General features: G+C 35.5%; 10 protein-coding genes and 1 long non-coding RNA gene across 17 annotated transcripts; 3 read left to right on the top strand and 8 right to left on the bottom strand.

The window, feature by feature from the left end:
* Nucleotides 1-13,186: 13,186 nt before the first annotated feature.
* Nucleotides 13,187-58,346, top strand: LOC105218634 (putative epidermal cell surface receptor). 3 transcript variants are annotated; one of them, XM_029044457.2, is made up of 10 exons: nucleotides 13,187-13,312; nucleotides 18,039-19,188; nucleotides 40,291-42,170; nucleotides 48,343-48,574; nucleotides 49,590-50,225; nucleotides 50,378-50,647; nucleotides 51,789-52,904; nucleotides 53,461-54,486; nucleotides 55,019-55,249; nucleotides 56,668-58,346. In XM_029044457.2, exons 2-10 carry the CDS (start codon nucleotides 18,603-18,605, stop codon nucleotides 56,673-56,675), a joined length of 5,985 nt encoding a protein of 1,994 aa, XP_028900290.2. In that variant the 5' UTR covers nucleotides 13,187-13,312; nucleotides 18,039-18,602; the 3' UTR covers nucleotides 56,676-58,346. The 3 variants fall into 3 exon arrangements, with proteins under 3 accessions (XP_028900290.2, XP_011192647.3, XP_028900291.2); XM_029044458.2 differs by having other exon boundaries at nucleotides 13,232-13,312; nucleotides 18,021-19,188; XM_011194345.3 differs by lacking the exon at nucleotides 51,789-52,904.
* A 153-nt stretch (nucleotides 58,347-58,499) lies between these two features.
* LOC105218633 (protein SHQ1 homolog) lies at nucleotides 58,500-60,688 on the bottom strand. The gene is made up of 5 exons (XM_011194343.3): nucleotides 60,356-60,688; nucleotides 59,977-60,298; nucleotides 59,730-59,913; nucleotides 59,440-59,584; nucleotides 58,500-59,381 (listed from the first exon to the last, which is right to left on the bottom strand). The coding sequence occupies exons 1-5, from the start codon at nucleotides 60,553-60,555 to the stop codon at nucleotides 58,709-58,711; spliced, it is 1,524 nt and encodes a 507-aa protein (XP_011192645.2). The 5' UTR covers nucleotides 60,556-60,688; the 3' UTR covers nucleotides 58,500-58,708.
* A 2,646-nt stretch (nucleotides 60,689-63,334) lies between these two features.
* Nucleotides 63,335-64,385, top strand: LOC105218645 (nuclear receptor subfamily 2 group E member 1). Its single transcript, XM_011194363.3, has 2 exons — nucleotides 63,335-64,115; nucleotides 64,174-64,385. The coding sequence occupies exons 1-2, from the start codon at nucleotides 63,335-63,337 to the stop codon at nucleotides 64,383-64,385; spliced, it is 993 nt and encodes a 330-aa protein (XP_011192665.3).
* Nucleotides 64,386-65,647: 1,262 nt separating this feature from the next.
* Nucleotides 65,648-311,652, bottom strand: LOC105218644 (uncharacterized). 3 transcript variants are annotated; one of them, XM_054225841.1, is made up of 15 exons: nucleotides 309,192-311,651; nucleotides 138,900-140,693; nucleotides 136,696-137,060; nucleotides 100,888-100,987; nucleotides 80,277-80,387; nucleotides 78,802-80,119; nucleotides 72,707-72,797; nucleotides 71,225-71,603; nucleotides 70,513-71,113; nucleotides 70,076-70,252; nucleotides 69,792-69,984; nucleotides 69,460-69,724; nucleotides 69,221-69,398; nucleotides 69,125-69,136; nucleotides 65,649-69,026 (listed from the first exon to the last, which is right to left on the bottom strand). In XM_054225841.1, the coding sequence occupies exons 2-15, from the start codon at nucleotides 140,305-140,307 to the stop codon at nucleotides 67,862-67,864; spliced, it is 6,363 nt and encodes a 2,120-aa protein (XP_054081816.1). In that variant the 5' UTR covers nucleotides 140,308-140,693; nucleotides 309,192-311,651; the 3' UTR covers nucleotides 65,649-67,861. The 3 variants fall into 3 exon arrangements, with proteins under 3 accessions (XP_054081818.1, XP_054081816.1, XP_054081817.1); XM_054225843.1 differs by lacking the exon at nucleotides 71,225-71,603 and having other exon boundaries at nucleotides 65,648-69,026; nucleotides 70,513-70,847; nucleotides 309,192-311,652; XM_054225842.1 differs by lacking the exon at nucleotides 69,125-69,136 and having other exon boundaries at nucleotides 309,192-311,650.
* Nucleotides 218,678-220,951, bottom strand: LOC128919951 (uncharacterized). Its single transcript, XM_054225848.1, has 3 exons — nucleotides 219,459-220,951; nucleotides 219,370-219,381; nucleotides 218,678-219,271 (listed from the first exon to the last, which is right to left on the bottom strand). Exons 1-3 carry the CDS (start codon nucleotides 219,526-219,528, stop codon nucleotides 218,991-218,993), a joined length of 363 nt encoding a protein of 120 aa, XP_054081823.1. The 5' UTR covers nucleotides 219,529-220,951; the 3' UTR covers nucleotides 218,678-218,990.
* Nucleotides 226,415-252,671, bottom strand: LOC128919949 (uncharacterized). The gene is given in 6 exon segments (XM_054225844.1): nucleotides 226,415-226,894; nucleotides 228,091-228,181; nucleotides 231,777-231,858; nucleotides 231,861-233,041; nucleotides 233,226-233,325; nucleotides 251,479-252,671. Coding segments are annotated over 4 exon segments (1,563 nt in total). The 5' UTR covers nucleotides 232,870-233,041; nucleotides 233,226-233,325; nucleotides 251,479-252,671; the 3' UTR covers nucleotides 226,415-226,513.
* Nucleotides 311,653-313,599: 1,947 nt separating the features above from the next.
* Nucleotides 313,600-322,314, bottom strand: LOC128919950 (uncharacterized). Of its 2 annotated transcripts, XM_054225846.1 has the most exons (7): nucleotides 321,548-322,314; nucleotides 316,611-316,691; nucleotides 315,065-315,432; nucleotides 314,916-314,979; nucleotides 314,427-314,604; nucleotides 314,331-314,342; nucleotides 313,600-314,230 (listed from the first exon to the last, which is right to left on the bottom strand). In XM_054225846.1, exons 1-3 carry the CDS (start codon nucleotides 322,312-322,314, stop codon nucleotides 315,417-315,419), a joined length of 864 nt encoding a protein of 287 aa, XP_054081821.1. In that variant the 3' UTR covers nucleotides 313,600-314,230; nucleotides 314,331-314,342; nucleotides 314,427-314,604; nucleotides 314,916-314,979; nucleotides 315,065-315,416. The 2 variants fall into 2 exon arrangements, with proteins under 2 accessions (XP_054081821.1, XP_054081822.1); XM_054225847.1 differs by lacking the exon at nucleotides 316,611-316,691.
* Nucleotides 322,315-322,569: 255 nt separating this feature from the next.
* On the bottom strand, nucleotides 322,570-414,096 carry LOC114805021 (putative uncharacterized protein DDB_G0271606). The gene is made up of 4 exons (XM_054225845.1): nucleotides 412,884-414,096; nucleotides 377,528-379,287; nucleotides 372,077-372,432; nucleotides 322,570-322,708 (listed from the first exon to the last, which is right to left on the bottom strand). The coding sequence occupies exons 2-4, from the start codon at nucleotides 378,429-378,431 to the stop codon at nucleotides 322,685-322,687; spliced, it is 1,284 nt and encodes a 427-aa protein (XP_054081820.1). The 5' UTR covers nucleotides 378,432-379,287; nucleotides 412,884-414,096; the 3' UTR covers nucleotides 322,570-322,684.
* Nucleotides 408,112-409,120, top strand: LOC128919952 (uncharacterized). The gene is made up of 2 exons (XR_008470061.1): nucleotides 408,112-408,289; nucleotides 408,357-409,120. It is a non-coding gene; the product is annotated as an uncharacterized LOC128919952 (long non-coding RNA).
* Nucleotides 414,097-417,906: 3,810 nt separating the features above from the next.
* Nucleotides 417,907-420,232, bottom strand: LOC128922898 (retinal guanylyl cyclase 1-like). 2 transcript variants are annotated; one of them, XM_054235296.1, is made up of 4 exons: nucleotides 418,929-420,232; nucleotides 418,609-418,788; nucleotides 418,329-418,541; nucleotides 417,907-418,230 (listed from the first exon to the last, which is right to left on the bottom strand). In XM_054235296.1, the coding sequence occupies exons 1-3, from the start codon at nucleotides 419,141-419,143 to the stop codon at nucleotides 418,505-418,507; spliced, it is 432 nt and encodes a 143-aa protein (XP_054091271.1). In that variant the 5' UTR covers nucleotides 419,144-420,232; the 3' UTR covers nucleotides 417,907-418,230; nucleotides 418,329-418,504. The 2 variants fall into 2 exon arrangements, with proteins under 2 accessions (XP_054091271.1, XP_054091272.1); XM_054235297.1 differs by having other exon boundaries at nucleotides 418,418-418,541.
* A 4,865-nt stretch (nucleotides 420,233-425,097) lies between these two features.
* Nucleotides 425,098-449,814, bottom strand: LOC128922897 (guanylyl cyclase C-like). The gene is given in 7 exon segments (XM_054235291.1): nucleotides 425,098-425,489; nucleotides 425,492-425,663; nucleotides 426,891-426,981; nucleotides 432,636-432,717; nucleotides 432,720-433,595; nucleotides 433,780-433,879; nucleotides 449,306-449,814. Coding segments are annotated over 5 exon segments (1,467 nt in total). The 5' UTR covers nucleotides 433,465-433,595; nucleotides 433,780-433,879; nucleotides 449,306-449,814; the 3' UTR covers nucleotides 425,098-425,112.
* Nucleotides 449,815-487,587: the final 37,773 nt, after the last annotated feature.

Here is a 487,587-nt window from a genome sequence, read left to right as displayed (position 1 = left end):
CTCTATATAACCTAACAATATTTTAAATTTTAAATAACACATCGCTTAATCGTTCATTAATTATAGCTGTTGTGATATGCACATAAATTACACGGTGTAAAAAAATATTATTAATTGTTATACTTATTTAATTAGTCAATAAACAATTAAAGCTGCGATAGTCGTACATGTGACAATAACAAAGTGATTGTAGTAGGCCAAGTTCAAATGGAAGGCATGCAAAATACAATATGGCGTCTCATGCATGGTTATTTGATATATTTTTTAAAATAGAAGTGGTAAGCAAATTACAATTTTTAAAATAAAACATTTGAATGATATTAACAAACTTTCATGTAGAAGATCGTTTATATTAAAAAATAAAATTTTATATTTATTTGAAATTTGTCTGTGTACTTTATGATTTACTAATATGAAGAAATAATCTCTGTGTGTTAATAATTTTTAATAATTTAGGTTTAATTAGAATTCATAGTCAAATAGTATTTTCTTCCTATTTTAGTCAACGATTGTTTTTTTTTGCCAAACAACTTTGGTCAACTCTATACTGATAATCATTGATTAACCTGATCGCATTTGATTTGTGATGATTGTTTAAAGCAGCATTTATATGAATTATGAGTAATAGAAAGTGTTCCAGCACAAAAAATATTCGACCAACATTCTTACGTCAATAAAATCGCCATACTTTTCTTATATATACACATATATAGTACATACATATAATATACCGCATACCACATACAGATATATACTTGTATTACTTTGTATCTAAAAAATATCTTTCGCAAAGCTCAAGGTCGCATCGCAATGAAAAAAAGCAAAAAAACTGAAACATCTACTCACAGCGTTAAATTTGACAATTGTATAAAAGAAGTTTGAGCAGTTTTTCGATATTTTTTCTCAAACGTCTTGTATATCGAATATTCGCGCGCTTTTGGCAGCTAAGTAGGTAAATTTGAGCTGGTGAATAAACAGTAATATATATAATTGTGTTAATTTGTGTATATTTTAGCATCCGTTAATATGTATATATGTGTGAAAATATGAATTTGTAATTGTGTGAAATTTTATTATTCATAGCAACACCGTATAAATATTGTACAAATTAACAAGAAGCTATTATACTTACTTTTATGATTCCATTCATATCTCGACAATATTTTGATTTATTTCATGCTTTTTGAATCCTAAAAGATTTAACAGTCATAAGGCGTGCACAAACACACACATCGGTATTTACATATGTATGTATCTATATCTGTTTGGGAAAACACAAAAATATATATATTTTATGATGGCTACCGAAACTGTTTACGGTGAATACGTGCCAATCACTGGGCAGGTCGTGGGTAAAAATTAAGTCCGAGTCAAAAGTTTTAAAATTATTGTAGTAGCGATCTATGCACTCGTTGTTCTCAGCGGTTTATCTTATAAATAAAATATCTCAATGAAAATGTTAAAAACAGAAACAGAACAGAAATTAAAAATATTTGCGTTTTTCATTACAAACTTATTAAAACTATGTAGTTCGAAGTGAGCACTATAAATTACGACCCGAAGAGCGCGCGCTTCTCAAGTATTTGGGGCCTTTTTCAAGTAAGGCTTAAAATACAGAGAAAAATTAACAAACTGAACTAAAAACTAATTGAGGTTGTTATAAGAAAAGTTTTTGTACATATTATAAGAAAAATGATTCAAGGCCTGCAATAGACATCCCGAATTTCTTCTGTAAAGCATAATGTTAATATGAACAATTTCTAATATATTATTTTGAACTGGATATATAGTATTGTCCCTCAGACATCGAGAGCTGAGCTCATCATATTCAAAGCCATCATGGACACGAACAGCATCAGTAACCAGTGTTATTCAGAATATTAAATGACTATGCGGAAATTTTTTAGGTTTACATGATGAACCATTCTCTTAACCAGACCAATATTATCCCATCTAGCATACAAAAGTAAAATATCGAATTTCGTATTTGTAATTTATCGCTTAGACTATGCACCTGATATTCAAAACAAGTAGCATCTATAAATATATTTATAATCGGTACACTTAATTAGTCAAAAATCACCATATCAAATTGCATAAATTTTCAAGCGCAAGCTCTTAATTTATTTATGTATATCATTTATCAAGCTTACATACACATGACTTAATGCAATTTTCTAATTATCCATACACAAATATATACACATATGTGTATTCACGAATAAAAATTCGATGCCATGTAAGTGACTTTGCCTTGGGGAGGATAAGAACTAGAATGTCAAGAACCTGCCCATACATGAAGGTAGTCAACTTTACCAACAACTTACATATGTATGTACATACAAATATCATTTGCTATATTCAAACACAAATATATTTATATATTCAGGCGTAAATATTATTTGCCATTTAAAAAGAGTCGGCGAAGTCGCTTGCTTGACACTTTTAGAAGCGAGTTTCTTTCGTTTGTAATTAATTTATTTGTCGTTTGGAATTTGTTCAACTCGTTCTCGAGAAGCTGACACAAATGGTCAAGATTTCTTAAAATAAATATTTTGCTTGTAGTGGGTTTTGCCGTCGTTTTTATTCACTTATTTTTTATCTAATGCTCATATCCAGATTATCAATAATTAAAAACGAATTTTCGTATGCCGACAATAAACTTTAAGTGACTCTAGAATGACTCATTAAAAGTTTGCATATAAAAGGTCGGTTGAAAGTGAAAAATGTCATTGAAATAAATGAGAATTATAGCGTTTTTAGACAGCCAAATTAATTTATCAATTAAAATTTTTATTGAGAAACCCTTTTTTGCCTTTTATACTGCCGGCCACTCGATAACCGATCAGCCTTTTGTTTTTGCTTTTCATAAGAAGGTAAGTTTTATCAGCTGATTAATATTTTTTAGCAACGACATCGACCGTATATTTAAAAAAAAAAAGTTTATTCAGCTGAATATAACGTATATCGTACGTCTTTGAGATATCCAAGATTTTGGTTCGATTCTTTAGTTTTAAGTGTTACTAGAAAGGTATTTTACTCTGTCTATCTTCGTGGCTTTGTTGCTCAGATGAGTTCGTTTGTTGGACAAAATTGAAATTTATCATGTTAGCATTAGATTGATTCACAACCACTTTTATAGATCGTCTGAATTCATTTCGATAAAATTTTTTTTGTGTACTTATGTGAAGAAATTGATTACAGAACACAAAAAGGTTAACGTTCAGACGAGAGTTCCCCTTTTGGAATCGGATTTCCAACGAAACTAAGTTTTAGGAACACATTTTTGTTCTTTTTTGATACAAAAGTTCGATAACACTATAAAACCCCTTATATTTATGATTCGAACCCACTATCAACCAATTGATAGTCACACATATAACTCACTCAGCTACAGTGGTCGACAATTGTTAGACATGAGTCAAAATAAATAATTTCTTCACAGTTTGATTGTCATATCAACAAAAGCAACCTTGACTTTCTTTCCACATTTTTAAACAAACATATAAATGTGTATACCCCTCGCAGTGCAAGAAGTTGTCAATTATGTAGTTCCGGAAGAAATCAGCAGTTCATAAAATATTTTCTTTTATTTATTGCTATGGTTATTATTATTGTTGTAGATTTTCGCTTTCCTGAAATTAAAGTTCAGACAACTTTTCATCACAATTTTTCCTCTTTTGAGGTTTTTTGTGAGTTTTTTCAACTTTTGACAGTACGTGATTTTCGGTTGGTCTCTTGAGTATACTTATATATATACGTAAGTATGTAAGTACGCATATGCATATGCACAACGAGATGTGTGAAAATATCTGACAACACTTTCGTTGTACTACAACAATTTAAAAGTTGTAGAAAGTTGCTGTGCTTTGCGAATTTCAACAAACACATTCAAAATGTAGCATGAAGAGCTCGCGAGTATAGGTGCAATTGTTTATTTTAGCTAACCAACAATTAAATAATAAGTCAGCATTGAATTGCCGAAAATATTATTGTAAGTAAAATTTGTTTTCGTTATTAATAATTGGCTGTCATTGGCATTTGACAGCTACAATTACAACGGCGTGGAGAAGAGTGGTCATAAAAGTGGTTATATGAACATATATTAATTACACAACATATAGTGCACATTTGCCTCTTGAAGAGTATTGGTGAAGTGATAACTCATCAATATTATTTTGATTATTGCAAATTAAGAAATTTTATCTAAATCGAAAATAAATTCTACACAATTTGGAACTCAGTAAAAAAATTCTTTAATATACTGGTTTCGAATATGGTTTTAGGCCTCTCAACAGCATTTTGTTTGTACTTTTGTTCTAAGTAGGACAAGAAAGGTTATTCGAAATACATACAATGTGGTCAGCCAGTTCAGAGTAGAATAAATAATCTGAATAAATAATTGATTACGGTGTGACACTCTTTTTTACTCCATCAATAACTTGTCTTAGTGAACTTTTTAATTTTGCTAAGATATCTCACATATTAACCGATATATGCGGAATAAAGCACACCGTATTTTTGGAAAACCTATAATTAGGTATATGGGAGCTAGGGGAAGTTATGACCCGATTTTAATAATTTTTGGTACAGACACACTATAAGAAGAAACAAATTTCTTCGGAATTACATTAAAATATCTGAGAGATTTAACGATATGTGTGGTGAAAAATTATCCTTAGGTAATGAATTCCTCATGATCGATATCCGGGGCCTTGAAAAGTTATAGTCCGAGTTCAATTCAGTTATAAGGGAAGTTGTTGTGGTTGTGAACCGATTTCAACCATTTTCCACACGTGTCATCAGGGTGTCGAGGAAATATTAAATACCGAATTTCATTGAAATCTGTCGAGTAGTTCCTGAGATATGGTTTTTGACCCATAAGTGGGCGATGCCACGCCCATTTTCCATTTTGTAAAAAAATCTGAGTGCAATTTCTTTCTATTATTTCTTCTGTAAAATTTAGTGTTCTGACGTTTTTCGTTAGTGAGTTTACGCACTTTTAATAATTTTCAACCTTAACTTTGTATGGGAGGAGGGCGTGGTTATTATCCGATTTCAACTATTTTCATGGTGTGTGGTGGGGTATGTAAGGGAAACGACTGTAGAAAGTTTGGTTTAAATAGCTGTATTGGTTTGCGAGATATATACAAAAAACTTATTTGGGGGCTGGGCCACGCCCACTTCGCTAAAAAAATTACATCCAAATATGTTCCTTGCTAGGACGATCCTTTGTACCAAATTTTGTGGCAATGGTCCGATTTTGCCCATTTTCGAAAGCAACACTCTCACGGTTCCAAGGAACATGTGTACCAAGTTTCGTCAAGATATCTCAATTTGTACTCAAGTTATCCGTTGCACGGACGGACGGACAGACAGACATTCGGATTTTGAATCGTTTCGTCATCCTGATCATTTTAATATACTATATATAACCCTATATCTAGTTTTATGACTTATAAACAACCGTTATGTGAACAATACTAGAATACTCTTTTAGCAATTTTTGTTGGGAGAGTACAAAAATAGTCGAAATCGGACTTTACTTTTCTAAGGCTCCGGATATTGAATCAGAGAACAAAAATATGAGTAAATTGTCAATACATCTCAAGGAAACTAAGTTAGCATAATTATGTGATCTGCTGCTAAAAGAGAATTTAATCGTTTTATCGACTCCTCGTATGCCTAATACAAAGATTTTCAACAGTATTTCAGATATTATATATAACATATGTATATATTGTGATTATTTTAATTTTTTTATGTTTTAGTTTATAACGATCTATCTCAATTATGAGCTAATTAAACTGTATTGTAATTCTTATAGTTAATTTCTTTTACTAAATATTTTTGTTATGCCTTCGCTATATTTACATTTTTTATTAAACAAATTGCCTTCAATTAGGCTATTGAGCGTTTAAAGTAGCTTGGAGGTCAGTTACGGAGTAAATTTGTTGACTTTTGTAAAATATTTGTACGCAAATATGTAAAGCCATAATTACGAAAATAAATATATAATATTTTAGCTGTAAGTGTGTGTGTGTAAAACTCAAGCAGGTCACGGGAGACTTGTGTAAAAAAGGTTAAAAATACTCGTAAAGAGCTGAGAAAAACAGTATTGCCGCGTGCCATTAAATTTTTTACGCATCACTGGACAATTAACGGTAATCGAGTAGTTTGCAGCTGCGCATATTCGAAATTTTTTTCTTTTTGGTTTACAAAGCTTTTAAAAAATTACCGAAATATTCCGAAAATTGCTTTGTTAATTCGGGAGTCATTATAAAAAACCATATATGTAAATATGTATATATTCACAATAAATCAATATGCAGTTAGTTGCCAGCTCTTTGACGATAATGGCGTTGCTAATATTTATTGTACAATATTGTAATTTCATGCTGTGTTGCCAGAAATTGATTGGCAACCACTTTCGGAGCCATGCAATACTTTCCTCATGTCGCTTGCACACACCGCTTATTGAGTGCATTGGAAAAAAATAAGTAAATTACAAATAATCAAAACAATAGTCAACAAAGTCAACGCGAGCGATGTGTAAAAGACGAACGCGGAGTTAAAATGGATAAACAAAGGCTGCAACGATCGCAACAGCTACGCATGCGCATGCGCACAAACCAGTTACACACGAAAGTAAAAGTAAAGCGAAGTTAAAAATCATTTTGCTTTTTGTCGCCAATGGATAATTCGAATATGTGAGACGCATAGACATACATATGTACGTACCATTGATATGTTGACACGAATGTATTGCGTATAAATTTTAACGTACTGCTCCCTACCTACACCCACACATATGCGAGTTAGTGCGTCGGAACCCTTGAATATATATGTATATGTTTACAAATGAATTTGAGTAATTTAAGGTTGGGCTAAGCTTTGCTCTTGATTATACCAATATATTGAATTTTTGTGCAGACCTTTTTCATAAAAAAAACATACACCTGGATACTTTATGTACAACATTAATTATTTTTATACCATCGCAACAAAAGTATTATAGTTTTGCTCACATAACATTTGTAAGTCATAAAACTAAACGAGTTAGATATAGGGATATATATTATATATCAAAATTATCGGGATGATGAGACGATTTGAAATCCGACTGTCCCTCTGTCCGTACAACGGATAAATAGAGTAAAAATTAAGATATCTTGCTACACATGTTCCTTGGGACTGTATTAGTTATTGAAATTGAGCGAAATCGGACCATTGCCACGTCCACAAAATGGCGAAACCAGAAAACCTATAAAGTGTCGTAACGAAGCCATAATACAAGTAAAATTTGGTATAATCGCACTAGAAAGAAACTATATAAACCAAACTTTCTGCAGTCGTTTTCCTTACGGACCCGATTACATACGATTAAAATAGATATCTCGAAATCGTATATCTTGTTCCATCGGTTATCCCATATCTGCTTCCAGTTGACACATTTCCGTTCCGGTAACATTACCACGACCTCATATCCGGTTAAATCATTTCCGGTTCCGGTAACATCATATGCGGTGACCATACATGTGACCACCTTATATCCGGTCCCCGGTTGCCTCATTTCTGGTTCCGGTAACATCATTTTCGGTTCCGCTTGCCCCATTTCCGGTTAATCCATATCCGGTTGCGGTTGCCTCATTTCCTGTTCCGGTAACATCGTTTCTAGATTTTTAGAATTTTCATAACTTAACATTAGCGTATTAAATTTAAAGTAAATTTCTTTAAAACTAACAGCTGTTTTTTTAAGAAATGTTCCGTTACACCCGAATTTTTCACTTTTTCATAATATTAAATTTGTTTTTAAGTAAATTTTTTTGAACCATTATTACAGAATTTTTTTTATAATCTCACAACGAAGTTGCTAAGATATCTGTATGTCCGTCCGTCCGTCTGTACGATTGATATAACCCATTGATATAAAATGGAAAATGGATGTGGCGTCGCCCACTTATGGGTCAAAAACCATATCTCGAAAAATACTCGACCGATTTCAATGAAATTCGGTACATAATACTTTCTAGACACCCTGATGACACGTGTGGAAAATGAGCGAAATCGGTTCACAATCGCGACTACTTTCCATATAGTTCAATTTGGAATTCCATCTGAATCCTTCACTTTATAATATATACATAAGGAACCGATGAAGATAGCGGAATAAAACTTTACACACATGCTGTATATCATCTGTGGCTTTACTTGTCGAAATCGGACCTTAACTTTTCAAGGCCCCATGAAGTACTCAGTGCCTAAGGGTCATTTTTCACCGAAAATATCGGTAAACCTCTCAGATAATTTAATGTAATTCAGAGAAATTCGTTTTCTTCTAATAGTGTGTGTCTGTTCAAAAAATTATTAAAATCGGGTCATAACTTCCGCTAGCTCCCATATACCTAATTATAGGTTTTTCAAAAATACGGTGGGCTTTATTCCGCATATATTGGTTAATATGTAAGATGTCTTAGCAAAATTAAGTATAGTGTTGGTGGCGAAAATAAGTGATATCGGTTCAGGAATTACCCCAGCCTTCATATACTATATATTATGGTTTTCGTTATTCTATTGAACGAATATATGGGAAAAATTGTGTGTTATATAAATAAAACTATATCAATAAATTGCGAGAGTATAAAATGTTCGGTTGTAGCCGAACTTAGCCTTTTCTTACTTGTTTGATCTGTCATAGCCGAGCTCTGCACCTAAAAGCACCCGGAAAACGGTCAGCCACGCTATTAATTCCGTCATAATATTAATATTTTATATATATAAGCATCTAATAAAGTAATAAGACATTCAAATAAATATGCTACAGAAGCAAATAACGTGTTTTAGGCAAGTAAATATAAGTGTTGCAGTTAATTCTGTGTAAACAAATAAAAAGCCGTCTGCAAAATGTATGTGTGGGAACCAAAATTACTTCCAAGCACTATTAATAGCAAAAGTAAAAAATATTTTAATATTAGTCACTCATTTCAATGCTTCACTTACCTGGCATATCCGGAAATCTTTGTTTTATTGTTTGAGAAATTCAACCTTAACCGGTTAAACGAATTCTTATCTTCATTTAAAATTTTGGGTTATTCATATTTTTGCTTTTTTTGTTGCGCAAAATATGTGCTTTCAATTTTTATTTTGTTTTGTTTATATATATATATATATATATATATATATATTCCTATGATATCATAATAAAATTATATTGTATTCAAATTCTAAATAAGAAATTTGATGCTTTTTACGTTTTGTTTTCTATAAAAATGAAAGTACATTGGTGGTTATTTTAGACCGCATATTATTTCGTCAACAATTCTTAAATATTTTTTTTTAATATTATTAAATTTTTTATTGTATTATATTTATTAAATTATTATTATTAAATATGTATATATCAAAATATCAATGAGAAATATTTATTTATAATATATTTTATATAAAGCAAACCGGATTTATTATTTGGGATGGAGCTTGTTGAACTAGATCTGATGTTGAAGAATTTTTCATCAAGCATTTGAAAGTTACTTTAACGTAGTGAGGCGATTAAGTATAGATCTACTTGTGCTCTAAGAATCTACGATAGCAGATCTATTACTGTTAGCTCCAAAATATTTTTTTTATAAATTTAATGAATGCTTACTGAGATATGATTAACTTGATCCATATGTGCTGCACCTCTTTGGCATTTGAAAATGTGTCGCTTGGGTGTGATGAAGTAATTGCATGGAATTGGACTTGAACAAATATATATAGGTAGATTATTAAAGAAAAACATAAGGTGAATAGTTCGTCACTAAATCACTTCAATCAACTTAAGTTAGAGAAAATACTTTCATTATTTAACTAAAGCGAACATTTTCTGCAATTGTAAGGTCTAAATTTCACCTTTTTTCTCAGCAAATAACTTAATTGATAAATGATTCAAATGCAACTCATATACAAACACTCGTATGTGCCATCAACCATAACAGAGAAATCTTTAATATGTCGAGTATGGAGTAAAAATTGTAAATTCTATGCAAATTACAGATTATTACCAAGTATTTACCTAACCACCAGAGCATACACCCACACACCCACACATACACATTTGCAAGGGTACAAATTAACCATACGTACAAGTGACTGCTTACGAATAGAGTGTAGAACAGAACGATTTTTGCTGGCTGCATCACAAAAGAGTTCGCATAAGGCACCGCGGTTGGAAGTGAAGCATAGAAAAATGCTAAAAAATTATGCAAAATGTTAATAGGCAGCGTTACAGTCATTCGCCATAGTTCGAGCCGCCATAAGGCATCTTCACAGCACTGCCAGTTGCATGCCACAGCGCTGCAATTGTATGCAGAATTCTTCGTCTTTGTATTGTAAAGTTTTTGAACGGCTGATGATGGTGGTGTAGGTGGGGTGTTCTTGTGCATATTTTGAGATTATTTTTCAGCGCTTCACTGACTATTGTATACTCGTATATAAGTATAATGAAACCTATTATATGTATGCTTTAAGGAATATACCTGTATATACATATATAAGTAAGGAAGTATATAAGTATATTCTATACAATTTCAACTCACCAATATTCCATATGAATAAAAGCCTTCTTCGGTCTGAGAGTTGAGTAATTTTGTTACCATTATGTTTATTTTTTTTTTTTTAATTCTAAACCCCGACGAATAATGTGCTCTTGAAAGGATCGAAATACAATTTTTATATTTATACCGACTATTTGTGAGTTTGCTTAAGGGGCTATACCAGTGTGACACTTTCGAAAAATATATTTTTTTAAATTTGCTTATTCCATAGTTTATACTTCCAAAAATATTCTGCGAAATTGGCAAGGTCGTATTGTGAATAGTTTTTGCTGCTCGCGGGTATATATCTCTAAAGTTTAAACTTTAAACACGTTTTTCTCGAAACGACATTTTTCAAAATTGTTGAAATCATAACTCAACGAAGAATTGACCGATCGACTATACATGGACCTACGATATTTAATAATCTTTTGGAATTATTTTGCTTCAGCTACTCATTCGGCCGGAATCATGTCAGCAATTGGGGAACTTTTTTTATGGCACCTTCGAAGACTGCACATAACTCTGTTATTTTTCAATATTTTTGTAAAGAAAACAATCTTAAAATATAGCTAAAAATATACCTTATAATGTCCGAAAAACTTTGAAACAATCGATCGAGTACTTTCTTTACAAAATATTCACGAAAATCACTAAATTTTTCATGGGTTACACTGGTTTAGCACCATAAGAAAACTATTAAGCTTCCGATGTAACTTCGGCAATCATGACTGCCTAGATATTTGTGCTTGATGAAGTATAAAAAAAAATATTATTTCTGCAAAAATCAGTCCAGATTTTATATCAACTAAAAGCTTTCATACGGTTCAATAACCAGAAATGCCTAAATTGTTTCTGATGAATCATACTGTTTAGATGAATAACTTCCCAAAGTGAGCAGTGTAAGCTCCACAGACAACATTTCCTATGATTAAATTTGTGGACATATTAAACGATAATATTGGGAATTGTAGGTGTGTATATATTAGCATCATACTAGGGAGATAGTCAAAAAAATTAATAAAATTAAAACACAAAATGTTTTAGTGTATTTTTTAAGTCATAGATTTCAAAGCAATCGCATCCATTACATACAACCGCTTATATAATTTTTTCGCAAACAAGTAATAACAACAAATGTGCACACTCGCGCACTAATTAATTGCCATTATATTTTGCACTAATAATAACGAAAATTAATTATGTGTGTCGTGCCGTTAACTTGCAATACAATTAACAAAAAAATTGGTTTAACTAACGAAAAACAATTAAAAACCGATCTTCATACAACACACATGGAGGCAAACGAAAGATTTAAGCACGAAACTCGGCGCTTGCATCGTTCAGTTCATTCATCAAACGCAACGGTAAAGTTATGCGGATTTCGCAATTATTTCACGCGAAAATTGCTTGTCATTGAAACCAAATGGATATGCGATAATGCAGCGATTTTTTACATGCATATGTGTGTGTATATGTATGTGAGTGTAGTATATATGGTTGTGTAGTTGAATAGCCAGACAAAGCGTGGAGATGAACGCTTCATTTGGCAACAACGCCAGCAGCAGCAACATTTGCTTTTACTTATAACACATGCTTGTTATTGCTATTGTTGTTATTTCTTTGTTGTTATGTCGACTGCCCCCCACTCTAATCACGAGCGATGCGTGAACGTTCACCGCTTCTATATACATATTGCATACATTTCATTTGTATTTCAGACGAAAGAGAATGCAAGTGATTGTTGTTAGCGGCGCTCGCCATTAAGCCGTGCTGAACTCTGCAAGTATGTAGATCACCAATTCGCGCTCTTTTGTTAATTTTATATGAATTAAAGTTACACTGCTTACTAAGTGCCAACGGAATATTTGCTCAGCTGCTGTTGGTGAACATTGTAGAGTTGCGCTTGAACTCAACAACATTTGAAGTTATTCACCACTTGAGTTGAGTTGAGTGTGCGAGCGTGTGAGAGAGCAATGAGCGCCAATGTATGCGTAAGCCGCTCACCTGATCGTTAGTTAGTCATTTTATCGCGTGCATAGTCTTTAGTTATTTTTTATAGCTACTCTTTTGTATTGTAATATACCAATATAAATATGTATGCATTTGATATAAAAAGAAAAAAATAAATAAATAATATCACTGCAACTTGGCGATTATCATTGAGCATCGAAAATAATGCATTCAAGTGTGTATGGTGTAAACGCTGTGTGTTGTACGTGACTGAAAAGCAAAGACAACTAAAATAAAAAAAAAATGTTTTTGTAATTTTATTAGTTTTTGTTTGTTTTTTACTTTGCATGACCGTAAAAATCTCAGTTATTTGTTATTTACTCCTACAAGTGCTGGGTGTGAAACTCACCACACCCCGATTTCAACCACAGCCAATAAGTCAAACACCAGTATTAACTGCAGCAATAGTGTAAGACAAAACAATACCAACAACAAGGTTGAAAAGAATTTATGTATGTATGTGTGTGTGTTTGTATGTATGTATGCGCATAACTTTATGAATCTCAACTCATCTGTTGAAGGCTGCCCGGCCAACTCTTTAAGCTGCTCGATTTTACTATTTCATGTTTTTAGCTTCATATACATACTTATGTATACTTGGCTGACTAACTGGTTTTACCAATGTTGGGGCCTAACGTCTTGGCTTATGCCGTAGCAATATCAGTTTGAGTTCGTGTTTTGGTTGGAACGGGTGAATACGCCCAGCGCAACGGATCGAGTGACCGGTAAATGAACAAACTGAATTGGTGTATATTTCTATGGAGTGCCGGTGTTGGATTGAGTGCTTGCAAATTTGCTATTATTTCAGATAGAGATTGTGTCAAATGTGCTGTGGAAAATTTAAAACTAATTTAGGAAAATATATATAAATGAAATATAGAAAAAAATTAAGAAATAAATAAAATATTATAGAAAAATTCAAAAAACATAATTAAGTGCATTTGTGGGACTTTTAAACACATCTTTTAAAAGAAAAAAATATTAAATGCTGGAAAAAATAATATAATAATATAATATATAATGTGCAACCGCGCTCCTAAAATATTATATAAAACACAATTTTGTGTTGAGTATATATTAATATATATATTTTTAATAAACTTTAAAAAATAATCAATAATAATTTTGTGTTGCATACTGTTCCGTGTCACTATATTTTTTATATTTTTTTCTGCCATTCGCAAAATTATTCCAATGATTTGAATTTGAAATACACACAAAATACCATAATTCCATCTGAAGTGCCAACAACAGCAATACAATACACGCTGTACTCATATGTATAGAAAACCTAAACCTAAACCAAAAACAGCCAGCAAACTAATCAACCACAACCCATACTGACAAACTTTCATTGCCTTAAACGAGTTGTGGCCAAACAAGTTCTTGAACGCGCTTGTCTGCATGCCTGCTCTGCTCGGCTATGCTATGTTCTGCATGTGCCAGACTACAGGTTACCACTGCCAACTCATTTACATGGCGGGTATTTGTTATGCACCAATAACAACAACTGCGATGACAATAGCTGAAGTAACAAACACCAAATTTTACTTTTGAGTGCAGATGAAATTATGAGCAATGCCGAAAAGAAAATTAGTTAAATTAAAAATTTCATACAAAAAATGAAAAAATCTTGAATTTCAGTACATTTAAAAACTGTTTGAAATTAAATGTGTAAAAAATGTTTTTTTCCTTTTTGTTGTGATTAAAAAAGCAATTAATATAAAAAGTGACGTCATAAAGCAGAACGTGTCACATAATTTGATAGCAAGACTATATCAACACGTGTTCATATTTATTTTTAATTTTGCGGTTTTATTTCGTTATTTCGTGGAACATACTCTCTTCCTTATCTATATACGATATAAAACATATTTTGCCTAAGCGAATGTAAACAAAACATAAATATATACATATAATGCATTATAATGATCATATCATTAGTCTCAGAAAAAATTTGAAGTTGACATGAAACTCATATAAAAAAATGTTTTTGAGATTGATATATATATATATGTGTTATATTGTATTGTTATTTGAAATCAGATCACTGTTCTAACTATTAACTAAAAGCTTTTAAACATTTTGTTTACATTAATTTTTTCCTTAGTCTATTGTAATTTCCATTCCAGATATTAATAAAAAAATTAAAAAAGCACAACTTTTCGAAACAAGGAAAGTATTTCTGTGAAGCTTTCGAAAGCTTTACTTTCCGAAAAACAAAATGCTCTTCAAAATGTAATGAAACCATAAAGTTTTTGAGAAAATTATATTCAAAATCGCTCTGACAGCTTTGGTTTAGTGAAAGCTTCGCAAAACAGACCATAAGCTTTGTTATTAATTTAAAACCATTTACGAAACTGCAAAAATATTGTGGCATATAATCAAATGACGGTAGAAATGGTAAAGTTAAATTGCAATACTAAGATTTTCAAGTACTTTGGTCTAGCATGTTTTATTCAATTACGATTTTTATAAGCTGAATAAAGAGTGAAAGCTTTATAAAAGCTTTAAGCTAGATATCAAATAATAAATGCAATAAAGTTACTGAGATTATAAAATTAAGGATAATTGTTATTTAGAAACGCCAGATTTTTTTATACCATGAGTCATGATACTTTTGTCAGAGTATGTAATTTTTACCTCATAGGTCAGAATATGCAAAAATTTACTCCGTAAAGATATTTCTTTCCCTGGAACGAATTCCTAGCGAGCGAATGGTTAACACACCTTGTATCAAATATTTGGAATGTCATAAAGCTTAACAAAATATATTTTGAGCAATTTCCATGAATTAAAAAATTAAATTATTTGAGCAAAATTCTTCTAAAAACATTTTTAATATTATAGCGAGCTTCATTTATATATGTTTCAATATATTAAGATATTTATTTATTTTTTAATTTGTACTACAAATTTACATAAAATAAATTTTTAATTTAATTAAATTTGTTTTTTGTCAATATATAGAATAACATATCGATAATTATGGAAGGAAAAATTGTGAAAATAGTTAATAATATAATAAAATATAATAATAGCAAATCCAAATTGCAGAAGAAAACAGAAACAGCTTAACCAGCTGCTGCTAATACTGGCAACGGAATTCAGAATGCAAAAGTATTTGCAACTCCTCTATTTCCTTTGTGCTAGCAAAAGACCGGTTTTAACTTAGAATTGCAGTTGAGTTTTTCTTCTTAGAGGTTGTTCTTGCAGTTCTACGACATTTTGGCAACATACACTGACAAAATTTGTTAGTCGAAACCATTTATTTTCCTTTTGATTTTTCCTTGATTTTTTTATGAAATACTAGCAGACCCGGCCACACGTTTTTGTGGCTAAGGTATACATTAAATTAGTAAATCTTTCAATGCAGAGAAAAAATTCTTACGCATAAAGACGAAATAGCCGATAAATTTTAAAATGATTGATAGACATTATTGTAGATCTGTGTTAACGCGTAAATCATCATAATTTGTAAAACTTTGATTTTTTTATTCGTATATTGGAGAAAGTAACAAATGACCAAATTTCATAGTTGGCTTTATCTTGGCTTTGGTGACGATATTGATTACCTTCTTCACAGCCAGTCTTGTTCTCTTGCAAAGTTTAATGTTGTTTTATGTTACGCAGTATGATGACAACTCACACTACTTTTAATTGCAAGTGAGTAGGGATAGTCCAGCAATTTAAAATAGTTTGTGGGATAATTTAATACGTCATCCCGGTTTGTAGCTGTGTCAACTCTCCTTGAACGAAATTCTAAATTGACGAAATATAGGTCATTCAATCAGCCATTTATGTTTATTATATTATGGTTTCATGTCAGGAAAAACACGATAAAGCTCCTCTTTCGAGGCCATGAAGTGACAGAAACCCGTTAAAAATGTTATTAATCCATCGAGGTGTCAACTGTGTCGCTACCATTTTCAACTATTTCTACAATCGCAGTATGATATTGTTGGAAAAACACTCATATGTTAGTTGTTAATTGGCGATTCTTTATTTGTCGCCACAAATGAGATGATTTTAGGAATGTAATTAGTTCGTCAGCAACAGTTGATCCAGGAATAGTCTGGCGAAAATCACCTGCCAACAGAATCATGGCTTCACCAAAAATATTTTCGTTGTCGCGTAAATCTTTTAAAGTCCTGTGCAGTACCTCCAGCGACTTGAATATCTGGAAAATCTTTTTTATAGCTCTTTTTGCAATGTAGGAGTAATTTCAAGGCCGAATTGCCGTTTGGCTGCCTACTAACAGGTGCCAAGTTACCCCTATTCCCATTATAACTGGGCGTTGAAAATGAGTGAAATCGGTTCTGGAATTACCTCAACCCTCATGTACTAATTTATCAAGTTTTGCTGATTTTCGTTATTCTATTTGACTTTATTTCAAATTGCGTGTAATAAAATTACATCAATAAATTGCGAGAGTATAAAATGTTCAGTTGCCTTTCCCTACTTGTTACAAATTGTTTTGGGCTATCGACACAGCCTTATACAATTGAACAATGATAAAAATATTTTAACAAAGCAACAATGACAACTTTCAAAATATTATTATTTTTTGTTTTTTTTTTTTTTATAATTTTGTTGTCAATTCAAATTAAATCATCTTCTTGTTGTCTTCCTCACAATTTTTCGATACATACTTACTTTCTAATCCTTCCCTGGTCTTCCATAAATATTTCATAACTAAAATTAGCCAGATCGGTTTGGCCCTTCTCGACTTTTTTTCGAGACTAACGACACAAATTGTTTGTATGGGTGATTAGAAAATTGTGGATTTAAGACTTTTTCAGGCAATTTTTCTAATTTTTTTTCTCCGTAAGAACCATCCCGATACCTCTAAAAACATTCTAAACAAAGAATTTGCGAAATCGGTTCAGTGGTTCTCGAGTTATGCGCTTAGCAACACATTTTCCGATTCATTTTTATATTATAGATTTGTGGAGATAGGTATCTAATTTCCATACTCTCTACAATTGGTTATGTCCATTTATTGTTTTCAACTATTTGGTTTTTGTAATTATACTTATAGCATATCAACCTCATTTTAGTTAAGTACTATTTAACGGCGTTTGGCATAGTTTCAGTTAAGCTATTATTGTTGTTGTTCATTTAATACATAACTGTATGGTAATCTGAGTAACACAATATAGCGCATTAAAATCTTACTAATAGGTTGATTGCTAATAGTTTTAATTAAGTAAATGAAGTGGTAAAGTGTGAAAGGACAACTGGCATGCCGGAGAACAACTAGGCTAATGGCAGAACAAAAGACTTAAGCGAGCAACTCGAGATTACATTTGTGTTTATTAAATATTGATTTAAAAATTGAAATGAAATAAATAAACTAATGTAAACAAGCTTAATAATTTAAATAATATTGTGTAAATATTAAAAATAAAAAATAAAAATTTAATTATATAGATTTATCTATATTTCCAGTTAATTTGATTGACAAAAATGTGATTGTGAAATTCAAAACCAGATTTCCCTTCTGTAAAAATTGTGTCAAAACGATAGCCGCAAAAAAGTTAAATTACAGTGACCTTAATTGGGTGCGCTGAATAAAAAATTATAATAAAATAACGCTCCTACTCAGTGAGCAATCTAAAACACGAAGTGATAAAATCAACGCTCCCAGCAAATCGCCGAAGTTCACAATTGGTGATTAAATAAGCGCCAAAAAATCGTAAAACCGTCAAAAGCGCATTCGCGCACCTGAAACTGGCACCTTGTTGAGGTGCAAAACGAACAATAACGACAAAAAACAGCGCAATAAAATCGTAAAAAATACAGTGCTGACGAAACAGGGAAGTGCAATTGAAAAGATTACAGCGAATGTAATAAGTAAACGTAAAAAAACAACAACAACAACTTATTCATATTAAATTAGCGCACACAGAGTTTTAGCAAAATAAAACAAATACAAAAACAAAAGCAAAATAGATTGCATTTAACACACACATACACACAAGCGCACATTTAAAAATTCCGCAAAATTCCGCAATGTATGCGCTTTACGGTAAACGAAGAAAAAACGCCAACAAAATGCCAACAGCAACAATAACAACAACAACCGCACAACATTTGCATCTATTGCTCTTCAGCGCATTTTGTGCATTACTTTTGTTTGTCGCACCAGCGGCCAATGCTCAGGAATTGCCAAGTAATGCTGCAGATGTACTTGTAGCTGCCACAACTGTGCCGAGTAATGAGGCTGCAATTGTAACAACAATGCACGAAGAGGCCGCCACCACAACACTGCCGGTAATCGCTGTGGCAGCGGAGTTGGAGCCTGGCGTGAATGCAACGTCTTTACACGGCGTCGACACAACTGACATTAAGACGTCTACAGATGCCATGGTGCCGTCTACTGACGCTGTGTTGAGTGACGTGAGTTCAACGACTGCTGCCTCATCTACTCCTGCTGTTGCAACAGCAACAACTACCACATCAACAGCATCATTACACGATGATGCACAATTGTTGACTACAACGGAGGCCGCAGCGGCGATGACGTCAGCTGTTGCAGCAACAGAAGTGGCTGCGCAAGAGGAGAGCACTAATGCGTTGCACACATTGCATGTTGTTGGTAAGTTCTTCATGTAAATTAGAATAATAACACATGTATTTTGTGGTTTCTAGAGAAATATTTCTTAGAAAAATTTGATTCGTGCGGCATTTTGGTTGAATGAAGAAATTATCTTATTTTTCTCATACTAGAATACTAAGGTGCAGACTGCACTTGATGCCTGGAGTGAATATTATTATCATCTGCAGCATTTTTGAAGTGATTTATGTGATTTATATTTGCGTTTAGGCCAAATTTATAACTCATATTTACTGCTTTTATCTAAATATCTGCGGTGCAAAGCAGAAGCGTTGACAATATGAACTTCTGAAACACCCTTATATATTCTAAAGTAATCGTGGTAAATTCTGAGAATTTTGTCATGAAGCTCCCATAAAATATAACTCTATCCTAAACTTATAAGACTGATCGCTTTGATCCAACATAAGACATTTTGTGCCTAGTTTCTAAAGATCGACTATTGTGACGTCATTGACTGTTCTTTACATAGCTTAATCTTCTTGAAAACCTAGGAATTCTCTCCATCGTATTTGTGGTATATGTTAGATACCTTACTATGTCTAGAATGGACCTAAAGCAACTTTAAAAGTCCCATCAATCGTTTAAATTGATTCTCTATGATTCTATATTGACAGAATATTAAAAAAAAAATTTACATAATATGAAAAATGTTCTTTAATCGATGAAATCTCAACATTGTATCGATATTTCTACTTCGAATCATATTATGCTACAATTATATTAAATCATAGTCAAGAAAAAAACTATCAATCGCCCGCTTCCTCTGTTAAAAATGCTTTCATGGCTTAAGTGCTTTGAAATTAGAACACGCAGCATTGAGCGGATGCACTCTCGTACAACAGTACTCAAATAGATACGCTATTGATATTTACGTATGCACATAGAGGCGGCTTTATTTGCGATGATTTGAGTAGGAGCAGCATGGAAAAAAAGATAGAAACAATAATGAAGCCATCTTCATATACTCGTATATGTATGTAGGCTCGTTCCAAACACTATGGCGCACGTAGTTTGAATAGAATTGTTTAATAATCTTGATCTTTAAAACACATAATGATGAGTTGATGAATGTGCTTTGACCTATTGCAAGAGGCCGACCGCAACCTTCTAGCTTGATTGATTCTTCATGTTTACAAATTAAACTTGTATCGGAAATTTGTGGTAAAATTTGATTGACTTTAATTGTTATTGAAGAATTCGGCGTGTTGGCGTGTTAATTATGAGTGGCTTAAGCGCATTGCTCTTTGGCGTGGAGTTGAAGGTTGAATTAGCTGGAAATTTCAGACAACATCAAGGTGTCTTTAATAAATATTTTTTTCAAATATTTTATTATTGATTATTATTATAACTGTTTCATCTCACAGTTTAATTAATGCTCAATTTCCTTAGTTTTTGTAACAGAAAAGTTCAACCGACGTATGCTGAAACACCGCTCTCCATTATATATCATTTGCCGACTTATTAACCCAGCATGCAATCTCACATATGCATTCATTTACTTTCAAAAATTTTACTCCAGCTCAAATTAAGAATATCTCGAGATTATTTTTTACCATCTCTAAAACATTACATTCTCACTCTCACATTAGTCGGAGCAGCTTTTACTCCACACGCCATCGAGTGTTGGCTGAGTGAATGGTGTTTTTCCTTCCTCAATTCCCACCGCCAAGCCATTAAAGCTATGAGTATCTTGCACAGAAGAACAACAAAAATATGTTGTACTAACAACCATTTAATTACTTTAGTCTCTCGGCATGGAGGTCAACTACTAGTGGGTAATTATGGTTATAACTTAACTTTTACACCGACTAAGTTTCTTGACTTGAATTTGTAGTTTAGTACGGAGTTCACTTTTGTGAACCGTGTAGATATTGTTATACTTTTAGTTAAACTAATTGACCATTTGCTTCATTTAATGGCTGGAAAATTTGCACATGTAATTTTGTTTAAATCATTTTATTAGTTAATATTCTGAATAAGCTTTAAGTTTTGAACGCAACGGTTCTCTGTTTCGGTTTATTTGATCATAACAAATATGAATACACAGGTAAATAATTTTGAAAAAGAGAGTACAAAGTCAAAACTAAGCAAAATTAAGTTTTCTCAGTGTCTTATCAATTTTATGTATGTGTAATGTAAAAAGTACTCACAAAAGCTCTGAGGCTATTTTCTTTCAACTAGTTTGATCCTCTGTTTGTAGAATGTATCAAGACAATATCTTTAAATAAAAGTTAGAGAAAATTTGTAATCCGGAGAAAATATATGCCATGAAAAGCTCTCCAAAACGCTCTTCAACGTAACTCGTTTTAAATTAGTACGATTTCTTGTTTATAGAATAGTCACTAAAACTAGATGTCTTTCCCCTACAAAGCGTTTAGCTCTGATTGCATGTATGATATAAAAAAAGCTAAAAGCTCATAAGCTTTAAGTTCGTAAAAGCTCTGAGCTTGTCAGGAAAGCTCCGAGTGTATTTAGAAAATAAAAAGTGAATAGTTTTAGAACACGTTTAGAGGAAACATCAAGCTAGATCCAAAAAAGGTTCAACATTTCTTGCTACACATTACACTGAGCTTATGCAGAAAGACACGAAAAAATTACATTTCAGTAATTTTGCTATTAAATTATGTTATTTTACAAAAGTAATAATATGGCTTTACATAATGTTTCAAGTCTCGAAATTTCAAATGTTGAAGTCCCGAAAATTTAAAAACAAATTGTAATTTCCAAATTTATAGTAGTTTTTGTTGATCCAGTTCCAAACAAAGGTTCTTGCGGTGACAATCATAAGTCCTTGTAGTTTCATCTAAAATCAATCGGATAAGAAAAATTTAATCCTTAAACTTCGATCCGGCACAGGATAATTATGTATTCTAAATGCCGCAGAAATTTTATTAAAATCTACTGAGAGGTTTTCAAGTTACAATTGTCACCAGCGCTCTTTGTTATTTGTCGAATAACTCGAAAAGTAATTATCGGATCAACTTAAAATTTCCAGAGAAAATTTTAAAGATATTACACTTAACGAAAATGCAAAAAGAATTGATTTTTTTTTAACCCTGACTACCCCTAGCCCCTTAAGACCATTATTCAACCTATGTTTATCATATGTGTTAACAAAGAAGTCTGACTATTCAAATCGTTTAAATAATAACTTCTTTGACATAACCTCAATGCTCTTTAATTGATTATCTTGGATTGGTCTAAGAATATGGCTTGTAGTCAATACACAGGAATTACTTCCTCATTAATTGTGTTTGTGCTATAAGCTATGTTTATTATGAGAGCTAGCACAGGTCAGCCAATACAAGCGCTAAATAGAGGTACAATTTCATATCTCGCCAATAATTTCACGTTTGATAATTTTAGTAATCATTTACATTGCTGCTGGAAAATAACATCAGAAAATCATATGAATTGATATATATATAATATGCATACACACATATAAATTCCAGTGACCAGCGTTTAAACTAATTTCCACTTAAACACTACCTTATGACTCTCTGCCAGCGTTTTTTCGCTTTCACAATACTCAGACATACCAACAACAAAGTTATAACTCATTTCTGGTGGTGTCTGTAGTGTTCGATTAATAATGTAGATATTTTTGAATAAATATTGTATAGTCGTATGCACATGTAATTCTATAGACAACCGTGTCTTCACTAGTCACTGTTGTCTTTCTGTATTCGTTTTTCATATAAATATTTATTGGCCGCTTAAACTGCATAACCTACCGACTTCACCTTCTACACGTATACATCTCTAAATTTTTATGCAAATCATATTAAATTAATTTCAAATGCAAATTGTAACATAAATAAATAGCATAGCTGCCAACACTAAAACGCTCGTGCTTTGTTGTGCTTTGACAGTTATTTGTAGTATGTGCCACTTTTCACTTCTTCAGGATACTTTTCAATGATTTTATGCAATCAATCGGAAATTGGCGTAAAATGCCAAGATGTTTATTTTGAATATATAAAACACACATATTTATATACTCGGTTACATTCGGTTATAATTAAATATTTAGTAGAAAAACACAATGTTGATCTAACAAAAATTAAATGTTTGATAAAAGTATGTTTCTTGAGGCAAATACATACCTTCTTTTAAAGGATACAAATTTATAAATTCCAATATGCCGAATCTCTCTATATTTTTCTGTCATTTATATGGGAAAGTTTGTCGTATTTCACCAAAAGAGCGTTCTGAAATGTTTTGATGGTTTAGCTATAGTGTTGTTTACATTGGGTTTCAATCTTTTTTAGTACACATAAACCCAAAGATTGACTTGAATCTTTGTTAATACATGAAGGTATATCGACACAAATTTAACTATTGTATCGTAAAACAAATAAATTCAAATTAACATAATTTAATTACCTAACCTCTGAGCAAAATCTATCATATTTTAGGATTATACAACTATTGACAATTTGTGGTCTCCTTTTATATATAATTATAATTAAGTTTTATGCGATAGCTCCAAATCGATTTTTAACAACTCTTTGGCGGTGTGTTTATGTTTTTCTAGATAAAAAAAACTTATGTAACAAGTAAGCGTGGCATTAATCACAAGACTTGAGCACAAGGTGCAAAATGACAATGTTGAAACAACTTTGTATGGAAATTAATATTTTTCAAATCATTATTCATGCGCACTACATTGTTTGAGTTAAGAACTAGTTTTGCCACAATAAAGATAAAAGCTTTAATTATAAAAAAACTTGTCTGCAAAGTTCAAAGTTTCGCATATGCTTGTATATACATATATATATAGTATATATGTTGTATATGAAGAGTGAATGGCTAGTAATAAAATTTATACTTGTCCACTTTTATTTTTTATTTTTTTAACGCATTCATATACAAATATTTTAAGGCAATGGCAAGTACAAAAGGCAACTGCGTGTGTGTGTGAACTACTTTTTGTGAGAGACCTTGATTTAGTTTTTGGCCTTTGCAGTTTTAATATTTTTGCTTTCATTTTTGTGCGAGTATAATTTTGCTTTTTATTTTTATAGTTTTTATATTTGAAAACATATCTCATACATAAGAATGACTTACTTGTTGCAATTATAAATATTTTAATGGTCATAGCTCTAGATAACGCCTCACAATCACTAACATTTATTTGACAATTACCGCTTTTAAAGCACTCACTGTTCATTTGTGTATGAATAGTTATGTGCATTAGAAATTCACTAGCTCTAACTAATTAATACGTGATAAAGTCGTTAAGATATTATTTGTCTTGATAGCTGTGAAGAGCACAAACGAAAAAGCGAAAGTTTTAAAATTTTTAGTACTTAAACCATTAACCTTTGTATAAGTCTTGCCTATAATTGCGCTAGAAAGTCTGTACATTTATATTTTCAATTACGTGCCCTTCAATTAGCGATTTCGACAAGAGTTAGAGGCTATAAATTTATAGAAATATCTGTTCTGACTGAAATACCTTTGTATTTAAGGTTCACATACCTATATATAATTTAGCTAAAATACAAAAAATCGCTTCAACAGCAAAAATAATACATTAATAATAACACGATTGATATTACAATTAAAGTATACACCACTCAGATGATTTAGATTTGAAATTGATACTTCAGCACAGATTGTTTCCCTCATGACTTCTGGAGGCTCTTCCATTTTGATAATTTCGCCGTGGTTCTAAACACCTAAATTTATACAGTAGTTTTTCAAAATAAGGAATATTCGTTTTAACGAAAACCGCTTATAACGAACAACCAAATTTGTTACATTGGGTACCTTAAATAACGAACATCGGGGATTCGTAAATACTCGGTTTAACGAACAACATGAAGAAAGACGAAAAATTCAAATAACAGAATTTAAAATAAAACTTGAAATATTCAAAAGAAATGTGCAAATTGAAAAAAATATTAAATTTTATAAAAAAGCTTAAGATTATTATTATTATAATTATTGATCGGCACTTATAGAAGTATAAGTGTCAGAATTGCTCAATTTTGGAAAAATTTAGCTGATTTAAATTGTTTTGTGTTGGTTTTTAATTTTTTTTTAACAAATAATCAATAAAACAATATATTAAACTGCAATTTACGGCTATTTATCTCATTTTTATTGAAAAACATACCTCTAAGTGAGTACTCGAATTAACGAAAATTCGATGTAACGAACAGGCCTGGCAATTTATGTGTTTGTTTTTTCGGAAAACTACTGTAATTTCAGTGGAATTCTTAATTGAGTCAATTATTTATTCTATTTACTGCTAATTGACTAAATTAGTGACTGTCTGAAATGTTATTTACAATAATTTTATTTCATTTTCCAAAAAAAAAAAAACAATTTGAATTCAATAAATGTCAATAGAATCATCTTTAATTAATTAATAAAGTTGAGATAATTGCAGAAATTACAGAAGGTATTAAAAAACAAAAAAATATGTGCAGGAGGTTAAATTTCTACATTTGCTAATGCTCATAAACGCTTTCGACTGACCCTTAATTGAGTTAATTAGCGTTTATATTATAACTAATTTGCTATTCAATTAGTCAAATAACAAATTGTGTATACCAGTAAATAGTTTTAATCAAGTAATTACTTAAATGTAGTAAATTTGTCAATTGACTAAATTAGAGGACTGTCTGATGTAAATTAATGTTTCTTATTTTTATTCATTAATATACTTTGAAAAAATATATGTATATTTAAAAACTAAAAATTGAATACATATCGACTTTATTTCATTATAAAATGTTATAAAAAACTGTGGTCAAAGAATACTTTAAGTATAAATGTTCAAAATAATTTAAAAACAACAATAAATAAGCTTCCGTTTTTTTAAGTTTTCTTAGAAAGTGTTTCTTAATTTATGGTCTATTTTCTTCTCTTTACTAAAATATTATATTTTTTAAATTTTATATTTTAAATATTATTTATTTCGAAAGCAGATTATAAAATATACAAATATAAATCCCAAATACTCTTTCTTTCAAAAGTATATCTTATCCACATATAAATAAATATAGATATCATTTCATTCATTACTTTGGCATTCTAAAACCTAACTGCTATCGCAACTCGCAAGGTCGTACGTGAGACAATGGAACGCAAATGCGTGTGCTTTTGAAAATTCCTAAAAAAACCAATAATTCCTTGAAATGCATATTTTGCAATAAAATTACATTGGAGCTAGTCATTCTGTTTTTCGGTTTTTTTTCGTACTTGCTGGTAATCCCCACGCCTTTTTGACGCCTCAACAGCCATGCAGTGAATCATGAAAAAGTAAGCGCAAAGTTAAAATTAATTTAAAATCACTGCAGGTTTCACAGCTAATTGCATATTTTTTTGCCAGCTCTTTTTTTCTAAACTCACAGTTAATGTAATACAAAGCATTACGTTTGTTTGCATTGCTTGAATGTGTGTGACTATATATGAAGGCGGCCAATCATACGTTTTTGGGAAAATAATTGTGCTATTCGGCATTTTATATAGTGGATGAAGTAACTGCGCGATAATTTGCCAACTGTGCTCAATCTATTGGATTTTTATTGATAAAAAATATTCGTGAAATATATGAAATTTTATATACAGTGGAACTTCCATAACTCGAACTTCTATAAGTCGAAGAACTCCATAACTCGAATTCTTAAATTGGCAATAGAAGTAAAATTTCATAAAAATTTCGTTCCATAAGTCGAACTTTTCCACCAGGGCATAATACAAAATTTTGAATTTTACTATCAAGAAATAATTTTAAAGGAGTCCCTATATTTATATGGAATCGAACAAAAAATATGATATTACACTTATAGATTTCATAAATCGTGTAAGAAAGGCATGAGATACATACGCCAAGAGCCAAACAATAGCAAAATGCAACAAACAAATTACAGAATACATGATTCAACGTATTTAAATAAAAGTTTTTGCGAAGTAAATAACTAAAACTTTAGATAAATCTATAATTTACAGCTTTTTGAAAAATGTATGTTTTAAAGAAAATTTCTATAACGCGAAATCTCTCTAACTCGAAGGTTTTTTGTGGATTATGGTGATTCGAGTTAGAGAAGTTCCACTGTATTTTACAAAAATATACTCTTATTGCTTATGGGTTTATAATTGTAATTGTATTTGTGGCCTTTTTTTAATTTTAGTGCAACTTTTAATTTGCTCAGCTGACACTTTTTGATTTTTATGGCGTTTGTTTTTCAATATTCATAAATAATAAATTTTGAAATGAGTAAATAATTTGTTTTAATTTTTTAATAACTGTGTCTACTTTTTCACAGTAAGAAGGGCGTTAACTTTTTATTTATGTACGTTTAAATATGGCCATAAAAATTGATGAAAATGTGTTTAAATTTAACAAATTAATTAAATATAATTACCTTTACATAAACACAATACAAAATAGTATATAAATGTGCATTTCTGTCTACATATCACGACTGTTATAAACGTCATTTGCAATTTTCAAGTAGCAGCAACACAATTTCGTAAAAATTACGCAAACATATTAACTTGTCTTCTTTATTGAATGCTTTCTTCATTTTAGCAACTAATGAAGGCGACATGTGACATTACGACCACTTTTCAGCTACTAATTATCAGCAAATATTTACAGCAACTTAAGTGATATTTATTTAGCAAATCAGCAGCAACATTACATTGATTGCAATGACAATTTGCCGTTAATGCAGATAGTGTTATGTAAATGGCAATTTGCTTGTGTTGTGCTGCAATTAAATACAATATTTAACGCTTGAACACCTACTAATTGAATGGATGTACTAGTTTATTTCCATTGCATATGCCATGCAGTAATTGGTGAAATTATGTAATGCATATGCAAACTGTATAACCCAGTCATATGTGTCGTCTCTTTTGTCATGTACAATAAATATATCATGGCAAATATAATTTCTTGTCTATTAAATCTTAATTTTTCTTCAATAAAATGGTTTTGTATTTGAAGAGGTGGCATTTTTGATACAATTAAAACGCATACATAATTACATAACGTCAAATGCATGTGACTACTTTGACAGCTAAGTAATGTCAAATATGGGGATACGAAGACGAGTGATCCGAGGACAATTGTTAATGTAGAGCATACTATTATTAGCAAACCAGTAAAAATGCATTAAAATGATATTTTTAAATTTTTTAATAATTATTTTAAAACGTTTTTTTTTTTTATTTTGGACATTAATTTTATTATGACCACAGTGAGTTATATGTGTGTATACATAAACCCTTTAATTGAGTCTTGACTTTATTTTGACAAGCATTTAAGCTTCGCTTTTATTTGTTTTAAACTTTATTAACTCACATTAGTGTATATATGTGAGCGCACATTATTTCATTCGTCATAGTTGATGAGTTTTATATAAAACTCCTTTTTATCTACGTGTGAACTATCTTTATGTATATAATCTTTGTTTTTGTATGTTAATTCACTTTTTGACTTGTAGTGCTATTGTTATATTATTTGCTGCAAATTATGCTATACACTCTGTTACATTTCACGCTCGAATGTCTTGAATGGTTTGCTTGAAATCGGCCATTATAAAAGCAGCGTCTTTTATTTGGGTTTATTTATCTTTTAAAATGTTTTGATGTTACAAATACAAATAGGGCATGAAAAGAGTTTTAAAATAAGTTAATATAGCTATTAAAAGAGAAGTCAACAAGTTGTAAGGTTTGTTAAGTGATGTGATCAACTGTGTGTTACAAACAGGTATATGTTAGTAATCAATATACTCAAATTAGTCTAGCTCAATTTATCACATGAAGACTCAAGACTTTTAGTTTTCATACACATTCATAGAAATATATTTCCAAGATTTGCCAAGAGCTTTAAATCCAAAAACAGAATTATTTCGGTATATGCTAAGAGGGATCATTTCAAATGTTCAGATTTGGAAACGTTAGTATACCAATCGCTATGAAACGATGCCGAAGAAGTCTGTTTTATAAAAACGTTTACATTTCTGTGGGATCGCCCATTCAAAAGTATGAACACGTTATAAAATATTGGATATTATCAACTTTTTTATAGAGTCAGCAGTGTAAACACATGTGCTCCCCATTGAGACCACTAAAATGTATTTATTAAGGCCATTGAATTAAAATTTTTGGAACAATAAAGTTCATGTTTTTAATCATAAACACCGAAGTTAGTAATAAACTCGAGTTTAAACGATAATAATAAATAATTATCTAATTCGATTTCACGAAGACAGTAATATCCATTTGGCACAGCCTTAGAGTTCACTATAGAAAGAGAAATTCGCCTCAACCTGCCGCATTTATTTAGTTTTCGCTTATGGGACTGGTGTAACTTCAAATTTATATGAGCGGAAAAACACTTTGACACAAATTGATGTCATCAATTATGTATCTGGTTGAAAGCCGCCCCAGTCACCCAGCCGCCACATACTCGTATTCTCTCACCATCAACCAAGCACATTCCATTTCGCGCTCAAGACTTGCCAGCACACAGTTGAACATACTTACTTAACACACTATATGAATTTCTTTAGAAACAGCTATGCGCTATTTACAGTGGAGTGAGTAATTCTACCAACGCCCCATCGACGACCGCGACACAACTACTTTGACTTATCAATGACCGCGAAAACAACTGGTTTCTTTGGCTCTACGTTTGCTATTTCTTATTGATTTTCCTCTAGCTCATCTCGCGCCTCTGCTTTGGTGATTTCATACTTGGCGTTAATTGCAATTCCAGTTGTTTGTCCAGCAGAAGATGTTGTAAATTATTCGTTTGGCATTCTGACAGCTGGGAAATAAATGCACGTGTGTCTTACTACTCATATGCCAGTGTTACTGGTTGTGGAAATCAAGATTTATTTCCCTATTTTCATTTTGGCATTCTTTCGTATACACACACCTGTTTTTGGTAGCTGACTGTTGGTGTATGCGCGATTTCAAGTATTTTCGTTTGGTTTAGATTAAATCAAGCGGCAGCCATTAGAGAAAGTTTTGTGCTTAATGAGTGTTTACGGCTTGGGCAATTGCTGATGCTGAGTTACTTAGTAGTTTTTTTACAAGTGAGTTTAGAGGCGGAAGAAGTAATTAAACTCAAATTGTATCGGTCAAGTTAGAAGCTTTTTTTTATACTTTGTACCAAATGTTTTTGGAACGCCCTAATTTCCAACCGGTCTTAAAAATGATCATTAAATTACTTTTATCCTCTTTTGTGCTGTTATTTTTAGATTGTTTTAGTGGAAAGTAAGTTTAAAATGAATTTTCGTCGATATATTAATATCTTTAGAAACAAATCAGTGTTAGTTCAAAATGATTATATTCCAAAAAAAAAAATGCAAACAAATATGCCTTGAATATCGTAGCTGTTACATATCTACACAATACCGACTAAATTCCCATATGCCATAGAGAATAACGAAAACCAAATAGACAATCAAGGCAAAAACAACTATGCCTAGCAAAATAACAGTATAAAAGCAAACATACATACAACAACAATATCGATATTAAATAATTACAACAATGAAATGCGATTGTAACAGCAATGGCAACATGCTGTGTAGCAACACCTCACTGCCACATCAAACTGCAACATTCAGCATACGAGTATATACTTACTAAGCTTCACGTCACGCAGCTGTATCATTGACTTGGGTTGCTGCATATTGTTGCTTCGCATGCTGCTGTAATATGTAGCGTCGGTGATGTAATAATCATAACGCATGTCTAATAAATAATACAAACGATGGAAAAAGGTGTGTATATTGTTGTTGTTGTTGTGCAAATGAAATGTTCGCATGTTGTAATTTTTCGTTAATCATTACTTTATTGTGTTTAACATATTTTCATTACAAATACACTGTATTTGTATTTACATTAACGGCAAGGCAAATTAAATGCATTTTTTGCTAGTGTTTTGAACACATTGACCTTAAAAAGCTTTTGGAAAGCGAATTGGCTTTAGCGAAATTTTTGATTCAAATAAAATAAAATAAAATAAAATAAAATGCAATAAAATAAAATGCAATAAAATAAAATAAAATAAAATAAAATGCAATAAAATAAAATAAAATAAAATAAAATAAAATAATATAAAATAAAATAAAATAAAATAAAATAAAATAAAATAAAATAAAATAAAATAAAATAAAATAAAATAAAATAAAATAAAATAAAATAAAATAAAATAAAATAAAATAAAATAAAATAAAATAAAATAAAATAAAATAGCAATACAAGTTTATACAATATATATACAGTGGTACTTCCATAACTCGAACTTCTATAACTCGATCTCTATAACTCGAATTCATGAATTGACAGTAGAAGTTAAATTTCATACAAACCTCCGTCAATAAATCGAACTTTTCGGTCAGGGCATAATACAATTTTAAAAGAGTCCCTCTATATCGCATGGAGAAGAACAAAATATATGATATTACTCTAATGGATTTCATTAATCATATAATAAAAGGGATACATACGTCGAGAGCCAAACAATAGCAAAGTGCAACAAACAAAATAAAAGAATACATGTTTTTTTTAAATAAAACGTTATGCGAAGTAAATAATTAAAACTGTGTATAAATCTATATTTTACAGAAAAATTTATGTTTTAGGAAAATTTTTGTTTTAATGAAAATTTCTAAAACTCGAAGTCTCTCTAACTCGAAGTTTTTTTGCGGATTATGGTGATTCGAGTTAGAGAAGTTCCACTGTACATACATATATAGACACCTACAATGTAATATACATGTTGCATGGCTGCTGAACGTTAAACCGCCATGAAAAAGTTAAGCCCAATTGGAATGTGGTGAATAAACAACGAAATAGAAAAAACACCATACATCTTAGGTTTAATGAAACGTTTACAAAAAATCACAAAACAATAAAAAACAAGAAAAGCTACTCGCCGGCACGAACAACAAATATGCGACGCAACAAAAAAGCCAAAAGAAGCATAAACTAATGTCAGGCGAATTGATGATTATGATGTTGATGGTAATGACTTGGATGCATGATAAGCGCAAGGCATTAGAAAAAGCGTCTCATGCAAGTAGCAAACAGCGTGCAATAATATATGAAAAACAAGTGTTACAATAATGCAAGCCGAGAGCTGCGAAGAGCTATTGCTTAACACGAGAACGCATAGCGGCTATTGGCGTTTTGAATTAATGAGCTGGAAAAAGCCATGCGCATAGAATGTTGTGGAAAAGTAGACGTCAGCATGCGTTGCACATGAATGCGTTTAAAAATGTACATGCGATGATATGAGTGCTTTTTTAAGTATGATGACTAGCAAGTTTGTGCCTTAAGTCTTTTGTTTGTATCAATTCGATTTAATATTTCAATTAAAATGAGTTTACATAACGGTATTAGCTATAGAAATTTATTACAATTTACGTTTATTAATGATTCTGAATACTCGAAAATACTATTTGTATATCTGAATGGAAATATATCTCAGAACAAGTGAGCGCCATTTATATCTCTATTTTTCTTTACTAAAATGGTTGCTTACCACCTCAACTATGATAACCAAAGAAATTCTTTATATTTTCCACCTAAACTTTTTACCCAACTCTCATTGAAAAATCAAAACCGGATTTAATAACAGTGCACCAACTTTACCTGTAAATATTATGACTACTTCGCCTACAATTTGTCACAAAGTTATGTCATCCGCAATGACAACTAACTTTTTCCTTCTTACCCACAGATGTCATTCACACCGCTTTGAAGAATACGCATTGACACACACGCCACATACTACTTAAGTTCATAATTACCGCTGCGTATTGAATTGTCGCTTTCTTACCGCCCACACACTTTCTGTATTTCCGTAATAAGTAAAACGACCGTAAAGCAACATAACGTAATGGCCATAAAGCTTGTCACCACGCAATGTCCATGGAGTGCTAACGAATCAACGACCCAAATACGATACGTATTTGGACATAGTTGGACCGTTACGAAAAATTTTCGACACTCGTATTCGTACATGGGTAGACGAGATACCAAAAATTGCGGCACATAAGCAAATAGTAAACGGGTGCAATAATTTTTGTTGACAAAATACAGTCACCAAATGAAAGCGCGCAATGTGCAGTTGTGCAAATGAGTCATTATTACCAAATGCAGACGGACATATACAGCTATGTAGCCGGCATGCGGATGTGCGTGTTTGATCGAGCGAATGTGGCTGGGCACGCGCGTTGACTTTGGTGTTAACAAGCGTAATTAAAAGCGCAAATGACATGGTTGCATACATATTTAAATTATTATATTATAAATATTTTATTAAAATTTGTTTTTTAAAAACTCAGTTCTATTATGCTTAGAGCATATGTTTTATATTCATAAGCATATGTACATACATACATATGTAAGCATATGTATTCAAGACCCCACACATACGCTGATCGCATAACTTGTTGCCGCTGGCGTTATTAACATGCTTCGGTGTTTGTTGGCGCATCCGCCATTGTTTTCGGCATCATCAAATATTATCACTTTTTATTGCTGTTATTTTGTGCCGCTCTTCCGGTCAATCGATAAAAAATGAAAGAAAAACAAAAAAAAAAAAAAACTGTAAAAACCCAAACGCTCACAAGTGCGTGTGTTTGTGTATATTTTTCCTTTGAAATATGTTAATGCGTGCATATTGACTGCAAAATACCACACGCTTGAGCACATCCGTCTCAATGCACCTTTTCGTTATTTATTTATTGTTTTTTTTTTCACATTTTTCTCATTTCAAGTCTGCTTTGACTTTTGCTTTTAAGCGGCACTTGCAGTTGTTTATTTTATACTCCTCTTTATATTTTCCTTTGCTGTCCATCACCCTTACAGACCAATGCCTTGTCTTGACTTAAATGCTGAAGTGAAGTTTGAGTGAAGTGAAAAACGTGCGCTGTTTTAATAAATAGCGGTGCTATACTCGTATATTCAATTACTAATAATACAAAGGACATGAGACATGACTATGCAAAGCAGCTGGGTACTTATGCTATAATTGCGTCTTAAATGCCTTTCGTAGGAGATAAGCAACGAAATGTGTTGGCGCTGAGCGTCATAGTAGCCTACAGTGAAACATTTTTAATTGATTTTCGATAATATAATGAATGAATACAACAACAAATTTAAACTTTTATGAAGACCATTCTAATAAAATTTTCTGAATAAAAATATTGACAGGTGGTGACAAAATTTTCGAAAAATTTTTCAACTCTATGTATTATTAAACCTCTTTAATATGTACTAGTATTTAGTATATTTATGCATTTTTAAAAATTTGTGGAAAATTTTTTTAACAGACGTCAACGTAGTTACTTTTTTATTTTGAGCCATTTTAGTTTTAATACCGAACAATTCAAAATTATATTCAAATAGGATCAAAATTCACTTGGGTGTTGTTAAATATATCGCAAGCGTGACGAATTTTCGTTGCGCTACATATTTTCGTTGCTAATGCATCGAAAAGTAAATACCACTACAAAAAAGTGAAGATGAGTTTATTACCAAATAATCATAAAGAATAGGTCAGATGTCTATTTTTATTATATTTATTAAAAATTCAATTTCAATTTCGCCCTTTTATTTCTTTTATTATATTTATATTTTCATGCTTTAGTGTTTGCTTCGTTGCAACTAATTTTTTCTGCAATTTGTAACTCATTTTAAATTCATTCGTGCAACCAGTTGTCAGTTTGGCGGCACACAATGGTGGTTTCTTCCTTTCTGCTCTTCAATAGAAATTGCACTTTTGTTTTGACTGCAGTAAGAATATCTATATATACTGTAAACAATGTTTGTCTATATTCCCAAAGCATAGCGAAAGGTCTAAAAAGCAGCTCTCCGCAAAACACTTTAGCCAACATTCACCGGGCCATTCGTCTGTCCAAGTCCAAGTGCCGCTTAGGTGCGTGAGGGTTATTGACATGAACCTTGAGTTCTGTTTCTGTTTCTGTCCGCAAATAAAGACTGTTATTTTTTCCTATATTTTTGCTTGTTTCTTTTTACCTTTATGTGTTTTATATTGTTTTTTTTTTTGGCGGTTTTCTGTTTATTCCATTCACAATGTTTCTCTAGCACTTCCCTTATTCTACAGCACAGGGGGAGTTTACTTACAGACTTATATATATTGTACATATGTGTGTATGTATAAATATGTTATAGAGTACTCAGCTTAGCGGTTGTCTCTGGTGTTGGCAGTAATGGCGCAAATACCATCGTCCACTAAGTGGTGAAATTTCATTCAATTAGAATGCCATTCTTCGTGGCTAAGTAGTTGTTGGTGATTGTAGTACGCGTCGCACTGCTGACAGCGTTAACAATATGATTGCCCACTTACAGTGTTTCCTTTACTACTTAGCATTTGCAGATTTAAGCATGTATAAATATATATATATGAAGTGAATGGTAGAAGAAGCATAGTGGGAAAGAATGTCAGTTGAGGCGTTGAAAATCAAAAGAGTTGAGCAACGAACTTGTTCTATGCTTTCTCATTTTTTTATTATGGATGGGCTATGATTTCATTTCCTAAAAGAAACTATTAAGTAATAGGTTTGAGAAGCTATTGAAAATTATAATAAAAAAATATGTTTCTATTTAAATTTAAATAAATAAAATTAAACTAATTAGAAATATAATTACTCATTCTTAGAAATTAATAAATAATTAAAAAAATATATACATTTGTATACAAATTAAAAAAAAATATATAATTTAATTATTAATAATACATTTGATATGTTTGATAAAATAAAATAAAATAAAATAAAATTAAATTAAATTAAATTAAATTAAATTATTAAATTATTAAATTAGATAAAATTACTAATTTTTTTAACTACTAATCAAAAAATATTGGAAAACTCAGAGAAAAACTGTTTTAATTTAATTACTAAATATTAACATTTCTTATTTCAAGCTATTTATGTACTTAGTTGAAAAAAATATGTATGTATATATATATATATCATAAAAACAATAGAACTTAATAATAATAAAATTTCAAAGGCATTTATTATCGATATATTGGCTTAATTAATGAGTGCTCAAGCAAAAAAATTGTTAAATAAGATTTGCTGTCAATTTGTTATCTTATTATACAATATTTTTAAATAATTAATTTCGCTGTATTATTGTTGTTTTTAAATTTGGTTTTTGTTTTAATCGTTTCTTTTTCATTTGTATGTTTCATAATTCTTGAATAACCCTTTAATTAATGTCCATACACACACCCATTAAGTCTTCAATAAATTGGTTCGTGTGCACATAATATATGAGAACTTACCTTCCTTATTCAGCTGCCGGTTATATAATTGTATATACTTAATCATTAGCCATTAGCCCCATGGCAAGAAACAAATTTCAGGTTCAAGCGTACCTAAAAGATATATTATCACGGTATACGCAACCTTAAAAGCTTAGTAGACACATATGTAGCAATAATACAAACTTGAAGCTGCTACAAAGTCATAAATAAAAAAAAAAACAAAATATACACAAATACATGCAAACTTGCATTGGATAAGAAATATAGCTACATACATTCTTTTGATTTATAGCTAACTGCAAACTTACTGCCAAATGTTATTTATATCCCAAACTCAGTTGTTTAAGTTGCAGTTGTTTTAATATTTCTTCCACTTCTTCATATTGTCGTATTCTTAAGTTATTCTAACAATTTTAGCAATGATTCATGCCTATAAATTCTTATATGTTTTATAATTTACCTGCATATCGATTCTTCAATCGCTAACTTTCAGAACGGTTCTTAATAAATACTTTCGAGCATTATATTTTACCACAAATTTCTCATAATAACCTTTCGGTAAGAAATATCATTTAAATTCTCGAATCTCAGTTAAATATAGAAAACTTTTTTCATTAACGCCATTTTGTTGCTTCATGTTCATTTAAGCTCTTCTAAGCTGTTGTTTTGCCGTTAATCTCTTCTTTGAATTCGCAAAATAAAAATTAGCTGTGAATTCAATAGAAATATTTGTGCTAGCATTTCATTTGAGTTAATGGACACAGCGTCTTTCAATGACATTGTTATTGCCCACCTTTTGTGCTTAAACTCATAACTTACAGTTTTTTGTTTACTGTATTGTACTATGCGTCATGCTGTAGAGCTTTAACCGTTTCGCCAATCGGCAGGTAATTGTGGATTTGAAATTAACCGTTTTCGAGTGTGTTAAGAATGGAAAAGTAAGGGGATTGGAAAAGAATATAAGATGTATTTGTCAATAAAGAACATATAATTAAGATAAAGAACATAAAATTAGTCTACAACTTTGCTTCCGCCGAATTTTTTTTTTAATTTAAGGCTTTTTTTGTATAAAAACGGTTACAAAAATGTTATTCGAAATATTGGAAGTCGCTAGCTACTACTTTTGACCATCTTTCTGGCTGCAAAATGTCCAGAATTCGGCTCAAAAATTGACATTTTCAGTTGAGAATAAGTTTGTGATGCAAACAGATCTCTACAAATATTTTGTTGGGTTAATGTTGACAAAAATGTCCAAGATCGATATAAAACGATTTAATCGATGGTGCCTGACCCTAGAGACATCTAAATAAAAATGTTGTTGTTGTTGTTGAATGCATAAAACATTCCCCAAATAATTTTGAGGAATGCTGCCGATTTGACAGTCCTTGGCCGGATAAAAATCCGGGTCCGTTCCGGTTACGTAGAACCGACTGTCGTGGGATCGGTCTAAATAAAAAAAAAAAGAAAAAAAAAATTATTAAAAAAGAATAAAACATGCTAGTGATCGTGGGATCGGTCTAAATAAAAAAAAAAGAAAAAAAAATTATTAAAAAAGAATAAAACATGCTAGTGAACTATATAAAACATGGCAGCTCTAATTGATCTTCTTTCAAAAATTTTTGGACATCATTTTCCTGAACTAATGCAAACATTAGTAAGCTGGTTCCACTGCAAAAGAATAAAAAAAAAATAAAAGACCACAACCATACCGTTCGTTCATTCAACTTGGTAGTAAATAAATTGTTCAATATGTTTGGATCGGTCTCGGTTGTACAAGTACACATTGAATATATTTTGAAATATTTTTTTTTCAGCTTCCTAATATGTTATTAACTAGAATAAAACATTTTGACTTAATAAAATGAACGATAGAACCGGCTATCTCTTAAAATATAACTGTTTATTTTTAAGAAAACTACTGAGCAACTTCTGGTAACCGGATTTCTGGTTACTGCTACCTAAAGCACAAGTACTTATTCACCTGTTTTGTTTAATTTCTTATCTGGCTATCACAATGCATGCATATTTTCTCTATTTTTCGCTACTCTTCCGATATTTAAGCGCTTTCATAAGTGCTCAAATCAATTCTTAATCGCGATGTCACGTTCAAAGCATTTTTATGTTTTTAATAGCAAAGTTCATGATTAAGTGTAAATAAGTTAGCATTTATCAGCGATTATAAATGATAAAAATAAAATTAAATGCGCATAAGTGAAAAGAAATTCTACCTGGTTTACCTTTCTCAAGCGCACAAAGGCAATAATAAGTTTTTATGACGTTTTCGCAGAAAAGCTTCCTTTTAATTTAATTGTTAATTTTTTTTTTGGTTTTAGTTGATATTATTCGCAATGATTCGTTTATTTTTAATTCATTACATATTGTTTTAAAGCAACAACACCCTTATACCACCAGCAGTGCAATTAAATTTATTTTTCTACAGATACAGTATACTCTCGAAAAGTAAATTCTCAGAAAGTAAATAATCGCGGAAAAGTTAATCACCTTTAAGATTACACATGCATCTCGAAAAATTATATTTTATAATTTTTAATTTACTTTTCCGAGAGTGTGATAAACAATTAGAAACGAAGCAAGCAGCGTTTTTTACGATGTTGCAAAAACACTTGATCCACTGGTTTAAAAATGAAAACGATGCAAATCATTTGTCAGACTTTTTGAATTGTCGTACAAAAATGGTCAGAAAATATATTGCAAAAGAAAAAAAAACAAAAGAATATTCAAGATTTTTTCTCTTCATAGTAAATACATATGTATGTATGTAAATGTAAATATGTTTTTCATGTAAATCCATATGTTTTATTGAAGCAAATAAATGAATGAATTTTTTAAGTTTAAAATTGCATTTAATATTATAAAAACAGGTAATTTATGTATATATTTGGAAAAGTAAATTATTCGAAAAAGTAAATTACCCAAAATACCAATCGATTTACTTTTCGAGAGTATACTGTATATACATAATAGGTACGCTATGTAAACGCATGTGATGTTGCTTGCGTTTTTACCGCGTGCTTATGTCGTGCTCACTCAGCGGATGTGTTAAAAGCACGTTCCAAACACGCTTTCGAGTTTAGATAAATGCATGAAACATAGTCTGTACATGGGCATACATATATGTACATATGTAATTCACGCATTTCTTATTGCTTTTTGTTTGATGTGTTTACTAGCATGAAATGTAATTTATTATTTGCGCGTTGAATCTGATTTTATCGCAAATTTAATGAGTTGGAAAATAATTATTTCTTTTTTTACAAATTACAGTTTTATTTCATGCAACAATTTATTGAACAATTAGTGATTTTTTCGATATAGTTTTGTTGAAATTTGTTAGAGAATTTGCTATTTACAGACCACATAATCCCCAGTCCTATAACTTTTTCAACTTTTTTTTCATTACTTCTGAAAAGAATACGCCGTTCTTCTCTTAAAGTGCAGTCAACATTTTAAAAGTACCATTTTGTCATAGTCTCTCTTTCTCTCTCTATGGTTTGTAACAATCGTCTGAAGAGTGATTGCTATATAAGATATTTTTCTATAATTCTTAAATTATAATTCAGTCAAGATTGGAATCCACTACTCTCTTGGTAATAGTCACTCATTCAACACGCTCATCTTCGCTTGTCTTAGGTTCGAACAGCCAAGCAGTTAGCGCTTTAACAAAGTGAATAGATTAGTCACACCTAGATAAAATATGTCCAAACTTATTTAAGAAGATTTTTTGTATGAAATGAGATCAAATTATTAATTACGCTTAAACCTTTTCCTTGCAGATCCAGTCGCCAGTTCCACAGCAGCACCATCCACAGAAGTACCGCTTCCTGCAGCAGAGACAACATTATCGGCGCAACATGATGACGCTGCTGCGCCGAGCACTGCCACCACCAACAATAGTGCGCCTGCGCCACCATCCGGTTTACCGGTGACCACCATAGAACCTATTGTCACAACCGAGCCAACAACCACGCCCAGTTACGAGCATAACAGCGAGCGTCAAGCAAAGGAGCATAAAGAACATGATATCGACATTAGTGCACATCAAACTATTACAACAACTACGACCAGCGCAACGCCCGATCTGAATGAAGCAATCATAGTACCACATGTACTAGCCGAGCATGCGCAACAGATTATCGAGGAGGAGAAGGCTGAACACAATCACAATCACACGCACTTGACAAAATACGAAGCGGAGCATATCCAACATATACACGGACATCATGGACACGATCATGAACATGATCATGCATACGAACATGATCATGCGCACGAACACGAGCATGAACACGAACACGAGCACGCACATGATCATGAGCACGTACATATAGATGATAACGATCACTCACATCATGAACATGCCATACATGATCACATCGATGAACATGATCACTCGACGGAGCATGTGATCTCCTCAACTTCGAATGACATTTTCGCTGAGAACAAAGAACCCAGCCAACCGCTAGACATACCGTCTGTTAGCGGTGTCAAGAGTGGTGAGGACGAGCAGCATGACGCACACGGTGAGGAGAAAATAGTGCATACGCCCGCTGAAGTGTTGATTAACCAAATATCACATGAATTCGAAGAGGACAAGGATCTGAATAATTTTCGCCATCCGGCAACTTTGATTACCGCCAGCAATAGCGATGAATCGATGATGGCCGCCATGATGGCAGCAACAATGCAGAAAGAAAACGAAAGTGATAGCACGGCTACAGGAGCTGCCGGCGACGCAGCCGAGACACCACAACACGAAGACGATCCATATCATGCGCACATACTCTCCGATCAACATGATGGCTTGGCGGAGCAGGAAGATTTTAAATTAATTGCCGAAGACGTGAGTAGTTCGACCGAAGCGGCCGTAGTCGAGACGGCAAGGAAATCAACTGCGGAGGATGTTGAGAAAACGATCAGCACTGAAGAGAGTAAAACGGTAGTTGTGCCAACTTTAATTGAGTCAAACGCAACAAATGAGGAACGTGGACGCGCCATGAATATTGTGCATGAAGATGCTAAAGAAGAAGTGCCAGCAACAACAACAAAATCTAATGTCGATGAAGAACCAATTGTGGTGCCGATCGGCGAAGGACAGTCGCACGATCATATTCATTTGCACGATCACATGGACATACAAACAACAACAGCAGCAACCACAACAACAATTAAGTCCGACTCAATGGAAGGCAACAACAACGCTGAAACGTATAATAACCATGACGAATCACTATCAACACCATTCCCACAACATTTCTTCTATCATGGTGAGGGCCGTTCTGTGGGCGATAGCATTTCGGCGGAGAACGATGATGTACCATTGAACTATCATTACCACAACTTTGTGACCACAGAACGCGACGGCAACAACAACAAGAACAAAAGTGTTGAACATAAAAGCGCTGCTTTGCTGGATTTGAGTGATATCAGTATGGATGATGACGATCAAATGGATGTAACGCGCAACACTTATGAACAACAACAACAACAATACGAACAAAATCAGCCCCCAAACAATCATAGCGCCAATGAAGAACCACAACAACAACAGCACGATCATGAACATCAGCCGAAGATCACCGAGGTTACATCAGCGCCAGTGGGTGCGGCCGCAATGCATCAAGACTGCACTGGCAGTGATGACAGAATGTACAAGGTAAGTGATAGGGGTGTGCGTAGATAAAAAGTGTGTTTATGGAAAATTAGCACCAGCATTGGCTAGAGTAAAATTTATGTGAGAGGCGTTAGAATAGCAAAATTACTTTTTGTTTGAAAGCTACATATAATTTTTATAGTATATACAGAGACATACATATATATAGCGTTCACGTGTAAAAAAATGTATTGATTATTTTACTCATTTGAATTGTGAAGCACTCCAAAGTACTCAAATTATGTAATACTTATTTTTGCTTCCTCATATCCCCCGGTTATTCGGTAGTTTAGCTTACTTGGCCACAGTTACGTTTGGTCGCATTACTAATCAATACACGTAGTGACGCGCCAGTCGATAAAACAATAGCGCTTTACTTATTGGAAGGAAAAAACATTCAATGAGCCACTTGGCATTTCACAAGCTGCTCACGATTTCGAAAACCAGATTTCTGTGGCGTTTCATTTAACAAGATTTTTCACTTTCTTCTCGCTCAGCGAAAAAAAGACTAAAAACATAAATGATCAGGTTTATTTTGTTGTTATTATCTTTTTTCTGTAATTTATGCACTTTAAAAATTGCGTAATATTATATTTTGTATTTTGGTGTACGAAACGAACTGGCTTTGAAGATTATTTTCGAATGCCTGAGTTGTTTTTTTTTTTAATATTATAACGGTATTTAGTTATTTACAGATGCAAAATGTTTATTTGTATACTAATTTGAATACTTTGAAAAAATTCTAATAAGTGACCTTCTAATAAGTGACCCTCTTACTGTTGTTCCATTTAAAAGCTAAACACTCAAGGTACGAAGATTTCTGCAAAGACGAGATAGAAATAGCTCAGCACTCTCTTCTGACCTGTTTTCAGGACTCTCTAGACTCAGGTTGAATCACGTTTTATCAGTCATGTCACCCAGGCGTTGCCTCAACAAATTTGTGTTGTGCTTGACTGATTTTGATATTTTTAGAAGATTTGTATCGTAGTATCTAACGTAAGTTTGGCATGTTTCCAGATGTTGTCTGAAAAATTATACGTTTCAAGTGTTTGTCAGGCCAACTTTCTTTTAATCGAAGCTCTGCTATGTCAAATATGATCTTATTATCAAGATCCTCAATTTAAAGAAACTCTTCAGAACGATGTGTTATTGGAAGATCAACTTGTTGAATGCTTTTTTTGTAAATCTTCCGTATAAAGATGTATGCAATGAGGATTACAAAATCAGCAACGATCTCAAGTTATAGAAGTTATAGCCTTTTCGCACAGCCAAATTAATTGATCAATTAAAATTTTAATTGAGAAACCAGGTTTTGCCCTTCACACTGGCGGCTATTTGATAATCGATCAGCTGTTATAAATTTTTGTTTCTGTTTTTCATAAAAAGTTTGTTTTTTCATAAAAAGTTTGCTATTCTATCAACAATCCAACAATTATTTCTAACAGCGACATTTACTGTGGAGTTGTATTATTGCTATTTTACCAAAAAATACATCCAAATTTATAGCGCTGACAACAACTCGCACACAAAGGTCTATGCAATTACAAATACGTTCTTTGTAGCAGAGTTGCATTTCATTTTCAACTCGATTATCATTCAACTAAATATTAAAGTAGAAAATTTTGATTTTTATTCTGTATGGCAAATCGATCTAAATCAGCGTTTAGCTCCTGTGTGAAAATGCAATAAGCTTTTGGAGAGTTCGGGAGAAATATTCTGCGGAAGATTTACAAACTTCCATGTGTTGATAACTGTAATAAATAATATTGTGTAGGATCCAAAACTTTCATCGTCAATCAAGAAAATATATATACTCATATACCAAAAGTTTATACTTTTTTTATACTTTGAATGAGATTTTCCCAATTTTATTGTGAAATCATTAAATTTCATATTAAGAAAGTGCATTTGTGCTCGCATTATATGATACACATATTAAATTCACTTTTATGCAACCGAAATATCCACTTACGGTGTCGCCAAACATTCACAGTTTTCGTTAAAGTTTTAATTACAATATTTACAAAAGTCTTAAAGTTTGAGCCGTAATTGAGCTGCCACCAAATGGTACGGAGCGCCATTCGCGCCCATCATAACCGACAGACCAGTACCGGCAACAATTCAAATATACAATTGTTTGTCGGTGTGTATAGATTTGTATGTACATCAGGTGTGTTTTTGTTGCCGGCCGGTACTCATTAAAGCGTTGCATGGCTGTCGGTCCGTCAACAACACGGGGTTTTACCTGCCCAGTCTCGGCTTGCCGTAAGCGCTTACATACTTATACACTCACACTGCAGTTACGTGTGCACTTATGTATATAAGTATGTGCGCGTATGTTTGTATTTACTGAAATATATGTATATATTTACTTTGCGCTTGGCTGTCCGTCTTTTGACTTTTGCATTTTATTTTGCACTTTCATTGATGCTTCTAGGTATACGCTGGCTGTGTTGGCTTCGTTGGCTCAGCTGATGAAAACGAAAAACGAGAAAACGCAACTTAAAAATCGAATTTTACTTTCACTTTTCAAAATGGTCTGCAAATATTTTCATTTATTGTCGTGCTGTTTGCACACTTAAACGGCAGTGAAGCATTCAATTGCCTCGTGACGCATTTCGCATCAATAGCTGTGTGCTGCTGGACATGCACATGCCACATTCCTCTCGCCGACCATCGCATTCCGCATGCCACACTAGTGCTGAGATACACCTGCCACATGCGATGCAGCGCCGAACAAGTGCTTTTGCGCCTTTGTTGTTATTGCTTCTTGGGCTTGTTGGCGACGCAATGCGAAATATCTTTTGCATAGTCAAGTGGTTTGTTAAATGTCTGCTAATGGGCGTGTCATTGCGAAAGTGTTGACCTTAAATGGGTAATTTTCTCCATGGTATCTATTACTAACACCCATTTGAACTTTACTGTGAGTTTTAATTTGTTGTTATTAAAAGAAATATTATCAGCAACTTTTCAAATATTTTAAGAATAGCGTTCCAATATATATATATATATATACGATAGGTACTGAGTCTCACCGACCGACGGCGCTACTCTCACAAAAGAAATTTGAAAGCTTTCGAAGAAGACCTACGGTATATTGTGCTCTCTCCTGTTTATCACAGAATACCATCCAGTTCTGTAGCTCTAAGAAAACCTAGTAACGCTGCAGGAATGGTGGTCGCGATACTTTCCCTTTGGGGTTATAGAGACCCCATTGCATGACTCCATAACCCCGCAATCGCGTGACATTCCAGGAGTAGGTGCTCAGGTGTTTCCGCTTCCAAAGCACAGAAAGTCCGTTGAGCTGAAACAGCTCTCACTCGGCGAACCTGCTTCGGAAGTGGCGTAGACTGACCTGTCGTCCAGTGGAATCCACTAGGTGCGATTTACTTTGACTAACTGAGAAGGAGAAACCGGTTGTTTTACTCTAACGAATTTTGGCGATTCAGTGACTAAAAAAGATGAAAAATTGGACTCATTCGCGCGCTTCCACCATAGAAAATATTATTTATTAATATAAATATAAATAAGCTTCCCGTCCTATAAAATTGATCATACAAATTACTTCATTCACGACATACTCGTGTAATGACTTATACACCTTTCTAGTTTCTTCGCCGAGATCGTTTACTGTTACCGGCAGTTGTAACACAATTACGGAAATCAAAATCGAATACATATTTGCATTGTTAGTATGTAAATATGTATGTTATGTCTGTAAATAGGTAAACGTCTGCTAGATAAATTGGCGAAAACAAGTTTTCTCTCCGGTAAATGCGGAATCGGTCGCGAGCAGACAACCTTCCGAAAAATGCAAGGAAAGTCGTTTGGAAAATCAAATCCGCAAAAATTTCCGCTTGCATTCAAATTTGTGGAGCAACTTTTGCTATAAAATAACCAGTTTACAAATGAATTGCAAATTTCAAAACTTCAAATAGCTGCAAATACAGATACAACAGGAAATTAGAAATAAATAGAGTTTTTTATAATATTAAAAAAAAAAATTATAAAATCGATCAAATTTTTATATATTTATTGTTTAGTGTAGTTAGGGTTTTCTTTTGTAAAAGCAAAGCACCTGAATGCAAATGCGGGCTTTGGTTTTTATTATTTTTTTTTCTTCACTTTGTTGCATTTTATGTTTACTTGCTTTTTTGCAATTTTGAGTGCTTTTTGCTGCTACCACAGTATTGAAGTCCGTTGAAATAAGCGCGCAGTCGCCCTAATATGGTTATGAGTGTGGAAGTCAACAAGCTATAAGCAGTAACAAATGTGCATACAAAGTCACAAACCCGCATACATATGGAAACACTCTTTCACATATTTACCACACCAATCAACAGCTGTTGCGGTTGCAAAGGTTTTACGTGCAGCTGAAAAATATTTGCGCGCCTTGCCATTATCTATATATCTCGCAGTTGCTCCACTTTTCAACAGAATAAGCAAGTCAAATATTACAATTACTTACAAGCCTTAAGAATTTGCAGTGAATTTTCGATGGCATTTGGCCCACCATCGTCGTTGTTATCTCATTGAAGTTGGTATAAAGTAAATACTAGGTTGGCAATATCTCCCTTTCGCTGTTTTGCTCTTTATTCAATACTTTATAAAAATTTTACAGTGATCGGAGAACGGAGAACTCGGACAGCCACTTTTCACAAGCCTCTTTTGAGTTCAACTTTACACCACCAAAACCGTTCACCATGGACAGGAATAGGTGGTAATCACTTGGCGCTTATGTTCAGGCTACACACATGCCACATGCTGGCCTAACTCGATGTGATTTGATCGGTATTCGTCGTCACAGGTCTTCCGCCGGCTGGCTTATCCATGTTGTCGTTTTTACCCGCTCTGAATCGTCGAAACCATTCCTCCGCAGTTCGAAGTGATAGAGTAACATCCCCCAAAACACCATTAATCTCATGGAACGTTTCTCTAGCGGATTTGCCTTTAACGAAGGAAAACTTTAAAGTATCGCGAATTTCGGCGTTCATTTTGTAGGTTATGTCAAGACCTTACAAAGATGTATAGTATTGACAGATACGAGCTAAAATATTGATACATGTAAAGTTAGAACCAGTAACAGTCGTGACGGTAAACTTCGCAGGGTCCAAATGGGTCAAAGAGAGCATAAATAGATTTATATTATAACGTTAAAGCGACAGATTTGTATTCCTCAATTTAAAACAAATCAATATAGTTTTCAAAAAATCGTAAGAAAAGATATAGTTTGAATCCGGGATTTAATTATTACAAGAAAATTAATCCGATTTAGTAATAATCGACTCTTTAATGTCTCCAAAAAATGGTTCAAATTCAAACAAGTGTGGAAATAAAGCTGATTTTTATTAGATTTCATTAAGTTCTAGCAGAAAACGTAACAAAAAATTGACCAAAAACAAGAGTGGTGCTTTTAGTGAACCAACCAAACAAAAGACTTGAGCACGCAACTCATTATTTCAACATTCATACTCAGGTATTTTAAATTTCCAATTCATACAGAACCTTTTACGGTATTTCCTTATTAGCCAAGCATAAGTAAAGTGAGTAATTTAAATAAATACAACAAAAACATTTTATATGTCATTATACATATGTATATAGATAAGTATATACAAGTCTCCAAGTAAATGAGTAAATATTGCTGCAATACAGTAGCTTTTCAATTGCGTTCATAATTAATTGATTGGCAGCGAATAAGAATGACAATTGACGTCGGTTTGTTGAGTCAGCCCACATAACGGCTTAAGGCGCCTACAACACAATATACAATATACTAATATACTAACTATGTTATTGTGTAAGTATATTGTTGTTCTATTGTTATTGAGTTATGTGAGGCTTAATTTATGCAGCCGTACAGTGTTACTTCGATAATTGTATGCGGAAAACAATAATTTTATGTAATTGCAAAGAAAAAAGTGCAAATTGCTGAATATATAAATCATTCTATAATATAAATAACTTATAATTAAATGCAGTCTGAGTTTAATTAAGTTTTAAATACTTCAATTATGCCTTAAAACAAATTGAAATATTTTAATTTTTGAAAATTAATGAAATCCTTAGAAGGAAGAAATAGACACTAAACACAATATTATTTATTTAAATAGCAACTGCTTTTTGAGTGTATATAAAACACTTCTCAATCATTTTCTTCTTCTTACATTTGCAGAATGGCGAAACTATGAATCGCGGCTGTGATGAGCGTTGCACATGTAATCGCGGCGAATGGATTTGTGAACCCCGTTGCATGGGTAATACATTCAAACTGGTTGGCGGTGCACCACATATGGATGTGACTCATTGTCAGCAGGTGGCTGTTGATGAATGCTGCGCAACCATGGAATGCGGTCTATTGCCGACAATGGGTGCAATAGAATTGAATGCTGAGGGTGAACTGAATGGTGAGTGTGTTGAAGAGTAGCGATTTAGTGATTCTTATATAGTAAAGTAAAGAGATTTGTTTTTTGGTATATCTGAATAAAAATAATAGATTTGGAGACTTTCTTACTAGTTTTGCTTTCATATCACTTTCAAATCACCTCAATACAATGCAGTGAAATTATATTAATTTGATGCAAAAAAATCTTAAATCATTCAAAATCACTTTTGGTGATAGAGATTTAGAAAGTAACACAATTTCATGCTTAATATTGAAGATTTTATCATCAGACATTGAAATGAAAATAATTGTTAAAGAACCTATAAATCACTTATCGGCATGTGAAAATGTGCAATATATATTTGAGGGGATTTGAAACCTATTTTGTATGCTATGTTATAGAAAATCAGAGCAGAAATGAAAGCAAATGGAATTTATATATTACCTCAGCCATTTTTGAAAGCCTTTTGCTTTAAACCACTTGAAATCACCAATTTCATTGAAGAAGTGAATTTGTCGTCAATTTAGCAAATACTTGCTAGCTCGCAGTGATTCACTTCATCTGCCTTTTATAAAAGTAATTAAATGTAATGGGAATTCATCTGCTTTAGTAATAGAACAATTTTTGCAAGACTAACAGCAGGTGGAATACAAAAAAAAAAAAGAACGCACATAACCAAGATCACCATAAAAAGCGCATTGTTACCACACCTTGGGAAGGGCATGCAATAAGAAATATCAAAATAAGTTGGAAAAGACTCAAATATCTTACAAATCTCATTATCTCATATGATTTATTTACCACATTTTGCTTATTCAAGCTTTGTTTGTTCTTCTCATTTAATTTGCTTAAACAAAATAAACCTAAAAACACATGCGAAACCACAAATATGCGCTAAATTCATCAACAATAAAAACAACAACAAATCTGAATCTCAAATGCAACGCACAACACGCCACCTACTGCTGACAATACCAATAAAAATTAAAAAAAAAATACCGTACTTTTGCACACGTCCCCAATTCGCGACACGCAGCCTCCGCACAAGCACCACGGCCCGATTGCCACTACAAAGGCAGCGTGTACAAATTCCGCGAGCGACTGGAAATCGGCTGCGAACAGATTTGCCATTGCGACGAGGGTGGCGTAATGAATTGCAAATCGCGTTGTCCGGAACGCAATCATACGCGCCTCGATAAGTGTGTTTACGTAAAGGATCCCAAGGATATCTGCTGTCAATTGGAGTTGTGCGATGTGACGCTAGACGATCACGAGCAGACCGCATCACCACCAACAGCGCAAAATTCGATTGGCGACGAGCAATACGGTTCGGAGGAGGCGCGCGATATCTCCGGTGCCGGCGGTGAAGACTCCGCCGATTGCGAATATAAGGGACAACACTATCACGATGGTCAGCAGTTCCATGATGGCTGCGAACAGTTATGTATTTGCACGCCAGAGGGTGTGCATTGCGCCAAGCTGCAGTGTCCATCCACATTCGGTTTGGATCTAATGAATCCGCATTGTTTGCGTTGGGAACCGGAACCGGCCAATTTTGAACCGAAAGCGCCCAATTGCTGTCCGGAGAAGATGCGTTGCGTGGATAACGGCACGTGTAATTACCTGGGTCACACCTTTGACAATTGGTCACCTATACCAACTAATCTCACGGGTGAGTATCTCATAAACGCACAAATAAACACAATAATACACTTAATATGACACCAGCAAGCAACTAACACTAACTACATATTTTATTTTTTGTTTTTCTTTCATTTCGCATTCATGCATCGCTCTGCTCATTGCGCCGCTTTCGTGTGACAGGCTGTGAACAGCATTGCTATTGTGAGAACAGTAAGGTAGAATGTCGGCCAGCATGCGCGCCAGTAGTCGCACGCCCGCCACCCGATTTGCCTTGCCATCCAACGCAGGCGCGCATTTTACCCATACCAGACGATGAATGCTGCAAGCATTGGGCCTGCGCACCATTGACGCCCAAACTGAGCGGCGGTAATGCCGATGACGTTGTAGCATCGTCTACATTCGTACCGCCAATGCATGTCTTCAATACAGAAGGAGTACACGATTTAAGCGGTAAATATGAAATGAAATATTCGTGGTGATTTGATTATGAAGTAGGTTCTGGAAGAAATCTTATAATTAATAGTAACAAAAACGGCCACTAAAAGTGATTCATGCACGTGGATAAGAAGCATTGGTGGCATGAAAAGTGAGGTTGCCTAACACGTTACTAATTAAGCGAAGGTATTTTGTTCTTAACTGACGGTTTAGGAGTTGACAGTGCTTTGAAATGCTATTGAGACTTTATCTGATACTTATTTTATGCTTAATAATGCTTAATTAATTTTTAAATTAATTTCGACAATTGCATTATGAAAGCATTTGATCTAGAGGCCTTATTTAATTGGTTTGAGAGCTTTGAAAGGCCCTCTTCCGTACATGAAGACTAACATCAGTTATAATTAGTTCATGAAAACGATCTCGAAAAATTCACTTTCTGTTTGAGGTTAGTTTAAATATTTTATAAACCTCTTTTTGTGGAACAATAAGAAGAAGTGAATTATAGCATAAATTTAACATACGCTTCATAAGCTGATATATTAACTGGCAATAAAGTAAATAACCTTTGTAAAAACCTCTTCGAAAGGTAATCAATTGCAACACTAGATTTTTTTCTAAAACGTCATAACAAAAAATCTTTCAATAACTGTTCGAAATTTTTTCAAAAACAAATAATTGCAACCGTGAAAGTCGATACTACCACTACTACTATCTGAGTATTATTAGCAGATTTATGAGCCAATAAGTCATTAAAATTTTGCAAACTACATAGAAAAAGGTACCATCCCCTATTCCATGAAAAAATAACGTCCGACTTTTTTTATAAAGTTATGCTTTGCATTTGTCTTTGTTGTGGTCTTTACATCGTTCTTTATGATTTCATAAATTCTAATATTTTATTTATTTCTATTTTTCTTTTATTTATAACTTATTATGTGCTTCATAATGGCATATGCACTCACATATCACGTATCTAAATGCAATCTATAAATTGTAAAACCAAAAATCAATAACATCATGTGAAAATCTTTTGCATAAAATCAATTTGTTCTCTTGTAAATAAACAATATGCCAATGCCATCAATATCATACTCGTTTAACGTCATAACAACAAACTATCTATCTATCTGCCGCATTTCATCATCTCCCACAGCATCATCCACCGAAGAGCCGAACGTCACTGGCGGCATAACGGCGCACGTCTCTAGCGACAAAAATGATATATATCCCAGCAAATCGCATGAGAAGCCCTCTCGTCCGGGTGACGCGTTCTACCCCACTATCGATGGTAAGCCGCCGAAGAGCGCTTCACCATTTGGTGATACGCGTCCCGAGAAACATGATAAACATGAAAAGTTTGTCAAGAAACCGGTTATTGTGAAACCACAGCAAAATGAGGTTAAATACGATGTGCACGAGCCGCAAGACGAACATGACACTGTACCACCCGGTTTCATACCCATACATTTAGGCAGACCCGGCGGTATCGGCAACGTTGTCAACTACAATCCGCATCCACCACCAGCTGGCCAACCAGGTCCATACGGTTTCTACAATCCCGCACAACCACCAAAAGATCGCTTTGGTCCCTATAATTCCTATGAACCCTACGACATTAGTCCCAATGGCATCGCACAGGGTAAACCGCCCGCACCAACTAGTCAATCGGATTTGTTTAATATCTTGGGTGCTGGACCGCCAGCGGCACATCCTGCCGGCATTGGAGCTGCTGGTGGACCACCGGGTGCACCGCCCGGCTTCAAAGGACCAGCCAATTTGTCACCTCATGTGCGCATCGAGCATATTTTACAGCACCTACAACATACACCTGTACAGGGTGCCTATATAGCGGGCTATGGACATGGTAATGAGAGTGGTGGATTGCCACAACAACAGTTAATACACCATCAACAACCGGGTCAACCACCCATGCATCCACAATATGTACCGATCGTGCATAGTGGCTTACCACCGCCACCACCACCGCATGGTATTGCGATTGTCGACGGCCAACCCGTGGCTTATGGCGGTTTTCCAGTCGTACCTGGTCTGGGGCAGCCACTACATATTCCGCACGCACATCCACCGAATGCGCCTAGTAACAGCAATACTAATAATAATAGCAATTTACTGCAGCATCCGGAGCAAACGGCGAGTAGTTCAACTACTTTCGCGGCGACCACCAGCGCTGTGGGCTTAACCGCGCAATCTACCGAACACGGCGTGTTACCGGCCATTGCTGCCACCGCTACGCATCCCAGTCAAAAAGGTTGATTCATAGCCTAGCCTTAGCCATAGTTCACACACACACATGCACGCACAATCCCATTAACATTAAACATTTGAATACATTATCTCAAGAACCGCTAACTCACCACAGTATTTGGTTTCCTCCTATCAACTAACTCTTCCGAAGTAACAGCTCATTGTGTTGTAAATAACACAACATAACACGGATCGTTAAACCATTATCTTTACTATTTATAAAATTAGTTTATTTTTTCTTTATTTCTACATTATTCAACACTATGCTTCTTACTAAACTAACTAATCATCTACTAAAATATGAAAAGGGGTCGGTGATAATATATTAAGAAAACATAAAACAGACAAAATTTTAGTAGGGATACAGTGAATTATATACCAACACAATATATTGGACTCCATAAATCGTATATTTTTTATTTACCCAAGCTGTCGAGCCCTTTTAAATATTTAGACAAGTATCTCCACACTACAAACTAGCAACAACTTATAAATTTACCTTTAGCGTAACAAAATTTAATTATTATTTATATGTATCTCTTACGTTATCTTAATGTTAGGCTTCAACAATCTGCAAAGCGGCATTGACGTTCTCAATCTGGAAGCCATTGATCCACGCACCATACGCATAATCTTCACCGTACCGCCCACTTATGTCAATCTCCATGGTCGCGTCGAACTGCGTTATACGAATGGTCCCGGCAACGATACCACTACTTGGGAGCAGCAAATCTTTGCACCACCCGAAGACCTAATTGCTACTTCGCAGATGGAATTCGATCTTCCCGGCTTGGAGCCAAATTCATTATATAAAATTAAAATTACACTTATTTTGCGCGATCTGAACTCACAACCAACGAGTCCGATCTTAACTGTGACCACGCCTGCCGATCGCACGATAACACCGCCACCACAAATCTCAGATTATCGTCCAGACTTCAAGGATGTCTTCAAGAGTATAGAAGATCCAGAGTTGAATGTTAGTGAGACGAACTCTACTTGGTTACAATTGACATGGAAGAAGATCGCTGATGAACAATTAGAATATGTTGATGGTATACAGTTGCGTTACAAAGAGCTGACCGGTCAGATTTATTCATCCACGCCGCTGGTGCATCGCACGCTCACCAGTTATACAATTGAGAATTTACAAGCAGATACTGGCTATGAGATTGGTCTATTCTATATACCGTTGGCGGGGCATGGTGGTGAACTCTTGGCTGGTCATATGATTAAAGTGCGCACCGCACCAAAGGTTGATGTCTACAACTTTGATGTTATGGTCAATGTGACTAAGGTGAAATCGCAGAGTGTGGAGGTTTCATGGAACGGTGTGCCATATCCGGAAGATAAATATGTAAATATTTATCGTGCTATCTACCAGAGTGATGCTGGTAAAGAAGATTCAAGCGTGTTCAAGGTGGCGAAACGTGATAGTACCACGGGTACATTGATTATGGACTTGAAACCGGGCACTAAATATCATCTCTGGCTAGAGATGTATCTAACAAATGGCAATATTAAGAAGAGTAATGTAGTCAACTTTATGACAAAGCCGAGTGGACCAGCAACGCCGGGAAAAACTGGTAAGTGTTTGTTGGCTTTAAAAAGTACAATGTAGAATGTATAATATATTTTTTATAAACCTCATTTGTCTTTCGTAAGTATTTAATGCTATCGAAAGGATACAAGTCTTCTTTGCTGATTTGGGTAATTAAATATTTATATTTCCAATTTTATAAATATATAAAATATGAAACATAATCTTTACTTGATGCTAAAATATCATTTCGTATCAGACCCTTGTCAAATTCATTTTTCAATACTGAAGTCCGCAAAGAATTGTTTAGGTTTACCTTTCTTTCGAGGAAAGATCTCATGAAAACTTAGTAGTGAGTGAGATTTGTAACCTATTTTAGCTATCCAAGTGGGATCCATCGCGAAATCTGTCGCGGGGATCAGCCTTTTTAACCTAACCTAACCCTATATGCAGAAATGTCGTTTTATTTGAGATTAATATTGATTTAACGATCTAAAGGACTTTTTAATTAATTCAAAAGTCAATCGTCAATTTATTAATTTTACGAATTCCAACAATAATTATTTTATTTTACTTAGGTAAACTGCTCACAGCCAGTGCTGGAGGTGATCAACCAGCTGGTGATTACTATGGACCACTAGTTGTTGTATCCGTGGTTGCTGCCTTGGCAATTATGTCCACAATTGTGCTGTTACTGATTCTAACCAGGAGACGAGTACATCAGACAGCGTCTATAACGCCACCACGAAAGAGTGATGCGGCCTATGATAATCCTTCGTATAAGGTGGAGATACAACAAGAGACAATGAGTGAGTATGAAATAGAATAAAGTATATGAAATTAATATAATATATTTCAGGCCGTCAAAAATAATTAAAAGGTCTCTGAGACCATATTTATATAGATATATTCGACATTGGCGGCTTAATTGTTATTTTATTTCGGTTTTTATACTCTCGCAACAAAAGTTGCTAAAGAGAGTATTATAGTTTTGTTCACATAACGGTTGTTTGTAACACCCAAAACTGAACGAGTTAGATATAGGGTTATATATAAAAAAGTGATCAGGGTGAAGAGTGGAGTTCAAATCCGAATGTCTGTCTGTCCGTCCGTCCGTCCGTCTGTGCAAGCTGTAACTTGAGTAAAAATTAAGATATCTTGATGAAACTTGGCACACTTATTTCTTGGCACCATAGGAAGGTTGCTTTGTAAAATGAGCAAACTCGGACCACTGCCACGCCCAAAAAATGGCGAAAACCGAAAACACATAAAGTGTCATAACTAAGCCACAAATAAAGCTATGGAAATCAAATTTGGTATGAACGATCGCACTATGAAGGGGCATATTTGGATGTAATTTTTTGGGGAAGTGGGCGTGGCCCCGCCCCCTACTAAGTTTTTTGTACATATCTCGCAAACCAATAGAGCTATATAAACCAAACTTTCTACAGTCGTTTTTTTTAGCCACTTCCTAATACAGTCCAAAAATTAAAAAATCGGATTATAACCACGCCCACCTCCCATACAAAAGTTAGGTTGAAAATTAATAGAAGTGGGTTAACTCACTAACGAAAAACGTCAGAAACACTAAATTTCACATAAGAAATGGCAGATGAAAGCTGCACTCAGATTTTTTTTACAAAATGGAAAATGGTCGTGGCGTCGCCCAATTATGGGTCAAAAACCATATCTCAGGAACTACTCGACCGATTTCAATGAAACTTGGTTTGTAATAGTTTCCTTACATCCCATTGATATGTTGTGAAAATTGGCCAAATCGCTTCACAACCACGCCTACTTCCTATATACCAGAACTTTGAAGACGATCTGAATCGTTACAATATATAAAGTAAGCTCTAGTGAAGATATCGGTGCAGAGCTTTGCACAAATACTATGTTAATAGTGTGGCAGCCCCATTCTAAAAATCGCCGAAATCGGACCATAGGTTTTTAAGGCCCCATATATCGAACACGAGGACCTCGGTGCTTCTAACCTAAAATTATGTTTTCCAACTTTCAATGCAATGGACTTTATACAATATATATGACGAATATGTGGGTCAAATTGTGTATTATATAATATAAATAAAGTTAAATAAATAAATTGCGAGAGTATAAAATGTTCGGTTACACCCGAACTTAGCCCTTCCTTACTTGTTACTAATATATTCCTACAGCATAATAAATAAAACTAATTATTTTCTTTATTCTCCCTTTCTTTTCATAGATCTGTAGCATTTCTAAGTGCAACAGCTGCGTGCGAAGTTTCTGTCCAAAGGCCAGGCCGCCTAAAAGCTACGAATCCTAGTTGTATTAGAAATTAGGAATACGTTTTCACATTATTATTTTTTGAACAGTTTCTTTTTTATCATATTTTATTTTTATCTCTTTATTTTTGTTCAAGTACTTGCATTACTTTTGTAAATATTTTGTATTGAGTACATTAATTATTATGATTATTATCATTTTTTTCTTTTGCTGTCAATTAATGGTTTTTTTTTTTGTATGTGAAACTTAAGTGTGCGTTCTCTTTGAATTTCGTGTGAAAGCAGTGCCAACAAATAAACATATTCTTGAAAAAAATATATAAATAATATTCGCTTTGGCATGCAGTTGTCTAATAGTTAGAATTTTGTAAGAAGCAATGGTAGAAATACATAAAAATTATATGTAGTACTTGTGTAATACTATAAAAACAAAATGCATACATATATTCGAGAAAAGCCATGAAAACAAAATTAATAATTTTCTTTTATTTTTTAGATTAAGGAACTGCTCCCTTTCTGTATTTTTTGTTTAATTTTTTTTCGTAGTGCTTGCTTTTAACTGTTTAATATATTTAAGAATCTGTATGTAAATAGAAAGTAAAAAATAAAAAAACACAGAGAACTGCTCAAACACGTAGCAAAACGTTTCTAATGTAATTTGTGAGAAATATTTATCGATTTTTTTCATATAAAATTTTTTTTACTATAAAATATAAAATTTGATTATAAAAAAAATAAATTAATATAATAAAAATTAAAAATTGTTTTTGTTTTGAACAATACATTTTTCAATGAAAGTTATAATTTGTATTAAAAAAAAACAAAACCAAAAAATCTAAATAATATAAAAAAAAATTTAACCTTCTTCAAGTAAGCGACAATCTGTTTTTTTTTTTCTTTTTTGATATTTTGAATTTAATAACTTAACACTGCCTTATTTACAGATTTGAATTACAAATCTAAAAAAAAATTCGTTGTTTACATATATTTAAAAGACTATAATACAAAACTTTAGAAAGTTTTCACTTTACATTACAAACGTTTTGCTATAATGCATTATTTAAAAAAAGTATTTATTAAAAAATCAGATTTATGTTTTTTTTATTATTTCACTGTACTTACATATATGAATGTTTCCCAAAATGACGTTGTAAATTTTAGCTTTACTCAAGCATAAATATAAATTATCTGAAGTATTTAAGTATAATATTAATATGAATATACTTTTTAAAATAAAACATTTAATCAAGCACATTCTGCTAGCCATCCCTATAATCCAGTTGCAATAGCCAGTGACAATCCCCGACAAAAAGAAAATTCCGAAGAATTTTAAAAACAACATAATCTTGAAAAAAATGCAATCTTTATAGTGAGCGAAAAATCTACTGAGAGTTTTTAGATTTAAAATATTAGCATATAAATACTCATAACTAAATAATTGCTTGTATGTATGTACAGTTGTATGCAAAGAGGTGTTAAAATATATATGAAAACATACAATTTGTAAAGAAAAAGATGTTTGTCAAGCAAATAAGAGCGAAATTTAACGTTTAGATATAAGTTTATATAAAAAATGTAAATGCCTGTAAGCAAAATACACTTTATGAAATAAATAAAGTCGCTAAAATATATATACTTATATACATTGTTTTTTTTCTTTAATTAATTTAAGGTTAATAATTTTCTAAGTGATATTTCAAGAAATGTTTGCTAAAGCAATTACATTCATATTTATAAACGTTACGTAAACCCCAACTTCACCACCTAACTACATTTAAACACCTTTTCGAAGTACATTCGGAATGCAAGTAAATATTTATTAAAATGCATTATGGAAATGTCAAATTGGTTTGCAAGCAGCACTTATCGTCTATAAAAACCAAAAACATACATTTTTTCATAATGTACAGTTATACTGAGCTCTTGCATATGCATATGTGTACGTATAACAAATATTTTTTTTTTTATAAAAGCACATTTACAAATATGTAATTGAAAATTTTAATTTTTTGCAACATTCACAACCTCCTTGCATTGTTCGATTACACTATTCTGTTCGGTATCACTACTGGAAGACGATGACGCCGTAGTCGATGAGGAGTCTGTGGCATCTTCGCCACTTTCCGTGCCGCTCTCATCATTTGCATCATCACCCTCAACATCGTCAATATCTTCATCCGTATCATCGTCCTCGCTAGTTGAGCTATTACCCAAATGTATGTCCGTGATCAATTCCTTCAACAACTCAGTCTCGATTTCTCCCAATTCCAAACGTAAATGCTTCTTCGATACATCAAGCAGTACATTTTTCAGATTGCGTGCTAAGAGACGCAAATGCGTGGCACCACAACGATTACTATCGGCAACATAACGTATATAATCTTCAATGTAATATTGATTGAAAATCTGTTGACAATCGCTGCTGGCGAAAATCGCATGTGTTTGCAACAACTGTTTTAATACCCATGCGGGATTTTTCTTCAAACCATCAATGGCATCTTGCAAACACAGGCGCCCTAAGTCATAATTGCGATAGAGTGGATAAATCAGTGAGCGGCGTAAGAAGCTAATAACAACATCTTTAATGTTTTCGAACGGCTCAAAGTAACTAAGCGTCGCGGTGAGAATGCTGCGGGTCCAGGGGCTTTCGCAAGTCGGCTCATTCGATGTGGTGCTAAAAGGTAGTTGTAGCGTTAATGTGAATTGAGAAATGGAAAATTATGGACTCTTACCGTATATCATAGCAAATTGCTAATAATATGCATATCAGACCACAATCCACGTCCGACTGTTCGTAGTTGCAAGATAACAAGGATTCTTGTGACTTGCGTGTCAAATTGTGCAGCAGGCATTCCTCGTCGCGTGTCAGCGTAACATCTAGAAAATGGTTAAATGTTTTAAATTAGCATATAAAAAATATAATTTTAACATGTTTTATATAACTATTTCGAAATTCAACAACAACTCTATATTCAATTGAATGCTGTTAAAAATATTACCACAGTCACTAAACATTACATACCTTCAAAATTATAGGTGTATTTCATTGGGTTCTCATGACCTTCGGGTACCTGCAACTCAACGAAATTCAATTTATACTGATCACGTGAGAAATTTTTCAGTTCATCGATTTCGCGGTCAATACTGCGTTGGAGTGGACTAACTGTGCCGGGTTCTGGCATTTGCGCGATAGCAGATCTGTCATCCTGCGCAAAATATAGGACATGAAGTTAAAAACATACGCAGAGTTATAAATTAAATGTACTTACAACGCCCGTGATATCGCCTTTAAATCTCCCTGCAAAACCATAACCAAAGTCAGCTATGAATTTTGAAAGTTCAACACTTTTATCCAAACGCAGCAGACAGTTGTCGGTAATGCGTTTCAGTTTCCACAGTTCAATAGTTGATGGCGTTGCGCCATCTCTGCACTTTTTCTCCGCATCACTCTTTTCTGGTAACATTTTTTGCTCCTCATTTGTACGCGGTAAGCAGGGCAAATCTACTTCGTAACTATTTGTTTTGGTATTAAAATTGATAACAAAATTTTTCATGTCTTTGGTATCGAATTGGCGCTCCGACAAGTTGAACCTACAATAAAGCGTTTTTCATAACTTTTACTATTTAATATTAATACGCAATGTATACCGGTAAAGCCGTGTATCTGCATAAATATAGAAATTGTGATCCTCCACGAAGATGTCACAATTGCGTCGATTTGGCGTGCTTGTTTCTTTGCCGCCGCCATCGCCATCACCGGCTTCAGCATGCCTATTTTCCACTAGCGCAATCTGTAGTCGACAGACGTCACCGTCGATTGTGTGTTGTATTGTCTGTTCAAAAGTCATTGCTTTGCGCAATAGAAATTACTAAAATTTTAACAATTTTGAAAACTATTCCCGGAAAATAAAACGAAATAATGCAGTCAAAATCTTGAGCACATTGACTTATTTGTTGACAGCTGATAATGATTGTTTACGAATGTCAATGTGAAAACGTGTTCGGCGAAATAATTATGAATGTTGCCAGATCTGCTCGTTAATTGTGCAGTATTGAGTTTTTAGAAAACATTAAAACGTTTGTAGCAAAAACCAAATATATTAATATTATATATTTTTGGTTTTAAAATAATTTATTGAAAATTTATATATTTTTGGATTAATAAATTTTAGAAAAAAATTGAAAATTTAAGAAGGGTTAAATTTACTAAAAAATGACGAAGATATTTATAATTAACATGTAAATAATCTTCCAAAGCGATGATTATATCTGGGTTGACTATTTTTAAATTTCTCTGTAACACGATGTTTTATTGAAAGCAACTGTCAAATTATATACGTACATATATATATTTTTTTTTGCGATCCAAAACTTTTATAAAAGTATTTATAATACAAATACGAATTCGAAAATGCTTATAGCCTTTGAAAGTTAGAAAACTAAATGTACGAAAGCTTACATGATTCGGGTATTCACATTCTTGGTATTTACTGAAAGAATAACTTACAATAAGCACTTTTAATTAACAGACAATTTTGCTTAACAGCGTCAGCTATGTTATGGGTAAAAGTGATAGAATGACATCTATTACTCAATAAAATGTACACAGAACATATCACATTAAGATTAACTGGATAAATCATTGTAAAATATTCAATACAATTAATATATTGGTATTATGTACTATTCCCACCTATTGAAGTCAAACTCACTCCTTGAGAGCAACACACCCATTAGCAATTCTAAATTAATATTATTTGTTTTCAAAGCTCAATTGTTTACATCAAATGTCATCACAACAAATATCAAATGTAGTAATCAAAAAGCATTAACGTTCAACCTCATGCTTCCCAGTTGGTAATACACAAATAAACGCTTACAAGGAAACTATTGCCTTTCCGACCAATAATTACACTACCACCAGCGCATTTGACATAAACGCCCCACTGACCACACCCTTACCCTTAAATCAGCGATGGCAAAGGTCTAATCAAATCAATTTATTTATTTACAAATTATTAACGAGGCAAAATGTTAACGCTTGTCTGATTGTTGTTAACACCCATAACAGTACAATGACGCGTGACAGTTGACAAATTATCTAACACTTATATGCAGCACCACATATGCACTCTTATACTCGTATGTACATATGTTTGTTTGTTTATTTATAGTAAGAGTAAATAATCATAATACGAAAAGCAATAGAAACATGTTATTGTTGTTGTTTGAAGGTGTGTTTTAAGTGGTCTTCTCGGTAGTTGCTGGTTAGGAATCATTGTGTAAATAAACATTGCCAGTCATGTAAATACATAAAGACATGCGTAAGTATGTAACTGTTTGTTTGTATGATGATGAGAATGCCGAAGACTAGATTGAGGAGTTTTTTATAATACAGTGAACCCCCGTGTGGTAATACTTAAGAACAGTTGTTCTAATGGCAACTTATATAATCGATGTCTTACTTCGATTTGAGATCGTTTACTTTGAGATTAAATATTATTGTAAGAAAATGTTATCAATGCATATTTAATCCTCTAAATCTGCTTTAGAAACGTTATTACTCAGAAAGTCCGGAATCTCCATTAAATTTCGACAACGTTCATTCAAAGCCGAGAATAAAGCTAAGTGGCACTGATCAAATTTTGAACCATATTACCACTCCGTCTATTAATCTTCCCTTAATAATAGCCCCTCTCTCAGTAAGTAGTAGAGAAACTAAGCAATACAAAATCAAATGTTGTAGAGCGCATTAAGAGAATATCACATGACGTGACGCACTAATCTTCTTGGTTCAACACTGACCCTGCTAACGTAGCTGATTAAACTCGCATCACTGTCGGATTAACTTTGGATTCGACCGACACAGATCCAGTCCTGCCTACTCAATCTGTTGTGTTCCGGAGCTCTTTGAAATCAACCACTATCCCTTTCTCAGCTGAGAAAAGTAGTTTTCTCGCATGAGTTTCTCTTTCCCGCTTCAGCTTCTTGTCATCTTATCTCTTAAATACGGTACTTAAAAGTTTTAATTGTCTTTGAATGTTTAGTGGTTCGAGAGTTATCAGATATCTAAAATCAGACTTATAACACAGGTTCAAACAAACAGATCCCTGATACCGATAACCATAAGCGCTGAAACACTTCGACTACTAAAATTGGACTTAATTCAATCGTTCTCATTAAATGATTTCCACTGTAATTCGCCACTTAAATATCGCTGACTATTCGTCAATGGACTTATTAAGGAAATGTTGCAAACCTTTGCTTTGCAATTGAAGTGCAATGCTCGGCGACAGGATAACCGCTTATTGACCAATCGAGCAAGCATATGCACATATGCAAATATGCCTTATGAGAGGTGACACGCGGCAATGATTGACAAAACTAAAATAGTAAGAAATATGTGTCTCTCTTAACAATAATCAATAACAAAAGCTGTGTAATTGGAAATGACGACTTGCGCGCGAAGAACGCATGCAACGTATACTTACAAATATGAGTAATGAGGAGTATGGGTAATATGGCAACTGAAACTCGCAACTAGGAACTAGAAATGGCGGTGGCTATAAAAATCAAATGCAATTTATCAACGGATTTCAGTTGGTTTTTAGCGCGTAGCCTTCAAGGATGACTGATCTAGGTGACGTTGTTAGTACCGTAGAGTCTAAAAGATCAACAATAACCCAAATGTACAGTGGTATCGAGCCTACTCTTGCCTCAGCTGGTATATCACACAATATCTGTCAGGTATGTGGCGATCAGAGCTCCGGCAAGCATTACGGTATACTTTGCTGTGACGGCTGTTCTTGTTTCTTCAAGCGTAGCGTACGCAAGGGCACACTCTATACGTGCATCGCCGCAAAAGGCAATTGTATTGTGGATAAAGCACGTCGCAATTGGTGTCCATATTGTCGTTTGCAACGTTGCCTGGCTGTGGGCATGAATGTGACTGCAGTGCAAGAAGAGCGTGGTCCACGCACCCAAGCAGCTGCGGGCAAACATGTCACCGGAAACTCGAAAAGTTTAACGCTACCGCGTTATGCATATACGCACCAGACGTATCGTGCACATTATGCAACGCTGCAGCCAAAACCACACAATGCGGCGCTCACCACCGGCAATGCGGTGAATTTCCAAATACTAGCACAAATCCTAGTCACCTGTCTGCGGCAAGCTAAATGCAACGAGCAATTTCGTACACTCTCACCAGCACAGCAGGAGACCATTTTGAATGCCGTGTGGAATGAGTGCTTTGTGTTGCGCGCCTCGCATTGGTCGCTCGACATCACGGCTATGATTGATGCATGCGGTGATCCGCAATTGCGGCGCGTCATCGCTGAGGCGAAACAGCTGCGCGCCGATGTGATGGAATTGAATTTCCTGGAAACATTAATACTTTGTCGGAAAGGTAAATGGTGTAGAATCTATTTTAAGCGGAGATTGCCTACATATTTGTCAACTTACAGAATTGGCCGTTAGCGCGGAGAATGCAACGCTGTTGGAGAGTTATGCAAATGGCGCTTTGGTTTCGCTGGCACGATACACCATGCAACAATCGAACTGGTTGCGTTTCGGCACACTTCTACTGGGCTTGAGACAATTGACCCAGCGTTATTATGACAGTCTACTCTCATCGCTTTTTCGCACAGTTGTACGAGATATTGTGAAGAACTTGTGAGTTTAATCGTAACGTGATTTTTGTAATATATGAACTTCAAATTTTGAAGATATCGGATGTATGTATGTACAATGGCAAACAAAAAATTCATCGCTTTGTCATATGAATGTTATTTATTCGTCTTATGAAGTAGTGTAATAAAAGTGTTGAATTAACTTGACTTAATAGTGCCTGCACTCTTTCTAGATATATGTGTATGTAGAGGGCTTTTCAATAGGGATGCTGTAAAAGTAGACAACGAATCGAAATTATTAAAATTTACTACCGAAATTTGGAGTCAGTCGCCTCAACTTTAAGAGCGCTACGTCCAATGTATGGTCGTCATAACGGTCCTGTCAGATCAACAATTGGACGTCTGGTTGAAAAATTTTAATCCCCAGGCACAGTACAAAATGTTCCTGTGCCAGTGAGACAAAGAAGTGCCCGTAGTATTGAGAACATTGCTGCCGCTGGCGCATCAATTGGTGAAGACCCAAATCAGTCTCTCACGCGTCGTTTTCAAGCTATGGTGAATTTTGCGAAAACATCTTGGCCTACATCCTTACAAGATCAAATTGATGCAAGAACAGAAGCCATTTAACCACCAGAATAGTTGTATGTTCGTGAATCGGGGTGATCAACAATTTGAAAACGATAGGACGGCGCCACAAGCCACACAGCGAATGTCACAATCGATTTGTTGAAAACTAAGTTTGGAGAAATGGACCAGTCAATTGGGAGTATCGTTCGTGCGATTTAACCCTGTTAGACTCTTTCCTGTGGGGCTACGTCAAGCCAGCGACGATTGATTAACTTCGTACGAATATCGAACGTGAAATTGCTTATGCTTGATAACGGTCGAAAATTGGGTTCAGCGTCTGGACTTTTACAAGTGTGCCCGTGGTGGCCATGAAAAAAAAACGTGTTCCATACATAATGGCAACGTATCTACTTTCACAGGAATAAAGAATTTCATTTATATCCCAAACCGCTTTTGTTTTATTTCAAACTTGTGTAGCGCTCTTGTTGAACCCTTCGGTTCTAGTACTATAAGCTATTTATGACCATAGTAATCGTTTGCTCACTGCGAATATCATAAGAGATGGAACGAGCAGCTGTAGGTGAACTAAAAAACAGACGTTGCACTGGGTAGAAAACAAGGGAATTTCCATCATTATTCTTTTGACCGGTGATTTTGGATTCAATAAAAAATATTTTAAAATGTCTTGTCAGAAAGTAGCTGACAAAACTGTCGAAATTGAAAGACTTGAGCTATTTACTTTATTTTTTTGTTCATTTATTTATTTATCCAATTATATTCGGTTTTAGTTCGAACTATATGAGAGGTTTCATTAACTTTTTGTTACACATACATACATGTAAATTCATACTAAACATTTGTATGGGTTAATTGTGGGCATTGGGAACGGATGTATTTTTGATTTTTTTGTTACTATTTCAGTTTACTTACAACATTTAATAACTGTTGTCATTTTCTTTTACTATTCTGTTCTTGTAAAAACTCAGTGGTATTTGTTTATATCAATTACATGTATCTTTCATAACTAATTAGTTGAAAGTACATATACATATACATATATATTTTTTAATACTTGATATTGTATGCATGTAAATAAGTTTCTGTCTTCTTTATCTGGTAAGTTTGTACCGTTTTAGGTATTTTCAGTTACATCTTTGGCATTACATTCACAAAAGCTAAACAACACATCTCAAATGCTGTGAAATCAAACAATTGTGCTTTTGTCCTTCCATACGATTTCTATACTTAGTACAACAATTACAAAGCTTTATTCAATACATATTTTCATAAATATATGATTATGCACACATATACACATATGTATATCTACGAGTATGTATACGCATATGAAATTTTATTTGGCAAGCGACCGTTTGAGCTTTGACTTTTTCACATTTCTTAAGCTATGTACCATACAAAGATGTCTCTATGTTCCTAGTACATATAAATATATCCTTAATATGTTAAATAATTGCTGATTTTCTATGTTTTCAGACTACACTTTTAGTTTTATATAACTACAAATTACATTACAATTATTATGTTTTAGTAGTAACAACGATTGTCTCTTAAAAAATAAACGTTTTGAAGTCGAGATTTTCACAGAATTTACTCTAATAGATAATGCATATTCTACGTAAAATTCTTCATAAATTGATTTTTCAAGGTCCGAAAGTACAACTTCTGAATTTTGTTTTAATTTTCTTTACCAATAGCAGCTACTAAGATCACGAAAAGTTTGTATATAAAAATATAAAATACTGTTCAGAGGGAGCGATTAATCCATTTACTTTTTTCTTAAAAAGCAAATCAATACTTAAATTGTAGATTAGTTTATGATGCCTTGTTTGTGGCTCATTTTCATGGATATATGATTTACATTCTTGTGCGACCAACAAAATAATGGGGATGTTAAGAACAAATACGACAAAAGAAAGCAGCGAATGAACGCTGAGGATCGCCTAAATGATCACGGGAATTTGAAATCAGGTTTAGCTCTTAATCCTGGAATTATAAATTGAAAGTGTATCTCTTGTTCTCAGAACTCTGTAGCTATAAGTTTCCAACGTCAACTTATATAAGTAGCATGTAGAACACTAATCAGCTTTACTCTACATTTCACAAGTTGGTCCTATATATAATTTAATTTCTTTCACCTCAGATAAATCGTTTGCAGAAATACACCAAAACATCAAAGACACTATTAAAATTATACACTATATTAAATTTATATTTTTATTTGCTAACCACAATCTTTCCGATCTTTCGAAGACTTACTATTCGCCATATAAATTTAAATGATCCATCGATATCATAATCGGTCATATATTTCATCCAAATTGCAATTAGTACCAGAAGCGAATACGATGGTTTCCTTGAATATAGGATACAGATTACCAGATTATCTTAAAGCTGGACGTAGCGCATATACCAACCAACACCACATTAAGTTTTATATTTCAATTCAAGCCCACTCTTATTTAAAATCAACAGGCGGTACACTAAGCTTTCGAATTAATCTTAATACACCCTCGTACTTAAAAAAATGTACTATAATTGCCTGAAATGTGACTAACAATCATTCATCTAAGATACCATACTTCGTAAACATCACGTTTCTTATAGAATCTAGCTGATTTGTACTGCATGGAACTTAAGTTTTTTCCTACACTCTATGTAGTAAAATGGTTGCGAGTATATTTTAAGCAATTCGTCAAGCAGATCAACAAAGTGTGCAAAACAGAATTTATGCTTTCGAAAGACGAGGTTATAACCTAAGCGACACAAAACATAACTACTTAGACTGTAAAAACATCCTGAAAATGCATTTAAAAGTGATCAAACTGTTTTCCACAGTGTTTAACATTATTGGTTTACGGTATAATTACTCGTATTTCATACGAATCAGTCAACCAGTCTTTCACGGCGTTACGGTCAGAACGTCTTAAACTGTGTCCTACCTGCTAAGCAAAGTCTCAACATTCAATGTCAGTTCATTGCGACGAAGTCCACTCTCCTCACCTGGAGTCGTATTGTTCGAATTCGCTGATGCCGTTGTTGTTGCCGTCGAGGCATCGGTGGTGGGACTTTCCGTTACAGCGCCGCTGCCGACGCCCATGTTATAACCGACGCCGTTTAGAGTACGCGATGGCGCTGGCGAGGTAGGCGCTGACAGCAATGCAGCCGCTAATGTCGCCGGCGGTGTTTGTGCCTCAACGGTAGAGGGTGGGCTGCGATTTAGATTGCTATCTAAGCTGCTGTGATGTTGTGAGGATGCAGGCGAAAGTGGTATTTCCTCGATTTTTTCAAGATCTTGAGTGATCGAAGTGGAATTCTGCTTATGCGCACGTGCGAGTGTGCCCTTCGGACTACGCGAGGTTTCATGTAATATCGGTATATCCAGCATAGAGGACTTATTCGTTAGGGTCATTCCAAATGAACCCTGCAAAGAGCTTTGGTGATGTTGATGGTGATGATGATGCTCCGATTTTGATTGCGTATCATCGCGATCGAGACTAAATTGTCGACGTAATAGTCGACTTGAGCCGGGTTTCGAATCGAATTTGACGCTACTGCTGTGTACGCTACCACCGCCAGAGCCAGTACCACCGCCTACGGCGCTACAAACGCCACCACCGCTATACAAGTATTTACCATCGTAGAATTGGGTGAGATTACTTTCACTGGGACTCAGACATTTGTAATGATTGTACGGTGAACTGAGGTCCATCATCTCTTCTATTTTCTTATAGAGGCGCGATGAGGAACCACCTGCCGAGCTCGGTAAACGATTGAAAGTGCCTGGCGTGAGCAAATTCTCAGGTGAGAGTTCGGACATTTTACGTGATTGCGGACTGGCGTTTGGAGTCTTCGCGGGGAAATCTGGACATAAAGTGACATTTGGGCTGATTGTGTTTGTAGAGGTGGAGTCTAGTGAGTATGAGTTCGGCAAGTTCGAAGAACAAATGTCCGCATTGGTGGGTGGTGTAATCTCAACTTTCACCTCGACCGATTCACCGGCCAGCGAGGAAGATTGACTTGAGGAGGGATTGGTGCTGTTGCGTGATTTATTCGCTTGTGCTTTGAGAGTGATCGAGTTGCGGATAAGAGACTCATCGAGACTGAAAACAGCATAGAAAATGTTTGAAAATAGAATTAGTATAGTTGAGAAGATGGACCAGGGATGACAGATTTTTACAATTTGACTTGGAACACTCACCCGTGTGACTCACTGAGTAAGCATATTAAAGTAAACATATTTTAAATAAATATGATTTTTAATAAAACTGTTAAGCTAATTAGCCTTTATACTTACCCAATTGGTGGCGGTGCAGGCAATGGCTTATCAAACCCTTTCTTTCCCAACAGCCAAAAAGTGTTCATCATTCCTTTTCCCTTTATTTCAATTAGTCCGCGCTGTTCTATTGTATAACCACCGCGCGCTTCCAAGCGATCTCGTGTCTCTTGCGACATATGTATGCGCCAAGAGGAGCCTTCAAGAAAGCAAGAAAAACATAAGTGGAATAACTTGTACACTTCTGAGGAAATTCTTACCCGTTGACTCCATACGCGACGCTGTATTCACCGTATCGCCGAATAGACAGTAACGCGGCATTGTAAGTCCCACCACACCTGCACAGCAGGGCCCTGTGTGTAATCCAATGCGTAATTGCAACGGTACACCGGGTAAATGCTTGACATTAAAACGTCCGCTTTGATGTAGCAGATCCAGTGCCATTGTGGCAATTTGTTCCGCATGATCAGGTATTTTCACTGGCAAGCCACTAACAACCATGTAAGCATCGCCAATTGTTTCCACCTACCGAATATTATAAGCAAGAAATACAACTAAATAGATATACAAAATTGGATCTTTTTCCGCTTACCTTGTACACATTGTAAGCGTTGATAGTCGCATCGAAAATTGTGTATAGATCATTCAGTAGATCCACAACCTGTACGGGACTACAGTGTGCAGCAATCGTTGTAAAACCCACGATGTCGCTAAAATAGATGGTAACGTCGGAGAATTCCTCCGGTTCGACGGCCAACCCCATTTTCAACTTTTCCGCCACCGAACTGCGGGTGAAAAAAAAGAGACGCCCAACAGAGCGAGAGAGAGGAATTATTTATATACCATTGTTGGGTGTTGCATGCCTATATTCCTTACCTGGGTAGCATGCGATTTAATAACTGTTCAGTTTTCTTCCTCTCAATATCCAATTGATCTGTGCGCTCACGTATCAGCTCCTCTAAGTTATTCGAATACTTTTCGAGCATTTGAAACATTGTGTCGACGAAATTCACCTTACGTCCGTGATTGAGCATTTTAAAGCGTTCGTAAACGCTGATAAATTTAACAACAAACGAAGAATATTATTCATGGCACATCATTAAGGTTGTCATCAACAGCCGGCGTGCAAAGTAATACGTCAGCGCGGTAAATGGGTGAAGAAAAAAGGCAAAGTAAATAAATAGAAAAGTGAAACATAGCATACATAAAATCAATATAGGCAGAATGCTACAAAGTATATTTATAGGCCTCCCTTACTGTTCATTAATCCAGATGGGCAGTTATGTATATATAAATCTTTGTGTTATACTCACGAATTAAAGTCGGGCCGCATGTCCGGCTGCTCAGCCCAGCACTGACGCATAATGTTGATGGCCTCTGGCGGTGCTGCCCCCTTCGACACAGAAGGCCGTATCAGTGGCGGTGGCTTTTTAATCTTCGCTATTATTTCGTCCGGCGATAGCGACAGCATACAGTAGGGCTCGCCGCGTACCACCACCTCCTGCATGATGATGCCAAACGAATAGACGTCACCCATTTGTGTGCCCAATACGCGGCCATGGTGATGATGATTGGTTTTCATTGAACGCAACAATTCCGGCGCTGTCCACAAAAGTTCCTTAGCGGTGCGTGTGGGTGGCAGCAGGTTCTGCGATTCATAGAATGATGGCAGAACATAATCGGTTATTTTCAGTACCCAACGCGCGTCCACAACACAATTGCGCGACGTTAATGTGCCGTGCACGCGCAGGGGTGAGGTGTGCAGATAGCGCATACCGCGCACCAAATCCGTCAACAAACTGAGACGAAAACTCCAATCCAATTTGATTTCGTCCATGATGAGCACATCTTGCAGCGAACCGCGTGAACAGTAATCGAACACCATAGCTGTGCGATTCGGATCGGATAGCCAACCTAGCAGGCGAAAAATGGCAAAAAAATGCAGCAAATAATAGTCAGAGCAAAAAAAGTTTTCAAACAAAGTTTTAATTGAAAATGACGCAGCCAAAAGTATTTATTACTCACCAATTAAGGGGTTAATGTTCTCGTGTCGCATGCCGTGCGCTACCACCAACAGATCCATGGCCTTGGCCTTTAACTCAGTCGAGCCGTTCAAGGGTATCTCTTTGAGTTGCACCAAATCACCATTGTAGCGTGCACGCATGTCTAGGAGCGCTGGATTGTGACGCGCTAAGCTATTCGTGCCCGATGTCCCTTTGCCGCCATTCGCTGTGGCTGCACCACCTGCTGCGGTGGCTGTGCCGCCACCCGGTATAATTAGGCCAAGATTTTTTAGCGAACCAATTGAACCTTTGAGCAAATCAGGCTTGTCAACTTCGGGGCCACCAAACTCTTGAAGTTGTTGCAGCCAACAGCAAAGCATCGCTTCGATGCCCTCATCAACCTAATTGAAAAGAGTGGGAATAAAAGCTTTCTGCCATTCATACATTTTACGCAACCTCAACATAGAAAGGGTAGTAGTTGAGCTAATTGACCTTTTTTTTTGGAAAACTTCAAATTTGGCACTAATGGTTTTAAGCAAATAGACTCTTAACAATTCGAAATCAGTTCTCCTGGTATTCCGAGTTACATAACCGGATCGGACAGGATTTTTATCTGTATACAACTACAATAATCAAGTTCAAAATATAAAGAATCCGATGGAATTTATTTAAGTTCATGCTTCGTGTAAGAACCTCTCAAATAAGCCGTGATTCTATAAACTCATCCATATGAATGTGTCGATTTTTTAATGAATTTCGAAGAAGTAGATGAGACATGATTCTGGAATTAAAGAGCTTCCGACTTCTCTGTCCATTCTCAAGGTCATCGTAATGTATTTCGGAGTTGAACGTGGATCTACTCAGAATGACCTACAATAGTATTAAACTGTTATCATCGAAACTCAGGACAGTCACTTTATATGGTTCAAGACCTTTTGAGATAAAGTGTATAACTGAACAACAAAATAACTGAAGAAGATGTTTTGCCAATATTAACAGATCCTTCTTTGAACAGGCTTGTGGAACTTTTTTAAGGTTTTAGAAAATTAAATCGAATACCATTCAACTGTGAGGTATGGATGGATTAAAGAACAAGTACCAGGAGGTGAATGACAGCTCAACAAAGCTTGTCTTTCAGAGGACAATTAGATTAAAAAAGTTCTTTGGTGTCTGTCGAATTCTCATGAGAATTAAGAGAAAATAATAGTCAGGAGTATATTTCACTGCTATATTAAGGACTTTATATCAGTTAGAATAATATGGATATCTAAGATTTCCAAATATAATGTACTATAAGAAGATATTACTTTGAAAGGTCTTCGAAATTATATTGCTATTAAGCTCTATATGTTTTTCGTATTATAGGCAGAGAAAGTTCTAATTTTTTTATACGTAAATGCAGATTTAAACCCATTTAACCCGCCACAATATCAAATTTAATGCAAAGTGTATATCTCAAGCATTTTAAGCCGCCATAAACGTAGTAAATAAGAGCTTTACTCACCCTACGTGAGTCGACTGGAAAGACAAAGTCATCAGCGGAGAGTACAATTTTGTTGGGTCCTTTCGAGAGGCGCTTACGCAGAAAGTAATTCCTGAAAGTATAAAAATAATTGGATAATTAGCGCGGAACTTAAGCTGCGGTCACATAATTTCTGCTGCTCCTTTTATTAGTAAGGCTAACCGAAAATATGTATTGAGTAAGCATACGAATAAACATAATCTGCACTTCGTGGTTACTCAAAAATGTCTTAAAAATTACTGCCATCCACTTGAGAGCGCGGCGCGAATACGAGCGCTGAGCCATTGTTTCTTGCACTCGAGACTTTGCGCCTATATATTAACCTGCCATTTGCAATGATAGTCGCGTGTTTGTGTGTGCGTGTGCAACGTTAACATCGTGCTATATAATGCACCAAGAAAATGAAGCAAGAAAAAAATAACGGTAGTTAAAGCTTTGGAATTATATTAATGAACTGCGCTAAAGTTTCACGCGCAGCCATAATAATTCAGCGTGGTAGACCTCTACAGTGAAGCATAGTAACAGCAGATTAGTCATTAACTCGGTTGCTTTGTCTGCTTAATCTTGCTGTGTGCGAGATACCACTACACAACTACAAACATATGACACAGATACATATACAAACACTCATACACATGCTCATATGTATATGTGTATACGTGAATGGTGCACCAACTTTGTTCGCTTGCTTTTGTTATTAAGTCCGAGTTTTTTTTTTGTAATTTTTTCTACTTTTCTTTGCTTTTTTATACCTTATTACTATAGTACGTGCCACTTGACTCCGTGCCACTGGCTCCGCTTCTCATTATGTACAAGTTTGTTATCGCTTAGCGGTCCTTTTATGGCTTTGTGTATCATTTAATTGCGGCTGCTGGATATTTACGATAGTGTTTGTAGTTGATCAAAATGTTAGTAAAGTCGCTTCATTGCCTTTTACACAGTTAAATAGTAGCTAAATGATGCTGCATAGCTAAATAGCTGGCATACATATCGCTAGCGTTTGCTGCTTGATTTCTAAGTTTCTGGTAATTGGTACACATAAACTGTTATATTATGGTGTTTAAACAGCGTTGACTAAGCATTAAAATGAAGGCGCTAGCAATTGAACTGTGACCATTTAATTACACCGTTTTATTATCAGTTGTGGTGGGGGGTACTTCAAGACTACATATGTATATGTAGGTAAGTAATGAGTATATTCAGTTTATGACATGGTTGATTTTGTAGTATGGCTAAGATTTGGTGCTGGAGAATGAACTAAGCCCTTCTCTAAATCAGAATTATAACCAATATAATAAAATTAATATCGGATTTATACTCTTCTTGTAAAAAAATTTTTTCCCCGATTATTGTTCAGATATTTCACGTATTGGCCAATAATTAAATATAATTATTATCTTGTGGATGCACACGGCCAACACTAAGCCAATACTTATATATGGATTAGTGGTTTGGAGGCCAGCACCAAAGAAACAATACAATACAGAAAATTTAATGAAATACAGAGAGCATCCTATGCAGGGGTTACTTTTGGTGGGTGGCTTTTGCATCAGCCTCCTATAGGTACCCATGATATTCTATGTAAAAGCTAATAAACCAGATTACCTTCTCCCAAATTTAGATTTTAGGTCTTACTTCCAGGTGAGGATACCCCCTAGACGAGAATAGAGAAGAGACTTAATACGGGAGGAAAATATCTTCTCAGTATACATACACCGACGGGTCCTAAATGGATTGCGGAGTAGGCACAGTTGTATATTTCAAGCGGAAGTATTGGGCTTGGAGAAGGTCTATGAAGCTTTATTAGCTAACTACGAGCGGATACATAAAGCAATAATATACATAGATATTCAAGCAACGCTCCTGGGCTGGTCGTCGCCATTGACCAACTCCAGTATAGTCCATAGCTGTAAAAAGGCATTGACCTCCCTAGAAGACAAATTACAACTAGACTTAATCTCGGTTCCCTGCCACAGGAACATTTTCGGTAACGAAAAAGCAGACGAGTTGGCAAAGGCAGGAGCCTTTCTGGACGAATCCGAAGCAGAGTTAATGCCCACTATGATCGATCAAAAGAGACCTCAACTCACAATTGAGAACAGATGGAAAAATTCAACCAAATGCAAAATAACTAGACTGATATGGCCAAAATATGATAAGACAAGTACTAGGGTCTTATTAAATAGGTCAAGAAAAAGAATTACAGCTACTATAACGGAGCATTGGTCATTTGGAGAACATGCAATAAAAATGGACATGCCCTACAATAACATTTGCCACGGCTGTGAACTAGAAGGGAATAAGGAAACACATTTTCACTTTCTCTGTGAATGCTCAGTCTTATCGCAGATCCGACACAGTACAGTTGGAATTCATCAGGCGTCCAACCTTGAATGGATGTCTACTAAAAGCGTATCTAGTGCTAATTGAATAAATAAAATATACATATGGCTGCACTCCTACCTACTAGTGATGAGTGATATTGCTATTTTTGAATCACTGTGATTTCAGTGATTGCTATTTTAAATTACTGTGATTTTATATTGCTATTGCGATCACAACAAACAAAAACGAATTTATGAGAATTTATACTCCAATACAATATCCAAAATTTACCTGCTTTTGTAATCACAATTAATTAATTAATAAATTTTAGGTACGTCTAACTGCTTTTGTACCGTACCCAAAATTATCAAAATCACAACTAAAATTTCTACTGTGATCACCGAACAGTGATTGCTACTTTCGAACTGATATTGTTACTAAACAGTGATTGCTACTTTCGAACTGATATTATTACTGAACTGTGATTGCTACTGAACTGTGAGTGCTACTGAACAGTGATTGTTACTTTTCGAACTGCTAGTGCTACAGTGATCGAATTAGAATTACTGAACTCGTATATGTACTGTGATCGAACAAAAACACTGAACACTATAGCTACTGTGATCGAACTCAAATTACTGAACAGCAATTGCGATTGTAAATCACTGATATTTACAAAAATTTATCACAGTTGCTATATGTGATTTTTCAATCACAGTGAAAAAATCACCGGTAGTGAAATATCGCTCATCACTACTACCTACCTACCAGCCTACCTACCTAATACTCTTAAGCACTAATTATATATTTGGTTGTTGTTAGATATATGTATATTTTCTTTTAAATGAAATTACGTTAATAATATTTTAACCTTGTAGAAGCCACCAATAAATGTCTCGCTAATTTTTACTCTTCAAATGTGTAAAAATCATTTCGACCGAATTGAAATGTTGATTATGAAACCGCTTCCTTAATAAATCTCAAATTCAAGCTAAACAAATAACTGTAATATAAAAAACCAGTATGGTTTCATATCAACTATATTCTGTGTAATATTCGCTGAATTGCATCGAATTGCGAGGAATAAACGCCAACTTTAAACTCTCCCCACTGATTTCGCACTAAATATTCATTTTTGTGGCTATTAAACAAAGTTTTACTGCCAATTTCAGCGTAGTGCGTATACTCGTGTCAATTTCTCCGCTAATAAAATCCGAAAGTTTACACATTTCAGTATACCCATGTGGGTGCAGGCACGCGGTTGTGTCATACGGATGTGTGTGGAGCACGCGTATTTACAAATACTTACTGCAGATGTTGCACATGTTCAAACACAGTTGCATGTGAGATGTTTACACGTATAAAATATGCAGCAACATGCAACATGGATGTTGTATACGGATATGTGTATATAAAGAGCTTAATTTCTTTTAATTGGTGTGATTTTTAAAGCTTCGTGCAGCGCTTCATATATTGCCAAAGGTGTTTCTGTTTTATATGGTATCTGTGAATTTAACAATATGTCCACAACTTTTTGATGTGAAAAAATTTACTGATAGTTGTCGAATATCAATGGCAATCAACAATGTTTTGTCTACTTCATCTTATAAAAATAATGTTTGAAGTTTTCAAAACTCAAAACTTTTCGCTTTTATTACTATATTATAAATTCACCTGTCGAAACCGTATTTCAATTCAGCGTTTCAAATCAAATTCCTCAATTAGAATTAGAACAAATACGCATAATCAGTGCGCAAGATATTGAAGAATACGCAAGAATATTGAGAAAACACCAAAAGTTCTGCAAAGTTGCTGAGCTGGTTTGAGAAGTAAAGAACTTAGTTGAGTCTCGACTTTGAAAGTCATGACTTTGCTTAAATGCGCTTATTTATTACGATACAATTAAGTGTTAATGTTGTGGGAACTTTGATGAACTTCAATTCCAGCTTGTTATTATGCTACATTTACGCCCACGGCACTTGTTTAGCACTTTCATTCATTCACCATAGTGGCCGAATGCTCATTACTGTAATAAGTCAGCGTTGGTCAATTACTAATTTAATTATTTACTTGTCATAGCTGTACTGGCTTTCTGTTTGTAGTTGGGCTTATTTTATTAATTCTTTAATTTGGTTAAACGCAAGTGAAGTCGAGCGAAGCCTTCGTATTAGAATTGGGTGAGAGCGTAATAAATATGCCATAATCAATTACTTACAGACATTAGGTGGGCATGATATCGTGGGAGATTATAATTATGTGTAGATGAATTTTGTTGTGCGGATTATTATTACTCATACGAATATTTTGTAACAAAATAATTTGAGTACTAAAATTTAGAGTGAGTGTATCGTATCATGAGGAAATATTCAGATAGTGATAGTACATGTTTGCTCAAACAGAAATATATGATGAAGTGATTAAACGTTAATAAAATAAAATGAATTTCGCACTCGTTTATATTGACTCGTTTATATAAATCGATGTGATGATTTTGAAAATATAGTGAAATCGCAATTATTATTTTTAAGAGTTTCAAAGAAAAGGGAGATCCATTTCGAGGTTCTCTACTTCGAAAAAAAAAAAACAGAGAAAATTCAAATTTAATGGGGAATGTTTATTATCAGTCTAAAAAACATTATTTGGCATTTATTTTTTTTAAATTATCTCAGGAAATGGTCTTACGGTGCGATCTTCCACGGTCTTTGTGATTCTATTCTCAAAATATTCTCTCAATAAATCCATTGACTGATGCGATGTGTGGGAAGTGGCGCATTATTTTTGAAAGCAAATGTCACCGATATCATGAGCTTAAATTTCAGGCATCAAATAGTCTGCTATCGTGGCGCCATTGACAGTTACCTCATCGCTGACCAGAATTTGATTCGAAAAGTCGGATCTTCTTGGAATTCTTCAAGAGCCCCTAGAACGAAGCTATGTCACTTGGGAACGTCGAGCGGCTTCATTTCTTGCAAAAGCTGTATTTTGTATGCTTTAAATTTAAGATCTCGACAGTAAGTAGTTCCATACGTCAGTCCGAGTTGTTGCGAACGGCGCCGAATCGACTCTCCACTTCATCTTCGTGTACACTCTCAGCTACGGCTGTTACATTTTCTTCTCTGCGTGCTGGATGTGGTCGTTCGAATATTATCCAATAATGAATGGTGGGTCTCTAGGTGGGTGATGGTGTTGCAAATAGTATGCTCAGTAGGCCGATTATATTGACCATAAGTTGAGCGAAGCGCGCGAAATACATTATTTACAGAACTTGAATTTTCGTAATAAAGTTGAACAATTTGTAAACGTTGTTCAGGCATAAGTCCTTTCATGATGATATGCCAAACAATACTGAACAAAAATAACATGACAGCTTGACATGACTCACGCGTGATCTGCACAAAAAAGGCTATTGCAACAAAAAGTACCTCTACTTAGATCCCTCGATACATTATTTTACGACCCAACTGGATATTACCGACGTTTTCATGTGCCTTTCTGAATTCAGGTAAGAAATACACTACTAACAAGCTTGAAAAAGTCATACTACCTTCATTGTTAAAACTATTTATTTTAAATCTACGAAGTAAGTATATATGTTAAAGTAACTCATATGCAACAAATTACAAGACTACCTCTAACAAATTGCTATCACTTTGCACCCAATTAAAATAATGTGGAACTCATTAAGCTAATTTAAACTAAAATGAGCATATATAATTACAGCTTAATGCCATGAATGGGAATATGCAACTTACCTCATTGCTATGCCGGCAGCCACGCTTGCGGCCACAATAATCAAAAGCAATCCAATGCAAATGGCCACAATTGTCCAGCAGATAGCGCCGCATTGCCAAAGCTGCGCTGTGCTGACCAGCAGCCATTCGTCGTAGCCCGGCTGTAAGGAATGTGTAATGTAGGTGTTGGAATTGATTTCATGCTGCTCTAGAATCAATAGTGGACGCCATTTGATTGAGTCCATTGATGCTGTTGACTCTGTATCCGCCGCTGAATTGATGGTGTCAGTTTTGACACCACTATTGAAGTCAAGCATAGCCGCATTTGTGGCTACGCTGCTCTTGTTGTTATTATTGTGGTTATTATTGTTGGCAGTCGCATTTTCATGCACCACATCCAATACTATGAAATCATACTTGGGCATTTGCGCGCTAATAACGCCAGCTGGCGTGTCAATGTCACCGGCATTTCCGTTGCGATTTTCAGTGAGTTTCGTGGTCGACACGTTTACTTGCTTTTTTTTGGTCGGGTTTGGTTTTGTGGCCAGCGCCGCTAGCTGTTGCCGTATGCTGGTTATTATAAAATCGTAAAAGTGAAAAAAGTCTATAAAATTTCGTAAATTGGCAATGCGCGCTTGCTCGGCGCGACTGTGTCCGGCGACCGGATGTATGTGACATAGTTGTTTCAGTAATGTTCGCAGCTGTTGCAGCACTTTGCCGTTGCGTGTAGTATTTTTATTGTCTTTGTGATTTTGTTGCAAGAACTGCACGCAGCGTGCCGTTACATTCTCGATATTCGGACAAATCTCAACGAAATTAAGTCCACTCAGCTGTGGACACTCATCGAAGGCCGCCAAGGTGTCACGCGTCGGGCGCACAGTTGTTGTGCTTGTCGTTGTGGTGGCTGGTTTCTCATTATCACCCACGAATGCCTCCGCAGCCATGGCCTCTTCGTGCTCTTGCAGTGCACGTGTAACGGAGCTATCCAAGTGCATTGGCCAATTGAGCATGCCTGTCTCGGGGCCCCGCTTGCCATCGTTGGTCATCGCCTTCCATCGTCGCATTTGGCGGAAATTCTGCACCAAACCAATGCCGTTGTCTTCGAAGGCGACCTTCAAGAAGTAGCGATACTTATCGCTCAGCACTGTGAGTAGCAGCAAATTGGACATTAGTTCGGCGCTACCGTTAATGCGCGCCAAATTCTTGTAGAAATTATTCTCCGCGTTGAATGACGTGGCCACCACATCTATGAGCAGCACTTTGGTGTGTTGCAGGCCCACCAACTGCGTGAGCAGTTGTAATGTGCTGGCATCGTTCATGTCCGCGGTGATGATAATGGCTGTAAACGGATATAAGTAAAAAAAAATTTGAGAGAGTCGACAGCATGATAAAATGGTATTTATGTAATTTGTATGTTTCAAATATCGAAAATTTATTTAAAGGAATACGTAAACCATACTTATATGTCATATGTGTCAATGACCCAAAACACTTACCTTTACCAATTTTATCCTGTGCTTGCAGGTCACGTATATCGTCGGCAATTTCAATTTTATACGGTACATGCAAGTTTGCCGCTATGGCGAGTGGCATACCCCAATTTTCATCTGCAACAAAAAGCAATAGTAAATAAAGCCCATATATGCATGTTGTATGTGTGGCACACATCAAATTAATATTATTATATATAGATTGCAGTGGCGCAGCAGAGGAGGTAGCGGTAGATTCATGGCAAATGAAATTAAACGATACAACTGGGATGTCGCATAAAAGCTTTGTTCAATGGCCGCAATGGGAAAACATTCCATTAGAGGTCCATTCTCCGAAATGCATATGTTTACAAAGAGTCGTTTGGAGGTTATTTTAAAATGTAAAAGGAATTAATGGCTGCTTATAGTATATATGGTATGCAGAAGGTATACAATAAGTGAGAGTGAATCGAATCAGTATGTAATTAAAGCGTACTTCAGTTGCATATTGTGCCACTGGTGGAAATATTTAAATTTTTATTTCTAAAAAAATTATGTATTTTTTGGTTTGAAAAGTGTTGAATATGAAGGGTATGCTTGCATAAATTTAAAACAATATAGTTTTTTTTTCTTAAAAATCATTGTCAATTCTGTTAAAATCTAACGAACATCATGCAAGATAATACTAATTAAGTTTAGGTCAAATAACACCACTTATTATCTATATGTTCTCATGAAAGTACTATAACATCAAAATCTCTGCCTGTGAACTAGCTCCCACTGCAATATATGTATGCACTCACTGCATGTTAGTAGAAGCGCTGCAGGCATGGCAAAATTCTTTATTAAGTTAGTTGTGTGTCTACGCTAACTTCTTATTAAGCTTTACACCTATGCACGAGCTTATAATTGCCTCCATATGTGCTTATACATAGCAACAGACTCAGTAGAGCAGCGATAATATCATAACACTCATACTCATGTAATCCTCGACTACAAGCAAGTCTTGTAGAGTTCAATTATGCGGCCAAGTAGGAACTAGATAGTTAAACTGTTTACAAGCATCTACCTCAGTGTGTGGTTTTGATATTTTACCATGACGGTGTATTTAAAGCCAGTCGCATTACCTGCTGGGTTACCACACACGTGTGTGTAAGTAGGTAGACAAGCGCTTGTGCATGTAGTACTTCAACTTGTTTTTGAAAATACTTTCACTTCTACATTCGCATGCATGCCCACATTTACATAACCACTTGCGTACGTGCATAAGCAACATATGTGCCTTCGTTTTTTAGTTATTCATACGCCCTGTAGGCGCACTCGCATCCAATCACATGCGCGCACACATATTTAACATGCTAATTTAACAATTTGCTAAATTGCAAACATAACTAAATTACAGCGTAATTTTCATTTTCTTGATTAGCAAGCGAAGCGAAAATATTAATGCTCATGCATTTTCCAGGCTTTTGGCTGCGCAGTGGTTGAACGAAAATTTCGAAAATATTCGTCAAATGGTAAACTTGCAACGCGTGGTAAGAGCGGATTTGAGCGTACAAACCACACTTTTATGAATTCAGGCGTTGAGAATGCTAAGAATTTTAGAGAAAGAATTTATTTTGATGCGCTTTTTCACCAAATTTGTGTAAGTCACAGAAACTATAAAAACAAGTAAGGAAGAGATAAGTTGGGGTGTAACCGAATATTGTATACTCTCGCAATTTATTTATTTTATTTCAGCAAGAGAACACACACTTTGACCCACATATTTGAAATAAAGTCCACTAGAAAATTGAAATGATTATATATAGTATATGGGGACTGGGGTAATTCCTGAACTTATTTCAACTATTTCTCATACCAAGCTATATTATATCCAAGAAGTTCACTTAATTTTGCTAAGATATTTCACATATAAACTGATATATACGGCATAAAGTCCACCGGAAGTGTGAAAATCCGAATATGAGGTACTTATATGGGGGCTAAAGGAAATATTATCCTTATTTTGCCCATTTTTGGCACAGACGCACATTGTTAGAAGGAATATATATCTTAAATAACTTTACTTTAAAATATCTGAAAAATTTACCGATATTTTCCATAAAAAATTTGCCGCAAACTTCGAGGTCCTCATTTTCGATATCTGGCCCTTGTTATAATCTGATTTGGGTAAATTTATATGGGCTAGGCCACACTAAATATGAAGTATTTATGCAAAGGTTTGGTCCGATATATTCACTGGTGCTTAGTATAGAAATTGCCAAGTGAACGAATGGGTATAAGGAAAGTAGGCGTAGTTACCGATTTCTCCCATTTTCAAACCAAGTTCTTGGTTGAAACTATGCTATACAAGGAAATGTTATGAACCGATTTTCAAGTTGAAGGTTTAATTTTTAGTAGTTTTCAACATAATCTTTGTGTGGAAGGTAGGCGTGGTTAAAATCCTGTATAATGACGTGCCTAAAGGAAATGATTTTGGTTGAAATAGCTTTAGTAGTTTACGAGATATGTACACAAAACTTAGTAGGAGCGGTGCCATGCCCACTTTTCTAAAAAATTACATCCAAATATGTCCCTTTCTAGTGCGATACTTTGTACCAAATTTAACTTTTATAACTTTATTTATGACTTCGTTATCTTTTCGGATTACGTCTTTTTGTTGGCATGGCAGTGGTTCGATTTCCCCCATCACGATTCCTCTTCTATTGGCCAGTTTTTTAAACATTTTACACATTTTTTCATGATATACGTATGGACACTATTATACCGGAAAGTTTGCCGGTAATTTTCCAAGTATTTTTAATTGCCAGCAGCAAATGTTACTGGTTATTTTTTATCTCACCAGCATGTTGCACGCTGGTTGCATTGCGTTTTATTTCTTTTTACCGATAATGAAATCGAATGTAATAGCTTGCGATGATAGAAACACAGTTTATCGCTTGCCACTGAAAGCAAATGAACATTTTAATTCTTCTCGTTTACAAGTTAATCACCATTTCATTCGGGAGATTAATTTCAGAATTCCGATGAAAGTTAACAATTTGTAGTGCAGCGAGAAGTTCTGAGAATTGTTATAATGGATTTTTGTTAATCAGTATGCAAGAAAAAACAACAAAATCATAGTTATAAAATTTTGACAGATTGATTTTTTTTTTCAACTTGTGATATTTCGAGCGCCATTTCATTTCTAAGAATTGCAATTTTGTTGTAGTTAACACTACTATTTGTATTTGCAAATAATTCTATATAAAAAATGCAAGCAAATCCATTTGAATTTCGCTGCCTATTTGGTAATTACGCAGTCGTTGTTGCATAATTTTGGTTGCGTGCTCTTTTTGTTTCATATAGTATTCATTTTGGCTAAAGTTCCATCGAAATCTGCTGGAATTTCATTCTGGTTGACTATGTTAGAGAGTTACATATTTGCTTTGAAATTATTAAATATCTATTTTTGTTGTTGTTTAATATTTAGTTCTGTGAATGCATGCTGCCAGCATATAATTAGACAAGATTATAATTCAGTTGTTAAAAGAAATAATCACAAAAGTATTATTACGATTGTATATCTACCTATTTACCTCTACGAGTTTCTATGTTTTCGTGCTTTATAGTTCACCACTGTGCTTTTATCAGAAATTCGTTTTTGGTTTTACAATTTAACACAAAAGAGCTTTGCAAATTTTCGTTCATAATCGCAAATACTGGATTACCACTAAAGTGTTTGCCTACGCAAGCACAAAATTAATTTGAGGTTAACGCAACCAAAAGCCAGGCTGCATTTGAATTTGAAGTCTGCGGCGTTCTTATTCAACATAATAAGCTTTGGCTTTTCCAGCATCGGTTTTGTGTTCAATCTATGGGATTTTAATTAAGTTGATTTGCTAACAAAGCGCTACATTTGTAGGTGAGTATGCACCATATATACATAATAAGACATATTATTATGCAAATAAGCTTACAATACGTATGTATGTATACGCATATACATATAAAAGCATATCACATACGCACACTAAAACGTTTCAGTAAATTCGCCGGTGATTTGGTTCATTTCGCTGATATTGCTGCAAACTCTTAGATAATGGTTAGTGGTGAGTATGAAACGAGTTGTTGTCAAAATGATATCCGGCCGGTGTTTGCTTGAGTGACCTTGAAAGCCGACTAATTAATTGAGTTGTGGGTGTGAAGTATTCGGATAGTTTGTGCAAACATTCGCGACATGCGCATAATTAGTATGAATTGCACTAAGAATGCGAACAATGTGATAACGTAATTGATAGAAGACATGAGACATATTTACATACATTCATAAATATATTGCCTCGTTGCACATTTTGCGGGTAGACAAATCAAAAATGCATAGGTTTTGTCGTCCACTCACATGTTGTATTTTGGCATAATTTACTTATTTTTTATACATATTCACAACTTGCATTCCACCATAATTTTTCAAATTCGGTATAAATCAAAAAAACTGATACTTATTTTAAAGTAAAAATTAAAAATTCCACGAACGTATATATTAGAAAGCAACGTACATCGTGAGTTTAATTTAAGGGTTGGGTAGGTTTAAGAGGCTAAAAGCAAGGATATTTTTTAAATTTTTTTTTTAAAATATACTATGATTGTATTGTATTTCATTAAAACAATTTAGCGTATCAAAGAAACATATTTAAGCAGTATTTTTGGAAATTTTTATTAACGAATTCCGAAAACTCAGCAGTTGGCCCCACATCTGCCATAACGTGTCTAAAAAAAAATGTTCTTGAGGTGGACATCATAACTCATGATTGGTTCATTCAAAATCAACAAACCAAAAATATTTCGATAGTAAATGGATTAATCTAGTTAATGAACGAAGGAAAAAAGAGAATATTGAAATTTGAATTTTTGATAGAATTTTAAACACAAATCTCACACTTTTGGTAAAATTTTCGTTATATATAGCCTCGAAAAAAATATTTATAATAAAAATATTAAAAAAACATTCGTTCATTGACTAGATCACGTTATTCCAGATTAGAACTGTTATTCAGATGTGTGCAACATTTAAACAAAATCACTTCATAACTTTTTGAGATATCGACCTTAGATATAAAACCTTAAATCAGCGTTTTTTATGGCTTTCTAAAATGTTAAGCTGTATAGAATTAATCCACATGAACTCATCAATCACTAAGAAGGAAGTATAATCAACTTTGTTATTATATGAATTATATTTTTCACAACTATATATGCAAATCAGTCTTTCTTCTTTCAACCATTTTTTTTATTCATTTATTTAAATATTTTACGCGGAAATCCGTATTATATACATCACATATTTTTACTCTCTTCATATGGGTGAATGCTGTAACATTTTTGAATATTTAATATATTTTTAACGTACGTTATAAAATTCATTTGCCATTCGAAATATGCGTTTCACTTTTATTACAAATACTTTTGGCCGCATTACAAACTCGCAAGCTGGTGAGTGTGTTCGTGTATCACTTTAGTACATCATCAACGGGTTCACTGAACCTTAACAACAAAACCAAGCAAGCAAAACAAAAAATAATAATAAAAATACTTTTATTCACAGCATTTTGTAGTCACCATTATGACAAAAACAACACGCTGAACATGTACAATATCAATAGCGGCTGAAATACAAAAGAGTAGCCTTTATATACTTGAGCGTACAAAAGCAGCGAAAGTGCTGGAAAAGAATAAAGTAAAGTGTGCGTAATATATACTGCAGCTAGACGATCATATATTGAGCACACACTCCTATCAACGCCGTTGTGTCAATGCGTGGGCATGAGAGTACAACAGAAAACTTTCCGCTTACAAGTACTATGAAAATGGCAAAATCAGTAAATATTCTCAATAGAGCCATGCGTATGGGTGTTTAACAGCAGCGCGGCTTGCAATGATTACATAAATTACAAGCGAACACTCAAGTATGTGGTTTTGTGTAAGCATGTTTATATGTTTGTTGAGTGGCATTATATTTAATTCCCGCGGAGCTAATGAGCAAACAATAAAAGTCATTATCAGTCAATATTGATAGGCAGCGCATTAAATAATTGAACTCAAACCAATTCCGACACTTTTTTATATTTATCAATTAAATATTTATTTTTTTGTGAGAAATAATCGGCTTAAAAATATATTTAACTAGCTGACCCCACAGGCGTTGCTCTGCGTGAAATTATTTGTTTTGAAACGGAAAGAAAGTTGGATTTAGATTGTATTGAAAATCATTTATTTGCGATCTTTCTACATTTTTTTTCAATGTAACGCAGCTTGACAACAACATTTTTTTATTTTCTGTTCCGGAGCGTAAATGTACAGAGATGATGGTTTTTTAACTCGTGAACACTCCACATATAGCTGACCGTATGAAAAACATGGTATTTCCAGATTTATGCCACACATTTCCAGCGACTGTCTTTGTGACCTGTTGATTGACATGGCATATGCAAGTTTGACTGGAAACTAATACGTTTGAACCGAAATGGCAAATCGTTGGAACTCAGAGGAATTCGTGGAATCAAGCATTCTGCCCCTTGTAAGTCCCTTTCAAAATTTTTGCAACTATCACATTATTCGCTAACGGCGACACAATCAGGGTTCAATTACACAGTTTCGATATAATTACATAATAATGACAGACCAACTTTAAGATGTAAATGATGCGGGGGCATGTCAGGCAAATCCAAAAAATTTAGAAATTCAACACGCAAATCTCCCGGAATTTGATTTGAATCGTATAGATGAAGTCATCAACATCGGTCTTTTTGACAGCTAAAATTGTGCATGCACTCAACCAATCGTAGTTACTTATAATTTTGGCCAATATGTTCAGATATACATTCGTGATGAGATCATCTTTCGTTGAAGTGAATTGACAAATCGCAGGTGGAATTGATATCAAACCATCCATTTCCAATTTTTAACAGTTCTTCTGTGGTTTTATCCTGTTGCAGGAACACTCGTATATTCATGGTCAATCATATGGTTTTCACGTACCGCCACAAATACGATGATTTGGAATAAAAAATTGGAAGATTATTATTTCACAGATCTTTCATTGTTCTGTCAAGTGCTTCTAGAGAATTGCACTTACCTCATACTACCAGTTTACAATTCTTCAACACTTTTGCAATAGCTGATTGCCTTGCAAACAGGTGTTTCATTGATTTGCATGTTTAACGGAAGCTTCAGTACCGAATGTGCCGTTCTTCTTCTTCTAGTTTTAAATAAACTTGAAGGAGATATAATCACATACACATCTATTGATAATGTAATCGATCAAGAATATGTGGTCCATTCCCACAGGAGTTTCTAAATTCTTTGAACCCAAGTGGCCTTCCTCCACATTCCTTTAAGCTAAAATTAGGCGCCCCAATAATTTTACTTAGAAATCTGAAACGGGACCCGACTTCAAGTCAAATTTTTTCGCAATAACATGATCGTTGCAATCGTTTTGACTGGTCCAGCAGTTGGTCAAACAGTACTTATACCTCGCATCCCGATGATCCAAAATTATATACCTCTTAATTATAAAAGAATTCAATTTCCCCTTAAGCTATCTTTCGCCGTTACAATTAGTAAATCGCAGCGGCAAACATTTAAACACGTTGGGATCGATTTACGCCAAGACTGCTTTTCACATGGCCAATTATATGTGGCGTTGTCAAGCGCAGGTTGCGGAGGAAATCAATATGTTCTTCTGCCACCAGAAAATAAAACAAAAAATATAATTTACGCAGAAGTTCTTTGATAACAGAAATTGACGCGGATGAAGAAAAAAACGAAGCCCAAAATCACTATTCCACGCGGACGAAGTCGCGGGCACAGCTAGTATTATTATGTTAATTCAACTCGTACAAATAATTTCGACCAAATTAGTTATCACAAAAACGGTACTCACGGACTTTTCTTTTAGATCATTAAAAGAGAAATAATTCTTTCATACATAACTTTTGTGTATCTTGAACCGCTTTCGCAGCGCAAGGAACGGAAGCCCTCCAAGATAAATAATTTTCCCCGTTTTTTACACATTTACCACTGTTTCTTCGCAGCGTGATGCTATATAGACTATAGCCTTCCTCGATAAATGGACTATCCAACACGAAAAGAATTATTCAATTCGAACCAGTAGTTTCGGAGATTAGCGCGTTCAAACAAACAAACAAACTAACTCTTCAGCTTTATAATATTAGTATAGATTAATGTTGCGTATACGCCATGTCATATCATTAATATTAGAGACCGACCGATTAATCGGCCTTGGTATCGGCATCGGCCAGTATCGGCCACAAAATTCAGCATCGGTATCGGTATCGGCATTGGCCATATTTGGACGATTCTTAGCCGACATTACATTACATTTTTCTTATTTTTTCTTTCTTTCTTAAGTATATCTTTAAAGCATAAAATTTGAATTCTTCTGTTTACCATATAAAACACAGTGATTCACATTTGACTAAACTAACAATTCATCATGGTGATAATTTAAGTCTAGTACAAAGAAATTCAATAATTTTGCATTAAACTGAAGGTTTTATTTAGCACTGCTAGAAAGATTCGATTTATGTTAAATATTCACAGTTTTATTTAACAACTTGTTGAGATTTTGAAGATAATGCCATAAAGCCACTAGTATAGAAGCATTCGTAACTAGACCTACTATTTTCGAATATTGGCCTTAATGCTCATATTTGTCCTTAAGGAATTAAATGGCCTATTTTTATAATTTTTTTTCTATGTAAACAATTATTTTTTTTAATTCAAACTTTTTTCTGTCTTATAAATACATATTTAAAGAATAATTTCTGAAATTTTCAAAAAAAGAAAAATTAAAACTCCTCCATTGAGACGTCATTTCCGGTGACCCCTCGGAGAAAAGGTGCATCCGCGGTGTCAGCATAACTCCTGACAGGATCATCCAAAATGAAAAAAACAAATATAAGTGTTCTATGTAAAAAACTAAAAATTGGGATTTTGGCAGCCATTTTCCCAAAAAAAAAAATAATAACTGACGTGGTGTGCACGCTTTCCAAAGACTATATCTCCGAAACTATTATTCGGATCGACTTGAAAATTTAGGATAATATTCTTGAGATGTTGTATAAATTTATAAGCAAAAAAACAAAAAAAAAAGAATTTTTGAATCCACGAAACCCACGAACCCCTTAAAGGAAAAAAGCTATATTGCTGATTAGCTTTGAAAAAATGTGAATAACTTATTTTTTCTATCAACATATGTATATATTATATAATAATAATAATTTATTTAGTTTTGAATATTAATTAAATGAATAAACAACGTCATATTTACATATGTTTATGTAGTTGTTTACTTATTTTGTATTGTTATTTGTCTTTGTTTTTCTTTTGTTGCTATACTAATTTTTAAATAAAGTTATTGATGAAACAATCGGCATCGGCATCGGCCGATTCTTTGCCAACTGGCCGATTAATCGGCATCGGCCAAAAATTTGGTATCGGTCGGAAACTAATTAATATGACTGCGCTTGATGCTTTTGGAAACTGAAAAATGTATAACTGCGTTTTTATTAGTTTTATTCATTTTCATTCAATCAGTATACACTAAGGTCAAGCATTATTATGTAGGGGAAAGCCTTTTGTTGGTGCTGAATAAGGATCAAGGACAATCGCCATTAAAGCCCTGCTGTATGAGAAAAGGTTCAGATCATCACTATCAGAAAATAAGAAAGAGCTACAACATATGTCGAGTAAAGAAGATAGTCATATCTTGTGATATTTTTATAAATTTATAAGTTAAAGAATATTAAAGCGTAGCTTTTGAGTTAAACTGTTTTCAACTTAAGTCACATGTCATTCGGGGTAAATCATTTATTTCACTTCCGCAGTGCACAAAGCGATTGTTTCCGATGATTTATAAGAAATGGAGACTGGGGCTTCATGACTATCCAATGTTAAGAAGACAGAAGAATACAGTAGCAAAAGCTGTCACTATTGTTGGCAAGTGTTGGTGTGATGTGTACAGATGTATGTATACTCATATAAGAAGAAAATCGATGAAGCACGTCTCGCAGAAGTGACTATATAAATATGCTTTACACAGAACAGTATGACGACACGCAGTAAAGCAAATAACAGACATTTCTGATAGAAGCGAAGTATATTGGCCGATACAGCAGCCATGAGAATATGTATGTTATGTTGTATCAGCGGCAATAGTATTTTTTTCTTTGTTGCCGCTTGATAATAAAAATGGCGACGTTTGGATGTTATACAAGCTTTCGCGAGATACCGCATATTTTTATCCATTTGACGTGCGCTTATCCAAAGTCAGTCAAGGAGTCTGCATGCTACCTGATTGCTTTGCCTAAAAAGTCACCCGCTTGCTTTCATTATACTCTGCGTAAATATTAATGAGTTACTATATACTGCGAGTACTATGCGCAACAAAACTTGCTAAGAGAGTATCATAGTTTTGTTCACATAGCGGTTGTTTGTAAGTCATAAAACTAAACGAGTAGATATAGGGTTATGTATATCAAAATGATCAGGGTGGCGAGACGAGTCAAAATCCGGATGTCTGTATGTCCGTCCGTCCGTGCAAGCTGTAACTTGAGTAAAAATTAAGTTATCTTGATGAAACTTGGTACACGTGTTTCTTGGCACCATAGGCAGGTTGCCATAAATAAAGCTATGAAAATGAAATTTGGAGGATAGGATCGCATTAGGGAGGGGCACATATGGATGTTATTGTTTTTGAAAAGTGGGCGTGACCCAGCCCCCAAATGGGGTTTTTGCATATAACTTGCAAACCAATAAAGCTATATTAAACAAACTTATTTTAGCCATTTCCTTATACAGTCCAAAAATGAAAGACATCGGATAATAACTACGCCCACCTCCCATGCAAAGGTTATGTTGAAAATTACTAAAAGTGGGTTAACTCACTAACGAAAAACGTCAGAAACACTAAATTTTACAGAAGAAATAGCAGAATGAAGTTGCACTCAGATTTTTTTACAAAATGGAAAATGGGCGTGGCGTCGCCCACTTATGGGTCAAAAACCATATCTCAGGAACTACTCGACCAATTTCAATGAAATTCGGTATATTGACACCCTGATAACACATATCAAAAATGGTCAAAATCCGCTCACAACCACGATACTTCCCATATAATTCAATTTTGAATTCAATCTCATTCCTTCACTTTGTAATATATACATAAGGAACCAATGAAGATAGCGGAAACAAACTTTGCATAAATATGTTCTGTTGCACTACTTGTGAAAAAAATTGCCGAAATCGGACTATAACTTTTCAATGCCACGGATATCGAATATGAAAAACTCAGTGCCTTGGGGTAATTTTTCACCGAAAATATCGGTAAATCTCTCAGATATATTAATTTAATTCATAGGAAATCTTTTTCTTCTAATAGTGTGTCTCTGTACCAGAAATTGTTAAAATCGGGTTATAACTTCTCCTAGCTTTCATATACATACCTAATTATAGGATTTTCAAAAATATGATGGGCTTATAAATCGGTTAATATGTGAAATATCTAACTAAATTAAATGAGCATATAATTTTAGATATAATGTATGTTGGTGGTGAAAATGAGTGAAATCGGTTCAGGAATTTCCTCAGCCTATATACTATATATGAAGATTTTCGTTTTTCTATTGGACTTTATGCCGAATATATGGGTCAAATTGTGTGTTAACTTAATAAAAATATAGCAATAAATTGCGAGAGTATAAAATGTTCGGTTGCAACCGAACTTAGCCTTTTGAAGAGAATATGCATTCGCACAGGTCATTTACCATTACATTATGGAATTAAGTTTTAACATCGTATGTGTACCACATAAAACTTCTCTCCTTACTTTACCTATACAGTTTATCAGCATTTTCAATCAACGAGCCAATAAATTATGGAAATAATAACTATTATCATATTATATTACTATTATAGATTAAATGTGTATTTTAAAACATGACAACAACATAAAATTTAATATAATAGCCACATATCATATCCAAGTGATACTTCCACATTGTATTTAATAATAAAATTGAATTGAAATTACAAAACTCTTGAAATGTATATGCGTTATGCAATTAAGTGATTGACAATTGAATATGATAATAGCAATTCAGTTCATATTCATATTCATATAATTATACTTAAAGGGTGATTTTGTTCGAGTTATATACAGGTTATTTTAAGCAAGTTAAATAAACTGAAAGTGACAGAGCGTCAAACACGTGCTGACAGTACAAACTAATTCTTTAATGATTTTCCATTCCTCTTCTAAAACACCCTATACACATATGAGTAGTTGCATACAAACATATGCACTGTTAAATAGGCAAAACAGAACAATTTCACGTGTAATTTATATCCTTGAAAATATTATAATTACCATTTTATTGTCATTAGTATTTTTTATATGTATAAATCAAGCAATTGTTGCGTATTTATTTGCGTTGTAATGACAAAATCATAAATTGTACAAACAATCAGTGTTAGCATGAATGCCTATAAACAATGTACAGTACAGCTCATGTAATCCCATTCACTCGTAAATTCATTCATTTATTTGTTTATCTCACCACTTATGCCACATTTATTTACTCAACTTAATTGTTTGGTTATACATATGAGAAATTTTAATTAATTGCCATTCTGGTTTTTTCACACAACTCAACTCAACGGAAACCACTAAAGTGCGCAGATAAAAACGCACTTGCTGGCGATTTTTATGAGTTTAAATTGCAATTTCAATTTTCATTGAATTCGTTGATTGTCTGTCGCTGGAAATGAAAAAGTAATTAATGCAGTGTGTAAAAATATAGTTTGATTTTTGCGGAAATAATTTTAGTTTTTTTTTACATTTTAATATATTTTTTATGCAATTTCAGTTTGACAACAAATTTATGAAAAACAAACTAATTAATTGGTTTTTTATTGAAATTTCTTTCACAAATATGTATTAATATTGGAATGGCAAAAGTGTTGAATGTTTCATATGTCATTTTATTTTGAGTTTTATTAATGAATTGTTGATTTATACTATTTACTTGGAATAATTAGTATTTGCATACTACTGGCTCATTAATATCTAATAAATTTATGTTGAAATGACTTTATGTAATTAACTTATTAATTATCCAAAGGGAAAAGATTTTGTAAGGAGACCATGAAGTGAGTATTTAAACAACATTTGATATTGTTATAAATTAAATTTTTTGTATAAATATGTGTAAGATACGTAAATGTGAAGACAGAAGAAATATCGATTGCAATTTTTATTCTTTCCTATTATATGAAATATGCTCACCTATGACCAAGTCTTGTCAGAAGTTGAATTGCACGGTTCATTATGATCGTCAGAACAGTCTAAGAATTTAAAAAATAGGTCTTAAAATAATATTTACGAAATTGCATTTTTTTCTGTTAAATTTCAACTGTAGCTTCACACTAATGAAACTATTAACACTAGATTTACGGGGATTGAGTCTATACATTTTTTTACTGAAACCCGCCATTTTGACGTCTATGTTGAAATGTGATTTTGCTGTAAGTTATTTATCAAAAACTTATCATTTTTTTTCAGCATTACCTTCAATACATTTTATATATGTAAAATCCACTTTCGAAGTGGATTATATATTTAATACAAATATTGTTAGTTTTATTTGCTTGTGCTTCTTCTTCTTCTTCTTCTTCTTGACTGGCGTAGACACAGCCTCCGCGGTTATAGCCGAGTCCAAAACAGCGCGCCACGTATCCCTCCTTCTGGCAGTTTGGCGCCAATTGGTTATACCAAGCGAAGCCAGGTCCCTCTCCACCTGGTCCTTCCATCGGAGTGGAGGTCTCTCTCTTCCTCGGTTCCACCAGCGGGTACTGCATCGAATACTTTCAGAGCTGGAGCACTTTCATCCATTCGAACAACATGACCTAGCCAGCGTAGCCGCTGTCTTTTTATTCGCTGGACTATGTCTATGTCGTCGAATAACACATACAGCTCATCGTTCCATCGTCTACGGTATTCGCCGTTGCCAATGTTTAAGGGATCATAAATCTTCCGCAAAACCTTTTTCTCGAAAACTCCTAGTGCCGTCTCATCGGATGTTGACATCGTCCACGCTTCTGCACCGTAAAGTAGAACGGGAATAATGAGCGACTTATAGAGTTTGATTTTGGTTCGTCGAGAGAGGACTTTACTTTTCAATTGCCTACTCAGTCCAAAGTAGCACCTGTTGGCAAGAGTGATTCTGCGTTGGATTTCAAGGCTGACATTGTTGGTGTTGTTAATGCTGGTTCCCAGATACACGAAATTATCTACAACTTCAAAGTTATGACTGTCAACAGTGACGTGGGGGCCAAGACGCGAATGCGCTGACTGTTTGTTTGATGACAGGAGATATTTCGTCTTGTCCTCGTTCACCACCAGACCCATACGCTTCGCTTCCTTATCCAGTCTGGAAAAAGCAGAACTAACGACGCGGGTGTTGTTTCCAATGATATCGATATCATCGGCGTACGCCAGTAGCTGTACACTCTTGTAGAATATTGTACCTTCTCTATTTAGCTCTGCAGCTCTTATAATTTTTTCCAGCATCAAGTTAAAGAATTCGCACGATAGTGAGTAACCTTGTCTGAAACCTCGTCTGGTATCGAACGGCTCGGAGAGGTCCTTCCCGATCCTGACGGAGCTTTTGGTGTTGCTCAACGTCAACTTACACAGCCGTATTAGTTTTGCGGGGATACCAAATTCAGACATCGCGGCATAAAGGCAACTCCTTTTCGTGCTGTCGAAAGCAGCTTTAAAATCGACAAAAAGGTGATGTGTGTCGATCCTATTTTCGCGGGTCTTTTCCAAGATTTGGCGCATGTGAATATCTGGTCGGTTGTTGATTATCCAGGTCTAAAGCCACACTGATAAGGTCCAATCAGTTTGTTGACGGTGGGCTTTAGTCTTTCACACAATACGCTCGACAGAACCTTATGTGCTACATGATTAAATTTGGAAAGATTTTACTTCGCTTGGATTTGAGTTGAATACATTTTATTCATCGTGATAATTACTACGCAATTGCTGAGCTAATTGAAAATTACAATTTTCATACTCTCGCAACAAAGCTGCTAGCAACAAAGTTGCTAAGAGAGTATAATAGTTTTGTTCACATAACGGTTGTTTGTAACACCCAAAACTAAACGAGTTAGATATAGGGTTATGTATACTAAAGTGATCAGGGTGAAGAGTGGAGTTCAAATCCGGATGTCTGTCTGTCCGTCCGTCTGTGCAAGCTGTAACTTGAGTAAAAATTAAGTTATCTTGATGAAACTTGGTACACGTGTTTCTTGCCACCATAGGCAGGCTGCCATAAATAAAGCTATGAACGTAAAATTTGGTACAAAGGATCGCACTGTGAAGGGTCATATTTGGATGATTTTTTTTTGGAGAAGTGGGCGTGGCCCCGCCCCCTACTAAGTCTTTTGTACATATCTCGTAAACAACTTAAGCTATATGAACCAAACTTTCTAGAGTCGGGTTAAAAACCCGACAATGAAATTTGGTTTGTGATATTTTCCTTGCATCCCAATGATATGTTGTGGAAACAGTTCAAATCGGTTCAGAACCACGCTTACTTCCTATATACCAGAACTTTGAAGCCCATCTGAATCGTTTACTTTACATGATATAAAGTAGTCACTAATGAATATATCGGAATAGAACTTTGCATAAATACTGCACTTATAGTGTGGCTTCGCAATTCTAAAAATCGTCGAAATGGGACCATAAATTTTCAAGGCCCCATATATCGAACATGAGGACCTCAGTGCTACTTATTTTTTTTGACCGAAAATTTAGATAAGTCTCTCAGATATTTCGAAGAAATTCAGAGGGAATATCTTTCTTTTAATAATATGTCTCCGTGCCTAAAATACGTGAAATTGGGTCAAAACTTCACCTAACTCCCATATACCTAATATTAGGGTTTCCAATTTTCAGTGGACTTTATACCATATATATGACGAATATTTGCGTAAAAGTGTGTGTTATATTAATAAAATTAAATAAATAAATTGCGAGAGTATAAAAAAAAGCAAAAAAGCTTACACCCGAACTTAGCTCTTCCTTACTTGTTCTGAGATATGTTTACTACAATGGCCTCTTTCCACAATATAGAAGCATTGATGGTTACCATTTCTACTGTGTTATAAAAAATACTTGTAAGAAACCTGACTATTTTCTATTTTTTATATTCTAGATTGCAAAAATTAAAGAAAATTTGTCCGATTTTATTCTCTGACTTCGTATTTAGCCATGATTTTCCATAAACTTTAGTCTGAATATTGTTTGTAAAAATATCCCATTTCTTAGATCCCGAATATGGATATTTCGAAGATCTTGTTTTACACGCACCTCTAACATACAAACTCTTTAGAAAAGATTATAATTGTGCCATTGTGATTACTCAAAATAAACTTTTCCAAAATTTTACGCTCCTCGGTTTCAGTATATATTTTTATATGGAAAATAATACTGTCGTGAATTATGAGTTCAAAAGCACTATTTATATTAACCGTCATAATATTTCGTTTTATATAAGCTAATAATTTTGATACATGTGTGGATATACTATAAGTTGGTTATCTACCAATACCTCCAAATTCTCCTATTGGTTGAAATACTTTTGATTTCAGTATCTGAAATAATATGAATGTTTTACTTTTACGATTTTAGGTATTACGGTCATTAGTTTAGGTTATAATATCGAGCTCACCCTCGCTTTCGCATAATTTATTTATATCAGAATCCGATTCAACTTTTTGCTGATATTACATGGAACACTTATAATTTCTAACAAAAGAGACTACAGAAGTAATATTTCACTTTGACCGACTTGTTTTATAAAAAAATAAAGCATATTTTACTAGCAAAGTAAAAAGTATTGTCTCTTCAAAATTAACCAAAGTAATACGATTATTTATCATGCAATCAGATTTACTGTAATTTTAGATAACAAATAAAACAAATTTACAGCAAAATTGAATTAAATTATTAAAACCCATTATTTAATATTAAAAAAAAATTGTTTTTGTATTAAGAATTTTTAAGCATGAACTCGCAAACCCGTCAATTTGACCGTAAATCTAGTGTTAATAATTTTTACTATATTCTGAACTAAAGCTGAAAAATAAAGGCGTAAATGAAAAGGTTTCTCTCATTGCGTTCGTAATCCTCATGAAAATTAAACTTTCACTCTTCGAAATATTCTTCAAAATGCAAATTACTCACTCATTTCAACCACGTCTAATAGTAATAATAAATTTCTACGTATTTCTCAACTTATTATTGAAAAGATATATTCTTGGACGAAATTAAAAAACAAAAAAATTTTTTTTAATATTCCTTTTATGTGCTTGCTCTGAATTGAATTGGCACACATACTGACATAAATTGAGTAAAATGCACATAATTTGAAAAAATTTTAACTTAATGAGCACAATTTACTATCGAATTAAGGCAAATTAAATAAATATGTACTTTTAAAGTGTTTGTGTGCGTGTAAATTCAATTTCCAGACTATAATTTGCGCCTAAAGTAGTTGAGAAATTGCTTCGACAAGCGCAGAAATCTATTAAATTTCCAGCGCACACACAAACACATGTTGTTGACTGGTATGACAGCAAGTCAAAACAGGTTAGACGGATGTAGTCGTGAAGTGCTGTGTACAGCAATGCAATGAAATTTCCGATATAACATTCAGTGAAGTTAAGAGCCATATTGAGAGAATTCGCAGCTGGCGTTGATGAAGAAACGTCATAGACAAGTACTGCTGCTTTCGCTTTTTAACCTTGCTTTCCTAGACATATATTTATTTTCCCCAACCAGGCGCACTTGCCATCACTGCCGTGTTTATAGCTGCAATTATTTTCAATTTCCCTACGTCAAATAATCTGAAGCACCAGTTATCTGTGAAAGACGAATTCACACACATACATATATGTATATATATATATAAATGTATGTGTATTGAAGTAAATACATATTTACATATGGCTGAAAGTGAAGTACAAGCGATGTAGTTAAAAGCTAGACAGCCACCTTTGGCTTGCAGTATATTCAACTTTAACACATTAAAGTCAATACGCAACACAGCCACCATGGCGTATACGTTACATGCGATTCAAACTCGCAACTACACACGGAAAAGCAAAAATCACTGCGCACATACGGCTGTATGTAAGTTTGTAATTGCTGAAGTTCGGTCTGATTCTGGTGTGCATTTTTTATGAATTTCGCTGTAGATGAACTTATGTTGTATGGTTGGGCCTCACAATCTGTAGATGAATTCTTGTATGTTATGTGTGCTATCTCTGCTTCGTATTTCGTATGATTGTGGAGTTGTAAGCAGATTCGTTTTAATAGTTCAACTTAAGTGAATCATGACAGGAGAATAATTTCGTCGGTGGTCTGTAGGTACTTGGATTAAAGTGTGAAATTTTGAAATAAAATGGAATTGAATGGATTAGTGGAACTCTATACTATATTAATTATTATATTGGTTAATGAGATGCTATTGAAAGGGCGCTAGTATATAAGATCTAAAATCGGCCAAGTTGGAATACCAAACTATATCTATACTCTCGCAACAAAGTTGCTACGAGAGTATTATAGTTTTGTCCACATAACGGTTGGTTGTAAGTCCTAAAACTAAACGAGTTAGATATGGGGTTATATATATCAAAATGATCAGGGTGACGAGAAAAGTTCAAATCCGGATGTCTGTCTGTCCGTCCGTCTGTCCGCCCGTCCGTGCAAGCTGTAACTTGAGTAAAAATTGAGATATCTTGATGAAACTTGGAAAACGTATTTCTTGGCACCATAGAAGGTTAAGTTCGAAAATGGGCGTAATCGGACATTGGCACGCCCACAAAATGGCGAAAACCGAAAACACATAAAGTGCCATAAATAAAGCTATGGAAATAAAATGTGGTATGAAGGATCGCACTATGAAGGGGCATATTTGAATGTAATTTTTTTGGGGAGGTGGGCGTGGCCCCGTCTCCAAATAGGTTTTTGTACATATCTCGGAAACAAATAGAGCTAAATAAACTAAACTTGCTGAAGTCGTTTTTTTAGCCATTTCTTAATACAGTCCAAAAATGATGAGAGAAATCGGATCATAACCACGCCCACCTCCCATACAAAAGTTAGGTTGAAAATTACTAAAAGTGGGTTAACTCACAAACGAAAAACGTCAGAAACACTAAATTTCACATAAGAAATGGCATATGGAAACTGCACACAGATTTTTTTACAAAATGGAAAATGGGCGTGGCATCGCCCACTTATGGGTCAAAAACCATATCTCAGGAACTAGTCGACCGATTTCAATGAAACTTGGTTTATAATAGTTTCCTTACATCCCAATGATATGTTGTGAAAATAGGCCAAATCGCTTCACAACAACGCCTATTTCCTATATACCAGAACTTTGAAGACGATTTGAACTGTTTAATTTACAATCTTTATATAGCCAAAATCAAGCTCTACAAGTCGCTTATCATTCCCGTCCTGCTTTACGGTGCAGAAGCTTGGACGATGTCAACATCAGATGAGACGACACTAGGAGTTTTCGAAAGGAAAATTTTGCGCATTTATGGTCCTCAGAACATTGGCAACGGCGAATACCGCAGACGATGGAACGATGAACTGTACGAGTTATACGACGACATTGATATAGTTCAGCGAATAAAAAGACAGCGGCTACGCTGGCTAGGTCATGTTGTCCGAATGGACGAAAACACTCCAGCCCTGAAAGTGTTCGATGCAGTACCCGCCGGAGGAAGCCGAGGAAGGGGAAGGAGGGACCAGGTGTTGAGCGATCTGGTTAAACTTGGGATCTCCAACTGGCGCCGAACTGCGAAGGAGAGAGAGAGAGGTGGCGCACTATCGTCGATTCGGCTATAACCGGATAAACGGTTGCAACGCCAATCACATGTATGTGAGGAGGATGGGATCATGTGTAGAAGTTCACGCAAGTGAGGAAAGTTTTTGATTGTCATTCACTTGGGAGTGGCCAGAAACGATTCTTCTCCACATGGTTCAAGCAGCTCACGACTTCCGGTTTTAGGTTTTAGATTTCGTTGATAAATATTCCTATTATCATTATTAGGCCAGAAATATATATAGCAGCTCTCGTATTACACATGCATTACTATATTACGAGTATATACAAATTCAAATAAAATCCAGTAGCAGCATTTTGTGATTATACAATATGAATAAAACGAACAAAATGCTTACACCAGAAACCTACAGTGCATATGAAATATGAGTTAAATAAATAATTTGCGAGAGCATAAAATGGTCGATTACACCCGAACTTAGCCCTTCCTTATTTGTTTTTATTAATTTCAGTAAAATGTGAAATAAATAAATTTTGATTAAATTTCGATAAAATTTCGCAGAAAGAGTCACTAAATAATTAAGGGTTTAGTTTTTTCGACCAGTTCATTTGCACTCCTACATTATCTGGCTGCTTCAACAAAATGCAATTGTTTTCTGAAATCTAATTCTTGTAATTTAGTTATGTAAATAACAGTGACTTACCGCCAACATAAATGTCAACATGAGTCCAATTAAGTTTTGTTGCAATGCTCTTCACAGCATAGGAAATCGCTTCAAATGAGGGTAGAAAATTGCTAGATTCCTGAAAGTAGATAAAGCACAGAGTCACAGTTGCGTTTCAATATGTATATATATATATAATTATTTTCGGATATATGTGTGTGTAAGTAAATTAGTTAGCAAGTAAGCAACATATAATTGGTTTGAGGCATTAAGATGTTTTGTATTGATTGTAGTTGGTCGCCAAAGCCAAAAATAAAGACATACAAAACACAAATAGAAAATTCACAATTCAAATTATTTCTTCTCTTTTTGTCTGTATTTTTATTTTTTTTTGTTATTTTGTTACTGAAGTCAATTGATTTTTATGCAGCAAGAAATTCAAGAAAATCCGTCCAGTTGTACTTATTGGATAAGATAGACAATTGATTGTTAAAATATGTAAATTGTATTTTCAACTGAATATTTTCGGTCAAATATTCTGATTTGATAAGAATATTGGCTGCGTAGTTTCTCGAAACCGCTTTAGTATGTAAATTGAGTGTGAAGAGCATTTTATTTTTGATTGCCTTAATAAAATGCCGTGAGTATAAGTATATGTATAAATCCGATGAGACAACTCTTGGGGTTTTCGAGAGAAAGGTTTTGCGCAAGATTTATGGTCCTCTAAACATTAGCAATGGCGAATACCGCAGACGATGGAACGATTTATACGACGAAATTGGCATAGTCCAACGAATAAAAAGACAGCGGCTAAAAAAGCTTAAAGCGGTTCCTACGCCAAATATATATATATATATATATATATATATATATATATATATATATATATATATATAGCGATTATAGCCGAATCCACCAGAGCGCGCCACTCATTCCTCCTTTTTTCTTTTTGGCGCCAACTGGAAACACCAAGTGAAGCCAGGTCACTTTGCACTTGGTCTTTCCACCGGAGTGGAGGTCGTCCTCTTCCGTGGCTTCCTCCAGCGGGTACTGCATCGAATACTTTCAGAGCTGCAGTATTTTCGTTCATTCGAACAACATGACCTAGCTAGCGTAGCCGCTGTCTTTTTATTCGCTGAACTATGTCAATGTCGTCGTACCCACCATCCCCATATATATTATATATATATAAATGTAAGCATAAGTATAAGTATACATTTAAATTGAACTAGAAATATAAATATTAGTATAAAGAAAAGTATAAGTCAAATATGAGTATGAGTATGAGTATAGTATAAGTATAAGTAATTATATTTATTATAATTTATATTCAAACCTGTCAATAATATTTCGCAGATACCCAAACTGAAAATCAATTTTGTTTACAGCTATTTTCTTTACCATCTCCTTCCGATCATTCTGTCCACCTTGCTTTCATCACGTTACTTTACATATGAGGAAAAATTTCTAAATCTGCAAAATGTTTAATTAATTTGGGACAATTGATTGTACTCCTGTGTCAAAAGCTATTTTGCCTGAGCTTACTCGTTTTCAATCTTATCCAAAAGAAAATAATTTCCATTGTTTGCCAAAAGTATAGTATGTATGCAAGATTGCCTACAATACGAGTCGGAGGTCATCAAAACATCAGCGACTGTCAGACAGTCCTTCACTTGCACAATGAAGCGATGATGAAAACTCAACAATATCCATTATTAACTTATCAACATGAATGCAGTGTGATGAAAGCAACAGTGTTACGGCCATCATATTAGTCCTCTTCAGCCAACATGAGGGAGGTCGGAATCACTCAATTTGAAACCTTTTTTCTGTATTGTGACAAAAAGGGGCAAAGCTGATTGTTGCTTCATTGGGTTGAATGAGATTGCTATATTATGGAAATGTGCCATTTGAAGTTAAAATAGGACATACAGATATGTGTTGTTGGTAGATTATAAGCTTACAAAGGTACGAGTATTTATATGAGTGATGACTTATAAAATTTGATTCTTTCAGATTGGAGTTAGGAACAGACATAAATGAGTACTTATATATGGCATTATTATAAATCTTTAATATTTAATTTAATATAATATTAGGTTGGCAAATATATTCCTTTGTCTTTTAAATTTCGCAGCTATGTATAAAGCGCTACAGAGCTCGTATCTGACAATACTATACATCTGTGAAAGATCTTGGCATAACCTACACAACGACGTTATGCATGATTTGAATATTGCGTTCAATACGTTATATACGTGTAAAAATAAGGTTCACTATTTCGCTATTTTAAATTTTTTCTTCGTAAAAGGCAAATCCGCTAGAGAAACTTTCCGTGATATAAAAGGTGTTTTGGGGAAAGGTACTCTATCACTTCGAACTGCGGGGGAATGGTTTCGACGATTCAGAGCGGGTGAAGACGACACCAAGGATAAGCCAGCCGGCATTTGGCATCTCGTGACATCGCCCAGGAGATGGGAGTCACCTAACCATTTGAAACCATCTGAAGAAGGCAGAAGGATACACACAAAAACTTGATGTTTGGGTGCCGCATGGTTTGACGCAAAAAAACCTTCTGGACCGATTTAACGCCTGCGATATGCTGGTGACTGGAGACGAAAAATAGATAACCTACGACAATATCAAGCGAACACGGTCGTAGTCGGAGGACGCTGAATTCGGTGAATTGATGGCCAGGAATGTTTTTTGTGTAGCTCGGATGGGAGGTTTTATCGCATCCACCATATATCCCGGACATAGCGCCAAGTGATTACTATCTGTTCCTGTCAATAGCGAACGCCCTTGGTGGTGTAAAGTTGAACTCAAAGGAGGCTTGTGCAAAGTTCGCAAATAAGGAGGGGCGTACTATGAAGTTGCCGTCCAGATGGAAACAGATTATCGAACGAAACGGCGCATATTTGAACTAAATCAGATCACGGTAACACTCAACAGCGGAAAGATATTTGCAACCTAATACATTCTGGAAGCTGATTTTCCTCCCTACATGTCTTTTGGCTATAATCAGATTTTATTCTGTTAAATAATAAGACATTTTAGAGAAGAAGCTAAGCATTTTGTTGTTAGCGTTAAATAATCCTACAATAAATATTTTTATATACGGCATTTAGAAAACAATTTAAATTTTTGAAATTGAAGTCTATTTTTTCGAAAATATTCAACAGAATGGTACAATTCATGCTCGTTGAAAATCCACAGCAAGCGAAAATGTGGCAGAGACAAAATATGCAAGCTCGGCACAAAAATAAATCTATTTTGCTGACATCGAGTGTAGTGTTGAACCGCTGAAGCGCACTTTTAACCTTTGCGTATACTGAGACACGCGTCAGTAATAACAGACATTCGTAAGCGAGTATATAGAAAATATAAATGTGAAAACTGAAATAGCACTAGAAATGTCTGAAAAAGGTGCGAATAGCGTAAGAGAGGAGAAAAATAAAAGCAGAGTAGAAGAAGTGTTCGTTGCCATTTTCTTCAGCCAATTTATGTTTTGTCTTTGTGTGTGTATTCATTCATCTGTATATTTCTGAAACTTTTTTGAGCAACTAAAATTTGGAATTCTGTTGCTTATTGTGCCTTTTGACGAAGGTGCGCAAATTGAATTTTCTACGCACACCTACAGTTTCTTATACCAAATAAAAATGTGTGTAGATATATTTGAATGGCTTTTGGAGTTGAACTTGAAAGGTTTGCCACTGTTGATTATAATTTACGGGATAACTGAATAAAAACGTTGAGCATTTGACAGCAGATTAAAGTGTTGTGCATACACATATACACACACATCTGAATATATGGCAATACATTGCATTTACTAAACGTTGTTTATTTCGATAAGTCTTCTGTCTTCGTTTTAATAATACGTTGTTTACTTCGTTTGTGCTTTTACAGTAGGATATCTTTCTTTTTATTAAGTTTTTTTATTGTCAGGCTGCATGCACGTGTAAAAAGTTTATTTGCAGATTTACAATTTTTAATCGTCTTTATTATGTTTTTTTTTTTGTTTATTGTTCGTCTGGTATGTGTTTGTCGGTGCGTATGAGTGACAGTTGTCTTGCAGTTGTTTGTCTGTCTCTCTGTTATGCAAGGTTGTAAATTATAAAAGTTTTGCCGGAATTTTGTTGGGTTATTTAAATAATTTTTACACTACAAATTAAATTAGAAGATTTGAAATGACACTTCTGATTCGGGATCAGTACAAAGTGGACAACATGCGGATTTATGACAGCGCTGAAGCAATGCAGCTGAATTAAAGCAGTCGCTATTTACAACTAAAACTGTAGACAGTAAATTTTATTATTTTTTTGGGCTTTATTGCTTGAGCACTCCCTTATCTAAGGGTCGATTATGCATATTAAAAGCTGTCAATCGTTTTGTTGGATGAATTGATGCGGATTTTGATGCAAAGCAATGTAATAATAATATAAATTACTCAATCAATATTTTACTATTTATACTCTCGCAACAAAAGTTGCTAAGAGAGTATTATAGTTTTGTTCACATAACGGTTGTTTGCAAGTCATAAAACTAAACGAAGTAGATATAGGGTTATATATATCAAAATGATCAGGGTGGCGAGACGAGTCAAAATCCGAATGTCTGCCTGTGCAACGGATAACTTGAGTAAAAATTGAGATATCTTGATGAAACTTGGAACACACGTTCCTTGGGTTGAGAGGGTTGCTTTCGAAAATGGGCAATATCGGACAACTGCCACGCCCACAAAATGGTGAAAACCGAAAACACATAAAGTGTCATAACTAAGCCATAAATAAAGTTATACAAGTAAAATTTGGAACAAAGGATCGCATTAGGAAGGGGCATATTTGGATGTCATTTTTTTGGGAAAGTGGGATTGGCCCCGCCCGCAAATTGGTTATTTGTATATATCACGCAAACCAATAAAGCTATATAAACCAAACTTTCTGCAGTCGATTCTCTTACGTACCTGACCACACACCATGAAAATAGTTGAAATCGGATAATAACCACGCCCACCTCCCATACAAAGGTTATGTTGAAAATTACTAAAAGTGAATTAACTCAGTAACGAAAAACGCCAGAAACACTAAATATCACATAAGAAATGGCAGATAAAAGCTGCACTCAGATTTTTTTACAAAATGGAAAATGGGCGTGGCATCGCCCACTTATGGGTCAAAAACCATATCTCAGGAACTACTCGACCGATTTCAATGAAACTTGGTTTGTAATAGTTTTCTTACATCCCAATGATATGTTGTGAAAATAGGCCACATCGCTTCACAACCACGCCTACTTCCTGATACCAGAACTTTGAAGACAATCTGAATCGTTAACTTTACAATGTATGTATAAAGTAAGCACTAGTGAAGATATCAATGCAGAACTTTGCACAAATACTACCTTTATAGTGTGGCAGCCCCATTCTAAAAATCGCCGAAATCGGACCATAGGTTTTCAAGGCCCCATATATCGAACATGAGGACCTCGGTGCTTCTAACCTAATATTAGGGTTTCCAATTTTCAATGGACTTTATACAATATACATATATCACGCATATGTGCGTCAAATTGTGTATTATATAATATAAATAAAGTTAAATAAATAAATTGCGAGAGTATAAAATGTTCGGTTACACCCGAACTTAGCCCTTCCTTACTTGTTTTATATTATATTTTACATGTACTGCTTCCTTTCTCAAAAATATCTCAATCAAAATTGTTTATCAACTAAATGTTATGTTCTTATTTATTTTATTTGAGGTGGCAATCCTTCTCAATCATATCTTAGATTGAAGGTTTTTGACATTTTTTGTAACTATTCGAGTACTACACTGAATAGTTTGCACTGCACTGTATACCTAGACTGAGCCTTACTTGTAACGGGTTTCTAAAGATAACGTATCTATAGCGACAGTTGGCTCTTCTATAAAATTGCAACATAAAACGTTCACTTTAAGGCAGTAGTCTGCTTTAGAAGCCGAAAAAAATCGTTTTTTTTTGGAATTTATTTTTTAAAGGGAAGGAAATTATTGCGGTAAACGGAATTTTAAGGAGTTATATACCGTTAGACGGCCGAAAAAAAGTGAATTTTTCAAAATTTTTTCTGAGAAAACTTTTTAATTTATTGATCCAAAAATTTATACACATATTATGGTATCTTTTAACTGTATTTTAAGACTTAGTACTAGTAAAAATATTTATTTGAAAAAGAGCTACAGCTGATCTAAAAGAGCTCCTCTCAAAAAAAATGTTTTGCGGTGACCACTATATCTCGGAACTGGATCATATGAAATTAAAAAACCAAACAGAATTCGTTAAAATAATGTTAAATCTAGTAATTAATCGAAGGAATAAGCAAAATAAAATTTTTTGACAAAATGGAGGTTTCTCAAAAAAAAAAAAATCGAGTCTTCACCGAAATTTCGGCCTTAAATTGTTTATAAAAAAAAAAAATATTTATCGGAGAGTAAAAATCTTCGATATATTCACCATGCGCCAAATTTTGGAGAAGACCAGTGAAAATAGGATCGACACACACCATCTCTTTGTCGACTTTAATGCTGCTTTCGACAGCACGAAAAGGAGCTGCTTTTATGCCGCGATGTCTGAATTTGGTATCCCCGCAAAACTAATACGGCTGTGTAAGCTGACGTTGAGCAACACCAAAAGCTCCGTCAGGATCGGGAAGGACGCCGATGATATCGATATCATTGGAAACAACACCCGCGCCGTTAGTTCTGCTTTTTCCAAACTGGATAAGGAAGCGAAGCGTATGGGTCTGGTGGTGAACGAGGACAAGACGAAATATTTCCTGTCGTCAAACAAACAGTCAGCGCAAGCGGTGTCTACGCCAGTCAAGAAGAAGAAGTGTACTATATTTAAGACTTAAGAAACAATATTTATTATTAAAAAATATTGAAATTTTTTCAAAGTTGTAAGTATTTTTCTGGAGCGCCTGGAGTCTGCACTTGTAAATCGGTGCCGGAGATGGATGTCGTACGATGCATCTGAAAAAGTCGAACCAAATTTTTTTTTTAATTTTTATAAGTTTCTTTTCTTTATGAACTAAAAAAATACCGAAGAAGTTATAAAATTGCAAATTTTTTCGAAGTTTGAAAAAAATTTACTTTTTTAAGAAAAATTTTGACTTTAAGTTGCAAAACAAGTAGTTTAAATAATACTCCAACTTTTTTAGTTCAAATAGAAGATTATTTAATACTGAATCTAGATCACTTTGGTTTTTTTCAATCGGACATATATTCTATTTGCAATCGCCGGCACCGTTTTCTAACACTTGTGAAAATGGAAACTCGAGAAAACGCGCTTTAAAGTCTGCCTGAGCATTCGCACCTGCTCGACGCTCGGCCACTAAAACTGCTCTAGCTTCGTAAATATGTCGAATTGGCCACTGGAATTTTAAAGATATATTCTTGGATAGTTTTGGAGAAGATTTAAAACAAAACAAAAAAATCGATTTTTTGAAGCCTGTAAAGCAGACTACTGCCTTAAAGCATTTACAGCAAATATGAATATATAAAAGCTTGTGCCTTGTCCACCAAATCCTAAATAATAAATCGCGACTAACTAACACGAACATTTGAGCTCATGCCATTATACTTCTCATCATCCAACTTTCGCTATTTACGTTGAGCCTTGAAAGGTTTGCTTGTGGAATGAGATACTACATTTTTTCTGCGAGTGTAAAAACATTTACCCCTCAAATATATGTATGTATATCCGTACATGCTTTTAACTACAATAAATCATATAAAATAACCAAAGCATAGTACTGGGCATGGCTGGCTTGTTATTGATACCGCATTTATACATCGTAGCTGCTATTGTAAACGATTTCCAATGTGCAGCAACAACAACAAAAAGTATTGAAGACGAATCGAGATGGGCTATTGAAAGAAAGTAAACAAAAGCGGTGATGCTGGTAACTCAGCAGGATTCTTACTTATACATACTCTTTGCTGCAGCGGCTTTACTCAGTCAGTTTCACACGCTTGAATATATATACGTATATATATAGGTTGCTATCTGCCACATGCATGCATTGCACATTAAAATGTGCCCGCATTTATATGTGTGAGTAGAGACCGACCGATTAATCGGCCTTGGTATCGGCATCGGCCAGTATCGGCCACAAAATTAAGCATCGGCATCGGTATCGGCATCGGCCATATTTGGCCGATTCTTAGCCGATTCTTTCTACTTCTTTCGGATTATACTAAAATACATTTTTTTCTTTTTTGATTTCTTTAGAGCATAAAATTTGAGTTCTTCTGTTTACCATATAATATACGGTGAATCACATTTAACTAAACTAACAATTCATCATGGTGATAATTTAAGTCTAGTATAAAGAAATTCAACAATTTTGCATTAATGAAAGGTTTTATTTAGCACTGCTAGAAACATTCGATTTATGTCAAATATGTACAGTTTTGTTTAAAGTTGTTGAGATTTTGAAGATAATGTCATAAAGTCACTATTATAGAAGCATTCGTAACTAGGTTAATTTATTTTTAAAAGTTTGCCATAGACAGGGTCACGTAATAATCACTTGGTGCTGGCCTGGACTATAATAAGGTGCATGGAAAAGAACCTCCCAAACAAGCTTCCGAAGTTCCTATTGAGTCACTGTCACTATTTGCCTCCTTTCACAATGTGAGATATAAATGACCAAAGTCAGTATTTTCGAATATTGATCTTAATGCTCATATTTGTCCTTAAGGGGCAACCCAGTGTAATCCATGAAAAATTAGGCGATTTTAGTGAATTTTTTTAAAGAAAGTACTCGGTCGAATGTTTCGAAGTTTTTTGGACATAATAAGGTGTACTTTCAACTATATTTTAAGATTTTTATTTTACAAAAATTTTGAAAAATAAAGAAGTTATGGGTTGTCTTGGGAGGTGCCAAAACAAAAAGTTCCCCAACTGCTGACATGATTTCGGTATTCAAGATACGACCTTACCTTTCACAGGATATTTTTGAAATTATAAACTTTCGAATAAGCAAAAAATAAAAAATCGATTTTTTAAAAATGTCACACCGGTATACCCCCTTATAGGAAAAAAGCTATATTGCTGATTGCAGATTCGCTTTGAGAAAACACGAATAACTTATTTGTTCTATCAACATATATCTTTTAATAATAATTTATTTCGTTTTGAATATTAATTAAATCACTAAACAACTTCATATTTACATATGAATTGTGATGTTATTTGTCTTTGTTTTTATTTTGTTACTATACTAATTTACTAAATAATGTTGTTGATGAAAGATTCGGCATCGGCCGATTCTTTGCCAACTGTCCGATTAATCGGCATCGGCATCGGCCAAAATTTTGGTATCGGTCGGACACTATGTGTGAGTACATTTGAGTATGTTTGTACACTTGCAAGTGCCGTTGCTTTTCCCACTCGTTAACAGTGTGATAATGTTAATGTTTATTTTTACAAAGCTTTTGGCTGGAAAACCCTTTGAAAATGGCAAAAGTGCGACTGTTCAATTCGCTGCAGATTCTTGAATGAATTTTTATCCCATAAGTATGTTTGTCATAAATTTAATGTGCATAAGAAAATGAAGAAACATAAGGGATCGTAATGTGGGAGCTGAAAGTAGCCTTTAAGATTTAGTTTAGAATTTTACATTAAAAAATATTCATATATATAACTTTAAGGATTAAGAAACTTCGGGAATTTAAGTATCTTTAAAATTTAAAAGTGCTTTTAGAATGAGTGCTGTTACAACGATTTTAAGGGTTCAACATTGGCTGCGATCTACCCATACGCAGCGAAAGTAAATATGACATTAAATATTTAACACAACAAATAAATGCGTAGCTATCTGCATGCAAAATCGCTCTCTGAGCAATTGCGCACGAGTCATAACGATTTCGGCATACATGGCGAATACGTGACATCAATTGAAAATCAGAATTGGTATATATATACTGGAATTCTAGTATACAACCTGTGTAATTACTAAATATTTACAAAACACAGATACACCTTGACTAATATAATATTCATTCGGTTTAATTTCAGTATAATAACTAAAACTATATCAATGGCATACTATTATTGCAGTGCTTTGCTTCAACACCCATTCAAATATATATCTATTTAAGCAAACAATCGAATGTGCAATTTTTCCTCTCACTCTTTCGATTTTCACATTATTTGTCGCAATGTTTTTTTAAATTTTTTTGCTGTACTTGCGAATGGCCACAGCCATTTAACTAGAATTGGGCGCCACACCAACAATTGACAAATTTGTTTGCAGTTTGCAAATTGAAATATCGTTGAGGGCGTACTACAAATTTGCGAACAAAAAATTTAAATTTGTGTGACAGAATTTGTGCGATTTCAATCAGCGATTTCTAGGGTGGCAGAAGTGATGGCAGAGTTTCTGAATTCTCATATTATGATTTCTAAAATTGGCAATCATAATATTTGCTTCCTAATAACTACTTCCTTTCTATGCGATTTATCTGTTTTTAATCAGCAAACGAGCTGTTTTAACATGCATATGTCAGTGCGCCTAGAACTATGCTTATTATGTAGTCCCTTTAAGTTGGTTACATCATTACACTATTTATATCTGTCATAGTAAGCGTTGATGATTTGTTATTGTATACATTTTGCATTTAAATGGCCTCAACACCTAACTGTGCCCGGAGGGACTACTATTCCCCAGTGGAAATGGTCACCCTAGCTGAGCTTTAAGCGACCGGGGGGGTCGGCAGGTCGCGGATAGCCGGACGGCCTGTAGTAGCAGGTTAGTTGCGAAATAAGTCTAGACGAATAAGCAACCCCCGACGAAAAGCGGCGGGAGTGGAAGTTGCGGTTAAAAAGCCAGCATGACCGTTGAAACTCCTGTGACAGTGGCGAACCGGCACCGCCTCTTTGAATTATGTGTCCTCTACAACATGCGAAGACATGTTGTAAAACATAGAAAACCCAGGCGCGACGGACCCATAATGGGCGGCTTCCTGGTCAGCGTCTGTACACCATGTTAGGTGCGGCTGATTACAATTTTTCTTGACCGGTACACGACGCAGCATACTGGGAGTCCCTTGAAGTTTTCACTAGCGACTTCTCCGTTGGGGAAATGGATAGGGTGATGTGAGCTTGGCTCTGCCGAGGTATCAGCTGTGCCGTTTACCAGTAAGCAGCCACTTCGGTCCTTGGTCAGGAAGTGTGTATTGGGCGTAGGAGTAGTAGCCAACGTTGCCCCGGGTGAGCGCCGGTCCGTCCGTGTTTTCCGGGACCGGCAAAGCGAAGGGCAGGCCTCAGGGAACTGGGGTAGGGGCATTGTCCCCGAGGGTATACCCGTACCTGCTTATTTCGGCCCACCCCCCTACACACGATGCGCTGTAAAACAGAAGCCAATGGAAAATAAAACGAGAACCAATATAATTAACGCAACCAATAATAACAACACAAATGAAATTACGGCTACAATGAATAGTGGCGTTGAAAACTTTGTTGCAGAGATAGACCCGACGGTGAGAGCCCCAAGTACGGAAATAGATCCTTTCAAGCGAGCATCAAGAATAGCGCGATCGCCAACACAGATGCTTATGGTAAATAAGCCGACACGTGCAAAGTCGTCACCACCAGTATTAGAAGATAGCACACCTCAACCCAAAATGGCACATGACAACTACATGTTGCAGCTAGGTAATGCTATAAAGAAGCTGACAGAAACGATGCGTCCTCCGCAGCGGTCAATTAACAATAATATGAGAGACATCCTCAGCTCTATATCAAAGTTGTATGCCAAAGCTTTAGAACACACAGGAAAGAAGGAAATTAGACGGAATGTACTCCTCGAATCCGCAACTACGGAAACAACACCAAAGAGGCCCAGGGACGAAAATCAACAGAAGCGTAGAACACCGCCAAAAAAAAACAAAACGTCACATGAAGAGGTCTTAAAAGATGAAGCTATCAAGCATACAGCAGAAAATATCGTTGATAAGTCCAGAGTACGGACGGAAACGGAAGAAGGCTGGGTAAACGTGAAGCGCAAACCACAAAACACAAAGAAGATCACGCGTAAGCCACCAACACGGCCTGATGCTATAGTCATAGCGCGCTCCGGAGATATGTCATACAGGGACATCCTAATGACAGTCAGAAACGAGGAAAAACTGCAGAAACTAGGGGAAAATGTATCACGCATTAGGAAGACGGCCAAAGGAGAAATACTACTGGAATTGAAAGAAACGCAAATGCAAAGTACGACCGAATTTAAAAGTGAGATAAGTAAACTGCTTGGAGATCAGGCACAAATTAAAGCGCTTACTCACGAAATCGCAGTAGAAATTCGGGACCTAGATGAAATTACCACCAAAAATGATATCTCGGAAGCTATACGGAATCAAGTGGAAAAATTGAGTAGTTTTGACGTGAGCGCAATCAAAAGTCTGCGGGCAGCGTATGCCGGCTCACAAATAGCGGTGGTAAGCCTCCCCGCGTTGGAAGCACGAATATTGCTAGATATGCACAAAATCAGGATAGGCTGGGTAGTATGTAGGATAAGAGAGAAACCGAATTTAAAAAGGTGCTTTAGATGCTTGGAGTATGGACACCTGGCAGGAGTATGTAGCAATCCGGACGATAGGAGCCGGTGCTGTCTAAGATGTGGCGTACAGGGACACTTCGCATCGGCCTGCGTCAAAACCCCTTCTTGTAGTGTATGCAAAAACAAGGGAAGGGAAAACTCAAACCACCAAATAGGTAGTAAGAAATGCCCCTTATACCAAGAAGCATATAGAAAGTACACGAAATGAAGATCATACAGCTGAACTTGAATCATTGCGAAGCTGCGCAAGAATTGCTTAAGCAGACGGTTTATGAGGAGAAAGTGGACGTAGCGATACTGAGTGAACAGTACAAAAATCTAGACAGCGCAAACTGGGTCACTGACACAACGAACAAAGCCGCCATATGGTCCTGTGGAGGCAGTGTTCTTCAAGACAAACCACTGTTGGGAAGGGCCTATTACACACGAGCCAAAATCCGTGGAATCAACTTTTATAGTTGTTATATACCACCGAGTGTTCCGCAAAGCGATTTTGAGAAGATACTGGACGGTCTAGTACGCGAAGTCCTGACAACCACGAAGAACATAATAGCTGGCGATTTTAACGCATGGGTAGTAGAATGGGGCAGTATAAGTACCAACAAACGAGGGGATGCTTTGCTTAAGGCCTTCTCAGTGCTTGAGGTGGTGCTCCTAAATACGGGAAACAGAAACACCTTTGAAAAGAATGGTCGATGTTCTGTGTTAGACATCACGTTTGCCAGCAGCCCATTGGTGCGATCAACATACTGGAAAGTATCTGATTTGTATACGCATAGTGACCACATGGCTATTACTATGGTGATCGGAAACACCAAGAGTAAAGAACATACGCAATTCAGGAAATTGCAGAATATGGGATGGAAAGTAGCAACTCTCGACGAAGATCTTTTTCGACTTTTGTTGGATGACAATCTTCCAATCGTAAATAGAAGATACAGAACGACAAGCAAGGATACTGGTGAAACATATCAGGAAAGCATGCGACGCCGCTATGGAATGGGGAAATCGACATCCTAAGAAGCGAATGCAACAAAGCCAGGCGAAATTGTCAGAGGAGGCGGAGATCACCAGAATACACCAACCTGCACGATTGTTTCAAAAAGAAACGACTCGCCCTCAAGAAAGCAATTAAAAAGAGCAAACTCTCCTGCTTCAGAGAGCTCTGCGAGAACGCTGACAAAAACCCGTGGGGCGATGCTTACAAAGTGGTAATGACAAAAATCAAAGGTAATAAAGGGCAAGCACCTACTTGTCCCGCGTTATTGAAAAATGTTGTGGAGACCCTTTTCCCCACTCAAACGAACGAACGACCACTACTAGCATACACGGCTGCGGTCTTAAATACCCCAGTGGTCACTGATGAGGAAGTGACGCAAGCTGCAGAAAGGTTTGGAAATACCAAAACACCAGGTCTAGATGGAATTCCCAATAAGGCACTGAAAATTGCTATTAAACACAAAGTGAGCACCTTTTCAGAGCTCTTTACACGCTGTTTACAAGAAGGCGTCTTTCCGAAAATATGGAAGAGACAGCGATTAGTTCTTCTGCAGAAGCCAAATAAACCGGCTGGTGAACCAAGTTCGTACCGACCTCTCTGCATGCTGGATACACTTGGCAAGATTTTTGAAAGAATTATCTATGTAAGACTAGAGAATCACTTGGAACACACAGGACTCTCCAAAAACCAATATGGTTTCCGTAAGCACATGTCAACCATCGATGCGATTAAAAAAGTGACCAACGTAGCGAGTAGCGCTATAGCAGGAAAGAGATGGATGTACGGTACAAAAGAATACTGTGCGGTAGTAACGTTTGACGTTAAAAACGCGTTTAACTCTGCTTACTGGCCACATATAATGAGCGCCCTCGAACACAAAAGAACGCCGTGCTATTTGCTACGAGTGGTCTCTAAATACTTGTCGAACAGACTGTTATTCTATGACACTGACGAGGGACCCAAAGAGTACAGGGTGACGGGTGGGGTACCGCAGGGCTCGGTTTTAGGTCCCTTGTTGTGGAACGTACTCTATGACGGAGTGTTGAGACTTCCACTACCAACGGGAGTCCAAATTATAGGATACGCGGACGATATTGCAGTAACCGTCGTAGGAAAGGAGCTGAGTCAAATACAAAGATTATGTGAAGACGCTGCTTTAAAGATAAAAAACTGGCTCACGGCAAATAAGCTCCAATTAGCAGGACAGAAAACTGAAGCAGTTCTAATAACAAGTAGGAAAAAAGTAGAAAATATAACCCTTAATATCGACGGGTATAAGGTCACTGAAGTATCTCGGCGTTGTAATAGACACACGTCTGAGCTACAAGACGCACATCGAAAAAGCATGCGAAAAAGCGACGCGAGTAACAGCGGCCATATCTATGGCCAATATCGGCGGACCAAGCCAGAACAAGCGAGCACTCCTGGCTAAAGTAAGTCAGTCTGTGCTATTGTATGCGGCGCCCATTTGGGGACCAGCAATGCAGATTAAAACATATGATAAGAAAGCAAGATCCATTACTAGGCTAACTGCAATCAGGGTGATTAGGGCATTCCGCACCGTATCGCATGAAGCATCCGGAGTCATAGCGGGCATTATACCGCCCGATATAATGGCAATGGAAATTAAAAGAGCTTACGACAAATCCAGAGACATTGGAAGACGGTTAACAACAGAAGAGCGTAACGAAGAAAGGCTGAAAAGTATAAATGAATGGCAGAGCCGCTGGGACATGACGGAAAAAGGGAGATGGACGTACAAGTTAATCGGAAACGTGAAAACTTGGGTGGAAAGAAAACACGGTGAGACGGATTTTTACCTGACGCAATTTCTAACCGGACACGGTTGTTTCAGAGAATACCTCTTCAAATACGGCCACGATGACGGAACCGATTGTTCCTTCTGCGGTGACGGGAGAGAAAGTGTTCAGCATATTTTCTTTACTTGTCCAAAGTATGAAGTAGAGAGAGCGGAAATAGAGACTCTTATAAAAGAGCGCGTAACTCCAGAAAATATTGTGCACCACATGATACAATGTAAAATCGTGTGGAATAAAGTAAAAACATGGTCCGCAATTGCCCTCCAGGAACTAAGGAGAAACGAAATGCAACGCAGTAGCGAAAAAAGAAGAGCTAGCGAGGAGTAGATTAAAAAATCGCTGACGAAGAGCCAATTTTGGCTGAGTCTGGTCCTGCGAAGCAATGCCTAGCGGCAGTCCCGTAGGTCCAGTGAACTGCAGTCGGAGTTAAGGGTTTAGTACGTAGGTGTACTGCTACGCAAGTCTAGCATAGTAAAATACTTTGTAGGCGTGGTCCCGAAAGAGGTGTACCTTAGCGCGCAGTATGAATCGTGCATGCTGTCTGCTTTTGACAGTATCTATGAAAGATTCCCCCTCCGAGACAAAAAAAAAAAAAAAAAAAACACCTAACTGTGCGCGTGCTGCACATTTTTTTTCAGCTGCACAGCTGTTTGCAATATGCGAGCTTGCTTTGTGTGTATGTGTATATGGGTGTGAGTAAAAGCCATTTGTTTTGTAATAAGTGGAATTAAATTGCAAGCACGCTTCGTGTGTGAAACGAATGACATAATGTCGCTACCACTAACTGGCATTTTCCATTTGCAAGCGTTTTACACATCACACTAATACAAAGACAAATTTATGCAAAAACATTCCTAGCGGAAATGTCGGTGTTCAATATGGAAATAGAGCAACTTTTAATTGGTTTAGAAGTTTCACAAATGCTTATGCTGTAAATGTGTAATCTGACGGGTGGCATCTGCTCAAATGATGATTAAATGAAGGATAAGTATTTTATATGCGACACTCTGTACTATCTGCTACTTCTGCAGTGGTTAATGAGTAAAGCACAATGAAGTTAGTCTAACTGTGATAATAACTAATTTTTCAAATAAATTCCACCCAAAACCACCAAACAAAAAATTGAATCAAAGAAAGAAGTGCTTATTTCGTGTAAAACCATCGAAATTTATAAGAATTAGAGGGGTGTGTAAGATATAATATATATATATATTTGGCGTAGGAACCGCTTTAAGCGATTATAGCCGAATCCACCAGAGCGCGCCACTCACTCCTCCTTTTTGCTTTTTGGCGCCATCTGGAAACACCAAGTGAAGCCAGGTCACTTTGCACTTGGTCTTTCCACCGGAGTGGAGGTCGTCCTCTTCCGCGGCTTCCTCCAGCGGGTACTGCATCGAATACTTTCAGAGCTGGAGTGTTTTCTTCCATCCGTACAACATGACCTAGCCAGCGTAGCCGCTGTCTTTTTATTCGCTGAACTATGTCAATGTCGTCGTATAAATCGTACAGCTCATCGTTCCATCGTCTGCGTTATTCGCCGTTGCCAATGTTTAGAGGACCATAAATCTTGCGCAAAACCTTTCTCTCGAAAACCCCAAGAGTCGTCTCATCGGATGTTGTCATCGTCCACGCTTCAGCGCCATACATCAAAGGCAGCTCCTTTTCGTGCTATCGAAGGCAGCTTTAAAATCGATAAGAAGATGGTGAGTATCGATTCTTCTCTCTCGGGTCTTTTCCAAGATTTGGCGCATGGTGAATATCTGGTCCTTTGTAGATTTTCCAGGTCTAAAGCCACACTGATAAGGTCCAATCAATTCGTTGACGGTGGGCTTTAGTCTTTCACACAATACGCTCGACAAAACCTTATATGCGATATTAAGGAGACTTATACCACGGTAGTTGGCGCAGATTGTGGGGTCTCCCTTCTTATGGATTGGGCAGAGCACACTAAGATTCCAATCGTCAGGCATGCTTTCTTCCGACCATATTCTACAAAGAAGCTGATGCATGCACCTTATCAGTTCTTCGCCGTCGTATTTGAATAGCTCGGCCGGTAATCCATCGGCCCCCGCCGCTTTGTTGTTCTTCAAACGGGTAATTGCTATTCGAGTTTCTTCATGGTCGGGTAATGGAACATCTATTCCATCGTCATCGATTGGGGAATCGGGTTCGCCATCTCCTGGTGTTGTACTTTCACTGCCATTGAGCAGGTCGGAGAAGTGTTCCCTCCATAATCCCAGTGTGCTCTTGACATCCGTTACCAGATTACCTCCTCGGTCCCTACATGATAAAGCTCCGGTCTTGAAACCTTCTGTAAATCGCCTCATCTTTTCATAAAATTTTCGAGCATTACCCATGTCGGCCAGCTTTTCAAGCTTTTCATACTCACGCATTTCGGCCTCTTTCTTTTTACGTCTGCAAATGCGTCTCGCTTCCCTCTTCAGTTCTCGATATCTATCCCACCCCGAACGTGTTGTGGTCGATCGCAACGTTGCGAGGTAGGCAGTCTGTTTTCTCTCCACTGCGGAACGACAATTCTCATCGTACCAACTGGTTTTTTGGCGTTGCCGGAGACCAATTGTTTCGGCTGCAGCGGTATGCAATGAGTTTGAGATGCCGTTCCACAGCTCCCTTATATCGAGATGCTGATGAGTGCTCTCAGAGAGCAGGAGTGCAAGTCGAGTAGAAAATCGTTCGGCTGTCGGTTGTGATTGCAGCTTTTCGACGTCGAACCTTCCTTGTGTTTGTTGACGGGCGTTCTTTGCTGCACAGAGGCGAGTGCGTATCTTTGCTGCTACTAGATAATGGTCCGAGTCAATGTTTGGTCCTCGGAGCGTACGCACGTCTAAAACACTGGAGACATGTCTTCCGTCTATCACAACGTGGTCGATTTGATTGCGCGTGTTTCGATCAGGGGACAGCCACGTTGCTTAATGAATTTTTTTATGCTGGAATCTGGTACTACAGACAACCATATTTCGGGCCCCAGCGAAGTCGATCAGCCTCAGGCCGTTTGGCGATGTTTCGTCATGGAGGCTGAATTTTCCGATTGTTGTGCCAAAGACACCTTCTTTACCCACCCTGACGTTAAAATCGCCAATCACGATTTTGACATCTTGGCGGCGTTCTAGGCGCTCATAGAAAGCATCTTTGGTCACATCGTTCTTCTCTTCCGTTGGGGCGTGGGCGCAAATCAGCGATATATTGAAGAACCTCGCTTTGACGCGGATTGTGGCAAGACGCTCATCCAACGGGGTGAATGCCAGGACTCGGCGACGTAGTCTCTCTCCCACCACAAATCCAACACCGAATTTGCGCTCCTTTATATGGCAGCTGTAGTAGATATCACAAGGACCCACCTTCTTCCGTCCTTGTCCCGTCCATCGCACTTCTTGGACGGCGGTGATGTCAGCCTTTAGTTGTATGAGGACATCAACCAGCTGGGCAGAGGCACCTTCCCAATTAAGAGTCCGGACATTCCAGGTGCATGCCCTCAAATCATGATCCTTAGTACGTTTGCAGGGGTCGTCATCAAAAGGGGGGTTTCTCATCCGAGGCTCGGTGTTTGTTTTCATTGGGGAGATTTTTTTTTATGTGGTGGGTCCCAAGCCCTACGCACAACCGCAAAAGCGGGCTTCGCCTTCTCACTTTAGCTCGCCTCCAAACGGATGTCTGTTAGCTACCCAGGGGATACTTGGTCTAAAACCGGAAGTCGTGAGCTGCTTGAGTCATATGCAGAAGAATCGTTCCTGGCCACTCCCAAGTGAATGGCAATCAGAAACTTTCCTTACTTGCGTGAACTTCTACATATGACCCCATCCCCCAAGATATAATATCTTAATATTTTCTGATGCCTTCAAATTTAATCAGCATTCTTTATTGCCATTGCCATCAAATTAGCAGTAGATATACTGCTTCGTGTGTATTCACTCCGATAGCAGAGTGGCGATACTGTCTCCTTGGATTCGATGACAGTACGCTCAAAGCTAGTAAGAGAGTGTCTAACATCGTTATCAGTAGCTGCAAACTACTTTAAAATCCGACTTGTGTGGGTACCCGGTCACCGCGGAAACACTGGAAACTGCAAAGCGGATCAGCTTGCAAGAGAGTGTACCCAAGTAACATTGACGTCGGAGTGGAAACGTGTGGGCAGTCCGTTGTCCACTTGCGCCAGGGCAACACACACTGACACCCTGTCTTTGAGTGAGCTCGCCAAACGCTGAAGAACAACCAGCACTACGCAGTAGCGAGGTCTTTCTGGCCCACATTGGATCGAAAACGATCTTTGCAGCTACAGCTCAGTAAAGCTGATCTCTCCGCGATCATTGGAGTGCTTACTAGGCACACACGTGGTGAGGCTAGGATTCAAGTCAGAGGCTAGCTGCCAAAGCTGCTTGGATGAAGGCGAATATGAATCGTCCAAGCACTTCCTTCTTCAATGTCCAGCACAAGCATATCTTCGGCGAACCCAGCGAAGTGACTGGAATCGACATTAGCCGACTTAAGAACTTTATTATAGAGTCCAAGCACTTTGTCACATCATAAGGGTCTTAATGATCCGTTAGGAGTTTTCCGGGTGCCACAATGCACAGTTGAATCTTTCTAAGTGAGATTCTCTGCATCTGCGGAGATCTACCCCTTAACCGAACCTAACCGAACCTAACCTGACCCAATCATTGGTTGAAAGAATAAACCGATTTCTAAATTTTTGCTAATAAAATTTCCATAACAATATCTGGCTAAAATAAATCACTAGATTGATCATATTAGTGACGGAGGAGATATTATTAATATCTTCCTACCGAACATTGTTATATTTTTTTGGAATTTTTGTAAGAGGGTGTATCTGTAATAAGATCTCAAAAATGTACTGATATTTTCTAAAACAAATGCCTCAAATCAAATTTGATACAAATCGGTCACATTGCTAACAGGTTATAAAATTTCATATAAAACTAGGCGCTGCCACGTCCAAAATGAATCCAAAAGCGAGGTTATCTTATATCATCTTAATCACAAAATTGTTTGTCCCCGACGCTGTTATTTAGACAGTTACTTTGCTCTTAGTTACTTTAAACATAACTGGTATATGGAAGATGGGCGTGGTTAACATCCGATTACACTTATTTTCACATATTTTCTTAAGGGGCGATTTTATTTTTTTAAAGAAAGTACCCGATCGATTGTTCCGAAGTTTATGGTCATAATAAGGTATATTTTCAGCTACATTTCAAATTGTTTTACAAAAATTTATCTTCGGAGAAGCCAAATTTACAATTTTCAACCAATCCAAAAAATATCCAGTAGGTATAGGTATAGTAAATATATTCAAGAATACTCAGTTTCAATTTGAAGTCTATCGATCAGTTTCTCGTTGAGTTATGATGCCAGCAATTTTGAAAAATGTTGTTTGGAGAAAAACGAGTTTAAAGTTTCAATTTCTATTCTATTTTTGAAAGTATAAACTATTCAATAAGCAAAAATAAAAAAAGATGTCACAATAACATAGCCCATTAAAGGATACTGAAGTATTTAATGTTCTAGTCAAAATTTCTTGCTACAATAAAAAAAGTATTAAACGTATTATTTTAAGCTTTAAAAAAAGTTAAAGAAACTCTTGAAAAGTGACATCTGTTTCTATCACACAGCTGCAACACAGCAACGTTGAATAATGAAGGAAAGGAAAATCGAATTTTTATCATATGCCAATATTTATGCTTATATATGTATATACCAGTATCGACATATGTAAACGATTTTATTTTCGCTATCGATATACCACATGTGTGCTCATAACTTTGACTCCACACTCTCCATCGTCTCGTCAAACAACTATAAGTTCTTGTTTTCTGCAAATGATTGCAAATACTTTTGCAGTTTGCTTTTTGACGTTGATTCGCTTTTAATTTTTCACAAGTACGCTGAGTTGCAGGACCATTAAATGCGGTGTTTATCCGTATTGGTTCATTGCAGTTCATTTACTCATAAGTATTTTAATCTCCTTTGCTTCAATGTAAATTTTTAATTTTAGGTTGTGGAAATTTGCTGAAGAGTATTAAAGCCTCTTGAAGTTAAGAGCCTATTGAAGTTAACCCAAAAATACCTGAAATTATACCCATCCCAAAACTATCAACATTGGTGGCATGCTTCACAACTAATTGAGTATTCGCCTCTTTCTCAATTGACTTATTTGAGAGTGAGGCGCACAACTTTCAACGAGCTGTGTGTCCGAAATAACCACTCTGTGAATAGATTTCTCGACTCAGCTACTGAAGATTACTACCCTTCAAAGTTTCATTTCAAGATTATGTATCAACAATTCGTTAAGTCTTTAGACTACAATGTAGCCTTTACGGAATACAAAGCACTTGGTCAACATCACTATCGGTCCTGATAGGTTTTATTCATATTTTTCGCAAGCTAATGGTTCTGTACTTAACTTATTTGTTAATAATAGATGCTCATTCTTTAATAATAGATGCTTGATCGATAATTGTAATAGCATCTAGTACTAATATCTTACAAAAACATATATAACAAATCCTTCTGATAAGTATAAGCTGTTATGATACCCTATTAACAATACACCATATCTTTAGTCAAAATATGATAGTCACATAAAAATTTTAGCGCTCACAGCACTTGGCCACTTAATACAACACATATTTTCACTTCAAACCACAAGAAGTACCCTGAAACCCGTTAAAGCCATACCAACTAAAACCTAACAAAAAAGTGTATATTTTGTTTGCTATCAACTCCAAACATTGCGTGCATTGATTTAGCATAATATATTGACGCTTTCACATAAACTAACAACAACGCCTTCTTTTCAGAGTTTTAGCGAAACTTTTCACTCGTTCGAAAAATTTGTTTTTCTTCTCATGTTTACACAATAATCCCATTCATTCATTTTCGTTTCTCTAATGCAGTCAACTTAGTTGACTTTTCAGCCATTGATTTTGTTCGTTTTTTCACACTGCTTTTTTGTTTTTGTAACTCATATGCCCCTTTAAAGCTCGTTGGCTCTTGATTGTGAGCTCCTTTTCGCCAGCTGTGCATTTCACTATCGTATTTCACACACCGATAGCGATAAAAAATTAGCTATTTTATTTATTATTTACTATCGACAAAATGCTATTGAATTGCTTGGAATAATTTATTTTCCCCTGCGCTCGGCTTCTTGGCGTTTTTCTGGGAAATTGGCATTTATTTTCTTTCTTTTTTTTTTGTGTTTTCCCGCTGCCAACTTAAAGCTGCTTAATAATAGTTGGACTGTTGCCGCGTGCCAATTAAAGAGCGCACAGCGTTGGGACCCATATTCTATGCTTATACTAAGTGAGTGTAACGGTATAAGTGTTGTGCACAAATTTGTTCGCTTGAAAACTTACAACGAGTGCAAACATTTGCATTTAGCACAAAAATTTGTGAAATTTGCGAATTTTGTGAAAGTTGCGCATTGCACGTGTTCGCGTTGTTGAAATTAAATTTTGCAGCCGCCAGCTAAACTTAAAATGTTCTATTATACAGAATTTAATATCAACGTTGGTTTGCATACCCAGTGTGTCTGGGTGTGGCAGCAGTAAAGAAGGTGTCCCTTTATTTCAACTTTACTTCCGAACTTTTTACCGTTTTACCGTTATGCGTTGTTGTTCACCGTTGCGCAAACTTTCACATTTGATTTGTTTTCTGGGTCACCCAATCGGCCATTCACACAGGTAGTGTGTGCACAAAGAGTTTTATATATACATTTCCTCTTCCTCTCTGGTTTTCTTCTACACTTTCTTATTCTCTCAGCACTTCATTTGCTCAGTTTGTTGAGTATTCTAATTTTCATAGCGACGTTTGCTGCATAAGCTCTGTTTAGAGTAGCGCATTAGTATAAGTTGACTGCTGAGATTATTTCGCAATTTACAACAATGCTTTGTATTAACAAGATTTTTAATTATGGGGGGAAAACCAGAATTCGGTCATATTAATGTTGGCGCCTTCAAAATAATTCCAATTCGATGGTATGCACTTATGCGATTCTTAAAATCGTTGAAACACTTCTCAAACTCGATTTTTGGCTCAAGGCTTCTTTTATTTTTGGAAATAGCGAATAGTATCACGAAGGCATGTCTGACCGATATGGAGGCTGGGACATCGTTATAATATTTTTTTTTAACAAACTCGCTAAGCTCATAAAAATACGTCCAACCTTAGTGAGGCAGCTACAGACAAAGTAAGCAATGAATTCAGCAGAAAATTTCAGTACTTTATGGGCATATATATGAACTGGATGGAGTCATATGTAGGTGCTTGGAGTCATACATAGAAGTTCACGTAAGTGAGAAAGTTCCTGACAGCCATTCATTTGGGAGTTACCAGGAACGATTCGTTTGCATGTGGCTCAAGCATCTCATGACTTCCGGTCTTAGACCAAGTATCCTCAGGGTAGCCAACAGACAATCGTTTGGAGGTAAGCTAAAGTGAGAATCCCGCGACCTAAAGTGAGGCGAGGTAAAGTGTGAATACCGAATTTGATGACGACCACCGCAAACGTATCAAGGACTACGATTTAAAGGCATGCACCTGGAATGTCCGGACCCTTAATTGGGAAGGTGCCTCTGCCCAGCTGGTTTATGTCTTCGTAAGTGTACAGGCTGAAATCACCGCCATCCAAGAAATGCAATGAGTGGGATAAGGACGGAAGAAGTTGGGTCCTTGTGACATCTACTACAGCGGCCATATAAAGGAGGGCAAGTTCGGTGTGCTATTCCACGCCCCGAAGAAAGAGCGACTAGAAAGTACCTACGAGAGCTGCCCCCGCCACGATGTCAAAATCGTGCTTGGTTACTTCAACGCTAGCGTGGGCATGGAAAGTGTCTTTGGCGCAACAGTTGGAAAATTCATGATGAACATCGCCAAATGGGCAGAGGCTGATCGATCAGATCGATCATGTTGTGATATATGTGCATACGCTATGAGGTCCTTATATCGACTCGGACCACTATATTGTAGCTTCCACTCCTGCTCTCTGAGTGCACTTATCAGCAACTAGGTATAAGGAAATTGTGAGACAGCATTTCAAGCTCCTTACGTACAGCTGCAACCGAAACTATTGACTTTCGGAAAAGTCAAAAGAATAACTGGTACGACGCAACGTTGCGATCGACCACAACACGAGCAGGATGGGATAGATACCGAGATCTGAAGAGCGAAGCGAGACGCATTTGCGAAATGCGAAAGTATGAAGAGCTTGACAAACTAGCCGACAGGGCTAACGCTCGCATTTTTTTTTTAAAGATTCGAAGACTAATGATCAATAACACCAATTCTCAATATCCAAAACATTTACTTTTTTGCATTAAATTACTTTAACTTCCTGCGGCATGTGCTTATTGAATATCTTATTACAATGCAAATATCCCCAAATATATGTTTATGGCAGATAACTGCTTTATTACGATCGTTTAAAATAATAATCTTCCCTTGATGCCATATGTAAGTAAAGCAAATAAATGAACAATAAATGGAGATTTAAAATTAATGCGAACATCTGGTTGTTATGTCAATTTAACTGACATTTATGAATATTTAAGTGCTGTTAAAGAAGCTACTATGCGAGACATGTCCGCTTTTAATCGGCAAACGATCGCTTGGCGAGCAATAGGAAATGCGAACAAGAAATACGATATGTATAAAGAGTGGAGATATTAAAAAGCAACAACAAGAATGTCTACATGTATTATGATTGTAAATACATTTTGTACACATAAATATACATAGCTGTACATAAAACAACAGTAAACTGCACTAACACAACAAATATACGTGAGAACTGTGTGCGAACTGTGTGAGCCGGCACACACGGCGTATGAGTAATTTTCGATTTCGGCACGTACACAATGCAGAGTAAGCTGGCGCTGTAAAGACAAAACAATGTGTGCAAATTCGTATTTACATACGAGTCTGTGTCACATATGCCCACAGCAAGGTCACACCGGAAGCAGGTGTTGTTGGTGAATGTATTTGATAAATTTTCATTTCCAAAAGGGGAAAAGCAATGTCTGGGCACTGCAATGGGCCAAATGGACAATCCGACAGTTGGGCAGGTTGTAAGTTCCGAATTCTAAATTGAAATGACAGACACACAAAATGATTTAAGGCTTTCAGATGCAATGGAATGTGACGGTATAAATAGAAATTGTACATATGTATGCATAGAGAATAGAAGACAGTTGAATAGATTTGTATGTTTCGACAGTTTGACAGCGTTTAAGTCGCTATTGTTTAGACATTAGTAGATAAATACGTTACGTTGATATACATATCATGGGTATTTTGTTGTATTATAAATGTGCGTATGCGTGTGCGCTTTCATTTCCGGTCCCATACTGAGTTAATGAAATTAAATGCATAAATTGTTTCTTGATTGTGTATTGTTTTATGGAATGCCTTTGCCATTAACGATGTGGCAATTGTTTCGATTACCATGAAAGTAATAAAAGTATACGAAGTTATTAATATATTTTATTTCACCAATTATAACGACATAATCGAACTTATGTGCCATGCATGATAAATAAATTGATGGCAACTGCGGCGAATTTGAACACAATTTGACTTGATTTTGCCATGAATCGATATCACTTAATTTTGCCAAGATATATCACATATTGACCGATTGATGCGGAATAAAGCCCCCGAATTTTAGAAAAACCTATAGTAAGGTATATGGGATCTAGGGGAGTATGACCCGATTTTAACCATTAATGGTATAGAGACACACTATAAGAAGAAACAGATTTCCACTGAATTAAAATAAGATATCTGAGAGATTTCGGTGAAAAATTACCCTTAGGCACTGAGTTCCAATTTCGAAAATGTTTCCGCAACTGATGTGACAGCTCAAATACAGCACTTGTGTAAAGTTTTATTCCGATATATTCATTAATTCTTAATGTATATATCATGAATTGAAGGAATTGGATGGAATTCAAAATTGAGTTATATGAAAAGTAGTCGTGGTTGTGAACCGATTTCACCCATTTTCCACACGTGTCATCAGGGTGTCAAGAAAATATTATATTATATAATTACTTTCATTGAAAATCGGGGTGGGCGACGCCACCCCCATTTTCCATTTATTAAAACAGTCTGAGTGCAGCTTCCTTTAGCCATTTCTTCTGTAAAATTTAGTTTTTCTTGTGTTTTCCGTTAGTGAGTTAACGCACTTTTATTAATTTTCAGCATAAACATTTGTATGGGAAGGGGCGTGTTTATTTTCCGATTTCACCCATTTTTATGGTGTGTAGTGGTGAAGGTAAGGGAGGCGAATGCAGATGGTTTTCAAGATATCTCAATGTACGCGTTGCACGTATGGTGGGACGGACAGACATCCGGATTTTAACTCGTCTCGTCATCTTGATCATATTGAAATATATAACCCCATAGCTAACTCGTTTAGTTTTATGACTTATAAACAACCGTTATGTGAACAAAACTATTATTGTTGGGAGAGTAGAAAAATAGTATCTAGTCTATAGAGACACACTATTAGAAGAAAAGATTCCCATTAATGGTCTATATATAATAGTTAAAAATACTTTAGTATATAGATGTTTATATATGATGTTCTAAGAAAATCGAAGCTCGTAAAATTCAGATAAAAGATATCTCAAAAAGTTTATTAAATTTAAAATTTTTTTTTAATTTAAAATATATATGCTAACCAGTTTTTGAAGCATAGTTTTAGGCACATATAGCAGTAGTGGATAAATTTATAACACAGTTTTAAGCGAAAAATTTTACTTTATTTGTCATAAGTTATCGTTAAAAGTGTTAAAATAGGTCAGCACGTCTACACACATTACTGCATTGACAGTCAACTTTGACGTTTAATTTTCGTTTCAGCACTCACTGCCTATAAGAAAAAACCTTAAATTTTAACTAAAGCATTTCGTTTCTGACAATAAACATTTTTTGCAACATTTACTATTGCCCGCGAGCATAAAAGCTTAATCAATCTTACTTGCGTGTGCATAAATCGTCCCAGTTCGTCGATTTAAAGTTTTTGATTTTTATGGCATTTACTGCAGAAAAATTAGTTCGTTGCTCGTATGCGATCTACTGATTGCCATGAATTTAGCCTAAATTCCAAAAACAGAGAACAAAAAGAGGTAATTTTCGTATCAAATGACAACTGAGAAAATTGCGGTGTTTCAAACAAACAAAAAAACAAAGACAAAAAGGAAAAGTACAAACAACCAAAGTAAGCTTATTTGCTTTAGTTTGTAAAGTGATACTAGCAGCTCATACACATATATGCGTGCAGTCAAATTAATGCTCTTGTCTCGCTTATATTGTACTATAGTACAGTCAATTTGAGTTGCTCTTCATGTTTGCAGTTTGAGGAGTGCTGAATGAGTAGTTGCAACGTATGTTTCAAGTTTTATGCAACTTTAAGTGAACATTTGTTGCTCAAATTTATATCATACTAGCGGTTTTACTATAGGAAATGGCAATGCTACAAATTTTACAGGAAAACTCAGTTCTCTTTTAAGAAATTACAAGAGCAGCTTTTATTTGAACAAATATATGTATGTGTCCCAACAGCATGTCGCTTTAAAAAATGACCACATTTTTCATATTGTCTGAAGCATTTTTCTGTTAAAAAATCGCTCGAATCAACAAGCGGAATCCCTCGCGTAAAGCATGAGTAAAATAAAATGTTGCGCATACGTATTGTTGGACCAACCGCACTTGCTGTTTAAATGTGGTCACAATTTCATTATGCTATGCTGATTGCGCGATTCATGTCACTTCATATATTTTAAGATAAATACATGTGAATATATGTAATGTTATATGTTAATAAATATAGGAAAATTCGCTGACGCAGTGTGTGAGTAATGTTACGTATACGCAGTGTATGACATGTAACATCGTTTAAATACATTGTCTGCTTAATATAATATGGTATATATATATTGATATCGCACAAGATTACGGTGAATACATTCTCAACGCTTTTTGCTCGCTTGCAGATTAAAAGCACAAATAATTAATTGTTGCATTGTTTTGTATTGACGCTGGTGAATTAACTATCTTGGTTTTTAATGAATAAGTAATACAATACACCATTTACACTGAAAAATAAAATAAAATCCAACAAAACGAACAAAACAGAATTGCATTAATTCAATGGCTATCAACATCATCCGTTGAGTCGATTTGCGGAGCAGTAAAACACAATAACCATAACACGAAAAACGAAACTGCAACTCATTATTCTACCACAAAAGCACAGTGAATGCGTTGAACAAAACAAAACTTGATGAAAGCATGTACACGAGTGCAGCTTTTGCACTTGTTCGGCCAATAAGTGGTCTTGAATTTTGTATGAATCATAACGAGTACGATGAGGTTCAAGCACACTTTCAATGCGCTGCCACGTGCATATTTGTGTTATGCATATAGAAGACGTTAGCAGTCCGTCTAGGTGTACATATATACTACTTGTATTAATATATATTATGAATAACTAAAACAGTTGGTAGCCTTGGAAAATCGCACTTTACACCAATAATTTCATTTGCATTTCCTGCCAACATTATACACATTTTATTTTCATTCATTCCCTTCAACGATTGCAGCAGTTGGTGGTTATGGCATGCAATTAAGAATTAAGTGAGTGGAATTATTAGTAATTTCACACAATGTTTTTATGAAATGTTTAACCTTCTTTTTGCGGTGATTATAAGTAGGTAAACTCTATTTGCCATATATTGTCTCTTAACATAGATCACTAGGAAATTTAAAGTTATATAATCGTACTAAATTCTGGGAATGACCGAATTAAAATTAAGCACAGATTTTAAGCACATCAAAGCTTGACAACTTAGTAAATATTTTACGATACTCAAAACTATCATGAGAAAAGCCAAAGTATTTCGGTCATCTGGTTTGATGACAAATAAATGACTGCAGGTGTCATAAATAACAATTTAAGTAACTAACTTTTTGTTTGTGCACAACGTACACGTGCCGCAAAAGTTGAATGTGCCAACCAGTACTATTTGTTAACAACTACATGTAGGATACATATGTACACTACCTGGTATACCACATGCTGCTGCATTGAAGACACGGAAATGGAAAGCGAAACATTTTAAGCTGACTTTCCATGTTTAATGTTTGAGAAGCACGTATAAACTATCGTGAAATTTATTTTGTCACAAGTATGTATTTGGTAAAAGCCTATCGTCGAGAAATTGTAGTTTAATTGTAATTCATTCGTAGTTTCAAGTAAACTTAATATTAGGTCTACAACTTTGCTTCCGCCGTTTTTTTGTAAATTTAAGATTTTTTTTTGTATAAAAACGGTTACAAATGTCGATGAGCCTCAGCCGCACTTTTCCTGGAATTCAAAAAGAAAAGCAAAATTTCCCGCAAATGTCGAGAATTCGGCTCAAAAAGTGACATTTTCAGTTGAGAATAAGTTTAGAATGCAAACAGATCTCTACAAATATATTTGTGGATTAATGTTGACACAAATGTCCAAGATCGATATAAAACGATTTAATCGACCAGTGCTTGACCCTAGAGACATCTATTGGAAAACGGCGGAAGCAAAGTTGTAGACCTAATATCTTAATACTAGATACCTATATGAATTGGAAAATATTTTTTGGAAAACCTTGACGAACAGAGCAACTTTATTAATCTATTTCACATATTCTCGAAATAAATAGCATTGGCCAACTTTCGCACTTTTAGTAACTTAACTGAGAGTTTGCAAATTAAAAAGATGCCCAGATGAAGGAGCTTCACTGTATTCCAATCTGCATTTACTTAACCAATTTCAGTGTATTAAGAAGAGACATACACATATATACAAATGGCACATGGAATCATGCAAATTGTGTAACCATTCATATGAGTATTGTGCCACAGCTCGTTATCGGAAATGATGCAGCAATATTGAAAAACCACAGCAGCTACACTTTCGGTATTAATTATTGAAGCAAGCCATGCTGTGACACTAATACTTCCCCAAAATCGTAGAGAGAGGATGAATACATAACAGTATTTAAGGAATTTTCATTTGTTTAATATATTTGTATATATGTAAGTACATAATGTTATTACTGAATATTTCTGCATGGATTAAAAGAATTATGTGCAATTTCAGTGTTGCTTTACATGCATTTTCACATTTTATTTAAAACGGACAGTTATGCACAAAGTAAATTTATTATTTTCGGTTTTATTTGGTTTCACATATATTGAGGTTTGAGTATCAGCAAGGTAAGCTTAAATACAATTTATATGTGCATTGCATTTGTACATTTGTAAACAATTATTTGAAGAAACACGTTCTGTCTTAGACGAAATATATTTACTAAGGCATTAGGTTGAGTTAATAATTTTATAGAAGTTTTCATGAGGATTAAAATGTGTCTGTTTTTCTGTCGTATTCAAATATGTGTCTGAGTTGTGTTAACTAAAGAAGAACTGTTCAAATAAATATTACTTTGTAACCACTACATACTAACAGACATACATTGAGTAGAAATATGAGCTTTTGAATAAACAGAAGATGTGTAACGTTAAGAAGAAATCTGCTCAAGAATTGTCTAGTAATTATCTCCAGGTTGTTAACATACCATAGAAAATACGACTCTCAACCCTTATCGTAGTTAACGACAGAATTATTTTTCTGCTAACCGTTTTACAATGCCGCAGAAATCTATTCCTGGGATACCACTTCTTAACGTAAAGGGTTTTCAATAGGGACGCTACAAAAGTAGACCGATAGGGACAGCAAATGACGCCATAATTTTTCCCCGCTCCTTTGACGTTTCTCATCATTAATTTTTGCCATTTCAGCATGGAAAGATAGACGATCCAACAACGAGTCGAAATTATTAAAATTTACTACCGAAATTTGGAGTCAGTGGCCTCAACTTTAAGAGCACTACGTCCAATTTATGATGAAGTTCATTTCTGACTGAATGTCTTCGTTAATAAGCAAGTTTGTGTTATTAGTCAGTTTATTATTAGTCAGAAAATCCTACGTCGAACCATCGAAATTTGGTTTCAGCGTTTGGACTTGTGCAAACGCCCACGTAATGGCTATGCAAAAGAACTCAAGTTCCATAATAATTGCGTGGAATGTACTTTCACATGAATAAAGAATTTCATTGATATCCCAAACCGTTTTTGTATTGCTCTTATTAAAAACCCTTTATTTGAGGTTAAAGTTGAAATTCTATAGAATAACTTTGAATAACTTGAAGTTGAGTGTGTTTAATTACTAATTCCCTTAAATGCCTCTGAAGTCTAATGAAATTTGAGACGTTTAGGACCATGTCTACGTTAATATCTATATGATGCATTCCCGGAAATATAACTCAGGTGAAATATATTGACTTTCAATATTCTAAGAAGTTATGAACTTATTAATGACCATGTTGTGTTTAAAAAGCTTAAGCCAAACATTTTTGATCTGAATACGAACTCGCGTAGCAGTCATAGCAGCGTTTTAGCTAATCTTAATGTTATCCAATAAATTAAAAATATAATTTTGAGCCATTTTTGGTGAAAATTATCTTCAAAATATGCGCCTAAACGATTATCAGTTGCAATATAAAAGCTCTGTTGGGAAACATATCATATCACATTACTACTTGCAATGGGCAACTCTTCGCGCGGAAATTCAAATTAATCACAAGAGAACTAAAAACAATAAATGTAAAATCTCGCTAACCAAATCACACACCTCCTGTTGTTGCAACCTCTTTACAAGTACAGTAAATATATAGGTATGTCCTCAAAAGTACATACAAAGCTCACAGCAACATATGTACGTACATATGCATATGGTATAACTCTATTTCAATTCTTAAGTACATACTCATTTATTCGTTTGTCACAATTAGTGCTTGTTGTGTTTGTGTATGCTTGTGAGTATTTATTTTTTTTCTCCTCATCAAGTTCCACAATTGTGCGTCTATGTATGAGAGAGTGTGCTTTGCTGTGGCGCGTTGAGAATTCGTTATGTCCTTTGTGGCACGTTTCTGTACGTTCAGCTTCAATGCACATGTAACAAGAATTATTATTTGCACATGTATGTATGTAGCACTGGGCAAATAACTTGCAGTAATATTTACTTGGCTCAAATTTGCGTGAAACTGCCGTATTTTAAACAGCTTTCTATCTTTGTTTGGCAAGAGTAAAGATTCTGAGTAACACTAGATGCAAACTTCTATCTAACTAGATAGTGAATGTGTATTTACTTTGGCATAGGCCTATATTTATCAAATCATTATATCCCTGGTATATACTTATCATAAATTATAAAAATAAATAAATTTAAATACCTATTATGTGTGCAATGTTGCCTAAAATCAAAAATAAAACCGTAATCGTAAAGTTTTTTCAAAAATTATGCTTTTTCTTCTTAGCCATATTTTTCCTCAAACTGGGCACACATTTCTTTACCACAACAAGTACAAATGTGGGAATTGTTCGATCTGGCAGCACAGTAAAAGAAGAAGACGACGTTGAGCAGTAGTAGTTGACGACGACGAGCGTGAGTAAGACGTATACGACGTGCAGCAGCCAGTTTTCTTAATTAATAATTCGTTTTAATTCATATTCAAATCATACTTTAGGTATTATAATTCATTAACATTCAAATATAAATCATTTGTATTTATCATCATTTAAAACATTATAATCATTTTCAATAACTAAAATAAAGTGAAATACATCATTCCACACAAATTATTGCTTTTGTAAGTTTGTCAAAGGCCTCACTATCTCTCTCAATTTTTAATACATTTTGTATCTACATAACTTGTATTTTACTAAAAGGTGATTTTTTAAGAGCTTGATAACTTTATACATAGAACATTTAAACATATACATAGAAACATTTAAAAAAAAACTGCTCCACATAACATAACAGAAAAACTCAGGAGTACCCACAAGTTCATGAACAAGTACACTGTGAACTCGACTTAAGTGAACACTGTAGAAACAATATGTGTGATACTATGCTAACGAGTGCAAAATTAATTTACGTAGTGTAGTAAACAATCACGGAACCCGTTTTGAAATTAAGAAAATATACTATATACAGTGGAACTCGAACTTCTATAAGTCGAAGATCATCATAACTCGAACTTTTGAATTGACAATAGCGTTCATAAATAAAATTTCATACAAATTTCCTTCCATAACTCGAACTTCTATAACTCGAAGTTCTCCATAACTCGATCTCTTAAAGTGGCAATAGAAGTAAAATTTCATACAAATTTCATAAAAATTTCATAAAAATTTCCTTCCATAAATCGAACTTTTCGACCAAGGCATAATACAAAATTTAAAATTTTACTATCGAGGCAGAATTTTAAAGGAGCCTCTCCATATCGTAAAGAGGCGAACAAAAAATATGATATTGTACTTTTGGATTGCATAAATCATGTAACAAAGGCATTTATTTACAAACAAATGTTATTTAATTAATTTTATGAATATTATATAACATACAATTTGACCCACATATTCGGCATATACATATGTATATGGCATAAAGTCCATTGAAAGTTTGAAAACCCTAATATTAGTTATATGGGGACTAGGGGAAATTTCGATCCGATTAGAAGAAAAATATTCCCTCAGAATTTCTTCAAAATATCTATATATTTTTCGGTAAACAAATTATTAGAAGCACTGAGGACCCTATGTTCGATATATGAATTATGGTTAGATTTCGGTGATATGTAGTTTTCAACTTAACCTTTGTATGGGAGGTGGGCGTGGTTTTTTATCCGATTTCTGTCATTTTTGAACTGTATAAGGTTGTATCTAAAAGAAACGACTCTAGAGAGTTTGGTTGATATAGCTCTAGCAATTTACGAGTTACGTACAAAAATCTTAATAAGGCGGGGCCACACCCAACTTTGTTACCAGAGCATAAAAATAAAATTTTGTAGAAAGTTGTTATAATTAGTATACTCCACTAACTTTAACTTTTGGTTGCAATTTTCCTCTTTTAAGTGCCTTTTCATATTTTTGACATTTAATGTGCTGAGAATTGTCAAAAGGAAAACATATACATCAGAGAACGGCATTTGCTGAATGAAAAACATTCGTACGCGCTCAACAGCCGAATAATCGCACTGTTCGGATCAGCCGATCAAACTTGCCTGCGCTCACATTTTCGTTGTTGATTTTAAATTCACTCGTGTTTGTGCGATTTTTTGTTTCACTCCGAGTTTGTTCGGCTCGTGTTCAATATAATGATTTCGGGCGCTTGCTCATTCGGTTCAACAATCATTGTTTTGAACAAGAACAACACTTAACTCGCAAAAATCAACTCGTATGATTTTACTCATGCGCGCAGCAAGCGGCACTTTTTCTGCACAGATGAAATGTGAGAAGAAGAACAAGACAAGCTACAACAACAAACTGCATAGAAATTGTTACGGTACATGCAGTCGTAACGCTCACATCGTGTCGTCTTGTCGCTAATTGTTTACTAATAATCGATCAACTCAAATTGAATCGAATGATGCTTTCGTCAACACAGGCTCATTTTATTGAACGCTGACTTTTGTTCAGTGAGTTGAATTGAGTGAGAAATTTTGAATCGAGGACTCAAAATCCAAAGAATGCTGTGTACGGCAAATTGAGTTGATTTTTACTCATCACTCTATTTTTTTCAGTGAGTTGAGTTGAATGAAAAAGTTCGCGTATGAGTAAATCAAGAAAATAGTGATTTTTGCAGTTCTCTGATATACATATACATAGTACAATGTCTTTTTCCATATTTATTGTTATTAATAAGATATAAATGTGACTTTGATTCTAAAAGAAAAAATATTAGATCGAAGTATTTGAGAAAAAGCTTGGTAAGTACCTCGAGGCACTTAAGCGGAATTTATTAAAGTGCCTTTCCCGCTTAAGTGTTTCAAAGATCTTACATGTTAAGAAGGGTCACTTAAGCGGGGATTACTGTAATTCAATGAAATCAAATAAATACATACGTAAAACATGGTATACAAATTCTTATAGAAATGAAGTAAGTGAAGAAGTTTCTGTAAAAAGTGAGTGGAACGTAAAGTAAGCACATAACTTCTAATACCTAAGTTCAGAGAATAAGTATGGTATATAAAAACACTACAGAAAAACTTAGTCAAACATCATAGCCTAAACGCAGCATTATTATTAATACATAATCATTCCTGCCAACTCGATTACTTCATAAGCACAAACAGAGCAAAACAAAAAATGAACTTTCATAATAAATTTTATCTCCAGTCGGCTTCTGCATAAAGCCGAAAATCAAGACTGGATGTCTGTATAAATAAACATAAAATTATGTATGTGTATATACAATGCAATTATGACCTTCTTTCACTCACCTTCATTCGCGGACACGGCCAAACGAGTACTGTTTTATTAAAATCCCGTGACAGCTGCTCGGCCAAGTGACAGTAGGCGACAAGTGGCGCATTACTTGACGATGATGACTTTTTCATTTCGCCAACCTTCATGAAAGCCGCTGTTGCATTATTAATCTGTGCTGGTGTTACAACAGATTGCTGTTGCAGTCGCCGTTGCTGTTGATGTGATTGCCGCTGACTTGGCAATGTTGCTGCCACTGTTGCTGATGTTGATTTTCCATTCAGCGGCAACTCATCGTCAGAAAGATTAATCCCGGTATTTAAGGTTTTCACCACAGTTGTATATTTTGGATGTTCGAGCAATTTAATGAAGCCACTTATATCTGCGTTCGAGTGTGCGCGCGTGGGTTTTGTGCAACAGAAAGCAGTTGAAAGGAAACGGTAAAGATAAATACATAAGTGTAAGAATTATGCGTATAACCTTTTTTACGAGTGTGAAGTGAAATGTGTATTGAGGATATTAAAAATTTATATATTCTTATAAACTGCGTAAATTTTGTCAGCGGTAAAAAGTATAATTATTTTGTATGTTAATAAAGCGCTATACTGAAATTAAGTAGCTTATTTTGTAAGGAAAACCCATTATATACATTTAATAGAGTATGTCGTATAAAATGTGATAGGCTTTAGAAATGTTGGGCATGTTATAAAATCTGTTCTTCGCAGATGTTTGTGGAATTTCAAGTGAAATTTTGCACTACAAACAGACCGATTATTTAAATACAATATTTCATTTAAATTAATTATATTCAGTGTCCAGGATGTTAAGTTTATCAAGAAATAAGAATTTCCATAATATCCATTGAAGACCATGACTGAATAACGGAAAATAACCAGCACTTCTTTATTTTCGATTTAAAAGTAATTTCCTTCAATGTGGTGTTTCTTGTTAAATTAGTCTAACTTTATGATGTCTTATAGAAAACTACTAAAATAAAGCTACGAATCAAGAAATTAGCAGGTTCTACTTGGTAGATCCACAATTTCTTATACATATTTGATTTTTCTACTATTTAAAATAATTCGAGCAAATTTTGGGTTGGGTACCGCCTTTATTGTGAATACAACACACCCCAGTTATACATACTATATAAGAATAAGAGCACGTCTACTTTGCTTTCTTCGTGGAATATTCATGCTCCAGTGGCTGCATAGCCGTTCTGTGACATCGCAGACTTAAAGGTAAATTGAGGAGGTTATGGCATTTTGATTCTCTGAATTATTTTTAATTGGTTTATAAAATCAAAACAGTGGCAACAACAATAAAAATATGGCTGGTTTCTGAGTAATATGTATACAAATTATATACATATGCTTGAGAAACTGCGCTGATACTCCTGGTACAAAAGAATAATATTATTGTAGAAATATATTGCTGGTGTTTAAGCTATGCCATATTTTCGTTCACTAATTTACGTTATTTAAAGTAATATATATTTTTTATTCCGATAGCTAGGCGGAGTCTACACAGTTAATGAAACTTAATCGTATTATTACAGTACAAGGCAATATTTTAGATAGCCGTGTCCAAATAAATTTACTTTAGTTGATAATTTGGACCGCTTGGTAATGGCGACGTTTATGTGAGATTTATTTTTGAATAGAAATGCTTTGCACATCTAAAATTAACGCTGGGACTGTGCAAGTACTTACAGCACTAATACAGAGTATCCGAGTATCAACTAGATTATCTTGGTCTAAGCAAATCATTGTTCTCAGCTATACTCTAAACTCTAACCAATAGGATTGGTTTGGCTATCATATTAACTTTCTTACCTTTCTAAGAACAAAACTATACGTAGAAACTATAATGAGATCAAATCTATTGACTTCTTTCGATTACATATAAAAGCTCTGTGGTGAGGTTGGAACCTGAACATATTTTGGGTTATGTTTTGATTTTCGTGGTTTCTTCATTCCTAATTTTCGCAACTCGAAGAATATATTAAAGAGAAAAGTATAAATACCTTCCTTTCTCATGGACACATAGTATTATTTAACCTAATTGTCAGCATCACTTGCTGAGTTCAGTTGATGCCAGAGCTATTCTGAGCGAAACTCAACTGCAGTTAAAAGTATTCCAAGAAACTTAAATATTCGCATATTTATATTAAAAAATAATTGCAGCAGTCTACAGCAGTATATCACCATTCAGCACTTACCGTCATCATGTATAAAATCGACACTGACATTTTGCAGATTGACATGAAAGAAATCCAGAAAATTGTAAAAGCCCTGCTGTACATGCAACACGTCCAAAATGCGGGATGGAATTAAAACGCCTACATGCTGCCGGCGTTCTGCGGTATGCTGTTGTTGTCGCAGCGATTCATGCGCAGCGGGCACATGCTGTGCATCCTGTTGCAGCTGTTCGTAAACTTGCTGCTGCCGCCGCCACTCAGTTGCGCTTTGTTGCGGTTGTCGGTTTCGTGTTGCCCGTGGCTTTGAAGTGAGCAATTGTTGTTGTGCTGCATGTTGCTGTTGCTGTTGTTGCCCCAGTACGAATTCAAGTGGCTTTTGTTTGCGCTGCTTGCGTATCTCCGGGTTTACGTGTTTTTGTATCGGTCTTTTTGCTTTATTCTCTTTGTTTGTTGATTTTAATCGCTGTTGTTGTTGTTGCTTTGGCAGCTGTTGCTGTGACATTTCGGTTTCAAACTTTTGCAACTTCTTCATTTCGGTGGCTATGTGAGCGCTTACTTGAGTGGTAGCAAGTTTTGTTGTTGAATTTGTTGTTATTGTTGCTAATGGCTGGCGCATTGTGTCAAATTGCTCTTGCGGTCGATGCATTTGCGCTTTTCGCTGTTGTTGTTGCTTTTGTGATGGCACTTGTTGCTGTTGCACATTATGTGCCATTTGTCGTTCTGTTGCCGCCTTAATACTTGCAACATTTTGCGCACCTGAAAGTTTTCCAAAACTCTCCAATTTTGTTGTTGCCACATTTGTTGTGCCTGCTGTTAGTGTTGCTGACCTTGTTGTGTTTGTTCTTGTTGTAATTAATTTGTGCTGTAATTGCGCCACATTTTGCTGCTCTTGTGCATTGGTCACCTCAGCGCGAAACTGTTGCGTCTCAGTTGCCTCCACTGTGCTCATTAATTCTGCGTCAATAGGGTGTGCAATACTTGGGGCATGCAGTACGTTGTATCCTTTCGCAGTGGTAGCTTCCGTTGTAGTAGTAGTGTACTCAAATGTCTTGCGCGGCACTTCAATTGCGAAAATTTCTGCGTTTTCTTGCGGCTGACTTTCCACTTCAACACAAGTTTCTAATAATTTCTTACTATTATTACTACTTTTCTTGCTGTTGTTGTTGTTTTTATTTCTACCGCACACCTTATCAACTATCTGCACTGCACTGACAGCTGTCACGTTTGTGATTGCAGTGGCTTGTGCTTGTCTTATTGCGGTCACCGTTGTCTGCTCCCCTGTGGTATCAGCATCCAATGCATTCAAACGTTCAATGGCAACGTTTTCGGCGCTACAAAGCACACCCACCAACTGTTGGGAATCGAGGAGTAGGAAGAAAGCTGTCAGCAGCAGAAATAATTTACCAATTTGACAGTGTGTTAACTTCATTTAGGCGACAACACCGACGAAAGGCGCATGTATTTAAGCGTGTTGTTTAAGCTGTTCTTGTTGCTTTTGTTTTAGTTTTTTATATTTAATGTATTTTTGGTGATTTCATTTGGTTCACACACTTCTGAAAATGTGTTTGTATAAACATAGATTATTTTTTTAAATCGCTCACATCGTTATGCGCCTGTGGCTATGCAATGGAATTTCTTATCACTGCAGTTGTTGTTGTTTTTGTTGCGAGTAGCATCATTTGCGACTGCTGCAGATGTCATCATTATTTTCCACATCAGAGGATATAACTTTATTAAAGTTGTTTGCATTTGCTTTGCCTTTGCTTTACATCTTTGGTTATGTTATTCATCCCATTTGGCACGTAGCTGGAAGAACTGAGAGAATATGTTTTTACGAATTATAATTTAAAATTATGTATTATATTTAATTAAATTATATTTGTTTTACACAGTATTAAAGAGCTAATATTAATCTAAATCACAAAATCATGGATTACATTTAATGTCAGACTTTCATTAAAGCTTTCAGTTAGAAGTCAAGTAAGATTGCAGATAAGAATATATTCAATCCATAGCTAATATACATATACCTCATACAAAGAATTATATGTGCATTTCTGCTTTTGTTCATATTTCTTATTCACTGTTATTTTTTGGATTTCGGTAAATGTGGAATAAAAGGTTGATATGTTGCCCTTACTATGCAACGAAAATTGTTTCATACTTTTCGAATGTTTTTTCATTAAGAATGTGCTTGTGAATTGGGTATTGCATAGTAAATATTTATATGTGCAAAGTCAGTTTAGCTGATCTTTCTTACCGACAGTGACGCATCCAAAACTTTTTTTGTTAAAATTTGTTTGTAAAGTTATTGTAGGTGCATTAACTTAATGAATTATTAAAAATTTTATTACATTTATTTAACTTTAAGCCTAAAATGCCTCGTGGTACTAGTTTATTAGCCGATTAACAAGGAATACTCATAGGAATGCATAAAAGCAGTTCCAAAGTGGCTCTAGACCCATGCGTCATCGGAACTCTTTCTCAAAATTTCTTAAAAATCCCACTAATTATAGTGTAGTGCCACGCAGCGGACGAAAAACAGCATTGATGATCGATGCAAAAGGGTTAATCCAACGCTTTGAGGTTTGCAAATAAATACCAATTCTGGGCCGATGAGTGATAGAATACAGTCTTTAGTGACGAAAAAAAATTAAATTTGGTCGGCCTAGATCATTGCAAGAAATAACGGGTGATTTTTTTGAGGTTAGGATTTTCATGCATTAGTATTTGACAGATCACGTGGGATTTCAGACATGGTGTCAAAGAGAAAGATGCTCAGTATGCTTTGACATTTCATCATGAATAGACTTACTAACGAGCAACGCTTGCAAATCATTGAATTTTATTACCAAAATCAGTGTTCGGTTCGAAATGTGTTTATCGACAAATTTTGTTCAGCGATGAGGCTCATTTCTGGTTGAATGGCTACGTAAATAAGCAAAATTGCCGCATTTGGGGTGAAGAGCAACCAGAAGCCGTTCAAGAACTGCCCATGCATCCCGAAAAATGCACTGTTTGGTGTGGTTTGTACGCTGGTGGAATCATTGGACCGTATTTTTTCAAAGATGCTGTTGGACGCAACGTTACGGTGAATGGCGATCGCTATCGTTCGATGCTAACAAACTTTTTGTTGCCAAAAATGGAAGAACTGAACTTGGTTGACATGTGGTTTCAACAAGATGGCGCTACATGCCACACAGCTCGCGATTCTATGGCCATTTTGAGGGAAAACTTCGGAGAACAATTCATCTCAAGAAATGGACCCGTAAGTTGGCCACCAAGATCATGCGATTTAACGCCTTTAGACTATTTTTTGTGGGGCTACGTCAAGTCTAAAGTCTACAGAAATAAGCCAGCAACTATTCCAGCTTTGGAAGACAACATTTCCGAAGAAATTCGGGCTATTCCGGCCGAAATGCTCGAAAAAGTTGCCCAAAATTGGACTTTCCGAATGGACCACCTAAGACGCAGCCGCGATCAACATTTAAATGAAATTATCTTCAAAAAGTAAATGTCATGAACCAATCTAACGTTTCAAATAAAGAACCGATGAGATTTTGCAAATTTTATGCGTTTTTTTTTTTAAAAAGTTATCAAGCTCTTAAAAAATCACCCTTTATTATAGAGACCCAGGAACCACGGTCCTGCTACAAGCGATGTTGTGGAAGCGGTACCTTGATTTCATGGGCTGCATATTTATGGCTAATATTTATGTAAATCTTTTGGACAGCGAGTTAATAAAATTTGCTGCCAATATTTGTGGCATATAACTTGACATATCAGCAGGATAACGCTTCAATCCACACGACGAACATCTTTAACGAACGGAAAATTCCCGTATTTCACTGTACAACACTGAGTTCGAACCTAAATCTAATTGAGGATCTCTGGGGATCCTCTCTGCTCCTGTTTTCCAAAATGAAAAGCAGTTTGAGAAAGTACGTCATCTTAAATTAGCCAAAAAAGCAAGAATTGGCCAATATTTACATAACTATTCTGCAGTTATTAGCTAATTCTGAGTTTAAGCGGCTTAAATTAGTTTTATAATATAAGGACAATGTTACTGACTATTAAAGTAAACATTTCTTTCGGTAAAACTCAAATGTATAGAATTTACTGATAAAAATAGTAAAATGCAAATTTAATATTTATTATTAGCCTAAACTTCAATTTTGTTTTATAGTTTAAAAAAAATTTGAAATTTGTAAATATTTTGTTTTTTTTTTCGTATACTATTAATAATAACAAACCTGCATACTCAGACATATTTTGCAATTTTGTAATCTTTAATTTTTTTTTTGCAAAAAGTGCAAGCACATATAATTATTTTTATGAGGTATGTACTAATAGATGTCGAATAAAAAGATAACTCAAGTGTATTCGATGCTACAATTCATCGCCTAATTAACTGCAATTGTTGCTCAAGCAAAAAATATTCTTTAATTTTTTGGTTGTCACTCATCAAAAACTTCCCTACTCCTGGCATCTGAATTGTTTGAGTTTAACACTTTGATGCTCGCTCACTTGCCGAATGAGTTGTTTGGATAACTTTTTTACTTTTCTTTCATTATTTTGTTGCCTTTTCATTCCCACCTTTTTGCTTGCTTTTACTCGGACGATTATGCGGCCGCTTCCTTGTCTGCGTTTATTTTTGAAGAGAATTTCCATAATTGCGCTCGGCAACCAAAACAAAATAAAAACAAAAGCACACTGCAATCAAGTGAAGTGTACGAAGTTGAGCGGAAAAAATACAAAAGCAGACACAGGAAAGAACAAAAAAAAAGGAGAAGAATGAAAAAAGAAAAAAAAAGGAGAAAAAACGTGAAAAATCAGTGGAACTAAAATTAACAATGAGTAAAAGTAAATAAACGTTGAGAATTTGCAGCTAATTTAAGATTCAGATTTGCGCTGTCGTTATTTATGCAGCATAATATTGTGGGTGGTTTTAATCTAAATTTTACGTTGAGCAGCTCTTTATAATTGTTGCGAAAATAGGCGTCTCTTTACTTGTTACTTTTGAATATTACTTTAGCCTAGCAACTTTGCTGGCAGTTGAAATGATTAAGTATAAAATAGCAATATTTATTTGCACTCATTTTGTTTAATGGCATTTTCGGAGACGTTTTTCAACTTTTCTTTTTCATAAATTAACTGCATCCTTAAGGAACGCAGAAGCGAAGACCTTTGTGTGGTAATTATGATAGAAAAAGTTGCGTTATTTTAATACCCTTGAAATTTTAATAAGAAAAAAGTCATAAAAGTTGCCTTTTATATTTTTAGCGATGTTGAAGTTTAATAGGACAAGTATTTTTACTGAACTTTAACTTTTTCTTTAGACACTTAACGTTTTTAATTTTCACTAATTAGCCTCACTTGAAACCTTAAAGTTTGCAGCAACCAAATTAGTTTGAACTTTTATATTTTTTTTTTAATTTATAAGTGACAGCAGAGTTAAATTATACTATAAAATAAGAGAAATTATTATGTGTGAGGCAATAAGTTAGACAGTTGATTAAAGTAGCGAAACAAGCCTAAGTTTATGGGAAAAATTAGATAATTCAGAGAATTTAAATTTATAATCCACAAATAGTGTTACTTAAAATTGAAAAAAAGATACCACGTCAGGTGCAGTAATTATATGGTCACCCTCTTGGCAATTCGTATCAGTCATATCATTAATGGCATGTTTACAAACATTTTCTTTTACATTTCATCATGCCTATGACGTCATCTGCCTTCGGCGACAAACGAGTATAAACTACTAAAATAGCATAATTAGAATAAAATAAAGCTTTATGTAGCTGAAAATACAGTATACCAGTTAATAAACAACTGTAAATAGTTCTAAATATTTTTTTTTAACAAATTTCTTATATTAAAATCTTCCGGATCATCCAACATACAATGTTACTCATACGCACTGTTACACCCAATTTTTCGAACAAACACTTAGAAATTCTTTAAAATATTTATATTACTCTGATCGTTTTAAAATTCACTTTAGCTTTATTTAATTACTATTAATATTTCAAAATGAAAACATTTCAATGAATTTCAATCAAAAGCGGAATATTTGAAAATAAATAAAAAATGCAGAGATTTTAGCAAAACGAATATGTTTCGTCATTCATACAATTCATTGCGAACGTATTAGTGCGTTATCTCAGTCTTCCAGTGCTTCACTCATATTTTCTGTTTTTTTGCATAATTTATTTCACTTGCTTGCAAATCGAAAGCTGCGCGTAAGGCGAACAAATAAATTTGCATAAATTTATATATGAAAAATAAAATGCTCAGACAAATCTGCTATTTCTTAAAATTTACATACACTTTCCTCTACATCGTAATCTTGTTGTTTACTTCGCTTTCATATAATCAGCAAATACGAGTGTACGTGTATTGGCACTCCTGTATTTTTGTATGTATTTACGCTGTGTATAATTTACATACATTACGCGCATGCCTGGCAGGCAAATGAAAAGAATTTTACACACAAATTGATTTAGAGTTTATGTTGTAGTTTTATATTTAAGACGTACGTAAGTATAAATCAGGAGAAACTTAGTTAGAATACCCGGATTCTTGTTCTGCGGAAAACAGATTGGGTTAAGTTAGGAAATAATTTATTTTATAGTAAAACTATTTTTTTCGCAAAAATGCTAAATATTTCTACTCGTCCTATCCATCCGCGTATCCATTAATCTGTTGTTTGTTAATTGTTTGTTGTTTGTGGCAACCCTAAATAAAATCTTACTCTATTATGAGCCTTCTGAAATCTTAATTTAGTATGATTGACGTTTTATAAAATATGTCTCAAATATCAATCATTTATTTGTTTTAACTTATTGAAACATGTGGCAACTCTTTTTAAAAAGATATTGATAGAACATTTTCCTTAACCTACACAATCCCATGAGGTTACTGAAAATACTCATTTATTTATCAGTTATTTTTTTATAAATTTTTTCAATAAATTTTTTTAAAGGTGGCAAGCCTACGGAAAAATATAATAACTTTAATTTAACTTTTAAAATCGAAATATTTTAAGAATTGATGTTTGGAATATAATTCGACATTTAAAGGTCTAAATATGGTGAGATACAACCATTCTATATAGAATCGGAGGTATATATTGAAATAGTGTTGCCATACATCGAAGCGTAAATTGGAATTTATTACGATATGGTAGACAATCAGAAAGCAGAAAGAGTTGAAAAGAAAAACTTTATGCTATGAATTCAATTTATACATTTTTTGGCACAGAGTTGCCAGCTAACAAATTAGTTTAAAAACATTTGAAAATAAAAATTACCCAGTTAATTATATAACAGCGATAAATAAATATATAAGCAACCAATTGCCAAATATTACATCGCAGAGGGTAACCTAATAAAACAATTTTTACTGCCTAGTACGTATGCCTATCCTTAAATGGCCGCCAGTTGTGTGGCACCTACACGATATGCTATTTTTGTGAAACCCAAGAGCTAAGCCCCATAGCCTATTTATAGGGGTCGTTACGCACTTTTTAACATACAGCTATGTATTTAGCTATACGTGAGTATATTTGTTAATCAAATCATTTAAAGTGATTGAGTATATTCGCTTAGCTTAGCAGAAAAACAAGAGCATAACGCAAATGAAAGAGTAATAGAAAGAGACTTCCCCACGCACAAAAGAAACTAAAAAATAGAAAACAAGAAGTAAAACAAAATAATCATATGTTACTTCTATTCATTTTGACAAACATGTCCTCATACTTCTTTAGGGCTGCATGTGTATGAACACAGGGTCCGTTTGTTAAATTTTCGTTGTTGGTACTATTTTCGGAATTGCCAAATTAGGTAGCTGAGGAAGTGAAATTACGTACAAGCAGTGAAAAGTTTCGAGGATTTATACTAAATGTGTAATATAAATCCCTTTTCCTTAACAAAGCTACGCACAAGCAAATTAATTTAATTTGAAGACACAGCAGAGACACAGTAAAGGGCCCGGCTTTTAAGTTTAGCTGGTGGGGCGCAGCATTGCTAAAGATAGTAAATTATCCTTTTTGAGTGAAATTTATTTAAAAAATCATATTAAATACCACTTAACGATGAAAAATAATAAACTCGTTGCATTTCCATATATATTTTTTAAAAATTGGGCATCGAACCCACAAATAGCGCGCAAGCAGTTCATATTCCATTTAATAAAGTTTTAAAATACGCGAAATTCACTGGAACGCCAGGAAAACAAATAAATTTTCATTCTCAAAATATGCGTAGCATATAAATATATACATATGCGTGTATCTAAATATAATAACTTGTTGTTGTTACTGTTGTAGACTGTAAAAGTTGTCGCACATTGCTGTCGTATACCCTTATGAAGCAGCTGCTTACTCCAGCCAGCAGAGAAACTAATATAAATAGGTACCCTAATACATGTGCGTTTGTATCTATACATGCGCTTGAATCAAAGCGCGTTAACTAAATAAAAACATAAACAAATCCCACGCATGTCTCGTCCTCGCAATGTGTTCATTTATATGTATGTATATAGGTTTGTATGTATATACTATATGACTTTGGAAAATTACATATAATTTTTATGAGGATACCCACCCACACTATATCGTACATATATAAGTAGACAAAAGTGTGTGGATATAAATTGTTTACAAAGTGACTTCACTGAACGGCGCTTTGTGCGAGCGTATGGGACATATAAAATTCTTATATTTGTCTGTACTAGATATATATATGTAGTAGTACACACACATATGAGCACATAATACATATAAATAGTTCTTAGTAATAGTAGTTCTATAAAAATAGTTGCATATATCTGTACTTAAGTCTGGTTTTGGAGTCACTTCTTTCTTATAATACTACCCACTATGACCTAGTTATACCTGATTGCTTTGTTTACTTAAAAAATCATTCAATTTGTGCTTTGACCGAGTTTAAAGTTCTAACATATATATGGATAAGCTTCGTAAAACAGCATAATCATTAAAATAACTGTTATAACGGTACATGTTTGAAAATTGCAACTTTCATTTAAGAACACAATCTCAGCTGATTAAGTGATTTAAATAAGCAAGCGCTTTCAAAAATACAGCATTATTTATAGTACTTTTGGCGGTAACGACATATGAAACTATGGACTTACCATCGATCGCATTCTTTCTTCTTCCTACAATGGAAGTGAATGAAATTAAGATATAAGTTATTAAGTATATATATATATATTTAGCGTAGGAACCGCTTGAAGCAATTATAGCCGAATCCACCAGAGCGCGCCACTTATTCCTCCTTTTTGCTTTTTGGCGCCAACTGGAAACACCAAGTAAAGCCAGGTCACTTTGCACTTGGTCTTTCCACCGGAGTGGAGGTCTCCCTCTTCTTCGGCTTCCACCAGCGGGTACTGCATCGAATACTTTCAGGGCTGGAGTGTTTTCGTGCATTCGGACAACATGACCTAGCCAGCGTAGCCGCTGTCTTTTTATTCGCTGAACTATGTCAATGTCGTCGTATACCTCGGACAGCTCATTGTTCCATCGTCTGCGGTATTCGCCGTTGCCAATGTTTAAGGGACCATAAATCTTCCGCAAAACCTTTCTCTCGAAAACTCCTAGTGCCGTCTCATCGGATGTTGACATCGTCCACGCTTCTGCACCGTAAAGTAGGACGGGAATGATGAGAGACTTGTAGAGTTTGGTTTTTGTTCGTCGAGAGAGGACTTTACTTTTCATTTGTCTACTTAGTTCATAGTAGCACCTGTTGGCAAGAGTGATTCTGCGTTGGATTTCCAGGCTGACATTGTTATTGCTGTTAATGCTGGTAGACGAAATTATCTACAACTTCAAAGTTATGATTGTCAAAAGTGACGTGGGAGCCAAGACGCGAATGCGCTGACTGTTTGTTTGATGACAGGAGATAATTCGTCTTGTCCACGTTCACCACAAGACCCATTTGCCTCGCTTCCTTATCCAAGCGTGAAAAATCAGAACTAACGGCGCGGCTGTTATTTCCAATGATATCGATATCGTCGGCGTACGCCAGTAGCTGTACACTTTTATAAAAAATTGTACCTTCTCTGTTCAGCTCTGCGGCTCGAACTATTTTTTCCAGCATCAGGTTAAAGAAGTCACACGATAGCGAGTCACCTTGTCTGAAACCTCGTTTGGTATCGAACGGCTCGGAGAGGTCCTTCCCGATCCTGACGGAGCTTTTGGTGTTGCTCAACGTCAACTTACACAGCCGTATTAGTTTTGCGGGGATACCAAATTCAGACATCGCGGCATAAAGGCAGCTCCTTTTCGTGCTGTCGAAAGTAGCTTTAAAGTCGACAAATAGATGGTGTGTGTCGATCCTCTTTTCACGGGTATTCTCCAAGATTTGGCGCATGATGAATATCTGGTCAGTTTTTAATTTTCCAGTTGTAAAGCCACACTGATAAGGTCCAATCAGTTTGTTCATTTTCGAGCATTACCCCTGTCGGCCACCTTGTCAAGCTCTTCATACTCACTCATTTCGGCTTCATTCTTTTTTTGTCTGCAAATGCGTCTCGCTTCCCTCTTCAGCTCTCGGTATCTTTCCCATCCTGCTCGTGTTGTAGTCGATCGCAACATGCGAGGTAGGCAGTCTGTTTTCTCTCCATGATGAGTGCTCTCAGAGAGCAGGAGTGCAAGTCGAGTAGAAAATCGTTCGGCTGTCGGTTGTGATTGCTGCTTCTCGATGTCGAACCTTCCGCGAAGTCGATCAGTCTCAGACCGTTTGGAGATGTTTCGTCATGGAGACTGAATTTTCCGACTGTTGTGCCGAAGACAACTTCTTTACCCACCCTAGCGTTGAAATCGCCAAGCACGATTTTGACATCGTGGCGGGGGCAGCGCTCATAGGTACGTTCTAGAAGGTATCCTTCATCACTTCGTCCTTCTCTTCCGACGGGGCGTGGGCGTAAATCAGCGATATGTTGAAGTGAATGCCAGGACTCGACGACGTAGTCTCTGTCCCACCACGAATCACACACCGAATTTGCGCTCCTTTATATGGCCGCTGTAGTAGATGTCACAAGGACCCACCTTCTTCCGTCTTTGTCCCGTCCATCGCATTTCTTGGATTGCGGTGATGTCAGCCTTTACTCTTACTCAACCAGCTGGACAGAGGCACCTTCCCAATTAAGTGTCCGGACATTCCAGGTGAATGCCCATAAATCAAATCTATTACACACCTTAAAAAAAACAATTAACTCGACAAATAACTGATGTTTGTGATTCATGTCTATACAAATAATCTACTTAACTTATCTTCTGATTGTCGTTAATCAACACATGTTCAGACATTGTCTAAAAAATATGCATTCAACTAGCCAATAATATACATGAGTAAATATGTGTATTTTAGTTCTCCTACATATAAAGTTACATATATAAATATTTCATTGCGAAAATGGAAGCACTAAATTAGCTACAGAATTACCACCGCGTATGTAAAAATATTTGTTATTTATATAACAGTAGGTAATTTCCTTAAAATAAAATTAGAAATAACCAAGGAATATATCTATTAATGAATAAAAATTTCTTGTCAGAAAACTAACTAGTCGCCAAAAAATATCCGACAACTATTTTGAAAGTATTTGAGTTATTTTACAGCGCAAGTAATTCAGCCTTCCAACTAGTCGTACTTGTGGTTCATACCAGTTGTAAAGTATAATAGTTTATAACCAGTTAATTTCACTACAGTGTTAATGTGTTCAGCGACACTTATTCGGTGACAATTGCAAAATTATTGCTTTAGTTTTGCAGCCACCTTGGCTTATGTTCAAATGACACTATTTCCGCCAGCTTGCCTAGTAAGCTTTGCAATTAATTACGGATTTCACGGAAGGCGATAAATTTAATCGTTGTCGCTTTATCGTAGGAGTATGAGATGTAATTAAGGTATTGCATGATATGGTAGAATTTTCAGGCGCAATATGCCTCTCCAAAAGTAAACCAAAGCCTGTATTAGTTGATGATTTGAGAGGAAAACTTTTTACCTATGGTGAGCACCAAATATATAAATCATTAGGTCTTGTTCACAATAATCATCCTTATGAATAATGTTTTATGAATAACTCAATACTCCAGCCGCCGTTGTGTAGTCTTAATCTATATTCACTATCGGTCCTTAATTTTTTTTTATTTGACAATAGAGCATTAACCATACACATACCGCAGAAATATAGCAATTCGAGGAGGTCTATAATCCATCAAATGCTCGAACAAGTATATAGACAACTTATAAGAATATATAAGTTAAATATATCTCATGCTTATTTTGCTTTTAATGCTGTCATTGTCAACTACTTAATATGTTCTTTAGGTATGTTATGGCATGCTATCGCTCTGCCTTAAAATTACACTAAAATGCATTTGCATTAATGCATCGGGCTCATAAGCATATGCTACGTGTAAATTTTACAGCTTTCCTCACAAACACATACTTTCACTTAACACTCAACGCTTATTTAACGCTAGTGAGCTTACCTCCGACGCTACTCTTCACTCTCTTAAGTGATAGGGTGACTTAACGCCTCATACTCGTACTTATACTCGGTAATGGTTACGTTGATTCTTAATCGCCTTATATGCTGAAGTGTATTACATACGTACATGCATACATATTCGTCTGTCTTTTCTGTGGTGTTTACACACCGTCACTAACTACTAGCCTAGTTTAATAAGTTGTATGCATTGTCGCTGCAGCTTTAAGGTGTCAATGTGTGGGTAAAGATAGCTTTACAGCTTTTGGGTAAAGATTGCAGCTGACTTAAGTATTTACTAGTATCGATGTATCACGTTAGGCGGGTAAATATAGGAATGTCTATCATAACTTTTGGCAAAAATAAAGTTATGTTACTTGCAGAAGGATTTTGATACTTAGTTGGATTTTGATATTTTAAACAAATTGAGGTTATTTGAAACAATTCCACAGGATCGAGCGTGATTTCACCTGTAACTCTTTATAGCGTTTTTAGACAGGAGCTAATTGATCAATTAACCGGCCTCTGGCAGTCGATTGGCTGAATTTTTTGATAAGAAAAAGCTACGGTAGATGCCGCTGCTAAAAATATGAATCAGCTGATGAAACTTACCAACTTCTTATGAAAATCAAAAACAAAAATGTATAACAGCTGATCGGTTATCGAGTAGCCGGCAATATAAAAGGCAAAAAAGGGTTTCCCAATAAAAATTTTATCAATTAATTTGGCTGTCTAAAAACGCTATAAAACTCTATGTAACCCTGAAAACTTTGTCACAGAAGTTAAGATTAACATACTATAGTTTAATGGACAGGATGGTATCAGATTTATATACACATAAGTGAAATTTTATAATTTGCAACAATAAAAGCAAAAATATTATGAAGTATTATTGAGTTTTAGAGGAAAAGCCCATTAATTTTTTCCTGTTATCAATCAAGCTGCAATGAAGATACATAGAAGTCTCTTAGTCATAGAAAAAAACTAAATTTAACACTCGAAAATAAAGCAATTAAACTTCAGAGAACCCAACCAAGAACTCATTTACTCAAAATGCTGAAACCGCTCTCGTAAGCAGCGACACATTGTTTATCAAATGGATTTGCAATGCTGTAAGATCTCCCTACTATCTAACGAATACATCCTTCCTGTTCCGAAAGTAAATATATAATGAAGTTATTCCTCCCTTCCTAATTTCTTCTACAACACTAATATTCATTTATGTATTTGGATTTAATCATTACCAAATAAATTACTTTACTACTATGCATATTCAATGGCCAACTTTAAATTCCCACTGTCAGTGTAGTTAGCTTTACATTCTTGATTGTTTATACTTACTCACATTATTGACTTTAAACAAAGTTTAACATATTTCAGGCCACGTGCCATGACATATAATTTATTTATGTGAATAGACATGTATGTGGTAGCTGTGAGTAAATTATCAAGATACCTTAACTTATATTGTGTCAACTCTTATCTAGACGCATCACCCTGCTGTTGCTGCTCCTGGTCTTATTTGCGCCTTTCAATCTACATACATCCATACAGGCATAACACCACTGTAGACGCTGTCAAATCCTGATTTGCTGGTATTAGTTTTGTCTTCATCTTATTGGCTGAATACAATTTGCTTTGCATCAACGACTTTTGCGCTTACCTTCCTGCTTACTTTTGGGCTTTCACTTACGCTTTTCCTAATTTCTGTGCCTTAATTCTGCTTCTATTCACCTTGTGTTGTGTGGACAACCCCAAACTCACTGCCTCTACTGGGTTAATTGAATTTTCAATGCGCCTAATAATTCCCTTGGAACTTCTACTTTACTTACCTTTTTGCTATAACTGTGTGTTAAAACCCTTGTAGGGTTGTATATCGATGCCTGGCTTCTGTTCTGAAGCTCGAAAATATATGAGTGTGTGCTAACTTGTGGGCATTAAAGTTGGGATATTTACCGCTAATCCAATTTTTTATAGTTTTCATGGCATCTTCGTAAACATATTTCGTATAAGAAATGATTCAAATACAGCAAATTTGCTTGACTAATTTTATAATTCAATATATGTATATGCATATTGTATTACAACGTAATAGTCTTTTCACATAAGCAAATTAATTGCTCAATTAAAATTTTAATTAGGAACAAGTTTTTGCTCTTCGCACTGCCGGTTACTAGATAATCGATCAGCTGTTATACTTTTTTGTTTTTGCTTTTCATAGGAAGTTGGCCAGTTTCAATAACTTAACCACAGACATCTACCATTTCATTTTCAACTCGATTAAAATTCGCTTTAACTCATTTTAAAAAAATCGATTTTTATATTGGATGGTATATCGACGCTATAATCGATCAAAGTCCTTCCCTCAATTAATCATAAAATATTCCCCAATTGTTTTAGATGTAATAGATCGCCAAGACAGAATACGCTATTTGATATATTTTCTAGAAATTCTTCAAATAAACAAACTCCTGTAAATGTTTAAATCCATAAGCTCACATCATCACTTCGATCTGCTATAACTCTATCACCACCTCCAGCGGTAATCAAAACGAACGCTATTTACAAAATTTTCTACCGAAAATTTGTATGACCGAGCAATTAACCTGAATTTTGATAGTCAACACCTAAATCGATAGAGTTTTAAAAGTCAACATGTCATAACCCATTAAATCCATCATTCATATTCACACTGCCACCTTTTGAATCATATCTCTCGACCCAATGCCCAAAAATCGAATTCCAACTCTGATCGCTGGCCATGCAAAGGCAAATGACTACAGCGAAACATACCAATCAACAACAACTAAATAACTCCTCATACATGCCAAGCTCAACAGTCAAAAGGTATCGACTAAACACATGAGCACATACCAACCAATACTTGTCGGTATGATGGCGTGTTATGCAAATCCATGCTGAACTTATACATAGACCCTATATACAGACCATAAACATATATGCACATGCATAGCGTCGTTTAGTAGGTTATGTCAAGACCTTTCAAGGATGTATAGTATTGCCAGATACGAGCTCTGTAGCGTTTAATACATAGCCGCGAAATTCAAAAGACAAAAAGGCGGAAGGGAGATATTTACCAACCTAATATGTAACATAAACTACTATTGTATATAAAACAGCAAATTGGCATACAGTCTGAGCAACACAACTAACTGCGTCTTATTGCCAGTCAAGTGCTTGGTCTCATGCCAACCAGTAAATAAGTTCAGCGACTATTTGTGGCTTCTTAGGCCTGTAAAATGTTTCGTATTTGCAATCTCAACGAAAACTTGATAATTTGTTGGCAGCCACAGAAATAAGCGTTGAGTATCATTTTCACGCCCAATTTTCTTAGCAAAGAGAAATGAAAGAAATGATGAAACACAAGGAACGTGTCGGAGTTTCTGTATGTCTGAGTAACATGTTAAGAAATAAAGCAACAGTTTTGTAAATAGATAGTTAGATTTCTCAAATTCAAGTTGGTGCTAAAAATATGCCCAAAATTTTTATTAAATATAATAGGTTTGGCGTAGGAACCTCTTGTATTAAGTATTCTAAAAATGATACACACGTACTGGTGAAAATATAATGATCATTTTCGAAACTTTAATAATATAATATAAAACAAATAAGGAAAGGCTAAGTTCGGGTGCAACCGAACATTTTATACTCCCGCAATTTATTGATGTAATTTTATAAAGATAACACAATTCGACCCATATATTCTTAATAAAGGTCAATAGAATAACGAAAATCATCATTAATAGTATATGGGAGGGACTGTGGTAATTCCAGAACCGATTTCACTCGTTTTCACCACCAAGATACAATGTATTGAAGACTATAAGACTAGGGGATGGGGTCATATGTAGAAGTTCACGCAAGGGAGAAAAGTTTCTGATTGCCATTCACTTGGGAGTGGCCAGGAACGATTGTTTTGCATATGACTCAAGCAGCTCACGACTTCCGGTTTTAGACAAAGTATCACCTAGGTAGCTAACAGACATCCGTTTGGAGGCGAGCTAAAGTGAGAAGGCGAAGCCCGCTTCTGCGGTTGTGCGTAGGGCTTGGGACCCACCACATAAAAAAATCTCCCCAATGAAAACAAACACCGAGCCTCGGATGAAAAACCCCCCTTTTGATGACGACCCCTGCAAACGTACTAAGGATCATGATTTGAGGGCATGCACCTGGAATGTCCGGACTCTTAATTGGGAAGGTGCCTCTGCCCAGCTGGTTGATGTCCTCATACAACTAAAGGCTGACATCACCGCCGTCCAAGAAGTGCGATGGACGGGACAAGGACGGAAGAAGGTGGGTCCTTGTGACATCTACTACAGCGGCCATATAAAAGGGGCGCAAATTTGGTGTTGGATTTGTGGTGGGAGAGAGACTACGTCGCCGAGTCCTGGCATTCACCCCGGTGGATGAACGTCTTGCCACAATCCGCATCAAAGCGAGGTTCTTCAACATATCGCTGATTTGTGCCCACGCCCCAACGGAAGAGAAGGACGATATGACCAAAGATGCTTTCTATGAACGCCTAGAATGCACCTATGAGCGCTGGCCTCGCAATGTCAAAATTGTGCTTGGCGATTTTAACGCCAGGGTGGGTAAAGAAGGTGTCTTTGGCACAACAGTCGGAAAATTCAGCCTCCATGACGAAACATCGCCAAACGGCCTGATGCTGATCGACTTCGCTGGGGCCCGAAATATGGTTGTCTGTAGTACCAGATTCCAGCATAAAAAAATTCATCAAGCAACGTGGCTGTCCCCTGATCGAAACACGCGCAATCAAATCGATCACGTTGTGATAGACGGAAGATATATCTCCAGTGTTTTAGACGTACGTACGCTCCGAGGACCAAACATTGACTCGGACCATTATCTGGTTGCAGCGAAGATACGCACTCGCCTCTGTGCAGCAAAGAACGCCAATCAACAAACACAGGGAAGGTTCGACGTCGAAAAGCTGCAATCACAACCGACAGCCGAACGATTTTCTACTCGACTTGCACTCCTGCTCTCTGAGAACACTCATCAGCATCTCGATATAAGGGAGCTGTGAAACGGCATCTCAAACTCATTGCATACCGCTGCAGCCGAAACAATTGGTCTCCGGCAACGCCAAAAAACCATTTGGTACGATGAGAATTGTCGTTCCGCAGTGGAGAGAAAACAGACTGCCTACCTCGCAACGTTGCGATCAACCACAACACGTTCGGGGTGGGATAGATATCGAGAACTGAAGAGGGAAGCGAGACGGATTTGCAGACGTAAAAAGAAAGAGGGTAATGCTCGAAAATTTTATGAAAAGATCAGGCGATTTACAGAAAGTTTCAAGACCGGAGCATTATCATGTAGGGACCGAGGAGGTAATCTGGTAACGGATGTTCAGAGCATACTGGGTTTTTGGAGGGAACACTTCTCCGACCTGCTGAATGGCAGTGAAAGTACAACACCAGGAGATGGCGAACCCGATTCCCCAATCGATGACGATGGAATAGATATTCCATTACCCGACCATGAAGAAATTCGAATAGCAATTACCCGCTTGAAGAACAACAAAGCGGCGGGGGCCGATGGATTACCGACCGAGCTATTCAAATACGGCGGCGAAGAACTGATAAGGTGCAAGCATCAGCTTCTTTGAAGAATATGGTCGGAAGAAAGCATGCCTGACGATTGGAATCTTAGTGTGCTCTGCCCAATCCATAAGAAGGGAGACCCCACAATCTGCACCAACTACCGTGCGATAAGCCTCCTCAACATCGCGTATAAGGTTCTGTCAAGCGTATTGTGTGAAAGACTAAAGCCCACCGTCAACGAACTGATTGGACCTTATCAGTGTGGCTTTAGACCTGGAAAATCTACAATGGATCAGATATTCACCATGCGCCAAATCTTGGAAAAGACCCGAGAGAGAAGAATCGATACTCACCATCTTTTTATCGATTTTAAAGCTGCCTTCGATAGCACGAAAAGGAGCTGCCTTTATGCCGCGATGTCTGAATTTGGTATCCCTGCAAAAGTAATACGGCTATGTAAGCTGACGTTGAGCAATACCAAAAGCTCCGTCAGGATCGGGAAGGACCTCTCCGAGCCGTTCGATACCAAACGAGGCTTCAGACAGGGTGACTCACTATCGTGCGACTTCTTCAATCTATTGCTGGAAAAAATAATACGAGCTGCAGAGCTAAATAGAGAGAGTACAATCTTCTACAAGAGTGTACAGCTCCTGGCGTATGCCGATGATATTGATATCATCGGAAGCAACAACCGCGCCGTTTGTTCTGCGTTTTCCAGACTAGATAAAGAAGCGAAGCGTATGGGTCTGGTGGTGAATGAGGACAAGACGAAATATCTCCTGTCATCAAACAAACAGTCAGCGCACTCGCGTCTTGGCTCCCACGTCACTGTTGACAGTCATAACTTTGAAGTTGTAGATAATTTCGTTTATCTGGGAACCAGCATTAACAACACCAACAATGTCAGCCTTGAAATCCAACGCAGAATCACTCTTGCCAACAGGTGCTACTTTGGACTGAGTAGGCAATTGAAAAGTAAAGTCCTCTCTCGACGATCCAAAATCAAACTCTATAAGTCGCTCATTATTCCCGTCCTGATGTATGGCGCTGAAGCGTGGACGATGACAACATCCGATGAGACGACTTTTGGGGTTTTCGAGAGAAAGGTTTTGCGCAAGATTTATGGTCCTCTAAACATTGGAAACGGCGAAAGCGGTTCCTACGCCAAATATATATATATATATATATATGACACTGTATAGGTTTTCGGTTTCCGCCATTTTGTGGGCATGGCAGTGTCAGAGTGCCAAAGAATATGTGTTCCAAGTTTCATTAAGATATCTTAATTTTTACTCAAGTTATCGCTTGCATGGACAGACGGACAGACGGACGGACAGACGGACGGACAGACATGCGGATTTCAAATCCACTCGTCATCCTGATCATTTATATATGTATAACCCCATATCTGACTCTTTTTTTCTTGATGACACAAACAACCGTTATGTGAACAATACTATAATACTCTGTGCAACATGTTGCGAGAGTATAAATATGCCAAATTCGGTCATTTGGCATACAGCAAATTATGACTCGAAAACATCACAGGATCGATTGGATATTTGGATTGAGTATAATCGTCTTCTCTACAAGTCGCTTGTTATTTCTGTCCTGATGTATGGTGCAGAAGCGTGAACGATGACAACATCCGATGAGACGACTCTAGGAGTTTTCGAAAAGTTTTACGAAATATTTATGGTCCCTTTAACATTGGCTACGGCAAATACCGCAGACGATGGAACGATGAGCTTATACTACGACATTGACTTAGTTCAGCAAATAAAAAGACAGCGGCTACGCTAGATAGTTCATGTTGTTCGTATGGACGAAAACACTCCAGCTTTGAAAGTGTTCGATGCGGTAGCCGTTAAGAGCCGGGGAAGAGGAAGACCTCCGCTCCATTGGAAAGACCAGATGGAAAGTAACCTGGCTGCACTTATAATTTCCAAATGGCGCCAAATTGCAAAACGGAGAGCTAAATGACGCGCGCTGGTGGATTCAGCTATAATCGCGGTTCCTACGCCAATTATATATATACATAATCGTCTTCTTGCAAATAATTTCAGAACTGCCACTCAGTAATTTATCAATAACAGATGTAAGTATTCAATTTATTTCTGAACGTAACGATTCCATCTCTATAGCTCATTGGCAACACTGCTGCTGTGCAATAATCTTTAATTAGCCCACGTCTACCTCACGGAGGTCATTAATCCGCGCTAACCAGATTGCTGGCAATAAATCTTTGCAGGAGCAGCAAGTACCGAACAAATGTGCATATTATTGATTAAAATAAAAGACAACAACAGCAAAAGCGAGACATGAGAACGATTGTGTGAGCGAATGGAAACAAAGGCAGTTAATTGGTTAACATAGAAAAAAATAAAAATTATTTCAATATACAATTACGCGCAAACAAGAAACTTTCAAACGGGCTACATATACAAAGGTTTGAAGAGCAATAACAGATAGAAAAAGAGTGGCCACAGCCATACTGCCTCATCAAGTGCTCATAGTGAAGCGACAACCTACTTCTACATTGTACTTAGGTGATGCTTTAAGTGAGCCTACTTGTCTTGCTCCACTTGGACACATATTTCTCACACTTCTACGTCATTTGCTAGGCACAAGTGTTGATAAATCACAATTAATTGCAACTCTTGATGTACAATTATGCACACAATTCACGTGCTTGAGGTCGACCGCTCAACTACAGGATGGAACAGAACACAGAAATCACTAAATGGTATGTGGTATTTCATGGTAGAAATTTGTGTTACTCACAGCACTTTGCATGACATGATCGATGAGCGTTTACTGTGAGGCTATATATACCCTTCAACGCACTGTTAAACATAAAATTGTAGCGATGTGTTTTTAAAGTTTGCAATAAGTAAAATATATGTATATAAAAGGGATACATTGAAAAATTAAACGTGTCTTTTTTTTTTAAATATTTGTATATTTGGTAATTAGTATCCAGCTAATCACTACTCATCCCGTTAATCATTATCGTGTTAATAAAATAGAAACCAAATCTGATAATTTTACTTAGGCGCCATTTATCGGTACTTTACTAGTTTAAAAATGTTTTACAAATGAAAATGCAAGAAAAATATCGCTGAATCACTTACACCACACTCATTTTTCTAAGAAAGCATATATTATAAATCTTTTTATTCAAAATAAAATTTAAATCAATAACATTTTCAATCAAGTATTTTATTTGCCTGCTTTATATGAACTTATTATGACTACGAATACACTCATCTCAACTCAAATCAAAAGCGTAAATATGTGTATGCTATACAACCGTGCATACCCATATTTATATGGCTTGTAATGCCATAAGTACTCGTAAATGTAAATCAAATTGAATGTTCGAATTGCTCGATTTGTAGTGATGAGCTGCCAAGGCGCTTGACAATGATGGATGGACGTTGCGTCAGACATTTTGACTGAATTTTCACTGGAACGACAACGCTTTAGTGCAGTGCCTTTCCACGCTTCTTTGCATTTGCGTATGTGTTGTGGTGTACACATATAATATGTATGTGTACGCCAAAAGTCCAATGCAAAATTAAATGTCAACAAATAAGAATGAAGGGGAATATGTGTGAATGGCATGAATATTAAATCGAGCAATGAAAGCGCATAATCAGGTTGACAGTGTAATTCGAAAGCTTTCTTCCTCTGATATTACAGCGAGATGGGTGGTAAAATAATGTATATTAATTTTGATTGTATGTATAATATTAATATGTAATTGGTTTAATAAATATCAAAGGAATGAGAGAGATTAGATATCGAAGTAAGTAAATTCATACATACTATACATATATAGTATATATAGTATAGTATATATATATATATATATATATATAGGGTTTTTGTAGGCTTATATAAAACTTAGAAAAGTTAATGAAATGGCTTTATTAACCAATGATTTAGAAGAATTTCGGACAACTAACTTGCTAGCCAGCTATCCATAATATGATATGATATTGTGAAATGATGTGATATGATATGATTATATGATGCGATATGATATGGTGATATGATGTGATACACACATACCCAGATATTGGTGCATGTGTGCCCATGTGGCAACATTCCAGCTCAGCTGTAAATACGCTTTCAGTCAAAGCGGCTGACAGCGATTAAACCACAGGTTGACATGGTAAAATCAACTAAATGATTGCTCGTTGCACAACCGTTAGTTCATATTTTCTGCAATTGTTGCTATGGCACTGCGGCGGCTGTCTGGAGGGCGAACTGGTATGCGCTGCGAGGTAGTGTCCTTGTTAATGTTATTAGCACCGCAATGATTTTCTCTCGGATGAATAAAATTTTTGTACGTTATGAGAAGCATTTTATTATCGAAGTGAGCTTTAAAAAATATGGTTGCATACAAAAAAATGTAATTATGCTCGTGTGAGTAGCTGCTTTTTGGACCATATGTTCGTATAAATGAGTTTAATTTGGAAAATTGAATTTGTTTGCCGAGGAAGCTGCCACTCGTATGCATGAGCTCTCATATCAGCAATAAACAGAAAACCGACTCTGGGATGTATTTTTGGTTGGTTGGAAAAAACATAAATGCTTAAATATATTGTTAATCTTCAATTGTGCATCATACTTTAAAATGCCATAATATTTTATCCTCATTATCCCCAGCATTATGTAATTTTAAACACTATTATTTTTACCTGAGCATTTGAAATATTTTTCCAATTGCAACATAATATTAAATTATGTTTTATAAATAAATGAACTGGCGTTAAAAATATGTACGTCGTTTACCTTACATAACTGTCAATTGAAATAATAAGGGTGGTCCGAAGGAAATTGCGGGTGGTATGTAATTTAGAATAATTTGTTAGAAAGATACTGACTCATAACACTTCTAATTTTCAAAGAGTCAAACAGTCAAAAATATATGGGAACTTCTCAATTGATAAGACTTCTTCTGGCTGTTTTTTTTTTCATTCCAAATATTTTTTAATCATTCACCAAATTTATATACTGTCTACTCCTACTTTAATATTCGGTTTCGTTCAATCCGAAAGGAGTAGACTTCTTCAAAAGTCCAGAGGCTGACATCTTGTGAACAAGTTTGATATCTATACACTTATTTTCTTCGAATTCAAAACCGACGGGATTTAATATTCACTCAATTAAAATAAATTCAATTCAAACTATTTTATATAGTTTACCAAAAAGAGAGTCCAAAGGACTTGCAACCCTCTCCTCATTAACAAAAAGGTTTAAGTCAAAGACTTTGACAGTTATAGGGTAAGTAAGTGAAGAATCACTACAGGTATTCTGCTTGGAAATATTACTCTAAAAGTTTGAGTAAAAGTAAAAGGTGTTATTCAAATACTAGTATCTTCGGATCATCAAACGTTTCAGCGTAGCTAATCGAAAGAACTAGACTGTCTCTTTGAGAACCTTAATGCAACTGATAGAGGTGCTTTGTCAGACTTCACTTTGGATCTCACTATTTCTTAAGCTTTGTTGTTCCATCTACTAGAATACCTGTTGGCTTAAAAATAGTACAAACTTTTTTATTTAATTTTACACCAAAATAATCTAGTTTTCTGACTACTCTTTACATTGCAACTTAAAAATTCCTGCTTTCATTCCACACATGCCTTACATATGTATATTTTTCCATGATTAGATTTATTTATATGTACGTAAGCGCTAACATATGTAAATATGTTTGTATTATTGTAAACAAATATAAATATTTGCGCACTCTTGTTGTCCTTTCGTTGCTCGGCATTGTTTTTTGTATAATTGTAACCACATAACCAACCAACTCGGAGCTAAAGTCTACAAATACATGTTTGTTTATAATTTCTTTCATATTTCGTCATTGTACACATACACACACATAGATACTCGTACATTTGTATGTTTGTTAGTATAATTCAGACATACTCACATATTTACGCATTTCTCTTTAGTTATACAAAGTGTCTTCAATCTTTAGCTAGGTTATTGTTATTGTTTTACTAATACATGGCCACCATTATTATTAAATTTGTTTCAACAGCTTAAGCATTCCGCTACAAATTGTCATAAAGAGTACGAGTATGTGTGCATAACAACAGTGTGGCCTGTTGTTATTGTCTTTGAGTTGGTTGTCATATTTTGCTCGTGAATAATGCGTGATATCCACACAGGCGACTGGCTGCAGCGACAACCAAACATTTCAGAAGATTTGAAGAGGCATAGTTGAAGGAATAAATTTTAGATATTTGCTCAGATATTTTCCCATACAACAAATTTTCGAATTTAGCTACATACGTATTAATGGCAGTTTCGAAAGCAGACCTATTGAAGCATATGCAAGTGGGTATATACACACACATATGTATATCTGTATATACATAGTTATTCAAATATATGTACTGTTGTTTACTCAGCTGAATGTCAGCTCTTCATGTGTTTACTTAAATACTCTCTTAGTGTAAGCTTCCTCTTACTGCTGTCTCGCTTCTGTTTGCTTTCAGCCTATTAGATATATTGAACTATCTATTTTCACTTCCTTCATTCCTAGAATTTAGTGTATTTCTCATCTCAGTTATGTTTATCTGTTTACCCAAATACTTTCTTTAAGGGATAACAAATGTTTTGGTTAATAAAAGTATGAATAATTGGCTAAGAAAGTACTGGAAGTAGGAACAGTACAATATCGGGGCTTACGTAATACTTTAATAATATTATCCTAGAATATAAATAAATATATGTAGAGATGTGTATAAGTTTAGAATATTTATTATTAAAAAGTTAATTTTTAATAGCTTTCTACAATAGATATAATTTCAATGAAATTTGATGCATAATATTTTCCCAGCATCCCAACGATTTGTTTTGAAAATGGGCCAAATCGGTGCTCAACCACGCCTACTTCTCATATACCTATAATAAACTTTGAAGTCCAACTGAATCGTTAACTTTACATTATATAAAGTTAGTACTAGTGAAGATATCGGAACAAAACTTTCCACAAATACTGCATTTATTGAGTGGCCCTTCTAAAAATCGATTCATAAGATTTCAAGGACCCCATATGTCGAACACATAATACATTTTTTACCGCAAATATAGATAAGTCTCTCAGATATTTTAAAGAAATTCAGAGGGAATCGTTTTCTTCCAATAATATGTCTCGGGGCCTAAAATGAGTGACACCGGGTCATAACATCTCCTAACACCTATATAGCTAATATTAGAGTTTTCAAACATTCAGTATACCATATGTACATATCGCTTAATATGTGAAATATCATAGCAACATTGAATGTAGCCAGCTTTGTCTTTGCCTTGCACTACCGGTAAAAGTTAGTTCATAAAATTTAGACATTTTAAAAACATTTAGCCTTAATAATTTACAAAGTAAAGCTTTAAACTTTACATTTAAGTTTTAGTAGTAATTCCACCAATAAATTGCACACTCTTTATTGATATAGACAAACGATGCCTTTTTTGTATGACAGCACTAATTTACGAAAACTCTCGTGTATAACTAAGTATTTATTATACACATCAGTATATATACAATTGCATATAATTCAGATAACCAACGACATGCTTAAATCTAGTCAGCGCACCTAAGTGCTACTCATTTTCATTTGTTGATCCCTGTGATTATCCTTTTTCCCTAGAATAGCGGTCTTACTCTTATTATTGTTGTAACAATGTGAAACTTAAGATATCTTTTGGTTAGGCATAACAAAGGCGAGCACAGTGCAGGCGTAACACATACTACTACATACACATCAGTATGCCATATATCCAGTTACTTAAGCGGTTGGGGGTCTGCAAAGACTGCGGTGGCCTGCTGACAACCTCAAATTTGCCTCAATTACGAAAACCGACGACTATGACTAGCAGACACACCCAAATATGTTTATGGATATATATATATATATATATATGTGTGTGTATGTAACAATATAAATATAAATACTTAGAAATGTGCGAAATCTTTTTCTTCAAGGCGCCTAAAAGTTATGTACGTTTGTTGTTGAGATAAGAGGCGTGTATAAATATTCTACTTGACAACATTACTGCCTGCTGCTTTGACACTAAATACTGCCGAGTCAGAGTCACAATGGCACAATCCCTCAATGAAATAAGAGAAAACATGCGATTTCAGGCTTAACACAGCTGTAGACAACATCTTCTCAGTCACTGTAGCCGATTCTTTATTCTATAGTTTATTTGTTACGCTTGCTTACCACCTTTCGCTTGTAGCTTTTGGACTTGAGCTCACTTTCCTGTGTTATTTGCAACATTTTGTCTGCTTGACCTCTTCGGAAAAATGAAGTATTATGTGTTAAATAAATACATACATATCTACGAATATGTTATATGAATGTACTACGTAGCGCCACCTAACCCACATAAATACCGTAATGTACGCGTGTTTGCGCATTTCATTCATAATTGAGCATGCCTAATGCATATTAATGAAGTTTCACGAACTATCCATAGCATGAGCGTAAGCATAAATGCGTTTGACGGCTTTGCATTAGTGAAAATTTGCGGACATTGTTTTTTTTTAGTAATATAAAAAGTCAACACTTTTTAAAGTTTTTTATTAATATGGGCTCATATTATAATAAACAACTAAAAATTGGCTTAGTTCGAACGGAAATGGAATATTATATAAGCTGCGAAATAATTGACCAAAGGTTATTAACCCGAATCACCTTACGAAATTTTTTTGTGGAATTTTGAAATGATTTTTTTTTTGCGGTATCCTTTTGGGTAAACTAAAAAAACTCTAGCATTAGATTTTATGTCTTGGACCCAGGGTCCTTGAAATGTCCTGTTGCCATATGGCAACGCTAGGTACCATAGGCCACTAGTTTACGTATATGTAGAAAATCATTCCGCAACCCCCAAAAATCAAACTTCAAAACAAAAATTTTCAATTCACTTTATTATATATCATTAAAAATTCAAAAATAATGAATTCATTTTATTAAATATCATTGAGATGATACAATATTTTATTGAAAAACCTGGTTTTTCACATTTTTGTATGATATGCTTCGAAGCAAGGCAAACAAAGTCCAACATCGCATTTTTTGCAGGCTGTTCGCACGATGGAATTACATACATCACCTGCACATCGCCTTTTATTTCCAATTGGAACCACAAGGTGATCAGTCCTGTCATAGCGCAGGACATTCGTTACGGATTCAGTTAGTTTCTTTGAGGTTTTTTGGAACCTTTTCAGTTCGACGGCGTAGTGCTTGCAGTAGTAAATGGCTACTTCTCTCTTAAAATCTTTAAATGACTTATTTTCATTAGCGGATCTATAAAGAAGCCAGCTGTTTTGCAAGCTTGCATCAATTAGCCAAGTAAAGATGGAATACCACCATTTTTTTCCTCTAAAGCTTATGCGGTGGCCTGCAACATTTTGGTCAAATCGATCTACACCCGACAAAAATTTGTTGTATTGAGTTACAACGCACGGACGTGGAACTGGTATTTTCCTACGCAATTCTCTACTGTAGCGAGAGGCTGTGGATTTTGGTTCGCCACTAAAACATGTCGATGCAAGGCAGACTACCGAGTTATCTACCCATTTAGTCAGATAAATTGACTCTTCTTTGATTTCCACGCTTTCGTAATATCCTCTTTGCTGTTTACGCAAATCCTTCTTATGTGGAATAGGACAACTTTTTGGAATTCGGTTTTCTCGAATTGTACCGGTAGCCTGGAAACCTCTTTTTTTTAAATAAATCATCTTGCAACGTTAGATATTCCAGTGGCCTAACCTGCCTGGCGTTGCCATATGGACACATGCACAGAAAAATGCAAAAAAAACGCATTCAAATATAATTTTTATAGAAAAAAATCATTGAGAGTTATTTTATATTCCAATCACTACACAAAAACACTTTGCACTACTTTGCAATGCATTCACGACCTCGAACCAAATAAAACTAACGAGCAAATGAATGCTGCCGAAAGCGCGATCAATTACGCAACAGCCACGTGCCAACAGATAACGGTATCTGCATTCTTTGGAATTTTGTGGACATATTGAGCAAGACTATTGCGCGTTGCCATATGGCAACCCCAGGGTGATTTGGGTTAATACATATAGTATGCGTTTTTTAGAGTTTTGCTCACCACTATTAACATCACAGATTAAATTTTAATTTATATACAATTATCTCAACAAACGAAAGCTTATATTTAGTTCAACGATAAATAAAAAAAATTACAATTACAAAATAAAAAATACAATGGAAAATTCACGGTGTACACAGTCTAATAATAACGGGTGATTTTTTTGAGGTTAGGATTTTCATGCATTAGTATTTGACAGATCACGTGGGATTTCAGACATGGTGTCAAAGAGAAAGATGCTCAGTATGCTTTGACATTTCATCATGAATAGACTTACTAACGAGCAACGCTTGCAAATCATTGAATTTTATTACCAAAATCAGTGTTCGGTTCGAAATGTTTTTATCGACAAATTTTGTTCAGCGATGAGGCTCATTTCTGGTTGAATGGCTACGTAAATAAGCAAAATTGCCGCATTTGGGGTGAAGAGCAACCAGAAGCCGTTCAAGAACTGCCCATGCATCCCGAAAAATGCACTGTTTGGTGTGGTTTGTACGCTGGTGGAATCATTGGACCGTATTTTTTCAAAGATGCTGTTGGACGCAACGGTACGGTGAATGGCGATCGCTATCGTTCGATGCTAACAAACTTTTTGTTGCCAAAAATGGAAGAACTGAACTTGGTTGACATGTGGTTTCAACAAGATGGCGCTACATGCCACACAGCTCGCGATTCTATGGCCATTTTGAGGGAAAACTTCGGAGAACAATTCATCTCAAAAAATGGACCCGTAAGTTGGCCACCAAGATCATGCGATTTAACGCCTTTAGACTATTTTTTGTGGGGCTACGTCAAGTCTAAAGTCTACAGAAATAAGCCAGCAACTATTCCAGCTTTGGAAGACAACATTTCCGAAGAAATTCGGGCTATTCCGGCCGAAATGCTCGAAAAGTTTTTTTAAAAAAAGTTATCAAGCTCTTAAAAAATCACCCTATATATTTGCTGAGACTACGGGGCGTATGACTAACTTTTTATAGACACAAGCTCAAATGAAAACTTATATACCGACAAATGCATATGCAAAGTTAATCATTATTAAGGAAATTAAATGTTCTTATACCCAAAATATATCGCTACGATCGCTATTTTTCTATATCTCTACCTTCAAAGTGAAATAATCCAAATATATTTGAATAAAAAAATTTATAGTAATAAAGACTTGTATAAAATATACACCAATACATACATATAAACCAAGCAAACAATGTAAGTTCTATGTGAGTATTTATTTCTTACTCTTTAGATGTCAGCAACAGAAGCTTTATACCTTTATACATATGTATATGGGGGATGGGGTCATATGTAGAAGTTCACGCAAGTGAGGAAAGTTTCTGATTGCCTCCCCAATAAAAAAACATTCACAGCCTCGGAAGAGAAACCCCCCTTTTGATGACGACCCCTGCAAACGTACTAAGGATCATGATTTGAGGGTATGCACATGGAATGTCCGGACCCTTAATTGGGAAGGTGCCTCTGCCCAGCTGGTTGATGTCCTCATACAACTAAAGGCTGACATCACCGCCATCCAAGAAGTGCGATGGACGGGACAAGGACGAACGAAGGTGGGTCCTTGTGACATCTACTACAGCGGCCATATAAAGGAGCGCAAATTTGGTGTTAGATTTGTGGTGGGAGAGAGACTCCGTCGCCGAGTCCTGGCATTCACCCCGGTGGATGAACGTCTTGCCACAATCCGCATCAAAGCGAGGTTCTTCAATATATCGCTGATTTGCGCCCACGCCCCAACGGAAGAGAAGGACGATGTGACCAAAGATGCTTTCTATGAGCGCCTAGAACGTACCTGTAAGCGCTGCCCCCGCCACGATGTCAAAATCGTGTTTGGCGACTTTAACGCCAGGGTGGGTAAAAAAGGTGTCTTTGGCACAATAGTCGGAAAATTCAGGCTCCATGACGAAACATTGCCAAACTGGGGCCCGAAATATGGTTGTCTGTAGTACCAGATTCCAGCACAAGAAAATTCATCAAGCAACATGACTGTCCCCTGATCGAAACACGCGTAATCATATCGATCACGTTGTGATAGACGGAAGACATGTCTCCGGTGTTTTAAACGTGCGTACGCTCCGAGGACCAAATATTGACTCGGACCATTATCTGGTAGCAGCGAAGATACGCACTCGCCTCTGTGCAGCAAAGAACGCCCGTCAACAAACACAAGGAAGGTTCGACGTCGAAAAGCTGCAATCACAACCGACAGCCGAACGATTTTCTACTCGACTTGCACTCCTGCTCTCTGAGAGCACTCATCAGCATCTCGATATAAGGGAGCTGTGAAACGGCATCTTAAACTCATTGCATACCGCTGCAGCCGAAACAATTGGTCTCCGGCAACGCCAAAAAACCAGTTGGTACGATGAGAGTTGTCGTTCCGCAGTGGAGAGAAAACAGACTGCCTACCTCGCAACGTTGCGAAAGACCACAACACGTTCGGCATGGGACAGATATCGAGAACTGAAGAGGGAAGCGAGACGCATTTGCAGATGTAAAAAGAAAGAGGCCGAAATGCGTGAGTATGAAAAGCTTGAAAAGCTGGCCGACATGGGTAATGCTCGAAAATTTTATGAAAAGATCAGGCGATTTACAGACGGTTTCAAGACCGGAGCATTATCATGTAGGGACCGAGGAGGTAATCTGGTAACGGATGTCCAGAGCATACTGGGATTATGGAGGGAACACTTCTCCGACCTGCGGAATGGCAGTGAAAGTACAACACCAGGAGATGGCGAACCCGATTCCCAAATCGATGACGATGGAATAGATATTCCATTACCCGACCATGAAGAAATTCGAATAGCAATTACCCGCTTGAAGAACAACAAAGCGGCGGGAGCCGATGGACTACCGGCCGAGCTATTCAAATACGGTGGCGAAGAACTGATAAGGTGCAGGCATCAGCTTCTTTGCAAAATATGGTCGAAAGAAAGCATGCCTGACGATTGGAATCTGAGTGTACTCTGCCCAATACACAAAAAGGGAGACCCCACAATCTGCGCCAACTACCGTGCGATAAGCCCCCTCAACATCGCGTATAAGGTTCTGTCGAGCGTATTGTGTGAAAGACTAAAGCCCACCGTCAACGAACTGATTGGACCTTATCAGTGTGGCTTTAGACCTGGAAAATCCACCATGGACCAGATATTCACCATGCGCCAAATCTTGGAGAAGACCCGTGAAAATAGGATCGACACACACAACCTTTTTGTCGAATTTAAAGCTGCTTTCGACAGCACGAAAAGGAGCTGCCTTTATGTCGCGATGTCTGAATTTGGTATCCCTGCAAAACTAATACGGCTATGTAAACTGACGTTGAGCAACACCAAACGCTCCGTCAGGATCGGGAAGGACCTCTCCGAGCCGTTCGATACCAAACGAGGCTTCAGACAGTGTGACTCACTATCGTGCGACTTCTTTAACTTGAAGTTGGAAAAAATAATACGAGCTGCAGAGCTAAATAGAGAAGGTACAATCTTCTACAAGAGTGCACAGCTGCTGGCGTATATCGATGATATTGATATCATCGGAAGCAACAACCGCGCCGTTTGTTCTGCTTTTTCCAGACTAGATAAAGAAGCGAAGCGTATGGGTCTGGTGGTGAATGAGGACAATACGAAATATCTCCTGTCATCAAACAAACAGTCAGCGCACTCGCATCTTGGCTCCCACGTCACTGTTGACAGACATACCTTTGAAGTAGTAGATAGTTTCGTCTACTTGGGAACCAGCGTTAACAACACCAACAATGTCAGCCTTGAAATCCAACGCAGAATCACTCTAGCCAACAGGTGTTACTTTGGACTGAGTAGGCAATTGCAAAGTAAAGTCCTCTCTCGGCGAACAAAAATCAAACTCTACAAGTCGCTCATTATTCCCGTCCTGATGTATGGCGCCGATGCGTGGACGATGATAACATCCGATGAGACGACTCTTGGGGTTTTCGAGAGAAAGGTTTTGCGTAAGATTTATGGTCCTCTGAACATTGGCAACGGCGAATACCGCAGATGATGGAACGATGAGCTGTACGATTTATATGACGACATTGACATAGTTCAGCGAATAAAAAGACAGCGGCTACGCTGGCTAGGTCATGTTGTACGAATGGATGAAAACACTCCAGCTCTAAAAGTGTTCGATGCAGTACCTGCTGGAGGAAGCCGCGGAAGAGGACGACCTCCACTCCGGTGGAAAGACCAAGTGCAAAGTGACCTGGCTTCACTTGGTATTTCCAGTTGGCGCCAAACTGCCAAAAGGTGAGATGCGTGGCGCGCTGTTGTGAACTCGGCTATAACCGCGTAAGCAGTGTCTACGCCAGTCAAAAAGAATAAAGTTCATCATTATTAAGGAAATTAAATGTTCCTATACCCAAAATAAATTAGTTCCATAACCATAAAGAGAGTTGGAAACGATCCAAGAAATATTTTTCTTATCTCTATCTTCAGAGTGACATAATTCAAATATATGTGATTAAAAAAATTTATAATAATAACGACATATATAAAAATATACCTATACATACATATAAACGAAGCAAACAATGTAAACTCGATGTGAGTATTTATTTCTTACTCTTTTGCTGTCAGCAGCAGTAGCGTTATACCTTTACACATATGTATATGCTAAACTTTCATGAGTGCTTCCACCGTTACGTTTCCTTAACAACACTCATCGCTACTTAGTTGCATGTGATCACAGATAAATTCAACAAATAAGCCGGTGTAGATTTAGAAGCTGCAAATACGAAACTTTCCTTTTCTACCGTCAAGTTGATACTTCCAAATAAACACCTCCGTTAGGCAGCTCACCCACAGATTGCCACGGTGATAAATGCCGAAGGTAAACGCATAGCAACGTCGAATGGGTAGCATTTAGAAAAGATGCTCCCACGCAGCTGTTGTCTCAAGACAATGTTGGCAATGAATTGGCGACAATTTTCTGTAGTTTTTTTTGTGTTTCTTTAATTGCTTCTTGAATCATTACTGTTCTGGTGTTAAGCGCCAGTTTAAAAGTGTATTAGATGGGTGTTGACTTAGAGGTGAGATATAGTTGTAGAAGAGAAGAAAAATAAATAAAATTGTTTTCAAGTTGTTGTCACGTGTTTTCCTTAGGTCGATATTTTTATACAACACAACAACGCGTTTACAAATTTGGCAAAGAAATTAGAAAAGTGGAAATTAAATATCTGTTTATATATACATACTACACTTTAATTGTTGCACAGATTCATACGGGAGAATAAATTGACAAGGAGTAGAGCTGTTTTATATGAGATTTGAACACGAGTTTTTATTCAATTTTTTTGTTTATTTTTTCTGCTTCGTCAAGTCGCTTGCTACCTCGATTTTATTTCATTTCAGTGCAACTCATAGCTGCAATTAAATTAAGTGAGTTCGGAAGTAAAGAATGGGCAAGAAGGCATACCTAACGAGATTGTTGAGTGTGTATCTGTGTTTTATATTTTTTAGGTAACAAAGTTATAAATGTTTGTATGTTGTTATAAGGCATACTCTTAACGCATATATGGAAATTTATTTATTTGATACTGGCTTGAGTAAAATGTGTTATAGCTTTATAAATAAAGAGGCTATACAAGTTAACAAACACACATAGGTAATAGAGGGTAACGATCCAAAATATGGTAAAATATTGGTCATATTTTATAATTTTATTTTTATAGGTTTAAATATAATCTAGGAGCAAAATTATCTCATAAAAAGTATCAATACCGTGACAAGAATTTGTATTGCTACCAGCTCATCAGTTTCGAATTTTATAACAAAAATTGTTGGATTTGGATGTATGGTAATCAACTATGGGGTGCGATATATGCAATTACCATTGACATAATGCAGAGGTTTTAATCAAAAATGCTCAGAGCTATCACAGCTCCATGGAAAAAGGAAGCAGAGACAGTAGAATGAATATACATATCAAAACTACGTGAGCATCCAACCCCATTGGTCAACAAAACCTTGGTAAATTCTTATAAGGCAACCCGCTTGAAAAGAAAAGATCGACCAGCCTACTAAAGAGCAACCAAAACAGATTCAGGGGTTAAGTGGATTTCAAAATTTCAAAATTTGAAAACATTTCTTTGTCTTATTAAAAATGCAATATGTTCAAAATATTATGCAAAAATATCAAATCAATCCGAGTAATATTCTAAGAGAAGTACTCTTTGGAATTTCCGCTCATCAGTCCGAATGTAAAACTTTAAACGCATTTATCTCAAAATTCAATTTTTCAAGTCGGTGGACACGATAACTCAAAAAGTTATGCAGCGATTTTGCACACTTCTTTGGAATAACATTATCTAGTTAATGAACGAAGAATTTTTTTTTTTATTTTTATTATAATTATTTTTTTCCGATCCAATATATGCCGAAAATTTGACAAAAAATAATAATTTTTTGATTAAAATTCTGACAAAAATTAAAATTTCATTTTTTCTTTTTTTCATTCGTTCATTAAATTGATTTATCCATATGCTATCGAAATATTTTTGGTTTATTGTTTTCAGATGAACATGGAAGATGGGGTGCCAACGACTGAGTTTTCGGAATATTTAAATAAAAATTTCACAAAATACTGTTTAAACAAGTATCTTTGATACGCTGAATTATTTAAATGAAGCATATGATTATGCATGAGTAGGTATATATTTAAAAAAATGTGAAAATACCCTAGTTTTTAGCATCTGAATACCACCTAACCCCTTAACCACTTCCTTGAGCGGAGTGTTTAAAATCTAGCAGAATGTCTAAATTTAATATCTGTTTCCGAACCAAAATGTCCAATCATCCCAGTCTGACAGATCATAAAAGGTTTGACTGTTTAGGAATAGCAAATTTTCTTAGATATTTGATCTACAGCGAAGACTAAAGTTTAGATAGTAAAAGGAATGCATAAAAATGCATTTTATCATAAAGTATTTGTATAACCATTTTTTCTTGACCTTAGGCGTCTTTATTATAGCAAAAAACCGCCCTTCGTAAATATCCAAAACGGTCCTTTCATTCTAACACTCAACAATGCCCAGGTTTCTAAATAATGCAGAAACACGTACAATGCATTATGCGCCCGTGAATCCCACTTATATAATCCTTAAACAAATAATGGAATTTAACAAACATTTCCGTCAGCTTACTTTGACAGCTGACAAATCAAATGAAGCGCTGGAAAAGCAAAATAGCACAAATCATCATACACCACTCACCACTCGCAACCTACGCGACGGCAGCCAGCCAGCGCAGCCATTCGCTGGCGGACAGTGTAACAGCTAACACTTGCCGGCAAACAATAACTAACTTAATATGCAACTTATTTAAGTTATTTTAGCAAGCAGCGCGTTCAGTCACGAAGAACAGTCGCGCTATTGCGAGCGCCAACATGTTGGCCAGAGTCATTCTCTTCTTCTTCTCTTTACATTACATTCTTCACAGTTGTTGTTGTCATGTCAGACTGCTCATCAGTAAATGTGCAAAGGAATTTATTTGATTTTATTGTTATTTTGTATAAGTAAACAGTTATTTGCCTTGAATGTCGCTCAGCGATTTTTTCTACTCTAATTCTTCTTTTTGTTATTTTACTTCATTTCAGTCATTTAAGTACGTTTGTACTTTTCTTTACTCTTTGCGTTTGTAAGAATGACACATTTACCAACCTTACCTCCAGTGAAGTGAAATGGTTGCCTTTGCAATGTTTAACAAAATTTCGTTATTTCACTTTGTCAAGGACTTCGTCAAACGCTTTTGGTAAAAGGAGAATATTCGCTTGTAAATAAATGCTTTACAATCACAGTCGGGCTTTTGCTAAATGAAACGTTGATTGGATTGAGGAGTGAAATTTTGATACTGAAAGAAATCTTGACCCAAGGCTACCATTTATTGAAAACTTTCCTCTTTATTCCATACCATCGAGAACTTTTTCCTCTTTATAGCACCTAATCAGTTGCGAACATTTAGATAGTGACGAAAAGAACAAGCAAGTTTCGTACAGCAAACTTCATGAGAAGTTTATATACATAAGGGCCGGGGGATGTTTCATCCTTTCAACAGATCCACGAGATTTTCTAAACAGTAAAAATTTCAGGAGCTAGGCTTTATTGAAATCCAAAAAAAAATTCTCTAAAAAAGAGAGAGGAGAGAAAAGTTCTCTGATTACCAGTGTAGGATCAAAAAGAGTTTACTTTAGTTTGTACCACCAGATTACATTGGCCTAAAAAACCCAGATCAACATCAATATTTCCAATATATCAATAGAGGTAAAAATTGTATCTAAATGAAAATATATACGTCACATGCTAGTACAAGCAAAACCTCGCTTAAATACGAACACAAGTTTAGATATTCTATTTATCCGTTTTATCGCCTCAAACACGCACACAAACCTAACACGTTTCATCTTAATTAGCGTCTTTTTGTCTGTGCGCTTTAGTGTATGCTTTATTAATTCCATTATTACTTGATATTTGGCATTTGCATGAATTTCCCATTTTGGTCAGTCTACCGACGAAGCCACTTTGCACAATATCTTCATACTGTCACCCTGCTCCTGTCCGGTTTGCCACAGCAGCCTGTCAGACTGTCTGTTCGGTTGACGATCCGAATGCTCGACTGCCCGCTGTTATTGCACAGCAGCACCAATATGTAGTTAGCTTTGGTAATTGAATTACTTAAAGTAACCGAGTTGAGCAACCGCAAGAGCGCCACTACAATATTTGCATTGACATTGGTGGCATGAAAGCTATTTAATTTATGCAAAAATACACATACATACATATGTATATGTGAATATTCATGGATATGTGTACCGCATATATTTGTGTTGAAAGCTATTGCATACCGTTAGATTTTAGTTGTTCTAGCCTCTGTTTTAATTTTATTATGTTACTTTTTTGTGCTCTTCAACCCCCGTCGTGTAGTCGACGCTAATTCAATTCATTTCAAGTTCGTTAAAAGCCTGCTGACCGGTATGGATATAGAAGTTGATTACAAATATTAAAGACATGTTGGCGAAGTTGTGTCTTCGCTCTACATGAATGTAGAGAATATTGTAAATATGGTTGAGGCTGGATTTGAGGCGGGGAATATTTTTTGACAAAAATGGTCGAAGAGATTTAACGCAAAGTGAACTTGTGGAATTATTATATTAATTAAAATGCTGCTACAATCGAACTAATAATATAACAGTTTTTCTAAAAATCTAGGAAGTTGGGAAGTATTTATTCACAAACAAAGCAAAAAACAATATTGTAACAATGCCCCATAATCAATCCATATTCGTCAGACATGGCACAGTGTGATTTTTTTCTTATTTCCAAAAATAAAGAGAACTCTATAGGGTCTTTGTTTTAAAAACATAGGTGAAATCGCTGAAAGAGAGAAAATATTGTTAGAAGCGTTGGCATAATTGCATAATGTCGAATGTAGACTCTTTTAAAGGCTACAACATTAGGCTAGACGAATGAATAAATCTTTTTTCATAAAACAAGAATTACCATTATTTTTTGAACACACCTCGTCCAATGAACGCACAATTTAAGGCCACAGATGTCGACTTGTTCTTTTACAGTATATGAGTTAAATAGTTCAAACACGGTCTTACTCAACATTGTAGATTAGGTCACCCTTTAGAAATGTGGCAGAAAAATAGAGACAATGAGCTCAAATAGATGCCTGAGCTCATGGTAGAGCAGTCACAATACTTTCATAGTGTTATTTCAGGCACCAGAAGACAGTTCATAAGTTATAGCCTTTGAAGTGAGAGCACAGTTCTGAAATCCAAAGCTAAGTCAAACACCACAATAACTCAATCGGTTAATAAATATCAAAGCTATTTAATGTTTACATAGCGACAAATAAAGTGACACCTCGACTGTATTTAAGTATTCTTATTAAAAAAAATTAAAGAAAAAAATATATCTGAAGTGTTTTTTTTAAATATCTATCTCATAGGAGATATGGATTTGACAGTAAATGCTGTCCTCCCTTCAACCCTGAAATATTTTTATAAAGTTATTCCGTGCAGTTCAAAGTTTTTTTAAAAGGTGGATAAGTCTCTTTAATCAGTTTTATTAGGATAACAAAACATAGGTGGTTTCAATACATCTTTGAGACTTAAAGCTAAAGAGGCTAAAAGTATAACGCGACAGACATGATTCTTTCTATGTCGCATATTGTTCTTGCGAAACAATCGAAACACTTGCCGCAAAAAATATTTTAAACTCGATGCAGTAAGGATACATGCCATATGACTATTTTGGATACACATAAATACCTATAAACAAACATAAGAAGAAGTCACCAACAATAATAACTAATTTGTTTTATGTTATTTTAAATATTAATATTTATATTACCTGCTTTTCCGCTTAAGCGCTTAAGCACTATAGCAATATACGATCTTGATATCCTTCTCTGAAAATACGCTTTAATCCACAATTGCCTGAATATTAAACACACAATGAAATCAGCCCATTGAAATCAGCACTCATTTCCTCTGTCAAATTTTAAATATTTGATTTAAATTTGCTATTATAGTATTCCGCTTAACCAAAGCGACACATTTAACACGAATCAATCAGCATGTTCACAACTTTGATTGCAGCTGCGACTATAGCGCATAATGTTGCGTATACGCCCCGCAGTACACATAGACCGTTGTCACAACACAAACACGCCAGCAGGTTTCGCGGCGTTCCTACGTTGATAAGCGCTTTAATATAATACTAATACACATACACGCACACCAAAAAAAGGAAGAATAGTGATTGGTAAGCAATCTGGGTTGCTGTGCCGCACAATTTGCTCACTGTATATATTTTATTTTATTTTGCACAAACGCTATGAAATTTCAAATTCACTATGGAACAGCCGCGTAAGCACTTTGGCACTATGAAATTTGAATTTTGTTGAGCCCACTTACACTACACATGGTGTGTGTACATAGGGGTGTGTACGACGGCTTCAAAACAAACAACAAACAACAAAATACACAACTCACAAATTCCCAGCTTGTCTGGTTGTCTGCTGACAGCAAAATTCTCTGTATTTGCGCTGCAACACTTCCGTTGTAGGCAACCAAACGCTTTCAAATTGATTCGAGAACTGAATTGAAATCGCACAAATGTTATCCGTTTCATTCATATGGCAGAGCAGAGATAAGTTCCACAAGCATGTTGGAACAGAGCTTGGCACCTCCTGTGCTTTTTCGCTCACGCAAACATGCAGCGCGTCTATACAATAAAGCTTTCACTACTTTCACTGAAATGTAGCGAAATGCAAAAGTGAGAGTTACAAATACTGTACTGTTGTTTTTGTGGTAGGTAGTATAAATTATATTCTCTCTCGTATTTTGCCCAACAACACATTTGTATGCATGTGTGTGTGTATTTGTGTTTAGCAATGTGATTTTGTTATTGTTGGACAAATAAATACAAAAAGGGCACAGTGCTTTGCGCCATTGTAATCAGCTGATTTTTGTTTTCATCCTTGATTTGTTTAGGTGCAGCTCAAGAGGAAAAGAGGAAGTGGCAGAAATACTGAACAAATTAGTGTAGAAGAAGCATAACAACAACAGCAACTGCAATTAGCATATACATATAAACACAGAATTCAGTTAGTGCTGAGGCAGGTTGTGAGAAATGCTGACCGTGTCTTTTAGTTGTTTGTGTGTCTGTTTGTAGCTTTGATTGTGCGCGCATTAACGCTGCTATTGTTGTGCCTCGCCATTTGTTGTGATTGTAATTGTATTCACATTGCTTATATATATGCATATTTAATCGTATTTTTCTGTGAATATGTATTTGCTGTCCCTTATCAGCAGTAGAAATTTCGGAAATGGTGATTACTGTTAATATTTTCAAGTCAGCAAACATTTGTCGGTTATTTGACATTTGACGTTATTGTTGGAAAATGTGCGATTCAATGTTTCTAATATATAAGGAAAACATAATGGTTTTATATCATTTATTTGTCAAACTGAAAGACTGCAGTTTTTTTTAAGAAGTTGATTTTATTGAAGTTGGATAATTCTCTCGAATTGAAAGTTGTCATTAAAACTCTTTCCAATATTAATCAAATTCTGTTAAAAGTCTTATGCAACCTTATTTGTTTGTCACGTAGCCTTAGTATATGTTCAGTTTGTCACTATTTGTGAAAATAAACACTGATGAACTGGGTATCCGAATTGTTCCATTAGTTTAGAACTTGTGTACAGCTGATTGGTAAACGAAGTATATTAATGGCATTATGTACAGATATACACATAACTGTTCAGAATTGTTATTTCATGTCACAAACAGTTGTAATTGTATCACATTTGCTTCATAAGCGTCATGTTGATGAACATTTGCAGACACCTGGACGCATACGTAACACTGAATATACTATTAGTTGATGTAAACCACCTGTAAATAAATTAATATATAAATTCATATTTTATTTTTAAAAATTTAATTCACTGTCTGCATATACCCAGCGAAATATTTATAAAGCTACCCTCTAATTTCATGATTTTGTTGGAAAACTTGGTGTAAGCGTCCACAAATCCTGTATTTTAAATAAACCTCATGACATTTGAATTATTTTATATTCATTTAATTCTCTAATAGGGATAGACGGGGAATATTTAACGAGAAACGTTATCTCTGAACTTAATTCTAAAATCAAAAGGCATTTATCTGCTTCCATTATATGTTTAGTTGACGCATATACGACTTCATGTGAGTTATTAATTATTATTGCATAAGTAATTAAATTAACTAATTAATTTCATATCTATATTGACTTTTTGCTAAATCGTTTGCGGAAAAGCTTTGACAGAAAAAGAGAAAGAAAAATTATGGTAGATCACGAAGAAGGTTTGTCAAACCGGAAAATTTCAAGACGATTAAATAAGTGGAAGGTTGCTGTAAGGAATTTTTTTTACAATTAGGGACCAATAATGCAAAAAATAAGAACACTGGTGAGCCTCTCTAAGGAAACGAAAGGCAAACACTTAGCATTAAACGTATTATAATGGAAGAAAATGTCTGTGTGAGACAAATAAAACAACAAGTTAACTTGGAGATGGGTGTACAACGAGTGCAACAAATACTTAAGTCTGAATTAAAGAGTATTTATGAAAAACAGTGTGCCAAACCTTTATTGACCAACAACCAAAATTAGCCAGGCTTCGATTTGCCGAAAAATGTCGCGCTTTGGATGATGAGCGGAAAACTTTTGTTTTGCTGACGAAACAAATTTCAACTTAGATTGGGGTCTGCAAAGGGTCTCCAAAAATATTGGAGGCACAAAGCGTCACCCAAGCGGAAATGTAAGCGACGAAATTTTGGTGGCGGATCACTCATAGTTTGAGCTGGGATAACCAACAGAGGGAAGACTTCCATAGGCTTTGTAACAACAAAAAGGGACTCTGAATACTACATTAAATTGCTTCATGAAGTGTTAATTGATTTCGAACCTAAATGTATTGGCCAAGATTTCGTTTTCCAGCAAGACAACGCTGTAACTCATCGTTCAAAGAAAACAATTGATTTATTGCTGACTCGGAATATAAATTTTCTCGATTGGGCTGCCTTTAGTCCCGACCTAAATCCTATAGAAAACCATAGGTCTATGTTATCAGCCTAGGTTTTCGAACAGGGACGGCAATTTGATAACGTAAAATGCCTAAGGAATGACATTGTCGAAAAATGGGCAACAATTGATTAAACCGTTATCCATTCTTTAGTAACCAGATGAGGTTATTACTAACAATGGAGGTCATACATCTTATTAAACATTTTATTTTTCTTTTAAATATTTAATGTATGATGCATAACCAAAGTGGCTTTATAATGATTTCGTTCTGTTAATTTGAATTATTTTAAAAATATTGTATAATTTAATTTTTTTTTCAAGAATCTCTATAATTAAATTTTTTTGCCGAAATTTCGTTGAATTAAATATTTATAAGAAAAAAATAATAAATAACAGCAAAATTATATATATTTTTTTTCATTATTGAGCAAAACGAGGGTGGCTTTATAAATATTTCGCTGGGTGTATGTGAAAGTTTATTCTTTAAAAGAAAAGTCCGATATTCTAACAACATCTTTAAGCAAATCTGTATGAATTCTGAAACATTTACCTTCTTCTTGTTATTCAAATTTGTACGCCTATATCAGTTTATGTTATTTTTTCAACTATATTACGAGAGCTTTTTACCAGACTCATTTAGATTCGTGTGGATATTATATGAGCTCATGAAGAAATATTGCTATCAAAGCTTAAAGCTTTCCAGGCATAAACCATTCAATATTTTTCTTAGTTTTGATGCAAAATTCCAGGCTCTTAACATTTGTAAATAAAAAGCTTTTGGTACCAAATTGAAAAGCTGCAATTAAATCTCTGTGATTATATATTATATAATATATACAGTTGAACTTCCCTAACTCGAATCACTATAATCCACAAAAAAACGTCGAGTTGAAGAGACTTAAAGTTATGGAAGGTTATTTGTATAAAATTTTACTTCTATTGCCTATCCAAGAGCTCAATTTGTGGAGACGGGCAATAAAATTGATATATATTTTATCTGCAGCATTTATCGATGCAGTAGTGCATAATTTGATTACTCATTCCCTTACTACTCTGCATAAAGTCCACTAGAATAACGAAATCATTATATATAGTACTAACAGACCGTTCCAGCTTCGCACGGGTTTAAACAAACATTTCAAAAGATATAAGTTTTTACACACTCTCCCATAAATATGTATGTACATACTTTGCCGTTTCTTGTGTGCGTTCATTTTAAAAAAGTAAAGTGAAGAAAATTCGAACATGAAATTATATTTCATTTGCTATGAATTAAAACATGATTACGACCTGTAGTCTTTGGTGTACGTTGTCTTTCTCTCTGAATATGAAGGCATTGGGAATGCTCAGAGTTCGACGCTCTAGTGCGACCTTATATATTTCTAATATTTTGTTCTTCAAGCAGCTGCACTCGCTCCTTACGGGTCGTGTAAGGGCGTACTTGGGAGGTTTTGAAATTCTATTCAGCAAGCAGCTGCGAGCGCTTGTCACTCGACTCTCTGGCACGCGATTGCGATGCGAAGAGAATGACTTGCAAGAAAATTTTCAGCTTCAGATTAAGATTCTCCATAACGGAGTCTTTTTAATAGCCTCACCTAACTATTTCCAGAAAGTTGAGATTCGAGCAATAAATATAGCCTATGGTACTCGGGATGAATGTATCTTTCCACTGGTAAAAGAATTTTTGAAATCGGCACAGTAGTTTTTGAGTTTATTCATTACAAACATACATACAAATCTTTCCTCTTTATAATAGTAGTATAGATATGAGAGCTGAGATAATTCCTGAACCGATTTCATTAATTTTCCCATATTTACATTATATCCAACATCCTCACTAAAATACCAATATACATATTAACCAATATAGAAGTTATAAAGTCCACCTTATGTTCGAAAATCCGTATATTAGGAGGCTACTACTATCATAAGATACACACCCCTTTTGAATTTCTCTAGAGTATTAGAGAGAGAGAGACTTACTGATATTTTCGGCAAAAAAAATAGCCACAAGCTAAGGTCCCCATGTTCGATTTTTGTTGACTTGCACAGTTATAGCCTGGTAGGCGATTTTACGATAGGCGATGTCACGCAATAAATGAAGTATTTGTGAAAAGTTTTGTTTCGATATCTTCATTGGCATTTGATGCATAGCCATTGGCCTTATCTCTGGTGAGGGTCAGTAATTGAAAGACCAGTCATCTAGTGAGAAATATTTCATTCTGATCTTTATTTGTGTTTATCATGTCATTCATTGTATACAAATTTTGAAACTATCTTAACTAAGTAAATATATGTATATCGGGTGAACTGTATGTGTTCTTATGATAATGAGAATTACATGTTTTCTTATCTTATAAAATATTTAGCTGCGCGCCAGCATGTTCTTTTTTGAACAGTGTGAGATTAGTTTTACTGGGGCTAAAACAGTTGTAATGATTGTACGGTGAACTGAGATCCATCATCTCTTCCATTTTTTTATAGACACGGGACGAGGAACCACCAGCCGAGCTCGGTAGACGTTTGAAAATGCCTGCCGTGAGCAAGTTCTCAGGTTAGAGTTCGGAAATTTTGCTCGATTGCGGACTAACGTTTGGAGTCTGGATTGATTGACTTGAGGAGTGAATAGTGCTCTTGCGTGATTTGTTCGCTTGTGCTTTGAGTTGCGGAGAAGGGAATCGTCGAGACTGAAAACAATATAGAAGATATTAGACAAACGTTAGTAATGCAAAATAAGGATAAAATATTTTGTATTTTGTAAATTTTTTGTAAAATTACAGTATGTTGTTACATCTAGAGAAGGGGGGTTTACATGCTGTGGCCTACGCTGATGATGTGGCGGTTTCAATTAGAGGAAAATTCCCAAGTATCCTCGCGGACCTTATGCAAACAAGGTTAAATGAGTTAAATCGATGGGCTAAATCTTGTGGATTAAGCCTGAACGCAAGTAAAACTGAGATAGTGCTGTTTACTAGGAAACACAAGATCCCAGAGTTCACACCACCCTCAATAAATGACACATCACTAACTATAAGTGAGAAAGCAAGCTATCTGGGACTAATTTTAGACAGGAAGCTATCGTGGAAACCAAACTTGGAAGTTAGGGTAAAGAAGGCAGCTTAGGCCTTATACACCTGTAAAAGGATGGTCGGACCAAAATGGGGACTAACACCCCGCATATCGCATTGGCTCTACACAGCTGTGGTAAGGCCGATTATGACATACGGTATATTGGTCTGGTGGCGAATAATCGACAAGAAGTACGTAGTAAAGAGCATGGATAGTCTACAAAAAGCGGCATGTATATGTATCAGCGGAACTCTCAGAACAACGCCGAGCCAGGCGTTAGAGGCTATTCTGCACTTACTGCCTATAGACATATTCTGTAAGCAACAGGCGGCGAAATCGGCACTTAGACTGAGAGAATCTTCACTACTGCAAACCTGCAACAGAGGACATTCTAGTATACTCGGCAAGTTCCCATTTCTACCAAATAGGACGGATTTTCGCAATCCTATTGAAATGAATCTAAAATCTGAACTACATATATCATTCCCAAGATAGACAAAGATTCAGCGATAAGTATCTATACGGACGGGTCAAAACTAGACAAACGAGTTGGAGGTGGGGTATTCTCGGAAAAACTAGACACCAGAATCGCCTTCCGGCTACTGGATCATTGCAGTGTATTCCAAGCAGAAATCACCGCAATTAAAGAAAGCCTTCTCGTTCTGTCAAAAAGAGTATTAGCGGCCAGACAGATATTCATATTCTCGGATAGTCAAGCGGCTCTAAAATCATTAAAGTCTCATTGAATATCTTCTAAGATAGTGAAAGATTGCTTGGATTTATTATTGACAATGACGTCATATTTCACGATACACCTACAATGGGTCCCAGGACATAGTGACATCCCTGGGAGCTGTGTAGCAGATGAACTAGCCAGACTAGGCACCACAATGCAGTTGGAGGCCGATAAAGAGGCAATCTATATACCTCTGGCAACCTGCAAATACTTGATCGATAAAAATGCAGTAGATAGGGCTGAATCACAATGGAAACAAGTAACGACTTGCTCCGTAAGTAGACAAACGTGGCCAGAGTGGAATAAGAGCCGTACTTGCCGCTTATTGAAATTTAAGAGGAATGAAACAAGAACCCTTGTAGGGGTGCTAACGGGACACTGTCTGATTGGGAGATACGCCAGCAGACTAGACCTACCTTTCAATGATTACTGCAGGAGCTGCCAAGAAGAAGAAGAAGAAGAAGAAGAAACGATTACACACCTTCTCTGTGAATGCAAGGCTCTGTACAGAAAAAGAATCGCAACTATTGGACGCGGTTTTCACGAGGATGTGGGCGAAGTAGCTAATGTCAAACTGTGTGAACTTTTTCACTTCATTAGGACCACAGGGTGGTTTAATGACGACTCGATAGTGTGAGGGATCTCAGTCCCAGTGGTATCACAATGGGCCTCCCAAAGGCCTAGGTGCGCCGTTTGGCAGCCACTCTACCTAACCTAACCTAAGCAATTTAAAGTTTTAGGGAAGCTATATTAAATAAATATTATTCTTAATAAAATTTATAAATTAATTCTCTTGCCGACTTACTCAATTGGTGGCGGTGTAGGCAATGGTTTATCAAAAATTTTTCTATCCCAACAGCCAATCCAGCAGATCCACAAACTTTACGGGACTGCAGTGCGCAGAAATCGTTTTTAAACCAACGATATCGCTAAAATAGATTTTAATGTCGGAGAATTCCTCCGATTCGACGGAATTAACAACGTTTGAAAGAATGGTTTTACGAAGTTACCACGGCAACCCAACAATTACAATGACCCTCGACTTTGATGTGTTATAATAAATTCATCTTTTGTGACTGACCACATCCTGCGACGAACCGCGTGAACAGTAATCGAACATGATAGCGGTGCGATTCGGATTGAATAGCCAACCTAGCGGTAGGACGATGACAGCAGAAAAGATTCAAAATAAAAAAAGTTTTGAAACAAAGTTTTAATTGAACGTGACGCAGCAAAAAGTATTTATTACTCACCAATTAAGGTGTTAATGGCCATGGCCTTGGCCTTCAACTCAGTCGATCCGTTCAAGGGCGTCTTTTTCAGTGGCACCAAATCACCATTGTAGCGGATTATGTTAAGGTATTTGCGCCAGATGTATTTTTACCAACATTACCACCGAACTCTTGTCGTTATTGCAGCCAACAGCAAAGCATCGCTTCGATGCTCTCATCGACCTAATTGGAAAGAGTGGGCGTAAAATCATTTTACTATTGATGAATTTTTCGCAGCATCAATATAAAAAGGGAACTAACGGGTGATTTTTTTGAGGTTAGGATTTTCATGCATTAGTATTTGACAGATCACGTGGGATTTCAGACATGGTGTCAAAGAGAAAGATGCTCAGTATGCTTTGACATTTCATCATGAATAGACTTACTAACGAGCAACGCTTGCAAATCATTGAATTTTATTACCAAAATCAGTGTTCGGTTCGAAATGTGAAATCCGCTTTTTTATCGACAAATTTTGTTCAGCGATGAGGCTCATTTCTGGTTGAATGGCTACGTAAATAAGCAAAATTGCCGCATTTGGGGTGAAGAGCAACCAGAAGCCGTTCAAGAACTGCCCATGCATCCCGAAAAATTCACTGTTTGGTGTGGTTTGTACGCTGGTGGAATCATTGGACCGTATTTTTTCAAAGATGCTGTTGGACGCAACGTTACGGTGAATGGCGATCGCTATCGTTCGATGCTAACAAACTTTTTGTTGCCAAAAATGGAAGAACTGAACTTAGTTGACATGTGGTTTCAACAAGATGGCGCTACATGCCACACAGCTCGCGATTCTATGGCCATTTTGAGGGAAAACTTCGGAGAACAATTCATCTCAAGAAATGGACCCGTAAGTTGGCCACCAAGATCATGCGATTTAACGCCTTTAGACTATTTTTTGTGGGGCTACGTCAAGTCTAAAGTCTACAGAAATAAGCCAGCAACTATTCCAGCTTTGGAAGACAACATTTCCGAAGAAATTCGGGCTATTCCGGCCGAAATGCTCGAAAAAGTTGCCCAAAATTGGACTTTCCGAATGGACCACCTAAGACGCAGCCGCGGTCAACATTTAAATGAAATTATCTTCAAAAAGTAAATGTCATGAACCAATCTAACGTTTCAAATAAAGAACCGATGAGATTTTGCAAATTTTATGCGTTTTTTTTTTTAAAAAAGTTATCAAGCTCTTAAAAAATCACCCTTTAGTTGAGCAATTTGAGATTTGAACGCATGAAACCCGCCACTATATTAAATTTTAATGTATTAAACATAATGAATAAAATGCTTACTCACCCTACGTCAATCGACTGGAAACACAAAGTCGTCATTATTACGCAGAAAGTAATTCCTGAAAAAATAAAAAAAAAATTGGATAATTAGCACGGAACTTAAGATGCAGTCACATAATTTCTGCTGCTCCTTTTATTAGTAAGGATAATAAGTAAGCATAGAAGTAAACATGATCTCCACTTTGAGGTTGCACTAAAATGTCTTAAAAATAACTAGCACTCACTTGAGAGCAAGCCTCGAATGCGAGCATGAGCCATTGAATGTTCTACTCGAGACTTTGCTCCTATGTACTCGTATTAACTTGCCGTTTGCAGTCGCGTGTTTGTGTGCTTCTGCAACATTAACATTATGTTATATAATGCAACAAGAAAAAGAAGCAAGAAAAAAATAACGGTAGTTAAAGCTGCAGAGTAGGCATATAACAAATTTTGATGAAAAATTTGGCATACCACCACGTGGTGGCAAATATTGTACAAGTAAAGAATATCACTTTTTTAGGTGATTTCAGTTCAAAAACGTTCCGCACAAAAACGGATTTCTAACTACGCTCTCGTCTCGTCAGATGTAAAGACATTGTCGTGCGCACAGCTGTGTTATTATTATATTGAATCAGAATTTTCTGAAGAAAAACTAGTTTGGGGTGGGTGGGGCACTTCCCTTAGGTCTATTAAAAGGCGTTTGGAGTAATAGGAAGATTATTAGTTAAATAAATATCTATTACTATGAAGAAAAACGTGTACAGTGTACAAAACTTTTTTTTGTTTTTTTTTTCAGCAGTTCTGATAAAAAAGTAATTTCGTTTTGCGCGGAAACTCTTTTGCAATTTCGCAAAAAAAAAAAAATAATGGGGTTCATACTCTTTTATTCTCTATTCGACTATGGTATGCCATTTTTCGTATTTGCAAAAATTGTAAAAAGTTATATGCCTACTGCAGATTTATATTAATGAACTGTGAACTTACTAAAGTTTTACGCGCAGCCGCAATAAATCAGCGTGATAGACCCTTTTCAGTGGATCATAGTAACAGAAGATTAGTCATTAGCTGGGTTGATTTATAATAAACAGTAATATCGCTGACGTTTACTTTTTGATTTTTAAGTTTCTGCTAGTTTGGTGAATTACTCTGGTAATTGGTACACATAAACTGTTATATTATCGTGTTTAAACAGTGTTGACTAAGCATTAAAATTAAGACGTTGGCAATTGAACTGTGAGCTTGAAACCCTCGTTCCTATTGGCAAAAGACTGGGACAGTCTATTTTCATAAGCTAAACCATTCGTCCTGGACAGGAACATGTAGTAATCACTTGGTACCAAGTCGGCGCTTCTGGCAAGTAATCCGATCAACAGATCGAAATTCGATTCATGAGTTTCTATTGCGTTAACTCGTGTAACACGCAGATGCCGATTTTTTTTCGTATCCTGTCATATTTAAAGTTTCGAAATGATTTTTCGTGCGTTGTTTAGTTCTATGTCGCCAAGACCTTTGTAGATGAGACCTGAAAACGGCAACTTTTGATGGAGATTGTACATTGTTTTCGAAGTGAATTGATATCAGTACAATCCTAACTGAGCAGGTTTATAGCAAATGCAAATTTTCTTCTCAGTTTCCAGATAAAATAGATAATAAGAATATACCGAAAAATTAAAAAAAAAATTTAAAAACGATTTATTTTAGAAACTAACCACCTAACCACCGCATATTATCTATTACGATATGCTCACACTCTTTTTTATGTTTCTGACTTCAACTCAGAAAAATATACTACTAATATACTAGAAAAAATATGCTGCGTTCATTGCTAAACTATTTCTTTTTAGAAGTAATTATGTGTTAAATTAATTTAAATTCAAGCAATTAGTACTCTATTATTGTCATATTCTATCTATTCAAAATCAAAAGCGGAACATTACACAAAGTTCAACTAAATGGGCATACAAAATGGCAGCATAATGCTGTAAGCATGAATATTTCACCTACCTCATTGCTATGCCAACAGCCACGCTGGCGGCTACAATAATTAAAAGCAATCCAATGCAAATGGAAACAATTGTTCAGCAAATAGCGCCGCATTGCCAAAGCTGTGCCGTGCTGACCAGCAGCCATTCGTCGTAGCCCGGCTGTATGGAATGTGTAATGTAGGTGTTGGAATTGATTTCATGCTGCTCTAGTATCAACAGTGGACGCCATTTGATTGAGTCAATTGATGCTGTTGACACTGCATCCACCGTTGAATTGATGTCAGTTGTGACTAGGGATGGCAAAACATTTTTTTAATCGATTAAATAATCAAATGATTAATTGCAAGATATAAAAAAATAATTGCAATTAATTGCAATTAATGTAAAAAAATCGATTAATCGATTAATTCCAATGTTTGCAACTTTGCGTAAAAATAAAACCAATAAAATATAGGAGACTATATTCTTATTTCAGACATTCAAATTGTGTTCGTATATACACAAAAACAAAAACGGAAATAAAATTAAAATATCGTATTAAAAATTAATTTGTCTTAGCATAAAGGAAAATATATTAATTGAATATATGGGCATTTCCGCCAGAAGGTCCACCACAGACAAAATATAAAACATTATTAGAATTACAAAGTTTTTGCATATTTTCATAGGAAAATATTTAAATTTATTTATATTTAATTAATTTTAAATTAATTCATAACCAATTACGAGATATACCAAAGCCAAGTCGAACAGGAGCTACTTTTCTCATTTCGATTTTTCTACTACATTTGTTTTTTCGTCAAAATTGTTAAAGAAACATATCATATATTAATTTTTGCTTTGTGTAAAACCTTTATAAGGGTACAAAGAGCAAAATAAAATGAATAAGAAACCATGCGATTGCAAATAACTGTAAGTTTTTGCTCTCTTATTATCCTATATTTTAATGTCCCGTGCGACATCAAAAAACAACACTTGTTCCTAGTGCATCGCAAATAAAAGCAGCAAGCTCGCCAAATTTTGGGTATAAACAGTAAATTTATATACAATTAAAATAAAAAAAACCTTGTTCAAAAATCAGAAGATTTATGGTTTTGGTAACTACTTAAAATTGGTCCCGTGCGACATCGTAGGTGTGGAATTTAAAAATTAAATTTTTTTTTGTTTTATAAAATTTACTTATGTATGTAAATAGATACATTTACATTAATTATTTACATATGAGCAAAATCCGCACTTTAAATTCCACTAACTAGCTATTTAAATAGATTTTGGTGAAAATTATAGGCTTACAAATCAAAATAAGAGTGCTCATTTCAACAATGTTGTCAGAAGAAAATCGTTTGTCTTTAAAAGTGACAAGTTAACGCACGACATATTATTTACTTGATAAAACTCTTAACTAAAATTAAGAAATCATTTAGTTGATTTTCTAAAATATTTATTTTTTTTTAATGTAACTGCTCTCAGTTTAAAATCATATTTATATTATCAAGCCTGATTGATTTTATAAAATAATTAAAATAGTCTTCATTAGAATATAATTTTTTTGCAAGGAGCCGTCGATGGAGTGGGAGCAGTTATCAAACGAAAAGTCTAGCAGATAACGAAATCCAAAAATGTTTATTCCCGAGGACAACATTTTCTTAAAAAACTGTATTTCACATTCATAATACTATTTTCATTTCATACTATAGAATTTTTGTTGTGTTTCTCGTTGGATATTAGTTAAAATAAATAAATAAATACATTTACTACTTTTTTAAGCCATTTTATTGGACTTGTTGTTAAATAATTACGTATTATAACAACAAAATCAACATAAATATTATGATGGAAAAAAATGTCCCGTGCGACATGTCCCGTGCGAATGTGATTAATAATTAATTAAAAAAAAACTATAAATTATTTTTGGATGAAATTCATACCATCTTTAAAGGCCATCAATGCGCAACATTTTACAATCAAAAACATTTGAATATTGCCTCACAATTCGCTGAAATCGCCGTTTGAATCGTTGTCCCCAAAAACGACTTCCATTTTTTGTCCCGTGCGAATGCCTTGGTTTTTTGCAATTATCTTGAAAATGAAAACCGTTCCAAAATCAACATTAACACTAAATGTAGAGCTAATGAAGAGCTATTAAAAAATCCTACTGTCAAAATTAAAAAACATTTTAGTTCATATTTTATTTTAGTTGAAAGGTGCACGATTGTCCCGTTCGACATGGCGGAAATACCCATATTCAGAAAATTTAGAAGTCTGTTCAACCAAGTTTGAAGAAAAAGCAATTTCGATAAACTTTTTGTTGTCAAACGAGTGCGTTTTTCGGTCGCAGTTGCACCCGCTTTTGAGAAAAGCCGCTCAGCTGGTACTTAGGTACCAAGTAGATTACAATACTTTTTTGAAAGTCCGTACAGTTTGGGTAAACTGTTTTCATTTCTTCCCAAGCATAAATAGTGTTTCGACTTAGTTCTAATAACTGACAATTCAAATAAAAGCTCAATTCATCTTGTGGAGATGTAAAATCGTTGTCCTTCCTCCTTCTTGTGTGCACTAGAGTGCACAAAATGGTGTCAGTGTCATCATCACTTAGGGAAACATTGTCTTTACTCCAAGATTGCAGAGTCTAATTTGTACACATATATTTATATATAACTAGAAGAAATTTAAAATGTAATACCGATTGCTCCGACTTACCACCAATTTGCAGGCTACAATTGCATGCTTTAATTTTAAATGCTGCAACATATTTGAAGTGTTATTAGAAAATTTTAAATTTTTGCAGCAAAGTTGACATTTAACGTAGTTGTTGCTTATTTTATTAAAAAAATGTCCACACTTCGCTTTTGACTGGCGCCATTGCTCTTCAAACAACTGAACGTAAAATGCGTTTGACTTAACTGTAAATGCAGTGTTACCAGACATTCATTTGTTGATATTAAACTACGTTGACATATTAGAATTTAACTATGTTTACACCGTTTGCAATTTCGACCCTTGTAGCTAACTTAGATGAACATAAAATGTATTAAATTTCAAAATGCTGTTTGCGATTATTTTGCAATTACTCGAGTAATAGTCGAGTAATTAGAAAAGGTGTTTCGATGCAATTAAATCGTAAATTGAATGAAAATAATCGATTAATTTAATCAAATGATTAATCGTTGCCATCCCTAGTTGTGACACCACTATTGAAGTCAAGCATAGTTGCATTTGTGGCTATGCTGCTTTTGTTGTTATTATTGTTGGCAGTCGCATTTTCATGCACCGCCTCCAACACTATGAAATCATACTTAGGCATTTGCCCGCTAATAACGACAGGTGTAGTGTCAGTGTCATCACTACTGCCAACACCAGCAACACTGGCATTTCCGTTACGATTTTTATTTCGTTTTGTGTGCTTAGATTTGGTTTTGTTGCCTGCACCGGTAACTATATCCGCACACTAGTAATTATAAAATCGTTAAAGTGAAAAAAGTCTATGAAATTTCGCAAATTGGCAATGCGCGCTTGCTCGGCGCGGCTATGTCCGGCAACCGGATGTATGTCACACAGTTGTTTCAGCAATGTGCGCAGCTGTTGCAACAATTTGCCGTTACGTGTAGTAGTATTGTTATTGTCTTTGTGATTTTGTTGCAAGAACTGCATACAACGCGCCGTTACATTCTCGATATTCGGACAAATCTCAACGAAATCAAGTCCACTAAGCTGTGGACATTCATCGAAGCCCGCAAAGTGTTAAGCGTGTTGTGCTCGTGTCGTCGTGGCCGGTTTCTCAATATCACCGATGAATGTCATCGCTGCCATGGCATCTTCATGATGGAGCTATCCAAGTGCATTGGCCAATTGAGCATGCCTAACTCGGCGCCCAGCTTGCCATCGTTAATCATCGCTATCCAATGCCGCATTTGCCGGAAATTCGGCACCAAACCAATGCCGTTGTCTTCGAGGGGGACCTTCAAGAAGTAGCGATACTTATGGCTCAGCACTGTGAGTAGCATCAAATTGGACATTAATTCGGAACTGCCGTTAACGCGCGCCAAATTCTTGTAGAAATTATTCTGCACGTTAAAGAACGTGGCCACCACATCGATGAGCTGCACTTTGGTGTGCTGCAGACCCACCAGCTGCGTAAGCACTCGTAATGTGCTGGCATCCTTCATGTCTGCGGGGATTATAATGACTGTTTGTGGATAAATGTTAACATTTTGGCTAATAAATCTATTGGCTAAATAATAAATAAATCTCTATCAATAAATTTATCTCGAAGTTTTCGGAAGGATTGCTCTTCGAGATACAAAATCAAATTACTTTTCGTCATATTGATATGAAACTAAGATCGTATTTAAGTCATTCAAAATATTTTGTAATAATTTCAGAACCTTTCCCATAATTATATGCCATATGTGTCAATGACCCACAACACTTACTTTTACCAATTTTATCCTCTGCATGTCGGTCACGTATATCGTCGCAAATTTCAATTTTCATCTGTAATAATAGGCAATACTAAATATATTCTTATATAAAATATGCATTCTTATATAAGGTATGCATGGCAAATGAAATTAAACGATACGAATGGGATGTCGCATAAAAGCTTTGTTCGATGGCCGCAATGGGACAACAAAATTTAATTTCAATCCAATTGATGTTATAATACAGTTCGAATCTCTATTGATTGTTTTAAAATTTAAATAGAATTAATGCTTCGTCATAGTATATAGACGGAAGTAGAATGATGACGTTTACACAAAATCTGGATCTCACAAGAAAACTACAAAAATTCAAAATACTATTTAGGTCAGAACTTCACAGAAGCGAATGCTGAATAAGGCTGAATCAAGGACACATTCCTTTTCATAAGAATTATAATTTTATGAATTATCCAATAACACTACTTACAAACTACATACATTCATAAAAGAAATATAACAACAAAAACGCCAGCTGAAAATCCAGCAAATGCGCTCCCACTATCATATGTATATGCACATGTATTGCATGTTGGTAGAAGCGCTGCAGGCATAGTAAAATTCTTCATTAAGTTAGTTGTGTGTCCTAGCTAACTTCTTATTACACCCTTGCACAAGCTTATAATTGCTTGCATACGTATATGCTTATGCATATGTACTAGTTCTACAGACTCAGCAGCAATAATATCATAACACACATGGATTAAATGAGTAATCGTCGACTACAAGAAAATCTCATGGAGATCAACTATGTGTCCATGTAGGAACTAAATACTTTAACTGTTGAGGTACAGAGTTAGAACAAGCATCTTCCGGGTTACCACAAGTGTGTGTGGGTAGGTTAACGCTTGCACATGTAGTACTTAAACTTGTTTTTGAAAATACTTTTACTGGTATGCATGCTCACATTTACAAAAGCACTTGTGTGCATAAGGGTGCCTGCAGAGTGGACTCTCAAAGCCGAGCCGAGCGTAAAGCTGATTTCAATCAGCACTGTTCAGTTTTTAGTACCGCAGAGTATGTGCGAGAATCAGCGCTGAATACCGGGAGTAATTTGTTGTTATACACATGGGTACTTTTGGCTTTTGATCTTTTTATGTTTGCATAAAGATTTAAAAATGTTTCAGAAAAAATTGTTTAAATATGTCAGAAATAAAACAAAACATTCGATTACATTAGTGATTGAAAAACTTGGACCAATTTTATAAATATTATATTATTATACATAAAAATATTTTAATTTAATTTTATATAATTAAAATTATCAAAATATTAATATATGTACATATTTGTTCACTAAATTGCATATAACTATTCAAATCAAGTGAATAAATGCAATGTATGAGTGCAAGTCAGCGCCGAAAAACATTTCCAAACTGTTTTTCTCGCGTTGATCAGCGTTAAGCTCGGCTTCCACTCTGCGCTATCTGTGTGATTTCGTATGAAAATGTATTCGCACAGCTTTGAAGCTTATTTCTAGCATTCTTCTGAGTTGCGCTCGACTCGGCTTTGAGCGTTCACTCTGCAGGTATCCTAAGCAATATCTGCATCTTCGCTTTTTCGTTACTCATACGCCTTGTAGGCTCACCCATATCAATAAGACATTTGCGCACACTTATGTACCTCATCGGCGTCTAATTTAACAATTTGCTAAATTGCAAACATAACTAAATTACAGCATAATTTGAATGTTCTTGATTAGCAAGCGAAGTGAAAATATTCATGCTCATGCATTTTCCATACTTTTGACTGTGAAGTGGTGGTTGAAGGAAAATGTGGAAAAAATTGTAAAATGGTAAACTTGTATGGAAGTAAAGTGATTTGAGCGTTCAACATTCTGATATAACCATAAGGTGTCCTAGAAGCGCGGGTAAATTAAAATTTTATTTTTCACGTTTACAAATAAAATATTAGCTCACTCGGGAGATTCATTTTTGAACCACGCATAAATGTAGCAAACGCTTACAAGTGGATAAATTTGTACTGCAGAAGCAATTCCGGAAATTTGTATAGTGTGGATTTTTTAATCAACAATTTCTGAAAATGAAAATTTTCCAAAATATTAGCGGGAAAATTCATTTTTTTTAATGTAGTATTTTGTACGCCATTTCATTTCTATGAATTTGTTATTTCATTTTGAAGCTATTACTCCGAGGTGCATTTGCAAATAACTTTATACTATTATAATAAAAACGCCATCATATCAATTCCAGTTAAATTGGCTATTTGATAATTATGTTACATACTAAGTTGAATAATTTTGGATACATACTCTGTTTTGGCTGAAATTCCATCAAAAGCTGCTAGAGAGATATTTACTATGAAATAAATTCCACTAGAATTTTTAGATAGGTATTGTTGTTGTTGTCAGTATATGTGTTTTCATTCGTAAGCATTTAGGCGATAATTCCAATTTTGATTTCCCACTCTCTCTCTCTATTTTACAATTCCAAGAAAGCAACATTACATTTTCAACAGTTTGCCACAACGGAGAAATTTGGTATTGTTCGCTGGAGAAGGAATGAGCAATTAAATGAATATTTAGTAATTTAAGCGATACAAATTGTTTTTTTTTTTTAATGAAATTCTGAGAGAAATAGATTTTAGCCAGAAAATTAATATTAAAATAAGAAAAGAACAGGTTACACAATGTATGGCAGATGCCAGATTGACTCTGGAACAATTTGTATTGTACTTCAGGGAACCTACAGAAATGCTTCGCAAATTTTCAACTTTGATCATAATCAGAAATATCTTGAATGCCTATTCACAAAAAAATTCTGTTGAGTAAAGTGCAAAGCACAAAATTAATATGAGATTAATACAATCAAAAGTAATGCTGTATATTTGAAGTATTCGACAATAACACCTATACATAGTCACATAGATATGTATATACATAATGAAAATAGCAGGTGGACACAGGCATTATTATGCTGAATGATAAGCTTTGGCTTTTCCAGCATTGGTTTTGTGATCAATCAATGGGATTTTAATTAAGTTGATTTGCATTTAAACAAGCATTCCATATCTATACGAGTATTGTATAGAGAAGCATATAAGACATATTTACAAACCAATTAATTAACGCATGCAAATAAGCTTATATATGAACATGTATACATATATATTAGTGAGTTTGCCGGTGATTTAATTCATGTCGTTCAAATTTTCTGCAGTTTCCGAGATAATAAGTTGTGGTGAGTTTGTAAGGAGTTATTGTCCAAATAAAGCAGAGCAGACAGTTTATTGTCTTGAAAGATTACTAATTAATTGAAATGTGGCTGTGATGTATTCGAATAGTTTGGATAAACATGATCGAAATCCGCCTAATATTCATTACAGTAAGAATGCGAGCTATGTGATGTAACTGATAAAAGACAGGAGACACATGTGTATGTATGTATTTACATAAATATTCTGCCGTTGTGCATTTCTAAGGTAGAGAAACTATATATTTATTTATTTATTTATTTATTTACAAGAATATTGAAGCTATAACTAAATTATAGAACAATATATTAAGTTAAAGCTATGGCATCTGGGGCCTTAAGCTAATATGTATGTGAGGAAATATAGTAGTGCAGTTAATTTAGGTGGGATGGAACATGTTAGCGTGAGTGAAAGATGTGAAGGAATAGTAAGTTCATAATTTATTATATAGGTTACAAAACTTTAAATAATTTATTAGTGTTATTAAGTTTTTAGTTGAAGGGTTTTTGAGTAGGTTTGAGGGTGTTGGATCTGGGAGTGACAGTCGGTAGATATCGAAGAATGTGCATGAATCAAGGATGTGTTGGGTACTAATTGTCTGACTATTGCAAAAGTTACATATGTTGGACAGGTTTTTGTCAATTAAGTGTTTATGTGTGAGATTATTGTGTCCTAGTCTTAGTCTTATAATTTTTGTTTGGTCTTTTCTAGTCAGAGAGGTTGTATTAATTTTTAAGTAGTCGTTGACTGTCTTGGAGTTTTGTGATATATTTGAGTACCATTGTGAAGTATTGTTGTTATAGTTTTGGTCTTTTTGGAGGAAGTGAGATTTTAAGAAACATTTTATGTCTGAGAAGAGTAGGTTGGATGTAATAGTGAGTGGTGCGTTTATGGCATTTTTAGCTGCCATGTCAGCACATTCGTTGCCGGTTATCTGTACGTGACCTGGGATCCAAATTAATTTTAACTTATTTGGTTTCTCTAGTAGATATCTACGAATTGAGTTGGAGTAAAAGTTTTGGTTGTTAACATTTTTTATCGAGTCAATAGAAGAGAGGGAATCGGTGCAGATTGCGAATTTTCCTGGTAGTTTTGTGGCGTATTTGATAGCTTCGTGAATGGCTATTAGTTCGGCAGAGAAGTTTGAGCTGTAAATGGGTAGGTGTGAGATTCTTATAATTTTTTGTTTGTTTACGATTATGCTGTAACTGACTTTGACGTTGATTTTTGAGCCGTCCGTGTATATGAATTTGAAATTTGGGAGTTTTTCTATAATTGCGTAAAATTGCTTTCTATATACTAGTGGAGGGGTATCGTTTTTTTTTAAATGAGCTAGATTTGTGTCTATTGTTGAGTAATCCAGTTTCCAGTGCGGAACTTTAGAGTTTATAGAAGGTTTAAAGTTTAATGGGATATCGAATTGTTTAGCCAAATTTGTTATCCTATTTAGGCAGGATGGTGTTTTGTTGATTTTTTTTGGGGGGATTTTGGATAGGAGCGCGGGAAGGGGGGATTGGTCGTTGATTATGACTGATTTTATAAGTTTCGATGTTATAAAATCTCTATTGATGTTCAACGGTAGGATATCGGCCTCGGAGTATAGGGATATGATTGGAGTTGTTTTGAAAGCGCCAAGGGCAGTGCGTATACTAGAGTTGATGGTTGAATTCAGTTTTCTTATAGTCGATTTTGGCGCGTATGCGTACAGGTATATGCCGTAGTTAATTTTTGATATAATCAACGCTTTTACTGCTAATAGTAATGACACTGTGTTGCAATTGTATTTGGTGCTTGCGAGGCATTTAATGATGTCGAGTCGTTTTTTAAGCGCGGAAACTAGGTAGTCGATGTGACTATTCCATTTATATCTTTTATTAAATATAAGTCCGAGTATTTTTAGGTTGTCAACAGAACTTATGTTGATGTTGTTGCAGAGGGTGTTAACCTGGCAGTTATGTTTTTTACATATGTGGATATGTTTGCATTTTGGTAGTGATAATTGGGCTCCTGAATATTGGGACCAGTTGCTAATGTCGTTATGTAGGTTGCTGAGATCTAGCGGGGTGTTTTTTGATCTATTCATTTTTTTTATAATAATGAAGTCGTCGGCGTATGCAAGAAAGTTTATATCCTTGTGAAGAGAAATGATGTTACTAAGCTTATTGTACGCAATGAGGAAGAGTATAACGGATAATGGTGATCCCTGAGGGATACCATTCTGTAGGGGATATTGTTGAGAGTAGTGGGAATTTATTTTTATTTTGATGGTTCTATTGGTCATAAAGTTCTTTATGTATCGGAAAATTTTTGGACCGATATTCCAGAGTCTAAGTTGATCCAAAATGGAGTGTAATCCCACTTTGTCAAAAGCTTTGGAGAAATCTAGAGAGACGATTGATATGTGTTTTTTGGCTGAGAGAGATTGAGTGATCTGATAGTCTAGATATACTAGAGAATCAGACACTGATTTTCCCTTCCTGAAGCCCATCTGGTGACTATGTATGAGTTTGTCTGTGGTGACAAACCACCATAATCTATTGGCGATGATCTTATCTAGTACTTTTGAGCAGCATGGGTTAAGAGAAATAGGTCGGTACGATTTAATTAGAGTTTTATCAAGTTCTGGTTTTAGTAAGGGGATTACCATACTATTTTTATATATCTGAGGTAAGTATTGGTTGAATATATTGTTGAAAAGAGTAAGGAGTCGGTGTTTTACGGTTTTTGGTAAGTGTTGTAACATTTGGTAGGATATGCGGTCATGACCGGGTGTTTTGCCTTTTAGTCTATTTAGTGCAATGTCTAACTCCAAATAGCTGATTTTTTCTTCGATGAAGGAAGCAGATTTGCTTGGTATTAGGGTGAAGGTCTCTTTGAGGGTGACTTGTTTACATTGCTGAAATGTTGAGGAAAAGTTACTGTTTTGAGCGTCTTTCGACCAAGATAGTCCAAACATATTCGCAATTTCCGTTTTATCTGTGGTTGTATTTCCGTTTAAGAGATGCGTATCGATACAATGAATTGACGATCTGGGTTTTAATCCGCAGAAGGAGCGAATGGTTGCCCATACTTTTCCTGGTTGTGTGAGAGGGTTAATAGTTGAGGTGAATTGACTAATAGACTCAGTTTTTGCTAGTTTTAGGTTTCGCCTAAATTTTGCTTGAGCCTTTTTATATTGTATTATATTGTCGTTCGTGATGTTTCTTTTTAGTTTATTCCAATGGTGATTTTTCAATATTTTTAATTCTTGTAGTGTATTATTCCACCACGGGACTGTGTATTTTCTTTTGATTGATGTTTGGGGTATGGATTCGTTGGCAGATTGAAGTAAAATCCTGTGTATGTTTGCGGTTTCTTTGTTGATATTTGAGCTAACCGGTCTGTTGTTGCTGAAATGGCTTGCTAGGAGCTGAAACTGCGTCCAGTTTGCTTTATTTATATTGAAATTTGGGCGGTTAGGGGCTATTTCAGTGTTACTGTCGGAGAAGAGAGATATTATTATAGGGAAATGGTCACTCCCAAAGAGCTGCGACTCTGTTTTCCAATGGCTTTGAATGGCGATGATTGGAGATGCGATTGATAGGTCGATATGTGTGAATGTGTGGTGGGTGGTGAAGTGAGTTGGCGAACCGTCGTTTAGGAGTGTTAGTAACGATTGTGTTATGAATTTAGATATCATTTTCCCCTTTTTATTATTGTTTTTGGCGCCCCAACTAGTGTGATGTGCATTAACGTCACCCGTAATTAGTACAGGTAATCTAGATTGTGGAATTAAGTTTTCAAGGCTATTGTAAGTAAATGGTGTTTTGGGTGGAATGTACGTGGAGTTGATTAAGAATTTCATCTTAGATTGAATGATAACGTTCGTAACATCAAAGTTGTTAATTGTAGAGTTGATATGTTTATGTTGCAGAGAGTTGTGAATAAGAAGAGCGGAGCCACCGAACGCGTTTCGTGTGGGTCCAGATGTATATAAACTGTAGTTGATAGGTATCGGTATATTTTGTTCGTTTTGTATGTGTGTTTCTTGGAGAGAAACTATTTTCGGAGTGTGTGATTTTAACAGTAGTTGTAAGTCGATGTAGTTGTTTGTGTAACCTTTTATATTCCATTGGAGTATGGTAAGTGGCATGTTAGTAGATTATATTAAATACTAAGTAAATATAATAGTAATATAATGAGCAGATATATGATAATATAAAGAAAAGGAAAAAATGAGGGAAATGTTGTAAGAACATTTACTCTTCCATAGTGAGACTGTCAAAGTCATCACTATCATCTGAGTTAGAGTTGTTTGTATCTTGTTTATGATTGATCATTTTTAGTTTGTTTTTGCCTATTTGTTCTTTAGCTTTAGCTTTTAGTTGCTTGATAGTACGGTTTGAGGTTGATTTAGGGAATATTTTGATTTTCGTTTCTGTCAGTTGTGAAGACTCGTACTGTTTATTTGATGTTGAAGGGCGATTTATTAGCTCATTAGTGTTGTTGTTTCCTTGGCTGGAGCATTGCTTTGTGTGAGTGGTATTTGTACTTATCTTACTGCGAACCGTTGTTGGAGCGTAAATGGGTTGCGTCGAAGAGCGTTGAGTAGGTAGAGAGGAATTGTTGTTGTGGGGCTGCTTGTTTTGAGAATTGTTGGTTGTCGTGAGAGTTGATGCTAAGAGTTCGTCGCTTGAGCTGTACACCGTAGGTGTTCGTAGAGTACTTGAAAATGTAATAGATTGATGATGCTGTTGTTTGTATATAGTGTGGGCAGTTTTGTAGTCCACTTTTTGCAGTATTTTGATAGCCTGAATTTCTTTTTGCTTAATGAATATAGGGCAGCTTCTAAAGTAAGGTGAGTGGTCGGTGCTGCTGGTACTGTTTTCTCTGCAGTTATTGCAGGCGGATGGGTAATTGCATTTTTCAGCCGAGTCAGATGATGTATGACACCTTTGCGAGCAGTTTGAGCATAGCGCTTGGTTTTTGCAGTGTTTGGTGAGATGTCCGTAGCGGTGACAATTTTTGCACCGTAGAGGGAGGGGTATATAAGGTCGGATGCGTATTTTTTCATAACCAATAGAAATTGAGTCAGGCAGTGAGAGCGTTGTAAATGTAATAATTATTAGGCCGGTTTCGACGAGAGTTGAGCTATTATTGTTATCTTTTCGCATAATTTTTCGCACTTCACTCACGTTTTGATCTTTAAGTTCATCTAGGATTTCGTTTTCGGGTATTCCGCGGAGGTCGTTGCAGTAGACAACACCTTTGGTGAAATTTAGATTTGAGTGCATTATTATATGTACTTGTATATAAGGGGATAAATTTTTTAGTTTTTTAAGTTTCTGTGCTTGTGTATTGTTCTTTGTTTTAATGAGAATATCACCACTTCTGAGTTTTTTACACATGTCGACTTGACCGCATGTACCGTCGATTACTTTTTTTATAAGGAATGGAGAAACACTAGTTAAGGTTAAGTCACTATTTATTCTTTTCATTACTAAGAATTTAGGTCCAGGAGAATTTATTTCCGTAATGTTTTGGGGGTGGAGCGGGGGAGCCCCGTCCATGTCAGGTGGATCGTTCATTGGAATAGGTTTTTTCACCAGTTCGCGATGAGAGTATTAATTGTATTAATTACTTAATTCAACTTTAGTAGATTATTACAACTTTGCGCTTAGACGGTTTGATAACGAACTTACTCGCGAGAGAGCTGTAGTCGAACTGAGAAACTATATATGCGCAGTTTCAGCTGCAGTAAGCGTCTACTCTCATATTGAATTTTACATTGGAAATTGTACAACTTATATTTTTATAAATAATCACGGACTATCTGATTTCTGATGCGCAAAGCAAGGGCATAGTCAACGATTAGTAACCATTAGCTGATTACAGTATAATTTAAACTGTAATACGATTACCTGCGATAATTTATTGATTATCCTACTAACATAGGGAGTACATAATTTTCTAAGAGTAAGATAGCGTGGAAATTAAATGAATTTAATTCATTTCTCTTCTAAATACATACACGCCAGCTGGTGACTGTCACTTTAACACACCACAAATCGGTTCATTGAACCTTAACAATAGAATCAACCGACCACAAAAAAAAAAAAATAAATAATAAAATCAAATCACTTTTATTCACAGTTTTTGTAGTCACCAGTATGGCAATAACATAACAACAATACCAACTGCTGCCGAAATACAAAAGCGTAGCCTTTATATACTTGAGCGTACAAAATCAGCGAAAGTGCAGTTTATTACGTCATGTGTAAGTATGTACTCTGCTGTGTGGTATTATATTTAATTCCCGCAGCGCTAATGAGCATAATAAATGTCGTTCTCTCAACTCGATATTAAAAGACAGAACATTAAATGGGATAACTCAAACAACACACCTCTATGACAGAAGCAAAGTACTTGTATATTACAGCCCACACGTAACTGTATTGGAGTATCAGTGACAATAGAAAATATGTCGTTTTTGTAGCGTGATAATGGCGACGTAAGGCTGTTATTCTAGTTTTCACAATTAACCAGATGAGTGCCTCAGCCTTTGCTTTCACCGCATATTCTTATTCATTTAGCGTGCGTTTATGCAAAGCCAGTCAAACTCGGCGTAGATACTAATGAGTGTCTGAAACTGCTTGATACTACTTCACAAACGATTAGTGGCAGCGTTTCATATACTTGGTATGATCATATCGCCGGCGTCGCTTGAATAGCACACCCCATAGGCGCTGGATTTTTGGTCTTTTAACTTGTGAACATCTAAATATAAATATAAGAATTTCATTTATTTTATTTAGCTTGTTATTGTGCGCCTTTGTCATAAAGATTGGACGCCACCTTTCAGGTCATTTACCTTGGTATTTTCATTTTACTTCGTGAAACATATTTTTTAAATAATGTGATAAATCTGTCAAAATGTAATGTTTACCTTATGAATATTCTCCCTCCCCAACAGCAGTTTAGATCTATAATACACTACCTTATGGAAATAATTACTATTAAAGTACTTTTTATATACCTAGATATACTATTATAAAATGAATATGTGTTTGTACGAGATTTCAAAAATATAATATCCACATATAATAGCAAAACCATTTAACACATCCAACTAACAATTTCACATTGTATTTAATAACATAATTGCATTTAAATTACAAAACTATTGAAATGTGCGCGCATTATGCAATTAAATTATTAACAATTGAATATGATATACGTATATGTTATTGTTCATATTATAAAGGGTGATTTTTTGAGTTACAATTTATAAAAAAATGTATTTTAAATAAACTACAGTAAATTGACAGTAACGTTATCTCTTAATCTTTCATGACAACCATAACGGCGCAAAATTTTTTCTTCAGAAAATTCACCGAAAATATGGCTGGTCATAAAGTTGGAAATGTGCCTCATTGCTGAACGTAGTTTGAGAAAAAGAACTTTTCTAGATTTTTTTTACATTGTTACGTAGTAAGTTTTCTCATATAGTTTGGCAAAATATAAAAAGCATAAACGTCAAACACGTTTGATTACTCCGACAGCAGGTTTGACAACTAGTTTAACAGTTATGCGTCAAAGATATTATATATATCTGAAAAAACCACCCTATATGCAGATAGTTGTACGCCATCATTTAGGTTAATGTATAAAACGGCAACATAAATGGATATATACAGATCTTTTCGTGTATATTCTTGATATACATAGTCTACAGTTACACTGATAATTGATTACATTGTGTTTAAATGAGTCTCACTCATCCCCCCACTGTAACATACATCCACACTCACTAAGTATCAACATACCACACTGGCACACAACATTTATCCAAATCCACAACACTGAAACATAACATTCACCAGACCCACCACAGAACAGAAGAAAACTCTCACATCAACACACCCACACACATAACAACACCATACACTACACAAAAGGGAATAGAAAGGATCGTCAATTATACCCGCGACTTCTTCTTTTTCGACCTGCCTTCCGATTCTCGTATCATCATTCGTTTTCACCATCCATCCGTCAAGTCGTCGCAACAAGCAGTTTTAAATTCGACAACGTCCACGAAACACTACATTCGCACCGACCGATTTTTTCCCATCCACCTTTATATAAAACTAATATTTAAAATATAAAATTAACTAAAACATATAAAATCTAATAAAGACAAATATTATAAATTGTATCAGCGGAATATTCGCGAGTGCGTCCAAAATTAGTGAAAGGCTATGCCCCCTATTATTCACATTGAAAAATATTTTAATTTTTATATAATTGAATTGTCATTAGTAATTTCTGTTTGCATAAATCAAACAATTGTTGCATTATACTGGAATACCACAAAATCATAAATTGTTCAAACAATCAGTGTTGGCATGAATGCCCATAAACAATGTAAGTACAACTCATATAATCCCATTCACTCATAAATGCATTCATTCATTTGCTTATCTCACCACTTATAGCACATTTATTTACTCAACTTAATTGTTTGGTTATATGCGAAATTTTAATTAATTGCCATTCTATTTTTCACTCATCTCCACTCGACGGAAACCACAAAAGTGCGCAGATAACAACGCACATGCAAGCGCGTTTTTATGAGTTTAAATTGCAATTTCATATTTTATTGAATTCGTTGATTGTCTGTCGCTGGCATTTTTCGACAGAATTAAATGAAGCTTGCGATTATTGATCTTGGAATGGCAAATGTTTGCATGCAAACATATGTCATTTTACGTTGTGTACTACAAATTAATTGTTGATTTGTACATATTTACTTTGAATAATTTATATTTGCATACTTCTTGTTAATTACTTTCTAATAGCTCTATTCTGAAATGATTTATGCAATTAAATTATAATTTGATTAAATGGTGAATGAATATTATGAAAATTTAAGAATTCAGATTTCATTCTACTTGAGGATCAAACCATCAATTATATTATTATATTAGAAATATTCTTTGAAATGCAAATTGCTGCCTCATTTGTTTCAAGTCTAATAGAATAATGCCGATTATATATAATTGTGTAATAATAAATTTCCACGTAACTCTCAACTTGTTAGATGCTTAAAAGCAGTAAATATTTTTTACAGTGAAAAATTATATTCATGGAAGATAAAAATAAAGCGACTATAAAAACTGCGTAGATTCATAAATCTTCTTACGTATTTATGCTGAATTGAATTCACATATATGATAACATAAATTCATTTAAAGACACATAACTCTATATAATTATAACTTAATGAGCACAATTTACTAACGTATTAATATTCAGTGAAGTTAAAAGCCACATTGAGAGAATTCGTAGCTGGCGTAAATGAAGAAATGTCATAGCCAAGTGCTGCTGGTGCCTTTTGCTTTTTAACGGTTCTTTCGTAAACATACAAATATATTTTTTATTCCTTTTTTTAACTGCGAAAGACATATTCACACACATATACACATACATTTGTATACATGTGTGTATTGAAGTACATATTTACATACATATAGTTGAAATTGAAGCACAAGAGGCGGTAGTTAAAAGCAAATCAACCACCTTTCGTCTGCAGTATATTTCAACTACAACACATTAAAGTCAATACGCAGCGCAGACACCATAGCGTATACGTTACATCAATTGAAACTCACACCTCTTTTCTAATGATGATTGCTGTAGGTGAACTTATGCTGTTTACTTGGCTTAAGGGTTTCTTTGTGTTTGTTTTTAAAGTGTCTGTAGATGAGTGTTTGTATGTTATTTGTGCTATTTCTGGTTCTCCTTTGTATTTCGGTTGGCTCTCGAGTAGTTAGCAGGTTCGTTTTAATAGTTGAACTTGAGTGTATCACGGTAGAAAGGTTGCAGTAGGAATTTCCGTTTGGTTTCATTATGAAGTTTTAACGAAGCAATGATAGCCATAACATAGTAAATTGTATTTGAGATGAGCAGTGTATCTGGCCAAAATTGTCAGCTCCAATCGAAAAATCGTAATTTAGAAACTTTTATCCGCCACTATTCATCGCAGAAGCCGATTTTTGTTAATCGAAAGTAAGAACAAGTTTAAAGTAAGTATTTTATGTTATTGAAACTGTCAAAAATTTACTAAAAATTCAAGATCAAAAAATTTCCTATTGGGTCCGGAGTCATTTCCATACCGATAGCCTAATATATTTAAGTAGGTGCCAACGACTTTGTATTAAAGCACAAATTTAATTTCATTCATATGTGACTAGCAAAAAAATGTGAAAATAGAACTAACTGTAATTACTAGCATTAAGAGCAACTAAAGTGGTACTAAAAATCCAGAGCAGCCGATTAACTAATGTAAAAATAGTAAGAGGGAAATAAGTGTTTAGACCTAAATTAGTATTTGATTGAAGAAAAGAAGACAGCAAGCAAAATTCTAATTAATTGTGAAGTAACTAAGGAGTGAATACGTGGGTTAATGGGAGAAGTAAATGTTTTAGTAAATATATTTTGTATTTACTTCAGTAAAACTTGAAATAAAATAATATTAACTAAATTTCAATACTATTTAACTTTGAAAGTTGAGGAGTTTGTTTCTATAGCAGCATTTACTCCTCTTCACTAGCTGGCCCGCACTACTTCAACTAAATACAGTAGTTTTCTTAATTGAGTTATATAAATAACACTAACATACCGCCAACATAAATGTCAACTTTAGTCCAATTAAGTTTTGTTGCATGCTCTTCACAGCATCGCTTCAAATGAGAGTGGAAATTTTCTAGTTTCCTGAAAATAGATAAAGCAGAGATGCAGTTGTGCTACAATGTATATATGTACATACATACATATTTATACATATGTATGTAAGTAAATTAGCAAATAAGAAACATACATGGTTTGAGGCATTGAGATGCTCTGTATTGATTGTACTTGGCCACCAAAGATAAAACACAAATAGAAAATGTATCAGGCTATTTTTTTCTCTTTGCCTGTTTTTTGGTTTTTATTTATTTTTATTCTGAAGTCAATTGAACGGGTAGTTCTAATTGAATAAGATAGAAACTTGATTGTTAAAATATGTAAATTTCATTTTCAAGAGAATATTCTCTTACAATTAGTGATCAGCACCAAATATAAGTATAAGTCGGAATTGTATAGAAAAAATTAATTTAAAAGTGTCCACCATTTTGACTTTATTAAAAAATAATATACAAATATGAGCTGCTGCTACAAAAAGATAACAACAACATAGTGTTGATTTTGCTAAATTGGTCCATTTTGGAAGAATTTAGCTGATAAACATGTAAGAAAAGGCTAAGTCCGGATGCAACCGAACAGATTATACTCTCGCAATTTATTGCTATATTTTTATTAAGATAACAAACAATTTGACCCATATATTCGGCATAAAGTTCAATAGAATAACGAAAATCAACATATATATGGTATGAGGGCTGAGGTAATCCCTGAACCGATTTCACTTATTTTCACCACCAAGGTACATTATATCCAGGACTATACGTTCACTAAATTTTGCTAAGATATTTCACATATTAACCGATTTATAACCTAATAAGCCCATCGTATTTTTGAAAATCCTATAATTAGCTATATGAGTGCTAGGGGAAGTTATGACCCGATTTAAACCATTTCTGGACAGTATTTGTGTAAAGTTTTATTCCGCTATCTTCATTGATTCCTTGTGGACATATTATAAAGTGAAGGAATGAGATGGAATTCAAAATTGAGTTATATGGGAAGTAGTTGAGGATGTGAACCGATTTCATCCATTTTCCACACATCAGGGTGTAAAGGAATCATTATACACCGAATTTCATTGAAATCGGTCAAGTAGTTGCTGAGATATGGGTTTTGACACGTAAGTGGGCGACGCCACGACCATTTTACATTTCGTAAAAAAATTTAGTGCAGCTTACTTGTGCTATTTCTTCTGTAAAATTTAATGTTTCTGATGTTTTTCATTAGTGAGTTAACGCACTTTTAGTAATTTTCAACCTAACCTTTGTACTATTTTCATGGTGTGTAGTTTACGAGATATGTACAAAAAACTTATAAGGGGCGGAGTCATGCCCACTTCTCCAAAAAAATTACAACCATATATGTACCTTACTAGGGCGATCCTATGTTCCAAATTTTAATTTTATAACTTTATTTATGGCTTAGTTATGACACTTTATGTGTTTTCGGTTTTCGCCATTTTGTGGGCATGGCAGTGGACCGATTTCGAAAGCAACCCTCTCACGGTCCCAAGGAATACGTGTACCAAGTTTCGTCAAGATATCTAAATTTTTACTCAAGTTATCCGTTGCACGGACAGACAGACATTCGAATTTTAACTCGTCTCGTCACCCTGATCATTTTGATATATATAACCTTATATCTAACTCGTTTAGTTTTGGGTGTTACAAACAACCGTTTATGTGAACAAAATTAAAATACTCTCTTAGCAACTTTTGTTGCGAAATATATGGAAGGAGTCCTTTTATGCAGCAATTTAAGTGGCACAAAAAGGCTAAGAGCAAAACAATATCAAAGAACAATATCAATTTTGGAAATGTTATTGTATTTATTGAAGTTCACGAAGGATCCATCAAATATAATGTTCGTATTCCAACGAATGACGATTAAAAGTTTTTGAATAGCTATAGAAATTTAAGAGTATTACTAATGAAACAAATTTTGATCTCGTATAATTGGAATAAGCTTCTTAAGAAAATTACTTCTTTTAAGGCAATATTTGAATTGTTCTGTTATTTTATGTTATGGTTATGGTATTTCTTTTTTGAACAAATTTATTAAACTGCATTTAACTAATTTTTATTGAAAAACATACCTCTAAGTGAGTACTCAAATTAACGAAAAATTCGGTGTAACGAACAGGCCTGACAATTAATGCGTTCGTTATTTCGGAAAACTACTGTATAAGTATAAGTAGTAATAAATATAATTACATTTTGGTTGACAGCTTATATCTTTACCATCTCCGTCCGACCATTCTGTTCACCTCGCTAGGCAATTAGGCACTAATTAAAATCTTCAAAATTATTAATTAATATGGAACAATTGATTGCATTCCGGTGACTTATTACAGCAGTTGCAGGATCCGTCTGAGTCTATTCATTTTCAACAAATAAAATCATTTCCATTGTTCGCCAAAAGCATATGCAAGAGTGCCAACAATACGAGTCGGAGACCTTCAAAATATGAGTGACTGTCAGCCAGACCTTCTCTTGCACAATGAAGAAATGATGAAAACTCAACAATATCCATTATTAACTAATCAACATGAATGCAGTGTGATAAAAGCAACAGTATAACATCCATCAACAGCCAACATGTGGGAGGTCAGAATCACTCAATTTGAAACCCTTTTATTTGCATTGTGACAAAAAAGAGCAAAGCCGCTTGCTGCTTTATTGGGTTGAATGAGATTATTATATTATGGAAATGTGTAAATGTAAGAAGTAAATGCGGAAACCCTAAAAGCGCTCGAAATGTCTGAAAAAAGTAAGAATAGAGGAAGAGTAAAAAAAATTACTAAATGCAGATTAGAAGAAGTGTTTCGTTGTTATTTTCTTCAGCCAGTTTATATCTTGTCTTTGTGTGTGTATTCATGTACATTTTTCTGAAACTGTTTTGAGCAACTAAAACTTGGAATTCCTCTTAACGAAGGTGAGCAAATTGAATTGTCTACCCACACCTTCAGTTTCTTTTACGAAAGAAATGTGTTTGTGTGTATTTGCATGCTTTTGAGTTGAACTTGAAAGGTGTGACACTGTTGATTATTAATTTACGTGGTAACAGAATAAAACGTTGAGCATGGAGTTTGGCATACACATGCACACAAATATATTAAACATGAATATGCGTGTATGTGGATGTGTATATGTGTCTTCTGTCTTCGTTTCAATAATAAGTTGTTTACTTCTTTCATGCGTTTGCTATGTCTTTTATACAACAAAGTTGCTAGAGAGTATTATAGTTTTGAGTATAGAGTATTATAGATTTGAAATGGAATTTCTTTTTTGGGATCACAAAGTGGACAATATGTGGATTTAAGGCAGTGCAGAAGCAATGTAACTGAAATGAAGAGGTATTTAAAACTAAAACTGTAGGCAGTTAACACATTTTTCGGTTTTATCGTAATTAAAGTATTACATTCAGTTCATAAAATGTAAATTATGAAATCGCAACTAACAAACACGGACATTTGAGCTCAAGCCATTGCAATTCTCATGCTCCAACTCTCGCTATTTACGACCGCACATCTATACTGCGGTCAGACAAACATTTACCCCATATAACATAAATAAAGAATATTACTTCCCAGCTTGCTTGTTATTGATACCGCATTTATGCATCGTAACTGCTATTGTAAACGAATTCCAAGGTGCCGCAACAACAATATGTATTGAAGTGAGTAAACAAAAGAGTTATTGTTGTTAACTCAACAGGATTCTTACTTACACAGTCTTTGTGCTTCAGCTGCTATCACTCAGCCAGTCACACACACTTGTATATACATATGCATGGATTGCTATCTGTCACACGCACGTGTGCATTGTACTGTACATTAAAATACTCCCGTATATATGTAGAAGCCAGTGCATTTGTGTACGTAAGTACACTTACAAGTAACGGTACATTTCGTTCGTTAACAGTTGGGTATAGGGTTAATGTTTGTTTTTCCAAAGCTCTTGGCTTGAAAGCGCTTTCAATTCGTCTCAGATTTTTCACTGAACTTTTACTTCATATGTAAGTATGTTTGCCATAATAAAAGTGAATAGAAACAAAAGTGATCGTAGTAAAGAATCTGAAAAGTGCTATTACAATTTTGTTTAGAATATATTAAATTATATATATATGTCTATATCTTTCAAACTATTTTGAAGTTTTCAACAAGTCGCAAGAATTTAAGTACCTTTAAAATCTTAAACTGATTTTAATATGTGTGCTGTTAATACGACTTTAAAGCATCAGCAGCCGCTGTCCCCTAACCATAAACTGCGTAAATACGAAATAAAATATTTAACACAACAACTAAAATGAGAGTTTTACTATCCGCTTTAAAATTTTCTCATTTATCATGTCCGGCCTCCCATATTGTCCTCTTATTACTGCGTACTTCGTTACTATTCGATTTATTTGTTTGTCAGCGAAATGAGCTGTTTTTACATGCATGTGTCATTGCGCCTAGAACTATGCTTATTCCGTAGTCTCTTTCAGTTTGCTACATCATTACACTATTTATATCTGTCAGAGTAAGTGTGCATGATGGGCTCAGCACTTAACTATGTGCGTGCTGCACATTTATTTGCATTGTGTGTGTGTTTTGTAATATGTGGAAATAAATTTCAAGCACGCTTCATATGTGAAACGAATGCCATAATGTCGCTAATACTAGCTGCCATTTTCCATTTGCAAATGAATTACGCATCACACTAACACAAAAACACAGAAGTGTTTTATTTGGTTTGGAAGTTCAACAAAGCCCTCACGATTACAAAGTGCAAAAATTACATGTTTGGTCTGTAGCTTCTGGGGTGATAATTTAATTTTAGCAGTTTATAAAATAAATAAAATTTATTAAATTTTATTCAGAATATTATAAACTTTTTGAATGAAGTTAACATAAATAAAAAACGTTTAATGAAATTTGCATCAAACAATCAATTAAGTTTAATTCATATAAAAACCAACTTCTTGCCTACTTAATTCCCTGCAGGGCTCCCTAAAATTACAAATAAACACACATACAAAACTTATTTACTACGGCCTTGCCATAAACAGTTGGTAAATTTGTTTACCATAAGTGTGTGCTCCATCGCGCACGTGACAATGCAGACATAACATCATTACACACTCGGCCTTGATTTCCACCTGACCCAAATTTTAAGTGGTCACGGGTGCTTCAGAAGTTACCTATACAAATTCCGTAATGACGTTAGTCCGTACTGTCCGGTGTGTGCAGAGTCCGTAGAAGACTCCGAGCACGTATTTTTCTATTGCCCTCGATTTTTAGATATAAGGGAAAAGTTGATAACAACCATGGGTGGTAACTTGACGGTGGAAAATTTGACTGCACTTATGTGTCAGTCCTCTGATAATTGGAAAGCTGTTAGCGAAGCGGCAGCCATAATAATGACAGAATTGAGACATCTACAACAGGCTAGGCGTCAGTCAGTCCGCGCTATAGAGGAGACTTAAATTGTCTTGACACTCCCATGAAGTAATACTTAATCCGGTGGTTCCGTGGGAGTGTTTTGTGCTGGGAGTAGGTTAGGTTTAGCGGATTAAAGTTCCGCACTTCGGCTTTCGATGCTTCCCCCTACTATAAAAAAAAAAAAAAAAAAAAAACACACTCGGCAATGTGTAATCTGACGCGTGACATCTGGTAAAATGATGTTTAAATGAAGGATAAATATTTTATATACCATACTCTTCACCACCAGTCGCTTTTGAAGTGGTTCTAAAGTAAGGCATAATGAACTGTACTTAATTGCGAGCTAATTAAGCAATAATAAATAAATTAACAAATAAGAATTCTAACAAAAAAAAAAAACGTTACCGAGGTAGTGAGAACAAATTTGGTGTGAAATTACTTACCACGTACTACCGAAACAAAATTACTTGACTTTATAGTATTTTTGCACAAGATAACCATACTTGTAGCCTAGCTAACGAACTTATAATTTTTTAAAAATATAACAAAGAACAGCAGACGTAGTCTGTAACGCCTTAAAAGTTTAGGCAACTATTGGAAAAGTGCCATCAGTTGGCCTAGCACACAGCTGCACCAGGGCGTCGATGAATAAGCACGGAAGGAAAAGCGAATTTTTATTATATGCAAATATTTATACTTGCACTTCTATACTATAAATACCATCGATATATCGTTTGCACAGACATAACTTTGCATGTACCCTCTCTCCATCATCTCTTCAAACGGCTTTAATTTCTCATTTTCAGCAAATGATTGCCAATATTTTTATTGTTTGAATTTTGACGCTGATACGCTTTTAAATTTTTTTCACAAGAACGCTGAAATGCAGCGCAATAAAATGTGCTGTTTATCCGTTAGGGTTCATTGCAGTTCCTTTACACATAAGCGTGTTTTGCATTTGTCTTAATACGAATTTTAATGATGCAAATAACCGGGAGAGAAATGAAGAAAAAAAGGTTTCGAAATTCTAGAATTGGCTTAACAGATTCGGAGATCTGATCTCCTTCGGCATTTCTGGACAATAAGCATTCAAAGTGGAGCCTTAGAGAGGGATGTACTGGAATATCTACACCAATAGTATAAAATGCCAAGCATGCACAAGACCACAGTCTTCACAAAATTTATATGTTCATTAACTTTCTTAGAGAAGAAAAGTATATAAATGTATATGATTACATTTTGAGTTATGAAGGTATATGGTAGAAGGTAATTGACATAAATTACGAAGATTTAAATCCAGCCCAGAACCCACAGCTCAACACCATTCCTTATAACTGCTTGAGTTAAGCAGTCAGAAGCCATTCAGAAGAATTTCAGAATATTGTATATTTGTTGAAGATTTCGTAGCATCGGCCTCAATTTACTGAAAAGGGAATATAAAACATCGTGTCATCGCAACAAAAGTTGCTAAGAGAGTATTATAGTTTTGTTTACATAATGGTTGTTTGTAAGTCATAAAACTAAACGTGTTAGATATAGGGTTATATATAGTATATCAAAATGATCAGGTCGACGAGACGAGTTAAAATCCGAATGTTTGTCTGTCCGTCCGTGCAACGGTTAACAGCTGGATAAATGGTTATAGGTGTGTGTATGTGTCGACAGTTTGGCTGCGTTTAAGTTGCACATTAGGCGCTATCGTTTACATATTAGTAGGTAAATGTGTTACGTTAATATGCATATCATGGTTATTTTCCTGTATTATATATGTGTGTATTGCGAGTGCGTTTTCATTTCTGGTCACATATTGAGCTGTTTGTGTATTATTTTATGGAAGGCAAACGTACTCCGTTGCATTAACGATGTGGCAAATGTTTCGATTATCATAAAATCAATAAAATTCGAAGAAATTTATATATTTTATTATTGTGGTATTGAATGATAGATGACAGATAATAAAATCATAATAAAATTAATAAATAAATAAAAAAAATATTAAACAATTATGTGATATGCTTTTTTAATAATACATATAAACTACTCGAGTATATGGATATACAGAGGTAGTCAAAATTATTTACACATCGGACGTTTTTTTTACAAGTTTCACAGAAAAAGCTTTCGCTTGTTGTTGTTGTTGTCACAGGGTAACAAAATGCTATGTTGTTAAAAACCTTGATTCATTCCTGAGCGAATGAAGTCGGTTTGGCAAGAATAGCTAGAAATATGGCGGATATATACAAATGAACTACAGACTCGCAGTAGTCAAAAGTTATTTACACACATTTTTTTTGCGTCAAAATAATTTACTTATTTGTTTATTTATTTAAAATGTTTCAAAAACATCGTTTGCATCCCTATGCCAAGGCCGATTAATCGGTCGGACTCTACCAAAGAACGTATAATAATAAGAAGGAGCAAATGTTAACTCTCAACTTTTTGAGTGACAAATTATAGCTGAACATCGAACTTCGCCACTTCGAAAGAAAAAAGTACACCACAGCATCAGGGAACTGGGAACAATGATACAAACAGACGCAAGTGATCTGATCAAAACACTGACTAAGGCGCGCGGATTGCCACTTTCGACATGGCGCAGGTGGTAGGCACGATGGAGTTAACGATATGCGGTTCCAAGCATTTACGTTCGAATTCTGTAATGCTGAAAGTTTTTAATAATCTTTTTTTTTAAGGAATTTTTGCAGATCTACATTCTAATAGTAATTTTAATAGCATATTTTCTTTATTTTAATAATTAAAATATTTCTAGAAAATATTTGCACATCTGCAAACAATTCAAATTCACGCACACATTCATTAATACATATACGCTTGTCGACACTTGACACTTTTGCTTTTACGCGAGTACAGTTGAAAGAAGCAAGTGGGATTGGTCGTTCGCAAGGAGGGGTCAGGAGCGCAGCAGTCCTTGATTTTGAATTATATGTATATACTTTGCTACTTTTCACTTCTGAAGTGGATATTAGACAATTTTCCAACTCTTGATTTTTAGCAAGAATATGCGGGGATTGATGGATGGAGGAAGGGTTCAATTCTAAAATTGAAATTTTGTCATCCTCGCAAAAAGATTCGGGCATCATCATCATACTGAAACGACTTTTGGTTTAGCAGGCGCGCAGAAATAATAGTGCGACGCTGATTTGCGAATCCATAACTTTGCTATGGCGCAAGCGCGAACATTGACCAATCAGGAAGCGCTTGCACATTTGATTGGTTGTTGTTTGTGTAACTTGCGCGAATGTTTCATTTTATGCAAGTAATTGTTAGAAGGAATTGTGAGGAATATATGTGTGTATGTTTGCATGTGTGTTCATCTCTTTGAGCATTAGAAAAAAATGGAATTCAGTATAATATTTGCATACGTACTTATGTGCGTGGAGTAAAGCAGAGCTGAATCTGCCATAGACAATTCGAGTAAAATATACTATAGTGAACCGATCTGAACAATTTTTTCGGAGATTAAATTATTTCTATGAACAATAACTCACAAATTTCGTGAAGATATGTAGTAAAATGCGGAAGTTTTAAATACAAGCCCTTGATTCCCATTGTTCAGTTTGTATGGCAGCTATATGATGTAGTGGTCCGATATTGGCAGTTCTAGGACTTAAAAACTGAAGGACTAGTTCGTATATATACAGACAGACGGACATGGCTAAATCGACTCAGTTCAACATACTGATCATTTATATATATATTTTATAGGGCCTCCGACGCTTCCTTCTGGGTGTTACAAACTTCGTGACAAACTTAATATACCGAGTTCAGGGTATAAAAAGGAATACCGTAACAGAACAATTCAAATGTTGGTTTAAGAGAAGTAACGGAAAAGTAATGCCAATTCAGCAAATTCACGTTATACGAGATCAAACTATTTATTCATTAGCAATACTTGATTAATCGCCGTTCGCTTCGCTGGAAAACGATGGCTCCTTCCTGAAGTCAATCGCTACAATAAGTTTTGAGAAATTGACATTGTTCTTCTTTGCTGCTCTTAGCCTTTTTGTGCTACTAAAATTGCTACATAAAAGGACAGCACCTCCTTCCTTAGATATTTTTCTCTCTGGCGCTCCACAGAGTATAAACATATTTTATCGGCTAAATTCTTCCAAAATGTACGAATTTAGGAAATTCGCTACTACGGAATGTTTACTTTTTGTAGCAAAAGCTTATATTTTTGAAAGGTTTACCTTCCACTTGCTGCTGATCAATAATTTAAAGCTTTTCAATCAATTCAATATTTCCATTTTATACTCTCGCAACAAAAGTTGCTAAGAGAGTATTATAGTTTTGTTCACATAACGGTTGTTTGTAAGTTATAAAACTAATCGAGTTAGATATAGGGTTATATATATCAAAATGATCAGGATGACGAGACGAGATGTCTGTATATTCGGCATAAAGTCCACTAGAATAACGAAATCATTATATATAGTACCAACAAACCGTTCCGGCTTCGCACGGGTATAAACAAACATTTAAAAAGTTATAAGTTTTTACACACTCTCAAGCATATGTACGTACTTTCCCGTTTCATGCATGGGTTCATTTTAAAAAAAGTAAAATGAGGAAAATTCGAAAATTCGAAAATGAAATAATATTTTATTTGTCTTTAGTCTTTGGTGTACGTTGTCTTTCTCTCTGAATATGAAGGCGTTGGGAATGCTCACAGTTCGACCCCCTAGTGCGACCTTGTATATTTCTAATATTTTGTTCTTCAAGCAGCTGCACACGCTCCTTACGGGTCGTGTAAGGGCGTACTTGGGAGGTTTTGAAATTGTATTCAGCAAGCAGCTGCGAGCGCTTGTTACTCGACTCTCTGGCACGCAATTGCGATGCGAAGAGAATGACTTGCAACAAATTTTTCAGCTTCAGATTAAGATTCTCCATCACGGAGTCTTTTTAATAGCCTCACCTAACTATTTCCAGAAAGTTGAGATTCGAGCAATAAATATAGCCTATGTTACTCTGTATGAATGTAGCTTTCCAATGGTGAAATAATTTTTGAAATCGACACAGTTGTTTTTGAGTTTATTCATTACAAAACATACATACAAATCTTTCCTCTTTATAATAGAAGTGTAGATATGAGAGCTGAGATAATTCCTGAACCGATTCATTAATATCGCGATACAGGAAATATCACGATAAATACTGAACGTGTAGCAGTCGCCTAAGAGACTTACCGATATTTTCGGCAAAAAAAATAGCCACAAGCACTGAGGTTCTCATGTTCGATTTTTGTTGAATTGCACAGTTATAGCCTGGTAGGCGATTTAACGATAGGCGATGTCACGCAATAAATGAAGTATTTGTGAAAAGTTTTGTTTCGATATCTTCATTGACTTTGATGTATATATTGTAAAATGAACGAATTGAATGTGAGACTTTCTGTCATAGTGCCCCGCATATTATAACGGACGCCGTTTAAGGTGCGCGATGGGTCTGGTGCTGGGGGGGTGAAAGTCATTTCTCTTACATTTTATTAAGGTCTTGAGTGATCAAAGTGGAAATCTGCTTGTGTGTTCGTGTTAATGTGCCATTTGGACTAATATGTAATTTCGAATCGAATTTTCGACGACGGCGCTACAACACCACCACAGCTATACAAGTACTTACCGTTGTAGAATTTTGTGAGGACAAGCTGTATTAATAATTTCTTATCTCTGGTGGGGGTCAATAATTGAAAGACAAGTCATCTAGTGAGAAATATTTCATTCTGTTCTTTATTTGTGTTTTTCATGTCATTAATTATATAAAAATTTGGAAACTATCTTAACTAAGTAAATATATGTATATAGGGTGGTCTGTATGTGTTCTTATGATAATGAGAATTACATGTTTTCTTATCTTATACAATATTTCGCTGTTCATTTGTGAACAGTGTGAGATTAGTTTTATTGGGGCTAAGACTCTTGTAATGATTGTACGGTGAACTGAGATCCATAATCTCTTCTATTTTTTATAGAGACGGGACGAGGAACCGCCTGCCGAGCTCGGTAAACGATTGAAATTGCCTGGCGTGAGCAAGGTCTTAGGTGAGAGTTCGGACATTTTACGTGATTGCGGACTGGCGTTTGGAATCTTCGCGGGGAAATCCGGACATAATGTGACATTTGGACTGATTGTATTTGTAGAGGTGGAGTCTAATGAGTATGAGTTTGGCAAGTTCGACGAGCAAATGGTCGCATTGTTTAGTAGTGTAATCTCCACTTTCACCTCGACCGATTCGTCGGCCAGCGATGAAGATTGACTTGGGGTTGCTTGGTGCTGTTGCCTGATTTATTCGCTTGTGCTTTGAGTGTGATCGAGTTGCGGATAAGAGACTCATCGAGACTGAAAACAGCATAGAAAATGTTAGAAAATAGAGTTAGTCTAGTTGAGAATATGAACAAGGGATAACAGATTTTTACAATTTTACTCGGAACACTCACCCGTGTGATTCACTGAGTAAGCATGTTAAAGTATAAATATTTCAAATAAATATGAGTTTTAATAAAACTGACTTAGCCTTTAGACTTACCCAATTGGTGGCGGTGCAGGCAATGGCTTATCAAACCTTTCTTTCCCAACAACCAAAAAGTGTTCATCATACCTTCCCCTTTATTTCAATTAGTCCGCGCTTCATAAGCACGAAATACAACTAAACATATACACATAAGTGAATTTACTTCCGCTTACCTTGCGTTGATAGTCGTATCGAAAATTGTGTAGAGATCAGCAATCAGATCCACAACCTGTACGGGACTACAGTGCGCAGCAATAGTTGTAATACCAACGATGTCGCTAAAATAGATTGTTACGTCGGAGAATTCCTCCGGTTCGACGACCAAACCCATTTTCAATTATTCCGTCACCGAACTACGGTTAAAAAAGAAAAAATATTTAATTTTTTTTTACCAATTCAGGGTGGCGAGATTGGGGGGTAATTGTCGGGTAGTTAAAAGAAATAAGAATTATTTCCATACCATTGTTGTGAGTTAAACGCCTATATTCCTTACATGGGTAGCATGCGATTTAATAACTGTTCAGTTTTCTTCCTCTCAATATCCAATTGATCTGTGCGCTCACGTATCAGCTCCTCCAAGTTATTGGAATACTTTTCGAGCATTTGAAACATTGTGTCGACGAAATTCACCTTACGTCCGTGATTGAGCATTTTAAAGCGTTCGTAAACGCTGATAAATTTTAACGGCAAACGAAGAATATTATTCATGGTACATCATTAAGGATGTCATCAATAGCCGGCGGGCAAAGTAATGCGTCAGCGCTGTAAAAAGGTGAAGAAAAAAGGCAAAGTAAATAAATAGAAAAGTGAAACATAGCATACATAAAACCAATATAGGCAGAATGCCACAAAGTATATTTATAGGCCTCCCTTATTGTTCGTCCTAGAATGTGAGGCTCCTTCCGCTGATAATTGCTGGCATCGTCTATTTACGGTGGCTTCACAGTCCTTCCACAGTGGCAGCTTACTTTCATTGATTTCAATTCTGGTCTAAATTAACTCTGCATTGTTGTGTTCAAATCCAACGCGCTTGTCTTTGTTCTTTACGAATTACATCAAACTTATTTTTCAACACTTTTTCCCTTTCACCACACTCCTTCAGCTCCTTTTCACTGAAAACCAGCAATTCACCATAGCGCTTTTTATAAGCCAACAATTCAGTGCGCAGTAAGCTTTTACTCTCCATCAAATGGGGTTGCTCTTCTTTGTATTTGGTAATCTCCTTGTTGCCGGCAGAAATTTTTCATTTAGCGCCAGCACGGTGCCCTATTGATTGCTCAATTGTGCATTTAGGAGCGCGTTTTGTTGCCCCAACTTATTATTTTGTTCCATTAGTTTTTGTAAGCTGCTACGATGCCGCTTTATAAACGACTGTAGAGCTACTTGAATATTTTGTGAATTAACAAATACTTTTTCCGGGCTATTTCTTTCAGTGGGCTTCATGTTGTGTTGTTGCAATGCAACTTGTTTTGACTTTGATTCGTTGCGATTTGCTCTACTCGAACTGATTCTTGGCATATTGTTTTATGTCCAGATATGCGGTTGTAGATTTTGAATTATTATTTTCAATTAGAGCAACTGCAGAAATCATTCAGCGTTATGCAGAATGAACTTACGCAAAAAGAACAAACAATTATTGGCTTGCGTAAAGAACATGCTGATTATAAAACCGAAACTGAGAAAACCATCGATAAAATGCGTGAAATCCAGCATATATTCTACCCGAATGCCACAAATCCCTTGCCGCATATACAACGACACGATGAGGGTCGCGCTACGCAACCTGTCAGCATTACTGTACAGCCGTACTAATGCGCGATTGGAGACCATCAAGAACTATTCATACGTTACCGATGCGCGCTGAAAGTGCTAGAGGTTCAACGGAAATTCCACCGACATCTGAGAGCAGCGTGGAGCATACTACACATACACAAAGACGTTTACGACGTCATTGAAAAATATGCTGTTCAAGCTATTGGTACACTTTAATCAGCAAATGAAATCTTTCTGCTCGGGCGCCATGAAAAATCTCAATGTTTTTTGAGAAACGAAAATGTTGGAGGTGCGCGAATTAAATAAATACTCCAATTACCTGTGTCGGTCTTCTATTCCGGTACTTTACACGGCACTTTTGAATTACCGGACACTTAGCTGCACTAGAAGCGGTAATTTGTAGCGGAACTTTACCGTCACGATAATTTTGCCCGTAACTGTCTTAAACGCTGTGATACAATTTTTTTGTAACGCACTGTACCTACCGTTTACCAGTCTTCTTGCACATATATACATATGTATATGCAATTATACCTTGTTGGTTGGTAATGCGGTCTCCGCTTGCTTAGGCGCACAACGTAGATATGTACATATGTGGTTTTTCTCCTTTTTCACCTCGCACCTTCTAGTTGTTTTGTTGGTGAACGAGTGTTATATTTATTGTATATTATTTTTTCACCTTCACATTCACTAAGCCGAAAGCCGAAATACGAGAACCGAACGGAATTTTACACAGGTAATTGGTAACGAGAACGAAAAATAATTAATACCCTATTAATTTTTTGCACTTTTTAAGTGTATTTAAGTTTTAATTTTTTAATTAACGCACAAGTCCCTGCTCGGCGCCATGAAAAATCTCAATGTTTTTTGAGAAACGAAAATTTTGGGGGTGCGCGAATTAAATAAAAACTCCAATTACCTGTGTCGCGAAAAGTAAAATTTAATTATTCCGAGAAATCAAAATAGCGTGCGTTCGGTTCAACGTGTATAATACGAGAGAGTTCTTTATTCTCTTTTATGTGATCACTTAGTCTAAATCTTAAAGTAACGGTATTATAAATATGTATTTTAAATATGTATTCTAAATATATTATTACGGTAAGTATATAGTAAGGTAATATAAATGTATTATTAGGGTAAGTATGATTTTTATAATTCAATATTTTAATTCAATTTCTAATATTCCAATACAATTCATTTTCTTACTTTAAGTTTTAGGTTTTTACAATTATACATATATGTCGCTTGACGCAACATATTGTTACGTCGGAAAATTCCTCCGGTTCGACGACCAAGCCCATTTTCAATTTTTCCGCCACCGAACTACGATTAAAAAAGAAAAAAAATATTTAATTTTTTTTTACCAATTCAGGGTGGCGAGATTGGGGGGTAATTGTCGGGTAGTTAAAAGAAATAAGAATTATTTCCATACCATTGTTGTGAGTTAAACGCCTATATTCCTTACATGGGTAGCATGCGATTTAATAACTGTTCAGTTTTCTTCCTCTCAATTACCAATTGATCTGTGCGCTCACATATCAGCTCCTCCAAGTTATTCGAATACTTTTCGAGCATTTGAAACATTGTGTCGACGAAATTCACCTTACGTCCGTGATTGAGCATTTTAAAGCGTTCGTAAACGCTGATAAATTTTAACAGCAAACGAAGAATATTATTAGAATATTGGTACATCATTAAGGTTGTCATCAACAGCCGGCGGGCAAAGTAATGCGTCTGCGCGATAAAAAGGTGAAGAAAAAAGGCAAAGTAAATAAATAGAAAAGTGAAACATAGCATACATAAAACCAATATAGGCCAAATGCCACAAAGTATATTTATAGGCCTCCCTTACTGTTCACTAAGCCAGATGGGCAGTTATGTATGTATACATAGATCGTTGTGTTGTACTCACGAATTAAAGACGGGCCGCATGTCCGGCTGTTCAGCCCAGCAATGACGCATAATGTTGATGGCCTCTGGTGGTGCTGCCCTTCGCTATTATTTCGTCCGGCGATAGCGACAGTATATAGTAGGGCTCGCCGCGTACCACCACCTCCTGCATGATGATGTATGACGATTTCACAAACTCGAACCTCTGCTGCACCGGAAGCGTCTTGAAAGTGGGGCAGGCAGTTAAATAGTGGTCTTTTGATCTGCACTGCTGACAAAGAGGCTGCCTCGTATTCGCTGCAACTAGCGCCGATTTGGTCCTGTCCATATGTTGTTGTTTCCCATGGCTCGCACTGGCTGTTGGTATGGTCCTAGAATGTGAGGCTCCTTCCGCTGATAATTGCTGGTATCGCCTATTTAAGGTGGCTTCGCAGTCCTTCCACAGTGGCAGCTTGCTTTCATTGATTTCAATTCTGGTCTGAATTAACTCTGCATTGTTGTGTTCAAATTCAACGTGCTTGTCTTGCAATTCTTTACGAATTACTTCAAGCTCATTTTTCAACACTTTCTCCCTTTCACCACACTCTTTCAGCTCCTTTCCACTGAAAACCAGCAATTCACCATAGCGCTTTTTATAAGCCAACAATTCAGTGCGCAGTAAGCTTTTACTCTCCATCAAATGGGGTTGATCTTCTTTGTATTTGGTAATTTCCTTGTTGCCGGCAGAAATTTTTCATTTACCGCCAGCACGGTGCCCTGTTGATTGCTCAATTGTGCATTTAGGAGCGCGTTTTGTTGCCCCAACTTATTATTTTGTTCCATTAGTTTTTGTAAGCTGCTACGATGCCGCTTTATAAACGACTGTAGAGCTACTTGAATATTTTGTGAATTAACAAATACTTTTTCCGGGCTATTTCTTTCAGTGGGCTTCATGTTGTGTTGTTGCAATGCAACTTGTTTTGACTTTGATTCGTTGCGATTTGCTCTACTCGAACTGATTCTTGGCATATTGTTTTATGTCCAGATATGCGGTTGTAGATTTTGAATTATTATTTTCAATTAGAGCAACTGCAGAAATCATTCAGCGTTATGCAGAATGAACTTACGCAAAAAGAACAAACAATTATTGGCTTGCGTAAAGAACATGCTGATTATAAAACCGAAACTGAGAAAACCATCGATAAAATGCGTGAAATCCAGCATATATTCTACCCGAATGCCACAAATCCCTTGCCGCATATACAACGACACGATGAGGGTCGCGCTACGCAACCTGTCAGCATTACTGTACAGCCGTACTAATGCGCGGTTGGAGACCATCAAGAACTATTCATACGTTACCGATGCGCGCTGAAAGTGCTAGAGGTTCAACGGAAATTCCACCGACATCTGAGAGCAGCGTGGAGCATACTACACATACACAAAGACGTTTACGACGTCATTGAAAAATATGCTGTTCAAGCTATTGGTACACTTTAATCAGCAAATGAAATCTTTCTGCTCGGGCGCCATGAAAAATCTCAATGTTTTTTGAGAAACGAAAATGTTGGAGGTGCGCGAATTAAATAAATACTCCAATTACCTGTGTCGGTCTTCTATTCCGGTACTTTACACGGCACTTTTGAATTACCGGACACTTAGCTGCACTAGAAGCGGTAATTTGTAGCGGAACTTTACCGTCACGATAATTTTGCCCGTAACTGTCTTAAACGCTGTGATACAATTTTTTTGTAACGCACTGTACCTACCGTTTACCAGTCTTCTTGCACATATATACATATGTATATGCAATTATACCTTGTTGGTTGGTAATGCGGTCTCCGCTTGCTTAGGCGCACAACGTAGATATGTACATATGCGGTTTTTCTCCTTTTTCACCTCGCACCTTCTAGTTGTTTTGTTGGTGAACGAGTGTTATATTTATTGTATATTATTTTTTCACCTTCACATTCACTAAGCCGAAAGCCGAAATACGAGAACCGAACGGAATTTTACACAGGTAATTGGTAACGAGAACGAAAAATAATTAATACCCTATTAATTTTTTGCACTTTTTAAGTGTATTTAAGTTTTAATTTTTTAATTAACGCACAAGTCCCTGCTCGGCGCCATGAAAAATCTCAATGTTTTTTGAGAAACGAAAATTTTGGGGGTGCGCGAATTAAATAAAAACTCCAATTACCTGTGTCGCGAAAAGTAAAATTTAATTATTCCGAGAAATCAAAATAGCGTGCGTTCGGTTCAACGTGTATAATACGAGAGAGTTCTTTATTCTCTTTTATGTGATCACTTAGTCTAAATCTTAAAGTAACGGTATTATAAATATGTATTCTAAATATATTATTAGGGTAAGTATATAGTAAGGTAATATAAATGTATTATTAGGGTAAGTATGATTTTTATAATTCAATATTTTAATTCAATTTCTAATATTTCAATACAATTCATTTTCTTACTTTAAGTTTTAGGTTTTTACAATTATACATATATGTCGCTTGACGCAACATATTGTTACGTCGGAAAATTCCTCCGGTTCGACGACCAAGCCCATTTTCAATTTTTCCGCCACCGAACTACGATTAAAAAAGAAAAAAAATATTTAATTTTTTTTACGCACGCAATTCAGGGTGGCGAGATTGGGTGGCGTATCAGCTCCTCCAAGTTATTCGAATACTTTTCGAGCATTTGAAACATTGTGTCGACGAAATTCACCTTACGTCCGTGATTGAGCATTTTAAGCGTTCGTAAGCGCTGATAAATTTTAACAGCAAACGAAGAATATTATTAGAATATTGGCACATCATTAAGGTTGTCATCAACAGCCGGCGGGCAAAGTAATGCCTCAGCGCGGTAAAAAGGTGAAGAAAAAAGGCAAAGTAAATAAATAGAAAGTGAAACATAGCATACATAAAACCAATATAGGCAGAATGCCACAAAGTATATTTATAGGCCTCCCTTACTGTTCACTAAGCCAGATGGGCAGTTATGTATGTATATATAGATCGTTGTGTTGTACTTACGTATTAAAGACGGGCCGCATGTCCGGCTGTTCAGCCCAGCAATGACGCATAATGTTGATGGCCTCTGGTGGTTCTGCCCCCTTCGAAACGGATGGCCGTATCAGTGGCTTTGGCTTTTTAATCTTCGCTATTATTTCGTCCGGCGATAGCGACAGTATACAGTAGGGCTCGCCGCGTACCACCACCTCCTGCATGATGATGCCAAACGAATAGACGTCACCCATTTGTGTTCCCAATACGCGGCCATGGTGATGATGATTGGTTTTCATTGAATGCAACAATTTCGGCGCTGTCCACAGAAGTTCCTTAGAGGTGCGTGTGGGTGGCAGCAGGTTCTGCGCTTCATAGAATGATGGCAGAACATAATCGGTTATTTTCAGTACCCAACTACTCCATAACATAATTGCGAGACGTTAATGTGCCGTACACGCGCAGGTGTGAGGTGTGCAGATAGCGCATACCGCGCACCAAATCCGTCAAGGGTATCTCTTTCAGTTGCACCAAATCACCATTGTAGCGTGCACGCATGTCTAGGAGCGCTGGATTGTGACGCGCTAAGCTATTCGTGCCCGATGTCCCTTTGCCGCCATTCGCTGTGGCTACACCACCTGCTGCGGTGGCTGTGCCGGCACCCGGTATAATTAGGCCAAGATTTTTTAGCGAACCAATTGAACCTTTGAGCAAATCAGGCTTGTCAACTTCGGGGCCACCGAACTCTTGTAGATGGTGCAGCAAACAACAAAGCATCGCTTCGATGCCCTCATCGACCTAATTAAAAAGAGTGGGCATAAAAGCTTTCTGCCATCGATAAATTTTACGCAACATCAAATTAGAAAGGGAAGTTGTTGAGCTATTTGACCTTTTTTTGGAAAACTTCTAATTTGGCACTAACGGTTTGAAGCAAATAGACTCTTAACAAATGTGAATTCGAAATCAGTTCGCCCAGTAGTCCGATTTACATAATAGGATCGGGCTAGATTTTTATGCGTCTAAAGCCTGCCAACCCCTCAAAATTACAACTGTCGCTACTCAATAATAATAATCAAATTCAAAAGATATTTTCCCCAAAAACGATTAACTGCTCTTAAGAAGAATCTGATGGAATTTATTTAAGTTCATGTTTCGTGCAAGAATTTTTCAAATAAATCTAAACCGTGATTCTATAAACTCATCCATATGAATGAGTAGATTTTTTAATGAATTTCGAAGAAGTAGATGAGACATGATTTGGAATTAAAGAGCTTCCGACTTCTCGCTCCATTCTCAAAGTTGAACGTGGTTCCACTCACGAGGGCCTAGAATAGTATTAAACCGTTATCATCGAAACTAAGGACAGTCACTTTATAAAGTCAAGACCTTTTCAGATAACTGAGCAACAAAATAACTGAAGGAGATGTTTTGCCAATATTAACAGATCCATCTTTGAACAGGTTTCAATTCAAATGCAAGTTTCGGTTGTGTGGGACTTTTTAGGGTTTGAGGAAATCAAGTCGAAGAGTTAGTTAAGTTAACTTAGAAAAGTTAACTTGAGGCATGGATGGAATAAAGAACAAATACCAAGAGGTGAATAACAGCTCAACAAAGCTTGTCTTTCAGAGGACAAGAAGATTAAAAAAGTTCTTTGGTGTCTGTCGAATTCTCATGAGAATTAAGAGAAAATAATAGTCAGGAGTATATATTACTGCTATATTAAGGAATTTATACAAGTTAGAATATTATGGATATCTAAGATTTCCAAATATAATGTACTATAAGAAGATATTACTTTGAAAGGTCTTCGAAAATTCGATATTGCTATTAAGCACTAGATGTTTTTCGTATTATAGGCAGGAAAAGTTCTAATTTTTTATACGTAAATGCAGATTTAAACCCATTTAACCCGCCACAATATCAAATTTTACGCAAAGTGTATATCTCAAGCATTTTAAGCCGCCATAAACATAGTAAATAAGAGCTTTACTCACCCTACGTGAGTCGACTGGAAAGACAAAGTCATCAGCGGAGAGAACAATTTTATTGGATCCTTTCGAGAGGCGCTTACGCAGAAAGTAATTCCTGAAAGTATACAAATAATTGGATAATTAGCGCGGAACTTAAGCTGCGGTCACATAATTTCAGCTGCTCCTTTTATTAGTAAGGCTAACCAAAAATATGTATTAAGTAAGCATTCAAGTAAACATTATCTACACTTTGTGGTTGTACTAAAATATCTTAAAAAAAATAACTGCCATCCACTTGAGAGTGCGGCGCGAATACGAGCGCTGAGCCATTGTATCTTGCACTCGAGACTTTGTTCCTAAACATTAACCTGTCGTTTGCAATGATATTCGTGTGTTTCTGTGCAACATTAACATCGTGTTATATTATAAATATATTTTTTAGTAATTAATCGAAGATTTTTTCTCTGCGATAAATATTTTTTTTATAAACAATTTAAGGCCGAAATTTCGGTGAAGAATCGATTTTTTTTTTTGAGAAACCGCCATTTTGTCAAAATTTTTTATTTTGCTTATTCCTTCGATTAATTACTAGATTTAACATTATTTCAACGAAATCTGTTTGGTTTTTTAATTTCATATGATCCAGTTCCGAGATATAGTGGTCACCGCAAAACGTCTTTTTTGAGAGGAGCTATTTTTACTAGTACTAAGTCTTAAAATACAGTTAAAAGATACCATAATATGTGTATAAATTTTTGGATCAATAAATTAAAAAGTTTTCTCAGGAAAAATTCTGGAAAATTCACTTTTTTTAGAAGCCGCCAATAAATATCGTGCCAATTGTTACTCATCAAAATTTAAAAATCATTTCGACCGACTTGAAATGTTGATCTCAAATTCAAGTCAAACAAATAACTGTAATATAAAAAACCAAAATTGTTTGATATCAACTTTATCCTGCGTAATATTCGCTGAATTGCGTCGAATTGCGCGGAATAATCGCCAACTCAAAACTCTTCCCACTGATTTCGCACTAACTATTATTTTTTGTGGCGATTAAACAAAGTTTTACTGCCAATTTCAGCGTAGTGCGTATACTCGTGTCAATTTTTACGCTAATAAAATCCGAAAGTTTACACATTTCAGTATACCCATGTGGGTGCAGGCAAGCGCTTGTGTCATACTGATGTGCGTGGAGCACGCGTATTTACAAATACTTACTGCAGATGTTGCACATGTTCAAACACAGTTGCATGTGAGATGTTTACACGTATAAAATATGCAGCAACATGCAACATGGATGTTGTATACGGATACGTGTATATATAGAGCTTAATTTCATTTAATTGGTGTTATTTTTAAAGCTTCGTGCAGCGCTTTATATATTGCCAAAGGTGTTTCTGTTTTATATGGTATCTATGAATTTAGCAATATATCAGAACTTTTCTGTAATGTTCTGATGTGAACAATTTACTGATAGTTGTCGAATATCATTGACTTGAGTTTCGGCAAGAAACAATGCACCTTATAAAATTAATGTTTGATGTTTTCAAAACTCAAAACTTTTCGCTTTTATTACTATATTATAAATTCACCCGTCGAAACCGTCTTCCAATTCAGCGTTTCAAGTCAAATTCCTCAATTAGAATTAGAACAAATTCGCATAATCAGTGCGCAAGATATTGAAGAAACCACACCAAAAGTTCTGCAAATTTGCTGAGCTGGTTTGAGAAGTGAAGAACAACTTAGTTGAGTCTCGACTTTGAAAGTCATGACTTTGCTGAAATACGTTTATTTATTACGATACAATTAAGTGTTAATGCTGTAGTGACTTTGACGCCCTTCAATTCCAGCTCGTTATTATGCTACATTTACGCCTACGGCACTTGTTTAGCGCTTTCATCCATTCACAATAGTGACTGAATGCTCATTAGTGTATTTAGTCAGCTCTGGACTATTACTAATTTAATTATTTATTTGCCATCGCCGTACTGGCCTTCTGGCTGTAGTTGTGTATTTTTTATTAATTCTTTAATTTGGTTAAACGCAAGTGAATTCGAGCGCAACTTTCGCAATAGGATTGGGTAAGAGCGTAATAAATATGCCATAATCAATTACTTACAGACATTAGCTGGGCATGATAATCGTGGAAGATTATAATTATGTGTACATGAATGTTGTGGTGCTACATCGGATTATTACTCATAATGAACGAATATTTTGAAATAAAATAGTGTGAGTTCTAAAATTTAGAGTGAGTGTATCGTATTATGAGGAAATATTCAGATAGTGCAGGGTTGCTCAATTGGTATTGTATGATGAAGTGATCGTTAACAAAATATAATGAATTAATCGATATAATTATCTGTTGGAAATCGAACAATTATTTTTTCAGTGTTTCAGCTCTGAGAACGAAAGATTACATACCTTTCCACATCACTGAATTCAGCTAAGAAATATATTACTAACAATCCTGAATAAAATACACTTTTTTCGTTGTTAAAACTTGTTATTTTTAATATACGAATTATATTAGGTTGGCAAATATCTCCCTTCCGCCTTTTTGCTCTACATTCAATGCTTTATAAAAAGTGTTACACTGATCGGATTTAGTTCAAACATACACCGTTACGTTCGATAATCTGATTCCATCTAGACGGCATCTCTTTTGAGTTCACCTTTACACCCCAAGGGCGTTCTCCATGGACAGGAACAGGTGGTAATCACTTGGCGCTATGTCCGGACTATATGGTGGATGCAATAAAACCTACCATCCGAGCTCGCGTAGCTTCTGACGAGTCATCAACAAAGTGTGTGGTCTGGCGTTGTCCTGGTGGAACACTAAACCCTTTCTGTTGGCCAATTCTGGACGCTTCTGGTCGATCGCTTGCTTCAAGCGCTCCAGTTGTTCGCAGTAGATGGTAGAATTAAGCGTCTGGCCATATGGAAGCAGCTCATAGTAGTTGATTCCCTTCCAATCCTACCAAACACACAGTAAAACCTTCCTGGCCGTCAATCCAAGAAGGTTTTTTGCGTCAAATCATGCGGCACCCAAACATCAACCGTTTTTGTGTATCCAGCCTTCTGTAGATGGTTTAAATGATTTGTTGACTAACTCCCATCTCCTGATCCTTGCAAGTTTGCCTTTATCGGTATTCGTCGTCACAGGTCTTCCGCCGGCTGGCTTATCCATGGTGTCGTTTTCACCTGCTCTGAATCGTCGAAACCATTCCTCCGCAGTTCGAAGTGATAGAGTACCATCCCCCAATTAATCACCATTAATCTCACGGAACGTTTCTCTAGCGGATTTGCCTTTAACGAAGGAAAACTTTAAAATAACGTGAATTTAGGCGTTAGTGAACTCTATGTGTACACGTCTGTAACTGTTGAACGCAATATCCAAACTAATCATGCATTGCGTCGTTTTGCAGGTTATGTAAAGACCTTTCAAAGCTGTATAGTATTACCAGTATGAGCTCTGTAGCGCTTTATACATAGCCGCGAAATTCAAAAGACAAAAAGGCGGGAGATATTTGATAACCTAATATATTTGTTAAATTAACTCATATGCAACCAATTACAAGGCTACCTCAAACAAATTGCTTCGACTTTGCACCTAATTAAAAAAATGGAACACATTAAGCTAATTGCATCTAAAATTAGCATATATAATTACAGTTGAATACTGTGAACGCGAATATGCCACTTACCTCATTGATATGCCGGCAGCCACGCTTGCGGCCACAATAATCAAAAGCAATCCAATGCAAATGGCCACAATTGTCCAGCAGTGCCGCATTGCCAAAGCTGCACTGTGCTGACCAGCAGCGATTCGTCGTAGCCTGAATGTGTAATGTAGGTGTTGGAATTGATTTCATGCTGCTCTAGTATCAACAGTGGACGCCATTTGATTGAGTCAATTGATACTGTTGACACTGCATCCACCGTTGAATTGATGTCAGTTTTGACACCGCTATTGAAGTCAAGCATAGCCGCATTTGTGGATACGCTGCTCTTGTTGTTATTATTGTGGTTATTATTGTTGGCAGCCGCATTTTCATGCACCACATCCAATACTATGAAATCATACTTGGGCATTTGCGCGCTAATAACGCCAGCTGTCGTGTCAATGTCATCACCGACATTTCCGTTGCGATTTTCAGTGGGACACATTTTACACATTTTGCTTTTTTGCTTGAATTTGGTTTTGTGGCCAGCGCCGCTAGCTGTTGCCGCACACTGGTAATTATAAAATCGTAAAAGTGAAAAAAGTCTATGAAATTTCGTAAATTGGAATGGATGTATGTGACAGAGTTGTTTCAGCAATGTGCGCAGCTGTTGCAAGAATTTGCCGTTACGTGTAGTATTGTTATTGTCTTTGTGATTTTGTTGCAAGAACTGCACACAGCGTGCCGTTATATTCTCGATATTCGGACAAATCTCAACGAAATTAAGTCCACTCAGCTGTGGACACTCATCGAAGGCCGCCAAGGTGTCACGCGTCGGGCGCATAGTTGTTGTACTCGTGGTAGTCGTGGCCAGTTCCTCATTATCACCCACGAATGCCTCCGCAGCCATGGCCTCTTCGTGCTCTTGCAGTGCACGTGTAACGGAGCTATCCACGTGCATTGGCCAATTGAGCATGCCTGCCTCAGCGTCCCGCTTGCCATCGTTGGTCATCGCCTTCCAACGTCGCATATGGCGGAAATTCTGCACTAAACCAATGCCGTTGTCTTCGAAGGCGACCTTCAAGAAGTAGCGATACTTATCGCTCAGCACTGTGAGTAGCAGCAAATTGGACATTAGTTCGGCGCTGCCGTTAATGTGCGAAAAATTCTTGTAGAAATTATTCTCCGCGTGGCCACGTCTTGGGCCACCACACCTATGAGCAGCACTTTGGTGTGTTGCAGGCCCACCAACTGCGTGAGCAGTTGTAATGTGCTGTCATCGTTCATGTCCGCAGTGATGATAATGGCTATAAACGGATTTAAGTAAAAAAAAATTGAGATAATCGACAGCATCATAAAATGGTATTTATATAATATGTGAATTTGGGTTGTAATAATTATATATGTGTGTTTTAAAAATTGAAAATTCATTTAAAGGAATACAGAAACCATACTTATATGTCATATGTGTAAATGACCCACAACACTTACCTTTACCAATGCATGCAGGTCACGTATATCGTCGCCAATTCCAATTTTATACGGTACATGCAAGTTTGCCGCTATGGCGAGTGGCAACCCCAATTTTCATCTGCAACAAAAAGCAATAGTAAATAAATGGCGCTATAAAGCCTATATGTATATGTTCTATGTGTCGCAAACATCAAATTAATATTTTTATATACATATAGATTGCAGTGGCGCAGCAGAGCAGCACGGAGGTAGCGGTAGATTCAGGGCAAATGAAATTAAACGATACAACTGGGATGTCGTATAAAAGCTTTGTTCAATAGCCGCAATGGGTAAACAAAATTTAATTTGAATCAAATTGATGTTGCAATAGAGGCCCTTTCTCTAAAGCGAATATGTTTACAAAGGGTCGTTTGGAGGTTATTTTTAAATTTAAAAGGAATTAATGGCTGCTTATAGTATATATGGTAGGCAGAAGGTATACAATAAGTGAGAGTGAATCGAATCAGTATGACACGCATGTGTTGTGATACAACTAAAGTGTAATTCAGGTGTTTGATACAAATCTGGTAGACAAGTTTCACTTTTTATTTCTAAAAAATGTGTATTTTTTGTATTGAAAACGAAAAAAAAAAATTATTTGAAAAGTACTGAATATTAAGGGGGCAGGCTTGTATAAAAATAAAATTAAAACCGCTTTTGCCTTAAAGGTCGCTGTCAAATCTGCTGTAATTTAGTCAACTTCACGCCAGAGCAGACCAAATGGGGTTGAGTCAAGGACAGATTACATTTCATAAGAATCACAATTTCAACAATAATTAAATAACACTACTTATAAATTACACACTTCCATAAAATTAATACAATATCAAAATCTCTGCCTGTGAACCGTACTCCCACTGCCATATATGCACTCACTGTATATTGGTAGAAGCGCTGCAGGCATTGCAAATTTCTTTATTACGTTAGTTGTGTGTCTTTGCTAACTTCTTATTAAGCTTTACACCCTTGCACAAGCTTATAATTACTTGCATATATGCTTATATACAAGCATCTACCTCAGTGTGTGGTTTTGATATTTTACCACGACGGTGTATTTAAAGCCAGTCGCATTCCCTGCTGGGTTACCATACACGTGTGTGTGTGTGAAGGTAGACAAGGGCTTGTGCATGCAGTACTTAAACTTATTTTTGAAAATACTTTCACTGCTACATTCGCATGCATGCCCACATTTACATAACCACTTGTGTGCGTGCATAAGCAACATTTGTGACTTCGTTTTTTAGTTACTCATATGCCCTGTAGACGCACTCGTATCCAATCACATGCGCGCACACATACTCGACGTGCTAATTTAACAATTTGCTAAATTGCAAACATAACTAAATTACAGCTTAATTTTCATTTTCTTGATTAGCAAGCGAAGCGAAAATATTTATGCTCATGCATTTTCCAGGCTTTTGGCTGCGCAGTGTTTGAACAGAAATTTCGAAAATAATAGTCAAATGGTAAACTTGCAAGGCGTGGTAAGTGATTTGAGCGAACAAACCACACTTTTATGAACTCAGGCGTTGAGAATGCTAAGAATTTTAGAGAGAGAATTTATTTTGATGCGCTTATTCACCAAATTTGGTGGAAGTCACTGCAGAAACTATAAAAACAAGTAGAGTAGTAGTAGGAAGAGATAAGTTGGGATGTAACCGAATATTGTATATTCTAGCAATTTATTTATTTTATTTTAGTAAGAGAACACACACTTTGACCCACATATACGAAATAAACTTTACTAGAAAATAAAAATCATTATATATGTGGGATTGAGCAATCCTGAAACTCCTTTTACATAAAATAGCAAATCTGCGTTTTCAAACAACTCCGAAACCCATTTTCGGAAGAACAGCGTTTTTCGAAACTTTGAACAAGAGTATGCAGCATCAAGACGAAGAGTTTTCTGGACGACGTGTAGCCGTACGCATGTATCGACGTAGACGCCGGGAGATATTAAACTATATTTTCACAATAATAAGTACAGTTTCTTTTTCAACAAACTTTAAATATTCAATTTATAAACTAAAATAACTGAATTACTATATTAAATCACAGTGTAATAAAAGATAAATCCGTCTTTTAATCATTCGGAACATTTATTAACGTGTGGGAAAACTAAATCCCACATATATATGGGGACTGGGGTAATTCCTGAACCGATTTCAACTATTTCTCATATATATATATACATATATATATATTTGGCGTAGGAACCGCTTTAAGCGATTATAGCCGAATCCACCAGAGCGCGCCACTCATTCCTCCTTTTTGCTTTTTGGCGCCAACTGGAAACACCAAGTGAAGCCAGGTTACTTTGCACTTGGTCTTTCCACCGGAGTGGAGGTCGTCCTCTTCCGCGGCTTCCTCCAGCGGGTACTGCATCGAATACTTTCAGAGCTGGAGTGTTTTCTTCCATCCGTACAACATGACCTAGCCAGCGTAGCCGCTGTCTTTTTACTCGCTGAACTATGTCAATGTCGTCGTATAAATCGTACAGCTCATCGTTCCATCGTCTGCGGTATTCGCCGTTGCCAATGTTTAGAGGACCATAAATCTTGCGCAAAACCTTTCTCTCGAAAACCCCAAGAGTCGTCTCATCGGATGTTGTCATCGTCCACGCTTCAGCGCCATACATCAGGACGGGAATAATGAGCGACTTATAGAGTTTGATTTTGGATCGTCGAGAGAGGACTTTACTTTTCAATTGCCTACTCAGTCCAAAGTAGCACCTGTTGGCAAGAGTGATTCTGCGTTGGATTTCAAGGCTGACATTGTTGGTGTTGTTAATGCTGGTTCCCAGATAAACGAAATTATCTACAACTTCAAAGTTATGACTGTCAACAGTGACGTGGGAGCCAAGACGCGAGTGCGCTGACTGTTTGTTTTATGACAGGAGATATTTCGTCTTGTCCTCATTCACCACCAGACCCATACGTTTCGCTTCTTTATCTAGTCTGGAAAACGCAGAACAAACGGCGCGGTTGTTGCTTCCGATGATATCAATATCATCGGCATACGCCAGGAGCTGTACACTCTTGTAGAAGATTGTACCCTCTCTATTATTTTTTCAGCAATAGATTGAAGAAGTCGCACGATAGTGAGTCACCCTGTCTGAAGCCTCGTTTGGTATCGAACGGCTCGGAGAGGTCCTTCCCGATCCTGACGGAGCTTTTGGTGTTGCTCAACGTCAGCTTACATAGCCGTATTAGTTTTGCAGGGATACCAAATTCAGACATCGCGGCATAAAGGCAGCTCCGTTTCGTGCTATCGAAGGCAGCTTTAAAATCGATAAAAAGATGGTGAGTATCGATTCTTCTCTCTCGGGTCTTTTCCAAGATTTGGCGCATGGTGAATATCTGGTCCATTGTGGATTTTCCAGGTCTAAAGCCACACTGATAAGGTCCAATCAGTTCGTTGACGGTGGGCTTTAGTCTTTCACACAATACGCTCGACAAAACCTTATATGCGATATTGAGGAGACTTATACCACGGTAGTTGGCGCAGATTGTGGGGTCTCCCTTCTTATGGATTGGGCAGAGCACACTAAGATTCCAATCGTCAGGCATGCTTTCTTCCGACCATATTCTACAAAGAAGCTGATGCATGCACCTTATCAGTTCTTCGCCGCCGTATTTGAATAGCTCGGCCGGTAATCCATCGGCCCCCGCCGCTTTGTTGTTCTTCAAGCGGGTAATTGCTATTCGAATTTCTTCAAGGTCGGGTAATGGAACATCTATTCCATCGTCATCGATTGGGGAATCGGGTTCGCCATCTCCTGGTGTTGTACTTTCACTGCCATTGAGCAGGTCGGAGAAGTGTTCCCTCCATAATCCCAGTGTGCTATGGACATCCGTTACCAGATTACCTTCTCGGTCCCTACATGATAATGCTCCGGTCTTGAAACCTTCTGTTAATCGTCTCATCTTTTCATAAAATTTTCGAGCATTACCCATGTCGGCCAGCTTTTCAAGCTTTTCATACTCACGCATTTCGGCCTCTTTCTTTTTACGTCTGCAAATGCGTCTCGCTTCCCTCTTCAGTTCTCGATATCTATCCCACCCCGACCGTGTTGTGGTCGATCGCAACGTTGCGAGGTAGGCAGTCTGTTTTCTCTCCACTGCGGAACGACAATTCTCATCGTACCAACTGGTTTTTTGGCGTTGCCGGAGACCAATTGTTTCGGCTGCAGCGGTATGCAATGAGTTTGAGATGCCGTTCCACAGCTCCCTTAATTTTCCGACTGTTGTGCCAAAGACACCTTCTTTACCCACCCTGGCGTTAAAATCGCCAAGCACGATTTTGACATCGTGGCGGGGGCAGCGCTCATAGGTGCGTTCTAGGCGCTCATAGAAAGCATCTTTGGTCACATCGTCCTTCTCTTCCGTTGGGGCGTGGGCGCAAATCAGCGATATGTTGAAGAACCTCGCTTTGATGCGGATTGTGGCAAGACGTTCATCCACCGGGGTGAATGCCAGGACTCGGCGACGTAGTATCTCTCCCACCACAAATCCAACACCGAATTTGCGCTCCTTTATATGGCCGCTGTAGTAGATGTCACAAGGACCCACCTACTTCCGTCCTTGTCCCGTCCATCGCACTTCTTGGACGGCGGTGATGTCAGCCTTTAGTTGTATGAGGACATCAACCAGCTGGGCAGAGGCACCTTCCCAATTAAGAGTCCGGACATTCCAGGTGCATGCCCTCAAATCATGATCCTTAGTACGTTTGCAGGGGTCGTCATCAAAAGGGGGGTTTCTCATCCGAGGCTCGGTGTTTGTTTTCATTGGGGAGATTTTTTTTATGTGGTGGGTCCCAAACCCTACGCACAACCGCACAAGCGGGCTTCGCCTTCTCACTTTAGCTCGCCTCCAAACGGATGTCTGTTAGCTACCCAGGGGATACTTGGTCTAAAACCGGAAGTCGTGAGCTGCTTGAGTCATATGCAAAAGAATCGTTCCTGGCCACTCCCAAGTGAATGGCAATCAGAAACTTTCCTCACTTGCGTGAACTTCTACATATGACCCCATCCCCCTACTATTTCTCATACCAAGCTATATTATATCCAAGAAGTTCACTTAATTTTGCTAAGATATTTCACATATAAACTGATATATACGGCATAAAGTCCATAGGAAGTTTGAAAATCCGAATATGAAGTACTTATATGGGGGCTAGAGGAAATGTTATCCTGATTTTGTCCATTTTTTGGCACAGACACACATTTTTAGAAGGAATATATGTATATCTTTTGAATTACTTTTAAATATCTGAAAGATTTACCGATATTTTCAATAAAAAATTTGCCGCAAACTTCGAGGTCCCCATGTTCGATATCTGGACCTTGAGAACTTATAATGAGATTTGCGTAATTATTATATGGGCTATGCCACACTAGAAATTAAGTATTTATGCAAAGGTTTGGTCCGATATATTCACTGGTGCTTAGTATATAAATTGCTAAGTGGACGAATCAAATGGGCTTCATAATTGTGGTATAAGGAAAGTAGGCGTAGTTACCAATTTCTCCTATTTTCATACCAATCTCTTGATTGAAATTATGCTATACAAGCTAATGTTATGAAACGATTTTTAAATTGAAGATTTAATTTTTAGTAGTTTTCAACATAATCTTTGCGTGGGAGGTAGGCGTGGTTAAAATCCGATTTCCTCCGTTTGTAAACTGTATAATGATGTGCCTAAAGGAAATAATTTTGGTTGAAATTGCTTTAGTAGTTTACGAGATGTGTACACAAAACTTAGTAGGAGCGGTGCCATGCCCACTTTTCCAAAAAAATACATCCAAATATGTCCCCTTCTAGTGCGATACTTTGTACCAAATTTAACTTTTATAACTTTATTTATGACATAGTTCTTTTCGGATTTCGCCTTTTTATTGGCATGCCAGTGGTTCGATTTTACTCATCAAAATTCCTTTTCTATTGGCCAGATTATTACACATTTTACAGATTTTACACACTTTTTCATGATATATGTGTGGACGCTATTATACCGGAAAGTTTGCCTGTAATTTTCCAAGTATTTTTAATTGCCAGCAGCAAATGTTACTTGTTATCTTTTATCTCACCAGAATGTTGCACGCTGGTTGCATTGCATTTTATTTCTTTTTACCGATAATGAAATTCACCATTTAAATGTAAATGTATGCGATGATAGAAACACAGTTTATCGCTTGCCATCGAAAGCAAATGAACATTTTAATTCTGCTCGTTTACAAGTTAATCACCATTTCATTTGGGAGATTACTTTCAGAATTCCGACGAAATTTAACAATTTGTAGTGCAGCGAGAAGTTCTGAGAATTTTTATAATGGATTTTTGTTAATCAGCAAGTTCTGGTGCAGTATGCGAGAAAAAACATCAAAATCATAGTTATAAAATTTTGACAGATTGATTTTTTTTTCCAACTTGTGATATTTCGAGCGCCATTTCATTTCTAAGTATTGAAATTTTGTTGTAGTTAACAGTACTATTTGCATTTGCAAATAATTCTATATAAAAAATGCAAGCAATTCCATTTGAATTTCGCTGCCTATTTGATAATTACGCAGTCGTTGTTGCATAATTTTGGTTACGTGCTCTTTTTGTTTGATATAGTATTCATTTTGGCTAAAGTTCCATCGAAATCTGCTGGAATTTCATTCTGGTTAACTATGTTAGAGAGTTACATATTTGCTTTGAAATTATAAAATATCTATTTTTGTTGTTGTTTAATATTTAGTTCTGTGAATGCATTCTGCCAGCATATAATTAGACAAGATTATAATTCAGTTGTTAAAAGAAATAATCACAAAAGTATTATTACGATTGTATATCTACCTATTTACCTCTACGATTTTCTATGTTTTCATGCTTTATAGTTCACCACTGTGCTTTCATCAGAAATTCGTTTTTGGTTTTACAATTTAACACAAAAGAGCTTTGCAAATTTTCGTTCATAATCGCAAATACTTGATTACCACCAAAGTGCTTGCCTACACAAGCACAAATTTAATTTGAGGTTAATGCAACCAAAAGCCAGGCTGCATTTGAATTTGAAGTCTGCGACTATAGCACATACATACACAAATACATATTGTACTTACCGGCGTTATTATTCAACATAATAAGCTTAGGATTTTCCAGCATCGGTTTTGTGTTCAATCTATGGGATTTTAATTAAGTTGATTTGCTAACAAAGCGCTACATTTGTAGGTGTGTATGCACCATATATACATAATAAGACATATTTACAAACATGAACCAATAATACAGCGTATTAATATGCAAATAAGCTTACAATTCGTATGTATGTATACGCATATATGTACATATAAAACAATATCACATACGCACACTTAAGCGTTTTAGTGAATTCGCCGGTGATTTGGTTCATTTCGCTGATATTGCTGCAAACTCTGAGATAATGATTAGTGGTGAGTATGAAACGAGTTGTTGTCAAAATGATATCCGGCCGGTGTTTGCTTGAGTGACCTTGAAAGCTGACTAATTAATTTAGTTGAGGGTGTGAAGTTTTCGGATAGGTTGTGCAAACATTCGCGATATGCGCCTAATTAGTCTGAATTGCACTAAGAATGCGAGCAATGTGATAACGTAATTGATAGAAGATTTTTTTTTTAATATATACTATGAATGTATTGTATTTCATTAAAACAATTTAGCGTATCAAAGAAACATATTTAAGAAGTATTTTTGGAAATTTTTGTTAACGAATTCCGAAAACTCAGCAGTTGGCCCCACATCTGCCATAAGGTGTCTAAAAAATGTTCTTGAGGTGGACATCATAACTCATGATTAATTCATTCAAAATCAACAAACCAAAAATATTTCGATAGTAAATGGATAAATCTAGTTAATGAACGAAGGAAAAAAGACAATATTGAAATTTTAATTTTTGAAAGAATTTTAAACACAAATCTCACATTATTGTTCAAATTTTCGGCATATATTGCCTCGAAAAAAAAAAATAATAAAAACATAAAAAAACCTTAGTTCATTGACTTGACTTGATTGAATGTTATTCCAGACTAGAATTGTTATTCAGATGTGTGCAAAATTTAAACAAAATCGCTTCATAACTTTTTGAGATATCGACCTTAGATATAACACCTTAAATCAACGTTTTTTATATCTTTCTAAAATGTTAAGCTGTATAGAATTAATCCACATGAAGTCATCAATCACTAAGAAGGAAGTATAATCAACTTTGTTATTATATGAATTATATTTTTCACAACTATATATGCAAATGAGACTTTCTTCTTTCAACCATTTTTTTTATTCATTTATTTAAATATTTTACGCGGAAATCCGTATTATATACATCACATATTTTTACTCTCTTCATATGGGTGAATGTTGTAACATTTTTGAATATTTAATATATTTTTAACGTACGTTATAAAATTCATTTGCCATTCGAAATATTCACTTATTATTCGTTTCACTTTTGGCCGCATTACAAACGCGCAAGCTGGTGAGTGTGTTTGTGTATCACTTTAGTACATCATCAACGGGTTCACTGAACCTTATCAACAAAACCAAGCAAGCAAAACAAAAAATAATAATAAAAATACTTTTATTCACAGCATTTTGTAGTCACCATTATGACAAAAACAACACGCTGAACATGTACAATATCAATAGCGGCTGAAATACAAAAGAGTAGCCTTTATATACTTGAGCGTACAAAAGCAGCGAAAGTGCTGGAAAAGAATAAAGTAAAGTGTGCGTAATATTTACTGCAGCTAGACGATCATATATTGAGCACACACTCCTATCAAAGCTGTTGTATCAATGCGTGGACATGAGAGTATATATATATATATATTTGGCGTAGGAACCGCTTTAAGCGATTATAGCCGAATCCACCAGAGCGCGCCACTCATTCCTCCTTTTTGCTTTTTGGCGCCAACTGGAAACACCAAGTGAAGCCAGGTCACTTTGCACTTGGTCTTTCCACCGGAGTGGAGGTCGTCCTCTTCCGCGGCTTCCTCCAGCGGGTACTGCATCGAATACTTTCAGAGCTGGAGTGTTTTCTTCCATCCGTACAACATGACCTAGCCAGCGTAGCCGCTGTCTTGTCGATTATACATTTCATGAATGCAATATCAAATCTATAAAACTCGAATGTCTTTTAAAATTAAAAAATTTTGGTAATGCTTGAGTTAAAGAATATTAAAGCGTAGCTTTTGAGTTAAACTGTTTTCAACTTAAGTCACATGGTCATTCACGGTAAATCATTTATTTCACTTCCGCAGCGCACAAAGCGATTGTTTCCGATGATTTATGAGAAATGGAGACTGGGGCTTCATGACTATCCAATGTTAAGAAGACAGAAGAATACAGTAGCAAAAGCTGTCACTATTGTTGGCAAGTGTTGGTCTGATGTGTACAGATGTATGTATACTCATATAAGAAGAAAATCGATGAAGCACGTCTCGCAGATGTGACTATATAAATATGCTTTACACAGAACTGTATGACGACACGCAGTAAAGCAAATAACAGACATTTCTGATGAAAGCGAAGTATATTGGCCGATACATAAGAATATGTATGTTATTTTGTATCAGCGGCAATAGTATTTTGCTCTTTGCTGCCGCTTGAAAATAAAAATGGCGACGTTTGGATGTTATTCAAGTTTTCGCGACCAACAGCTGGATACCGCATATTTTTATCCATTTGACGTGCGCTTATGCACAGTCAGTCAAGGAGTCTGCATGCTACCTGATTGCTTTGCCTAAAAAGTCACCCGCTTGCTTTCATTATACTCTGTGTAGATATTAATGAGTTACTATAGACTGCGAGTAATATGCGCACTACTACTTAACGAATGGTTTATAACTACATGTACATTTGATCAGCTTCACTTGAATAATGAATAACTCACTTCTTAGGCTTTGGATTTTTGGTATTTTAACTTGAGAATTCATAAATATTAAAATAAGAATATCATAATATTATAGTTTTGTTCACATAACGGTTGTTTGTAAGTCATAAAACTAAACGAGTTAGATATAGGATTATTTGTATCAATATGATCTGGGTGACGAGACGAGTCAAAATCCGAATGTCTCTCTGTGCGTCCGTCCGTACGTGCAACGCATAACTTGAGTAAATAGTTTTTTTGTATATATCTCGCAAACCAATAAAGCTATTTAAACCAAACTTTCTGCGGTCGGTTCCCTTACGTACGCCACCACACACCATGAAAATAGTTGAAATCGGATAATAACCACGCCCACCTCCCATACAAAGGTTATGTTGAAAATTATATATACATATAACTCAATTTTGAATTCCAACTCATTCCTTCACTTTGTAATATATACATAAGGAACCAATGAGGATAGCGGAAAAAGCTTTGCATAAATACTGTATATGATCTATGGCACTACCTATTAAAAAATTGCCGAAATCGGACTATAATTTTTCAATGCCACGGATATCGAATATGAAAAACTCAGTGCCTTGTGGTAATTTTTCACCGAAAATATCGATAAATCTCTCAGATATATTAATTTAATTCAGAGGAAATCCTTTTCTTCTAATAGTGTGTCTCTGTACCAGAAATGGTTAAAATCGGGTCATAACTTCCCCTAGCTCTCATATACCTAATTACAGGATTTTTCAAAATACGATAGGCTTAATAGCTTATAAATCGGTTAATATGTGAAATATCTTAACAAAATTGAAATGAGCATATAATTTTACATATAATGTATGTTGGTGGTGAAAATGAGTGAAATCAATTCAGGAATTACCTCAGATTATATACTATATATGAGGAGTTTCGTTTTTCTATTGGACTTTATGCCGAATATATGGGTCAAATTGTGTGTTAACTTAATAAAAATAAATTGCGAGAGTATAAAATGTTCGTTTGCACCCGAACTTAGCATTTCCTTACTTGTTTTATATAAGCTTATTAAATTGAGCTAAATTACAAAACTCTTGAAATGTATATGCGCTATGCAATTAAGCGATTGACAATTGAATATTATAATAGCAATTCAATATTGTTCACATGCCATATAATTATACATTAAAGGGTGATTTTGTTCGAGTTCTGTATAGCTTATTTTAGTTAGCTATTGTAGTTAGTTAAATAAACTGAAAGTGACAGAGCGTCAAACATGTGCTGACAGCACAAACACGACTGATTTGATCGAATTCTTCAATGATTTTCCATTCCTCTTCTAAAACACCCTATATACATATGAGTAGCTGCATACAAACATATGAGCTGTTAAGTAGGCCAAGCAGAACAATTTCACGTGTAATTTATGTCCTTGAAAATATTATAATTACATTTTATTGTCATTTGTATTTTCTATATGCATAAATCAAGCAATTGTTGCGTATTTATTAGCGTTGTAACGACAAAATCATAAATTTTACAAACAATCAGTGAATGGCCATAAACAATATACATGACAGCTCATGTAATCCCATTCACTCGTAAATGCATTCATTCATTTGCTTATCTCACCACTTATGGCACATTTATTTACTCAACTTAATTGTTTGGTTATACATATGAGGAATTTTAATTAATTGCCATTCTGTTTTTATCACACAACTTGCCGGAAACCACTAAAGTGTGCAGATAAAAACGCACTTGCTGACGGTTTTTATGAGTTTAAATTGCAATTTGGTTTTTAACTGAATTCGTTGATTGCCTGTCGCTGGAAAGGAAAAAGTAATTAATGCAGTGTGTAAAAATATAGTTTGATTTTTGCGGAAAGAATTTTAGTTTTTTTTTTTTACATTTTATATTTTTTATGCAATATCAGTTTGACAACAAATTTATGAAAAGCAAACTAATTAATTAGTTTTTTATCGAATTTTCTTTCACAAATATTAATATTGGAATGGCAAAAGTTGAAATTTCTTTCACAAATAATAATATTGGAATGGCAAAAGTGTTCAATGGAAACATATGTCATTTTATTTTGAGTGTTATAAATGAATTGTTATTTGTATATATTTACTTTAAATAATTGGTATTTCCATATTCCTGGATCATTACTTTCCATTATGTAATTTTATATAATTAACTATTTCATTGTTCAAAGGGATTAAAGCAAATCAAAGAGTTTTTGAAAGGAGACCATGTTGTGAGTGTTTAAACAACATTTGATATTATTATAAATGCAATTTTTTGTATAAATATGTGTAAGATACGTAAATGTGAAGACAGAAGAAATATCGATTGCAATTTTTATTCTTTTCTATAATATGAAATATGCTCATCTATGACCGAGTCTTGACAGAAGTTGAATTGCACGGTTCATTATGAAGGTTAGAATAGTATAACAGTTTTATACTTTCACAACAATGTTGCTAAAGAGAGTAATATAGTTTTGTTCTCTTAACGGTTGGTTGTAAAACTAAACGTGTTAGATATAGGGTTATACTCGTATATATCAAAATGATCAGGCTGATGAGTAAAGTGAAGTTCGAAGATGGGCGTAATCGGATCACTGCCACGCCCAGAAAATGACAATAACCGAAAAAAATAAATAGCTATAACTCAGTCATAAATTAAGCTATTGTGTGGACGTGGCCCCGTCCACTACTAAGTTTTTTGTACATATCTCATAAACTACTAAAGCTATATCAACTACTATTATAACTTATGCAGTTCAAAAATGGAGGAAATCGGATTATAACCACGCCCACCTCCCATACAAAGGTTATGTTGAAAATTACTAAAAATGCTTTAATTCAGTGAGGGAAAACCCCAGATACCTTAAATTTCATTATAAAAAAGGTAGGAAGAGCTGCACTCAAATTTGTATACAAAGTTTTAAATGGGCGTGGTTCCGCCCACTTATGAGTTAAAAACAATATCTCCGAAACTAAAATAAACTACTTAATATTCAGGTTTTCAAACTTTCATGTTTCATGTTAAGTAAATAAATTGCGAGAGTTAAAATGCTCGGTTACACCCGAACTTAACCCTTCCTTACTTGTTTCTTTTAAATTTCAACTGTAGCTTCACACTAATGACACTATTAACACTAGATCTACGGGCATTGAGTCTATGCCTTGTTTTACGGAAACCCGCCATTTTGACGGGTATGTTGAAATGTGATTTCGCTGTAAGTTATATATCAAAAACTATAAATTTTTATTCACCATTATCATCAATACATTTTATATATGTAAAATTCACTTTCGTTGCACACACTTCGCAAATAGTTGTTAGTTTTATTTGCTTACATAATTAAATTTTGAAAGATCTTAATTCGCTTGGATTTCGGACATCAGGAAATGTGTTGAATACATTTTATTCATCCTGATAATGACAATGCAATTGCTGAGCAAAAAATTGAAAATTAAATTTTTTCTGAGATATGTTTACTACAATGGCCTCTTTCCACAATATAGAAGCATTGATGGTCACCAATTCTACTGTGTTATACAAAATACTTGTAAGAATCCTGACTATTTTCTATATTCTAGATTGCAAAAATTAAAGAATAATAGTAGAAAGCCATGATTTTCCATTGACTTTAGTCTGGATATTGTTTGTAAAAAGACCCCATTTCTTAGATCCCGAATATGGATATTTCGAAGATATTGCTTTACACGCACCTCTAACATACAAACTCTTTAGAAAAGATTATAATTGTGCCATTGAGACTACTCAAAATAAACTTTTTCAAAATTTTACGCGCCTCGGTTTCAGTATATATTTTTAAATGAAAAATAATACTGTCGTCAATTATGAGTTCAAAAGCACTATTTATATTCCCCGTCATAATATTTAGTTTTATATAAGCTATTGATTGTGTTGTACATGTTTGGACATACTATAAGTTGGTTATCTATCTAATACCTCCACATGCCACTATTGGTTTAGTTCATAATAATATAAATTAACATTAATTTAGGTTATAATATCGAGCTCATCCTCGCTTTCACATAATTTAATTATATCAGAATCCGATTCAACTTTTTGCTGATATTACATGGAACACTTATAATTTCTAACAAAAGAGACTACAGAAGTAATATTTCTCTTTGACCGACTAGTTTTATAAAAAAAATAAAACATATTTTACTACCAAAGTAATAAGTATTGTCTCTCCAAAATTTACCAAAGAAATATGATTATTTGTCATATAATCAGATTTACTGTAATTTTAGATAACAAATAAAAACCAATTTACAGCAAAATTGAATTAAATTATTAAAAACCAATATTTAATATTAAATAAAAAACTTGATTTTATATTAAGAATTTTTAAGCATGAAATTGCAAACCCGTCAATTTGACCGTAAATCTAGTGTTAATAATCCTTAATATATTCTGAGCTAATGCTGAAAAATAAGGGCGTAAATCTAAAGGTTCACGTTTCCTCTCATTGCGTTCGTAATCCACATGAAAATTAAACTTTCACTCTTCGAAATATTCTTCGAAATGCAAACTACACAGTCATTTCAAACACGTTTAATAGTAATAATAAATTTCCACGTAGTCACGACGAAATTAAAAAACAAAAAAATTTATTTAATATCCCTTTTATGTGCTTACTCTGAATTGAATTCACACACATACATAAATCGAGTAAAAAGCACATAATTTGATAAAATTTTAACTTAATGAGCACAATTTACTTTCGAATTGAGGCAAATTAAATAAATATGTATTTTTAAAGTGTTTGTGTGCGTGTAAATTCAATTTCCAGACTATAATTTGCGCTGAAAATAGTTGAGAAATTGCTTCGACAAGCGCAGAAATCTATTAAATTTCCAGCGCACACACAAGCACATGATGTTGACTGGTATGACAGCAAGTCAAAACAGTTTCGACGGAAGTAGTCGTGAAATGCGGTGTACAGCAATGCAATGAAATTTCCGTTATAACATTCAGTGAAGTTAAAAGCCATATTGAGACAACTCGCAGCTGGCGTGGATGAAGAAACGTCATACCCAAGTGATGCTGCTGCTGCTTTCGCTTTTTAACCTTGCTTCGGTAGACCAGGCGCGCTTGCCATCACTGCCGTGTTTATAGCTGTAATTATTTTCAATTTCCCTACGCAAAATAAGCTAAAGCACAAGTTAGCTGTGAAAGACGAATTCACACACACATATGTATATACATATACTAGCTGTGCCCGCGACTTCGTCCGCGTCAATTTCTGTTATCAAAGAACTTCTGCGTAAATTATATTTTTTGTTTTATTTTCTGGTGGCAGAAGAACATAGTGATTTTCTCCGCAACCTGATCTTGACAACGCGACATATAATTGGCCATGTGAAAAGCAGTCTTGGCGTAAATCGATCCCCACGTGTTTTAATGTTTGCCCCTGCGATTTATTAATTGTAACGGCGAAAGATAGCTTAAGGGGAAATTGAATTCTTTTAAAATTAATAGGTATATCATTTGGGATCATCGGGATGCGAGGTATAAGTACTGTTTGACCAACTGCTGGACCAGTCAAAACGATTGCAACGATCACGTTATTGCGAAGAAATTTGACTTGAAGTCGGGTCCCATTGCATAAATTAGGTGGTTTCAGACTTCTAAGTAAAATTATTGGGGCGCCTATTTTTAGCTTAAGGGAATGTGCAGGAAGGCCACTTGGATTCAAATAATTTAGAAACTCCTGTGGGCAATGGACCACATCTTCTTGATCCATTACATTATCAATAGATGTGTATGTGACCATATCTCTTTCAAGTTTGTTTAAAATTATGGCGTTAATTTCGTTCCCGTCTCCTACTAAAAGTAATTTTGAAGGGAAAATTATACTACCTCTCCCCAAATGGGCTCTCATATTTGTCGATAATTTTAAAATATTTACAAACCTCCATATTGGAGAACTTTTAAGGCAAGACTTTATAATGTCTGCTCTAGTTCCCCTTACTATTACGGGTAAAGTTTGTCGAAAGTCCCCAGCAAACATAACAGTAATCCCACCCATGATTTTATTTAATTAATAATCTACATGAAAACAAAAAAAGGATTAATTACTGTGAAATTATTAGGAACAAAGTAATATACTAAAAAAAAATATATACTATATAGAAAATAACTACAAAATGAAAATGTGTTTAAAAAGTATTACTACGATGATAATATATATTGCAAAAACAAATTAGCGCTGCGTTCAGTACGGAGCCGACCGCACGAATGAGCAGCGCGGCAATGTATCTCGTAGAGCTACAACCCCCTCCGGCGCGCCCGCAAACACCACTTCTCGCCCGCCGACCAGCGCAGCGCAGAGTGCAAGTGGATTTTGTTTCGGAGTTATTTATTTGTAATATTATCTTTTAAGTTGTTCGTTGAAATTAAGTGTCATCAAAGACAATTTTATTCAGAATTAAATACTCTTAACCAACAACACATTTATTTGGACAAAGTTTAATATTATTATGTTAGTACAACTCTAACAAATAATTTCAACCAAATTAGTTATCACAAAAACGGTACTCACGGACTTTTTCTAGATCATTAAAAGAGAAATAATTCTTTCATACATAACTTTTGTGTATCTTGAACCGCTTTCGCAGCGCAAGGAACGGAAGCCCTCAATGATAAATAATTTCCCCTGTTTTTTACACATTTACCACTGTTTATTCGCTCCTATTGGTCATCATAGCGTATATAGCCTATAACCTTCCTCGATAAATGTACTATCCAACACAATAAGAATTATTCAATTCGAACCAGTAGTTTCGGAGATTATCGCGTTCAAACATACAAACAAACAAACTCTTCAGCTTTATAATATTAGTATAGATAAATAAGCGTGTATTGAGGTACATATTAACATAAAATTGAAAGTGAAGCACAAGCGATGTAGTTAAAAGCTAGACAGCCACCTTTGGCTTCAGTATATTTCAACTATAACACATTAAAGTCAATACGAAGCACAGCCACCATGGCGTATACGTTACATGAGATTCAAACTCGCAACTACACACGGAAAAGCAAAAATCACTGCGCACATACGGCTGTATGTAAGTTTGTAATTGCTGAAGTTCGGTCTGATTCTGGTGTGCCTCTGTTGTTTTAGATTGTGCTGTGTTTGTGTGTGCATTTTTGGATGAATTTCGCTGTAGATGAACTTATGTTGTATGTTTGGCTTAAAGATTTTTTGGTTGGGCCTCACAATCTGTTAATGAATTCTTGTATGTTATTTGTCTCCTTCGTACTTCGTTTGATTATGGAGTTGTAAGCAGATTCGTTTTAATAGTTAAACTTAAGTGAATCTTGACAGGAGAAGAATTTCGTCGGTGGTCTGTAGGTACTTGGATTAAGGTGTAAAAATTTTAATTAAAATGGAATTAAATGGATTAGTGTAACTCTATACTAAATAAATTATTATTTTGGCAAATGAGAAGCTATTGAAAGGGCGCTAGTATATAAGATCTAAAATCGGCCAAGTTGGAATACCAAACCATATTTTATTACTCTAAATGTTTTGATTTTAAATAAAATATACCAAAACTTTATTGGAAATGGCGGCAAAACTTCGAATAGTTGTTTCGATAAAGAAAAAAATTGTTTTTGTTTTATATATATTTAGAAAATAAAATAACAAAAATTATGAGGTATTTGATGGTTTTAATACTGTGAAAAATTTAACAAAAAAATAAAAAATAAAAATTCCTATTGGCTCAGTAGTCGTTTGCATAGCGATACCCTAACCTATTTTAGTAGGCGCGAACGACTTTGTACTAAAACACAAATTTAATTTCATTCAAATGGGACTAGGAAAAATTGTGAAAATAGCACAAACTGTAATTACTAGCATTAAAAGCAACTAAAGTGGTACTAAAAATCCAGAGCAGCCGATTAAGCAATGTTATTTGCAGCCAAAAACAGAAATAGTAAGAGGAAATGAAGGAAATGAAGTGTTCAGTGGTAAATTACTGTTTGAATTGCGAATGAATTAACCGATATATAGAGATAGTATTTGAAGAATATAAGAGCTAAGGGGTATAGAGATAGTAATATGAATGTTTTAGTAAATATATTTTTTTATTAATTTCAGTAAAATGTGAAATAAAAAAATTTTGACTAAATTTCGATAACATTTCGCTGAAAGAGTCACTAAATAATTAAGGGTTTAGTTTTTTCGACCAGTTCATTTGCACTCCTACATTATCTGGCTGCTTCAACAAAATGCAATTGTTTTCTGAAATCTAATTCTTGTAATTTAGTTATGTAAATAACAGTGACTTACCGCCAACATAAATGTCAACATGAGTCCAATTAAGTTTTGTTGCAATGCTCTTCACAGCATAGGAAATCGCTTCAAATGAGGATAGAAAATTGCTAGTTTCCTGAAAGTAGATAAAGCACATAGATACAGTTGTTGTGCTCCAGTGTAAATATGTACGAATATTTACGTGTATATATATAAGTAAGTAAATAAGTTAGCAAATAAGAAACATATAAATGGTTTGAGGCATTAAGATGTTTTGTATTGATTATATAGGTCGCCAAAGCCAAATAAAGGCACACAAAACACAAATAACAAATTCACAATTCAAATTATTTTCTTCTGCTTTTTGTCTGTATTTTTATTTTTGTTATTGAGTAACAGAAGTCAATTGAGTTTTATGCAGCAAGAAATTCAAGAGAATTCGTCCAGTTGTACTCATTGGATAAGATAGACAATTGATAGTTAAAATATGTAAATTGTATTTTCAGCTGAATATTCCTGGAAAAATATTCTGATTTGATGAGAATATTGGCTGCGTAGTCTCGAAACCGCTTTAGTATTTAAATTGAGTCTGAAGAGTATTTTATTTTTGATTGCCTTAATCAAGTGCTGTGGAAGCTTTAATTAAATTGAGACATTGATACGTTTTGTTTTTGTTTGACAGATTATTTAAAATAGAGTACATTGTGTAAATCTTTATCTTAAAAATGGTTGAGAAAGCAGCCTATAAATCCTATGAGTATGAGTATAAGTATATGTATAAATATAAGAATAAGTATAATTATACGTTTGAATTGAACTAGGAGGAGTATGAGTATGGGTGTAGTATAAGTATAAGTAATTATATTTATTTTAATTTATATTCAAACCTGTCTATAATAATTCGCAAATACCCAAACTGAATTTCATTTTTGTTTACAACTATTTTTTATAATATCTCCTTCTGATCTTTCTGTTCACCTTGCTTTCATCACGTTACTTCGCACTTGAGGCAAAAATCTAAATCTTTAAAATGATTATTTAATTTAGGACAATTGATTGCACTTCACACGTATAGTAAAGCTTTTGCCTGATCCTATTCAGTTTTTTAATATTATCAAAAAAAAAAAATCATTTCCATTATGTGCCAAAAATGTAGTATACTAGCTGACTCCGCGAAATTATTTGTTTTGAAAACAAAGTTGAATTTGTATAGTGTTGGAAAACATTTATTTGCGATTTTTTTATTTTTTTTTTTTTCAATGTAACTCAGTAAGCAGATTCGTTTTAATAGTTAAACTTAAGTGAATCTTGACAGGAGAAGAATTTCGTCGGTGGTCTGTAGGTACTTGGATTAAGGTGTAAAAATTTTAATTAAAATGGAATTAAATGGATTAGTGTAACTCTATACTAAATAAATTATTATTTTGGCAAATGAGAAGCTATTGAAAGGGCGCTAGTATATAAGATCTAAAATCGGCCAAGTTGGAATACCAAACCATATTTTATTACTCTAAATGTTTTGATTTTAAATAAAATATACCAAAACTTTATTGGAAATGGCGGCAAAACTTCGAATAGTTGTTTCGATAAAGAAAAAAATTGTTTTTGTTTTATATATATTTAGAAAATAAAATAACAAAAATTATGAGGTATTTGATGGTTTTAATACTGTGAAAAATTTAACAAAAAAATAAAAAATAAAAATTCCTATTGGCTCAGTAGTCGTTTGCATAGCGATACCCTAACCTATTTTAGTAGGCGCGAACGACTTTGTACTAAAACACAAATTTAATTTCATTCAAATGGGACTAGGAAAAATTGTGAAAATAGCACAAACTGTAATTACTAGCATTAAAAGCAACTAAAGTGGTACTAAAAATCCAGAGCAGCCGATTAAGCAATGTTATTTGCAGCCAAAAACAGAAATAGTAAGAGGAAATGAAGGAAATGAAGTGTTCAGTGGTAAATTACTGTTTGAATTGCGAATGAATTAACCGATATATAGAGATAGTATTTGAAGAATATAAGAGCTAAGGGGTATAGAGATAGTAATATGAATGTTTTAGTAAATATATTTTTTTATTAATTTCAGTAAAATGTGAAATAAAAAAATTTTGACTAAATTTCGATAACATTTCGCTGAAAGAGTCACTAAATAATTAAGGGTTTAGTTTTTTCGACCAGTTCATTTGCACTCCTACATTATCTGGCTGCTTCAACAAAATGCAATTGTTTTCTGAAATCTAATTCTTGTAATTTAGTTATGTAAATAACAGTGACTTACCGCCAACATAAATGTCAACATGAGTCCAATTAAGTTTTGTTGCAATGCTCTTCACAGCATAGGAAATCGCTTCAAATGAGGATAGAAAATTGCTAGTTTCCTGAAAGTAGATAAAGCACATAGATACAGTTGTTGTGCTCCAGTGTAAATATGTACGAATATTTACGTGTATATATATAAGTAAGTAAATAAGTTAGCAAATAAGAAACATATAAATGGTTTGAGGCATTAAGATGTTTTGTATTGATTATATAGGTCGCCAAAGCCAAATAAAGGCACACAAAACACAAATAACAAATTCACAATTCAAATTATTTTCTTCTGCTTTTTGTCTGTATTTTTATTTTTGTTATTGAGTAACAGAAGTCAATTGAGTTTTATGCAGCAAGAAATTCAAGAGAATTCGTCCAGTTGTACTCATTGGATAAGATAGACAATTGATAGTTAAAATATGTAAATTGTATTTTCAGCTGAATATTCCTGGAAAAATATTCTGATTTGATGAGAATATTGGCTGCGTAGTCTCGAAACCGCTTTAGTATTTAAATTGAGTCTGAAGAGTATTTTATTTTTGATTGCCTTAATCAAGTGCTGTGGAAGCTTTAATTAAATTGAGACATTGATACGTTTTGTTTTTGTTTGACAGATTATTTAAAATAGAGTACATTGTGTAAATCTTTATCTTAAAAATGGTTGAGAAAGCAGCCTATAAATCCTATGAGTATGAGTATAAGTATATGTATAAATATAAGAATAAGTATAATTATACGTTTGAATTGAACTAGGAGGAGTATGAGTATGGGTGTAGTATAAGTATAAGTAATTATATTTATTTTAATTTATATTCAAACCTGTCTATAATAATTCGCAAATACCCAAACTGAATTTCATTTTTGTTTACAACTATTTTTTATAATATCTCCTTCTGATCTTTCTGTTCACCTTGCTTTCATCACGTTACTTCGCACTTGAGGCAAAAATCTAAATCTTTAAAATGATTATTTAATTTAGGACAATTGATTGCACTTCACACGTATAGTAAAGCTTTTGCCTGATCCTATTCAGTTTTTTAATATTATCAAAAAAAAAAAATCATTTCCATTATGTGCCAAAAATGTAGTATACTAGCTGACTCCGCGAAATTATTTGTTTTGAAAACAAAGTTGAATTTGTATAGTGTTGGAAAACATTTATTTGCGATTTTTTTATTTTTTTTTTTTTCAATGTAACTCAGCTTAATAAACAAAATTTTTTGTTTTCTGTTCCGGTGCGTAAATGTTCAGAGACGATTATTTTTCAACTCGTGAATAAAATTTATGCCACACACCTCCAGCGACTGTCTTTGAGACCTGTTGATTGTCATCCCAAATGCAAGTCTCATTGGAAACTGAATACCTTTGAACTGAAATGGCAAATCGTTGGAACTCCAAGAAATTCGTAGAATCAAGAATTCTGCCCCCTTGTAAGTCCCTTTAAAAAATTCTTGCAACTATTACATTTTTCGATAGCTGCTTGAAGATTGCGAAGCATAATAAATGACAAATCATTATAATGACAAAGAATTTAGAAATTTCACTGGGTAATTCACAGCTTCGTCTTCATTTTCAACATGGTCGATCGATGTGTATGAACACAAATATCCCGGAAGTTGACTTTAAGTCGTATAGATTAAGTCATCGACATTGGTATTTTTGACAGTTAAAAAGCTGCGTGCACTCAACCAATCGTAGTTACGATAAATTTGGCTAATGTTCGGATTGATATCAAACCATTAGAAGTATTAACCGGAATGTGCCTAGTTCTTTGCAGATCTTCTGCGGTGCTATCCTGTTGCAGGAACATACGCATATTCATGGTCAATCATACGCTGACTTGAAACATGCGTTCAATTCCTCCGCCGCTGTTGATTTCGAAATAACAGAATGTGTTTGTCAATAACAGTATCATTACGCCACCAAAGCGATGATTATTATTCCACAGATCTTTCATTGTTCTGTATTTGTATGTTTAACTGAAGCTACAATGTCGAATGTGCCGTTCTTCCAACTTCAAGTAGCGTTGCTGCAATTCCAGTAGATGCGAGAGCCAACGTAATGCCATTTTGAGATCGAATTGTTGCCAAAATCACGTTTTTATACATTAACCACCGTTTCTTCGCTCCTATTGGTCGTGATACTATATAGCCTATAGCCTTCCTCGATAAATGGACTATCCAACACAAAAAGAATTATTCAATTCGAACCAGTAGTTTCGGAGATTAGCGCGTTCAAACAAACAAACAAACAAACTCTTCAGCTTTATAATATTAGTATAGATATGCAAGATTGCCTACAATACGAGTCGGAGGTCATCAAAACATCAGCGACAGTCAGACAGTCCTTCACTTGCACAATGAAGCGATGATGAAAACTCAACAATATCCTTTATTAACTTATCAACATGAATGCAGTGTGATAAAAGCAACAGTGTTACAGCCATCATATTCGTCCTCTTCAGCCAACATGAGGGAGGTCGGAATCACTCTATTTGAAACCCTTTTTTCTGTATTGTGACAAAAAGGGGCAAAGCTGATTGTTGCTTCATTGGGTTGAATGAGATTGCTATATTATGGAAATGTGCCATTTAAAGTTAAAATAGGACATACAGACATGTGTTGTTGGTAGATTATAAGCTTACATAGGTATGAGTATTTATATGAGTGATGACTTATAAAATTTGATTCTTTCAGATTGGAGTTAGGAACAGAAATAAATGAGTGCTTATATATGGCATTATTATAAATCTTTAATATTTAATATAATATAATATTAGGTTGGAAAATAAATCCCTTTTTCTTTTGAATTTCGCAGCTATGTATAAAGCGCTACAGAGCTCATATCTGACAATACTATACGTATGTGAAAGGTCTTGGCATATCCTACAAAACGACGTTATGCATGATTTGGATATTGCGTTCAATAGTTATATACGTGTAGAAATAGGGTTCACTCTTTCGCTATTTTAAAGATTTTCTTCGTTAAAGGCAAATCCGCTAGAGAAACTTTCTGTGAGATAAAAGGTGCTTTGGGGAATGATACTCTATCACTTCGAACTGCGGGGGAATGGTTTCGACGATACAGAGCGGGTGAAGACGACACCAAAGATAAGCCAGCCGGCATGTGGCATCTCGTGACATCGCCCAGAAGGATACACACAAAAACTTGATGTTTGGGTGCCGCATGATTTGACGCAAAAAAACCTTCTGGGCCGATTTAACGCCTGCGATATGCTGGTGACTGGAGACGAAAAATGAATAACCTACGAGAATATCACGGTCGTAGTCGAAGGCCGCTGAATTCGGTGAATTGACGGCCGTTTTTCTGTGTAGCTCGGATGGGAGGTTTTATCGCATCCACCATATAGCCCGGACATAGCGCCAAGTGATTACTATCTGTTCCTGTCAATAGCGAGCGCCCTTGGTGGTGTAAAGTTAAACTCAAAAGAGGCTTGTGCAATGTTCGCAAATAAGGAGGGGCGTACAAGTTACGAGGGGGGTACTATGAAGTTGCCGTCCAGATGGAAACAGATTATCGAACGAAACGGCGCATATTTGAACTAAATCAGTTCACGGTAACACTCAACAACGGAAAGATATTTGCAACCTAATATATTCTGGAAGCTGATTTTCCTCCCTACATGTCTTTTGGCTATAATCAGATTTTATTCAGCTAAATAATAAAACATTTTAGAGGAGAAGCTAAGCATTTTGTTGTTAGCGTTACATAATCCTAAAATAAACATTTTTATATACGGCATTTAGAAAACAATTTAAATTTTTGAAATTGAAGTCTATTTTTTCGAAAATATTGAACAGAATGGTACAATTCATGCTCGTTGAAAATCCACAGCAAGTGAAAATGTGGAAGAGGACAAAAAACTGGTGCGTGGAGTCCCTTCGCGCGGAAGAAGTTATACTTCTTAGTGATATTCCAAGAAATGCATATCATTTTGTATGAAAGAAAACTAGCGAGAGGGAAAGGATAAAAATATGGTGGAGTGATCAACACTTTCATAAATTCACATTTTATAAATTTATTATGCACATTTTATAAACCAAAATCCAAATCAATTATCATTTCTGGGTTCTGACGGATTGATATCTATAATATTTACAATTGGATTATGATAACCAAAATACGATATGAAATGTCTTACATCTATTTAATCTATATTTCTCGCGAATACCGCATCAATAGTCATATCTCCTTTGTCGTAGGATCATTGCTTCCATTGATCATTTCTAATGAAAATTTCTCTCTGAGGAATGCCACTAATGGTTCAGCCTCTGGCATTGAAATTTACATTGAAATCTCCCGCAAGGGGTACCGACATGATTTCAAATATGCCACAAGACAAAATTAGAAATGAAGTTCATAAACCTCACGCTGTCAGATAAAAACTTGACTTGTTGACATCGAGTGTTGAACCACGCACTGACACTCGTCAGTAATAACAGATATTCGTAAGCGAGTATATATAAAATGTAAATGTGAAAACTTAAATAGTACTAGAAATGTCGGGAAAAAAGTGCGAATAGCGGAAGAGAGGAGAAAAATAAAAGCAGAGTAGAAGAAGTGTTCGTTGCCATTTTCTTCAGCCAATTTATGTCTTGTCTGTGTGTGTGTATTCATGTGCATATTCCTGAAACTTTTTTGAGCAACTAAAATTTGGAATTCTCTTGCTTATTGTGCCTCTTGACGAAGGTGCGCAAAATGAATTTTCTACTCACACCCGCAATTTCGTATATCAAATCAATGTGTATATGTATTTGAATGCCTATGGAGTTGAACTTGAAAGGTGTGACATTGTTGATTATAATTTATGGGATAACTGAATAAAACGTTGAGCATTTGACAGCAGCTTAAAGTGTTTTGCAGACACATATACACGTAACTAAATATATGGCAATACATTGCATTTTCTAAACGTTTTTTATTTCGATAAGTCTTCTGTCTTCGTCTGAAGAATAAGTTGTTTACTTCGTTTGTGCTTTTACAGCAGGATATCTTTCTTTTTATTAAGTCTTTTTTTTATTGTCAGGCTGCATGCACGTGTCAAAAGTTTATTTGCAGATTTACAATTTTTATTCGTCTTTATTTTGTTTGTTTTTTTTTGGTTATTGCTCAGCTGGTAGGTGTTTGTCGGTGCGTATGAGTGACAGCTATTAAGTTGTCTTGCAGTTGTCTGTATGTCCGTCTTTTATGCCAGGTTGTAAATTATAAAAGTTTTGTCGGAATTTTGTTGGGTTATTTAAATAATTTTGACGCTACAAATTGAATTAGAGGATTTGACATGGCATTTCTTATTCGGGAGCAGCACAAAGTGGACAACATGCGGATTTATGATACGTGCAGTAATACAACTAAATTGAAGCTGTATTTACAACTACAACTGTAGACAGTAAATATTTTTTTCAGCTTTATTGATGAGTTCCCTTTGCTTTAAGGGTCGATTATGCATATTAAAGCTGTCAGTTAGTTTTGCTGGTTGAATTGATGCGGATTTTGGTAAAATGGGATATAATAATAATGTAAATTATTCAATCGATATTTTACATTTTCTATATCATATTTTACATGTACTACTTCCTTTCTCAAAAATATCTCTATTATATTTGTTAAGTTGATACCCATTATGTAATATATATTTTTCCTTCTCATTCATACATTTTATTGAAAGGTTTTGATATTTTTTTAACTATTCGAGAATTAATATGAATGATTAGGCACATATATAGCTAAAGCCTTAATTGAAAAACTTATGCTGGTTCCCTATAGACAGGGACGTTTCTATGATTTGGCTCTCCTACAAAATTAAAACATAAAACGTACACTTTCAAGCAATTACAGCAAATAAGCATAAACAAAAATCAAGAATCTGAGCCATCAAATGGATCATAATAAATGGCGACTAACTAACACGAACATTTGAGCTCATGCCATTAAACTTCTTATCATCCAACTTTCGCTATTTACAGTGAGCCTTGAAAGGTTTGCTTGTGGAATAAGATAGCACATTTTTCCTGCGAGTGTAAAAACATTTACCCCTCAAATATATGTATGTATATCCGTACATGCTTTTAACTACAATATATCATATAAACTAACCAAAGCATAGTACTGGTCAGCTGGCTTGTTATTGATACCGCATTTATACATCGTAGTTGTAAACGAATTCCAAAGTGCAGCAACAGCAACAAAAATTATTGAAGAAGAATTGAGATGGGCTATTGGAAGAAAGTAAACAAAAGAGGTGATGCTGGCAACTCAGCAGGATTCTTACTTATACATACTCTTTGCTGCAGCTGCTTCACTCAGTCATTCACACACGCTTGAATATATATACGTATATATATAGGTCGCTATCTGCCACATGCATGCATTGCACATTAAAACGCGCCCGCATTTATATGTGTGAGTACAATTGAGTATGTTTGTACACTTGCAAGTGCCGTTGCAATTCCCACTCGTTAACAGTGTGATAATGTTAATGCTTATTTTTACAAAGCTTTTGGCTCTCTGAGCAATTGCGCACGAGTCATAGCGCTTTCGAGATACATGTCGTAAACGTGACATCAATTGCAAATCAGGATAGGTATACATACGACATGTAGTGTATATATAACTATATATTGCTAAAAGATTATAATACAGTTGTGTGATTTACTAAATATTTAAAATTATATTTATTGTGAGTTCCAATTCTTAATTGTGACTATTAGTAAGACTCTAGAATGGCCTACACACGTTTGCAAACATTTTTTACTTAAGCCTTTTCTAATAAAACGCAAAAAAATTCAGTATAATAACTAAAACTATATCAATGGCATACTATTACTGTAGTGCTTTGCTTCAACATCCATTCAAATATATATCTATTTAAGCAAACAATCGAATGCGCAATTTTCCTTTCCTCTCACTCTTTCGATTTCCACATTATTAGTCGCAATGTTTTTTTAAACTAAAATTGTGCGGCACACCAACAATTGACAAATTTGTTTGCAGTTTGCAAATTGAAATATCGATGAGAGTGTACTACAAATTTGCGAACAAAAAATTTAAATTTGTGTGACAGAATTTGTGCGATTTCAATCAGCGATTTCTAGGGTGGCAGAAGTGATGGCAGAGTTTCTGAATTCTCATATTATGATTTCTAAAATTGGCAATCATAATATTTGCTTCCTAATAACTACTTCCTTTCTATGCGATTTATCTGTTTTTAATCAGCAAACGAGCTGTTTTAACACGCATATGTCAGTGCGCCTAGAACTATGCTTGTTATGTAGTCCCTTTAAATTGGCTACAACATTACACTATTTTTATCTGTTTACTATGACAGCGTCAATGTTTTGTTGCTGTATATTTTTGCATTTAAATGGCCTCAACACTTAACTATGTGCGTGCTGCACATTTATTTTCATTCGCACAGCTGTGTGCAATATGAGTGCTTGCCTTCTGTGTATTAGTGTGTATATGGGTGTGTATACAAGCCATTTGTTTTGTAAGTGGAAATAAATTGCAAGCACGCTTCGTGTGTGAAGCGAATGATATAATGTCGCTACCACTAACTGGCATTTTCCATTTGCAAGTGCTTTACACATTACAAGTGCTGCAACTTTACGGGCGGAAATATCACAGTCCAGTAAAGAAATAGCGCAACTTTTAATTGGTTTAGAAGTTTCACAAATGCTTATCGATTACAATGTGACATAAATTCAGTGTTGGCTTTGAGTTTTGAGTGTTATAATTCAATAATATACACCTATAAGACTAAAGTGAATTTATTGATTAATTTAATATTAATATATTTCGATTATTTATGTTTAGGTTTAAGAATCTTCAGAACGTCATTATTCTCAAAAATATAAATTATAATTTCTTTAAAAAATATCTATATCCCCTACAGGGCTGCCTAAAATCCCAAACAAATACACTTACAAACTCATTTTCCACGGCCTTGTCATAAACAGCTGGCAAATTTGTTTTCAACAAGTGTGAGCACTGCCTCACGCACGTGACAATGTACTCGTTATACACTTTGTAAATGTGTAATCTGACGCGTGGCATCTGCTCAAATGATGATTAAATGAAGGATAAATATTTTATATGCGACACTCTTTACTATCAGCTGCTTCTGCAGTGGTTAATGAGTAAAGCACAATGACGTTAGTCTAACTGCGTGCTAATTAAGCAATAAGAAATATTTGTATACTCTCGCAACAAAGTTGCTAAAGAGAGTATTATAGTTTTGTTCACATAACGGTTGTTTGTAACACCCAAAACTGAGCGAGTTAGATATATTATACCAGAGTGATCAGGGTGAAGAGTGGAGTTCAAATCCGAATGTCTGTCTGTCCGTCCGTCCGTCCGTCTGTGCTAGCTGTGAAACTTGGCACACTTAATTCTTGGCACCATAGGAAGGTTGCTTTCGAACATGAGGAAAATCGGACCACTGCCACGCCCACAAAATGGCGAAAAGCGAAAACACATAAAGTGCCATAACTAAGCCATAAATAAAGCTATGGAAATAAAATTTGGTGTGAAGGAACGCACTATGAAGGGATATATTTGGATGTAATTTTTTTGAGGGAGTGGGCGTGGCCCCGCCCCCAAAAAAGGTTTTATGTACATATCTCGCAAACCAATAGACCTATATAAAACAAACTTTCTGCAGTCGTTTTTTGCCATTTCTTAATACAGTCCAAAAATGAAAGAAATCGGATAAAAACTACACCCACCTTCCATACAAAGGTTATGTTGAAAATTACTAAAAGTGGGTTAACTCACTAACGAAAAACATCAGAAACACTAAATTTCACATAAGAAATGACAGATCGAAGCTGCACTCAGATTTTTTTTCAAAATGGAAAATGGGCGTGGCGTCACCCACTTATGGGTCAAAAACCATATCTCAGGAACTACCGATTTCAATGAAACTTGGTTTGTAATAGTTTCCTTACATCCCAATGATATGTTGTGAAAATAGGCCAAATCGCTTCACAACCACACCTACTTCCTATATACCAGAACTTTGAAGTCGATCTGAATCGTTAACTTTACAATATATATATAATCACTAGTGAAGATATCGGTGCAGAAATTTGCACAAATACTATGTTTATAGTGTGGCAGCACCTTTCTAAAAATCGAAATTCTATTTCCATAGCTTTATTTATGGCTTAGTTTGTGTTTTCGGTTCTCGCCATTTGGTGAGCGTTGCAGTGGTCCGATTTTGCTGATCTTCGTAGTTCTGAAAATAATGTCGTTTTTTATGCAAAATAATGGTATTTTTTTAATTGCCAAAGAAAAACGCGTTTGAAGTCTCAACTAGAGAGGTTTATACCTGCGAGCGGTCGCTCTTTAGAACGCTGTTATTCAAAAACTATTCAAGTTACGACCTTACCGTTTTCACGGGATATTTTTGAAAAACGAATTTTTGAAAATGTCACACTGGTATAGCCCATTAAAGGATACAGCAGTTTAATTTAATGTTTTAGTCAACATTTCTCGATATTATAAAAAAGTATTAAACATATTATTTTACGCTTTAAAACAAGGCAAAGAAACTCTTGAAAAGTAACATCTGTTTCTAGAACACAGCTGCAACACCACAATGTTGAATAATGAAGGAAAGGAAAATCGAATTTTTATTATATGCAAATATTTGTGCTTATACGTACTACATATATGTATATACCAGTATCGACATATGCAAACGATTTTATTTTCGCTATCGATATACCACATGTGTGCTCATAACTTTGACTCCACACTCTCCATCGTCTCGGCAAACGACTAAAAGTTCTCGTGCACTGCAAATTATTGCAAATACTTTTGCAGTTTGCTTTTTGACGCTGATTCGCTTCACAAGTACGCTGAGTTGCAGTACCATTAAATTTAGTGTTTATCAGTATTGATTCATTGCAGTTCATTTACTCATAAGTATTTTAATCACATTTGCTTCAATTTAAATTTTAATTTTAGGTTTTGGAAATTTGCTGAAGAGTAATAAAACCTCTTGAAGTTAAGGGCCTATTGAAGTTAAACTCATAAGTCATATATTTCCCACATAATAAACAATAAAAAGGTTTCAAGCTTCCAGAGGTTTATTAATGTGTGATGGAATCGGGTATCTAGTCTTGCTATGGCTTTTAAATTAATTCTCAATTAGCATGCTAGTGAAATATGACGATGCATAGAACTGGAACCCAATTGAGTACACTCAGCTCAATCGGATTATTTGATAATGAGGCGCACGATCTTCCAACGTGCTGAGGGGCGTGGGTGTCCGAAGCTCCCGTTTGGACAATATCCACTGTCTGTAGAGATTTCTCGACTCAGCTACTGAAGATTGCTACCCTTCAAAATTTAATTTCAAGTGCATGTGTCACTAATCCGTTGAATCTTTGGTCTTCAATGTGAATATTCGCCGAAAGCACAAGAGCCTTGGGAGCATATACTCGTAAAGGACTTAGTCAGCATGACCTGCGGTTCCGATGGGTTTCTACTATATTTTTCGTGACCTAATTGTTCTAAGCTTAACTTTTAAAAAATATGTATTCCTTTTGTGACTTCTGATAAGTGTAAGCCGTTAAGATACCCTATTATACCATATCTAAATTAATATAATCAAAAATTGATAGCCACATAAAAATTTTAGCGTTCACTGCACTGATAAGGTTCAATCAGTTTGTTGACGGTGGGCTTTAGTCTTTCACACAATACGCTCGACAGAACCTTATACGCGATGTTGAGGAGGCTTATCCCACGGTAATTGGCGCAAATTGTGGGGTCTCCCTTTTTGTGTATTGGGCAGAGTACACTGAGATTCCAATCGTCAGGCATGCTTTCTTCCGACCATATTCTGCAAAGAAGCTAATGCAAGCACCTTATCAGCTCTTCGCCGCCGTATTTGAATAGCTCGGCCGGTAATCCATCGGCCCCCGCCGTCTTATTGTTCTTCAAGCGGGTAATTGCTATTCGAATTTCTTCACGGTCGGGCAATGGAACATCTGCTCCATCGTCGTCGATTGGGGAATCCTCCACAAACTCAGTATACTCTGGTCATCAATAACTAGATCACATCTGGGTGTCCTACAGGAGTGTGCTCCGGTCTTGAAACCTTCAGTTAGTCGCCGGATCTTTTCGTAAAATTTTCGAGTATTACCCCTGTCGGCCAGCTTATCAAGCTCTTCATACTCACGCATACTGCACGTGTTTGCGTTGCTGAAATTAAATTTTGCGCCGCCAGCTATAACTAAAATGTTCTATTATTCAGAATTTAATGGTTGGTTTGCATAACCTTGTGTCTGGATGTGTGCAGCAGTAAAGAAGGAAGGTTTCAACTTTACTTCCGAACTTTCTACCGTTTTACCGTTGTGCGTTGTTGTTCACCGTTACGCAAACTTTCACATTTGATTTATTTTCTGGGTCACCAAATCGGCTATTCGCTAGGTAGTGGGTGTACAACGAGTTTTAATATGAATTTCCTCTTTCTCTCTTTCCGTTTATTCCCCCTCATGCATACCCTCTCCGTACTTAAAGTTCTGTTCCTATGTCTTCACTATTGTTTACTTTATATATTCTAAAGTAAACGATTCAGACCGATTTCAAAGTTCTAGGTATGTGGAAAGAAGGTGTGGTTATGAACCGATATGGCCTATTTTCATAATATATCCCAATGAAGGAATATATTATGAATCGAATTTTATTGAAATTGGTCGAGTAGTTTCGTTACCGATTTCCTCAATATTTAGACAGTATAAGGAAATGGCTAAAAGAAACGAACCGAGAGAGTTTGGTTGATATAGCTCTAGGGTTCTTTATTTACGATATATGTCTATTAACTTGGCCGTGACCACGTCCACTTTCCAAAACAATTACATCCAAATTTATTTCGATCCTTTGTACCAAATTTTACTTTCATAGCCCCATTTATGGCTTGGTTATAGCTTTTTATATGCTTTCGGCTTTCGCCATTTTGTGGGCCTAGCAGTGGTCCGATTTTGCCCATATTATGGCGCCAAGAAACATGTGTACCAAGTTTCACCAAGATATCTAAATTTTAACTTAAGTTATCGCTTGCACAAATGGATGAACAGACAGATGTCAACTCTACTCGTTATCCTTACCATATCTGCTCGACCATAAAATATGGACAATGACACCTATTTTCAAAATTATTTATTTAAATGCCTGCAGCATGTGCTTATAGAGTATCTTATTACAATCCAAATATTCTCAAATACATGATTAAGGCAGATAACTGCTTTATTAAAATCATTTAAAACAATAACTTTCCCATTTTATTCGAAAGTACAGCATCCTCAGATGCCGCTCAGTAAGTAAAGCAAAAATGAATGGAGATTTAAATTGAATGCGCACATCAGGTTGTTATGTCAATTTAACTGTCATTTATGAATATTTAACTGTTATTAAAAAAGCTGCTAAGCGAAACATGCGCGCTTTTAATCGGCAAACGATTGCATGGCGAGCAATAAGAATGCAAAAAAGAAATACGATATGTATAAAGGGTGGAGATATTAAAAAGCAACAACAATAATAATACATGTAATATGATTGTAAATACATTCTGTGCACATAAATATACATAGCTGTACATAAAACAACGGTTAACTGCACTAACGCAACAAATATACGTGAGAACTGTGTGAGCCGACACACACGGCGTATGACTAATTTTCGATTTCGGCACGTACACAAGGTAGAGTAAGCTGGTGTTGTAAAGACAAAACAATGTGTGCAAATTCGTATTTACATACGAGTCTGTGTCACATATGCCCACAGCAAGGTCACACCGGAAGCAGGTGTTGTTGGTGAATGTATTTGATAAATGTCCAATTCAAAAGGGAATAGCAACGTCTGGGCATTGCAATGGGCCAAATGGACAATCCAACAGTTGGGCAGGTTGTCAGTTCCGAATTCCAAATTGAAATGACATACACAAAAAGTGATTTAAGGCTTTCAGATGCAATGAAATGGGACAGCATAAATAGAAATTGTACATATGTATGCATATAGAGTAGAAGACAGTTGAATAGATAGGTGTGTGTATGTGGCGCTATTGTTTAGACATTAGTAGATAAATACGTAACGTTGATATGCATATCATGGGTATTTTGTTGTATTATAAATGTGTGTATGCGTGTGCGCTTTCATTTCCGGTCACATACTGAGTTAATGAAATTAAATGCTTAAATTGTTTCTTGATTGTGTATTGTTTTATGGAATGCCTTTGTCGTTAACGATGTGGAAATTGTTTCGATTACCATGAAAGTAATAAAAGTATACGAAATTTTTAATATATTTTATATCACCACATATAACGACGTAATCGAACTTATGCGCCGTGCATGATAAATAAATTGATGGCAACTGCGGCGAATTTGAACACAATTTAAGTTGACGTTATATTCGTGTTTCACGGCTACAAGATTGATATACTTAAGCGACGTAAATACACAACAACTGGTAAAGTTTTGGTATCTTGCTTAATTATACAAAACAAGTAAAGAAAGATTAAGTTCGGGGCAACCGAATATTTAAACTCTCGCAATTTATTGATATAGTTTTATTAAGGTAACACACAATTTGAACAATATATTCGGCATAAAGTTCAATAGAATAACGAAAATCATCATTATAATGTATGAGGGCTGAGGCTCATGAATCGAATTCACTCGTTTTCACCACCAAGGTACACTGTATCCAAGACTATACGCTCGCTTAATTTTGCCAAGATATCTCACATATTGACCGATATATGCGGAATAAAGCCCACCGGAAGTTTGATAATCGGAATATATGGTATATGGAAGCAAGAGGAAGTTATTACCCGATTATAATCATTTTTAGTGCAGAGACACACTATTAGAAGAAAACAATTTCCACTGAATTACATTAAAATATCTACAATGTTTACCTTTATTTTCGTTCACAGCTCAAATATAGTATTTGTGTAACGTTTTATTCATTGGTTCCTAATGTATATATTATGTATGTATGTGATTGGCGTTGCAACCGTTTAGCCGGTTATAGCCGAATCGACGATAGTGCGCCACCTCTCTCTCTCCCTCGCAGTTCGGCGCCAGAGGGAGATCCTAAGTGTAACCAGGTCGCTCTCCACCTGGTCCCTCCAACGGAGTGGAGGCCTTCCCCTTCCTCGGCTTCCTCCGGCGGGTACTGCATCGAACACTTTCAGGGCTGGAGTGTTTTCGTCCATTCGGACAACATGACCTAGCCAGCGTAGCCGCTGTCTTTTTATTCGCTGAACTATGTCAATGTCGTCGTATAACTCGTACAGCTCATCGTTCCATCATCTGCGGTATTCGCCGTTGCCAATGTCCTGAGGACCATAAATCTTACGCAAAATTTTCCTCTCGAAAACTCCTAGTGTCGTCTCATGATGATGTTGACATCGTCCAAGCTTCTGCACCGTAAAGCAGGACGGGAATGATAAGCGACTTGTAGAGCTTGATTTTGGTTCGTCGAGAGAGGACTTTACTGTTCAATTGCCTACTCAGTCCAAAGTAGCACCTGTTGGCAAGAGTTATTCTGCGCTGGATTTCGAGGCTGACATTGTTCGTGTTGTTGATGCTGGTTCCCAGGTGGTTGGAGGATGGGATCATGTGTAGAAGTTCACGCAAGTGAGTAAAGTTTTTGATTGTCATTCACTTGGGAGTGGCCAGAAACGATTCTTCTCCACATGGTTCAAGCAGCTCACGACTTCCAAGTATCCTCTGGGTAGCCAACAGACATCCGTTTGAAGGCGAGCTAAAGTGAGAAGGCGAAGCCCGCTTATGCGGTTGTGCGTAGGGCTTGGGACCCACCACATAAAAACGAAGTACCAATGAAAAATCTACGAAAGCCTCGGATGAGACACCCCCCTTTTGATGACGACCCCTGCAAACGTTTTAAGGATAATGATATAAGGGCATGCACCTGGAATGTCCGGACCCTTAATTGGGAAGGTGCCTCTGCCCAGCTGGTGGATGTATATATTATAAAGTGAATAAATCAGATGGAATTCAAAATTGAGTTATATGAGAAGTAGGCGTAGTTGAGAACCGATTGCGGCCATTTTTAAATCGTGTTATCATTCGGTCAAAAAAATAGTATCTATTGAATTTCATTGAAAATCGGTCGAGGAGTTTCAGAGATGTGTTAACCTTATAACTAACTCGTTTAGTTTTATGACATACATACAACCGTTATGAACAAAACTATTATATTCTCTTAGCACATTTGTTGCGAGTGTATAAAAATAGTATCTAGTCTATATAGTTAAAAATACTTTAGTATATAGATGTTTATATATTATATTCTAAGAAAATCAAAGCTTCTAAAATTCACCTAAAATATATCTCAAAATGCTTATTAAACTATGTATGCAAACCAGTTTTTAAAGCATAGTTTTAGGCGCAATATATATAGCAGTAGTGGATAAATGTATAACAAAGTGTTTGTGAAGCATTTTGCTTTATTTACCATAAGTTATCGTTAAAAGTGTTAAAATAAGTTAGCACGTCTACACACATTTCAGCATTGACAGCCAACTTCAACACTCACAATCTATAAGAAAAAACCTTAAATTTTAACGAAAGCATTTCGGTAACTCATCAACCGAACTTCGAGATACATACAGCGAAAATTTTTGACAGTAAACATTTTTTGCAACATCTACTATCGCCCGCGAACATAAAAGCTTAATCAATCTTACTTGCGTGTGCATAAATCGCCGCAGTTCAAGTGCACTGCACTGCATATAAAACCATAAAGCGAGTGCACAATATAGCTGATTTAATGTCGAATGGATGGAATTGGATGGATGGTTTGCTAGTTGTGCGCTGCTCTTGCGCTCGATTTAAAATGTTTAATTTTTATGGCATTTACTGCAGCAAAGTTAGTTGTTTGCTCGTACGCTATCCACTGATTGGCATGAATTTAGCATAAATTCAAAAAAACAAAAAAAACAAAGAACAAAAAGAGGTAATTTTCGTATCAAATGGCAACTGAGTAAAATGTGGTCTTTCAAACAAAGCAAACAAAAAGTACAAACAACCATAGTAAGCTTATTTGTTTTAGTTTGTTAAGTGATACTAGCAGCTCATATATATGCGTGTCACCACAGTCAATTTGAGTTGTTCTTCATGTGTGCAGTTTGAGTCGTGCTGAATGAGTAGTTGCAACGTATATTTCGAGTTTTATGCAACTTTAAACGAACATTTGTTGCTTTAAATTATATCATGCTAGCGATTTGACTATAGGAAATGACAATGCTACAAATTTTACAGTAAAACTCAGTTCGCTTTTGAGAAATTACGAGAGTAGCTTTTATTTGAGTTCTATAGCCAATTGCATGTTTCTGTTAAAAAATCGCTTGATTCAACAAACGGAATCCTTTGCATAAAGCATGAGCACGAAAAAATGTTGCGCATGCGCACTGTTGTGCCAACTGCAATTGCTGTTTACATGTGGTCACAATCTCATTACGCTACGCTGATTGCGCGATTCATGTCACTTCATATATTTTAAGATAAATATATGTGAATATATGTTATGTTATATGTTAATAAATGAATGAAAATTCGCCGCAGCAGAGTGTGTAACAGTTTAAATACATTCTCTTCCTAATACTATAATATAATATATATATTGATCTCATACTGCATAACGGTAAATGAATTCTAAAGTTTTGTTTCCGACTAGTAATTTGCTAATTTACCACTGCCAAACGCTTTTTGCTCGCTTGCAGATTAAAAGCACAAATAATTAACCATTTACACTGGAAAATAAAATAAAATAAATCGAACAAAAAAGAATTGCATTAATTCAAGGGCTATCAACATAATCCGTTGAGTCGATTTGCGGAGCAGTAAAACACAATAACCATAACACGAAAAATGAAACTGCAATCCGTTCGACCGCAACTCATTATTCTTCCACAAAAGCACATTGAATGTGTTGAACAAAACAAAACTTGATGAAAGCCTGTACACGAGTGCAGCTTTTGCACTTGTTCGGCCAATAAGTGGTCTTGAATTTTGTATGAATCATAACGAGTACGATGAGGTTGAATCACACTTTCAATGTGCTGGCACTTGCATATTTGTGCTATGCATATAAAAGACGTTAGCAATGCGCTTAGGTGTACATATGTATATATATCTATGGACTTGTATATCTGAATAGTATATACATGTAACTGAAGAGTTCTCAGCATTGGCAAATACTACTTTACACCAAGAATAGTATTATGCATTTCCTGCAAACATTAAATTCATTTTATTTTCATTCATTCGCTTCAACGATTGCAGCAGTTGTGGGTTATGGAAAGCAATTAAGAATTAAGTGAGTGGAATTATTAGTAATTTCGCACAATAAATGTTCGGCAAATAAATTAGATGGTAATACACGGCAACTGATATTACTATTCAAAATGAAAATAAGTTTAATTTTATTTTAAAGATATTTTATGTTTTTCTGAAATGTTTAACCTTCTTTTTATGGTGATTAAAAGTACATAGGTAAACTCTATTTGCCATATATGGTCTCTTAACATAGATCACTAGAGACATTTAAAGTTATATATTCGTACTAAATTCTAGGAATAACCGAATTTTAAGCACATCAAAGCTTGACAACTAAGTCAATATTTTAAAATTCTCAAAACTATCATTAGAAAAGCCAAAGTATTTCGGTCATCTGGTTTGATGACAAATAAATGACTGCAGGTGTCATAAAATACAATTTAAGTAACTAACTTTTTGTCCGTGCACAACGTACACGTGCCGCAAAAGTTGAATGTGCCACCAAGTACTATTTGTTAACAAGTACATGTAGGATACATATGTACACTACATAGTATACCAGATGCTGTTGCATTGAAGACACGGAAATGGAAAGCGAAACATTTTAAGCTGACTTTTCATGTTTAATGTTTGAGAAGCACGTATAAACTACCGTGGAATTTATTTTATCACAAGTATATATTTGGTAAAAGCCTATCTTCGAGAAATTGTAGTTCATTCGTAGTTTCAAGTAAACTAAATATTAGGTCTACAACTTTGCTTCCGCCGATATAAAACGATTTAATCGACCAGTGCTTGACCCTAGAGACATCTATTGGAAAACGGCGGAAACAAAGTTGTAGACCTAATATCTTAATTGGTCGACGGAATTCCTCTTGGCTATACCCTCCGCGCGGGTGTCGACTGGGCAATGGGTGGCGTTGCTTGCACGGTGGTGGTCTCTAGCTGTCTATGGACAGGCTAAACCACTGCATTGCAGGCGGGCGTCACCTAGCTAAGGCTGTTGTAATCCCTCATTCACCTAGTCATGGTGGTCAGCTCCACATGCAACCTCATGAGGGGGTGGATGAGGGTTTACATTGGCCATTGCTAAGAGGTACCTGGCGTCAGGTATAAAACGCTAGGGGTAGAGTCCCCCGAATTTCTAAAACTCGACATGGAGGACAAGAAAAAAGAAGAAGAGCGGGCTAGGATATTAGCCCAAACGTCGGTGGGAGGCGTGGCTGCTACCACCGGCGGGCACAGCGAGATTTCGAGCTGTGTCGCCAGCGGCCGCACCTCCACTGCAGCGGGAGCAGGTTGCAGTGGTTGTACTGTTACTGCCAAACCAACTCTACGTCGCACCGGTGCCGCAGTCCACGAAGACTGGGACCAGGAAAGCGCCGTAAGTATAAATACGGATAAGGAGGATGAACTTCTTCGCTCTCCGGAGCTATCGACCGAGGGTTCCAACTCTGGCAACAAGAGAGGGCCCCGGAAGAAGCCAAGCAAGGAGGGGTTGAAGGCAAAGGCGCGATATAAAGCGGCGGTCGGGATTTGCAACTGACTCGAAGGCAAGCCTAACCTGAAGGAGGAGGAAGAGAAAAGGTTGGCTTGGGCCAGAGAAGAGGTAAAGAACGGCCGAGCTCACTTCGCCACTCGTAATTGGTGCAATGCTTCAGACCCAGCGTTTGCGAATCGCATTGAGGAGCATATTGCGGAGAAGAGGCAGCGCTCTACGGAGGGTGAAACGAAGGCACCAACAAAAAGGAGGAGATGCAAAGACGTAGCTGAGAAGCTAGACGTCAGGCATGCGGACGAGAAGCCGACAACGCCCAAAGCAGCGGCGGCGGTCAATGAGATTGCGAGGCGACACTTGATCGTTGCGCTCATCGATCGCAGCAACCCGCTGGGACAGATGTCACAAGAGCGGTGGAAAACAGTGGAGATGAAGCTGTTGGAAGCCCTCTTCGCAGGGATGGACTCCGATCCAAACGCACCCATGCCAACTTTCGATGGAGCGGGGTGGCTTGGGGGGATCAAGATCCTGAAATGTAAAAACGACCCGTCGTTGACCTGGGTGAAGGAGGCTATAAAAACGCTTCCGAACCTATGGGAAAACGCCAAATTGGAGGTGGTAGACCGTAGCAGCATTCCTTCGGTGCCCAAAGCGAAGGTTATTATACCTAGGGTGGTAGACCCGAATCATGCTCTGCGGTTACTACAAAGACAAAACCCGGACGTGCCGACTAGCGACTGGAGGGTACTAAGCGTGGCGAAATCTTCAAACGAAGACGGAGGCCAAAGCTACATCCTCCAGATTAATAAAGCGGCGGACGACATACTCTATGCGAGGTTCGGGAAGATGGCATGGGGCGTTGGTAGCGTGTACCTTCGCCTCAAAAAGCGCCACCCCGCGGACGGCAACGAGAACACGCTAGAAAAAGGTGAAGTGGAGAAGGATCTCGGCATCGAAGAGATCATGGCGACTTCACTGGTCTTACAGGAGGTGGAAAGGGCACCTACCCAGCAATCTGATGGCGCAAAATCAGGAGCTGAGGGTACTTCAGGTGAACCTCCACAAGAGTAGGATCGCCTCAGCCGAGCTCCTTCTCAATTTAGAGAAGGACGGCTACGACGTGGCTCTAGTCCAGGAACCATGGATAGCTTCGGGTAACGTGGTCTCTGGGCTAAAGTCAAAAAACTTTATAACCAACAGGGTAAGAACGGCAATACTGGCGAGCAAAAAACTGTATTCTCATATTGATCTCAATCTTTCCACAGATGACCTAACGGTAGTGGGTGTAATGGGTGTCAAGGATGAGCTCATACTCCTTGCATCCTGATACATGCCACACGATAGCGAGGCGCCAACGGCGGAGCTCCATAGACTGGCAGTTGCATCCAGTGACAGGAGGCAGGCGCTGGTGGTGGGCGTCGACGCCACCGCCCATCATACGATCTGGGGAAGCCCAGACATAAACCAAAGAGGTGAGTCACTATTCAACTTTATCATTCAAAGTAGTTTAACGATAGTCAATCGAGGTGAGGAACCTACTTATATAGGACCCACATCAAAAAACGTTTTAGACATTACTCTCTTTACAAGTAGAGGTGTATTGGTGGAGAACTGGAAGGTGTTAGGTACACCATCATTCTCTGATCATAGGTACATCTACTTCTCCATTCGATCGAAAGCTAAAATAAGAGGTGTAGGTAGAATGGATCCCAGAAGGGCAAATTGGGACCTCTACAGACGGATATTATTGTGTAAGACACTCAGACCTTGCACTTTTAACTCTTACAAAGAACTAGAGGAGGGTGTAAACCTATTTACAAATGCTCTCAACAAGGCATTCCAATCCGCGTGTCCTCAATTACAGCTGAGACAAAACACTAAGCCCCCCTGGTGGAACAAGGAACTCGGGTCCTGCAGACGCAAGGTTCGAGAGATGTTCAACTGGGCCAAAATAGCAGAGAATGATGAATGCTGGGGCGAATATAAAGATCTTCTACGAGACTACAAAAAGCTATTGCGTAGGACCAAACGTCAGTCCTGGAAAAGCTTTTGTGGCAGATTTGAAAAGACCAATGAGGTGGCAAGGCTCAGGAAGCTGTTATCCCGCTCCACCTGGTCCGATTCGCAAAATTTACGGGAAATGGAGGCACAACTGTGAGGACTCATTAGAGGACCTTGTCAGCGTGCACTTCCCAGGCTAAAAGAATACAGTCACTCCTGAGTTTGTAGAGGAATGTCCTAGGAACTTTCCTGAACAAATTATCACGGATGACAAAATTGAATGGGAAATTCGCTCGTTCAATCCACTCAAATTTCCAGGTAAGGATGGAATCATCCCAGCCATGCTACAAAATATACCACGGTTAGTTGTGCCGTGGTTAAAAACGATTTTTAGAGGATGCCTAAAGTTCGGGTATGTGCCGCACTCGTGGAGAGAGGCTAAGGTAGTGTTCATTCCAAAGGCAGGTAAGAACAACCCAACCTACTCAAAGGAGTTTAGGCCCATAAGCTTAACCTCTTTCCTTCTGAAAACATTAGAGAAAATCATAGACGTGCATATAAGGGACGCGGCGCCCCCTGGCAGCCTGTCCAAGGCACAGCATGCGTATACTAAAGGTAGATCTGTAGAGACTGCACTCCATTCACTAGTATTTAACATCGAAAAGGCCCTGGAATATAAGGAGTATGCTCTCGGAGCTTTTCTGAACATTTCCGGTGCATTCAACAACGTTTCAACGGAAGCCATTCTGAATAGTATTGAGTCTATAGGGGTTGAACCAGTCATACGGCACTGGGTAATAAGCCCCCTGACTTCTAGAAGGATAACGGCAGAATGGAACGATGCCAGAACGACCAAGGAAGTTTGTAGGGGAACTCCGCAGGGCGGAGTACTTTCTCCGCTCCTTTGGACACTGGTCGTGAATAATCTGTTGAAGAACTTAGAAGGTTAAGCTCCCAAGATAGTAGCAAATGCGGACGACATAGCCATAGTAATAACAGGAAAGTGTCTGCATACTATTAGCAACATTATGACCAGCACACTCAATACTGTCCAAAATTGGGCAACACCAGCAAGGCTAGGGTTGAATGCAGAAAAAACCGTTTTGCTTGTGTTTACAAGGAAATACAAAATCGCTCAATGGAAGTTCCCTCTGCTCTATGGGGCTATTGTGTGGTGGACAGGCTTACTTAACCTGCCACCGATAGATCTCTTTGCCGAAACTTATGCGGCAAAATCTGCGGGGCGACTACTGGCAGGAGGAGAATTTACGTATAGAACTTTTGGGCACAGCTCGGTGGGTAGGGGCGGTTTGGCAAGTACCGACTACTTGACCCCACTCATGAACTTGGAAAGAAGATTCGGGGTGTACCTGGAAAAATACGGCTGGCGTAAGGGAATGATAACCTGACGCAGCACATTGAATATCTACACGGATGGCTCGAAAATGGAGGACGGGGTAGGTGCTGAAATATACTGTCAGGAGTTAGGTGTAAAGCAGCCTTTTAAACTTCCGAACCACTGCAGTATTTTTCAAGCGGAGGTATTTGCTATTGGGAAAGCCGCAGAGCTATCCCTCAATACAGCAGTCGGCTACTCCAAAGTATATATCAATATCTACGTAGACAGTCAAGCAGCAATCAAGGCAACAATCTCGGTTTGGATTTCGGCCAAAAGTATTTGGATACCAGGATGGCAGTGGAGAGAGTTGCTAGGAACACGTGTCTTCACTTCTACTGGGTGCCAGGACATAAAAACATTGAAGGCAACGAGATTGTGGACGAAATTGCCAAGAATGGTGTAAAACTGTCTTCCGGAAACGCGACTAACATTGGCAAACCCATGCACTGTCTGTTCGATGATCTGGACAGGGGCATGAAAAGAAAAATCCTAACACGTTGGACAAATATACCGGGGTGTAAAACCGCTAAAGCCATGTGTAAAACCGTTGACCAGAAGTACACCAAACTCATTCTGTCACTCGATAGACGGGACAGTAGGAGTTTGGTGGGAATACTCACAGGCCACTCTCTGGTGGCGGCACATGCCTACAAAATGGGACTTACAGGAAATGTCAAGAGCAAGGTGCAATAGAAAAAATGAATCATCTGCTGTGCACCTGCCCTGCATTGTCAAGGCAGCGACTTCGCTACTTGGGAGCCTCACAATATGAGAATCTGGAAGAGGTATCGAAAGTGAAGCCACAAATGTTTTTAAAATTCGCGTCAAGCGCACGCATCTTAAAGGATGACTACTGCTTGTGGACAACGTGACGGCACTCCACCTGGTATCGCAAAGGACCTAAATAGGTCTATGTATTGGCCTACCAGTTTAACCTGACCTGACCTAACATACAATTTGGCCCACATATTCGGCATATACATATGTATATGGCATAAAGTCCATTGAAAGTTTGAAAACCCTAATACATATTAGTTATATGGGAGCTAGGGGAAATTTCGACCCGATTTCACTAATTTTTGTCTCCTTGCCTTATTAGAAGAAAAATATTCCCTCAGAATTTTTTCAAAATATCTGTATATTTTTCGGTAAAAAAATTATTAGAAGCACTGAGGTCCCTATGTTCGATATATGGAGCCTTAATGAATTATGGTTCGGTTTCGGTGATGTTTAGAAGGGCGATGCCACACTATAAATGCAGTATTTGTGCCAAGTACTGTTCCGATATCTTCACTAATGCTAACTTTATATATTGTAAAGTAAGTAATTCTGATCGACTTCAAAGTTTTGATATATAGGAAGTAGGCGTGGTTGTGAACCGATTTGGCCTATTTTCATAAAATAGCATTGGAATGCCAGGAAATATTACGAATCGAATTTAATTGAAATTGGTCGAGAGGTTTCGGCGATATAGTTTTTCACCCATAAGTGGGCGGAGCAACACCCATTTAAAATTTTGTATACTAATGTTAGTGCAGCCCTTCTGTACAATCTATAATATATAATTAAATTTGAGGTTTCTGTTGTCTTTCCTTACTGAATTAAAAAATATTTAGTAGTTTTCAACTTAACCTTTGTATGGGAGGTGAGCGTGGTTATGATCCGATTTCCGCCATTTTTGAAGTGTATAAGGTAGTATCTAACAGAAACGATTCTAGTGTTTGGTTAGTTATAGCTCTAGTAATTTACGAGATATGTACAAAAGAAAATATATTAGATCGAAGTATTTGAGAAAAAGCTTGGTAAGTACCTCGAGGCACTTAAGCGGAATTTATTAAAGTGCCTTTCCCGCTTAAGTGTTTCAAAGATCTTACATGTTAAGAAGGGTCACTTAAGCGGGGATTACTGTAATTCAATGAAATCAAATGAATACATACGTAAAACATGGTATACAAATTGTTATAGAAATGAAGTAAGTGAAGAAATTGCTGTAAAAAGTGAGTTGAACGTAAAGTAAGCACGTAACTTCTAATACCTAAGTTCAAGGAATAAGTATGGTATATTAAAATACTACAGAAAAACTTAGTCAAACATCATAGCCTAAACGCAGCATTATTATTAATACATAATCATTCCTGCCAACTCGATTACTTCATAATCACAAACAGAGCAAAACAAAAAATGAACTTTCATAATAAATTTTATCTCCCGTCGGCTTCTGCATAAAGCCAAAAATCAAGACTGGATGTCTGTATAAATAAACATAAAATTATGTATGTGTATATACAATGCAATTATGACCTTTTTTCACTCACCTTCATTCGCGGACACGGCCAAACGAGTACTGTTTTATTAAAATCCTGTGACAGCTGCTCGGCCATGTGACAGTAGGCGACAAGAGGCGCATTACTTGACGTTGATGACTTTTTCATTTCGCCAACCTTCATGAAAGCCGCTGTTGCTTTATTAATCTGTGCTGGTGTTACAACAGATTGCTGTTGCAGTCGCCGTTGCAGTTGATGTGATTGTCGCTGATTTGGCAATGTTGCTGCCACTGTTGATTTTCCGTTCAGCGGCAACTCATCGTCAGCCAGATTAATCCCGGTATTTAAGGTTTTCACCACAGTTGTATATTTCGGATGTTCGAGCAATTTAATGAAGCCACTTATATCTGCGTTCGAGTGTGCGCGCGTGGGTTTGTGCAACAGAAAGCAGTTGAAAGGAAACGGTAAAGATAAATACATAAGCGTAAGAATTATGCGTATAATCCTTTTTACGAGTGTGAAGTGAAATGTGTATTTCGGCTATTAAAAATTTATATATTCTTATAAACTGCGTAAATTTTGTCAGCGGTAAAAAGTATAATGATTTTGTATGTTGATTAACCGCCATGCTGAAATTAAGTAGCGGACTTCAAGTGAAATTTTCAACTATAAGCAGCCTGATTATTTAAGTACAATATTTTGTTTCAATTAATTATATTCAAGTGTCCAGTATGTTGAGGTGATCAAAGTATTGGACATAACGTCGACTGTATTTTGGAGAATTGTCATCTCATCTACTGTCAGTAGAAAATTTGCAGGAGGAAATTTCAGAAAACCCGGAAGAAACTGTAAGGACTTTGCTTTCTTTATGGAATTTTCATGCTCCAGTGGCTACACTACCGTTGTGTGACATCGCAGAGTTAAAAGTAATTTTTAAACTGAGGAGGTTATGCTTCTTTGGTTGTATGAATTATTATTATTTGTTTTATAAAATCAAAATGGTGGCAACAACAATAAAATTATGGCTGTTTTCTTAGTAATATTTATACAATTTTATATGCTTGAGCAATTTCGTTGAAACTCTTAACACTTAGAAATAATATTATTGGTCAGCTTATTAAATCAGCCTTTTAAATTTTTATCCGCTGACTGCAGTACTATTTTCCGTTACTTAAAAAAAATACTTAATCCGATATTTAGACAAAGTCTAATCAGTTAATGAATCTTAATTAGATTATTTCAGGATAAGCCAATATTTCAGATAGCCTTCTTGAAGTGAGACAAATAAGTTTAATTTGGATCTCTTGGTGGTACCGATGATAATAAATGTGCTTTGAAGAGATATGCTTTTAAAATCTAAGGATAACGCTTGGACAACACAACCACTTACAGCACTAAATCAGAGTACCGACGATATTATCTTGGTTAAAGCAAATCACTGTTCTTAGCTATTGCCTAAACCCTAACCGAAATAATTGATTTAACTTCCATGTTAGCTCTATTTCTTATCTATACGATACCTTTGTGTAAATAATAATAAGATTTGTATACCTAATTCAGTCGAAACTTTTTCGAGGGATAAGTAGGTCAAATACATTCACTAGACTTCTTATAATCTAAAGGGTATCTGGTGTGGTTGGAATCCGGAATAAGCTTTGATTACTTTCATTGGATTGTGTTTTTATACGTGCTGTACATCCTCTTGCAGCTGTTCGTCCACTTGCTGCTGCTGCCGCCACTAGGGATGCAAACGATGTATCAATGTTTTTAAAACATCAATGTTTTCGTTAAAAAGCATCGATGTTAGCCATCGATGTCTCGAATCTAAAAACATCGATGCATCGATGTCACTTTCAACGATGTTTTATGTCGATGTTTTATATAAAAATTTTACTTCACACTTTTTCGGGTATTAACCCGAAACCCTCTATTTGGATAACCTTTATTACATTGGAATTAGAGTTTTGTAAAATACGGAGAATTCGTTAAGGGAATGTGCGCTTGGACAATACTGCGGTTACTTTTATGATTTATTTATACAATTTAATTCTGGCGTAGACTACTGCGTTAGATCAGAGATTCAAATTACTGCATTTTAAAGATGCTATGGCTAAAAGAAATACTTTTTTTTTGTTTCATAAAAAATTAAGAATCTTCGGATGAGTGTAAATCAGAATACTCGTTTGATATTTGGAACCAGAATAAACATTTGGTCCACTAAAAGGTGAAATGTTAGCTGTCAAATTTATCTACAATTACAGGGACGGAATGTTGAAGAGAAAGTGTATCTCGGCTGTTACCCCTACCAATCAGAAGCCAATAGAGTCTGGATTGACATGAATACTGTGTTTCCGAAGTTGTAGAAATAGGCTTATTAATATTTACACATTGTGGCCAAAATGTATCTACTTAAGACGTACTACATTTCATTTATTTATGCTTCTGCTTCTGTATCCCTTAGCTTTTCACACTAAATTTAAAATAAGTTAAAAAAGTTCAAAAATACATCGATGTTTCGATGTATCGATGTTTTAATGGCCGATGTTTTTGATTTCGATGGGTTTTGAAGAAACATCGATACATCGAACCATCGATGTTTCATTTCACGATGTTTGCATCCCTAGCCGCCACACAGTTGCGTTTTGTTGTGGTGGTTGTCGGTTTCGTGTTGGCAGTGGCTTTGAAGTGAACAATTGTTGTTGTGCTGCATGTTGCTGTTGTCGTAGTTGTTGCCCCAATACGACTTCAAGTGGCTTTTGTTTGCGTATCTTCGGGTTTGCGTGTTTTTGTAGCGGACTTTTTGCTTTATTCTCTTTGTTTGCTGATTTTGGGCGCTGTTGTTGTTTTGGCAACTGTTGCTGTGGCATTTCGTTTGCAAACTTTTGCAACTTCTTCATTTCGGTGGATAAGTGAGCGCGCACTTGAGTTGCAGCAAGCGTTGTTGTTGTTGTTATTGTAGCTAATGGCTGCCGTATTGTGTCAAATTGCTGTAGCGGTCGATGCATTTGCTCTTTTAGCTGTTGTTGTTGCTTTTGTGATGGCACTTGTTGCTGTTGCACAGTATGCGCCATTCTTTGCCGATTTTGTCGCTCTGCTGTCGCGTTAATACTTGTTGCTGCCACACTTGCTGTTACTTTCGCTGACTCAACTGCTTTTGCTGTTGTTGTAATTAATTTGTGCTGTGATTGCGCCGCATTTTGCTGCTCTCGTGAGTTGGCCACCACAGCGCGTAACTGTTGCGTCTCAGTTGCATCCACTCTGCTCATTAATTCTCCGTCAATGGGGTGTGCAATACTTGGGACATGCAGCAAGTGGTCTCCTTTCACGTTGTAGTAGTAGTGTACTCAAATGTCTTATGCGGCTCTTCAATTCGAAAAATTTCTGCGTTTCCTTGTGGCTGACTTTCCTCTTCAACACAAGTTCCCAATAGTTTCTTACTATTATTATTACTTTTCTTGTTGTTGTTGTTGTTACTGTTTTTATTCCTACTGCACACCTTATCAACTATCTGCACTGCACTGACAATATGTGGCTATGCAATGGAAAACAAGTGGTTGCAGTTGTTCTTGTTTTTGTTGCGAGTAGCATCATTTGCGATTGCTGCAGATGTCATCATTATTTTCCACATCAGAGAATATAACTTTATTAAAGTTGTTTGCATTTATTGCGTCTTTGCATTATATCGTTGGTTACGTCATTCATCATATTTGGCACATAGCTGGAAGAACTGAGAGGATATATTTTTTTTTTAATTTTTATGAATTATAATTTAAAATTGTGTATGATATTTAATTATATTATATTTGTTTTAAACGGTATTAAAGAGCTAATATTAATCTCAATCACAAAAGCCTAGATTAAATTTAATGTCAGACTTTCATTAAAGCTTTCAGTTAGAAGTCTAGTAAAATGTCAGATAAGAATCTTTTCAATCCATAGCTAATATGTTGTCAAATAAAAAGATAACTCAAGTGTTTTCGTTGCTGCATTTCATCACATAATTTACTACAAATGTTGCTCTTGCAAAAATTATGCACAGCATTTGTGGTTGTCACTCATCAAAAATTTCCCTCCACTTGGCATCTGAATTGTTTGAGTTTTACACTTTGATGCTCGCTCACTTGCCGACTGAGTTGTTTTTATAACTTTTTGACTTTTCTTTGATTATCTTGTTGCCTATTTCATTCCCACCTTTTCGCTTGCTTTTACTCTGACGATTATGCGGCCGCTTCCTTGACTGCGTTTATTTTTGAAGAGAATTTCCATAATTGCGCTCGGCAACCAAAAATAAAAACAAAAGCAACACTGCAATAAAGTGAAGTGTACAAAGTTGAGCGGAAAAAATACAAAAGCAGACACAGGAAAGAACAAGAAACAGAAAACAGAATAAAGAAATAAGAAAGAAAAGAAGAAAACAACGTGAAAAATCAGCGCAACTAAAATTAAGTATGAGTAAAAGTAAATAAACGCTGAGAATTTGCAGCTAATTTAAGATTCAGATTTGCTCTGTTGTTATTTATGCAACATAATATTGTGTATGCAATTGAAAAGTAAAGTCCTCCCCCGACGACGAACAAAAACCAAACTCTACAGGTCTCTCATCATTCCCGTCCTACTTTACGGTGCAGAAGCGTGGACGATGTCAACATCCGATGAGACGGCACTAGGAGTTTTCGAGAGAAAGGTTTTGCGGAAGATTTATGGTCCCTTAAACATTGGCAACGGCGAATACCGCAGACTATGGAACAATGAGCTGTATGTGTTATTCGACGACATAGACATAGTCCAGCGAATAAAAAAACAGCGGCTACGCTGGCTAGGTCATGTTGTCCGAATGGATGAAAGTGCTCCAGCTCTGAAAGTATTCGATGCAGTACCCGCTGGTGGAAGCAGAGGAAGAGGGAGAACTCCACTCCGATGGAAGGACCAGGTGGAGAGGGACCTGGCTTCGCTTGGAATAACCAATTGGCGCCAAACTGCCAGAAGGAGGGATGCGTGGCGCGCTGTTTTGGACTCGGCTATAACCGCATAAGCGGTGTCTACGCCAGTCAAGAAGAAGAAGAATATTGTGGGCAGTTTTAATCGAAATTTTAAGTTGAGGAGCTCTTTATAATTATTGCGAAAATATGCGCTTCTTTACTTGTTACTTTTTTAATTTGAATATTACATTATCCAAGCAACTTTGGTGGAAGTCGAAATAATGAAGTATAAAATCGCAATACTTATTTGCGCTCATTTTATTTGATGGCATTTTCAGAGGCGTTTTTCAACATTTCTTTTTTATAAATTAACTGAATCGTTAAGTAACGCAGAAGCGAAGACCTTTGTGTGGTAATTATGATTGAAAAAGTTGCGTTATTTTAATACCGATGAAATTTTAATAAGGAAAAAGTCATAAAAGTTGCCTTTTTATATATTTAGCGATGCTGAAGTTTAATAGGCCAAGTGTTTTTACTGAACTTTAGCTTCTTTCTTTAGACACTTAATGGTTTTCCCGTTTTTAATTTTCACTAATTAGCCTCACTTGAAACCCTAAATTTGCAGCAACCAACTTAGTTTGAACTTGTATATTTTTTTAAATTTATAAGTGACAGCAGAAATGAATTATACTATAAAATAAGAGAATTATTATGTACTATATATGTGTGAAGCAATAAGTTAGACAGTTGATTAAAGTAGCGAAACAAGCCTAGGTATATGAGAAAAATTATATGATATGCAGAATTTAAATTAATAATCCACAAATAGTGTTATTTAAAATGGAGAAAAATACCCCGTCAGGTGCAGTAATTATATGGGCACCCTCTTGGCAATTCGTATCAGTTATATCAATAATAATGTGTTTACAAACGGTTTCTTTTAAACTTCATCGTGCCTATGACGTCATCTGCCTTCAGCGTCTAAGGAATGTAAACTAATTAAGGTAGTCAGTCAGTCCTATCATTAATGGCATGTTTACAACATTTTCTTATACACTTCATCATGCCTATGACGTCATCTGCCTTCAGCGTCTAAGGAATGTAAACTAATTAAGGTAGTCAGTCAGTCCTATCATTAATGGCATGTTTACAACATTTTCTTTTAAACTTCATCGTGCCTATGACGTCATCTGCCTTCGGCGACTAACGAATATAAACTACTAAAATGGCATTGTTAGAATAAAATAAAGCTTTATGTAGCTGAAAATACAGTATACCAGTTAATAAACAACTGTAAATAGTTCTAAATATGTTTTTAAAACAAATTTCTGATATTAAAATCATACCGTATCATCCAACATATAATATTACTTATACGCACTGTATCCCCAGCTTTTCGAACTGCACAACACTTAGAATTACTCTAAATTATTTATATTACTCTGATCGTTTTAAAATTCACTTTAGCTTTATTAAATTACTATTTATATTTTAAAATGAAATCATTTCAATGAATTTCAAACAAAAGCGAAATATTTGAAAATAAATAATAACAGCAGAGATTATTTCTGAAATTGTTTTGTCATTCATACAATTCTTTGCGAACGTATTAGTGCGTTATCTCAGTCTTCCAGTGCTTCACTCATATTTTCTGTTTTTTTGCATAATTTATTTCACTTGCTTGCAAATCGAAAGCTGCGCGTAAGGCGAACAAATAAATTTGCATAAATTTATATATGAAAAATAAAATGCTCAGACAAATCTGCTATTTCTTAAAATTTACATACACTTTCCTCTACATCGTAATCTTGTTGTTTACTTCGCTTTCAAATAAACAGTACATACGAGTGCACATGTATTGGCACTCCTGTATTTTTGTATGTATTTACGCTGTGTATAATTTACATACATTATCCGCATGCCTGGCAGGCAAATGAAATAAATTTTACACACAAATTGAATTACAGCCGGTTTCACGAAAGTTTTTAATTGAAAATTAAGTTCCATTTAATTTTAATTTTAATTTTTTTTTAACTTTGCACTTAAATTTCTTGCGTTTCACCATTATTGACATTTGGCATCAAAAAAATTAAAAGGCAGGGATGTTAGTAAGAATAACAGCTAATTTATGTAAACAAATAAATTGTATTTCTTTGTCAAAATGGTAAACAAATGGGAATTCAGCTGATAGAAAAGCGTAACCATGGTTACATATGACAGTATTTAAATAATATTTAAATGGCAAAGCGTGACCATTTAAATAAAAATTAAGTCAAATGGTGGAACTGAAATTAATTATTTTTCACTTAAATTTGTTTCGTGAAACCGGCTGTTAGAGTTAGAACTATATTTCAAGACGTACGTATGCATGAGACAGAAGAAACTTAGTTGGAACACCTGGATTCTTGTTCTGCAGAAAACAGATTGGGCTAGGTTAGGTTCAAAGGCTGACCTCTGTAGATAATAGTTTATTTTATAGAAATTTTTTTTTCCAAAAATTTCAAATATTTGTTACATTTTTATACTCTCGCAACAAAGTCCTAAAACTAAACAAGTTAGATATGAGGTTATATCTACCAAAGTGTTCCCTCCATAATCCCAGTATGCTCTGGACATCCGTTACCAGATTACCTCCTCGGTCCCTACATGATAATGCTCCGGTCTTGAAACCTTCTGTAAATCGCCTCATCTTTTCATACAATTTTCGAGCATTACCCATGTCGGCCAGCTTTTCAAGCTTTTTATACTCACGCATTTCGGCCTCTTTCTTTTTACGTCTGCAAATGCGTCTCGCTTCCTTCTTCAGTTCTCGATGTCTGTCCCACCCCGAACGTGTTGTGGTCTTTCGCAACGTTGCGAGGTAAGCAGTCTGATTTCTCTCCACTGCGGAACGACAATTCGCATCGTACCAACTGGTTTTTTGGCGTTGCCGGAGACCAATTGTTTCGGCTGCAGCGGTATGCAATGAGTTTGAGATTTTTGGTTAGTATAATAAAAATAATACTAAAAACATTAAAATTTGATTATAAATTAATATTTTCAGTTAGTATTTTGTCGGATAGCCTTTTGCTTCAAGCACAGCTTTACATCTTCTAGGTAGACTACCAACCAAACGCTCACATCGCTCAGTTGATGCTCTGCCATATTTCTTTGACATTTTGAAGTAATTCGTCAGCATTTTTACTTGATTTTTTCCCCAAGCCTCTCTCTCCAGAGGTTTTCGATCGGATTTAAGTCCGGACTCTGGGCAGGCCACTCCAAAACCGTAATGTTTTTGGACGAAAGCCAAGTTTTAACACTCCTAGCAGTTTGCTTGGGGTCGTTATCCTGCATAAAAATGTATGGTTCAGGCGTGTGTTCCTCTGCAAATGGCTTCATTGTACTCGACAATATATCTTTATATAAATATTGGTCCATTCTTTAAATTATCCGTCGAATAGGACCTACACCGTTCCACGAAAATGCAGCCTAAACTATAATACTGACTCCACCATGCTTAACCATTTTTAAAGTGTATTGAGGGTGAAATTCCTTGTTTGGCGGGCGTCGAACAAATTGTTTCCCATCTGAACCAAATAAATTAAACTTGGATTTATCGCTCCACAGTATTTGTTCCCAAAAATCTAAGGGTTTTCCGATATGCTCATTTGCAAATTGAATACGACTCTTTAAGTTTTTGTTTGATATGTGCGGTTTTTTCTTGCGACACAACCCCGTAGCCCATTTTTAAGGAGACGGGGTCTGATGGTTCGTGTTGATACATCGTTGGTCAGTTGATCCTTTATCTTGCCTGGAAGTTAAAAAAGGATTCGCCTTGCAAGCTCTACAAAACACGATCGTCCTTTGAAGTAGTTTTTCTGGGCCTTTTTTTTCTTATTTTATTCCATGTACTTCCGTAATGAATCAAAGCATTGTGAACCATTGATTTTGAGCACAAAAGTTCCTTCGCTACGGCTCTAGTGGAAATTTTTTCCTTCACGTACTTGTAAATAATCATTTTCCTCAATTCTGGAGTACTCCTCTTTTTTCGACCCATAACTAACAGTTATTTTATTTGAAATTGAATATTTAGTTAATATACAAATGATTTACACAACTTACCGCAAGTTTTTGTGTTAAAATAATAAGAATCCAATAAAAAAAAATTGGTTTCCTTAATTCTGTGACCAAGCACCAGTACACTCAAAATACAATAAATTCATCAAACCGCCGAATTTTCGTAAAAGTGTCTAAATTTGTCACTCAAACACGTGATGCACGGTTTTATGTTCCGCAGAAAAAATATTATTTTATAAAAAAAATGTTTTTTCTGCGAAAATTTTGCATATGGCAAACCTTTCTGAAAACATTCCAAACAGAAATATTAATTATTATGTGTAACGCAATGAACATATCTAAATTCATACTTTATTTTTATATATAAAAAGTTTCTTCAAATTCTATACTTTATTTTCCTTCGCTTATTCAAACAGATGGCAACCCTTTTCAAAAGATCTCCTATAAAACATTTTCTTAAACCTATACAATTCAATGATGTTGCTATTAATATTTATGTATTTTATCAATATATTTTAACAAATAAATTTAAAAGGTGGCAACAATACACAAAAATATAACTTTTAAAATAACTCTCTAATAAGTTTTAAAATTTAGTAACAAATGTTTGTTTCAACTTCAAGCAAATAGGTTAAAAAATATATACATATGTATTCGAAAAAAAAATATTTGACTGGTTTATGATATGTATAACATTTATAATGTTACTAATACCAAACGAGGTTTCAGACAAGGTACTCACTATCGTGTGACTTCTTTAACTTGATGCTGGAAAAAAATAATACGAGCTGCAGAGCTAATTAGAGAAGGTACAATCTTCTACGAGAGTGTAAGCAACAACCGCGCCGTTTGTTCTGCTTTTTCCCGCATGGATAAGGAAGCGAAGCGAATGGGTCTGGAGGTGAATGAGGACAAGACGAATTATCTCCTGTCATCAAGCAAACAGTCGGCGCATTCGCGTCTTGGCTCCCACGTCACTGTTGACAGTCATAACTTCGAAGTCGTAGATAATTTCGTATACAACACCAACAATGTCATCCACCGCAGAATCGCTCTTACCAACAGGTGCTACTTTGGACTGAGTAGGCAATTGAAAAGTAAAGTCTCTCTCGGCGAACCAAAATAAAAATCCAACAAGTCGGTTATCATTCCCGTCCTGCTTTATGGTGCAGAAGCTTGGACGATGTCTAGATTTATGGTCCCTTAAACATTGACAATGGCGAATACCGCAGACGAAGGAACGATGAGCTGTACGAGTTATACGACGACATTGACATAGTTCAGCGAATAAAAAGACAGTGGCTACACTGGCTAGGTCATGTTGTCCGAATGGACGAAAACACTCCAGCACTGAAAGTGTTTGATGCAGTACCCGCCGAAGGAAGGCACCAGGTGGAGAGCGACCTGGCTATACTTGGAATCTCCAACTGGCGCCGAACTGCGTAGGAAAGAGAGGAGTGGCTCTCATCGATTCGACTATAACCGGCTAAACGGTTCAACGCCAATCACATATATATAAGCAGCCAAATTCCAAATATTACATCTGAAAGGGTAACCAAATAAAACAATTTTTACTGCGTAGGATGTATGCCTATCCTAAATCAAAATAATCATGTGTTACTTCTATTCATTTTGACAAAAAATTGTGCATACTTCTGTATGGATGCTTGTGTGTGACTGCCAGCGTTCGTAGAGGAAGAATTTTCGTTGTTGGTACTATTTTCGGAATTGCCAAATTAGGTAGCTGAGGGAGAGAAATTACGTACCAGCAGTGAAAAGTTGCAAGGATTTATACTATATGTGTAATATAAATCCCTTTTACTTAACAAAGTTACGCACAAGCAAATTAATTTAATTTAAAGACACAGCCAAGTGACAGTAAAGAGCCCGGCTTTTAAGTTTAAGTGGTGGGGCGCAGCGTTGCTAAAGATTATAAATTGTAAATTTTGAGTGAAATTTATTAAAAAAATAATATTAAATACCACTTAAGGATGAAAAATAATAAACTCGTTGCATTTATATATATATTTTTCAAAAATTGGGCATCGAACCCACAACTAGCGCGCAAGCAGTTCAAATACCATTTAATAAATTTTTAAAATGTACGAAATTCGCTGGGGCGTCAGGAAAACAAATAAATTTTCATTCTCAAAATATGCCTAGCATATGAATATATACATATGCGTGTATCTAAATATAATAACTTGTTGTTGTTACTGTTGTAGACTGTAAAAGTTGTCGCACATTGCTGTCGTATACCCTCATGAAACAGCTGCTTACTCCAGCCAGCAGAGAAACTAATATAAATAGGTACCGTAATATCTGTGCGTTTGTATCAATGTATGTGAATGTTTGTATGTTTTAAGCATGCATGTGTATAAAAACTTTCTATACACGCTTGAAGCAAAGCGCGTTAACTAAATAAAAACATAAACAAATCCCACGCATGTCTCGTCCTCGCAATACATACATTCAAATATATGTATGTGTAGGTGTTCCTACATGTAAGTGTGTATGTCCACATGACTTTGGAAAATTGCATATAATTTATATGAGGATACCCACCCACACTATATCGTACATACATAAGTAGACAAAAGTGTATGGATATAAATTGTTTACAAAGTGACCTCACTGCGCAACGTTTTTGTGCGAGCGTATTGAGACATATAAAATTCCTATATTTGTCTGTACTAGATATATAGTAGTACACACACATATGAGCATATAATACATATAAATAGTTCTTAATAACCGTTCCATAAAAATAGTTACATTTATCTGTATTAAAGTCTGGCTTTGGAGTCACGTCTTTCTTATAATACTACCCACTATGACCTAGTTATACCTGATTGCTTTGTTTATTTAAAAAGTATGAAAATTACTTTGTACTTTGACCGAGTTTAAAGTTCTAACATACATATATATGGGTAAGCTTCGTTAAACAGCATAACCATCAAAATAACTGGTACAACTGCATAGTTGTTTAGTGCTGAAAATTGCAACATTCATTTAAGAACGCATATTAATTTAATTAAGCGACCTAAATAAGCAAGCATATTTAATAATATTTATAGTACAGTATTGTTAAAGGTAATAAAACTGGAAACTATTGATATAAGTTCGAATTCCACAATATATTTCAACTGCGGCTTTTTTTCAATGATTCGGTCTCTGATTCGCCAATTCCCTGTTCGCTGTATTTGAGCTGAGTTTTCTTTTCAAAACTTGCATGTGATGTGCACAGTCATGTACAAGAAAGTAACCACCTCATTAAAAGTGGTATGAACGCTTTCTGTCCCATCTCTATTTAGACATACCAGTTTCTATGATGTATACCAGTTCTTTGTTCGATTCGCGACTATTGAAGTTATCAACCTAAAAGTGACTTTAGCCCAAAAGACAAGTTATCTTCCAATTTTTATACAGAGTTTAATAAAAAGGAGGCAAACTATCAAAAGAGAAAATGCGATGGTCACGAAAAAGTACTGTATAACTTTTAAAATTCAAATCGAACTGAAAAGATTTGTACTTTTGAACTAGTGTAAATCTAGAATAACTCTGACAACTCGTAGGACAACGCACTTTAAGATAATGATTGTAAAGTAAAACGAAAGTCCATACGGCATAAAGTTTGTACCACTTCATACAAGTCTTATATTAACATATAGATTTTAGTACTGTAATATATGTTATTCATATTGATATTTAGTGAAATAAATCAGATTGATTAAAAGCAAATATTTACAAACCCACGGCAGATACACAGAATAAATTTTATAAATATTTAACATAAAATTCTACTCAAATCTATTACACACCTTAAAAAAGAATTAACTCGACAAATAACTGATGTTTGTGATTCATGTCTTTACAAAGAATCTACTTAATTTATCTTCCGATTGTCTTTAAACAACAAATGTTCACACATTGTCTAAAAAATATGCATTCAACTAACCAATAATATGTGTACTTTAGTTCTCCCACACATAAAGTTATATAAATATTTCATTTATAAATATTTCATTGCGAAAATGGAAGCACTAAATTAGTTACAGAATTACTACCGTGTATGTAAAAATAACAGTGGGTAATTTACCTGCAATAAAACTAGAAATAACCAAGGAACATATCTATTAATGAATAAAAATTTCTTTTCAGAAAACTAACTAGTCGCCAAAAAATATCCGACAACTATTTTGAAAGTATTTGAGTTATTTTACAGCGCAAGTAATTCAGCCATCCAACTAGTTGTACTTGTGGTTCATACCAGATGTAAAGTATAATAGTTTATAACCAGTTGATTTCCCTACTGTGCTCATACGCTTTTGTTGTTGTATAAATTCAGCGAACACCACTTATTTGGTAATAATTGCAAAATTATTGCTTTAGTTTTGTTTGCCACCTTGGCTTTTGTTCAAATGGCTCTATTTCCGGCACTTTGCTTAGTTAGTGTTGCGATTAATTACGGATTTCACGGAAGGCGATAAATTTAATCGCTGTCGCTTTATCGTGGGAGTGTGAGGTGTAGTTAAGGTATTGCATGAGATGCTATGGGATATACAGAATTGTCTGGCGCAATATGCCTCTCCAAAAGTAAACCAAAGCCTACATTAGTTGACTATTTGAGAGAAAAACTTTTCACCTATGTTGAACAACAAATATATATCATTAGGTTTTGATCACAATAATCCTCCTTGTGAATCATGTGAATAACTTAACATCATGTCATCAACAGTGAATAACTTAATACACCAACCGCCGGTGTATTGTTTTATATGACAATAGAGCATAAACCATACATAGACCGCAGAAAATTTGCAAATCGATGAGGTCTATAATCCATCAAATGCTTGAATGAGTATATAGAAAACTTATAAGAATATATAAATTATAAATAATTGTATCTTACATAATCTACATATATATTTTGCCTTCATCATCATCATCAACTACATAATATGTACTTTAGGTATGTTATGGCATGTTATCGCTCTGCCTTAAAATTACACTAAAATGAATTTGCATTAATGCATCGGGCTCATAAACATATGCTACGTGTAAATTTTACAGCTTTCCTCATACTTAACACATACCTTCACTTAGCACTTAACGCTTATTTAACGCTAGTGAGCTTACCTCCGACGCTGTTCTCCACACTTTGAATGGATAGGGTGACTTAACGCCACATATTCGTACTTATACTCGGTAATGCTTACGTTGCTTCTTAATCGCCTTATATGCTGAAGTGTATTATGTATGTATATATATGTATGTTTCGCTGTGGCGTTTACACACCGTTACTAACTACTAGCTTAGTTTAATAAGTTTCATGCATCGTCGCAGCAGCTTTAATGTGTCAATGTGTGGGTAAAAATAGCTTTAGAGCTGTTGGGCAAAGATTGCAGCTGACTTAAGTATTTACTAGTACCGACGTATCACGTTAGGCGGGTAAATATATGAGTGTCTATCATAACCTTTAGCAAGAAGAAAGTTATGTTACTTGGAAGAGGCAGCTGATGCCGCCACATTCGCTTTGTAAAGTTGGTTTGAAATGGAATATGAGTAGAAACCGGAAATTTATTTAAAATTAGCTTGATTTTGGCATTTTAAACTTAAACAAATTGATTGCAGTAGTATAAAATATCAGGCGTAAGTTTATCTGTAATTCTTGAAACTGTAGGCAATCGGGAAAAAAATGTCACAAAAGTAAACCTTAACATAGTAGATAAATTTTCACTCTAAATCTTAATACCCTCTATTGAATTTTAATTATCATATAGAAATATTTTGTAATTTACTACAATAATATCAGCAATAATATGGATTAGTATTGGGACTTAGAGGATCAAGTTGCAATCAAGATGCATAGAAGTATCTTAATCATATCAAATTTCTCATTTTATTACTCGAAATTAAAGCAATTAAATTTCACTGAGAGCTACAAAATTTAACTTCAACGCGAAGAACTCATTTACTCAAAAAGTTGCAGACTTAATCAAATGCTGTACTTCCTCCCTTCCTAACTTCCTCAACAACACAAATATTTATTTATGTATTTGGAATTAATTACTATCAAATAAATTACTTTACTATTACTATGCATATTCAATTGCCAACTTCAAATTCCCACTGAGTCAGTGTAGTTAGCTTTACTTTCTTGATTGTTCGTACTCACTCACATTATTTACTTTTAACACAGTTTAACATATTTCAGGCCACTTATAATGGCATATAATTTATTAATGTACATAGAAAAGTATGTGGTAGCTGTTAGTGAGTAAATTATCAAGATACCTTAACTTTATATCCTGCTAATTCTTATCTAGACGCATCACCTTGCTGTTGCTTCTCCTAGTCTTCTCTGCGCCCTTCTATCTACATACATACAAATATAATATAAGACTACAATGGGCGCTGTCAAATCCTGATTTGCTGGTATTAGTTTTGTCTTCACCTTATTGGCTGAATACAATTTGCTTTGCATCAACGATTTTTCGGCTTACTTTTACGCTTACCTTCCTGCTTACTTTCGGGCTTTCACTTACGATTTTCCTAATTTCTGTGCTTTAATTCGGCTTCTATTCACATTATGTTGTGTGGACAAACCCACACTCACTGCCTCTATTGGGTTAATTGAATTTTCAATGCACCTAATAATTCCCTTGGAACTTTTACTTCGTTTACCTTTTGCTATAACTGTGTATTAAATCCCATGTAGGGTTGAATGTCGATGTCTGGCTTCTGTTCTAAAGCTCCAAAATATGCCAATTTTTTTTTTAATTTTGTCAAGGTATCTTAGAAGTCATGTTTCGTATAAGAAATGATTCAATTGCAGCAAATTTGCTTGAGTAATTTTATAATATGTATATTGAATAATAACGTAATATGCTTTTCGCACAGGCAAATCAATTGATCAATTAAGATTTTAATTGAGAAACTTCGCACTGCCGGTTACTCGGTATTCGATCAGCTGTTATACATTATTGTTTTTGTTTTTCATAAGAAGTAGATAAGTTTCAATTCAACGGTTTCCGCCATTTTGTGGGCGTGGTAGTGTCAGGGTGCCAAAGAATATGTGTTCCAAGTTTCATTAAGATATCTTAATTTTTACTCAAGTTATCGCTTGCATGGACAGACGGACAGACAGACGGACAGACATGCGGATTTCAAATCCACTCGTCATCCTGATCATTTATATATATGTATATAACCCAATATCTGACTCTTTTTTTTTCTTGATGACACAAACAAATGTTATGTCAACAATACTATAATACTCTGTGCAACATGTTGCGAGAGTATAAATATGCCAAATTCGGTTATTTGGCTTACAGCAAATTATGATTCGAAAACATCACAGGATCGATTGGATATTTGGATTGAGTATACTCGTCTTCTCTACAAGTCGCTTGTTATTTCTGTCCTGATGTATGGTGCAGAAGCGTGGACAATGACAATATCCGATGAGACGACTCAAGGAGTTTTCGAAAAGTTTTGCGAAATATTTATGGACCTCTGAACATTGGCGAATACCGGAGACGATGAAACGATGAGCTGTACGAGTTATACTACGCCATTGACTTAGTTCAGCAAATAAAAAGACAGTGGCTACGCTAGATAGTTCATGTTGTTCGTATGGACGAAAACACTCCAGCTTTGAAAGTATCGATGCGGTAGCCGTTATAGGAAGCCGCGGAAGAGGAAGACCTCCGCTCCATTGGAAAGACCAGATGGAAAGTAACCTGGCTGCACTTATAATTTCCAAATGGCGCCAAATTGCAAAACGGAGAGCTGAATGGCGCACTCTGGTGGATTTGGCTATAATCGCGGTTCCTACGCCAATTATATATATACATAATCGTCTTCTTGCAAATAATTTCAGAACTGCCACTCAGTAATTTATCAATAACAGATGAAAGTATTCAATTTATTTCTGAACGTAAAGATTCCATCTCTATAGCTCATTGGCAACACTGCTGCTGTGCAATAATCTTTAATTAGCCCACGTCTGCCTTACGGAGGTCATTAATCCGCGCTAACCAGATTGCTGGCAATAAATCTTTGCAGGAGCAGCAAGTAACGAAGAAATGTGCATATTATTGATTAAAATAAAAGACAACAAAAGCAAAAGCGAGACATGAAAACGATTGTGTGAGCGAATGGAAACAAATGCTGTTAATTGGTTAACATTATTATAAATTAAAAATTATTTCAATATACAATTACGCGCAAACAAGAAACTTTCAAATGGGCTACATATACAAACGTTTGAAGAGCAATAACAGATAGAAAAAGAGTGGCCAGAGCCATACTGCCTCATCAAGTGCTCATAGTGAAGCGACAACCTTCTCTACATTGTACTTAGGTGATCCTTTAAGTGAGCCTACTTGTCTTGCTCCACTTAGACACATATTTCTCACACTTCCACGACATTTGCTAGACACAATTGTTGATAAATCACAATTAATTGCAACTCTTGATGTACAATTATGCACACAATTCACGTGCTTGAGGTCGACCGCTCAACTACAGGATGGAACAGAAGACAGAAATCACTAAATGGTATGTGGTATTTCATGGTCGAAATTTGTGTTACTCACAGCACTTTGCATGACATGATCGATGAGCGTTTACTGTGAGGCTGTAGATACCCCTCAACGCACTGTTAAGCATAAAATTGTAGCGATGTGTTTTTAAAGTTTGCAATAAGTAAAATATATGTATATAAAAGGGATACATTGAAAAATTAAACATGTCTTTTTTTAAATATTTGTATATTTGGTAATTAGTATCCAGCTAATCACTACTCATCCCGTTAATCATTATCGTGTTAATAAAATAGAAACCAAATCTGATAATTTTGCTTAGACGCCATTTATCGGTACTTTACTAGCTTAAAAATGTTTTACAAATGATAACAATGAAATGTTTTACAAATGAAAATGCAAGAAAAATATCGCTGAATCACTTACACCACACTCATTTTTCTAAGAAAGCATATTTTTTTTATAAATCTTTTTATTCAAAATAAAATTTAAATCAATAACATTTTCAATCAAGTATTTTATTTGCCTGCTTTATATGAACTTATTATGACTACGAATACACTCATCTCAACTCAAATCAAAAGCGTAAATATGTGTATGCTATACAACCGTGCATACCCATATTTATATGGCTTGTAATGCCATAAGTACTCGTAAACGTAAATCAAATTGAATGTTCGAATTGCTCGATTTCTTGTGATGAGCTGCCAAGGCGCTTGACAATGATGGATGGACGTTGCGTCTGACATTTTGACTGAATTTCCACTGGAACGACAACGCTTTAGTGCAGTGCCTTTCCACGCTTCTTTGCATTTGCGTATGTGTTGTGGTGTACACATATAATATGTATGTGAACGCCAAAAGTCCAATGCAAAATGAAATGTCAACAAATAAGAATGAAGGGAAATATGTGTGAATGGTATGAATATTAAATCGAGCAATGAATGCGCATAATCAGGTTGACAGTGTAATTCGAAAGCTTTCTTCCTCTGGTATTACAGCGAGATGGGTGTGGTAAAATATTGTATATTAATTCAGATTGTATGTATAATATTAATATGTAATTGGTTTAAAAAATATCAAAGGAATGAGAGAGAATAGATATCGAAGCTAGTAAACTCATACATACTATATACATACATACTATAGTATAGGATGTATATATATATAGGGTTTTTGTAGGCTTAAATAAAACTTAGAAAAGTTAATGAAATGGCTTTATTAACCAATGATTTAGAAGAATTTCGGACAACTAACTTGCTAGCCAGCTATCCATAATATGATATGATATTCTGAAATGATGTGATATGATATTATTATATGATACGATATGATATGATGATATGATGTGATATGATTTGATATGATGTGATATGATGTGATATAATATGATATGGTGATATGATGTGATATGATATCATATGATACGAGCTGATCTGATCTGAGATGATATGATTTGACTTGAATGCTTAGTTAAATAATGTTTCCCCTTATTTGAGTTTGAGTTGTAAAATAATTTAAAAATTTTCAACCAATTTCTACACCTATTAGTCTACTATTTTTTATTTAGTACATAGTATGCCCACATCACATTCAATCATTTATGGTTATGTTCTCTCAGTCACAACACATTGAACACAATTAAGGACATTGCATTTACTGCCGAACATATAACCAATGGCCGAAATTTACAAAGTATGCCTGAACATTTTCAACATTTCATAACAGCAGGACATCTCGTATACAAATATATTGTGAGTGTGTGCGTGTGCTCATGTGCCAACATTCCAGCTCAGCTGCAAATACGCTTTCAGTCAAATCGGCTGACAGCGATTAAACCACAGGTTGACATGGTAAAATCAACTAAATGATTGCTCGTTGCACAACCGTTAGTTCATATTTTCTGCAATTGTTGCTATGGCACTGCGACAGCTGTCTGGAAGGCGAACTGGTATGCGCTGCGCTGCGAGGTAGTGTCCGTACGTTATGAGAAACATTTAGTTATTGAAATGGGCTTTAAAAACCATGGTTGCATACAAAAAAATGTAATTATGCTCGTGTGAGTAGCTGCTTTTTGGAGCATATATTCGTATAAATGAGTTTAATTTGGAAAATTGAATTTGTATGCCGAGGAAGCTGGCAATCGTATGCATGAGCTCTCATATCAGCAATATACAAAAAACCGCCCTTGGGTGCATTTTTAGTTGGTTGGAAAAGCGTAAAAGTTTAACCCATCTTCGGCCGCTACATGAAATCACAGTAAGTTTTTAATTTCTTTTCGAAGGAGTGGTTTTATGATCATAATCAAGAATAATTAAAAGAAAAGAAAATTTTTTGACCAACCGTTTTCTTAATATGAACTGGTCGAAAAATCGACCGCTGGCCAAAAACCGTCAAGTATGAAAAAATATATTTTTTTTGTTTTATTTTCTTTAAGAAAAATTTAATGATTTTAGTTCAAATTATTTGCTTTTATATAAAAGATATGTATTTTTTTTATATAATACATGTATATTGTACAGACGTAAATTTAAAAATTTTGATGATATTCATCAAAACATTTAGTATGTAAATAAACGTTACACTTTTTGCAAGTAAAAATAGTATGTTTCTTGCATAACTTACAGCGCCGATATTTATTTTCAAGACTTCTCATGACGGCGTGTACCTTTTCGTTGATCCGAGAGAGGTTCCATGGATGTCCAGAGTCCTCATCTTCATCTCCATTCTCGTAATCTTCCTTATTGTCGTAAGTCAATAAATGGTTTGTGACTTCAGATCGAAAATCAATTTGTGAAAGTGGTTTCGTCTTTTGAAATTTTGCTAACATACAATGCAACTTCCATGCATTGACCATTGCGTTACCAAGTGCATTAATCCATATTGGCCACCACCATATTTTTCCTCGTATACATATCCGATAGTTGGCCACAGCATTGTCATGAAGATCCACTCCACCCATACCGTGATTATATTCTTGTATTACTTTGGGTTGCGGAATGGTGTAACTGGTCAAATGCCCCGGGTTTCTCTTTTTTTAAATTCCTCAAGGGCGATTTTGCCATCCTATTTTCACGTATAGTACCGGTTGCAAAAAATCGACGCTCATTCAATAGGCACATAAGATGATAGGATGAAAAAAATTGTCAAAGAAAATAATATGACAGTCGGGGTCAGTTACGTTAGCAAGCAAATCTAAAACAGACATGGCTAAAAACTCCGAACTGCATAAATTTCTTATTGAGAGCATCAATAAGCGGGCGAACATTGGCAAAATGATCTACTGTATTTAAATCGGTGTTATCAGCGAGATGTAAGAACCGTTTTATTATTTTAAGCCGATTACGACTCAACGCTTGTTTTACAATTGGAATTCCCATGTCAGGCCGAACAGACCAATAATGGTCAATATGAGGCAAGGTGTGATACCCCGAAATGTACAAAATACCAATAAACCTACGTATTTCCTCTGGCGTGACGTTAATGGCAGCATTGTGTTGATTATATATGAGACGAAAAGGTTACATGCGGACAGGTGATGCCAGACTTAAAACGATAAAAGTATAAAATCCGAAAAAACTAAAGCAAGGGCCATTAAATATTTTATATTTTGAAGATATATACTTACTTGCCTTTTACTTAATAATAACAAAAATCATGCTTGAAAAAATTTTGTCCTACTTGACGATTTCTGGCCAGTGGTCGATTTTTCGACCACCAAAGAGTATATAGTTTTAAAAGTTAAAAAACTTGTAATATTGAGGTGAGTTTCTTTTGATTGTTAAAAGTTGATCTCTTGTCTTTGTATACAATTAAAAATAAAAACATTCCTAACCATTTATAGGACAAGACAATATTTAACGTATTTAAGTCTTTAATTTCTACTAGAATACAGTATAATCTAAAAATACTAACAACATTTTTTATTTAATTCTACCCCAAATGAATCCAGTTTTCTGACTACCCGTTACATGGCAACTTAAAAATTCCTGCTTTCATTCCACATATGCCTTACACATGTATATTTTTTCCATGATTAGATTTATTTATACGTACGTAAGCGCAAACATATCTAAATATATTTGTATTATTGTAAACAAATATAAATATTTGCGCACTGTTGTTGTCCTTTCGTTGTTCGGCATTGTTTTTTTGTAATCCTGTAACCACGTAACCACCCAAATCGTTGCTAATGTCTTCAAATACATGTATGTTGACAATTTTTTTCATTTTCTTTCATTGTAGACATCCATACTCGTACTTTTGTGTGTTTGTTAGTATAATTCTGACATACTTACATATATATTTACACATTTCTCTTTGCTTATACAAAGTGTCTTCAATCTTTAGCTAGGCAATGTTATTGTTATTGTTTTACTAATACATAGCCACCATTATTATTAAATTTGTTTCCACAGCTTAAGCATTCCGCTACAAATTGTCATAAAGAGTACGAGTATGTGTGTATTACAACAGTGTTGTCTGTTGTTATTGTCTTTGAGTTGGTTGTCATATTTTTCTCGTAAATAATACGTGATATCCACTCAGGCGACTGGCTGCAGCGACAACCAAATATTTCAGAAGATTTGAAGAAGAAGAGGCATAGTTGAAGGCAGAAAATTTAGATATTTGTTTGGATATTTCCCCACCCAACAAATTTGCGAATGACACTTCGAAAGCTGAGTACTGAGGCATATGCCCATTTATACATAGATGTGTAAATACATACTCATATATAACATAGTTACTCATATATTAATACTCTCTTAGTGTAAACTTCATCTTACTGCTGTCTCGCTTTTGTTTTCTTTCAGCCTTTAGATATATTGAACTATCTATTTTCACTTCTTTCATGCCTAGAATTTAGTGTATTCCTCATCTCAGTTATGTTTATCTGTTTACCCAAATACTTTCTTCAAGGGATAACAAATGTTTTGGTTAAGAAAAGTATAAGTAACAGTGCAAGAAGGTGCTGGGTAAGTAGGAAAAAGTACAATATCGGGACTTTCAAAATATTTTGTTAGAATATAAATTCAGGTTTAGAGATATATATGTATATATATATAAATTTAGAATATTGATAAAAAATTAATTATTTAAGCTTACTACTATCGCCAAACTTTAGAGAGTGGTAAGTCAAACAAACAACTGGCATAAATCCAATGGATTAGTATAATGAAATATATTCCGTCTTTGATGTATGACTTCACTGCACGTTATGTTTCAGCTATGCTCAGTTATTAATTATTGTATAAGTAATAATGAAGTTACAGTAGTAATAATATTGCTCGGGTTGCTCCCTCAATCATTTTGGGATTTATACCAATCAGTTGTTCGATTCGCCTTTGTCTACGGTCTGTTAAATTATTGCTAAAGAAGAAGATAAATAATTAAATTTATTCTTTTAAAATTAATTATTTTTTGCTAACTTTCGTTTCATATTCAAAATTTTAAAGCCGCTTTCTCTTAGATTTTCATAACTGTCGTTGCATTTTATTAAAGAATTCATAAAGTGAGGTAATTTGACAGATATGTTTGTGTTTGTCCGTTGGTAATAGTTAGTTCATTAAATTCAATTTATGCCGTTTAAAAACATTTACCCTTAATAATTTACAAAGTAAAGCTTTAAACTTTACATTTTAGTTTTAGTAGTAATACCACCAATAAATTGCCGAAATTAGTAACAATGTGAAACTTAACCAGATATCTTTTGGTTGAGCACGACAGTGGCGAGCTGAATATAGGCGTAACACAGACATATAGTACTACATACACATCAGTATGCCAAATATACATATACTTAAGCGGTGGGGGGTGTGCAAAGATTGCGGTGGCCTGCTGACAACCTCAAATTTGCTTCAATTACGAAAAGCGACGACTATGACTAGCAGACACACCCAAATATGTTTAGGGATATATGTATATGTATGTGTGTGTGTATATAACAATATAAATATAAATACTTAGAAATGTGCGAAATCTTTTTCTTCAAGGCGCCTAAAAGTTATGTACGCTTGTTGTTGAGATAAGAGGCGTGTATAAATATTCCACTTGACAGCATTACTGCCTGCTGCTTTGACACTAAATACTGTCGAGTCACAGTCAGAATGGCACAATCCCTCAATGAAATATAAAAAATAAGTCGATTTCAGCCATAATACAGCTGCAGAAAACATCTTCGAAACCACTGTTGAAGTTTCTTCATTTTAATGAAGTTTCACGAACTATCAATAGCATGAGCGTTAGCATTAATGCATGTGACGGCTTTGCATTAGCGAAAATTGTTTTTATACTCTCGCAACAATGTTGCTACGAGATATCTTGATGAAACTTGGAAGACGTATTTCTTGGCACCATTAGAAGGTTAATGGGCGTAATCGGACCACTGCCACGCCGACAAAATGGCAATAACCGAATACATATAAAAAGCTATAACTCAGCCATAAATTAAGCTATTGAGGTAAAATTTGGTATGAAGGATCGCACATGTGGATATAATTTGGGGAAGTGGGCGTGGCCCCGCTCCTACTAAGGTTTTTGTACATATCTCGTAAACTACTAAATCTATATCAAGGAAACTTTCTAGAGTCGTATCTTTTAGGTACTACCTTATACAGCCCAAAAATGGAGGAAATCGGATTCTAACCACCACGTCCATACAAAGGTTATGTTGAAAACTACTAAAAAATGCTTTAATTCAGTAAGGAAAACCATCAGAACTTTAAATTTCATTATAAAGATGGTACAGAAGAGCTGCACTCAAAATGGTATACAAAATTTTAAACAAGCGTGGTTCCGCCCACTTATTGTTCAGAAACCATATCTCCGAAACTACTCGACCAATTTCAATGAAATTCGGTTCATAATATCTTCCTTGCTTCCCCACGATATGTTGTGAAAATAGTCGAAATCGGTTCACAACCACGCCTACTTCCCATATCCCAGAACTCTGAAGTCGATCTGAATATAGTGAAGATATCGGAACACAACTTGGCAAAAATACTGTATTTAAAGAGTATATATCGAATATAATAATAGTTAAGTTATAGTTAAGTCTCTCGTATATATATATATTTAGGTCTACGATAAATAAAAAAATTACAATTACAAAATTAATATTACAATAGAAAATACACGGTGTACACAGTCTAATAATATATTTGCTGAGACTACGGGGCGTATGACTAACTTTTTATAGACACAAGCTCAAATGAAAACTTATATACCGACATTATGCAAAGTTCATCATTATTAAGGAAATTAAATGTTCCTATACCCAAATATATCGCTACGAGTTGAAAATGATCGAAAAACTATCTTTCTATATCTCTACCTTCAAAGTGACATAATCCAAATATATTTGAATAAGAAATTATATAGTAATAAAGACATGTGTAAAAATATACACCTATACATACATATAAACAAAGCAAACAAAGTAAGCTCGATGTGAGGACGTATTTTTTACTCTTTTTTACCTTCATATATGCTAAACTTTCATGAGTGCTTCCACCGTTATGTTTCCTTAACAACACTCCTCGCTACTTAGTTGCATGTGATCACAGATAAATTCAACAAATAAGCCGGTGTAGATTTAGGAGCAGCAAATACGAAACTTTCCTTTTCTACCGTCAAGTTGATACTTCCAGATAAACATCTCCCTTAGGCAGCTCACACACAGATTGCCACGGTGATAAATGCCAAAGGTAAACGTCTCTCGACGAACCAAAATCAAGCTCTACAAGTCGCTTATCATTCCCGTCCTGCTTTACGGTGCAGAAGCTTGGACGGTGTCAACATTAGATGAGACGACACTAGGAGTTTTCGAGAGGAAAATTTTGCGCAAGATTTATGGTCCTCAGAACATTGGCAACGGCGAATACCGCAGACGATGGAACGATGAGCTGTACGAGTTATACGACGACATTGACATAGTTCAGCGAATAAAAAGACAGCGGCTACGCTGGCTAGATCATGTTGTCCGAATGGACGAAAACACTCCAGCCCTGAAAGTGTTCGATGCAGTACCCGCTGGAGGAAGCCGAGGAAGGGGAAGGCCTCCACTCCGTTGGAGGGACCAGGTGGAGAGCGACCTGGTTACACTTGGGATCTCCAACTGGCGCCGAACTGCGAAGGAGAGAGACAGGTGGCGCACTATCGTCGATTCGGCTATAACCGGCTAAACGGTTGCAACGCCAATCACATACATACAAACGCATAGCAACGTCGAATGGGCAGCATTTAGAAAGAATGCTCCCACGCAGCTGTTGTCTCAAGACAATGTTGGCAATGGATTGGCGACAATTTTCCGTAGTTTTTTTTGTGTTTCTTTAATTGCTTCTTAAATCATTACTGCTCAGGCGTTAAGCGCCAGTTGAAAAGTGTATTAGATGGGTGTTGATTTAGAGGTGAGATATAGTTGTAGAAGAGAAGAAAAATAAATAAAATTGTTTTAAAATTGGTGTCACGTGTTTTCCTTTAGTCGATATTTTTATACAACACAACAACGCGTTTACAAATTTGGCAACGAAATTAGAAAAGTGGATATTAAATATCTGTTTATAGCAACGTTCCTTCAATGCTTCTTTTAACAAATAAATTTTTGGAATGGAACTTGGTTCGTAATAACATTATATCCTCTAAAATATATACTCATAAATTAAGACTTTAAATTATTATGTGCACATTTCTGAAATCGCTTTAGAGTCTTTAATTAAAATTTCAGTATCCGATTTTTAGTGTCACTATGAAACTCTAACAAAGAAGTTAAAAACACTTGCTGGCTCATATTTTCAGGCAAAAATTTAAAATGCAGTAGACTTTACTTTCACAAATATAAAGGTAAATCAACGTTTCAAAAAATCAGCAGAGACTGAAGTTTAAAAGCCCTGCTCATATACATACTACACTTTAATTGTTGCACAGATTCATGCGGGAGAATAAATTGACAAGGAGTAGAGCTGTTTTATATGAGATTTGAACACGAGTTTTTATTTCATTTTTTTGTTTACTTTTTCTGCTTCGTGAAGTCGCTTGCTACCTCGATTTTATTTCATTTCAGTGCAACTCATAGCTGCAATTAAATTAAGTGAGTTCGGAAGTAAAGAATGGGCAAGAGGAATGAGATTGTTGAGTGTGTATCTGTGTTTTATATTTTTTAGGTAACAAAGTTATAAATGCTTGTATGTTGTTATAAGGCATACTCTTAACGCATATATGGAAATTTATTTATTTGATACTGGCTTGAATAAAATGTGGTATAGCTTTATAACGATGTATAATGAAGAGGCTATACAAGTTAATAAACACACATAGGTAATAGAGGGTAACGATCCAAAATATGGTAAAATATTGGTCATATTTTATAATTTCAGTTTTATAGGTTTAAATATACTCTAGGAGCAAAATTATCTCATAGAAATCATCAATGCCGTGACAAGTATTTGTATTGTCACCAGCTCATCAGTTTCGAATTTTATAACAAAAACTGTTGGATTTGGATGTATGGTATTCAACTATGGGGTACGATCTATGCAATTACCATTGACATAATACAGAGGTTTTAATCAAAAATGCTCAGAGCTATCACAGCTTCTCCATGGAAAAAGAAATCAGAGACTGTAGAATGAATATACATATCAAAACTACGTGAGCATCCAATCCCATTGGTCAACAAAACCTTGGTAAATTCTTATAAGGCAACCCGCTTGAAAAGAAAAGATCTACCAGCCTACTAAAGAGCAACCAAAACAGATTCAGGGGTTGAGTGGATATCAAAATTTCAAAATTTGAAAGCATTTCTTTGTCTTATTAAAAGTGCAATATGTTTAAAATATTATGCAAAAATATCAAATCAATCCGAGTAATATTCTAAGAGAAGTACTCTTTGGAATTTCCGCTCATCAGTCCGAATGTAAAACTGTAAACGCATTTATCTCAAAATTCAATTTTTCAAGTCGGTGGACACGTTAACTCAAAAAGTTATGAAGCGATTTTGCACACTTCTTTGGAATAACATTATCTAGTTAATGAACGAAGAATTTTTTTATTTATTTTTGTTATAATTATTTTTTTTCCGATCCAATATATGCCGAAACTTTGACAAAAAAAAATAATTTTTTTTTTTGATTAAAATTCTGTCAAAAATTAAACTTTAATTTTTTTCTTTTTTTCCTTCGTTCATTAACTAGATTTATCCATATGCTATCGAAATATTTTTGGTTTATTGTTTACAGATGAACATGGAAGATGGGGTGCCAACGACTGAGCTTTCTTAATATTTAAATAAAAATTTCACAAAATACTGTTTAAACAAGTATCTTTGATACGCTGAATTGTTTAAATGAAGCATATGATTATGCATGAGTATGTATATATTAAAAAATATGTGCAAATTCCCTAGTTTTTAGCATCTGAAACCCTTAACCACTTCTTTGAGCTGAATGTCTAAAATCTAACAGAATGTCTAAATTTAATATCTGTTTCCGAACCAATATATCCAATCATTCCAATTTGACAGGTCGTAAAAGGATTGACAGTTTAGAAATAGCGAATTTTTTTTTAGATATTTCATCTTCAGAGAAGGCTAAAGTTTAGATAGTGAAAGGACTGCATAAAAATGCATTTTGTCATAAAGTATTTTTATAACCATTTTTTATTGAATTACTCATACCAGTAACTCATTAGTAGCCTTAGGCGTCTTTATTATAGAAAAAAAACCGCCCTTCGTAAATATCGAAAACGATCCTTTCATTCTAACGTTCAACAATGACCAGGTTTCTAAATAATGCCAAAACACGTACAATGCATTATTCGGCCGTGAATCCCACTTATATAATCCTTAAACGAATAATGGTTTTTACAAACATTTCCGTCAGCTTACTTTGACAGCTGACAAATCAAATGAAGCACTGGAAAAGCAAAATAGCACAAATCATCATACACCACTTACCACTCGCCACCTACGACGGCAAAGAGCCAGCGCAGCCATTCGTTGTCGGCAGTGTAACAGCTAACACTTGCCGGCAAACAATAACTAACTAATATGCAACTTATTTAAGTTATTTTAGCAAGCAGAGCGTTCATTCACGAAGAACAGTCGCGCAGTTGCGAGCGCCAACATGTTGCCCGGAGTCATTCTCTTCTTCTTCTATTTACATTACATTCTTCACTGTTGTTGCTGTGTGTGTGCGCCGTTGTCGCCATGCTTGTCATGTCAGACTGCTCATCAGTAAATGTGCAAAGGAATTTATTTGATTTTATTGTTATTTCGTATAAGTAAACAGTTATTTGACTTGAATGTCGCTCAACGATTTTTTCTACTCTAATTTTTCTTTCTGTTATTTTACTTCATTTCAGTTATTTATGTGCATCTGTACATTTCTTTACTGTTTGCTTTTGTAAAAATTGCACATTTACCAACCTTACCTCCAGTGAAGTGAAATGGTTGCCTTTGCAATGTTTTACAAAATTTCGTTATTTCACTTTGTCAAGGACTTCGTCAAACGCGGCATTTGCTTCTTGTAAAAGGAGAATAATATTCGCATGTAAATAAATGCTTTTACAATCACAGTCGGGCTTTTGCTAAATGAAGCATTGATTGGATTGAGGAGTGAAATTTTTATGTAAAATAATAAAACAAGAGATACTGAAAGAAATCTTGACCCAAGGCTACCATTTATTGAAAACTTTCCTCTTTATCCCACACCATCGATAACTTTTTCCTCTTTAGAACACCTAATCAGTTGCGAACATTTAGATAGTGACGAAAAGAACAAGCAAGTTTCGTACAGCAAAACCTTCATGAGAAGTTTATATACATAAGGGCCGAGGGATGTTTCATCCTTTCAACAGATCCACGAGATTTTCTAAACAGTAAAAATCTCAGTAGCCAGGCTTTATTGAAATCAAGAAAAAAGTTCTCTAAACAAAGAGAGAGGAGAGGAAAGTTCTCTGATTACCAGTGTAGGATCAAAAAGAGTTTACTTTAGTCTGTACAACCAGATTACATTGGCCTAAAAAACCCAGATCAACATCAATATTTCCAATATATCAATAGAGGTAAAAATTGTGTCTAAATGGAAATATCTACGTCACTAGTACAAGGAAAACCTCGCTTAAAAACGAACACAAGTTTAGATATTCTATTTATCCGTTTTATCGCCTCAAACACGCACACAAACCTAACACGTTTCATCTTAATTAGCGACTTTTAGTCTGTGCGCTTTATTAATTCCAGTATTGCTATGATATTTGGCATTTGCATTAATTTCTCATTTTGGTCAGTCTACCGACAAAACCACTTTGCACAATATCTTCATAGTGTCACCCTGCTCCTGTCCGGTTTGCCACCGCAGCTTGTCAGACTCTCTGTTCGGTTGACGACCTGAATGCTCGACAGCCCGCTGTTATTGCACAGCAGCACCAATATGTAGTTAGCTTTGGTAATTGAATTACTTAAAGTAACCGAGTTAAGCAACCGCAAGAGCGCCACTACAATATTTGCATTGACATTGGTGGCATGAAAGCTATTTAGTTTATGCAAAAATACACAGACATACATATGTATATGTGAATATTTGTGGATATGTGTACCGCATATATTTGTGTTGAAAGCTATTGCATACCGTTAGATTTTAATTGTTCTAGCCTCGGTTTTAACTTTATTATGTTCCTTTTTTTGTGCTCTTAAACCCAACACATTTTTCGTGTAGTCGACGCTAATTCAATTCATTTCAAGTTCGTTAAAAGCCTGCTGATCGGTAAGGATATAGAAGTTGATTACAAATATTAAAGACATGTTGGCGAGGTTGTGTTGATAGATGCCTGATCTCATGGTAGAGCAGTCACAATAATTTCATAGCATAATTTCAGGCTCCAGAAAACAGTTCATACCGACAAAGAAAGTGACACCACGACTGTATTTAAGTATTTATTAAAGCAAATTAAAGAAAAAAATATATCTGAAGTGTTTTTTTTGAAATATCTATCTCATGGGAGATATGGATTTGATAGTAAATGCTGACCTCCTTTCAACTCTTTGAAATATTTTTATAAAGTTATTCCGTGCAGTTCAAAGTTTTTTTTAAAAAGTGGACAAGTCTCTTTAATCAGTTTTGTTTGGATAACAAAACATAGGTGGTTTCAATACATCTTTGAGACTTAAAGCTAAAGAGGCTAAAAGTATAACGCGCTCAATTTCTTCACAGACATAATTCTTTCAATGTCGCAAATTGTTCTTGCGAAACAATCGAAACACTTGTATAATATATTCAAACTCGATGCAGTAAGCATACATGCCATATGACTATTTCTGATACACATAAACACCTATAAATAAACATAAGAAGAAGTCACCAGCAATAATAACTAATTTGTTTTATGTTATTTTAAATATTAATATTTATATTACCTGCTTTTCCACTTAAGCACTGTAATATATAGCAATATACGATCTTGATATCCTTCTCTGAAAATACGCTTTAATCCACAATTGCCTGAATATTAAACACACAATGAAATCAGCCCATTGAAATCAGCACTCATTTCATCTGTCAAATTTTAAATATTTGATTTAAATTTGCTAGTATAGTATTCCGCTTAACCAAAGCGACACATTTAACACGAATCAATCAGCATGTTCACATCTTTGATTGCAGCTGTGACTATAGCGCATAATGTTGCGTATACGCCCCGCAGTACACATAGACCGGTGTCACCACAAAAACACGCCAGCAGGTTTCGCGGCGTTCCAACGTCGATAAGCGCTTTAATACAATACTAATACCCATACACGCACATTAAAAAAGGAATAGTGATTGGTAAGCAATCTGGGTTGCTGTGCCGCACATTCTGCTCACTGTATATATTTTATTTTATTTTGCACAAACGCTATGAATTTCAAATTCACTATGGAACAGCCGCGTAAGCACTTTGGCACTATGAAATTTGAATTTTGTTGAGCCCACTTACACTACACATGGTGTGTGTACATAGGGGTGTGTACGACGGCTTCAAAACAAACAACAAACAACAAAATACACTACTCACAAATTCCCAGCTTGTCTGCTTGTCTGCTGACAGCAAAATTCTCTGTATTTGCGCGTTAACACCTCCGTTGTAGGCAACCAAACGCTTTCAAATTGATTCGAGAACTGAATTGATATGAATCATATGGAGGAGCAGAGATAAGTTCCACAAGCATGTTGGAACAGAGCTTGGCACCTCCTGTGCTTTTTCGCTCACTTTCTCACTGAAACATGCAGCGCGTCTATACAATAAAGCTTTCACTACTTTCACTGAAATGAAGCGAAGCTCAAAAGTGAGAGTTCCAAATACTGTACTGCTGTTTTGGTGGTAGGTAGTATACATTATATTCTCTCTCTCATATTTTAACAACACATTTGTATGCATGTGTGTGTGTATTTGTGTTTAGCAATTGGATTTTGTTATTGTTTGACAAATAAATACAAAAAGGGCATAGTGCTTTGCGCCATTGTAATCAGCTGATTTTTGTTTTCATCCGTGATTCGCTTAGGTGCAGTTCACGAGGAATAGAGGAAGTGGCAGAAATACTGAACAACTTAGTGTAGCAGAAGCATAACAACAACAGCAACTACATTTAGCATATACATATAAACACAGATTTCAGTTAGTGCTGAGGCAGGTTGTGCGAAATGCCGACTGTGTCTTTTTATACTCTCGCAACAAAAGTTGCTAAAGAGAGTATTATAGTTTTGTTCACATAACGGTTGTTTGTAACATCCAAATTTAAACGAGTTAGATATAGGGTTATATATACCAAAGTGATCAGGGTGAAGAGTGGAGTTCAAATCCGAATGTCTGTCTGTCCGTCCGTCCGTCTGTGCAAGCTGTAACATGAGTAAAAATTAAGATATCTTGATGAAACTTGGCACATTTATTTCTTGGCACCATAGGAAGTTTGCTTTCCTGGTTCCTGGTCCTTCCATCGGAGTGGAGGACTCCCTCTTCATCGGCTTCCACCAGCGGGTACTGCATCGAAAACTTTCAGAGCTGGGGCACTTTCGTCCATTCGAACAACATGACCCAGCCAGCGTAGCCGCTATCTTTTTATTCGCTGGACTATGTCTATGTCGTTGAACAACATATACAGCTCATCATTCCATCTTCTGCGGTATTCGCCGTTGCCAATGTTTAAGGGACCATAAATCTTCCGCAAAACCTTTCTCTCGAAAACTCCTAGTGCCGTCTCATCGGATGTTGACACCGTCCACGCTTCTGCACCATAAAGTAGGACGGGAATGATGAGGGACTTGTAGAGTTTAGTTTTTGTTCGTCGCGAGAGGACTTCACTTTTCAATTGCCTACTCAGTCCATAGTAGGACCTGTTGGCAAGAGTGATTCTGGATTTCGAGGCTGACATTATTATCGATGTTGATGCTGGTGCCCAGGTATACGAAACTATCTACAACTTCAAAGTTATGACTGTCAAAAGTGACGTGGTAGCAAAGACCCGAATGCGCTGGCTGTTTGTTTGATGACAGGAGATATGTCGTCTTGTCCTCGTTCACCACCAGACCCATTCGCTTCGCTTCCTTATCCAGGCAGGAAAAAGCAGAACTAACGGCGCGGGTGTTGTTTCCAATGATATCGATATCATCGGCGTACGCCAGTAGCTTTACACTCTTGTAGAAGATTGTACCTTCTCTTTTTAGTTCTGCAGCTCTTATAATTTTTTCCAGCATCAAGTTAAAGAAGTCGCACGATAGCGAATCACCTTGTCTGAAACCTCGTTTGGTATCGAACATCTCGGAGAGGTCCTTCCCGATCCTGAAGGAGCTTTTGGAGTTGCTCGACGTCAGCTTTCACAGCCGTATTAGTTTTGCCAGGATACCAAATTCGCGGCATAAAGGCAGCTCCTTTCCGTACTGTCGAAGGCAGCTTTAAAGTCGACAAATAGATGGGTCTTCTCCAAAATTTTCCGCATGGTGAATATCTGGTCAGTTGTTGATTTTCCAGGTCTAAAGACCTAGAACCTTATATGCGATGTTAAGGAGGTTTATCCCACGGTAGTTGGCGCAGATTGTGGGGTCTCCCTTTTTGTTGATCGGGCAGAGTACATTGAGTTCCAATCGTCAGGGATGCTTTCTTCCGACCATATTCCGCAAAGAAGCTGATGCATGCGCCTTATCAGCTCTTCGCCGCAGTATTTGAATAGCTCGGCAGGCAATCCATTGGCCCCCACCGCCTTGTTGTTCTCCAAGCGGGTAATTGCTATTCTAATTTCTTCACGGTCGGGCAATGGAACATCAGTTCCATCATCGTCGATTGGGGAATCGCGTTCGCCATCTCCTGGTGTTGTACTTTCACTGCCATTCAGCACGCTGGAGAAGTGTTCCCTCCACAAACACATCAACAACTAGATCACCTCTGGGGGTCCTACAGGAGTGTGCACCGGTCTTGAAACCTTCAGTTAGTCGCCGGATCTTTTCGTAAAATTTTCGAGCATTACCCATGTCGGCCAGCTTGTCAAGATCTTCATACACACGCATTTCGGCCTCTTTCTTTTTTGTCTGCAAATGGGTCTCGATTCCCTCTTTAGCTCTCGGTATCATTCCCATCCCACTCCTTTTGCGGTCGATCGCGACATTGCGAGGTAGGCAGTCTGTAGTCTCTCCACTGCGAGACGACAATCCTCAGCATGCCAGCTGTTTTTTTTACTTTTCCGAAAGCAAATGGTTTCGGTTGCAGCTGTACGTAAGGAGTTTGATATGCCATCCCACAGTTCCCTTAAACCGAGATGCTCATGAGTGCTCTCAGAGAGCAGGAGTGCAAGTCGAGTAGAAAATTCGTTCGGCTGTCGGTTCTGATTGCAGCTTCTCGATGTCGAACCTTCCTTGTGTTTGTTGATGTGTGCGCTTTTCTACACAGAGGCGGGTGCGTATCTTAGCTGCTACAAGATAGTGGTCCGAGTCGATGTTGGGACCACGAAGCGTACGCACAGCGAAAACACTGGAGAAATGTCATCCATCTATCACAACATGATCGGTCTGGTTGCGAGTGATTCGATCCGGGGACAGCCAAGTAGCTTGATGGACTTTCTTATGCTGGAATCTATTTCGGGCCCCAGCGAAGTCGATCAGCCTCAGACCGTTTGGCGATGTTTCGTTATGGAGGCTGAATTTTCCGACTGTTGTGCCAAAGACACCTTCTTTACCCATCCTAGCGTTGAAATCGCCAAGCACGATTTTGACATCGTGGCGGGGGCAGCGCTCATAGGTGCGTTCTAGGCGCTCATAGAAAGCATCTTTGGTCACATCGTCCTTCTCATCCGTTGGGGCGTGGGCGCAAATCAGCGATATGTTGAAGAACCTCGCTTTGATGCGGATTGTGGCAAGACGTTCCCAATTAAGGGTCCTTCCCAATTAAGGGTCCGGACATTCCAGGTGCATGCCCTTAAATCATAGTCCTGTGGTCGCCATCAAAAGGAAGGTGTCTCATCCGAGGCTGTTGCTTCCTATTCATTGGTTATTCGTTTTTATGTGGTGGGTCCCAAACCCTACGCACAACCGCGTAAGCGGGATTCGCTGGAGGGGGGTGAAAGTCATTTCTCTTACATTTTATCAAGGTCTTGAGTGATCGAAGTGGAAATCTGCTGGTGTGTTCGTGTTAATGTGAGCTTTGGACTAATATGTAATTTCGAATCGAATTTTCGACGACGGCGCTACAAACACCACCACCGCTATACAAGTACTTACCGTTGTAGAATTTTGTGAGGACAAGCTGCATTAATAATTTCTTATCTCTGGTGATGGTCAGTAATTGAAAGACAAGTCATCTAGTGAGAAATATCTCATTCTGATATTCATTTGTGTTGTTCATGTCATTCATTATATAAAAATTTTGAAACTATCTTAACTAAGTAAATATATGTATATGGGGTGGACTGTATGTGTTCTTATGATAATGAGAATTACATGTTTTCTTATCTTATACAATATTTAGCTGCGCGCCAACATGTTAATTTTTGAACAGAGTGAGATTAGTTTTATTGGGGCTAAGACACTTGTAATGATCGTACGGTGAACTGAGATCCCTTATCTCTTCTATTTTTTTATAGAGGCACGATGAGGAACCGCCTGCCGAGCTCGGTAAACGAATGAAAGTGCCTGGCGTGAGCAAGCTCTCAGGTGAGAGTTCGGACATTTTACGTGATTGCGGACTGGGGTTTGGAGTCTTCGCGTTGAAATCTGGACATAATGTGACATTTGGACTGATTGTGTATGTAGAGGTGGAGTCTAATGAGTTTTAGTTCGGCAAGTTCGACGAGCAAACGTCCGCATTTTTGGGTGGTGTAATCTCCACTTTCACCTCGAACAATTCGCCGCCCAGCGACGAAGATTGACTTGAGGGTGCTTGCGTGATTTATTCGCTTGTGTGATCGAGTTGCGGATAAGAGATTCTTCGAGACTGAAAACAGCATAGAAAATGTTATAAAATATAGTTAGTATAGTATAGAGAAGATGGACAAGGGATGACAGATTTTAACAATTTGACTCGGAACACTTACCCGTGTGACTCACTGAGTAAGCATATTAAAGTAAAAATATTTTAAATAAATATGATTTTTAATAAAATTGTTAAGCTAATTAGCCTTTAGACTTACCCAATTGGTGGCGGTGCAGGCAACGGTTTATCAAACCCTTTCTTTCACAACAGCCAAAAAGTATTCATCATTCCCTTTCCCTTTATTTCAATGAGTCCACGCTGTTCTATTGTATAATCGCCGCGTGCTTCCAATCGATCTCTGGTCTCCTGCGACATATGTATGCGCCAAGAGGAGCCTTCAAGAAAGCAAGAAAAACATAAGCGGAATAACTTCTAGACTTCTGAGGATGCAATGCTATTGTGGCAATTTGTTCTGCATGATCGGGTATTTTGACTGGCAAGCCTCTAAAAACCATGTAAGCATTGCCAATGGTATCCAGAAAAAAACATTTAATTTTTAAAGAAATAAGAATTTTTTCCAAGTGAAACATAGCATACATAAAACCAATATAGGCAGAATGCCACAAAGTATATTTATAGGCCTCCCTTAATGTTCATTAAGCCAGATGGGCAGTTATGTATATATAGATCTTTGTGTTGTACTCACGAATTAAAGTCGGGCCGCATGTCCGGCTGCTCAGCCCAGCACTGACGCATAATGTTGGTGGCCTCTGGCAAAAAAAAGGCAGCAAAAGAGATTCAGAGCAAACAAAGTTTTAGTTGAACTTGACGCAGCCAAAAGTATTTTTTACTCACCAATTAAGGGGTTAATGTTCTCGTGTCGCATGTCGTGCGCTACCACCAACAGGTCCATGGCCTTAGCCTTTAACTCAGTCGAGCCGTTCAAGGGTATCTCTTTCAGTTGCACCAAATCACCATTGTAGCGTGCACGGATGTCAAGGAGCGCTGGATTGTGACGCGCTAGGCTATTTGTGCCCGAGGTCCCTTTACCACCATTCTCTGTGGCTGTACCTCCTGCTGAGGTGGCTGTGCCGGCACCCGGTATAATTAGGCCAAGATTTTTTAGCGAACCAATTGAACCTTTGAGCAAATCAGACTTGTCAACTTCGGGGCCACCGAACTCTTGTAGTTGTTGCAGCGAACACCGCTATGCCCTCATCGACCTAGTTGAAAAGAGTGGGCATAAAAACTTTTTGCTATTGATACATTTTACGCAGCATCAACACAGAAAGGGAAGGAGTTGAACAATTTGACCTTTCTGTTTTGGAAACTTCTAATTTGGCACAAATAGCAAATATAATCTTAACAAATGTGAAGTTGAAATCAGTTCTCCCCGTATTCCGAATTACATAACCGGATCGGCCCCGATTTATATTCATTTAAAGTCTGTCAACCCGACACAAAGTTGCAATTGTCGCTACAACTACAATAATCAAGTTCAAAAGATATTTTTCCCAAAAACGAATAACTGCTCTTAAGAAGAATCTGATGGAATTTATTTAAATCATGTTTCGTGCAAGAATTTCAAAAATAAATCTAAGCCGTGATTCTATAAACTCATCCATATGAATGAGTCGATTTTTTAATGAATTTCGAAAAAATGGACACTGCTTCAAAAAAGTATATGATACATTCTGGAATTAAAAAGCTTCCGACTTCTCTGTCCATTCTCAAGGTCATCGTAACGTATTTCGGAGTTGAACGTGGATCCACTCACAATAACCTACAATAGTATTAAACCGTTATCATCGAAACTGAGGACAGTAACTTTATATGGTTCAAGACCTTTTGAGATAAACTGTATAACTGAACAACAAAATAACTGAAGGGGTTGTTTTGACAATAATAACAGATCATTATTTGAAAAGGCTTGTGGAGCTTTTTTAAGGTTTTGGGAAATGTCTTCGAATACCATTTAACTGTGAGGTATGGATGGATTAAAGAACAAATACTAGGAGGTGAATGGCAGCTCAACAAAGCTTGTCTTTCAGAGGACAAGAAGATTAAAAAAGTTCTTTGATGTCTGCCGCATTCTCGTAAGAATTAAGAGAAAATAATAGTCAGGCGTATATTTTACTCCTATATTAAAGCCCTTAAGTAAGATTTCCAAATATGATATGCTATATAAAGTCATTACCTAGAAAGGTCGTCGAAAATTTTATATTGTTATTAATCTTTCGTTGATGTTACTTATATTGTCGGTGGGAGAGTTCTAATTTTTTTGATACATAAATTCAGATTTTAACCCATTTAACCCGCCCACTATATTAAAATTAATGCAAAGTGTATCTATCAAGCAGTTTAAGCCCCCATAAACATAGTAAATAAGAGCTTTACTCACCATACGTCAGTCGACGGGAAACACAAAGTCATCAGCGGAGAGTACAATTTTGTTGGATCCTTTCGAGAGGCGCTTACGCCTCTGAAAGTATAAAAATTATTGGATAATTAGCGGGAAACTTAAGCTGCGGTCACATAATTTCTGCTGCTCCTTTTATTAGTAAGGATAACCGAAAATATGTATTAAGTAAGTATACAAGTAAACATAATCTGCACTTTGTGGTTACACTAAAATAACTGCCATTCACTTGAGAGCACCGCGCGAATACGAGCGCTGAGACATTGTATCTTGCACTCGAGACTTTGCTCCTAAATATTAACTTGCCATTTGCAATGATAGTCGCGTGTTTGTGCATACGCGGCACACACAAGTATGCAAAAACTCATACACATGTACATATGTATATGTGTATACGTGAATTGTGGCACCAACTTTGTTCGCTTGCTTTTGTTGTTAAGTCCGAATTTTTTCTATTTTTTCTACTTTGATTTGCTTTTTTATACCTTATTAGTATAGTACGTGCCACTTGACTCCCTGCCACTGGCTCCGCTTCTCACTATGTACAAGTTTGCTATCGCTTAGTGGTCCTTTTATGGCTTTGTGTATCATTTAACTGCGGCTGCTGGATATGTGTTTGTAGTTGATCAAAATGTTAGCAAAGTCGCTTCATTGCTTTTTACACAATTAAATAGTAGCTAAATGACGCTGAATAGCTAAATAGCTGGCATGCATATCGCTAGCGTTTGTTTCTTGATTTCTAAGTTTCTGTTAGTTTGGTCAATTCCTCGGTAATTGGTACACATAAACTGTTATATTATGGTGTTTAAACAGCGTTCACTAAGTATTCAAATTAAAGCGCTCGCAATTTAACTGCGACCATTTAATGACACCGTTTTATTATCAGTTGTGGTTGGGTGTATTTTGTATTTGCTTACGTACTACAAGTCTACATATAGTATGAGGGTAAGTACAGAGAATCTTTAGGTCATGTCATTGTTATAATATAATAAAATAATACCGGATTTATAATTTTCGAGTAAAAAAAATGTCCCTTATTTTTGTTCAGATATTTCGGGTATTGGGAAATAGTTAACTAGTTATATACGGTAAATGGAAAAGGTTTGAGGCGATTACATCCATTATGGTCTCGTATTAAATATAGAGGCAAAATTGATAACCTCGCCTCCGGTTATTACTGTAAACTATTTCATTGTGGTTAATGCAAGAGAATCCTAAACAGAAACTGAACCGAAAATAATCATGTGGATGTACACGGCCGTCATTAGACCAATACTTACATATGGAGTACTCGTTTGGTGGCCAGCACTAAAGAAACAATACAATATCAGAAAATTTATTGGAATACAGAGATCATCCTATGAACCCCTGCTTTTGGTGGGTTTGGTTTGCCTTTGCATCAGCTACCCATAGATACCCATGATATTCTGAACAAATTCAAAGTAAACGATAATAAATCAGATTACAACTTCCAAGCGGAAGTACTGGGCATAGAGAAGGTATGTGAAACTTTACTAGCTCACTACTAGAGGATACATAAAGCAACAATATACACAGATAGAAGACAAATTACAACTAGACTTAATCTGGTTTCCCAGCCACAGAAACATTTTCGGTAACGAAAAAGCAGACAAGTTGACAAAGGCATGAGCCTTTCTGGACGAATCCGAGGCAGAGTTAATACCATGCCCGCTATGATCGATCAAAAGGGACCTCAACTCATGTAAAATAACTAAACTGATATGGCTAAAATATGATAAGACAAGAACTCGGATCTTATTAAATAGGTCCAGGAAATGTATTTTCGGAATTACAGCTACTATTGCGGATCATTTGTCATTTGGAGAACATGCAATAAAAATGGGCATGCCCTACAATAACATTTGACGCGGCTGTGAACTAGAAGGTAATAAGAAAACGAATTTTCACTTTCTATGTGAATGCTCAACCCTCTCAGACCCAACACAGGACATTTGGAATACATCAGGCGTCCAACCTTGAATGGATGTCTATTAAAAGCACATATAGTGCTTCTTCTGCACTTCTGCACTTCTACCTACCTACCTTCCTAAGCATATTATATTGGTGCCAATAAATATCGTGCCAATTTTTACTCATCGAAAATTTAAAAATCATTTCGGCCGACTTGAAATGTTGATTATGAAACTGCTTCCATAATAAATCTCAAATTCAAGCTAAACAAATAACTGTAATACATATAAAAAACCAAAATTGTTTTAATATCAACTTTTTCCTGGGTAATATTCGCTGAATTGCGTGGAATAACCGCCAACTTAAAACTCTTTCCACTGAAATCGCACTAAATATTCATTTTTGTGGCGATTAAACAAAGTTTTACTGCCAATTTCAGCGTAGTGCGTATACTCGTGTTAATTTTTTCGCAAATAAAATTCGAAAGTTTACACATTTCAGTATACCCATGTGGGTGCATGCACGCGCTTGTGTCATATGGATGTGCGTGGACCACGCGTATTTACAAATACTTACTGCAGATGTTGCACATGTTCAAACACAGTTGCATGTGAGATGTTTACACGTATAAAATATGCAGCAACATGCAACATGGATGTTGTATACGGATACGTGTTTATATAGAGCTTAATTTCATTTAATTGGTGTGATTTTTATAACTTCGTGCAGCGCTTTATATATTGCCAAAGGTGTTTCTGTTTTATATGGTATCTGTGAATTTAGCAATATATCAGAACTTTTTTACAACTTTCTGTTGTGAACAATTTACTGATAGTTCTCGAACATCATTGACTTGAATTTCGGCAAGAAACAATGTTCTCTGCACTGCACCTCATAAAATTAATGTTTGAAGTTTTCAAAATTCAAAACTTTTCGCTTTTATTATTACTATATTATAAATTCGCCTGTCGAAACCGTCTTTCAATTCAGCATTTCAAATCAAATTCCTCAATTAGAATAAGAACAAAAACGCATAATCAGTGCGCAAGATATTGAAGAAACCACACCAAAAGTTCTGCAAAGTTGCTGAGCTGGTTTGAGAAGTGAAGAATCTAGTTGCGTCTCGACTTTGAAAGACATGACTTTGCTTAAATGCGCTTATTTATTACTATACAATTAAGTGTTAATGCTGTAGAGACTTTCATGACCTTCAATTCCAGCTCGTTATTATGCTACATTTACGCCCACGGCACTTTTTCAGCGCTTTCATTCATTCACCACAGTGACCGAATGCTCATTAGAGTAATTAGTCAGCTCTGGTCTATTACTAATTTAATTTTATTGTTTATTTGGCACAGCTATACAGACTTTCTGGCTGTATTTATTTATTATTTACTTTAATTTGGTTAAACGAAAGTGAATTCTTGCGAAACTTTCGTAATAGAATTGGTTGGGGGCGTAATAAATATGCCATAATCAATTACTTACAGACATTAGTTGGGCATGATAATCGTGGGAGATTATAATTATGTGTAGATGAATTTTGTTGTGCGGATTATTATTACTCATACGAATATTTTGAAACAAAATCGTTTGAGTACTAAAATTTAATTTAAATTTAAATCTATACCGTATCATGTGGAAATATTCAGAAAGTGATAGTACATGTTTGCTCAAACAGAAATATATGATGAAGTGATTAAACGTTAATAAATAAAATGAATTTCGCACTCGTTTATATTGACTGTGTTTGTATAATAAATCGATGTGATGATTTTGAAAATATAGTGAAATTGCAATTAAGATTTTTAAGTGTTTCAAAGGAAAAGGGTGATCCATTTCGAGGTTCTCTACCTCTACCAGAGAAAATTCAAATTTAATGGGGAATGTTTATTATCAGTCTAAAAACCATTATTTGGCATTCATTTTTTAAAGACTATCTCGTTTAAATGTTGGCCGCGGCTACGTCTCAAATGAATCGTTCGAGCATTTCGACTGGTAACTGGCGAAGGACTCGCGTAATGTTTTTCTTCAACGCCTGAATCGACTTTAGACTTTACAAATTCCCTCAGGAAAAGTCTTACGGTGCGATCTTCCACCGTCTTTGTGGCCAGATATTATCTCAATAAATCCATTGACTGTTGCGATGTGTGGGAAGTGGCGCATTCTTTTTGAAAGAAAATGCCGAGATCATGAGCTTCAATTTCAGGCATCAAATAGTCGGCTATCGTGGCGCAATTGACAGTTACCTCATCGCTGAACAGAATTTGGATTAAGAACGTCGGATCTTCTTGGAACTTTTCAATTTCGGTATTCGGACGGTAAGTAGTTCCATACGTCAGTCCGAATTGCTGCGAACGGTGCCGAATCGACTCTCCACGATCTTCGTGACCACTCTCAGCTACGGCTGCTATATTTTCTTCTCTGCCTGATGGATGTGGTAGTTCGAATATTATCCAATAATGAATGGTGGGTCTCAAGGTGGGTGGTGGTGTTGCGAATAGTACGCTCAGTAGGCCGATTATATTCACCACAAGTTGAGCGAAGCGCGCGAAGTACAGTATTTACAGAACGAGAATTTTCTTAATAAAGTTGAACAATTTGTAAACGTTGTTCAGGCATACGTCTTTCCATGATGATATGCCAAACAATACTGAACAAAAATAACATGACAGCTTGACACGACTCACGCGTGATTTGTACAAAAGAAGCTATTGCAACAAAAAGTACCTCTACTTAGATCACACGATACATGTTTTGGGAACCGACTGGATATTAACGACGTTTTCATAACATTCTGCCTTTCTGAATTCAGGTAAGAAATACACTTCTAACAAGATCATAAGCAACCAACTACAAGACTACCTCTAACAAATTGCTTTCACTTTGTACCCAATTAAAAAAAAATGGATCACATTAAGCTAATTTCAAGTAAATGGACATATATAATTACAGCTTAATGCCATGAATGTGAATATGCCACTTACCTCATTGCTATGCCGGCAGCCACGCTTGCAGCCACAATAATCAAAAGCAATCCAATGCAAATGGCCACAATTGTCCAGCAGATAGCGCCGCATTGCCAAAGCTGCGCTGTGCTGACCAGCAGCCATTCGTCATAGCCCGGCTGTATGGAATGTGTAAAGTAGGTGTTGGAATTGATTTCATGCTGTTCTAGAATCAACAGTGGACGCCATTTGATTGAGTCAATTGATGCTGTTGACACTGCATCCGCCGTTGAATTGCTCGTGTCAGTTTTGACACCACTATTGAAGACAAGCATAGCCGCATTTGTGGCAACGCTGCTCTTGTTGCTATTATTGTGGTTATTATTGTTGGCAGTAGCATTTTCATGCACCACATCCAATACTATGAAATCATACTTGGGTATTTGCGCGTTGTTAACGCCAGCTGTGGTGTCAATGTCATCACTGCCAACGCCAGCAACACTGGCATTTCCGTTGCTATTTCTATTGCGTTTTGTGGTCGACACATTTACTTTGCTCGGATTTGGTTTTGTGGCCAGCGCCGCTAGCTGTTGCCGTATGCTGGTTATTATAAAATCGTAAAAGTGAAAAAAGTCTATGAAATTTCGCAAATTGGCAATGCGCGCTTGCTCGGCGTGGCTATGTTCGGCAACCGGATGTATGTGACACAGTTGTTTCAGCAATGTGCGCAGCTGTTGCAACAATTTGCCGTTACGTGTAGTAGTATTCGGTTTCTCAGTATCACCCACGTATGCCTCCGCAGCCATGGCATCTTCGTGCTCTTGCAGTGCACGTGTAACGGAGCTATCCAGTGCATTGGCCAATTGAGCATACCTGCCTCAGTGCCCCGCTTGCCATCGTTGGTCATCGCCTTCAACCGTCGCATTTGGCGGAAATTCTGCACCAAACCAATGCCGTTGTCTTGGAAGGCAACCTTCAAAAAATAGCGATATTTATCGCTCAGCAGTATGAGTAGCAGCAAATTGGACATTAGTTCGGCGCTGCCGTTAATGCGCGCCAAATTCTTGTAGAAATTATTCTCCGCGTTGAAAGACGTGGCCACCACATCGATGAGCAGCACTTTGGTGTGTTGCAGGCCCACCAACTGCGAGAGCAGTTGTAATGTGCTGGCATCGTTCATGCCCGCGGTGATGATAATGGCTGTAAACCGATATAAGAAAAAAAAATTTAGAGACGACGCAAGAATAAAATGGTAGTTATTTATTCTATGAATTTGGGTTGTAATAATATAGATTCAAGTCGTCGTGGGATATGTGATAATTTTTGAGTAGAAGTAGATCTTACTAGAAATATGAAGACTGAGTTTTTCGTCAACTTATGTTTTCGGGAATTGCAATTATTATCTAAATTTATATATTTCGAAATTTAAGTCTTCTACGATTGATTCATATAAGATTTGTTGTGATATCTCAAGGGTTCCGAAATTATAGTTTCAAATTCGATATGGATTGCTGCTGGAGGTACAAAACTAAATTACTTCTTAAAATTGAAATTAAACTAGAATAGTATTTAAGTCTTCCAAAATGTTTCGAAATTGTTAGCTGTATATTTCTAATCGAAATCTCGCTAATACGTAGCAGCTAGGTTTATTATTTATAAATATTTGTTTTTATTATTAAATATAAAATATATATATTGATTATTAAAAACATAAAGACTTATAGCCTATTCACACAGCCAAATTAATATTGTTTTATTTATTGGATCTGCTTTTATAAAGCCTAACAATAAGTGATAAAATCTTAAATCTATTTAAAAACAAGTAAGGAAAGGCTAAGTTCGGGTGCAACCGAACATTTTATACTCTCGCAATTTATTTAGAGATTTGCTTATATTTTCGGTGAAAAATTAGGCACTGAGTTCTTCATGTTTGATATCAGGGGCCTTGAAAAGCCATGGTTCGATTTTGACAATTTTTCCACAAGTGATGTCACAGCTCAAATACAGTATTTGTGTAAAGTTTTATTTCGCTTTTTTTATCGGTTCCTAATGTATACATTATAAAGTGAACAAATCAGAAGGATTCAAAATTGAGTTATATGGGAAGTAGACGTAGTTGTGAACCGATTTCGCCCAAATTCCACCAGTGTCATCAGGGTATCAAGAAAATATTATATACCGAATTTCATTGAAGTCTGTCGAGTAGTTCTTGAGATATGGGTTTTCACCCATAAGTGGGCGACGCCACGCCCATTTTCCATTTTGTAAAAAAATCTCAGTGCAGATTCCTTCTGCCATTTCTTATGTGAAATTTGGTGTTTCTGACGTTTCTCGTTAGTGAGTTAACGCACTTTTAGTCATTTTCAACCTAACCTTTGTATGGGAGGTGGGCGTGGTTATTATCCGATTTCTTTCATTTTTGGACTGTATAAGGAAACGGCTAAAAGCAACGACTGCAGAAAGTTTGGTTTATATAGCTTTATTGGTTTGCAAGATATATACAAAAAACCTATTTGGGGGCGGGGCCACTCCCACCTTTCCAAACAAATTACATTCAAATGTGCCCCACCCTAATACGGTGCTATGTTCCAAATTTCATAACTTTATTTATGGCTTATGGATTTATGGCTTAGTTATAGCTCTTTATGTGTTTTTGGTTATCGCCATTTTGTGGGCGTGGCAGCGGTCCGATTTTGCTCATTTTCGAAAACAACCTTCCTATGGTGCCAAGAAATAAGTGTTCCAAGTTTCATTAAGATATCTTAATTTTTACTCAAGTTACAGCTTGCACGGACGGACAGACGGACGGACGCACAGACAGACATCCGGATTTGAACTTTACTCGTCACCCTGATCAATTTGGTATATATAACCCTATACCTAACTCGTTTAGTTTTAGGACTTACAAACAACCGTTATGTGGACAAAACTATAATACTCTCTTAGCAACTTTTGTTGCGAGAGTATAACTAGACAAGCTCAAGCAAATTACTGAGCGGTTTTTATGAAACGAGGCTCTTTAGCATGCTGGCATATGTCTTCTTTTTAGGCGTGTTTGATCGCAGGAATGTACCAAAGCATCAGCCAATAGGTTTTTAAAATGGGGATAAAAGTCCTTCATTTCACACCTTATCAAACGCCTGAGCTACGTCCAGAAATATAACTGAAAATTACTCTCTGTGCTCAAACGCTTTTCTTATTTCGTTAGTTATTCTATTTACTTGCTCTATTGTGCTATGTTTTGCACGAAACCCGAATTAATGCGTTGGCATTACAATATTTACGTGGAGGAAAGGAGACATCTTTGATAGTAACACCTTTTCAAATATTTTTGAAAGACGGGGCAGAAGACTGATTGGTCTGTATGAAGACGACTGTGTTAGGTCTTTCCCAGGTTTATCTATCAGGATAATCTGCGAGTTTTTCCACGAAATTGGATAATATCCAAAATTAAGAATTGAATTGAAGAGCAAAGAGAGCATCTCCACAGCAATATTTGGTAACTAAATTAACATTTTTTGGGCAATATTATCCTGTCCCGGCGACTTTTTTGGATTAAGTTCTTTGATGATGCTAATAATTTCAAAAGCTGAAGTCTTAAACGACTCATAAGCTCTGGTGGGTAAGATTGACAGCTTAAAGCTGTTCTTTGGGCAATTAGGTTGAAATACCTTTTCAAGTGATTTGCAATATAATTAGTCTTTTTCTCGTCACTTCGAGCCCAATTTCCAGCCAAGTCTCGTATAGGCATATTGGAGTCGACTGGAGGCTTCATGGACTTTTGGGCTTACTCTCTGGGCTTTTTTTAATCAATATTAATGTGGCTACTCACATATTTTTTTATATTTTAACCAGTTCGTTTTATAAATTAATTGATCGATTAAAATTTTAATTGAGAAACCAGTTTTTGCCCTTTGCACTGCTGGCTACTCGATAACCGATCAGCTTGTACACATTTTTGTTTTTGATTTTCAGCTGATTGCTATCTTTAGCAGACAAAGAACGTATATATAATTAAATTATAATAAATTATATTAAATATAAAGTGGATTAAAATTCAATTAAATTATTAAATAATGAAGAAAAATGAGATTTTTATTTTGTATGGTAAAACGTTCTAAATCAGCGTTTTTATCGAGCAAATGCTGGTTAATTGATCAATTAGCTCCTGTGTGAAAAGGCTATGATATTTTAACAGTTTCATATGTGTACTTTAAAAGTTATTTAACGAAATACGTAAACCTTTTCCATAAGTATATGTCATTGAATTAATATTATTATAGATTACAGTGGCGCAGCAGAACAGCGCGGAGGTAGCGGTAGATTCATGGCAAATGAAATTAAACGATACAACTGGGATGTCGCATAAAAGCTTTGTTCAATGGCCGCAGTGGGAAAACAAAATTTAATTTGAATCAAATTGATGTTGTAATAGAAGTCCATTCTCTAAAGTGAATCTGTTTATAAAGAGTCGTTTGGAGGTTATTTTAAAATTTAAATGGAATGTATGTCTGCTTATAGTATATATGGTAGGCAGAAGGCAACTAAAGTGTATTTCAGGTATTTCCCTGGTGGATATATTTCAATATTTATTTATGTGGTTTATAATTTGAAAACGATTAAGTTTTAATTTGAAAAGTATTGAATATTAAAGGGGCAGGCTTGTATAAAATTAAAATAAAATCGCTTTTTGCCTTAAAGATCGCTCTCAAATCTGCTGTATATTAAAAAACTTTTCGCAAGAGCAGACAAATTGAGGTTAGGTCAAGGACAGATTACATTTCATAAGAATCTCCATTTCAACAAAAATTAAATTATACTACTTATATACTACATACTTCCATAAATGTAATATAACATCAAAATCTCTGCCTATGAACCATGCTCCCACTGCCATATATGCACTCACTGCATGTTGGATGAAGCGCTGCAGGCACTGTAAAATTTTTTAGTAAGTTAGTTGTGTGTCTTAGCTAACTTCTTATTAAGCTTTACACTCTTGCACAAGTTTATAAATGCCTGCATATGTGTCTATACATAGCAACCGACTCATTAGAGTAGCGATAATATCATAACATACCGTTGATAAGTAATCCTCGACTACAAGCAAGTCTCCTACAGTTCAATTATGCAGCCAAGTAGGAAATAGATAGTAAAACTGAGCTGCACAAGCATCTACCACAGTGTGTGGTTTGGATATTTTGCCACGACGGTGTATTTAAAATCAGTCGCATTCCCTGCTGGGTTAGCACACAGTCGTGTGTGTGTGTGTGACAAGCGCTTGTGCATGCAGTACCTAAAATTGTTTTTGAAAATACTTTCACTGCCACATTCGCATGCATGCCCACATTTACATAACCACTTGTGATCTGTGTCTTCACTTTTTAGTTACTCATACGCCCTGTAGGCGCACTCGTATCCAATCACATGCGCGCACACATACTCGACGTGCTAATTTAACAATTTGCTAAATTGCAAACATAACTAAATTACAGCTTAATTTTCATTTTCTTGATTAGCAAGCGAAGCGAAAATATTTATGCTCATGCATTTTCCAGGCTTTTGGCTGCGCAATAGTTGAACGAAAATTACGAAAATTTCCAAAATACATATTAGTCAAATGGTAAACTTGTAAGGCGTGGTAGGTGATTTGAGCGAATAAACCACACATTTATAATTTAACTCGATAAAAATGCTAAGAATTTTAGAGAGAGAAATTATTTTGATGCGCTTTTTCACCAAATTTTGTCACTGCAGAAACTAACGGGTGATTTTTTTGAGGTTAGGATTTTCATGCATTAGTATTTGACAGATCACGTGGAATTTCAGACATGGTGTCAAAGAGAAAGATGCTCAGTATGCTTTGACATTTCATCATGAATAGACTTACTAACGAGCAACGCTTGCAAATCATTGAATTTTATTACCAAAATCAGTGTTCGGTTCGAAATGTGTTTCGCGCTTTACGTCCGATTTATGGTCTACATAATCGACCAAGTGAGCAAACAATTAATGCGATTGTGACCAAGTTTCGCACTCAGTTTACTTTATTGGACATTAAACCAACCACACGAATGCGTACAGTGCGTACAGAAGAGAATATTGCGTCTGTTTCTGAGAGTGTGGCTGAAGACCGTGAAATGTCGATTCGTCGCCGTTCGCAGCAATTGGGTTTGTGTTATTCGACCACATGGAAGATTTTACGCAAAGATCTTGGTGTAAAACCGTATAAAATACAGCTCGTGCAAGAACTGAAGCCGAACGATCTGCCACAACGTCGAATTTTCAGTGAATGGGCCCTAGAAAAGTTGGCAGAAAATCCGCTTTTTTATCGACAAATTTTGTTCAGCGATGAGGCTCATTTCTGGTTGAATGGCTACGTAAATAAGCAAAATTGCCGCATTTGGGGTGAAGAGCAACCAGAAGCCGTTCAAGAACTGCCCATGCATCCCGAAAAATGCACTGTTTGGTGTGGTTTGTACGCTGGTGGAATCATTGGACCGTATTTTTTCAAAGATGCTGTTGGACGCAACGTTACGGTGAATGGCGATCGCTATCGTTCGATGCTAACAAACTTTTTGTTGCCAAAATGGAAGAACTGAACTTGGTTGACATGTGGTTTCAACAAGATGGCGCTACATGCCACACAGCTCGCGATTCTATGGCCATTTTGAGGGAAAACTTCGGAGAACAATTCATCTCAAGAAATGGACCCGTAAGTTGGCCACCAAGATCATGCGATTTAACGCCTTTAGACTATTTTTTGTGGGGCTACGTCAAGTCTAAAGTCTACAGAAATAAGCCAGCAACTATTCCAGCTTTGGAAGACAACATTTCCGAAGAAATTCGGGCTATTCCGGCCGAAACGCTCGAAAAAGTTGCCCAAAATTGGACTTTCCGAATGGACCACCTAAGACGCAGCCGCGGTCAACATTTAAATGAAATTATCTTCAAAAAGTAAATGTCATGAACCAATCTAACGTTTCAAATAAAGAACCGATGAGATTTTGCAAATTTTATGCGTTTTTTTTTTTAAAAAGTTATCAAGCTCTTAAAAAATCACCCTTTATAAAAACAAGTAAGGTAGAGCTAAGTTGGTGTGTAACCGTACATTTTATACTCTCCCATTTTTTTTAATTTTATTAAGAGAACACGCACTTTGACCCACATATTCGGAATAAAGTCCATTAGAAAATAAAAATCATTATATATAGTATATGGGGACTGGGGTAATTCTTGGACCGATTTCAACTATTTTTCATACCGAGCTATATCTAAGATTTTACGTTCACTTAATTTTGCTAAGAAATTTCACATATAAACCGATATACAGTGGAATTTCTCTAACTCGAATTACCACAATCCACAAAAAAACTTCGAGTTAGAGAGACTTCCGAGTTACAGAAGGTAATTTGTATGAATTTTGACTTCTATTGCCAATTCAATAGTTCTAGAAATGGAAGTTCAATTGTATATGGCAAGAAGTCCACTGGAAGTTTGAAAATCCCAATATGAGGTACTTATGTATATGGGAGCTAGCGGAAATATTGTCTTGATTTTGCCCATTTTTGGCACAGACGCTCATTATTAGAAGGAATATATATATTTTGAATTACTTTAAAATATCTGAAAGATTTACCGATATTTCTAATAAAAACTTTGTCGCAAACTTCGAGGTCCTCATTTTCGTTATCTGGACTTTGAAAAGTTGTACACTAGAAATGAAGTATTTGTACAAAGCTAAGTGGACGTAATTGGAAGTGGTTGTGTATCGATTTCTCCCAAACAATGCTATTGGGAGAAACTATGCTATACAAGAAAATGTTATGAACCGATTTTAAAATTGAAGGTTTCATTTTTAGTAGTTTTCCACATAATCTTTGTGTGGGAGATACGATTTTCTCCGTTTGTAAACCGTATAATGAAGAGCCTAAAGGAAATGAGTTTGGTTGAAATAGCTTTAGTAGTTTACGATATATGTACACAAAACTTAGTAGAAGCGGTGCCATGTTCACTTTTCCAAAAAATTACATCCACATCCTTTGCACTAAGTTTAACTTTTATAACTTTATTTATGACTTAGTTATGTTTTCGGATTCCACCTTTTTGTTGTGGTTAGTGGTTAGATGTCGCCCATCACAAATCCTCTTCTATTGCCCAGATTTTTACACATTTTTTCATGATACACGTGTGGACACTATTATACTGGAAAGTTTGCCGGTAATTTTCCAAGTATTTTTAATTGCCAGCAACAAATGTTACTGGTTAGAATTTATCTCATCAACGTTCAACATGTTTTTTTCCAAGAATTAAGTTAAAATTGTAAATGTAACGCGGTGGAAAAAACACAGTTTATGGCTTGCAACTGTAAGCGAATGAACATTTTAATTATTGTCATTTAAAAGTTAATCACCATTTCATACGGTGAATTTAATTTCAGAATACCGAATAAATAGAATAATTTGCACAACAGAGAAAATGTTTTGAGAAATGTGGGTCAGTGAATTTTTGGATTTTGTTAAGCAACAAGTTATGTGATAGCTTATAAATGAAATATGAATGTAACAAAAACAAAATCATTGTAACTGAAAAGTTATGAAATTTTTGCAGATGAAATATTTTTTCAGTCATTTAATTTTTCTGAATTCAAATTTCGTTATAGTTATTAATTCTGTTTGCATTTCCAAATAGTTCCATATTAAAACGCCATCAATTCCAATTGGTTTGGCTGACTATTTGATAATTACGTAGGAAATGTTGCATAATTTTGGTTGCGTGCTCTTTTTGTTTCATCTAGTATACATTTTGGCTAAAATTCCATGGAAATCTGCTGGAATTTGATTCTGGTTAACTACGTTAGAGAGATGTTTGCTTTAAAACTATTATTATTTTTATTATTATTTAATATTTAGTTCGGCGAATGCATGCAGCCAGAATTTAATTTCATAATAAGTTTGTGGTTACTCTCTCCCCCTATTATGATATTCACAGAATGCAATATTACATTTTCAAGAATTTGCCTCAGTTGAAAAATTTTGAATATTTCAATGAGCAAAATAAAGAATATTTGGTTCTGCTAGTGGTTAAATTTTCTTTACCAAATTCTGACAAAATTAGATTTTAATTAAATCAGGGATTTGTGGATGCTTTTGTATTGTATAATCGACAAGTAGAAGAGGTTTCACTTCATGTTTCATTGCAGCCTGAAAAGAGTAGAAATGTGTGATGTGAAGTTCTATTTTGTGCTGCTAAATGAAATGGGATTTCAACAGAAAGTCATTATTGGTTTTACAGTTAACCACAAAAGAGCTTTGTAAATTTCCAACTTTGATTATAATCGTAAATACTTGTATGCCTAGTCAACAATGCAGAGTAAAGTACAAAGGCGCTTGGCTACACAACTCCAAAATTCATTTGAGATTAATACAACGAAAAGCCAGACTACCATACCCACATACATAATCCATAATCCAAAGTGCAGCTGAACACCAACGTTATTACACGAAATGATAAGCTCTGGCCTTTCCAGTATAGGTTTTGTGGTCAATCTATGGGATTTTAATTAAATTGATTTGGTAACCAAGCAATGTATTTGGAGGTGTGTATGTACCATACATACATAATAAGACATATTTACAAACATAAACCAATAATTCAGCGTATTAATATGCAAATATGCTTATATTTACAGATACATACATACAGCCGGTGATTTGGTTCATTTCGCTGATATTTCTGCAAACTCCGAGATAATGATTAGTGGTGAGTATGAAAGGAGTTATTGTGAATATTATAACCGGCCGGTGCTTGAGTGACCTTGAAAGCCGACTAATTTATTGAGTTGTGGGTGTGAAGTATTCGGATAGTTTGTGCAAGCATTCGCGGCATGCGCCCAATTAATCTGAATTGCACTAAGAATGCGAATAATGTGATAACGTAATTGATAGAAGACATGAGACATATTTACATACATTCATAAATATATTGCCTTGTTGCACATTTCATGGGTAGACAAATCAAAAATGCATAGGTTCGGCCGTCCACTCACATGTTGAATTTTGATAACTTGAGGAAAAATTAAGATATATTAATGAAGCTTTTTTTTTTTTTTTTTCTTTTTTTTTTATAATTCTTTATTTATTGAATCTGCTCTTTGGAGCCTAACAATAAGTTATAAAATCTTAATTCTAATTAAAACTAGACAAGCTCAACCAATGGAATGAGTTGTTTTGGTGAAACGTTGCTCCTCAGTGTGCTGGCATATCTCTTCTTTTTAGACGTGATTGATTACAAGAATGTAATAAAGCATTAGCCAATGGGTTTGGGTGATCGCGGAGTTTGGACAAATATTTATTTCTGCTGTTCTCTACTTCTTTCTTTACCATGAGAATACCAAGATCTTTATGGATATTTTCATTACGCATATACCATGGTGAGCACGTGATTGTTCTAAGCATTTTTGATTGGAATCTCTGAATTATATCGATATTGGTTGCACAGGTCGTACCCCACAGTTGGATGCCGTACATCCAAATCGGCTTTATGACCGCGTTGTATAATAGAACTTTGTTGTCTAGGCTAAGTTTTGTATTTTTTTTTAAATCCAATTTAAATGTGCTGCTCTTATCTTCATGCAGGTTATTTTGCACGATATGTGTTTTCTCCACGTGAGCCTTCTATCCAAGTGAATACCAAGATATGTTACTTCAGTCGCTTGGGGTACTAAAATATTGTTCATTTTAACTGCCGGACACGTTTTTGGTCTTAGAGAAAATGTAACATACTTGCACTTCTGTTCGTTTACATTTATACGCCAGTTTGCTAGCCATTCTTCGACAAAAATCAAATGCGCTCCTAATACTTTTGATGCTATAATTGGGCATTTGTTTCGGCTCACTAAAGCTGTGTCATCCGCAAAAGTTGATGTCAAAATATTACTAGCTGTTGGAAGGTCTGCTGTATATATTATGTATAGAGTTGGCCCTTAAAACACTGCCCTGAGGTACACCAGCTTTTATTGGTCGTTCTTCAGATATGAAGTCTCCTACTTTGACAGTAAACTTTCTATTTTTTAAATAAGACTCCAAGGTTTTATGCATTTCGAGAGGTAAGCTTTTTTTAATCTTATATAAAAGCCCGTCATGCCACACTTTATCGAACGCCTGAGCCACATCTAGAAATATAGCAGAACAGTACTCTCTATACTCGAACGCCCTTCTGATTTCGTTAGTAATTCTATTTACTTGTTCTACAGTGCCATGTTTTGCACGAAAACCGAATTGGTGCGTTGGTATTACATTATTTTCAAGGAGGAAAGGAGACATCTTTGATAGTAACACTTTTTCAAATATTTTAGAAAGACAGGGTAGAAGACTGATTGGTCTGTATGAAGACGGCTGTGTCAAGTCTTTACCTGTTTTCTCTATCATGATGATCTGCGACTTTTTCCATGAACTTGGATAGTACCCGAAACTGAGAATAGCGTTAAAGAGCAAGGAGAGTACTGTTAAAGCAATATTTGGTAACTCAATTAGCATTTTTGGAGTAATTTTATCGTGTCCTGCCGACTTTTTAGGATTCAGCTAAGCCCAAGCGACTCGTTAGCGCTATTGGAGATGATTGGCAGCTTAAAGCTGTTCTTTGGGCAATTAGGTTGAAATACCTTTTCTAGGTGATTTGCGAAACAATTTGCCTTATCCTCGTCACAGTTTCCACCCAAGCCTCTTATAGGCAAGTTGGAGTCGACTGGAGGCTTCATTGACTTTTGGGCTTTCCAAAGAGAATTTCCTTTGTTTGAATTTGGACACAGTTTCTTTATATAATTGTGAGTGTGGTATTCTTCCTCACGTTTAAGCGCTGTTTTTAGTTTTCGTACAGCATATTTTAGTTGCAGCTGAGTAGAAGGGGAGCGATTTAACTGCCATTCACGTCTAGCTCGCCTTTTTTCATTTACAAGCTTTTCTATTTCATTATTAGTGAGTTTTCTGCGGATAATCGGTTTATTGCTTATGTTTGGTGTTGCTATGACAGCTGCATTTGATCATCATTAAATTCTCTTATACCTTCATCAATATCTCTTTCTGTATCTACTTTTACATCAATATTAATGTGGCTACTCACATATTTTTTGTATTTTAACCAGTTCGTTTTGTGAGATGTTAGACCCACCTTTGGCTCAACGAATATGGGTTCTTCACACAACTTTATTAGTACAGGTGAATGATCTGAAGATAAGTCTGTACATGTATCAACTGTAACAAGTGATCTATCTATATTTTTGGTTACAGCGAAATCAATTAAATCTGGTATTTTGTTACGATCACTGGGCCAGTATGTAGGCTTACCAGGAGATATTATATCAAGGTTAACTTGAAACACATATTCCTTGACACCATGAAGAGGTTGAATATGGGCAAAATCTATCCACCGCCACGCCCACAAAATGGCGAAAACCGAAAACCTATACAGTGTCATAACTAAGATATAAATAAAGTTATGAAAATAAAATTTGGAACATAAGATCGTATTAAGGAAGGTCATATTTGGATGTAATTTTTTTTTTAAAGTGGGCGTTTTGGGGGGGGGGGGGTAAGGTTTGATAACTTTTTTTCATTTTTTTTTTTTTTCTGAACCATGAACATCTCAAGAATATTGTATGAAAGTTTTAGGTCATTCGGAGAAAAACTAACGAAGTTACAGCAGGTTGAATAACGGTATCTCCAGCTACTTGCGCTGAGTGTACAAAACTTTGAATCGATTTTCCCAAATATGTAATTTTTAAAGTCGGTGACCAGCCTACAGAAAAAACTACTGCATCGATCGTTTTGAAATTTTGAACAAATATTCTACATGTATATAACTTTCGAATGACGTCGAGTTTTTCCAAAAATTTTAATTACTAATAATTTTAAAATAACAAATAGGACGATTTTTTCGTCTAAAATCGTCATTTTGGCTTGAAAATGGTACCAAAAATTTAAAAATTGAAAAATTAAAAACAAACTCGACGTCAATTGAAAGATAAACTAATAAACTAATAAACTAAAGAAAGCATTTTGATTTTTTGGTTTCGGATGATCCAGTGATGCTGTAGGCTGGTCACCGCACAACAACTTTGAGGTGCCTACAGAGATCGACGATAAATCCGTTATTCCTCGCTATTTTTCGATAAAACCTTTTTTAAGTATCCTTCAAATGTTGTACTTTCATATAATAACAAGTAAAATATACCTACATCAACAATTTTTTCTAAAAAAATTCATTAAAAAAGGTTGTTTTGCGACGAAACAAACCTTACCCCCGCCTTAACTCATTAACAAAAAACGTCAGAAACATTAAATTTTACAGAAAAAATATCAGAAAGAAGCTGTACTGAGATTTGTTGGCAAAATGGAAAATGTGCGTGGCGTCGCCCACTTATGGGTCAAATTCCATATCTCAAGAACTACTCGACCAATTTCAATGAAATTCGGTATATAACACTTTGGCGAAATCGGTTCACAACCACGCCTACTTCCCATATAACTCAATTTTGAATTCACTTCCGACCTTGGACCATGACTTTTCAAGGCCCCTGATATCGAATATAAAGAACTCATTGCCTAAGGGTAATTTTTCACCGAAAATATAGGTAAATCTCACAGATATTTTAATGTATTTCAGATATTTTAATGAATTTTTTTCTTAAACAGTTTGTTTCTGTACCAAAAATAGTTAAAATCAGGTCATAACTTCCCCCAGATCCCATATACCAAATTATAGGTAATATAAAATTAGGTTAGAGTATAGTCTTCGATATATTGTATCTTGGTGGTAAAACGAGTGAAATCGGTTCAAGAATTACCTCAGTCCCCATATACTATTTATAATGATTTTCGTTATTCTATTGAACTTTATGCCGAATATATGGATCGAATTGTGTTATCTTTATAAAATTATATTAATAAATTGCGAGAGAGTAAAATGTTCGGTTGCACCTTTCCTTACTTGTTTTATAAATATTCACAACTTGCACTACATCATAATTTTTCAAATTCAGTATAAATTAAAAAAAAACTGATACTTATTTTAAAGTAAAAAAAAAAATTAAGTAAAGTCATTCAAAATCAACAAACCAAAAATATTTGGATAGTAAATGGATAAATCTAGTTAATAAACGAAGGAAAAGGGACAATATTGAAATTTGAATTTTTGACTGAATTTTAAACACAAATTTCACATTTTTGTTCAAATTTTCGGCATATTTTGCCTCGAAAAAAATATATATAATAAAAAAAAATAGGTAAGGTAAGGTTATAAAAACCTTAGTTCATTGACTTGACTTGTTTGAATGTTATTCCAGACTAGAATTGTTATTCAGATGTGTGCAAAATTTAAACCATAACTTTTTGAGATATCGTGTCCACAGACTTGAGAAATTGAGTTTTGAGATAAATGCGTTTAAAGTTCTACATTCACACTGGCGTGGCCTGATGGGCCGTACTTCCAAAGAGAAACCATTTTTTTTTTAATTTTTCCTTAAATCAGCGCTTTTTATGGCTTTCTAAAATGTTGAGCTGTTTAAAAATAATTCACATGAACTCAACCATCACTAAGAAGGAAATATGATCAACTTTGTTATTGTATGAATTATATTTTTCTCAACTACATATGCAAATCAATTTTTCTTTCAACATTTTTTTTGTTGGTGTTCATAAAATATCTTACGCGGAAATTCGTATTAAATACATCACATATTTTTACGCTGTTCACATTGATGAGTGTTGTAACATTGTTGAATATTTAGTATATTTTTAACGTAACGAAATATGCGTTTCACTTTCATTACAAATACTTTTGGCCGCAATACAAACGCGCAAGTTGATGAGTGTATGTGCTTATCGTTTTAATACACAGTCATCGGGTTCACTGAACCTTAACAACAAAACCAAGCAAGCAAAACAAATAAAAATAATAAAAATACTTTTATTCACAGCATTTTTGTAGTCACCATTATGACAAAAACAACACGCTGAACATGCACAATAACAATTGCGGCTGATATACAAAAGAGTAGCCTTTATATACTTGAGAGTACAAAATCAGCGAAAGTGCTTAAAAAGAATAAAGTAAAGTGTGCGTAATATTTACTGCAGCTAGACGATCATATATTGAGCACGCACTCGTCTCAACGCTGTTGTGTTAGTGTGTGTTCATGAAAGGGCAAGAGCAAATTTCACGCTTACAAGTGCTATAAAAATGGCAAAATCAGTAAATATTCTCAATAGACCAATGTGTATGAGTCTTTATCAGCAGCGCTGCTTGCAATGATTACATAAATTACAAGTCAGTAAGCAAGCGAGCATACGTAGTTAGGTATAAATATGTGTATATGTCTGTTGAGTGGCAGTATATTTAATTCCCGCGGCGCTAATGGGGAAACAATAAAAGTCATTACCAGTCAATATTGATAGGCAGCGTATTCCGACTCTTTTTTTGTATTTATCAATTAAATTTATATTTTTTATGAGAAATAATCGGCTTATAAAATATATTTAATTAATGTTGCGCATACGCCATGTTATATCATTAATATGACTGCGGTTGATGCTTTTGGAAACAGAAAAATTTATAACTGCGTTTTTATTAGTTTTATTCACTTTTATTCAATCAATGTACACTAAGGTCAAGCATCATTATGTGGGGGAAAGCTTTTTGTTGGTGCTGAATAAGTATCAAGGACAATACCCATTCCCCATTAAAGTCTTGTTATGAGAAATGGCTTAGATCATCACTATCAGAAAATAAGAAACTACAACATATGTCGAGTAAAGAAGATACTAATATCTTGTGATATTTTTTATGACACAGTTCAATGGTTACAGAGTCTAAAGAGAAAACTTAAGAGCTCAATTAGTAAATGCCGATTATAATTGAGTTCTATATTTTTTTTTTCAAAATTAAACTCAAAATTGAAATTTTCAATACAAGTTCCAAGTATTGCAATTTAGTAAGTTGAAAAGCGTGGCTTTTGAGGTAAACTGCTTTCAACCAAAGTCACATTTCACATGGTCATTCGCGGTAAATCATTTATTTCACTTCCGCAGTGTACAAAGTGTTTGTTTCCGATGATTTATGAGAAATGGAGACACGACGCGTCAGTTCTACCTAATGTGAAGAAGGCAGAGGAATACAGTAGCAAAAGCAGTCATTATTGTTGGCAAGTGTTGATGTGATGTGTATGGAGAGATATTCGTATATAAGAAGAAAATCGATGAAGCACGTCTCGCAAAAGTGACTATATAAATATGCTTTATACAGAACTGTATGACGACACGCAGTAAAGCAAATAACAGACATCTACAGATAGAAGCGGAGTATAATATATTGGCCGATACAACAGCCATGAGAATATGTAAGTGTTTTTCTCTTTGTTGCCGCTTGATAATAAAAATGCCGACGTATGGATGTTGTTCAAGTTTTTGCGACAAACAGCTGGATATCTCATACTTTGCCTTTACCGTATATATATTCATCCATTTGGCGTACGTTTATCCACAGTCAGTCAAGGAGTCTGCATGCTACCTCATTGCTTTGCCTAAAAAATCACCCGTTTGCTTGCATTATACTCTGCGTATATATAATGAGTTCCTATATACTGCAAATAATATGCGCGTACTATTTAGCTAATCTATACTAATATTATAAAGCTGAAGAGTTTGTTTGTTTGTTTGTTTGTTTGAACGCGCTAATCTCCGAAACAACTGGTTCGAATTGAATAATTCTTTTTGTGTTGGATAGTCCATTTATCGAGGAAGGCTATAGGCTATACAGCATCACGCTGCAATAGGAGCGAAGAAACAGTGGTAAATGTGTATAAAACGGGGGAAATTATATATCTTTGAGGGCTTCCGTTCCTTGCGCTGCGAAAGCGGTTCAGGATACACAAAAGTTATGAATGAAAGAATTATTTCTCTTTTAATGATATAAAAAAGTCCGTGAGTACCGTTTTTGTGATAACTAATAATTTCTAAAATTTCAATAATTTTATTTTTTTTCAGTTCAAACATATTAAGTTTCCAGTGAGACTTGCATTTGCGATGACAATCAACTGGTCACAAAGGCTGGAAGTGTGTGGTATAAATCTGGAAATGTAATGTTTTGCACAAGTCCTGCTATACGTGGAGTGTTCACGAGTTGGAAAACCATTTCACATTTACGCACCGGTAGAAAAAAAAGCCAAAAAGTTGTTTATCAAGCTGCGTTACATTGAAAAAATGTAGAAAAATCGCAAATAAATGCTTTTCAATACAATATCAATTCAACTTAATATTCTTTTAAAAACAAATAATTTCACGCAGGTCAACGACTACGGAATCAGCTAGTGGTTTATATATGTACATTTGGTCAGCTTCTTTGAATAGCTCACTCCTTAGGCTCTGGATTTTTTGTATTTTAACTTGAGAACTCATAAATATTGAAATAAGAATTTTACTTATTATTATTGGATTTCGGCAACGACTCAAAACGAGCTGGTACGATGAGGAGAGAAACGTCTCGCAGCGGAGAGAAAACAGACCGTCTACCGCGCAACGTTGCAAACGACCACAACACGTGAGGGACGGGATAGATACCGAGAGCTGAAGAGGGAAGCAAGACGCATCTGCAGACAAAAAAAGAAAGAGGCCGAAATGCGTGAGTATGAAGAGCTTTAGAAGCTGGCCGACAGAGGTAATGCTCGAAAATTGTATGAAAAAAATGAAGCGACCTAACGAAGGTTTTAAGACCGGAGCATCCTCATATAGAGACCAAGATGGTAATCTGGTAACCGGTGTCCAGGGCATACTGGGAGGGAGGAAACACTTATCCGACCTGCTGAATGGCAGTGAAAGTATAACACCAGGAGATTGCGAACCCGATTCCTCAATCGATGGCGATGAAACAGATGTTCCATTACCCGACCATGAAGAAATTCGAATAACAATTACCCGCCTGAAGAACAACAAAGCGGCAGGAGCCGATAGATTGCCGGCCGAGCTATTCAAATACGGCGGCGAAGAATTGATAAGGTGCATGCATCAGCTTCTTTGCAGAATATGGTAGGAAGAAAGAATGCCTGTCGATTGGAATATCAGTGTGCTCTGCCCAATCCATAAAAAGGGAGATCCCACAATCTGCGCCAATTACCGTGGGATAAGCCTCCTAAATATCGCCTATAAGGTTCTATCGAGCGTACTGTGTAAAAGATAATTGACCAGATATTCACCATGCTCCAATTCTTGGAAAAGACCCGTGAAAAGAGGATCGACACACACCACCTTTTTGTCGATTTTAAAGCTGCTTTCGACTGCACGAAAGGGAGCTGCCTCTATGCCGCGATGTCCGAATTTGGTATCCCCGCAAATCTTTTACGGCTGTGTAAGCGAATGTTGAGCACCACCGAAAGCTCCGTCAAGATTGAGAAGGACCTCTCTGAGCCGTTCGTTACCATACGAGGTTTCAGACAAGGTGACTCGCTATCGTGTGACGAAGATGTTGGAAAAAATAGTACAGCTACAGGCGTACGCCGATGATATCGATATCATTGGAATCGATGCGATTGGAGGTGAACGAGAACAAGACGAAATATCTCCTGTCATCAAACATATAGTCAGCGCCAAAACGGGAAGGCTCCCACGTCACTGTTGGCAGTCATAATTTCGTATACCTGGAAACCAGCATCAACAATACAAACAATGTCAGCCTCGAAATGCAGCGCAGAATCAGTCTTGTCAACAGGTGCTACTTTGGACTGAGTAGGAAATTGAAAAGTAAAGTCCTCTCTCGACGAACCAAAATCAAACTCGTACAAGTTGCTTATCATTCCCGTCTTGCTTTATAGTGCAGAAGCTTGGACGATGTAAACATTAGATGAGACGACACTAGGAGTTTTCGAGAGGAAAATTTTGCGCAAGATTTATGGTCCTCAGAACATTGGCAACGGCGAATACCGCAGATGATGGAACAATGAGCTGTACGAGTTATACGACGACATTGACATAGTTCAGCGAATAAAAAGACTGCGGCTACGCTGGCTAGGGCATGTTGTCCGATTGGACGAAAACATCGAAAAAGTGTTCGATGCAGTACCCGCCGTTGGAAGCCGTGGAAAGGGAAAGCCTCCACTCCGTTGGAGGGACCAGGTGGAGAGCGACCTGGTTACACTTGGGATCTCCAACTGGCGCCGAACTGCGAGGGAAAGAGAGGAGTGGGGCGCTGTCATCAATTGGGCTCAAACCGACTAAACGGTTTCCACGCCAATCACATACATTAAATTGGACGCCACTTGCAAAGGATATGTATTAGCACAGGTCATTTACCCTTATAGCGTTTTTAGACAGAAGCAAATTGATCAATTTACCGGCCTGTGCTCGATTTAAACGCTTATTGATATCGATTTACCATACAAAATAAAATCTCCATTTATTTTAAATTGAATTTAAATCGACTTGAAAATCAAAAGCAACTCTGCGGCAAGAATGTTCGATATACGTTCATTGTCTGTGATTGGCTGAATTTTTTTATAAAATAGCATTAATACTACTAGACGGTTCAGCGCTGCTGAAAAATAATAATCAGCTGATAAAATTACCAACTTCTTATGAAAAGCAAAAACAAAAATGTATAACAGCTGATCGTAATACGAGTAACCGGCAGTATAAACGGCAAATATGGGTTTCCCGATTTAAATTTAAATTGATCAATTTTTTGGCTGTCTAAAAACGGTCTTACATTAAGGAATTAAGTTTTAACATCGTATGTGTACCACATAAAACTTCTCTGCTTACTTTACCTATAAAATTTGTCAGCATTTTCAATCAATGAGCCGATAAATTATGGAAATAATAACTATTATCGTATTCCTTTACTATTATAGATTAAATGTACGTTAATAAACGATTATAAAACATGACAACAACATAAAATTTAATATGAGCCACATATCATATCCAAGTGATAATTCCACATTGTATTTAATAATACAATTGAATTGAAATTACAAAACTCTTGAAATGTATATGCATTGTGCAATAAAGCGATTGACAATTGAATAGGATAATAGCAATTCAGTTATATATAATTATACTTTAGAGGCTGATTTTGTTCGAGTTATACACATCTTATTTTAAGCAAGTTAAGTAAACTGAAAGTGACAGAGCGTCAAACACGTGGTGACAGCACAAACACGGCTGATTTGATTTAATTCTTTAATGATTTTCCATTCCTCTTCTAAAACACCCTATACACATATAAGTAGCCGCATACACATAAATGCGCTGCTAAATAGGCCAAATAGAACAATTTCACAAGTAATTTATGTCCTTGAAAATATTATAATTACCATTTTATTGTCATTAGTATTTTCTATATGTATAAATCAAGCAATTGTTGAGTATTTATTTCCATTGTCTGTACAACATCATATATTCCACAAACAATCAGTGTTGGCATGAATGCCCATAAACAATGTAAGTACAGCTCATGTAATCCAATTCACTCGTAAATGCATTCATTCATTTGCTTATCTCACCACTTATGGCACATTTATTTACTCAACTTAATTGTTTGGTTATATGCGAAATTTTAATTAATTCGTTGATTGTCTGTCGCTGGAAATGAAAAAGTAATTAATGCAGTGTGAATAAATAAAGTTTGATTTTTGCGCAAATAATTTTAATTTTTTTATACTTTTTAATATATTTTTTATGCAATTTCAGTTTGACAACAAATTTATTGGTTTTTTATTGAAATTTCTTTCACAAATATTAATATTGGAGTGGTAAAAGTGTTGAATGAAAACATGTGTCATTTTATTTTGAGTGTTATAAATTAATTGTTGATTTATTCTATTTACTTTGAATAATTGGTATTTGCATACTTCTGGATCATTACTATCTAATAAATTTATATTGAAATGACTTTATGTAATTAACTTTTTAATTGTTCAAAGGACTTAATGCAAACGTAGACACATCTGGATGTATTAACAGAAACACTAAATTGCTCAGATGAAATTGCAGATGGAAGTTGCACTCAGATTAAAAAAAAAAATGGAAAATGGACGTGGCGCCGCCCACTTATGGGTCAAAAACCATTTCTCATGAACTACTGGACCGATTCGAAAGAAATTCGGTATATATATTCGGTATTTCTTGACACCATGATGACACGTGTGGAAAATGGATGAAATCGGTTCACAACTACAACAACTTCCCATGTAACTCCATCTTATTCCTTCACTTTATAATATATACATTAGGAACCAATAAGATAGCGGTATAAAACTTTACACAAAAACTGTATATGATCTATGGCATCTCTTGTGAAATAATTGTCGAAATCGGGATATAACTTTTCAAAGCCCCGAAAATCGAATACGAAGAATTCAGTGCCCCATGGTAATTTTTCACTGAAATAATCCAGTAAATCTCAGAGGTATCCTAATTTAATTTAGAGGAAATATTTTTCTTCTAATAGTGTGTCTCTGTCCGGAAATGGTTAAAGTCGGGTCATGACTTCCCCTAGCTCTCATATACCTAATTATAGGATTTTCAAATTGGGTAAAATTGTGTGTTATCTTAATAAAAATATATCAATAAATTGCGAGAGTGTAAAATGTTCGGTTGCACCCGAACTTAGCTTTTCCTTACTTGTTGTTAGTGCTTTTCATAATAAGTTGGTAAGTTTCATCAGCTGATTGCTATTTTTAGCAGCGACATCTATCGTCGTGTAGCGTGCAAAATACCTCGCACACAAAGAACGTATAGGCATATAATTACAAATATGCATATTTGATTTTCAAGTAAATTAAAATTTATTAAAAATTCCTTTTTTGTACTTATTCTGAATTGAACTGACACACATACTGACATAAATCGTGTAAAATGCATATAATTTGATATAATTTTAACTTAATTAGCACAATTTACTATCGAATTAAGGCAAATTAAATAAATATGTACTTTTAGTGTGTTTGTGTGCGTGTAAATTCAATTTCCAGACTATAATTTGCGCTGAAAGTAGTTGAGAAATTGCTAGCGTAAGAATCTATTAAATTTCCATCGCACACACAAATACATGTTGTTGACTGGTATGACAGCAAGTCAAAACAGTTTTCGACGGAAGTGGTAGTCGTGAAATGCTGTATACAGCAATGCAATGAAATTTCCGCTATAACATTCAGTGAAGTAAAAAGCCATATTGAGAGAACTCGCAGCTGGCGTAGATGAAGAAACGTCATAGCCAAGTTTTTTTTTCATTTTCCCCAACCATCACTGCCATGTTTACCGCTGCAATTATTTTCAATTTCCCTACGTCAAATATCTTAAGCACAAGTTAGCTGCGATATACGAGCACACACTCAGACATATATAAGTTTGTGTGTATTGAAGTACATATTAACATAAAATTGATAGTGAAGCACAATCGATGTAGTTAAAAGCTAGACAGCCACCTTTGCCTGCAGTATATTTCAACTGTAACACATTAAAGTCAATACGCAGCACGGCCATCATGGCGTATACGTTACGTGCGATTCAAACTTGCAACTAAACACGGGAAAGAATCATTGCGCACATGCGGGTGTATGTATGTTTGTAAGGGCTGAAATTCGGTCTGATTCTGGTGTGCCTATGTTGATTTAGATTACCATGTCCTGTTTTTGTGTGCGCAGTTTCGAATGAAGGTTACTGTAGCTGAACTTATGTTGTATGTTTGGCTTAAAGATTTTTTGGTTTGGGCTTCATTGTGCCTGGTTTTAAAGTGCCTGTAGATGAGCTTCTGTATTTTATTTGTGTTATTTCGCTATCGTATTTAGGTTGGCTGGGGAGTTGTAAGCAGATTCGATTTAAATAGTTAAACTTGAGCGAATGATGACAGGAGAAGAATTTCATCGGTGGTCTGTAGGTACTTGGATTAAGGTATAAAAAATATGATTCTAAATTTTAAACATATGGATTTTTGATTTGGATTGAACAGGCAATAACGTATTTAATGTTTTATCAACATCCTATAGTGGAGTTTTCAAACTAAGACGTTTTTTTGGAATATGTACCCACATGTATGTATTTGTAAAGTGGCATTATATATAAAATATAAAATCGGTTAAGTTGGTATTCCAAGCTATTTTACTCTTAGTATTCTGATTTTAAGTAAAATATATGAACAGTTATTTGAAATGGATGAAAAACTTCTAAGACTTTTTCGATGATGAAAAAAAAATATTTCGATTTTAATATCTATTTAAATAAAATTATAAATTCAGAAACTTTAGAAGGCATTTCATAGTAATTTATGTCTTTAATGCTGTCAAAAATCCAATCAAATTGAATTTTCAAAAATGTTCCCATTGGGTCCGTAGATATTTGCATGGCAATATAGAAGGTGCCAACAACTTCGTACTAAAAATGTGTAAATAGCACAAAATGTAATTACTAGCATTAAGAGCAACTTAAGTGGTACTAAAAATCCAGAGCAGTCGATTAAATGATGTTATTTACAGTCAAAAACAGAAATAGTTGGAGGAAATGAAGAAAATGAAGTGTTCAGTGGTAAATTACTGTTTGAAGTTCAAATGAATAGAGGGAAGAGTATTTGATGAACAAAGGGCAACAAGCAAAATTTTGCCTAAACAAATCTAAGAGCTAAGGAGTATAGTGGAGTTATATTTGAATAATTTAGTAAATAAGTTTTGTATCGATTTCATTTCAGTTAATGTGAAATAAATTAATTTCAATACGACTCAATGCGACGGAACGAACTCGAACCATTTTTGAACTGCTGACAAACAGTGGCCAAGCCGGTATTGACAGCCAGGAAGGTATTGCTGTGTGTTTGGTGGGATTGGAAGGGAATCATCCACTATGAGCTGCACCCATATAGCCAGACGCTTAATTCTACCATCTACTGCGAACAACTGGACCGCTTGAAGTAGGCGGTCGACCAGAAGCGTCCAGAATTGTCCAACAGGTGTAGTATTCCACCAGGACAATCGATGACTACACACTTCGTTGATGACTCGTCAGAAGCTACGGGAGCTCGGATGGGAGGTTTTATCGCAACCACCATATAGCCCGGACATAGTGCCAAGTGACTACCACCTGTTCCTGTCCATAGGAAACGCTCTTGGTGAAGTAAAGTTGAACTCGAGAGGCTTGTGAAAAGTGATTGTCCGATTTCTTCGCAAATAAGGAGGTGGCTTCTACGAGGGGGGATTAAGAACATGCCGTCTAGATGGAAACAGAGTATCAAACGAAACGACGTATATTTGAACTAAATGCGATCACGGTAACACTCAACAGCGGAAGGATATTTGCAACCTAAAAGCTGATTTTACTCCCTACATATCTCATGGGTATAATCGGATTTTATTCAGCTAAATAATAAGCTATATTAGAGAGGAATCTAAGCATTTTGTTGTTTGCATTACATAACCCTAAAATAAACAAGAAATAATACATTTTTCTATTTAGAAAACTATTTAGATTTTTGCAATTGAAATCTATTTTTCAAAAATATTCGACTGAAAGGTATAATCTATGCTCGTTGAAAATCTACAGCAAGCGAAAATAAGGCAGAGGCCAAAATATGCCAGCTCGACACATAAATAAAACTATTTTGCTCACATCGAGTGTTGAACCGCTGAAGCGTACTTTTAACCTTTGCTTATACTGAGGCACTCGTCAGTAATAACAGACATTCGAGCAAATAGATAAATAGTAAAAAAAAAAAAAATATATATGCAGATTAGAAGGATTGTTTCGTTGCCGTTTTCTTCAGCCAGTTTATGTCTTGTCTTGCTGTGTGTATTCATTCATCTGTATATTTCTGAAACTTTTGCGAGCAACTATAATATATAATTCTGTTGCTTATTGTGCCTCTTGACGAAGGTGAGCAAATTCAATTTTCGACGCACATCTACAGTTTCTTATACTAAATAAATATATGTGTTTGTATATATTTGAATGACTTTTGGAGTTGAACTTGAAAGGTGTGACATTGTTGATTATAATTTACGGGATAACTGAATAAAACATTGAGAATTTGATAGCAGCTTAAAGTGTTTTACATACCCATATACACGTAACTAAATATATGGCAATACATTGCATTTACTAAACGTTGTTTATTGCGATACGTCTTCTGTGTTCGTCTCAATAATATGTTGTTTACTATTTTTGCGCTGTTGTTATGTCTTTTTTATTTATACAGTTTTTTTTATTGTCAGGCTGCATGCACGTGTCAAAAGTTTATTTGCAGATTTAATTTTTTTATTCGCCTTTATTTTGTTTTTTTTAGGCTGCTAGGTGTTTACCGGTGCGTACGAGTGACAGCTATTAAGTTGTCTTGCAGTTGTCTGACTGTCTGTCTGTTATGCAAGGTTGTAAATTATAAAAGTTTTGTCGGAATTTTGTTGGGTTATTTAAATAATTTTTACGCTACAAATTGAATTAGAGGATTTGAAATTGAATTTCTTATGCACATGCGCATTTAATACCGCGCTGAAGCAATGCAGCTGACTAAAAGCTATATTTACAACTACAACTGTATATAGTAAATATTTTTTTCGACTTTATAGCATGAACACCCCCCGCTCTAAGGGTCGATTATACATATTAAAAGCTGTCAGTTAGTTTTGTTGGATGAATTCTTATGGATTTTGATAAAAAGAAATATATTAAAAATGTAAATTATTCAATCGATATATTACTTTTTATACTCTCGCAACAAAGTTGCTAAAGAGAGTATAAGAGTTTTGTTCACATAACGGCTTCGAAATCCGGATGTCTGTCCGTCCGTTTTTCCTCTCCGTGCAAATCATAAATTGAGTAAAAATTGAGATAACTTAATGAAACTTGGCACACATAGATATTCCTTGGCACCATGAGGAGGTTGGTATTGAAAATGGGCGAAATTGTCTCAACCACGACTACTTCCCATATAACTAAATTTTGAATTCCATCCCATTCCTTCACTTTATAATACATATGAGGCATTCTCTGGAAAAAAAGCCACTTGAAAAAAAAAGTTCTTTATTTTCTTTGGCAATGATATATCTTATAGTATATGTAAAACCTAAAATAAAATGTTAGGTCTGTATAACGCGGGGTTGCCATACTGTAAGGAGCCAAAGTTTTATGTAACAAAATTTTCGAACCGCCATAACTTTAAAACTAATGAACAGATTTTAAAACACCATGTGACTTTTTTGTACAGAATTTCTCAAACTTTGAAACTGTATATCGTAAAAATTTTTAAAATTAATATTTCATAGCAAAAAATGAAAAAAAAAAATTTTTTTGGAATTTTTAACAACTTATGCCCCCTTCGATTTTTTTTCAAAAATATCTTAAAAATCTGTTCATTAGTTTTAAAGTTATGGCGGTTCGAAAATTTTTTTACAAAAAACTTTGGCCCATTATAATATAGCAACCCCGCGTTACACAAACCTAAAACCATATGTTTTATTTTAGGTTTTACATGTACTATAAGATATATAATTGCCAAAGAAAATAAAGAACTTTTTTTTTCAAGTGGCTTTTTTTCCAGAGAAAGCCCCATATGATCTGTGGCACTTTTTGTGAAAAAATTGACCAAATTTGACCATAAGCTTTCAAGGCTCCGGATATTTAAAATGAAAAACTCAGTGGCTAAGGTAATTTTACAACGAAAATATCGGTAAATCTCTCAGATATTTTAATGTAATTCAGAGGACTTGTTTCTTCTAAGAGTATGTCTTTGTTTCAATTATTATTAAAATCGGGTTATAACTTCTCTAGATCCCATATACCTACTTATAGGTTTTCAAAAATACGATGGGCTTTACTCCGCATATATCAGTTAATATGTATCTTAGCCAAATTAAGTGCGCATATAATCTAATAATGTATGTTGGTGGTGAAAATGAGTGAAATCGGTTCTGGGAGTACCTCAGCCCTCATACCATATATGTGTTTTTTTTCGTTATTCTATTGAACTTTATGCCGAATATATGGGTCAAATTGTGTGTTATCTTAATAAAAATATAGCAATAAATTGCGAGAGTATAAATTGTTCGGTTGCTCTCGAACTTAGCCTTTCCTTACTTGTTCTATATTATATTTTACACTGCTTCCTTTTTCAAAAATAGCTGTATCATATTTGTTAAGTTGATATCCATTATGTAATACTTATTTTATTTGAGATGGCAATCTTTCTCAATCATATCTTTAATTGAAGGTTTTTGACATTTTTAAACTATTTGAGTACTGCTATGCATGATTAGACATATATATAGCTAATGAATTAATTGAAAAATATATGCTGGTTCTCCTACTAAATTAAAACATAAAACGTTTACTTTAAAGCATTTACAGCAAATAATAAATCGCGACTAACTAACACGAACATTTGAGCTTACGTAATAGCTATATATATATATTATAGCACATTTTTCCTGCGAGCATAAAAACATTTACCCCTCAAATGTATGAATATCCGTACATGCTTTTAACTACAATAAATCATATAAACTAACCAAAGTCAGCTGCCCAGCTTGTTATTGATACCACATTTATACATCGTAGCTGTTATTGTAAACGAATTCCAAAGTGCAGCAACAGCAACAAAAAGTATTGAAGAAGAATCGAGATGGGCTATTGAAAGAAAGTAAACAAAGGAGATGATGCTGGTAACTCAGCAGGATTCTTACCTATACATACTTTTTGCTGCAGCTGCTTCACTCAGTCAGTCACACATGCTTGAATATATATACGTATATATATAGGTTGCTATCTGCCACATGCATGCATTACACATTAAAACGCGCCCTCATTTCTATGTATGAGTAAATTTGAGTATGTTTGTACACTTGCAAGTACCGTTGCATTTCCCACTCGTTAACAGTGTGATAATGTCAATGTTTACTTTTACAAAGCTTTTGGCTGGAAAACGCTTTGGAAATGGCAAAACTGCGACTGTTCAATTCGCTGCAGATTATTGATTAAATTTTTATCCCATAAGTATGTTTGTCATAAATTTAATGTGCATAAGAAAATTAAGAAACATAAGGGATCGTAATGTGGGAACTGAAAGTGGACTTTACAATTTAGTTTAGAATTTTACATCTTAAAAAAATTTCATGTATTTAATTTTAAGGATCAAGGAAGTTCACGCTGTGCCCTACCCATACGCAACGAAAGTAAATACAACATTAAATATTTAACACAACAAATAATAGCGTAGCTATCTATCTGCACGCAAACTCGCTCTCTGAGCAATTGCGTACGAGTCATAGCGATTTCGACATACATGGCGTATACGTGACATCAATTGCAAATTAGGATTGGTATACATTACAAATATACATCATATAGTCTATATATAACTATACACATATATTACTTAAGAGTGAAGTTTTTCTTTGTGAGTAGGCAGTTATGCCTTGACTAATAAAACGCGTTAAAAATAATCAACCCCATCTGTAAGAGGGTGTATCTGCAATAAGATCTCAAAAATGTACGATTTTTCTAAAACAAATGCCTCGGACGCTGTCACGTCCAAAACTAATCCAAAAGCAATGTTATCTTATATCATCGCAATTGTTTGTTCCGGACGCCGTTATTAAGAAGGTTCCTTTGCTCTTAGTAACTTTAAACATAACTGTTATATAGAAGATGGGAGTGGTTAATATCCGATTACACTTATTATCATATATTTCCAGCGAACCCTATGAAAAATGTGGAGATTTAAGTGATTTTTTTTTAAGAAAGTACCCGATCGATTGTTTCAAAATTTGTTGCCCCATATCAATTTATTTTTTTACAAAAGTATTGAAAAATAACGGAGTTATATACTATTTTCGGAGGTGCCTAAAAAAAAGGAGGTGCCCTAACTGCTGATCATGCATGAATCCAGCCGAATGGGTTGCAGAAACAAAAAAAAAAAAATAAAAAGGATATTAAAGTTAAATATATTTCATATACAATAACCTGCGATCTTTGAAAGATATCAAAAATTAACAAAAATTAAAAAAAAATCGATTTTTAGGTAAAAAATGCTCTTTTTTAAATGCCAAATTGACAATTTTCAACCAATCCAAAAAATATCCAGTAGATCATTGTATATTAAATATATTCAAGAATAATCAGTTTCAATTTGAAGTCGATCGGTCAGTTTCTCGTTGAGTTATGATGTCAGCAAATTTGAAAAATGTCGTTTCGAGAAAAACGGGTTTGAAGTTTCAACTAGAGAGGTTTATACTTGCGAATACGGCCTTTCGTATCGAATAAGCAAAAATAAAATTACGATTTTTTGAAAATGTCCCACTGGTATAGCCCCTTACAGGATACAGCAGTATTTAATATTCTAGTCAAAATTTCTTGCTACAATAAAAAAAGTATTAAACGTATTATTCTATGCTTTAAAAAAAGTTAAAGAAACTCTTGAAAAGTGACATCTGCTTCTTTCACACAGCTGCAAAACAGTAACGTTGAATAATGAAGGAAAGGAAAATCGAATTTTTATTATATGCCAATATATATGCTTATATGTACGACATATATGTGTATACCAGTATCGACTATTTTACTACTATTTTATTTTCGCTATCGATATACCACATGTGTGCTCATAACTTTCACTCCACACTCTCCATCATCTCGTCAAACAACTATAAGTTCCCGTTTTCTGCAAATGTTTCCAAATATTTTTGCAGTTTGCTTTTTGACGCTGATTCGCTTTTAATTTTTCACAAGTACGCTGAGTTGCAGTATCATTAAATGCGTTGTTTATCCGTATTGGTTCATTGCTGTTCATTTACTCATAAGTATTTTAATCACATTTGCTTCAATTTAAATTTTTAATTTTAGGTTGTGGAAATTTGCTGAATTGTATTAAAACCTCTTTAAGTTAAGAGCCTATTGAAGTTAACCCAAAAGTACCTGAAATTATATCCATCCCAAAACTAGCAACATAGTAACATGATTCACAACTAATTGAGTATTCGCCTCAATTGACTTATTTGAGAGTGAGGCGCACAACCTTTCAACGATCTGCGTGTCTGAAATAACCACTCTGTGTATAGATTTCTCGACTCAGCTACTGAAGAATACTACCCTTCAAAGTTTCATTTCAAGAGTACGTATCAACAATTCGTTAAGTCTTTAGACTACAATGTGAATATCCGTGGAAAACACAGTAGCCTTTACGGAATACAAAGCATTTGGTCAACATTACCATCGGTCCTGATAGGTTTTATTCATATTTTTCACGAGCTAATGGTTCTGTACTTAACTTATAAAATCTCATTCTTTAATAATAGATGCTTGATCGATAATTGTAATAGCATATAGTACTAATATCTTACAAAAATATATATAACAAATCCTTTTTTTCCTTTGGTGACTTCTGATAAGTATAAGCCGTTATGATATCCTATAACAATACACCATATCTTAAGTCAAACAATGATAGTCACATAAAAATTTTAGAGCTCACAGCACTTAGCCACTTAATACAACAAATATTTTCACTTCAAACAACAAGAAGTACTCTGAAACCTGTTAAAGCCATGCCAACTAAAACCTAACAAAAAAGTATATTTTGTTTGCTATCAACTCCAAACATTGCGTGCATTGATTTAGCATAATATATTGACGCTTTCACATAAACTATCAACAACGCCTTCTTTTAGAGTTTTAGCGAAACTTTTCACTCGTTCGGAAAATTAGTTTTTCTTCTAATTTTACACAATATTTCATTCATACATTTTCATTTCTCTAATGCAGTCAACTTAGTTGACTTTTCAGCCATTGATTTTGTTTGCCTTTTCACACAGCTTTGTTATCTTTTTGTTACTTACATGTCCCCTTTAAAGCTCGTTGGCTCTTGATTGTGAGCTCCTTTTCGCCAGCTGTGCATTTCACTATCGCATTTCACACACCGACAGCGATAAAAAAAATTGCTCTTTTATTTATTATTTACTATCGACAAAATGCTATTGAATTACTTGGAATAATTTATTTTCCCCTGCGCTCGGCTTCTTGGCGTTTTTCGCGAAATCGCTTTTACTACCATTCGTTTTTTTTGATTTTGCGTCGGCAACTTAAAGCTGCTCAATAAGCACAGCGCTGGGACACAAATTCTATACTTATACTAAGTGAGTGTAACTGTATAAGTGTTGTGCACAAATTTGTTCGCTTTAGAACTTACAACAGGTGCAAACATTTGCATTTAGCCGAAATTTGCGAATTTTGTGAAAGTTGCGCATTGCACGTGTTTGCGTTGCTGAAATTAAATTTTGCAGCCGTCAGCTAAAACTAACATGTTCTATTATTCAGAATTTAATGTCACCGTTGGTTTGCATAACCATGTGTCTGGGTGTGTGCAGCAGTAAAGAAGGTGGCCCTTTATTTCAACTTTACTTCCGAACTTTTCACCGTTTTTCCTTGGTGCGTTGTTGTTCAACGTTGCGCAAACTTTCACATTTGATTTAATTTCTGGGTCACCAAATCGGCCATTCACACAGGTAGTGGGTGCACAAAGAGTTTTATATATACATTTCCTCTTCCTTTCTTTCCTTTTATTCCCCCTCATGCATACTCTCTCCGTATTTAATTTGCTCAGTATCTTGAGTATTCTAATTTCTTTAGCGACTTTTGCTGCACAACCACTATTTAGAGTTAGCGCATTAGTTTAAATTGACTGCTGTGATTATTTCAGAATTTACAACTATGCTTTGTACTATCGGTGTTTTTTTGTTATAGGAGAAAAACAGGAATTCAGTAATATGAATATGTGATTAATATCTCATTTTAAAGACAAAAAATAGCGTGATTTTTCCATTCAAAACAAGTGAGGAAGGGCTAAGTTCGGGTGTGACTGAACATTTTATGCTCTTGCAATTTATTTATATAATCTTATGAATATAACACACAATTTTGCCCAGAAATATTCGGCATTCCCTTGTAAGTTTGAAATCATATTTGGGAGCTAGGATGCCCTCAGAATTTTCATGTTTGATATATGGGGCCTTGAAAACTTATGGTCTCTATAAATGCAGTATTTGTTCTGTTCCGATGTCTTCACTATTGGTTACTTTATATATTCTAAAGTAAACGTTTCAGACCGATTTCAAAATTCTGGTATATGGAAAGAAGACGTGGTTATGAACCGATATGGCCTATTTTCATAACATATCATTGGGATGCCAGGAATATATTATGAATCGAATTTTATTGAAATTGGTCGAGTAGTTTCGTTACCGACTTCCTCAGTATTTAGACTGTATAAGGAAATGACTAAAAGAAACGGAGTATGATTGATATAGCTCTAGTGGTTCTTTATTTACGAGATATGTCTATTTTTTTGTAGGGGCCGTGAGCACGCCCACTTTCCAAAAAATTACATCCAAATTTATTTCCGACAGAGGTCAACTCTACTCGTTATCCTTACCATATCTGCTCGTACATAAAATATAAACAATGACACCTATTTTCAATATCTAAAATTATTTATTTAAATGCCTGCAGCATGTGCTTATAGAGTAACTTATTACAATCCAAATATTCCCAAATACATGATTAAGGCAGATAACTGCTTTATTAAAATCATTTAAAACAATAACCTTCCCATTTTATTCGAAAGTACAACATCCTCAGATGCCGGCTAGTAAATAAAGCAAATATATGAACAATGAATGGAGATTTAAATTTAATGCGAACATCTGGCTGTTATGTCAATTTAACTGTCATTTATGAATATTTAAGTGCTATTAAAGAAGCTGCTATGGGAGACATGCGAGCTTTTAATCGGCAAACGATTGCATGGCGAGCAATAAGAAATACAAACAAGAAATACGATATGTATAAAGGGTGGAGATATTAAAAAGCAACAACAATAATAATACATGTAATATGATTGTAAATACATTTTGTACACATAAATATACATAGCTGTACATAAAACAACAGTTAACTGCACTAACACAACACTTATACGTGAGAACTGTGTGAGCCGGCACACACGGCGAATGAGTAATTTTCGATTTCGGAATGTACACAATGCAGAGTAAGCCGGCGCTGTAAAGACAAAACAATGTGTGCAAATTCGTATTTACATACGAGTCTGTGTCACATATGCCCACAGCAAGGTCACACCGGAAGCAGGTGTTGTTGGTGAATGTATTTGATAAATGTCCAATTCAAAAGGGAATAGCAACGTCTGAAATGGACAATCCGACAGTTGAGCAGGTTGTCAGTTCCAAATTCTAAATTGAAATGACAGACACATAAACCGATTTAAGGCTTTCAGATGCAATGAAATGCGACAGCATAAATAGAAGTGCATATGTATGCATAGAGTAGAAGACAGTTGAATAGATAGGTGTGTGTGTCGACAGTTCGGCAGCGTTTAAGGCGCACATTAGGCGCTATTGTTTAGACATTAGTAGATAAATACGTTACGTTGATATGATAGCATGGTTATTTTGTTGTCTTATATATGTGTTTATGCATGTGCGCTTTCATTTCCGGTCACATACTGAGTTAATGAAATTAAATGCTTAAATTGTTTCTTGATTGAGTATCGTTTTATGGAATGCCTTTGTCGTTAACGATGTGGAAATTGTTTCGATTACCATGAAAGTAATAAAAGTATACGAAATTTTTAATATATTTTATTTCACCAAATAAAACAACGTAATCGAACTTATGCGCCTTGCATGATAAATAAATTAATAGCAGCTGCGGCGAATTTGAACACAATTTGACTTACCGATACATACTTATAGATGAAGGTTGTTAGATTGATAGAGTTGTATATAAACTCCAAACGTTAAAGTTTTGATGATATCTTGCTTAATACAAAATATTGCCTTTTTATACAATTAAAAAGTCTGTGCTATATTTGAAGAAAGTGGAAGCTTTAGAAATTCACATAAAAGCTAGTTAAAAATTGGTTTTAAGACTGTACGAAACCATAATTATACCCATAATGTTCTATGGCGTTGTCGTCTGGTGGAGGGCACTCGATAAAGTCACACTATCTAATCTGGTTTGGAGCGTGAGAACAACACCAACAATGTGAATATTGCCTGCAGGTGCATTGCGGCAAACGCCACTGTCAGATTCAGAGACGCCGGGTACATGAAGGGTCCCAAACAGGAGCACTCTGAAACTCTCCGTCTGATCGCGGAACCCCTAGCGGTTTCTTCTCCACTCACGTGGGAAAGAAGAAGTCAATAGAGGAGAGGTGCAGCTAGTTTTTCACGGTTGGATCGAAGCTAAGAGGGAAATTGGGAGGGGAAGTTTTCAGTCGGAAGCTCTCAATCAATACCAGCTTCAGACTACCAGACTACTGCAGTGTCTTCCAAGCAAAGGGCGCTGCGATTAAAGTAGCAGTGAGTTAACTATGGCCCCGTATGGTGGCCTCCTTTAGAGAGGTATGTATTCACTCTGACAGCAGAGCGGCAATACTACCATTGGAATCGATGCCAGTACGCTCTAGGCTAGAGTGCCTTAGATCTTTATCAATAGCTTCTTGCTTCTTGCTATTTTACTATCCGACACCTGTGGGTACCCGGTCACCGCGGAATAGTAAGTAACTGTAAAGCGGACAAGCTTGCAAGAGATGGTATGCTAGCAACATTGTCGTCGGAATGGGAGCGTGTTGATAGTTCATGGTCCACTTGCGCAAGAGCGTAAGTGATCTCAGCGCGATCATTGGTGTACTTACTGGACATTGTCAAATGGGCACCGATGCGTTGAGACTTGGGATCCTGGCAAATGCAAGTTACCAAAGCTGTTTGGAGGAAGACAAGGTGGAATCATCTAAGCATTTCCTCCGCCACCATCCAGCTTTTACCAGACTGAGGTTGAAACACCTTGGTAGGCTCACCATCGGTGAACCTAGCGAATTGGTTAGAATTGACATAAGCCGACTAAAAAAGTTCGTTAAAGATTACAAACCTTCTGCTGAATCTTAAGGGTCTTTGATCAATTAGGAGTTGATTGGTATCACTAAGGACAACGTTCAAAACTATCTAAGTGAAGTATCTTCTGAATATGCAGAGATCTACCTACTAACCTAACCTAGTTAAAGGTGTTTATACAATTTTTATACTCTCGCAACAAAAGTTGCTAAAGAGAGTATTATAGTTTTGTCCACATAACGGTTGTTTGTAAGTCCTAAAACTAAACGAGTTAGATATAGGGTTATATATACCAAAGTGATCAGGGTGATGAGTAAAGTTCAAATCCGGATGCCTGTCTGTCCGTCCGTGCAAGCTGTAACTTGAGTAAAAATTGAGATATCTTCATAATTCTTGGAACACGTGTTCCTTGGCATCATAAGAAGGTTAACTTCGAAGATGGAGATGAATCGGACCACTGCCACGCCCACAAAATGGCGATAACCAAAAACACATAAAGAGCTATAACTAAGCCATAAATAAAGTTATGAAAATAAAATTTGGAACATAGGATCGCATTAGGGAGGGGTACATTCGAATCTAATTTTTTTGGAAAAGTGAGCGTGACCCCGCCCCCAAATAGGTTTTTTGTATATATCTTGCAAACCAATAAAGGTATATAAACCAAACTTTCTGCAGTAGTTTCTTTTAGCCGTTTCCTTATACAGTCTAAAATCGGATAATAACCACGCCCACCTCCCATACAAAGGTTAGGTTGAAAATGACTAAAAGTGCGTTAACTCACTAACGAGAAACGTCAGAAACACAAAATTTCACAGAAATGATAGCAGAAGGAAGCTGCACTCAGATCTTTTTACAAAATGGAAAAGGGGCGTGGCATCGCCCACTTATGGGTCAAAAACCATATCTCAAGAACTGCTCGACAGATTTCAATAAAATTCGGTATGCAATATTTTATTGAAACCCTGATGACATGTGTGGAAAATGGTTGAAATCGGTTCACAACCACGACTACTTTCTTTATAACTCAATTTTGAATTCCATCTGAATCCTTCACTTTATAATATATACATTAGGAACCAATGATGATAGCGAAATAAAACTTTACACAAATACAGTATATGATCTGTGGCATCACTTGTGAAAAAATTATCGAAAACAGACTATAACTTTTCAAGGACCCAGATATCGAACATGTTGAACTCAGCGCCTAAGGTTAAATTTTAACCGAAAATATGGTTAAATCTCTCAACTAATTTAATGTAATTCAGAGAAAATTGTTTTCTTCCAATAGTGTGTCTCTGTTCCAAAAATTATTAAAATCGGGTCACAACATCTCCTAGCTCTCATATACATAATTGTAGGTTTTTCAAAAATACGGTGGGCTTTATTACGTATTGGTTAATATGTGATATATCTTAGCAAAATTAAGTGAACGTATAGTATTGGATATAGTGTACCTTGCTGGTGAAATTGAATGAAATCGGTTCAGGAATTACCTCAGCCCTCATATCTATATATGACGATTTTCGTTATTCTATTAAACTTTATGCCGAATTTATGGGTAAATTTGTGCGATATCTTAATAAAATTTCTTCAATAAATTGCGAGAGTATAAAATGTTCGGTTACACCCGAACTTAGCCTTTCCTTACTTGTTAAAGTTTTTTTTTTGGTTTAAAGCTGTATATGCGAACCAGATTTTGTGGTATAGTTTTAGGCGCGATATAGTTGTAGTTAATAAATTTATTGTGCAGCTTTGGCCGTAAACATTTATTCAAAAATATTAGAATAAGAAAAAGCCCGTTGGTAGCCCGCTTGGTTTCGTTTCAACACTTATTCTCAGTCAGTAAGTAAAAACCTTAAATTCTAACTAAAGCATTTCGTTAACCGAACTTCAAGATACATACAGTCAAAGTTTCTGACAGTAAAAATTTTCTGCAACATTTACTATTGCCCGCGAACATAAACGCTTGATCAATCTTACTTGCGTGTGCATAAATCGCCCCAGTTCAAGTGCACTGCACTGTATATAAAACCATAAAGCGAGTGCACAATAACGCTGATTTAATGTCGAAAGGGTTGAATTGGATGGATGGATTGGTAGTTGTGCGCTGCTCTTGCGCTTGATTTAAAGTTTTTGATTTTTATGGCATTTACTGCAGCAAAGTTTGTTGTTTGCTCGTACGCTATCCACTGATTGGCATAAATTTAGCATAAATTCAAAAAAAACAAAGAACAAAAAGAGGTAATTTTCGTATCAAATGGCAGCTGAAGAAATTGTGGTGTTTCAAACAAAAAAAAAAAAATGAAAAAAAAAAACAAAAAGGAAAAGTACAAACAACGTAAAACGTAAGCTTATTTGTTTTAGTTTGTAAAGTGATACTAGCAGTTCATACACATACATATATGCGTGCAGTCAAATGAATGCTCTTGTCTCGCTTATTGTACCACAGTCAATTTGAGTTGCTCTTCATGTTTGCAGTTTTAGGCGTGCTGAATGGGTAGTTGCTACGTATGTTTAGAGTTATGTGCAGCTTTAAGTGAACATTTGTTGCTCAAAATTATATCATGCTAGGAAATGACAATGCTACAAATTTTACAGGAAAACTCAGTTCTCTTTTGAGAAATTACGAGAGCATCTTTTATTTGAACGAATATATGTATGTATGTGTCCCAACAGCATGTCACTTTAAAAAATGTCCACATTTTTCATTTGTCTGTAGCATTTTTCTGTTGAAAATTCGCTTGAATCAACAAGCGGAATACCCAGGGATGCAAACGATGTATCGATGTCTTTGAAACATCGCTGTTTTCGTCAAAAATCATCGATGTTAGCCATCGATGTCTTGAATCTTAAAATATCGATGCATCGATGTCACTTTCAACGATGTTTTATGTCGATATTTATATAAAAATTTGGCTTCACACTTTTTCGGGTATTAACTCGAAACCCTCTATTTGGATACGCTTTATTACATTGGAATTCGATTTTTGTAAAATACGGAGAATTCGTTAAGGGAATGTGCGCTTGGACATTACTGCGGTTACTTTTATGATTTATTTATACAATTTAATTCTGGCGTAGGCTACTGCGTTAGATCAGAGATTCAAATTACTGCATTTTAAAGATGCTATGGCTAAAAGAAATACTTTTTTTTGTTTCATAAAAAATTCAAAGAATCGCGCTGATACAACAGAATCTTCGGATGAGTGTAAATCAGAATACTCGTTTGATATTTGGAACCAGAATAAACATTTGGTCCACTAAAAGGTGAAATGTTAGCTGTCAAATTTATCTACAATTACAGGGACGGAATGTTGAAGAGAAAGTGTATATCGGCTGTTAGACCTACCAATCAGAGGCCAATAGAGTTTGCGTTGACATGAATACTGTGTTTCCGGAGTTGTATAAATAGGCTTATTAATATTTACACATTGTAGCTCTTCAGTGCCGAGTAAACGACCGTTTTCTAAGCCCAGGGCAACTATCACGCAGAAGTAAAATCGAAAAGAAATGACAGTGAAAAAACTTTCCATGTCGTTGTTTTGAAATTCTGTTATTTATTGAGAAAAAACTTTAACAAACATATAATGCTAAGTGAAATAAAATGTATCAACTTTAGACGTACTACATTTCATTTATTTATGCTTCTGCTTCTGTATCCCTTAGCTTTTCACACCAAATTTGAAACAAGTTAAAAAAGTTCAAAAATACATCGATGTTTCGATGTTTTAATGGCCGTTGTTTTTGATTTCGATGGTTTTGAAGAAACATCGATACATCGAACCATCGAACCATCGATGTTTCATTTCACGATGTTTGCATCCCTAGGAATACCTTGCATAAAGCATGAGTAAAATAAAATGTTGCGTATACGCAATGTTGGACCAACCGCACTTGCTGTTTACACGTGGTCACAATCTCATTACGCTACGCTGATTGCGCGATTCATTTCACTTCATATATTTTAAGATAAATACAAGTGAATATATGTATGTAATGTTTTATGTTAACAAATAAATGAAAATCCCCTGCAGCGGTGTGTGAGTAATATTACGTATACGCAGTGTATTACATGTAACATCGCTTAGGTACATTCTCTTCTTAATATAATATGACATATATATTGATATCGCACCAGATTACGGTGAATGCATTGTAAAGTTTTGTTTACAACTAGTAATTTGCTACTTTACCACCGTCGAACGCTTTTTGCTCGCTTGCAGATTAAAAGCACAAATAATTAATTGCTGCATTGTTTTGCATTGACGCTGGTGAATTAACTATCTTGGTTTTAAATGAATAAGTAATACCATAAATCACCATTTATACTCTAAAAAAATAAAGAAAAAATAATTGAATAAATTCAGTTTGTTTATAGCCATCAAGCGTTGAGTAGATTTGCGGATAAGCAAAACACAATAACAATAACACGAAAAACGAGAAATAAAACTGCAATCCGCTCGACTGCAACTCATTATTTTTCCACAAAAGCACACTGAATGTGTTGAACAAAACAAAACTTGATGAAAGCCTGTACACGGGTGCAGTTTTTGCACTTGTTCAGTCAATAAGTGGTCTTGAATTTTGTATGAATCATAACGAGCATAGTGCTCGATGAGGCTGAAGCTTCTGATAAATGGGCTGTACATATAGATGACGTTGGAAATATAGAGACGAATATATGTATATACATTTACTTGTATATATAGTATGTATAATGTATAACTAAAACTGTTCTCAGCATTGGTAAACACTACTTTATACTAAGACTAGCACTATGCATTTCCTGCAAACATTAAATTCATTTTATTTTCATTCATTCACTTCATCGAATGCAGCAGTTGGTTGTTATGGCAGGCACTTCTGAGTTAAGTGAGTGAAATTATTAGTAATTGTATTCATTAAATGTTCAGCAAATAAACGATATGGTTATATACGGCAACTGGTATTACATCTCAAGTTGAAAATAACTTTTATTTTATGATATAATAATAAATGATATTTTATGATTTTATCAAATGTAAAACCATTAATTATGGTGATTATAAGTAGTTATCTTTAACTGCTTTAAATGTTACTCTTAATTTAGATCAGTAGTGTAATCTAAAAGTACGATAGATATTAAATTCTAAGAATGACCGAACTTTAAGCACATCAATTCTCAAAACTGTCATGAGAAAGGCCGCAGTATTTCGGTCATTTCGTTTGATGACATATAAATGACTGCAGGTGTAATAAAATACAATTTAAGTAACTAACTTTTTGTTCGTGCACAACGTACACGTGCCGCAAAAGTTGAATGTGCAAACTAGTACTATTTATTAACAACTATAGTATACATGTTACTGCAACCTAATGGACACTGAAGACACGAAAATGGAAAGCGAAACATTTTAAGCTGAATGTACGTACACATACATACAACTATCCATGTTCAATGCTTGCGAAGCACGTATAGACTACCGTGAATTATATGTAAAAGCCTATCTTAGATAAATTGAAAATTAATTAGAATTCATTCGTAGTTTCAAGTAAACTAAATATCTTAATACTAGATACCTAAATGAATATTTTTTGGAAAACCTTAACTCATCGAAAATACCAACTTTACCAATCTAATTCAAACGATTATATATAGTTCCGACCTTCTAAAATTCCTTGGAATATATGTACAAGAAGCAGCAAAATGACTTAAAAAATATCCGAACAGAAGGTCGGTAATCAGTTGGTTCTCTTTCCATAAACTCTCTCAGCTTCAGCACTTTTATAGCCTTTTCACACAAGAGCTAATAGATCAATTAACCGGCCTCTGCTCGATTAAAACGCTGATTAAGTTCGATTAACCATACAAAATAACAATCTACATTACTATATCATTTAATTTTAATCGACTTGAAAATGAAATGCAACTCTGTAAGAAAGACCGTATTTGCAATTATATATACAGTTGATCTCCTTTTTACACGGTTTTTTTTTTGCACGGTTTTTTTTTTACATGGTGTTTTTGAACACTTCCCAGTTACCATTTGTACACGGTTTTACTTTTTTTACACGGATTTTTTATTTTAATTGTATACTTTTTTGCAATAAAATCAAAATTCCATACAACAATACGTCACAAATCCAATTCTGTTAATAGAATTTAATAAATTTTAAATTAGATTTAAACTAAACAAGTAAGGAAGGGCTAAGTTCGGGTGTAACCGAACATTTTATACTCTCGCAATTTATTGATGTAATTTTATAAAGACAACACAATTCGACCCATATATTCGGCATAAAGTTCAATAGAATAACGAAAATCATCATAAATAGTATATGGGGACTGAGGTAATTCCTAAACCGATTTCACTCGTTTTCACCACCAAGATACAACGTATCGAAGACTATACGCTCACTTAATTTAATATTACTTATAATTAGGTATATGGGATCTGGGGGAAGTTATGACACAATTTTTACCATTTCAGGTACAGAGAGAAACTGTTATAAGAAAAAAATTCAGAGGGAATGAATTACATTAAAATATCTGAGGGATTTACCTATATTTTCGGTGAAAAATTAACCTTAGGCACTGAGTTCTTCATGTTTGATATCAGGGGCCTTGAAAAGTCATGGTTCGATTTTGACAATTTTTCCACAAGTGATGTCACAGCTCAAATACAGTATTTGTGTAAAGTTTTATTCCGCTAGCTTCATTGGTTCCTTATGAATACATTATAAAGTGAACGAATCAGATGGAATTCAAAATTGGGTTATATGGGAAGTAGACGTAGTTGTGAACCGATTTCGCCCATATTCCACCCGTGTCATCAGGGTGTCAAGAAAGTGTTATGTACCGAATTTCATTGAAATCGGTCGAATAGTTCTTGAGATATGGTTTTTGACCCATAAGTGGGCGACGCCACGCCCATTTTCCATTTTGTAAAAAAATCTCAGTGCAGCTTTCTTCTGCCTTTTCTTATGTAAAATTTGGTGTTTCTGACGTTTTTCGTTACATTAAATTAGTTGAGAGATTTAACCATATTTTCGGTTAAAATTTAACCTTAGGCGCTGAGTTCAACATGTTCTATATCTGGGTCCTTGAAAAGTTATAGTCTGTTTTCGATATTTTTTTCACAAGTGATGCCACAGATCATATACTGTATTTGTGTAAAGTTTTATTTCGCTATCATCATTGGTTCCTAATGTATATATTATAAAGTGAAGGATTCAGATGGAATTCAAAATTGAGTTATAAAGAAAGTAGTCGTGGTTGTAAACCGATTTCAACCATTTTCCACACATGTCATCAGGGTTTCAATAAAATATTACATACCGAATTTTATTGAAATCTGTCGAGTAGTTCTTGAGATATGGTTTTTGACCCATAAGTGGGCGATGCCACGCCCCTTTTCCATTTTGTAAAAAGATCTGTGTGCAGCTTCCTTCTGCTATCATTTCTGTGAAATTTTGTGTTTCTGACGTTTCTCGTTAGTGAGTTAACGCACTTTTAGTCATTTTCAACCTAACCTTTGTATGGGAGGTGGGCGTGGTTATTATCCGATTTATTTCATTTTTGGACTTTATAAGGAAATGGCTAAAAGAAACGACTGCAGAAAGTTTGGCTTATATAGCTTTATTGGTTTGCGAGTTATATACAAAAAACCTATTTGGGGGCGGGGTCACGCCCACTTTGCCAAAAAAATTACATCCAAATGTGCCCCTCCTTAATGGGATTCTATGTTCCAAATTTCATTTTCATAACTTTATTTATGGCTTAGTTATGACACTGTATAGGTTTTCGGTTTCCTCCATTTTGTGGGCGTGGCAGTGGACCGATTTTTCCCATTTTCGAAAGCAACCTCCTCAGGGTGCCAAGGAACATGTGTTCCAAGTTTCATTAAGATATCTTAATTTTTACTCAAGTTATCGCTTGCACGGACAGACGGACAGACGGACAGACGGACGGACAGACATCCGGATTTCAAATCTACTCGTCATCCTGATCATTTATGTATATATAACCCCATATCTAACTCTTATATTTCTTGGTGACACAAACAACCGTTATGTGAACAAAACTATGATACTCTGTGCAACAGGTTGCGAGAGTATAAAAATACAAATTATAGATTAGAAAGACAGTGAAAAGGTTGCAACAATTTCAATACGTAAACAAATAAATGAAGCTATATGAAGAAGTAAGAAAAAAGAAGACACAGCGATTATTGACGAAACTCTGAAATGTATTATTTTTTTACCATTCCCAGAATAGTTGTTGTTTGTTCCTTCTAACAGTAATATGTACATACATATAATACCAGAAAAGTCTATAACAACAACAACATTGTAAATACTCTGTACGAATAGATAGATTTTCATGTAAAATAAGATCTTTTTTACACGTTTTCTATTTTTTGCACGATTTTTTTCTTAAATTGGTCCCAATAACGTGTTTTATATAAAAATTTGATTATTTTTGCACGGTTTTTTTTTACACGTGTAATTTATTGTCCCAGTTAACCGTGCAAAAAGGAGATCAACTGTACGTTCTTTCTCTGCGAGTTGTTGTTCTCGCTACACGACGGTAGATGTCGCTGCTAAAAATGGCAATCACCTGATGACACTCATCAACTTCTTATGAAAAGCAAAAACAAAAATGTATAACAGCTGACAGGTTATCGAGTAGCCGGCAGTGTGAAGGACAAAAACTGGATCAATTAATTTGTCTGTATGAAAAGGCTATCAGTATCTTAAGAGCTTTACTGTATTTCAAACTGTGTTTACTTAACCAATTCATACCAATTTCAATGTATCATATATATAAATGGCACATGAAAGTATGCAAATTGTATTCATATGAGTATTGTGCCACAGGTCGTTATCGGGAATGATGCAGCACTATTGAAAAGCCACAGCAGCTACACTTTCGGTATTAATTATTGAAGCAAGCAATGCTGTGGCACTAATACTTCTAAACTATAGAGAGAGGATGCAAACATTACAGTATTTAAGGGAAGTTCGTTTGTTTAATATATTTGTATATATATAATACATATACACATGTACATTATGTAATTACTGAATATTTCTGCATGGATTAGAAGAATTGTGTGCAATTTCAATGTTGCTTTTAGTACATTTTCACTTGTTATTTAAAGCGGACAGTATGCACAAAGTAAATTTATTATTTTCGGTTTTATTTGGTTTCGCATATATAAAGGTTTGTGTATCAGCATGGTAAGCTTAAATACAATTTATATGTGCATTGTATTTGTTTGCGAATATTTGAAGATATAACATTCAACTATTTGCACTCACTCGCATGCACTGTCTGAGACGAAATATATTTACCAAAGATTTTTGATGAGTTAATGGTTTAGCTTTCAAGTGGATTAAGATTTATTTGTTTATCTGTATTCATATGCCAATAAAATTTTGCTTGAGAAATCAGTTTTTGCCCTTCACATTGCGGGCTACTCGATAATCGATCAACTGCTACTTATTTATGATTTTGATTTTTATATGAAGTTGGTAAATTTTATCAGCTGATTGCTATTTTTTACTTATTTCCAACAGCGACATCTACCGTCGTGTAACGTGAACAACAACTCGCAGACAAAGAACGTATGTATAATTATAAATGCATACATAGTTTAAAAATAAATTAAAAATTAATGTAGATTTTAAATTTGTATGCTAAATCGATCGAGCTAACGCCGGTTAATAGATCAATTAGCCCCTGTGTGAAAAGGCTATAAGCTATTATATTTGAGATCACTTTGAAAGAATTACATACTGATGTGTAAAATGAGGAAGACATCTGCTTCTACTAACCTAGTTAAATTAACAGCGAAGGTCTCCGATTTTTCGGACCGAAATATTAATTTTAAAAATTTTTGCGATACACAGTTTTAAAGTTTGAGAAATTCTGTACAAAAAAGTCACATGGTGTTTTAAAATCTGGTCATTAGTTTTAAAGTTATGGCGGTTCAAAAATTTTTTTACAAAAAACTTTGGCCCCTTATAATATGGCAACCCCGCGTTACACAGACCTAAAACATAAAAAATATGTTTTATTTTAGGTTTTACATGTACTATAAGATATATCATTGCCAAAGAAAATAAAGAACTTTTTTTTCAAGTGGCTTTTTTCCAGAGAATGCCCCATATGTAGAGTACATACATTCACAAAATTACATATAAAGCTCTACAGCAACATATGTATATGTACCCGGTATGGTACGACTCTATTTCAATTCTGAAGTACATACTCATTTATTCGTTTTCCACAATTAGTGCTTGTTGTTTTTGTGTATGCTTGCAAGTTTGTGTTTTATTTTCCATCAAGTTGAGCGCACACAACTGAATTTCACGTCAATGGATGAGGGAGTGTGCTTTTCTGTGGCGCGTTGAGAATTCGTAATGTCCTTTGTGGCACGTTTCTGTATGTTCAGCTTCAATGCACACGTAAATAGAATATGTATATGTATGTACAATGTACAACTGGGCAAATAACTAGCAGGGAAATTTACTTGATTCACATTTGTGTGAAGCTGTTGTATTTGAATCTGCGTTCTGTCATTCTTTGGCAACTGTAAAGTTCCTTTGTAACAATAGATTTAAACTTCTATCTGATTAGATAGCGACATTGTATTTACTTTAGCCTAAGCCTATGTTTAACACATCTTTATATCCTTATGTGTATCTTATTATATATATATATACTTATTCAAGAAATAAATACCACAATATATTTCCAAGTTTTCTATGTTCCATGTTGCATAAAACCAAAAATAAAAACCAAAGTTTTCTCAAAAGTTATATTTTTTTCTTAGCCTTATTTTTTCTCAAACTGTGCACACTTTTCTTTACTACAGTAATTATAACTTTTTTAAGTTTGTCAAAGGCTTCACTATCTCCCTCAATTTTTCATACATTTTTTATCTACATAAGTCGTTTTTTTTACTATTTCCCAGACCACCGAGTGTTTCATTTTCATAAGACTTTATATTCGCCCACTCATTTCTACAGCAAGTGCACTTATGTAGTGCACTCGAGCAATACAAACAGCGTGGCAAGTGTCGCTAACATAGAAACATTTCGAAAAAACCTATACACACAGCATAACAGCGAAACTCATGAGTGCCTACAAGTTCATGAACAAGTACATTGTATACTCTACTCAAGTGAACACTGCGGCCAACTATATGTATGATATGCTGACGAGTGCAAAATTAATTTACGTAATGTGGTAAACAATCACGGAACCCATTTTGAAATTAAGAATAAACAAGTAAGGAAGGGCTAAGTTCAGGTACAACCGTAATATTATATAACAAACCAATTTGACTCACGTATTCGACATTTATATGGCATAAAGTCCATTGAAAGTTTAAAAACTCTAATATTAGTTATATGGGAGCTAGGGGAAGTTTCGACCCGATTTTACTCATTTTTTAGACGGAGACATACTATTAGATGAAAAATATTCCCTTAGAATTTCTTCAAAATACAGTTGAACTTCCATAACTCGAAGTTCTCCATAACTCAAACTCTTAAATTGGCAATAGAAGTAAAATGTCATATAAATTTCATTCCATAAATCGAACTTTTCGACCAGGACAAAATTTAAAATTAAATTATCGAGGCAGTATTGTAAAAGAGTTCCCCTATATCCTATGGATGCAAACAAAAAATATGATACTACACTTATATTTTGCATAAATCATGTAACAAAAGCATAGGATACAGACGCCAAGAGCCAAAAAATAGCAAACTTCACCAAACAAAATCTCAGAATATACGTTTTAACGTATGTTCATGAAACTTTATGAGAAGTAAATAAATAAAACTGTGTATAAATATATATTTTACAGCTTTTTGAAAAATTTTATGCTTTAATGAAATTTCTATAACTCGAAGGCTCTCTAATTCGAAGTTTTTCGTGGATTATGGTGATTCGAGTCATATCATTGGGATGCAAGGAAAATATCAAAAACCAAACCGATTTCCGCCATTTCCGCCACAGACGGGTACGACGGACGAACAGACGGATGCACGGTGGTTCCTCCCATACGACAAAAATAAAAAAGTCTATGTTTATATATTGAGCTTGTAGCTAAATAAATAGTTGCATTTGCCATCAAATTTATGTATTTTGAGTTTGTTTTGATTATTTCTAACGGAACTTCTTGAGTGAAAGCAACATATGTACGGCCTTACACAGAAGTAAATAGTTGACAAAAATAAAAGCGAAAGCAACGTGTACATTCAACTGCAAAGTTTAATTTAAAAAAGTGTCTAAATAAAAATACTGAAAATGGAAATTAAAGTAGATGGTAATAGTATTATTTTTCAGTAATAACAAGTTTTTAAATTGTGCTGTTGTTTTTAGAATAACAAATTTTAATGAAGTGTCTTTTTGATTCAGTTTTGTTGCTCTTTGTTAAATGTATTTGGAGATTTAGTAACTTTGTCAACCGAATGCAGTGACCGGATTAGTGTGTAAATGTTGATACAAGTATATAGTTTAAAATAATATTAAGTTCATGTGCAGGGATTTGCAGGTTTCTAAATAAAGTTCATTAAACTAACCTAACTTTTTAGTTTCAAAGTGTATTTTGTACATCAAATGTGCGTGTTATAGCATTGGTTTTTGCAAGTAATGTCAATAAACAAATGTAGAATTAGTTGTTGTTGTCTCACTCTCTCTCTCTCTGAGATTTTTATTTTTTAAATTTCTTATCGTAGGAACGTCTCATCAATGCATATTTTCTCGCTCCTATATTTTTGAAATTTGGTGCTCCAAAAATGGATCAAATACGACGAAAGGTCAGGAAGTTTTTGAAGAAGTTTTTGAAGATATAGTCAGAAAAACAGGTTTTGAAGGTGACGAACACCCGTTTGATGATATACTGAAATGTGTAAAATATTTATGCAGACGCGTTGGGGTGATGTGGAAACAAAACCATCGCGTAAAGTCAGACGTGTTAAGAAACTACTCGGATTGGCTCTCTTACAAAGAGGTTGCTACCTTAAGTCTCGAAACTCTATCTTTGCCATCTGAAAAAGAAGAAGAAAAAGCGAGTAAACGTGGTCGCCAAACTGCTGATTTCTCTGCATGCTCCAAACGGACTAAGCAACGTAGAATAGCAAAATTGGCAGAAATTGATAAGTCCATAGCGGATACCTTACGTAAAGTACATTTGGAATAAAAATCCACTTTTTAAGGAAGTGAGTGAATCACAGGCTGAAGTGGAGCTACAAAGTTTACTTGACCATACAGCTTCACGTATATTAGATTTCCAAACCAAAGTGTTGAACGTCATACCCGATGTAAATATAAGCAATCTTGTTTTGATAGGCAAATGGGGATTCGATGGTAGCTCCGGATACAGTGAATATAAACAACGACGTAACAATACTCTACAAGACAATAGTTTATTTGTAACATCCTATGTGCCCCATAAATTAGTTACTAAATCTTCGACACTACAAGATACTAAAGTTATATGGAAAAATCCTCGGCCGTCGTCCACTCGATACTGCAGACCAATACGATTTAGTTTTTGTTGGAAGACTAATTACGTAAAGGAATTTTTGTATTGAGGTTTACAACGTCCTTATTTTTCTTCCAAATTAATAAAATTTTTATTTGAACTGTAAAAAATAAATTGTTTAATTTTATAAAATTAAATGGCACATCTGTTTTCCTTTCTTTTTATTAATAATAAATCCGGGAATTGGAACAAAATTTATCACATCCTCAGGTATTTTAACGTTAGAATTATATATGTAGAATATGAAAAGTGGGCGTTATACAATTGCGATTTTTTCAGAATATCGTACTTGCATGAACAGAAATATGCTGTGTATATTGCAGGTCAGTATCTCTATTCTAACTATTTTTGTCGCTATCCTCCATACAAATGGAACCACTGTGGGATGAACAGAAATCCGCATTTGAACTCCACTTTTCACCCTGATCACTTTGTTATATATAACTCTATATATAATGCTATGTGAACAAAACTAAATTTAAGTTTTATTGTAGGCTAGATTTAAATGGAGCTTTTAAAGAAATTCTTATGCAAGGACAACGTCTATTATAGATCAATATATGCGGCATAGAAGAGTCTACTGGATTCGTTTGATGTATGTAATTCAATGAAATCAAATGGATACCTACGTAAAACCTGGTCTAAATATTGTTATAGAAATGAAGTAAGTGAAGAAATTTACCATTACCTCTAATACCTAAGTTCAGAAAATATGTATATAAAAACCGAACAAAGTAGCTTAATCAAACACCAGATCTAAGCGCAGCATTATTATTTATGCATAATTATTTCTGCCATCGCGATTACTTCGTAAGCATAACAGAGCAAAACAGAAAAAAAACTTATTTAGTAAATTACACGGATCAACACAAAATTTGACCATAACTTTAAAGCAGTAAATTTCCAATGTTTAGGTCTTAATTAGACGAAAAAATATATGCCATGAAAAAGTTTGCTTTTTTATTTAGGACACCGTTTTAACGACATTTTTTAAAATATGTGGTTTTAGTTTTTAATTGAAAATGAAATCTCTTAAACAAACATTTTAATTAAGTTTTACTATCAAAATAACTCACAAAAAAGTAAAAAGTAACTTAAAAGTGCTCACTTTTACTTCTTTTTATGTTCATTGGTACTATCTCTTAATAAACCCCAAATATAGTCTGCCATCATGTTTCCATTGTATTGACCTTGATAACGTTGTTCTAAGCTCATAATGTCCTGGCGAAAACGTTCTCCTTGCTCTTTTGAATACGCTCCCATGTTGTTTTTGAATTTAGCTAAATGAGCATGCAGCATGTGCACTTTTAATGACATTCTGCAGTTTTAACCTTTGCTTCGGATAACTTCGGGAAAAACTTTTTTAAGTATTCAAAAGCTTCTGAGGTTTGATCCAGTTTTTGAACAAATTGTTTCATCAACCCTAACTTAATGTGCAGAGGCGGCATTCACTTTCCAATAAGCACAAATAACACGGATACTTTGTATAACCGCTTTGAAGTACTATAAAAAAAAATCCCACAATTTTGAAATCTCCAATTAGCTGCCAGTTATACTCGTAATACTTTACAGATTCGAGCAAAATTTTAACACTTTCATAATTTTCTTTAAGATATACTGAGTGAGCGATTGGAAGAGATGGAAATTTATTTTGTTTCTTGTCTAATTATTCGTTTAAGATCATTTGCGGTCTCAAGGGCAAACAATCCTTTACGTTGCATACATTAAATACTAAGGTCACTAATCATCACTAATCAATATACCGTTAAAACACCGTTTTATTACTTTTTCTTTTATGTTTATTATTACTATCTCTTAATTAACCCCAACTTCTTTTCGTATAAAGCTTGCTTTTGTAAAAGTTATAGTAATAAATATAGTATTATATAGTAAAAAGGCACTTTCTTGTCGTTTTTATTCATAATTAATCAGAAAATCATAAAATAAACTTTAGGACAAAGAAAAAAAAATTATATATAGAGTCGTGTTATATCTCTCCAGTCGGCTCCAGCATAGAGCTGCAAACCAAGTCTAAATGTAAATCTGTATAGCATAAAAATAAAATTAAAGCAATTATGACCTTCTTTTACTCACCTTCATTCGCGGACACGGCCAAACGAGTACTGTTTTATTAAAATCCCGTGACAGCTGCTCGGCCAAGTGACAGTAGGCGACAAGTGGCGCATTACTTGACGTTGATGACTTTTTCATTTCGCCAACCTTCGCGAAAGCCGCTGTTGCATTATTAATCTGTGCTGGTGTTACAACAGATTGCTGTTGCAGTCGCCGTTGCTGTTGATGTGATTGCCGCTGACTTGGCAATGTTGCTGCCACTGTTGATTTTCCGTTCAGCGGCAACTCATCGTCAGCGAGATTAATCCCGGTATTTAAGGTTTTCACCACAGTTGTATATTTCGGATGTTCCAGCAATTTAATGAAGCCACTTATATCTGCGGTCGAGTGTGCGCGCGTGTGTGTTGTGCAACAGCAAGCAGTTGAAAGGAAACGGTAAAGATAGTGTGACGTGAAATGTGTATTGAGGATATTAAAAATTTATATTTTCTTATAAACTGGGTAAATTTTGTCAGCGGTAAAAAGTGTAATTATTTTGTATGTTATTAAAGCGCTATACTGAATATAGCATATTTTGACAGTTTTATGTTTGAGGAAATTTTAATGCCAGAGAATAAATAAGGAAAACCCATTATATACATTTAATAGAGTATGTCGTATAAAATGTGATAGGCTTTAGAAATGTTGGGCATGTTATAAAATCTGTTCTTCGCAGATGTTTGTGGAATTTCAAGTGAAATTTTGCACTACAAGCAGACCGATTATTTAAGTACAATATTTCATTTAAATTAATTATATTCAGTGTCCAGGATGTTAAGTTTATCAAGAAATAAGAATTTCCATAATATCCATTCAAGACCATGAAAGTATAAACCTAACTGGAATGAAGGTGACAAAGGTGAATAACCATCGAGACTGAATAACGGAAAATAACCAGCACTTCTTTATTTTCGATTTAAAAGTAATTTCCTTCAATGTGGTGTTTCTTGTTAAATTAGTCTAACTTCATGATGTCTCATGGAAAACTACTAAGATAAAGCTACGAATAAGGAAATTAGCAGGTTCTACTCGTTCTTTTACTATTTAAAATATTTCGAACAAATTTTGGCTTGGGTACCGCCTTTATTGTGAACACAACTGTAAACACAAGAACACGTCTACTTTGCTTTCTTCGTGGAATTTTCATGCTATAGTGACTGCATAACCGTTCTGTGACTTCGCAGACTTAAAGGTAAATTGAGGAGGTTATGGCATTTTGATTCTCTGAATTATTATTATTTGGTTTATGAAATCAAAACAGTGGCAACAACAATAAAAATATTGCTGGTTTCTGAGTAATATGTATACAAATTATATACATATGCTTGAGAAACTGCGCTGATACTCCTGATACAAAAGAATAATATAATTAGTGAAATATATTGCTGGTGTTTAAGCTATGCCATATTTTCGTTCACTAATTTACGTTATTTAAAGTAATATATATTTTTTATTCCGATAGCTAGGCGGAGTCTACACAGTTGATGAAACTTAATCGTATTATTACAGTACAAGGCAATATTTCAGATAGCCGTGTCCAAATGAGTTTACTTTAGTTGATAATTTGGACCGCTTGGTAATGGCGACATTTATGTGAGATTTATTTTTGAATAGAAATGCTTTGCACATCGAAAATTAACGCTGAGACTATGCTAGTACTAGCAGCACTAAAACAGAGTATCCGAGTATCCACCAGATTATCTTTGTTTAAGCAAATCATTGTTCTCAGCTATGCTCTAAGCCCTAACCAAAAGGATTGGTTTGGCTATAATATAAGGTTTCTTTCCTTTCTAAGAAGAAAACTATACAAAGAATAACGAGATCAAATCTATCGACTTCTTTCGACTATAATATAAAAGCTCTGTGGTGACATTGGAATTTGAAAATAGCTTTGGGTCTTTTTTTTTATTTTCGTGTTTTCTTCGTTCCTTCTTTTTGCATCTCGAAGAACATATAAAGGATAAAAGTATAAAGACCTTATTTTCTCATGGACACTGACTCAGGAAGGACTTAGCATCACTTGCTGAGTTCAGTTGATGCCATCTGAGCGAAACTCAACTGCAGTTAAAAGTATTCCAAGAAATTTAAATATTCGCATATTATATTATTATGGAGGATGGGATCATGTGTAGAAGTTCACGCAAGTGAGGAAAGTTTTTGATTGTCACTCACTTGGGAGTGGCCAGAAACGATTCTTCTCCACATGGTTCAAGCAGCTCACGACTTCCGGTTTTAGACCAAGTATCCTCTGGGTAGCCAACAGACATCCGTTTGAAGGCGAGCTAAAGTGAGAAGGCGAAGCCCGCTTATGCGGTTGTGCGTAGGGTTTGGGACCCACCACATAAAAACACCCCCCAATGAAAAATCTACGAAAGCCTCGGATGAGACACCCCCCTTTTGATGACGACCCCTGCAAACGTTTTAAGGATAATGATATAAGGGCATGCACCTGGAATGTCCGGACCCTTAATTGGGAAGGTGCCTCTGTCCAGCTGGTTGATGTCCTCATACGACTTAAGGCTGACATCACCGCCATCCAAGAAGTGCGATGGACGGGACAAGGACGGAAGAAGGTGGGTCCTTGTGACATCTACTACAGCGGCCATATAAAGGAGCGCAAATTTGGTGTTGGATTTGTGGTGGGAGAGAGACTCCGTCGCAGAGTCCTGGCATTCACCCCGGTGGATGAACGTCTAGCCACAATCCGCATCAAAGCGAGGTTCTTCAACATATCGCTGATTTGCGCCCACGCCCCAACGGAAGAGAAGGACGATGTGACCAAAGATGCATTCTATGAGCGCCTAGAACGCACCTATGAGCGCTGCCCCCGACACGATGTAAAAGTCGTGCTTGGTGATTTTAACGCCAGGGTGGGTAAAGAAGGTGTCTTTGGCACAACAGTCGGAAAATTCAGCCTCCATGACGAAACATCGCCAAACGGCCTGAGGCTGATCGACTTCGCTGGGGCCCGAAATATGGTCGTCTGTAGTACCAGATTCCAGCATAAGAAAATACATCAAGCTACTTGGCTGTCTCCTGATCGAAACACGCGGAACCAAATCGATCACGTTGTGATAGACGGAAGACATGTCTCCTGTGTTTTAGACGTGCGTACGCTCCGAGGACCAAATATAGACTCGGACCATTATCTGGTCGCAGCGAAGATACGCACCCGCCTCTGTGCAGCAAAGAATGCCCGTCAACAAACACAAGGAAGGTTCGACGTCGAAAAGCTGCAATCGTAACAGACAGCCACGAAATACTCTACTCGACTTGCACTCCTGCTCTCTGAGAGCACTCATCAGCATCTCGGTATAAGGGAACTGTGGAACGGCATCTCAAACTCACTGCGTACCGCTGCAGCCGAAACAATTGGTTTTCGGCAACGACAAAAAACAAGCTGGTACGATGAGGAGTGCCGTATCGCAGCGGAGAGAAAACAGACTGCCTACCTCGCAACATTGCAAACGACCACAACACGTGCGGGATGGGATAGATACCGAGAGCTGAAGAGGGAAGCGAGACGCATTTGCAGACAAAAAAAGAAAGAGGCCGAAATGCGTGAGTACGAAGAGCTTGAGAAGCTGGCAGACAGAGGGAATGCTCGAAAATTTTATGAAAAAATGAAGCGACTTAACGAAGGTTTCAAGACCGGAGCATCCTCATGTAGAGACCAAGGTGGTAATCTGGTAACCGATGTCCAGGGCATACTGGGATTATGGAGGGAACACTTCTCCGACCTGCTGAATGGCAGTGAGAGTACAACACCAGGAGATGGCGAACCCGATCCCCCAATCGATGACGATGGAACAGATGTTCCATTACCCGACCATGAAGAAATTCGAATAGCAATTACCCGCTTGAAGAACAACAAAGCAGCGGGGGCCGATAGATTACCGGCAGAACTATTCAAATACGGCGGCGAAGAACTGATAAGGTGCATGCATCAGCTTCTTTGCAGAATATGGTCGGAAGAAAGCATGCCTGACGATTGGAATCTCAGTGTGCTCTGCCCAATCCATAAAAAGGGAGATCCCACAATCTGCGCCAATTACCGTGGGATCAGCCTTTTAAATATCGCATACAAGGTTCTATCGAGCGTACTGTGTGAAAGACTAAAGCCCACCGTCAACAAACTGATTGGACCTTATCAGTGTGGCTTTAGACCTGGAAAATCGACAACTGACCAGATATTCACCATGCGCCAAATCTTGGAGAAGACCCGTGAAAAGAGGATCGACACACACCACCTTTTTGTCGATTTTAAAGCTGCTTTCGACAGCACGAAAAGGAGCTGCCTTTATGCCGCGATGTCTGAATTTGGTATCCCCGCAAAACTAATACGGCTGTGTAAGTTGACGTTGAGCAACACCAAAAGCTCCGTCATGGTTGGGAAGGACCTCTCCGAGCCGTTCGATACCAAACGAGGTTTCAGACAAGGTGACTCACTATCGTGCGACTTCTTTAACCTGATGCTGGAAAAAATTATAAGAGCTGCAGAGCTAAACCGAGAAGGTACAATCTTCTACAAGAGTGTACAGCTTCTGGCGTACGCCGATGATATTGATATCATCGGAAGCAACAACCGCGCCGTTTGTTCTGCTTTTTCCCGCATGGATAAGGAGGCGAAGCGAATGGGTCTGGAGGTGAATGAGGACAAGACGAAATATCTCCTGTCATCAAACAAACAGTCGGCGCATTCGCGTCTTGGCTCCCACGTCACTGTTGACAGTCATAACTTCGAGGTCGTAGATAATTTCGTATACCTGGGAACCAGCATCAACAACACGAACAATGTCAGCCTCGAAATCCAGCGCAGAATAACTCTTGCCAACAGGTGCTACTTTGGACTGAGTAGGCAATTGAACAGTAAAGTCCTCTCTCGACGAACCAAAATCAAGCTCTACAAGTCACTTATCATTCCCGTCCTGCTTTACGGTGCAGAAGCTTGGACGATGTCAACATCAGATGAGACGACACTAGGAGTTTTCGAGAGGAAAATTTTGCGCAAGATTTATGGTCCTCAGAACATTGGCAACGGCGAATACCGCAGACGATGGAACGATGAGCTGTACGAGTTATACGACGACATTGACATAGTTCAGCGAATAAAAAGACAGCGGCTACGCTGGCTAGGTCATGTTGTCCGAATGGACGAAAACACTCCAGCCCTGAAAGTGTTCGATGCAGTACCCGCCGGAGGAAGCCGAGGAAGGGGAAGGCCTCCACTCCGTTGGAGGGACCAGGTGGAGAGCGACCTGGTTACACTTGGGATCTCCAACTGGCGCCGAACTGCAAAGGAGAGAGACAGGTGGCGCACTATCGTCGATTCGGCTATAACCGGCTAAACGGTTGCAACGCCAATCACATACATACATATTAAAAAATAATTGCAGCAGTCTAAATGTAAGTACATCACCATTCAGCACTTACAGTCATCACGTATAAAATCCACACTGACATTTTGCAGATTGGCATGAAAGAAATCCAGAAAATTGTAAAAGCCCTGCTGTACATGCAACACGTCCAAAATGCGGGATGGTATTAAAACGCCTACATGCTGCCGGCGTTCTGCTGTATGCTGTTGTTGTCTCAGCGATGCATGCGCAGCGAGCACGTGCTGTGCATCCTGTTGCAGTTTTTCGTCTACTTGCCGCCACTCAGTTGCATTTTGTTGTGGTGGTTGTTGGTTTCGTGTGGGCAGTGGCTTTGACGTGAGCAATTGTTGCGGCGCTACATGTTGCTGTTGTTGCCCCAGTACGAATTCAAGTGGCTTTTGTTTGCGCTGCTTGCGTATCTCCGGGTTTATGTGTTTTTGAAGCGGTCTTTTTGCTTTATTCTCTTTGTTTGTTGATTTTAATCGCTGTTGTTGTTGTTGCTTTGACAGCTGTTGCTGTGACATTTCGGTTTCAAACTTTTGCAACTTCTTCATTTCGGTGGCTATGTGAGCGCGTACTTGAGTGGTAGCAAGTTTTATAGTTGAAATTGTTGTTATTGTTGCTAATGGCTGGCGCATTGTGTCAAATTGCTGTTGGGGTCTATGCATTTGCTTTTTTCGCTGTTGTTGTTGCTTTTGTGTTGGCACTTGTTGCTGTTGCACATTATGTGTCATTTGTCGTTCCGTCGCCCTCTCAATACTTGCAACATTTTGCCCACCTGAAAGTTTTCCAAAACGCTCCAATTTAGTTGTTGTGCCTGCTGTTAGTGTTGCTGACTCAGTTGTGTTAGCTGTTGTTGTAATTAAGTTGTGCTGTAATTGCGCCGCATTTTGCTGCTCTTGTGCATTGGTCACCTCAGCGCGAAACTGTTGCGTCTCAGTTGCCTCCACTGTACTCATTAATTCTCCGTCAATAGGGTGTGCAATACTTGGGGCATGCAGTAAGTTATCTCCTTTCGCGGTGGTAGCTTCCGTTGTAGTAGTAGTGTACTCAAATGTCTTGCTTCAATTGCGAAAATGTCTGCGGCTGACTTCCATTTCAACATAAATTTCTAATAATTTCTTACTACTTTTCTTGCTGTTGTTGTTGTTGTTGTTTTTATTCCTACTGCACACCTTATCAGCTATCTGCACTGCACTGACAGGTGTCACGTGTGTGGTTGCAGTGGCTTGTGCTTGTCTTATTGCGGTCACCGTTGTCTGCTCCCCTGTGGTATCAGCATCCAATGCATTCAAACGTTAAGTGGCAACTTTTTCGGCACTACAAAGCACACCCACCAACTGTTGGGAATCGAGGAGTAGGAAGAAAGCTGTCAGCAGCAGAAATAATTTACCAATTTGACAGTGTGTTAACTTCATTTAGGCGACAACACCGACGAAAGGCGCATTCAGCATGTATTTAAGCGTGTTTTTTAAGCTATTCTTGTTGTTTTTGTTTTAGTTTTTTCTTTATATTTAATGTATTTTTGGTGATTTCATTTGATTCACACACTTTTGAAAATGTGTTTGTATGAACATAGATTCTTTTTTTAAATCGCTCACATCGTTATGCGCCTGTGGCTATGCAATGGAATTACTTTTCATTGCAGTTGTTGTTGTTTGTGTTGCGAGTAGCATCATTTGCGACTGCTGCAGATGTCATCATTATTTTCCACATCAGAGAATATCACTTTATTAAAGTGGTTTGCATTTGCTTCGCCTTTGCTTTACATCTTTGGTTATGTTATTCATTCCATTTGGCACATTGCTGGAAGAACTGAGAGAATATGTTTTTACGAATTATAATTTAAAATTCTGTATTATATTTAATTAAATTATATTTGTTTTACACAGTATTAAGAGCTAATATTAATCTAAATCACAAAATCAAAGATAACATTTAATATCAGACTTTCATTAAAGCTTTCAGTTAGAAGTCAAGTAAGATTGCAGATAAGAATATACTCAATCCATAGCTAATATATATATACCTCATACAAAGAATTATATGTGCATTTCTGCTTTTGTTTATATTTCTTATTCACTGTTATTTTTTGGATTTCGGTAAATGTGGAATAAAAGGTTGATATGTTGCCCTTACTATGCAACGAACATTGTTTCATACTTTTCTCATTCGTTGTACAGTTACATTAAGAATGTGCTTGTTAGTTGGGTATTGCATAGTAAATATTTATATGTGCAAAGTCAGTTTAGCTGATCTTTCTTACTGATAGTGCCACATCAAAAACTTTTTTTGTTAAAATTTGTTTGTAAAGTTATTGTAGGTGCATTAACTTAATGAATTATTAAAAATTTTATTACATTTATTTAGCTTTAACTCTATCTGCCGAGGAACAATGAATAATCATAGGAATGCATAAAAGCGGTTCCAAAGTGTATCTAGACCAATGCGTCATCGGAACTGTTTCTGAAAATTTCTTAAAAACCCCACTAATTATAGTATAGTGCCACGCAGCGGACGAAAAACAGCATTGATGATCGATGCAAAAGGATGATCCAACGCTTTGAGCTTTGCAAATAAATACCAATTCTGGGCCGATGAGTGATAGAATACAGTCTTTAGTGACGAAAAAAAAATTAAAATTGGTCGGCCCAGGTCATTGCAAGAAATATTGTACTGCTACAAGCGATGTTGTGGAAGCGGTACCTTGATTTCATGGGCTGAATATTTATGGCTAATATTTATATAAATCTTTCTGACAGCGAGTTAATAAAATATTCTATTCATATAACTTGACATATCAGCAGGATAACGCTTCATTCCACACAAAGAACATGTTTAACGACCGGAAAATTCCCCTATTTCAATGTGCAGCACTGAGTTCGAACCTAAATCTAATTGAGGATCTCTGGGGATCCTCTCTGCTCCTGTTTTCCAAACTGCAAAGCAGTTTGAGACAGTACGTTATCTCAAATTATCCATAAAAGCAAGAATTGGCCAATATTTACATAACTATTCTACAGTTATTAGTTAATTCTCTGATTAAGCGGCTTTATTTAGTTTTATAATATAAGGACAATGCTACTGACTATTAAAATAAACATTTCTTTTAGTTAAACTCAAATATATAGGATTTACTGGTAAAAATAGTAAAATGCACATATAAATATTTATTATTAGCTTAACTTCAATTCTGTTTTATAGTTTAAAAAAATTTTGAAATTTGTTGATTTTTTGTTTTTTATATCGTATACAATAATAAACTTGCATACCCAGAAATATTTTGCAATTTTGTAAACTTTAATTTTTTTTTGCAAAAAGTGCATGCACATATAATTATTTGTATGTATTAGAGATATAACTCAAGTGTTTTCGTTGCTACAACTAACTAACTGCAATTGTTGCTCAAGCAAAAAATTTCCTTTTATTTGTGGTTGTCACTCATCAAAAATTTCCCTACACCTGGCATCTGAATTGTTTGAGTTTTACACGCTCGCACACTTGCCGAATGAGTTGTTTGGATAACTTTTTTACTTTTCTTTCATTGTTTTGCTGTCTACTTCTTCATTCCGGCGATAATGCGACCGTTTCCATGTCTGCGTTTATTTTTGAAGAGAATTTCCATAATTGCGCTCGGCAACCAAAAATAAACGCAAAAACAACACTACAATCAAGTGAAGTGTACGAAGTTGAGCGGAAAAAATACAAAAAACACAAGGAAAGTACAAAATAGCAACAGAAAAGAAGAAAGAAGGAAAAAAACGTGAAAAATCAGCGGAACTAAAATTAACAATGAGTAAAAGTAAATAAACGTTGAGAATTTGCAGCTAATTTAAGATTCAGATTTGCGCTATCGTTATTTATGCAACATAATATTTTGGGTGGTTTTAATCGAAATTTTACGTTGAGCAGCTCTTTATAAGTGTTGCGAAAATATGCGTTTCTTTACTTGTTACTTTTGAATATTACTTTAGCCTAGCAAAGTAATGCTGGCAGTTGAATTGATTAAGTATAAAATAGCAATATTTATTTGCACTCATTTTGTTTAATGGCATTTTCGGACACGTTTTTCAACTTTTCTTTTTCATAAAGTAACTGCATCCTTAAGGAACTCAGAAGCGAAGACCTTTGTGTGGTAATTATGATAGAAAAAGTTGCGTTATTTTAATACCCTTGAAATTTTAATAAGGAAAAAGTCATAAAAGTTGATTTTTATATTTTTAGCGATGTTGAAGTTTAATAGGCCAAGTGTTTTTACTTTCTTTGACACTTAACGGTTTTCCCGTTTTTAAATTTCACTAATTAGCCTCACTTGAAACCTTAAAGTTTGCAGCAACCAAATTAGTTTGAACTTGTATATATTTTTTTTTAATTTATAAGTGACAGCAGAATTAAATTATACTATAAAATTAGAGAAATTATTATGTGTGAGGCAATAAGTTAGACAGTTGATTAAAGTAGCGAAACAAGCCTAAGTTTATGGGAAAAATTAGATAATTCAGAGAATTTAAATTTATAATCCACAAATAGTGTTATTTAAAATTGGAAAAAATACCACGTCAGGTACAATAATTATATGGGCACCCTCTTGGCAATTCGTATCAGTCATATCATTAATGGCATGTTTACAAACATTTTCTTTTACACTTCATCATGCCTATTACAAAGGACTATAAACTACTAAAATAGCATAAATAGAATAAAATAAAGCTGTATGTAGCTGAAAATACAGTATACCAGTTAATAAACAACTGTAAATAGTTCTAAATATTTGTTTAAAACAAATTACTTATATTAAAATCTTCCGGATCATCCAACATACAATGTTACTCATACGCACTGTTACACCCAATTTTTCAAACAAACACTTAGAAATGCTTTAAATTATTTATATTACTCTGATCGTTTTAAAATTCACTTTAGCTTTATTTAATTACTATTAATATTTCAAAATGAAAACATTTCAATGAATTTCAATCAAAAGCGGAATATTTGAAAATAAATAAAAAATGCAGAGATTTTAGCAAAACGAATATGTTTCGTCATTCATACAATTCATTGCGAACGTATTAGTGCGTTATCTCAGTCTTCCAGTGCTTCACACATATTTTCTGTTTTTTTGCATAATTTATTTCACTTACTTGCAAATCGAAAGCTGCGCGTAAGGCGAACAAATAAATTTGCATAAATTTATATATGAAAAATAAAATGCTCAGACAAATCTGTTATTTCTTAAAATTTACATACACTTTCCTCTACATCGTAATCTTGTTGTTTACTTCGCTTTCATATTATCAGCAAATACGAGTGCACGTGTATTGGCACTCCTGTATTTTTGTATGTATTTACGCTGTGTATAATTTACATACATTACGCGCATGCCTGGCAGGCAAATGAAAAGAAATTTACACACAAATTGATTTAGAGTTTATGTTACCCGGATTCTTGCTCTGCGGAAAACAGATTGGGTTAAGTTAGGAAATAATTTATTTTATAGTAAAACTGTTTTTTTCGCAAAAATTCTAAATATTTCTAAAATTTGTATTTGTAATATGGAATTTTTTACCCTTTCCAAATATACTCGTACTATCCATCCGCGTATCCATTAATCTGTTGTTTGTTAATTGTTTGTTGTTTGTGGCAACCCTAAATAAAATCTTACTCTATTATGAGCCTTCTGAAATCTTAATTTAGTATGATTGACATTTTATAAAATATGTCTCAAATATCAATCATTTATTTGTTTTAACTTATTGAAACATGTGGCAACTCTTTTTAAAAAGATATTGATAGAACATTTTCCTTAACCTACACAATTCCATGCGGTTACTGAAAATACTCATTTATTTATCAGTTATTTTTTTATAAATTTTTTCAATAAATTTTTTTAAAGGTGGCAAGCCTACGGAAAAATATAATAACTTTAATTTAACTTTTAAAATCGAAATATTTTAAGAATTGATGTTTGGAATATAATTCGACATTCAAAGGTCTAAATATGGTGAGATACAACCATTCTATATAGAATCGGAGGTATATATTGAAATAGTGTTGCCACACATCAAAGCGTAAATTGGAATTTATTACGATATGGTAGACAATCAGAAAGCAGAAAGAGTTGAAAAGAAAAACTTTATGGTATGAATTTAGTTTATACATTTTTTGGCACAGAGTTGCCAGCTAACAAATTAGTTTAAAAACATTTGAAAATAAAAATTACCCAGTTAATTATATAACAGCGATAAATAAATATATAAGCAACCAATTGCCATATATTACATCGCAGAGGGTAATCTAATAAAACATTTTTTTACTGCCTAAGTATGCCTATCCTTAAATGGCCGCCAGTTGTGTGGCACCTATACGATATGCTATTTTTGTGAAACCCAAGAGCTAAGCCCCATAGCCTATTTATAGGGGTCGTTGCGCACTTTTTAACATACAGCTATGTATTTAGCTATACATGAGTATATTTGTTAGTCAAATCATTTAAATTGATTGAGTATATTCGCTTAGCTTAGCTTAGCTTAGCGCAAGTGAAAGAGTAATAGAAAGAGACTTCCCCACGCACAAAAGAAACTAAAAAATAGAAAACAAGAAGTAAAACAAAATAATCATATGTTACTTCTATTCATTTTGACAAACATGTTCTCATACTTCTGTAGGGATGCATGTGTATGAACATAGGGTCCGTTTGTTAAATTTTCGTTGTTGGTACTATATTCGGAATTGCCAAATTAGGTAGCTGAGGAAGTGAAATTACGTACAAGCAGAGAAAAGTTTCGAGGATTTATACTAAATGTGTAATATAAATCCCTTTTCCTTAACAAAGCTACGCACAAGCAAATTAATTTAATTTGAAGACACAGCAGAGAGACAGAAAGGGCCCGGCTTTTAAGTTTATCTGGTGGGGCGCAGCATTGCTAAAGATTGTAAATTATCCTTTTTGAGTGAAATTTATTTAAAAAATCATATCAAATACCACTTAACGATGAAAAATAATAAACTCGTTGCATTTCCATATATATTTTTTAAAAATTGGGCATCGAACCCACAAATAACGCGCAAGCAGTTCATATTCCATTTAATAAAGTTTTAAAATACGCGAAATTCACTGGAACGCCAGGAAAACAAATAAATTTTCATTCTCAAAATATGCGTAGCATATGAATATATACATATGTGTGTATCTAAATATTTTTCTTGTTGTTGTTGTTGTAAGTTTTTATTGTTGTTGTAGACTGTAAAAGTTGTCGCACACTCCTGCCGTATACCCATATGAAGCAGCTACTTTCTCCAGCCAGCAGACAAACTAATATAAATAGGGTGTTGGTATCTATTTATGTCTATATATTCAAGCATGTGTATAAAAACTTCATATACACGCTTGAAGCGAAGCGCGTTAACTAAGTAAAAACATAAACAAATCCCACGCATGTCTCGTCCGCGCAATACATACATTTGTATGTAGGTGTGTATGTACATATATATAAGAGGACTTAGGAAAATTACATATAATTTATATGAGGATATCCACCCACACTATATCGTACATATATAAGTAGACAAAAGTGTGTGGATATAAATTGTTTACAAAATGACCTCACTGCACGGCGCTTTGTGCGAGCGTATTGAGACATATGAAACTCATACATATATGTATGTACTAGATATATATATGTAGTAGTACACACACATATGAGCACATAATACATATAAATAGTTCTTAGTAATAGTAGTTCTATAAAAATAGTTGCATATATCTGTACTTAAGTCTGGTTTTGGAGTCACTTCTTTCTTATAATACTACACACTTTGATCTAGTTATACCTGATGGCTTTGTTGACTTAAAAAATCATTCAATTTGTGCTTTGACCGAGTTTAAAGTTCTCACATATATATGGATAAGCTTCGTAAAACAGCATAATCATTAAAATAACTGTTATAACGGTACATGTTTGAAAATTGCAACTTTCATTTAAGAACGCAATCTCAGCTGATTAAGTGACCTAAATAAGCAAGCGCTTTCAAAAATACAGCTTTATTTATAGTACTGTTGGCGGTAACGACCTATGAAACTATGGACTTACCATCGATCGCATTCTTTCTTCTTCCTACAATGGAAGTGAATGAAATTAAGATATAAGTTATTAAGTATATATATATATATATATGTATATATATATATATTTGGCGTAGGAACCGCTTTAAGCGATTATAGCCGAATCCACCAGAGTGCGCCACTCATTCCTCCTTTTTGCTTTTTGGCGCCAACTGGAAACACCAAGTGAAGCCAGGTCACTTTGCACTTGGTCTTTCCACCAGAGTGGAGGTCGTCCTCTTCCGCGGCTTCCTCCAGCGGGTACTGCATCGAATACTTTCAGAGCTGGAGTGTTTTCTTCCATCCGTACAACATGACCTAGCCAACGTAGCCGCTGTCTTTTTATTCGCTGAACTATGTCAATGTCGTCGTATAAATCGTACAGCTCATCGTTCCATCGTCTGCGGTATTCGCCGTTGCCAATGTTTAGAGGACCATAAATCTTGCGCAAAACCTTTCTCTCGAAAACGCCAAGAGTCGTCTCATCTGATGTTGTCATCGTCCACGCTTCAGCGCCATACATCAGGACGGGAATAATGAGCGACTTATAGAGTTTGATTTTGGTTCGTCGAGAGAGGACTTTACTTTTCAATTGCCTACTCAGTCCAAAGTAGCACCTGTTGGCAAGAGTGATTCTGCGTTGGATTTCAAGGCTGACATTGTTGGTGTTGTTAATGCTGGTTCCCAAATAAACGAAATTATCTACAACTACAACTATCAATATCATCGGCATACGCCAGGAGCTGTACACTCTTGTAGAAGATTGTACCCTCTCTATTTAGCTCTGCAGCTCGTATTATTTTTTCCAGCAATAGATTGAAGAAGTCGCACGTAAGTGAGTCACCCTGTCCGAAGCCTCGTTTGGTATCGAACGGCTCGGAGAGGTCCTTCACGATCCTGACGGAGCTTTTGGTGTTGCTCAACGTCAGCTTACATAGCCGTATTAGTTTTGCAGAGATACCAAATTCAGACATCGCGGCATAAAGGCAGCTTCTTTTCGTGCTATCGAATGGAGCTTTAAAATCGATAAAAAGATGGTGAGTATCGATTCTTCTTTCTCGGGTCTTTTCCAAGAATTGGCGCTTTGTGAATATCTGGTCCATTGTAGATTTTCCAGGTCTAAAGCCACACTGATAAGGTCCAATCAGTTCGTTGACGGTGGGCTTTAGTCTTTCACACAATACGCTCGACAAAACCTTATATGCGATAATGAGGAGACTTATACCACGGTAGTTGGCGCAGATTGTAGATTCCAATCGTCAGGCATGCTTTCTTCGGACCATATTCTACAAAGAAGCGGATGCATGCACCTTATCAGTTCTTCGCCGCCGTATTTGAATAGCTCGGCCGGTAATCCATCGGCCCACGCCGCTTTGTTGTTCTTCAAGCGGGTAATTGCTATTCGAATTTCTTCATGGTCGGGTAATGGAACATTTATTCCATCGTCATCGATTGGGGAATCGGGTTCGCCATCTCCTGGTGTTGTACTTTCACTGCCATTCAGCAGGTCGGAGAAGTGTTCCCTCCATAATTACAGTATGCTCTGGACATCCGTACCAGATTACCTCCTCGGTCCCTACATGATAATACTCCGGTCTTGAAACCTTCTCTAAATCGCCTGATCTTTTCATAAAATTTTCGAGCATTATCCATGTCGGCCAGCTTTTCAAGCTTTTCATAAATATACTAAAGCAAAAAATATTATTTTAATTATAATACTTATTTATTATACCCTGAACAGGGTATATTAAGTTTGTCACGAAGTTTGTAACACCCAGAAGGAAACGTCGGAGGCCCTATAAAGTATATATATAAATGATCACTATGTTGAACTGAGTCGATTTAGCCGGGTCCGTCTGTCTGTCTGTCTGTCTGTACATATACGAACTAGTCCTTCAGTTTTTAAGATATCGTTTTAAAATTTTGCAGATGTTATTTTCTCTCAAGAAGCTTCTCATTTGTCGGAACTGCCGATATCGGACCACTATATCATATAGCTGCTATACAAACTTAACGATCGGAATCAAGGGCTTGTATGGAAAACTTCCGCATTTTACTACATCATAATCTCCGAAAAAATTGTTCAGATCGGTTAGTAAAATGTTTTCATTTTTTTACTTACTTTTTCTTACGTCTTTAGATTTGCTCAAACACATACTTACTAAAAGAAATGCACCTGTGAAGGGTATATTAGCTTCGAAACAGCCGAAGTTAACGTTTTTTCTTGGTTTTTTATTAATCTAATGGTGTCCGTTACAAAATATTGGCATATTAACATTTTTGGCTTCTAAGCGCCTTCGCCGGTCTGTAATCAGCCTTTCACACTTGCTAAACATGCACTCCGATTCTACAGATGTTGCTGGGATACACAACGTCTCTTCGCAAGATTCAACAAAGGCTATTTCAGTGATAATTTGTTCTAACAAAAAAAATTGAACAAAAAATGAAAATTAATTAGTGAAAGCATAAACTATTATCTAGTAATACTCAATATCGAACGTCAGAAAATTATTATGAGCATAAAAAAATATATTTTAAATTCTATCGATAGTCTGGTATCGATAGTTTTCGAGCTCTATTATCAACCTAATAAGGAACCTATACCAAAGACAAGTCATCGACCAATTTTTAAATAGAGTTTAATAATTTATTAAATCGAGAAAGTATAATTCTGACTGAACAACTGAACTCGAGAACAAGTTCATACAAGTCGAGAACATGGTATATAGAACTGTACCATATGTTATTCATATTATTTAGTGAAACTCATCAGATTAATTAAAAACAAATATTTACAAGTCAATGGAATATACAAAATATGTGCATATTACAGTGAAACTTCGATAAGTCGTAACCTCGATAAGCGAAAAACCTTGATATTTCATAGTATTTCTTCGGTCCCTAGAAAAATTCGCGAAAAATGCATGTATTTTGGTCCCTTTGATAACTCGTATTTTTCTTAAGACAAAAATTGAAAAATGTGTATCAAAAGCCTCTACAACTCGTATTTTTTTTCACAAAAAACCGTACGTGACGAAAACATAGTACGCTTTTTAACCGTTATTATTTTACAGTTACGCTTATTCATAAGTTTTGCTTTGTTTTCTACAACTAGCGTTGATTAGTATCAATTAGGACGCAAGATGTCAAGTTCTCGTAAGTGCAAAATATTGCCAATTAAAAAAAAAAAAAAATTATTCTTGCCATAAAAAATGGTGAAACACAAGTAGAAATTGCGAAAAGGTTCGGTATTGCGCCATCTACTATCACATCAATTTTGAAAAAAAGTGATCTGTATTTGCGTTTGCCCTCAAACACCAAACGTAAGCGCCAAAAATTACCAGAATACCCGGAATTAGAAAAGAGAGTACTCACTTGGTTTATGCAATGCCGAGAATCTAATACTATTCCAGTTGGAGGGCATTTACTAAAAGAAAAAGCAAAGGTGTGTGCCGCAAAATTGGGCTTAACACAATTCAACGCAAGTAATGACTGGTTGGACAATTTCAAGAAGAGAAATAATCTAAGTTTCAAAAAAGTTTGCGGTGAAAGCGTTGACGTTGATGATGAAGTGTGCGTTCAATGGGGAGAAAACATTCAAAAGTTAATAGAGAATTATGAGCCCAAGAATATTTTCAACGCGGATGAAACGGGTCTTTTTTACAAGTGTCTTCCTGATTACACTTTGTCTTTAAAAGGCCAAAATTGTCATGGTGGCAAATTGAGCAATGATCGTCTTACTCTGTTGCTTGCTGCAAATATGGATGGGTCAGAAAAATTTAAACCATTAATGATTGGTAAATCCATGAAACCCAGATGCTTTAAAAACTTCAAGACTTTCCCTATGCTTTATCGTGCAAATTCAAAGTCATGGATGGCACGTAATTTATTTCTTGAATGGCTACAATTGGTGAACCAACAAATGATAAAAAAAAATTGCACCGCCCACACTGCAATGGAACCTTTGAGCAATGTGCAGACTGAATTTCCCCCACCTAACACCACTTCAGTTTTGCAACCACTCGACAAAGGCATAATCAAAAGTTTCAAAATATTGTACCGTAAAGAAGTTGTTGTTAAACTGCTTGAAAGCATCGAGGAAAAAAGGATTATTCCATTTCGATTTATGATGCAATGCATATTGCTCATTAAGCCTGGACAAATATCAGTAAATCGACTATTAAAAACTGTTTTCGAGCTTGCGGTTTTGTTAAGGATCAAAATGTAGTCGTAATCAGGGAAGATGTACTTCACATAGCAGAGTGGGCTCGTGTTCCACACAATGCAGAAACACGTGTAAACTTTGATGACTACATTCATGTTGATGATGAGTTGGTGATTACTGGAAGCCTCAATGATGATGAAATTCTGGGTTTCGAACACATCGACGATGAAAACGATGAAAAATTTGAAATTCACTCAGTTTCCACAAAGGTTGCGAAAGCTTCAATTGAAAATTTGCGTCTGTGTTTTATGGCATCAAATGTTGAAGACACTATTTTTAATGACATTGTAAACATTGATAATGCCATAGTTAAAATACGCCAAAATAATGTCCGTCAAAAACGTATTACGGATTTCTTTTAAAATGAACACTTTTCTTAATTTTTTTGTACAATTTTTCAAAATACATACATACATATATTGATTGAATAACATATGTACTTTATATTTTAAAATTTAAATATGTACATACATGTGTATGTTTCTTGTTTTTTATGTAAAATTGAAAAAATAAATAAAAAAAACTCTATAATTCGTATATTCTGTATGTTGCCTCTATAAGTTGTATAACTTGATAACTTGAAAAACTCCATAACTCGAATTTAAAATGTGGTCCCTTGCAAATACGAGTTATCGAAGTTTCATTGTATGTAGATAACACTTTGAAAAAATTGTTTCTCCCAAATATATGCCAAACTTAAAGAGTTAACTCAATAAATAATTGATATTGATGATTCGTGACTATACAAAGGATCCACTTAACTTAATTCTGATTGTTTTTACACAATAAATATTCCGATAATACCTAAGAAAACATGCATTAAAGTAACCAATAACTTACATGCATAAACATGTATATTTTAGTCCTCACCCCACATAAAATTAAAAAAGAGCCCAAACTTTACAAATAATTCATTAGCAAAAGAGTGGCAGCAGAATTACTACCTCATACTCATATACATATAAGTAGAAATGTAAGAGTGTGGTATATGTAAAAATATATTTTATTTATATAACTATAAGTAATTTCCCTGCAACGTTTTTCTTGTCTGAAAACTAACTAGTCGCAAAAACACCAGACACCAAATCGAAAGTATTTTGCAAGTTGTTTTGTTCCATAATCGAACAGAATACTTTACTCATATTTTCTATCAGAGTGAGACTGGTCAATTTCTTACCGAAATCTAAAAATGCAAATACCGTAGAGCATTAACACGTTAAAACCATAAATTGAATGTACTCGTATGAAGAAACACAGCCATCAGACTAGTTGTATTGGGGGTTCATAACAGTTGTAAAGTATAATAGTTTATAGCCAGTTGATTTCCCTACTGTGTTCATACGCTGTTGTTGTTGTATAAATTCAGCGAACGCCACTTATTCGGTGATAATAGCAGAATTATTGCTTTAGTTTTGCTTGCCACCTTGGATTATGTTCAAATGACACTATTTCCGGCATTTGCTTAGTTTGCTTTGCAATTAATTACGGATTTCACGGAAGGCGATAAATTTTATCGCTGTCGCTTTATCGTGGGAGTCAGAGTTGTAATTAAGGTATTGCAGGAGATGCTATGGGATATACAGAATTGTCTGGGGCAATATGCCTCTTCAAAAGTAAACCAAAGCCTGCATTAGTTAATTATTTGAGATAAAAACTGTTTACCTATGGTGAACACAAAGTATATATCATTAGGTTTTGATCACAATAATCCGCTTTTTGAATAACTCAATACTCCAGCCGCCGTTGTCTAGTCTCATCTATAGAATCTATATCGGTCCTTAATTTTTTATATGACAGCCATGCATTAATCATACATATACCGCAGAAAAATAGCAAATCAAGGATATAGACCTCCGTCGAATGCTTGAACAAGTATATAGAAAACTTATAAGAATATATAAGTTAAATGTATCTCATGCTTATTTTGCTTTTAATATGCATGCTTGCATTATCAACTTCTTAATATGTGCTTTAGGTATGTTATGGCAAGTAAATTTGCTCTGCCTTAAAATTACACTAAAATGCATTTGCATTAGAGCATAAAGCACATAGACATATGCTATGTGTAAATTTTACTGCTTTCCTCACACTAAACACATACTTTCACTTAGCACTCAACGCTTATTTAAAGTTAGTGAGCTTACCTCCGACGCTACTCTCGACACTCTTAAGTGATAGGGTGACTTAACGCCACATATTCGTATTTATACTCAGTAATGCTTACGTTGATTCTTAATCGCCTTATATGCTGAAGTGTATTATATATGTATGTTTCCGCTGTGGCGTTTACACACCGTTACAAACTACTAGCTTAGTTTAATAAGTTTCATGCATCTTCGCTGCAGCTTTATTATGTCAAGGTAAAGATGCTTTACTGCTGTTGGGTAAAGATTGCAGCTGACTTAAGTGTTTACGAGTATCTATGTATGTATCACTTTAGGCGGGCAAATATAAGAGCGTCCATCATAACTTTTAGTAAGGAGAAAGTTATGTTACTTGGAGAAGGCAGTTGATGCCACATTGGCTTTGTAAAGTTGGTTTTAAATGGAATGTGAGTAGATATCGGAAATCTATTTAAAATTAGCTTAATTTTGTCATTTTAAACTTAAACAAATTGAGGTTATTTGCAGTAGTCTAAAATATCAGGCGTAAGTTTACCTGCAATTCTTGAAACTGTGGGCAATTCGGAAAAAATTGTCACAAAAGTTAAGATTAACATAGTAGATGGGTTTTCACACTATAGCTTCTTAGATAGGATGGTATCGGATTTATATACACATAAGTGAAATTTTATAATTTGGTACAATATAAACAATAATAAAAGAAATGTCATAGAGGAAAAAAATATTGGTTTTTCCTGCAATCAAGATGCATAGAAGTCTCGTAATCATAGCGAAGTTCACAGTTTATTAATTGCAATTTAATTTTAGTGAGTCCAATAAAATTCCAATTGAGCTCGAAAAAATCATATACTCAAAAAGCTATGGACTCAATTAACAGCTCTCATTAGCACCGGCACATTGTTTATCAAATGGATTTGTAATGCTGTAATATCTGCATACTTTCTAACAAATACATCCTAACTATGCCTAAGGTAAATATTTATAAAATTCTGTACTTCCTTCCTTCCTAACTTCTTCTACAACACAAATATTTATTTATGTATTTGGAATTATTTACTACCAAATAAATTACTTTACTACTATGCATATTCAATGACCAACTTCAAATTCCCACTCAATCAGTGTACTTAGCTTTACTTTCTTGATTGTTTATACTTACTAATATTATTTACACACAGTTTAACATATTTCAGGCCGCGTGCCATGGCATATAATTTATTAATGTGCATAGAAATGTATGTGGAAGCTGTTAGTAAGTAAATTATCCAGATACCTTAACTTCAAATACTGCCGACTATTATGTAGAAACATCCGCTTCTGTTGCTGCTCCTGGCCTTCTTTGCGCCTACATACATACATACAAATATAATATAAGACTACAATGGCGGCTGCCAAATCCTGATTTGCTTGTATTAGTTTTGTCTTCTCCTTATTGGCTGAATACAATTTGGTTTGCATCAATGATTTTTCGGCATACTTTTGCGCTTACCTTCCTGCTTACTTTCGGGCTTTCACTTACGCTTTTCCTAATTTCTGTGCTATAATTCTGCTTCTATTCGCCTTGTCTTGTGTGGTCAAACCCACACTCACTGCCTCTATTGGGTTAATTGAATTTTCAATGCGCCTAATAATTCCCTTTTGCTAAAACTGTGTGTTAAGCCCGTGTAGGGTTGAATGTCGATGCCTGGCTTCTGTTCTAAAGCTCGAAAATATATGAGTGTGTGCTAACTTGTGGGCCAATTAAGCCAATTTTTTTTTTATAGTTTTCATGGCATATTTCGTTCACATATTTCGTATAAAAAATGATTAAAATGCAGCAAATTTGTTTGACTAATTTTATAATTCAATATACATATGTATATGCTTATTAAATTACAACGTAACAGCCTTTTCACATAGACATATTAAATGATCAATTAAAATTTTAATTAGGAACCAGTTTTTGCTCTTCGCACTGCCGGTTATTAGATAATTGATTAGCTGTTTGCTTTTCATAGGAAGTTGATAAGTTTCAACAGCTTAACCAAAGACATCTACCGTCGAGTTTCATTTTCAACTCGATTAAAACTCGATTAAACTCATTTAAAAAAAATCGATTTTTATTTTGGATGGTAAATTGATCAAATCATCGCTATAATCGAGCAAAGGCCGTTTAATTGGTCAATTATCTCCTGTGCGAAGAGACTATAAAGGTATTTTCCCTCAGTTAATCAATAAAATATGCCCTAATTGTTTTAGAAGTAATAGATCGCCAAGACAGAATACGCTATTTGATATATTATCTAAAAACTCTTCCAATAAACAAACTCCTGCAAATGTTTAAATCCATAAGCTCACATCATCACTTCGATCTGCTATAATTCTATCACCACCTCCAGCGGTATTCAAAACAAACGCTATTTACAAAATTTTCTACCGAAACATGTCCTTGCAATTAACCTGAGTTTTGATAGTCAACACCTAAATAGATAGAGTTTTAAAAGTCAACATGTCATCACCCATTAAATTCATCATTCATATTCATACTGTCAAATCTAATTCCCACTCTGAACGCTGGGGACATGCAATACCAAATAGCTGCAGCGTAAATTCTCAATCAAAAACAACAAAATACCTCCTCACACATGCCAAGCTCAACAGTCAAAAAGCATGCGCACATGCGCACCAACCAATATCTGTCGGTTTGATGCTGGGTTATGCAAATCCATGCTTAACTTATACATAGACCTTTCATACAAACCATAAACATATATGCGCATGCACACCAATATACTTATTTCCGTGCGCACACATTCACACTTTGATAAAACATTTGTATTTCGAACGAAAAATGCAGTCAGCTAAGTCAAATGATTTATAGCTGTTCTCCGAGCTTACATGGTTTACGTAACGCAGAGCATAAATCGGCAAGCTGTCAGATTGACCTTTTGGCCATAATATGAGTGATTTACTGTTTTCAAAATCATATTTTTGCTCGCAGTAGATATTCTCTAACTGGGAACCCGATATTCCTACATATATCGTATACGGGTATGTATGTAAAAGTACCCTGCAGATTTATTTCTCAACATTGTCTACTTCGAGCTCCATGTACTTGATGCTACGATTCTCCAACTTATGTGCCTCAAATGTAGAATACGTTATCTGGATATCTGCAAATTAGCCCGCCATGGAGCCGATAATAGCCTTATTACATTGAAATTATTGTCAGGCGAGTAACTTTTTAAAGCTTGTATCCGAGCTCGGCCTAAATCTATAGAATACGATGACTGGCGCAGCAGTCTCTAACACGATAGTTCATATGGAACATAATTTCAAAGACCTCCACTTAGAATTAATTTAAAACATAATCCTAAATGTTTATGGCTCTCAATATCAATTTTTTTTATTTAAAGCGTTTCACTTCTTTAATATTTAATTACAACCTAATTTTCATATATATTGGTAGCTTATAGTGAAATACGTCATCATAATGTAATATATACATAGCATAAAATACTATTGTGTATAAAAGAGCAAATTGGCATACAGTCTGAGCAACACATTTAACTGCGTCTTAGTCTTGTTGCCAGTGAAGTGCTTGCTCTCATGCCAACCAGTAAATAACTTCAGCGACTATTTGTGGCTTCTTAGGCTTGTAAAAAGTTTCGTCTTCGGAAACTCAACGAAAACTTGATAATTTGTTGGCAGGCACAGAAATAAGAGTTGAGTATCATTTTCACGCCCAATTTTCTTAGCAAAGCGAAAAGAAGTAAAGGCTAAAACAAATGCTTTAAATTGAAATTAAATTATGCCCAAAAATTTGAATTGAATACTCCATAAATCAAATCCAAATATTGGTTTTTGAAACTACAATCAAACCATATAAAATTTTGACAAATTCTGCTTGTAATGACTCAAAAACATCACTTGCAAGAATTATTTGAATTAATCGGTCAGGTGGGTTTCAGAGGCTAAAAACAATGGTGTTTTTAAAATTTTTCTTAAATATGTACAATTATATATTTCATTTAAACAATTCAGCATATCGAAGATACATGTTTAAACAGTATTGAAATTTTTATTAAAAAATTCCGAAAACTCAGCCGTTGGCACCTCATCTCTCATGACGTGTCCAAAAAAACGGTCTTGCTTTGACATCATAACTCATGCTTGGTTCATCTTAAAACAATTAACCAAAAATATTTCGATAGTATATGGATAAATCTAGTTAATGGATGAAGGAAAAAAGAAAATATTGAAATTTGAATTTTTGACATAGTTTTAACAAAAGACTCACTAATTTTGTCAAATTTTCGCCATATATTGGCTCGAAAAAATAGTTATAGTAACTATATAAGAAGACAACAGTAGAATGAATATGTATAAAAAATTATGCCAAAGATGTGGGCAAAATTTGAACGAAATCGCTTCATAACTTTTTTAGATATCGTGTCCACCGACATAAAAATTTAGTTTTGAGATAAATGCGTTTAAAGTTTTACATTTACACTGACGTGGCCTGTTGGGCGGAACTTCCAAAGGGTACATATAACTCTTAGAATATTACTCGGATTGCTTTGATACTTTTGGATAATATTTTAAACATATTGCACTATTTAACAAGATAATATTTTTTTTTTCAAATTTTAAAAATTTGAAACCCACCGAACCACTTAAGTATAATTGTCCTCTTGAAAATAACACCTAATAACTAGTTACAATAAAATATATCTACAGCTCTTTGGCAATACCGCTACTATGCAATAATCTTTAATTAGCCTCACGTCTACCTCACGTTGTGTCATTAATCCGCGCTAATCAGTTTGCTGGCAATAAATCTTTGCAGGAGCAGCAAGTAACAAACAACAAATGTGCATATTATTAATTACAACAACAGAAAAAACAGCAAAGCGAAACAACAGCAGCGATTGTGTGAGCTACATATACGTGTATTAAGAGTGTCCACAGCCACGCTGCCTCATCAAGTGCTCATAGTGAAGCCGCAACCTACTTCTACATACATTGCACTTAGGTGATCCTTTAAGTGAGCCACTTGTCTTGCTCCACTTAGACACACATTTCTCACACTTCTACGTCATTTGCTAGGCACAAGTGTTGATAAATCACAATTAATTGCTTGAGGTCGACCGCTCAACTACAGGCTGGAGCAAAAGAAAGAAATCACTTAACAATATGTGGTATGTAGAAATTTGTATTACTCCAAATTTTTGTATGGTATGATCGATGAGCTTTAGCTCACTGCTAAACTTAGATTTGCGTAATGTGTTTTTGAAGTAATTCAATAGGTAGAATAAAAATAATAATATTTCTATGATACAACGGCAAATGAAATGTGTCAACAACTTGTGTCTTTATACTATTTAGTATTCAGCTAATTAACCCTTTAATCATAATCGTATTAATAAAATAGAAACCAAACCAGCAAATTCTACTTAGGTGCCATCTATCGGCACTTTACCATCTTAAATTTTTCTCACATATGTATGGTAACAAATAAAACAGAAATTTCGAAAAAAAGTTCGCTAAATCACTTACAACCCACACACTTCTCTAAGAAAGCATATTTTATAAATCTTTTTATTCAAAATAAAATTTAAATCCGAATAAAATCACTTAATTAACGCTGTAAATAGCTTCAATAACATTTTCAATCAAGTATTTTATTTGCCTGCTTTATGTGAGCTTATTATGACTTACGAATACACTCAACTCACATCAAATGCGCGCTATACACTTATGTACATCCATATTTATATGGCTTGTACTGTCATAAGTACTCGTAAAGAACATTCAATTTGAATTGCTCGATTTGTAGTGATGAGCTGACTGCTTTTGACTGAATTTCCACTGGAACGACAACGCTTTAGTGCAGTGCTTTTGCACGCTTCTTTGCATTTGCGCAAGTGTTGTGGTGTACACATATAAAAAGTATGTGTACGCCAAAAGTCCTATGCAAAATGAAATGTCAACAAATAAGATTGAAGGGGAATATGTGTGAATGGCATGAATATTAAATCGAGCAATGAAAGCGCATAATCAAGTTGAAGGGTAAATCGAAAGCTTTCTTCCTCTGGTATTACAGCGAGATGGGTGTGGTAAAATATTGTATATTAATTTTGATCGTATGTATATTATTAATCAGTAATTGGTTTAGGAAAATCAAATGTATGAGAGACTAGAGATTCGATCTCTAGTAAAAGTTAAAGTCATACATACTATATGTATATGTATATAGAGTATTGTAGGTATATTTAAAACCTAGAAAAGTTAATGAAATGACTATAATATGATATGATATGGTGTTATCATGTGATACCTGGTGGTATCAGGTGATATGATGTGATATGATATGATATGATATGATATGATAAGATACGATATCATATGATATGATTTCTAAATTATAATTATTTCCCCTTATTTGAGTTTATATATATAATATTTTAAACTTTTCAACTAATTTCTACACTTTTACTCTATTTTTTTTTTATACTCAACGCCTATGAGCAAACTCAATGGGTATGAGCAAAGTCAATGGGTATGAGCAAACTCAACAATAGAACACAATGTGTACCAAATTATTAGTGCAATGCATGTGACGCATAAGCTGATCGCGAACAAAGCATACAAAAACAATATACATACCTGAGAGCTGCAAAACTCACTTCTTCCTTGAATCAGCTCATACGCAAAAGTTTCTATTCACTTCCAATCACTGAGCGAAAGTGAGCTAAAAATTTCGTGAAGTGAGCAAACGTGAGCAAAGCATTTCGGACCGAAGGCTCACATTGTACGCGAATGAGCGGTGCGGCAACATGAGCTGATTTTTACTCAACGCTGTGTTTCGCTCAGTGATTGGACTTGAATAGAAACTTTTGCGAATGAGCTGATTCAAGGAAAAAGTGAGTTTTGCAGTTCTCTGCTTTGTTGTTCCACCTACTAGAATACCTGTTGGATTAAAAATAGTACAAACTTTTTTATTTTATTCGACCCCAAATGAATCCAGTTTTCTGACTACCCGTTACATGGCAACTTAAAAATTCCTGCTTTCATTCCACATATGCCTCACATATGTATATTTTTCCATGATTCGATTTATTTATATGTATGTACGTAATCGCAACCATATGTAAGTTTGTTTGTATTATTGTAAACAAATGCAAATATTTGCACAATGTTGTTGTCCTTTCGTTGCTCGGCATTGTTTTTTGTATACTTGTAACCACGTAACCACCCAACTCGGTCCAAAAGTCTACAAATACATGCTTGTTGACAATTTTTCTTCAAATTCCGTCATTGTACCCATACACACACACATATACTCGTACTTTTGTGTCTTTGTTAGTATAATTCAGACATACTCACATATTTACGTATTTCTCTTTAGTTATACAAAGTGTCTTCAATCTTTAGCTAGGCAATGTTATTGTTATTGTTTTACTAATACATAGCCACTATTATTATTAAATTTGTTGCTACAGCTTAAGAATTCCGCTACAAATTGTCATGAACGAGTATGTGTGCACTATTACAGTGTTGCCTGGTTTTATTGTCTTTGAGTTGGTTGTCATATTTTGCTCGTAAATATTGCGTGATATTCACACAGGCGACTGGCTGCAGCGACAACCAAACATTTCAGAAGATTTGAAGAGGCATAGTTGAAGGCAGAAATTTTAGATATTTGCTCAGATATTTTCCCACACAACAAATTTTCGAATTTAGCTACATACGTATTAATGGCAGTTTCGAAAGCAGACCTATTGAAGCATATGCAAGTGGGTATATACACACACATATGTATACCTGTATATACATAGTTATTCAAATATATGTACTCTTGTTTACTCAGCTGAATGTCAGCTCTTCATGTGTTTACTTAAATACTCTCTTAGTGTAAGCTTCCTCTTACTGCTGTCTCGCTTTTGTTTGCTTTCAGCCTATTAGATATATTGAACTATCTATTTTCACTTCCTTCATTCCTAGAATTTAGTGTATTTCTCATCTCAGTTATGTTTATCTGTTTACCCAAATACTTTCTTTAAGGGATAACAAATGTTTTGGTTAAGAAAAGTATGAATAGTTGGCTAAGAAAGTACTGGAAGTAGGAACAGTACAATATCGGGGCTTACGTTCTACTTTAATAATATTATGCTAGAATATAAATAAATATATGTAGAGATGTGTATAAGTTTAGAATATTTATTATTAAAAAGTTAATTTTTAATAGCTTTCTACAATAGATATAATTTCAATGAAATTCGATGCATAATATTTTCCCAGCATCCCAATGATTTGTTTTGAAAATCGGTGCTCAACCACGCCTACTTCTCATATACCTATAATAATCTTTGAAGTCCAACTGAATCGTTAACTTTACATTATATAAAGTTAGTACTAGTGAAGATATCGGAACAAAAATTTCTACAAATACTGCATTTATAGAGTGGCCCTTCTAAAAATCGATTCATAAGATTTCAAGGCCCCCATATATCGAACACATAATAAATTTTTTACCGCAAATATAGATGTCTCTAAGATATTTTAAAGAAATTCAGAGGGAATCTTTTTCTTCCAATAATATGTCTCGGGGCCTAAAATGAGTGACACCGGGTCATAACTTCTCCTAACTCCTATATAGCTAATATCAGGGTTTTCAAACATTCAGTATACCATATGTACATATCGGTTAATATGTGAAATATCATAGCAACATTTTGTGAGTATATTTTCAAAGATTGAATGTAGCCAGCTTTGTCTTTGCCTTGCACTACCGATAAAAGTTAGTTCATAAAATTTAGACAGTTTAAAAACATTTACCTGTAATAATTTACAAAGTAAAGCTTTAAACTTTACATTTAAGTTTTAGCAGTAACACCACCAATAAATTGCATACTCTTTATTGATATAGGCAAACTATGCCTTTTCTCTATGACAGCACTAATTTACGAAAACTCTCGTGTATAACTAAGTATTCATTATACACATCAGCATATATACAATTGCATATAATTCAGATAACCAACGACATGCTTAAATCTAGTCAGCGCACCTCATTTTCATTTGTTGATCCCTGTGATTATCCTTTTTCCCTAGAATAGCGGTCTTACTCTTATTAGGTTGCCTGCTGACAACCTCAAATTTGCCTCAATTACGAAAAGCGACGACTATGACTAGCAGACGCATCCAAATATGTTTAGGGATATATGTGTATGTATGTGTATGTAACAACATAAATATAAATACTTAGAAATGTGCGAAAATGTTGAGATAAGAGGCGTGTATAAATATTCCACTTGACAACATTACTGCCTGCTGCTTTGACACTAAATACTGTCGAGTCACAGTCACAATGGCACAATCCCTCAATGAAATAACAGAAAAAATGCGATTTCAGGCGTAAGACAGCTACAACAAACATCTTCATAGCCACTGTTGCCGATTCTTTATTCTATAGTTTATTTGTTACGCTTGCTTACCACCTTTCGCTTGTAGCTTTTGGACTTGCGCTCACTTTCCTGTGTTATTTGCAACATTTTGGCTGCTTGACCTCTTCGGAAAAATGAAGTATTATATGTTAAATAAATACATACATATCTACAAATATGTTATATGAATGTACTACGTAGCGCCACCTAACCCACATAAATACCGTAACGTACGCGTGTTTACGCATTTCATTCATAATTGAGCATGCCTAATGCATATTAATGAAGTTTCACGAACTATCCATAGCATGAGCGTAAGCATAAATGCGTTTGACGGCTTTGCATTAGTGAAAATTTGCGGACATTGTTTTTTTTTAGTAATATAAAAAGTCAACACTTTTTAAAGTTTTTTATTAATATGGGCTCATATTATAATAAACAACTAAAAATTGGCTTAGTTCGAACGGAAATGGAATATTATATAAGCTGCGAAATAATTGACCAAAGGTTATTAACCCGAATCACCTTACGAAAATTTTTTGTGGAATTTTGAAATGATTTTTTTTTTTGCGGTATCCTTTTGGGTAAACTAAAAAAACTCTAGCATTAGATTTTATGTCTTGGACCCAGGGTCCTTGAAATGTCCTGTTGCCATATGGCAACGCTAGGTACCATAGGCCACTAGTTTACGTATATGTAGAAAATCATTCCGCAACCCCCAAAAATCAAACTTCAAAACAAAAATTTTCAATTCACTTTATTATATATCATTAAAAATTCAAAAATAATGAATTCATTTTATTAAATATCATTGAGATGATACAATATTTTATTGAAAAACCTGGTTTTTCACATTTTTGTATGATATGCTTCGAAGCAAGGCAAACAAAGTCCAACATCGCATTTTTTGCAGGCTGTTCGCACGATGGAATTGCATACATCACCTGCACATCGCCTTTTATTTCCAATTGGAACCACAAGGTGATCAGTCCTGTCATAGCGCAGGACATTCGTTACGGATTCAGTTAGTTTATTTGAGGTTTTTTGGAACCTTTTCAGTTCGACGGCGTAGTGCTTGCAGTAGTAAATGGCTACTTCTCTCTTAAAATCTTTAAATGACTTATTTTCATTAGCGGATCTATAAAGAAGCCAGCTGTTTTGCAAGCTTGCATCAATTAGCCAAGTAAAGATGGAATACCACCATTTTTTTCCTCTAAAGCTTATGCGGTGGCCTGCAACATTTTGGTCAAATCGATCTACACCCGACAAAAATTTGTTGTATTGAGTTACAACGCACGGACGTGGAACTGGTATTTTCCTACGCAATTCTCTACTGTAGCGAGAGGCTGTGGATTTTGGTTCGCCACTAAAACATGTCGATGCAAGGCAGACTACCAAGTTATCTACCCATTTAGTCAGATAAATTGACTCTTCCTTGATTTCCACGCTTTCGTAATATCCTCTTTGCTGTTTACGCAAATCCTTCTTATGTGGAATAGGACAACTTTTTGGAATTCGGTTTTCTCGAATTGTACCGGTAGCCTGGAAACCTCTTTTTTTTAAATAAATCATCTTGCAACGTTAGATATTCCAGTGGCCTAACCTGCCTGGCGTTGCCATATGGACACATGCACAGAAAAATGCAAAAAAAAACGCATTCAAATATAATTTTTATAGAAAAAAATCATTGAGAGTTATTTTATATTCCAATCACTACACAAAAACACAACTATCATAGCCCGACCGCGCGAATATTCGATATCTTAGATATACTTACTTTTCCATTTCACGTTTTTCCCCACTCCACATTTTGTATACACTTTGCAATGCATTCACGACCTCGAACCAAATAAAACTAACGAGCAAATGAATGCTGCCGAAAGCGCGATCAATTACGCAACAGCCACGTGCCAACAGATAACGGTATCTGCATTCTTTGGAATTTTGTGGACATATTGAGCAAGACTATTGCGCGTTGCCATATGGCAACCCCAGGGTGATTTGGGTTAATACATATAGTATGCGTTTTTTAGAGTTTTGCTCACCACTATTAACATCACAGATTAAATTTTAATTTATATACAATTATCTCAACAAACGAAAGCTTATATTTAGTTCAACGATAAATAAAAAAAATTACAATTACAAAATTAAAAATACAATGGAAAATTCACGGTGTACACAGTCTAATAATATATTTGCTGAGACTACGGGGCGTATGACTAACTTTTTATAGACACAAGCTCAAATGAAAACTAACATACCGACAAATGCATATGCAAAGTTAATCATTATTAAGGAAATTAAATGTTCTTAAACCCAAAATATATCGCTACGATCGCCATTTTTCTATATCTCTACCTTCAAAGTGAAATAATCCAAATATATTTGAATAAAAAAATTTATAGTAATAAAGACTTGTATAAAATATACACCCATACATATATATAAACCAAGCAAACAATGTAAGTTCTATGTGAGTATTTATTTCTTACTCTTTAGATGTCAGCAACAGAAGCTTTATACCTTTATACATATGTATATGGGGGATGGGTTCATATGTAGAAGTTCACGCAAGTGAGGAAAGTTTCTGATTGCCATTCACTTGGGAGTGGCCAGGACCGATTCTTTTACATATGACTCAAGCAGCTCACGACTTCCGGTTTTAGACCAAGTATCCCCTGGGTAGCCAACAGACATCCGTTTGAAGGCGAGCTAAAGTGAGAAGGCGAAGCCTGCTTCTGCGGTTGTGCGTAGGGTTTGGGACCCACCACATAAAAAAACCTCCCCAATGAAAAAACAATCACAGCCTCGGAAGAGAAACCCCCCTTTTGATGACGACCCCTGCAAACGTACTAAGGATCATGATTTGAGGGTATGCACATGGAATGTCCGGACCTTTAATTGAGAAGGTGCCTCTGCCCAGCTGGTTGATGTCCTCATACAACTAAAGGCTCACATCACCGCCATCCAAGAAGTGCGATGGACGGGACAAGGACGAACGAAGGTGGGTCCTTGTGACATCTACTACAGCGGCCATATAAAGGAGCGCAAATTTGGTGTTAGATTTGTGGTGGGAGAGAGACTCCGTCGTCGAGTCCTGCCATTCACCCCGGTGGATGAACGTCTTGCCACAATCCGCATCAAAGCGAGGTAATTCAATATATCGCTGATTTGCGCCCACGCCCCAACGGAAGAGAAGGACGATGTGACCAAAGATGCTTTCTATGAGCGCCTAGAACGTACCTATGAGCGCTGCCCCCTCCACGATGTCAAAATCGTGCATGGCGATTTTAACGCCAGGGTGGGTAAAAAAAGGTGTCTTTGGCACAACAGTCGGAAAATTCAGCCTCCATGACGAAACATTGCCAAACGGCCTGAGGCTGATCGACTTCGCTGGGGCCCGAAATATGGTTGTCTGTAGCACCAGATACCAGCACAAGAAAATTTATCAAGCAACATGGCTGTCCCCTGATCGAAACACGCGTAATCATATCGATCACGTTGTGATAGACGGAAGACATGTCTCCAGTGTTTTAAATGTGCGTACGCTCCGAGGACCAAATATTGACTCGGACCATTATCTGGTAGCAGCGAAAATACGCACTCTGTGCAGCAAAGAACGCCCGACAACAAACACAAGGAAGGTTCGACGTCGAAAAGCTGCAATCACAACCGACATCCGAACGATTTTCTACTCGACTTGCACTCCTGCTCTCTGAGAGCACTCATCAGCATCTCGATATAAGGGAGCTGTGGAACGGCATCTCAAACTCATTGCATACTGCTGCAGCCGAAACAATTGGTCTCCGGCAACGCCAAAAAACCAGTTGGTACGATGAGAGTTGTCGTTCCGCAGTGGAGAGAAAACAGACTGCCTACCCCGCAACGTTGCGAAAGACCACAACACGTTCGGGGTGGGACAGATATCGAGAACTGAAGAGGGAAGCGAGACGCATTTGCAGATGTAAAAAGAAAGAGGCCGAAATGCGTGAGTATGAAAAACTTGAAAAGCTGGCCGACATGGGTAATGCTCGAAAATTTTATGAAAAGATCAGGCGATTTACAGAAGGTTTCAAGACCGGAGCATTATCATGTAGAGACCGAGGAGGTAATCTGGTAACGGATGTCCAGAGCATACTGGGATTATGGAGGGAACACTTCTCCGACCTGCTCAATGGCAGTGAAAGTACAACACCAGGAGATGGCGAACCCGATTCCCCAATCGATGACGATGGAATAGATGTTCCATTACCCGACCATGAAGAACTTCGAATAGCAATTACCCGCTTGAAGAACAACAAAGCGGCGGGGGCCGATGGATTACCGGCCGAAAAATTCAAATACGGCGGCGAAGAACTGATAAGGTGCATGCATCAGCTTCTTTGTAGAATATGGTCGGAAGAAAGCATGCCTGACGATTAGAATCTAAGTGTGCTCTGCCCAATCCATAAAAAGGGAGACCCCACAATCTGTGCCAACTACCGTGCGATAAGCCTCCTCAACATCTCGTATAAGGTTCTGTCGAGGGTATTGTGTGAAAGACTAAAGCCCACCGTCAAAGAACTGATTGAACCTTATCAGTGTGGCTTTAGACCTGGAAAATCCACCATGGACCAGATATTCACCATGCGCCAAATCTTGGAGAAGACCCGTGAAAATAGGATCGACACACACCACCTTTTTGTCGATTTTAAAGCTGCTTTCGACAGCACGAAAAGGAGCTGCCTTTATGTCGCGATGTCTGAATTTGGTATCCCTGCGAAACTAATACGGCTATGTAAACTGACGTTGAGCAACACCAAACGCTCCGTCAGGATCGGGAAGGACCTCTCCGAGCCGTTCGATACCAAACGAGCTTTCAGACAGTGTGACTCACTGTCGTGCGACTTCTTTAACTTAATGTTGGAAAAAATAATACGAGCTGCAGAGCTAAATAGAGAAGGTACAATCTTCTACAAGAGTGCACAGCAGCTGGCGTATGTCGATGATGTTGATATCATCGGAAGCAACAACCGCGCCGTTTGTTCTGCTTTTTCCAGACTAGATAAAGAAGCGAAGCGTATGGGTCTGGTGGTGAATGAGGACAATACGAAATATCTCCTGTCATCAAACAAACAGTCAGCGCACTCGCGTCTTGGCTCCCACGTCACTGTTGACAGTCATACCTTTGAAGTAGTAGATAGTTTCGTCTACTTGGGAACCAGCGTTAACAACACCAACAATGTCAGCCTTGAAATCCAACGCAGAATCACTCTTGCCAACATGTGCTTCTTTGGACTGAGTAGGCAATTGAAAAGTAAAGTCCTCTCTCGACGTACCAAAATCAAACTCTATAAGTCGCTCATTATTCCCGTCCTGATGTATGGCGCTGAAGCGTGGACGATGACAACATCAGATGAGACGACTCTTGGGGTTTTCGAGAGAAAGGTTTTGCGCAAGATTTATGGTCCTCTAAACATTGGCAACGGCGAATACCGCAGATGATGGAACGATGAGCTGTACGATTTATATGACGACATTGACATAGTTCAGCGAATAAAAAGACAGCGGCTACACTGACTAGGTCATGTTGTTCGAATGAATGAAAGTGCTCCAGCTCTGAAAGTGTTCGATGCAGTACCTGCTGGAGGAAGCCGCGGAAGAGGACGACCTCCACTCCGGTGGAAAGACCAAGTGCAAAGTTACTTGGCTTCACTTGGTGTTTCCAGTTGGCGCCAAACTGCCAAAAGGAGAGATGCGTGGCGCGCTGTTGTGAACTCGGCTATAACCGCGTAAGCAGTGTCCACGCCAGTCAAAAAGAATAAAGTTCATCATTATTAAGGAAATTAAATGTTCCTATACCCAAAATAAATTGGTTCCATAACCATAAAGAGAGTTGGAAACGATCCAAAAAATATTTTTCTTATCCTTTACACATATGTATATGCTAAACTTTCATGAGTGCTTCCACCGTTACGTTTCCTTAACAACACTCATCGCTACTTAGTTGCATGTGATCACAGATAAATTCAACAAATAAGCCGATGTAGATTTAGGAGCAGCAAATACGAAACTTTCATTTTCTACCGTCAAGTTGATACTTCCAGATAAACACCTCCGTTATGCAGCTCACCCACAGATTTCCACGGTGATAAATGCCGAAGGTAAACGCATAGCAACGTCGAATGGGTAGCATTTAGAAAAGATGCTCCCACGTAGCTGTTGTCTCAAGACAATGTTGGCAATGAATTGGCGACAATTTTCTGTAGATTTTTTTTTGTGTTTCTTTAAATGCTTCTTGAATCATTACTGTTCTGGTGTTAAGCGCCAATTGAAAAGTGTATTAGATGGGTGTTGATTTAGAGGTGAGATATAGTTGTAGAAGAAAAGAAAAATAAATAAAATTGTTTTCAAGTTTGTGTCACGTGTTTTCCTTTAGTCGATATTTTTATACAACACAATAACGCGTTTACAGATTTGGCAAAGAAATTAGAAAAGTGGAAATTAAATACCGGTTTGTAGGTATCTAAAATTATATTTGCCCTTGCACCGTTTTCCATTCAATGCTTCTTTTAAAAAATACATTTTGGAATCCTTAATCAAATTAAATCAATATAAATTAAGAAATTTCTAAAATCGCTTTAGAATCTTTAATTAAAATTTCAGTATCCGCTTTTTAGTGTCACTCTAACAAAGCAGTTAAAAAAAACTTGCTGGCTCATATTTTCAGGCAAAAATTTAAAATGCAGTAGACTTTACTTTCACAAATATAAAAGTAAATCAACGTTTCAAAAATCAGCAGAGAAAGAAGTTTAAAATGTTATTTATATTGTTATAAGTCATACTCTTAACGCATATATGGAAATTTATTTATTTGATACTGGCTTGAGTAAAATGTGTTATGGCTTTATAGCGATGTATAAATAAGGAGGGTATACAAGTTAACAAACACACATAGGTAATAGAGGGTAACGATCCAAAATATGGTAAAATATTGGTCATATTTTATAATTTTATTTTTATAGGTTTAAATATAATCTAGGAGCAAATTATCTCATAAAAATCATCAATACCGTGACAAGAATTTGTATTGCCACCAGCTCATCAGTTTCGAATTTTATAACAAAAATTGTTGGATTTGGATGTATGGTAATCAACTATGGGGTGCGATATATGCAATTACCATTGACATAATGCAGAGGTTTTAATCAAAAATGCTCAGAGCTATCACAGCTCCATGGAAAAAGGAAGCAGAGACTGTAGAATGAATATACATATCAAAACTACGTGAGCATCCAACCCCATTGGTCAACAAAACCTTGGTAAATTCTTATAAGGCAACCCGCTTGAAAAGAATAAATCTACCAGCCTACTAAAGAGCAACCAAATAAGATTCAGGGGTTAAGTGGATTTCAAAATTTCAAAATTTGAAAACATTTCTTTGTCTTATTAAAAGTGCAATATGTTTAAAATATTATGCAAAAATATCAAATCAATCCGAGTAATATTCTAAGAGAAGTACTCTTTGGAATTTCCGCTCATCAGTCCGAATGTAAAACTTTAAACGCATTTATCTCAAATTTAAATTTTTCAAGTCGGTGGACACGATAACTCAAAAAGTTATGCAGCGATTTTGCACACTTCTTTGGAATAACATTATCTAGTTAATGAACGAAGAATTTTTTTTTTATTTTTATTATAATTATTTTTTTCCGATCCAATATATGCCGAAAATTTGACAAAAAATAATAATTTTTTGATTAAAATTCTGACAAAAATTAAAATTTCATTTTTTCTTTTTTTCATTCGTTCATTAAATTGATTTATCCATATGCTATCGAAATATTTTTGGTTTATTGTTTTCAGATGAACATGGAAGATGGGGTGCCAACGACTGAGTTTTCGGAATATTTAAATAAAAATTTCACAAAATACTGTTTAAATGAAGCATGAGTATGTATATATTTAAAAAAATGTGAAAATACCCTAGTTTTTAGCATCTGAATACCACCTAACCCCTTAACCACTTCCTTGAGCGGAGTGTTTAAAATCTAGCAGAATGTCTAAATTTAATATCTGTTTCCGAACCAAAATGTCCAATCATCCCAGTCTGACAGATCATAAAAGGTTTGACTGTTTAGGAATAGCAAATTTTCTTAGATATTTGATCTACAGCGAAGACTAAAGTTTAGATAGTAAAAGGAATGCATAAAAATGCATTTTATCATAAAGTATTTGTATAACCATTTTTTCTTGACCTTAGGCGTCTTTATTATAGCAAAAAACCGCCCTTCGTAAATATCCAAAACGATCCTTTCATTCTAACACTCAACAATGCCCAGGTTTCTAAATAATGCAGAAACACGTACAATGCATTATGCGCCCGTGAATCCCACTTATATAATCCTTAAACAAATAATGGAATTTAACAAACATTTCCGTCAGCTTACTTTGACAGCTGACAAATCAAATGAAGCGCTGGAAAAGCAAAATAGCACAATTCATCATACACCACTCACCACTCGCAATCTACGCGACGGCAGCCAGCCAGCGCAGACATTCGCTGGCGGACAGTGTAACAGCTAACACTTGCCGGCAAACAATAACTAACTTAATATGCAACTTTTTTAAGTTATTTTAGCAAGCAGCGCGTTCAGTCACGAAGAACAGTCGCGCTGTTGCGAGCGCCAACATGTTGCCCAGAGTCATTCTCTTCTTCTTCTCTTTACATTACATTCTTCACAGTTGTTGTTGTGTGTTTGCGCCATTGTCGCCATGCTTGTCATGTCAGACTGCTCATCAGTAAATGTGCAAAGGAATTTATTTGATTTTATTGTTATTTTGTATAAGTAGACAGTTATTTGCCTTGAATGTCGCTCAGCGATTTTTTCTACTCTAATTCTTCTTTTTTTATTTTACTTCATTTCAGTCATTTAAGTACGTTTGTACTTTTCTTTACTCTTTGCTTTTGTAAGAATGACACATTTACCAACCTTACCTCCAGTGAAGTGAAATGGTTGCCTTTGCAATGTTTAACAAAATTTCGTTATTTCACTTTGTCAAGGACTTCGTCAAACGCGGCATTTGCTTTTTTTAAAAGGAGAATATTCGCATGAAAATAAATGCTTTTACAATCACAGTCGGGCTTTTGCTAAATGACGTGTGTGACGAAAAGAACAAGCAAGTTTCGTATAGCGAAACCTTCATGGGATGTTTATATACATAAGGACCGAGGAATGTTTCATCCTTTCAACAGATCCACGAGATTTTCTAAACATTAAAGATCTCAGGAGCTAGTCTTTATTGAAATCAATAAAAAAGTTCTCAGAAAAAAGAGAGAGGAGAGAAAAGTTCTCTGATTACCAGTGTAGGATCAGGAAGAGTTTACTATAGTCTGTACAACCAGACTACATTAGCCTAAAAACCCAGTTCAACAACAATATTTCCAATATATCAATAGCGCTACAAATTATATCTAAATGAAAATATCTACGTCACACGCAAAACCTCGCTTATATACGAACACAAGTTTAGATATTCTATTTATCCGTTTTATCGCCTCAAACACGCACACAAACCTAACACGTTTCTTCTTAATTAGGGTCTTTTTGTCTGTGCGCTTTAGTGTATGCTTTATTAATTCCATTATTACTTGATATTTGGCATTTGCATGAATTACCCATTTTGGTCAGTCTACCGACGAAGCCACTTTGCACAATATCTTCATACTGTCACCCTGCTCCTGTCCGGTTTGCCACAGCAGCCTGTCAGACTGTCTGTTCGGTTGACGATCCGAATTCTCGACTGCCCGCTGTTATTGCACAGCAGCACCAATATGTAGTTAGCTTTGGTAATTGAATTACTTAAAGTAACCGAGTTGAGCAACCGCAAGAGCGCCACTACAATATTTGCATTGACATTGGTCGCATGAAAGCTATTTAGTTTATGCAAAAATACATATATGTGAATATTTATGGATATGTATACCGCATATATTTGTGTTGAAAGCTATTGCATACCGTTAGATTTTAGTTGTTCTAGCCTCTGTTTTAATTTTATTATGTTACTTTTTTGTGCTCTTAAACCCAACTCATTTTTCGTGTATTCGACGCTAATTCAATTCATTTCAAGTTCGTTAAAAGCCTGCTGACCGGTATGGATATAGAAGTTGATTACAAATATTAAAGACATGTTGGCGAAGTTGTGTCTTCGCTCTACATGAATGTAGAGAAAATTGTAAATCTGGTTGCAGATTCGAGGCGGGAAATATTTTTTGACAAAAGTGGTCGAAGAGATTTAACGCAAAGTGAACATCAGGAATTATTATATTAATTAAAATGCTGCTACAATCTAACTAATAATATTACAGTTTTTCTCAAAATCTAGGAAGTTGGGAAGTATTTATTCACAAACCAAGCAAAAAACAAGACTGTAACAATGCCCCAGTCTCCATATTCGTCAGACATGGCACAGTGTGATTTTTTTCTGATTTCCAAAAATAAAGAGAACTCTATAGGGTCTTTGTTTTAAAAACATAGGTGAAATCGCTGAAAGAGAGAAAAGATTGTTAGAAGCGTTGGCATAATTGCATAATGTCGAATGAAAACTCTTTTAAAGGCTACAACATTAGGCTAGACGAATGAATAAATCTTTTTTCATAAAACAAGAATTACCATTATTTTTTGAACACACCTCGTCCAATGAACGCATAATTTAAGGCCACAGATGTCGACTTGTTCTTTTACAGTATATGAGTTAAATAGTTCAAACACGGTCTTACTAAACAGTGTAGATTAGGTCACTCTTAAGAAATGTGGCAGAAAAATAGAGACAATGAGCTCAAATAGATGCCTCAGCTCATGGTAGAGCAGTCACAATAATTTCATAGTGTTATTTCAGGCACCAGAAGACAGTTCATAAGTTATAGCCTTTGAAGTGAGAGCACAGTTCTGAAATCCAAAGCTAAGTCAAACACCACAATAACTCAATCGGTTAATAAATATCAAAGCTATTTAATGTTTACATAGCGACAAATAAAGTGACACCTCGACTGTATTTAAGTATTCTTATTAAAAAAAATTAAAGAAAAAAATATATCTGAAGTGTTTTTTTTAAATATCTATCTCATAGGAGATATGGATTTGACAGTAAATGCTGTCCTCCCTTCAACCCTGAAATAGTTTTATAAAGTTATTCCGTGCAGTTCAACGTTTTTTTAAAAGGTGGATAAGTCTCTTTAATCAGTTTTGTTAGGATAACAAAACATAGGTGGTTTCAATACATCTTTGAGACTTAAAGCTAAAGAGGCTGAAAGTATAACGCGCTCAATTTCTTCACAGACATAATTCTTTCCATGTCGCATATTGTTCTTGCGAAACAATCGAAACACTTGCCGCAAAAAGTATAATATATTCATACTCGATGCAGTAAGCATACATGTATGCTATATGACTATTTTGGATACACATAAATACCTATAAACAAACATAAGAAGAAGTCACCAACAATAATAATTTGTTTTATGTTATTTTAAATATTAATATTTATATTACCTGCTTTTCCGCTTAGGCACTGTAATATATAGCAATATACGATCTTGATATCCTTCTCTGAAAATACGCTTTAATCCACAATTGCCTGAATATTAAACACACAATGAAACCAGCCCATTGAAATCAGCACTCATTTCCTCTGTCAAATTTGAAATATTTGATTTAAATTTGCTATTATAGTAGTCCGCTTAACCAAAGCGACGCATTTACCACGAATCAATCAGCATGTTCACATACAACATTGATTGCAGCTGCGACTATAGCGCAAAATGTTGCGTATACGCGCCGCAGTACACATAGACCGTTGCCACAACACAAACACGCCAGCTGGTTTCGCGGCGTTCCAACGTCGATAACCGCTTTAATACAATACTAATACACATACACGCACATCAAAAAAAGGAAGTATAGTGATTTGTAAGCAATCTGGGTTGCTGTGCCGCACAATCTGCTCACTGTATATATTTTATTTTATTTTGCTCAAACGCTATGAAATTTGAAATTCACTATGGAACAGCCGCGTAAGCACTTTGGTACTATGAAATTTGAATTTTGTTGAGCCCACTTACACTACACATGGTGTGTGTACATAGGAGTGTGTACGACGGCTTCAAAACAAACAACAAAATACACAATTCACAAATTCCCAGTTTGTCTGGTTGTCTGCTGACAGAAAAATGCTCTGTATGTGCGCGTTAACACCTCCGTTGTAGGCAACCAAACGCTTTCAAATTGATTCGAGAACTGAATTGAAATCGCACAAATGTTATCCGTTTCATTCATATGGCAGAGCAGAGATAAGTTCCACAAGCATGTTGGAACAGAGCTTGGCACCTCCTGTGCTTTTTCACTCACTTTCTCACTCAAACATGCAGCGCGTCTATACAATAAAGCTTTCACTACTTTCACTGAAATGAAGCGAAGCTCAAAAGTGAGAGTTCCAAATACACTATTGTTGTTTTTGTGGTAGGTAGTATAAATTATATTCTCTCTCGTATTTTGCCCAACAACACATTTGTATGCATGTGTGTGTGTGTATTTGTGTTTAGCGATGTGATTTTGTTATTGTTTGACAAATAAATACAAAAAAGGGCATAGTGCTTTACGCCATTGAAATCAGCTGATTTTTGTTTTCATCCTTGATTTGCTTAGGTGCAGCTCACGAGGAAAAGAGGAAGTGGCAGAAATACTGAACAACTTATTGTAGAAGAAACATAACAACAACAGCAACTGCAATTAGCATATACATATAAACACAGAATTCAGTTAGTGCTGACTGTGTCTTTTTGTAGTTATTGTTTCTGTTTGTATCATAGATTGTGCTGCTATTGTTGTGCCTCGCCATTTGTTGGGATTGTAATTGTATTCACATTGCTTATATATATGTATATTTACTCGTATTTTTCTGTGAATATGTATTTGCTGTCCCTTATCAGCAGTAGAAATTTCGGAAATAGTGATTTTTTGTTAATATTTTCAAGTCAGCAAACATTTGTCGGTTATTTGACATTTGACGTTATTGTTGGGAAATGTGCGATTCAATGTTTCTAATATATAAGGAAAACAGAACTTTTTTATATCATTTATTTGTCAAACTGAAAGACTGCAGTTTTTTTTAAGAAGTTGATTTTATTGAAGTTGGATAACTCTCTCGAATTGAAAATTGTCATTAAAACTTTTTCTAAAATTAATCAAATTCTGTTAAAAGTCTTATGCAACCTTATTTGTTTGTCACGTAGTCTTAGTATATGTTCAGTTTGTCACTATTTGTGAAAATAAACACTGATGAACTGGGTATCCGAATTGTTCCATTAGTTTAGAACTTGTGTACAGTTGATTGGTAAACGAAGTATATTAATGGCATTATGTACAGATATACACATAACTGTTCAGAATTGTTATTTCATGTCACAAACAGTTGTAATTGTATCACCTTTACTTCATAAACGGCATGTTGGTGAATATTTCCAGACACCTGGACGCATACGTAACACTGAATATACTATTAGTTTATGTAAACCACCTGTAAATAAATTAATATATAAATTCATATTTTATTTTTAAAAATTTAATTCACTGTCTGCATATACCCAGCGAAATATTTATAAAGCCACCCTCTAATTTCATGATTTTGTTGGAAAACTTGGTGTAAGCGTCCACAAATCCTGTATTTTAAATAAACCTTATGACATTGAATTATTTTATATTCATTTAATTCTCTAATAGGAATAGGCGGGGAATATTTAACGAGAACGGTTATCTCTGAACTTAATTCTAAAATCAAAAGGCATTTATCTGCTTCCATTATATGTTTAGTTGTGGCATATACGACTTCATGTGAGTTATTAATTATTATTGCATAAGTAATTAAATTAATTTCATATCTATATTTACTTTTTGCTAAATCGTTTGCGGAAAAGCTTTGACAGAAAAAGAGAAAGGAAAAATTATAGCATATTACGAAGGAGGTTTGTCAAACCGGAAAATTTCAAGACGTTTAAATAGGTGGAAGGTTGCTCCAATTTTTTACAATTAGCGACCAATTATGCAGAAAATAAGAACACTGGTGAGCCTCCCTAAGGAAACGAAAGGCAAACACTTTGCATTAAACGTATTATAATGGAAGAAAATGTCTGTGTGACACAAATAAAAAAACAAGTTAAAAACAAAAAAAAAGACAAATATCGCGCTTAGGATGATGAGCGGAAAACTTTTGTTTTACTGACGAAACAAATTTCAACTTAGATTGGGATCTCCAAAGGGTCTCCAAAAATATTGGAGGCACAAAGCGTCACCATAGCGGAAATGTAAGTGACGAAATTTTGGTGGCGGATCACTCATAGTTTGGGCTGGGACAACCAACAGAGGGAAGACTCCCGTATGCTTTGTAACAACAAAAAGGGGCTCTGAATACTACATTAAATTGCTTCATGAAGTGTTAATTGATTTCGAACATAAATGTATTGGCCAAGATTTCGTTTTCCAGCAAGACAACGCTGTAATTCATCGTTCAAAGAAAACAATTGATTTATTGCTGACTCGGAATATAAATTTTCTCGATTGGGCTGCTTTTAGTGCCGACCTAAATCCTATAGAAAACCTTTGGTCTATGTTATCAGCGTAGGTTTTCGAACAGGGACGGCAATTTGATAACGTAAAATGCCTAAGGAATGACGTTGTCGAAAAATGGTCAACAATTGATTAAACCGTTATCCATCCTTTAGTAATTTTTATCCCCAGATGATCTTATTAAACATTTTATTTCTCTTTTAAATATTCATATATGATGCATAACCAAAGTGGCTTTATAATTATTTGGTTCTGTTAATTTAAATTATTTTAAAAACATTGTATAATTTAATGTTTTTTCAAGAATCTTTCTATAAAATTCGTTGAATTAAATATTTATAAGAAAAAATAATAAATAACAGCAAAATTATAAATTTTTTATTCATTATTGAGCAAAACGAGGGTGGCTTTATAAATATTTCGCTGGGCGTATGTGAAAGTTTATTCTTTAAAATAAAAGTTTGATATTCTAATAACATCTTTAAGCAAATCTGTATGAATTCTGAAACATTTATCTTCTTGTTGTTATCCAAATGTGTAAGCCTGTATCAGTTTATGTTATTTTTTCAACTATATTACGGGAGCTTTTTACCAGACTCATTTAGATTCGTGTGGATATTCTATGAGTTCATGAAGAAATATTTTTCTTAGTTTTGATGCAAAGTTCCAGGCTCTTAACATTTGTAAATAAAAAGCTTTTGGTACCAAATTGGAAAGCTGCAATTAAATCTCTGTGATTATATACTAGATACAGTTGAACTTCCCTAACTCGAATCACCATAATCAACAAAAAAAAGATCGAGTTAGAGAGACATCAAGTTATGGAAGGTTATTTGTATAAAATTTTACTTCTATTGCAAATTCAAGAGATCGATTTATGGAGAACTTCGAGTAAATCCTACCCCAAATTTTTAAAATCCAAGCAAAGCAACGTGCAATAAAATTGATATATATTTTTTTTTTTTTTTTTTTAATAATTTTATAATTCCTGAACCGATTTCATTAACATTTACATTATATCCAACACTATACCCTCAGTTAAATACCAATATACATATTAACCAATATAGGAGTTATAAAGTCCACCTTAAGTTCGAAAATCCGTATATTAGGAGGATACAGGAAATATTGACCCGCTTTTGGCACAGACGCACACTATCATAACAAACACACCCCTTTTGAATTTCTCTGGAATATGTTCGATTTTTGTTGACTTGCACAGTTATAGCCTGGTAGGCGATTTTACGATAGGCGATTTCACGCAATAAATGAAGTATTTGTGAAAAGTTTTGTTTCGATATCTTCATTGGCCTTTGATGTATATATTGTAAAATGAACGAATTGAATGTGGGACTTTCTGTCATAGTGCCGCGCATATTATAACGAATGCCGTTTAAGGTGCGCGATGGGTGTGGTGCTGGGGGGGTGAAAGTCATTTCTCTTACATTTTATTAAGGTCTTGAGTGATCAAAGTGGAAATCTGCTTGTGTGTTCGTGTTAATGTGCCATTTGGACTAATGCTACAAACAACACCACCGCTATACAAGTACTTACCGTTGTAGAATTTTGTGAGGACAGGCTGTATTAATAATTTCTTATCTCTGGTGAGGGTCAGTAATTGAAGGACAAGTCATCTAGTGAGAAATAATTCATTCTGATCTTTATTTGTGTTTTTCATGTCATTCGTTATATAAAAATTTTGAAACTATCTTAACTAAGTTAAATATATGGGGTGGACTATATGTGTTCTTATGATAATGAGAATTACATGTTTTCTTATCTTAAAAAATATTTAGCTGCTCGCCAACATGTTCATTTTTGAACAGTGTGAGATTAGTTTTATTGGGGCTAAGACACTTGTAATGATTGTACGGTGAACTGAGATCCATCATCTCTTCTATTTTTTATAGAGACGGGACGAGGAACCGCCTGCCGAGCTCAGTAAACGATTGAAATTGCCTGGCGTGAGCAAGCTCTCAGGTGAGAGTTCGGACATTTTACGTGATTGCGGACTGGCGTTTGAAATCTTCGTGGGGAAATCTGGACATAATGTGACATTTGGACTGATTGTATTTGTAGAGGTAGAGTCTAATGAGTATGAGTTTGGCAAGCTCGACGAGCAAATGTCCGCATTGGTGGGTGCTGTAATCTCCACTTTCACCTCGACCGATTCGCCGGCCAGCGACGAAGATTGACTTGGGGTTGCTTGGTGCTGTTGCCTGATTTATTCGCTTGTGCTTTGAGTGTGATCGAGTTGCGGATAAGAGACTCATCGAGACTGAAAACAGCATAGAAAATGTTAGAAAATAGAGTTAGTATAGTTGAGAATATGAACAAGGGATGACAGATTTTAACAATTTTACTCGGAACACTCACCCGTGTAATTCACTGAGTAAGCATGTTAAAGTATAAATATTTCAAATAAATATGAGTTTTAATAAAACTGACTTAGCCTTTAGACTTACCCAATTGGTGGCGGTGCAGGCAATGGCTTATCAAAACCTTTCTTTCCCAACAGCCAAAAAGTGTTCATCATACCCTTTCCTTTTATTTCAATTAGTCCGCGCTGTTCTATTGTATGGTTTCCACCTACCGAAATTCATAAGCACGAAATACAACTAAACATATACACATAAGTGAATTTACTTCCGCTTACCTTGCGTTGATAGTCGTATCGAAAATTGTGTAGAGATGGTTAAGCAGATCCACAACCTGTACGGGACTACAGTGCGCAGCAATCGTTGTAAAACCAACGATGTCGCTAAAATATATTGTTACGTCGGAGAATTCCTCCGGTTCGACGACCAAACCCATTTTCAATTTTTCCGCCACCGAACTACGGTTAAAAAAGAAAAAATATTTAATTTTTTTTTACCAATTCAGGGTGGCGAGATTGGGGGGTAATTGTCGGGTAGTTAAAAGAAATAAGAATTATTTCCATACCACTGTTGTGAGTTAAACGCCTATATTCCTTACCTGGGTAGCATGCGATTTAATAACTGTTCAGTTTTCTTCCTCTCAATATCCCATTGATCTGTGCGCTCCCGTATCAGCTCCTCCAAGTTATTCGAATACTTTTCGAGCATTTGAAACATTGTGTCGACGAAATTCACCTTACGTCCGTGATTGAGCATTTTAAAGCGTTCGTAAACGCTGATAAATTTTAACAGCAAACGAAGAATATTATTCATGGCACATCATTAAGGTTGTCATCAACAGCCGGCGGGCAAAGTAATGCGTCAGCGCGGTAAAAAGGTGAAGAAAAAAATTCAAAGTAAATAAATAGAAAAGTGAAACATAGCATACATAAAACCAATATAGGCAGAATGCCACAAAGTATATTTATAGGCCTCCCTTATTGTTCGTCCTAGAATGTGAGGCTCCTTCCGCTGATAATTGCTGGTATCGTCTATTTAAGGTGGCTTCACAGTCCTTCCACAGTGGCAGCTTACTTTCATTGATTTCAATTCTGGTCTGAATTAACTCTGCATTGTTGTGTTCAAATTCAACGTGCTTGTCTTGCAATTCTTTACGAATTACTTCAAGCTCATTTTTCAACACTTTCTCCCTTTCACCACACTCCTTCAGCTCCTTTCCACTGAAAACCAGCAATTCACCATAGCGCTTTTTATAAGCAAACAATTCAGTGCGCAGTAAGCTTTTACTCTCCATCAAATGGGGTTGATCTTCTTTGTATTTGGTAATTTCCTTGTTGCCGGCAGAAATTTTTCATTTACCGCCAGCACGGTGCCCTGTTGATTGCTCAATTGTGCATTTAGGAGCGCGTTTTGTTGCCCCAACTTATTATTTTGTTCCATTAGTTTTTGTAAGCTGCTACGATGCCGCTTTATAAACGACTGTAGAGCTACTTGAATATTTTGTGAATTAACAAATACTTTTTCCGGGCTATTTCTTTCAGTGGGCTTCATGTTGTGTTGTTGCAATGCAACTTGTTTTGACTTTGATTCGTTGCGATTTGCTCTACTCGAACTGATTCTTGGCATATTGTTTTATGTCCAGATATGCGGTTGTAGATTTTGAATTATTATTTTCAATTAGAGCAACTGCAGAAATCATTCAGCGTTATGCAGAATGAACTTACGCAAAAAGAACAAACAATTATTGGCTTGCGTAAAGAACATGCTGATTATAAAACCGAAACTGAGAAAACCATCGATAAAATGCGTGAAATCCAGCATTTATTCTACCCGAATGCCACAAATCCCTTGCCGCATATACAACGACACGATGAGGGCCGCGCTACGCAACCTGTCAGCATTACTGTACAGCCGTATTAATGCGCGGTTGGACACCATCAAGAACTATTCATACGTTACCGATGCGCGCTGAAAGTGCTAGAGGTTCAACAGAAATTCCACCGACATCTGAGAGCAGCGTGGAGCATACAACACATACACAAAGACGTTTACGACGTCATTGAAAAATATGCTGTTCAAGCTATTGGTACACTTTAATCAGCAAATGAAATCTTTCTGCTCGGCGCCATGAAAAATCTCAATGTTTTTTGAGAAACGAAAATGTTGGAGGTGCGCGAATTAAATAAATACTCCAATTACCTCTGTCGGTCTTCTATTCCGGTACTTTACACGGCACTTTTGAATTACCGGACACTTAGCTGCACTAGAAGCGGTAATTTGTAGCGGAACTTTACCGTCACGATAATTTTGCCCGTAACTGTCTTAAACGCTTTGATACAATTTTTTTGTAACGCACTGTACTTACCGTTTACCAGTCTTCTTGCACATATATACATATGTATATGCAATTATACCTTGTTGGTTGGTAACGCGGTCTCCGCTTGCTTAGGCGCACAACGTAGATATGTACATATGTGGTTTTTCTCTTTTTCACCTCGCACCTTCTAGTTGTTTTGTTGGTGCACGAGTGTTATATTTATTGTATATTATTTTTTCACCTTCACTTTCACTAAGCCGAAAGCCGAAATACGAGAACCGAACGGAATTTTACACAGGTAATTGGTAACGAGAACTGAATTTTACACAGGTAATTGGTAACGAGAACGAAAAATAATTAATACCCTATTAATTTTTTGCACTTTTTAAGTGTATTTAAGTTTTAATTTTTTAATTAACGCACAAGTCCCTGCTCGGCGCCATGAAAAATCTCAATGTTTTTTGAGAAACGAAAATTTTGGGGGTGCGCGAATTAAATAAAAACTCCAATTACCTGTGTCGCGAAAAGTAAAATTTAATTATTCCGAGAAATCAAAATAGCGTGCGTTCGGTTCAACGTGTATAATACGAGAGAGTTCTTTATTCTCTTTTATATGATCACTTAGTCTAAATCTTAAAGTAACGGTATTATAAATATGTATTCTAAATATATTATTAGGGTAAGTATATAGTAAGGTAATATAAATGTATTATTAGGGTAAGTATGATTTTTATAATTCAATATTTTAATTCAATTTCTAATATTCCAATACAATTCATTTTCTTACTTTAAGTTTTAGGTTTTTACAATTATACATATATGTCGCTTGACGCAACATATTGTTACGTCGGAAAATTCCTCCGGTTCGACGACCAAGCCCATTTTCAATTTTTCCGCCACCGAACTACGAACTACGTTAAAAAAGAAAAAAATATTTAATTTTTTTTTACCAATTCAGGGTGGCGAGATTGGGGGGTAATTGTCGGGTAGTTAAAAGAAATAAGAATTATTTCCATACCATTGTTGTGAGTTAAACGTCTATATTCCTTACATGGGTAGCATGCGATTTAATAACTGTTCAGTTTTCTTCCTCTCAATTACCAATTGATCTGTGCGCTCACATATCAGCTCCTCCAAGTTATTCGAATACTTTTCGAGCATTTGAAACATTGTGTCGACGAAATTCACCTTACGTCCGTGATTGAGCATTTTAAAGCGTTCGTAATCGCTGATAAATTTTAACAGCAAACGAAGAATATTATTAGAATATTGGTACATCATTAAGGTTGTCATCAACAGCCGGCGGGCAAAGTAATGCGTCTGCGCGATAAAAAGGTGAAGAAAAAAGGCAAAGTAAATAAATAGAAAAGTGAAATATAGCATACATAAAACCAATATAGGCCAAATGCCACAAAGTATATTTATAGGCCTCCCTTACTGTTCACTAAGCCAGATGGGCAGTTATGTATGTATACATAGATCGTTGTGTTGTACTCACGAATTAAAGACGGGCCGCATGTCCGGCTGTTCAGCCCAGCAATGACGCATAATGTTGATGGCCTCTGGTGGTGCTGCCCTTCGCTATTATTTCGTCCGGCGATAGCGACAGTATATAGTAGGGCTCGCCGCGTACCACCACCTCCTGCATGATGTTGCATGACGATTTCACAAACTCGAACCTCTGCTGCACCGGAAGCGTCTTGAAAGTGGGGCAGGCAGTTAAATAGTGGTCTTTTGATCTGCACTGCTGACAAAGAGGCTGCCTCGTATTCGCTGCAACTAGCGCCGATTTGGTCCTGTCCATATGTTGTTGTTTCCCATGGCTCGCACTGGCTGTTGGTATGGTCCTAGAATGTGAGGCTCCTTCCGCTGATAATTGCTGGTATCGCCTATTTAAGGTGGCTTCGCAGTCCTTCCACAGTGGCAGCTTGCTTTCATTGATTTCAATTCTGGTCTGAATTAACTCTGCATTGTTGTGTTCAAATTCAACGTGCTTGTCTTGCAATTCTTTACGAATTACTTCAAGCTCATTTTTCAACACTTTCTCCCTTTCACCACACTCCTTCAGCTCCTTTCCACTGAAAACCAGCAATTCACCATAGCGCTTTTTATAAGCAAACAATTCAGTGCGCAGTAAGCTTTTACTCTCCATCAAACGGGGTTGCTCTTCTTTGTATTTGGTAATTTCCTTGTTGCCGGCAGAAATTTTTCATTTACCGCCAGCACGGTGCCCTGTTGATTGCTCAATTGTGCATTTAAGAGCGCGTTTTGTTGCCCCAACTTATTATTTTGTTCCATTAGTTTTTGTAAGCTGCTACGATGCCGCTTTATAAACGACTGTAGAGCTACTTGAATATTTTGTGAATTAACAAATACTTTTTCCGGGCTATTTCTTTCAGTGGGCTTCATGTTGTGTTGTTGCAATGCAACTTGTTTTGACTTTGATTCGTTGCGATTTGCTCTACTTGAACTGATTCTTGGCATATTGTTTTATGTCCAGATATGCGGTTGTAGATTTTGAATTATTATTTTCAATTAGAGCAACTGCAGAAATCATTCAGCGTTATGCAGAATGAACTTACGCAAAAAGAACAAACAATTATTGGCTTGCGTAAAGAACATGCTGATTATAAAACCGAAACTGAGAAAACCTTCGATAAAATGCGTGAAATCCAGCATATATTCTACCCGAATGCCACAAATCCCTTGCCGCATATAGTTACAACGACACGATGAGGGTCGCGCTACGCAACCTGTCAGCATTACTGTACAGCCGTACTAATGCGCGGTTGGAGACCATCAAGAACTATTCATACGTTACCGATGCGCGCTGAAAGTGCTAGAGGTTCAACGGAAATTCCACCGACATCTGAGAGCAGCGTGGAGCATACTACACATACACAAAGACGTTTACGACGTCATTGAAAAATATGCTGTTCAAGCTATTGGTACACTTTAATCAGCAAATGAAATCTTTCTGCTCGGGCGCCATGAAAAATCTCAATGTTTTTTGAGAAACGAAAATGTTGGAGGTGCGCGAATTAAATAAATACTCCAATTACCTGTGTCGGTCTTCTATTCCGGTACTTTACACGGCACTTTTGAATTACCGGACACTTAGCTGCACTAGAAGCGGTAATTTGTAGCGGAACTTTACCGTCACGATAATTTTGCCCGTAACTGTCTTAAACGCTGTGATACAATTTTTTTGTAACGCACTGTACCTACCGTTTACCAGTCTTCTTGCACTTATATACATATGTATATGCAATTATACCTTGTTGGTTGGTAACGCGGTCTCCGCTTGCTTAGGCGCACAACGTAGATATGTACATATGTGGTTTTTCTCTTTTTCACCTCGCATATATTTATTGTATATTATTTTTTCACCTTCACTTTCACTAAGCCGAAAGCCGAAATACGAGAACCGAACGGAATTTTACACAGGTAATTGGTAACGAGAACGAAAAATAATTAATACCCTATTAATTTTTTGCACTTTTTAAGTGTATTTAAGTTTTAATTTTTTAATTAACGCACAAGTCCCTGCTCGGCGCCATGAAAAATCTCAATGTTTTTTGAGAAACGAAAATTTTGGGGGTGCGCGAATTAAATAAAAACTCCAATTACCTGTGTCGCGAAAAGTAAAATTTAATTATTCCGAGAAATCAAAATAGCGTGCGTTCGGTTCAACGTGTATAATACGAGAGAGTTCTTTATTCTCTTTTATGTGATCACTTAGTCTAAATCTTAATGTAACGGTATTATAAATATGTATTCTAAATATATTATTAGGGTAAGTATATAGTAAGGTAATATAAATGTATTATTAGGGTAAGTATGATTTTTATAATTCAATATTTTAATTCAATTTCTAATATTCCAATACAATCCATTTTCTTACTTTAAGTTTTAGGTTTTTACAATTATACATATATGTCGCTTGACGCAACATATTGTTACGTCGGAAAATTCCTCCGGTTCGACGACCAAGCCCATTTTCAATTTTTCCGCCACCGAACTACGGTTAAAAAAGAAAAAAAATATTTAATTTTTTTTACGCACGCAATTCAGGGTGGCGAGATTGGGTGGCGTATCAGCTCCTCCAAGTTATTCGAATACTTTTCGAGCATTTGAAACATTGTGTCGACGAAATTCACCTTACGTCCGTGATTGAGCATTTTAAGCGTTCGTAAGCGCTGATAAATTTTAACAGCAAACGAAGAATATTATTAGAATATTGGTACATCATTAAGGTTGTCATCAACAGCCGGCGGGCAAAGTAATGCCTCAGCGCGGTAAAAAGGTGAAGAAAAAAGGCAAAGTAAATAAATAGAAAAGTGAAACATAGCATACATAAAACCAATATAGGCAGAATGCCACAAAGTATATTTATAGGCCTCCCTTACTGTTCACTAAGCCAGATGGGCAGTTATGTATGTATATATAGATCGTTGTGTTGTACTTACGTATTAAAGACGGGCCGCATGTCCGGCTGTTCAGCCCAGCAATGACGCATAATGTTGATGGCCTCTGGTGGTTCTGCCCCCTTCGAAACGGATGGCCGTGTGGGTGGCAGCAGGTTCTGCGCTTCATAGAATGATGGCAGAACATAATCGGTTATTTTCAGTACCCAACGTGCGTCCACAACATAATTGCGAGACGTTAATGTGCCGTACACGCGCAGGTGTGAGGTGTGCAGATAGCGCATACCGCGCACCAAATCCGTCAAGGGTATCTCTTTCAGTTGCACCAAATCACCATTGTAGCGTGCACGCATGTCTAGGAGCGCTGGATTGTGACGCGCTAAGCTATTCGTGCCCGATGTCCCTTTGCCTTCGCTGTGGCTACACCACCTGCTGCGGTGGCTGTGCCGGCACCCGGTATAATTAGGCCAAGATTTTTTAGCGAACCAATTGAACCTTTGAGCAAATCAGGCTTGACAACTTCGGGGCCACCGAACTCTTGTAGATGGTGCAGCAAACAACAAAGCATCGCTTCGATGCCCTCATCGACCTAATTAAAAAGAGTGGGCATAAAAGCTTTCTGCCATCGATAAATTTTACGCAACATCAAATTAGAAAGGGAAGTTGTTGAGCTATTTGACCTTTTTTTGGAAAACTTCTAATTTGGCACTAACGGTTTGAAGCAAATAGACTCTTAACAAATGTGAATTCGAAATCAGTTCGCCCAGTAGTCCGATTTACATAATAGGATCGGGCTAGATTTTTATGCGTCTAAAGCCTGCCAACCCCTCAAAATTACAACTGTCGCTACTCAATAATAATAATCAAATTCAAAAGATATTTTCCCCAAAAACGATTAACTGCTCTTAAGAAGAATCTGATGGAATTTATTTATTATTTTATTATTCATGTTTCGTGCAAGAATTTTTCAAATAAATCTAAACCGTGATTCTATAAACTCATCCATATGATTGAGTAGATTTTTTAATGAATTTCGAAGAAGTAGATGAGACATGATTTGGAATTAAAGAGCTTCCGACTTCTCGCTCCATTCTCAAGGTCATCGTAATGGATTTCTGAGTTGAACGTGGTTCCACTCACGAGGGCCTAGAATAGTATTAAGCCGTTATCATCGAAACTAAGGACAGTCACTTTATAAAGTCAAGACCTTTTCAGATAACTGAGCAACAAAATAACTGAAGAAGATGTTTTGACAATATTAACAGATCCATCTTTGAACAGGTTTCAATTCAAATGCAAGTTTCGGTTGTGTGGGACTTTTTAGGGTTTGAGGAAATCGAGTCGAAGAGTTAGTTAAGTTATTTTAGAAAAGTTAACTTGAGGCATGGATTGATTAAAGAACAAATACCAAGAGGTGAATGACATCTCAACAAAGCTTGTCTTTCAGAGGACAAGAAGATTAAAAAAGTTCTTTGGTGTCTGTCGAATTCTCATGAGAATTAAGAGAAAATAATAGTCAGGAGTATATATTACTGCTATATTAAGGACTTTATATAAGTTAGAAAATTATGGATATCTAAGATTTCCAAATATAATGTACTATAAGAAGATATTACTTTGAAAGGTCTTCGAAAATTCGATATTGCTATTAAGCACTAGATGTTTTTCGTATTATAGGCAGAGAAAGTTCTAATTTTTTTATACGTAAATGCAGATTTAAACCCATTTAACCCGCCACAATATCAAATTTAATGCAAAGTGTATATCTCAAGCATTTTAAGCCACCATAAACGTAGTAAATAAGAGCTTTACTCACCCTACGTGAGTCGACTGGAAAGACAAAGTCATCAGCGGAGAGTACAATTTTGTTGGGTCCTTTCGAGAGGCGCTTACGCAGAAAGTAATTCCTGAAAGTATAAAAATAATTGGATAATTAGCGCGGAACTTAAGCTGCGGTCACATAATTTCTGCTGCTCCTTTTATTAGTAAGGCTAACCAAAATATGTATTAAGTAAGTATACAAGTAAATATAATCTGCACTTTGTGGTTACACTAAAATATCTTAAAAAAATAACTGCCATCCACTTGAGAGTGCGGCGCGAATACGAGCGCTGAGCCATTGTATCTTGCACTCGAGACTTTGCACCTATATATTAACCTGCCATTTGCAATGATATTCGTGTGTTTGTGTGCAACATTAACATCGTGTTATATTATAAATATATTTTTTAGTAATTAATCGAAGATTTTTTCTCTGCGTTAAATATTTTTTTTTATAAACAATTTAAGGCCGAAATTTCGGTAAAGAATCGATTTTTTTTTTCTAAGAAACCGCCATTTTGTCAAAAAATTTTATTTTGCTTATTCCTTCATTAATTACTAGATTTAACATTATTTCAACGAAATCTGTTTGGTTTTTTAATTTCATATGATCCAGTTCCGAGATATAGTTGTCACCGCAAAACGTCTTTTTTGAGAGGGGCTCCTGGAGATCAGCTGTAGCTCTTTTTCAAATAAATATTTTTACTAGTACTAAGTCTTAAAATACAGTTAAAAGATACCATAATATGTGTATAAATTTTTGGATAAATAAATTAAAAAGTTTTCTCAGGAAAAATTCTGGAAAATTCACTTTTTTTCGGACGTCTAACTGTATATAACCCCTTAAATGAAATTACGTTAATATTATTTTAACCTTGTAGAAGCCACCAATAAATATCGTGCCAATTGTTACTCATCAAAATTTAAAAATCATTTCGACCGACTTGAAATGTTGATTATGAAACTGTTTCCATAATAAATCTCAAATTCAAGTCAAACAAATAACTGTAATATAAAAAACCAAAATTGTTTGATATCAACTTTTTCCTGCGTAATATTCGCTGAATTGCGTCGAATTGCGCGGAATAATCGCCAACTCAAAACTCTTCCCACTGATTTCGCACTAACTATTATTTTTTGTGGCGATTAAACAAAGTTTTACTGCCAATTTCAGCGTAGTGCGTATACTCGTGTCAATTTTTACGCTAATAAAATCCGAAAGTTTACACATTTCAGTATACCCATGTGGGTGCAGGCAAGCGCTTGTGTCATACGGATGTGCGTGGACCACGCGCATTTATAAATACTTACTGCAGATGTTGCACATGTTCAAACACAGTTGCATGTGAGATGTTTACACGTATAAAATATGCAGCAACATGCAACATGGATGTTGTATACGGATACGTGTATACATAGAGCTTAATTTCATTTAATTGGTGTTATTTTTAAAGCTTCGTGCAGCGCATTATATATTGCCAAAGGTGTTTCTGTTTTATATGGTATCTGCGAATTTAGCAATATATCAGAACTTTTCTGCAACGTTCTGATGTGAACAATTTACTGATAGTTGTCGAATATCATTGACTTGAGTTTCGGCAAGAAACAATGCACCTTATAAAATTAATGTTTGATGTTTTCAAAACTCAAAACTTTTCGCTTGTATTGTGATTGGCGTTGCAACCGTTTAGCCGGTTATAGCCTAATCGACGATAGTGCGCCACCTCTCTCTCTCCTTCGCAGTTCGGTGCCAGTTGGAGATACCAAGTTTAACCAGGGCGCTCTCCACCTGGTCTCTCCAACGGAGTGGAGGCCTTCCCCTTCCTCGGCTTCCTCCGGCGGGTACTGCATCGAACACTTTCAGGGCTGGAGTGTTTTTGTCCATTCGGACAACATGACCTAGCCAGCGTAGCCGCTGTCTTTTTATTCGCTGAACTATGTCAATGTCGTCGTATAACTCGTACAGCTCATCGTTCCATCGTCTGCGGTATTCGCCGTTGCCAATGTTCTGAGGACCATAAATCTTGCGCAAAATTTTCCTCTCGAAAACTCCTAGTGTCGTCTCATCTGATGTTGACATCGTTATATTCTGCGTTGGATTTCGAGGCTGACATTGTTCGTGTTGTTGATGCTGGTTCCCAGGTATACGAAATTATCTACGACCTCGAAGTTATGACTGTCAACAGTGACGTGGGAGCCAAGACGCGAATGCGCTGACTGTTTGTTTGATGACAGGAGATATTTCGTCTTGTCCTCGTTCACCACCAAACCCATTCGCTTCGCCTCCTTATCCATGCGGGAAAAAGCAGAACAAACGGCGCGGTTGTTGCTTCCGATGATATCAATATCATCGGCGTACGCCAGGAGCTGTACACTCTTGTAGAAGATTGTACCTTCTCGGTTTAGCTCTGCAGCTCTTATAATTTTTTCCAGCATCAAGTTGTATTACTATATTATAAATTCACCTGTCGAAACCGTCTTCCAATTCAGCGTTTCAAGTCAAATTCCTCAATTAGAATTAGAACAAATTCGCATAATCAGTGCGCAAGATATTGAAGAAACCACACCAAAAGTTCTGCAAAGTTGCTGAGTTGGTTTGAGAAGTGAAGAACAACTTAGTTGAGTCTCGACTTTGAAAGTCATGAAATACGTTTATTTATTACGATACAATTAAGTGTTAATGCTGTAGTGACTTTGATGCCCTTCAATTCCATCTCGTTATTCTGCTACATTTACGCCTACGGCACTTGTTTAGCGCTTTCATCCATTCACAATAGTGACTGAATGCTCATTAGTGTATTTAGTCAGCTCTGGACTATTACTAATTTAATTATTTAATTGCCATCGCCGTACTGGCTTTCTGGCTGTAGTTGTGTATTTTTATACTCTCGCAACAAATGTTGCTAAAGAGAGTATTATAGTTTTGTTCACATAACGGTTGTTTGTAACACCCAAAACTAAACGAGTTAGATATTGGGTTATATATACCAAAGTGATCAGGGTGAAGAGTGGAGTTCAAATCCGAATGTCTGTCTGTCCGTCCGTCCGTCCGTCCGTTTGTGCAAGCTGTAACTTGAGAAAAATAAAGATATCTTGATGACACATGGCACACTTATTTCTTGGCACCATAGGAAGGTTGCTTTCGAAAATGAGCAAAATCGGACCACTGCCACGCCCACAAAATGGCGAAAACCGAAAACACATAAAGTGCCATAACTAAGCCATAAATAAAGCTATGGAAATAAAATTTGGTATGAAGGATCACACTATGAAGGGGCATATTTGGATGTAATTTTTTTGGGAAAGTGGGCGTGGCCCCGCCCCCTACAAAGTTTTTTGTAAATATCTCGCAAACCAATAGAGCTATATAAACCAAACTTTCTGCAGTCGTTCCTAATACAGTGCAAAAATGAAAGAAATCGGATTATAACCACGCCCACCTCCCATACAAAAGTTAGGTTGAAAATTACTAGAAGTAGGTTAACTCATTAACGAAAAACGTCAGAAACACTAAATTTCACATAAGAAATGGCAGATGAAAGCTGAACTCAGATTTTTTTACAAAATGGAAAACGGGCGTGGCGTCGCCCACTTATGGGTCAAAAACCATATCTCAGGAACCACTCGACCGATTTCAATGAAACTTGGTTTGTAATAGTTTCCTTACATCCCAATGATATGTTGTGAAAATAGGCCAAATCGCTTCACAACCACGCCTAATTCCTATATACCAGAACTTTGAAGACGACCTGAATCGTTTACTTTACAATATATAAAGTAAGTACTAGTGTAGATATCGGTGCAGAACTTTGCACAAATACTATGTTAATAGTGTGGCAGCCCCATTCTAAAAATCGCCGAAATCGGACCATAGGTTTTTAAGGCCCCATATATCGAACACGAGGACCTCGGTGCTTCTATCCTAACATTATGGTTTCCAACTTTCAATGGACTTTATACAATATATATGACGAATATGTGGGTCAAATTGTGTATTTTATAATGTTAATATAATTAAATAAATAAATTGCGAGAGTATAAAATGTTCGATTACACCCGAACTTAACCCTTCCTTACTTGTTTATTAATTCTTTAATTTGGTAAACGCAAGTGAATTCGAGCGCAAGTTTCGCAATAGGATTGGGTGAGAGTGTAATAAATATGTCATAATCAATTACTTACAGACATTAGCTGGGCATGATATCGTGGGAGATTATAATTATGTGTACATGAAAGTTGTGGTGCTACATCGGATTATTACTCATAATGAACGAATATTTTGAAATAAAATAGTGTGAGTTCTAAAATTTAGAGTGAGTGTATCGTATTATGAGGAAATATTCAGATAGTGCAGGGTTGCTCAATTGGTATTGTATGATGAAGTGATCGTTAACAAAATATAATGAATTAATCGATATAATTATCTGTTGGAAATCGAACAATTATTTTTTCTGTGTTTCAGCTCTGAGAACGAAAGATTACATACCTTTCCACATCACTGAATTCAGCTAAGAAATATATTACTAACAATCCTGAATAAAATACACTTTTTTCGTTGTTAAAACTAGTTATTTGTAATATACGAATTATATTAGGTTGGCAAAATCTCCCTTCCGCCTTTTTGCGCTACATTTAATGCTTTATAAAAAGTGTTACACTGATCGGATTTAGTTCAAACATGCACCGTTACGTTCGATAATCTGATTCCATCTAGACGGCATCTCTTTTGAGTTCACCTTTACACCCCCAAGGGCGTTCTCCATGGACAGGAACAGGTGGTAATCACTTGGCGCTATGTCCGGACTATATGGTGGATGCAATAAAACCTACCATCCGAGCTCGCGTAGCTTCTGACGAGTCATCAACAAAGTGTGTGGTCTGGCGTTGTGCTGGTGGAACACTACACCCTTTCTGTTGGCCAATTATGGACGCTTCTGGGCGATCGCTTGCTTCAAGCGCTCCAGTTGTTCGCAGTAGATGGGAGAATTAAGCGTCTGGCCATATGGAAGCAGCTCATAGTAGTTGATTCCCTTCCAATCCCACCAAACACACAGTAAAACCTTCCTGGCCGTCAATCCAAGAACGTTTTTCAACCGTTTTTGTGTATCCAGCCTTCTGTAGATGGTTTAAATGATTTGGTGACTAACTCCCATCTCCTGATCCTTGCAAGTTTGCCTTTATCGGTATTCGTCGTCACAGGTCTTCCGCCGGCTGGGTTATCTATGGTGTCGTTTTCACCTGCTCTGAATCGTCGAAACCATTCCTCCGCAGTTCGAAGTGATAGAGTACCATCCCCCAATTAATCATCATTAATCTCACGGAACGTTTCTCTAGCGGATTTGCCTTTAACGAAGGAAAACTTTAAAATAACGTGAATTTAGGCGTTAGTGAACTCTATGTTTACACGTCTGTAACTGTTGAACGCAATATCCAAACTAATCATGCATTGCGTCGTTTTGTAGGTTATGTCAAGACCTTTCAAAGCTGTATAGTATTACCAGTATGTGCTCTGTAGCGCTTTATACATAGCTGCGAAATTCAAAAGACAAAAAGGCGGGAGATATTTGATAACCTAATATATTTGTTAAATTAACTCATATGCAACCAATTACAAGACTACCTCTAACAAATGCTTCGGCTTTGCACCTAATTAAAAAAATGGAACAAATTAAGCTAATTACATCTAAAATTAGCATATATAATTACAGTTGAATACTGTGAACGCGAATATGCCACTTACCTCATTGATATGCAGGCAGCCACGCTTGCGGCCACAATAATCAAAAGCAATCCAATGCAAATGGCCACAATTATCCAGCAGTGCCGCATTGCCAAAGCTGCACTGTGCTGACCAGCAGCCATTCGTCGTAGCCTGAATGTGTAATGTAGGTGTTGGAATTGATTTCATGCTGCTCTAGTATCAACAGTGGACGCCATTTGATTGAGTCAATTGATACTGTTGACACTGCATCCACCGTTGAATTGATGTCAGTTTTGACACCGCTATTGAAGTCAAGCATAGCCGCATTTGTGGATACGCTGCTCTTGTTGTTATTATTGTGGTTATTATTGTTGGCAGCCGCATTTTCATGCACCACATCCAATACTATGAAATCATACTTGGGCATTTGCGCGCTAATAACGCCAGCTGTCATGTCAATGTCGTCACCGACATTTCCGTTGCGATTTTCAGTGCGTTTTGTGGTTGACACATTTTGCTTTTTTTGCTTGAATTTGGTTTTGTGGCCAGCGCCGCTAGCTGTTGCCGCACAACTGCACCGCAAGAACTGCACACAGCGTGCCGTTATATTCTCGATATTTGGACAAATCTCAACGAAATTAAGTCCACTCAGCTGTGGACACTCATCGAAGGCCGCCAAGGTGTCACGCGTCGGGCGCATAGTTGTTGTACTCGTGGTAGTCGTGGCCAGTTCCTCATTATCACCCACGAATGCCTCCGCGGCCATGGCCTCTTCGTGCTCTTGCAGTGCACGTGTAACGGAGCTATCCAAGTGCATTGGCCAATTGAGCATGCCTGCCTCAGCGTCCCGCTTGCCATCGTTGGTCATCGCTAATCACCGCGTGGCCACGTCTTGGGCCACCACACCTATGAGCAGCACTTTGGTGTGTTGCAGGCCCACCAACTGCGTGAGCAGTAGTAATGTGCTGTCATCGTTCATGTCCGCAGTGATGATAATGGCTGTAAACGGATTTAAGTAAAAAAAAATTGAGATAATCGACAGCATGATAAAATGGTATTTATATAATATGTGAATTTGGGTTGTAATAATTATATATGTGTGTTTTAAAAATTGAAAATTCATTTAAAGGAATACGGAAACCATACTTATATGTCATATGTGTAAATGACCCACAACACTTACCTTTACCCATGCATGCAGGTCACGTATATCGTCGCCAATTCCAATTTTATACGGCACATGCAAGTTTGCCGCTATGGCGAGTGGCAACCCCAATTTTCATCTGCAACAAAAAGCAATAGTAAATAAATGGCGCTATAAAGCCTATATGTATATGTTCTATGTGTCGCAAACATCAAATTAATATTATTATATACATATAGATTGCAGTGGCGCAGCAGAGCAGCACGGAGGTAGCGGTAGATTCAGGGCAAATGAAATTAAACGATACAACTGGGATGTCGGGTAAAAGCTTTGTTCAATGGCCGCAATGGGAAAACAAAATTTAATTTGAATCAAATTGATGTTGTAATAGAGGTCCATTCTCTAAAGTGAATATGTTTCCAAAGGGTCGTTTGGACGTTATTTTTAAATTTAAAAGGAATTAATGGCTGCTTATAGTATATATGGTAGGAAGTAGGTAATCAATAAGTGAGAGTAAATCGAATCAGTATGACACGCATGTGTTGTGATACAACTAAAGTGTAATTCAGGTGTTTGATACAAATCAAGTTTCACTTTTTATTTCTAAAAAATGTGTATTTTTTGTATTGAAAACGAAAAAAAAAAAATTATTTGAAAAGTACTGAATATTAAGGGGGCAGGCTTGTATATAAATAAAATAAAACCGCTTTTGCTGTCAAATCTGCTGTAATTTAGTCAACTTCACGCCAGAGCAGACCAAATGGGGTTGAGTCAAGGACAGATTACATTTCATAAGAATCACAATTTCAACAATAATTAAATAACACCACTTATAAACTACACACTTCCATAAAAGTAATATAACATCAAAATATCTGCCTGTGAACCGTACTCCCACTGCCATATATGCACTCACTGTATATTGGCAAAAGCGCTGCAGGCATTGCAAATTTCTTTATTACGTTAGTTGTGTGTCTTTTCTAACTTCTTATTAAGCTTTACACCCTTGCACAAGCTTATAATTGCTTGCATATATGCCTATATACAAGCATCTACCTCAGTGTGTGGTTTTGATATTTTACCACGACGGTGTATTTAAAGCCAGTCGCATTCCCTGATGGGTTACCATACACGTGTGTGTGTGTGAAGGTAGACAAGGGCTTGTGCATGCAGTATTTAAACTTGTTTTTGAAAATACTTTCACTGCTACATTCACATGCATGCCCACATTTACATAAGTTTTTTAGTTACTCATATGCCCTGTAGACGCACTCGTATCCAATCACATGCGCGCACACATACTCGACGTGCTAATTTAACAATTTGCTAAATTGCAAACATAACTAAATTACAGCTTAATTTTCATTTTCTTGATTAGCAAGCGAAGCGAAAATATTTATGCTCATGCATTTTCCAGGCTTTTGGCTGCGCAGTGTTTGAACAGAAATTTCGAAAATAATAGTCAAATGGTAAACTTGTAAGGCGTGGTAAGTGATTTGAGCGAACAAACCACACTTTTATGAACTCAGGCGTTGAGAATGCTAAGAATTTTAGAGAGAGAATTTATTTTGATGCGCTTATTCACCAAATTTGGTGGAAGTCACTGCAGAAACTATAAAAACAAGTAGAGTAGTAGTAGGAAGAGATAAGTTGGGATGTAACCGAATATTGTATATTCTCGCAATTTATTTATTTTATTTTAGTAAGAGAACACACACTTTGACCCACATATACGAAATAAAGTTTACTAGAAAATAAAAATCATTATATATGTGGGATTGAGCAATCCTGAAACTCCTTTTACATAAAATAGCAAATCTGCGTTTTCAAACAACTCCGAAACCCATTTTCGGAAGAACAGCGTTTTTCGAAACTTTGAACAAGAGTATGCAGCATCAAGACGAAGAGTTTTCTGGACGACGTGTAGCCGTACGCATGTATCGACGTAGACGCCGGGAGATATTAAACTATATTTTCACAATAATAAGTACAGTTTCTTTTTCAACAAACTTTAAATATTCAATTTATAAACTAAAACGACTGAATTACTATATTAAATCACAGTGTAATAAAAGATAAATCCGTCTTTTAATCATTCGGAACATTTATTAACATGTGGGAAAACTAAATCCCACATATATATGGGGACTGGGGTAATTCCTGAACCGATTTCAACTATTTCTCATACCAAGCTATATTATATCCAAGAAGTTCACTTAATTTTGCTAAGATATTTCACATATAAACTGATATATACGGCATAAAGTCCATCGGAAGTTTGAAAATCCGAATATGAAGTACTTATATGGGGGCTAGAGGAAATGTTATCCTGATTTTGTCCATTTTTTGGCACAGACACACATTTTTAGAAGGAATATATGTATATCTTTTGAATTGTTTTTAAATATCTGAAAGATTTACCGATATTTTCAATAAAAAATTTGCCGCAAACTTCGAGGTCCCCATGTTCGATATCTGGACCTTGAGAACTTATAATGAGATTTGGGTAATTATTATATGGGCTATGCCACACTAGAAATTAAGTATTTATGCAAAGGTTTGGTCCGATATATTCACTGGTGCTTAGTATATAAATTGCTAAGTGGACGAATCAAATGGGCTTCATAATTGTGGTATAAGGAAAGTAGGCGTAGTTACCAATTTCTCCTATTTTCATACCAATCTCTTGATTGAAATTATGCTATACAAGCTAATGTTATGAACCGATTTTCAAATTGAAGATTTAATTTTTAGTAGTTTTCAACATAATCTTTGTGTGGGAGGAAGGCGTGGTTAAAATCCGATTTCCTCCGTTTGTAAACTGTATAATGATGTGCCTAAAGGAAATAATTTTGGTTTAAATTGCTTTAGTAGTTTACGAGATATGTACACAAAACTTAGTAGGGGCGGTGCCATGCCCACTTTTCCAAAAAAATACATCCAAATATGTCCCCTTCTAGTGCGATACTTTGTACCAAATTTAACTTTTATAACTTTATTTATGACATAGTTCTTTTCGGATTTCGCCTTTTTATTGGCATGCCAGTGGTTCGATTTTACTCATCAAAATTCCTGTTCTATTGGCCAGATTTTTACACATTTTACAGATTTTACACATTTTTTCAAGATATACGTGTGGACACTATTATACCGGAAAGTTTGACGGTAATTTTCCAAGTATTTTTAATTGGTTATTTTTTATCTCACCAGCATGTTGCACGCTGGTTGCATTGCGTTTTATTTCTTTATTTCTTTTTACCGATAATGAAATTCACCATTTAAATATAAATGCATGCGATGATAGAAACACAGTTTATCGCTTGCCATCGAAAGCAAATGAACATTTTAATTCTGCTCGTTTACAAGTTAATCACCATTTCATTTGGGAGATTACTTTCAGAATTCCGACGAAATTTAACAATTTGTAGTGCAGCGAGAAGTTCTGAGAATTTTTATAATGGATTTTTGTTAATCAGAAAGTTCTGGTGCAGTATGCGAGAAAAAACATCAAAATCATAGTTATAAAATTTTGACAGATTGATTTTTTTTTCCAACTTGTGATATTTCGAGCGCCATTTCATTTCTAAGTATTGAAATTTTGTTGTAGTTAACAGTACTATTTGCATTTGCAAATAATTCTATATAAAAAATGCAAGCAATTCCATTTGAATTTCGCTGCCTATTTGATAATTACGCAGTCGTTGTTGCATAATTTTGGTTGCGTGCTCTTTTTGTTTCATATAATATTCATTTTGGCTAAAGTTCCATCGAAATCTGCTGGAATTTCATTCTGGTTAACTATGTTAGAGAGTTACATATTTGCTTTGAATTTATAAAATATCTATTTTTGTTGTTGTTTAATATATAGTTCTGTGAATGCATTCTGCCAGCATATAATTAGACAAGATTATAATTCAGTTGTTAAAAGAAATAATCACAAAAGTATTATTACGATTGTATATCTACCTATTTACCTCTACGAGTTTCTATGTTTTCATGCTTTATAGTTCACCCCTCTGCTTTCATCAGAAATTCGTTTTTGGTTTTACAATTTAACACAAAAGAGATTTGCAAATTTTCGTAAATAATCGCCAATACTTGATTACCACCAAAGTGCTTGCCTACACAAGCACAAATTTAATTTGAGGTTAATGCAACCAAAAGCCAGGCTGCATTTGAATTTGAAGTCTGCGACTATAGCACATACATATTGTACTTACCGGCGTTATTATTCAACATAATAAGCTTTGGATTTTCCAGCATCGGTTTTGTGTTCAATCTAAGGGATTTTAATTAAGTTGATTTGCTAACAAAGCGCTACATTTGTAGGTGTGTATGCACCATATATACATAATAACACATATTTACAAACATGAACCAATAATACAGCGTATTAATATGCAAATAAGCTTACAATTCGTTTGTATGTATACGCATATATGTACATATAAAAGCATATCACATACTCACACTTAAGCGTTTTAGTGAATTCGCCGGTGATTTGGTTCATTTCGCTGATATTGCTGCAAACTCTGAGATAATGATTAGTGGTGGGTATGAAACGAGTTGTTGTCAAAATGATATCCGGCCGGTGTTTGCTTGAGTGACCTTGAAAGCCGACTAATTAATTTAGTTGAGGGTGTGAAGTTTTCGGATAGGTTGTGCAAACATTCGCGATATGCGCCTAATTAGTCTGAATTGCACTAAGAATGCGAGCAATGTGATAACGTAATTGATAGAAGATTTTTTTTTTTTTTTAATATATACTATGATTGTATTGTATTTCATTAAAACAATTTAGCGTATCAAAGAAACATATTTAAGAAGTATTTTTGGAAATTTTTGTTAACGAATTCCGAAAACTCAGCAGTTGGCCCCACATCTGCCATAAGGTGTCTAAAAAATGTTCTTGAGGTGGACATCATAGCTCATGATTAATTCATTCAAAATCAACAAACCAAAAATATTTCGATAGTAAATGGATAAATCTAGTTAATGAACGAAGGAAAAAAGACAATATTGAAATTTTAATTTTTGACAGAATTTTAAACACAAATCTCACATTTTTGTTCAAATTTTCGGCATATATTGCCTCGAAAAAAAAAAATAATAAAAACATAAAAAAAACCTTAGTCATTGACTTGACTTGATTGAATGTTATTCCAGACTAGAATTGTTATTCAGATGTGTGCAAAATTTAAACAAAATCGCTTCATAACTTTTTGAGATATCGACCTTATATATAACACCTTAAATCAACGTTTTTTATGGCTTTCTAAAATGTTAAGCTGTATAGAATTAATCCACATGAAGTCATCAATCACTAAGAAGGAAGTATAATCAACTTTGTTATTATATGAATTATATTTTTCACAACTATATATGCAAATCAGTCTTTTTTCTTTCAACCATTTTTTTTATTCATTTATTTAAATATTTTACGCGGAAATCCGTATTATATACATCACATATTTTTACTCTCTTCATATGGGTAAATGTTGTAACATTTTTGAATATTTAATATATTTTTAACATACGTTATAAAATTCATTTGCCATTCGAAATATTCGTTTCACTTTTGGCCGCATTACAAACGCGCAAGCTGGTGAATGTGTTTGTGCATCACTTTAGTACATCATCAACGGGTTCACTGAACCTTATCAACAAAACCAAGCAAGCAAAACAAAAAATAATAATAAAAATACTTTTATTCACAGCATTTTTGTAGTCACCATTATGACAAAAACAACACGCTGAACATGTACAATATCAATAGCGGCTGAAATACAAAAGAGTAGCCTTTATATACTTGAGCGTACAAAAGCAGCGAAAGTGCTGGAAAAGAATAAAGTAAAGTGTGCGTAATATTTACTGCAGCTAGACGATCATATATTGAGCACACACTCCTATCAAAGCTGTTGTGTCAATGCGTGAACATGAGAGTACAACAGACAATTTTCCGTTTACAAGTGCTATGAAAATGGCAAAATCAGTAAATATTCTCAATAGACCAATGCGTATGAGTGTTTTACAGCAGCGCTGCTTGCAATGATTACATAAATTACAAGCGAACACACAAGTATGTGGTATTGTGTAAGCATGTGACATTTGTCTGTTGAGGGGCATTATATTTAATTCCCGCGGCGCTAATGAGCAAACAATAAAAGTTATTATCAGTCAATATTGATAGGCAGCGCATTAAATAAGAGAACTCAATCCAATTCCGACTCTTTTTTATATTTTTATCAATTAAATATTTATTATTTTTGTTAGAAATAATCTGCTTAAAAAATATTTAATTAATGTTGCGTATACGCCATGGCATATCATTAATATGACTGCGCTTGATGCTTATGGAAACTGAAAAATGTGTAACTGCGTTTTTATTATTTTTATTCATTTTCATTAAATCAGCGAGGTCAAACATTATTATGTTGGGAAAAACAATTGGTTGATGCTGAGTAAGGATTAAGGACAATCGCCATTCCCCATTAAAGCCTTGCTGTATAAGAAATGGTTCAGTTCATCACTATCAGAAAATAAGAAATAATTACAACATATGTCGGTAAAGAAGATAGTAATATCTTTCATGTAACAGTTCAATGGCTACAGAGACTACTGAGAGAACTTAAGAGCGCAGTTATTGAATGTCGATTATACATTTCATGAATGCAATATCAAATCTATAAAACTCGAATGTCTTTTAAAATTAAAAATTTTAGTAATGCTTGAGCTGTAATTTGTTTTTTATTTAAACTCATGTTTCAAATATTCGATACAAGTTCCAAGTTTTACAAATTTATAAGTTAAAGAATATTAGAGCGTAGCTTTTGAGTTAAACTGTTTTCAACTTAAGTCACATGGTCATTCGCGGTAAATCATTTATTTCACTTCCGCAGCGCACAAAGCGATTGTTTCCGATGATTTATGAGAAATGGAGACTGGGGCTTCATGACTATCCAATGTTAAGAAGACAGAAGAATACAGTAGCAAAAGCTGTCACTATTGTTGGCAAGTGTTGGTGTGATGTGTACAGATGTATGTATACTCATATAAGAAGAAAATCGATGAAGCACGTCTCGCAGATGTGACTATATAAATATGCTTTACACAGAACTGTATGACGACACGCACGAATATTGAATAACTCACTTCTTAGGCTTTGGATTTTTGGTATTTTAACTTGAGAATTCATAAATATTAAAATAAGAATATCATAATATTATAGTTTTGTTCACATAACGGTTGTTTGTAAGTCATAAAACTAAACGAGTTAGATATAGGATTATTTGTATCAATATGATCTGGGTGACGAGACGAGTCAAAATCCGAATGTCTCTCTGTGCGTCCGTCCGTCCGTGCAACGGATAACTTGAGTATATAGTTTTTTTTGTATATATCTCGCAAACCAATAAAGCTATTTAAACCAAACTTTCTGCGGTCGGTTCCCTTACGTACGCCACCACACACCATGAAAATAGTTGAAATCGGATAATAACCACGCCCATACAAAGGTTATGTTGAAAATTATATATACATATAACTCAATTTTGAAGTCCAACTCATTCCTTCACTTTGTAATATATACATAAGGAACCAATGAGGATAGCGGAAAAAGCTTTGCATAAATACTGTATATGATCTGTGGCACTACTTGTGAAAAAATTGCCGAAATCGGACTATAACTTTTCAATGCCACGGATATCGAATATGAAAAACTCAGTGCCTTGTGGTAATTTTTCACCGAAAATATCGATAAATCTCTCAGATATATTAATTTAATTCAGAGGAAATCTTTTTCTTCTAATAGTGTGTCTCTGTACCAGAAATGGTTAAAATCGGGTCATAACTTCCCCTAGCTCTCATATACCTAATTATAGGATTTTTCAAAATACGATAGGCTTAATAGCTTATAAATCGGTTAATATGTGAAATATCTTAACAAAATATATAATGTATTATACAATTAATATAATGTATGATGGTGGTGAAAATAAGTGAAATCAGTTCAGGAATTACCTCAGATTATATACTATATATGAAGATTTTCGTTTTTCTATTGGACTTTATGCCGAATATATGGGTCAAATTGTGTGTTAACTTAATAAAAATAAATTGCGAGAGTATAAAATGTTCGTTTGCACCCGCTTCCTTTCCTTACTTGTTTTACTAAAGCTTATTAAATTGAGCGCTAGTGGAGGAGAATATGTATACGCACAGGTCATTTACCCTTACATTATGGAATTAACTTTTAACATTAAGTGTACCACATAAATATTCCCTCTTTACTGAACATATAAAGTTTGACAGCATTTTTAGTCATTGAGCCAATAAATCATGGAAATGATAACTATTATCATATTATATTACTATTATAGATTAAATGTACGTTAATAAACGATTTTAAAATATGACAACAACATACAATTTAATATGAGAGCCACATATCATATCCAAGTGATATCCACGTTGTATTTAATAATACAATTGAATTAAAATTACAAGACTCTTGAAATGTATATGCGCTACGCAATTAAGCGATTGACAATTGAATATGATAATAGCAATTCAATATTGTTCACATGCCATATAATTATTTCACATGTAATTTACATGCCAAGCAGAACAATTTCACGTGTAATTTATGTCCTTGAAAATATTATAATTACATTTTATTGTCATTTGTATTTTCTATATGCATAAATCAAGCAATTGTTGCGTATTTATTAGCGTTGTAACGACAAAATCATAAATTTTACAAACAATCAGTGAATGGCCATAAACAATATACATGACAGCTCATGTAATCGCATTCACTCGTAAATGCATTCATTCATTTGCTTATCTCACCACTTATGGCACATTTATTTACTCAACTTAATTGTTTGGTTATACATATGAGGAATTTTAATTAATTGCCATTCTGTTTTTATCACACAACTTGCCGGAAACCACTAAAGTGTGCAGATAAAAACGCACTTGCTGACGGTTTTTATGAGTTTAAATTGCAATTTGGTTTTTAACTGAATTCGTTGATTGCCTGTCGCTGGAAATGAAAAAGTAATTAATGCAGTGTGTAAAAATATAGTTTGATTTTTGCGGAAAGAATTTTATTTTTTTTTTTACATTTTATATTTTTTATGCAATTTCAGTTTGACAACAAATTTATGAAAAGCAAACTAATTAATTAGTTTTTATCGAATTTTCTTTCACAAATATTAATATTGGAATGGCAAAAGTATTGAATGCAAACATATGTCATTTTATTTTGAGTGTTATAAATGAATGTTAATTTGTATATATTTACTTTAAATAATTGGTATTTCCATATTCCTGGATCATTACTTTCCATTATGTAATTTTATATAATTAACTATTTCATTGTTCAAAGGGATTAAAGCAAATCAAAGAGTTTTTGAAAGGAGACCATGTTGTGAGTGTTTAAACAACATTTGATATTATTATAAATGCAATTTTTTGTATAAATATGTGTAAGATACGTAAATGTGAAGACAGAAGAAATATCGATTGCAATTTTTATTCTTTTCTATAATATGAAATATGCTCACCTATGACCGAGTCTTGACAGAAGTTGAATTCCATGGTTCATTATGAAGGTTAGAATAGTAGAACAGTTTTATACTTTCGCAACAATGTTGCGAAAGAGAGTAATATAGTTTTGTTCTCTTAACGGTTGGTTGTAAGTTCTAAAACTAAACGTGTTAGATATAGGGTTATACTCGTATATATCAAAATGATCAGGGTGATGAGTAAAGTAAAGTTCGAAGATGGGCGTAATCGGATCATTGCCACGCCCAGAAAATGACAATAACCGAAAAAAATAAATAGCTATAACTCAGTCATAAATTAAGCTATTGTGTGGACGTGGCCCCGTCCACTACTAAGTTTTTTGTACATATCTCATAAACTACTAAAGCTATATCAACTACTATTATAACTTATGCAGTTCAAAAATGGAGGAAATCGGATTATAACCACGCCCACCTCCCATACAAAGGTTATGTTGAAAATTACTAAAAATGCTTTAATTCAGTGAGGGAAAACACCAGATACCTTAAATTTCATTATAAAGAAGGTAGGAAGAGCTGCACTCAAATTTGTATACAAAGTTTTAAATGGGCGTGGTTCCGCCCACTTATGAGTTAAAAACAATATCTCCGAAACTAAAATAAACTACTTAATATTCAGGTTTTCAAACTTTCATGTTTCATGTATATTAATAAAATTAAGTAAATAAATTGCGAGAGTTAAAATGCTCGGTTACACCCGAATTTAATCCTTCCTTACTTGTTTCTGTTAAATTTCAACTGTAGCTTCACACTAATGAAACTATTAACACTAGATCTACGGGCATTGAGTCTATGCCTTGTTTTACGGAAACCCGCCATTTTGACGGGTATGTTGAAATGTGATTTTGCTGTAAGTTATATATCAAAAACTATAAATTTTCACCATTATCATCAATACATTTTATATATGTAAAATTCACTTTCGTTGCACACACTTCGCAAATAGTTGTTAGTTTTATTTGCTTATATGATTAAATTTTGAAAGATCTTACTTCGCTTGGATTTCGGACATCAGGAAATGTGTTGAATACATTTTATTCATCCTGATAATGACAACGCAATTACTGAGCAAAAAATTGAAAATTAAATTTTTTCTGAGATATGTTTACTACAATGGCCTCTTTCCACAATATAGAAGCATTGATGGTTACCAATTCTACTGTGTTATACAAAATACTTGTAAGAATCCTGACTATTTTCTATATTCTAGATTGCAAAAATTAAAGAATAATAGTAGAAAGCCATGATTTTCCATTGACTTAAGTCTGGATATTGTTTGTAAAAAGACCCCATTTCTTAGATCCCGAATATGGATATTTCGAAGATATTGCTTTACACGCACCTCTAACATACAAACTCTTTAGAAAAGATTATAATTGTGCCATTGAGACTACTCAAAATAAACTTTTTCAAAATTTTACGCGCCTCGGTTTCAGTATATATTTTTAAATGAAAAATAATACTGTCGTCAATTATGAGTTCAAAAGCACTATTTATATTCCCCGTCATAATATTTAGTTTTATATAAGTTATTGATTGTGATACATGTTTGGATATATTATAAGTTGGTTATCTATCTAATACCTCCACATGCCCCTATTGGTTTAGTTTATAATAATAAAAATTAACATTAATTTAGGTTATAATGTCGAGCTCATCCTCGCTTTCACATAATTTAATTATATCAGAATCCGATTCAACTTTTTGCTGATATTACATGGAACACTTATAATTTCTAACAAAGAGACTACAGAAGTAATATTTCACTTTGACTGACTAGTTTTATAAAAAAATAAAACATATTTTACTACCAAAGTAATAAGTATTGTCTCTTCAAAATTTACCAAAGAAATATGATTATTTGTCATATAATCAGATTTACTGTAATTTTAGATAACAAATAAAAACCAATTTACAGCAAAATTGAATTAAATTATTAAAAACCAATATTTAATATTAAATAAAAAAATTGATTTTATATTAAGAATTTTTAAGCATGAAATTGCAAACCCGTCAATTTGACCGTAAATCTAGTGTTAATAATCCTTAATATATTCTGAGCTAATGCTGAAAAATAAGGGCGTAAATCTAAAGGTTCACGTTTCCTCTCATTGCGTTCGTAATCCACATGAAAATTAAACTTTCACTCTTCGAAATGCAAACTACACACTCATTTCAAACACGTTTAATAGTAATAATAAATTTCCACGTATTCACGACAAAATTAAAAAACAAAAAAATTTATTTAATATCCCTTTTATGTGCTTACTCTGAATTGAATTCACACACATACTGACATAAATCGAGTAAAATGCACGTAATTTGATAAAATTTTAACTTAATGAGCACAATTTACTATCGAATTGATGCAAATTAAATAAATATGTACTTTTAATGTGTTTGTGTGCGTGAATATTCAATTTCCAGACTATAATTTGCGCTGAAAGTAGTTGAGAAATTGCTTCGACAAGCGCAGAAATCTATTAAATTTCCAGCGCACACACAAGCATATGCTGTTGACTGGTATGACAGCAAGTCAAAACAGTTTCGACGGAAGTAGTCGTGCAATGCTGTGTACAGCAATGCAATGAAATTTCCGCTATAACATTCAGTGAAGTTAAAAGCCATATTGAGACAACTCGCAGCTGGCGTAGATGAAGAAACGTCATATCCAAGTGATGCTGCTGCTGCTTTCGCTTTTTAACCTTGCTTCGGTAGACCAGGCGCGCTTGCTATCACTGCCGTGTTTGTAGCTGTAACTATTTTCAATTTCCCTACGCAAAATAAGCTAAAGCACAAGTTAGCTGTGAAAGACGAATTCACACACACATATGTATATACATATACTAGCTGTGCCGCCGACTTCGTCTGCGTGGAATAGTGATTTTGGGCTTCGTCTTTATCTTCGTCCGCGTCAATTTCTGTTATCAAAGAACTTCTGCGTAAATTATATTTTTTGTTTTATTTTCTGGTGGCAGAAGAACATAGTGATTTTCTCCGCAACCTGATCTTGACAACGCGACATATAATTGGCCATGTGAAAAGCAGTCTTGGCGTAAATCGATCCCCACGTGTTTTAATGTTTGCCCCTGCTATTTATTAATTGTAACGGCGAAAGATAGCTTAAGGGGAAATTGAATTCTTTTAAAATTAATAGGTATATCATTTGGGATCATCGGGATGCGAGGTATAAGTACTGTTTGACCAACTGCTGGACCAGTCAAAACGATTGCAACGATCACGTTATTGCGAAGAAATTTGACTTGAAGTCGGGTCCCATTGCATAAATTAGGTGGTTTCAGACTTCTAAGTAAAATTATTGGGGCGCCTATTTTTAGCTTAAGGGAATGTGCAGGAAGGCCACTTGGATTCAAATAATTTAGAAACTCCTGTGGGCAATGGACCACATCTTCTTGATCCATTACATTATCAATAGATGTGTATGTGACCATATCTCTTTCAAGTTTGTTTAAAATTATGGCGTTAATTTCGTTCCCGTCTCCTACTAAAAGTAATTTTGAAGGGAAAATTATACTACCTCTCCCCAAATGGGCTCTCATATTTGTCGATAATTTTAAAATATTTACAAACCTCCATATTGGAGAACTTTTAAGGCAAGACTTTACAATGTCTGCTCTAGTTCCCCTTACTATTACGGGTAAAGTTTGTCGAAAGTCCCCAGCAAACATAACAGTAATCCCACCCATGATTTTATTTAATTAATAATCTACATGAAAACAAAAAAAGGATTAATTACTGTGAAATCATTAGGAACAAAGTAATATACTAAAAAAAAATATATACTATATAGAAAATAACTACAAAATGAAAATGTGTTTAAAAAGTATTACTACGATGATAATATATATTGCAAAAACAAATTAGCGCTGCGTTCAGTACGGAGCCGACCGCACGAATGAGCAGCGCGGCAATGTATCTCGTAGAGCTACAACCCCCTCCGGCGCGCCCGCAAACACCACTTCTCGCCCGCCGACCAGCGCAGCGCAGAGTGCAAGTGGATTTTGTTTCGGAGTTATTTATTTGTAATATTATCTTTTAAGTTGTTCGTTGAAATTAAGTGTCATCAAAGACAATTTTATTCAGAATTAAATACTCTTAACCAACAACACATTTATTTGGACAAAGTTTAATATTATTATGTTAATACAACTCTAACAAATAATTTCAACCAAATTAGTTATCACAAAAACGGTACTCACGGACTTTTTCTAGATCATTAAAAGAGAAATAATTCTTTCATACATAACTTTTGTGTATCTTGAACCGCTTTCGCAGCGCAAGGAACGGAAGCCCTCAAAGATAAATAATTTCCCCTGTTTTTTACACATTTACCACTGTTTATTCGCTCCTATTGGTCATCATAGCGTATATAGCCTATAACCTTCCTCGATAAATGGACTATCCAACACAAAAAGAATTATTCAATTCGAACCAGTAGTTTCGGAGATTATCGCGTTCAAACATACAAACAAACAAACTCTTCAGCTTTATAATATTAGTATAGATAAATAAGCGTGTATTGAGGTACATATTAACATAAAATTGAAAGTGAAGCACAAGCGATGTAGTTAAAAGCTAGACAGCCACCTTTGGCTTCAGTATATTTCAACTATAACACATTAAAGTCAATACGAAGCACAGCCACCATGGCGTATACGTTACATGAGATTCAAACTCGCAACTACACACGGAAAAGCAAAAATCACTGCGCACATACGGCTGTATGTAAGTTTGTAATTGCTGAAGTTCGGTCTGATTCTGGTGTGCCTCTGTTGTTTTAGATTGTGCTGTGTTTGTGTGTGCATTTTTGGATGAATTTCGCTGTAGATGAACTTATGTTGTATGTTTGGCTTAAAGATTTTTTGGTTGGGCCTCACAATCTGTTAATGAATTCTTGTATGTTATTTGTCTCCTTCGTACTTCGTTTGATTGTGGAGTTGTAAGCAGATTCGTTTTAATAGTTAAACTTAAGTGAATCTTGACAGGAGAAGAATTTCGTCGGTGGTCTGTAGGTACTTGGATTAAGGTGTAAAAATTTTAATTAAAATGGAATTAAATGGATTAGTGTAACTCTATACTAAATAAATTATTATTTTGGCAAATGAGAAGCTATTGAAAGGGCGCTAGTATATAAGATCTAAAATCGGCCAAGTTGGAATACCAAACCATATTTTATTACTCTAAATGTTTTGATTTTAAATAAAATATACCAAAACTTTATTGGAAATGGCGGCAAAACTTCGAATAGTTGTTTCGATAAAGAAAAAAATTGTTTTTGTTTTATATATATTTAGAAAATAAAATAACAAAAATTATGAGGTATTTGATGGTTTTAATACTGTGAAAAATTTAACAAAAAAATAAAAAATAAAAATTCCTATTGGCTCAGTAGTCGTTTGCATAGCGATACCCTAACCTATTTTAGTAGGCGCGAACGACTTTGTACTAAAACACAAATTTAATTTCATTCAAATGGGACTAGGAAAAATTGTGAAAATAGCACAAACTGTAATTACTAGCATTAAAAGCAACTAAAGTGGTACTAAAAATCCAGAGCAGCCGATTAAGCAATGTTATTTGCAGCCAAAAACAGAAATAGTAAGAGGAAATGAAGGAAATGAAGTATTCAGTGGTAAATTACTGTTTGAATTGCGAATGAATTAACCGATATATAGAGATAGTATTTGAAGAATATAAGAGCTAAGGGGTATAGAGATAGTAATATGAATGTTTTAGTAAATATATTTTTTTATTAATTTCAGTAAAATGTGAAATAAATAAATTTTGACTAAATTTCGATAACATTTCGCTGAAAGAGTCACTAAATAATTAAGGGTTTAGTTTTTTCGACCAGTTCATTTGCACTCCTACATTATCTGGCTGCTTCAACAAAATGCAATTGTTTTCTGAAATCTAATTCTTGTAATTTAGTTATGTAAATAACAGTGACTTACCGCCAACATAAATGTCAACATGAGTCCAATTAAGTTTTGTTGCAATGCTCTTCACAGCATAGGAAATCGCTTCAAATGAGGGTAGAAAATTGCTAGTTTCCTGAAAGTAGATAAAGCACATAGATACAGTTGTTGTGCTCCAGTGTAAATATGTACGAATATTTACGTGTATATATATAAGTAAGTAAATAAGTTAGCAAATAAGAAACATATAAATGGTTTGAGGCATTAAGATGTTTTGTATTGATTATGTAGGTCGCCAAAGCCAAATAAAGGCACACAAAACACAAATAACAAATTCACAATTCAAATTATTTTCTTCTGCTTTTTGTCTGTATTTTTATTTTTGTTATTGAGTAATAGAAGTCAATTGAGTTTTATGCAGCAAGAAATTCAAGAGAATTCGTCCAGTTGTACTCATTGGATAAGATAGACAATTGATAGTTAAAATATGTAAATTGTATTTTCAGCTGAATATTCCTGGAAAAATATTCTGATTTGATGAGAATATTGGCTGCGTAGTCTCGAAGCCGCTTTAGTATTTAAATTGAGTCTGAAGAGTATTTTATTTTTGATTGCCTTAAGTGCTGTGGAAGCTTTAATTAAATTGAGACATTGATACGTTTTGTTTTTGTTTGACAGATTATTTAAAATAGAGTACATTGTGTAAATCTTTATCTTAAAAATGGTTGAGAAAGCAGCCTATAAATCCTATGAGTATGAGTATAAGTACATGTATAAATATAAGAATAAGTATAATTATACGTTTGAATTGAACTAGGAGGAGTATGAGTATGGGTGTAGTATAAGTATAAGTAATTATATTTATTTTAATTTGTATTCAAACCTGTCTATAATAATTCGCAAATACCCAAACTGAATTTCATTTTTGTTTACAGCTATTTTCTATAATATCTCCTTCTGATCTTTCTGTTCACCTTGCTTTCATCACGTTACTTCGCACTTGAGGCAAAAATCTAAATCTTTAAAATGATTAATTAATTTAGGACAATTGATTGCACTTCACACGTATAGTAAAGCTTTTGCCTGATCCTATTCAGTTTTTTAATATTATCAAAAAAAAAAATCATTTCCATTATGTGCCAAAAATGTAGTATACTAGCTGACTCCGCAGTCGTTGCACTGCGCGAAATTATTTGTTTTGAAAACAAAGTTGAATTTGTATAGTGTTGGAAAACATTTATTTGCGATTTTTTTAATTTTTTTTTTTTCAATGTAACTCAGCTTAATAAACAAAATTTTTTGTTTTCTGTTCCGGTGCGTAAATGTTCAGAGACGATTATTTTTCAACTCGTGAATAAAATTTATGCCACACACCTCCAGCGACTGTCTTTGAGACCTGTTGATTGTCATCCCAAATGCAAGTCTCATTGGAAACTGAATACCTTTGAACTGAAATGGCAAATCGTTGGAACTCCAAGAAATTCGTAGAATCAAGAATTCTGCCCCCTTGTAAGTCCCTTTAAAAAATTCTTGCAACTATTACATTTTTCGATAGCTGCTTGAAGATTGCGAAGCATAATAAATGACAAATCATTATAATGACAAAGAATTTAGAAATTTCACTGGGTAATTCACAGCTTCGTCTTCATTTTCAACATGGTCGATCGATGTGTATGAACACAAATATCCCGGAAGTTGACTTTAAGTCGTATAGATTAAGTCATCGACATTGGTATTTTTGACAGTTAAAAAACTGCGTGCACTCAACCAATCGTAGTTACGATAAATTTGGCTAATGTTCGGATTGATATCAAACCATTAGAAGTATTAACCGGAATGTGCCTAGTTCTTTGCAGATCTTCTGCGGTGCTATCCTGTTGCAGGAACACACGCATATTCATGGTCAATCATACGCTGACTTGAAACATGCGTTCAATTCCTCCGCCGCTGTTGATTTCGAAATAACAGAATGTGTTTGTCAATAACAGTATCATTACGCCACCAAAGCGATGATTATTATTGCACAAATCTTTCATTGTTCTGTATTTGTATGTTTAACTGAAGCTACAATGTCGAATGTGCCGTTCTTCAAGTAGCGTTGCTGCAATTCCAGTAGATGCGAGAGCCAACGTAATGCCATTTTGAGATCGAATTGTTGCCAAAATCACGTTTTTATACATTAACCACCGTTTCTTCGCTCGTATTGGTCGTGATACTATATAGCCTATAGCCTTCCTCGATAAATGGACTATCCAACACAAAAAGAATTATTCAATTCGAACCAGTAGTTTCGGAGATTAGCGCGTTCAAACAAACAAACAAACAAACTCTTCAGCTTTATAATATTAGTATAGATATGCAAGATTGCCTACAATACGAGTCGGAGGTCATCAAAACATCAGCGACAGTCAGACAGTCCTTCACTTGCACAATGAAGCGATGATGAAAACTCAACAATATCCTTTATTAACTTATCAACATGAATGCAGTGTGATAAAAGCAACAGTGTTACAGCCATCATATTCGTCCTCTTCAGCCAACATGAGGGAGGTCGGAATCACTCTATTTGAAACCCTTTTTTCTGTATTGTGACAAAAAGGGGCAAAGCTGATTGTTGCTTCATTGGGTTGAATGAGATTGCTATATTATGGAAATGTGCCATTTAAAGTTAAAATAGGACATACAGACATGTGTTGTTGGTAGATTATAAACTTACATAGGTATGAGTATTTATATGAGTGATGACTTATAAAATTTGATTCTTTCAGATTGGAGTTAGGAACAGAAATAAATGAGTGCTTATATATGGCATTATTATAAATCTTTAATATTTAATATAATATAATATTAGGTTGGAAAATAAATCCCTTTTTCTTTTGAATTTCGCAGCTATGTATAAAGCGCTACAGAGCTCATATCTGACAATACTATACGTATGTGAAAGGTCTTGGCATATCCTACAAAACGACGTTATGCATGATTTGGATATTGCGTTCAATAGTTATATACGTGTAGAAATAGGGTTCACTCTTTCGCTATTTTAAAGATTTTCTTCGTTAAAGGCAAATCCGCTAGAGAAACTTTCTGTGAGATAAAAGGTGCTTTGGGGAATGATACTCTATCACTTCGAACTGCGGGGGAATGGTTTCGACGATACAGAGCGGGTGAAGACGACACCAAGGATAAGCCAGCCGGCATGTGGCATCTCGTGACATCGCCCAGAAGGATACACACAAAAACTTGATGTTTGGGTGCCGCATGGTTTGACGCAAAAAAACCTTCTGGGCCGATTTAACGCCTGCGATATGCTGGTGACTGGAGACGAAAAATGAATAACCTACGAGAATATCACGGTCGTAGTCGAAGGCCGCTGAATTCGGTGAATTGACGGCCGTTTTTCTGTGTAGCTCGGATGGGAGGTTTTATCGCATCCACCATATATCCCGGACATAGCGCCAAGTGATTACTATCTGTTCCTGTCAATAGCGAGCGCCCTTGGTGGTGTAAAGTTAAACTCAAAAGAGGCTTGTGCAATGTTCGCAAATAAGGAGGGGCGTACAAGTTACGAGGGGGGTACTATGAAGTTGCCGTCCAGATGAAAACAGATTATCGAACGAAACGGCGCATATTTGAACTAAATCAGTTCACGGTAACACTCAACAACGGAAAGATATTTGCAACCTAATATATTCTGGAAGCTGATTTTCCTCCCTACATGTCTTTTGGCCATAATCAGATTTTATTCAGCTAAATAATAAAACATTTTAGAGGAGAAGCTAAGCATTTTGTTGTTAGCGTTACATAATCCTAAAATAAACATTTTTATATACGGCATTTAGAAAACAATTTAAATTTTTGAAATTGAAGTCTATTTTTTCGAAAATATTGAACAGAATGGTACAATTCATGCTCGTTGAAAATCCACAGCAAGTGAAAATGTGGAAGAGGAGAAAAAACTGGTGCGTGGAGTCCCTTCGCGCGGAAGAAGTTATACTTCTTAGTGATATTCCAAGAAATGCATATCATTTTGTATGAAAGAAAACTAGCGAGAGGGAAAGGATAAAAATATGGTGGAGTGATCAACACTTTCATAAATTCACATTTTATAAATTTATTATGCACATTTTATAAACCAAAATCCAAATCAATTATCATTTCTGGGTTCTGACGGATTGATATCTATAATATTTACAATTGGATTATGATAACCAAAATACGATATGAAATGTCTTACATCTATTTAATCTATATTTCTCGCGAATACCGCATCAATAGTCATATCTCCTTTGTCGTAGGATCATTGCTTCCATTGATCATTTCTAATGAAAATTTCTCTCTGAGGAATGCCACTAATGGTTCAGCCTCTGGCATTGAAATTTACATTGAAATCTCCCGCAAGGGGTACCGACATGATTTCAAATATGCCACAAGACAAAATTAGAAATGAAGTTCATAAACCTCACGCTGTCAGATAAAAACTTGACTTGTTGACATCGAGTGTTGAACCACGCACTGACACTCGTCAGTAATAACAGATATTCGTAAGCGAGTATATATAAAATGTAAATGTGAAAACTTAAATAGTACTAGAAATGTCGGGAAAAAAGTGCGAATAGCGGAAGAGAGGAGAAAAATAAAAGCAGAGTAGAAGAAGTGTTCGTTGCCATTTTCTTCAGCCAATTTATGTCTTGTCTGTGTGTGTGTATTCATGTGCATATTCCTGAAACTTTTTTGAGCAACTAAAATTTGGAATTCTCTTGCTTATTGTGCCTCTTGACGAAGGTGCGCAAAATGAATTTTCTACTCACACCCGCAATTTCGTATATCAAATCAATGTGTATATGTATTTGAATGCCTATGGAGTTGAACTTGAAAGGTGTGACATTGTTGATTATAATTTACGGGATAACTGAATAAAACGTTGAGCATTTGACAGCAGCTTAAAGTGTTTTGCAGACACATATACACGTAACTAAATATATGGCAATACATTGCATTTTCTAAACGTTTTTTATTTCGATAAGTCTTCTGTCTTCGTCTGAAGAATAAGTTGTTTACTTCGTTTGTGCTTTTACAGCAGGATATCTTTCTTTTTATTAAGTCTTTTTTTTATTGTCAGGCTGCATGCACGTGTCAAAAGTTTATTTGCAGATTTACAATTTTTATTCGTCTTTATTTTGTTTGTTTTTTTTGGTTATTGCTCAGCTGGTAGGTGTTTGTCGGTGCGTATGAGTGACAGCTATTAAGTTGTCTTGCAGTTGTCTGTATGTCTGTCTTTTATGCCAGGTTGTAAATTATAAAAGTTTTGTCGGAGTTTTGTTGGGTTATTTAAATAATGTTGACGCTACAAATTGAATTAGAGGATTTGACATGGCATTTCTTATTCGGGAGCAGCACAAAGTGGACAACATGCGGATTTATGATACGTGCAGTAATACAACTAAATTGAAGCTGTATTTACAACTACAACTGTAGACAGTAAATATTTTTTTCAGCTTTATTGATGAGTTCCCTTTGCTTTAAGGGTCGATTATGCATATTAAAGCTGTCAGTTAGTTTTGCTGGTTGAATTGATGCGGATTTTGGTAAAATGGGATATAATAATAATGTAAATTATTCAATCGATATTTTACATTTTCTATATCATATTTTACATGTACTACTTCCTTTCTCAAAAATATCTCTATTATATTTGTTAAGTTGATACCCATTATGTAATATATATTTTTCCTTCTCATTCATACATTTTATTGAAAGGTTTTGATATTTTTTTAACTATTCGAGAATTAATATGAATGATTAGGCACATATATAGCTAAAGCCTTAATTGAAAAACTTATGCTGGTTCCCTATAGACAGGGACGTTTCTATGATTTGGCTCTCCTACAAAATTAAAACATAAAATGTACACTTTCAAGCAATTACAGCAAATAAGCATAAACAAAAATCAAGAATCTGAGCCATCAAATGGATCATAATAAATGGCGACTAACTAACACGAACATTTGAGCTCATGCCATTAAACTTCTTATCATCCAACTTTCGCTATTTACAGTGAGCCTTGAAAGGTTTGCTTGTGGAATAAGATAGCACATTTTTCCTGCGAGTGTAAAAACATTTACCCCTCAAATATATGTATGTATATCCGTACATGCTTTTAACTACAATATATCATATAAACTAACCAAAGCATAGTACTGGTCAGCTGGCTTGTTATTGTTACCGCATTTATACATCGTAGTTGTAAACGAATTCCAAAGTGCAGCAACAGCAACAAAAATTATTGAAGAAGAATTGAGATGGGCTATTGGAAGAAAGTAAACAAAAGAGGTGATGCTGGCAACTCAGCAGGATTCTTACTTATACATACTCTTTGCTGCAGCTGCTTCACTCAGTAATTCACACACGCTTGAATATATATACGTATATATATAGGTCGCTATCTGCCACATGCATGCATTGCACATTAAAACGCGCCCGCATTTATATGTGTGAGTATAATTGAGTATGTTTGTACACTTGCAAGTGCCGTTGCAATTCCCACTCGTTAACAGTGTGATAATGTTAATGCTTATTTTTACAAAGCTTTTGGCTCTCTGAGCAATTGCGCACGAGTCATAGCGCTTTCGAGATACATGTCGTAAACGTGACATCAATTGCAAATCAGGATAGGTATACATACGACATGTAGTGTATATATAACTATATATTGCTAAAAGATTATAATACAGTTGTGTGATTTACTAAATATTTAAAATTATATTTATTGTGAGTTCCAATTCTTAATTGTGACTATTAGTAAGACTCTAGAATGGCCTACACACGTTTGCAAACATTTTTTACTTAAGCCTTTTCTAATAAAACGCAAAAAAAATTCAGTATAATAACTAAAACTATATCAATGGCATACTATTACTGTAGTGCTTTGCTTCAACATCCATTCAAATATATATCTATTTAAGCAAACAATCGAATGCGCAATTTTCCTTTCCTCTCACTCTTTCGATTTCCACATTATTAGTCGCAATGTTTTTTTTTAATTTTTTTTTGCTGCACTCTTGCGAATGGCCGCAGCCATTAAACTAAAATTGTGCGGCACACCAACAATTGACAAATTTGTTTGCAGTTTGCAAATTGAAATATCGATGAGAGTGTACTACAAATTTGCGAACAAAAAATTTAAATTTGTGTGACAGAATTTGTGCGATTTCAATCAGCGATTTCTAGGGTGGCAGAAGTGATGGCAGAGTTTCTGAATTCTCATATTATGATTTCTAAAATTGGCAATCATAATATTTGCTTCCTAATAACTACTTCCTTTCTATGCGATTTATCTGTTTTTAATCAGCAAACGAGCTGTTTTAACACGCATATGTCAGTGCGCCTAGAACTATGCTTGTTATGTAGTCCCTTTAAATTGGCTACAACATTACACTATTTATATCTGTTTACTATGACAGCGTCAATGTTTTGTTGCTGTATATTTTTGCATTTAAATGGCCTCAACACTTAACTATGTGCGTGCTGCACATTTATTTTCATTCGCACAGCTGTGTGCAATATGAGTGCTTGCCTTCTGTGTATTAGTGTGTATATGGGTGTGTATACAAGCCATATGTTTTGTAAGTGGAAATAAATTGCAAGCACGCTTCGTGTGTGAAGCGAATGATATAATGTCGCTACCACTAACTGGCATTTTCCATTTGCAAGTGCTTTACACATTACAAGTGCTGCAACTTTACGGGCGGAAATATCACAGTCCAGTAAAGAAATAGCGCAACTTTTAATTGGTTTAGAAGTTTCACAAATGCTTATCGATTACAATGTGACATAAATTCAGTGTTGGCTTTGAGTTTTGAGTGTTATAATTCAATAATATACACCTATAAGACTAAAGTGAATTTATTGATTAATTTAATATTAATATATTTCGATTATTTATGTTTAGGTTTAAGAATCTTCAGAACGTCATTATTCTCAAAAATATAAATTATAATTTCTTTAAAAAATATCTATATCCCCTACAGGGCTGCCTAAAATCCCAAACAAATACACTTACAAACTCATTTTCCACGGCCTTGTCATAAACAGCTGGCAAATTTGTTTACAACAAGTGTGAGCACTGCCTCACGCACGTGACAATGTACTCGTTATACACTTTGTAAATGTGTAATCTGACGCGTGGCATCTGCTCAAATGATGATTAAATGAAGGATAAATATTTTATATGCGACACTCTTTACTATCAGCTGCTTCTGCAGTGGTTAATGAGTAAAGCACAATGACGTTAGTCTAACTGCGTGCTAATTAAGCAATAAGAAATATTTGTATACTCTCGCAACAAAGTTGCTAAAGAGAGTATTATAGTTTTGTTCACATAACGGTTGTTTGTAACACCCAAAACTGAGCGAGTTAGATATATTATACCAGAGTGATCAGGGTGAAGAGTGGAGTTCAAATCCGAATGTCTGTCTGTCCGTCCGTCCGTCCGTCTGTGCAAGCTGTGAAACTTGGCACACTTAATTCTTGGCACCATAGGAAGGTTGCTTTCGAACATGAGGAAAATCGGACCACTGCCACGCCCACAAAATGGCGAAAAGCGAAAACACATAAAGTGCCATAACTAAGCCATAAATAAAACTATGGAAATAAAATTTGGTAAGAAGGAACGCACTATGAAGGGATATATTTGGATGTAATTTTTTTGAGGGAGTGGGCGTGGCCCCGCCCCCAAAAAAGGTTTTATGTACATATCTCGCAAACCAATAGACCTATATAAAACAAACTTTCTGCAGTCGTTTTTTTGCCATTTCTTAATACAGTCCAAAAATGAAAGAAATCGGATAATAACTACACCCACCTTCCATACAAAGGTTATGTTGAAAATTACTAAAAGTGGGTTAACTCACTAACGAAAAACGTCAGAAACACTAAATTTCACATAAGAAATGACAGATCGAAGCTGCACTCAGATTTTTTTACAAAATGGAAAATGGGCGTGGCGTCACCCACTTATGGGTCAAAAACCATATCTCAGGAACCACGCGACCGATTTCAATGAAACTTGGTTTGTAATAGTTTCCTTACATCCCAATGATATGTTGTGAAAATAGGCCAAATCGCTTCACAACCACACCTACTTCCTATATACCAGAAATTTGAAGTCGATCTGAATCGTTAACTTTACAATATATATATAATCACTAGTGAAGATATCGGTGCAGAAATTTGCACAAATACTATGTTTATAGTGTGGCAGCACCTTTCTAAAAATCGAAATTCTATTTCCATAGCTTTATTTATGGCTTAGTTTGTGTTTTCGGTTCTCGCCATTTGGTGAGCGTTGCAGTGGTCCGATTTTGCTGATCTTCGTAGTTCTGAAAATAATGTCGTTTTTTATGCAAAATAATGGTATTTTTTTAATTGCCAAAGAAAAACGCGTTTGAAGTCTCAACTAGAGAGGTTTATACCTGCGAGCGGTCGCTCTTTAGAACGCTGTTATTCAAAAACTATTCAAGATACGACCTTACCGTTTTCACGGGATATTTTTGAAAAACGAATTTTTGAAAATGTCACACTGGTATAGCCCATTAAAGGATACAGCAGTTTAATTTAATGTTTTAGTCAACATTTCTCGATATTATAAAAAAGTATTAAACATATTATTTTACGCTTTAAAACAAGGCAAAGAAACTCTTGAAAAGTAACATCTGTTTCTAGAACACAGCTGCAACACCACAATGTTGAATAATGAAGGAAAGGAAAATCGAATTTTTATTATATGCAAATATTTGTGCTTATACGTACTACATATATGTATATACCAGTATCGACATATGCAAACGATTTTATTTTCGCTATCGATATACCACATGTGTGCTCATAACTTTGACTCCACACTCTCCATCGTCTCGGCAAACGACTAAAAGTTCTCGTGCACTGCAAATTATTGCAAATACTTTTGCAGTTTGCTTTTTGACGCTGATTCGCTTTTAATTTTCCACAAGTACGCTGAGTTGCAGTACCATTAAATTTAGTGTTTATCCGTATTGATTCATTGCAGTTCATTTACTCATAAGTATTTTAATCACATTTGCTTCAATTTAAATTTTAATTTTAGGTTTTGGAAATTTGCTGAAGAGTAATAAAACCTCTTGAAGTTAAGGGCCTATTGAAGTTAAACTCATAAGTCATATATTTCCCACATAATAAACAATAAAAAGGTTTCAAGCTTCCGGAGGTTTATTAATGTGTGATGGAATCGGGTATCTAGTCTTGCTATGGCTTTTAAATTAATTCTCAATTAGCATGCTAGTGAAATATGACGATGCTTAGAACTGGAACCCAATTGAGTACACTCAGCTCAATCGGATTATTTGATAATGAGGCGCACGATCTTCCAACGTGCTGAGGGCCGTGGGTGTCCGAAGCTCCCGTTTGGACAATATCCACTGTCTGTAGAGATTTCTCGACTCAGCTACTGAAGATTGCTACCCTTCAAAATTTAATTTCAAGTGCATGTGTCACTAATCCGTTGAATCTTTGGTCTTCAATGTGAATATTCGCCGAAAGCACAAGAGCCTTGGGAGCATATACTCGTAAAGGACTTAGTCAGCATGACCTGCGGTTCCGATGGGTTTCTACTATATTTTTCGTGACCTAATTGTTCTAAGCTTAACTTTTAAAAAATATGTATTCCTTTTGTGACTTCTGATAAGTGTAAGCCGTTAAGATACCCTATTATACCATTTCTAAATTAATATAATCAAAAATTGATAGCCACATAAAAATTTTAGCGTTCACTACACTGATAAGGTTCAATCAGTTTGTTGACGGTGGGCTTTAGTCTTTCACACAATACGCTCGACAGAACCTTATACGCGATGTTGAGGAGGCTTATCCCACGGTAATTGGCGCAAATTGTGGGGTCTCCCTTTTTGTGTATTGGGCAGAGTACACTGAGATTCCAATCGTCAGGCATGCTTTCTTCCGACCATATTCTGCAAAGAAGCTAATGCAAGCACCTCATCAGCTCTTCGCCGCCGTATTTGAATAGCTCGGCCGGTAATCCATCGGCCCCCGCCGTCTTATTGTTCTTCAAGCGGGTAATTACTATTCGAATTTCTTCACGGTCGGGCAATGGAACATCTGCTCCATCGTCGTCGATTGGGGAATCCTCCACAAACTCAGTATACTCTGGTCATCAATAACTAGATCACATCTGGGTGTCCTACAGGAGTGTGCTCCGGTCTTGAAACCTTCAGTTAGTCGCCGGATCTTTTCGTAAAATTTTCGAGTATTACCCCTGTCGGCCAGCTTATCAAGCTCTTCATACTCACGCATACTGCACGTGTTTGCGTTGCTGAAATTAAATTTTGCGCCGCCAGCTATAACTAAAATGTTCGATTATTCAGAATTTAATGGTTGGTTTGCATAACCTTGTGTCTGGATGTGTGCAGCAGTAAAGAAGGAAGGTTTCAACTTTACTTCCGAACTTTCTACCGCTTTACCGTTGTGCGTTGTTGTTCACCGTTGCGCAAACTTTCACATTTGATTTATTTTCTGGGTCACCAAATCGGCTATTCGCTAGGTAGTGGGAGTACAACGAGTTTTAATATGAATTTCCTCTTTCTCTCTTTCCGTTTATTCCCCCTCATGCATACCCTCTCCGTACTTAAAGTTCTGTTCCTATGTCTTCACTATTGTTTACTTTATATATTCTAAAGTAAACGATTCAGACCGATTTCAAAGTTCTAGGTATGTGGAAAGAAGGTGTGGTTATGAACCGGCCTATGGCCTATTTTCATAACATATCATTGGGATGCCAGGAATATATTATGAATCGAATTTTATTGAAATTGGTCGAGTAGTTTCGTTACCGATTTCCTCAATATTTAGACAGTATAAGGAAATGGCTAAAAGAAACGATCCGAGAGAGTTTGGTTGATATAGCTCTGGGGTTCTTTATTTACGATATATGTCTATTAACTTGGCCGTGACCACGTCCACTTTCCAAAAAAATTACATCCAAATTTATTTCGATCCTTTGTACCAAATTTTACTTTCATAGCCCCATTTATGGCTTGGTTATAGCTTTTTATATGCTTTCGGCTTTCGCCATTTTGTGGGCCTAGCAGTGGTCCGATTTTGCCCATATTATGGCGCCAAGAAACATGTGTACCAAGTTTCACCAACATATCTAAATTTTAACTTCAGTTATCGCTTGCACAAATGGATGAACAGACAGATGTCAACTCTACTCGTTATCCTTACCATATCTGCTCGAACATAAAATATGGACAATGACACCTATTTTCAAAATTATTTATTTAAATGCCTGCAGCATGTGCTTATAGAGTATCTTATTACAATCCAAATATTCTCAAATACATGATTAAGGCAGATAACTGCTTTATTAAAATCATTTAAAACAATAACCTTCCCATTTTATTCGAAAGTACAGCATCCTCAGATGCCGATCAGTAAGTAAAGCAAAAATGAATGGAGATTTAAATTGAATGCGCACATCAGGTTGTTATGTCAATTTAACTGTCATTTATGAATATTTAAGTGTTATTAAAAAAGCTGCTAAGCGAGACATGCGCGCTTTTAATCGGCAAACGATTGCATGGCGAGCAATAAGAATGCAAACAAGAAATACGATATGTATAAAGGGTGGAGATATTAAAAAGCAACAACAATAATAATACATGTAATATGATTGTAAATACATTCTGTGCACATAAATATACATAGCTGTACATAAAACAACGGTTAACTGCACTAACGCAACAAACATACGTGAGAACTGTGTGAGCCGACACACACGGCGTATGAGTAATTTTCGATTTCGGCACGTACACAAGGTAGAGTAAGCTGGTGTTGTAAAGACAAAACAATGTGTACAAATTCGTATTTACATACGAGTCTATGTCACATATGCCCACAGCAAGGTCACACCGGAAGCAGGTGTTGTTGGTGAATGTATTTGATAAATGTCCAATTCAAAAGGGAATAGCAACGTCTGGGCATTGCAATGGGCCAAATGGACAATCCAACAGTTGGGCAGGTTGTCAGTTCCGAATTCCAAATTGAAATGACATACACAAAAAGTGATTTAAGGCTTTCAGATGCAATGAAATGCGACAGCATAAATAGAAATTGTACATATGTATGCATATAGAGTAGAAGACAGTTGAATAGATAGGTGTGTGTATGTGGCGCTATTGTTTAGACATTAGTAGATAAATACGTAACGTTGATATGCATATCATGGGTATTTTGTTGTATTATAAATGTGTGTATGCGTGTGCGCTTTCATCTCCGGTCACATACTGAGTTAATGAAATTAAATGCTTAAATTGTTTCTTGATTGTGTATTGTTTTATGGAATGCCTTTGTCGTTAACGATGTGGAAATTGTTTCGATTACCATGAAAGTAATAAAAGTATACGAAATTTTTAATATATTTTATTTCACCAAATAAAACGACGTAATCGAACTTATGCGCCTTGCATGATAAATAAATTAATAGCAGCTGCGGCGAATTTGAACACAATTTAAGTTGACGTTATATTCGTGTTTCACGGCTACAAGATTGATATACTTAAGCGACGTAAATACACAACAACTGGTAAAGTTTTGGTATCTTGCTTAATTATACAAAACAAGTAAAGAAAGATTAAGTTCGGGGCAACCGAATATTTAAACTCTCGCAATTTATTGATATAGTTTTATTAAGGTAACACACAATTTGAACAATATATTCGGCATAAAGTTCAATAGAATAACGAAAATCATCATTATAATGTATGAGAGCTGAGGCTCATGAATCGAATTCATTCGTTTTCACCACCAAGGTACACTGTATCCAAGACTATACGCTCGCTTAATTTTGCCAAGATATCTCACATATTGACCGATATATGCGGAATAAAACCCACCGGAAGTTTGATAATCGGAATATATGGTATATGGAAGCAAGAGGAAGTTATTACCCGATTATAATCATTTTTAGTGCAGAGACACACTATTAGAAGAAAACAATTTTCACTGAATTACATTAAAATATCTACAAGGTTTACCTTTATTTTCGTTCAAAGCTCAAATATAGTATTTGTGTAAAGTTTTATTCCGCCATCATCATTGGTTCCTAATGTATATATTATAAAGTGAACAAATCAGATGGAATTCAAAATTGAGTTGTATGAGAAGTAGGCGTAGTTGAGAACCAATTGCGGCCATTTTTAAATCGTGTTATCATTCGGTCAAAAAAATAGTATCTATTGAATTTCATTGAAAATCGGTCGAGGAGTTTCAGAGATATGTTAACCTTATAACTAACTCGTTTAATTTTATGACATACAAACAACCGTTATATGAACAAAACTATTATATTCTCTTAGCACATTTGTTGCGAGTGTATAAAAATAGTATCTAGTCTATATAGTTAAAAATACTTTAGTATATAGATGTTTATATATTATATTCTAAGAAAATCAAAGCTTCTAAAATTCACCTAAAATATATCTCAAAATGCTTATTAAACTATGTATGCAAACCAGTTTTTAAAGCATAGTTTTAGGCGCAATATATATAGCAGTAGTGGATAAATGTATAACAAAGTTTTTGTGAAGCATTTTGCTTTATTTACCATAAGTTATCGTTAAAAGTGTTAAAATAAGTTAGCACGTCTACACACATTTCAGCATTGACAGCCAACTTCAACACTCACAATCTATAAGAAAAAACCTTAAATTTTAACGAAAGCATTTCGGTAACTCATCAACCGAACTTCGAGATACATACAGCGAAAATTTTTGACAGTAAACATTTTTTGCAACATCTACTATCGCCCGCGAACATAAAAGCTTAATCAATCTTACTTGCGTGTGCATAAATCGCCGCAGTTCAAGTGCACTGCACTGCATATAAAACCATAAAGCGAGTGCACAATATAGCTGATTTAATGTCGAATGGATGGAATTGGATGGATGGTTTGCTAGTTGTGCGCTGCTCTTGCGCTCGATTTAAAATGTTTAATTTTTATGGCATTTACTGCAGCAAAGTTAGTTGTTTGCTCGTACGCTATCCACTGATTGGCATGAATTCAAAAAAAAAAAAAAACAAAGAACAAAAAGAGGTAATTTTCGTATCAAATGGCAACTGAGGAAAATGTGGTCTTTCAAACAAAGCAAACAAAAAGTACAAACAACCATAGTAAGCTTATTTGTTTTAGTTTGTTAAGTGATACTAGCAGCTCATACATATGCGTGTCACCACAGCCAATTTGAGTTGCTCTTCATGTTTGCAGTTTGAGTCGTGCTGAATGAGTAGTTGCAACGTATATTTCGGGTTTTATGCAACTTTAAGCGAACATTTGTTGCTCTAAATTATATCATGCTAGCGATTTGATTATAGGAAATGACAATGCTACAAATTTTACAGTAAAACTCAGTTCGCTTTTGAGAAATTACGAGAGTAGCTTTTATTTGAACGAATATATGTATGTGTCCCAACAGCATGTCGCTTTAAAAAATGTCCACATTTTTCACATTGCCAGTGCATGAGTTCTATAGCCAATTGCATGTTTCTGTTAAAAAATCGCTTGAATCAACAAACGGAATCCCTTGCATAAAGCATGAGCACGAAAAAATGTTGCGCATACGCACTGTTGTACCAACTGCAATTGCTGTTTACATGTGGTCACAATCTCATTACGCTACGCTGATTGCGCGATTCATGTCACTTCATATATTTTAAGATAAATATATGTGAATATATGTTTTGTTATATGTTAATAAATGAATGAAAATTCGCCGCAGCAGAGTGTGTAACAGTTTAAATACATTCTCTTCTTAATACTATAATATGATATATATATTGATCTCATACTGCATAACGGTAAATGAATTCTAAAGTTTTGTTTCCGACTAGTAATTTGCTAATTTACCACCGCCAAACGCTTTTTGCTCGCTTGCAGATTAAAAGCACAAGTAATTAATTGTTGCATTGTTTTGTATTGACGCTGGTGAATTAACTATCTTGGTTTTAAATGAATAAGTAATACAATAAATCACCATTTACACTGAAAAATAAAATAAAATCCAACAAAACGAACAAAACAGAATTGCATTAATTCAGTGGCTATAAACATCATCCGTTGAGTCGATTTGCGCAGCAGTAAAAAACAAAAACCATAACACGCAAAATGAAACTGCAATCCGTTCGACCGCAACTCATTATTCTTCCACAAAAGCACATTGAATGTGTTGAACAAAACAAAACTTGATGAAAGCCTGTACACGAGTGCAGCTTTTGCACTTGTTCGGCCAATAAGTGGTCTTGAATTTTGTATGAATCATAACGAGTACGATGAGGTTGAAGCACACTTTCAATGTGCTGGCACTTGCATATTGGTGCTATGCATATAGAAGACATTAGCAATTCGCTTAGGTGTACATATGTATATATATCTATGGACTTGTATATCTGAATAGTATATACATATAACTAAACAGTTCTCAGCATTGGCAAATACTACTTTACACCAAGAATAGTATTATGCATTTCCTGCAAACATTAAATTCATTTTATTTTCATTCATTCGCTTCAACGTTTGCTGCAGTTGTGGGTTATGGAAAGCAATTAAGAATTAAGTGAGTGGAATTATTAGTAATTTCGCACAATAAATGTTCGGCAAATAAATTATATGGTTATACACGGCAACTGATATTACTATTCAAGATGAAAATAAGTTTAATTTTATTTTAAAGATATTTTATGTTTTTATGAAATGTTTAACCTTCTTTTTATGGTGATTAAAAGTACAGGTAAACTCTATTTGCAATATATATGGTCTCTTAACATAGATCACTAGAGACATTTAAAGTTATATATTCGTACTAAATTCTAGGAATAACCGAATTTTAAGCACATCAAAGCTTGACAACTAAGTAAATATTTTAAAATACTCAAAACTATCATTAGAAAAGCCAAAGTATTTCGGTCATCTGGTTTGATGGCAAATAAATGACTGCAGGTGTCATAAAATACAATTTAAGTAACTAACTTTTTGTCCGTGCACAACGTACACGTGCCGCAAAAGTTGAATGTGCCAACCAGTACGATTTGTTAACAAGTACATCTAGTATATGTACACTACAGAGTATACCAGATGCTGCTGACTTTTCATGTTTAATGTTTGAGAAGCACGTATAAACTACCGTGGAATTTATTTTATCACAAGTATATATTTGGTAAAAGCGTATCTTCGAGAAATTGTAGTTCATTCGTAGTTTCAAGTAAACTAAATATTAGGTCTACAACTTTGCTTCCGCCGATATAAAACGATTTAATCGATTTAATCGACCAGTGCTTGACCCTAGAGACATCTATTGGAAAACGGCGGAGACAAAGTTGTAGACCTAATATCTTAATACTAGATCCTATATGAATTGGAAAATATTTTTTGGAAAATCTTGACGAACAGAGCAACTTTATTAATCTATTTCACATTTTCTCGAAATAAATAGCATTGGCCAACTTTCGCACTTTTAGTAACTTAACTGAGAGTTTGCAAATTAAAAAGATGCCCAGTTGAAGGAGCTTCACTGTATTCCAATCTGCATTTACTTAACCAATTTCAGTGTATTAAGAAGAGACATAGACATATATACAAACGGCACATGGAATCGTGCAAATTGTGTAACCATTCATATGAGTATTGTGCCACAGCTCGTTATCAGAAATGGTGCAGCAATATTGGAAAACCACAGCAGCTACACTTTCGGTATTAATTATTGAAGCAAGCCATGCTGTGACACTTCTACTTCCTCAAAGTCGTAGAGAGAGGATGCATACATAACAGTATTTAAGGAATTTTCATTTGTTTAAAATATTTGTATATATGTATGTACATAATGTAATTACTGAATATTTCAGCATGGATTAAAAGAATTGTGTGCAATTTCAGTTTTGCTTTACGTACATTTTCACATGTTATTTAAAACGGACAGTTATGCACAAAGTAAATTTATTATTTTCGGTTTTATTTGGTTTCACATATATTGAGGTTTGAGTATCAGCAAGGTAAGCTTAAATACAATTTATATGTGCATTGCATTTGTACATTTGTAAACAATTATTTGAAGAAACACGTTCTGTCTTAGACGAAATATATTTACTAAGGCATTAGGTTGAGTTAATAATTTTATAGAAGTTTTCATGAGGATTAAAATGTGTCTGTTTTTCTGTCGTATTCAAATATGTGTCTGAGTTGTGTTAACTAAAGAAGAACTGTTCAAATAAATATTACTTTGTAACCACTACATACTAACAGACATACATTGAGTAGAAATATGAGCTTTTGAATAAACAGAAGATGTGTAACGTTAATAAGAAATCTGCTCAAGAATTGTCTAGTAATTATCTCCAGGTTGTTAACATACCATAGAAAATACGACTCTCAACCCTTATCGTAGTTATCGACAGAATTATTTTTCTGCTAACCGTTTTACAATGCCGCAGAAATCTATTCCTGGGATACCACTTCTTAACGTAAAGGGTTTTCAATATGGACGCTACAAAAGTAGACTGATAGGGACAGCAAATGACGCCATACTTTTTCCCGCTCCTTTGACCTTTCTCTTCAGTAATTTTTGCCATTTCAGCATGGAAAGATAGACGATCCAACAACGAGTCGAAAATAATAAAATTTACTACCGAAATTTGGAGTCAGTGGCCTCAACTTTAAGAGCACTACGTCCAATTTATGATGAAGTTCATTTCTGACTGAATGGCTTCGTCAATAAGCAAGTTTGTGTTATTAGTCAGATTATTATTAGTCAGAAAATCCTCCGTCGAACCGTCGAAATTTGGTTTCAGCGTTTCGACTTGTGCAAACGCCCACGTGATGGCTATGCAAAAGAACTCGAGTTCCATAATAATTGCGTGGAATGTACTTTCACAGGAATAAAGAATTTCATTGATATCCCAAACCGTTTTTGTATTGCTCTTATTAAAAACAGTTTATTTGAGGTTAAAGTTGAAATTCTATAGAATAACTTAGAATAACTTGAAGTTGAGTGTGTTTAATTACTATTTCCCTTAAATGCCACTGAAGTCTAATGAAATTTGAGACGCTTAGGACCATGTCTACGATAATATCTATATGATGCATTCCCGGAAATATAACTCAGGTGAAATATATTGACTTTCAATATTCTAAGAAGTTATGAACTTTTTAATGACCATATTGTGTTTAAAAAGCCTAAGCCAAACATTTTTGATCTGAATACGAACTCGATTAGCAGTCATAGCAGCGTTTTAGCTAATCTTAATGTTATCCAATAAATTAAAAATATAATTTTGAGCCGTTTTTGGTGAAAATTATCTTCAAAATATGCGCCTAAATGATTATCAGTTGCAATATGAAAGCTCTGTAGGGAAACATATCATATCACATTACTTCTTGCAATGGGCAACTTTTCGCGCGGAAATTCAAATTAATCACAAGAGAACTAAAAACAATAAATGTAAAATCTCGCTAACCAAATCACACACCTCCTTTTGTTGCAACCTCTTTACATGTACAGTAAATATATAGGTATACCCTCAAAAGTACATACAAAGCTCACAGCAACATATGTACATACCACATGTATACGGTATAACTCTATTTCAATTCTTAAGTACATACTCATTTATTCGTTTGCCACAATTAGTGCTTGTTGTGTTTGTGTATGCTTGTGAGTATTTTCTTCTTCCTCATCAAGTTCCACAATTACGCGTCTATGTGTGAGAGAGTGTGCTTTGCTGTGGCGCGTTGAGAATTCGTTATGTCCTTTGTGGCACGTTTCTGTACGTTCAGCTTCAATGCACATGTAACAAGAATTATTATTTGCACAAGTATGTATGTAGACTGGGCAAATAACTTGCAGTAATATTTACTTGGCTCAAATTTGTGTGAAACTGCTTTCTATCTTTCTTTGGCAAGAGTAAAGATTCTGAGTAACACTAGATGCAAACTTCTATCTAACTAGATAGTGAATGTGTATTTAATTTGGCATAGGCCTATATTTATCAAATCATTATATCTTTTTGTATACTTTATTATAAATTATAAAAATAAATAAATTTATATATCTATTTTATGTACTATGTTGCCTAAAATCAAAAATAAAACCGTAATCGTAAAGTTTTTTCAAAAATTATGCTTTTTCTTCTAAGCCATATTTTTCCTCAAACTGGGCACACTTTTCTTTACCACAACAAGTACAAATTATTACTTTTGTAAGTTTGTCAAAGGCTTCACTGTCTCTCTCAATTTTTAATACATTTTTTATCTACATAACTTGTATTTTACTATTTCCCAGGCCACCGAGTGTTTCATTTTCCTAAACCTTTGAATTCGCTATTTGTCCACTCATTTCCACAGCAAGTGCACTTATGTAGTGCACTCGAGCAATACAAACAACGTGGCAAGTGTCGCTAACATAGAAACATTTCAAAAAAAAACTGCTACACATAGCATAACAGAAAAACTCAGGAGTACCCACAAGTTCATGAACAAGTACACTGTGTACTCGACTCAAGTGAACACTGTAGCCAAGAATATGTGTGATACTATGCTGACGAGTACAAAATTAATTTACGTAATGTAGTAAACAATCACGGAACTCATTTCGAAATTAAGAAAATATACATATATATTTTATTAAATTATATAACATACAATTTGACCCAAATATTCGGCGCATACATATGTATATGGCATAAAGTCCATTGGAAGTTTGAAAACCCTAATATTAGTTATATGGGAGCTAGGGGAAATTTCGACCCGATTTCACTCATTTTTGTCTCAGAATTTCATCAAAATATCTGTATATTTTTTGAAAAAAAAAAAAATTATTAGAGGCACTGAGGTCCCTATGTTCGATATATGGAACCGTAATGAATTATGGTTCGATTTCGGTGATATTTAGAAGGGCGATGCCACACAATAAATGCAGTATTTGTGCCAAGTACTGTTCCGATATCTTCAATAATGCTAACTTTATATATTGTAAAGTAAGTAATTCTGATCGATAAGTGGTCGGAGCAACACCCATTTAAAATTTTGTATACTAATTTTAGTGCAGCCCTTCTACACAATCTATAATATATAATTAAATTTGAGGTTTCTGTTGTTTTTTCTTACTAAATTAAAAAATATTTAGTAGTTTTCAACTTAACCTTTGTATGGGAGGTGGGCGTGGTTATGATCCGATTTCCGCCTTTTTTGAACTGTATCAGGTAGTATCTAACAGAAACGATTCTAGAATTTGATTAGTTATAGCTCTTGTAATTTACGAGATATGTACAAAAAACTTAATAAGGCGGTGCCATGCCAAACTTAGTTGCCAGAGTATAAAAAAATAAATTTTGTAGAAAGTTGTTATAATTACAGCCGGTTTCACGAACATACATATTGTTATAGAAATGAAAAATATATAATCATAAGCACAAACAGAGCAAAACAAAAATGAACTTTCATAATAAATATTATCTAAAGTCGGCTTCTGCATAAAGCCAAAAATCAATTCTGGATGTCTGTATAAATAAACATAAAATTATGTATGTGTATATACAAAGCAATTATGATCTTCTTTCACTCACCTTCATTCACGGACGCTGCCAAACGAGTACTGTTTTATTAAAATCCTGTGACAGCTGCTCGGCCAAGTGACAGTAGGCGACAAGGGGCGCATTACTTGGCATTGATGACTTTTTCATTTCGCCAACCTTCGCGAAAGCCACTGTTACATTATTAATCTGTGCTGGTTTTACAACAGATGCCCGTTGCAGTCTCCGTTGCTGTTGATGTGATTGCCGCTGACTTGCCAATGTTGCTGCCACTGTTGCTGATGTTGATTTCCCATTCAGCGGCAACTCATCTACAGAAAGATTAATCCCGGTATTTAAGGTTTTCACCACAGTTGTATATTTCGGATGTTCGAGCAATTTAATGAAGCCACTTATATCTGCGTTCGAGTGTGCGCGCGTGGGTGTTGTGCAACAGAAAGCAGTTGAAAGGAAACGGTAAAGATAAATACATAAGCGTAAGAATTATGCGTATAATGAAAATGTATAATAAAATTATGGCTGTTTTCTTAGTAATATTTATACAATTTTATATGCTTGAGCAATTTCGTTGAAACTCTTAACACTTAGAAATAATATTATTGGTCAGCTTATTAAATCAGCTTTTTAAATTTTTATCCGCTGACTGTAGTACTATTTTCCGTTACTTAAAAAAAAAAAATACTTAATCCGATATCTAGACAAAGTCTAATCAGTTAATGAATCTTAATTAGATTATTTCAGGATAAGCCAATATTTCAGATAGCCTTCTTGAAGTGAGACCAATTGGTTTAATTTGGATCTCTTGGTGGTACCGATGATAACAAATGTGCTTTGAAGAGATATGCTTTTAAAATCTAAGGATAACGCTTGGACAATACAACTACTTAATGCACTAAATCAGAGTAGCTACGAGATTATCTTGGTTTAAACAAATCACTGTTCTCAGCTATTGTCTAAACTCTAACCGAAAGGATTGATTTAACTTCCATGTTAGCTCTATTTCTTACCTATACGATAAACTTTGTATAAATAATAATAAGATTATATACCTAATTCGGTCTAAACATTTTCAAAGGATAAGTAGGTCAAATTCATTCACTAGACTTCTTCCAACTATCATCTATGTGGTATCTGGTGTGGTTGGAATCCGGAATTAGCTTTGATTACTTTCATTGGATTGTGTTTTTATTTGTGTCGTTTCTTCGTTCTAATTTTTGCATCCCGAAGGATAAATAAAAGTTAAAAGGCTAAAGTGCATCCTTTCTCTTGGATACTTTTCTTACTTAACCTATATGTCAGCATCACTTGCTAAGTTCGTTATTCTGAGCGAAATAGAACAGCTGTGAGAAGTACAATAATTTCCTTTGAAAAGAATTCCATATAACTGATGGATTGATGTGCGCATATTTGCGATGTAATGGTTGCAGCAGTGTTCAAGTAAGTGTAAATGTAAGTATGTTCATCAGGATTCAGCACTTATCGTCATCACGTATAAAATCGACACTGACATTTTGCAGATGGACATGAAAGAAATCCAGAAAATTGTAAAAGCCCGGTTGTACATGCAACAAGTCCAAAATGCGGGATGGAATTAAAACGCCTACATGCTGCCGGCGTTCAGCGGTATGCTGTTGTTGTCGCAGCGATTCATGCGCAGCGGGCACGTTCTGTGCATCCTGTTGCAGCGTCTGGTCCACTTGCTGCTGCTGCCGCCACTCAATTGCGGTTTGTTGTGGTTGTTGTTGCCAGTGGCTTTGAAGTGAACAATTGTTGTTGCGCTGCATGTTGCTGTTGCCCCAGTACGACTTCAAGTGGCTTTTGTTTGGGTACCTTCGGGTTTGCGTATTTTTGTTCCGGTCTTTTTGGTTCGTACTCTTTGTTTGTTGATGTTAATTGCTGTTGTTGTTGTTGTTTTGGCAACTGTTGCTGTGACATTGCGTTTGCAAACTTTTGCAACTTTTTCATTTCGGTGGATAAGTGAGCGCGTACTTGAGTTGCAGCAAGCTTTGTTGTTGTTGTTATTGTAGCTAATGGCTGCCGTATTGTGTCAAATTGCTGTAGCGGACTTGTTGCTGTTGCACAGTATGCGCCATTTTTTGCCGATTTTGTCGCTCTGTTGTTAATACTTGCAACATTTTGCACAACACTCTCTAATTTAGTTGTTGCTGCCACACTTGCTGTTACTTCCGCTGATTCAACTGCTTTTGCTGCTGTTGTAATTAATTTGTGCTGTGATTGCGCCGAATTTTGCTGCTCTTGTGCATTGGTCACCTCAGCGCGTAACTGTTGCGTCTCAGTTGCATCCACTCTGCTCATTAATTCTCCGTCAATGGGGTGTGCAATACTTGGGACATGCAGCAAGTGGTCTCCTTTCACACTGATAGCTTCCGTTGTAGTAGTAGTGTACTCAAATGTCTTATGCGGCTCTTCAATTCGAAAAATTTCTGCGTTTCCTTGTGGCTGACTTTCCACTTCAACACAAGTTCCCAATAGTTTCTTACTATTATTATTACTTTTCTTGTTGTTGTTGTTGTTGCTGTTTTTATTCCTACTGCACACCTTATCAACTATCTGCACTGCACTGACAGCTGTCACGTTTGTGGTTGCAGTGGCTTGTACTTGTTTTATTGCGGTCACCGTTGTCTGCTCCCCTGTGGTATCAGCATCCAATGCATTCAAACGTTCAAGAAAGCTGTCAGCAGCAGAAATAATTTACCAATTTAACAGTGTGTTAACCAGAGAACGGCTTCCGTTGAGCGCAAAAATGTTCATGTACAAACAATACCCGAACTATCAGCACATTCGGCTGAAGCGCTCAATATATATATTCGCTACTGAGCTAAATTCAGCTCAATTGCGGTAAATTCGTTTGCTTGCTGAGTTTATTCACGTATATATATAATTGTATATGTATACCAAAGAACTGCAAAACTCACTTTTTCCTTGAATCAGCTCATACGCAAAAGTTTCTATTCTCTTCCAATCACTGAACGAAAGTGAGCTAAAAATTGCGTGAAGTGAGCGAACGTGAGCTAAACATTTCGTGAAGTGAGCAAACGTGAGCAAAGCATTTCGGACCGAAGGCTCACATTGTACGCGAATGAGCGGTGCGGCAACATGAGCTGATTTTTACTCAACGCTGTGTTTCGCTCAGTGATTGGAATTGAATAGAAACTTTTGCGTATGAGCTGATTCAAGGAAAAAGTGAGTTTTACAGTTCTCTGGTGTTAACTTCATTTGGGCGACAACACCGACGAAAGGCGCATTTAGCATGTATTTAAGCGTGTTGTATAAGCAGTTCTTGTTGCTGTTTTTTAGTTGTTGTTGTATTTATATTTATTTTTAGAAATTTCAATTAGTGTATACTTGTTGTTTGAATACACATATATTCTTCTTTTGAATCGCTCACATCGTTATGCGCCTGTGGCTATGCAATGGATATATAAGTAATTGCAGTTGTCATGTTTTTGTTGCAAATTGTATAATTGCCTCGTGGTACTAGTTTATCAGCCGAAGAACAAGGAATACTCATAGGAATGCATAAAAACAGTTCCAAAGTGGCTCTAGACCCATGCGACATCGGAACCTATTTTCAAAATTTCTTAAAAACCCCACTAATTATGATATAGTGCCACCATAACAACATTGGTGATCGGTGCAAAAGGATAATCCAACGCCTGGCAGTTGCGGGCTCGATAAGCAGCGGTAAAATAAGGACCATGTTAAGACTGCAAAAAACAAGAAATATTCTTTTTCCAATTATACAAAAAAATCAGTTTCTCAAACACACCTCAAAGGCAACAACACAACAAAGGCACAATAAAGCACATTTGAGTTTTGCAAATAAATATCAATTCTGGGCCGATGAGTGATAGCCGACCAAATTTACATCAGCAGGATAACTCTTCAATCCACACGAAAAACATCTTTAACGACCGGAAAATTCACCCTATTTCAATGTGCAGCACTGAGTTCGAACTTAAATCTAATTGAGGATCTCTGGGGATCCTCTCTGCTCCTGTCTCCCAAAATGGAAAGCAGTTTGAGAAAGTACGTCATCTTAAATTAGCCAAAAAAGCAAGAATTGGCCAATATTTACATAACTATTAATAATAATAATAATAATAATAATAAACCCAAACGATTACCCTCCTCCCGCCCAACCGACGCGTGGGGCGCAGTCCGCATACGAGCGGAATTTGCTGAGTCTAGAAAGGCAAGAGATTTTTAAGCGTTCAATTCGCAAACTGCTCAACTACAGAAAGAAACATTTCAACAGCTGAGATTTTAAAATTTATATACGCAAAAAGTTAAACATTTCTGAATATTATTTATTAAGAGAAGACAAAATAGTTTTTTTGATGCTAAATATTGAGTCAGATGGATCAAATGTGCTGGAAAGAGAATTAAAATCCTGACATATTCGGCGGAATTGTTCTTCTTCTTAACTGGCGTAGAAACCGCTTACGCGGTTATAGCCGAGTCCACAACAGGGCGCCACGCATCTCTCCTTTTGGCGGTTTGGCGCCAATTGGTAATACCAAGTGAAGACAGGTCCTTCTCCACCTGGTCCTTCCACCGGAGTGGAGGTCTCCCTCTTCCTCGGCTTCCACCAGCGGGTACTGCATCGAAAACTTTCAGAGCTGGGGCACTTTCATCCATTCGAACAACATGACCCAGCCAGCGTAGCCGCTGTCTTTTTATTCGCTGGACTATGTCTATGTCGTCGAACAACACATACAGCTCATCATTCCATCTTCTGCGGTATTCGACGTTGCCAATGTTTAAGGGACCGTAAATCTTCCGCAAAACCTTTCTCTCGAAAACTCCTACTGCCGTCTCATCGGATGTTGACACCGTCCACGCTTCTGCACCATAAAGTAGGACGGGAATGATGAGGGACTTGTAGAGTTTAGTTTTTGTTCGTCGAGAGAGGACTTTACTTTTCAATTGCCTACTCAGTCCATAGTAGCACCTGTTGGCAAGAGTGATTCTGCGTTGGTTTTCAAGGCTGACATTATTATCGGTGTTAATGTTGGTTCCTAGGTATACGAAATTATCTACAACTTCAAAGTTATGACTGTCAACAGTGACGTGGGAGCCAAGACGCGAATGCGCTGACTGTTTGTTTGATGACAGGAGATATTTCGTCTTGTCCTCGTTCACCACCAGACCCATTCGCTTCGCTTCTTTATCCAGGCGGGAAAAGCAGAACTAACGGCGCGGGTGTTGTTTCCGATGATATCAATATCATCGGCGTACGCCAGGAGCTGTACACTCTTGTAGAAGATTGTACCTTCTCCATTTAGCTCTGCAGCTCTTATAATTTTCTCCAGCATCAAGTTAAAGAAGTCGCACGATAGCGAGTCACCTTGTCTGAAACCTCGTTTGGTATCGAACGGCTCGGAGAGGTCCTTCCCGATCCTGACGGAGCTTTTGGTGTTGCTCAATGTCAACTTACACAGCCGTATTAGTTTTGCGGGGATACCAAATTCAGACATCGCGGCATAAAGGCAGCTCCTTTTCGTGCTGTCGAAAGCAGCTTTAAAGTCGACAAATAGATTGTGTGTGTCGATCCTTTTTTCACGGGTCTTCTCCAAGATTTGGCGCATGGTGAATATCTGGTCAGTCGTTGATTTTCCAGGTCTAAAGCCACACTGATAAGGTACAATCTGTTTGTTGACGGTGGGCTTTAGTCTTTCACACAGTACGCACGATAGTTGGCGCAGATTGTGGGGTCTCCCTTTTTGTGGATTGGGCAGAGTACACTGAGATTCCAATCGTCGGGCATGCTTTCTTCCGACCATATTTCGCAAAGAAGCTGATGCATGCACCTTATCAGCTCTTCGCCGCCGTATTTGAATAGCTCGGCCGGCAATCCATCGGCCCCCGCCGCCTTGTTGTTCTTCAAGCGGGTAATTGCTATTCTAATTTCTTCACGGTCGGGCAATGGAACATCTGTTCCATCGTCGTCGATTGGGGAATCGGGTTCGCCATCTCCTGGTGTTGTACTTTCACTGCCATTCAGCAGGCTGGAGAAGTGTTCCCTCCACAAACACAGTATACTCTGGTCATCAACCACTAGATCACCGCTGGGGGTCCTACAGGAGTGTGCTCCGGTCTTGAAACCTTCAGTTAGTCGCCGGATCTTGTCGTAAAATTTTCGAGCATTACCCCTGTCGGCCAGCTTGTCAAGCTCTTCATACTCACTCATTTCTGCCTCTTTCTTTCTTTTTCTGCAAATGCGTCTCGCTTCCCTCTTCAGCTCTCGGTATCTTTCCCATCCCGCTCGTGTTGCGGTCGATCGCAACATTGCGAGGTAGGCAGTCTGTTTTCTCTCCACTGCGAGACGACAATCCTCATCATACCAGCTGTTTTTTTGGCTTTTCCGAAAGCCAATGGTTTCGGTTGCAGCTGTACGTAAGGAGTTTGATATGCCGTCCCACAGCTCCCTTATACCGAGATGCTGATGAGTGCTCTCAGAGAGCAGGAGTGCAAGTCGAGTAGAAAATCGTTCGGCTGTCGGTTGTGATTGCAGCTTCTCGATGTCGAACCTTCCTTGTGTTTGTTGACGTATGCGCTTTTCTACACAGAGGCGGGTGCGTATCTTAGCTGCTACAAGATAGTGGTCCGAGTCGATGTTGGGACCACGAAGCGTACGCACTTCAAAAACACTGGAGACATGTCGTCCATCTATCACAACATGATCGATCTGGTTGCGAGTGATTCGATCCGGGAACAGCCAAGTAGCTTGATGGATTTTCTTATGCTGGAATCTAGTACTACAGGCGACCATATTTCGGGCCCCGGCGAAGTCGATCAGCCTCAGACCGTTTGGTGATGTTTCGTCATGGAGGCTGAATTTTCCGACTGTTGTGCCAAAGACACCTTCTTTACCCACCCTGGCGTTAAAATCGCCAAGCACGATTTTGACATCGTGGCGGGGGCAGCGCTCATAGGTGCGTTCTAGGCGCTCATAGAAAGCGTCTTTGGTCACATCGTCCTTCTCTTCCGTTGGGGCGTGGGCGCAAATCAGCGATATGTTGAAGAACCTCGCTTTGATGCGGATTGTGGCTAGACGTTCATCCACCGGAGTGAATGCCAGGACTCGACGACGGAGTCTCTCTCCCACCACGAATCCCACACCGAATTTGCGCTCCTTTATATGGCCGCTGTAGTAGATGTCACAAGGACCCACCTTCTTCCGTCCTTGTCCCGTCCATCGCATTTCTTGGATTGCGGTGATGTCAGCCTTTACTCTTACGAGGACATCAACCAGCTGGGCAGAGGCACCTTCCCAATTAAGGGTCCGGACATTCCAGGTGCATGCCCTTAAATCATAGTCCTTTATACGTTTGCCGTGGTCGTCATCAAAAGGGGGGTTTCTCATCCGAGGCCTGTGTTTCTTATTCACTGGTTATTCGTTTTTATGTGGTGGGTCCCAAGCCCTACGCACAACCGCATAAGCGGGATTCGCCTTCTCACTTTAGCTCGCTTCCAGACGGATGTCTGTTGGCTACCCAGAGGATACTTGGTCTAAGACCGGAAGTTGTGAGCTGCTTGAGCCACATGTAAAAGAATCGTTCCTGGCCACTCCCAAGTGAATGGCAGTCAGAAACTTTCCTCACTTACGTGAACTTCTACATATGACTCCATCCTCCTTCGTTTAACTCAAAATTTATTCTAGAAGATTTTAGAAGTAATGGTCTAAACTGCCTAGTTGAACGCAATGGGATATTAAACTTAATATCAGACAATAGGAATGAACTACAAACTAAACCATTCAGAAGTTTTACTAGGAATATTATACCTAGCATTTCTCTGTGACTAGTGAGTGTGGGAAGATTTATAAGTTTTAAACGACTAGTATACGGGGGAAGATTCAAACTTGAATCCCAATGTAAGTGGCCTAAAGCAAAAAGTAAAAATTGTTTTTGAACGGACTCAAGCTTATCAGAATGGGATTGATAGCTAGGATTCCATACCACAGAACCATACTCCAATATAGGCCTTACCAATGTTGTAAAAAGAATTTTAGATCACTAAATTCTTTAGACCAACGTTTCACAAAGCTAGGAGCACCTTTAGCTTTTAAGACAATTGAATTTACATGAGAATTAAAATTTAGTTCAGGGTCCATAGTAAAGTAAAATTTTAGGGTCTAAGTAACTAAATTATTTAAATCCGATTACAACTCAGTCCTTTCGTTATGAGAAGTATATGATTTAAAAAGTTTTACATCATCCGCATATAATAAAATTTCTGAAAACTCAATTACAGAAGGTAAGGTATATCATTGATGAACAACAAAAACAGAATCGGGCCGTGATGACCACCCTGTGGAACCCCTGAAGTGACACTAATTGAATCGGATAATGTATTATTAAATAAAACTTGTTGTTTTCTGTTAGTAAGATATGAGGATACCCATTCAAGAATTCTTGGTTGAAAATCAAGAAGATCCAGTTTTTGCAAAAGAATTGAGTGGTTTACTCTATCGAATGCTTTACTAAAGTCTGTATACATAACATCAGTATTCTTATTATCCCTAAAACCCATTGACATATGGTTTACAAATTCAAGCAAGTTTGTTCCTGTAGATTTCCCTTTACAAAATCCATGCTGAGAAAATGAAATTAAAGGAGAGATTAAGAAAGTTATTTAGTCAGTGACAATAGCTTCAAAAAGTTTGGGTATAGCTGACATTTTAGCTATCCCCCTATAGTTCTCAACAGATGATCTAACTCCACTTTTATGCAAAGGTAATATAAAATAGTTTTTCCACATTGACGGAAAAATACCTTGTTTAAGAGATAGGTTAAAAAGCTTAGTTAAGGGCAGATAGATATATTTTGCGCAATTTTTAAGAAAGCTTGAGGGAATCATATCAGGGCCATATTTAAACGAATTTTTTAACGTAACTAAATAATTTAAGACATCTGTTTCAGAAATAATTGGTGTATTAATTACAGTACTCGGACATAAAACTTGATGATATGGCACATTCATAGGGTAGTTTGAACAATAATTGGATTTGCAAACATATTAGAAATAATATAATTGTCACATGACATTGTTGATTTATATTTCATCACGGACGGAAAATTGGAAATCCTGCGTTTGGAGTTAACGAAACGATAAAACAATTTCGGATTACGAAAAATATTATCTTTTACTTTGATTATGTAGTTTTTATAACATTTTTTGTTAAGTTCCTCAAACTGTCGACGCAATTTTGAATATTTTAAATAGTCAACAAGAGCTCCAGTTTTTTTTTATAAGGTTTAAAAGCACGAGCTTTTTTAGTTTTTATTTACATAGCTCATTCGAATACCACAAATTTGAACTTTTTCTTTTGGTAATTAAACATTTCTGACACACGTTTTTGTGGCTAAGGTATACATTAAATTAGTAAATCTTTCAATGCAACGTTATAGCCGATAAATTTTAAAATGATTGATAGACATTATTGTAGATCTGTGTTAAGCGTAAATCATCATAATTTGTAAAACTTTAATTTTTTTAATCGTATATTGGAGAAAGTAACAAATGCCAAATTTCATAGTTGGCTTAATCTTGGCTTTGGTGACGATATTGATTACCTTCATCACTGTCAGTCTTATTCTTTTGCAAAGTTTGATGTTGATTTATGTTACTCAGCATGATGACAACTCACACTACTTTTAATTGAAAGTGAGTGGGGATAGTACAGCAATTTAAAATAGTCCGTGGGATAATTGAATACGTCATCCTGGTTTGTAGCTGTATCAACTCTCCTTTAACGAAATTCTAAATTGTCACAATAAGATCAACAGGATCCTTGATTTTTTACCACGTCATACTGGTTTGTAGCTGTGTCAAATCTCCTTTAACGAAATTCTAAATTGTCGCATTAAGATCAACAGGATTCTTGTTTTTTACCACCAATATAGGTCATTCAATCAGCCATTTATTTTTATTATATTATGGTTTCATGTCAGGAAAAACACGTTGAATAAGCTCCTCTTTCGAGGCCATGAAGTGACAGAAACCCGTTAAAAATGTTATTAATCCATCTGACACCTCGACTGCGTCGCTACCATTTTCAACTATTTCTACAATCGCAGTATGATATTGTTGGAAAAACACTCGTATGTTATATTTTCATTGGCGATTCTTTATGTGTCGCCACAAATTAGATGATTTTAGGGATATGATTAGTTCGTCAGCAACAGTTGATGCAGGAATAGTCTGGTGAGAATCACCTGCCAACAGAATCATGGCTTCACCAAAAATATTTTCGTTGTCGCGTAAATCTTTTAAAGTCCTGTGCAGTACCTCCAGCGACTTGAATATCTGGAAAATCTTCTTTATAACTCTTTGTTTCGTTGATTTGCAATTTAGGACGCAACAAAGTTGCTAAAGAGAGTATTATAGTTTTTTGTACATTTCTCGGAAACCAATAGAGCTATATAAACCAAATTTTCTTCAGTCGTTTTTTTAGCCACTTCTTAATACATTCCAAAAATGAAAGCAATCGGATAATAACCACGCCCACCTCCCATACAAAGGTTAGGTTGAAAATTACTGAAAGTGGGTTAACTCAATAACGAAAAACGCTAGAAACACTAAATTTCACATAAGAAATGGCAGATGGAAGCTGCACTCAGATTTTTCAAAATGGAAAATGTGCGTGGCGTCGCCACTTATGGGTCAAAAACCATATCTCAGGAACTACTCGACCGATTTCAATGAAACTTGGTTTGTAATAGTTTACTTACATGCCAATGATATGTTGTGAAAATAGGCCAAATCGCTTCACAACCACGCCTACTTCCTATATACCAGAACTTTGAAGACGATCTGAATCGTTTACATTACAAGCTATAAAATAAGAACTAGTGAAGATATCGGTGCAGAACTTTGCACAAATACTATGTTAATAGTGTGGCAGCCCCATTCTAAAAATCGCCGAAATCGGAACATAAGTTGTCAAGGCCCCATATATCGAACATGAGGACCTCGGTGCTTCTAACCTAACATTAGGGTTTCCAACTTTCAATGGACTTTATACAATATATATGACGAATATGTGGGTCAAATTGTGTATTATATAATATAAATAAAGTTAAATAAATAAATTGCGAGAGTATAAAATGTTCGGTTACACCCGAACTTAGCCCTTCCTTACTTGTTTTTTTATAATTTTGTTGTCAATTCAAATAAAATCATCTTCTTGTTATCTTCCTCACAATTTTTCGATATATACTTACTTTCTAATCCTTCCCTGGCCTTCCATAAATATTTCAAAACTAAAATTAGCCAGATCGGTTTGGCCCTTCTTGACTTTTTTCGAGACTAACGACACAAATTGTGTGTATGGGTGATTAGAAAATTGTAGATTTAAGACTTTTTCAGGCAATTTTTCTAATTTTTCTCTCCGTAAGAACCATCCAGGAACCAGCATTAACAGCAATAACAATGTCAGCCTGGAAATCCAACGCAGAATCACTCTTGCCAACAGGTGCTACTATGGACTAAGTAGGCAATTGAAAAGTAAAGTCCTCTCTCGACGAACAAAAACCAAACTCTACAAGTCTCTCATCATTCCCGTCCTACTTTACGGTGCAGAAGCGTGGACGATGTCAACATCCGATGAGACGGCACTAGGAGTTTTCGAGAGAAAGGTTTTGCGGAAGATTTACGGTCCCTTAAGAATTGGCAACGGCGAATACCGCAGACGATAGAACGATGAGCTGTATGTGTTATTCGACGACATAGACATAGTCCAGCGAATAAAAAACAGCGGCTACGCTGGCTAGGACATGTTGTTCGAATGGATGAAGGTGCTCCAGTTCTGAAAGTATTCGATGCAGTACCCGCTGGTGGAAGCAGAGGAAGAGGGAGACCTCCACTGTTGTATACAAGTAATTCGTCTATGATTTCGATATTAATTTCCAAGGCAGGGTGATAAGAGTCCTCCGGCAAAAATAAAGGATCAGATCGGACCACAGAAACTGTTGAAGTATTATCAACATAGACCAAATCTAAGAATTTACAAAACTTGCTCGGAATTAAGTTAATTTGGTTAAGACCCACTTATTCAGACATTTCTTCCAAAAACTCATTAAAGTTTAAACGAGTGAAAAAAGGGGTAAAGCAATCGTCAACAGATTTCCAAGATACACATGGTAAATTGAAATTGCCTAGAACAATTATGTAATCAGTATTCTTAGCAATTGAAAAAACATTATTTATTAAAGAAGCATGCTGCGTATATACAGATAAGTCCGATTGAGGCGGTATATAAGATAAAGTTAGGTAAATAGAACATTTATTAATACAAATTCGTATGCACTTAAATTCAATAAAGTCCGCATGAGGAACTTCTACTTCTTCAGGTGGAATTGAAGAATGCACAGCAAATAGTACAACCCAATTTTTTTTTTTTTGCAAAAGTGCATGTACGTATAATTATTTTTATGAGGTATGTACTAATAGATGTCGAATTAAAAGATAACTCAAGTGTTTTCGTTGCTACAATTCATTGCCTAACTAACTGTAATTGTTGCTCAAGCAAAAAATATTCTTTGCATTTGTGGTTGTCACTCATCAAAAATTTCCCTACACCTGGCATCTGAATTGTTTGAGTTTTACACTTTATTGTTCGCTCACTTGCCGAATGAGTTGTTTGGATAACTTTTTTACTTGTTTTTCGTTGTTTTGCTGCCTACTTCTTTCCCATCTTTCTTACTGCTTTCATTCCGGCGATTATGCGGCCGTTTCCATGTCTGCGTTTATTTTTGAAGAGAATTTCCATAATTGCGCTCGGCAACCAAAAATAAACGCAAAAGCAACACTGCAATAAAGTTAAGTGTACGAAGTTGAGCGGAAATAATACAAAAAACACAAGGAAAGTACAAAAAAAAGGAGAAGAATGAAAAAAGAAAGAAAAGCGGAAAAATGTGAAAAATCAGCGCAACTAAAATTAAGAATGAGTAAAAGTAAATAAACGTTGAGAATTTGCAGCTAATTTAAGATTCAGATTAGCGCTGTCGTTATTTATGCAGCATAATATTGAGGGCGGTTTTAATCGAAATTTTAAGTTGAGGAGCTCCTTATAATTATTGCGAAAATATGCGCTTCTTTACTTGTTGCATTTTACTTTTGAATATTACATTAGCCAAGAAACTTTGCTGGAAGTCGAAATAATGAAATATAAAATAGCGATATTTATTTGCTCTCATTTTGTTTAATGGCATTTTCGGAGGCGTTTTCCAACTTTCCACTTACATAAATTAACTGCATCCTTGAGTGAGATGCAAAGACCTTTGTGTAGTAATTATGATAGAAAAAGTTGCGTTATTTTAATACCATTGAAATTTTAATAAGGAAAAAGTCATAAAAGTTGACTTTTATATTTTTAGCGATGCTGAAGTTTAATAGGCCAAGTGTTTTTACTGAACTTTAACTTTTTCTTTGACACTTAATGGTTATCCCGTTTTTAATTTTCACTAATTAGCCTCACTTGAAACCTTAAAGTTTGCAGCAACCAAATTAGTTTGAACCTGTATATTTTTTTTTTAATTTTTAAATGACAGCAGAACTAAATTATACTATAAAATTAGAGAAATTGTTATGTGTGAGGCAATAAGTTAGACAGTTGATTAAAGTAGCGAAACAAGCCTAAGTTTATGGGAAAAATTAGATAATTCACAGAATTTAAATTTATAATCCACAAATAGTGTTATTTAAAATAGGAAAAAATACCACCTCAAGTGCAGTAATTATATGGGCACCCTCTTGGCAATTCGTATCAGTTATATCAATAATAACGTGTTTACAAACGGTTTCTTTTAAACTTCATCGTGCCTATGACGTCATCTGCCTTCAGCGTCTAAGGAATGTAAACTAATTAAGTGTGTTTAAAACATTTTCTATTACACTTCATCATGCCTACGACGTCATCTGCCTTCAGCGTCTAACGAATATAAACTACTAAAATGGCATAATTAGAATAAAATAAAGCTTTATGTAGCTGAAAATACAGTGTACTAGTTAATAAACAACTTTAACTAATTCTACATAATTTTTTTAACAAATTTCTGATATTAAAATCCTATCGGATCATCCAACATATAATATTACTTATACGCACTGTATCTCCCAGCTTTTCGAACTGCACAACACTTAGAAATAATCTAAATTATTTATATTACTCTGATCGTTTTAAAATTCAATTATTAAATTACTATTAATATTTCAAAATGAAAACATTTCAATGAATTTCAATCAAAAGCAGAATATTTGAAAATAAAAAATAACAGCTGAGATTATTTCTGAAATTGTTTCGTCATTCATACTATTCTTTGCGTGCGTATTAGTGCCTTATCTCAGTCTTCCAGTGCTTCACTTATATTTTCTGTTTTTCTGAAATATAAAATGCTCAGACAAATCTGCTATTTCTTAAAATTTACATACTCTTTCCTCTACATCGTAATCTTGTTGTTTACTTCGCTTTCAAATAAACAGTACATACGAGTGCACGTGTATTGGCACTCCTGTATTTTTGTATGTATTTACACTGTGCATAATTTACATACATTACCCGCATGCCTGGCGGGGAAATGAAATAAATTTTACACACAAATTGATTTAGAGTATACGTTGTAGTTTTATTTTTAAGATGTACATACACTGGTTGCCACATAATTAGGGACACTCCGTTTTCTTTTAAAACATTGGTTTATTTTATAATTTAAAAGCGACATATTTTTTTAAACTTAAGTTACGGAATTTATTATCTTCTATGATATAGATTTATTGAAAATTTAACGAAAAAAATGTTTTCAATTAAACGTGCGACAAAAAATTAGTCATATATATCTATTTTGACTTGGTCAACTAATTAAGGACACTTCAAATTTTTGGTTATATGTATCTATTTGGCATAGAAACCGCTTAAGCGATTATAGCCGAATCCACCAGAGAGCGCCACTCGTTCCTCCTTTCTGCTTTTTGGCGCCAACTTGAATCACCAAGTGAAGCCAGGTCACTTTGCACTTGGTCTTTCCACCGGAGTGGAGGTCGTCCTCTTCCGCGGCTTCCGCCAACGGGTACTTCATCGAACACTTTCAGAGCTGGAGTGTGTTCATCCATGCGTACAACATGATCTAGCCAGCGTAGCCGCTGTCTGTTTATTCGCTGAATTATGTCAATGTCGTCGTATAAATCGTACAGCTCATCGTTCCATCGCATAAATCTTACGCAAAACCTTTCTCTCGAAAACCCCAAGAGTCGTCTCATCGGATGTTGTCATATTCCACGCTTCAGCGCCATACATCAGGACGGGAATAATGAGCGACTTGTAGAGTTTGATTTTTGTTCGTCGAGAGAGGACTTTACTTTGCAATTGCCTACTCAGTCCAAAGTAACACCTGTTGGCAAGAGTGATTCTGCGTTGGATTTCAAGGCTGACATTGTTGGTGTTGTTCACGCTGGTTCCCAAGTAGACGAAACTATCTACTACTTCAAAGGTATAACTGTCAACAGTGACGTGGGAGCCAAGACGAGAGTGCGCTGAATGTTTGTTTGATGACAGGAGATATTTCGTCTTGTCCTCATTCACCACCAGGCTCATACGCTTCGCTTCTTTATCTAGTCTGGAAAAAGCAGAACAAACGGCGCGGTTTGTTATGACTCAAAAACGTCACTGGCAAGAATTAAGGAGTTATATGGATTTCAGAGGCTAAAAACAAGGGTATTTATTTTTTTTTTTAAATACAGTGGAACTTCTCTAACTCGAATCACCATAATCCACAAAAAAACTTCGAGTTATAGAGACTTCGAGTTATATAATTTTCATTAAAACATAAACATTTTCAAAAAGCTGTGAAATAAGATTTATACACTGTTTTATTTACTTACTTCGCAAAAATTTTGATGGACATACGTTAAAAGGTGTTTTCTGTAATTTTGTTTGTTTCATTGTACTACTGTTTGGCTCTTGGCGTATATACCCCTTGCCTTTGTTAAATGTTTTATGCAATCCATATGTATAATATTATACTTTTTGTTTACCTCCGAACGACACAGAGTTAAAGTTCGATTTATGGAAGGAAATTTGTATAAAAGTTGCCTTCTATTGCCACTTCAAGAGTTCGAGTTATGGAGAACTTCGAGTAATAGAAATTCAAGTTAGGGAAGAAAATGTGTAGGTATGTAATTTGGCTTCTAGACGCTATTGCCTATGCAAGTGTTCGAGTTATGGAGATCTTCGAGTTATAGAAGTTCCAGCTATGGAAGTTCCACTGTATATACAATCATATATTTCATTTAAACAATTCAGTGTATCGAAGATGCATGTTTAAACAGTATTGTGTGATATTTTTATTAAAAAATTCCGAAAACTCAGCCGTTGGCATCTTATCTCCTATGACGTGTCCAAAAAAATATCTTGCTTTGACATCATATCTCAAAACAATAAACCAAAAATATTTTGATAGTATATGGATAAATCTAGTTAATAAACGAAGGAAAAAAGAAAATATTGTAATTTGAATCTTTGACATAGTTTTAACAAAAAACTCACTGTTTTTGTCAAATTTTCGGCATGTATTGGCTAGAAAAAATATTTATAGTAACAATATAAGAAAACAGCAGTAGAATGAATATATATAAAAAATTATGCCAAAGATGTGGGCAAAATTTGAACG

The sequence above is a fragment of the Zeugodacus cucurbitae genome, chromosome 2 (assembly GCF_028554725.1).
Source record: "Zeugodacus cucurbitae isolate PBARC_wt_2022May chromosome 2, idZeuCucr1.2, whole genome shotgun sequence".
Classification (NCBI taxonomy): Eukaryota; Metazoa; Arthropoda; class Insecta; order Diptera; family Tephritidae; genus Zeugodacus; species Zeugodacus cucurbitae.
Note: the sequence above shows the minus strand (reverse complement) of the source record. Positions and strands in the feature narration are given on the sequence as shown.

Coding starts and splice junctions, on each gene's coding strand:
- LOC105218634 (XM_029044457.2), top strand. CDS start 18,603: ATGTATGCGCTTTACGGTAAACGAAGAAAAAACGCCAACAAAATGCCA. Junction 42,171..48,342: donor GTGATGACAGAATGTACAAG/GTAAGTGATAGG, acceptor TTACATTTGCAG/AATGGCGAAACTATGAATCG. Junction 50,226..50,377: donor TATACCAACTAATCTCACGG/GTGAGTATCTCA, acceptor TTCGTGTGACAG/GCTGTGAACAGCATTGCTAT.
- LOC105218633 (XM_011194343.3), bottom strand. CDS start 60,555: ATGACTTTTGAACAGACAATACAACACACAATCGACGGTGACGTCTGT. Junction 59,914..59,976: donor AAGGCGATATCACGGGCGTT/GTAAGTACATTT, acceptor TATTTTGCGCAG/GATGACAGATCTGCTATCGC. Junction 59,382..59,439: donor GCAATTTGCTATGATATACG/GTAAGAGTCCAT, acceptor ACTACCTTTTAG/CACCACATCGAATGAGCCGA.
- LOC105218645 (XM_011194363.3), top strand. CDS start 63,335: ATGACTGATCTAGGTGACGTTGTTAGTACCGTAGAGTCTAAAAGATCA. Junction 64,116..64,173: donor ATTAATACTTTGTCGGAAAG/GTAAATGGTGTA, acceptor GTCAACTTACAG/AATTGGCCGTTAGCGCGGAG.
- LOC105218644 (XM_054225841.1), bottom strand. CDS start 140,307: ATGAAGTTAACACACTGTCAAATTGGTAAATTATTTCTGCTGCTGACA. Junction 100,988..136,695: donor GGCCGTGTCCGCGAATGAAG/GTGAGTGAAAGA, acceptor ATCTACTTTCAG/GAATCTAGCAATTTTCTACC. Junction 70,253..70,512: donor ATGCGGCCCGACTTTAATTC/GTGAGTATAACA, acceptor TAAATTTATCAG/CGTTTACGAACGCTTTAAAA.
- LOC128919951 (XM_054225848.1), bottom strand. CDS start 219,528: ATGATGAACACTTTTTGGTTGTTGGGAAAGAAAGGTTTGATAAGCCAT.
- LOC128919950 (XM_054225846.1), bottom strand. CDS start 322,314: ATGGCTGCGGAGGCATACGTGGGTGATACTGAGAAACCGAATACTACT. Junction 316,692..321,547: donor GCTGCCGGCATAGCAATGAG/GTAAGTGGCATA, acceptor TTATACTTTCAG/AGGCGTAAGCGCCTCTCGAA.
- LOC114805021 (XM_054225845.1), bottom strand. CDS start 378,431: ATGAGTACAGTGGAGGCAACTGAGACGCAACAGTTTCGCGCTGAGGTG. Junction 372,433..377,527: donor GGATTTTATACGTGATGACT/GTAAGTGCTGAA, acceptor ACTCGACCGCAG/ATATAAGTGGCTTCATTAAA. Junction 322,709..372,076: donor GGCCGTGTCCGCGAATGAAG/GTGAGTAAAAGA, acceptor ATCGGTTTACAG/CCATTATCATCACCGCGGGC.
- LOC128922898 (XM_054235296.1), bottom strand. CDS start 419,143: ATGAATAATATTCTTCGTTTGCTGTTAAAATTTATCAGCGTTTACGAA. Junction 418,789..418,928: donor TTAAATCGCATGCTACCCAG/GTAAGGAATATA, acceptor TTTTAACCGTAG/TTCGGTGGCGGAAAAATTGA. Junction 418,542..418,608: donor GATACGACTATCAACGCAAG/GTAAGCGGAAGT, acceptor GAATTTCGGTAG/GTGGAAACCATACAATAGAA.